We start from the raw sequence: 570,975 nt of genomic DNA, 5'->3' as shown, positions 1-570,975 counted from the left end.
GGGTGCAGGGCCCAAGCACTTGGGCCATCCTCCACTGCACTCCCGGGCCACAGCAGAGAGCTGGCCTGGAAGAGAGGCAACCGGGACAGAATCCGGCGCCCCAACCGGGACTAGAACCTGGTGTGCCAGCGCCGCAAGGTGGAGGATTAGCCTAGTGAGCCACGGCGCTGGCCTTTTTCTTTACTTTTGACATTTTAAAATAAGGATCAGCAGCAGGCATTCAGCATAGCATATTAGATAACCATTTGGAATGCCCATATCCCATATGAAAGCGCCTCAGTTTGAGTCCCAGCTCCTCTGCTTCTGATCTAACTTCCTGCTAATGCCCATTCTGAGAGGCAGCAGGTGACGGCCCAAAAGATGATCACCCACTTGGGAGATCTAGATTGAGTTCCAGGCTCCTGGCTTCGGTCTGACCCAGCATGACTATTTCAAACATTTGAGCAATGAACCAGTGGCTACAAATTGGTCTCTGTCTCTGTTTCTCTCTCTCTCAGTGTGTGTGTGTGTGTGCATGTGTGTGTGTGTGCGTGACTCTGCCTTTCAAATAAATAAACATAAAGAAAGGAAACCAGGGGCCAGCGCTGTGGTGTAGCAGGTAAAGCCGCTGCCTGCAGTGCTGGCATCCCATATGAGTGCTGGTTCGAGTCCTGGCTGCTCCACTTCTGATCCAGCTCTCTGCTATGGCCTGGGAAAGCAGTAGAAGATGGCCCAAGTTCTGGGCCCTTGAACTTGCATGGGAGACCTGGAAAGAAGCTCTTGGCTTCTGGCTTCAGATCAGTGCAGCTCTGGCCGTTGCAGCCAGCTGGGGAGTGAACCAGCAGATAGAAGACCTCTATCTCCCTCTCTCTGCCTCTGCCTCTCTGGAACTCTGCTTTCAAATGAACAAACAAAAAGAAAGGAAACTTTAAGATAAGGAGTAAATAAACCTGAATATAATGGGGCATTCAAATCTGATAAAGAGTGCTGCCCCTGGTGACAAGATTCTCAGCGCAAGGAACAACACTTGTCAAAGCTCCAAACAACACAAAGGACATCTCCTCAATTTACACCATTGTGTTCCTAGAAAATTTAGTGTTTATTAAAATTGAGCAAAAAATACTTTCGTGTTTACATATAAAATAGAATTGGGTTTCAGGCTCACATCACCATAAACAGGTTTTCACCTGCTTGAAGGACAGGCAGGGCTGCTGAGAGTGAGGTACAGGTACAGTTCCTCTCTGAGCCAGACTGTCCTAGCTTTGTAGGGCATCTAGTGCCCTTGACCTCTCCCTGACCTTGCCAGCAGCATCCCACAAACCTTGAGTCCCCACTACATTTATATTTCTAAAACATTCCCGGCATTGTGCGGGGCTGTGCTGTTTATTTTTCAAGACTCTGTGGCTGGCACTGCGGCTCACTTGACTAATCCTCTGCCTGAGGAGCCGGCACCCTGGGTTCTAGTCCCAGTCGGGGCGCCGGATTCTTTCCCAGTTGCCCCTATTCCAGGCCAGCTCTCTGCTGTGGCCCGGGAGTGCAGTGGAGGATGGCCCAAGTGCTTGGGCCCTGCACCCCATGGGAGACCTGGCTCCTGTCTTCAGATCAGCACAGCACTGGCTGTAGTGGCCATTGAAGGGTGAACCAACGGAAGGAAGACCTTTCTCTCTGTCTCTCTCTCTCACTAACTCTGCCTGTCCAAAAAAAAAAAAAAAAAGACTCTGTGAAGCAAGACGGAGACCCATAGACAAGGTAAGCAAAGGGACGGCAGAGCTGGGCCACCCCGGGCCTGGCAGCTATCACCATGTTGGGAACTATCACCACGTTGGGAACAAGCTCTCGCTGCTGGGAAGACAATTCTAGGCAGGAAAGGGACAGAGCACCCCTGCGTTCGTGCCTCCAGATCTCTCTGATGCTCACTGGCAGTCAGCCTGCCTTCACAGCCCTCTGTTGGGCCTGGGATCTGGGCACACAGCCATCCACCTGCTCAGCCTGCAGCACCAGGAGAGCATTGTCTGACCCCTGCATCTCCTGCATCTCCTGCATCCCCTGCATCTCCAGCACCCATTCTGGAACCCCACAGGTGCAACACTCAGCCAGCATCTGAGAGGAGAATCTATGTGCGAGTTCTTTGCTAGGGAAGACTTGGGGACGAGCAGACCTGAGGCAAGTCCTCTCCCAGGGGTGCATGTGAAGGCACTGCTCGTCTCTGGCTACTGAGGCCCCCCCGGCGCCAGGCCCCCACACCTGTGGCAATGGTGGCACCAGAGAAGTGCCGGGGGACTGGGCAAGCCTAGGAGAGGGGCAGTGAACTCTCCCGGGAGCAGCTGGGGCTGGAGAACGGATCCTCGGGAAGTGTCTGGGCAGAGGGAGTGACAGACCAGGAAGGGTGACGACTGCTCCAGAGAGAGCCAAGGGTGTGAAGTTACTTTAGAACCAGCTGGTGGGTGTTGGCAGTGTGACTCAGGGAGCTAAGCCACCGCCTCCAATGCCGGCATCCCAGATTAGAGCACCAGTTCGAGTACTAGCTTCTCTGCTTCCAATCCAGGTCCCTGTTAATACAGCTGGGAAAGCAGTGGAATTCTAGGCTCCTGGCTTCCACCTGGCCCAGCCCAACCATTGCAGCAATCTGGGGAGTGAACCAGCTGATGAAGATTCTCTCTCTCTCTCTCTCTCAGAAAACAAGAAAAGAAAAAATTGGTTTAAATGCTGCTAATTCACTCCACCTCAAGGGATTCCTCAGGTACTACATTCCTCTGGCTACCAGGAGGTCAGAGAGGGAGGGGACACACAGGGACCAAGCCCCAGAGCATAACTTACCTACTTTAGTTAGCTACCTAGCTATCCAAAAGGCAGAGAGACAGAAAGGTCTCCCACTTACTGTTTGACTCCTCAAACACCCTTCATAAGTGGGGCTGGTTCAGACCTAAGCCAGGAGCACAGAATTCCATGCAGGTCTCCAAAGTGGGTGGCACCCAGGGTGCACATTAGCAGGAATGTAAAAGACTACCAGGGCTGGCAGTGCTGTGGTACAGCAGGTTAAGCCACCACCTACGACACCAGAATTTCATATGGGTGCTGATTCATGTCCCAGCTGCTCCACTTCCAATCCAGCTGCCTGCTAATGCCTTGCAAAAAGCAGTGGAAGATGCCCCAAGTGTTTGGGCCCCTGCCACTCATGTGAGAAACCCAAATGGAATTCCTTGCTCCTAGCTTCAGCCTGGCCCAACCCTGGCTGTTGTGGCTATTTAGGGTGTAAACTACCAGATGGAATATTCATTCTCTCTCTCTCTTTCTGCCCCTCTCTCCCTCCCTCCCTCCCTCCCTCCCCGCCCCTCCCGCCCTCTCTGTCATTCTGGCTTTCAAATAAATAAATAAATCTTAAAAACAAAAAAACAGCCAGCAAACTGTATCTGTATTGGCCAGCCCTGCCTCTCCTTTTTGAAGCCCAAGAACTAGGTTCCTACAGGGCTTATAAAAGCCCTCACGGCTTCCAGAGGAGTCCAGCATGCAGACATACCTTTTCCTTGGGGATGTTATGGTCCCAGAGCAACATCTGTTCTAGAAGTTTGACCGGGTTCACTTGGCTTTCATTCCCCTGTCCTGCATTTGTGGAGAAGGCAAAGGCTCTTGGGTTTAAGGAACTCCTACTCTGTATCTGAAGTTGTTCTAGGTGCTCCACATCCAACATCTTGTGTGACCCTCCAAATACACACACAGTAGGTGTTCATCTCCTTGCTCATGGATGAGGAACCTGAGGTGCAGAGAGGCTGTGCAACTTGTCCAAAATCACACAGCTTCTGAGTGGCATAGCAGTCCCTCCCCACCCCACCCCCATGCCCTTCCTGCAGGCTGCCATCTCACAGGGTCTGGATGGCAGAGGGGTATCTATATGGTGACATCAGGGGCAGGATTTCCAAGGAGTTTCCCTGACCAGGAAGAAGAATCTGCCTGTTACAGGGGTTGGGGCACAGTATCAGGTCAGAAAAACTCAGGGGTCCGGCGCTGTGGCGCAGTGGGTTAAAGCCCTGGCCTGAAGCCATATGGGATGCCGGTTCTAGTCCCAGCTGCTCCTCTTCCAATCCAGTTCTCTTCTATGGCCTGGGAAAGCAGTAGAAGATGGTCTAAGTCCTTGGGCCCCTGCACCCACATGGGAGACCAGGAAGAAGCTCCTGGCTTCGGATCGGTGCAGCTCCAGCCGTTGTGGCCATCTGGGGAATGAACCAGCAGATGGATGACCTCTCTCTCTCTCTCTCTGTCTCTGCCTCTCTGTAACTCTGTCTTTCAAATAAAAAATTTAAAGAAAAAGAAATAAAAAAAGAAAAACTCAGGGGGAACCCATCTGGACCTGTGTGTTTCCTACTCCTACCATGCTGCTCCTCACCCTGGCTACTTGGTCCACAGTTGGGGCCTCTGTATGTCAATAAGACTCCCAGCAGGAGACAGGCAGCACGCAAAGGATTCAGCTGAAAAGACTTCAATAGAGGTGCTTACAGGTGGGGAAAAGGCAACCAATGAAGATCTGTGAGCTACCTAAGAGCTGGCAGTACTGTGAGACCCTTTCTACCCTAAGACTTGCAGGGACAAAAGGAAGAAGTGGAGAGACTGGAGTCCAGAGAAAGCGGGGAGGGTCTGCAGGGAGGAGGGGCTGTCCCCAGGGAGTGATTCTCCCCCAGGGAGTGATCCTACATCGGTACTCAGACTTCAGGGAGCACCCACTGGAGGCCTCAGTAGATTCTGGATCAGACCAGGATCTTGAATTTTTTTTAAAAGTTATTTATTTATTTATTTGAAAGTCAGAGTTACAAAGAGGGAGAGACAGACAGGGAGAGAGAGAAAGGTCTTCCATCAGCTGGTTCATTCCCCAGATAGCAGCAATGGCCAGACCAAAGTCACAAGCTTCATTCCGGTGTGCCACATGGTTTCCAGATACTTGGTCCGTCTTCCGCTGTTTTTCGCAGACCATTAGCAGGGAGCTGGATTGGAAGTGGTATCCCAGGAAGTGACTTTACCCCCTACACCACAACACCAGCCCCAGAACTTGCATTAACAAGCAAATGGATGATACAGGTGCTGCTGGTCCATGAGGGAACAGATCATAGCGGGGAAAGAACAAACAGGTGGTGATTACCCTGACTCTCTCTTCCCACCTTGCAGTCATGTGCTGGTGTTCACCACTGGCCAGACCCCGCCTGACACAAGAGGGCCAAGGAGCCAGGAGGGAGGGTCCAGGCAGGTCTGGCTCCTGGAACCCAGAACAGTCACAAACATTTAAGTCTGAGAGGATAATCCGAAACTTGCCCAACCCTTTCCCAACTCCTCTGTTTCCATCAGCCCAGTAAGCAGAGAACCCATGACCAGTGGAGTACCGTCTGTCCAGTGGCTTCTTTGAATTTTCTTGTGTGCTAGAATACAGCACCTTTTGCTCAGAGGCTAAAAGGAAACTATGATTCTCTCAACCCAGTGTAATAAATAAGCTACATGTCTTGACGCCCTGCAGTGATTGTGTTCATTTCTCGCGGTGAAAAGTGTTGAGATGCACACTTGGGACAACAAAGTTACCCATTATTCACCCCTTTCATTTGCAGCCCTTCCCACATCTCTTTCCAAAAAAGCTGATAAACACATGGCATTTTCTTCTTAGAATTTAAGATTTCTGCTGGTTTTTACATAAGCAAATGGTAAAATATTTTTAAATAGGCATTTAGATTTTATTTATTTATTTATTTTCACTTTTAGTTGAAAGGCAGAGAGAGAAAGATCTGGTGCTGGTGTTGTGGCATAGCAAGTTAAGCTGCTGCCTGCGATGCCAACATCCCATATGGGTGCCAGTTCATGTCCTTGCTGTTCCACTCTTATCCATCTCCTTGCTAAGGGCCTGGGAAATCAAGAAGATGACCCAAGTGCTTGGGCCCCTGCCACCCACTTAGGAGACCCAGAAGAAGCTGCTGGCTCTTGGCTTCAGCCTGGTTCAGCCCTGACCATTGCAGCAGTTTGGGGAATGAACCAGTGGATAGAAGGGATCTCTCTCTCTCTCTCTCTCTCTCTCTCTCTCTTACATTGTAAGCACAAAATCCTAAGTCCTGTGGTAGAGGGAAGGTTGGAGAGATCTGTAGGAACATATGGGGTTGCTGGAAGAGTGGAAAATGAAAAGCTTGAAAATAAGGATGACTCCACAAAGAAGATTCCAGGCAGGGAGAGCCTGTACAAAGGATAACCAGGGTACAAGACCGTGACTGGCTTAGGAGCCACAAGACATCAAGGATGGCCAGTGAGGAAGGGTGAACTCATTAGAGGGAAGGAGGGAGTGCTATGCCATGAACTAAACTATGTCCACTAAAAATCATACATTGAAACCATAATCATAATGTCATGGCATTTGGAGATAAAGCCGTTAGGAGGCAATTAGGTTGGGATGAAGCCACGAAAATGGGGAGCTCTGGGATTAGTACCCTTATAAGAAGAGATTCCGGAGGGCTCTCCCTCTTCTACTCCTCCCTACGCCCACTCTCACCAGAAACCTACTTTGCCAATACCTTGATCTTGGACTTTATATCCTTCAGACCTATGAGAAAATAAATATCTGTTGCTAAAATCACACTGTCTGTGGTATTTTGTTATGATAGCTGCATCTGACCAAACACCCTATTTCCCAATATGTGCAATAACAGCAGCTAACTTTCAGTGGGTGCCTGCCACCCCCAGCTCTGTGCTCAGCCCTCTGTGCATTCCATCTTTGTAGGCCCTCTCCAAGGCACTACCTACTACACACTACAGGTCCAGATCCCTTGCCATTGGTCTGAAATCCAAAACGTTCTGAAAAGACCAGAAAACAACAACAAAGAGTTGCGTTCCATTTTTTCCCCAGAAAAACTTGATCTGAACCAATTGGAAGATACTCATGATATTTATTTATCCCACTTCTGTGTAACAAATCACAGCAGAAAGACTAATGTCTGCCCCAGAACCCACTGGGGGTGTTAGGTCTCACACGGTACATTTGCTGCAGGATATCTCTAGAACCTGAAATTGTGAAGTGAAAGAGAAAATCCAAGAACCTCCATCAAGAACCTGGAAAAAGCAACTCCAGGTAGAGCCTCTGTCTCCTACTTTCCTTAGTGGTCTCTTCCTTTGGAAATCACAGACATGAGCATCTCCGCCGTGGCCCCAGTGCAGGCCACATCCTGGTCTTGACTGGCCTTGAAGCAGCTGATGCAGCCTAGAGCAGCAACAAGGCAGCCCTAAGAAGAGGCCCCGTGAGAGAGGCACGCGGCACGGAGGAAGCATCAAGACCTCTCTTACACAAACTGAGGGTCAGCGTCTCATTTTCATAACTTTCAGGCCTGCCCTGGTTAATATTATGTCTAAGAAAGCTACAGGGTGGTTCTTCAAAGGCTGGAACAGGATCCTAGGCTGCCACCATAAAGAGGTCCTTGGCCGGCACCATGGCTCAATAGGCTAATCCTCCGCCTGCGCTGCTGGCACACTGGGTTCTAGTCCCGGTCGGGGTGCTGGATTCTGTCCCGGTTGCTCTTCTTCCAGGCCAGCTCTCTGCTGTGGCCAGGGAGTGCAGTGGAGGATGGCCCACCTTGGGCCCTGCACCTGCATGGGAGACCAGGAGAAGCACCTGGCTCCTGGCTTCAGATCAGCGCGATGTGCCGGCTGCAGGGCACCAACCGCGGTGGCCATTGGAGGGTGAACCATCGGCAAAAAGGAAGACCTTTCTCTCTGTCTCTCTCTCTCACCGTCCACTCTGCCTGTCCAAAAAAAAAAAAAAAAAAAAAAGAGGTCCTTCCATTCCTTCAACATAGAGGTAGAGAACCATACTGGACACCTACAATGAGCGAGGTCTTGGGGATATAATAGTAAGGAGCCAGATCAATTCATTGCCCCTGTAGTTCTATGTTCTTATAAAACAGGTAGACCAGGGGCCAGCACTGTGGCGCAGTAAGTTAATCCTCCACCTACAGCACCAGCATCCCATATGGGTGCCGGTTGGAGTCCCGGCTGCTCCTCTTCCAATCCAGCTCTCTGCTATGGCCTGGAAAAGCGGTAGAAGATGGCTCAAGTCCTTGGGTCCCTGCACCCGTGTGGGAGACCTGGAAGAAGCTCCTGTCTCCTGGCTTCGGATCAGTGCAGATCTGGCCATTGCGGCCATCTGGGGAGTGGAACCAGCAGATGAAAGACCTCTTTCTGTCTCTCCCTCTCACTGCCTGTAACTCTACTTCTCAAATAAATAAAATCTTTTTTTAAAAAAAGAATTCCATGGTATTTTAAAATAAATAAATAAATAAATACAACAGGTAGACCAATGAAGGAATAAGGTGATTGCAAACTGGAAGAAGAGAAGAAATCCTAACAATGATATGAGTAACTGGCGGAGGAACTTCAGGGAGAGAGGTGGTGGTGAAGACTTCTCTGTGGTAGTTGAACTTAGGCTGGTGGTGTTTTAACTTGCACTGAGAAGTGAAAACAAACCTAGCACAGAATTGCCACAGGAAGCAAAGGCCTGGAGGCAGGAAAGGGTCTGGAATATTCCAGGACCAACGAGAATGAAGCAGTGCAGCAGAAAGATCAGGGAAGGGCTAGCAGCAGGTAAGCTGGCCATGCACGAGGAAGCCTGTAGGCGAGTGGTGTGCATTATTCACAGCTGTGTAACAAAGCGACCCAGAACCAGTGACTTACAACAACAGCCATTGCACTTGCTCACAGTTTTGTGGGGCAACAACTTGAGCTGGAGCCAGCAGGCAAACTACCAATCTTCCCCACACGCCTTCATGTGGCTGCCTTCATCGGGTGGCTCTGCCCAGACCGTGTGCCCTGAAGCAGCTTCAAATGCACGAATGGTGGCTGTGGTTATTGGCTAGAAGAGCAGGTCTTTGTCATCCCCCAGTAGGCTACCAGGCTGCTCACCTGTTGGTTACAAGAAGACAAAAGTGGAAGCTGCATGACATCCTACAACTTAGCTGTAAGGGACAAATAACGTCACTTGTACTGCATTCTGTTGGCTGCCACAAATTACAAGGCCAACCTTGATTCAAGAGTGGGCAATAGACTACTGCTCTTCATGGGCAGACTGGCGGTCACATTGCCCAGGGACATCCTGTGATCAGTTCTTTATTTAGGTTTTATTTTACTTATCTGGATGCCAGAATGGCAATGAGAAGGGAAGACATAGAGAGAGAAACAGAGGCAGAGAGAGATGTCTAATCCACCGGCTTACTCCCCAAATGCCTACAACAGCCAAGGCTAGGCCAGACCAAAGCCAGAAGCCTAGAACTCCATGCAGGTCTCCCGCATGGATGTCAGGGGCCAAAGTACTCAGGCCTCCACCTGCTGCCTCCCAGGCACATTAGTAGGAAGCTGGATTGGAAGCAGGTTCGGGACTCAATCCCAGGTACTCTACGATGCACGCATCCCAACAACAGCTTTAACCTGCTGTGTCACGATGTCCACCCCTGCGATCAGTTATCACAATAAATTCACACTCCACCGAGGTAGGAAGTTTACACTCTAATCTAAGAGCAATGGGAAGTCACTGACGAGTTTCAAATACAGGAAGTGAGGAAATCCAGGTCATGCTTTAAAGGCTTCATTCTAGTGAATGGGTGGAGTGAGGAGGAGAGTGAGGCAAGCATGTTAGCTAGCAATAGAAACCGGTTAAATGGCTTTGGGAGTCATCCAAGCTACAGATGAGGGAGCCTGGGCCGGGGAGCAGACAGCAGAGACGGGGAAGAGTGCCTGGCTGAAACCTACTGGGGAACTAGAGACGTTAGCACTTGCTTATAGCTGGAGAAGTGAGACACAGAGAACCAAACAGGACTAAGGTGTTCTTTTTAAAAATCATTATTATTTATTTATTTGAGAATGAGATGGAGACAGAACGCTTCAATCTGCTGCTCCGTTACCCAAATGCCTGCAATTCCAGAACTGAAGCCAGGAGCCAGGAATTCGATCCAGGACTCCTACATGGGTGGCAGAAGGCCAGTTGTTAGGTGTCACTGCTGCCTGCCAGGGTCTGCACTGGCAGGAAGCTGGAGTGAGGAGGAGCTGGAGCAGGTAGCAAGCATCAGTCCTCCAGTATGGGACACGAGCATCTTACCTACTAGGCTAAGTGCCTGCTCCCACCCCTGAGTTTTTTTTTTTTTAACTTAAGCCAGTGGTGGTGCCAGTTACAGGAATGGAAAAGACATAAAAGAACAGGTGAGTGTACGGGCAGGAGTAATCAAAAGTAAGTTCGGTGTGGAGTTTGAGACTCTCATGGTCATATTGGGTAGCAGTGTGATATTCAGATCTGAGCTCAGCAAGGAGGTTGGGGTTGCAGATGTCAGTTTAGGAGTTTGCTGGCCAGTTATAGGATGCACTTGCCTGGGCTACAGTTCCCAGTGACACTACCTGTGGGCAATCCCATGAGGCTGCCTGCCTAGCCCATGCAGTTAGCCTGACTGCCGGCAGGCAGCGGGACCCCCAGGCACATTTCTCCCCACCCCTCCTTCTGCCAATCAGGTAAACTGCTCTGGGTGTGGCCCAGGCCCAACCTGGAAAGCTGCCCTAGCTCTGTGATCTTCAAGCTGATTGGAGGGGCATATTGGCGCCAGTGTTGGTTCTGTCCTGTAGTATTGCTGTTGCCTTTAATTAGTTACGCCCCTCTCCCTGCCCTTTAAAAGTGTGCGTGGCTGTGAATAAAGACGGACATGTTCACCGAAACTTGTCTCCAGTTCTTTCTGTGGGACGGACACTGTCGCTCTGCTCTCCTTGACAGTGCAGCCTTGCAGGACAAGCCGCATCTACCAAATACCAATCAACGTATTATCATGTGACTGAAGTGCAGAGCTGAACTTAAGTAAGGGAGATGACCCTAAAGAATCCGGGTGGGGCTGATCGATTCCATCTCAGGATCTTCAGGGAGAGCCGAGGCTTCCCTAAGGAAGACATTCTGCCATTGGACTGCAGCTTCACCTTGTGCCTGAGCTGCTCTTCCTGACAGCCTAGCAAACCCCGGGAGGACTCAGGTTAAGAAAGTCCTCGGCCGGCGCTGCGGCTCATTAGGCTAATCCTCCGCCTGAAGCGCCGGCACCCCGGGTCCTAGTCCATGTCAGGGCACCGGATTCTGTCCCGGTTGCCCCTCTTCCAGTCCAGGTCTCTGCTGTGGCCTGGGAGTGCAGTGGAGGATGACCCCAGTGCTTGGGCCCTGCACCCGCATGGGAGACCAGGAGGAGGTACCTGGCTCCTGGCTTTGGATCAGCGCAGTGCACCGGCCGCAGTGCCGGCCGCAGTGGCCATTGAGGGGTGAACCAATGGAAAAAAGGAAGAACTTTCTCTCTGTCTCTCTCTCTCTCACTGTCCATTCTGCCTGTCAAAAAAAAAAAAAAAAAAAAAAAGTCCTCACTATAAGTCTCTCAACAGATACTCTTGCTTGTTCTGTTTCTCTGGTTGAATCCCAAGTGATGCCGGCATCATCCACAAATACACTCTACTTATGGGATCTTAGGCCGAAGCTGCTGAAAGGATCACCCTCCTCTAGTGAGTGTCTGTTTGGGAATATAATGAAACGCTTTTTAGCCATTGAGTCAACTACCAGTTAGTGTTGGACCCAGGGCAATTTTGTTTATTATTATTCACAAGACGGAGAGAAAGACAGATCTCCCACTCTCTGATTCACTTCCCCAAATGCCCCCAAAAGGCTGGGGCTGGGCAGAGGTCAAAGTCAGGAGCTGGAAATATGATCCAAGGACACGATTATCTGAGCCATCACCACTGCCTCCCAGAGTCTGCCTTGACAGGAAGCAGGACTCATGAGCCGGAGCAGGGAATCAAACCCAGGCACTCCAGTGTGGGAAGCAGGTGTCTTATCCACCAGACCCAAAACTCTGGCCCCGTAGAATGAATGCAAAGCCCCTTAACAGTTTCCTCTGCCAGTTTCTAAAATGTGACCTTCAATCTCTCACGTGAAAGGTGTGGGTCCAGGTCTCACACGAAGCCCATGCAATGAATCTGTTTTCACTGCAGATTCAGATTCCGCTAGGTCAGGAATTTCCGTCTCTAACATTCCAGCGTTTCACTCAAGAGCTGCCCTCACGGTGCGTGTCCTATAACTCTGTGCTTTGGGAACATCTGTAAATAATTGGCTTGGATGGGGTCCAGGCTCTTTCTACCGAGTCCTGCTGTGTACAGAAAGGTGTCTCTGTGACCTGGCAGTGTGTTTGTTTGCTTAATGATGACAGGGGTCAGCAAGGTCAGAAAAAAGCCTAGAAACCACAGGCTGTCACCCAGCCAATGGGTGAAAATAAGAACACCCACTGGGGTTGCACCCAAACACTTCTGGGGGTTCCTGTCCTTCTAGCTGTTGCTTTGGTACTAATAGAACTAGACCTCTTTCTGTTGCAGGGAAGAAGAACCCAAATCCCAATTCAAACTCTAAAAAATGAAGGGAATTTGGTGTCTTCTGCAATTGACCCTCTTAGGGAAGTCCTCAAGTATGGTTGGATCCAGGTGCTCAACTGACCTGTGTAGAAATCTCTTCCTGGCCGGCGCCGTGGCTCACTAGGCTAATCCTCCGCCTTGCGGCGCCGGCAGACCAGGTTCTAGTCCCGGTCAGGGCGCCGGATTCTGTCCCGGTTGCCCCTCTTCCAGGCCAGCTCTCTGCTGTGGCCCGGGAAGGCAGTGGAGGATGGCCCAAGTACTTGGGCCCTGCACCCGCATGGGAGACCAGGAGGAAGTACCTGGCTCCTGCTTTCAGATCAGCGTGATGCGCCGGCTGCAGCGCGCCGGCCGCAGCAGCCATTGGAGGGTGAACCAACAGCAAAAGGAAGACCTTTCTCTCTGCCTCTCTCTCTCTCTCACTATCCATTCTGCCTGTCCAAAAAAAAAAAAAAAAATCTCTTCCTGAGGTCACCATTTCACAGACACCTCAGACAACAGCACCTCAGACAACCCCTGTCCCAGTGATGATAGGAGGTCACCTGGAGAGAGGTGTGCCATTCAGGATGTCATTCTCTGGCCTAGCGGTTAAGATGTCATTTTGGACACCTTCATCCCATGTCAGAGTGCTTGGGTTCAAGTCCCAGCTCTGCTTCTAACTTCCTACTGATGTATGTTCTGGGAGGCAGCAGGTGATGGCTCAAGTAACTGGCCCCCTGCCACGCCCATGGGAGATCTGCATGGAGTTCCCAGCTCCTGGCTTCATCCTGGCTCAGCCCCAGCTGTTGCAGGCATTTGGGGAATGAACCAGTAGATGAGAGCCCTCTGTCTCTCTCACTTCTCTCTCTCTCCCTCTCAAATAAAACAAACAAACAAACAAACAAACTTTTAAAAAAGAAACTCAATGTTTAGAAGATTATTCCTTTGAAAGGCAGAGTGATGGGTGGAGTGAGGGAGTGGAGACACACAGAAGGAGAAAGAGATCTGTTATCTTCTTGTTCACTCCCCAAATGCCTCCCCCATCCGGGGCTGGGCCAGACTGAAGCCAGGAACCAGGAACTGCATCCAGGTCTCCCTTGTGCACGCCGAGGACTGAAGCACATGGGATGTCACCTGCTGTCCCCCAGACACATTAATAGGAAGCCAGATCAAAAGCATAGAGCAGCTGGGGCTCAAACTGGCACTAAAACAAACCAGCATACTTTTTTTTTTTTTTTTTTGACAGGCAGAGTGGGCAGTGAGAGAGAGAGAGACGGAGAGAAAGGTCTTCCTTTGCCGTTGGTTCACCCTCCAATGGCCGCCGCGGCCGGCGCGCTGCGGCCAGCACACCGCGCTGATCGGGTGGCAGGAGCCAGGAGCCAGGTGCTTTTCCTGGTCTCCCATGGGGTGCAGGGCCCAAGCACCTGGGCCATCCTCCACTGCACTCCCTGGCCACAGCAGAGAGCTGGCCTGGAAGAGGGGCAACCGGGACAGAATCCGGCGCCCCGACCGGGACTACAACCTGGTGTGCCGGCGTCGCTAGGCGGAGGATTAGCCTAGTGAGCCGCGCTTTTTTTTTTTTTTTTTTTTTTTTTAAGATTTATTTATGTTGAAAGTCAGAGTTACACAAAGAGAGGAGAGGCAGAGATAGGTCTTCCATCCAATGGTTCACTCCCCAATTGGCTGCAACTGCTGGAGCTGTGCTGATCCGAAGCCAGGAGTCAGGAGCTTCTTCTGGGTCTCCCATGCGGGAGCAGGGGCCCAAGGACTTGGGCCATCTTCTACTTTTTCCCAGGTCATAGCAGAGAGCTGGATGGGAAGTGGAGCAGCCTGAACCGGCGCCCTTATGGGATGCCGGTGCATCAGGCCAGGGCGTTAACCCACTGCACCACAGCGCTGGCCCCACCAGCACACTTCTGATAGAGGATATGGGCAATCAAGCCCAACCACAATGCCCCTCCCATGAAAGCCAGTCTTCAAGCACGAGGTGAACAAATGCAAGGAGAGATAAGTGGTGGCCAACAAGTGGGCCATGGGAGCTGCCCACTCCAGCAGACACGAGAATTTCATCCCTGACGTTGTTTAGAATCACCCACACTGGTGATAATAAAAGACAGATCCACTTTTAATTCCTTTTATTACCTTTTTAAAACTATCTACAGGCCGGCACCGCGGCTCACTGGGCTAATCCTCCGCCTAGCGGCGCCAGCACACCAGGTTGTAGTCCCGGTCGGGGCGCCGGATTCTGTCCCGGTTGCCCCTCTTCCAGGCCAGCTCTCTGCTGTGGCCAGGGAGTGCAGTGGAGGATGGCCCAGGTGCTTGGGTCCTGCACCCCATGGGAGACCAGGAAAAGCACCTGGCTCCTGGCTCCTGCCACCCGATCAGCGCGGTGTGCTGGCCGCAGCGCGCCGGCCGCGGCGGCCATTGGAGGGTGAACCAACGGCAAAGGAAGACCTTTCTCTCCGTCTCTCTCTCTCTCACTGTCCATTCTGCCTGTCACAAAAAAAAAAAAAAAAAACTATCTACAAACAATGCTCCCTTAATTTCTGCCAATGGTCACCGTTGCCCTGCCTTGGATGTACCACTAGACGCCAAGGTCCCTCCTCCCTGCCAACATACTTTCTGGAAGAGCTTAGCAATGACCATAGCCTCACCTAGCACCATGTGGCTGGTGGCTTCTGCATTTCTCTCTTCCTTGGCAGGACCATCCAGCTGTCTATAGCACATCTCTACTGAAACATCTCCCTCTGTCTGATACAGACCCTTCCCTTGGTTTCCCTGTGTGATTATGTTCTCAGTAGTTGCAGATGCAACTTCTTATGCAACATAAGAAGAAGTTAAGAAAGCTATCAGGAATGCATCCCTAATCTTTTTATTTTTAAGATTGATTTATTTGAAAGGCAGAATTACAGAGAAGCAGAGGCAGACAGAGGAAGACTGAGAGAGGTCTTCCATCAGATGGTTCATCCCCTCAAATGGCTGCAACAGCTGGAGCTGGGCCCATCCAAGCCAGGAGCCAGAAACTTCTTCCAGGTCACCCATATGGGTATAGGGACCCAAGCACTTGGGTCATCTTCTACTGCTTTTCCAGGCCATAGCAGAGAACTGAATTGGAAGTGGAGCCGCCAGCACTTGAAGCAGTGCCCATAAGAGATGCCAACATTGCAGGCGGCAGCTTTACCCACTACACCACAGCGCCGGTCCCTGCATCCCTAATCTTAAGGCAAACCAGCAAGGGTCTCCCACACAGTGGCCTTTTAGGGGCCTCTTCTGGGACTGACATTGACACCAAGTTATTTATTCACAAATCCTCTTTGCAAATGTCCCAGACGCACAGAGCCAAGGCTTTCCCCAGCCACTTCTCTGACAAAGGGAACAGAGTGCAGATCTCACTTCCTTGCTTCTTGACCTTTGTTCCTCCAGGAACACACAGTGCTCAGCCTGGAGGAGCCGCTGAGAAGTGCCTGAGTCCAGCTGGCAGACGCTGAGGCCATGTAGGACAGGGAGGCAGGGCTGGGCGTGGGGGCACCACAGGGTTCAATCATACCTGGAATTTATCTCCAACCTGACCCTTAGATACCAGTGAGATTATTTCAGCTCACTCACAACACCCCAAGCTCCAATCCTCAACCTCGACAAGGCTAGTCCTTGCAAGGCTAGTTAAAATGTTGGCCAAATGCCCAAGTGTCTCTTTGACATTGTCACACTCACCTGTTCTTTCCAACAATCCTCTAAGGGTTGGAAGAGAAGAGGAAAGTATGAGTAAAGCTCAAAGATACTGACAAGACTTGGCTAAGGTTTCATAGCTGGTAAATGGGGGAGCCAGGACCCAAACCCGGATCTGTGTGCTCGAGACCTCTTGCCACCATTGTTGGCAGGGGCAGGTGTCACCATCCTTGGCAGGGGTACTCCACTCCTAGATGCCTCTCCTGCTGACCTGGCCTGCTAATCAAACTACCACACCTGCAAGCCTTGCCATTGAGCAACAGAGTGGAGTTGCTGCACACTGGCTGGTGGGAATTCACCTACCAGATCACCTTCTGATGTTACAACACCACAGAGGTGGGCGTCTTGCTGGGGAGAAGAGGAAGGCAGCAGGCAGCCAGGTCCTGTGTGTTAAGGGGAGGCTTGCAAAGGGAGCCCTAATGGGGACTGAGATCCTCAGGGCACGGGGATTTACAGAGCAGTGCCAGGACCAGCAGGGCAGTACATTTTCCTTCTGGCCATGTCTGAACCACGCCTCTGTGTGTATTTACCTGCAAGCCTAAAACCAAGCATGCTCAGCAGAAGGACAAAAAGAGACCATGACAGAGGCTGTCACTTCCCCTAAAGCAGAGGCATGCTCTAAGCCTGCCGTGATCCTGGAGAGACATCAGCTCAAACACCAGGCACTGATCTCTCCATGCTGGCTTCACAGGCCAAACTCTCCAGGCCACCCCTTACTTCCCAGGTGCTGTACCCTAGGGAAGGCAGCCCCAGCGTCTGCCTAAAACATCAAGCTCACTCATCTACTTGACCCTGGGTTGAAGTTTCCACCAGCTCTTGGAAGCCATCAATGGAACCTTTACACATTCTTATTTATGACTAATGGGGATGCTGCCCCTGACCTTGGCTTCACCCATTGCCCACAGAATGACTCACTCACTGCTAAGGTTATTCCAAGAGCGGTACTGCCATGTTATTCTTCTGCAAGAGCTTCCACCAGCACACAGCGTGCTACAGAATGGAAGTCCTTCACGTTCACAATGGCAAGCACTATAAAGGGAATGAGTGTGCAAACAAACCAACCCGTGGTTGGACTTGGTAATAAAAGTTCATTTTTTAATGAGGACTAATTTTGTTCCCGTTTGGTAACAAGAAGCTGGAGCTGTCAACACAGACATTTATTTATACATGTCACAAAGGCCCTAAAATAGCACTTGCAGCCAGTCACCAGATTCCATACAGCTGAGGCCTGAAAGGAACGCTTCTTCCCTTATTGCAAAAGAATTTCCACATTGATAAATTTGTCAGCTGCGGCAAAGAAACATAGGGTAGGGGGTTTTTAAATAGCAACCACTACTGCCTTGCAGGAAGAACTGTTTACATTACATTTTTGAATTAATATTAGATTGGTGCATTTTAAGCAGAATTTTGAAGGGAAGGAGTCTGTTTTCTTCTGCAGAAATAAGATTAATTTCACACTGTTTTTAAGAAATGAATTGATTTGGCTATATAGCTTCCCTGCTGTTTGCTAGCTGCTCGGGGGGTTTTAACAGTTAATTTGAAATGCCAACAAAATCATAACAAGTAAAATAACATTCAACACTTGGTAGGCAGACAAATTCATGATATTTTGTGTACTTGGCCATGTGATCTTTCTCTTTCTCTTTTCTTACTTTCCTGATAGTTTTCTGAGCTCAGAGCTAGGAACCTACTTGGATCCAGCTTCCCAAGAATACCTGATATCCAGGGTCAGCGTTGTGGCACAGCAGGTTTGGCTGCCGCTGGCAATGCCAGCAGCCCATATGAACACTGGTTTGAGTCCCAGCTGCTCTACTTCTTCTGATCCAGCTCCCTGCTAATGGCCTGGAAAAGCAGCAGAAGATGGCCCAAGTGCTTGGGCTCCTGTACCTGTGTGAGAGATGCAGATGTAGTTGTTGGCTCTGGTGTGGCCTGGACTAGCTCTAGCCATTACAGCCATCTGGGAGAGAACCAGCAGATGGAAGAACCCCTCCCCTCTGCCTTTCAAATAAATAAATAAACCTTTAAAAGAAAATAAAAAAGAATACCTGATATCCTGGATGTCATCAAGCGACTACTGAGTGAGCGGAGGAGCTGACATGGGGCTCATGGCCCGACCTCAGACCAGGGAGCCAGCTCTGCACAGGACACAGCATCCAGCCAGGCCAAGATGCTGTCCCAACCCCATCAACCTTGACCTGGAAGCCAGGCCATCTTTATTTAGGATCCAGACAGAGCTGCCATGAGGGAAAGGAGTCCAGGGCCATGTGTGTGATCAGCAGGGTCAGAGTGTCTAATCTGGGACCCGGTTGTGGTGAATCAGACACCAGATTTCCATATGGAGAGGTGGAAGGCAATGGAGAGGATTGGTGCAGAAAGGGGGCTTTCCGGTTGTTTCCTCTGTGAGACTTGATCTGGGAAAACCCAGGTAGACTCAGAGGAAAGGGATTTTTTTCCTATGTCTTGATCAAGATGCAGGAAGCAGGAAAGAGGGAATAGAAATCCACTTGGATTTAATCTTGGTCTACATACCCACCCTAAACCCAGGTGTGTGAGGTCGATTTCACCAGTGGCAGCAGCATGGAAGCAGCAGCCACTGCACCGCAGGAGGCTGAGAGCCAAGCATGACAGGGTGCGTTCAGTCCCATTGCATCTCTGCATACTCCAGGGGGACATCTCCTACTATCAGCAATCCCGCCTCCACCCAGTCCAACGCCACTTGCCATCTGCAGTCTTCAAAACTTCTGCATCCTAACCTTCCTCCCCTGGCCTGTGGGGGGCTTCCTAGATCTGTAGCTATATCCTGTCTCAGTCTCTCAGAGCACTTTAAGAAGAAGAGAAACCAAAGTGTGAATATTTTTCTTGGGTTGTTCCTTGTTTTGTTTTCTTTCTTTCTCTCTCTCTCTTTCCTTCCTCCTCCTCCTTCTTCTTCCTGTTCTTCCTCTTTCTTCTTCTTCTTCAAGAGGCACAGATCGAGAAAGAGAGACAGACAGAGCTCCCACCCACTGGTCCCCTCCACCCCCGCCAATGCCTACAATGGCCAGGGCTGGGCCAGGCCAAAGCTGAAAGCCAGAAATTCAGTTCGGGTTTCCCACACAGGTGGCATGGATCCAAGTACTTGAGCTGTCATCTGTTACCTCCCAGAATGTCTATTAACAGGAAGCCGGAACTGGGATCAGAAGGGACTCAGAGCCAGGCACTCTTAGTTTCAGGTGTCTCAACCAGCATCCTAAGTGCTAGGCCCACAAGGGTAAGGACACTTTTTTCTGCCCAGGGCCATTTCGGTATTTATAACATCATCCACAGGCCATACAAAATTATCAACTTAAAAATCAGCCTGCTATAGATGCACTCAATTTCCAGTCCCCCTGTGGTTGCCCTGGCAGGACCAGACCAAATGATGTCGCAGGCTTTATACGGCCCACGGGCCAGACGTTCCCCACCCCTGTAAACATCCACCTCTGTCACGTTTTCTTGCTTGCATACGATATTTCTTTACCAGATGGACAATTTTCATTTTTATAATCAAACTTATTGATCTTTCGTGCCATTTTGGGTTTGTGCCATGTTTTGGCAAAACATCCTCATCAGCGAATTATATCCAGTTTAAAATCTCCCATGTTTCCTTCTTTATGTACAATAAAATGTGTTCATTTCAAGTGTATGCTTCAATGTGCCTTGGCAAATACCCCTAGCCAAGCAATCAACACTGTAACCAAGAGCATTTCAACCCCTCTATGGTCAGCCCTCATCCCTGGGCAGCCAACGGGTCTCTTCCCTCTCCCCTTAGGATGGTTCTGCCTACCCCAGAGCATCATGGGGGCTTGTACCATGTATGTCTTTCACTAAGTTGAATGTCTGTGAGATCTAGCCATCTCATTCTGAATATCTTCTTCCTTTTTATTGTCTGGATAAACCGCTCCCCAAATGGCCACAACAGCCTAGGCTTAGCCAATCTGAAGCCAGGGGCCAGGCTTCTTCCAGGTGGGGCCCAAGGACTTGGGCCATCCTCTGCTGCTTTGCCAGGTGCATAAGCAGGGAGCTGGATCAAAAGTACAGTAGCCGATGCCAGCGCCGCGGCTCAATAGGCTAATCCTCCGCCTGCAGCGCTGGCACACTGGGTTCTAGTCCCAATCGGGGCGCCAGATTCTGTCCCTGTTGCCCCTCTTCCAGGCCAGCTCTCTGCTGTGGCCTGGGAGTACAGTGAAGGATGGCCCAAGTGCTTGGGCCCTGCACCCCATGGGAGACCAGGAGAAGCACCCGGCTCCTGGCTTCGGATCAGCGCGGTGCGCTGGCCACGGCGGCCAGTGGAGAGTGAACCAACGGCAAAAGGAAGACCTTTCTCTCTGTCTCTCTCTCTCACTGTCCACTCTGCCTATCAAAAAAAAAAAAAAAAAAGTACAGTAGTCGGGACTCGAACTGCCAATCATATGGGATGCCACTGCTGCAGGCCAGGGCTTTAACCCACTGCACCACAGCATCAGCCCCTCTTCATTTTCTTATTGTGGTGTTACACGAGTTCTTTGTGTATTTTGAATAGCAGTTTTTTCTCAGAGATATATTTTGAAAATATTTCCTGCCGGTCGTGACTTTGCCTTCTCAGTCTCTTGATTTAGCTTCACTTTTTGTATTTAAATCTTTGGTCCATCTGGAATTTATTTTGATCTAAGAAGCAAAGTTGAGAACCCAAGTATTATTTGTTTTTGACAGATGGGATAATCCAGTTACCCCAACAGGATTTATTGAATAATTCATTGTTTCCTACTGATTTGAAATGCCACTTTTACACTAAATTCCATATGTATTTAGATCTCAAAAAAAAGAGACCCAGAATACTTTTTAAAATCTGCCTTTTGCAGTTACTTAAAACAAGCAGTGTTTTATGTGAACCATTCCTCAAACACAGCAGGGTGCTCAAGGCTTTTGTGTGTGTGTGTGCTCACCATATCCAGAAGTTGATGTAGCTACACTGACCTAGAATATTCCCAAGGACATTCCAAGAACAGAGAGCATTGACCCGGGAGCTCCTTGAGACTGTCCACTCTCTCAGACTCCCCGTTCGGTAGGGTCAGAATCCAATGCCATCTCTCAGAAGGCCCCTACACACAAAGCAGTTTCTTCCGCCGTCAGGCGAAAGGGCCCTCTCGCCCCTGGAAAGGTGGAATGCTGTGGGGCAGACTGTGCACCGTCTCTACAAGTTGCTGGATGCTTTCCTGGAATATTAGTCACTCCTTTCGCCTTCCTGACTGTCGCTCTATTCCGTCCAACTGAGTTCCTGGCCCTGCGCTCCCTGAAGACAGAGTGGCAGCTGTTGTGCTGTGGTCCAAGGACAAAGAATGACCACCTCTGTTTGGTGTCCAGAGCTGACGCTCCTCCTGGGCAGCAGGAAACCGCATGCGGTGGAGGGTGGCCTTGCCTCGCCTCCCGGCCGGGCAGCTCAGGCCAGGCTCACGTCCCTCTTGGCTGTCTCTGGCGCTCGGGGTGAGAGGGGATCTCCAGCTTGAGCTCTGCTTGTCCCACATCCCCCTCCTCCAGGGCCACTTGCTTTCCCATCGACAACTACTGCCTTCTCCCACCCTACCCCCACTCCCAGATATCTCCCTCCCCTCCTTTCCCTGGGAATGTTGTTGTTTTCATTCTCACAAAAAGTTTGTGGGGCCAGCATTGTGGTGCAGTGGGTTAAGCCACTACCAGCACCACTGGCATCCCATATAAGCACAGGTTCAAATCCTGGCTGCTCCATTTCCAATCCAGCTCCCTGCTAATGTGCCTGGGAAAGGAGAGAAAGATGGCCCAAGTGTGTGGGGCCCTGCCACTCATGTGAGAGACCCGGATGGAGCTCCTGGCTCCTGGCCAGCTCAGGAGTCCAGCCTAGCTATGGCTGTTGCAGTTGTTTGGGGAGTGAACCAGCAGTGGAAGACACCCCCACCCCATCTGTAACTCTGACTTTCCAATAAATAAATGCATAAATGCATCTTAAAAAGTGGGGGGGGCAGTTTGCTGCTTCCCCAGAGCGGTGGAAGGATGGGGGTGAGCAAAGCGTTCTCTGAGTGAGAGGTTCAGAGGAGGAGTAGGAACCCAGCTCTGAATCCAGAACACTCTGAGAGAGTTTCGGTTCTTTCAGGGATGCTCTAAGCCAGTTACCCAGACATCCTGTTAGCCAGAATTCAAGACTAGGGGCCAGCACTGTGGTGTAGCGGGTAAAGCTGCTGCCAGCATCCCATATGGGAGTCAGTTTGAGTCCCAGCTGTTCCACTTCCAAACCAGCTCTCTGCCTGGGAAAGCGGTAGAAGATGGCCCAAGTGCTTCGGCCTCTGCACCCACATGGGAGACCTGGAAGAAGCTCCTGGCTCCTGGCTTCAGATCGACCCAGCTCCGGCCATTGTGGCCAACTGGGGAGTGAACCAGCAAATGGGAGACCTCTCTCTCTCTCTCTGCCTCTCCTTCTCTCTGTGTGTAATTCTGACTTTCAAATAAATCAATATATCTTTAAAAAGAATTCAAGACCAGTATTTCACAGGAAGCAAATGAGGGAGGTAATTGATTAAATAACAGACAATTAAATGTTCCTTTTCAGCAAATCCATCTCACAAAGGCCAGTAGCCTCAGGTCTCCACAGTTGAGCTTGCTCTGAAGACAGATCTCAGACCCCGATGCAGCAGCTTGGGGGGACGTGGGGACACCAGCAGTCCTCCTCTGAGCACCGCAGTGAGAAGCAGTGGAAGCACCCAGGACATGGGACGGAGCTGGGCACTGAGGGGGCCAGACAGAGTTGAAGGATTAGAGGGTGCATTTCTGGCTATGAATGCCGATGGTTCCTTCTTACAGTTCTCTCGAGACCAATGTCCTGTCCTCCAGGGCTGTGTCCCTAACCTCTCAATCTAAGCAACACCCTCCTTTCCTCGTTTCCTCCTCGGGGAAACAGCTTCACAGCATGCTTCACACTGGAATAGAGCTGCAGTAGGAGCTGGCACCTGTCTGTCTTACGGCTCTGCTAGGACAGAACTTGGCACCCGGAGGCATACGGAAAATATTTATTGGGTGTCCTCGTTGCCAAATGCCAAAGAGACTATGAAGACAAATAGGAGATGGTTCTCTGCCCAAGGTGACAGGAGGCCTTCTGTGTGCCAGGAACCCTGGCGCTCAGTGACTCAGGAGCCTGGGGTGTAGACAGAGTGTGGTCTGGAGAGGTCAGCATGCAGGAACTGGCTTGTCTGCGAGCCCAAGGAGTACACAAGTGTGTGAACATGGCTAGACCAACAGCACTCTTGGCCTAGGGTGACCTGTGCTTGCAGAAATTAACGGGGGTGGGGGGTAGGTGGGGGCTTCTCCGTGAAAGGCTTGTTGCCACGTTTAGGAACTTGAACTTTCTTCTCCTGCTCTCCCTACCCTCTTACAAATAAGAAACTACGTTTTCTTCCTCTCTGCCCTGCAAATAAAAAATGAACATAAAAATGTTTAAGAGAGGAGAGGGTGGGCATTATGACACAGCACTGAAGATGTTGGGATGGTCATACCCTGTACCAGAGTGCCTGGTTCCAGTGCCTGCTTCACTTCAGAACTTGCTCATGTGCGCCTTGGGAGGCAGCAGGTGATGCACTTGGGTGCCCGTCACCAACAGGACAGACCATACCAGGTTCCAACCTCCTGGCTTTGGCCCAGCTCTGAATGTTGCAGACATTGGAGAACTGAACCAGTGAATGGAAGATCTCTCTCTCTCTCTCTCTGCCTTTTAAATCAAATATATAAATAATAAATAAATAATCATTTGGAAAAAGAAGCCAAATTCAGCCTTATGAGAAGAGAAGGAGGTAACATACGGGAAAGCATCCACAAGTACATCAGCTCTGTATAGGGTGAAAATTGAGCAAGGTGCCTAAGTGTTGGTCAATGTCTTGTTTCTTGGCCCTGAATGGATAGCCTGCTCTTTCTCACCCACACTCACAAGTTTACAATGCATCACTTCTTTAGCGAGCCACACACATCTGTTTTCTTTAGTTGTCTACCTCTTATTTGCACACACCTCAGCTTTCTGCTGACTAGCGCTAGTATGGCATGCGTTTTTCCATCATTTTGCCTTTAATGTATTTTCCTGTTAATATTTAAACTTGATTTCCCATAGGCAGCATGCAATTGGATTTTGCTTTTTTGTCCAATTTGATTATCTCCTCTTGATTGGGGCGTTTAGGCCATTTACACTTTATACGATTATCGGTATGGTCAGGGTTGGGTTTATACGTGTTTTCTATTTGTCTCTTCTGTTCTTTGTGGTCTCCAGCCTCTTACTGTCCTTTATTTGATTGCATTTTTATGATTTAGCTGCACCTCCTTTGTTGACTTATCTGCTGTAACTCTGTCATTCTAGTGAGTGCTTTAGGCTTTAGACATCCAGAATGAATCACAGTTTATGTTCAAGTGATCCCTGCTTTATTTACAACAGTACATTTTGCGTCATGATTTCCTGCTCCTTTGCATGCCTGGTAATCTTTGGTCAGGTGTCAGGTGTTGTGCATTTTATTTCATTAGGCATTAGATATTTTTGTAGTCCTATAAATATTTTTGAGTTTCAGTCTGGGATGTATTAAATTATATAGTTTTATCCTTCCATATCTTCCTTTTAAGGTGAATTAGTCAGAAAAATAAGTAAATAAATTTTTTGGAAATATGATTTAAAAAAAAAAAAAGACAGCCGGCGCTTGACTAATCCTCTGCCTGCGGCGCTGGCACCCCCGGTTCTAGTCCCGGTTGGGGTGCCGGATTCTGTTCCGGTTGCTCCTCTTCCAGTCCAGCTCTCTGCTGTGCCCCAGGAGGGCAGCGGAGGATGGCCCAAGTGCTTGGGTCCCTGCACCCACATGGGAGACTAGGAGGAAACACCTGGCTCCTGGCTTCGGATTGGCGCAGCACCGGCCGTAGTGGCCATTAGGGGAGTGAACCAACGGAAGGAAGACCTTTCTCTCTGTCTCTACCTCTCACTGTCTATTACTCTACCTGTCAAATAATAATAAAAAAAAAAGACAAGATTTATTAGACAGGACTAGGGCAGTGTTTCGGGCTAATTTTTCTCCAAACCTGCATCCAAGGATAAAGGCTAGGTTGTAAAGGTTGTTGGAAAGATGGAGGAGGGGAAATGAATGGAATAGGAGAATGAAATAAGAAAGAATTAATCTGCTGTAACCAGAAGTGTAACAGGCAATGTCCAAACTAACAAATCAAGCAAAATAGCGTAAAATGCTACTTTCAAGAAATATGAAACTAAACAAAATGTAAAAAGTTGAAAGTGTTACCTCTAGGAGGAAATGAAGAGAAGGTATGAAATGGTGTGGGGAGTCTGATGTTTGTTCTTGTAACTTTCCTAATGCTATATGCTTACATTTTTAGAACCATGTGTATTCCTTTATTTTTATTGACATTAAGTAGAATCCTATAACACTTTTCCTTTTGTGTCTGCTAATTTCACTAAACATAATGTCTTAAGTGTCATCCATGTTGTAACATGGGTGAGAATTTCTTTCCTTTTTCAGGCTGAATTATATTTTATTGTATGCATATATCACCTTTTGTTTATGCATCTGCTGCTGGACATGTTGATTGATTGTTTTATCTTTTATTGCTGTGAATAATGCTTCCATGAACATTGCTGTGTGAGCATCTGTGAAGAGTGTATGCTTTTAATTTTTTGGTGTTATATATATATATACACACACACACACACACACAGAGGTGGAATTGCTGCGTTGTGCGGTAATTCTGTGTTTAACTTTGAGGAATTGCACCAGTTTACATTCCTACCAGCAATGCACAAGATTTCCAATGTCTCCACATCCCGGCCAACATGTGGTATTCTCTGATTTTTGTCATTCTGTTTGTTTATAGCCATCCTACTGGGTGTGACATTGTGGTTTGGATTGCATTCTCCTAATGATTTATCATGGTAAACATTTGATAGCCTTATTCCCATTTGTACATTCTCTTTAGATAAATGAACATTCAAGTCTTTTACTCATTTTTAATTTGTGTTGTTTGTTTATTATTTTTCAGTAAAACAAAGAATTAATGTCAAAAGCAAGATCTAGGAGCCAGCCTTGTGGTGTAGTGGATAAGGCTACCACATGCAGCGCAGTGCCACTATCCCATATTGCCAGCAGTTTGAGTCGTGGCTGTTCCACTTCCCATCCAGCTCCCTGCTAATGGCCTGGGAAAAGCAATGGAAGACAGCTGCAGTGCTTAGGTCCCTGCTACCCACATGGAAGGCCAGGATGAAGCTCTAGGCTTCTGGCTTCAGCCTGGCTCAGCCTTATCTGTTGTGGCCACTGGGATAGTGAACCAGCAGATGAAAGACCTCTCTCTCTCTGTAAATCTGACTTTCAAATAAATCTTCTTTTTTTAAATTATTTTTAAAGGGGTGGGTGGTTCTGTGGCATAGCAGGTAAAGCCACCACTTGAGGCACTGGCATCCCAAATGGGCACTGGTTCAAGATCCAGCTGCTCCACTTCAATCCAGCTCCGTGCTAATGTGCCTGGGAAAGCAGTAGAAAATGGCCCAAGTTCTTGGGCCCCTGCACCTGCGTGGGAAACCCAGAAGAAGCTCTTGGTTCCTGGCTTCAGATAGACCCAGCTCTGGCCATTGTGGCCATTGAAGAAGCAGATGGAAGATCTTCTCTCCCTGTCTCTCCCTCACTCTTTCTCTCTCTCAGTAACTCTGCCCTTCACATAATAAAAATAAATTCTCTTTTTCAAAAAAGATCCAAATGCCAGCAGCGTCCTTAGATGGGTTCTTAAAAAGAAAGCATGGCAGCACCTGATATTGCCACAGACAACGCTGAAGTCTCAGGCATATCCAGGCAAAACCAGTGTTTCACTCTCAGTTCCACAAAATGTGTGCGTCCCCTTGTGGGGCCTCCCTACCCTTCCAATACTCCTTATTTGTTGTTTTTCCATAGCCACCAGCACTCTCTCCTGACTTGGAGCTGAGAGATAGTGCTTCCTACCAGGAAAAAAAATGGAAAGATGTATTTATTTATTTGAAAAACAGAGTTACAGAGAGCAGAGAGAGGTAGAGACAGAGAGAGAGGTCTTCCATTTGCTGGGTCACTCCCCAAATGGCCGCAACCGCTGGAGCTGCACCAATACAAAGCCAGAGCCAGGAGCTTCTTCAGGGTCTCCTACGTGGGTGCAGGGGCCCAAGGACTTGGGCCATCTTCCATTGCTTTCCCAGACCATAGCAGAGAGCTGTATGCAAAGTGAACAGCTGGGACTAGAACCTGCGCCCATATGGGATGCCGGTGCCTCAGGCCAGGGTGTTAACCCACTGTGCCACAGCACTGGCCCCCAGGCTTAACATTCTAGGCCACAGAGTCAGCCCAGAGCAACTGCTCTTTTGACTTTATACCTGGGGCTCAGATTTAAGTGCACATTTTGTCTTCTCTGGGCACTGTATCTGATGTCTCTGCAATAATTTTTTTGTCTTCTCTTAGGTGTTAGCAGAGACTACTGATAGAGATTCTTGTCTTTGCACAAGAAAGAATTCAGGCATGAGACAGAGAGTAGCGGTGAGCAAGGTTGCAAGGTTTCATGGGGTAGGGCATCCATTAGAGCCGACGGGCACCTCTCCAAATAGAATTGGAGAGAGACTGTGCAGCCATTCAGACTGGAGTAAGTACGGTTACATGGCTTAATGGAGAGAAAACACCTGACAGACCCAGCATGCATCTTAGCAAAGATGTGAGAGCTGAGGGCTGAGATCACCTGTGAGACCAGGCAGGCATCTCATAAAGTGCTGAGCGCACCTTGCAATATGCAGATTGGGCTTACTAGGGAACAGAGTCCAGGTCTTCCTGCAGTTCTTCCCCCCCACCCTCTTCTCCTAGACAAAGGGTTTGCTGGGTGTCAAACAGGTAAAATTCTTCCCAAGGCTTTATTAACCAGTTATCAGATTGAGTAGCCCACCTGGCACCAGGCAAAAGGAATTCTCCTGGGGTGCTTTCCAGGGGGAAAGGCTGGGACCACCTTTACAGTTACTGGGGTATGGGCACATACATTTGCAGTGTAAAATTCTAGCCTACTTCCCAGGCTGCTAGAAGCTGCTACATTCCTTTCTACAGGTGCTTTGTTTTCCTTCAGGCCTTTTTACACACATAGGCTAATTCCTAACTCCTATCTAACCAAGGGACTATAATTTATATTCTCTGCCAATCATAAAAACTACTGATATGTTGTAGGACAGAGGATCAGGGTACATGCTCTGGACTCAGAACTACCTGGGTTTCCATCCCTTGCTAGCTGGGTCCCCTTGACAAATCCCCTAACCGCTTTCTTCTTTGGCTTCTCCATCTCTAAAATGGTACCTCATTAGTGTGTGCAGAGATTTCAAATACTTACCTAGCACCTGCAGCATCGCCTGGTAGGAGGTAAATGTCTACAAACCTGAGGCTCTTTGAAATAATCACTATCATGGCACAGAGTTCCCAGAAGCGAGGCCGATGAGAGGATGTTAATCTCTAACTTGTCTCTCTTTGAATTTATTGCTTTAAGAGGAAATATTTATTTGAAAAGGATAACAACAGAGAGAAGGAAAGAGATCTTCCATCCACTGGTTCACTCCCCAGATGCCTGCAACAGCCAGGGATGGTCCAAGCCAAGCCAAAGCCAGGAGCCTGGGACTTCATCCAGGTCTCCCATTGGGATGGAAAGTCCCAAGTACTGGAGCCATCACTTTCTGCCTCTGCCTCGCAGGCGCATTAGCAGGAAGCGGATCAGAAGCACAGATTAGCCCTAACGGCAACAAGGAGCTCTGACATGGCACGCGGCTCTCCCTAGATAGCTTAACTGTGCCATAACGCCCTCCCCGAATGTGTTACTTTTTATCAAAAATAAAATGACGAAAAATAAATAATAAATAAAATGACGAAAAATAAATAATAAATAAAATGTCATGTAGCTAAGAGGATATGAAAAGACCTCTCCCAAACTTCCACTAAAACAGCTAAGATACAGAGAGGTGTTTTTTTTTTTTATTGCTACCTAAACATTTAAAACTGATGTCAATCTCCGGCTGAAACAGAACTTTCCGGAACCTAGAGTTCAACAGCTGCTCAGGGAGATGGCATCAGCAACCCTCTCCTCCAAACAGCCGTAAAGATCTTTTCTTCAAATCACCAGAATTTACAATTCCAGGCCAGTCCCAGCAGGGACGCCAAGACCCTTTCGTTCACAGCGAATTTGCCGGTTTCTTCCGAGGAGGGCATTGGTGGGCAACTACTCTGGCGCGCTAGAACACTGTCTGCCCCTCTTCCACGAGAAACTACAACTCCCAGAGGGCCCCTGTGCAGGCGGTGGGAGGGCGGGAAGGCGCGTCTGATAGGGAGCGCGGTCTGCGTCCCGCCCACCCCGCCCTCACGTGATTCTACTGTCTGAGCGTGAGGTGTTGGCGCCGGGTCCAGGGCCCCGGAGATCTCGCCTTAGCGCCGGTGTAGTCCAGAACGGTGACGCCAGGCTGTAGAGTAGCAGGTCGCTGGCAGTGCGGCGGGACCCGCGCACTCACGACAGCCAGGCTGGCCCTCGAGTCCCCACGGGAACTCGCCGAGCCGAGCGTGCCGCGCGGGCAGAGTCCGCTTCCACCGTGGCACCTGGGCGGGAGGCGCTGCCGTCGTGCGCTGGAGTAACTGTGGCTGCGCGTCCTCCTCACCCGTGTCGGAAACTGGGCCTCGCAGGTGCAAGGGGAGAAGCCTCAAATACGGCATCAAAATTGGTGCACCTGCGCGTTGAGTATACGGGTAGCTGCTCTGTCTTCTAGACGTTTCTGCACTTTACCAACTAACAAAAAAAGGTCACACTTAATCACCATGTTCTGGAGCCGGACTCTCGGCGGCTTCCCACGAGTCCGCGGTTGGAGCTTGGGGGGCAGCCTGACCGGCGGGTCCGCAAATCCAGAGCGAGGCCCAGGCAACCTACTACCCTCGGGGCACGCCCTCCCTCGGGGCACGCGCTCCGGCCCCGCCCGGCCGCCCCTTTCATTCAGAAAGCCCTCAGCGATCACGTGAAAGAGGCGTGCGGGCCGCGTGGCGTCACGAGGCTCGGACCAATCGGGAGCTCTGTTTATGTCGGGGAGGGGGGCGGGCAGCGGACTCTTCTCGCCCCCTCCCCTCCCGCCCTCGCCTCCGCCTCCCGCTCTCGGGCTCCGGCTGCCGGGAGATCGCTGAGCCAGGGCGGGCGGCGGCGCGGCGGGAGCGCCGCGGGGAGGGTTGCGCCGGCGGCTCGTCTCACCGCCCCCGGGGCGCCCTGCGTCTCCCATCCGGGACCGAAGCCGTCGGCCGTAGCGGGCGGCCGGATCCGCGTCCCGCCTCGGCGCCGAGAGGACATGCGGGAGAGAGAATGAGCCAGAGGGACACGCTGGTGCATCTGTTTGCTGGGGGGTACGTCCCCGCGGCGCGCGCGGGCTGGGGCTGAGGGCCGCGGCCAGAGGCTGGGGGGCACCGTGAGGAGGCTGCAGCCCGAGAGGGGTGAGGGGGTGAAGCCCGCCCGGTGGGGCCGACGGAGCCGGGGGCTGCGGATCCGCAGACGGGAGCAGGCCCCGCGGCGCGGCCTAGCGGGTGTCCGGGATGCGGGGCCGCGGCGAGGAGCCGAGCCTGGCTGCAGGCCTAGGCTAGGTTGCAGGGGCCCCGGCGTGCCGGCGGGAAGTGCGGAGGCCGAGGACAAAATGGGCGCCGGCGCCTCCGCCTTCTCGCTGCCGCGCAGGCCGGGGCCTCACGTCGCTCACGCCCCACCTCGGACCTCGGGCTGCCGGTTTCCGGGCCGGGCTCTGCCGGGGCGGGTGCCCAGGGGGCTTCGGTGGGTTGTTTGCAGCTCTTGGAAGATTTCCCTCCTGGTTGCGAGAGGCGGTGCAAAGCGGGAGTGCCTTAGGAAAGTCAGATCTTTTCGTGAAAACCAGCGCTGCCTTGCACACCGCCTGCTTTTCTGCAACTCAGAGGAGAAAGTGGGGGTGGGGAGAGGTCAGATGCTTTGAAGATCGTTCCTGTGTGTGGACCAGACTGGAACTGAAACCCCCGCTCGCCGAATGCCAGCCCGAGTACTACAGTACTATTTTGCTGAGCCAATGTAATCTTACCTTTAGATTTTTTTTTTCCTCCAAATTTGGAAGATCGTAGCAATTTTATGAGTTATTTATAGGATTTAAAAAGTTGTCTTATCAAAAACGACGAAGGGGAATCAATGCTGAGACACCTTTTTTGAACCATAGAGTAGCGTCTCCTTAAACCCTAGTTTGTTCTTAGATAAACAGTATTAACGATATTGAAGAAATCCATATGCAGTTCTGTTCACGGTGTCTTGCTTTGCATTTATCGTGGTGCCAATACTTTCCTTATCTGGTGGGAACACACTGATTGAAAAACATTGTAAATCAGTTAGGGGCCAGCCATAGTTTTAGAATAAATTCCATTAATCCGTGAGATCCAGTTTAGGCAAAGTTTGCTTTCAATATTTCTGGAAGGCTTACTGCCAATAATTGTTTTTTAAATACAGAAGCTATGTAGATGTTCTTGAAAAGTAGAGGTGATTTGTCATGCAAATAACTGGATTCCCGCAATAATTACATCTTAGGTAACTGCTGGTTAAGAGGCCACAGGTCTAGTTCTGCCCACTGTTTTAATCTGAGGATGGACAAAGCCTTTTCTTCTCGTTGCTTCATCTGTATCATGAAGGGATCGTGCTGTATGATCTCTCAGACGTTTATTCTAGCTCTTGATAGTTCTGTTACCCAGCATTCAGGATTCATGTAGCAAGTTTTGCTTAAAATGGGGCAGCACACTTATGTTGGAGATACATGTTAGATGGATAGCAGTAATTTTCAAGTCTGGATTATGACTTTTCTGTTTGTTGTTTTTTTTTTTTTTTTTGTAAGAAAAGCAATGATAGATTTTTGTAGCATTAACAGAAATTAGAAGTTCCCTTTAACTCCCTCCCCAAAATAAGTATAGCATGCATGCGGGCTCTGTGGCGCCTTAAGTGAGGTACTGCTGTGTAGGATCCGATCTAAGACAGGTGCTCGGCCTTGTACATTTCTTTCCTTTGCATCTGGATTTTGGGTCTATAAGTGGTTGCACAAGTGATTATAATAAAATAAACCTCTTTTTTTTTTTTTAGAGAGAAACTTTAGAACTAGGAAGGATGGTAAAGGTCAGCTGTGTTAGTCTCTTCGAAATATGGAAAAATACTGACATGTAAAAATTTTATGACTCAAGGTCAGTTTTTTTGTGCGTGTAAAATGAAGAATAAGTAATCTTTTTTAAAAATATTTATTTATTTCTTTATTTGAAAGGGAGAGTTAGAGACAGTGAGAGCAGGAGCCAGCAAGAGGGGTCTTCCCTCTGCTGGTTCATTCCCTAGCCGCCACAGCGAGAGTTGTGCCAATCGGAATCCAGGAGCCTCCTCCTGGTCTTCCCACTCAGGTGCAAGGGCCCAAGGACATTGGCCATCTTCTGCTTTCCCAGGCCACAGCAGAGAGCTGGATTAAAGTGGAGCAGCTGGGTCTTGAACCAGAGCCCATTTGGGATGTCAGTGCCTCAAGTGGTGGCTTTACCTGCTATGCCACAGAACCACCCACCCCTTTGAAAAAAAAAAAAAAAAGATTTATTTGAAAGTCAGATTTACAGAGAGAGAGAGGTCTTCCATCTGCTGGTTCACTATCCCAGTGGCCACAACAGACAAGGCTGAGCCAGGCTGAAGCCGGAAGCCTAGAGCTTCATCCTGGCCTTCCATGTGGGTAGCAGGGACCTAAGCACTTCGGCTGTCTTCCATTGCTTTTCCCAGGTCCAGGATAAGTAATTTTGAAAGATCCTGCCAGCCCTCATAAAAATTCAATTCTTTAGAATATTCCGGAAGTTGGGGCTGGCACTTTGGCATAGTAGGTAAAGCTGCCGCCAGCAGTGCCATCATCCCATATTGGCACTGGTTCGAGACCTGGCTGCTCCACTTCTGATCCAGCTCTCTGCTATGGCCTGAGAAAGCAGTAGAAGATGGCCCAAGTCCTTGAGAGACCCAGAAGAAGCCCCTGGCTCCTGACTTCAGATGGGTCCAGCTGCAGCCGTTGAGGCCTTTTGGAAGATGGAAGCCATCTCTCTCTTTGCAACTCTGACTTTCAAGTAGATAAATAAATTTTTTTTTAAATAGTCTGGAAGTCTGTGCTAAGCATTGTGGAAGGCACAAAGTCTGTTGTGTTGGTAACATTGTTCTTGTTGATTGAAGCTGTCTGATTCTTTACACATCAAAGTTGCTTCTTTAGGCAGTCATTCTTAGAATGTTCTTCATTAAATAGTTATCTTGACAGGATTATGTGAACTGGAAGATAACATTTTTTACTTTAATAATAACCTCATGGGGGAAGCAGTGGTCTCTGTGGACTGTTGGGCCTGGGCTATTTGACTTACAGGCATCCTTTGAATTAAGCTCAGAGTACTCCTTGTTTTGAAAGAACTAAGAGTAACTGTTCACAGTGGCATTCGTTTTAGGCAAGAATTTTCTGAACATGGACCTTTTGGGTTTTCTTGATGACTAAAATTGTATCTATTTAAGTATATGTTTAGCAGGACCATGTGAAACAGATCAGCAGCAGACCTTGGGTCTGGGTGACAAACTCACACACGTGACTTGTGCCTTCTTTAAGACACCTTTTGGTCCCATTGTGCTTTTGGCAGTTAATAGTTGTAAGTTCATTGGTTAGGTCACTTGAGTTGTTTTTTTTTTGTTTGTTTTTTTTTTTTTTAAGGTTGATTTATTTATTTGAAACAGTTACACAGAGAGTGAAGGAGAGGCAGAAAGAAAGAGATTTTCCATCTGCCGGTTCACTCCCCAAATGGCTGCAATGGCCGGAGCTGTGCCCATCCGAAGCCGGGAACCAGGAACTTCTGGGTCTCTCACGCAGGTGCAGGGGCCCAAGTCCCATCTTCTTCTGCTTTCCCAGGCCATAGCAGAGAACTGGATCGGAAGCAGAGCAGCTGGGACTAGAACTGGCATTCTTATAGGATGCGGGCAGTGTAGGCGGTGGCTTTATCCGCTATGCCACAATGTCGGCCCTCACTTGAGTTCTGAAGGCCTATCATGGCAGCCTGCAAAAAGATGTAAATAAGACTTAATTTTAGCTGTGCCTCTGGTAACAGTGATTGCCCATTTTAAAGTGATGTAAGCAGTATGAAATATATTTTAAGTACTTTGTTAGAATTATACATCATCTAGTTATTAAATTAGCTGTATATGTCTACCAACCAGCAGTTCACTTTTTTTTTTTTGAGAGTGAGATTATCTCAAATGGGAGCAATAAACATTCAGATTTTAAGTGAATGCATTTTTTCTGTGTAGCTATGATAGAGAACTTTATGTAGTAAATTATATCACAGATTATCTAAGAAACTTGTGGTATCTTGGAATTCATTTGCATGTGGATTTATTAGATATTTGTTTTTAATTCAGTAAGAAGAAACAATTTTACTATAATGATATTGGTTAAATTGTTTCACTTCTTTGCAAGTTCATAACAGAAATAGTATACCTAGAAGTATAATTATTGTGTTTTATTTCCACTTTGTGCATTTTTTTATTAGTCCCATTTTCTTAGTTTTTACTACCTCCTCTTTCTCTCTGTCTTAGTCTGTTTGGGCTGTTGTAACAAAATTCCATAAACTGAGTGACTTAATAAATAATAAACACTTATTTCTCACAGGTCTGGAGTGTGGGAAGTCCAAGATTAAGATACTGGTAGATTTTACGTAATACTCTGGACAACATGAAAAATAGTCATAAAGTACTTCTGCACCTCAAAGTATAGGTCTTCAGTTGTTTCCATACCAAACTGAAGCTTAGCCCCTCTTTCATAGGAAACCATTTTACTTTAAAGAACTATTGACACATTGACCTTTTAGACTTGAGTATTTTTAGACATTTTCTCAGAAAAAAAAAAAAAGAAGTGAGCTTATTGCTTTAAGGAGAACCACTGATAGCATTTATTGCAAAGAATAATACTCACCTCCAGGGTGACAGCTTCCTGTACCCAAGGATGTTTCTGAGGAGAAGAGTGGTGATAGTAAAAGAGTGTACATTTGTTGATATTGTATGATGCAGTGTATTGACGTTCAGAATATCTATGTGACCACTGATGCAGTATTTTTCAGGTGACTAATGCATGACATTATGGAGGGGTTATGCACCAATAAAGGATTGAGAGTATAAGAGAGACTGGTGGATTTTAATGTAATACTCTGAAAACTTTATTGATATTGTTGAGATTCCATGTGGCAACCAAGCTTTAAGAACCTGCCACTTGTTCAGTTTTAATGCAGTATCCAAGATTATCCATAATTATCCAAAAAAGGGAGTTGTCAGGTAAACTATATCGTTGATAAGAAAATGCTAAGTGCTATGGGACAAAAACATGGAACAGCATGAAAGGGAGTATACCCTGGTTCCAAACAGGAACATGGTGATGAGTCTTAAACAAGAAGATGACATTTGAGCAAAGACCTAGAAGGGAGATGCTGAGTTTGGATACTAGTTTGGATGTCCCCTAAAGACCTGTGTATTGGAAGCTTGGTCCCCAGAGTTTTGTGTTAATGGATTAATGCATGATGGATTAAGGGTGGAGACTTAATCAAATTGTGATGTCTGAGGTGAAACTTTTGGGAGGGTGGATTAAGTTTCTGGTAATGGGGCCACCACGGTCAAATTGTCGCTTTTTTTGTAAAGGGGTCCCCCGGGCATGGAGGACAAGCGTGCATTGTGATCCTTCTGCACAAGTCCTGCCACCCACCACACTTAAGACCCCAGGTGAGTGGGGGCCACTGAATCGAACCTCCAAAAACCACGAACTGAAATCCTGTAGCTCCTCTCAAGTGTTTGCTAAAGTGACAGAAATAGAAGTAGTACAGGCATGAACTACGCCAAGGGAATAGGCAGTGAAAAGACCGTAGGATAGGAGCACAGTGATGAGTTAGGTGTAGCCAGAGCATCAGAGCCTTTTTAGACCATTAAAGGACTGGGCCAGCATTGTGGTGCAGCAGGTTAAGCTGCTGTTTGCCATGCAAGTATCCCATGTGGGAGCGATGGTTAGAATCCCAGCTGCTCCACTTCCTATCCAGCTCCCTGCTAATTCGCCTGGGAAAACTTTTTTGTTGTTGTTGTTGTTAAGATTTATTTCTTTGTAGGCAGAGTTACAGAGAGAGATCTTCCATCTTCTGGTTCACTCCCCAAATGGCCACAAGGGCCAAAACTAGGTCAATCCAAAGCCAAGAATGCGGAGGTTCTTTCTGGGTCTCCCATGTGGGTACAGGGCCCCAAGCACTTGGGCCCTCCGCTGCTTTCCCTGGTACATTAGCAGAGGGCTGCATCTGAAGTGGAGTAGCAGGGACTTGAACCACCACTCATATGGATGCAGGCATCACAGGGAGTGGCTTTACCCACTAAGCCACTGGCTCCAGCACCTGGGAAAACCAATGGCCAGGAAGTGAACCAGCAGTTGAAAAGATCTTTCTGCCTTCCTTTCTCCCATCTCCAGCCCCCATCTCTCACTCTGTCTGCCAAATACATAAATAAATCTTAGTGGTGGGGGGTAGGGAGGACCTTAGCCATTTCTGTGAAAACAGGGAGAGTCACTGCAGGACTTTTAGGGGGGTACCTTTGGCTGCTATGCTAGAGTAGACTATACGAGCACAAGGGCAGAAGTCGAGGTCAGTAATGCAGATGAGAGAGAATGAGAGTTCCAACTAAATTGGAGAGAGTAGTGGATGTTGAGAAGTGGTTGGATTTTGAAAGTAGAGAAAAAGTCTTGAATAATTCCAGGGCTTTTACTTTGGGTGCCTGGAAGGATGGAATTGCTGTCAGCTGAAGTGGACCCAGTTGCATGTGGAACAGTTCTGGAGGGAAGGAGAGCAGAAGTTCCGTTTTAGAACTGCTAAATTTATTTTGCTTTTAGCAACTACTCTATTTAAAAAAATTTTTATTTATATCTTACTTATTTGAAAGGCAGAAAGAGAGATCTTCCAGCTGCTGGTTCACTCCCCCCAAATGCCTGCAACATTCAGTCTGGAGCCAGGCCAAAACCGGGAGCCAGCAACTCGGTCTGGGTCTCACATGTGGGTGGTAGGGACGCTAGTACTAGAGCCATCATCTGCTGCCTCCTGGGGTGTGCATTAGCAGGAAGCTGGAATTGGAAACGGAGCCAGGAAGTGAACCCAGGCACTCCCAATGGATGAAGGCATCCCAAGAAGCACCTTAGCCACAGGGGCAAATGCCTGCTCCCATGATGAGTTTGAGAAGTCAAGAGATCAAGAGGCAGTTGTGTTGGTGGTTGGATATGGTGGCTGAAGTCGAGGAAAGAGAGCTGGGCTGGAGATAAGCATGTAGTAGTCATTGGACCACAGATGGTGCTGTCTGCCCCTACATATTGCTAAGGAATGAAAATATAGAAGAGAGGACCAAGGACTAATGTCTGGAGACTCCAGTAAAAGAGATTAGAAGAGGAGGAACCAGACTTAGAAAATGTAGCGTCCTGAAATCCATGTGAAACAAATGTTTTGTGCTAGGAAAGAGTGAGTGACCAGCTGTCTAATGTTACTGTCGTTTAAGAAGATCGCTGAAAGCTGTTAACCACTGATTTAACAGTTGGGGGGATCTTGTGTGACTGATAAGCAGTTTCCCAGTCAAGAGAGGAAGTGTCTCATAGGTGTGGGAGAGAAATTGGAGACCAGAAATGGGACAGTTTTGAAATTTACTATACAAGGCAGCAAAGAAACAAAGCATTCATTTGTTTCTATCGTAAATTTTTTAGTCTTCAGTCTGATATCTTACTGTTTTTCCTTCAAATGAAGACTGTACAAATGCACGTTGTGCTGTATAAGACAATTTCATTCTGTGTTTCCATGTTTAAGCTGCTGGCTAACATTATCTGGTTTTCAGTATTGCTAGTTTTGATTTTGCTTTAGCATTCAACATGAGAATAGCTTGTTAATATTTTCCTGCAATCAGAAATGCTACATGTATCTTTAAAAATATCCTTTTATTCTCTCTCTCTCTTTTAAGATTTGCTTATTTACTTGAAAGGCAGAGTTGCAGAGAGGGACAGGCAGAGTGTGAAAGAGAAATCTTCCATCCGCTGGTTCACTTCTCAGATAGCTGCAATGGCCAGGGCTGGACCTGGCTGAAGCCAGGAGCTTCTTCTGGGTCTCCCACATGGGTGGCAGGGACTCAAGCAGTTGGGCCATCTTCTGCTGCTTTCTTGGGTACATTAGCAGGGAGCTGAACCAGAATTGCAGCAGCCGAGACTCGAACCTGCAACCATATGGGATGCCAGTACTGCAAGCAGCAGCTTTACCTACTTCACCCCAGCGCCAGCCCCACCCTTTTATTCTCTTAAACTTTTTTATATCCATTTCATTTCATGTTAAGTCTATCAAGTATGTAGAAAATGCCACTTGCCATTTTCAACATTGATATCGTTTCTTGCCCAAACACTGAAGTTTCAGAAAAAATACTTAGAGAATTTTTTGGCAGAACTTCTTAGCGGTTTTATACAGTTTCAGAACCAGGCTGCATATTTTAAGATCAGAAGCCTCCTTGAGTTTGGCTAATGCCGTGAAGCCTCTTCAGTGGTATTTCTTAACTTGGCTCATGTCCAAGTTTGTAAACTGCAATGGAATCTCCCTGCTAGCAGAAAACTGACCAAATATTTCAACTTACTCTTCTTGTTTTAGAAAGTTAACCACTTGTTGTCTGATAGTAGGTCTGCTTAAAGCTAGCAAAAATGAATTGTAAAGTACCTTTTTAGATATACACACTCACGTGATATTTTGGACCTAGTCAAAAAATATTTTGTCCATTTATAAATTACCCATTGAGTTCTGGACTGCACGTGCTCAGTGGGTTAAGATCGAGGCCATGTCTTACAATGTCTTGGGATCCCAGATCCTTTCTATGCCTTCCCTTTCCTTGGCAGAATTCCAGAGTGCCTTCAGTTTTCTTGCAACTCTGAGTGGGAAAGATCTTTAAAGCCCAGCAACTAGATCTCATGGTTCTGCAGTTTGGGGCGGTCCAACTGAGCGGCTTTATGTCTGGGCACCTGAGCCTTGTCCTAACCCTTTGCATCATGGCTGAAATTGATCTGCTTGCTTTCCATGTTTACTCAGTGAACCCTTTTTCTTTCCCCACTCCATCTCCCATCCCCAGCATCTCGTTCCTTTGCTGCTAAAACTTGTGTGGGAGAACATTTTGAGGCCTGCAGTGGCGGCCCTGCTCCTTCTTGTAATCTTGTGCACTAATCTGACAAGCACTTAACAATACATTTTTAACCCTAAGTGACATCCAGTATGTAATAGTGACAATGTAGAAGGACAGATTGCTTTCCCCACCCACCCTGGTCACTGCGTCTAACCTCATACCCTTCCTCATCAGGTTGCACCTAAATTGTACAACAAGTGTTTCAGATTCCATAGCATCCCAGTAGAGGATTATGAAACCGATTTGGTTTATTTGTGGCCCAGTTTTTCAACAAGGATACATTTTTTTTAAAGATTTATTTATTTATTTATTTGAAAGAGTTACACAGAGCAATGGAGAGGCAGAGAGAGGGAGAGAGAGAGATAGAGAGGTCTTCCATCTGATGGTTAACTCCCCAACTGGCCGCAACAACTGGAACTGCACCAATCCAAAGCCAGGAGCTTCTTCTGGGCCTCCCGCACAGGTGCAGGGGCCCAAGGACTTGGGCCATCTTCCACTGCTTTCCCAGGCCATAGCTGAGAGCTGGATGGGAAGTGGAGCAACTGGGACTCAAACCGGCGCCCATATGGGATGCCGGCACTGCAGGTGGCAGCTTTACCCACTATTTCACAGCGCCAGCCCCACAAGGGTAAATATTTGTATGCATTAATTTCAAAATTTTCTACACCAAAATAAATTTATCTTTCAATTCCATTTTCCATAAAACTTAAAAGATTATTTGAGAGGCAAAGACACCTATAAAAACAGCGCACTCATCTGCTGGTTCACTCTCTCAGTGCCCACATTGGCAAGGGTCAGGACCAGGACATGGAAACTCAGGTCTACCACGTGGGTGGATCCCACTGCTCTTCTCAGAATCTGCTTTAGCAGGAAGCTGGGCAGGAAACCAAGCCAGGCGTCAAAACCCAGGCGCTCTGATATGGGAAGCTAGGATCTTAAGCTCCAGAATAAGTGCTTGCCCTCCAAACTGTATGAAGCACCCTCATTTCTGTGAAATATTTGTGTGTGCTTTTAGGTATGCTGAGTCTCAATATAAAATGTATTTCTCATCTGTTGAAGTCAGAGATCTGAAAGCCACTGATGAAAGGAGAGAGAGCTGAACTGAGAAGCAGGAAACATAGTTTGTTCTTTGGCTGTTAATTTAGAGCAAGTAATTTTCTTTTGCAGAGCTTGTGTGGCTTTGCCCACGAAGTGGGACCATTTGTACTGCCTCTTGCCATTTAAAGTCTAGGGTGTTCATTCCCTTACTCCTGCTCTCTGTGCCGGAAGCGTTGTCATAGGTGGGCCAAGATTGCTGCCTTCCTGATGCTTAAATCCAGGGTAAGGGGACACAGCAGATAAGGTAAATGAAATGCAGGGTGTACTAAGTGGCAGTATTTGCACAACAGAATAATGTGAGGAAGGTCGATTGAAAGTTGGGTGTGACAGCTGACCAAAGATAAGGCGGTAAGGGACTAGCAAGAGCAAAGGTCCTGAGGCAGGAGCATGTTTGGTGCATTCAGCTCTAATAATTAGATGCCAGTGTGGCTGGAAGAGAGTGAGAGATGAAGTGGATAGTAAGAAGTCAGAGGAATCCGGAGAGTGGACTGTGTAAAGTTTCCTAGGTTATTGTAAGGAGTAGGATGAGGTCACTGGGGAATATTGAGCAGAGTGAGGACACTGACCAGTGTATTGAGGTTAGATGGGGGTGGTATGGGAGGGTAAAAGCTGGGAGGTACTGCTTAGGAGGAAACTGTGATAACCTCAGTAAGATCCCATAGTGGCTTCAGCATGGTGGATGATGAACCCATTTGGCTGGTTTGTGACCCACTTTTCCAAAATGCTAGTGGCGAAAAGAGATCACCATTCTGGATTGTATTTTGAAGGTCCAGATCAAGTACACTTGTATGCTGTACATGTCATTTTTTTCTCAACACCTTCATAAGGGTCATTGGGTCCCAGAAACATCAACCATGTGTTGTACGGTTTTGTTGTTTTAAAAATACACATTGTTAAAATGTTGGTTAAAAATTAATTTAAAAATAGGCTCGGGCTGCGGCTCACTAGGCTAATCCTACGCCTTGCTGTGCCAGCACACCAGGTTCTAGTCCCAGTCAGGGCGCCGGATTCTGTCCCGGTTGCCCCTCTTCCAGGCCAGCTCTCTGCTGTGGCCCGGGAAGGCAGTGGAGGATGGCCCAAGTCCTTGGGCCCTGCACCCCACGGGAGACGAGGAGAAGCACCTGGCTCCTGCCTTCGGATCAGCACGGTGCGCCAGCCGCAGCGGCCGTTGGAGGGTGAACCAACAGCAAAGGAAGACCTTTCTCTCTTGTCTTTCTCTCCCTGTCCACTCTGCCTGTAAAAAAAATTTTTTTTAATTTAAAAATAAATTATGAAAATGATAAAAAGAAAAACAAAGCTTTTAAAAGATAAAACCAACATTCCCTAGCTTCCTACTGAAGATATCCTATAATTCTTAGCTATTTATGAAAAATATTTTTTCCTGTTCTAAATAGGTTCTACTCTGTGCGGAAACCCCCCCCCATTCATTTATTAAACATCTACTTTCTGTTATGGTGAATGAGCTTTTAGTTATACCACTTCCCAATACCTCCCTTCTATTCTCCTAATATATAATCAATAATGCAATTTTTAAATTAAATCATTAACTTTAAATTAAATCAATCGATGCTTGCCTGGTTGTAACAATGTTCACTGCAGAGCAAGTGGTGCATTGTGTTGACTTTTTCTTTCTTGAATAACTTCACTGTTTCCTCATGGAGTTATTAATTGCTCCTTATTTAAAATGTTAGCTTATGTATGAGCATGATACTTCAGTATGTTCAGATATATTTGTTCATTAGTCTTTATTCCTGGAGATATTTGACCCTCAACTCTCATTCTAATCCTGTCTGGATTGGTTCTTGTTGAGGGGCAGGTGGTTGCAGAAATTTATCAATATTGAAAGTTGCTTGGAGACCTGCATTGTAGTGCAGTGAGTTAAGCTGCCTCTGCAATCCCAACATCGCATAGAGGTGCCTGTTCAAGTCCCGGCTGCTCCACTTCTGATCCAGCTCCCTGCTAATGTACCTGGGAAAGCAGCAGCAGATGACCCAAGTACTTGGGCCCCTAGCACCCATGTGGGAGACCTGGATGGAGTCTTGACTTCAGCTTGGCCCAGCCCTAGCCATTGTGGCCATTTGGGGAGTAAACCAGCAGATGGAAGATTCTCTCTCTGTCTCTCTAACTCTCTCTAACTCTGCCTTTCAAATAGAAAATAAAATAAATCTTTAAAAAAAAAAAAAAAAGATGCTTAATCTTCCGTCTTGTGAGCGTCCATCCAACTACCTTTCAGAGAGTGAGCTGCAAACGTGCTGCTGTCGGAAAAGCCCTTCATGTTTTCAGTGTTAAGTATAGCAGCCTGCAGGGCATCTACACTTGTCCAAATATGAATTCTTAATCCTTTACTTGGAACTTCTGGCTGTATGCATTGTAGCCAGGCTCACTCTATTCTTCTATTTAAAAGTCTCCAGAGGCAGGCATTGGGGTGTAACAGATGAAGCCACCACCTGAGGTGGAGTCCTGTCTCCTCTTTCCATGTAGCTTCCTGCTAATGCATACCCTGAGAGGAGGCAACAGATGAGGACTTGGCTCTCTCCTACCCATATGGGAGACCTGAGTGGATTTTGTGGCTTCTGGCTTCAATGTAGCCCAAAAAATGGCTTTATGGCTATTTGGGGAGTGAATCAGCAGATGGGAAATCAACATTCTGCATCTGTCTCTGCCTTTTAAATGAATAAATAAAAGTAAAATAAAGAAGCTTTAAAATGTCTCAAACCATCCAATGATAAAAATGGGCTAACCAGTAGCACAGATTCATGGTGGGCACAGCCTGTTCATTTCTCGAGTCAGTACCTAGGAGTGAGATCATGGGTTGTATGGCAGTTGTATGTCTAACTCTGTAAGGAACTGCCAAACTATCTCCTAAAATGCCTGTGCCATTTCTGATTCTCACCAGCAGTATGAGAGGTTTCTATCTGCTGTTCATCAGCCTTGGCTATTGTCAGCGTTTCTAATTTTAGCCACTAGTGGATACACATCTGATTATGAATCTACTTTGTGTTTCCCTGATGAGAAACGATTTTGAAAAATCTTTGTTTGCATCCATGCCGTTGATGAACTGTCAAATTTCTTTTATTGAGCTGTTTGTTATTGGGTTGTTATTGTGTTTCTGAATACAAGCACTTTTTCAGGCCTGTGATTTGCAGGTATTCTAGCCTGCCGATTTTCAGTTTTCTTTCAAAGTAGTCTTTAATTTTGGTGAAGTCTGTTTCCTGTTTTTTTCTTTTATGATTCATGCTTTTTGTTGTTGTTCATTTAAGAAATCTGCACACCCAAAGTCAAAAAGACTTTTTATCAGATGTTTTCTAGATTTCTCTTATCACAACTATACATTTTGTTCTGTGATCCATTTTGAGTAAATTACCTTATGTAATTATTTCTTACTTTAAATTTTACTTGGTGGCAGTAATGTTACTATGCCTACTTTCCTTGTGTTATTTATTATATATATTTTACATGTGCGTATTTTAGAATTGCTTAGTATATTCCTGTGGAGGGCTGCTTTATTTTTCTTCCTTTAATGCCCATTATGGAGGCCCATATGCCTCTCAGTTAGTCAGCTTCCTCAGTCAGCTTCCTTTCTTTTTCACTGCTCTCATTGCTCTCTGAGTGATTTTCCTCTATAGTTAGAAAGGCTTCGCTGGGTAGCTACTAATTAATGCTTTAGGAAGAAATATTCCCACTCTTGTACTTAAAAATAATGATTACTCAGCTGATCATTTACTTACCTATTTAAAAAAAGATTTTATTTATTTATTTATCTGAGGGGTAGAGTTACAGTGAGAAAGAAAGGTCTTCCATCTGCTAGCTCACTCCCCATATGGTCACATTAACCAGGGCTGGGCAAAGCCAGAGCCAGGAGCCAGGAGCTTCTTCCGGGTCTCCTGCATGGGTGCAGGGGCCCAAGGACTTGGGCCATCTTCTACTGCTTTCCCAGGCCATAGCAGAGAGCTGGATCAGAAAAGTAGCAGCCAGGACTTGCACCGGTGCCTATATGGGATGCCAACAATGCAGATGGCAGCTTTACCCACTACGCCACAACACTGACCCTCTTATATACCTTTTTAACCATTGAAATAATGTAATTTATTAAGAGCTTCTGTTGTTATTCTGGTGATGTGTCTCTTTATTTAAAATAGATCTTATAGCTAAGTTTTCCTACCATGCGTAAATCTACACAGATACCAATTCTGAGACTCAACTAATGTAATTAATTTTGGGACATGAAATACTTCCTAGTATTGAGAATCAGAGGAATAGGTATGATTATCCATTAAAAGATCATTTCGTGAGTTTTAAAAGGATAGGAGTTAGAAAGATGGATATACCTCAAATGTTGGTTCAGGTGACAGCAGAGCCACAAGTCCTAATAAGCAAGGAATGTTAAATCAGCCTTTAACCTGTACTTAAAGTCTGGATGAGTTGCCAGTAAATTTTAGTAACAGCGCCTACCATTTGAAATCTTCAGTTAAGTATTTTTGCTAGGTAGATGTTAAGCTTGGTTCTTCTTAACTACGGAAAGCATTTGTTTGCAGTCATAAATGAAACTTTAACCATTGTTTATTTCTAATTCTAGTGTATTGGTAGGTGCCAGGTACCCACTCGAATTGTGGCTGTGGGCAGGTATACTGATTTGCAGATTTGGTGGTTAAGTTTGGTTCTCTGTCTTTTGTAGATGTGGTGGTACAGTGGGAGCTATTCTGACATGTCCACTGGAAGTTGTGAAAACAAGGCTGCAGTCATCATCTGTGACACTGTACATCTCTGAAGTTCAGCTGAACACCATGGCCGGAGCCAGTGTCAACCGAATAGTGTCACCTGGACCTCTCCATTGCCTAAAGTGAGAGCACAGTGTCCATGATCGCTTTTTTCTGTAGTGGGTTCCACATGTTTGTTTATATTCTGCCACATTTTATTTTTGAAAATAGTAGCTTTATTTATTTATGGAAAGGCAGAGTGACGGTGAGGGAAGACAGATGGGGGTGGGGGCAATGCGAGACAGATATTCTGTCTACTGGTTCACTCCGCGTATGGCTGCAATGTCTGGGGCTGGGCCAAGCTGAATCCAGGAGCCAGGAATTCCATCCCGGTCTGACATGTGGGTGGCAGAGGCCCAAGTACTTCGCAGGCAACTGGAACCAGAAGCAAAGCAGCCAGGACTTGAACGAGAGCTCCAGTATGAGATGTCAGCATCCCAAACAGTGGCTTAATTCACTATGCCATAATGCAAGCCCCTCTGCCACAGTTTAAGTTTCTTGTCAAACTTAATGGCAGATGTTACTCTGAATTATATTCATTAGTAATGTAAGTCTCTAATGGAAAAGAAAGGTAACCAATATTAAATGTAATATTATTTCCTAATCATGTTATTTAGAATGTTTTTCTACATTCATCCAATGGATTTATTTTCTAAAGGTATTATCAGTATTTTATTTTAGATTCTTAAGTCTTTTAGGAAATGAGATAGTGTTAATGCTCTTTTATACGTGTTTTTAAATTTTCCAAATACTTGCACAAGTACATCCAGTTAATGGCAGTCTGATTTTTATGAACCTAAACTGAGACTTAAAGCAGAATAACTGATTTTTAAATGCTGTTCAGTATGTAGCTGCATTATATTACAGTTGGGTTTGAAATTCAAGACTATTGAAATCAGTTTTCACATGTTTAAACCTGGGTGTATAACTGGGTGCCTTGGTCTGCCTTATCAGCTCACTTGGGACTTGATCTGTTTGAACTTTGTTCAGTAGTGTTTGTTTTGTACTGGCAAACAAACTCATCCTGTGTGTTTACTTTTGCCACCAGAAGATTTCCCCAATCTTTGTTTTTCACACTTGGTTACCAAGTACTTGAGTAGGTAGAATAAAATTGTTAACAATTTTGAATTAAACTGCCATAATTATAGATAACTTCTGATTCCTAATAGGAAAAGTATCTTAATTTCATGAAAATGTTAAATTAAAATTCCCTTGACCTCTGTGATACTGTTTATATTGTGGTTTTCGACAGTTTTGCCTTTTCCTCACAGGAATCTTTATAATCCCTGTAGGGTCTGTGTTAGTTCCTTTTACACTTTTTATGTATTAATTGACTTAATTGTCAGGGTAACCCAATAAGGGGGTACTGCTTTTCCTCTTTTACTGCTGATGGAGCTAAGGATGAAAGGAAAGCTGCTTTGTGGTCTAAAGTTAGTTATCAGCACTGAGCCTCACACTTGGTCGAGCCCCTCCACTTAAACTTTAATTTACCATTATGCTCAGCTGCCTTTCAAGAGATCATCCCCTCCCTTTTTTTTAACTTTGAGATACATTTTTAAGTTGCAAGTTTCATTATGGTCAGAGTCGTCTTTATTTTATTTATTTATTATTTTTTTTGATAGGCAGAGTTAGAGACAGAGAGAAAGGTCTTCCTTCCATTGGTTCACCCCCCAAATGGTGCGCTGTGCAGATCCAAAGCCAGGAGCCAGGTGCTTCCTCCTGGTCTCCCATGTGGGTACAGGGCCCAAGCACTTCGGCCATCCTCCACTGCCTTCCTGGGCCACAGCAAAGTGGTGGACTAGAAGAGGAGCAACCAGGAAAGAACCGGTGCCCCAACCGGGACTAGAATCCAGGTTGCCGGCACCGCAGGCAGAGGATTAGCCTAGTGAGCCACGGTGCCAGCCTTATAGTCAGAGTCTTAATGCTCTACTAAATAAGGAATTCAACAAACAACTAACAAGACATATATTCAGCAACGATATAAGCAAGGGCTATAAACAGTTATCAAATGAAGGGATGTCTGTTTCACTAATAAAGAGATCATTCTTCAACATATACATGTTTGGGAACCACGTGGCATATATAGTGTATTAACTCTGAATTTAAATACCTACTCTTCAGTCTCTGCTGCTTCTCAACTCCAGAATTGACGGAACAACTTACTCTTAGAAAGCCTTGTGTGATGTAGGCATACTTTTGTACCTTTCTCTGCTGGGCATATGTGTGTCGGTGTGCAGTATTTGCTGTTGAATGATCTGCTATTTGTTTCAATATAAGTCTCTCTTTTTAAAGATTTATTGTATTTATTTGAAAGGCAGAGTTGTAGAGAGTAGGAGACACAAAGAGAAAGAGATTTTCCATCTCAGTTTGCTCCCCAAATGGCCTCAACTGCTGGGTTGGGCTGGGCTGAAGCCAGGAGCCTGGCACTCCATCTTGGTTTCCCATGTGGGTGGCAGGGCCCCAAGTACTTGAGCCATCTTCTGCTGCCTTCCCAGGTACATCAGCAGAGAGCTGAACTGGAAGGGGAGCAGCTGGGACTCAAACCAGCCCCCATTAGGGATGCTGGTGCCACAGGCAGTGACCTAACTGGCTGCACCACAGTGCCTGCCTAAGAACTACCTTTTTAACTGGGAATTGAACTTGCTGGTAAAGCACATAAAATTGAGAAGAATAGAGGTAATGATAGCATGGTCATAGGAAAATGTAAGTAGAAACCTCTATTATGATGTTTTTGTTTAATCTGAGGAAAGAACTTGAACCGAGTATTTTTGTATCACTAATAAATCGGTTATCAATCTTTAATGCTATGGTATGTCCTACAAAAGCAGATTTTACTAAATAAGGTGAACTGATCACAAAAGCATAACGTATTATAGTACAAACATGGGATTTAGCTCGGATTTTGTCATACAAAGTAAATTTAAAAAGTACCAGCATTTGAAGGGCATTTCTTTCTAATAAATTTTTGTCTCTTTCAGGGTGATCTTGGAAAAAGAAGGGCCTCGTTCCCTATTTAGAGGATTAGGCCCCAATTTAGTGGGGGTAGCCCCTTCCAGGTAACACAGTTTTTAAAGTTAAATAAAAGTATGGCAATATTTCTTATTTCACAGTATCTAGGCTTAATCATTTATAGGCACAGGTTTGTCTATTTTGTTTTTCCCAAAAACCTGCTTTTCATTTTTTGATCTTTTGTTGTAATTTTAGTTTCAATTTTGTTTATTTCTTGCTTCCTGCTAAGGTTTTTTTTCCCATCCCTCTCTAAGTCCTTAAGGTGCATCATTAAATGGTTTATTTGAAATCTTTTTTTTTTTTTATGTCTCCACTTATTTCTATAAATTTCTCTTAACTGTGCTTTTGCTGTATGTCACAAATTTTGATATGTTGCATTTCCATTTTGATTCACTTCAAGAAGTTTTTTTAATTTCCTCCTTGATTTCATCCCTCTTCTGTTGATTGTTGAGGAGCAAATTATTTAATTTCCATGTATCGTTCTTGTTATTTCCAAGATTTCCAAAGTCTTTCTTGTTATTTAGTTCTAGTTTTATTGCATTGTGGTCAGCAAAGGTATTTGATATTTCAGTTCTTTTGAATTTATTGAGACTTGTTTTGTTACGTGACACATGATCTTTGCTGGAAATTGTTCAGTATGCTGTTGAGAAGAATAGGTATTCTGTAGTTGCTGGAGGGAAAAGTCTATAGATGTCTGTTAGGTCCAATTGATCCAGGGAAAAACTTTGCTTTTTTTGTTGTTGTTGATTTTTTTGTCTGGATGATTTGTCCGTTTCTGAAAGTGGTTTGTTAATGTCCCCTACTACTATTGTATTAGAGTCTGTGTCTCCCTTTATATCTTTTTTTTTTAATATTTATTTATTTTACTTGAAAGAGTTACACAGAGAGAGAGAAAGGTCTTCCATCTCATGGTTCACTCCCCAATTGGCCACAACGGCCGAAGCTGTGCTGATCTGAAGGCAGGAGCCAGGAGTTTCTTCCGGGTCTCCCACGTGGGTGCAGGGTCCCAAGGACCTGGGCCATCTTCCACTGCTTTCCCAGGTCACAGCAGATAGCTGGACAGGAAGTGGAGCAGCCGGGTCTCAAACCGGCGCCCATATGGGATGCCGGCACTTCAGGCCAGGGCATTAACCCGCTGTGCCACAGCGCCAGCCCCTCCCTTTATATCTATTACTATGTGATATATGTATATATCAGTATTGTGTGTGTGTATATTATTTTGTATTATTGAATTGAAATCTGTATCATAATGACCGTCCTGGTCTCTCTTTACTGTTTTACATTTAAAATTTATTTTTTATTAAAGAAATATGGCTACTCCTACTTTTTTGGGGTCCCATTTGAATATCTTGCTCCATCCTTTCAGCTGGTTACTCTGTGTCTTTTTTTTTTTTTTTTTTTTTTTTTTTTTGACAGGCAGAGTTAGACAGTAAGAGAGACAGAGAGAAAGGTCTTCCTTCCGTTGGTTCATTCCTGTAATGGCCACTACGGCCAGCGCTGTGCTGATCCAAAAGCAGCCGGGTGCTTCCTCCCAGTCTCCCATGCGGGTGCAGGGGCCCAAACACTTGAGCCATCCTCCGCTGCCACAGCACTGGCCTACTCTGTGTCTTTTAATTGGAGAATTTAGTCCATTGACAGTTAAGATAGTTGATAGGTAAGGTCTTATTACTATCATTTTCATACTTATTTTGTATTTTTATTGTAATCCCTTTCTTATAATCTTCTTTGTGGATATGCGATTTTTCTCTAGCGTTGTTTGATTCTTTGCTTATTATTTTTGGTAAATCTGTTGTAGGTTCTTTGTGGTTACCATAAGGCTTACAAAAATCTTCATTTGGCTATAATAGACTTTTTGAAATAATGAAAACTTAATGTTGATTATAAAGGTAGGAAAGAGATAAAAAAAAATGAAGAGGTAGGAAATCCTAATAAAGAACTCCGCATTTGTACCTCGTTCCTCTCCACATTTTGAATTTTTGATGTTACATTTAATCTCTTGATATCACCTGTATCTTAGCATTTTAATGTAATTATTATGATTTTTTTTGTTATTCATAGTAAAGATATAAATGGTTTGTCCACCATGTTAACAATCTTAAACATTCTAAATTTGTATGGTTACTCTTGCCAGTGAGCTTTTTGCCTGCTGCTATTTTCTTCTTACTTGCTAGCATCCCTTTCAGTTTGAAGAATTTCCTTTAGCATTTATTGTAATGTGGTCTGGTGGTGATAAATTCTTTCCATTTTTGTTTATTTTTTTTCCCTTCAGAACTGAAAGTGTCATCCCACCCCCTCCTGACCAGTCAGATTGCCGCTGTGAAGTCTGCTTTCAGGCATCTTGAGTCCTGTTTATGTGTTATTTTCTTCTTTTCTCTTACAGTTTTAGAATTTTATTTTTAACCTGTTGACTGTGATATGTCTTGGCAGACTTGATTAGGGTGAATATTCCTGGTGTCCTTTGACCTTCCTTTGCCTGGACAGTTGTGTCTCGCTCTGGGTTGGAAAGTTCTCTGTCACTATGTCTTTGAAATTTCTTCTGCCTCTTTTTTCTCCTCCAACTGTGTATATTCAAGTAGCCTGTCTTCAAGCTCACTGATTTTTTTAAATTCTGTTCCATCTATTTTGTTGATGCCCTCTATAGTGTTTCTGTTTCACTTGGTACATTTGCAGTGGAAGGATTTCTGCTTGATTTTGTTTAATTATTTCCACATCTCTATCAAGTCTCTGTTAGAATATTGAACCTTTTCTCTGTTTTCTCTTGAATTTCATTGAGTTTCCCCAAAGCACCTATTTTGAAATCTTCAAGCATTTGGAAATTTCAGTTCCTAGGTAGTTGCTTCCTAGCCCCTTGGAAATGAAGTGGTTCCCTGCACAATCTTGGGTGCTTGCTGGTGTGCCTCTTCTGCATATGGAGGATTAGTAATCTGCCTTCATTGTGGCTATACTCTAGAATTTCTGAGCAGCCTGCTTATTTCCTCTGAAACTATGGATACTTTTGTTGTTTCAGGGTTAGATAGCACCCTAACTCAAGTCACAGTTTGCCCTGTCTACTGTTGATGCAATTTTACTAATTCAGTCTTTTTTAAAAAAAAAAAAAAAAAAAAAAAAGATTTACAGGGAGAAGTAGAGGCAGAGAGGAGAGAGAGAGAGAGAGAGAGATCTTCCGGCCACAACAGAACTGAGCCGATCAGGAGCCAGGAGCTTCTTCTGAGTCTCCCACATGGGTGCAGGGGCTCAAGCACTTGGGCCATCCTCTGCTGCTTTCCCAGGCGCATTAGCAGAGAGCTGTATCAGAGGTGGAGTAGCCAGGACGCAAACTGGTGCCCATGTGGGATGCCTGCATTGCAGGCGGCAGCCTTAACCTTGCTATGCCACTGTGTCGGCCCTACTAATTCAGTTATTTATTTATTTATTTCATATCTTCTGTGACTTTCTCACACCTTCTGCAACTTTTATTTGTTTGATTTTTTTTTTTTAAGATTTATTTATTTATTTGAAAGTCAAACACACAGAGAAGGAGAGGCAGAGAGAGAGAGGTCTTCCATCCACTTGCTCAACTCCCCAACTGACTGCAATGGCTGGAGCTGCACCGATCCGAAGCCAGGAGCTAGGAGCTTCCTCCGGGTCTCCCACCAGGGTGCAGGGGCCCAAGGACTTGGGCCATCTTCTACTGCTTTCCCAGGCCATTGCAGAGAGCTGGATCGCAAGTGGAGCAGCTGGGGCTCAAACTGGCGCCCATATGGGATACCGGCACTGCAACTTTACCTGCTATGCCACAGCACTGGCCCCTACCATATACTTTGACCCATTGGTTTAACTCTTACCCCCTCTCCTAGCAAAAAATTGTGCAATTGTTAAGTGCTCGTACCGCATTTACTTGATTAAGCATACTTCGTTAGCCTTAGCATTGTACAAACCTTACATCCTTAACTCATTCATGTGATTTCCGGTCATCAAAACGTTACACAGTTTGTGCTTCGGTTAGTCTGTTGCCTTGTGGTCACCAGAGTGGTGGGGATGGGATTCTGTTTGAGGGTGGACACTAGGAACTTAATATTGAAGTGCCTTTTTTTAACTAGATGATAGAAAAAAACTACTTCAGTATTCTCACTGAGAAAATTAAATTAATCTGATATTCCATGAGAATGTAGGTAAAATTTGTTTTGGGATTTCTCTATGTTAAAATTATGAAAAATTTGCAATTAGATTAAGCCACATACTCATTGATAAATTCAAATCTTTATTTTAGAGCAATATACTTTGCTGCTTATTCAAACTGCAAGGAAAAGTTGAATGGTGTATTTGATCCTGATTCTACGCAGGTACACATGATTTCAGCTGCAATGGCAGGTATGAAAGTATAATATTAAAAAAACAAAAATTTTTTGAAACCTAGAGATTTAATATTGAATTGTGATGAGTTCATATTGTATAGTTAAGATCGTTAATGTGGTTTCATTGATTAACATTTGCAAAGATGATTTCTACATTTATTACTGTAAAACAAATTTGATTAGGTATATATAAATTCTGCTAAGTGGGATTTCTGTAATTAGGAGTTTAAGTGATAATATTTATATTGCCTTGTGTAGTCCAGTGAATATCTAGTGATCACTTTTAAGTTTTAAGAATCCAACCATAATTACAGCATAAGTCATGAAACTGTAATTTACTCTTTTCTCCTCAATTTTCTGTTAGTGCCTTTTCCCTTTTTGCGCATGTTTTGGCTTCTGTCTGAAATGTGCCGGCAATTCTTGGTAATGTATTCATTTTGTCCTGTGCTCAAATGCTGAATTTTTTGTGAGTGATATGTTACTAATAATTCAGAGTTTCAATAATGTGTAAAAATCTGGTTGTCATTCCACGCAAATCAGACCACATAGCACCTAAAATTTTGACACTGGCTATGTATACATGCTTGCTAAAGAAATGTTTCCAGAAGCTCTTTTATCATCACTGATGAGTATAAATGATTCTGCATTAAAATAATTAGTCCCAGGTCTCTGCACTACCTTGAAGATACACTGTGAGGGATTGGTTTGGCCAATGCAGTTCTGGAATCATTTGCTGCCATGCATGTTAAACAAAGCCTTGAACTTTGTTTACAATAGAAAATTCTTTGCAGTTTTCTGGTCAACTGTGTGCTTAGTAATGAGTGCCTTAAACTGTTAAAAATTTTCAGTTTAGAAATAAATTGGATCAATTTGAACCACATATTTAAAACAACTGTTTTATGAAATATGAATTTATAAAATGTTCGTGTGATAACCGATACTATGGATCTCTAGCATATACCTTAAAAGTTGTTTCCAAGCCTTTTATATTTAATAACTGTTGACACTTTGAGGTTTTAAAGCTGGAAAGGACAACTTCAAAGATCAGGATAGTGAAATACTCTCATTTATTAAGGAGATTTGGAGCAAGTTATATAATTTATATTAAATCTCTGTTATCTTATTCATGGAACAAGTAAGTTGGTTTACATAGATTTGAGTTTTGAGAATTAGTTCTTTCATTTGGTGCCATAGAGATTATCTAGCTAGATTTTTTTTTACTGTCCTTTTTACAGATGTTGAAGCTGTCATTTTTACCTTATAATCTTGAGTGAGTATCAGGTAAAAGTTAGTAGCTTATGACAAACCTTTAACCAGTATGTTAGATTCTTTAAAAATATATTTTTGGATTACCAATATTTATGTTTTTTTATTTTTAACCCCTCAAAATTATATAAGAAATCTTTTCTTTTCTGAATAAATTGAAATCAAGAAAGTGATGAGCAATCATTTTAAACAGAATATTTTTTCAGTATTACAAATTTAGAAGTTCCAAATGTCTTAAAGCCCTTACTTCATTAGAATATCTCATCAGAATTTATTATTCTGTTTGTTTGCAAAAAGTCTCAGTAGAATTTTCATTTTGCAGTTTTTTTCTCAAATGTGTGCAAATGTTAGCTAATAGTTTGCTTTTATCTGTACATTCGTAACTATTGTCCAACTTTAATTCCTTGAATTTCGATAAACTTTGAGTCTTATACATGTTCAGAGATGATTGCACTGCGCACTTACTGTTTAATATGAAAATACTTTTTTCATTTGTTTGCAGTTTTAATCTGAGAACGTGCTTTCAGAGCTTCCTTGCACTGTTCATGAGCATTCACATTTAGCTTGGCAGTTTTGTACATACTACATGGTTGATGAAACTGAATGGTTCAGTGCAGACTCATTCAGGTAGACTTTTGCCCTTCATTCTTGAAATAATCTAAACCAGACTGCTCTGGTTTTTCTTCAGGATCTTTTTTTAGAAGTCTAAAAATGAATGATTTGGGAGTATAAAGTACTTAGAGATAGTCATGTGAAAAATTATTTTCTCACTGGCTATTCAACAACAACAACAAAAAAATGCTAACCTTGTCACTTTAATACCAAAACTCCACTGAAATATACCAGAAAATGATACCACCTGTAAGATTTTGCCACACCAGTAGCACAGATATCAAATTACTATAATTTTAATTTCAAGTAACCTCTCAATTCAATTTTGTTTTTACTTTATTCATATGAATTCAAGTATTTAGTTTTAGATGCCAAAAAACTCAAGGGACAGTTTATTTAAAGTAGGACTTTCTCTCATGTTTTGTAGTGTTACAAGTGATTACTGTTAGAATTTGTAAGCCTCTAAAATTTAGCTGTAAATTTTCATGCATTAAAAAAAAGTCCCTAGTTGTGAAGAATAGTTAATCCTATTAAGTGATGTTGACTCTTAGTTTTACTTCCCTGTTGCCTCCTACATATCCTGTTGAGGATTTCTGCGTTTTGCTTGTGTATTTTGTTTAAATGAACTTGACTATCCCTCAGTATACACCTAGACACTTGTGTGTATACAAAAAAAATTGTATTATGTTTCTTCTTTATGTAATTCCTAAATTTTAAAGGTTGTCTTATCTGGCACTTACGTCCTTTTATATACATATTATAAATGTAAAGGAAGTGCATTCCAGTTTTATTAGATTATATATTCATACAGTTATGCTCAATTCTTAAAACACCAGTAATGTAAGTGGTTATTGTTTCCTACATACCTAGTGGGTTTTATTTGCTTATGGCATGCTCTATTATTTTTCAAGATATATTTTTCTATTTGACATAAGGTTCACTATTAAAGGTTAAGCTTTATTTATTAAATACAAATTTTGTCATGCATATATAAAATATTTTTAAATTATTTTATTTGTCCATGGCAGTTCATTCAGCCAAATGGATGGTTGGACAGATGTTTTGTGTGTTTATGTGTAAACATTCTTCCTGTTTTTTTGTTTTGTAGAATACAAGAAATTAAATACAAAATAATCCAAAATATTCCATAAGTATGGATGTGCAATATTACTGGCCATAGTGCAAAAGGTGAAAGGTACTATTGTAGCAACATATGCTTTATTTTATAAAAACAAATTATAAATAGTTCCAAAATGAAGTTATTTGAATATTCTGTTGAAATTTTTTTTAAGATTTACTAAGTAGGGTGATTGTTCAAAGATAGAAAATTGTGCTTTCAACTCTTTGATCATGATAGATAATAATGGTAGGAAAATGAGGTGATAACCCCCTCTAAACATTTTCTTAGATTTCCATTTGACAAGGTTAGCATTTTTTCTTTAAGGCAAGGTTGATCTTCTTTTAGGTAAGTATTTGGACTCTGAAACTGCTCCAGATGGCAGGATTTTCAGTACTCGTGCATTTAAAAAAAAAAATTATGGCCCATTCTGATAATCCATTCTTTCTTTTTTAACCTAAAAATTTTTTAAAGTTAGATCTCACAGTAAATATTTCTCAAATCCTTCCAGTGGGATTCAATTTGTACACATGTTTCTGATGAGGTCACTGCTTGTTGTTATGATACAGAAAAGCCTGTGTCTATTTTAGGCATTTACTGTACATTTCTCCCGAGAAAAGAGTGAGATCGTGTCATCTCATGCTCCCCATCCGCAGGTCACTTCCTGTAGAAATATGGACTAACTTAAACCTCGTGAGTACTGATCTGAGCCTCTCTTGCAGCCTCTAGTATAAGAAACACACCCTGGGATTTTATGATAGCTGTGGAATTAGTAGAAGGCGGGAAATGAACTTTTATTTCCTGAATTTGTGTGTGCATTATTGAGTATTCCATAAAAATTTAATTATGATCCCTTTATAATCCTTTTAGAAGGAAGAATGGGGTACTTTCAGGTCATCGTGTAATAGCAGCGTGGGGTCTTCAGCTTGGCGGTAACAGCCTTGACCTCCAAGGAATCTGATAATAGTGTATATACACAGTTGTACATGGCATCATACCATCCTAACTCCTTCTAGATAAAATAGTAGCTCTCTTTGCTTAGCAATAACATTTAAAATTCTACTGTAGTGCTTTCCATTCTCGTGTGTTAGTTCTTGGCTTTCTGCTTTTTTTGCCAAAATAGCAATCTTTGTACCATTACTTTCCAAATAAATGCAGGATTAAAAAAAATGGGATCTTACCTGTTTTAGTTTTAATTAGGTTTTAAAATAGGTAAATGATAACATTTCTCTTAGGAGGCTAGGTGGATTTTGTTCTTACAGAAGTTAACTGAAATAAAAAGTAGTGAAAATGCAACACTACAGGTATCACTCACTTAATGAAATAAACATTTTCGGCAAGTTTGCTATAACCAGATTTTTCTGTTAATTTGGTTTTTTGTTGATTTTTATTACCAAATGGGCTCTTAGATCAAATGTACTCTGAAGTCAAGACTTTGAAAATCGCATTTAAAAATGTTAAGGCTTTCTAATGAAGCACTAACACACCACTAACACTATTGCCACTGGATTGGCGCTTTACTTTAAGCCACTATGAAGCAGTCTTAATGCTTAACCTACAAATGGATCTCTCATATCTTCTTTTTAAGTCTGTTTTAATGTATCAGTGGATGCTCAGAATATTAGTATAAGTTATTGTTGTATTATCAGAATGTCCACAAACTTAAAGTGCATAATAAAAAGTAATAAGCAATCTGTAAATTCAAAGGGCATCATTCTCAATATCTTCATGTGTATTTGTCTTAGAAGGAAGTTGTTCAGCTTTGGCTAACCTCGAATTGCCTAAGTTAGTGGTAGTATTTTGTTTCTTTTTGTTTGTTTCGTTCCTTGAATTACTAGATGTAATTTAGCCTAAAATGTCTACTGGAGTTTGTTAAAAGTGCCTTTGGTTAGGAGAAAGTAATAGCATAAAAGTCAAGGGTCAGAGTTTTAACTGATTCAGAACCAGTGACTATGGGCCTGTGGAGTGTGCCTAGATTCTTGGTAGTGTGCTGGCAGTTAGAGTAGTCCCTCAGAGAGTGACTAGTTAGGGGGAGGTGAGCCAGAACAACTATAATAAGTGTAGCTTATTGATAGCAACAGCTACATAGAGATAAGATAACATTCTCTCACTTACCTAAATTTTAGTATGTCTTATGACATAGGTTAATTCGTGCCTGGAAATGTCTTTTAGTTAAGTGAGAAATACCTGTTGTTTGCTTCCCACATTGTTTATTAATAATGTACAGAGAATAATTTCAGGTTATATTGTACAGGTCTTTATAGATTTTTAGTCCTAGTAAATTTATAAATATTTGTTGTAATATTTTAAAGTTATATATATATGGATTTTTCCCAGCCTCAAATTAAGGAATTTTATGACCTGGAAGAATATTATGAGCAGAAGCTTTGATACTAAGTTCACATTTTCATACATAGAATTTTTATTTTAAAAAATTGGTACATATCTTCTTTTCAAATACAGCATAATTAATTGAGAATTTTTATCTAGGCAGCCCTTTTTTAAAAATTTTTTCTAAAATTGAGTAAAAAGCAAATACTTTTCTTAATTTAAAATTTCTACAGATGATTGCAAAAAACCAGTGTGACTAAGGTAGAACATTTTGTTGTTTTTTTCCGCTTAGCAGCTTTTCACTAATAAACCTTTCATCTTACTATCCCGAAATTAAGTTAATATAAATCTCTAATTTTAAAAAATACAAATCCTTAAATTGGGGCTTGACCAGGGCAATGATATCTGATTGCCTTAAAAGATAAATCTAAATATCTTTAAAATAATTTAAATAACTTTTTCATTTAAAAAAATGAGATTGAAAAGAATAAAAAATAATACTCTATAACTTTGTTCTAATTAAAATAGGCCATGTAAGAAGAATATTTAGTTGCTCTGATAGCTTCATGCTTTTCTTCCCTCTTACCAAGAATATATATATATATAAAAAGAACCTTCCACTGAAACAGATGTTCCTAATAGTCTGCCTAACCTTTTAAATTTGTATCATTTTAGTACTTAACTGATGCTTCTAAAATCATTGTCCCATTCTAATTTTATAGTTACATATTAATATTAAAAGCACATAAGAAAAATAGAGGCTATTGTTATAAAATTGTTAAAGGAGTTATTAAACAGTTTTCATTCCATCTATCCTGCTTCCTGAATACATTTAATGGGATGTCCTTTTGTGTAACAGCTAGCTATTTTTACAGTGATAAATGGGGTCACTGGAGTAAAATTTGAGTTAGCTAATTGCCTGACATCGTGGAAGGGGAAGGAACCTTGTGAGGCCAAATTCAGCTCTGTAAATAGTTTAGTAAAAGTATTTTGCATATGTAGATAACGCTTGTACTAGTTTTGAAAGCCAGTAGTAGTAGCTTTTTCAATTGGTTCTGTTCTATGTGTCAATTTTAAAAATAGATTATTCCTAAGTATATCACAGTATTTTTGTTCCTGAAAGTACTTTACTCATGTTAAATGTGCTGATTGTAGTCTGCTTTTCTAAAACTAATGTGCTTGACATAATAGTATTTGATAAAAAAGATTATAACAGTTGAGATCTTTAGACATATCTTCATGCAAGTTTTCATATTATGTGAAGGCCAGCTGAATAAATGTAGCCTGATGTAAGTAGTCCTATGAAGTTTGTGTAGCTGATCTTAGATGTAAATGCAGTCTATTTAAAGCCCTGTTATGAGACAGTCTTCCTAAATTCCCGTGATCATCAAGATTGCATTTTGTGTGGAATTTTCCTGTAAATAGGAAGATGGCAAGTAAAAGCTAATGCATGCGCCTAGAAGCATACTGCTCCAGAGGTTGTCATTTACTGGCTGGCATGAGGCACATCTGGGTGGCCAGCCTTCTTTAATAGTTGTTGAAGAGAGAGAACTTTAGTTTTAAAGTCAATCAGAGCTAGCTTCTCTTCTGAATTTCTTTATTCAGTGTCTATAAAAGTGAGAGGAAAGTTCTAATTTGTAACCTTTTCATTTTTGAGATTTTTTAATGTGTCTAAGTAGATGAAGAAATAGATCTGTCCTGTTAATCCTAACAGAAACTTTACCTTTGTAGTGACCCTGATTCTGAAACTTTTAGTAAGCATGTTTAGAAAGTATCTGTGGGGCTATACAATAGTCTTTTTGGTTATATAATCAACCAAATGTCCAATAACAGTAAATGATCCATTTATGTAGAATCCACTTTGAATGTAGTGGTTTTGTGATACTAATTGGACTACCAGGTAGCTGTGGTAGAGTGCATGCTTTTTAGCCCTAGAATAAACAAAATTCCTGTATGTTTGGCTACAGAAATGGGTTTCTGAATTCGGCTTAGATAGTAGAGAGCACCCAAAAGGATATTCTGAGTAGGCTGGGAGAGCACTGTGTATATAGTCAGATTTTGTTCTTAAAAGAATCTTTTAGTTAAGGTCAGAATTTGAAAATTCATGTAGATTGAAAGTGAAGACAAATGCTTATGGTTGTATGGATTTGTACAATAAAAGTATAAAGCGTCTATCAATTAGCCCTTTAAGTATTTCTGAGTATTCTTTACTATAGATTCATATGATTTTTAAATGTTTATGTTCTTTATTTTTACTGGAGTTCATTTTAAACATGTTTGTCTAGGTTTTACTGCGATCACAGCAACTAACCCCATCTGGCTTATAAAGACTCGGTTACAACTTGATGCAAGGTATGTTGATTCTTTAAAATAAAATTAGTTCTATGGATTTAGCTAATTTTTTCCTGGAAATGTATTTCATAAGATTTTGGTGTTAGGGGTCTAACTATGTTTTCCTCGTAACCTTTTGCTGCCTGGTTTGGTGGCAGTCATATATATAGATTCATCTGTTAGAATTGCTTGAGAGTACCAAGATTCATCCATCAACAAATCTATAGTAAACAGATACTGCTGTGTTCTAAAAATAAACAAAGGAAACAGTGGGACCAGCTTTAAATGGGATAATCAAGAAAGTTTGGTTTTTCATTTTAAGCAGAAGAAACAGTCGACCATAAAACTCAGAAGTCCTAAGGTCTAGGCATTTGGTATAACCTGGAAACTGAGGAAACCAGAAGCAGTGCAGCTTAGGGTTGCCCATATCAGCTCCTATTAGCCTTAGGATATGGAATGGGGAAGGGTAATACTGTGAAATAGAGAGATGGGCTTTTTTTTTTTTTTTTTTTAAAAGATTTATTGTATTTATTTGAAAGAGTTAGAGAGGTAGAGCTTCAGAGAGAGAGAGGTCTTCCATCTGCTGGTTCACTCCCCAGATGGCCATAATGGCCGGAGCTATGCCAATCTGAAGCCAGGAGCTTCCTCCGGGTCTCCCACGTGGATGCAGGATTCCAAGGACTTGGGCCATCTTCTACTGCTTTCCCAGGCCACAGCAGAGAGCTGGATCAGAGGTGGAGCAGCCAGGACTAGAACCGGCGCCCATATGGGATGCTGGCGTTTCAGGACAGGGCTTTAACTCGCTGTGCCACAGCACCAGCCCCAAGAGATGGTCTTATCTAGTGATTATAATAATGATTTTAACAGTTTTGAACTGTTACAGACTTCAGTCTAGAGTGGGTTCTGTGTATCAGACATTTATGCAGTTCTTGTATTTTTGGAATTTTGGAAGCAGTGTTGTATTCTGTAAGCTATAAACAAACCTGATCTAATAAATCATTAACAATTAATTGCAGTTGCTTAGATAATCTTTTCTACATCTGTCATGTAGAGTTATATGCTATTTGAAGATTTGGCAATGTCTAATTGTTTCATCTGCAGTACTGCTTTTAGTGAAATGTTCAGTTGTAGCAAAACTCAGTTTCTTAGTGCCATAAATCTGAAAAATGATAGGTAAGACTAAACCTCAAGTTTGAGATGCCTATCCACATATTGGATTGTAAGCTATCAGAGTTTGTTTTTTGTTTTTTTTTTTTTGTTTGTTTTGTTTTTTTTTTGTTTTTTTTTGACAGGCAGAGTGGACAGGGACAGTGAGAGAGACAGAGAGAAAGGTCTTCCTTTTGCCATTGGTTCACCCTCCAATGGCCGCCGCGGCCGGCGCACGGCACTGATCCGATGGCAGGAGCCAGGTTCTTATCCTGGTCTCCCTTGGGGTGCAGGGCCCAAGCACCTGGGCCATCCTCCACTGCACTCCCTGGCCACAGCAGAGAGCTGGCCTGGAAGAGGGGCAACCGGGACAGGATCCGGTGCCCCAGCCGGGACTAGAACCCGGTGTGCCGGAGCCGCAAGGCGGAGGATTAGCCTAGTGAGCCACGGCGCCGGCCCTCAGAGTTATGTTTCAACATAGAACTAGGGGATTAGGTAAAGCATGGCTTAAAACTCTTAATTTTTTTGCCCCTTTAAATTGTAGCACAAGCTAGTACAGGGATGGGGAATGGGGTAGTGTGGGGTAATAGTAAAGCTTGACTATTAGAGTATTCTAACTTAACAACTCTAAGGTCAAAAATAAGGCTGGTATGTCTACAGGTCTTCCTTCTAGACTTGTGTCGTAGCTTTCTTGTGGAAGAGAACCAGTGGCACCAGAAACTGGTAGGTAGAGTTGGTTGCTTGGATCCTTCAACTAAATAGATACTCAGAAAAGTCAGTCATTAGTTCATAAAACTGGAGGCATCTGTAAGTCATCTGGTAAGTGTTTTAGCTATGGTTTTATTTTGATATGTTATACAAATTTTAACTCCTCTTTATCTCCCCATAGGTAGTGTTTAAACTCATTTCTTTTTGGGGGAATCATGGTATAACGTAGTTAATTTTTGTTTTTACAAACTAAAAATCACACGCATATGTAGGAATAGGTTTTGTGCCCTGTAAGAGTAGGTGCTGTACCCTTAAGTAGCACTAAGGCAACTGTCTTGAACAATACTGAATAAATCCGATAGCTGTACAGGTCCCCATTTACTTTTCACTGGCAATACTAATGTAGCCATTGCTTTTATATGCTCATGGAGAGTTTTATTTATATTCACCAGTCACTTTTGGGAAAGGGCTAAAAGGAGTTGTTAACTCTTCAAGGGCAAGCAAGCTAATTAATCATATTCCCTACTTTATGAGGACCATCATCATTAGTTTTTGTGTTACTAAATGCAAAGGAAATTCAACTTACTTAGAACTGGCATTAATACAGTGTGAGGAGTATTGTGTACTTTGTTTTGTTGTTATGCAAAACAGTGTTTTGAGTTGCATATAGTGCCTAGCTGATCTGTTGTTTGAACCCCAGAGGAGGACCTGGCACTGATAATAGTATGTCGTGGATTTTGCATTAAGTGAAATGTTACTATATCTTACTCGTGTAATATGAACAACTTGGGATGGGACAGAAAATATGAATGTTGTCTTAAAATTGTGATTGTAAAGCAGGCAGGTATTGTGGTTCAGTATGTTAAGCCACCACTTGGGATGGTCACATCACATACGGGAGTGCCAGTTTCGGTCCTGGCTGCTATGTTTTCTCATCTGGCTCCCTGTTGAAGCATCATGGGAAGCAGCAGGTGATGGCTCAGGTACTTGAGACCCTGCCACTCATGTTCAAGGCCCCAGGCTTTGTTCTGGCCCATTTCTGGCTGTTTGGACATTTAGAGAGCGAACTAGCAGATGGAAGATAGTGCGTGTGCACACACGCTTGCTCGTTTATGCGCTCTATCTGCTTTTTCAAGCAAATGAAAAATTTATTTTAAATTCTGATTTCACTTCTTCATGATTTAAAGAAGAGCATTTTGGTATATTTTTACTCTATTTCATTTACTTTATTTACTTATAAATTTACATAAATATATATATATAAATGATATGTCAATAAGATTTCTCCCTTTTCCTTTTCAGGAGCCGTGGGGAAAAGCGATTGGGTGCTTTTGAATGTGTTCGCAAAGTATATCAGACAGATGGACTTAGAGGATTTTACAGGGGCATGTCTGCTTCCTATGCTGGCATATCAGAGACTGTTATCCACTTTGTTATTTATGAAAGTATAAAGCAAAAACTGCTGGAATGTAAGACTGCCTCTATGATGGAAAACGATGAAGAGTCTGTGAAGGAAGCATCAGATTTTGTGGGAATGATGCTAGCTGCAGCCACCTCAAAGACTTGTGCCACAACTATCGCATACCCTCATGGTGAGAAGAGCTGAAATTGCATAATAATAATATTGTATTCCATAAGAAATATGTCGCATGCCAGCCACCAGTTTGCTTACTAGAGCATTTATAATTTTTACTGAACTCTGGTAAAACAGCATTCTTGAGTTAGCAATGGGCTGATGCAGCTGATTAAAGGGGCAGTGTATGCTGTGATGTAGCATAATGGTGGTCACACGTGCACTCTAGAGTCAGATAGTCAAATTCCAGCCATACTGGATCAGCTAGAGACCTTCCAGTAAGTTTCTGAAAAATATTTGTGTTTAAATGGGGGCTATAGTAAATACTTTCATTGTATTGTTGCTAATTTACATAAACATGGTCTAGAGTACTTAACTTTCTTTCATTATTATTCTTTAGTTTTTTTTCCTTTTTTTTTTTTTTTAAAGATTTATTTTATTTATTTGAAAGATGGAATTACAGAGAGAGGTAGAGACAGAGAGAGAGGTCTTCCATCTGCTGGTTCACTTCCCAGATGGCCACAATGGCAGGAGCTGCGCCCATCCAAAGCCAGGAGCCAGGAGCTTCTTCTGGGTTTCCCATGCAGGTACAGGGGCGCAATAACTTGGGCCATCTTCTACTGCTATCCCAGGCCATAGCAGAGAGCTGGATCAGAAGAGGAGCAAGGCCGGCGCCACAGCTCACTAGGCTAATCCTCCACCTAGCGGCGCCGGCACACTGGGTTCTAGTCCCGGTCGGGGCGCCAGATTCTGTCCCAGTTGCCCCTCTTCCAGGCCAGCTCTCTGCTGTGGCCAGGGAGTGCAGTGGAGGATGGCCCAAGTACTTGGGCCCTGCACCCCATGGGAGACCAGGAGAAGCGCCTGGCTCCTGCCATCGGATCAGTGCAGTACGCCGGCCGCGGCGGCCATTGGAGGGTTGAACCAACGGCAAAAGGAAGACCTTTCTCTCTGTCTCTCTCTCTCTCTCACTGTCCACTCTGCCTGTCAAAAAAAAAAAAAGGAGCAGCCAAGACTAGAACCGGCGTCCATATGGGATGCCGGCACTTCAGGCCAGGGTTTTAACCCACTGCACCACAGCACTGGCCCTGTAACCTTCTTTGTCTAAGTCTAGCTATGCTAGAACATAATCAGAATTGTCCTTGTTTTCAAATGGGAAACTGAGAACCAATTTTTAGAAAATTAAGTAACGTAACCCAAAGTCATATCAGCAGTGGAGCCCAGATCCTAACTGGAGTCTAATTCCAAATCTGCTTCACTTTTGTTACACTGGTTAATATTATAGTCTGCCCCCAGCCCCTGCCCTGCCACTTACATCCTATCAGGATAAATGAAATAGGACTAGAAAATTAATATTTGCTCTAAAATGTAATTTATGAAACCAACTATTAGCCTAGTTGGACTGTGAATTTACCCATCTGTTTCTTCAAGGAGGCTGCTGGCTCCACTAATGGAAGTCAGAGTAGCACATATCCACAACCTTGTTGAGGTTCTGGCCTCCCGTGTGGGTTAAGACAGTGCCTGCTGAAGGAAAGGATAGAGCTTGAGGAATTAAAAAATCCTGTCCTGGGGCTGGTGTCAGCTTGCAAAGCTGTAGTCCCATATGAGTGCCTGTTCAAGTCCTGGCTGCTCCACTTATGATCCAGCTCCCTGCTGGTATGCCTAGGAAGTACTTGAGCCCCTGTTACCCAATGAGATTGACCCAGATGAAGCTCCTGGTTCCTGGCCCAGCCTTGGCTATTAGGGCCATTCCGGGTGTGAAACAGCAGATGGCAGATCTCTCCATCTCTGTCCCTCTGCCTTTCAAATAAATAAATCTTTTTTGGAAAAACAGCAATCTTGTCACTTTGAAGTGTGATGATGTCATTGGGAGAAGAGGTATAGTTGATAAAGGAGGTATTTGGAGTTAAGTGTGTAAGTGGCGTGACTCTCAAAACATGACAGGGAAGTTTCAAATACACTTTCGCCTTTGCTGGGGACTGCCTTAGGCTTTTTGAGACCCATCAAGAGTACCTTGTTGAAATGTTTCAAAAATAGTGAAAGAGTCATTACATTTTTAAATTGGAAATTAAAATCTTATCCAAGCTGTACAATTAAAACCTGAGCAGCTCCCACTTCTCACCTTTAAAATGAAGAAAAATTGGAGTCATCGTTAAGGTCCACTTCCTAGTTGATTCCCAGGCTGGGCCTTGTAGCCGGCAGCTAGTGTTTGTTTCTTTATCCACTTGCCATTTCACATTGGTTTACGTGGAGTGTTGTGAATAGATTAATCTGTGTTCTCTGTGTACTGTCCACTTTATTTTTTTAAATCTTTTTACCTGTTTCTCACTGTATCTATGTTCACCTTTGATACCACTTCCGTTCCCTTTGCTGCTTATTCATATTTTTCTCATCAGATCAGTTCCGCCCTCATTAATTACATAGCATACAATGGATAATTCTCTTTTGTCTCTTTGTATCTTTTTATACTTTTTAGAGGCCTATAAAATTTCATGACTAGTGTATATGGCTTTGATTATAATTTATATTACAATATGATGTGACTGATTTCAATCGGCTACACATTAAAAATCAGCATTTATCTTGAGTGTACACTTACGAAGTGATAAATGAGATGTGCTCCTTATAATTAGGATGGTGTAAAGATATCAGTAATGTTTAAACAAAATTATTTTTTTCTTTCATTTCTTTCTCAAACAGAAGTTGTAAGAACAAGACTACGTGAAGAGGGAACAAAATATAGATCATTTTTTCAGACACTGTCTTTGGTTGTTCAAGAAGAAGGTTATGGGTCTCTTTACCGTGGCCTAACAACTCATCTGGTGAGACAGATTCCAAACACAGCCATTATGATGGCCACCTATGAACTGGTGGTGTACCTACTCAATGGATAGCAGTGTGGGGCTGCTCCAGAGAGGGGAGACCAAAAGATTGCAGTGGACCATGGAGTATCCAAGCCAGCGTGGCGGACGGAAGAAAAGTAGTTTGGGAACATGTAACTATGCCTAAGTGGAAGTTTGGTTGTAGGAATTTAAGTAACCATACCGCATTACTTGATCTTTCAGTAATGAGGGAAAGAAAAACCTTGGCTGCCTCCAAGGAAATGCCTCTCAAAGCACTCCTTACGCAAAATTGCCATTTTCTCTACCATGTCCACCAGATGCAGTTGTGTTTCATTGATTTATGGCAGTCAGAGTATAGTGTTTATTCCATAAGCACGCACTTCTCCAATATTCTAAACACGTACTGTAACTATCCAAAGATAGTATTGGCAGTCATAAATTTCCGATTTCTGGCTATTAATTCCTGTAAAAGTGTTAAGCAACAACATTAGGGAGAGCCTTGGTATTACTGTCACATTTTCCCAAGAAGACCTTGCTCAATATTTTATGTTCAGTTATTTGGCTTTGCAGTCACTTTTTACAGCCAACGAGATAGCATCTAAATATCTTACATATTTTTAACATTAAATTTTGATTTCCACAGCTTACAAGTGTTTGATCTTTTGCATAATGTGGATTTTAAATTGTTTGCCAGTGTATCCAACTCACATGGTAATGGTTTGGGAAGATGAATTAAACTAGTAAAATGTTGATTCTTGACCATTTCAGTGACTTGAGCATGTCCTCATATCTTCCCTAATTGTATGGTACATGAATGAATGCAGTAGTCTTTTCAGTGACTTACTGGATATAAACTTGACTTTCTACCTATTTGTCACACCTTAGTATCATTACAAGTGGAAAACATATACCACTTCTCAGTTTTTCTGTACTTGTTTTCACTTTAAGAATTTGAGCCCTTGAGTTGTTTTCAAGCCCATGTAGATTACATTTTAATTATTTTGTAGAGAAACTGGTAATTTTCTGTTTGGCCCTTGCAAGTTTTTATTTTAAAAATAACATACTAAAACTAATATGTGGGACAGTAACAGTATTAAAGATGAGGGGCCCTCTGCATCTGATTCAGTGGGTAATGCTCTTAACTGACTTAGAGTTTGGCAAAAGAACAAGCTGCTTTTGACAAGAAATTTATTCTGTGCTGATTTTCTGAACGGTAAATCATAGCATTCAAGTTAGTTTGGGTTAAATGTATTAACAGGATATAACTTTTAAATTTTGCTATTGAGACAACTGTACCTTTTAATACTTTAAATGTATTCTATATATGGCCCTTATGAAGCTATCTGTTGTAATTCTGTAAGACTTTGCCTATGGATGTTGCTATACTGGTGTATAAAACGTCTACAATTAAACTCCAGTGTGGGATTCATTTCAGTAGACCGTAACTGTGCATTTTGTGCAGTGGCTTTATCTGCAGAATGACTCCTTGTGAACGCACTTTGTGGCCTTGTTTTGAGGTATGAGAATAGAGAATTTCATGATAAAATTATATTTTTTAAAATATTAGCCGTGTATTGGGCAGAAACAGTGTTGCTAACTTTTTTGGGGTTTTAGGTATATTGTTTTGGAGACCTTCAGTATACATGTCTTAAGTATTCTGTGTGCCCTGTAGTGCCCCCGACACGATTGCCAGCTTACGTTGCTGACACCAGTGAAGTGCAGTGCCCCCTTACCTTCTTCAACCTGACCTCTTGTAGTCACCAATAGCTGGATGTTTCTGAGGTGCTCAATTGGAATCACGAATATTCCAGTCCATGTGGAGACCAAAGGCAAATTGAGTTTCCTTACTTTTTATGGTAAACTTCAGCTTTGACATTTATTGTGAGGAACATACCAAAAAAAGAAAAGAAAAAAAAAGCAGGAGATTCTAACTTAAAAGTGGAGAAGTCTCAACCTATGGTGTTTACCTTTCTGGGTGCCACTGATACTGCCTAAGAATCCAGTGCCATTTGCCTCTGAAGACCCATCACCTCAGTTGTGCTGAATGTAGGGCAGAGACCTCCCTCTTCTCGCTGATCTCAGTACCCACGAATGGTGAAGAGTGATACGAAAACCAGCAGCGAAGGAACACCTTACAGAGCTGTAGCAAATTCCTAACAAGTGTCCTTCCAGGATGACCGTGAATGCTATTTCTGTTTGTATTTAGCAAGTCCAATTTGGCCTTCCGTGCATCGTATTCATCTTCTAAAGCTCTTCTGTGTGCACTAGAAGGAACAGAGTCTCCGTGCTTGTTTGTACAGCAGCTAGAAGAGCACCACTTGCTGTAGTTTATTTTTTGTGTGACGAGGATAATTCAAACAGGTATTTAAAGTTTGCCTCGGAAATCTTTCTTGCAAAAATTTTTAGTGAATAATTAAATTAAAATTGAGTATATATATTTTTTTTAATTTAAAAAGAGAATGCATACTCAAACTCAAAGCATTGGACTTTTTGGGTAGTGTAGACTATGTTTTGTTTTTGTCTGTTTCTACTAGTAGATAACTTTACTTCTGGTGTAAGGTAGTCAACACTCTTCAGATTGGAATGTGCTTTTACTGTAGAATCTTCTCTGAAAATGGAACTGAACACATTCAGGTTAAAGCAGTAGATCCTGGAAAAGAACGTCCTTGCGCGGAGCAGCAGCAGAAACCACTTTGGCTGCCTCTGCTACCTGTGACTCAGAGAATCGGTTTTGTACATTTCAGAGTCCAAATGTGGGGCTTGCCCCATGATTGCAGGATACCATACAGTGCTTTCAATTCGGGGGGGGGGGGGGGGGGGGCCTGTACCACCAAAGCTGGCTCATGGTTCTCATTGTGTAATTTTAATAGAACCAACCCTACTGGATGGGCCCCATGCCCATAAATAATTGATTTGTCATTTTGAAACCTTGGTAGAATATCATGAGACTATTTATCCAGACTTCCGTCTCCTAAACCATGATGCACACTGTGGAATGACAGCAGGTTGAAACCAACAGCATTTAGATTGTTAAGAAATAGTGAACATTTCAGCATATTTAAATTTGTTTTAAATCACAAGCATATTGATTTGAATTTGAAGGTGTTTCAAGTGCTAGAAGTCAGTCCATTCCCTACCCTTCCAGAATCACTGATGCCTGTCTGTTTACATGCTCTCGTGCCCGCGCTCTCGGTACTGTAGGGACTCTTGGGGCTGCTACATGCAGTTCAGCCTTTTTCTCCTCTGATGTTGATCATGACTTTAACATTCCTAACAGTGTAGTTGTTCGGGGATGATTTAAATTGGAGGGCATGACAGTGCGTAAAGCCCAGTGCTTTCTGTCTACTCAGTGTCGCTTCTCCATCCTGCCCTCACATTTGCCATGTGTCTGTACGCTGACTTTTACGCTAGTCCTTTCTGAAGTGATAAACTGTCGCTTCACTCAGTTTTTGTGTTAATGAGCTTTTTGACTGTACCCCAGTGTATGTGAATGAGTAGATTGTGACCTGTAAGTGGTAGCTAATTAGTCAACTTAAAATGAGTTGGTAACTTAACCATTCATGTGAGGTTTGCTATTCTTGATTTATGTACATTGCTGTAAATTATGTGCATTTATTCTGTATTTATGTTATCCAGCCAACTTTTACTTGAATTGTTAAGATTCAAAAAATTAAAATATATTCATGAAAATGTGGTTGTTTTGGTTTTTTTCTTTATGTATATTTTGGCAGAATGAAAATGTGATGACTTTCTTAGGGTTCTCCTACGCGCAGAACAGCGCTTTGCCATTTCAGGTTAGGTGTCAGGCTCATTTGTTGATTGCAACAACAGATCTTTGGGGGCGCCTTCTATCTGCTAGACTGGCATCTCTAGAAATCGAAAGGTCAAGTCATCTGTGCATGTTTTCCATGGCTTTATGGTATTGATCTTTAAGTATATGAGAGAATAACCATTTGTTAGGTTGAAACATAAGTCACACAGATGAAAGTGCAATGTGCTGTCTGCCCACTTTACGTTTTATCTGTTTTAAGTTTTTCAGAATTGCAGCTAACATGAAACATTGCAAGTCTTGCGGGTGAGGAAACCGGGACAGACTGCCATGCTCCGCATCCCAGAGCTACGGTAGAGCTGAAGTAGTGTGCTTAAGCAACAGTCATCTTGTGCTGAAGATGCTGGCAGAGTGATGGCTCAGGTTGCTGTGGGTTAGCTCAAGTGTCTCAAGTTCAGACTGGTGTGGGTTCCCTCCTGAATGTCGAGGAAGGAATTTGTGAGTTCGTGATTCGGTTTCTCAGCACTTGGTGACATTAGACAGCTCAGGCAAGCAAGCACATTGTGTTCAGTGATTTCCTTGTTTTCCTCCTGACTGCATAGGCCAGCTGGCTGCCTTAGTTAATGTATTGAATCAATTCAAAGTGTGTAGTCCTGGGGTGCTGTGTTTGCACAATAGTTTTATGCGATCTCCAGCAGCCCACGATCAGATGAATAGAGTTAGTCACATCTTGTTTACTCACTTGGGTGCTTTGAAACTAGCCCTGGGCTTACTTGGTTACTCGTGGGCATTCTAGATGACATGGGGTGTTCACAGAAACTCTTAAAAGGAAAGATTTGTAGGAATTGACCCAGGATAAAACACAACAGAGAGTAATGAGAAATAAAGCTGAATATGTAAATCAGAACAGTATGGGCTGTCTTAGAACTAAAACATAGACCTATAGTTTATATCCTTAAGCCACTGGGGAACCACTGGATTTTTTCCCCTTCAAAGGTGACCTCATAGAAAGTCAGACTTAGGGGCCAGCATTGTGGCCTTAGTGGGTTGAGCCGCCTGCAACACTGGCATCCCATATAGGCGCTGGTTCCTGACCCAGCTGCTCCACTTCTGAGCCAGCTCTCTGCTCGTGGCCTGGGAAAGCAGCAGAGGGTGGCACCTGCCTCTGCACCAATGAAGGAAACTAGGAAGAAACTGGCTCCAACCTGACCTAGCTCCGGCCACTTGGGGAGTGAATCAGCAGATGAAGATTCTCTCTGTGACTTTGGCTTTCAAATATATAAAAATCTGGCCGGTGCCGCGGCTCACTAGGCTAATCCTCCGCCTAGCGGCGCCAGCACACCGGGTTCTAGTCCCGGTTGGGGCGCCGGATTCTGTCCCGGTAGCCCCTCTTCCAGGCCAGCTCTCTGCTGTGGCCAGGGAGTGCAGTGGAGGATGGCCCAGGTGCTTGGGCCCTGCACCCCATGGGAGACCAGGAGAAGCACCTGGCTCCTGGCTCTTGCCACCGGATCAGCGCGGTGCACCGGCCGCAGCGCACCAGCCGCGGCGGCCATTGGAGGGTGAACCAACGGCAAAGGAAGACCTTTCTCTCTCTCTCTCTCTCTCTCTCTCTCTCTCTCTCCACTCTGCCTGTCAAAAATAAATAAATAAATAAATAAATAAAAATCTTAAAATTTTTTTTCTAAAAAATTAGACATGTAAGAAATTTTGAGAAGTTTGTGGAAAAATATAAAAGATAAATTTTATGCAAAGGATTTTGAAGTCCTACATATACCTTCAAAAAGTTCATGGGAAATGTGTAATACAAAAAATTGCATGATGTGGATCTGGTTCTAGAGGCCATGAGACTATTTTAGGCATGGAAAGCCAAGAACTCTGGGAAAAAAAGTGACCTAAATGAAAGATCTCTGCAAGTGAGATCCCAGTGTAAAGAACAGGCCATCAAAGAAGGAGGTACCTTTCTCTGAAGGGAGGAGAGAACTTCCACTTTGACTATGACCTTGTCTAAACATGATCAGAGTCGGTGAACTCAAAAGGCTTCCATAGCCTTGGCAGCTCATGACTGGAGCCTAGGCAGATCACTGATGTCATAAACAAGATTGTCAATTTGTTAAGTCAACAACAGGAGTCACTGTGCACTTACTCCTCATGTAGGATCTCGGTCCTTAATGTGCCGTACATTGTGACTTAATGCTATAACTAGTACTCAAACAGTATTTTTCACTTTGTGTTTCTATGTGAGTGCAAACTGTTGAAATCTTTACTTAATATATGCTAAACTGATCTTCTGTATATAAGAGAAATGAAAATGAATCTCGATGTTACTGGAAGGGGAGAAGGAGCGAGAAAGGGGAGGGTTGTGGGTGGGAGGGAAGTTATTGGGTGGGGGGGAGCCATTGTGATCCATAAGCTGTACTTTGGAAATTTATATTCATTAAATAAAAAAATATATATTTATTCAAAAAATAGATGAGCTTATTGAGTTTGGTCATATTGATCAGATAAAAAAATATAAAAGAAAAAATTGCTTGGATTGTTGTAAACTTTTGGCCCTAAAACTTACCCTTTTAATTCTATTTCTCCACACAGTTTTTGAAGTGTTCTTGATACACTTCCCATGGAAGTATATTAGATGTATGCTAGATATATGGACTGTATATTAGATACTCTGTGGCAGTATTGCAGTATTTCATCATTTTAGATCTATGAAGATTGCATGGAGAAAACAGTATTTAAGTAGATTTTGAAACAGGGATAGGAATTTCACAGGCTAATTCCTGGGGGAATATTTCCTTATTGACACAAAGAACAAAGTATTTTAGTAGCCTAAGTGAAAAGTAAACCATTTTCTTATTCTCATTTTCATATTCTTATCCCTGGGAATTTACTCAAAAACAGGTGATCGCATCCGCTGGAGCAGAGGGCAGTACCCGACCCTGGCCTTCTGTTCCCCAGCCCTCCAGAACATCTCACAGGTCCCCACCTTGCACCTTCACAGTCCAGCAGTAGCGGCCCATTTACCAGCCACTGCTACTGCACCTTGGCTGTTGAGACTTCAGTGTGGTTGATCTGTGTAGACTTGGCTGACTGATGGCTCAGGTTGTTGTGGTGTATCGTTTCCTAAGGTGCATGTTGGGTTTTGGTTTTGTTCTTTTCCTTACCCCTCAAAAAAAGTGCTAGAGCAACTGGACGTCAGTATGAGTGACAATAAATCATCATCTCACCGTACACGGAAGATGTGTATAGGTAGAATCCCAAATCTTTTAGGAGAAAATATCTTTGCAATCTTGGGACACTAGTGTTTACAAAAAACACCATAAAAGACAAACCATGAAGAATAAAAGACAAAAAGGCAAAAAATGCAGGGCAGGATGGGAGAAAATATTCACAAGTTTGCCACTAGAAGTAAACTGGTAGGTTCACACAGCAGAAGACTACATGGTAAAAATGTGAAGCAAAGCAAATTATTAATGTGATAATGTGGAGGAATAGTAGAAAACATTAAGTGAACTGTCGCTCCCCCTCTTCGTGGAGGAGCAACACAGGACCCTGCGCTGTTCTTTCGTCTGCTCGGCCCTCCCCGGGTTTGCTGCTGGTTCTTCCCGGGTTGGCTACTATCCCTTCCACCTCCGTGGAAGGGCAGTTCCCCCTGGCCGCATTCCCCACTTCCGCAGGGGAGCGGCACACCGCCGGCCGGCTCTTCTCGGGGGCTGCACGGGTTTTCCTTCAGCTAGATGTTCCCCATAGATGTTCCTGGTGCCTGCCGTCTCTCTCCTCCTTTATAGTCCTCCTCCGCCAATCCCAACTCGGCTGCCCACACGCCGAGTACGCTGCTCTCCTCCAATCAGGAGCAAGTCCTACAGTTAATTGGTTGAACTGGAGGCAGCTGTGCGGAAGCTGTTTACTTCTCTCCCAGCGCCATATTGTGGGAGAGCAGATGCATAGAATAAGTCTTAATTCCAGTAACAGTCTAGTCCGGTTTGCTCCCCACAGTGAACAAAGCCTGGCACCAAACATCGTTCTTTATTCTGCTTATATGAAGGTGAGGACAGGCATAACTAGGCAAAGTGACAGAAGTAAAAGTAGTGTTTATGGAGGTGGGGAGGGCGGGAGCTAATAAGGGGAATGATGGAAACGCCTCGTGTGTTCTCTGGTAGTTAAACAGGTGTACATAATATGAAAATTCACTAGTTTTACATTTAAAACTTGGTTACTCTAAGTGTTTTTTAAAGTATAAATAAAATTTAATACAAGCAAAAACTTGACAAAAAGAAATATGGATGAAGGCTACAGAATGAATAACAAAAGACCTGAATTGTCAAAGCACAGTTCATAAAATAAACGTGCTTCATGTGCTTCCAGAAACAAAGTGGAGGACTTGAAAATGAGTATCTGTGGGGCTGGCGCTCACTGTGGCATAGTGGGTACCTGCAGTGCCGGCATCCCATATGGACACTTAGAATCCAGCTCCCTTCTGATGCACTAGGGAAGGCAGTGGAGGGTGGCCCAGGTGCTTGGGTACCTTCACCCACATGGGAGACCTGTAAGAAGCAGCTCCTGGTCCCTGGCTTTGGCCTGGCCCAGTCCCTGGCCATTGCAGCCATCTAGGGAGTGGACCAGCAGAAGGAAGACCTCTGTCTCTTCCTCTCTGTAACTGCCTTTCAAATAAATAAATCTCCCAAAAGTATCTGCTTAGGGCATTGTCAGTCGTCAGGGCTTCCAAGGCGCTGGCTCCAGGCGCCACAGCTTGATCTCAGAACATATTTCTGGAGACACTGATCTCAGAAAGGCCAAGAGTTGGGGGCTGGCGCTATGGTGTAGGGGGTAAAGCCGCCGCCTGCAGTGCCAGCATCCCATATGGGTGCCGGTTCTAGTCCCGGCTGCTCCACCTCTGATCCCGCTCTCTGCTATGGTCTGGGAAAGCAGTAGAAGATGGCCCAAGTCCTTGGGCCTCTGTACCCACATGGGAGACCCGGAAGAAGCCCCTGGCTCCTGGCTTTGGATCAGTGCAGCTCCAGCCATCCAGCCAATTGGGGAGTGAACCATTGGATGGAAGATTCTCTCTCTCTGCCTCTCCTCTCTGTGTGTAACTCTGACCTCAAATAAATAAGTAAATCTTTAAAAAAAAAAAAAAAAAAAAAAAAAGAAAGGCCAAGAGTTACCAGGAGTATTTCCCTGTCCCACTCACCAAGCACAGAGCTAAACAATTAGAACTGAACGTGGAGAAATGGGGTTGGGCCAGCTGCTGGGGCCTGGAGAGCCAGGAGTGTGACGTGGGGGCCTGGGGCTGAAGAGAACCAGAGGGGTCTCTGGGGGCAGGTGGAGTCAGAGCTTTGCAGGAAGCTGTCCACGTGAGCCCCCCACACTCCTCTGACGCTACCCACTGCCGGCACCAACACACAAGGCCCGCTGCCAGGAGTGATGATGAAAACTTGCAAACAGCGCTGGACACCTTCGAGGGCACAAGACGTCAGTGCTCTTAGAAAAGACGCAAAGCAACTGCAGTTATGAAAATGAGCACACCACAGGAAGCCACCGGGAAGAAGACTGGAAATCCACAGGAGTGGGTGTGCAGCAGGCCAGACCCTGGGAGCCTGTCACTCACACTGGGGGCTCGGATCGGGTCCCCAGCTCCCAGCTGTGGCTCTGGTCCAGTCCCACCCTTTGTGGGCTTCTTGGGGGTCAATCACCAGATGGGAGCTTTTACTCTGTGTTTGTGCAAAATAAATAAAAATTTTAAAAAATGAAGAGTGAAATTGTAAAAATACAGGTGCTGATAGTAAGAACTCAAATGGGGGTGGGGAGCAGCATTGCGCTACAGATTAAGCCACTGCTTGCCAGACTGGCATCAATATGAGTGCTGGTTCAAGCCTCAGCTGCTTCACTTTGATCCAGCTCCCTGCTAACGCTCCTGGAAAAGCCGCAGAAGATGGCCTAGTGCTTGGGCCCCTGACACCCACATGGGAGACCTGGATGGCCTGACCCAGCCCCAGCTGTAGTGGCCATTTTTGGGGAGTGAACTAGCAGATAAAAGATTTGTCTCTCTCTCTCTGTAACTCTGCCTTTCAAATTTAAAAAAACTCAATGAATAAGTCAAAAGTGGATTAAATATAACTAAAGCAATTTAAACTTGAAGATCCATCTAGATGTCCCCAGAAGAAAGAAAAGTGGAGAGGCATGGGGAATGGAATGAGAATGTCTAAAGTCCTTCTGGGGCCTGTGCCGCGGCTCACTTGGTTGGTCCTCCGCCTGCAGCGCTGGCATCCCATGTGGGCGCCAGGTTCTAGTCCCAGCTGCTCCTCCAGTCCAGCTCTCTGCTGTGGCCCGGGAGGGCAGTGGAGGATGGCGCAGGTGCTTGGGCCCTGCACCCGCATGGGAGACCAGGAGAAGCACCTGGCTCCTGGCATCGGATCAGTGTGATGCCAGCCGTGGCAGCCATCTGGAGAGTGAACCAACAGAAAGAAGACCTTTCTCTCAGTCTCTCTCACTATCTATAACTCTACCTGTCAAATAAATAAATAAATAATCTTATAAAAAATCTTATAAAGTCCTTCTGATTGGTGTTGCAGAGTATATTTTTAAAAATTAGGAGGTGTGCAGCTTTGATAAGAAACATGGATCCTTATCTCCACATATCACAAGGCATCCTAGATGTAAAAAAACAGGTACTAATAATAAGAACTCAAATGGGGACTGGTGCAAGTGCGGAGCTGGGCGGTACCCAGGAGTGCCACAGTGAGGCGGAAGAAGACACAGGGCGGCACTTGGCTTCTGCTGCCTGCAGGGTGGACTGGGCTGACGGACTACAGAAGTCTCTGAAAGATGAAGAGTCGAGTTTCCCACCAGAGGAAGTCCTAAAGGACATCACTTAGGCAGAAGGAATGTGATACAGATATAAACTCCAGCACATAAGGAAGAGAAGGTAAACAAGCCAGTATGGGAGGTGGGCAGGTGCCAAAAATGATTTATCGTTCGGAAGAGTGGTGCCAGGGGGTCTGGACAAGCAGAAGCCAGGCAGCGCAGCGTCGGACAGTCTTTGGAGAGAAGGGAGGAAGAGAATGGGATCCAGCAAACCGGGGTTACCCGGGAGGAGGAGGAGGAAGACTGGGTGATGTTAAACTTTGTTATATAGACATGCGGGGGGTGGGGGGGAAGGAGTGGAACTGTAAAGGAACAGAAATAATGTAACTTTTATACTTACAGAAGGGAAAATATGAAAAAAAAATTTTTAACTCAAGCCAGAAAGGAGGAATATGAAATAACAATAAATCCAAGTATATCAGTCATTACATTAAGTGGCAATGGATCAAATAGATGTTCTGGTTTAAAGATTGTCAGACTGGAATTTTTTTTTTTTTCTTAAAGAGTTACGGGGGTGGGGGGAGTAGGAGGGGAAGGGCGAGAAGGAGAGAAGAGGCAGAGAGAGCTTCAATATGCTGGTTCATTCCCAATATGGCCACAACAGCCAGAGCTGGGCCAAGCCGGAGCCAAGAGCCAGGAGCTTCATCCAGATCTCCCACGTGAGTGCCAGGGCCCCAAACAAGTGGCCCATTAGCAGGGACCTGGATTGGGAGTGGAGCAGCAGGGGCAGAAACCAAACTGATGCCCATAGTTGGGGGCCAGCGCCAGAGGCGGTGACTTAACCTGCTCGCCACGATGCCCAGCCAATGAGCCTGGCCTTTAAAACTACAAGCAGGGCAGGTGTTGTGGCTTAGCGAGTTAAGCAGTTGCTTGATGCTAGCTACTCCACCTCCAATCCAGCTTCCTGCTAGTGGGCCTGGGAGGTGGTGGATGATGGCCCAAGTTACTGGGTTCCTGTCACCCACCTGGGAGACTTAGAAGGAATTCCTGGCTCCCGGCCGCAATGTGTTCCAGGCTCTGCTGTTGTGAGCATCTGGGGAGTGAACCAGCAAAAGGAAGATCTCTCTCTTTTTGTCTTTCCCTCTGTCTCTGTCAGTGTCTTTCAAATAGATAAATCTTAAATCAATAAACAAACAAACTACAACCAAAACCCTTCGTGAGACATGGCTGAACCCCAAGGACGTGTTAAAGCTGAGAGTAAAAGAGAACAGCTAAGACATGAATAGAATCCGAGGAAGACAGGTGTAAGGACACACCACAAGATAGAACAAAGGCCAGCAAGTACTACCAGAACCCGAGAGGTTCAACTCTTGGTAACCAGAGTAGTTTCACAGAACCATAACAAAACTTTCATGAGTTCAAATTTTTTCTCAATATATTTTAAAGCCAAACTAGAAAGTGCACAGAAATTGAAAAAAACACAAGAAGAAGCAGACAAGTCTATCAAAACTGGGAGATTTTAACAAACTTCTCTTAGGACTTGATAGGACAAGCAAACAAAATTGGTAAAAACAGAGATTTCAGAAACATAACAACTTGAATCCAATGGAAGTACATGGAACGCTGCATTTCACATTTGCAGACTATGCGTTCTTTTCCAAGCACACATGGAATATTTATAAAAGTTGGCCCAGAAGTCTTCGTGCAATCGAGACTCCTGTGAAAAATAAGTTTACTCCCTAGGGGTGCACATTTAGCCTAGCAGGTGCATGGCCGTTTATGATGCCCGCCCTCGTCAGAGTGCCTGGGTTTGATCCCTGGCTCCTCCTCCTGACACCGGCTTCCTATCCTTGCAGGTCCTGGAGGCGGCAATGACGGCTCAGTGGTTGTTTGCCCCACCTGCGTTGAGTTCCCTTTTCCCAGTTTCATCCCCGACCCAGAGCTAGTGGTTGCAGAGACTTGGGAGAGATTTCTCTCGCTCTGTCTCTCCCCCCGCACCCTCCCTCTGCCTCTCAAATAAATAAATAGGGACCAGTGCTATGGTGCAGTGGGTTAATCCTCCGCCTGTGGTGTTGGCACCCCATCTAGTCCTGGCTGCTCCTCTTCTGATCTAGCTCTCTGCTATGGCCTGGGAAAGCAGAAGATGGCCCAAGTGCTCTGGCCCCTGCACCCATGTGGGAAGACCCGGAGGAAGCTCCTGGCTCCTGGCTCCTGGCTTCAGATCAGCTCAGCTCCAGCCATTGCAGCCTTCTGGGGAGTGAACCAATGGATGGAAGACCTCTTTCTCTGTCTCTACCTCTCACTGTCTGTAACTCTACCTCTAAATAAAATCTTTTAAAAAATAGTTTTTAAAAGACAAATTAAAAAAAAAGAAAAAGAAAAAAAGACAAACTTATGGAGTCAGCATTGTGTCACTAAGGTTTAAGCCACTGTCTGTGACACCAGCATCCTATATCTGAGCGCCAGTTCAAGTCCCAGCTGCTCCATTTCTGATCCAGCTCCCTGCTGGTGTTCCTGGGAAAGTAGCAGCAGATGGCCATAGTGCTTGGGCCCCTGCACCCAGGTGGGAGACCCTGAGGGAGTTCTAGGTTACTGGCTTTGGCCTGGCCCAGCTCTGGTTGTTGCAGCCATTTGAGGAGTGAATCACTGATGTAGAGGTCTCTTTTCTCTCTGTCTCTCCCCCTCTGTCTGTTGCTCTGCCTTTCAAGTAAATAAATCTTTTTTAAAAATTAATAAATAAAAGCACAAATGTACTGAATGGAATACAACATTTTGTACACTTCACAGTTAAAACACTATTTTCCAAAGTCGCTTGGATTTGCTCTTTCCTTCTCTGCTCCTCAACTTGTCTACATTTTAAATATAGAGACAAAGATGGATTTCTAGTAAAAGAATGGAAAGACACACACATGCATAAGAAAGTTGAGTGGATATTTGAGGAGTTCTTCAAGAAATTCATGGAAAATTCTTATTAAAAAGACTATGGGGGCTGGCGCTGTGGCTCAGTGGGTTAATGTCCTGGCCTGAAGCACTGGCATCCCATATGGCGCTGGTTTGAGACCCGGCTGCTCCACTTCCTGTCCAGCTTTTTGCTATGGCCTAGGAAAGCAGTAGAGGATGGCCCAAGTCCTTGGGCCCTGCACCCACATGGGAGACCCAGAAGAAGCTCCTGGCTCCTGGCTTCAGATTGGCGCAGCTCCGGCCATTGTGGCCAATTGGGGAGTGAACCATCGGATGGAAGACCTGTCTCTCTCTCTCTCTGTCTCTCTCTCTCTGCCTCTCCTCTTTCTGTGTAACTCTGACTTTCAAATAAAAAAAAAATCTTTTTTTAAAGAAAAAGACTATGCATGGATTTCAAAATTTCTTGCACCAAAATGGAATCATTTTTAATTCCATTTTTCCCACAAACTTTTTGAACTGCCCTTATATTAATATCACACAAAGTAGACATACTCCTAGTGATATTAAAGACTTAAATCTGAAAGTAGAAGTAGAAAAATCCCTCAATGCGTGAAGATATCAACACTTCTGTCTCAGTAATTGATAAAAACAAGTAGAAAAAAAAAAATCAGGGGCCAGCACCATGGCACAGTGGTTTAAGCCACCACCTGGGATGCCAGCCTCCATAGAAGCACCAGTTCGAGTCCTGGCTGCTCCTCTTCCAAATTAACTCCCTGCTGCTTCTCCTGGACAGGCAGTGGACGATGGCCCGAGTGGTTGGGCCCCAGTCACTCCACCTGGATGGAGTTTCAGTCTCTTGGCTTTGGTCTGGCCCAGCCCTGGCCATTGGCAACTATTTGGGGAGTAAACCAGCAGATGGAAGATTCTGTCTCTCACTCTTGCACTCTCTCAATCTCTTCCTCTCCCTTTCTGTAACTATGCCTTCAAATAAATAATTTTTAAAAAACCTCAGTAAATATATAAAAATGTTTGAATAACACTATCAACAGCTTTATCTAATTGGCATTTATAGAAGACCTTATCTAATAAGAGCAAAAAAATTCTTTTAAATGCATGTATACACTCACCAAGACAGATCACATATTGGTCATAAAGGAAGTCTCAATTTAAAATGATTTAAATTATACAGAGTATGGTCTGCATCTAAAGGGTAATTAAATTGGCTGGCGCCGCGGCTCACTAGGCTAATCCTCCGCCTAGCGGTGCCGGCACACCGGGTTCTAGTCCCGGTCGGGGCGCTGGAGTCTGTCCCGGTTGCCGCTCTTCCAGGCCAGCTCTCTGCTGTGGCCAGGGAGTGCAGTGGAGGATGGCCCAAGTACTTGGGCCCTGCACCCCATGGGAGACCAGGATAAGTACCTGTCTCCTGCCATTGGATCAGCGCGGTGCGCTGGCCGCAGCGCGCCGACCGCGGCGGCCATTGGAGGGTGAACCAATGGCAAAAGGAAGACCTTTCTCTCTGTCTCTCTCTCTCTCACTGTCCACTTTGCCTGTCAAAAAAAAAATAATAATAATAAAGTGTAATTAAATTAACAATTAATAGCTGAGGGGCCAATGCTGTGGCATAGTGGGTAAAGCCACTGCCTGCGGTGCCAGCATCCCATATGGGTACCAGTTCAATTTCCAGCTGTTCCTCTTCTGATCCAGCTCTCTGCTGTGGCCTGGGAAAGCAGTAGAAGATGGCCCAAGCACTTGGGTCCCTGTACCCACGGGGGAGACCCGGAAGAAGCTCCTGGCTCCTGGCTTCGGATTGGTCTAGTCTGGCTGTTGCAGCCTTTTGGAGAGTGAACATGGAAGACCTCTCTCTCTCTCTCTCTCTCCCTCCCCCAACTCTCTCTCAAATAAAACAAATAAATATTTGAAAAAAAATTAATAGTAGAAAGATAGCTGGTATTCAGATAGTGTAGCTTTAATATGCTGCACCGTGATACTGGCAGCCCTGGAGTTCATAAATGGACTTGGGACCCAGCGGTTTTGAAGCATGTATATGGAGTTTTAAGAAATAAAAAAAAAAAAAAAAAAAGAAAGATAGCTGGAATATATTCACAAATATTTACAAATAAAATATCATACTTTTAAATAACCCATGGGTCAAAGAAGAAATCTCAAGATTCATTATACAGTATTTTGAACTGAATGTTAATGAAAATATCACATCAAAATTTGTTAGATGCAGATAAAGCTGTGCTTTAAGGGCAATGAATAGCGTGGATGGTTAAAATAGGAAAAAAAGGTATAAAATTGAAGATATAAGGTAATACTTTAAGACTCTGGAAAGAGAGCAAGTGAATACATAAGTAGAAGAAATGAAAGTTAATAACAAAGCAAGCAATTATTGTAATGCAAAATAAAAAGCACCCGCAAGAGGGGCTGTTGCCATGGGGCCGTAGGCTAAGCCATTACTTGTGATACTGGCATCTCACACCTGAGTGCTGGCTCAAGCCCCAGATGCTGTGCTTTCAATGCAGCTCCCAGCTACTCCACCTGGGAGAGCAGGAGAAGATGCACTAAGTGTCTGGCCCCTACTAAGTTGGAGGGCCCAGGTGGAATTCCAGGCTCCTGGCTTCAGCCTGGCCCTGCCTTGGCCATTGCAGCCACTTGGAGAGCGAACCAGAGGATGGAAGATCTCTTTCTTTTTCTTTGTCTCTCCCTTTTTTCTGTCACTCTACTTTTCAAATAAATAAGTAAATGAATGAATAATTGAATAGAAAAATCTTTTCTTAAAAATCCGTAACACCAAAAACCAGTTCTTTGAAAGATCGGTAACTCAAGCCAGACTAACAAAAAGAATGAAACACAAATGAGTAATCTAAGCAGAGACATCTTACAAGTGGCACAGATACTGAAATGACAGTAAGCAAAGGAGGAAAACCTTTGCCAGTAAATATAACTTAGAGGCGACGAGTAAGTTCTCGAACTGGGATCCGTGTGCTGCAGCTCCCTGCCCGGCACGGTCTCCCCTGCGCCTCTTCCCGACTATTCTGAATGCAGCTCCAGAAGTCCAGTGGGTTTCTCCTCCCGGGGAACACCCGTGGGGCATCCCAGCCCCCAGCGCTGCGGCTGCTCTCCACCTGCGGCTCGTGCACCTCCACTCTCCATTCCAGCTCCAGCTGCCCTCGCTCTCAGATCTCAGCATGGGGGGGGGGGTGTACTCTGGAGAGCCTCAGGGTCTGGACACCATGCCCTCTTTGGGACAGGTCTACTGCCCTTGGCAGTGACCATCAGATTAGAGGAGAGAGTGCCAAGAGCCCCCCCCCCCCCCGCCGTAGCTCTTCTAGGTCCCCTCTGGTCCCGCCTCCGTCCCTGTGCAGCAGGAACCCCTACCTTCTCCTGAGGGTTGGGCTCACTGCCCTTGAGAGGCTGCTGCCGCCCCTGCCTGCCTGCTGCGCTCTGCACATGAAAAGCTTGATGTGCCTGGGCGGCAGTCGCCACTCAGAGTTCCAGGGTCCCTTACCCCATGTGCACTCCATGTGCAGAAGCGTTCCTCCCTTTGGGGACCAGGACCTCTGATCCGCAGAGGCCTGAGTTACGCGGAGACGGAGCTCACCAGCTGGAAGTGAGATGCGGTGTCATGCGCTGGACCCACATACTCTTCCCACTGGGGATGGAGAGCCACGAGACAGTCTGTGCTTTGTACACTGCAACCTGGAGGATGAGCGCATGTCCCCCCGGACCTGGAGCTGCAGCTGCTTCCTCAGTGGAGGCCACCGCAGAGCCCTCTGAGGCCAGCAGCTCTTGGGTGGCCCAGTGGATGATGTCACCAGCGAGTCTCGTGGTCACAGGCCCACTCCCAGCCTCCTGCCCTGGACATTGCGTCCCTGGTCTGATGCGAGGCGCCAGTGGCTCAAACTCTTGTCAATCTCAGGTGTGGGACTGGTGACGTCTTGCGGGCAGGGAAGATGTGTCCAGTTCTGCTAGAACAAGAGACTGGCCCTTCCCAAATGCAAGAAGCCAACTATGGTGAACTTCCCTCCTAAGGGCTGCACGGCCCTCTCCAGGAGTGGCCCCGTTGTTGGCTGTTGGGCATGGGCTTCTGCTCCTGGCTCCTGGAGGGCAAGGCCCAACCCCTCTGCTCGCCTCCCCAGCACCTGGCTCAGAGTCTGGCCCACGAGGCACAGCCAGTAAAACAGCGTGGACTGAATGAAAGGACACTGGCATTTCTACTGCAAATGCATACATACTCCCAGCAAGGCTGTCCATCAAAGCCGGGCAGAGCCTTACAACTGCTGAGGTGAGACTTTGTTATCCAAGGAGTGAAGGGAAAAAAATGTCTGTCTTTCTGTATATGTGCACATGCACATGAATGTGTGCATTAGAACAATGACTTCCCAAAGATGCCCACATTCTAATCCCCGGAGCCTATGCGTGCATCATGTTCCGTGAGCTGGGAGCATGCTCGCTGCAGACAAAGCAAAGGCCCCTAACAAGCTGACTCAAAGAGAAAGAGACTGTCCTGCATCCTGCAGGTGGGCCCAGCGCAGCCGCAGAGTCCTTACGAGTGGGGCAAAGAGACAGAGGAGGCACAGCCACATAGACGCCCTCTCGGGGAGACCCGGCCAGCTCCCCCCGGCCACTGCTGGCTTTCAAGACGGAAGCGAGCTGTGTGCAGAGGGACGCCGGCCGTTTCTGCACTTGATCTTAGCCAAACTTCTGGAAGCTGGCAAAGGCAAGGAATCACTGTCCTGGAGCCTCCAGAAAGAGCTGCAGCCCTGCAGAGACCTTGATCCGAGCCTAGCGAGACCCGCTTAGACTTCCGTTTCCATACCCGTATGTCTTAAAAGTTGTGTTATTTAAAGTCACTTAGTTTGAGCTAATTTGTTACAGCAACAATAGGAACTTAACACAGACTGCACATCATTTACATATTCTCATTCTCTTTTCCCTTTTTTTGTTTATTTTTTTCCTTTTCAGTTAAGGGTACATTGCGGAGATAAGTAGCTTCTCTCATAGTCCTGGAGCTATGATCAAGTTCAGGAAAAGTGTCATTTCTATGATGTCTCCTCATGTACAGCACACATTCTCATGTGGCTGATTGTCACAGGAAAATCTAGCTCAGGACCAAGCATTTAGGTGCATTTAGTTGTCGTGTCTCTATGATCTGGAGCTGTTTTCAGCCTTTCGCTTTCAAGACACTACCGTTTTTGAAAGTACAGACCAATTCTTTTTTTATACCACCTGTAATTTGGGTTTGTCTCATTTTGAAAAAAAAATCATTTATTTCAAAGGCAGATATAGAGAGATAGTCCGGCCACTGGCTCACTCCTCCAAATGCCTGCAACATCCAGGACTGGGCCAGAACAAAGCCAAGAGCCTGGAACTCAGTCTTGGTCTCCTACACGTATAGCGGCAACCCAAGTATTTGAGTCATCATGTCGCCCAGGGTGCTTATCAGCAAGAAGCTGGAATTGGAAGGAAAACTGGGACTCAAATCCAGGCACTCCAATTACGGCATGCAGGCAACCAAGCAGCATCTTACCCACTAAGCCAAACGCCCACTCTCAAATTTGTCTCATTTATCTTTGTGATTAGTTTAAGGTTATACGCTTCGGGAAGCTGTACCACAGAACTAATATTGTTTTGTTGTAAAGTATTTAAATAACTGATAATTATATTCCAGAAACAGCTGGAAATAATTACCAATGCAATCCAATTTTCAACTCTGATAAAAAGTAATTTAGGAAAAAAAATCCACCCCAACGTCTTCCCCGATCTGAGCATCTTCCTGATTGGAAAGGCTTTAGGAGGGTAATTGGCTGGAGACGTCGATAGTGCTGCTGCATCGTGCCTCTAGGGGGCGCCCGGCAGCTTCAGAGAGACACAGAACTTCCAGGACCTGCAAACAGCATTCATTCACTTTCAGAGGCGTGCCCTGAAAGACTGTTCCATTCATGTTTTAGGATCCCTGAGACGCTAGTAAATTACAACGATTAAAACATGGAAGGAAATAAAGACTGGTTGTACCGTCTTCTGTGATGATAGAGTCATCTGAATGCCATTTGAATCCACGTATTTACATAAGGAACTGGCCCTTTAACTCCCTGTGTAGTGCTGTTTGTTGCGCATATCCAGATTTGTGCTGTGTTAATAGCTGTATGATGGGCTGTATAATGCAGCTAAAATGAGATGATGAAGTTGAACACGGCAGCTGGGTGCTCCCACATTCCCTACGCCACTGGAGAATTCTCTGAAAAATATTGCCTTTCTCTCTTTAAGACCATCTGACTCTGGGTCTGACTGCAGTTGAGATAAACGCCCTGTTTATCCCTCCCTCTAGTCCCACTCCGCTACTCCGGGGCTGGGTTTTCATGCTGACTTGAGTGGGCATTACAGCAAACGCTTTGCCATGTCAGGCAGGAAATAGAGGATTGAAAGTAATATTGCGTTTACTAGTGCAATTTCCGCCTTGTGCCCTGGGGGGTCTCACTTTAAAGCAGGTGGGCAGAGGAGAAGAGGCCCCCAGCCCCCCCAACCCCGCCACGGGAGCTGGTCCCAAGCCTTCCCCCAGTCCTCACTCGCTGGGCACGTATAAGGATTCTCAGGCACCAGCAGCAAGAACACCCTCATCAGTCTTGTTTATGCATTTATTCGCAGTCAGCCAATGTTTACCGAGTGATGGAGAAATCCTGGCAGAGCTCGCTGGAGTCTAGAACTTCCTTCAATAGTTCCTCGTTGTGTCTAGGGAAAGACTACTAAAGGGGTTTTCCCCCTGCAGCTGTGAGAGAGACAGACCTGGGAAGAGGGAGGCCTGGCTTCCCAAAGGACCTGGCAGGTTGAGTTTGTACTTCGGGTTGGAGTTTCAGCTCTGGGGCCCGAGACAGATTCCAAAGGCAGAAAACCCGGTCCACTGCACCAGACCAGGCGGTAAATACCCTGGCCCTGTGTGAGCTGTGGCGGAGGTCAGAGTTGTTCAAATGGCATCGTAGAAACTCCGCGGTCTCCTCATTCTGAGAGGCTCTGGCGGCTGCTCTGGGAGCCTGAGCAGGCCGTCTCCTCTCGTTTCTCCCATTCACAAAGTGGCGATTGTGGGACTTGCACCCAGGGGCTGTTTTGGGCAGACCACGTGATAGGCACTGTGAGAGGGCCCGGCACACAGCAGGGAGCCAGGAAGAGCAGCAGCCTTCAGGGCCCTCCCTTTGCCCCGCCAGAGGGAAGCCACCTACTGTCCCCTGGCTGGAACCCGACCTTTCTGACCTCTGTTCAGACAGACTTCTCCCAGCCTCGGGCTTGGCTCTTACAGGAAAAAGAAAAAGAAATACACTTACATTGGAAAGGAAAGAATTGAGTCAAGCAAGCATTTTCCTTCACATCAAAACAAAAGCTAGGAAAACAATGAGAGTAAGTCAGGAAGTCAAGTGCGCACCGATGCCCACCGAGGGCAGAAGAGAGATTTCGATGTCAATCGACTTTGCCAGACATTCTGCCAAGCCAGGCCAGGGCTGTCGGTGTTTGTCAGAAGCACCAGAGGGGTTTTACATTCTGCATTGATGCCTCTGCTGTGCTTACTCTTGGGAGCTCCCAGAAGATTCCGCCTGCCTCTCGGCATCAGCCCAGACTGGCTGTGGGACCGTGTGCCTGCAGAGGGAGCCCACCTGGCTACGTGGCTTTCCGGCCTGAGTGGCTGTGAGCGGCCACGTGCCACGAAAGCGCTGCCTCTCCACTCCGACAACACCAGCAAGGCTGCAGCCGATGATAACTGCGTCTTGTCCAGGACTAATTACCCAGCACGAGGAAACTGACAAGTGTCTCAGGAGAAAGCTGTGCCGCGTTTGTTTTGACACAAAGCTGAGATAGTGCTCAGGGCTAGGTCTCCCAGAGATTGGGATCGCTGATGTCAAGAGCACCAAGACGGTGCATCGGTACTTCCCCCCAAGGTCTTCTGCCTCTTCCTTTGGCCAATGAGGATAAGACAAGGCCGCCACCTCCACCCCAGAGGACCACTGCTTTCCTGGTGTGGGATCTCCCTCTAAGGAGGAGACTCTAAGGTGCTACTCAGAGAGCGGTGCCCCGCTGGCACTGCCCAGCCAGGGCTGCGCTCGGCGTGAGGGGCGTGAGGGGAGCGTGAGCGTTGTTTTTAGTGCCAGGATGATTGGAGAGGAAGACGACCGACTGGCAGGTGTGGGCCAGACTTGTAAACACAGCTGTCCCACACCCAGACTCTTAGTGTCCTACCAGAGCATTGAACCCAGAATTAGCAGGTCCTAGCACTCTCGGTCACATGGAGCAACACAACATATTCTGATATTCAGTAGGTTATCTAGCAACACATCTGCTGTGTAAATCCGAGCAGGGTGGGGCTTTGTTCCATTTGACTTAAAGCCTTACTAAGAGGGGCGGGCATGGTGGTGCAGAGGGTGACGCCACTGCTCGCGACAATGCGGAGTCCCAGCTTCTCTGCTCTGATGCAGCTCTCTGCTAATGTGCCTGGGGAGGCAGCAGATGACGGCTTGAGTACTTGAACCCTTGCCACCCACACTGATACCAGGATGGAGTTCCTGGCTCCTGCCTTCATTCTGGCCCAGTCCTGGCTTTTGTGGCCATTTAGGGAGTGAACCAGCAGGTGGAAAATCTTCACCTTCTCCCTCTTGCTCATCCTCTCCCTCTGATGCTCTAACTTTCAAATTAATTATATATTTTTTAAAGATTTATTTTATTTATTTGAAAGAATTAGAAAGAGGGAGGGAGGGAGGGAGGGAAAGAGGGAGAGATCTTCCATCTGCTGGTTCACTCACTCCCCAAATGGTTGCAATGGCCAGAGCTGGGCCAGGCCAAAGCTAGGAGCCAGGAGCTTCATCCAGGTCTCCCACTTGGGTGCAGGGGACCAACAACTTGGGCCATCTTCCTCTGCTTTCCCAGGAGCATTAGCAGAGAGCTGGATTAGAAGCAGAGCAGCAGGGACTTAAACCAGCATGCAGATGGGGGTGCTAATTTTGCAGGTGGCAGCTTAACCCATTATGTCACAAGCCAGCTCTTCAAATTAATTAACTTTAAAAATGTTACCAAGAGTGTTTGCCAGTTCAGAAAGTCACAAGTTCAGGTGCCAGAGAGCAGAAGTGTCTCACGGTGCAGTTTCTGGAATACGTGCGTATACAGGATGAGCTGTCTTGAAGATGGGAGCCAAGTCTAAACAGGCAGTTTGCTTCACACACACACCAAGAGACACGGCATAAAGGTAATCTGGTACAATCATTTTATTTTGATTTCAAGCCCTCGCATGAGATCAGGTGTAGAATTTTCCACTTGTGATATCATGCCAAAGTTCAACAGCTTTCAGATTTTGGAGCTTTTTGGATTCTTGGATTAGGGAAGCTCCCACTATTTGAGTCACAAATAAAACGTCTCTGTTGTCAGCCCACATTTGAAGCTGCCACACTCGTGATCTGTTCCCGTGGGTGTCTGGCTGTTTCACTGTTGTCTGCTGGTGCGATTGTGCCCGGGCACATACATATGGAAGTTCATATTATTACAAGTTACTTTCCTCTCATTTCTCCTTTGTGTCAGAATGAGGACATTCTATTGATCTGGATAAACTGCAGGGGATTTTTATCTCAAGATGATAAAGGGAGCGTGGCAAAGCATTTGCCGTGCTAAGGGGTCATTACGCAGGACACTGATCACCTCTGAACCGGGGTCACTGAAGCTCCAGAACTCTGCCTTGCTTCTGCCTTTGATGAGTCATTAAAAACAAACTTATCTTTTTTTAAAAAAAGATTATTTATTTATTTGTTTATTTGAGAGGTAAAGTTACAGACAGTGAGAGGGAGAGACAGAGAGAAAGGTCTTCCTTCCACTGGTTCACTCCTCTAATGCCCACAACAGCCAGGGATGGGCCAGGTTGAAGCCAGGAACCAGGTACTCCATCCGGGTCTCCCACATGGATGGCAGGGACTCAACTATTTACAAGGCCATCACCTGCTGCCTCCCAGGGTGCGCATTAGCAGGAAGTTGGAACTGGAGGAGGAATTGAGGCTCGAATCCAGTTACTAGGATATGGAATGCCAGTATCGGAGCAGCAGGCATACCTGTTAACACCAAATGCCGCCCCAACGCTGTTGCTTATATCTGCCTGGATCAGAACAAAATGCCCAAGCAAATGGCTTAAACAAGACAGAGGTCTGTTTCTCTCTCACGCAAATGAAGTCCAAAGGTCCGGGCTTTGTGCAACCGTCATCCAAGGCTCCATCCCCTTAATGCTGGTTCCATTTTCAAGACTGTTTTGTGATCCAAGATGACATGGGGATTCCAGTCACCACGACCACAGTCTAAGCAGGAAGCTAGGAGAAAGAGGAGAGCCATGGGCTTCCCGGCAGCTGTCCATCCCCTCACACGGAGCTTGCCCGGGGCACCTCCGACAGCTCTGCTCGCATCCTGCGGGGCTGCCATAGCTGCTGGGGAATGGGGTCTTTGAGCTGAGCACGAGGGTCCCTACAATGGTATCAGAATCCTGAAAATAAGAAAGGCAGGGAGAAAAGATACTGGCCTGGCATTTAGCAATTTCACTTTTCACTGCTGCTAGGGCTGTGGACACAACGGGACTCCCTCCCTCTCCAGGCTTAAGGAGCCCATTGTTCTGAAAAGAACAAAAGCTGTGAAGTCCAAGAGGCCTGGGTCACATTGCAGCCCCTCCCCCGACTTTCTGGGTAGTGACCTTAGCCAAGTGACCTAACCTCTTTGGGTGTCATTTTCCTGGTCTGCACAGTGGGGCTGGAACTAGTACCCACCTCCTGGGTCATGCAGAGGCTCAAATGTTTGTAAAGACCCTTAGTAACCACCCACCTCTCCTCCCTACCCCCAACGCCACCCCTAGACCCACACTTAGCAATGCACCGCTGAGTCCCGGCACACTTTGTGTCACACGTCAGCTTGGTGAGCGGAGGAAGAGGGTCAGTAGGAAGCCCCCGCCTCACACCTGTCAGCTCTTGGCCCGCTGTTCTGCAGGGAGGATGTGAAGACAGCTGGGCTTGGTTTTTCTGGGCGTTTTTCCATGATCCTTTCCGGCAGGCCAGCCAGAGGCCAAAACCTTGAGCGCAGTCAAGTCTCTCAGCAGCATCTGCCTTCCCTGGCTGCACCGGAGATCTGACCAGCGATTGTGCGAGCTGCTCCTCTGCCTCGCTTCCAGAGCGGAAGTGCTTTTACAATGACCATGTTCCATGCAGCGCCATTTCCCACCATGAGAAACCAGGGCAGCTTGGAGAGATGAGCGATTCCAGGGCTGGGACAGGCTACGTGCAGGACAGCCTGGCATTGTTGCGCCAGGACTCCCAGAATCCAACTTAGGGGAGCTTCCAGTGATCAAAGAGGATACGAGCATCGGATAGAATAATGATTATAATGTATTGAAATATCATATATTTAAATTGGTGTTCATTAAAAACTTACTGTGGGTTTCTTGCTTTTTTTTTTTTTTTTTAAGATTAACAGAATAGTCATTCTTCTGAATAAAAGGTAAAAAGAAAATCAACAGGGTGGAGGTGTGGCGTAGTGGGTAAAGCAGACGCCTGCAGTGCTGGCAGCCCATATGGGCACCAGTTTGAGTCCAAGCTGCTCCATGTCTGATCCAGCTCTCTGCTGTGGCTTGGGAAAGCAGTAGAAGATGGCCCAAGTCTTTGGGCCCCTGCACCAGTGTGGGAGACCTGGAAGAAGCTCCTGGCTCCTGGCTTCCAATCACTGCAGCTCCGGCCATTACGCCCAATTAGGGAGTGAACCAGCAGGTGGAAGACCTCTCTCTCTCTCTCTCTCTCTCTCTCTCTCTCTCTCTCCCTGCCTCTGCCTCTCTGTAACTCTGCCTTTCAAATAAATAAATATTTTTTAAAAAAGATTTAAGTAAAGGCATTTATCTTTCAGAATAAACATTTGATCATTGCAGAAGAATCACGTATAATAAAAGCCAGAACCAGTACTGAATTAGAAAACCACCGCTTTGTGGCCTCTGCTGAAAAGCGGATCTGGCACACTCATCGATGCTGCTAAACCAGCAGGTGGGAGGTGAGAGCACTTTACAAAGGTCAAATCTGGATGATCCCACCTGAACTCTGTTCAGCTTTAACGCTGCCCAAAGTGTAGCATCCACATGCAAAGTGCCTCCAGGTGTGGTGGCAGAGAAACTGCACGGCGTCACCAGGAGGTGTCCTGGCCAAGCAAAACTGAACCGGAATTGAATCAAGCTTCTAAACCTTCCTACCACGTAGGTAACAAAGACAGGGCTAGAGAATGTGTTAACAAACACTGTGGCCAGTGTGGTGGCACAGCGGGTGAAGCCACTGCCTGTGACGCTGGCATCCCATCCTAGAGTGCCGATTGGGTTCTAGCCCAGGCTGCTCTGCCTCTGACCCAGCTCCCTGCTAATGCCCTCGGGAAAGCAGTGGAAGATGGTCCACGTGCTTGGGCCTCTGCCACCCAAGAAGATGACACAGATGGAATTCCTGGTTCTTGGCTTCCACCTGGCCCAACCTCTGTTGTTGCAGCCATTGGGGAGTGAACCTTCAAATGGAAGATATCTCTCTCTCTCTCTCTCTGTCAGTTTGTCTTTCAAATAAATAAAATAAATCTTTAATTAAAAACAGAAACACTCTGGGGATGCAATCCACCAAGTCCAGAATGTTGGACATTCCAGAGGATAAATGATGCCATTTCTTCAATGAATAAATGAAGTGGACTGAAATAAGATATAGTTATACATTAAAATAAATGTAAATGAGACCAGCGCTGTAGCATAGTGGCTAAGCCTCTGCCTGCGGTGCTGGCATCCCATATGGGCATCGATTCAAGTCCCGGCTGCTCTACTTCCGATCCAGCTCTCTGCTGTGGCCTGGGAAAGCAGTAAAAGATGGCCCAAGTCCTTGGGCCCCTGCACCTGCGCGAGAAACCCTGAAGAAGCTCCTGGCTCCTGGCTTCAGATTGGCTCAGCTCTGGCTGTTGCAGCCATTTGGGGAGTGAACCAGCGGACGGAAGACCTCTCTCTCTGTCTTTTCCCTCTCACTGTCTGTAACTCTACCTCTCAAATAAATAAATCTTTGTAAAAAATAAAATAAATGTAAAAGACCTTAAAGACAACGAATCATATGCAATGTAAGGAATGTAATTAGATTCTGATTTCCGCAAACCAACTACAAAAAGACATTTCAAGATAACTGGGAAAAACATGAACATAGATTGGGTATTAGATTATTTTAAGAAATTATCATAATTTTGTTGGGTGTGATGATTGTACTGTAGTAATTTCGGTTTTTAGTCTATTTTTATTTATTTGAAAGTCGACACACATAGAAAGAGAGAGAAGCAGAGGAATCTTCAATCTAATTCACCCCCCAAATGCCAGCAATTAGCTTGGCTGGGCCAGCCAGAAGCCAGGCAGGAGCCCAGAACACATTCCAGGTCTGTCTGCCATGTGGGTGACCGGGACCCAAGTTCTTGGGCCATCACCTGCTGCCTTCCAGGGTGCACATTAGCAGGAAACTGGCTGGAAGCAGCGGCATGACACAAGCCTAGGCGCTCTGATCTGTGGTGTAGGTGTCCCAAGCGGCAGCCAGCTCCTGTAATGGTTTTTTTAGTCTTTATCTGAGGGCAAAATGATACAATGTCTGAGATTTGCTTTGGCAAACTGGGGTGGGGTAAGGGGAGCCCAGATGGAATACAAAATTACTTCAAAAGTGTGGAAAAGTGGAATTAAAAAATGGGTTTAAGTCCCAGCTGTTCTGCTTCCAGTCCAGCTCCCTGCTAACTCACCTGGGAAAGTCGCGGAAGATAGCCCAAGGCCACTCACATGGGAGACCAGGATGGAGCTCCTGGCTCCTGGCTTTGGCCTGGCCCAGCCCTACCATTGCAGCCATCTTGGGGAGCAAACCAGTATATGGAAGATTCATTCTCTCCCTCCCCTCTCCCCTCACCCCTCTCCCCTCTCCCCTCTCCCCTTTTCCCTCTCTCTCTCTCCTCTTTTGCTCTTTGCTTTTCAAATAAATTTTTAAAAAATATATGTTTATTTTGGTGCCAAAAATGCTAAAATCTATGCATAGATAGCGTGGGCTCACACCCCAAAGAACTCTGGACCCCTAAGCTTAAAGCAACAGGGTTCATAAAGGCAAAAACCACAAGGAGGGGAGGGCGGTATACATGTTTGCTAGGGTCAGGTTGACCTAAGACCTATGGGAAACTACTACCAATGACAATCTTGACAGTAGACAAATTGCAGTCTTTACATTAATCCAGGTGCAGCGTATCTGTTTTTAAGCTTGAGCGATCATGCTAGGGAGTGTCTGTGCTGCCCAGTGTGGTGCAGTGGACTGTTATTGTCTGAGTACTGCTATTGTCTGGGTTTTAGATCATTGTTTCTTTTTTAAAAAAAAAATTTATTTATTTGTTTGGCAAGTAGAGTTACAATGAGAGGAAGAGACAGACAAAAAGGTCCTCCTTTCCGTTGGTTCACTCCCCAAATGGCCGCAATAGCCAGAGCTGCGCTGATCTGAAACCAGGAGCCAGGAGCTTCTTCTGGGTCTCCCACGTGGATACAGGGGTCCAAGGACTTGGGCCATCTTCTACTGCTTTCCCAGGCCATAGTAGTGAGCTGGATGGGAAGTGGAGCAACTGGGACTAGAACCAGTGCCCATATGGGATGCTGGCGCCGCAGGCAGAGGATTGACCTAGTGCGGTGCCACAGCGCAGGCCCCAGATCATAGTTTCAGACCAGAATCTCAGGTTGCAGGGTGCTTTCTCAAGATGGGACTCTCAGGCACTCCAAAATGGAATGTGGACTGTCAAGGTGTTACATCACACTCATGTCCTTTCCCTCCCCTCCTCTTTCCCTCCTCCTATCCTCTTCTTCCCCCCTTCCCATCCTCTTCCCTTCCCTTCCCCCCTCCTTTCCTCTCCTCTCCCCACCCCTCCTCTCCTTCTCTCCCCTCCACTTCCCCTCCCCCTTCTTCTCTCTCCCTCCCCCTCCCACCCCCCACCAGGTCCAGAAGCCCTAGAATTGGCCAAGAGCCCCCAAGGAAGCTGCACAAAAGTTGGTGTGGCCACCTGTATGTGCCAGACGTGTTCCGTGGGCGCAGCGTGGTCCCTGTGGGGTCCAAACTTCTGAAGACCCGCTCTGTGGTGGGGTTCTACCGCACGCCGGCATTGGTCAGCCGGGCTGGGCAGTGGTGGTTTTCTACCTCTCTAACCCTGGGGCTGCCAAAAGCAGGAGGCCTGGCACACAATTCTCCCCGCCCCAGGAGTCCAGTGGAGGGATTGGGAGCAGAGGCTCTGGCCACAGACTTTTTGCTCTGACCCCCGAGGGGAACCCTGGACACGTGTTCCTGAGACCCGGATTCCTCACCCATGAGACAGGAATTCTGAGTGTGGCCGTGAAGGCTCAGCGAGGAGACCGGGCCACCCCCACTCGCCGGAAGCCAGCGTGCTGGGCAGGGCCCTTCCCTGAGCCTGTGGGCAGTGGGCCGGGGGCCCAGCGTGGGACTAGCCAGCCGCTCTGCCTCCTTTGTTGTCCCCTTTGTCCACCATCTGTCTGGCCCAGGGGCCGCCTGCCATCTGAGCCCCGCCTGCTCCTCCTCCCCCAGCCTCAGAACAATACCCAGGGCACCTTGCGGGGCCCCGGGGGCAGGACTGGGCTTTCTGTCTGCCTGTCAGCCTCTCTCCCTCAGAGCGGGGGCCTCTGTGCATGGGGACGTGGGAGCCAGGAGGACAGGCTGGTGGGCCGCGGGGACGCCCAGCATCCTGCACACTGCTAATCCGGGGATGGGGTTTCCCCGCAGGGTAGTCACTGACCTCGGGCCGGAGGCGCACGTCTGTGTGGATTGTGAGAATATACCCAGCCTCCCTTGCGCCTCCTGCCAACCAGCCCCTTCCTCCTTTTTGCTCATTTAGGTTGTAATATTGCCACAGGAATGAGGACACTCATACATTTAAGTCACAAATAGATTTGTCTTCCTGGAAAAGGAAGTCAGTGAGTACGTTCAGTGTGCACTTGGTCTTCATTAATAGGTGGGGGGGCATCACCGAAGCCGGACACAGGGAATGAAAGTTCGGAGAAGACAAGTGGCGTCCCTGGAGCCACACAGCTGGCAAATGGCCGGGGCAGATCAGAGCCTGTCCTTGTCTCAGCAGGGACACTGAGCCCTGCGGGATGGCGCTGTGCCCCCTCAGTGGGGAAGGAGGCACATGGGATCCCAGAGGCACCAGTGCTTTCCCAGGCCAGCCCCCACAGTAGCGACAGTCTCCGGACTGCCAAGACCCTGTTTTCCTTAAGCATCACCAAGGGCCTAGCGGTTGAGATAACATAACTATTGAGATGGTCACACAGCTTTCTCTTTTACTTTGCTGATACCTGCTGGTTCAATTTTTTGTTTGTTTGTTTTATTTATCTGAGACCAAAGAGACAGAGAAAAGGAACCAGAGAGACAGAGAGATCTCCCATTCACTGATCCATTCCTCGACTGCCCACAGCAGCCAGGGTTGGGCCAGGTCAAAGCTGAGAGCCAGGAGCTCAGTCCAGGGCTCCCATGTGCGAGGCAGAGACCCAGCTACTGAAGCCATGACAGATGCCTCTCAGGGTGTGCATTAGCAGGAAGTTGGAGGAGCAGAGCCGGGACTCGAACCCAGGCCCTCTGATATGGGATATAGACGTCCCAAGTGGAGGCTTAACCACTGTCCAATGCCCACCTCCATTGCTGGATTTTTTTAATGTTGAGACAGTCTTGTATTCCTGGCATAAACTCCATTTGGTCATAATGTATTATCTTTTAAACTATTTTGTTGAATTACATTTTTGAAATATTTAAGAGATGATTGCATGTGTGTTCATAATGCTCAGTAGTTCTCTCCTTTTTTTTTTTTAAGATTTATTTATTTATTTGAAAGGCAAAGATAGATGGATCGATTGATTGATCTTCCACCCGCTGGTTCACTCCCCAAATGGCCGCATTGGCCAAGGCTGGGCCAGGCCAAAGCCAGAAGCCAGGAGCTTCTTTCCTGGTCTCCACATGGGTGCGGGGCCAAAGCACTTGGGCCATCCTCTGCTGCTTTCCCAGGTGCATTAGCAGGGAGCTGGATCAGAAGTGGAGCAGCCGGAACACGAACTGGAGCCCATACGGGATGCTGGAGCTGTGGGTGGAGGCTTAGCCTTCTATGTCACAGCGCCGGGCCCTCACTGTTTTTCTTTTCATTTCTTAAGCTTTCATATCCAGGTCATGTTGGCCTCATAGAGTGAGTTGAGAAATGTTCTCTCCTCTTCTATTTTCTAGAAAACTTGGTGCAGAACCAGCAGTTTTCCCCCTTAAATGTTTGTTAAAATCACCAGTAAACTCCTCAACTGGTGTGGGGAGCAACTGGGAGCAACTCGGACTAGACTAAGTTACTGGAATTAAGACTTATTCTATGCATCTGCTCTCCCACAATATGGCGCTGAGAAGGGAGTAACAACTTCTACGCAGCTGCCTCTCGCCAATTTGATTGACTGAGCTGCAGGAGCTGATCTTGCTCCTGATTGGAGGAGAGCATCGTACTCGGCGTGTGGGTAGCAGAGTTGGGATTGGTGGAAGAGGACTATAAAGGAGGAGAGAGACGGCATGCACCAGGAACATCTAAGAGGAACATCTATCTGAAGGAACACCTGTGCAGCCCCCGAGAGAGCCGGCCGGCGGTGTGCCGTTCCCCTGCGGAAGTGGGGAAAGTGGCCAGGGGGAACCGCCCTTCCACGGAGGTGGAAGGGACGGTAGCCAACCCAGGAAGAACCAGCAGCAAACCCGGGGAGGGCCGAGCAGACAAAAGAACAGCGCAGGGTCCTGTGTCGTTCCTCCATGAAGAGGGGGAGCGACAAACTGGAATTTTTTTGTGGAAAGGTTTTTAACTCTGAATTTGGATTCATTGTAGATATAAAGCTATTCTAAGTATTCTATGATTCTTATGGAGTGAACTTTGGTAATTTATATCCTTTAAGAAATTTATTAATTTATTATTTTACCTAAGTTATCAGATTTATTGGCACAAGTCTTCAAAAAGGTGTATAAAATTTTCCCATTGTTACCCTATTAATGTTTTATAGGATCAACAATGTCTCCCCTTCCCTTCTTTTTTTTTTTTTTTTTTTAAAGATTTATTTATTTATCTGAAAGAGTTACACAGAGAGAGAAGGAGACGCAGAGAGAGATCTTCCATCCACTGGTTCACTCCCGAACTGGCCTCAATAGCCAGAGCTGCGCTGACCCAAAGCCAGGAGCCAGGAGCTTCTTCCAGGTCTCCCACATGGGTGCAGAGGCCCAAGGACTTGGGCCATCTTCTACTGCTTTCCCAAGCCACAACAGAGAGCTGGATCGGAAGTGGAGCAGCTGGGTCTCAAACAGGTGCTCAGATGGGATGCCAGCACTTGAGGCGCAGCTTTACCCATTACACCACAGCCGGCCCCTTATTCTTTCTAATGTGATAATTTGCATTGTTTCTCGACACTTTTCTTGTTAATATGGCTAGAAGTTTATCAATTTTACTTATCTTCTCCAAAAACAGTGTTTTGTTAATTTTCATATTCTTTGTTTTTGTTCCATTGACTCCTGATATTTTGCTTATTGTTTATTTCCTTTAGTTTGTTTTTGGTTTACTTTATTCTTTTTCTGCTATCTTAATGTGCAGGAAGAGTTTTTTTTTATTTGAGATCTTTTTTTTTTTTTTTTTTTTGCAATGTAAGCGTTTAACAGTATGAATACCTCTCTAAGGACCAGCATTGTGCTCCAGTGGATCAGCCACTGCCTGCAACACCAGCATCCCATAAAAGCACCAGTTGGAATACCAGCTGCTCTGCTTCCCATTCAGCTCCCTGCTGGTGCACCTGAGAAAGCAGTGGAGGATGGGCCAAATGCTTGGGTCCCTGCACCTATGTGGGAGACCTGGATGGAATGTCTGGCTCCTGGCTTCGGCCTGGTCCAGCCCCAGCCGTTGGAGCCATTTAGGGAGTGAATCAGCAGGTGGAAGATTCTGTGTGTGTGTGTGTGTGTGTATTTGTGTCTCCTCTGTCTGTAACTGTGCCTTTCAAATAAAAAATCTTTAAATATATATATATATGTGTGTATGTATGTATGTATGTATAAGAAAGGTGTAGCTAGCATTAGTTAAAAAATAGTTTAAAAAGTAAATGTCAGGGCCAGCATTGTGGCATAGCTGGTAAAGCCTCCGCCTACAGTGCCGACATCCCATATGGGCACCACTTCAAGTCCCGGCTGCTCTACTTCTAATCCAGCTCTTTGTTATAGCCTGAGAAAGCAGTAGAAGATGGTCCAAGTCCTTGGGCCCCTGCACCCATGTGGGAGACCCAGAAGAAGCTCCTGGCTGCTGGCTTTGGATTGGTACAGCTCCGGCTGTTGCAGCCAGATGGGGAGTGAACCAGTGGATGGAAGACCTCCCTCTAACTTTCTCTGCCTCTATGTAACTCTGCCTTTCAAATAAACAAAAATCTTAAAAAAAAAAAAAAAGTAAATGTCTCTCCAAGTATTACTGTAATCAGAAAATCCATAGATTATGATGTGTTGTGCTTTTAATATCATTTGATATAAAATGTTTAGCTTTCCTTGTGCCTTTTTCTTTGACTTATGAGTTATTAAGAAATGTGCTGCGGGGCTGGCACCGTGGCACACTAGGTTAATCCTCTGCCTGTGGTGCTGGCATCCCATATGGGCGCCAGGTTCTGGTCCTGGTTGCTCCTCTTCCAGTCCAGCTCTCTGCTGTGGCCCGGGAGGGCAGTGGAGGATGGCCCAAGTGCTTGGGCCCTGCACCCGCATGGGAGACCAGGAAGAAGCTCCTGGCTCCTGGCTTCAGATCGGCACAGCTCCAGCCATTGCAGCCATTTGGGGAGTGAACCAATGGAAGGAAGACCTCTCTCTCTGTCTTTTCCCTCTCACTGTCTGTAACTCTACCTGTCAAAGAAATAAATAAAATCTTAAAAAAAAAAAAAAAAGAAAAGAAAAGAAAGAAATGTGCTGCTTGATTTCCAAGTCTTTATCAGTGTCCCAGATACCTTTCTGTTCCTGACTTCTGGCAGGATTTTATCCTGTTCAAATGGTTTTACTTTGTATGGTGTAGACCAGTGTAAACATGTTGAAGTTAGTTTTATGGCCCAGAATGTGGCCTATTTTCTTTTTCTTTTTCTTTTTTTTTAAAGATTTATTTATTTATTTGAGAGGCAGAGTTACAGACAGAGAGGTCTTCCATCAGTTGCTTTATTCCCCAAATGGCCACAATGGCCCGAGTTGAGCCAATCCGAAGCCACAAGCCAGGAGCTTCTTCCAGGTCTCCCATTGGGTGCAGAGCCCCAAGCACTTGGGCCATCTTCCAGTACTTTCCCAGGCCATTAGCAGGGAGCTGGATTAGAAGAAGAGCAGCCAGTACACGAACAGTGCCCATATGGGCTGCCAGCACCGCAGACGTAGGCTTAGCCTACTATACCACAGTGCCGAATCCCGGGCCATAGCAGAGAGCTGGATCGGAAATGGGGCACCCATATGGGATGCTAGCACTGCAGGCGGCAGCTTCACCCACTATGCCACAGTGCTGATCTCTACCTGAATTTTCATATAGTATAATTTCCCTTCAACTTGAAAGATTTTCCCATGCATTTTTTCATATAGTTCTGCCAGCAACAAGTTCCTTTAGTCTTCTATCTCTATCAAAAAATATCTTTCTTTTGCCTTCGTTTCTTGAAGGATGATTTCATGGATATAGAATTCTGAGATAACAGAATTTTTCTTTGCTCCTTAAGCAAAGGAGCTTCCATTGACTTCATTTTTTTTTTAAGATTTACTTATTTATTTGAAAGTCTGAGTTACACAGAGAGAGGAGAGAGAGAGAGGGAGAGAGGGAGAGAGGGAGGTTTACCATTCACTGGTTCACTCCCCGATTGACCACAAAGGCCAGAGCTGGGCCAATCCAAAGCCAGGAGCCAGGAACCAGGAGCTTCTTCTGCGTCTCATGCATGGGTACAGGGGCCCAAGCGTGCCAACCTGCAGCACAATGAACCAGGTTTCCTGAAACAGAGAGTGGGAATGCGGGGACAAGGACGCAAAGAATGGAGCCAAGACAAGTCCTGATCAAGGCTCGTTTATTGAACAAGTCCAGTAGTATTTAAACATGACCAGTTGTACACAAGAAGGCACACAGAAGATTTACATATCTAAAAGTCTTTTGGGGTTACAAAGAGTTCCCCATAAGGTTCTTCCACTTAACAGATCACAAAATGTTATCAATCATTGATTACAAGGGTATAAGAAAACACCCAGGTGAAAAATGCAGGTTTCAGGTGTGACTGATCATCTACATCATCTCTTGTGAGAAGTCTAGCAGTGAGATATGGTTTTTCCTGCCTCTTCCTGGAATCTCCTTAGCCTTTTATCTGTGCCAGGATGTCTCCATCCATATGTTTAAGTGTAAACAAAAGGGGCGACTGCCTGTGGCTGCCCACACCCAAGGACTTGGGCCATCTTCCACTGCTTCCCCAGGCTGTAGCAAAGAGCTGGATCAGAAGTGGAGCAGCTGGGACTCAAACCGGTGCCCATATGGGATGCCGGCACAGCAGGCAGTGGCTTTACCTGCTACGCCCCAGCGGCCAGCCCCCTTCCATTGACTTCTGGCTTTCCCAGTTTCTAATGAGACAATCATTGAAGTTTGAATCATGGTTCCTCTAGACGTAAGTTGTCATTTTTCTCCAATTGCTTTCAAGATTTTCTCTTTGGCTTCATAAGTTTAAACATGATATGCCTAGATGTGCTTTTCTTCATATTTATCCTTTCTGTGATTCTCTGAGTTTCTTGAATCTTCACATGTATTTCTTTCACCATATTTGCACAATTTCTTGCAACTGTTTTCCTTTTCTTTCTCTGTAATTGAGTTACACTATGGTAGATCTTTTGATATGGTCTTGGTGGCCCTGGATCTTTGTTTATCTCTTAAAATCTTTTTTTCTCTTTTTGTTGTTCAGTGGTTTAAATGTTTTCTTTTCCTTCTTCTGTTATGCTCATCCAGTACTTAATTTTGAACCTCAGATACTTCTTATTCTTATATTTTCATTTTGTATATGTTTATATATGTGTGCCTACATGTATGCTGAGTTTTTTTTTTTTTCATGCATTATGAGTATATTTCCTTTACTTGTTGGAGCACAGCTACAATAGCTGACTGAAAATCCTTATATGCTCATTTGAACATTTGGATTATCTCAAAATTGGTCTCTGCTGATTTTTTTTTCTTGAAGATTGGTCAGATTTTCTTGATTTTAATATATCAAATGAGTTTGATTTTTTTCCCTAACATTTTGAATATTATGTTATGGAGATTTTAGATTCTGGTTTGTATATCTATTTGTTACTTAGCTGACAGTTACCTTAGTTGGATTCAAACGGAAAACTTTATCCCTTGGATGGCACCTCAAATGTCAGTTCACTGCTTCTTTAACTAGCCTACCCACTGTCTCCAGGCATGCATAGATCGGAAGTTACACAGAGATCTAAGTGAAGGTGTTTCACAGAATTCGGACTCCCCTCTCTGGCTCTCTCCTCTATAGGACCCCTTCTCACTTACCAATGGTCATGTTTTTCCTGATCTCTGTCCTTTAAGTCTTTAGATCGGAAAATTTACAGGTTTTCTAGCACATGTCCAGCTTCTGTATTAGTCAACTTTCCATTACCAAATGAAATACTTGAGGCAACTAAGTTTATAAAGAGACAATATTTATTTATCCCACAGTTTTGGAGGTTCAAGTCCAAGACCAGAGAGTCCCCACTGGCTTTGACCTCTGTGAGGGCAGTGGATAGTAATGGAGACAGACACAGGTAGAGGAAGTATTACTTGGCCAGCCATGAAGGAGAGAGACAGACAGACGGAGAGAGAATGAGAACACAGGATTTTATAATCTCCCTCTCATAAGAACTACCACCCAGGGGCATGCCCCAGTGGTCTAAGTATTCCTTCCAGGCCCGACTTCCTAAATATTCACCAGCTTCCAATAGTGTCTCCCTGGAGACCAAGCCTTTAACACATGGGCTTTAGGGGGCATTTAACATTCAAACCCTACAGCTGACTTGTATGGTTCTAACTTAGAAATATTCAAAGGCTGGCCGGCGCCACAGCTCAATAGGCTAATCTTCCGCCTGCAGCGCCGGCACACCAGGTTCTAGTGCCGGTCGGGGTGCCGGATTCTGTCCTGGTTGCTCCTCTTCCAGGCCAGCTCTCTGCTGTGGCCAGGGAGTGCAGTGGAGGATGGCCCAGGTGCTTGGGCCCTGCACCCCATGGGAGACCAGGAGAAGCACCTGGCTCCTGGCTTCGGATCAGCGCAGTGCGCCAGCTGCAGTGGCCATTGAGGGGTGAACCAACGGAAAAAGGGAGACCTTTCTCTCTGTCTCTCTCTCTCTCACACTGTCCACTCTGCCTGTCAAAAAAAAAAAAAAAATCAAAGGCTAAAATTTACTCAAAAGCTAAAAGTCATGAATAAGTGAATAACTCACTCTGTGCACTTTATTTCTTCCACATGTAGACTCATCTTCAGAATCCATCTGCTTTTGTCCATTTCTTCTTTGAATCATTGGGTTTTTTGTTTGTGTGCTTATCAAAAGTTTGTGTTGTTTTCCCTGGAAGAGTCAGGTCCGTTGGTTTAAAGTCAGAGTTACACTGAGAGAGGAGAGGCAGAGCGAGAGAGAGGTCTTCCATCCGCTGGTTCAATCCCCAGTTGGCCGCAACAGCCGGAGCTGCGCTGATCCGAAGCCAGGAGCCAGGAGCCTCTTCCAGGTCTCCCACGCGGGTGCAGGAGCCCAAGGACTTGGGCCATCTTCTACTGCTTTCCCAGGCCATAGCAGAGAGCTGGACTGGAAGTGTAGCAGCCAGGACTCAAACCGGTGCCCATATGGGATGCTGGAACATCGCGCTGTGCCACAGTGCAGGCCCCTTGCTGATTTCTAAGAACCATGAAGTCAACAAAAATGTAGGATTTCTAAAGAAGAACTTACTGACATTCCCTCCTCTTCTTCATAACAACGCCTTCATTCTCGTGTGACGAACACCTCAGTGCTCGTCTAGGAGGAAGGCAAAGCCGTGGGCTTGTACTAGGAGGCTGTTGTGTGGGAAGAGCCAGAAGGAGGCCACTCTGAACGAACAGTGCCCCTCTCCGTGACGGGACTGTCCCCCTGCTACCCTTGGCTGAGTCATTTATTTACTCACGACTATTTATGTCTCAGACTGGGAGCTGGGCGGTAGGATAGGCTTGTCTGCAAAGTACTGGGAGACTCAGTCACGAAACAATATAGAATTGTAACCTGTCATCAGTGCCGTGCATTGACGCCATCGCGAGCTGTGAGCATGCGCGCTGGGGAGTTTGGCCCAGTCAGACGTCATCTGAAAGAGGAGTGAAAGGTAACCAAGCGCGCGCGCGGGCTGGGGAGGGACGAGGTCGGTTCCAGGCAGAAGGAGCATCATGCGTGAAGACCCAGGAGCGGGAAGCGGACTGGCAACCTGGGGAACCGAGAGCAGAGGAGCGACCCGGAGTGAGAAGAGCATGGAGAGCCAAGAAGCATGGGCGACGCCTTGGAGCACAGGTCCTGGGCGTGCACGTGGCCATCCACTGTCAGGGTTTGTTTTTCTTCTCCCCTTCCTTCTCCACTTACTCCTTTGTGAAATTATCATGCAAATAACTCACGGACTGAATTGGAGAACACTCAGAGACTCTTCCTCCCTACCTCAACCCCTCCCCCTCCATAAGAACAATGGCTCCAGGAGGTTTCTTGAATACCTTTCCGGAACTATTTCTCAGACACAGACACATAGGTAGATACATACAGGAGAGGGGGAATGGGGTTCCACAGACAGTGTTTTGTACCCTCATTTGTTTCACTTGACAACATGCACAGTCAGACAGACTACATAGATACTCCAATGTCTGGAGGTGCCGGGGTTGTTTACTTGGTCCTTGATTGATGGATGTTTTATGTTCTTTTTATTTGTTGTTCCAAAAAAGTGGTGATGAACGCTCTTATAAGGACGTTCTTGGGGCTCGCTCTGTGGTGTAGTGGACTAAGCCTGCGGCACCAGCATCCCACATGGGTGCCGGTTCTAGTCCCGGCTGCTCCTCTTCCAGTCCAGCTCTCTGCTATGGCCTGGGAACGCAGTAGAAGATGGCCCAGGTGCTTGGGCCCCTGCACCCACGAGGGAGACCTGGAAGAAGCTCCTGGCTCCTGACTTCAGATTGGGTCACCTCTGGCTGTTGCTGCCATTTGGGGAGTGAAGCAGTGGATGGAAGACCTCTCTCTCTCTCTCTCTCTCTCTGACTGTAACTGTGCCTCTCACATAAATAAAATCTTAAAAAAAAAAAAAAGACATCCTTAGGCATGCATGTGCATATATGTATAGGATAAATGAATTTCTTTTCTGTGGAATTTCTTGGAACTTGGTGAAAAGGTGTGCACATTCCTAATTGCCAAATCCTGCCAAAGAGACGGTGGCACAGGATCCTTCCGTCATTAACCTGTTCATGAGCATGGTTTATTGGCTAGGAAAATGGGTGCTGAAAACTAGATCTGAGCTTTCCTAACACAAAGGGAAACTGCAAATTTGAGATCAATAAATATTTAATTAAATCCCTCTACAATGTATCACTTGTAATGTGTTACTCGTAAAAAGTTCATTAGACTAAGAAACAATTTGTAGGTTATATATTTCTCTAATTTTCTAAGACTTCACAAGTCTGTATAATGCCTATTGAGAAATATCCAACCGTAAGTTAAATAGCCTTAATAAATTCATCGATCGTAAAAGGTGCTTATTGGAGCAGGTGGTTAGCCCTCGCCCCACACTGGAGTGCCTGAATTCAATCTGCAGCTCCAGATTCCAGGTCATTGTGGGCGTGGGAACTCTCACTTCTCCTGCCTGTGTCTCTCAAATTAAAAATATAAATAAAAAATAATTACTTAGCTTAGTCATTTTAAAAGAAAATCCTTTCAATATTCTAGTATCAGCAAAAGGTATTCCTAATATGGACACCCTAGGTGTGTGTTTTATTGTATTTTATTTACTGTAGGGCGTGGTTTCTGAAACTAAGAGCACTTGAGACTTGCGGAGCTCTTGAAGTAGCCTTGCGTGTGTCAGCCATGCAGGAAATGGTTGGTGTCCTTATATACACCCTCGTTGACTTTGTGTATTTCCAAAACTTTTCCTATGTGCTAATGTAATAGGAAACTTTTTTGCTTGCCTTAGTTTCCCATTTATGTAATTCTGAGGGCGGTTGAGCCTCTGTTGGTGTATGTGTCTGTGTCATTTTTCTTTTTTATTATATACTGAATTTTTGTATTCTAGATCCATTTTGCTACTGTGTATTGATCATGTTCTTGTTGATTTTTTAAAAAGATTTATTTGTTTATTTTGAAATCAGAGTCAGAGAGAGAGAGAGGGAAAGACAGAGAGAAAGACATCTTCCATCCACTGGTTCATTCCCTAGATGACTGCATTAGCCAGGGCTGGGCCAATCTAAAGCCAGGAGCCAGGAGCTTCATCTGGATCTCCCATGTGGATGCAGGGGCCCAAGCAGTTGGGTCATTTTCTGCTGCTTTTCCCAGCCCATTTTAACAGGGAGCTGGATTGAAGTAGAGATACCATGACTCAAACTATGGGATGATGGTGGCAGCTTTACCTGCTGTGCCACAATGCTAGCCCCTTTCTTTTTGATGAAGATCTTTTTCTATAATTAGGAATGTATCTTTTTGTTAGTCATGTGAAGTTATAAATATTTACTTCCAATTTCTTTTTTCAACCTGCCTTATTTTATTTTATTTATTTATTTTTGACAGAGTTAGACAGCAAGAGAGAGACAGAGAGAAAGGTCTTCCTTCCGTTGGTTCACCCCCCAAATGGCTGTCATGACCTGCCGATGCGCTGCGCTGATCCGAAGCCAGGAACCAGGTGCTTCCTCCTGGTCTCCCATGCGGGTGCAGGGCCCAAGCACTTGGGCCATCCTCCACTGCCTTCCTGGGCCACAGCAGAGAGCTGGACTGGAAGAGGAGCAATCAGGACAGAACTGGCGCCCCTACCAGGGCTAGAACTCGGAGTGCACGGCAGGCGGAAGATTAGCCTAGTGAGCTGTGGGCAGCCACAGGCAGTTGCCCCCTTTGTTTACACTTAAACATAGGAATGGAGACTTCCAGGCACAGACAATTGGGCTAGGGAGATTCCGGGAAGAGGCAGGAAGAACCTAAACCTTTCACAAGAGATGGTATAGATAATCAGTCACACCTGAAACCTGCATTTATCACCTAAGTGTTTTATTATACCCTTGTAATCAATAATTAAGAACCTTATTGGGAACTCTTTGTAACCTTAAAAGCCTTTTTGATATGTAAATCTTATGTGCTCCTCCTTGTAAACAACTGGTCATGTTTAAATACTACTGGATTTATTCAATAAACGAGCCTTGATCAGGACTTGTCTTGGCTCCATTCTTTGCGTCCTTGTCCCCGCATTCCCACTCTCTGTTTCAGGAAACCCAGTTCATTGTGCCGCAGGCCGGCGCAGTGAGCCGCAGCGCTGGCCCAGCCTGCCTTATTTTATATACATATTATATCATATATTATATATATATGTATTTATAAATATATCAAATGTTTTGCCTTGGTGAATTTTATACATTTTTCCTGATTTAACTGAAATTTTCCTTTATGGCTTCTTGAAGTCTAAGAGCAAAAAAAAAAAATCATTGTAGAGCAAGATGCTAGGAGGTGAGAGCTTAGGCTAGAGGGTCCAAACGGGAGAGCCATCAGGAGACAACAGCAACATAACTGATGATGGAGCGAGAGGGAGGCCTCAAGCGTGACTCCTGGGTTTCTGGTTCTAATAACAAAACGTCATGCAACAGTCGCTCGCTGACATAGCAAACACCAGAGTGGTGCGGGTGATGCAGCTCGAGGAAGTAAGAATGTGAGTTTTGTTTAGGACACGGTGAGCCAGACACCCTGAGACAGCCAGTGGAGAAGTAGCTGGCTCCCTGGTGTTGGGGCCCAGAGACCAGTCTTTTTGATAGGTACGTTTCTATTTCATGAATCTTGGCTTCCCACATTGGCAATCAAAGCCCAACACACCCCCTTCCTGGTCTTGACACAGTGTTTCACACAGAGAGGTCAACTTGGGTCCAGAGGTTGGCACAAATTTAGGGAATTGCTAAACAGTCTCCCTGCTGGGAGAAAGAACAGGAATGCACACTTACAGATTTATGGCTCTAACATGTTTCTTCTGACTTTAAAATAATGCCGACCTTTCAGATAAGTGGCAAGAGCAGAACAAACAGCACCCTTTTATCAATAACCACAAAACTTGATGACTCAGAACAACCAGCTTAGCTCACACATTGTGATTTTCTGTACCAGGAGTCTGAGCTGCGTGCAGTTGGGTGATTTCCGTTCCACGTGGTGTTGACAGAGAGCATGGGCTGGCATTCGGCTGTGGCTACTCTGATCCGGAGAGTACAGGAGAGCTTCATTCACACGTCTGGCACCGTGGGGAGAGTGGCTGGGTGGCTGGGCTCGGCTGGAATGGTTAATAGGAGCAACCACACACGACTCCTTCAGCATGGTGGAACAGGTCATGGTGGTGACTGCTTCACTATGAAGGCCTTCTCACACTCCCAGAGGAAGAAGTCCAAGAGGCTCAGGTTGAAAAGGCAAAACCTCTTAGCACTCAGTGCTGGAAGTCCCAGAGAGTCACTTCCTCCTCTAGTCAAGCAAGTCACCAAGGCCAGCTTAGCTTTAATGGTGGGGACCTGGACTCCATCGATCAATCAGAGGTGTAGCTATAAAATCTGTGACCTCATTTATGGTACCCCTATTGACCAATCGACCACATTTTGCCACAGTTGCTTTGTCATTATTCTTAAAAAAGACTTTTTAATTTATGTACTTATTTAGTTGAGAGGTAAAGAGTCAGGGGGTAGAGGACACTAAGTGCTTCCATCCGCAGCTCACTCCCTAGATGCCTGTAACGGCCAGGGCTGGGCTAAGGCCAGAGGCAGGAGCTGGAAATACAGTCCACGTCTCTCCCACACTCAGCAGGAACCCAACTACGTGAGCCATCACCACTGCCTCTCAGGGTCTACATCGGCAGGAAGCTGAAGTCAGGGACCAGAGTCAGGAATCAAACCCAGGTCCTCTGGTGTGGGACATGGCCATCTTAATCACTAAATATCCACTTTCTGCTTCATCGTTCTTCTCCCCCAAATAAGTTAGAGTAAGTTGCATGCATAATGCTCCTTTACAAAATGTTTCCTTATGTATTTCCTATTAAAGAACTTCTTGAGAGAAAGAGAGGTCTTCCATCCACTGGTTCACTCCCCAGATGGCTGCAAAGGCCAGAGCAGAGCCAGGTTGAAGCCAGGAGCCAGGAACTTCTTCTGAGTCACCCACGTGGGTGCAGGGGCCCAAGAACTTGGGTCATCTTCTGCTTTCCCAGGCATACGAGAAGGGAGTTGGATGAGAAGTGGAGCAGCCAGATCACGAACCAGCACCCATATGATATGCTGACACTGCAGGTGGCAGCGTTACCAGCTATGCCACAGTGTTCACCCAAAAAAGAAGAACTCATTTTTAAAAATATGTATTTATTGTGAAAGGCAGAGTGACAGAGAGTGGGAGTGGGAAGGGGAGATATTCTTTGCACTCCCCAAATGGCCATAACAGCCAGGGTTGGGCCAGGCAAGCCAGGAGCCAGGAACTCCATCCAGGTCTTCTTCATGGATGGCTAGGTCCCAAACACCTGGATCATCATCTGTTGCCTTCGCAGGTGCATTAGCAGGAAGCCGGACTGGAAATGGAGCAGTGGGACTCAAATCAGCACTCCAGTATGAGATGTCCGTTTCTCAAGCGGTAGCTTAACCCGATTTACTGCAACACTAGCCACAAGGAGTGAATTCTTTTACATATCTGCAAGCTTATCTGAAATTTTAGCAGTAATAGCTACTGTTATCTAATAGTCCATATCCCCATTTTACCAATTATCCAAATAATACCACTTACAGCATTTTTTTTTCTGGTCCAGGATCCAGTCCAAGGTCATATATAGATAGTTCCTGACTTAATGCTAATTCGACTTAACAACTTTTTTAACTTTAGGATGATATGAAAGCAATATGCATTCAGTAGAAACACTACTTGGAATGCTGGATTTTCCTCTTTTCCCAGGCTTGCAATAGGCAGTATGATGCTCTTTGGCAGTGCTGGGCAGGGGCAGTGCAGCTCCCAGCCAGCTGTACCTTTGCGAGGCTAAGTGATAGAGACTCTACAGCCTCCTGGGTCACAGAGCCAGGGTGTCCAGGAGGTCAAGTGTGTCACGTGGATTTTCGGTTCATAATGCCTTTGCTGGGAGGCAACAGCATCATAAGTTGTGGAGCGTCTGTATCTTTACTTATTCAGTCAGATCTCAAATTCACAGAGATGGTTTCAGAATTCTTAGGCTCCCACAGAAGACCAAATCTTTTAAATCTATAGAAAGATTTAATTATTTACTTTTGGGATTTTGTTGTTGATAAACTGAAGCTTTATAGCCAAAATACTGTACTCAAAAATCATGTAATTTTTTTCTTCATTATGGATTTTTTTCTTTTTAAAAAGATTTTATTTATTTGAGAGGCATAGTTACAGAAAGTGAGAGGAAGAGACTGAGTGAAAGGTCTTCCATCCGCTGGTTCCCTCCCCAAATGGCTGCAATGGCCAGAGCTGAGCCGATCCGAAGCCAGGAGCCAGGAGTTTCTTCTGGGTCTCCCACACAGGTGCAGGGACCCATGTGCTTGGGCCATCTTCCACTGCTTTCCCAGGCCCTAGCAGAGAGCTGGATTGGAAGAGGAGCAGCCAGGACTCAAACCGACACCTATATGGGATGCTGGCACTGCAGACAGAGGATTAACCTACTGTGCTACAGTGCCGGCCACTAGATGTTCTTTTGAAACACAGTTGTAGGGACCGATGCTGTGGTGTAGCGGGTGAAGCTGCTGCCTGCCATGCCGGCAACCCATATGGGTGCCAGTTCACATTCCGGCTGCTCCACTTCCCATCCAGCTCTCTAAGATGGCCTGGGAAAGCAGTAGAAGATGGCCCAAGCACTTGTGACTCTGCACCTAAGTGGGAGACCTGGAAGAAGCTCTTGGCTCCTGGCTTTAGATTGGTGCAGCTCTGGCCAGTGCAGCCAATCAGGAAGTGACCCAGCAGATGGAAGACCCCCCCCCCCACCTCTCCTCTCTCTGTGTAACTCTAACTTTCAAATAAACAAATCTTAAAAAAAATTAAAAAAAAAACACACACACACAGTTGTGCTCATTTAACTGCTTGTATTCCATTTTAGTTCTCTACCCCCTCATTATAGGTTTCATTTGAATATGTAAAACACTAGGACACTTGGAGAATCCAAAACTACTCCAAAATTTAAACTCAAGTGAGGTGTTCCTCCTTCCTCCCATTTTTTTCTCTCCATTCTCACTTGTGTAAGTAGCCAAAGTTCAATCCAGTTAAGTAATCATTTCTGTATTGCTTTAAAAGAAAAATGAGCGGATGAATGCTTCCTTTATTTCTTGTCTTTCTTACATGAAACCTAGTGTATTCTTTTATGCTTTGTTTTTTTCTCTTGAAAATATATCCTGGAAATTACCCTATATGAGTTCATAAAAATCTCCTGCATTCATTTTTATAGCTGCATAATAACACCATTGGGTGGGTGCATCCATTTGTTCAACCAATTTTCTAGCATTTTGATAGTGCCTCATAATTTGTAATAAAAATAATGCAACGATAAATAAACTGGTGCCGATGTATTTCCAAATTATTGAGATATCTTCATAGAAACAGCTAAATGAAGGATTATTATCTGGGTCAAAAGGTCAATGCTTATGAAGTTTTGTAAGATGTCGTCAATTTGTCCTCGTAGGAGTCGTTTAATTTTGCATTCCCACCAGCAATGTATGAAAGTAACTTTTCACACCTTATTCTTAATGAGAGCAGATCTAGCAAGTTTTCTTCAGAGCCAAAGTCCATTAGTGTATAGGAAGGAGGGCCGCTTTGATTAGAATTCAAGAGACCTGAGAAAAGGCGTTAAGTCTGGGCGAGGCAAGACATTCATCCATGGAGGACCTTTGTGTCACACCAAGGAGTTGGTGTTTTCGTCAATGGGAAGCTAAGCAAAAGAGCAAGGCGGTAACCCGTCTAGATTTATGTGCTAGTTATGGTCACACTTAGGAATCGTTTCTATAGCAAATAATAAACTACTCCATTGTCAATGACTCAAGTAGAAAAAGGCATCAGTTTTCCTTTAATAACAAAAGTTCCTAACAAAAATGTTACCGCGCCAGCGCCGCAGCTCACTAGGCTAATCCTCCGCCTAGCGGCGCCGGCACACCGGGTTCTAGTCCCGGTCAGGGCGCTGGATTCTGTCCCGGTTGCCCCTCTTCCAGGCCAGCTCTCTGCTGTGGCCAGGGAGTGCAGTGGAGGATGGCCCAGGTGCTTGGGCCCTGCACCCCATGGGAGACCAGGAAAAGCACCTGGCTGCTGCCTTCGGATCAGCGCGGTGCGCCAGCTGTAGCGCGCCGGCTGCGGCGGCCATTGGAGGGTGAACCAACGGCAAAGGAAGACCTTTCTCTCTGTCTCTCTCTCTCACTGTCCACTCTGCCTGTCAAAAAAAAAAAAAAAAAAATGTTACCGCAATACCTTCCTAATTTTGTTTCCACCCTTGTTCGCCCCATTCAGTATTCGAGAGTACGGAGCAGCCATACTGGTCTCATTGCTGGTCTTGCACATAAGCACATTTCCAACTTAGGGCCTTGGTGCAAGCTGTCTGGAAATTTCTACCACAGCGACCTATATGACACACTCCTTCACTGCCTTTGGGTCTTCGCTTCAATGCCACTTTTTATCAATAGAGATGGTCTTCCCCAGGAAGCCCCAGTAGACTTTCCTCTAAGTTTTATTGACCAAAATCGAGCCACTTGTCTGCTCCTAAGTCAGTCACTTGTAAAGGGAAATGCAGTTTCCACAAATGGCTGCGATGTCTTGATCCTGGTGGATTGGAGCCAGGTGCCTCCTCCTGGTCTCCCATGGGGTGCAGGGCCCAAGCACTTGGGCAATCCTCCACTGCCTTCCCGGGCCACAGCAGAGAGCTGGACTGGAAGAGGAGCAACTGGGACCAGAACCTGGTGCCTATATGGGATGCCGGCTCTGCAGGTGGAGGATTAACCAAGTGAGCCACGGCACAGGTCCCTGGCCTACATTTAAAATCCTCATTCTGTTAATGCATTTCAAACATATGGGGAAAGGGGCAGCATGGTGGCACAGTGGGTTAAAACGGACGTGGGAGGGATTTCAGAGAGCAGCCGATAGTGACTGTATATCACTCAGGGTGCTAACCAGAGAATACTGGGGGAAAGGAGTGAAGGGAGGAGGAGATAATGACTGCCAAGGTCTAGGGATGAGAAACTAAAGGCCTCAGCCATGGACGTTGCTAGAGGCATGCTGCCCGGGAAAGCAGCTGAGCCCTGCTGGAGCCTTGCTCAGTGCAGTCTCTACCAGCTCCATGGACCATACCTGTCAACTGCGCCTTCCCTAGTGCCCAGGGAGGACTAGCTGCGTGACTTTGGACAACTTAATAACCTCTCCGAGCCTCACACAGTCATTTTGGTTCTAGGAGGAAGGCTGTGAGCCTGTCCATGATGTTGCTCAGTTAAATTTTCCAATTTTACCTCTAAGCACTGGTTTGGGCCAGTAGCATGTTTTTTATTTTTTTAATTGGTAATTACATATTCCTTTTAATGCTATGGGGATCCCAGATCCCTTTATGGATGACATTATAATTGCAGTTTGCATCTTAAACCACTTTATTTTCAGAGGGAACAATCAACCACATCAAGGGCAAATGAGATAATTCAATGAAAAAGATGAAAAGCTGGACTAGCACGCAGGTAATAGCTGACAGCAAAGTCCCCAGTGGTAACAGATCGGGTAATGCAGAGCCGCCAACTTTCTGCTGTGTGGGTGGAATATGTTTCCAGCTATGGATTCCCCGAGGGCTCGAGGCCATTCGTCCTCACTGCTGGCCTGAGCTGCCTTCCTCTCAACAGGGCAGTGCTCTGAGAATCAGCAGGAGACGCCGTGGCAGTTACTCAGTTCTGTTATTTACTGCTGTGCTATGAGGGGCTGCTAAAACATCCCGTCCCAAAAGATGTTATGTTCTTGGATGAGAAAAGGGACGTTGAAAGCCGAGCTCATGGGGAGAGTAAATGTGAATTCTCTTCTCCCTCTGTGACTTCCTGGATTGGCTTCTGGGCCCCGACAGGCCCCACCCTCTCCCACCGCCGTGTGACTGTGTGTCTTCTAGGACACACAGTGGCCTCAGCTAATCTGCATGAGGATCAGAGCTCCAGAGGAAACAGACCCAAGAGGAGCAACACTCTTGCCAACACCACACCCTGTACTCCTTCCAGGGCTCAAGGGGTTCTGAGCCACCTACTTCTCTCTTTTCAAAGAAACGTTAATCAATGTTTTGAAACACCTACCCACGTGCCAGTCTCTGTGTTGGAATTTGTGTGTGATACAAAGAAGAATAAGATATTTCCAAGAACTTACAATACCCATGAGAATCCAAACTAAACACAATGCAAAGCAGACAGATCTAGGTTTAAATCCTGGCTTTGCCACTTGCCAGCTCTGTGGGCTTAAGTAGTCACTTAACCCTCTCTGCACCTCTGTCTTCTTACCTGTAAACCAGACTACCAGCACCTACGTCATTAGGTTGCTGTGTGGTTTAACATTGCTACCATATTTAAGGGACCTAGCAAAAAAAATTAGAAAATCTGAGCTCCTTTATCCCCAAATCACATGATAGTTAAATAATAATTTAAAAGGTAAAACAGCCTATAATTCATTGCCGAGTGAAATGGCTTGAAATAAAGGCTCTTGGTGTTTAGTTTAGGGCAGAGCCATTCAGGCTGAGGAAGGTGGAGTAGATTCCTGGATGAAGAGGGGAAGTGAGTGGCAGCCTGCAGTGATGGCCTGATTTTCTCAGGGGCATCTTGGTACCCTAGATCCCAACAGCTTGCTCTGCACCAATGATAAGGAAGAAAGATATGAGCAAGAGACATTTAGCATGGCCAGTAAGCGACCTACCTCCCCCACCCGGGTTTGATTCCTGGCTCAGTCTTCTCTTATCAACTTCTGGCTAAGGCAGACCTTGGGAGGCAGTGGTGATAGCTCAAGTAATTGGGTTCCTACTGTCGACATGGAAGACTTTGATTGAATGCCCAACTCCTAGCCTGGGTGCTAGCCATTGTGCATATTTGAGGAGTAAAATAGTGGATGGTATCTTTTTCTTGACATCTCATCTTTTCTTTCTCTCTGAGTGTCTCTCTGTCTCTCAAATAAATAGTTTTTTAAAAGGAGGTGGGCATGCATAATAGATGTGGAGCTACAAAGACTGAAGAGAGTGGTTCAGTTATCCATCCCTCCATGCCCAGACCACTGACACCATTCCTCCTCAGACTGCATTCTCCCCAACCACTTGCCTCAAAGGCCTTCCAGACCATTATGAACAAACCATCCCTCCTCTGCTGTGTGAGTGTCCAGATGTCAGGGGACTTCAACAATCCTTGGAAAATGGAATGAATGTTTCTTTGGGTACAGAAAATTTTTAAAATGCATTTTATGCATTTAAATAAACTTTTGAAGGCCTCTTTGTGCTTGATTTCAATATATTTTGGCACCCAAGTAAACTCACATTTTAATTCCAATTTCCATGAACTTTTTGAAGTACCCATGTATGTGCCTAGGATACAGGAAATGCTAGTCAACAGAGATACTATCAAAGTACTGCTTTCAACAAAAAAAAGAGAGAAATTTACTTTTTTTCCCAAAAAAAACTTTTATTTAATGAATACAAACTTCATAAGTACAACTTTAGGAATATAGTTATTCTTCCTACCATACCCACCCTCCCACCCCTCCTCCTCCTCTCTCTCCTCTTCCCAGTCCCATTCTCCATTAAGATTCATTTTTAATTAACTTTGTACACAGAATCCAACTCTGTAATAAATAAATATTTCAACAATGTGCACACAGACACACACACAAACTGAGAACAAGTTTTACAGTTAATTCTCATAATGTAACTCATTAAGGATAGAGGTCCTTCATGGGAAGTTAGTGCATAATGACTCCTATTGTTAATTTAACAATTAACACTCTTATGTATGACGTCAGTGACCACCCAAGGCTCTTGACATGAGCTGCCTAGACTACGGAAGCCTTTTGAATTCATAAACTCCATCAGTATTTGGACAAGTCCATAAGCAAAATGGAAGTTCTCTCTTCCCTTTAGAGAAAAGTACATCCTTCTTTGGTGGCTGCTTCTTTCCACTGGGGTCTCACTCACAGAGATCTTTCATGTAGAACATTTCTTGCCACAGCGTTTTGGCTTTCCATGCCTGGAATACTCTCATGGGCTTTTCAGCCAGATCAGAATGCCTTAAGGGCCAATTCTGAGGTCAGAGTGCTACTTAACAATTGCCATTCTATGAGTTAGCTATCTGGAATGCTTCCTATGTTGGCATATTCTCTCCTTTTTAATTCTATCTATTATTATTACCAGACACTTGATCCTATTTATATAATCCCTAAAACAATTAATATTATCTATATGTTCACTTTAACACTTAATATTATCACTTTAACACTTAAGATGGCATTTTTACCGCCCAGGTTAATGGGATTTGGGGTCCCATGCAAATTTTTAAACTGAACCCTTAGAGGTAAGTCTGTAGGAATGTATGCAGAACTATACAGCTTTACAGTTGCAAACTTCCTCCTCCCTCTTTTATTCCCACTCTTATTTTTTAATGAGATCCATCCTCAATTGATTTTATACACATAAGATTAACTCTATGTTAAGTATGAAGAAAAAAAGGAAAAAAACAAAAAAACCTGTTCCTCAACAGTCAAGACAAGGCAATGCAGGTCATCCCTTCTCGAAGTGAAGGATTTCACTTCTACAGATTTCCTTCTAGGTGCTCTATTAGTTCGCACAGATTAGGGAAAACATAAGGTATTTGTCCCTATGAGAGTGGCTTATTTCACTAAGTATGATGTTTTCCAGATTCAACCATTGACCGGATTTCATTTTTTTTTTTACCGCTGTGTAGTATTCCATATGTATATATCTCATAATTTCTTTATCCAGTCTTTTTTTTTTTTTTTTGACAGGCAGAGTGGACAGTGAGAGAGAGAGACAGAGAGAAAGATCTTCCTTTGCTGTTGGTTCACCCTCCAATGGCCGCCGCGGCTGGCGCACCGCGCTGATCCGATGGCAGGAGCCAGGAGCCAGGTGCTTTTCCTGGTCTCCCATGGGGTGCAGGGCCCAAGCACCTGGGCCATCCTCCACTGCACTCCCTGGCCACAGCAGAGGGCTGGCCTGGAAGAGGGGCAACCGGGACAGAATCCGGCGCCCCGACCGGGACTAGAACCTGGTGTGCCGGCGCCGCTAGGCGGAGGATTAGCCTATTGAGCCGCGGCGCCGGCTCTTTATCCAGTCTTTGGTTGACAGACACTTAGGTTGAGTCCATGTCTTAGCTGTTGTGAATTGAGCTACAATAAACATGAGGGTGCAGATAACTCTTTTATTTGCTTATTTAATTTCCCTTTGGTAAATTCCCAGGAGTGGGATTGCTGGGTCATATGGTAGGTTTATATTCAGATTTCTGAGGTATCTCTATACTGTCTTCCATAGTGGCTTTATCAGTTTACATTCCCACCAACAGTGGATTAGGGTACCTTTTTCCCCACATCCTTGCCAGCATTTGTTATTTGTTGATTTCTATATGAAAGCCATTCTATCTGGGGTGAGGTGAAACCTCATTGTGGTTTTGATTTGCATTTCCCTTAGGCTAGTGATCCTGAACATTTTTTAATGTATCTGTTGGCCATTTGGATTTTCTATTCTGAAAAATGTCTGTTTAAGTCCTTTGCCCATTTCTTCGCTGGGTTGTTAATTTTTCTGTTGTGGAGTTTTTTGATCTCTATATATTCTGATTATTAATCCTTTATCAGTTGCATAATTTGCAAATAATTTCTCCCATTCTGTCAGTTGCCTCTTCATTTTCCTGAGTGCTTCTTTTGCAGTACAGAAGTTTCTCAATTTGAAGTAACCCCATTTGTTAATTTTGGCTTTGATTGCCTGTGCTTCTGAGGTCTTTTCCATGAACTCTGCCTGTGCCAATGTCTTGCAGGATTCCCCAATGTTCTATAATAATTTGATGATGTTGGGTCATAGATTTAGATCTTTAATCCATGTTGAGTGGATTTTTGTAGAAGGTGTAAGTAAGGTAAGGATCTTGCTTCATATTTCGGCATGTGGAAATCCAGTTTTCCGAGCACAATTTGTTGAAGAGACCATCCTTGCTCCAGGGATTGGTTTTAGCTCCTTGGTCAAATATAAATTGGTTGTAGATGTTTGGATTGATTTCTGGGGTTTTCATTCTGATCCATTGGTCTAGCCATCTATTTTTGTAGCTGTACCATACTGCTTGGGTTATAACCGCCTTGTTGTATGTCTTGAAACCTGGTATTGTGATGCCTCAGCTTTTTTTTTTTTTTTAAAGATTTATTTACTTATTTGAAAGAGTTACACAGAAAGAGAAGGAGAGGCAGAGAGAGAATGAGAGAGAGAGAGAGAGAGAGAGAGAGAGAGAGGTCCTCCATCTGCTGTTTCATTCCCCAGATAGCCTCAACAGCCAGAGCTGTGCCAATCTGAAGCCAGGAGCCAGAAGCTTCCTCCAGGTCTCTCACCTGGGTGAGGAGCTCAAGGACTTGAGCCATCTTCCACTGCTTTCCTAGGCCATAGCATGGAGCTGGATTGGAAGTGGAGCAGCCGGGACTCAAACCAGCGCCAGCTGGGATGACAGCACTGCAGGCGGCGGTCTTACCCACTACACCACAGCTCCAGACCCAGCTTTGTTTTTGTTGTATAAGATTGCTTTAGCTATTCGAGGTCTCCTGTGTTTCCATATGCATTTCTTTTTTTGTTAAGATTTATTTATTTACTTGAAAGTCAGAGTTACACAGAGAGAGGAAAGAGAGAGAGAAAGAGAGAGAGAGAGAGATCTTCCATCCGCTGTTCACTCCCTAATTGGCCTCAATGGCCAGAGCTGCACCGATCTGAAGGCAGGAGCCAGGAGCTTCTTCCAGGTCTCCTGCACGGGTGCAGGGGCCCAAGACTTGGGCCATCTTCTACAGCTATCCCAGACCATAGCAGAGAGCTGCATCAGAAGAGGAACAGCCAGGACTAGAACTGGCATCCATATGGGATGCCGGTGCTTCAGGCCAGAATGTTAACCCGCTATGCCACAGTGCTGGCCCCTCTATATGCATTTCAACGTCATTTTTTCTAGATTTGAGGAGAATGTCCTTGGTATTTTGAATGGTAGCACACTGACTCTGTAAATTTCTTTCAGAAGAATGGACATTTTGATAATATTGATTCTTCCAACCCATGAACATGGAAGATTTTTCCATTTTTTGTGTCTTCTTCCATTTCTTTCTTTAATATTTTCTAATTCTCATCATAGAGGTCTTTGACATCTTTGGTTAAATTTATTCCAAGGTATTAGATTTTTTTTGTAGCTATTGTGAATGGGATTGATCTTAGAAGTTCATTCTCAGACTTGGCATTGTCTGTGTATACAAAGGCTGTTGATTCTTGTGTATTGATTTTTATATCCTGCTACTTTACCAAACTCTTCTGTCAGTCCCAATAGTCTCTTGGTGGAGTCTTTTGGATCTCCTATATATAAAATCATGTCATCTGCAAATAGGGATAATTTGACTTCCTCCTTCCCAATTTGTATCCCTTTGATTCCTTTTTCTTGCCTAATGGCTCTGCTAAAATTTCCAGGACTATATTTAATAGCAATGGTAAGAGTGGGTATCCTTGTTTGGTACCGGATTTCAGTGGGAATGCTTCCAACTTTTCCCCATTACTAGGATACTGGCTGTGGGTTTGTCATAAATTGTCTTGATTGCATTGAGGAATATTCCTTCTATACCCAATTTGCTTAGAGTTTTCATCATGAAAGGGTGTTGTATTTTATCAAATGCTTTCTCTGTGTCTATTGAGATAAATATATGGTTTTTGTTCTGCAGTTTGTTAGTGTGATATATCACAATGATTGATTTGTAAATGTTGAACCACCCCTCCCTGCCAGGAAGTAATCTCACTTTGTCTGGGTGTATGATATTTCTGATTTGTTGATGGATTCGATTGGTTAGAATTTTGCTGAGGATTTTTGCGTCTGTGTTCATCAGGGAAATTGGTCTGTAGTTCTCTTTCTCTGTTGCATTTTTTCTGGGTTTAGGAATCAAGGTGATGCTGGCTTCATAGAAAGAATTTTAAAGGATTCTTTCCCTTTGAATTGTTGTGAATAACTTGAGAAGTATTGGAGTTAGTTATTCTTTAAATGCCTGGTGGAATTCAGCAGTGAAGCCATCCAGTCCTAGGCTTTTCTTTGTTGGGAAGGACTTTATTACTGATTCAATTTCTATCTTGGTAATGGGTCTGTTTAGGTTTACTGTGTCTTCATGGCTCAATTAATGTGTTCAGGAATCTATCCATTTCTTCTAGGTTTCTCAGTTTTTTGGCATACAGTTCTTTGTAGTAATTTCTGATTATTCCTTTTATTTCTGTGGTATCTGTTGCTACATTTCCCTTTTCATCTCTAATTTTATTGATTTGGGTCTTCTCTCTACTTTTTTTTTGGTTACTTAGACCAATGGAGTGTCAGTTTTGTTTATTTTGTCAAAAAACCATCTCTTCATTTTGCTAAACTTTAGTATTGTTTATTTTGGTTTCAATTTTGTTGATTTCTTCTCTAATTTTAATTCTTTTCTCCTACTAGCTTTGGTTTAATTTGCTGTTGTTTTCTAGATCCTTGACATGCATTGGTAGCTCATTTATTTAGTACCTTTCCAACTTCCTGATGTAGGCACCAATTGCTATAAACTTTCCTCTTAACACTGCTGTTTTTTAATTTTTAGCTTAACACAGTGTTTCTTAGTTTTCTAATTTCCTCTTCTTGTTTTTGGTCTGACTGTATAATTTCTTGTGCTTTGTCTTCTAAGTCAGATATTCTTTCTTCTGCTTCACCAATTCTGTTGTTAAGGCTTTCCACTGCATTTATTTGTTCTATTGAATTCTTTATTTCATTTTGATTCCTCTTTAAGATCTCAATTTCATGGGAGAAATTTTCTTTCATGTTATATGCAGACTTCGGTAGTTTATGCACTGCTTCTGGTTACTTCTATGTAATATTATGATCAATTTTTTGAGTTCCATTTCTGGTATTTCTTCAATCTCATCTTCACAATCTAGTATTGAAGTGTTGTGTTCTTTTGCTGGCATCATGTTGCCTTCCTTATTCTTGTTTCTTGAATTGGTGCATTTGCTATTTGGCATTTTTTGAAATACTCATTAGTTTCTTTGTTTTTTCACTGTGGTGGCTTTTATCTTTGTACTTTGCCTCTGTAGATTAGTGGATGTCTGTTTTCAGTGAATATCTAGAGGCTTATAGTGGGTGTGGCCAGGGAGCTCTGTTCAGTGCTCCAGGGTGAAGGGCTTGTCTAAGGTGACACACCCAGATTTGGCATGGTAAATCCCCCCCCCCTTTTTTTCTAATTGGAGGGGGGATTTATTCTACTCAGCTGAGCTTCTTTCCTTGAAGGAGACCGGTGCCTGAGAGTGAGCCCCAGTGTGTATAATATTTGTCTTCTCTGCCACAAAGACCACACAAAGGATCTGCGTAGTCCTCAGTGTAAGCTCAGATTCCCCTGCAATGACCCTCACCAGGTAACCAGGGAGCCCTGAGCATGTGGAGTCTCCCACAGTGACTGCCCAAAGTCCTAGCCACACTGTAAGCCCTTCCACACAGCCTGTGCTTTCACAGTCCCAGCACACAAGCCTCCCACAATCATGAGCACACAGCCCCCTGTTGGTTCTCCCCACCAGAGCCAGGAGTCTCTACAGGGCTGGTTGCTTGGCACAGACATGAGCTGGTGCAGCTGTTACATATGTCCAAAATGGCGCCCACTCTTTCAGCTTGTTACAGAACCCTGTTGCAGGATGATCAGGGAGAGAAACGTGCCCCTCCTTTTTTTTTTTTTTTTTTCCTCCTCTAGTTTGGCAGGTACACTATTCCCCATGGGGCTCCAAGCCGAGTTCCCTCTAGGCTCTTCCTGCAGCTTTATCACCAGTGACTTGGGCTGCTTCAGTCTCATCTCACCTCACTCTCCAAAGCTAGTACAGAGGCTCTCAGCTGCTGGGGTCCTGAGTTGTGCACGTCCACATCCTCCACATAGGTCCGCTGTGTCTTTCTAATTTGTGTGGAGTTTCCTCTCCCATTTTTCCTCCCTAATTCTTCCCTGAGACTGCACTTTCTCCACTTTTCTAAACTATCTTCTCCTAGACTAGAGCTGTAAGCTCCCTCCCTACTCCACCATATTGGAAGTCCCATAGAAATTAACTTTCAAGAGTCTATTATTGACACTCATCAGCTGTCAATTATATCACTATTCCTAGTTATCAGTTCCCTCTTCTGTAAGAGATTCCTACATCCATCCGTGCTCTGCCAGGTCTCTCCATGGGGGAGTGTAGTGCATCTCATCAGTCTTCATGTTCACATGAGCTGCTTTGGCCAGTGATACAAGAGAGGATGCAGTACATACTGCATCCAAACCAGGCATTCGCACTCTTGCCTTCTACCATGAGAACAGCGTATCTCAGGGATGCCGCTCTCAGCCTGGCTCCCAGGATGAGGAAGCCTTGTGCTAAAAGTGAGCCAAGCATAGCTGAGCCCTGAAAGGCAGAGTCAAGCAGACCAACAGACTGGCGGACGCGGGAGCTAGAAATGTTTGTTGTTCTAAGCCACCGAGCTGTGGGAGGTGTTTGTTGATGAAGCAAAAGCTGACCAATGCATCAACATTAACTTAATGCTTGCTCTATGCTGTCAATATCTTAGGCATTTTACATGTGTTCTCTCTTTTAATCCTCACATTCATCATTTTAGGTAGTGTTTCAGCCAGAGTTCTCAGTTGGAAGCCTTAGAAAACATAATGGCTGTGTGCAAAAGGTAATACAAGAGAAAGATTTGGAGGTCCAGCCACAGTGGAAAAACGGGATCTGGATGTGCCCTGTCATCTGAATGAGCTGAAACACCAGGCAAATATGACACAAGGTGTCTCAAGACAAGGACCAATAAGCAGTGATGGACGGTGACGTCAGAGATAGCAGCCAAAGCTGCTCAGCCCTGCAGTTGACCGAGCTTCCCACCGAGGGAGTGTCTCCAGACTGTGACGTGAGAGACGGGAAGCCAGGAAGAGCCTGGCAACGGTGCTCAGAGCAGCAGGCTGAGGTGACCAAGGTGTGCAGAGTAGGATATCATAAAGGAAGAAGCGACACAGCGAGAAGACAACAGAGATTTGCAAAGGATTCAGCTGAGTACAAGACAGCATACACATGAGAGGAAACTGCTGAAAGACTGGAAAACAACAACCCGAAAGATCAGAATCATCTGTGGAGCTTATGTAGAACTCAAAATAGTGCAGATTCCTACCCGCCAGAGTGAACACTGGATGGAATTTTCTGAAGGATCTTGATCCGTGGAGGAAAAAAAAAAAAAAAAAAAAAAAAAAAAAAAAAAAAAAACCAACAACAAAACACCAAGTATGCCAGACATCAGGTATGTGCAGCCCAAAATGAGGGGGGAAAAACTGTATTCATACTGACCCAAATATAACACAGATAATAGAATTCATAGGCAAGAACCCTTTAAAAAATTTTACTGGGCGAGTGTTGTGGCACAGTGGCCTAAGCCTCCTCCTGTGGCACCAGCACCCTTTATGGGCACCAGTTCGTGTCCTGGCTGCTCCTCTCCGATCCAGCTCTGTGGAGGATGGCCCAAATGCTTGGGCTCCTGCACCAGCGTGGGAGACCCAGAAGAAGCTCCTGGCTCCTAACTTTGGATAGGCCCACCTCCAGCTGTTGTGCCAGAGATGTGCCATTTGGGGAGTGAACCAGTGAATGGAAGACCTTTCTGTCTGTCTTTGCCTCTCTCTGTCTTTAACTCTACCTCTCAAATAAATAAGTAAACCTTTTTAAAAAGTTTTATTTATTTTTATTTATTTGAAGTACAGAATGAGAGACAGAGACAGAGACAGAGACAGAGGGGTAGAGAGAATCTCGCATCCACTGGTTCATTCTCCAAATGCCTGCAACATCCAGAGCTGAGCCAGGCTGAAGCCAGGAGCCTGGAACATAATGCAGGTCTCCCAGACGGGCAGCAGGGACCCAGGTACATGCGACACCACCTGCTGCCTCCCAGGATGCATTAGCAGGATGGTATATTGGAAGAAAAACAGGAACTCAAAACTCAATCATTCCAATAAGGTATGTGCATGTCTCAAGAAATGATTTTACTGCCATACCAAACACTTGCCCCAAGAACAGCTGTTTCAATCTTTTTAAAAATAATAATAAAATGTTTTTTTTTAATTCATTTGAAAGGCAGAGTTACAGAGAGAGAGAGAGAGAGAGAGAGAGATCTTCCATCCACTGGTTCACTCCCCAAATAGCTGCAATGGTAGGGTTGGGCCAAGCCAAAGCAGGAGCTGGGAGTTTCATCTGGGTCTCCCACATAGGTGACAGGGGCCCAAGCACTTGAACCATCTTCTGCTGCCTTCCCAGGCCATTAGCAGGGGGCTGGATCAGAAACAGGGCAGCTGGGACTCAAACTGGTGCCCAAATGGGATGTTAACCACTGGGCCACAACACCAGCTCCACGGACTTCTTCCTAAAAAGTATCATTGCTGAATTATATATGTTCCAGATGATTGAGGAAAAATGGGACATAGAAGATAGAATAAAGGCCAAGTAGACTTTTTAGAGATAAGAATAACAGCATGTGAAACTTAAAAAATAAATACATTGTATGGACTTAGCAGCAGGTTAGACATTGCAGAAGGCAGTGGTTCTGAACTTGAAGACATAAAAGTAGAGGCTGCTAAGCTTGAAGCACATAGAGGGAAAGAAGGTGAGTTAGATGCACAGAATAATAGCTCCAGAATAGCTTTCAGCAGCCCGTGCTGTCATATGTGTAATTATTCTTTAAAAAAATGTGGAAAGACAAGCAAGCATTTGACAAAACAGTAACCCCCTAGTTTCCTAACATGATGAAACTAAATAGAGAGATCGAAATAGCTCAATGAAACCCCGAAGACAGGAGACATAAAGAAAGTTATACCAAGATACATTGTCATCACATTGATTAAAACCAATAAAGAAAAATTTGGAGTGCTAGTGTTATGGTGCAGCAGCTTAAGCCTCTACCTGAGACACCAGCATCCCATATCAGAACACCAGTGAAAGTCCCAGCTACTCCACTTCCAATCCAGCTCTCTGTTAATGTGCCTGGGAAGGCAGCAGAAGATGGCCCAAATGCTTGGGCCCCTGCCACCCACCCCAGAGACCTGGATGGAGTTCCTGGCTCCTGGCTTCAACCTGACCCAGCCCTGACCGTCATAGCTATAAGGAGAGTCAATCAGTGGGTGCAAGATCTCTTTCTCTCTCTCTCTCTCTGTTACTCTGCCTTTTAAATACATAAATAAATCTAATATTAAAAAAAGAAAAATTATGGAAGTAGACTGGGGCTGGGAGATACATTACAGAAGTGACAGCAAATTGCCAGGAGCAAGGAGGTAACATCTTTAAAGTGTTTGCCATGGTTCCTTTTATTCTGCTACAGCAGGTGCCGAGACTGGGTGAGTTATAAAGACTAGAAATTCATTCTCCCCCAATTCAGGCAGCTAGGAGGACAGAGATCAGAACCTTGACAAGATTTCTTATCTCACAAGAACCACATCCTCCAAAGGGGTGAACCCTGTGTCCTCACACGACAAAGAGCAGACGGGCAGGAGAACCGAGTGCTCTCTGCAGCTCTTCCATAAAGCTCAGAATCCCACACAGAAGGGAAAGAATGCTGGAGATGGCGTCACTTCTTAAAGTCCCCACCTGCTGATACTATTGCATGGGCAACATCTGAATGTTGGAGGGGACACACTCAAACTAAAACAGGCTGAAAAAAAAAAATCCATCAACCTAGAGTTCTTTTAAATGTCATTCAAAAATGAAGGCAGAATTTTCAGATATACAAAAGCTGGAAGAACTCATCAACATCAGATCTGCACTCTAAGAAATGTTAAAAGGAAATCCTACAAGCAGGAGGTAAATTACTCCAGCTGGAAATGTGGATCTGCATAAAGGAATGAAAATATTTGAATGGTAACAGATAAATAGACAGACTTGAAAGCTGCTGTTTAAATTTCCTTCAAAGATAACTGACTCTTTATAACAAAAATAATATATTAGGGATTTATAACATGTAGAGAAGTAAAATGTATGGCAACTATACACAAAAGTCAAGAGACAAGAAATGGAAACACCCTGTTAAGTTACTTTTTTTATTTTTAAGACTTTATTTATTTGAGAGGTAGAGTTACAGACAGAGAGAAGGAGAGACAGAGAGAAAGGTCTTCCATCCAAATGGCCACAACAGCCAGAGCTGAGCCTATCCGAAGCTTGGGGAGTGAACCAGTGGATGGAAGATTCTCTCTCTCTCTCTCTCTCTCTGTCTCTCCCTCCCTCCCTCCCTCCCTTTTTTTTTCCTTCCCTCTCTCCCTCCCTGTCTCTAAACCTCCCTTGCCCCATAACTCTTTCAAAAGAAATAAGTAACTATAGGTTAAGTATCCACCTGCAGCACCAGCATCCCATATGGGTGCCAGTTCTAGTCTTGGCTGCTCCTCTTCTGATTCAGCTCTCTCTTATGGCTACATCTGTTGAGCAGAAATCAGGTTAAGCTGCACTCAGTGGCAAGGGCGAGCCTGGGAAATGAAGGGCTGCTTGGCTTGATTGTCCCGAGATCCAAGAGTGAAGAGGGTTTTTAGAGATTGAGGGAGCCATGTCTGAGTGTTCGGCATCTTGTTCATTAATGGGAAGCGACTCTGCTTCCTAACCAAATTCATCGACTGGGAAATTCACTGAGTTTAGGAACACGGTTCAGCGGCTCCAAGTCCCAAACTGACAAATGTGCAGAGGAAGGTACTTCTACTTTTCAGGATTAAAACTGAACTTCTGAGGCCTGCATTGTGGCCCAGTGGGTTAAGTTGCGACCTGAGAATTTGGCATCCCATATGAGTGGTGGTTCGAGTCCTGGCTGTTCCGCTTCTGCTCCAGCTCCCTGCTGATGTGCCTGGGAAGGCACTAGGAAATGGTCCAAGTACTTGGGCCCCTGTCACCCATGTGGGAAACCTGAATGGCGTTCCTGGCTCCTGGCTTCAGCCTGGCCCACCCCTGGCTGTTGCAGCCATTTGGAGAGTGAACCAGTGGAATAGAAGAACTTTCTCTCTCTGCCTCTTTTTTTTTTTTAAGATCTTATTTATTTGACAGGTAGAGTTACAGACAGTGAGAGAGAGAGACAGAAAAGTCTTCCATTCGCTGGTTCACTCCCCAAATGGACTCAACTGCTGCAGCTGGGCAGATACAAAGCCAGGAGCCAGGAGCTTCCTCTGGGTCTCCCACGCTGGTGCAGGGGCCAAAGGACTTGGGCCATCTTCCACTGCTCTCCCAGGCCATAGCAGAGAGCTGGATTGGAAGAGAAGCAGCCAGGACAAGAACTGGTGCCCATATGGCATGCTGGCGCCATAGGCGGAGGATTAACCTACCGTGCCATAGCACCGCTTCTTAAAAAATAAGACATTGAACTCCCCAAACATTTGGTAACTTACATGAGATCAGGGATTAAAGAACCAACATGTTCCAAGCCTTAGGATGCCTCACCTTCTTTCATCCTCACAGCACCTTGTGATAGATCTTATTTCTCCATTTTCCATTTTCCACTCGAGGACAAAGATCCAAGAGGCCTCCCCAGCTGATCCTAGAGAGGGGCCAAGGTCTTGGGGCGGTCCCCAACACCCCAGGCAGTGTGCACCTCTCCCGCAAGGCTCTGTGCTACCCCTCCTACCCGACCCCGCGAGACAATCCACATGGTCATTTCTCTAGGACACATTCCCTAGATTGCTCTTCCCTGGCAGGGAAAGTAGCCCCAGAGCCTCTATGGAAACATTTGCCTCGCCTGGTGGGAGTTATCTTGCTGGTCATCGTCTTCCCTCGTGAAATGAGCACTCTGCAGCTAGGCGCCCGTCACAAGAGAGTCTGGGTCCGTCAGCGGCTGTGGAATGGATCCGAAGTCACCTCCGCGAGCGCGGACAGGGAGCGGAGCCCAGGAACGCTCCATCTCCCGGAGGCACGCTCCCCGCCTGTGCTCTGGCCACGCCCTCTTGCTTCTCTCCCCCGCTGCGGCTGGCGCTGAAGCAGCCCACGGTCTTGCTCCTCGGGTGGGCGGGGAGGGCTCCGCCAAGCAGGTGCCGCTGGAAATTGCACTTTAGAAGAAATTGCACTTGGAGCCCGATCCCCAACATAAAGCGCGGACCTGTGTGTGTCTGAGCAAGTCTCCCTCTTTCCGATTTCCCACGTGCGTTCAGTACTGGCTCCCGAGCTGCCTGGCGACTGTGCGGTCTCCTCCCGCTCTGGGGCACCCACCCCGGCGCTCCGGGCGCACTTGAATGAATGGGGGAGGCCTGCGCGCATGAATGAGTGCGTGAGGGAGAGAGCGCGCGGGCGAGTGAATGGCGACCGCGCCGCCGCCGCCTCGGCACAGGGGCGCGGGCGCGGGCTCCATTTCCCTCTCCCGCCAGCTGGTGGCCTCTAGAAGGTGGCGGCGCCGGCAGCGGCCCGAACTGGGACGGCCGGGGCGCGGGATGGTGGGGGAAGGGGCGTTCCCGGCGGCCGCGCCTTCCGCGGCTATTGGATTAGTGGCCTTCAGGGATGAGCTCAGCCGGATCGGCTTTCAGCTGCAGCCTCCGGGCCGGCCGGGAAGGCGGGGAGCGGGCGGCGGCGGAGGAGGAGGGGGAGGCGGCGGCGGCTGCAGCATCCAGAGCTGGCCGCGGCGGCCGGCGCGCCCAGCGCACAAAGGCGCCCTGCCCGTGGCGAAGACGATGAGCGCACCGCAGCCCCGGCCCCGGCCCCGGCTGCAGCTACTACTGCGTGTGTCCTGGGAGGAGGGAAAGACGCCGGGCGCGCCCGGGGCGGGTGGCCGAGGTGCGGCCCGTGCGCCCTGAGCGCGGGACTCGCCGCCCTCCGGGTCAGACCAGGCTTTGGAGCTGTTAGAGCGCGGCCTCGGTGCGCGCCTAGAATCGGCGCGGTCAGACGCTTTCCCACACCGGGCCGCCAACTTCGTCAAGAACGCTCCCAACTCCGGGCCACCCTGCCGGGCAGAGGGGGCACTGCTGCCGGCCACCAGCCGCGAGGACGCGCCGCTGGTCCCGGAGAGGCAGCCAGCATCTGCTGGGTCGTTCGGGCACCTCTGAGTGGGCGGCGGCGGCTGCGGACGCCCTTCGCGGCTGTCCAGGACCTGCTAGCGCTGAGGATTCCTCCAGGGCAGGCGCTCGCTTTCTCTTTTATGGTGAGTACGCCTGAGCTCGCGGGAGCTAGGGGCGCGCGGGGCCCGGGCCGGGGCCGGGGGCCGACAGCCTGCCGGGCGGACTTGGTGCGGGCCGCCACTCGTCGCAGCCTACGCTCCTGGCGCCAGTCCGCTCGCTCCATGGTCCCCGGAAAGCCTCTGCGGATGGTAGCAACCCAACCCAGTGGCTTTGCGCGCGGCGCTGGGGCGTTGGGGGCAGGCCCTTCGTGCCGGGGGTTCGAAGCCCGTCTCTTCTGTGTGCTTTGAAGAGGGCACCCGTGCCTGGGTTTGGGTCCAAGGTCCGTCACTCTGGTGACCTTGGGCAAGGCGCCCAGCCTCAGTTTCCTCATCCGTAGGATGGGAATGATAGCGGTCACCGCTTTGCCGGGCCACTGGGGATGCAGGGGATGCCTGGCACACAGGAAGCACTCAGCCGCCTCTCAGCTGCCGTTTTCATGAGCTGTATGAGCTCACGCGTGTCATCCAACTTTGCCGAGCTGCAGCGGCCCCTTGGTCCGTGTAACCGGGGGTGGCCATCTCTGCGGAGTCTGCTCGCCGCGAGGATTCGGACGGGGGAAAAGTAAGGCGCCCGGCGCGCAGTAGGCGCTGGGAAGCGGCGAGTGTTGTTATCACTTGCTCCTGACTCTGGGGCAGCGAGGCTGGTCGCCCGCCGCAGCTCGGGCCAGTTCTGGGCGTCGCTTGAATCGAGAAGGCAGCTGGGCCTGGGGGCTCGAGGAAGGAAGGAAGAGACCGGAGACTCGCGTGTGGCTGATTTGTCCGTCCTGGGGGTGCTGGACGCGCCATGGGCTCGGAGCCAGGAGGGGACGCGAGCCCCGCACCTCTGACTGGCTGGGGAAGCCGGGGGAGTGGCAGCTCTGCCGCCCCGTGGCCGAGCGCGGGCTGCGGCGGACAGGGAGGGACAAGGGGGGCACTTTTGTGCCGCTGTCGCGAGGAGGTGGAAGACTCGAATTCTGCCTCCAGCGCCAGCCCGCAGTGTGACCTTGAGCCAGTTCTCTAACCTCTCCCAGCGCAGGGTCCTCTTCTGCGCCCCACGTCCCCACCGTGGCTTGCGGGTGAAGGCAGGAATCCCCTCCTCCTGGGCTCCGAGGCCCCTGTCCCTCCACCCATCTTCTGCCCGCCGCGCTTGGATGAGCCTGAATCCAGAAGGCGAATGGTAAACCCGGTCCCAGGAACAGGCTATTACTCAGAGACCGAAGCTTCTGCCCACCCTGCCTCGGGGGCAAGAGGCCATCAGAGCCTTGTGTTTCTCTTCCCATCTCTCAAGGGTCCCTTTCACATGGCAATACAAAGTAAGACACTATAAGCAATAGATGAAATTCACCTTAACTGGTCATTCTATTCTAACCTCACTCCAGTTTGTATTTCTTTTTTTGTTTCTTTTAAGATTTATTTTTATTTACTTGAGAATGGGAGAAGACAGAGAAAGATCTTCCATCCATTGGTCCCCTCCCCAAATGGCCACAACAGCCGGAGCTGGGCCAGGCTGAAGCCAGGAGCTTCTTCCAGGTCTCCCACGTGGGTGCAGAGGCCCAAACACTTGGGCCATCTCCCTTGCTTTCCTGGGCCATTAGCAGGGAGCTGGATCTGAAGTGGAGCAGCGACCATATGGGATGCTGGCATTAACAGATGGCAGCTTAACCTGCTTTGCCACAGCGCCAGTCCCTGCACTTTTTTATGATAAAGACGGATCAATTAAACGAATAGATAGGAAGTGGACCAGGGAGGTTGGGGCATAGGAGAAATCTTTCTAAACCATTAAATGATGCACGACAAGAGACAGAATTGCCACTTCTATTACAATGGCCTGGGCTTTTCAAATGCGTTAAAGACTTTTCAAATAAACATGCAAAAGACCAAGTAGAGGGGCAGTCATAATCATCTGGTTGGGATGTTTGTGTCTCGCATCAGAATGCCTGGGTGAGTCCCAGCTCCACTCCTAATTCCAGTTTCCTGCTAACATAGACGCTGGGAGGCAAAAATGATGGAGTTGCTGCCCCCAGCTTCAGCCTAACCCCGTCCCTGCCTTGGTGGCCACTTGGGAAGTTCACCAGTGGATGGGAGCTCTTTTTGTCTTTCTGCCTCTCAAATTAAAAAATTTTAAAACCTTTAAAAAGGATACCAAATTGACCCAAAAAAAAAAAAAAAAGGCAGACAGTTCACACACGACAATGCAGTAGATAAGAAACCAAAGTACGTGACAAGAAGTTCTACCTCACTCAGTAAGACAACTTCAAGTGAAAACTATGATTCAGTTGTTCACGTATCAGATTAGCAAATAACAATTTATCAGAAGCATCTTTTAAGAATGTAAGCAGACTCAACTCCTGCCTAGCTTAGGGCTGCTGGAGTCAAGTCTAGACACCTCGGAGGACGCTGGATATGGTCGCTGCCCCCTCTCGTCGTTTTTCTCTCTTGTCACCCATTGGCCTTCTTGGTTTTGCTCCAGTACTTCAAAGCCTTATTCACTTGCCATTCCCTGTGCAGGCTATCCCCCCCCCCCCCCCTCAGCCTTTCATAGGACTGGAACCTTCTCATCATTCATGCAGGCCTGCTTTTGGGGGCTTTCATCCCCATCCTGGGACGTGGCCAAGGCCCAGCCAGGGCAGAGTCCCTTGTGCCTCTTTTGCAGCAAGACCCAGGACAACTCCCCATGCCAGTTACCTAATTCTCTCCAGGCTGGCTGGCTTGTTGTCACACACCCTGGCTCTTGGCAGATCCTGTCTCTGTCGGTATAAGAACAGGGTCTCAGGCTGCCTCCCAGCTAGAAGAAGCCACTCATTGTGGAAAATCACCTGGGGGAGAGACCTTGGAGTGGGACCTAGATCAAGGTCATCAGAAATGTCTGCCTTGGAGTCATTAAAAAAAAAAAAAAAGATGTATTGTGTGCACTTAGCTTATGTGAACATGACAATATATATGGGCTGGGGGGAGGGTCAAGAATTCAAAAGTCAGCAACATTTTCTTTAAGAATTTTTATTTATTTATTTGTAAAGCAGAGTTACAGATAAAGGAGGACAGAAAGAGAGAGATATGTTTCATCCTCTGGTTCAGTCCCCAAACGGCCACAATGACTAGGGCTGGGCCAGGCCGAAGCCAGGAATATCTTCTGTGTCTGCCACTTGGGTGCAGGGCCCAAGCACTTGGGCCATCCTCCACTGTTTTCCCAGGTGCATCAGCAGGGGAGCTGGATCAGAAGTGGAACAGCCGGGTCTTGAACCAGCACCCATATGGGATACTGGTGTTGCAGGCAGAGGCTTAACCTACTATACCACAACGCTGAGCCCCGCAACATATTTTTAATAACACGTGGTTTATCTGCTTCTGTTCAGCTCAAGAAATAAGGAGTTGTTCTGAGGCTTTAGGAAAAATAGTTATCTGTGTTGCACCTATTGGGAAAGAAAATGGCACACTCCAAATCCACCATCAGAAACTTTGTGGACCTTCCGAAGTTTGCTGGGCAGTACTGACTGCATGTGACTTGTGAGTCACACATTGAGCGTTGAACTGTATACTTTAATTATGAAAAACTATGTTTGTTGTTAGAAATCACCCAGGAAATGTAGAGTGGCTATTTCTTCTTCAATCAGATAGGCGCTTCCCAGTGCTGCCAAAAGTAACAGGTGCTAGTGCAGGAGACAGACAGGGCCTGCTTGGGCACTGGCTCCCTCAACAAGAAATGCAGTATATGATGCTGGAATGGATAAGCTAGGACAAGGCTGTAGTGGTTTGGAGGGCTGGTACAGGGAGGAGAGAGGGAGAGAGTATCGGTGAGGCACAGAAGATTGGGATGGTACCCAGGATGACCACGTGTGAAGATGTGAGGAGTGTCTGGCATGCCTGGTGTAAGGTGGGCCATAATGAGAGACTGAGTGTGGGAGAAATGAACAAGAGCGAGTGCCAAGCTGAGGGGCCCAGCTTCTCTGGAGAAGCCACCTGGAGGGTTGAATAAGCAGGTGGGTGGTCAGGTCGGTGACATTTATCCCCTTGACAACATGGAGGGCAGGTTAGAAACAAAAGATTTGAACTTGAGTAGAGAGATGTAGAGGCAGGAGACCCCCAGTGGAAGTGGGGATGCAGGATGGGGAGGAGGCTGAACTCGGCCTGGGGTGTGTGGATTCTGAGCTGCCAGCGGACCCAGCAGGTGTGCTGTCCTGAGAAGGTGCAAGCGCCAGTGGTGGGAGGCTTAGGGTGGAGAGAAGCCAGCTGCCTTTGCAAGGTCATCTAAAAGAGCGCCTGGTCCTGGGCAGCAGAGGTTCCAGTCGGTGCGTGTGGGGCTCAGGAGTGAAAAGCAGGGCAGGAGAGCACTCGGAGTATGTGCGTCAGGCTGGAAGCTGGGTCATCAGGGATGCGTGAGGCGTGGGAGTGGAAATTGCAGCTATGACCTTGGGGGTGTGTTATGATCTTGGGGATGTGCCATTTATGGGGCAGGCAGGAAAGCCACTGTGGTGAGCTCTGTGTCTCCACGTGCCGGTGTGTGTGGAGGGAGACGCCCACCTGGCTTTTAATGGTGTGAAATGTCATTTAGGCTGAACCCGAGCTCTGCCTCCTGCAGAAATGGCTGGGGGTGGGCCCGGTTGCCAGGCCGCAGAGACAGCCCACCTAGAGCCGGATCCTATGAGATATGCAAGTCATACTCGCTTCCTCCTTTCCTCCCTGGTATCTCCAACCTGCCTGCAGAGATACCTCAGGCTCTGCACAGGGACCTTGGGAAACCCCAGCAGGTACTCATTTATGGTCTCCTGGATTAAGCCTGAGGCGAGAATAATGGTTGTGCTTTGCTGTCAGGCATCCTATTTTCAGACAACCAATGAGCCAACTGGCAAGGGTCATCTTGGGAGATAAATGGGGGAGGGGACCCGGAAGTGAAGACAACTGGGGTTTCTTCTTAGAAGCTTTCCCCAAGGGCCCTGCTAAGCAGCACTCTCCCTATCAGCCTTGTTGTACTTTGCTCTGGCCCTAGCCCTGCCTGCCCGCAAGGAGGCCAGCTGTCCTGCAGAAGAACTCACAGTGGGCCTGGGGCAGTCCTCTGGGCCTGGGGACAGCTGTGGGGTGACCAGGTCTGCCAGGACCGCATGTGGCCTCACTGCCTTAGAAGTGTGTCTCTTTCAAACGACCTTGCAGCCCCTCCTGGGCTGGTGGCTGCCCAGCAGATCTCCTTCCTCCACTGCCTGCCCTCCTGGCTGGCTGACAGCTGTGCATCCACCCTGGGGGTCCCCGGCTCAGTCACGCGTGGGAGGATTCCCATGGAAACCCCAGGAGGCGGGGAGGCCGGGGAAAGCCTCATTGACTGTCACTGCAGGAAGGCGGCTCTCCCTGGAACTGGACAGATGGCTCTTTGTGAGCTGTGGCGGGAGAGGGGGCTTGGCCAGCCACGGCCGCCTGAGCTCCACGTGTGTACAGGAGGCAGTAGCTGATGGGCATCTGTAAATAAAGCCGTGGGTGTTCTTGGCTTCATTCAGCCTGGGGAGGTGGTGGTGGTGGGGTCCATTCTAAAGGAGACAATAATAAAACAGCTCCTCTGTTCCACGTTCATACCAAGAAAATCCCAAAAACATTCAGTCAAACCAGGGCCAGGCAGGTATCACTGGAACCATTGTATAGAGCTGAATGCTGGGGAATAGTGAGAGAGAGAGACAGAGAAAGGTCTTCCTTTGCCGTTGGTTCACCCTCCAATGGCTGCCGCGGCCGGCGCACCGCGCTGATCCGATGGCAGGAGCCAGGTACTTATCCTGGTCTCCCAAGGAGTGCAGGGCCCAAGTACTTGGGCCATCCTCCACTGCACTCCTTGGCCACAGCAGAGAGCTGGCCTGGAAGAGGGGCAACTGGGACAGAATCCGGCGCCCCAACCGGGACTAGAACCCAGTGTACTGGCGCCGCAAGGCAGAGGATTAGCCTAGTGAGCCGCGGCACTGGCTGGGTGTTGCTTTTATTCATTTGTTTGAGCTTCTGCATCGTGTAGACAGTCATCCATCATGTTCTCTAAATGAAGCCCACGAGGGGTCATGGGGAGGGAGACCCAGCCCCTGCTCCCCAGTCGTCTCAGCTCTGGCCCCTTGGGCTAAGTGCTATGCTGAGGACACAGGGGTGGGGGACCCCCCAGAGATGTGGATACCCAAACCCAGTGGAAGTGCACAGATGTGTGGACATAGGGGAGGGGGAGGGTGCGGGACAGCCAAGGGACCATGGCAGCGGGGTGACTGGGAGGCTGGACTTCGAGGGTTTGCTGATGGAGATTGTCTGGAGCATTTTGGGAGGTTAGGGTTTGCACAAACTATCCTGAATGCCATGGAAAGACCCTGAAGGGTTCTAAGCAGGGAGCATGAGGAGCTCAGCTTTGTATTTCTCAAGTGCTGCCTGTGTGTCTGGAAGGAACTCCAGTGGTATCCAGCTGCAGTCTTTCACGGTCTTGGTCATTGTTCAGACCTGTCACCGGCTCTGATCCCTTGGGTGTGGGCTCCCGCAAAGGGAAGTGATTGTCCCGCGTCCGCCAAGATCGGCGGGGGGTGGCATCTGTACTGTTATTTGATGAAGGTATGGAAACTGTCCTCACCCTCTGGAGCAAGTCCAAAGCTGGCAGCCACACTGAAGTTGGGGCATGTCTCCCAGCACCACCAATTCCTGCAGCCGTCCCATCCCCTTGCAGACCCTGGGTCTGTTATGCCCTGAGATCATGATTTCAAGTCCTGGGGCGATGACAATTGCTTGTTATATTTTGCAAACTGCTGGCAGTTCCTTCAAGCCCATAGCACCATCACTTCCTGTCTCCTCACTTCCCTGTCGCGTAGTATCAGTCTCCTGGGTCCTAGGGAGGGCCATGGGTAATCTGAGTTTGTTCTTGCCCAGCCACGATGGAAGCCCCAGAGCGGATCTCTCTGGATAATGTCATTAAGCATCCCCATCCAAGCATGGTACATGAAATTAAGTTTGGCTTGGTTGGGGGGGGGGGGAGAATGTGCCGGAAGCACCCTCCAGCCTTGTTCTGCATGCACACTGCTTACTGGGTGGGGTGAAGGTGTTGTTCCTACCAGGAAGAGAGATTCTGCTGGACGCCCCCATGCCTGGCCCAGAGCCATGTACTGTGGTGGAGGCAAAAAGAGAAGAAATGTGACAAGACTCAGCCTGGCTTGGCTGCTGCTGTGTCACAGAGCCTAACACAGCAGCTACCCACCAAGCATTTGTTGAATAAGTGAGTGAGGGCTGGAAGCAGGGGACCATGCAAAGCATTATGTAACAAAGGGGCAGCCTGGATACAGACAAGAGTCATCTGCTCATGAGGCCCTGGGTCTCCATCCCCTGGAGATAGTGAGCCCTCCTGGAGCCCAGCACATCCTGCCCTGTGTTCAAGGAAAGCACTGGACTTGGGTCTCTAAGGGGGAGAAGTTGGGGTCGGAGGAGTAGCAGAAGTATAGGCAAAACTCCCTGTCCTCAGAGAAACACCCACAAGGTAGAAAACAGCAGATCAGCAGGGCCAAAAAGACATCCCTCCTGGCAGGCTCATAGGTGTAGGGAAGGCCCGTAGAGTAGAGGGGATCAGGGTAGGCTTCCTGGAGGAGGTGTTCTCCTTCATGAAGCATGGGAATTCTGGAGGGACACAAATGTTTTCTGTCTACAGCACAGGATGCATTCTGGTGATGAAATGGCAAAGCCCCAGGAACCCTCAGCACTTACTGGACGCCTCCTAGGTGTCCTGTGCTGAGCCAGATGTCAGAGGCATCTGCTTTGATCTTTAACAAGGCAGGCAAGGTTAGCACATAGTTAGGAGCACTTTTCCAGCGAGCCTCAGAGAGGTTCAGTCCTTGCTCAGGGCCCAACGGACAGGCGAGGGTTCAAACCCAGGTCTCTCACCCGTTATTATATGGCCCTACTGCTGGTTTTCTGTTTGCACTCTGCCCTGGGCCCTGGTAGGGGGCAGCAGCAAAGGGGCTGTCTGTTTCTGTGCCCCTCGTACCCCAGTGTGAGCACCCTTCAGGATCCCTGCGTGCCACTACTGGGGACTAAAATGACGGTCGGGAGGGAGAGCACTGCGCCCTCCTTGGCCCAGTATGGGCCGCAGCCAAGTGCTAGTAAGAGGTGTCCCCTGGGGCTGCCGCTTGGCTGTCACTTTCATATACATTGAAGATGTCTCTTCTCCAGCAGCAGCTCCAGAGCTGGCCTGGCTGTGTGCTAAGATCAAGCATTTTCCCTTAGCAATTTCCTGTGTGGGTCCCGCACAGCTGGTTACAGTGGGCACCGTGGAGAGGACATGGTTCCAAGCTGGATGGAGGAAAATATGAGTGCTCTGGCTTGTTGTGCAATGGCCCTGCAGGCATCCCAGGACAGCCACTTACTGGCCGCCTGACTCCTAAATCATGTTTTGCAACCTCTCTCGGCCTGTTTCTTTTGAATGAAGGGGCCCATGAAGTCTTCTCACAGTGCCTGTGAAGCAGTTGGCTGCCTGGCCCTGAGTAAGTGCTGGTATTTAAGGTTAGTGATGGGGAAAGCACAGGGAGTGGAGGCACAGGGGACTTGGAGTTTAGCCTACCCAGGGTGGAACCAGCTCTGTCATCTTTCATTATTATCATTTTAAATTTATTATTATTTTAAAGATTTTACTTAGTTATTTGAGAGGTAGAGTTACAGACAGTGAGAGAGAGAGACAAAAGTCTACCATCCGCTGGTTCACTCCCCAGATGGCTGCAATGGGAGGAGCTGCACCAATCCGAAGCCAGGAGCTAGAGCTTCCTCCGGGTCTCCCACGCAGATACAGGGGCCCAAGCACTTGGGCCATCTTCTACTGCTTTCCCAGGCCACAGCAGAGAGCTGGATCGGAAGAGGAGCAGCCGGGACTAGAACCGGCAATCATATGGGATGCCGGCGCCACAGGTGGAGGATTAACCTACTGCACCACGGCATTGGCCCCTATTTATTATTGTTATTTTTAAAGGATTTCTGTTTTTCTTTTTTTTTTTTTTTTAAGTTTTCTTTATTTACCTGGGAGGCTGAGTTACAGATAGAGAGAGAGGTCTTCCATCTGCTGGTTCATTCCCCAAACGGCCGCAACGGCCAGAGCTGCACCCATCCTATGCCAGGAGCTTCTTCTGGGTCTCCCACATGGGTTCAAGGGGCGCAAGGACATGGGCCATCTTCCGCTGTTTTCCCAGACCAGAGCTGGATCAGAAGAGGAGCAACCGGGACTAGAACCAGCAATCATATGGGATGCCGGTGCCACAGGCAAAGCATTAACCTACTGCACCACGGCACTGGCCCCTATTTATTATTATTTTTAAAGGATTTTTTCTTTCTTTCTTTTTTTTTTAAAGTTTTATTTATTTACCAGAGAGGCTGAGTTACAGACAGAGAGGTCTTCCATCTGCTGGTTCATTCCTCAAATGGATGCAACGGCCAGAGCTGCACCCATCCTATATCAGGAGCCAGGAGCTTCTTCTGGGTCTCCCACATGGGTTCAAGGGGCGCAAGGACATGGGCCATCTTCCGCTGTTTTCCCAGACCAGAGCTGGATTGGAAGTGGAACAGCTGGGACTCAAACTGGTGCCCATATGGGATGGTAGTACTGAAGGTGGATGCTTAACCTACTATACCACAGCAGCAGTCCCAAATTTATTTTTATTTGAAAGGCAGAGAGACAGTAGAGCAGAATTCACTCCTCAATGCCCTCGACAGCTAGAACTGGGCCAGGCCAAAGCCAGGAGCCCAGAAGTCAATCCATTTCTCCCATAGGAGTGGCAGGGGCCCAACCCCTTGAGCCATCACTGCTGCCTCCCAGGGTATGTACCAGCAGGAAGCTGGAATCCCCAGTGGAACTGGGACTCACTGATACTCCCATATGGGATGTGGGCATCCCAAGTAGAGTCTTAACTGCTGTGAATTCCTGTCCTGCCTTATTTATATGGTGTTTTATTTTCTTTTTAAACTTAGTTATTGAAATCATACATTTAAAGTGTATTTCGTGGGGCAGGAGTTGTGATGCAGTGGGTTAAGCTGCTGCTTGGGATGAGCTCATCCTAAGCACTGTAACAGAGCCTGAGATCGAGTTCTGCCTCTGCTTCTGATCCCTGCTAATCTTCTGATCTTCCTGCTGAGGTGCACCCTGGGAGGCATCTGAGGACGGCTCAAGGCACCTGGGTCTCTGCCACCTACATGGGAGTCTCCAGTGGAGTTGCTGGCCCCTGGCTTTGGCCTGGCTCAGGCCTAGCTGCTGTAGGTATTTACGAAGTGAATCAGCAGACAAAAGATCTCTGTTACTCTGCCTTGCAAATAAATAAACAACATTTTTAAAAGTAGTCTGGCCACTACTGGAGCTTTTAAAGAAAAAACAGTACATTTAGTAATATATGAAAATATTAACTATTTACTTTTAGGTGAAATAATCTCAATAATTCTCATGATGCCAATTAAAAAAATACTAATATTTTATAGATAAAAAGAATAAGATGAATTATAAGCAAATGCTAATGAAGCTTATGTCTGGTTAATGAAATAAAGGGTAACTTTTAGTTGTGCATTTTTTCTTTGTGCATTTCCTAAAATTTAGTAAGATTTTTTTTTAATGAATAGGTTTCTTTTTTTAGAATAGTTATTTACAGACAAATGAAACAATAGTACAGAGAGGTTTCATATGCTTGCCCCATACACTCATACCCAGTTTCCCCTATTCTTAACATCTTCCATTAGTAGGGTATGTTCATCATAACTAATGAACCAACAGTGATTCATTACTATTAACTACACTCAATGCTTTACACAGATTTCCCTCATTTTCACTGAAGTCCTCTTTCTGACCCAGGAGACCACAGGGCCCCACAGTCCATTAGCTTGCCACGTCCCGTTAGGCCCCCTAGGTTGCCTTTGAGACCTCCCTTGTTTTTGCTGACCTTCATAGTTTTGTCGGATTCCTCTCTACTAGAATTCGTCCTGTGTTCTCATGGTTAGACTGGGGTTATGGGTTTCAGGGAGGAAGAACATAGAGAAAAAGTGGCACTTCATTTCATCATATGGAAGGTGCATACTATCAACATGATACAGTAACAATATGATAATTAGCAGTAATATAACATAACAGGATATGGTAGATTCAATGGCTTACACGTTTTGCCATTTGTGGTTTGGTGGCTTTGGTAGCTCTTGCGGTAAGACACCCATTAAGTCACCCATGTCCCATGCTGGAGTACTGTTCCGTTCCTGGTTCCAGCTCCTGACTGATTCTTCCTGATCATGCGCACCCTGGGAGGCAGGGCTGATGGCTCTGGTCACTGAGTTCCTGCCACCACTGTGGGAGAACTGGGTTGAGTTTCTGGCTGTTAGCTTCAATCTCCCCAGCACCAGCTGTTGGGGTATGGGACAAGTGAGCCAGCAGATGAGTGCTCTCTCTTTCTCTGCCTTTGAAATAAATACATTTGATTAGTATTTTTCTATTTTATTATGTGTAATTCACATATTCTCATTTTAAAGAAATTATTAATATGACTGCACCAGCCATGATTTCCCCTAAGCACTGCTTTAGAGAGATCCTGCAGATTCTGACAGGTACAATGTTATTTTGTAGGTATTTTGCAACTTTTATATGGATTTCTTTTTTGGTCTGAGATGTTTAGAGAGTTTAAAAATTTCCCACGTGCTAGAATTTCATGATCCATAATTTTGTGATTAGTTTTTAATTTTTCTTCTGTGCCATCAGATTGTTTTTGCTTTTTTGAGATTTTATTTATGGCTTAGTATGCTTAGTATGTAGGTAAGTTTTGTTTTGTCTTTTTTTTTTTTTTTTTTGGTGGTTCCATGAATACTTGAAAATAACATGTATTCCTTGTTTTCAAGGTATGTTTGATATATGTATCAGTTAGCTGTGTTATTAATTATGTAAGTTTGATATTTTCTATGTAGTTGCTTAATTTAGCTCATTTATCTGTCATGAGCTAGAGTAAGGAAATTAAGATCACCTGCCTCTATCCATCCCTCCTTGTACTTCCTCTAGCTTTTGCTCAGAATTTTGGTGGCATTTGGCAAATTAGATCTTCAATTGTGGATCACTTTCTTGATTAAAAAGAACTCTTTTTATAATCTCACTTAAATTTGTCTCATTTAAAACCTTTTGCTCCTAAAACCACCTTTACCTGCCTAGTATCAAGGCTACAGCACCTGCTTACTTTTATTTCCCACTTACCTGGTATGTGTTTAGTTTTCTTTTTGATTATTTATTTTTTAAAAAAGGTTTACTTATTTGAAAGGCAGAATTGGGGAGGGGAGAGAGAGATCCATCTTCCATCCACTGATTCATTCTCTAAATAGCAATGGCCAAGGCTTGGCCAGGTCGAAGCCAAAAGCCAGGAACTCCACCAAGGTCTCCCATGTGGGTGGCAGGGGCCCAAGCACGTGGGCCATCATCCTCTGCTTTCCCAGGTACATTAGGAAGGAGCTTTTCCCATCAGGAAGTGGAGCAGCTGGGACTCTCAGTCACATAGGATTCTGGAATCGCAGGCTGCAGTTTAACCTGCTGAGCCACAAAGCCAGCCCCAGCCCTTCCATTATCTTCCACACTGTTGAATCACTTTGCTTGGGGATGTCTCTTATCTGTAACAATGATTAGGGAGAATAGCATGAGAATAGCAAAGGAGTGTGATTGCATCTGAGCTCACAGTTTGTTGTGAAAACAAGTGACCTATCCCACCCTTCTGGACAGTTTCTTGCCAAGAGCAAGCCAGATAAAGGGTTATCAATGAAGTCTTTGGATGGGTTTTGTCCCCGCCTGGGAACTGAATGACAGTCTGATTGTCAAGTTTGTTTTTTTTTTTTTCCTTTGAAATTGTACTTAAAAAACCCAGTGCTGTGGGGTCTGTTGGGTTCTTTCCTCTCTTGGAAGACCCCCTTCTTGCCACTCTGGCTGGAGGTCTTTTGACTCTAATAAATCTTTTTAAATCTTCAAAAAAAAAAAAAAAAAAAATTAGGCTGGCGCCGCGGCTCACTAGGCTAATCCTCCGCCTAGCGGCGCCGGCACACCGGGTTCTAGTCCCAGTTGGGGCGCCGGATTCTGTCCCGGTTGCCCCTCTTCCAGGCCAGCTCTCTGCTGTGGCCAGGGAGTGCAGTGGAGGATGGCCCAGGTGCTTGGGCCCTGCACCCCATGGGAGACCAGGAAAAGCACCTGGCTCCTGGCTCCTGCCATTGGATCAGCGGGGTGCGCCGGCCGCAGCGCGCCGGCCGCGGCGGCCATTGGAGGGTGAACCAACGGCAAAAGGAAGACCGTTCTCTCTGTCTCTCTCTCTCACTGTCCACTCTGCCTGTCAAAAAAAAATAAATAAATAAAAATAAAAATAAATAAAAAAAAATTAGGGACTTTGTCTTGTTCCTGGTCTTAACGTCTCTTTTTAATAGTTTACTATGGCCATTCATTGACATGGGTACTATTCTGGTCTTAGCTTTACTCTAGCAATTTGTTTATGCCTTTTGGCTTCTATTACTTATTAAGTCTTTCAGTATGCAATTGTCCCTTGCTATGTGTGGAGAGTTGGTATGTTAGACCCTCACAGATACCAAAATCTACAGATGTTTGCATATTAACTTATGCTCATCTTCCCACATACTTTAAATCATCTCTGAGTTACTTAGGAGACCTGATGCTTTGTAAATGTAAACAGCTGTCATACTATATTGTTTAGGGAATAAAGAAAAAGAGGTGTACATGTTCGGTCTAGATGAAATTGTTCAGTATTTCCCATGCCCAGATGGTTCAATCGTCAGCTGTAAAGCCTGCAGATACAGAGAGCTGACTGTATGGCCCATTCTATTTTGTGTGCTGTTCCTTCTGGTGGTTTGAAAGGTTTGTATTTTACTTTTAGTTGTGGAGGTTACCTTTGGATTTAATGTAAAATGGATTTAATTTTTTTATTTAAAAAACTTTAACTATTTGAAAGGCAGAGCAAGAGAGAGAGCGAGAGACAGCGAGCAATCTCTTACCCACTTTCACTCCACAAATGCCCTGAACAGCCCAGGTTGGGTCAGGTGGAATCCAGGAGCCAGGAACTCCATCTGGGTCTCCCATGTGGGCAGTAGGGCCGTAGTTACCGCTGCCTCCCAGGAAGCTAGCATCAGGATGGAGCCAGGACTTAACCCCACAGCGGCTTAACCTGCTGCACCATTAACACCTGCTCCCTAATCTTTTAAAATCAATGTATAACATTTTATTTATTTAGTGCGTACAGCATAATGGTTTGAAATATATATATATATTCATATTATGGAATGACTAAGCCTAATTGATTTATATATGCATACTTAGCACAGTATCTTTTTTTATGGTGAAAACATTTACAAGTACTCTGAGCATTTGACAAGAATATAACTTTCTTTTTTTTTTTTTACTTGATGGATAGAGTTAGACAGTGAAGAGAGAGACAGAGAGAAAGCTCTTCCTTCTGTTGGTTCACCCCCCAAATGGCCGCCATGGCCAGAGCTAGCCGATCCGAAGCCAGGAGCCAGGTGCTTCCTCCTGGTCTCCCATGCAGGTGCAGGGGCCCAAGGACTTGGGTCATCCTCCACTGCCCTCCAGGGCCACAGCAGAGAGCTGGACTGGAAGAGGAGCAACCGGGACTAGAACCTGGCGTCCATATGGGATGCTGGCGCCGAAGGCAGAGGATTAACCAAGTGGCCACTGGCCCTGCCCCCTAATCTTTTTATGGACTGCCTGAGTTGTCTCCCATCTGAATTAAATGACTACAAAATTAGTCTACAGATTTGGTCACAATTTTCAGTCTGCTTTGTGATAGCTTTTTTCTTGGTGAATTTTCTTCTCACCCACCCCCACCCCCGTTCTTTTACCCCTTTGTCTCTTTTACAGCATCACTGACTACCTCCTGGGCTGGTTTTTCTTTGAAAGAGGTGAATCTTCCCGGGACCAGCATGTTGCAGGCAGCGCATGTAGAGGAGGTGCCAGAAGTATTTTCGGAGAGCAGATTGCTGCCTGCTTCCCAGAAACTTGGTTCACACGACGGCGGTAGTGATTCTGTCTTTGCTCCCACTCAGTCAGCAGAGACCCGCAGCTGTGGGCTTCTCCCAATTCAGAGTCCTGCCCCCACCTCGCCTCCCCCAACACACTGCTTCCCCTGCAAATGGCCAGGCTGTGGCCTGCCTAGCTCTGCTCTCCTCTCTCCTCCTCCTGCCAGAGCGCATTAGGAATCACTGCCTCTCTTCAGGGAGTGCCAGCTCCTGGCTGGCTCTGCCGACTTTATCCCAGCTCTGGAGCCACAGGTGTCTTGGCCAGGTGTTTCCCACGGCTTTCCATCCTCGCTCTTCGGGCAGCCCTTTGCTGTTCTTGGCAGCCTTTCCTGGCGAGTTGTGGTTCGGATTACAATTGTGCTCCATTTCTGCTGAAGAGGGAGTTTGCAGTTCTGTTTCTCTTTCTCCTTGCTTTTGGGTGACTGCAGATATGAAAAGGAGCAACTATTCTGCTCTCATAAAACTGTCTATTGTTGCGGATTTTTATGTATTCTGGTATTGCTTCAGATCAGACATTAGCCAGAAGTCATTGACTAGGGTTGACATTGGCTGAAGCTGGGATCTGACAGCGGAAACGAAAGAAAATGTGAGTTTAGAATAAAAGGGAGAGTTCAAAAGAAGCCCACAGTCCACCTATCTGTGCTGAGTGGCAGCAGAGTGCTTTTCTTCCCCACCTAGATTTTGGCTGGGGGTATGCCACTGTTAGGGCGGAGGTCACTGCCAGGCAAGGCAGGGGATAGGGACCGGTCATCTGTCTCAGAGACGTTGCTCTCCGTCCAGTAGCTCTCGGGCCTGGGAGGGAGGGCACCTGCCTCTGTTCTGGACAGGCAGCAAGGCTCAGCCCTCCACCTCTCCCCACACTCAGGGCCAGGTCATGTAGCACTCTGGGGGTTCCTAGTAGCCAGTTCCTCTTCCCTGAAAACCAGGAGCCCGCCTCAGGGAAGTCTGTGTGAGTAATTGTTTTTAACAGTGTTCATACACCTAGAGAAAGAATTCACTCATGCAAGAAAAGGAGGCCAATGTGGGATGCCCAGGAAACACAGCCAGAGAGGAAAATCCACTGGAGTCTGACCCTTTATGTTGTCTCTTAGGTGCCCATTTTACAGATCAGGGAAGTATAGAGTCTCAGGGTCCAAGACCTTGTTATGGTCACAGAACTAATAGATGGAGGCCTGTGGATATCCCCAGGGCCTGGACACAGGCTCCCTCATCCTTCCCCTTCACTTTCCCAAGGAAACCATATCCCAGCCTCTGACGGCTCCCTTACGCCCACGTCCCGGGGGTGATCTTGTTGGACCTGTGCTCTGTTTCTTACCTCTCAAGCCTGGTTGAAGTTTAGGATGCTATGGAAGCTCCCCTGGGCCTCCCGCTCAGGAACCAATGATCCACGCCCTACCTGGATGGTCCCCCCATGTCTTAGGCAGCCGTGTCTCCTGGCTTTGGCACACGGCTTGCCCCTTGGACAAATCACAACTTCTCTGGGCTTAGTCCTGCTTTTTAAAATAAGATTATCTGTGATTGCTGTAAGTGCAGAACACAAGACTGAAGCCAGATGACCTCGCTCGGCATCTTGGCTCTATCAATAATTAGATTTGAGCCCTTGGCTAACTACCTTTTCTCTGCTCCTCAGTTTTTTCACCTCGGTAAATTGGGGACAATAACATGTATGACTTACAGGGAGGTTCTCAGGATTCAAGGAGCTAACAGAAATCACTTAGAACAATGGTTAGCATACGGCAGCGTCGGGCACGAGTCCATTAATTTATATGATCATGCATACAAAGGGCTCAGCCAAGGCCTGTGCGTACATGAAAAGCCAGGTAGCTGTAGACACTGCTGTTGTAACCCGCACCCTCTGCTTCCTTGCAGGAGCTTGGGCCCCTGTCCCAGCCCGGTGGAGGCTGTGGCGGTCGAAGTTCCCGAAGCCTGCTTCCCCGCCCCGGGGCCCGCCCCTGGCTACAGGGAGTGGAGGCTCCTACGAGGTAGCAGCGGCCTGCACAGGCCCCCTTCCGCCGTGAACTATGGGTCAGAAGCTCTCCGGGAGCCTCAAGTCGGTGGAGGTGCGCGAGGCGGCGCTGCGGCCAGCCAAGCGCGAGCCGCGTGGAGTGGAGCCCGGCCGGCCGGCGCGGCTGGACCAGCTGCTGGACATGCCGGCTGCCGGGCCGGTGGTGCAGCTGCGGCACGCGTGGAACCCCGAGGACCGCTCGCTCAACGTGTTCGTCAAGGACGACGACCGGCTCACGTTCCACCGGCACCCGGTGGCGCAGAGCACCGACGGCATCCGCGGCAAGGTGGGCCACGCGCGCGGGCTGCACGCCTGGCAGATCACGTGGCCTGCGCGGCAGCGCGGCACGCACGCCGTGGTGGGCGTGGCCACTGCGCGCGCACCGCTGCACTCGGTGGGCTACACGGCGCTGGTGGGCAGCGACGCCGAGTCGTGGGGCTGGGACCTGGGCCGCAGCCGCCTCTACCACGACGGCAAGAACCGGCCTGGCGTCGCCTACCCGGCCTTTCTGGGGCCGGACGAGGCCTTCGCGTTGCCAGACTCGCTGCTCGTCGTGCTGGACATGGATGAGGGCACGCTCAGCTTCATCGTGGACGGCCAGTACCTGGGCGTGGCCTTCCGTGGCCTCAAGGGCAAGAAGCTGTACCCTGTGGTGAGCGCCGTGTGGGGCCACTGCGAAGTCACCATGCGCTACATCAACGGCCTGGACCGTAAGTGTGCGGGGTCTGTGGGAACGGGGAGAGCGGGGCTCAGCGCCTAGGGCGGCCCTGTGGGTTGGCATGTGGGTTTTAATCCTGCTCCTTTGCTGGCGTGATGCCGTAGTCTTTCCATCTGCAAAAAGGATCCATTGACAGCCATCTAGCTCAGGGTTGCTGTGAGGCCCACAGGGACTGGGTGGGTGCTTCAGAACAGTGGCTCCTGATAAGGGTGTTCGGTGAATCTTTTGATCTGTACAAAACGGCCAAAGCTGCTCACACAGCAGGAGGAGGCGGCCATGAAGCAGGCACAGTCCCAGACTTGAATGCCATGGCTTTAGGTTGCCGAGACATAATAAGAATGTCATGATAACAATTGTTATATATTGACCATCTCAAATTCCACCTCTTACTGGTAAGCTGTGTGTTAGAGAGAGCCACTTCCTCTGGTTGCCTACTGACTGTTGCCTTGTGGGAATGAGAACTTTGAGATGTGGAATCTTGTGTGTGTGTGTGTGTGTGTGTGTTTTCCAAAGAGAACCCAGAAATCTAGATTTGTATGAACTGTCCAAATTTTTAAAAGGTAACAACTGCTGCAAACTATGTGGGGAAGCAAAGTGCCCTTGCAGGCTACAGGCAGGCCTCTTACAACTTCCAGGCAGCTTAAAAATCAGTAATAAAAGCAGTTATTGGTGGTAGGCGGGAGTCACTGGGGGAGGCAGGGTGGCCTCCAAACAGAGGCGCATGTGGCCGCCTGTCCCCAGTTGAACCTCAGCTGAGTCAGACCCTGGAGGGCTCATTCACCTATACATCAGCCACAGCCTTGTAACAAAGCTAGCTTAAAGCTAGACTCCAATCCCAATTTATTCATTTTGAATGAGAGAGTTCCAATTTATTCATTTTAACTGAGAGATATACACCATCGTAGAGATACAAAAACTGCAGGGCACAGCCACAAGAGCCAGAACTGGGGTCCACCTCGCTGTTGCTCCTGCTCCATTTTCACTGGTGTTGGACTATGATTTTCACTGCATGGCAAAAATGTCATTCTGTTTTCTCTGGTTAACTGGTTAAATCTAGGAGCAAATGAGTAGGTCCTGAGAGGGGCTAGTTTAGTCATCACAGTGCCTTGTAGAAAGTGTTTGGAGCCCTCTTAGGCGTGGTTGACCAGGCAGGGCCAGTGGTGCGAAAGCCAACAGCAAGAGCAAACACTGTTGAATGGGATTAGAACATTTACTCGCTGGGATTCCTCACTGGACCAGAGGGGTGGCTTCAGGCTCTGCAGTCTGACGTGCTCGGTGGTTTTATACCCTTGGCGAGGGAGTCTCACTCCTTAAGACGGATTTTTCTCATTTGTGAAATGGGACAGTATCTTGTCCCTTTCCTAGTTGTTGTGAGATCTCATAGGATAGCACCAGTGGGGTGGGCACTGGGATGAGAGCCTCATGCTGACACCCACTGGGAGCTACCAGAGCCAGCAGGTAAGCCCCCTGTGTAGGCTTCCTCTTGGCTGTTAATTCACAACAGTCTCTTGCTTCATCTTCAGGTTCCAAGCTCAGGCTCTAGCAAGGTTTCAGCCAGTGACTTCTGAGGCATATTAGGATCTAGGAGAGCCGTCTCCTCCTTGATGTACAGCTTGGAGGCTGGGTGGGGATAGGCGGTCACGTGGAAGGCCTTCTGAGCTCATGGGTCCTCTGGGTGGTTGGAGACTGGAGTCAGTGTGTTCCATCCTCCTCCCCGCTGGGGCTGGATTCTCAGGTTGACGGAATCCGAGAGACTCTTCCAGAGGCAAGGGAGGCCGGGATGTCATGGGAGCAAGCCTGTGGCATCTCTCGTTTGGTAGCAGGGGGCTTGTCAGTGATGGCACCAGCCTCTTCTCCAGGTGGGAGTAAGTGTTCTCTATCCTGGGCAGGGGGTAGCAGAGGGGGGAAGCTCAGGCTCTCTGGGCCCGAAAGACCTATGGTCAGCCTGGGACAATCCCTGACTACAGGATGGGCCGTAGGACAGACTGCCATGGAGTCTGGCGGAATTGGCAGTGGATGAGAAGGGACTGTGTGATGACTGCAGCCAGTGATCTGGGCTAAAGTCCACATGAATCCCTGAGGACTGGGACATTGTTTGGTGCTAGGTAGTCTCCAAGCAGGAAGGTGACCCAAGATGGGGATCTGTGGGTGGGAAGAATTCTAAACCAATGTTGGTTGTTGACACGGTGGCAGGTTCCCAAACCTAGATCCAACTGGGGAAGGGGAGCAGGGCTGCTCTCTGTGTTGCTTCCATACAAGTTCATGGCCAGACATAACTCTGCTCAAGGCCCCTCACAGACCCAGGTCAGTCTCACCCCAGTACTCCACAGGAGGCCGTGGGCAGTTCTTACCTCCTTCTCACCCTCAGTGTTCTCCCTTATAAAATGGAGCTTAAAAAGCTCTCTGATACAGGGCCACACACAGCAATTAGTGTCTGTTGCTTTGATTAGCTGAGTGAGCTGGGGCAGGGTTAGAGGTTAACCCTGGATTAAAACAAAAGTGGCCTTCATCTAGGCTTTTCCTCTAATGTGACAGAGTAAGTTAATGGGTATCACAGTGTCAATTTTTGAACTTTTATGACTATAAAAGCAAGACTTACAGAGGATTTACTGCATGTAACTCTGAGGCGTGTATTTGTTGGGGTAAGAGGTCCTGAAGGTGTGATTTCCTATTGCAAACACGTAATGTTCTCGAGCCTTCTGCACATGAAATTACTCTGCTACATCACAGAATGAGATGGCTCAGCATCTCAGAGTTTACTGCAAAGAGCTGCAGGATACCCACGGGCTGTGCACATCTGAGTGAGCCGCAAAGTGTGGAATCAAGGCTGGGCAAGTGGGCAGGCTGCTGTTACTACTGCTGTCATGGTTACAGTAATGACAGCAGTAAAACAACCAACAGTAACCAGCACTTCCATGGTGCCTAGTCCGTGCTGTGTGCTGTGCTCTGTTCTAAGTGCTGTACACCTTTAATCCGTGGAACAACTCTGCATTTGTGCCTCCACCCTTGGATCCTTTTTTTTTTTTTTAAAGATTTATTTATTTGAAAGAGCCACACAGAGTAGAGGCAGAGAGAGAGAGAGAGAGAGATCCTCCATCCCCTGGTTGACTCCCCATTTGGCTGCAACAGCCGCAGCTGCGCCAATCCAAAGCCAGGAGCCAGGAGCTTCCTCTGGGTCTCCCAGGTGGATGCAGGGGCCCAAGGACTTGGACCATCTTCTACTGTTTTCCCAGGCGATAGCAGAGAGCTGGATCGGAAGTGGATCAGCCAGGACTCGAACCAGCACCCATATGGGATGCCGGCGCTGCAGGCTTTACCTGCTACACCACAGTGCCAGCTCCTTGATTCACTTTCTATCCTTTCCCTTTCTCGCCTTACTTGTGGTCAATTGTGGTCCAGAAATATTAAATTGGAAAATTCCCATTGTAATCCATAAATCGTACTTTGGAAATTTATATTCATTAAATAAAAGTTAAAAAAAAAACAAATAAACAAGCTAAAGATTTCCTAAAAAAAAAAAAAATTGGAAAATTCCAGGAATAAACAATTCCTAGCTTATTTTTTTAAAGATTTATTTATTTATTTGAAAGAGCCACACAGAAAGAGAAGGAGAGGCAGAGAGAGAGAGAGGTCTTCCATCCACTGGTTCACTCCCCAGTTGGCTGCAATGGCCGGAGCTGCACCGATCCAAAACCCGGAGCCTGGAGTTTCCTCCAGGTCTTCCCATAGGGGTTCAGGGGTTCAAGAACTTGGGCCAACTTCTGCTGCTTTCCCAGGCCAAGGCAGAGAGTGGGATCAGAAGTGGAGCAGCTGGGACTTGAACTGGCACCCATATGGGATGCTGGCACTGCAGACAGTGGCTTTACCCACTATATCACAGCGCCAGCCCTGCAATTCATAACTTATAAATACCTTTTATTATAGTATAGTATAGTTTTCTATCTTACTATTAGTTATTGTTGTTTGTCTCTTACTATGCCTAATTTATAAATTCAACTTCATCATAGGTATGTATGTGTCGGAATAAACAGCATATATAGGGTCTGGTACCACCTGTGGTGTTTGGTTTCAGGCAGGAATGTCTTGGATTACATCCATGGACAAAGGGGGACTACTGACTACTGTATTGTCATGTTCCATTTGTGATGAAGAGATTTAGGCACACAGAACTTGAGTCAGTTGTTCAAGGTCGTACAGGGAGCCTGTATTCAGAGGCAGACAGGCCCTGCGAGGAGGTTTAGCACTGAGGCAGGAAGAGTGTGCACAGGAAAGTCTGCCCTACCTGCCTGGGAGGCCAGGCAGCAAAGTACCTGACGCTTGCCTTCAGCAGTGAGCCTGGGCGAAACCCTGAGACTCTGTCACTGTAGTTCCCCCTCTCCCCAGAGGCTTCATCCAGGCCCTCAAAGCTCCTGGCTCAGCGCAGAGCTCTGCAGGGTGTTCTGAAAAGCTAAGTTGTATAAAGACGGCTCCAGCGGTGGCCATGAATCAGGCATTCTTGATCTCTAATGAGGGAATGTCACTGAAAACACCCCACTGCTGTGAGGTTGGGCCCCGAGGGTGGGCCAGCCCTTTGGAATCTGCCTGGGCCTGGTTTCCTGAATTGCTCCTTGGCCCCTGGCTCCTGTTTCCACAGGCTGGCTGCTGGGAGGCCTGACAGCTCGGCTCTGTCTCCAGTCTGGAGTTGTGTGGTGGTGAGTGGTGCGTGAGTGACACAGGAAGGGGAGAGGAGCCCCAGCGGGACAGCAGCCCTGGGCAGAGCAGCCTTAATGCAGCACTATCAATAGTCGCACTTTTTGCTTGATGCTGCCTGTGTTTGGGGCCCAGAGCTGAATGGGGTTTTGTGGTTTTGTTTTTAGTTTCTTTGAAAGGCAGGGTGACAGAGAGGAGGAGACAGAAAGATCTTGCATCCACTAGTTGACTCTCCAAATGACTGCAACTTCCAGGGCTGAACCAGGCTGAAGCCAGGAGTCTGGAACTCCATCCGTGTCTCCCACGTGGGTGCAGGGCCCAAGCACTTGGACTATCTTCTGCTGCCTTCTCAGGCACATTAGCAGGGGCTGGATTGGAAGCAGAACAGCTGGGTCTCAGCTCTGGTGGCTTAACCTTCTGCCTCACAGCGCTGACCTCTGGGCCTAGTGTTCTATTCATTTGTTCTCTCGTGGCAGTATTATTGTTATTATTCCCATTTTATAGATGGGGCAACTGGGTTTTGGAAGGTGAGGAATTTTCTGGAGTGAGGCCACACAGCTAACAAGCAACAGGGCTGTGCTTACACCCAGGTGGTAACCACTCATCTGCCTGGGCCAGCCCTGCCTCTACTCTGCCCCTGCTGGCCCCACCCCGAACATGGCCTGACTCCACGGGGAGGGTGTTGGTGCTCTGGGCATACAGAGTAGGCTGTTGCCTGTGCAGGCTTGTGCACCTGTACTGAGTGGGGAAAGCTGTATTTCCAGATGTCATTCCTAGATGGTTTAATCGATCTGCCAACAAGTATTTATTGGCGCAGTGGCTCAGCAGAGGAGGCTGGCGACCAGCCAAGGCTCTGGTATTGATGAAGGCCAGAGAGAATTTTCTGCCAGGATGACTACAAGGACGCCGGTCCCTTGCAGAGCTGTCCTTCCGGTCTGAGCGCAACTCACAGCCCTTCTGCTCAGCCCCCACACATCCCCATGGGGTAGCAAGGTCCCCCCAGCCTCCCTGGCATCCGGACTTGTCTCCTCCATGGAGTTCCTGGCTTGGTCCCCCATCACCTCTCTTCTGCATCAGTCTGTCTTCACCTCAGCTCACTGCCAGCCCTCAGCCCAGATCTCTGTCTCTGTACCGTCATTTCAGTGCTGAGTTCTTGCCTACTGTCCCATTCACCCAGGTTTCCACCTGCAGATGCCTTCTTTCCACCCAGATACGAGGTTCCTCAGAGCAAGGGTGATGACTTGGGAGGCATGCTCAGGAAGCAGAAGAGTAGGTGCGTTTTTTTTTTTTTTTTTAAGATTTATTTTACTTATTTGAAAGAGTTATAGAGCGAGTAGAGACATACACAGAGAGAGAGAGAGAGGTCTTCCATCTACTGGTTCATTCCCCAAATGGCCACAATGGTCAGGAGCCAGGAGCTTCTTCTGGATCTCCTGTGTGGGTACAGGGGCCCAAGGACCTGAGCCATCTTCTACTGCTTTCCCAGGTGCATTAACAGGGAGCTGGATCAGAAAAGGAGCAGCCAGGACTCAAACTATGTCCATATGGGATGCCGGTGGTACAGGCTGGGGCTTTAGTCCACTGTACCACAGCACTGGCTCCAATCTTTACTGTGTATATGGTATAGATTGTATTGGTTCTTTGGTTTTAATTTATTTAAGAGAGAGGAAAAAAAAAAAAAAACTTCCATCCACTGGTTCACTTCTCAAATGCCTGCAACAGGCAGGACTGGGCTTGACCCAAACCAGGAGCCCAGAACTCAATCCAGGTCTCCCACATGAGTGGCAGGAACCCAGTGACTTGAGCCTTCCAGGGTCTGCATTAGCAGGAAGCTGGAGTTGGGAACTGGAGCCAGGGTGGAACTCAGGCATTCCAATATATGATCTTGACCACTAAGCTAAACTCCCACCACTGGTAACAGAACCACTACTAAAGGATATGTGATATAATACCTCCCACACCACATTGTAATACGTGTGTTATGCTGTTTCATTATTGCTGTTGCTATTAACACTGAAGGTAGGGTCTCTTTCAGGTAGGGACTGCATCTTTTCACAAAATCGATTAATTTTTATTTGAAAGGCAGAGATAAAGAGACAAAGACATCCCATCCACTGGTTTACTCCCTAAATGCAAACAATGGCTAGGGCTGGGCCAGGCCAGGCTGAAGCCAGGAGCTTACAACTTGATCTGGGTCTCCAGTATGGGTGGCAATGACCTGAGTACTTGAGCCATCACCTGCTACCTGCTAGGGTGCATATTAGCAGGAGGTTGGAATCAGGGGGCAGAGCCAGGCCAGGACTTGATTCTAGGCGTTCTGATATGGGATGCACGTGTCTCAGGAAGTGTTGTAACTGCTGTGCCAAATGCCCACCTGGGGATTGCATCTCAACCTTGTCCACCACCTCCAGATATCAGTCCTTGGAACAGAGTACAAAGTAAGTGCTTAATAAATGCATATTAAGGCCGGTGCCGTGGCTCACTTGGCTAATCCTCCGCCTGCAGTGCCGGCACCCCGGGTTCTAGTCCCAGTTGGGGCGCCGGGTACTAGTCCCAGTTGCTCCTCTTCCAGTCCAGCTCTCTGCTGTGGCCTGGGAGGGCCGCGGAGGATGGCCCAAGTGCTTGGGTCCCTGCACCTGCATGGGAGACCAGGAGGAAGCACCCGGCTCCTGGCTTCAGATTGGCACAGCGCCGGCCATAGTGGCCATTAGGGAGTGAACCAACGGAAGGAAGACCTTTCTCTCTGTCTCTCTCTCACTGTCTATAACTTTCTCTCTGTCTCTCTCTCTCACTGTCTATAACTTTCTCTCTGTCTCTCTCTCTCACTGTCTAACTGCCTGTAAAATAAATAAATAAATAAATACATGCATATTAATATACTGGCCTCCCGTCACCAAATAGCTTTCTTTTCTCCAACACAGCAACACCTGAGTTACAGTTGTTGGGAACAGAGAGGGCTGCCTATGAGCTGTCACTCCCTTGAAGCCTGACCCCTGAGTGAGTGACTGTTCCCACCTCTCATTGTGTGCTGAGCATAACACACCTGCCCCCCCCCCCCCCACAGGCCACTGCAGGCTGCAGAAAACTGGCCTCTACCGTTTGTTGTTCACAAAAGGAATAGACTTTTGGCAAAAAAAAAAAGTCTCATGGCCTTGCTTTGAGGAGTTTTCCCATTTAACTTAGTCAGAAGCTGATTCCTGCACATCCTGAGGACTTCGCCATGGAGGTGCCAGCATTTGAAATCCGGCTTGGTCAGGACGAGTGTCAGTGTGGGCCCCAGTGTGGGCTTGTGGGGAGAGCCAGAACTCAGGATTTTCCAGCACTGGATTCAGTGCTGACTTGGCTTCTAATTAACCATCCCCTTCACAAGTCATTTCACCTTGGACCTCTCGTTTCCTCCTCTGAAAATAGAAATTTGTTTTTCCAAGTGGTGCTAGGACCATGAATAATATGTAGAAAGTGACTGGGGGACTGCCTGGACCTACTGGAAGAATGCTAATTTAAAAAATCTCTAATTATGACATACTGTTGCCATGGATTGTGAAATTACTGCGTTAGCAAGCATGTAAATACTAATTATCATTACATTTTGGTCCACGTTGGGAATTCTGAGGGGCTTCACACAGGGAATTCACTGGTTTCTGGAGGTTTCTGACTCTGTTCTCTTTAACATGATGGAAACAGCAGCTGAGGCGCAGAGGCCACTGGGAGTGTTTGGCCCTTTCTGTGAGCAGGGTTCAAAATTTTCCAGCTAAATGTTTGTTCCAGTGTCTCTGAAAGGCTGTAGCTCCTGACAGTGCCTGACAAAGATACCCAAACGAGTGGGACCCTCACCAGATGTGCCCGTGGATAAATTTGTCAGGGATGAGCTGTCGAGGTAATGGCTAAGGGGCTACACCTGCCTCTGAACAACAGTTAGCAGGCCTGGCCATGGCTGGACCCGTGGGGTAAGGAAAGGACAAGAGGTGAAGGCAGACCAGGTATTGGGGTTAGAAGAGATGCTATCTGGCAGCCAGTGCGAGACCCACGCTTTACAGGTAAGAGCTGAGTAGACCGGAAAGCTGGGGGACTTGCCCAAGGCCACCTGCCAGTTAGGAATAGAACCAGAACCAAAATCCAGGCCTCCAGTTCCCCTTGAAAGTGTTCCTCACCAGAAACAAGAGAGTGAGAAGTCAGTGCAGTTTATGAACCTGTGTTGAAAAAACCCGACTTAGGTGATGGAGGACACGGGAGCTTGTGGGCACAATGATGGGTTGGACTGGAGGGGCAGGAAGTACTTCCTGGTAGTCTTTTGGTGCTGAGACCAAGTTCACACAGGTGTCTTCCCCTCACTTACACCTCCGTGACCTCCCAGTGCCCCCTGTGTGTCAGAGACCCTGCCCTAACCCGTACTTGGGCCATAGAACCCCAGAGTTCGCACAGTCCTAGAGAGACAGGCTAGGAACTGCTCTGCCCCTTTTCTGCCTGGGTCACCTGGATCTAAGTTTCCTCACTTGTCAGTTCGTCAGTGTCCTCACCTGTGAAGTGGGTATAAGGATGGAATTCCCTGTGCAGCCATTGTCAGAAATGTCCCTCAGACCTCAGTGTGCATTCAGGCCCCCAGGGGTCTTGTTAAAGTGTAGGTTCTGACATAGAAGGTCTGGGTATGGCCAGGATTCTGCCTTTCCAACAAGCTCCTGGGAGCAAGGATTGCCTCATCCTCATTGACACCCACCTCATCTGACACCCACCATCCACCTGTCTGTGTGCTAGGCCAAATGGTCCTGCAGCCAAACTCTTCCAGTAGTTCTCTGTGCCTTGGTCCGTGCTGACCTTTGTTGGAAATGGCCTCCTTCCATCACCCCAGCAAAGCCTAGCATTGCTAAGCCTAGCTGTGCCCCGCACCCCTCCAGGCTGGCTGATTCCAGGCCGGTTCCTGGGCCTCCTTCCAGCAACCCAGCTGTGTCTTCCGCATCCCCTCCCTTTTCTGTCCAGCCCACTCTTCCCTCTTGTTCTCATCCTCCCCACCCACCAAGTGCCTCAGTTCATGTGGCCTGGAACCCGAAATCTCTGTAGCCACCAAAGCACATTTTCCCCCCAGCATCACTTTGTTTGGGAAGGGATTTACTGCAGAAGGAAACAGCTCTGTTAAACCATCATTGAGTCAGCACTCACAAAAGGCCAAACCCTGCCTAGCACTGCTCAGACATCATCTTATTTAAACATCACAGCCCTGTCCGAAGGCTAGTCAGCACCCTGTGCACGGTGGCTCTCTGAATCCCCACGGAGGAGGACAAGCTGCTGTTATCCCATTTCACACATGAGGAGATGGGGGCTGAGGAAGACGAAGAGCCAGCTCACAGCACCTGCTTGGGAAGGACTGGCCCCAGGCTGCAACCCAGTCTTTCTGCCAGCACCTGTGCATCTAACCTGCGTGTCGTGTGGGGTCATATTGTGTCCTGGTGGTCCCAGGCCTCGGCTTAACAAGAGAGCCTACTGAAGCTAGGCAGCTCCACTGTTACAGCACTTAGATACCCTTAAATACTGTATGGCAAACTGCATCTTGGCTGGCACTGGTGATGATTCTGAGTGGGTGGTGCCGAGAAAGTGATGAATAGAGCAAGCATGTTTGAAGGGGATTGTTTAAATGAGTGAGGAGAGCAAACTGCCCACTAGGCTGGCAGTGGTATTTGCTTGCTAACCATCAGGTAACCAGCTGATTCACTAAGTCTTGTCCCTCTGTTAGCGTGAGTTACAGCCTGGCCCAGACACTAATAAGGCTGCTTGTCGCAGGCCTTCCATAATTCAAGTGAAGGCTGTGCCGCTTAATGGCCCTTCTTCGTCAGATCTTCCAGGACTTGGTGCCTCCTTAATGATTTATTTGCTTGGGATGAAATTAAGCCGAGACAGCGTGAGCTTGGAAAATACTGCTGCACCGGCTCTCCCCAGTTCTTATGCTACTCAATGGCTGCTTTCTATAAATAGAGCCGTGAGTCCTGCTTCGTGACCTGCCTGCTGGGAGCCCCAAAGGGAGGTGGGCTGCCTCAGCATGGGCTCCTGAGACCGTGTTTGATGGGGTACCTCCTGCCTCCCTGGCCCAGGACCTGCTGGGAGCAGCTGGGAGCTGGAACTGCCAGCAAAGACCTTGATATCCCAGCTTCAGAGTCTTTTAAGGAGGTGCTTTTGGGTGGATCCGTTCAGATCCCTAGCCAGTTGCCACCTATTCCCAATTTGTTTGTTTCCCCCTCAAAATGTAGGGGTGTCCCCTGGCTAGCACAGCATGGCTCCTGGTGGTTGGTGAGGGATGACAGCTCATTACCTGATACCTAGGCATCACTCAGAGGGGCTCTGGGTTCTGTGGGTCCCCCAGAGGGTAGCCACCTCTTAAGTAAGGGCCACTGTCAAGCTGGCAGAGGCCAGGTCAGGCTCTAAGGGGCAGGGATAGTTGGGGCTACTGTGGAAGTCCAGACCAAGTCACCTCAGGAAAAGGCACATCCAGGGTTGCATGAAGATGGGGACATGGCTGTCACCGCAGGAATGGGGAGGCACTCCGGTCTCCCTTTGCTACCTCGACTAAATATCTGCCCTAGCTCTCTGAAACCTGTTCCTGAGCTCTCCCATATCTTCTACTAACTTGAGGCACCCCTTGGCTTTGGGTCACCAAATCTGCCCCAACCTTGTACTCCAACACTTTAATCATGAGCTCTGCTGGAGTGTTATTTGCCTGGGTCTTGGCTTAGAGTCCTCAGTTTCTCATGCCCCATTGGTCTCCTCAGTGCAGGCAGATACGCCTGCCAAGCATCGGATTGGCTGCTTGTAGGTTGGGCCACCTGCGGGGGGAATGCTGTGGAGTTCTGCAGTTGGACCTCAGCATTCCTTCGGGAGTGTGTGAAAGCACAAATTCTTCCAGTTCTCACCTTTTGAATCAAAGATGCTTGTAATGGGCCCTGGAACACACACATGTGTTTATACCCTTCTGAGTTCCATTGTGAAATCAGTCCAAACATGAGACGTGAGTCAGCCCCCTGGGGGGATAGAGGCTGCTAGGATTGGGGGATGGGGACAGGTACAGGGTCATACAGGGGAAAGTGAGTGAAGCAGTGACGTGCTAGATTTGTGGGAACTGGTTGAAGAGTGCATCCAAGGCAGAAGCGGGGGTTGGTCTTCCAGTTTTCCCTGGAGCAGGCCTGAGGGACGCGCCAACACCAAAGACATGTGTGTTTGGCAGAATTCAGCCTTTTTCGCTCCCACAGGGAAAATGTGTCCATGCCGCCCAAGTGTCAGTGTTGAGTGCTCTGGTTCAAAAAGGCTGCTTCCTCTGCTTGTTTCTTCTAGGGCCTCGGGCCTGAGGGGTGACTTGCTATGGCCCTGGGAGTTATGGCATTCTGGTGTATACCAGTTTTGTGCCCTCAAGGTTGTTTAGGTATAGTCTCAAGTACTCCCATGTCCCTGCATCTCTCGCTGCCAGTGGGAACTTCGCCATCCTATTTGCCATGTGTCCTTAGCACCCAGCCCATAGTGCCTTTTCAGCAAGCATTTGCTGACTGTCCAGATAGGGCAAAGTCCACAACCTGGTGGGACTTCAGAAAGTTCATGGGAAAATGAAATTTAAAGATAAGCTTACTTTGGTGCAAAACAGTTTTGAAATCTATCCATCATTGTTCCATAATATGCTCTTTCTGTGGACTTGTTGAAGATTCCCTTTTATACATGGAATTCAAAAATTTTTTGTACCAAAATAAACTTTTTTTTCCACTTTTACACAAACTTTTAAAAGTGCCTTCATACAAATTTCTCACTACCACTCCAGGGAAGAGACTCCTGAGAAGTTTCCTGTTAGTACGAGTATTAAATGGAAAAGTAGTCGCACCATCCTCGCAGCTACTAATTTGATCTGTGTATAAAGAAGCCCTGTTTCCTCAGCCACACGTGATCCTGCGTGGGCCAGATGCCTGGTAACGTGGGGAGGAATGGTGGCTCGTGGTCACCTCTCTGTTCACCAGAGTTTGTGGAGGACCTGCTGAGCCTAGCCCGGGAGCCCAGCTGCATGTAGGCTGCTTCCCGCTCTCCTGCAGCCTGTGGTCCCAGGGAGCCACAGTCAGGATGAGAGGACCAGCCTGTCCTGCAGGGAGTAGTTTCCGAACACCTCCTGTGTCCGGCACTAGGGACCTAGGGACACAATGATGACAACTTAGGGCTAGAGACGGGGCAGAGGGGAGGCAGGGAAAAAAATGATTAACAGAAATCTAGAGACAGATAAATGTGATTAGGAAAATGAAATTGGAGACTGTGATGGGGGAAGGCTGTCGGCTGCTGCTTTGCCCCCCCCCCCCTTTTTAGTAGAAAGCTTTTATTTAATACATGTAAATTTCATAGGTATAACTTTTGGAATATAGCAGTTCTTCCCCCATACCCACCCTCCCACCCCCAAACCATCCTACCTCTGCCATCCCATTCTTCATTAAGATTCAACTTATACTAAGTAAAGATTCAACTCTATGCTAAGTAAATACTTATTCTTCATAAAGATTCAACTGCATAACTTATACTTCATAAAGATTCAACTCTATACTAAGTAAAGATTTCAACAGTTTGCACCCACACAGACACACAAAGTATAAAGTACCGTTTGAAGACAAGTTTCACCATTAATTTTCTTAGTACAACTCATTAAGGATAGAGTTTCTACATGTGGAGCAAGTGCACAGTGACTCCTGTTGTTGATTTAACAGTTGACACTCTTATTTATGACATCAGTCATCACCCGAGGCTCTTGTCTTGAGCTGCCAAGGCTATAGAAGCCTTTTGAGTCCACAAACTCCACCAGTATTTAGACAGGGCCATAATCAAAGTGGAAGTTCTCTCCTCCCATCAGAGAAAAGTACCTCCTTCTTTGATGGCCCCTTCTTTCCACTGGGATCTCACAGAGATCTTTCATGGAGGTCATTTTTTGCCACAGTGTCTTGGCTTTCCATGTTTGGCCCCTTTCTGAGGAGGGGCATTTGAGACCTAAGTGATGAGGCAGAGGCAACCATGTGAAGATTTAGGGGAAGATTGAGTCAGTGGGGGTGAGCTGGGCAAGCCTATGGCCAACAGGGCAGCCAGCAAGGCTGGGTGTAGTGGCAGAGAATGAGAACCACAAGGCTCAGGGTCAGCAGATGCTAGACACAGGCAAGGTGAGCAACCCTACAGCCTGTGACGGTTCCTTCTATTTTGCAGACTCCACTTTTTCATAAAAAGCCACACATGATGGGTTAGCATTGTGGTTAAGTAGGTTAAGTTGTTTCTACGGTGCCAGCATCCCATACCTGAGCACCAGTTCCAGACCTGGCTACTCTGCTTCTGATCTAGCTCCCTACAAACGTGCTTTGGAAGGCAGCAGATGATGGTCCAGGTATGTGAGCTCCTTCTACCTATGTTGGAGACCCAGATGGAGTTCCAGGCTCCTGGCTTTGGCCTGGGCCAGCCGTGGCCATTGCAACCATTTGGGTAGTAAACCAGCAGATGGAAGATCTCTTTCCCTCTCTGACACTCTGCCTTCCAGTCTCTTTCCACTGAGACATTTCTGTTGTTTCTATAAGTTTATTTGTTGCTGGAACTTTGATGAGGGTGCCTTTGATTGAGGCGGATATGGCCATTTCCATTTTATAGACAAGTTGGTTGAGGCCCAGGAGAGTTGAGAAACTCTTTAGGTCATACTGTGAGGGGTGGAGCTGATTTGAACCTCTGCTTCTACCTTGCTACCAAGTGTAGCATCCCACAGACCTAAAGTTCCATGTGGCAGGTCAGCCATGGAAAGGGAAGCCCACTGGCGGCCTCCATAAGCCTTGGTCCAGTGCTCTTCTTTGTCAGGGCATTCACATCTGAGACTACCCTATCTGGTCTGGTAGGTAGGGGAACCAAGGCATGGGCCACCCCTGTCCACTGTGCTATGGCTTCTCCATGTTCTTGTCTGGACCTGGAAAGGCAGCACCAGGACAGGATTCTGCTTGGCTAAGCTCTGCCTTTCCCTTGTATCCTCTGGTGTGGCAGAGTCCCAAGGCAGACCTGGGTGCTCATCTCCTACAGGCTGGGCAAGTCACATAAATGGAAGTGCTGGACTGAGCCTTTCTCTTCCCTTGGTTAACCCAGGCAATCTCCCTGGGCTAGTCAAGGTTTGGTTTTTGTTGTTGTTGACAGAGTGCTTTGTCCAGATGTGTGAAAGTGGAAAAAAAATTTTAAAAAAGGCGTTCTCAACCTGATCTGGCTTAATGTGCCCCGAATCTGGGGTTGGGTACATTAAGAGGGTGTGGAGAGGTCCTGGAAAGACCACTGGACTGGGAGCCAAGAAACGTGGCCAGGGGCAGGCCATCTCTTCCGTGCCTGTGTGTCTCTGTCACAGGAAGGGGGGAGTTAGATGAAATGACTTTAAGAGGTCTCCATTATTCTGAAGTTTCTAATCTTGAAAGGCTGTCTGAACATAGGATGACAGACTCTGCATGCTGTCCAGTATGGTAGCCATGAGCCACTTGAATGTGGCTGTTTAACTAAAATTAAATTAAAAACTCTGCCCCTTGGTTGCGCTCACCACGTGCAGGTCCCCCATAGCCACATGCGGCAGATGCCACCATTTTGGACAGTGCAGAGGTAGACCTTTTCCACCACGACACAAAGTTCTTGTAAGTAGGGCTGCTGTGGAGCCACTTGGGAGCACTGGGGAGCCAATGGAGAGAGTCAGGCCACTGTTCTCCCTGGGGACTACTTCTGGGGTCAGCCCCTCCGGTTCCCAGGAGCCAGTTTGTGGTACAGAAGGAACCCTTTTAGAAAAACCCTCTACCCAGATAGCCCTCCCGCCAAGGAGAGTGGGGCAGCTGAATCAGGAAACTTTAGAGAATGTCAAAGGGCCTGGTGGGGGCAGGGCAGTGGCAGGAGGTATGCCAGGAATTCCAAGGGGGAGGCCTCTGCACCACAGAGGCTGGAGCCCTCTGGGGGAGGGGCAGCTCCCAAGGTGGCAGCAGGCTGCTGGTTTGATGAGCAACAGCAGAGCCCCTTATTAGCTTTGTGTCCTTGGGCAAGCCCTGTTGCAGAACAACCCCAGAAACTAATTGGAGGAGTTGCTATACAACCTCCAAACCTGGGTCTGTTCATCCAACATGCAGAAATCCCATTATTGACTTCAAGATAGTGCAACAAAATAGGAATTTATTTGCAAAGTACAAAGCAAAGAGCTGGGCAGCTAGCACTTAATTCCGGGACTCCCAAAGGGGATTGCAGATGGAGCTGAACTGCACCATCAGCTCATGTCCAAGTTCCTGGTTAGTCACTGAAGCTGTGGCCTTCCTTTGATTAGTCAGCCATGCTGTACTCCTCAGGGAATTTTTGGGATGGCCAGATGGGCTGCCACTGATCTGGGGGGTGGGAGTGGGGTGCTTGAAGTGGTAGTTCCATTCTGCCCCAGATCTGGAATTACCCTGCCCCAGACCTGGAATTCCCCTAAATAAACTTCCTCTGGACAGTACTGGCCATCTAGGTTTTATCTACTGGAGAAGCAAGTGGCTCTTTGAGTCTGGTGATTAAACCCTAACAATTCCAGTTGAACCATTCTTTCAAGTCAGTGAATTCCTTCTGATAATACTAAAGGATTAATCAGAATTCCTTCTGATTAATACTAAAGGATGGGCAGGAAAACCCTGGGCTAAGGGAGAGAGATGAGAGTCTGATCCTGGTGATATTTCGCCTCTATATTGGTGACATTTGTCCGGGAGTCCAGCTCTGTCCCTGAGCCTAGTGAGCTTCTTTTCCTGGTGGTTGAAATAGGAAGAATAAGAAAGGGTTGTTATGGAAGTGAAGCCCAGTAAGACCCATGGAAGCCTTTGTAAACGGTGAGGCCCTTGTAGTGTTAGAGACATCTTCATATAGCGCTGTTTTTATCTTGACTTATAACCGTGGCCCATTCTTAGTTGTGATCGTAGGGCTCTGGGGCTACTGTGCTGTACTCTATTTTCCAGTAGGACTTAAGACTCTTAGGAGCAAGTGTGTTCCTGCTGTGGTCTCCACATCTCTGAACATGCAGGCAGCTTCCTGTCCATATGTCCAGCTGCAATGGAACAGAGCAGCCCTGGTAGCTGCCAGGCAGGTGGGGGTGGGGTGGGAGGTGGGAGAGGCATGCTGACACGGGCCTTTTCTCTTTTCCTCCCGACCTGGTGGCCTTTCACCAGCACATATTCGTGCCCTGAGGCTCTCCTTGTCCCTGACATGTATGTATCTGGCTGGGTCTGGTTGTCATTTTCTGAACTCACGGCCCATCTCTCTGACCCCGGGCTTGCCACATGTAAACAAATCAAGGGCAGAGGTCAAAGGCCAGTGCTGGGCTGTGCCAGCAGCTCCCTTGGGGTGCTTGGCAGGAAGTAGTCTGGTGTCACCTTTCATCTGCATTCCTAGCCGGGAGGTGAAACTTCTGGCTGACCATTGGTTGATGGATCACCTGCTGCACTCCAGCCCTGGACGGGTTCATTGCTCAAATCTGGCTGTTGGGCTTCTACACAGTCCCAGCCGCACTGCGGGACACTGAGAAGGGAGTTTGAATCCTGCCAGGGAAACCTTGTCTGGTGCAGAATTGAGGTGTTTCCTGACAAAACTGGCAGTGAGAAATCAGTCCCTCCACATGGTTATCTGACCTCTCTAGATTTGGGCTGGGATTTTCTGGGCTCTGTGACCTGGGCCAGCCAAGTGAGCCAGACACCTAACTTTTTTTTTCCAACAGTGGGTGCCCAGCTGACATGTACATGTCTGAGCTGACAGGGTAGCGGAGTGCCAGGGTCATGGCCTCTCCCAGCTGGTTTAAAAGGCCCTGGGGACTATGCACTGTGCTTTCCCAGAGGAGGGGGTCACTGTTGTCCCCTCACTGCCCACTCATCCACCCCTGGTAGAGCACGGTGTAGTGCCTCTTGTGGTCCTGACACATGTCCAGCAGAGGTCATGGGACTTGGGAAAGACCTGAGCCCCACGTGAGCCCATGTTCATGGTCTCCTGTCAGGAGAGTGGCAGATCATGGAGATGTGGCCTGTGTGTGGCCTCCCTCTCCAGAGTCCACTCCTCTAGCTCCTCCATCGCCAGTGTGGCTACCTCACCTTCAGGCCTGCATCCACATCCCGCCAGACAGATCTCTGTCTGCACGCTTTTGTTGTGCTGTGCTCCCTGCTGCCAGCTCCACTTCCCCATCTGTCTAGAGCTTTCCTCTCTCCAGGCTCCGCGCAGTGCCGGCTTGGTTTTCAGAGTCCTCTAAGGACCCCAGTCCACTGTGGCTACTTGATCCTGTGCTGCTGGAGCACATTTGCTGGGGATGCAGAGGCGCTGGGCCTCTACCCCCTCCTCCTCATTTTAACTCTGGCCCTGCTGACTTCCCTTTCCTCTGCAGGCCCTGCCCAGGGAGAGAAAGGCCCGGCGGTGGGCTAGGAAGCCTGGAGTTGACTTTTAGTCCCGTGGGATTCTGTGCTTTCATAGCATCAACTGTAAAATGCAGCCAACAATGGCAGAGAGTGGCCTGTGACCCAGTCAGTGTGAAAATCCAGGCATTGCTGGATGGTTGGCATGGATTTGTTTCCTCTCCGATGTAATAACAACATCTGACACACAACGGGGTAGACGGTGGGTGCACTGTAAGTGTATCTTAGCTCTGATGTTTCTGTATTAAAAACCACCTGAGGCTGGGGCTTGCTCAGTCTCTGAGGGGCCCCTCACTAGCCCTTCTCTCTGCCCCCACTCTCCTGCCCTGGCCTCATGAGCCCTCCTGCCGCTGCCTGGGTGGCTATACTGGCCCATAAATCATGGGGCTCCCTGGAGACCTTTGCCCCAAACCAGATGGCTGCAGTGCGCCAGCACAGAACTATCTGAGCTTCCAGCAGGGCTTGACCTCCTCCCCTGCATAGCTTTGGGGCTCGGAGCTCCTTTAGGCAGCTGCCCTGTCAATCACCGCCACTTGGTGATCCAGGCCCTGGAAGCAGCTGGGGGCTGTGACCTCTCCAAGGCGCTCAGGGATGTCTTGGAAACATTCCATTAAGTCATATAATTCTCTGAGGGTTTGTGGTATATGCTTTCTATGGCACAGATGGTGGCCTAGCCCAGTAGTCCAAGCTGGTATGCCCTGTGCCACTGTGTACCATTTCTCCAGGAAGCCTTCCCTGGCTACCGCAGCTTCTGGAGCACAAGATGCCTGGCCCCTCTGGGTGCTCATTAGTACCCTGTTCACTCTTTCTACATACATGCACTGTGCTTCCACAGCTTGGGTCCAGCGGCTCCCAGAGATACCTAGGGACATAGATGATTATAGGATTGGCGATAAGGGAGCAGGAGCCCCAGAAGACAGATGCACTAAAACAACTTCTGGATAGGAGTACCTGAATTGACTTGAACGTTGCCATTAGTGTTTCCCCCAGACAGAGGGAGCAACATGTACAAGGTGCAGGCACAAGTTATGAATCAACGTGATGTATTCAGAGACCTGCAGACTGGAGAGCATCCTAGAAGAATGAGGGATTAGAGGAGGGGTTGGAAGTGTATCACTAAGAATTAGGCTTGGGACCAGCATTGTGGTACAGTGAGTTAAGACCCTGCTGGTGATGCCAGCATCCTATATGAGCACCAGTTTGAGTCACACTGCTCCACTTCTGATCCAGCTCTCTGCTAATACACCTTGGAAAGCAGCAGAAGATGACCCAAGTCCTTGGGCCCTTGCATTCACATGGGAGACCTGGAGGAAGCTCCTGGCTCCTGGCTTCTGCCTGGGCCAGCCCCAGTTATTGTAGCCATTTGGGGAATGAAAAAGCAGATGGAAGATCTGTCTCTGTCTTTCTGTCACTCTGCCTCTCAAATAAATAAAATGAAAAATTAGGTCTGCTTCCATGCAGCAGCAATTGCCTTAATAATATAGCTTAAACAGGAATAGGCATTCCTTTCTCTCTCATACAAAAAGTCTGAAAGCAGTAAATCCAAGCACGTTTGGGTCTTCATGAGGTCCCTTCTACATATTGCTGCATATCCCTAGCTTGTAGCTTCCATGCCCACAGGTACTTCATGGTCCTGTATGACTACCTGAGCTCCAGGCATTGTACTCACATCCCAGGTAGCAGGACAGAAGATCTGAAGAAAGGTCCTCTTCCCTTAAAAGATGTCTCAGAAATGCCATACTACATGTTTTTTTGTTGCTTAATGGCTAGAATGTTAGCACATGGCCATGTTCAGGGGCAAGGAAGCTGAGAAATTCAGTTCTGATCAGTAGGAGCTGCCAGGGGCACTGTTCTGCAAAGCATCCCGAGCCTGTCTTTCCTCTTGGGAGGAAGCACCGTGCTTAGTCAGTGACACCTGTCTTCATTGTAGGGCCTAGTGTTTGTCTCACTGGTACTGTGCGGAGGTCCTCTCCCCAGGGAGTCCCAAGGTGCTTGGTGTACTTCCTGCAGTACAGCTGGGCGTGTGGCCAGCCACTCTCCGAAGCCTGAAAGCTGAGCAGAATTTAGGTGAAGGACTTCTTGGTGCTCTGCAGTCTGCTTTTATTTCTGATCTGTGGCCTCCTCCGGGCATCCGTTGACCTTCAGCTGTGCCAGCATCCGCAGAATGGTCTGTGTGGTTGGAACATGGACCAGGAGGACGCTGTAAAAGCACAGTGTCATCTGCCTGGTGAGAGTTCATGCAGAATGTCGTAATGCAGGAAGAATTGAGGAAAAGTCTGAGCCATTTTGTTTTCATCCCTAGAAATGCATTGTCCTCAGGCTTAATTCCACTGGGGCTGTGTGTTCGAGCCCCGGTTTCCTTATCTGCGGAAGGGGCTGATGCTCCTAGTGCCTAACCACAGAGCTGCTGTGGCTGGCGTGGATGTGGTAGCACGGAGAAAGGGCTTGGGACCAGCTCGTGGTGTGTGCCTGTGAGTGGGAGCGCAGTTCTGGGGATCAGACAGGAGGGGCGCTGTGACCCCAGGTAGACTGCTGCTCTCTGTAAACCAGGGCCCTGTGACTTGGCTTGCAGAGTGAGGGTGAACTGCATGACAGCCGCGGAGTCCTGATGCATTGTCACACTCCATAAGTCAGAACGCCAGCAGCTGCGACATAATCCTGATCCTGGGCCCGGGCTCTGTTTTCAGGCCCTGCATGGCTGTCTGCTTTGCTTCTTGAATGTGCTGTAGAGCTTTATGGGACTGTGAAGTCAGGAAGCTCCCATCCCAGCCGAGGGTGTAGGATCTCATTGTCACCCTCGCTGCCTCTTCAACCGTGCCCTCCCACCTGACCCCACAATAAGATGGTTTGGCCTGTCTGCCCCCCACCACCCAGTGCTAGAGGTAGGTTGCTGTTGATATTTCTCCAGGGAAGCTAAGGCATGGAGACTTGCCCAAGGCCACACACCTGGGAGGAAACAGAGCTAGGATTTGATCTCCTGGTTCAGCTGGCCCAGAGCCTGTGCTGTCCAGCTTGGGACTGTCCTTTGATTCTTTAGAGGGTAAGGGCAGGGGTGGAGGTGGCCCAAACTTTGGAGCAAGCTATCCTTAAAGTGACACGCACATAACACCGAGGACCAGGGCTTTCACGTCCTGGTCGCTTGCTTGTGAAGATAACCTCTGAGCCTGTTTCCCAGGAGAGCTGTCCTCCTGGAGCTGGCAGGGCAGACAGTGTGGCTGCTGTTGGAGGCCAGGGCCAGGGTGAGGCAGGCTGGGAGCTTGATATTGCAGCAGGAGTGTGATGAAAACCAGGGTGTAGAGGATTCCTCTTGAGCGGCGAGTTGGAAGGCACCATGGGCTGGCAGAGGTGGCAGGCCACATGGGGAGGGCCAGGGAGGTAACCCAAGAAGAGGGAGCTGGCAGCAGGTAAAGAGCCCAGGGTATGCTGGGAGAGCCTCTAGTTTTGGGGTCCCGATAGCATCAAACATGGTGGCAACTGTTTTAAATCGTGATCATGTTTGATTCCCAAATAGTCCTGGGAAATGGATGTGATGTACCCATTTTCCAGATAAGGAGGCATACGCTCAGGAGATGGAGTGGCTTGCCTGAGGCTGCACAGCAAGGGGGTGGCCAGGCAGGAGCTGGGTGCTGGGCTGGGGCTGAGCCGTGTGCCACAGGGCCCTGCATTCCCTCTTGGGTACTGAAGCTGATATGCCAGGGGAGAGGTGAGGAGATGGCAGATCTCTCATACCCACTTGAGGAGTTGCTGCGTGATGCACTTGGCCTTGTCTGTGGCTGAGTGGGGGATTTTTCTTTAGAAGGTAAAAGTTTGATTGTGCTCAGTGAGCAGGAAAATGGAAGTGACCCTCAAGTGGCAGTTTAAAGCCCTGTTGACCATTTAGGCAGAACTGAGACCACAGTATTGGAGTGATAAATCCACTTTGTGCTGTGAGGTACAGAGCGGCCAACTGGAGTCTCATTGCTTTCTGAGTTCTATCTGGACCCGAAACTCCTTCCCCAAGGCTTGTGTTGGAAATGTACCCAGTCGCTGCCCACCACTTTCCACTGGACCGCAGCAGCCACTAGTGCTGGTGTCAGGGAAGGTGTTGCCAGCATTACATTGAGACACACAAACAAGACACAAAGCTGCAGGTGCCACATAAATCTACTCCCGAACATGATGCTGTACTCCAACAGGTTATCCAAGGGTGGAAGATGAATGTTCCCCTCTCTTGTGCCTGTATGGACTTTGCACATCAACATGTGCAAAAGGTATTACCGTGGAGAATACAGAGTACCCCCATCCATTGCAGACTCTTGGGGTGCAAGCCCCACATCTCCAGGCAGGGCCTTGGCATCTCTGGTCTGCTTTATCCCAAGCTGCAGACTGCCACTCAGCTGACACAGGTGCAGCCTGGATGTGCAGAAAAGTTAACACCCTTGGGGGTACCCTTCTGCCATTTGGGGACAGGACAGGAGTCCTGGATAAATGCCCCCCGCCTCCAATAGGACCGTTCTCAGGTGCCTTCTGCTGGGTGCTCAGAGGGTCCCTGTGGAGCGGCATCAGTATCTGGCTCAGTGATGCGCCCTTTCTTGTCTTCCTCCCTTTTTGTCTCATTCTTCCTTCCCTCATTTTTGTCTCCTCAGAGTGCTCCCTTGAACTACCTGCCCAAATCCTTGTCTCAGGGGAACCCAAGCTAAGATAGGCTCACTCTGAGCAATTTCTTGTAGAGCTCTATGGCCGTGTGCTGGGCATTTACAAACGCGTGTGTGTGGAGCTAAGTCCCGAGGTACTCTCTCCCTAACAAGTACACATGCACCACGCTGTGCCCTGCTGCAGCCTGCTTCCTCCTGACTGAATGAAGCCCTCAGGAGGTTCTTGAGGGCTGTCCTTGGATGAAGGAACCTTCCCTGGTAGGTTCCTGCCTACCTGCCCTAAGGTTGCCTCTGGCTGCACTGGTCCTCAAGGAAGAGGGTTCTGTGTGTGACAAATTCCTGTCCTCTTGCTGCAGGGAGTGTTCATTTCCAAATTCGGGTTGAGCCTTCCCCACTAGGAGGCCAGATCCGGGCTGGGCATTGCTCCTGCCAAGTTCTCCCAGTGCATCCAGTACATCCAGAAGGAGTAGAATAGTCCAGTAAGGAGCCCAGATGCCCACGAGTCTCAGAGAAAGGACACAGGACCCAGAGGAGGAGGCAGTGAGGTACAGAAGGCCCTGTAGAGGAGGTGACACTCTGAGTCCTGAAATGGGGGTATTTGCCAAGGCAGGGAGGGCCGTGTGGGGCAGGGAAGACAGGGAGCAGATGGGGTGATGCTGAGGACTTAGCTGTGGTTTCCCTGGTCTGCAATGAAGTCTTTCATCCCAGACGCTTGCACATAGGCCCGTGTCTGCCAGCAGCCTCAGGGTCAGGAAACAGAGGAAGTGATGGATGCGTTTGGACAGAAGTCTTTACCTTATTCTCTGAGGGAATTTATCAAAAGCCAGTTATCTTTGAAAAAGCTATTTTCAAGGATTTCACAGAAATCATTCCAGAATTTGTGGGTGTTGACAGCTGTGCTATTAATCAGCTGGGTGACCTTGGGAAAGTCCTAGTAGGACTGGCTTTGGAATCACTTTGTGCTTTTTGAAATCAGCTGGTCAAATCTGGGTCTGTCTGCTTGCAGGAGGACAGGGAAATCCACACAATCACACTGGTCTTAGGCAGTGCTGACCACTCACCACTCTTCTTCTCCTGCCCACCTTCCAGACTGCTTAGAAATTAGGAGAAAAGCTAAGCAGAACAACTGTTTCTCCACCCTCCCCCTGCCCCAGACTGGAGTCAACCCAGAACTTAAACCCCCATCTCTTCCACCAAGTCAGTTCTTAATTCAGCTATTCTGCATACATATTGATGGTATACCTACTGTGTGAAAGCGCTATTCCAGACTCCAGGGATGCAAAACAGCAGGAACAAAGCACATACAAATCCCTGTCTCACAAGTGTATATTTTATTAGGTGGAAATAGGCAATCAGCCAATAAACAAATAATAAAGCATTAGTTAGTGATAAGCATTATGAAAGACAACAAAGTAGGGAAGCAGCTAGAGAATGCTGGGGGAAACTGGGTCTTACAGTTTTAAGTCAGGTGGCTGAAGAAGACCCAGAGAAAGTGACATTTGAGCAGTATCCCACAGAGAAGGGATAAGCCATGTGGGTATCTCTGGGAAGGACAATCCCAGCAGAAGAAACAGCAGGTGCAAAGGCCCTGAGGTACATGTGCTGGATCCAAGGGTGAGGAGAAGAGGAGCAGGGGATGAGGCCAGGGAGGAACCAGCATGGGGGCTGGCAGATCAGTGTGATGTTTGGCTTTTTCTCTTGAGTGGGATGGGATTTGCTGTAAGTCTTAGGGGAATCACTCTATAGTCTTGAAAACAGATGATGGAAGAATCAGGGAAGAAGCAGGGAGTCCAGCTAGGAGCCTCTTATGCCATAAGTGAGAGATGCTGGTGGCTTGACTCTGGCTGGCAGCAGTGGAGGTGGTGAGAAGTGGTCAGAGGCTGGGCATATTTGTGAAGTATAGGGGGTGAGAGAGGAGCCTAGGGTGACCTGAAGGTTTTGGACTCAACAGCTGGGAGAACAGAGGTGCCATTAACCGAGACAGGGAGGATCACCATGGGGAGCTTGTGACCAGGAGCTCACTTTGGACGTATGAGGGTGAGATTGCACTGGGCATTCAAGAGGAGGTGCTGTGCAGACAGAGACCCAGCATGCAGACTTTTTGTTATAGCCACAACATAATGCACAATGCCCCAGGGATGAGGTATAGCCATGGTCGCAGGAGCCTGCAACTCAGTCTGGCTCTCTCACAGGGGTGGGAAGGACCTGAGTACTCAAGCCATCCCTGCTGCCTCCCAGGGTTTGCATCAGAAGGAAGCTGGAAAAGAGAGCAGAACTGGGGCTTGAGCCCAGGCACTGGCATGAGATGGGCTGTCCCATGTGGTGTCTTAGCTGCTGCACCAAATGCCCGCCCCAGTTGTTTTTAGCCCGATTTCACAGGAGGAGAAAGCGAGGCTCAGTCCTTAGAGCCCTGTTCTCCAGCAGCTGTGCCCCATCCTGGAGGCTTGCACACCATGTCATGGCTGTGGAAAGCATCTGCTTCTGTCTGTCTGCCTTTGAAATAAATACAGAAAAGTAAATACAAACTTTTTTTTAAAAGATTTTATTTATTTATTTGAAAGAGTTTTACAGAGAGGCAGAGAAAGAGAGAGAGAGAGAGAGGTCTTCCACCCGATGGTTCACTCCCCAATTGGCTGCAACGGCCAGAGCTGAGCCGATCCGAAGCCAGGAGCCAGGAGCTTCTTCCAGGTCTCCCACGTGGGTGCAGGGGCCCAAGGACTTTGGCCATCTTCTACTGCTTTCCCAGGCCATAGCAGAGAGCTGGACTGGAAGAGGAACAGCTGGGACTAGAACCGGCACTCGTATGAGATGCCAGCACTGCAGGCAGCGGCTTTACCCACTATGCCACAGCGCCAGCCCCAATAGAAACTTAAACACACACAAACCCATAACTATCTCATAAGGGCTATTTTGCAGATATGCGAGACAGTACATGGAAAGCATTTAATAATAAAGTGCATGGAGTAAGAGTCCCATAAACATGAGTTACTATTAATGATAGAACTTACCATCTATCAAGTGTAATGCCTTCTGTTTCTAAGTCCTTTCTGTTATTTCTGAGGGTGATAACTGTCCTAATCACAGAGGTGGGACACAATGATCCCCCTCTGACAAATGAGGAACTTGGGGTTCCGAGGGGCTCAGGGAAATGCCTAGGTCTGCACCGTGTGTTAGAGACAGAGCCAGGACTCCTACAGGAACCCCAGACTCCTGCCTCCCTGATCTTTCTGCCACAGCCTGTTAATGCTGACAAATGACTTAATTAAAGTGGAGCAGGTGCTGCTTCACCAGCAACAGTGTGGGTGCCAGCCCTGCTGGGGACAGGCCCCAAAGAGGCCTGGGTCCATGCTGAGACTACACAGAGGGCGATGGGGCAGAGCGGTGTCCCTTTGTCCACCAGCCTTCTGAGCAGGCCGAGGTCCCACACACACCACCTCAATTCAGCGACACCTGCGTCGTCTGGAGGCTGCCAGGCCCCCGTGCTGCCTCTTTCAACTGTCAGTGTAGCCTTGAACATAGCAGGAAACAAACTCTGGAAGAAGCTGTGAACCCAGAGCTGGCAGCATGGGCACAGAGAAGGCCTGGGGGGTGCCAGAGTGGAATGGTGTTTTTGAGTCATACCAATCTGGGTTCAAACCTCAGCTTCCTTTATGCAAGTTCTCTGAGCCTCAGCCGTCTCTGTATAGTATTATTAGCATTTGCATTAGCACATGAAAGGGCAGAATCAGCCTACATTCATCCAAGCCCTCCTCCTTCACTGACCTGATCTACAGGTCTGGACCATGGACAGATGATTAGTCCAAAAGTACCGATTAGAACCGCTGCATTCAAGGCCTTCGTCATTGATAGAAGTAGCATCTCTGCGTGCCTTTCGGTACAGGGGTGTTCCTTGAGGCTGGGATGCAGTCAAGCCACCTGGGGCAGCCTCGGGCAGCTGCTGGCTTTGCCTGTGCACCCTTTCCTGCACTGCCCCAGCAGCAGGCCCTCCAGAGGCATGACGGGCATTGGGCCTCAGACTCCTCTGGGGACTCCCCCAAGCTTGCTGACCGCCTCGGAGCAGACCTCCAGCTCTCTGCACCCTTGGGTAGAGAAGGAAATTGAAGCTATACAAGTGGCCTGGGCACTGTCCCAAAGCAGAGGGAGAGGGAGAGGGGGAGGATGCAGCGCCCCCCTGCACAGGAAGGGAGCCCTCCTGTGTGCCAGTGCTCTCTCACTTCCTTATCCTCCCCTTGGCCCCTGTACCACTGCAGGGAGGGGACACTCTTCCCATTTTACAAGGCTCAGAGAGGTTAATTGATGTGCCCAAGGTCACACAGCTGTTTCCAGGTCAGTGTGATGCTTGGGCTCTATTCTCCCCCCCCCAACCCCCCAACCCTCACCCTGGCTTGGCCCTGCTTAGAGGAGGCTGTGGTTTCACTGTGGCTGCCGGCCTGCACTGCAGGCTTCAGGGACAGCCTGTGGGCAGGGGATGGCAGTAGGGCCAAACTTGACCTGGCTGAGGTGAAAAGGTGTCAGGAGCCCCACTCAGGGAGGGAAGAGGAGGCGGCAAGCAGGGCTGCTGCAGGGGCATGGGAGCGCTTGCGGGGACACAAAGCTGTCCCCTCCCTGAGAGGCTGTAGCTGGTAATGACGGCTTCTCGGAACTTAGACTGAAATTGCCAGCTGAACATGATGACAACAATAATAAAATACCCAGTGACGCCGTGTACTGTGGTAAGCACTTTTTGCCTTGTAAATCTTCCCAGCAAATCTGCAGAGTAGGTGTTACTTTATTTTGTACTTTTAGATGAGATAATTGGGGCTCAGAGATGCCACTTAACTTGTCCAAGGTCACCCAGCTCATAAGTAGCAGAACCATGATCCAAACCCAAGTCTGTCTCATTATAAAAACGTGTCCAGTCTGCTATAGCTCCAGAGAGTAATTTAATGCGTTGGGCTGTTCAGTTTTGGGTAACTAAAAGAGGAAGTCCTGAGAGGTGACGCTGGGCTCGAGACTGGGCAGCTTCCAGGTTTCTGGAGCCACCTTGGCACTCTGCATGCCTGGAGAAAGGCTGTGTGCCGCCTGCCGGGACCTGGCTGTGCTCTCCCTCCCTGACCCTCCCACACTCCTATTTATCACATGTGTGTATATGAGCAGTTTAATTTCTGCTCAGACCAGAAGCCCTGGGGTCCTCCTGTCTAGATGGGCATGAAGAACTATGTGCCCACTCCCATCTAGAGCCACACCTTGCTGATCTCTGGCCAAACAGTCCACTCCCCAATATCACGTAAGTCTCCTATGTGACCTTGATCTGGTCTCTGCCACATACTGGGGCCCTAGTTTTCTCTTCTGGGAGGCAGAAACCAGCAGGACCAGGTCCCTATAAAAAGGGATATCTGTAAAAAGTCAGTCAGGTGCCCAGCACACGGTTGGCATTTAAGCAGTTCATCATGACCTGGCTTGGTGCTCTTGAATAAGGCGTCAGTTGATGGAGTGTTCCCTGCATTTCTGGAGCCACGCTTGCTACAGCCTTGCCCCCTGGGATTGGTGGGAGGTCAGTGGTCACCTGCTGAGGCCAGTGCTGCTCGTGTTTATCCTCCTTTCTTCCTCTGGCTCCCGCAGGCAGCCCCTGTACTTCTGCCATGGTGCTCCCACTTGGCTGTGAGCTTTGTTGGCATCCAGCATTGGGTCAGCACAGAGTAGGTGCCTGGGAACCTGGCAAATTAATGAGTGAATGAATAGTTGAATTTCTGCTGAGGCTTTACTGAGATCTGTGCTGGCAACCAGGAGGCATCCTCTCCCTCCCCAGATGAACGTGGCGAGATGGAGCAGCTCCTCGTCCCAGCACCTGCCCAGCAGGGAACTGAGCTGGCAGCTGTTCGTGTGCCTTGCTGTGCCCCGAGCTCTGCGGAGGCTGCTGCAGCAGGGAAGGCTCCCAGAGGAAGCGGTTCTTTTCTCTTTGTTTTCCTTTTTTTGTCTAGTTTTAAGATTTACTTATTTATTTGAAAGGCAGAGTTACAGAGAGGGAAAGGCGAGGCAGAGAAAGAGAAGTCTTCTGCCCTCTGCTTCACTCCCCAAGTGGCAGCAAAAACCAGGGCTGGGCCAGACTGAAGCCAGGAGCCAGGAGCTTCATCGAGGTCTCCCATGTTGATGCAGGGGCCCAAGCACTTGGGCCAACTTCTTCTACTTTCCCAGGTACGTCAGCAGGGAGCTGGATCAGAAGTGGAGCAGCTGGGACTTGAACTGGTGCCCATATGGGATGCCAGTGCTGCAAGCGCCAGCTCAACCCACTATGCCACAGCCCTGCCCAGAGGCAGTTCTTGAGTCAGGGTCTGAAGAGGATACGGCTTAACCTGTGTTTGCTCCCAGACCTTTTAATTATAGCCATCCGTGAAAGGCTTTCAGGTAGGAACACTGTATTACACCGCGAGAAGGCAGGCCACAGTGCTGGCTGGCCAAGGCCCCCCACACCCGGAGGCCAGCCCCTCTGCGCCAGTAGCCTGACTGCAGCAGCCCATCTGAATTTCTCAACCTGAAGCTGTCTCTCGCCATTCAGCTGCCCCTGAAGAAGCCCTCCGTTGCTGTCAGGAGGGCTGCTGTTTCCATGTCCCAGCCCCCTGACCCCGGCCCTGGCAGGGTCACTCCGAGGTATGGCTCTGGCTCCCGGAGGCTGCCCCAACTCTCAGGAGCACAGGAACACCCTTCGTAGTGTCACTGCCCATCTCCTGCCTGTCTTTCCCCACCTTGCACACCTACACATCCTCTGTGTGCCTGCGCTGGCCCTCTGCAAGAACGCAGGGTAGGGAGGCATTTCCTCACAGGGACAAAGGTGCGGAGCAGAGGCTTCACCAGCTGGCACTGTGCTAGGCTCCCAGCATGGCACAACTCAGCCCCTCCTGTGTGAGTCCCATGCACAGGCTGGGGTGGGAGGTGGTGCAGGCCATCCCCTGGCCCTTGCAGGGACCTGCGCCTGGTGTAGTGCGTGAAGGTGATGCTGCAGCCCTCCGCAGAGCCCCGGGAGAGCGCCGGGCCCAGACTGCGGAGGGCATGTTCAGGAAGGGATTTCCGGGCTACTCTGAGGCGGAAAATTTGAGACCATAAGCTCCTCAACAGCTGTGTCCTCTGTATTGTTTGGGCCGCTGCCTGGAGCACCATGGCTACGGAATGAATACAAATGCATAATGGAAGAGGCCGTCCTGGGCTCAGAGCAGACTTATTCATTCCTCGCTACCCACCTGCTCCCTTCCCTGCTCCCTTGAGACTTTGCTAGGACTTGATGTTGTCAAAACTCACATAAATCCTCATGTCATCTGGCTCTGTTGTTGCACAGCCCCAGACATTAGGAGGAAAGGAGGCAGTTTTTACTGTTCTCTGCAAGGCAGGGGCTGGCTGCAGAGGACCTGTGCCCATCCCAACTTCCTGGGAAGCAGCAAGGCCCTGGAACACAGGGGTAACTTGGGACCCTTTGAGTCCTGTCCCCTTGCAGCGTTCTAGGTGATCTGTCCCAGTGCTGTCTGCTAGAGAGGCTGGGCCTGGGGCTGACCGTAGTGGAACTGGCTCCGTGGGCAGAGATGCTCTCCAAGATGAAGGAGCAGATGTGCCATTACTGGAGCTCTTGGCGCCAGTGGACAGCCGAGAGAGTCCTGTGAGCAAGTCTGGACTGGGAGTGAGCAGGACCTGGATTTGAGCAAGAGGAGCAAAGGGATTCGGAACTGTACCAAAGAACTGGCTCTGCCTTACCCAGAAACCCCCATGCTTCCTTCCAGAAAAGGAGCCAAACCTAAGATGTGATGGTCACCTACCTATACATAGGTGGACACAGTTAAGTAGGCTAGTAAGATGGCAAGTGAGTTGTGTCCAGAGAAGGTGGCTGGTGTAGTAGACATTCGGGCCTCCTCAAGCACTGGTTGTGGTGGAACCCTCGCCTCCCTTCCTCTGGATCTCGTACTTCTGATGCAGCTCCTGCAGGTCTCCACTAACTGAGCAGCCAGCTCACATTGCCCAGTGCCGGAGAGTTGTGGCTCTTTCACAGGATGTATCTCGAGGCCAGCTCTCTCTATGCTGCCAGCTGGACTGATTTCCAAGGCCCAGATGAAGCAGGACTTTGTAGGAGTCCTTAATGGGCTCCATCTTACTGCACTGTACCAAATTTCCTGGAGTGTGGAGAACATTCTGGTTTTGAATTCCATATTCTTTGTATTACCTATCTTTTCCAGCTTGAGCTGCTCACACACTCAGAAATACCATCATGAACACGTTAAAACATACAACAGCAGACCTGGGATGTAATGGGCATGTAGGTCTGTGAATTGAATTGTGTTGGGTTGCATATTCTTGATAGAATGGTCTTCTGGAGGTAGATGTTTAATTAAGCATGGGTTGATTTTAATTTTTCCTTTTATTTCAGTAGTTCTGAACTAAAAAGTTCACTCCAGGTTTCAAAACTTGAGAAACTTGTTGTCCAGAGCCCTGTGTCTGACATGAGTTAGTGCCCCATGGTTGTCACAGGCCCATCACCTTGTCCCCTCTCTGCTGATCTGCTGAATGACCTTCCTGTGCCTGGTTTCTTGTCTTTGTACATGACGTCTAGACTCGTGGCTCTGAAGTACCATTTCTTTTTGTATGTCTTTGACCATCCATGATAGATAATGGAGCCAGACCATGCTGCTCAGCCTGTGTCAGGCGGCTTTCCACGAACAGCTCCCAGCTCCAGGGCCAATGTGACTCCCACCTTTCTGCCCCATGTAGTCCATTGCAGTTGGGCAGGGCCTCCATTGGCGCTTGGACACGCCCTGCAGATTCCTCCATTTCCACCATTGCTCCTGCGGTCACGCAGCCTCAGAATGGGACTAGCTTCCGTAATGCTGTCTGTCCCTCTGCTTCTGAGTCTGCCCGTGTTTCCCTCCAAAGACTCCCATTTTCACTTGTGACCCTTCCTGAGGAGTATCTTCCAAGGGCTCTTCTTACTTCCTGCTTGTCTCCTGTGGAGGAGAGAGATGGGCCTCTCCTCCTGCTGAGTAAAGAGCGGGGTCCTGGGATCTTGAGGCAGCCGTGTCTGGGAGAGAGAATGGACAAGGAGCTACTTACCTGTGGCTGCTACAGAGCCTTAGATTGGGTGGCAAAGTTGTGGTACTCAATAATTAAAATCATTTTAAAAGACTGGTAATCGATGCAGTTATTCCCCCTTATCCATGTTTTGTTTTCCATGGGTTGAGTTTCCCTCAGTCAGTTGTAGTCTGAAAACATTAATGGGAAGTAATGGAAGTAAATAGTTGGTGAGTGTTCAGCTGAGCACCATTCTGAGCAGTACGATGACGTCTCGCGCCATCCTGCCCCCACCTCGCCTGGGATGTGGATTGTCCCATTGTCCAGCATCGCAGCTCTGGGTGTGCTTCCCTCCTGGTGGTCACTCGGTAGCCACCTCAGTTGTCAGACTGACTGTTGCAGTATCACCGTGGTACGCGTATCCAAGTGACCCTTATCTTACTTCCAGGTAACTCCAAACCACAGGGTGTGATGCTGGCTTTGGGATATACAGAAGAGTAGCTGTAAAGTGCTTCCCAAAGTGAAAAGGAAATTTAATAAGGAAAAGTTTCCAGTTAATAAGGAAAGAAAAAAAGTATGCTGGAGATGCCAAGATCAATGAATAAATATTCTATTTCTAAAATTGTGAAGGAGAAAAAAGAAATTTGTGCTGGTTTTGCTGTCTCACCTCAGACTGCAAAAGTCATGACCACAGTGGTGGCAAGAGGCTGATTAAAATGGAAAAGACAGGGCATAGCTGGTTAAGCCACCACCTGTGACACCAGCATCCCATGTGAGCACTGCAGTCCAGCTCCCTGCTAATGTGCCTGGGGAAGCAGTGGAAAATGGCCCAAGTGCTTGGGCCCCTGTAAGAGACCTGGAGGAAGCTCCTGGCTCCGGCCTGACACAGCCCTAGTCATTACGACTATCTGGGGAGTGAACCAGCGGATGGAAGTTATCTCTCTCTCTCTCTCTCTCTCTCTCTCTCTCTCTCTTTCAAATAAATAAATAAGTCTTAAAGGAAAAGGCGTTGAATGACATGAGTACTCTCTGTAGTTTCAGGCTTCCACTGGGAGTCTTGGAATGTACCCCATGTGGATAAGGGAGAACCACTGTAATAAAATAATTATCAATAATAATGATGACCCTTTGCTGAGCATCCATTACACTGGAGACCCTATTGAGCATTTTACTTATATTACTTTATTCACACAACACTCACACGAAATGAAACCAGGCTCAGAGCAGGTACTGGAGCTACCCAATGTCACCTGGGCTGGGAAGGCAGCCCGGACCTGTCTGGCTCTCAGAATCCTGACCTCTCTGCTTCCCCAGACCATTTTCTTACTAACCAGCAAGTGTGTGCCAATTTTGGAGGAACACAGTACTCCACTGACCCATCTGTCCTGCCTTTACCAGTCCCCAGAGGCTTCAATCACTGCAGTGCCGCGGTTACGTCTTTTTATAGCCGGTAGGACTGCTCACCTCATCACTGTCTGAGTATTTTCCTATTTAAGCTTTTGTGTTTACTATTCCAAATAAACTTTAGTTTGTCGTTTTGGTAAAGTTTTCCCCAAATCCTGTTGGTATTTTGAGAAGACATTGTACTTGTAGATAATTTTAGGGGATCAGTGGTGTGTTTATTTATTTATTTGACAGGTAGAGTTATAGACAGTGAGAGTTATAGACAGTTATAGACAGTTATAGACAGTGAGACAGAAAGAAAGGTCTTCCTTCCATTGGTTCACTCCCCAAATGGCTGCTATGGCCGGTGCTGCGCCGATCCAAAGGCAGGAGCCAGGTGCTTCTTCCTGGTCTCCCATGCCGGAGAAGGGGCCCAAGCACTTGGGCCATCCTCCACTGCCTTCCCGGGCCACAGCAGAGAGCTGGATTGGAAGAGGAGCAACCAGGACTAGAACCCGGCACCCATATGGGATGCTGGCGTGGCAGGCAGAGGATTAACCAAGTGAGCCAAGGTGCCAGCCCCAGATCAGTGGTGTTTTGAGCTCTTCAGTATGCCAGTCCCAACATGTTTTGTGTTATGTCTTTTTGGGAATTTAAATTTTTACTCCTAGAAGTCTTACACAATTCTTGACTTGTATTCCTAGGTGTTTCATCATTTATGTTTTTATTATGACAGGCATTCTGTCTTCCATTCTGCTTCTTATTGATGTTTGATTACCAATTTTGTAATTATCTGCCTCATGAGTTCTTAGTTCTCTGGTAGTTTCTTTTTGGCTTTTTGGTTGTACTAGGCATAACATCATATCATCTGTGGATACTAGCAGTTCTGCCTCCTTTCTCTTATCTAATTGTATGGCCAGTACTTCCAGAACAATAAGTAATGGTGGTGATGGTGGGATAATGACCATTTTTGATGACTAGATAATGTGTTGCCTGTAACCTAGCTATCCTCTATTTCATACAGTTAGGACTTTTCTTTTTCCCTTTTATAAATAACATTGCAGGGAATGCTTTTGCATATACCACTGCTGTCCTTTCTATTTGTATCAGTGTGGTAGGTGGGCAGGAGGAAGGGTGGTGGGTCAAGAAGTAGAAGCTGCTCCGGAGATCACTGGCAGTGAATGGCAGCTGACGTCCAGAAAGTGTTTCTCTACTTAAAGCTTCAGGTGTTGCCTAGTGCCTGGCAGAAGCCCAGGGCAGAGTAGGCCAGGTTGCTAGCCTTGTCAGGAAGATGTTTATTGTGAGCTTAGATTTAGTTCAGAACAAGGCTTGGTGGCATCAGGATGGGCTGGTACTGAGGCCACGTCTGGCATTTGGGGGCCCCTGAGCCGAGGTCAGTCAAGCAGAGCCTCTGTTTACCTCCCTCTGAGGATCCCCTCTGGGAGGGATTGTGGACCGCACAGCCATCAGACACATGCCCCAGTGTTGTCCTCACTGCTCTCGTCCAGGCCCAGGAAGCCGCACGTCTGGGGCAAGTCTGGGGCAGTGGTGGCTGTGCAGCACACACAGCAGCCACGGGCCTCCTCCTCCCGTTCCCCATGCCCTGCCCGCTGTGCCGCTCCTTTGGCACACTCTTCCTCCTTTGCTTCGGTGGTCTGGGTGTGCTCACCCAGCTACATGGGGTCGGCCGCGGGGCTGCAGCTTGTTCTTCCCCAGGAGCTGGCCCTCTTCTTCCTTGCCTGAAGGAGACGGAAGAGTTGTCCCCCTCTGAAACTCATGTGTTGAGGTCACCCCCTTGAGGGGTCTTATTTGGAAATGAAGTGGCTGCAAGTGTGATAAGATGAGGTCATTAGGGCGCGCCCACTGGTGTCCTTATGAGAACGGGGACTGTGGACACGACGTGCACATGGGGGAAGGCAGTGAGGAAGCACCGTGGGAGCAGAGGCCAGGGCGGTGCAGCCACAAGCTAGGGAAGGGACACCTAGCAGGGAGGCTTGGGCCTGATTCTGTCACAGCCCGCAGAAGGAACCCTGCTGATGCTCTGATCTGGGACAGTGAATTTGTTATTTAGTGGTTTGTGGCACTTTGTGATGGGATGAGGGCACAGCAGGGGTGAAGCAGAGGTGCCCAGTGTCAGGAGGCTGACACGGGTGGGCCAGGGCAAGGAGAGTCCTGAATGGAAAAGTCACCTTGCGTTCTGGGCCTGATAGCCCTGGCTGTGCTCAGGGGAGAAAGAGAGAGAAGGGGAGGTGCCCTTGATGCCTCTAGCCCTCTGAATGATCCCGCCACGGTGTCCTATGGAGCGATCACAGGTCAGCTTTCCAGGAGCCACGCCAGATAGCTGCTCCTCTGCTGGGGGACATGAATGACATCCAGGCAGGGAACAGGCACTTCCAGGAGGCAGAGAACTGGCTTCCCCTGAGACAAGGTTGTCATCGTGAATGTCACCAGCCTACAGTGTGCCCCCCGGGCCTTCCCAGACTGGCAGTGGAAGACCTTCCTGTGGAGAACTCTGCAACTCTTGTCCTCATAGAGAGTGCACGTCCTATATTACACCAGGCCTTCCTGCTTGCCTTGCTGGAGGGGCTTGGCCCAAATGGCCTGAGAGCCCACCCCGCCCCCTGGCCTCAGGACTGCAGACACCCTGTCTGGGAGGCATTGAAGACCGGCTGTAGGCAGAGAAACAGACCCCAGAGCAGTGGCTGGGACCCTTTGTCCACACAGCACTTTTCACCTCGGCTCCTCGGGGGTGCCAGCCCACACCTCACTGTGAGCGGGGCAGAGACTATAAAGACTCCAACTGCCAGAGGAAAAGCCCAGCTCCACCACATGCTAGTTCTGGGACCCTGACTGGGCTGCCCAACCTCTCCATGCCTCTGTCTTTTCATCTGTGAAATGGAGGCAATATTACTACCCATCAACATCCTCCTGGAGATTATAAAACATAATATGGGGATACAAGCAAGCTACCACGGCGCTGACACATAGATGTGATCAGTGCCACATGGCTCTGCATGTATTACCTTCATGGTATTCCCCAAAGGAGGTATACCTGGGTTCTTCCCCCCATGAGTATTTTCGCCTTCCCTAAGGTAAATACCTGACAGCACACTGAATAGAAGATGTATCAGTAATGCCGGAGTGGACGTTTGGCTTGGCTGTGAAGATGTCCCTTGAGATGCCACAGCCCGTATTGGAGTGCCTGTGCTGATGCTCACACTGGGAGCAGGTGATGGCTCCCACCCAGCTGGGAGATCCGGATGGAGTTACCAGGCTCCTGGCTCCCATCTGGCCCAGCCCTAGATGCTGCAGGCATTTGAGGAATGAACTAGGAAATGGAAGATCTCTGTATGTCTGTCTCTGCCTTCCAAATGAATAAATAAAAATCTTTCAAAATAATACGTTGCCTGTCTTTAAACTAGCTGTGATGAATTCTGCACTGCTCATTTCCACTCACCAGCTTGCTCACTAGGGACTTTCTAGGATTTCCCTCAAGTGTGTCAGATGGGACCATCTAAGCTCACCATGCCTCTTGCAGACGACACTCCTTCCTGCTCCTGGGCCTTGTCCTCTGAGTGCTCCTCCAACCGCACGCTGGGCGCCTCGCCAGTTGGGCCATTTCCCATGTAAATTACCTGCTATTCTCAGTTTGTTCAGTTCATGCTTTCTGATGACGCATTCATTTCTTCATCAAAGAACAGGAATTACTCAAGCAAGAAAAGTCTATTTGGGCAGAAGGAGTAAGAGCTAAGTGTTACGAAAGGCTTGGGCCATGCAGGCAGCACGGTGTGACTAGAGTTGGAGTGGAGGCTATAGTCGTTGATGGACCGAGTAAATGTCAGTGAGCATTTCCTATCTGCCATTCCCTGTGCTAGACACTGGAAATACGGCCGTGGAGAAGGCAGCCAGATACCCCACCCCATAGCTCAGCAGGAAGGACGTCTGTCACAACTGATCACGAGGAGTAAGCTGGTGTTGTTGTGCCAGGCAGCACATGAGGGAAGTAGAGGGTTTAGGGAGAGCTCCAGGGGCCTGGTCCACCTTGGGAGTCGAGGCCAGTCTAGGGAACCTCTGTACTTACTAGGAGGGATTATTTAGTGAGGTGTCTGGTGTAGACTGGAGGCCGAGCAAAAGGTATTCTAGGCAGAAGGAACAGGATGTGCCAAGGCCTTGGATAAGAAAGGGCCTGGTACAGTTCAGGAATTCAGGCGGTGAGTGGCACGTGCAGGGAGCGTGGCAGGAGACGAGGCAGGTATTGTCTTAAAAAGGCAAACACACACAAGCAAGCAGGCGGTACAAACTGTATATGTGAGAATTTTTGAGTAGGGGTAATTTGGAGTGTTTATGAGGTTACAAATTGCCTGAACAGTACTCCAGGCCAGGTAAGGGGCATCTCTTTGAGATGTCTCATGGACAAAGTGGTTATCCAAGGAAAGCCTCACCAGGGAGAACTCTGCTTGGCAAAACTCATCAAGCCTCGGAGCAGCCACACCTTGCCCTGCTGGTGGGGAAGGGGCCACACCTCCGCCTCATGGCCCTCCTGCCTGCTGTCCCAGTGTCCTGACTGGCTGTGCAGTCACCGCACCTAGCCACACTCTTTGCCCAGCCCCTTTCTTCCCAACTCTAAAAGCTCTCCCAATTGGGTGGGAAGGACCCAAGCACTTGAGCCATCACCTGCTGCCTCCCAGGGTGTCCATTAGCAGGAAGCTGGACTCAGAATCTAGAGTGGGGACTGGAAATCAAGCATTCTGAAGTGGGATGCAGGCCTTTAACTACCAGGCCAAACGCTTGCCCCAAGAAGGTTTCCTAAGTGGCTGCACCTGTCCAGTGTGCCACATAAAGCTGTTTGACATCTGATTTCCCAAGAAGCAGAGGTCAGACACGACAGCTGTTTAGAACTTTAGCAATCCCTGCTAGTCCCAAGTGTACATCCTCTGAAGGCTGCAGCCGTCACAGACCTAGAGCCTGCTCAGAGCTGGCTCCTCTTGAAGGCCCAGCAGGCCCTTTCATGATGCAACAAATTCTAAAGCAAGAACCGATAATGGAGAGCTGTAGGGTAAGCCACACCCACAAAACAAGTCCCCTGGGACTGGTTACCGGGCCCTCTGCAGGTCAGGCACAGCATGGGCACAGTGGGGCCGTGACAGGGAAGCAAGGAGCTTCCCGTCCATTCATTCCCTCACCACCACGAAGAAACGTGCACATAGCACCAGCTGGCTCACTTATTGGGTGCCCTCAGCTCTGCACAGCCCAACTCTGAGAATGATTAGAAAAGACTCACTCTGGGCCTTGGAAGGAGCTGATTTCTGTCTGAAGTTTATTAAAGACCTTCTCAGATACTGTGTGCAGTTCATTTACACCCTCTTCAAGTTTTGCACCAGCGTGGCCATCTGCCTTCCACAACAGAATGGCACAGCAACAGCAAGTGAGAGTGAGTGGTAGGTGAGGCCAGAAGCAAGCCCACTAGTTACCTATGCGCTTGAGGGGCCAGGAATAGTGACAGCTGGCAGAAGTCTCCAAGCACAGCAAAGGGACAAGCAGCGCCAGCCCCCAAGCCAGGCCGAGCAGGGTCAAGGCACCAAAAGTTACTTTGTTTTCTAATTCTCTCAAAATGGATCCAGTTATGTTTAGGCTGATTGGTTTAAAACAGGAGAAAAAGGCATTTTAAGAAAAATTCCCCGAGGCTGGTGTTGTGGTATGGCAAGTAAATGCCATTGGCAGTGCCGGAATGCTGTATGGGCACCGGTTCATGTCCCAGCCACACCATCTTCTCTTCTCTCCTCTCCTCTCCTCTCCTCTCCTCTCCTCTCCTCTCCTCTCCTCTCCTCTCCTCTCCTCTCCTCTCCTCTCCTCTCCTCTCCTCTCCTCTTCTCTTCAAGATTTATTTATTCACTTGAAAGAGTTACACAGAGAGAAGAGAGGCAGGCCGAGAGAGAAGTCTTCCATCCGATGGTTCACCCCCCAGATGGCCGCAATGGCCAGAGCTGCGCTGATCTGAAGTCAGGTGCCAGGAGCTTCTTCCAGGTCTCCCACGCAGGTGCAGGGGCCCAAGGACTTGGGCCATCTTCTACTGCTTTCCGAGGCCATAGCAGAGAGCTGGATCAGAAGAGGACCAGCTGGGACTAGAACCAGTGCCCATATGGGATGCCGGGGCTTCAGGCCAGGGTGTTAACCCGTGCGCCACAGCGCTGGCCCCTCAGCCACACCATTTTCGATCGAGCTCTCTGCTGTTGTGCCCAGGAAAGCAGTGAAAAATGGCCCAAGTGTTTGGGCCCCTGCATCCACTTGGGATACCCAGATGAAGCTCCTGGCTCCTGGCTTTGGCCTGGCCCAGCTCTGGCCGTTGCAGCCATCTGGGGAGTGAACCAGCAGATGGAAGATCTCTGTCTCTCCCTTTCTCTCTGTAACTCTTTCAAAATAAATAAATCTTTAAAAAAGAAAAATTCCCACTGAGTGAGATCAAACTAAAAGTAACTTGGTCACTTAAAAGGATAATGATCAGAAAAATTCATTAATATTGGGGGAAGTTCTTTCCCCAGTAGTTTCAAATAGATGAAGTGTCAGTGAAATAATGTCCATATGAAATAATGAAGACCCCCAAGCAGGGTCTGATTAGGTGGTCTAATGAGGGTTATGGCAATGAGTGTTGTCAGTTCATGGGGAGGAACAGTCCCTGCAGGTGCAGAATGGCAGAGGGACTGGGTGGGAAGGTCCTTGGGCAGGGGGAGGGAGGGGCCAGGAGAAAGGCACTCCAGGTGGGCAGTGACGGTGAAGGCAGTGAAGCCACAAAGCTCTTGGTTTCCTGGGGACAGGGAAGAAAGTCTGAGTCCGGAGAAAGGCGCGTTTGTGAGTGGATCTCTTGAGAGCCAGCTGGGGCCAAGCCGTGACCTGCACATGCTGCAGACTCCTCAGGGGCTCCTGCTGACCAGCCCACAGAGGCGGCTTTGAGGGCTTCCCAGGCGTGCCCCCCACGATCCTCTCTGCACAGCTCAAGGCTGCTGGTGGTTTTGGCAGCTCAGGTTCTGGAAGTCTGTGGGAGGAGATGGCTCAGCAGAGCTGAGGGGCTGCCAGGCAGGCCTCGTGGTCTGCACACAGGTGTCCGGTGTCGGGTGGGCAGTGGTGTGTGCAGACCTCACCCGCCAGGCTGGGGCAGGGCCCACCAGGGCATCCTGGGAGCTAGTGCGGGCTGTACGGCCAGCCCATCACAAGTGAGCCTTTGTGGCCCCGGTTTACGAAACCAGCCAAATATTTTCCCTGTCACTTTATGAGGTGCTAGCTCTGCCCATTCAAGCTGGGAAAAATAAAGCGTCACTCACTTTGCGCCTTTAGAGTCCTGGAGGTTTGAAGTGAGCCAGCGCTCCTGTGAGAGAATTCTGTGCCCCTGGCACGGCCTTGCAGCCCGCGGGGGAGGGTGTACATGCAGCATCCTGCCTCTGGAAGGGATGTGGGTGCCAGCCAGCCAGCTGCAGGTTTTGCAGCTGAGAAGAGGCCTTGAGCCAGGAAGGCCAGCCTGTGAGGCGGACATGTTGGAAGAGGAGGCCGGATTCCTTGGACTCCTAGCACCACGCTTCCGGGGACTCTCTTAGCCTTTTGTTCACAGGCGAGGCAACAACCTTAAAGCAGAGGGTGACTCGGAGTGCTCCAACAGATCCTCCCCACAAGGCAGAGAGGGTGCTGCGAGCATTTCAGAGCTGAGCCACACGCATGGCAGGAAGGGGACATGGGACGGTGGAAGTATAAAGCATCAATAAATCAGTGGGGCAGCCACTCCCACGCTGGGACGTATGGCTGCCCCATGAGTTGAGTATCCCTGCAAGGCCCCCTTTCTAACTGGCCAAGGCCTATAATTTCATTGGTAGATCTGCTTCCTTTTTGCCTATAGTAGTACATTCCACTTATTGGATACCTGCTGTATAATGGCAAGCAGTCCACTAGGTACCTCATTCGTTCAGCTTGTTCAGCTGAGATTGATCAAAGGCAACAGTGAAGTCCTTCTTCACAGCAGAGTAGTAATGACCCCATCGGCACAACGCATCATTTGAGCTCACAAGAGCATACAGCTAACACAGGGCAGAGTTGGGTTTTCAAAGCCAGGCCACTCCCTCCTTGGCAGGGTTAGAAAGAGGCAAGTAATTAATAGAGACCGTGTTTGTGACCCCGACTATAATTCTTTGGTTTCCCCTCAGAATTATAATAAGGTTGATCATAGCTTCATATGCTAATTACCTTTTGAGATGGAAGGAAAACACATTCTCACAAAACAGAATCCATGATGTCCGCTTAGAAAGCTATACCACATTCAGTAACTCTGCATCACCACCTGGTGGCAGAGCTTTTGCATAACGGGATATAAATTGCATTAAGAGCCAGGTTTTAACCAGATAAACCCATGGTAGGGACTCCAATTTGGAAGTGAGAATACGGGGTTTCTAGTCTCTGCTCTGCTCTGGGCTGGCCACCTTGGCCTTGAATCAGTCATTTTAGCCCTATAGGCAGCATATCCTTGGCTCTGAATTCCTGTATAAACTGAATTCCTAAAGATACCCTTCTAACTTAGCCATTCCCTGATTGTTTCCTTCCTGTGTTGCATTGAACTCAATGAAAAATCTCAGGTGGGCTTTGAGGCAGCAGCAGGAAGTGCTGTTGGGCAAGGAGGGTCTCGGCAGCCTTTCAGGCCTTCCCTGAAAGCAGTACCCCCTCTGTGAGTGTGGTGCGCCCTGCCTCAGAGGGCCCCGTGCAGCCCACTGTGGACTCCCACCTCCCTTGGGGAGCCTGTCTGACTCAATTTCTTATTTTGGGGGTTACTAAATTTTTTTATTTTATTACTAATTTCACATGTATGGGCCTCAACACATGTGTACAACATGTTCTGATGAAAACAGGGCAGTCAGCATTTCCCCTCCCTGATATTTTTTTATGATTGGAGGTTTGGAGCTGCTTTCTTTCTCCCAAAGATCAGTTTATTCATTTGAAAGAGAGTTACAGAGAGAGAGAATCTTCCATCTGGTGGTTCATTCCCCAAATGGCCACAATGGCTGGGACTGGGCCTGGCCAAGCCAGGGGCTTCATCTGTTCTCCCACCTGGGTAGCAGGGGGTCCTAGCACTTGGGTCATCCTCGGCTGCTTTCCCAGGTGCATTAGCAGGAAGCTGGATGAGAAGTAGAGCAGCCAGGACTCGATGGGATGCTGGCACTGGAGGCAGCAGCTTAACCCGCTGTGCCATAATCTTGACCATGAAGCTTCTTTCTTCTATTTATTCATGTAGTGAGTATTGAACTATGAACTACAGTCTCCACAATATGCTGAATGACACTAGGAACTTATTTTATTCCTTTGATCTGACTGATTTGGTAACCGTTATCCAAACTCCCTCTATTCCCCTACCCTTTCAGCCTCCAGTCATCACCATTATGTGATTATGTGATTGGTTTTATTCTTTTTTTTTAAATTTTTAGTTCCCACATATAAAGGAGAACATGTGATATTGGTCTTTCTGTGTCTGGCTCATTTCACCTGACATGGTGTCCTCTAGCAATTGATGGGATTTTATTCTTTTTATGGCTGAATAGTATTCCATTGGGTATATATCTCACATTTTCTTTACCTGTTCACCTGATGATGGATACCTTGTTGAGTCCATATCTTGGGTATTGTGGACAGTGCTGCTTACTGTTTACTACATGGTAGAGCAGGAACCTCTTGGATACAGTCTTCTCGATATATACCCAGTAGTGGGATTCCTGAGCTACATGGCAGCTCTCTTTTCAGCTTTTAAAGAAATCTCTGTACTGTTTTTCATGGTGCCATTCTCATTTAACATTGCTGCCAACAGTGTAAGAGCATTCCGCTGTCTCCATGTCCTCCTCAGCATTTGTTACTCTCTTTTTGGTAACAGCTATCTGACAGGGGTGAGGTGGTAGGTCATATGTTTTGTTTGTTTGTTTGTTTGTTTTATTTGACAGGTAGAGTTATAGACAGTGAGAGAGAGACAGAGAGAAAGGTCTTCCTTCCATTGGTTCACTCCCCTAATGGCCGCTATAGCCATCGCTGCGCTGATCTGAAGCCAGGAGCCAGGTGCTTCCTCCTGGTCTCCCATGTGGGTGCGGGGCCCAAGCACTTGGGCCGTCCTCCACTGCCCTCCCAGGCCACAGCAGAGAGCTGGACTGGAAGAGGAGCAACCAGGACTACTACCTGGTACCCCAACTGGGATTAGAAACTGGGGTGCTGGTGCCGCAGGCAGAGGATTAGCCAAGTGAGCCACGGCCCCGGCCAAGGTCATGTGTTTTGTTTTTTTTTTTTTCTTTTGACAGGCAGAGTGGACAGTGAGAGAGAGAGAGACAGAGACAAAGGTCTTCCTTTTGCTGTTGGTTCACCTTCCAATGGCCGCCGCGGCCGGTGCGCTGTGGCCAGCGCACTGCGCTGATCTGATGGCAGGAGCCAGGTACTTCTTCTGGTCTCCCATGGGGTGCAGGGCCCAAGCACTTGGGCCATCCTCCACTGTACTCCTGGCCACAGCAGAGAGCTGGCCTGGAAGAGGGGCAACCGGGACAGAATCCGCTGCCCCAACCGGGACTAGAACTGGAACCCGGTGTGCCGGCGCCGCAAGGTGGAGGATTAGCCTAGTGACCCGCAGTGCCGGCCGGTCATGTGGTTTTGATTTGGACTTGATGGCTAGTGATATTGAACATTTTTTCATATTTCATTGGCCATTTGTATTTCTTCTTTTGAGAGCTATTTAATAGGTCCTTTACCCATTTCCTAACCGGATTGGCTGTTTTTTGTTATTGATTTGCTGAGTTCCTGGTATATTCTGGATCTTAATACTTTGTCAGATAGATAGCCTGCAGATGTTTTCTCCCGTTCTGTTGGATGTCTCTTCACTCTGTTGATCATTTCCTTTGCTGTGCAGAAGCTTCTGAGATTGATAGAGTCCCATTTGCCTAGTTGTTTTGTACATGCACTTTTGGGATCTTCTCCAAAAAATATTTGCCCACACCAGTATCGAGGTGTATCTGTGATATTTCAATGTTTCCTTCAAGCCGTTTCATGGTTTTGTTTTACAGTTAGATCTTTGATCCATCCTGAGTTGATTTTTGTACATGGTGAGAGGTAGAAATTTAATCTATAGCTGTTAGATGAAATATTCTGTGAATGTCTGTTAAATCCGTTTACTCTGTGGTATCCTTCAACTCTGACATATCTTGGTTGGTTTTCTGTCCATGGATAACAATGGAGTGTTGAGATCCCCTTCTATATATTTGTATGAGTCTGTCTCTCTCTCTCCCTTTAGGTCTATTAATATTTGGTTTATGTATTTGGGTGGTCTTGCATTGGATGCATATATATTTGATCTATCTTCCATTGGTTCACTCCCCAACTGGCCGCAGTGGTCGGAGCTGTGCCAATCTGAAGCCAGGAGCAAGGTGCTTCTTCCTGGTCTCCAATGCAGGTGCAGGGGCCCAAGGACTTGGGCCACCTTCTACTGCTTTCCCAGGCTACAACAGAGAGCTGGATTGGAAGAGGAGCAGCTGGGACTAGAACCGGTGCCCATTTGGGATGCCGGCACTGCAGGCGAAGGATTAACCTACTGTGCCACGGTGCCGGCCCCTATTTGATCTCTCTTCTTGTTGAATCGATCCTCTTATCAATATATAATATCCTTCTTTGTCTCTTTTTACAGTTTTTGATTTAAAGTCTGTCTGATCTGAACTGACTGCTTCTGTTTGTTGTTGAGTTGTATATCATTTTCCAACCCTTCATTTTCAGCCTATGTGTATCTTTAGCTGTGAATTGAGTTTCTTGTAGGCAGCATAAAGCTGCATTTTTCTTATTTGTTTAGCCAACTTATCTGTTATCTAGGGAGTTTAATCCATTTACATTCAAGGTTAATATTGACAGATAAGAACTTACTCCTGTCATTTTGTTGAATGCTTGCTGATTGTTTTGTATATTCTGTCTGTTTCTTCCTTTTTTATTATTTATCTTTGCATTTTGGTAGTCTTCTGTCACATTAAGGTTGGATTCTCTTTCTCTTTTGTGTCTCAACCTGTTAGTGAATTTTGTACCAGCATGTATTTTCATGATCCTTTCACCTTTAAGATTTATTTATGTGAAAGGCAGAGTTACAGAGAGAGCAGGAGAGACAGAAAGATCTTCCATCCACTGGTTCACTCTCCAAATGGCCACATCAGATGTGGCTGGGCCAGGCCAAAGCCAGGAGCCAGGAACTTCATACAGGTTTCCCACATGGCTGCAGGGTCCCAAGCACTTGGGCCATCTTCCACTGCTTTCCCAGGTACATTAGCAGGGAGCTGGATGGGAAGTAGAGCAGCCAGGACTTGAGCTAGCACCAGTATGAGATCCCAGCGCTGCAGGCAGCAATTTATCCCACTGTGCTACAGCTCTGGCCCCACAATCCTTTCATTTCTAATTGGTACTCCCTTCAGGATTTCTTGTAGGGGTGATCTGGTGGTCGTGAATTATTTTTTCTTTACTTTAAAGCATAGCATCTCTGGGTATAGTATTCTTGGTTGGAAATTTTCCTTCTCTTCAAAAGTTCAAATGTATCTTTTTATTCTCTTCTAGCCCATGGGGTTTCTTCCCATAAGTTTGCTATTAGTGTAATGGGTTTTCCTTTATTTTTAACAATGTTTTTCTCTCACTGTCCTTAGCCTATGAGACATATGGGATACTATTAAGCAAACAAATACTGATAGGGATATCTGGGGGAAAAAAAAGGCATTGGGGCTGGTACTGTGGTGCAGCGGGTTAACACCCTGGCCTGAAGCGCCAGCATCCCATATGGACGCCGGTTCGAGATCCAGCTGCTCCACTTCTGATCCAGCTCTCTGCTATGGCCTGGGAAAGCAGTAGAAGATAGCCCAGGTCCTTGGGCCCCTGCACCTGTATGGAAGACATGGAAGAAGCTCCTGGCTCCTGGCTTTGGATTGGTGCAGCTCTAGCTGTCACGGCCAATTGGGGAGTGAACCACTAGATGGAAGACCTCTCTCTCTCTCTCTGTAACTGACTTTCAAATAAATAAATTAATTAATTAATCTTTTTTTTAAAGGCATTGAGAACCTATTGAATGAAATAATAGTTGAAAACTTCCCAAGTCTAGAAAGAGTTATGAACAGCCAGATATGGGAAGCTCAAAGGACCCCAGCCAGACTCAACCAAAAGAACTCTGCCAAGGGATATCATAGTCAAGTTGTCAAAAGTTTAGGACACAAGGAGGATCTTAAAAACAACTGGGATATGGTTTCTCTCTCTCCATTTTCAGCTCCTTTTCCTTCTAGTCTGGTGGTACCTTAGGGGTATCCTATGGAGTCTTAGACTTTCATACTTTCAACCTTCATTAATATGATCTAAACAGTGTTTCCACCCTGACCCTCGATGTCTCCCGTCACACAGAACACCACCCCAGAGCCTCGCCTACATACATATCCCAGAGACCTATGGTTTAGCGGCCTGAAATGACTTCAAGGAGGGAGCCCCTGGGGTGCCTCCTTCTTATTCAGGAACCAGAATGTTTGTACCAGCATTGCCCAATGTAAGTCCTGGAATGCATGCTGATTGGCCTCACTTGAGTCATATGCCCACATCAGAACCAATCACTGCAGCCACTGGCTTGGGATGTGCAGATTGGTCCAACCCCTTCACAGGATTCACCCCTTGAACTGGGATGGGGCAAAGTTTCAGGAACAAACACACACTCTCCAAATCTACAGAGGTTTTTACCAAACAAGGGTGAAAGTTCCTGGAGACAAGACTGTCAGCAATCCATTAGTAAGTAACATAAGGGTTGGTAAGCTTATCAATGATTTATCTTTCAGATAAACCAGAGGGAAAATGCAGGCTGTCTCTGTGGTAACATCTCTGCATTCGCTGGAAAGGCTTCCTTGTGGCAGAGAGAAGGGTCGAGCGTAACTGATATCCTGTACTCCTGCGCGTCCATCCATGGGGTAGGCAGTCTGGGTGAGACACATCTCAAGTGGTATCCCCAACTTAGAGGCCAGCAACAAGGGAGACAGTTCTTGGGTTTCCGGGACTGGGTCCTGCATGTGAATGTGGACCTCTAACTAGTGGGGCATCCTTACAGCCCCTCCTCTGGGTCATTTGGAGATTTTGAGGTTCATTTGGAGATTTCCATTTTTTCTCAACAGTGGATTCTCACTCTGCATGGGCTAATGTTTAAAATTCCAGATGGAATGAGCAAGTGGACAAGGCCTTGGAGACTATGATCTCTGCCCCGCCAGCAGGGTCTTGCCAAGTTAACATAGTTAACTTCTAGGGCTAAGGAGCCTCTGCCTGACAACCCCTTCCCATGAGCGCCCCATTGCCACAGGATTCCCAGGCAGACAGACAGGCTGGCAGCCAAGGTAGAGGCCCAGATGACACCTGTCCATGAATAATCCACAAAATCAATTATGCACAGCCAGGCAGTGCACTGGGCCAGGCCCTGCGTGTGTGTGGCTGGGCGCCTCCGCTGACATTACTTCTGTCTGCAGGACTTCCCTTCCTAATGTATTTTTCTCAAGCTAATATTAAAATTTAACTTGCCGAGCATTCAAAAGAGGCCAAAAGGAGAGGTAGTATAAGAGCGGAGACCAGAGTTTTGGTGGATAACACAGGTGGAAGGCCTGGGTTGAGTTTAATAAAGGGCTGTAACAAGTGCAGTAGGCGTAGGAGAGAGAGAGAGAGAGAGAGAGAGAGAGAGAGAGAGAGAATAACAGGTGTTGGGGCCAGCTATGGCGTTGGGGAAGTACACACAGCAGAGAGGTATTGGAGGTGAGATTTAAAGATGTTTCGAGATGGAGAAGGCCAAGAAAGCATTTCAAGGGAGGGCACAGCATGTGCAAAAGCACTGAGGCTTTCAAATACGTAGCAGAGTTCAGGAGATGACAAGAAGTCCAGAGTGCACATGAAGGAGAGCGTAGCCAGTAAAGGTCCCGATCACGGAGGGTTGCCCCACTATCTAACTGATCGTTATTGATAGAGTCATTGGTTAGAACCGAGGCCTTTGGAGTCCAGTTTTCTAAAATTTAGATGTTACTGTTTTAAATACATTCATTAGGCTAATTAAAGTGTAATAGTGATAAGTCTCCTGCTTGCCCTTGTTCCCAGCCACCCTCCCCAGAGGCAGCCAACGGAGTCCGATCCCTGTGCATTCCCCTAAGCTGTGTCACACAGATAGCCAAGCAGCAGCTTTCCCAGCACACCTGGTGCAGGCCGGGCTGCTTTCCCTTGTCTTGGAGGTGACTCGGCACGTGGAGAGCGTCCACTTTGTTGTCCCCGTGCTGGGAGCTCTGCTGCAGAGTCCCAGCCATACAGCAGCTCAGCCGCCTTCTCATGCAGCTCCTTGCTGTGATTACAGTGGACGAGCCTGAGGCCCAGCTATGGTGGGAAGCAGACCCAAGTTCAACCAGCTGCTCTGGGGCTAAGCCAGGACTCAAACTCAAGTCCACCTCCTGCTTCTCCCCTCGGCCAGCTGGGCCCGCTTCCTGGCCTCAGTCGTTGTCCTGTGTCAGCTAATGGGTTGGAGAAGGTGGTGAAGGTCAGGCTGCCATTTTTTGTAGCTGTTGTGTGCAGGCAGCTGATGTAGCCAGTGTGTGATTTCGGTCTCCCCTGGTAATCTTCATATTAGTGTTAGCTGCCTCTTCCCTCTTCTCCTCCTCCTCCTCTTCCGCCTCCACCCCACCCTGGGCCCGGCAACTGTCACTATGGCAACGAGGGCCTTCCATCAAAAAGTGGCCTTCCAGGTATTTTATTTTGGGCCCCAATTAAGCAGGGCAGGCCGCAGGCTGGGAGCAGTGTGGGAAGTGTGTTTTACGGCCTGTGAGAGAGCCCAGGTGCTATTTATAGCTCCTTAATCGGTGTTGCTAAATGGGGTCTTAATGCAGGTCCCGTGGCAACTGTGCTCTTTCATCCTGGAGAATCTCCTCCAGCCACACTCCCTCCATCTGTCAGCCCGAGGGCAACGGGGCCTCTGTGCGCAGCAGCTGTCTGCAGGCTGCCTGGCCCTTCTGCCCTCCTCCTGGCACTGGCCAGCCCCTTGCAGCCCTGCCTTTGGGGATGTTTGGGCCACAGCTGTCACTTCCGTCAGGAACCTGGAGTCCTCAAGAGGCCATCTGTCCCAGGGCTGGGATTGTGTCCCAGCCTCCCTACCCACCCAGCCAGGCTGGGATGAGGGACACATGTGAATGTGAATGAATCTGCATTTTGATGGATCCTCAGAAAATCCTTTCTGTTAATACTCAGATCTGATGAGTTAACAGGCAGTTTCACTCACTGACACCCTCGTGTCTTGTAGCTGGGGAAACTGAGGCTGAGAGGAGAGGGAATTAACAGCTGTCTGTTGCTGGGCATTGTCTTGGAGCTTTTACATGTGCATCTCGTCCAGTCTTCACATGCTGTGTCTGACAGAGGATCAGCCTTGTCCCTGCACTAACAGATACCCCAGGTCTCAGCAGACTGTAGACAAGCCCGGCTTGGTTTGGCCCAGCCCACACTGGGTACCTGTCACATGGCGGCTGGAGGCTCTTGCCGCAAGGTGCGTGTCCTCGCTTCAGGTCCAGGGCAGAAGGAGCAGCTCCAGTGGGCACTGGTGGAAAAGAGAAGGCAGCCAAGTCCTTGCTGACTGCGGCGGCTTCTGTCTGCCAGTGACACACATCAGTGCCACTGCATCCCCTCAGCCAAGGCAGGCGTTAAGTCCATACCAAACTTCAGCGGAATAGGAAAGGGCAAGCTGGTGTGTGTGCAGAGGGCACAGCTAGAATATCTGAGAGTAGCCCTAATGACCTCCACAGAAGCCAGGAGTCCTGCAGGTGAAGCCATATGCCCAGATGCCGCCTTCCAAGTGGCATAGCAAGGATTTGAACTCTCGGCTGCTTCCCCCAGAAACCCGTTCCTTTTCCCTGTGTAGGCAGGCAGACTTCTGGCTTGAATCCTATCTCCAGTATTCAGCAGCTCTGTTGCCCATTTTCGGCAAGTCACTTAACCTCGCAGAGTTTATCCAGGAGACAGATGCTTGTGCAGGACAGAGTTCTAAAAACCAAAACTGTATTCCTATGTTTGGGGCAAACTGCTGCAGCAGCCAGACTCAACCTGAACTGAGACTATTTATAGCCATTCCTTAGTTTACTTGGTGTGAATATTCATAAGCTTCACTATGGAAATATTAATGTGTTTATTGCAGGTGCTGCCCAGGACCTCTGGGGATCTTATGCAAAGCAGGGAATACTCAACCTAATTAAGCTCTGGATCAGCTCTGGAATGTTCTTTTTCGGGATAAGGGACAGTGGACCTGTAGCACCTCCCTCCTGGGGTTGTCACGAGGATAAGGGAGATGATGGGTGAAAAATTCTGAGCCCAGGGCCCAGCGCAGAGTGAGTGTTCCCTGCTTGGTGGTTTTGGTACGGCAGGAACGAGGATGGGCTGTGAGAGGGCCCCCAAGCTGAAAGTGCGGCCAGCAAGGCATGGGAGCGCTCCTGTCTATGCAGAACTGAGCTTAGCAGCTCCAAGTATTCTATCCTAGTAAACAGAGGGTCTTTAGGGCCTTGTTAAGCCTGGAGTGTGTTTTTGGAATGATTCATTCTGACAGCAAATGGGGTGTTGGTGAAAGTCCTCAGCAATGGCAAGTGCTTTGTATGTATAAGGCATTGTTCTCACGCTTCTTAAATTTAAAAGTGTGGGCTCTTTCCTTGGGACAAGAGTCTGAGATTTTATCACTTCTCAGAATCATGGAACTTGAGAGGGGCTTCGAAAACCCTGTGCCTCCAAGGACCTCAGAGCCCTACCTTGCCATTGGAACTTGAGACCCCACCCTCCACTTTTTTTGTTTTTGAAATAACTTATTGGCATTTGTTTATTTGAAAAGCAGAGAGACAGAGAGCTCCTATCTTCTAGTTTACTCCGCAGATATCCTCAATGGCCAGGGCTGGGCCAGGCCAAAGCCAGGAGCACAGGACTCAATCTGGGTCTCCCAAGTGCCTGGCAGAGACAAGTACTTGAGCCTCAAGTACCAGTTGCCTCCCAGGATGCACATTAGCAAGAAACTGGAATCAGGAGCAGGACCAGGACTGAAACGCAGTCACTCCCATATGGATGTGCTTGTCCCAAGCAGCAGCTTAACTGCTGTGCCACACACCTGCCCCTCCACCCTCCTCTCTGATCAGCTTCCCTTCTTAGCGCTAAGTAGACTGGAGTTCCGGGTAAAAGTTCATTTATCAAAAGGGTTTCAATGCTTTGGAAAAAAGCCCTTTTCTCTCAGAGCTGTGCCGGAGTGGTGGTTAGGACCTGGGTTAGAGCAGGTAAGTGAGGTTAGATGTCGCTCCCCCTCTTCGTGGAGGAACGACACAGGACCCTGCGCTGTTCTTTCGTCTGCTCGGCCCTCCCCGGGTTTGCTGCTGGTTCTTCCCGGGTTGGCTACTGTCCCTTCCACCTCCGTGGAAGGGCGGTTCCCCCTGGCCACATTCCCCACTTCCGCAGGGGAGCGGCACACCGCCGGCCGGCTCTCTCGGGGGCTGCACAGATGTTCCCTTAGATGTTCCCGGTGCATGTTGTCTCTCTCCTCCTTTATAGTCCTCCTCCACCAATCCTAACTCGGCTGCCCACACGCCGAGTATGCTGCTCTCCTCCAATCAGGAGCAGGTCCTGCAGCTTGTCAAGTTGGTGAGAGGCAGCTGGGTAGAAGCTGTTGCCTCCTCTCCCAGCGCCATATTGTGGGAGAGCAGATGCATAGAATAAGTCTTAATTCCAGTAACTCAGTCCAGTCTGGGTTGCTCCCCACAGTTAGACCCAGCTGATTACTCACTAGCTCCTGGTTGACTCACTCGCTAGCTCCAGGGCCCTGTAGGTAGGTTGTGACTCATTTTCCTTATCTGTAAATGAAGATACTAAGAGTTTTTGTGAGTTAATTTGCAGGAAGTTGTAGAAACAGTGTTGGGGCAGTAAATATGGTGTAGGTGCAGGTTTTTAGTCTTTTTTGCAGAGCCAGTTCCCGGACCTTCCGTCTCTCACTCTGAGTCTTGTGCCATTACTTGGTGGATTTGTCCCCTCTGCACTTCCTGGACCATCCTATCAGTGACCTGCAGTGAGTTCCAGAGGTACCAGACCTTGCTTCTCTCCAGCCCCACAGTGGACAGGCAATGCTTGGAGTAGCAGAGCCTGCAGCAGACTGCTTCTGGCCTCAAAGAGCCTCTCCCTAGCTTCTCAGGGTCCTCCAAGGCCTCCTCAGGTAGCTAGAATGATGGGCCAGTGCCTTCTTTCCCACAACCCTCCATAGATGCCTTGAAAGCCCTTCCAAATTACCCAGTTGCTCCCTCATTTTCTGGGTGTCTTCTCATGAACAAAAGGTCAGGAAGCAGTGATTTGGATTCAGTGCAAGGATCAAAGCCACAGTGAAACGCCACTTCACACCCAGTGGGACAGCCGAGACAGAGAAACAAAAGCAAAACAGAGAGTGACAGCCATTGGGGAGGATGTATAGAAATTGCTGGTGATGGTGTAAAATTAGGCAGCCACTGTGGAAAAACGGTTTGGCAGCTCCTCAGAAAGTTAAACCTAGATTCACCATTTGACCCAGCAGTCCCACCAAGAGAAATGAAACAGACATTCAAATACTTGATGGGAGTATCCCAGCACACCATTCATAAATAGCCCCCAATGGATACACAAATGTGGCATATCAATACAATGAAACACTTTTTAGCCACAAACAGAAATGAAGTTCTCATATCCACTGCAACTTGGATACATCTTGAGGACAAAAACCATATACAAAAGGTCACGTGTACGTTGATATGATTCCACTTACATGGAATATCTATAACAGGTGAAATCACAGACAGAGACAAATTCACAGTTTCCAGAGACTAGAGGAATGGGGAATGGGTAGTGACTGCTTCCAGATGCAGGGTTTCCTTTGGGAGTCACAAAAAGTGTTGGAACTTGACAGTTAGGTAATGGTTACACAGCCTATGGATGCCCTAAATGTTCCTGAATTAGATTCTTTAAAATAGTTGTTTTTAATTAAATTGTTTGAAAGGCAGAGTGACAGAGAAATTGAGAGAGATCTTGCACCCACTGGTTCACTCTCCAAAGGCTGCAAAAGCCAGGGCTGGTCCAGGCTGAAGCCAGGAGCCAGGAACTCCATCCTAATCTCCCACATGGGTTGTGGGGCCCCAAACACTTGGGCCATCTTCCCACTGCCTTCCCAGACACATTAGCAAGAAGCTGGATCTGAAGCATGGAGGCCAGGAGTCTCACTGGGACTCTGATATGGGATGCCAGTGTCTCATGCTGCAGCTTTACACTCTGCACCACAACACCAGCCCCTAAAACAGTTAATTTTATGTTACTTAAACTTCCTCTCAATTTAAAAATAATAAGAAAATTCAATGCAAGGGGGTTGTCACCAGAGCTGAGCCCACAGGATAATTGTGCCATGTAGAAAGCTATCAGAGCAGTGAACTCGGTCACTCTGAGCACAGCACTAAGAGAGCACTCTGTTCCTGAGACCCTCAGGAAACCATGCTTATGAAACGGAGGGCGTCTGAGTGTTTTCCACCCCACCCCCTAGCATTTGATCTGGGACATAACATCCTCAAGAAATCGGGGTTCCTGCTGGTAATGGACAAAACATGGCATCAGTCCTGCACTCACTGCCCTGCAATACCGTGCAAGTAGCTTACCGTCTGTGCTTAGTTTTCCTTGCTGCAAAGTAACATGGGGCCATAGTGCTGGGAGGGAGGCTGCATCTGGGCCAGGTAGGGCCAGCAGGACACATGAACAGGGCTCAGCCAGGACAGCTGCTGCTGGTCTTGGGCAGTTAATTATTGTTATCAGGTCAAGGGGACTCTCAGTCTGTGTTCCTTTGGGAAACTGGTTTTCCCACTACCTGAATGAGCTAAGGTGTTTTTCACCCTTTACCTAGTTCACACGTACAAAAAGAGTTACTTTTCCTCTGTCATTATTTTTCTCTACCAGTACATTTTTATTAACCTCTAACATCTGCTACCCCTTATCATGTGGAATAAAATAAGAAATAAGGCATCTGATTTCATGGAAAACCAGATGTTGTTGGCATTCTATACCAAATCCCTCTGTGTTTTGGTGTCAGATAGTGTCTTGTGATGAACACACCAGGGCAGGGGTTGGGGGTGATAGCCTGCCCTTACCTGGGTGACCCCGGAAACCACATGACCTCTGTACCTGAGCAGCCTCATCCCCAAAGTGAGGGTGGAAGAGGTCCCTACCACATAGGGCACTGAGGAACACACAAGGTACTGCAGGCCAGTTGCTCAGCATGGCTGCTGGCACAGAGCTCCTCTGAATTGGACATTACCTGGGTGGTGGTGGCAGCAGTGGACTGTCAGTCTGGGGCCACGCCCCCCCCACCCCCGCCACCACCTAGGTTACACACTTTCCCTGATTCACTGCCCATGCAAGGACCAGTGGGTATGAAGAAACAGCTGCTTTTGGTCAGCAGGTGGCTGGAACTTTACAGTCAGATGCTTAGAATCCACAGCAAGACCACTGAGAGAGAAGGTGGGTTTTTTAGCTGTTTCCATGTCGTGATGGGTGTCACAGTCACTGGTGGCATCCCATCTAGGCTGTGCTTCTGTGGCGGGTCTGAGCTCTGGCAGTTTACTGAGGGTGGGTGACAGTTTACTGAGGCAGTGCGTGAGCTTCGCCAGCAGAGTTCAGGGCTGGGGCTGGGCCTGAAAATATTTTGTTTGGTCATACTAAATTAAAATTACGTGGAAATGTAAGATAAGAATCAAGACTTCTAGCTCTTTTTGAATGTGCAGGAAACCTGGTACCACAGGGCCCTCTGTCCTGCTCAGAGCTCAGGCCAGGACTACATAGGGGTCTCCTTGCACTCTCTCGGGCTTCCACAGCACTCCCACTACCCATTGCCCACACCTGCTCCTTGTCATGCACTTAGATTACTGCCTGGCCCCATAGGCCTTGACATTTGCAGTGTAACATGTAAATATACACATATAGGGCCAGGAATTGGGTGCAGTGGTTAAGATGCTACTTGGAACACCTGTATTCCATACCAGTGCCTGGTTTGAGTCTCAGCTCCCGCACTTCCTATCCAGATTACTGCTAATGTGTGCTGCTTGGGAGGCAGCAATGATGGCTTAAGTTCTTGGGTCCCTGTCACCCATGTAGAAGGTCCAGATTGAGTTCTAAGCTCCTAAAGTCAGTTTGGCCCAGCTGTGAATTTTGCAAGCATTTGGGGGGTGAACCAACAGGTGAAAGAGTGATCTCTCTCTCTCTCTTCCTCTCTCTGCCTGTCAAATAAAATGAAAAAGAAAACATTTGAAAATAAAATGCAAACATACGTGTGGCACTGAGATGGTTTTTATGCATACACTGGTCATTAACTCGAAAAAGCTACCTGAAATAAGAAAGCATTTGCCTTGAAACCAGAAGGGCAAATAGAGCTGTCATTTCCAAAAATGCCCGAATTATTCTGTACTGTGGCAGTTCATGCACTGAAAATATTTATTTGCAGCCCTCCTCCTTTACCACTAAGTAGACACAGCTTTCCTCTTCTGGAGCTATCTCATAAATACTGGCTTTCTCTTGGGCCTAATTGGATCCTTTGACTAAAGGAGGGAGGGGGCTAGGGTGAGAAAACTAGGCTGGCTCCATCCAAGAATCCAGTTTACTCATCAGTTTGCTTAAGTCAAGAAAAACAAGCTTCCACCACCCTCCTCTGGGCCTGCTTCTGAGCTCACACTTGGAAAGGTCAAACAAACACAATAAATCCATTAGAAGGCCTTCATATGAAACCCCTGGGGCTTATGCTGCTTAGCAAGAGGCTAAGGTGATGACATTTCCCAAGTGGAAGGAAGTTTGCCTGCTCTTGGTGATTTACTCACAAACAGGAGTCAGCGGAGCCAGTCGGCCTCGGTGGTAGTGAGGAACATCACACTGGCTGCTTTGGAAGAAGGCATGGGGCTGGGGGCGGGGGCTGTTCTGGTATGGAGCCTGGGTGGAGAAGATCTTTTCGTGGAATTCATGTTGGCTTCCTTCTCTTCGGTTCTTCAGGCCAAAAAGTCAAGATACCAGGCAAATCGGACCCCTTAGAAACTCCTCTACTCTGCAGGGCCTTTCACTTTGGGCCAGCTCACCGTCCCCCTGCCTGTCTGTGGCTGAGCTTTGTGGCATCAGTGTTCTCTCCAGTCCATGCAGGCATCTCCAGTGCACAGAAAACGGGCCAGCACCACCACATGGGGCAGGGCTGAGGGTCCTGACATGGGGCCACTGAGACCAGGTATCAGAGTCAGTAGGACTTGAGATGAGGTTTCTTTTGCAGTGACCATCACCTTCCCGCCCCAGAAGAGTTGGCAATAGAGAGCACCTAAACCGAACGGCCCAGTTTCCCATCCCATTGTCACCACTTACCTGGGCCTTGAGCTGGTTCCTTAATGTCTCTTTCCCTGTTTCCCCCAACCTGTAGATTGGCTTTTTTTTTTTTTTTTTGGACAGGCAGAGTGGATAGTGAGAGAGAGAGAAAGGTCTTCCTTTGCCGTTGGTTCACCCTCCAATGGCCGCCGCGGCCGGTGCGCTGCAGCCGGCGCATTGCGCTGATCCGATGGCAGGAGCCAGGTGCTTCTCCTGGTCTCCCATGTGGTGCAGGGCCCAAGCCTTGGGCCATCCTCCACTGCACTCCCTGGCCACAGCAGAGAGCTGGCCTGGAAGAGGGGCAACCGGGACAGAATCCGGCACCCCAACCGGGACTAGAACCCGGTGTGCCGGCGCCGCAAGGCGGAGGATTAGCCTATTGAGCCGCGGTGACGGCCTATATTGGCTTTCATAATAGTAGCTACCTCATTGGGTTATTGTAGAGATTAAATATAGTGAGGCATAAGTGGTCACTTCACAGGTTTGTTGGTAAATTGAATTAAAAGATAAATTTATGGTGGCGCCAAAGAACTTTGAAATCCGCGCTTAGTTTCTTCACAATCTGCATTTCCATGAACGTTTTGAAGTACTCTGCTGTAAAGTCCTTGCAAGGGCACATGGCATAGAAGGGGCTGTGGAAGTCCTTGCTGCAACTCTTCACATTATTGCCAAAATACAGCCGAGAGTCCAGTAAGAGCACCCAAATGGACGTTGATGATATGTCCACACTATTGGGTTTCCTGGTGAGATGGGAAGGTCGGTCCTGCAGCATGGAGCAGGCGAGTGGATAGGGCTGGAGCCTGCGGTCACTCAGACCTCTGCTGGGAGACGCCTGTGGCCATCAGCGTACAGGCCTTCTACCTGAGGGTCCACTCCTCAGGGCTCTACTCCAGCTGCCTCCTTCTGTGCCTTGTCACAAGGACTCTGCCTGCTCTGAAACACTAACAGCTGTCACGGATTGACTGCAGAGGCCGGGAGCCCCTGCCCTGTGAAGCCAGGACCTCCCTCATCAGGTCTTACAGCCCCAGGCCTGGGCTCCTTCTTCCTTCCAGCACCACCTTCCCCCAGGCAGTGCCAAGTTGTAAGAAAGCAAGAGGGACTCTGTTATTATTCTCCAGCTAGAACTTAACTGTAAATCATCTGGCCGAGCTCTTGTTTGAGTTAGAGTGAGGCCAGTTCATAACTTGCCATGTTTGCTTTTGCTCTCTTTGTTTTTCGCTGAACTTGTGATACACAGAAATGGATCAGAACCAGTCCATAGTTGTAAGACACGGTCGTTCACGTGAGTCCCCTGAAAACCCTCTTTCATTCTGATTTGCTTATTTATGTGCTGACTCCTTTAGAATCTAACGCACCCCTTGAATCCACCTCCCAGTCCAAGGACCAGAACCTTGACCACTGAATATCTCTGAGTTTGTGTTGTCTTTTGCTCTGTTGCCAGTAGATTTTTCACATAGAGAAGAGTGCCTGAACACTGCCTTGTTTCATTTTGGTTGTCGTGTGGAACGCCCTAATTTTTTGCACCTGTGCCAGGACCCTCCTGGATTCACTGCTGCAGCTTTAAGTAACCTGATACCCGGTAGGCAAGTCCTGCTGCCCCCACACTCCATCTTCTGCTTTAAAAGGGGTTATGCCCAGAGGATGGGCAATCGCAGAGGGCCCCAGCTCTGCCCTGGGTGGGGCTGTCTCTGCAAGGCCCCAGCAGCTCACCCCATTTGGATGTCTTTCTGCCCATATATCTGTAGGGCAGCCAGGTTGTCCCAGGGCCACAGAGGCAAAGCAGCCAGGGGATGCTGGAAAGATCCATGCTGCGGGTGCACACTGGTCCAGGCTCTCCCCTCATGACCAGGGGCTGGCCCTGTCCAGGGTCGGGGTGTCTAGCCATCACACAGCTCTTGCAGCAGCTCCAAGTTGAGCACAGTTTTCTGGGAGGATTTTCAGTTGAGTCAAGAACATCCCTCTCCCAGAGTAAGGAACTGGTACAGCATCTTCCTAATTCTGGGTGCCTGAGGGGACCTCACTGGAGGGCTCGCCGGCCAACTTAGGGCACAGTGAAAGGGGTAGTTTTTTTAAAAAAAAAAAAAAAAAAAAAAAAGTTCTCGCCAGCCTCCCAAGAGCTGGGCTGCAGCTCCTCTGTAGAGACGGGGGCTCATCTCGGCCGATCCTCTGTCCCGGACACCAGACTTCTCATCCCATGGACCTCGAGCAGTAATGCCTGGGCAGCAAGCTCAAGCCCAGTGCCTGCCCGCAGGAGTTCACGGTCCACAGGGACGTGATTCCATAGCAGTTCAGGGGGCCAGGGATTTTTCAGAGGCTGGGGGCAGGGAGTCCATGGTCCCCGAACTCCAAATTAGGGCAGTGAAATCTGGCAGCAGGGGAGAATGTTTCAAACTGGGGTCGTCCCATGAATTCTCAGGTTTCCTCATCAGAATGTTGAAAACCCCTCAAAGGCCTTTGCTGGGTGTAAGTGAGTTGTACCAGGCGGGGAGGGAAGAGGAAGGAGACGGAGGGCAGTTGTTCTTCCTAACAGAGTCGGGAAGGTGCCAGAGGGCTGGGTGTGAGGATAGAAAGTCGGAATAGGGCAGACATGTCCAGGCCTGAAAGCTCAGGACTGGGCAGGGCTTGGAGTTCATGAGTGTGTCTGAAAGTCTAGGCCTGGGAGCCTGGTGACATGGCCCCAAGGACAGGAATCCTAATGGAGAAGGAGGAAGAACTTGATGTCATTGCTGAGTGTTGGAATATCTTTGAGGTAACCCGTTGGACTGGGCCTGTAGGCCCAGAATCACTGCTGATTCTTTTTTTTTTTTTTTTTAAGATTTTATTTATTTGAGAGGTAGAGTTACAGACAGTGAGAGGGAGAGACAGAGAGCAAGGTCTTCCATCCATTGGTTCACTCCCCAAACGGCCGGAACGGCCGGAGTTGCACCAATCCGAAGCCAGGAGCCAGGTGCTTCTTCCTGGTCTCCCGCATGGGTGCAGGGGCCCAAGGACTTAGGCCATCTTCTACTGCTTTCCCAGGCCATAGCAGAGAGCCGGATTGGAAGAGGAGCAACCGGGACTAGAACGGGCACTCCAATGGGATGCTGGCGCCGCAGGTGGATGATTAACCTACTGTGCCACGGCGCCAGCCCCACTGCTGATTCTTATGCAGGAGGCCTGGGTGGGCCCCGGAATCCTGCATTTCCAGCAGATTCCTAGGCAAAGCCAATGGTTCTGCAGGCCCTGGAACAGAGGACAGACATCAGTCACGTGTGACAGTGTCCTCAATTTGGGGGCATACATATTGAACTGAAGCGTGTCAACTTGCAAAACAGTTGGAGAGAGACTCTCCATAGAATCGTGATAATTGTGTGGGAATACCAGAGCAATGGGAATTCGGGAGTCATGATAAACTGTGGGCGTATTCAAACAGGTTCACGCAAGGGGAAGTTTTTAAAGGCAAGAGAGGGGGGTTACATGAGCTGTTGTGACACAGCAAGCCTTGGCTACCAGGTGTGATAACAGGGTGCTGTCTGTCTGAGTGGAACAGACCATTCTGGGCAGATGTCGGGGGGAGTCGTTTTTGTATAAGGTTTTGCTCCTGACAGTCTTTGTGCAAAGTTCTTTTCTCAGCTCAGTCACTTGTTGATTTTATTTACTTTTGGTTAAGGCTCCACAAAAGTGACTGTATTTTGATTTTGACAGTTTTCATGGCTGTGCTGTGTCCTTTTAGTTTCTCCCCAAAATAAAAATGCCTTAAGTGTCAGGAACACCAGTACTGAACATTGTGATTATAATTTAGGGATACAAAAAATGGAAGGGGAGATGGGCCTTTTCGTAACATTTCCATTTATTTATTTTTTTAATTTTTCACTGAATGAATGTCCGTCTTTTCTCTACTTGGTCAGTTTTCTTATCTGCTTGATCTTATGATTTATTTATTTATTTATTTATTTGACAGGTAGAGTTATAGAGAGAGAGAGACAGAGAGAAAGGTCTTCCTTCCATTGGTTCACTCCCCAAATGGCCGCTACGGCCAGCCCTGTGCCAATCCGAAGCCAGGAGCCAGGTGCTCCTTCCTTGTCTTCCATGCGGGTGCAGGGGCCCAAGCACTTGGGCCATCTTCTGCTGCTATCCCAGGCCACAGCAGAGAGCTGGACTAGAAGAGGAGCAACCAGTACTAGAACCAGCACCCATATGGGATGCCAGCGCTGCAGGCGGAGGATTAACCAAGTGAGCCATGGCGCTGGCCCTAATGTTTCCATTTAAAGAACTAATTGTTCTACCTTTCACAGGTACACCTGTGGTTGTAAACGATTGGGTGGAGCCATATTGTTCTTTCTTTCTCCCCTGAAGTGGATTTTCTTTGAAGTTAACTCTTCCTCTGCTTTTCCCTTGTGCACTTACCTGGGCAGTGTTGTGGGACTTGCCATCAGGCCTGAGTGGCTGAAGTTGCAGTGATACTATTCTGTGTCTTTCCAAATCAGAGGGCTGAAAATCCTAGAAACCAGGACTCCTGCCCGCCTCCTCACAACACCTGAGGTGTACTCAGTCTACCCTTTGGTGTGAATCTAAGTCAACACATGCCACCTTCCAGGAGTCAACAAGGCTGGGTCCTGTCCAGAGCTTTCTCCAGGGACTGGCCCTGCTCTGACCACAGACAAGCAAGGGCTGGGGTCCCGCTCCTACCTCTGTTATTGAGCTCCCTCTGAACTTTGATGTGACTTGGTTTTCTTTGGAGGTTTTAGGAAACATTCCAGTTCCTCCTCCATGTGGCTGTGGAGGTCATGTGGAGAGCAGGTGGGTGCCCCCAGATGGCCTTGAAAGACCAGCTGAGAAGGGAGCTCTGGCTCCTTCTTGCTACCCACCGAGATGCTCCCGAGACTGGGGCTCCATGGCTCACTACAAGGGAACGAAACGAGCTGCCGCATCTCAGAGCCAACCAGACGCTGTTCAGTGGCCTCAGCTGGGAGAGACAAGCCCAGAGAAGGAAGGACTTTTTCGGGGTGCCAGGGGCTGAGAGAGGAGCCGAGGCTCTACCTGCTGGTTTCTGAGCCCAGGTCACCTCCCTGCCTTCCCTTGCCTGAAGGGTAGTGCTCAGCTTTGAGACCACAGCTCCAGAGACCACAGGATTCCTGGCTACTACCCAGGACCTCAGGCCTGCTACCACCAGCCCACTGCCTCCGAGTCTCTGTGGTGCCCGTGTCCCACCGCCTTCTCCCTGGTCAGGGCCACCCCCACCCTGCTGGCCTCTGGTGGGGCAGAAGTGGAGCGAGGTCCAGGTCCTGGGGCTTGTCACGCCTGGGGCAGAGAGAGGGTGGAGCAGGGAGCTGGACCCCCAGGACAGAGCCCTCACTCCCTCCTGGTTCCACCTCGTTCTGAAAGAAGTGGTGACTCCCAGAAAACCAGAGGGGGCTGCTGCCCCCATGCCCAGTGGGCACTAGGAGAGCAAGGAATTAGTTCCTGGGGCGTCAGGGAGCACCAGAAGAGGCTTTTACAGGATTCCCGCAAGGACAGAAGTTGCATGAGGCCTCCGAGGGGAAAGTGAAAGCGAAGCTTGGGTTCTGTGCTCGATCACACGTTGTACTGGCTGAGCAATGGAAGTGCTGGACCCTGAGCCACACAGACCCAACCCAAACCCAGCTCCCACCCCGCTGGCCGAGGCAGGCCATGGGGTCTCTCGACACCAGAGAGCCAGGTAGAGCCCCTCGCCCAGACTGGCACGCCGAGCAAGAGCCTCTCCCCCATCGCGTCCCCGATGGCTCACTGGCACCTGTCCCGCCAGGCTGCCCACTCCCCCCGTGTGCCCCTCCTGTCAGCCCCAAATAGAACTCAGCCTCTTCGTTTTCTCCTGTGCAGCCTGGCCCCGATGGCCACCAGTTTTCTTTTTTTTTCTTTTTTTTTTTTTTGACAGGCAGAGTGGACAGTGAGAGAGAGAGAGAGAGAGAGAGAGAGAGAGAGAAAGGTCTTCCTTTGCTGTTGGTTCACCCTCCAATGGCTGCCGCAGCCGGCGCACCGCGCTGATCCGATGGCAGGAGCCAGGTGCTTCTCCTGGTCTCCCATGGGGTGCAGGGCCCAAGCACTTGGGCCATCCTCCACTGCACTCCCTGGCCACAGCAGAGAGCTGGCCTGGAAGAGGGGCAACCGGGACAGAATCCGGCGCCCCTACCGGGACTAGAACCCGGTGTGCCGGTGCCGCAAGGCGGAGGATTAGCCTAGTGAGCTGCGGCACCGGCCGGCCACCAGTTTTCCACAGGAGACCATGCCCCAGGCTTCACGGGCTCAGAGGGGAGGCTGATGGGGTCATTGGGAAGTGGCCCCATCCTCACTTCCTCCCAGCCCTTCCGGCCCCTGAGGGGGATCATACAGTTCTGAGCGAGGTCCTGACTTGGGTGGTTCCGTCTGGTACTTCAGGGTCCAGTGTCCCCAGAGGCCCCAGCCCTGTCCTGTCCACCACAGTGTGGCATGCTGTGGGCTTGTCCCATGAACATCCTGTGGCCGATGCAGATACGGACTGAGACACCTAGAGTGCAGGGCCTGCTCCCAGTGAAGTGAGGAGCCTCACTGTTTTGTTTTAAATAGACTAGAATTTCTCCAACAGTGGATTGTTCCTTCCTCAAAGCATCATTTGGGGAAATTCTGAACTTTTATTCAGTGTTACACACATTTTAGGGACATGCTTGGGGAGCAGTAGACATCCGTGCCTGTGCTTGAGCTAATTCTTCCTCCTTGGCCTCCTCCAGGGAGCCATGCTGGATGCCTGGCTGGGTGAGCTGCCCCTTGTCCTGGCTCTCACAGTTCCTCACAATGCCTTCTCTTAATGCCCCAGCCTGTTGGCAGTCCCTGGGGCCCTGTGTGTCCACCCATGTTCCCGCAGGACAAGGCAAGCCTTGAGTCAGGAGATGGTGCATGTGTGTGTGTGCTCCCAGCATCCATATGGAAACGTGATCCCCAGTGCAGCCATCAGAAGAGAGGGACTTGGGGAAGTGATGAGGTCACAAGGGCTCTGCCAGGTGACTGCTTCCAGGAATCCGCCTCAAAGGCTCCAAGGAGCCAGCTCGCCTCCTTTGGCTCCTCCACTTGCTGCCATGTGAGGAGGCAGAGACCAGGCCCTCACCAGATAGAACCTGCAGAGCCTCCAGGACTGCGAGAAATGAACTTCCGTTCTTTATAAGCCGTGCAGTCGCAGGTATTTTTTTATAGCAACAGGAAGAGACTGAGCCTGTGTGATGAGCAGCAGTCAGGTGGGATTTCATCCTGAGTCCATCCGTGAAACAGCCCTGGACCTCTGGTATCCCTCCAGCCTTTCCTGGAGAAGCGTTAATGGCTAGAGGAGCCTGGCTTTGACTTTGCAGTGGAGAGAGGCTGAGCTAGGATTCACCTCCAGTACAGCTCCCCATTCCCCAGCCTGGGCCCCCAGAGGCTGGCCAGGAATGGACCTTTGTCCCCTCCTTGCTCCTTCCCCAACCCAAACACAGAGGTTTCTCAAAGCTGTGTCTGCTTGGATTTCAGAAGGCCCAACAGGTGCCAAGGCCTCAAATCCCCAGGAGGCTCTGAGTTCCTGGTGCCCACCAGGAACCACCATTCTTCCCCACAGCTGGGAGAGGGTCAGTAGCAGTCACTCATCAGGCTTTAACAGGGGTGGGGGGGTGGCAGCAGAGTGAGCAGCAAACCTGCAGCTCCAGCCCTGCCATGACCTTGGCCAGGAAGGCTCTAGATGTGGGGTTCAGGTTGCCAGATCCCTCGTTCCTTTGACAATGCTAATGTGAACCCATAGCCAAAGTGAACCTCACTGGGTAAACCTGAGTAAGGCCTCTGAGCAGCCAGCACTGCCTTTGATAATAACAGCAAGCAAGAGCCAACCTGTCCTCTGGGCCTGGCCCAGCCCTGCCTCCCCCAGGAAGCCTACCTGGCCTCAGTCCAAAGCTCAGGAGGCACAACGTGGGCTCTGTCTCCAAGGCTCATCTTGTGTTTATCTCACAGGCATCAATTGTTTTCCCATTCACATCTTCGTGTGCATTTTTTCTATCAAACTTAATTTGATTTGGTCCAGCCAGGATGAACTGTGATTTCTGTTCGGCCAAACATAAACCAGTGGAAGGGCGCCTGAGGCATCCTGCCAAGTCCTTTGCCACTCTGATAGACACTGGGGCTGGGAGGAAGGTGAGGCCACTCTGCCAGCTGCTGGCTGAGCCCAGGGCTTCCAGCAGTCCAGGCACGTTCTGCTCAGTTGTACACCAAGGTCAGGAAGGGGACCGGGTCCACTGCGGGCCCTGAGCACAACTGAGCAGAGCTGAGCTGCAGTCACTTCATTTCCCAGTCCCCAGCCGTGCACTTCCACTGCCCCTCACTGGTGGCACCATCGTGCCCGCCTGAGCCCATACCCCGGCTGCTTCTCAGCTAGGTGAGCAGAAAGAGGGCTCTGAGGCCTGCAGGTTTCCTGAGGGGGAGTAATAGAGACTCAGATGGGGGAATGGGCATGCAGAGGTGATGCTGAGGCCTATGTGTGGCCCAGGGTGGGCAGCTGGGAGGAGGAAAGGGTCCCTGAGGCTTAGACAGCGTGGTGAGAGCTGTCTCACAGATGTGTCAACAGGGGTGGCAGGCATGGGTGGAGAGGGGCCCGGGAGGCCAAGCCAAAGCCCCGGACAGACGAGGGGCTGAGGTCAGGATGACAGCAGCAAGGAGAGAGGAAAAGCCAAGGCGTGTGCTGGGAGCACACAGGCAGGAGGCTCTCCCGCGAGCAGCTGGCGGGACAGCGCTTCCTCCGTGATGGGCAGCGGCGAGGGGCCCTGCCCCGCTCCCAGAGAAGGCTGCAGGGCACTGTGTCTTGGGAGAGCATGCTGTGTTCAGTTGAGGCTGGAGGTGGAGGCAGCTCTCAGAGAAGCTGGGGGGCAGTTTCCCGTGTTTGGAGTGGCGGCTGCAGAGGGCACGGGGGAAGAACTGTGTGAGGGCTGAGGCTGGCGGTGAGGAAGCCCCGAGCACTCCGGGGAGGCTTTAGGTGAGAATACTCTCTCGGACCCCTTTCACTGAGTCAAGGAGCTGGTGTGTGGGCCGGACCCTCGGCTCTTCACCCAAATGGAAGCGTCTCTCCTTTCCCACCAGTGCTGGGTGGAAGGTTTTGCTTGAGTTCCATTTGTCTTCTCTGTTGGACCTCAGTACTGACCAGGTGACTCCCAGAGGCTGCCCACCTTTACCAAGGTTGGACTCAGGCTTCTGCTGGGGCAGAGGTAGGAACCAGCTGCCCCAGGGGTTGGGATGACAGCTCCTGAAAGGACCCCCCAGTATTTGCTCCATGGAGCCAGGGGCCTCTCTGGAGCTCATTTGGTGAGAGCCATGTTCATACCAGGTGGCCAGGGCTGCCAGGTTCTCTGCTTAGTTTCTCTACCACCTGGCCGCCTGCTTTCCGTCCTCCTGGAATTTACCCAGATGCCCAGCCTGCTGACCGCCGTCCTTGTTTCCCAGCGCTGTTATCGTGTCCTTCACACCTCTCTCCTGCTATTTCAGGGAGCCGCTGGGTGGGAGAGTAGAGTGGGGGCCCAGCACGACTGAGAAACTGAGCTGGAATCTTTCTGGCACCGCATGTGCTGGGTTCTCCCCTCCGGAGGTCCCCGTCCTCGCTCTGCGCCGTTGCTAGGGCAGGCCGGGCCTTGTTTAGGGCTGTTTTCCCGAGCAACACTCCTCTGTGCACACGAAGTAACTTGATAGCCGTCTGTCCCAGGAAAGAATGCGGCCCCACCTGGGCTGTGGGGACCGTCTGTGCTGATGAACGTCCCTGGCGCCGAGTTCATCCAAAGATGCTGCTTCTGTCCCAGCCCTAGTCACAACCCCTTTCTGCTGGGGAAGCAGTAAAACTTGTCAAGAGGAAACTCCCAGATTCCAGCTGCTTTATTCATGTGAGCCGAGGCCCCCGCTGGCCAGGAGGGCCTCTCAGTGCAGGGCTGGGAGTCTTCCAGGCCGTGCCACTGCAGGTCACATGCGCTCGTCCATTGGCGCGCTGTCCGTGGGCTCACACCTGACGGGGCAGCCGCAGGCCCAGGGCAGGAGCTGACACTTGCCTGGCGTCCTGAAGCAGAGGCAAGCAAGCTCCTGGCAAGCAGCGTGGGGAGGGAGTTCGGGGCGAGAGGAGCCACATGAGACGGGGCCAGAGATGTGAATGTGATATCCTGATGGCCAAATGGGTGAGTGGTGAGCGCAGGGTTGAATGTGCCCGTGACTGCACGCACGTGTGACTTCTCACCTCTCTTTCTGAAAACAAGCCGGACCCTGGTCTCCTGCAGCTCAGGCTTCAGGGCTGTCACTCAGACCTTTCTCCATCTGCCGACCCTTGTCTAAAACTATCACAAGGAATTTCACTTCCTGACCTAAAATGTTGGCTTTTTTTTTTTTTTTTTTTCAAAAAGTAAATGAAGGGTGAGGGTGTCCTGGTGTCCCCCAGCCCCTGCCAGGGAGGCAGCTCAAGCCACCAGTCCTGTGCCCAGCCCTCCACCCGTTTCCGTCACAGACACAGATGTCATGGCCAGACGAGCTAACCTCCCTTTCATTGACAGCAAAACAGAGTCCCTGGGAAGTCCTGTGGCTCACCCAGGGTCATGCTGTGGAATTAAGGAAAGTTCAGGTCACTGGAGAAATGATTGCCGTGTGATATTTTTAGCCCAGAACCAGACATAGCGTCCTGGCTCCGCTGAATCTTCATCGAGAGCAGAGCAGTGTTGTCAGCTAGGATGATGAGCCGAGGCAGATCGGGAGCCGCCGTCTGTAAATGAGGCTATTTTTAAAGCGACCTCTCGGGTGGACGGCCTGAGACGAGGCACACTCCTCAGGCAAGGAGCAGGCCGTGCCTGCAGTGGCGTCATCACAGCAGCCTGGGGCGGAGGTGTGGCTGTCCCGGTCACACAGACAAGATGGACGCGTCTTCACACAGATGAGCCAGTGGGACTGGGCCACCGCTGGTGGGAGCCAGAACCGGGATTCCAAGCCCCCCTGCCCGACTCTGCTGCACTAGGACAGGCAGGCGGGGGCTGGCTTGTGGGAGTGAGCTGAGGTCCTGACTCGGGGACTTCTTTCCTTTCATGGAAACTTGGTTTTGAAGTGTGAGCCACATGCAGAAGGCCCAGGGTCTTAGGTGGTGCTTACACACGGGGCACGCTAATAGAACCAGAACTCACGGCAGGAGGCAGAGCTGCACCCAGTCCCCAGGTGCCCTTGTCTCCCTCCCCCGCACTCCCCCTGCCACTGCCCTAACTTCATGTCCTGCCCTCGCACTCTGTACAGCAGAGATTTCACACCAGATGTACTTTTCTTCCGCTCAGAATGACGTCTGGGCGATGCACGCGTTTCCTCATGCAGCCGTGGCTCCGTCCTGCTCACGGCTGACGGGGCTTCCACTCCGTGAAGGAGGACAGTGGACTTGCTGCTCGGGTTGGGTGCCGTGACAAGCAGTGTGGGAGCGGTGGGCAGCGGTGAGCTGGGACGGGTCGGAGCTACAGGTCAGAGGCCGAGCCCCAGACTCCTTCAGTTCTCCCAGGGCATCTCAGGGAGGCTGCGTGCAGCCTCAGTGCAGGCTCTCGGGCTCTGACTCCCACGCCTCGCCACTTCTCGGAGCCTCAGTTTCCTTTTCTCTGAAGCAGGAATCTCTGCCAGCGATTGTTTAGGGATTTCAGTGAGATTAAACCTAACCTAGCAAGGATGGCAGAACAGCTGCCCGATAAATGTGGTTCGCATGTAAGACAGTTCCAGCTTCCAACTACCCGGCGCACTTCCTGGCTGCATGTCGGTAGGCAAGTGGCGTGCCGTGTCTGATTCACCTTCCTCCTCCTTAAGCTGGGAATGGTGAGAGCAGTTCCCACCCCAGGGGTGGTTGTGATGAGTTTGCTGCCTGCATGCTTGGGAGTTGATACAGACAAGAAAGGTGGGCCTTCAGCAAAGAGTACTTGCGATTGTATGGCATCCTCACCTTGCCTGGTGAATAATAGTTGCAAATTAAAGAAGTTTCTTCCTCACACTCAGACAAGGAAGCAAGCGCTGGTGCAACAGGAACTAAAAGGAGATCATGGAAGCTGGCTGTGGGAGGATCAGCTTCGTCAAGTTACTGAAGACTTGATTTACTGGGTGAAAACCTGTGGCCGGTAGTGAGCTGGATGGGAGACAGAGAGGACAGGGGACAAGCAGGGCAGCTTCTGGAGGAGAGATTGGGACACCCTGAAGGAGGGGTCAAGTGTTGGCCTGGGCACATTGACTGTGTGACTTGTGGGGGCAGGGGTTGACCTAGAAAAAAAAGGATAGGGCCGGTGCTGTGGCTCAGTGGGCTAAGCCTCCGCCTGCAGCGCCAGCATCCCATATGGGCTCTGGTTCAAGTCCTGGCTGCTCCTCTTCCGATCCAGCTCTCTGCTATGGCCTGGGAAAGCAGTGGAAGATGGCCCATGTGCTTGGGCCCCTGTACCCACATGGGAGACCCAGAAGAATCTCCTGGCTGTTGCCGCCATTTGGGGAGTGAAACAGCAGATGGAAGACCTCTCTCTCTCTCTCTCTAACTCTACCGCTCAAATAAATAAAGAATGCACCTGGGAGCCAGTGTGGTAGCTCAGCAGATTAAGCCCCTACTTTTGATGCCAGCATCCCATATCAGAGTGCCTGTTTGAGTTCCAGCTGCTTCACTTCTAATTCAGTTAATGCACCTGGGAAGGCAGTAGAAGATGGCCCCAAGTACTTGGCTCCCTATTAACCATGTGGGAGACCAGAATGGAGCCCCTGGCTTCTGGCTTCAGTCTGGCCCAGTCCTAGCTATTGCAGACATTTGGGGAGTGAACCAATGGATGGAAGACTCTCTCTCTCTCTCTCTCTCTCTCTCTCTCTCTCTCTCTGTGTGTGTGTGTGTGTGTGTGTGTTTCTCCCTCTCTTACCAGTGTTCTGCCTTTCGAATCAACAAACTTTTTTTTGAAAAAGAGAGGATGGCCAGGCCTCCCCTGGCAACCTTACTGAGGATTAAGGGAGGCTACGGAGGTAAAAGTGATGTTGTTAATGCTCCGTGCACATAGCCTGGGGGTCTCACCTCAAGTAGAAACTCTCGCACATGTGCCAAGTGCAACTTGAATTTTGATAGCCCTACTTTTAACCGCATGGCTCAAGTCAGTGAAAACCCCTGTGAAACACTCTGGAGCACATTCCCTTCCCTATTGCTATCGCAGCTCTTAATGTTTACCACTTTAGAGTTTTATTGTATCTTAGAATATTCTATAATTTTTTTAAGATTTACTTTTTGAAAGGCAAAGCGAGAGAGAGAGAGAACCATCTGCTGGTTCACTATTCAGATGGCCACAACAGCCAAGGCAGGGTCAGGCCAAAGCCAGGAGCCAGGAACTCCATCTCGGTCTCCCACATGGATGGCAGGAGCCCAGGCCCTTGGGCCATCTTCTGCTGCTTCCTTCCCCAGGCACATTAGCAGGGGGCTGGACCAGAAGCAGAGCAGTCGGACTTGAACTGGTGCTCTGATACGGGATGCAGCATCACAAGAAGCAGCTCAACCCACTGTGCCACACATTGGCCCCATAGAATGCTTTTAAAATACCACTGGTTCTGGCCGGCACCACAGCTCACTTGGCTAATCCTCCACCTGCGGCACCGGCAGCCCGGGTTCTAGTCCCGGTTGGGGCACCAGATTCTGTCCCGGTTGCTCCTCTTCCAGTCCAGCTCTCTGCTGTGGCCCAGGAGGGCAGTGGAGGATGGCCCAGGTCCTTGGGCCCTGCACCCCATGGGAGACCAGGAGGAAGAGCCTGGCTCCTGGCTTCGGATAGGCGCAGCTCGCCAGCTGTAGCGGCCATTAGGGGGGTGACCCAACAGAAAAGGAAGACCTTTCTCTCTGTCTCTCTCTTTCTCACTAACTCTGCCTGTCAAAAAATAAATAAAAAATATCACTGGTTCTTTTGTCACCAAGTAGTGAGCTGCAGGTTTGGGTGCCAGGATGTTCCTGGAGGCGCAGAGGGAAACCAGCAGACACGTGACCACCGCCCTTCATTCCTCATGCAGCGGATGCCACCTGGCCACTGCCCCTCTCCCTCCGAACCCCTGGCCTGACCCAGTGTGTGCCTCGCTGCCTCGGAGGCCAGCTCCACTCACAAGCCTGTGCACTCCCGTTCACCCTTAAAACTCTACTGGGCAGCCTCTCGCTGAAGAGTTCACACAGCTGTCTCTAACAGGAGCTGCCAGTGTCTGTCCCCGTGCGCGCAGGGACTTCTGCCTCTGTTATACTCTGTTAACAGTATTCCCCTGCTTAAAATCCCGGACCGACAGCCCTGCCCCACTTCCAGGTTTCCCCTGCCCTGGCCTAGTTATCTCTGTGTCTCCAGGGCCAGCCGGAAACTGGGAAGAGAGCGAGCTTAGGAAGCATGTCCACGATGAAGCTAGGGGAGCTCTGTGCAGCCGGTCCTGTGACCGGAGGCGCCGTTGCTTACAGATCTTAATTTATGAGTGTTTCCAGAACTAGGCGTTGGAAGAACATGCGTCCTTCCTCTGGCAGAGCAAGGAAGCCCCAGGGAAACAGCAGGGCTCGCCAGGCTCGCCAGCAGCCCCTCAGGGCCTGACCTGAGGAAGAAGAAGGCCCCCACAGAGCCGCCAGAGGCCGCAGCTGAAACCTTGTGGTCAATACTTCTCCGAGCTGCCCGAAGCACCTGTGTCAGACACAACTCTTGGCGGAACCGTGTTCATCCGTGCTGTGGGCGCTGCCGCCCCTTCGCCCCTTCTTTCCTTACTGTTGCTGGCCACTCCCCGCCTATGTGACTCACGGGTTCTTCAGTCTGACGGACACTGACCTAGGCCGAGGAGAAGCCCGGGACCCTGTGCGGGGGCGGGCGGGGGCGGGGGCCGTGCGGGCAGACTCTAACCACTGCTCTCTCTTGCAGCCGAGCCCCTGCCGCTGATGGACCTGTGCCGGAGATCCATCCGCTCTGCCCTGGGCCGCCCGCGCCTGCGGGACATCAGCTCCCTGCCCCTGCCTCAGTCTCTCAAAAACTACCTGCAGTACCAGTGAGCCACGGCCCGACCCTCGCGGTCACACGGTGCATTCAGGAAGGGCTGTCCCAGGACTTCAGTTCTCTGAGAGGCCGCGGCCTGCTACAGACTTCGGGAAGGAGGAGGAGCCTGCCGGCTCAGCGCCGACGCCCGGAAGGCAGACTCCTGCGTGGAAGCCACGGAGCCGCTGGCCCGGAGCCTGCTCCCTGCGGAAGCCCTGCATCCCGGCAGGGACCCGGCGGCCGCCCATGTTGACCACAGACCCTGTTTCCTCACTTGAGAGAAAGAACAAAACGCTGGGGCAGGAGACTTTGTCCTGGGCTTCCGGTCGCAGGCAGGGCCAGGGGAAGATGGCCTCGGGGGCCCCGCCCTCGCCAGGGCAGCCGCCGACTGGCGAGGGGACAAAGCCCCGCTCAGGCCTTGCGGATTCCCTCTCTGGACTCTGGACGTGGTTTACTCACCCCTTCCCTGCGCCCTGCCCCAGCCCCAGCCCCAGCCCCAGCCCTGGCCCCTTGGCCACCCCTGGCCACCCCTGGCCCCCGGCGCCCAGGGCCCGCGGCTCGGTGATTGGGATTCTCAGCAGCGTTTGCATTGTCAGGGAGGAGTGTGGGGAGCACGGAAGTCCAAAGGTGCTAATGGGCGAGGGCGCTGGGGCACCGTGACAGCCGAGCCCCCGTGTCCTCACGCCGGGGGAGCCCTCCGGGGCCCGTTCAGGGTGCAGCCTGGCTGTCACAAAGCTTTCTTTGAGCGAATTATTTTTTCACTTTAGGAAACTTGTACGAGTTTGTTCCTTGTTTCAAATGTGTGTGTGATGTGCTGTTTATTTATCAGCCTGGGGGCCGTGGGGGCGGCCTTGTCGCTGGAAGGGGGGCTGTGGGGACACATCCTCCACCCGCCGGGAGCCTGGTCCGCTCCTGGGAATGCTGCTGCTGCCGCCGCTGCTACTGCCGCCACCGCCACCATTTGGCGCCTCTCGTATGCCCCGGGCGCACTCTGCCCACACTCGCGTCTGGCTGGACGTGGCCACAGCAGTGAGATCCCAGAGCCCCAGGCAGCTCTGCCTGCCCCCACCTCAATGTGAATCTGACCGCGAATGAGGAGCGTTTCTAATAAAGTCTGTCCACGGTCCCCCGCCGTCCACCGCGTGCTCTGTGGGGAGAGCTGCTGCCGCCCTCGGCTCAGTCTCAGACTTCGGAGCCGACACTTGGCCTCCCTTGTGTGCAGAAGGCTGTCCTGGTGTCCTTGATGATGGAAGCACAAGTCGCTTCCTGGGGCCACGCCGCACTGCCCAAGGGGAGACTGCCATGGGAGGCCCGGGCCAGGCAGGGCCAACCTTCCAGGGCACTGCTTTCCAGGTGGAACTGGAGGGGCCGTGGTGAGCGCACCCTTCACAAGGGGCAGCACCTATCCCTCGAGGGCGAGTCTGAGGCGAGAGGCTGAGGGCAGGCGGCAAGTCAGCAGTGGGGTCAGGGTCGGCACTCAGGCTGCTGCGGCACTGGCTGGGAGAGACATCTGTAGTGCGGCGGGGTAAAGTGAGGAGGAGCCCTCGCAGTGGGGTGCGGGAAGATGAGAAGGCTGCCAGGGCTGGGCCAGGCTGAAGCCAGGAGCCAGGAGCTCCATCCAGGTCTCCCACGTGGGTGGCAGGGGCCCAAGAGTTACCTGCTTTTCCAGGCACATTAGGGGGAGCAGGGTTGGAGGGGGAGCAGCCAGGACACGACCCAGCGCTGGAATGGAATGCTGGCCCCCAGGCCCACAATGTGCAGGGAACACAGCCTGCCTGAGGATGGACAAGAAAACCGAGCTGTGGCGCCAGTCCCCACGGCAGTGCTCCCCGCTCTGACCCGGGCTCAGACCTCAGCCTCCCGTGTCTGCTCTTGTTGGTTGCAAGAAGCAGGTTCCTGAAGGGGCACGGCCTCAGGCTTTGGGGGCAGATGTGTTTGCTTTTTAAGACTGATTTGAAAGGCAGAGAAAGAGAACTGTCTGCTGGTTCACTCCCCAAATGACTGCAACAGCCAGGACTGGGCCAGGCAGAAGCCAGGAACCTGGAACTCCATCCGGGTCTCACGTGGGTGGCACGGGTCCAGGCATTTGGGCCGTCATCTGCTGCTTTCCCAGGGGCGTGGGGTAGGAAAGAGGGGAGGTGGGACCCATGTGGGGTGCTGACATGATAAACAGCCAGTTACCCTGCTGTGCCATAACTCCAGCCCCTCCACATGTGTTTTATTACCTTATTTCTTGTGCACATGTTAATAAAATTGAGGCCAGCAGAGAAAAGTCAAGCTGGGTCATGGTGATGTTGACGGAAGCTGAGCACTGACAGCTGCAGCCCCCCACCCCCACCCCCAGCACGGGGCCGCTCTCTGCAGCTCCATCACGCCAGCTCCCTGGGCTGCACCAGGCTTCCCAGTTGGCTTCCCTGGACTGTCCGTGTAGTACACGGCCTGAGTGGTAACTACACTCTCTGCCTCACTGAGGCTGGGCTCGGGGGGAGGGGCCACTTGTTCATTCTGCACTTGACTTCGAAGGACTTCATGGTCTTGGCCGCCACTGTTCAAACCAGTCACTGACACCCGGGATACCGTGTGTGGGCCTGGTTGGACAGTGAACTCTGAAGGACAAGGAAGGAGCTCTCTGGCCCCCTCGTCAAGAGCCGGGTGGTGTGACCAGATCCCCAGAGGTGCTGTGTGGACAGTCCCAGTGCCGGGCCTTTCCCCAGGCCAGGAAAGCCAGGGCCTCTTCGGTGGGGCTGGGCCTGCTGCTGTCTAACCCTCCCTGGAGATTCTGCAGGCTGTGGTCTCAGGACAGCTGCCGACACCAGTGACACCGCACAGCCTGGAGCAGAGGACGCCGCCCCAGTCCGCCCCACACACCCAGAGATGGGAGGATGCCAAGTAGGGACCAACGCCAGTGTGGCCAAGTCCACCCCAGCGAGTCCTCCCCAGCCCTCCTTCCTCCTCTGCGGTGGTGCTGAGCGGAGAGGGGGACCAGCTAGCTGCCCCGATGCTGCACAATTCTGCAGTACAGATTGGCTCCTGCTCCAGCCACTCCCTGCCCCGTGAGGACCACAGTGTGGGCAGAATTTCCCAGAGAGGATAAACTGGAGCAACTGAGTAACCATAGAGGAATCAGAGCAGACTGAGCATGGTTTGTTCTGGAATGTGCTGTTTCGGATAGAAGTTGAGATAGACCCTCCTAGAAGAATGGCTTGTCTCCTAGTATCTCCAAACCTTGCTTCCTTAAACAAGATAACACATTTGACAAATAACGATTCTGCTCCTGTCCACGACTCTGTTGGCTTTGGGGAATAAATAAGCCAGGGACCACCGACCCTGGCGTGTGTGCAGTAACTCCCACTGCTCTGTCTACCAATAAGCACGGGCTTTTCCCATGAGGGGCCCTGGCCCTGTTTGAGTGTCCAGCCAGTCAGCCCACCACGGGGAATCAGAGGAAGTGATCTCTTCTCCCAGCAGCACCGTCCTCAGTGGCAGTCCCGTGTGCCTGGGGACTCTCCATGCTGGGGAGACAGGCTGCTGCTGAGATTCTGCATTTGAAGGAAAGAGTTGCTTTTCCATCATCACTTTGATGGAACACGTGGCTCTGTGCCGCCAGGCTCTGTGCCAGACCCAAAGGCACCCACACACCTCAGCAGGGAGGCTGCTGTGCAAACAGCTGCCACTGAATGCAGCAGCGGGGGCCTGGAGGAGGGCAGGCACAGCCGAGGCCAGTGCTGCGGGTGTGAGGAGCCCAGAGTGTGGTGGGCAGTGCTGAGGGGTCCCAGGCGATGGAGGACATGCTGGAGGGCGCAAGGGTGCAGGGATGATGCCCAGGGGCCTTGCAGGCCTTGAAATGTGTCCCAGTAAGACTGGGCTAAAACAACAGCGATGTTGGGGCTAGTGCAATGGTATAGTGGGCTAAGCCACTGCCTGCAGTGCTGGCATCCCATATGGGCACCGGTTCAACATCTGGCTGCTCCGCTTCCAAACCAGCTCTCTGCTATGGCCTGGGAAAGCAGTAGAAGATGGCCCAAGTCCTTTGGCACTGTGGTGTAGTAGGTCAAGCATCCACCTGCGGTGCCAGCACTGGCTCAAGTCCTGGCTGCTCTACTTCTGATCCAGCTCCATGCTAATGGCCTGGGAAAGCAGTGGAAGATGGCCTAAGTCATTGGGCTCCTGCATTCATATGGGAGACCTGGAAGAAGCTCCAGGCTCCTGGCTTCAAATCAGCCCGGCTCCAGCCATTGCAGTCATTTGGAAAGTGAACCAGTGGATAGAAGACCTTGCTCTCTCTACCTCCGCCTCTCTGTAACTCTACCTTTCAAATAAATAAATATATCTTTAAAAAAAAATAACAACAGCAATGTCAAAAGGGCTCACAGGTCCAGAGGCTGGAGGGCCAAGATCAGGTGCCAGCATGGTCAATTCTGGTGAGGGCCACCCTCCAGGTGCTGGCTGCCGACTTCCACTTGTGTCTCCTTTATACAGGCACCAATTCCATGTGATTTCCACGCTGTTGACCTACTCACCTCCCATCACGTTAAGGGTAGGATCTCAGCATGGGAATGGGGGTAGTCAGAACACCCTTCAGCCTGGGAGGGTTGGGGCAGTGCCGAGAGGAATCAGCACATCTCCATGGCAGACTGGGCAGCATTCAGAGGCACCAGAAACAGGGGATGCTTGCTGATCTATGGGCCAGCAACACTGGGAAGCCATCACCACTGGAAGAGCCAGGAAAAGGGAACTCAAGAGGGAAAAGGAAAACCCTGGCTGGAAGAGAGAGGCAGCCGCAGATGGAGGAGCACAGCCCGGCAGGGAGCAGCCAGGGGTGGACACCTGTACTGTTCCTCGTCCCTCTCCATCTCCTGTCGGCTCCTCCCATTCGCTGAGCACCTGGGGAGCAGAGCAGACAAGGGGTCCTGACTGGGGAAGGGCTCAGGTCAGCCTCCTACATGCAGAGCAGGGCAGATGAGGAGGGGTGGCATGGATCCATGGCATCAAGAGGAGAATCTAATTGAACACACTTTTGTCTGTAGCACCACCAGACAGGATTGCAAGAACACAACATCAGAGAACATAAATAGATAAGAGCTAATTCATTGCAAATGTGAGAAAGAGAGGAGGCTTCTGAGCACCTGTCTCCCCCCTGCACATCAGGTGTTAAACCCCTGAAGCGTCCCCCAGGAGCCTTAGTTGACCACCAACATTGTATTCTTCCCAAAGCGTCACCCACCTGTGTACCAACAGAGGCAGGTGCAGGGCCTGGCACAAGACCTCTTAGGGCTGCTGCGGGAGCCCCAGAGGATTTGAAGCAGGAATGGAGAGGTCCAGGTTGTGTGTTTGTGCAGCCTTTCTGGAGGGTCCATGGGGCAGGGGGCCATGGCTAGCAGGCAAGAATAGAGGTGGGGAAATACAGCTCCGGTCCCAGGGAGAACAGGAAAGGCTGAACAGCAGGCTGGGTCCGTAGTGTGCAGCACCTCGGGGGACGCGGGAGTCAGGCAAGGAAAGATGCAGGACGCTGGCTGCCCATTCACGGCCACACGGTGTTTATTGAGGGCTTACTATGCGCCAGGCACCGCTGCGGTTGCCGGGGATACCACGGCGCTGGTGGGGAAGGTAGCGAGCAGCTCAGCGGGGAAGCACAGAACACCCCAGATGCTCGCTCAGCCAGGAAGAGGAGGAGCTTGCAGATTGGCTGGGCTGCCGCCAGGGTGCGCTTGGCAGTGTGTAACAACCCACTTCCCGGGCATAGGTAGAAAGCTCTGATTTAGATTGTTTGCTGTCCTCCACAATATAAGCCCCACGGCGAGGATGAAGCTCCACCGTGATGCCACTGGATGCAGAGCTGGGAAGAGGTGATCGGGAGCTGACCGACTCCCGGGTTTCCACGATACAGACACAGTGACGTAAGCTCGCTGTTGTAAGATAGCAGTGCAATGCAGTAAAAGAACCAGAAAGTGCTGAACTTTGAGTATTTAGTAACTTTGATTTAATTATAACTTATTCCATGGTAAGAGTACGGAATTTAATCCTTTATTTTATTTTATTTTATTTATTTATTTTTGGACAGGCAGAGTGGACAGTGAGAGAGACAGAGAGAAAGGTCTTCCTTTTTCCATTGGTTCACCCCCCAAGTGGCCGCTACAGCTGGCGAGCTGCGCCTATCCGAAGCCAGGAGCCAGGTGCTTCCTCCTGGTCTCCCATCCAGGTGCAGGACCCAAGGACTTGGGCCATCCTCCACTGCCCTCCCGGGCCACAGCAGAGAGCTGGACTGGAAGAGGAGCAACCAGGACAGAATCTGGTGCCCCGACCGGGACTAGAACCCTGGGTGCAAGCGCCACAGGCGGAAGATTAGCCTAGTGAGCCGCGGCGCCGGCCCAGAATTTAATCTTTGATAATGGCTGTAGCCAACAACCAGCATGAAAAGCTCCTGAAGTTTTAGCCATCAGGTGTGGAAGCCAGCATGAAGCTCCAGGACACCGCTGAGTTGCTGGGAAGTGGGTCACCCAAAGCACCCGGGCATCGTCTGGGTGCTCTGCCAGCTTTGAGCACGTTTCACTTGACCTAACGTGAACGTCTGGCTTAGAGCAGGTGGGAGTGAGCAAAGCCAGGCCTCGCAATGCCCTCAAAGCAGCGGCCTGCACAGAGGACAGCCAGGAGTCCACGCATCCCTGCACACCCACTGTGCACACATTGCCAGGGACATGACCAGAAACCAAGGAGAAAAATCCTAAAATGGCAGCAGATGCGGTCTGGGAGTATGTGAAGGGTTTGCCATGAACAAAGTGGATCGATTTCTGAGTATAAAGTTCGTTTAGCAATTTAAAAGCGCTACATACGTCATATTGATCAGAACAGGAGGGAAAATCAGTCATCCCAATAGGTGTAGCAAAAGCTGCTTATGGTTTTTGAAAAAGCTTTCAGAAAACTAGGACTGGGTAAACTTAATCTAGCAAAGGATATCTATAAAATATCTGTAACTAATACTGTATTTAATGCTTTCCTTTTGAGATAAAGAACAAGAAAAGTCCACCGTCACCACTCTGACACATTGTATTGGAAATTCTAGGCAGTTCAGCAAGACAAAATGTTAAAGAAATTTGAGGCTTGAATTGCAGCACAGTGGGTTAAGCCACCACCTGCAACACAAGCATACCCTATGAGTATCGGTTCAAGTCCTGGCTGCTCCACTTACAATCCAACTCCCTGCTAGTACACCTGGGAAGTCAATGGAAGATGGCCCAAGCGCTTGGGCTCCTGCCACCCATGTGGGAGACCCAGATGGAGTTCTGTGCCCCTGGCTTTGGCCTGGCCAGTCCCAGGTATTACAACCATTTGCGGAGTGAACCAGCAGATGGAAGATTTCTCCCCCCCCCCCCCCCCCCACCGTGACTCTGCATTCCTCATAAATAAAATAAATCTTTTTAAAAGAAAAAAAAAGTTGAAGAAGAACTAAACAAATGGAGAGATATGCCATGTCATTTGGAAGATTTGATATTGTTAAAGTTTCAGTTTTTCCCAAAATCATCTATAGTCAATGTAATAGCAAAAGCAATTCTCTAAGCTTTGTGGAGGAAATTGACAAGTCGCTCTAATTTCATTTAGAAATGCAAAGGCCTAAAATAGCTCTAACAGTCTTAGAAAGGGAAAACAAGACAGGAGCTTACTACCAGATACTAAGACAAAAGAGTGAAGATACTTTGATATGATATTATTGATATGAGCATCAACAAGCAGATCAGTGAACAGAATCGAGTCCAGAAACAGGCGCGCTTACGTGGCCAAAGGCTGGTGCGACTGCAGTGCCGTGGGGAAAGGCGGTGTCCTTCCTTCATGAACAGCACTGGATCAGGTGCAGGGATCCTCACCCCTACCTCGAACCAGAGACGACAACAACATTGAAAGTGATTACAAACCTAACCAGGAAAGGCCAAACTGCAACAAAAAAGAAGCTCCTAGAAGAATATGTAAGAAAAAGTCTTCAGTTCTGGGATAAGCAAGGCTTTCTTAAACAGAGCATAAAATACAGTGGTCACGAAAGAAACAATTACTACACAGAACTCCATTAAAATTAATACCCCTATGATGTGTAAGATGTTAGGAGGGTTAAAAGGCAAGGTGAAGTCTAGGAAAAGAGAGTTGCAGTGCACATAACTGGCCAGAGGTGACACTGCTAACCTAACAGCCCCAAACGGGAAACCACCACACAGCAGCAATAGTGGGGGAGGGGCCGGCGCTGTGGCATAGTGGGTAAAGTCACTGCCTGCAGTGCTGGCATCCCATATGAGCGTCGGTTCGAGTTCCGGCTGCTCCACTTCCAATCCAGCTCTCTACTATGGCCTGGGAAAGCAGTTGAAGATGGCCCAAGTCCTTGGGCCCCTGCACCCACGTGTGAGATCCGGAAGAAGCTCCTGGCTTCTGGCTCCTGGCTCCTGGCTTCAGATGGGAGGATCGGTACAGCTCCAGCCGTTGCAACCATCTGGGGAGTGAACCAGCTGATGAAAGACCTCTCTCTCTCTGCCTCTGTCTCTCTGTAACTCTGCCTTTCAAATAAACAAATAAATAAAATCTTATGGAGAAGGATAAATTGTGGCATATTCACATAATGAACTGCTATATACTAATTTTTTAATGTTTATGCATTTATTTTCATTTTATTTAAAGGGCAGAGTTAAGAGAGAAACAGAAAGGGAGAGGCGGGGAGAGAGATCACCCATCTGCTGGTTCACTCCCCAAATGCCTGCAACAGCCAGGGCTGAGCCAGGCGGAAGCCAGGAGCCCAGAACACCACCTGAGCCTCCCACATAGATAGCAAGGACCCAAGTATTTGAGCCATCACTGGCTGTTCCCCGGGGTCTGCATTAACGGGCAACTGGAATCAGAAGCTGAACTCAGACTTGAACCTTGGCATTCCGGTGCGGGACATGGGTGCCCCACGCAGCATGTTAACTGCTGCACCAAATGCCTGCCCCTGTGGAACAGTTTTTCCCACAGAAGGGACTACGGCCACAGACAGTGTAGGCAAGCCCCACGGCCCACACGGCAGAACGCGCAGGTGCGCTGGGGGAAATGCCGCCGCGCCTGTGACTGCAGAAGTGGGACTGCTGTTAGTTCCTCACGGGAGGGCACGTGACTGACGGTGGGAACGGGTGTGAGGGACCCTGCCGGGGCTCTGGACAAGCTCTGTTTCCATCTGGGCGGCGGTTACATCAATGCACACATACATAAAAACGCATGAAACTATATACTTAGGACGTGTGTACTTTAGGTTCAGTATAGCTACGTTTTTCCTACAAAGTGAGGGCAGGGACCCTCACACTTCTGGCTTTAAACATTCGCGTCCTTAGCACAAGGAGGGCTTCGGGTTTGGGGCAGTGTGTCCCTTGGCAGGAACCAGTACAGTGAGTGCTTCTGAGCAGGGAGATGGGTCTGCGGCAGAAAACACAGAATGTCTCGGAGCCCTGAAGGTCTTGAGGAACAAAGAGTCCCATTGTGTAGTGAAAACGTCTCCCAAGAGCCAACGTCCCGGACGCACCCTGGGACACAGAGCGCTGCATCTGTCTGGGGACTTCTGGGAGGAGGCGGCCACTACAAAGCAAGGGTGGGCGCCCTGGGGAGCCTGAGGGCAGGCCTGCCGTGGGTTCTAGAATTGCACATTTCCATCTACAGTGTGCGTTCCTTTCCTGGATACTGTTCACGTTACACAATCGCCGCTGGGATCTTCACACAGGGCCAAGTAGGATTTCACTGCCCACTCGCTCTAGAAAAATCTTTTTTCTTTTGTAAAGAGAGAAGATAAGCCCTTTCTTTTTCCTTTTCTTAAGAAAATCTCTTGGCAGGTAAATTGCTTTCCCTTTCTCAATGTATAGACAGCTGCGCATTCCCCAGCAACCCCTCCAGGATTTTCAGATGGAGTTGCCAGGACTGGCTTTGGATTGTTAGAGGTTTAAAACAGGGACTGAAAGAATCCTTTTCTTGTAGGAATACAAGCAAATATTTCCAGATAAGATTGCATGATATTGGGGCTGGTGCTAAGGGGATACATGGGTGAAACCCAATAACAGCGAGATGGAGGCTGTTGAAGCTCAGTGAAGAAAACATGAGACTTCATTCACTTCCACTCCAATTACTTAAAATTGTGCACGATTAGAAAAGAAGACCAGAATCTCTGCAGGTGAATTGATCGGGGAGGCTCAGCACTGACCTGTGATCACACGGGTTAATAATCAAGGAGACTCCACGGAAATCAGCCTGCCAACTCCTCAGCAAGCTTTTGAAAATGCAAAGAAAATCTGCTGATTTGATCTCCAGTCACTATTTTCTGCCGTCAATGTGTTCTTCACGGACTGGTGTCCAAGGTGGGTATTTTCATGTCCGATTAATAAAGAACATACTTGGTCTTCATGTATTCTTTTTTATGCAAGTTCTTTCAGAGAAATAACTCCGCATAATTGCTTTAAGATTCATCTATACTTTCAATGTGTGGCAGTAGTTCATTCCTGTTTATTAGCATGTAGCCCTTCCTTAGATGGATACATCGCAATCTGTTTATCTGTTCTCCAATGATGGCATTTGGGATCCTTCTGCTTTCGGACTATTACACATTTTAAAACATATTAATATTCAGCCGGCGCCGCGGCTCAATAGGCTAATCCTCTGCCTACAGCGCTGGCACACTGGGTTCTAGTCCCGGTCAGGGCGCTGGATTCTGTCCCGGTTGCCCCTCTTCCAGGCCAGCTCTCTGCTGTGGCCCGGGAGTGCAGTGGAGGATGGCCCAAGTACTTGGGCCCTGCACCCACATGGGAGACCAGGAGGAAGCACCTGGCTCCAGGCTTCAGATCAGCGCAGTGCGCCGGCCGCAACGCGCTGGCCATAGCAGCCACTTAGGGGGTGAACCAACGGAAAAAAGAAGACTCTCTCTCACTGTCCACTCTGCCTGTCAAAAAAAATATTAATACTCATATTTGGGCATATACTTTTTTTTCTTGGTTAAATACCTAGGGGTGGAATACTGGATCATATGGTGGGTGTACACTTAACCTTATAAAAAATTGCTTATCTGTTGACAAAGTATGTGTCATTTTTTCATTTTACATTCCCACCATTAGTGTGTGAGAGTTCTAGTTCCTTCCATCCTTGCAATGATTGATATGATCCTCCCTCCTTTGTCTTAGGCAGGAAGTGGCACGTCACTGAGGCTTTAATAAGCAGATGTTCAGTATCTTCATATGCATAGCGACCATCCACATATCTTACATCTGTTCAAATCTTTTGCTCAATTTTAACTGGCCTATTCACTTTTTTATTTTTTAAAGATGTATTTATTTATTCGAAGGTCAGAGTTACACAGAGAGAGGAGAGTCAGAGAGAGAGAGAAGTCTTCCACCCTATGGTTCACTCCCCAATTGGCCGCAACGGCCAGAGGTGAGCTGACTGAAGCCAGGAGCCAGGAGCTTCTTCTAGGTCTCACACGTGGGTACAGGGGCCCAAGGACTTGGGCCATCTTCTACTGCTTTCCCAGGCCATAGCAGAGAGCCGGATCAGAAGTAGAGCAGCCAGGACTCGAACCGGTGCCCATATGGGTTGCCAGCACTGCAGGTGGTGGCTTTACCTACTATGCCACAGCACCGGCCCCATTGCTTGGGTTTCAGTGGGGATTGCATTTAGTATTTAAATCAATTTGCAAAGGATTGACGTCTTAATTATATTGAGTCTTCTAATTTGTGAAAACAGATCTCTTTCCATTTATTTGGGACTTTGATTTCTCTATATTTAGTAGTCTTAGTGGATAAGTCTTACTCATCTTTTGTCAGATCCAACCACAAGAATTTAATGTTTGTCGATGCTACAGTAAAATTTTCAACCAATCGTCTACTTTGTATCATATGGAAATGCAATTGATTTTTGTATATAAATCTTGTATCTTGAGGCTGGCATTGTGTTCAGTGGGTTAATCCACTGCCTGCAATGCTGACATCCCATATGGGTGCCTATCTGGATCCCAGTTGCTCCACTTCCAATCCAGCTCCCTGCTAATGCACCTGGAAAAGAAGCAGAAGATGGTCCAAGCACTTGGGTTCCTGCTACCCATGTAGGAGACATGGATGGAGTTCCTGGCTCCTAGTCTTTGGCTTGACCCAGCACTGGCTGTTGCAGCCATTTGGGGAGTGAACCAGCAGATGGAAGATCTCTATTTATCCATCTGTCTATCTTTCTCTGCCTGTCTCTATAACTCTGCCTTTCAAATAAATAGATCTTTTTTTTATGAATGTCTGCCCTTTTTTAAAAAAAATTATTTATTTATTTATTTATTTATTCAAAAGTCAGAGTTACACAGAGAGAGGAGAGGCAGAGAGAGAGAGAGGTCTTCTATCTGGTGGTTTATTCCCCAGTTGGCCACAATGGCCGGAGCCGTGCCGATCCGAAGCCAGGAGCCAGGAGCCTCCTCCAGGTCCCCCATGTGGGTGGAGGGGCCCAAGGACTTGGGCCACCTTCCACTGCTTTCCCAGGCCATAGCAGAGAGCTGGGCAGGAAGTGGAGCAGCCGGGACTCGAACCGGCATCCATATGGGATGGGGGCGCCTCAGGCCAGGGCGTTAACCCGCTGCGCCACATCGCCGGCCCCAATAAATAAATCTTTTTAAAAACATCTTGTATTCTACATTGCTACACTCACTAGTTTCAATGTATTTTTTGTAGATTTCATCTGTTTTTCCTACATAATGGCTCAAGACCTGCAACTAAACACAGCTCCCTTTCCTCATTACCAATCTCGATGCCTGTGGTTTCTTTTCGTTGGCCTCACTGCATTAGCTCTACCTCTGGTGCAATGTAAAATAGAAGCAATGAGAGGGCGTTATTGTTTTGTTCCTTATCGTAATGGCATGAATAGTTTTTTACTGTTTTTTATAAAGATTTATTTTATTGGGGCTGGTGCTGTGGCGCAGCGGGTTAATGCTCTGGCCTGAAGCACTGGCATCCCATATGGGCACTGGTTCGAGACCCAGCTGCTCCACTTCCAATCCGGCTCTCTGCTATGGCCTGGGAGGGCAGTGGAAGATGGCTCAAGTCCTTGGGCCCCTGTGCCCTCATGGGAGACCCGGAGGAGGTTCCTGGCTCCTGGCTTCAGATCGGCACAGTCCTGGCCATTGTGGCCAGTTGGGAGTGAACCATTGGATGGAAGACCTCTCTCTCTCTCTCTCTCTCTCTCTCTCTGTGTAACTCCAACCTTCAAATAAATAAAAATAAATTTTTTAAAAGATTTATTTTTATTTATTTGAAAGAGTTACAGAGAGAGGTAGAGCCAGAGAGAGAGAGCGAGAGAGGTCTTCCATCCTACTAGTTCACTTCCAAATGACCACAACAGCCAGAGCTTAGCTGACCGAAGCCAGGAGCCAGGAGCTTCTTCCAGGTCTCCCATGCAAATGCAGGGGCCCAAGGACTTGGGCCATCTTCTACTGCTTTCCCAGGCCACAGCAGAGAGCTGGATCAGAAACGGAGCAGCCGGGTCTCGAACTGGTGCCCATATGGGATGCTGACACCTCAGGCTGGAGCTTTAACCTGCTGTCCCACAGTGCCGGCCCCAGTAGTCTTTTACCATTAACTAAGGGGTTAGCTACAGATTTTCCTTAATTGTCTTTAAAAAAACTGAACAATTCCTTTTAGAAGAATTGGTAGTTTGCTGTGAGTTTTTATTTGGAGTGGATGTTGTACTATGTCAAATGCTTTTCTGCATGTATTCAGATGATTATATGGTTTTGTTATTAATGTGGTGAATTGCAGTGATTGGTTTTGGCATGTTGAACAAACCTTGCACACTGGGATGAACTCTACTTGGCCATGATTATATCATGCCATTTACACAGTTTTAAATTTAATTGCTAACATTTTGTTTTGAATTTTTGCACCTGTGTTTAGGAGGATATTAGTTGGTAACTTTCTTCTGTCTGATTTTGGTGTCAGGCTAATAAGGCATTCATTGAATAAGTTAGAAATGAGAGGCTGGCGCCGCGGCTCACTAGGCTAATCCTCCGCCTTGCGGCGCCGGCACACCGGGTTCTAGTCCCGGTCGGGGCGCCGGATTCTGTCCCGGTTGCCCCTCTTCCAGGCCAGCTCTCTGCTGTGGCCAGGGAGTGCAGTGGAGGATGGCCCAAGTGCTTGGGCCCTGCACCCCATGGGAGACCAGGAGAAGTACCTGGCTCCTGCCATCAGATCAGCACGGTGTGCCGGCCGCAGCGCCTCTGCCGCGGTGGCCATTGGAGGGTGAACCAACGGCAAAGGAAGACCTTTCTCTCTGTCTCTCTCTCTCACTGTCCACTCTGCCTGTCAAAAAAAAAAAAAAAAGAAAAAAGAAATGAGTCTCCTTTTTCCATTTTCTAGAAGAGTTCATATAGAATTTTGATACCGTTTCTGCTTTAAATGTTTTAGAGAATTTGTCAGTGAGGCCATCTGTGCCTGCAACTTTCTTCCTGGTAATATTTTTAACTGAATACCCCATTTCTTTAATATAGGACTACTTAGGTTATCAGTTTCTTCTTAAGTGCCCATTGGTAGTGTGAGTCTTTCAAGGAATTTCTCCGTTTTATCTAAGTGGTGGCATACAATAGCATAAGAGTATTCATAATATTCCTTTATTTTTCTGTCAATAGTCTACAGTCCATGACGCCACCTCTCTCGCCCCTGAGAGTGCTCATTTGCCTTTGATCTGTTTTCACCTCGCTCCGTCTAGCTGGAAGTCTGTCAACACGCACTCAAAGAACAAGCTTCTGTTGATTTTCGCTATTGTTTTCAAGAGCTTTATTTTCTGCTTTGATTTTCATTGTTTCTTTTCTTCTGCTTCTGTTGAGTTTCGTTTGCTATGCTGTGCTACTTTCTCAAGGTAGGTGCACAATTCGTTTGAGACTCCCCCCTTTGTAATACAAGTAGTTAGTGCTATAATTTCCCCCAAACACTGCTTTCACAGCGTCACACCTTTGGGTATGCTGTGTTTCATTTCTATTCAACTCAAAATGTTGTTCACTTTCCCTTTGGAGTTCCTTGATTTGGGGATTGTGGAAGTGTATTATTTACTCTCTGTTCAGTAATTTTTCAGAAAGATTTCTGTGTGTTGGCTTTTAATTTAATTCTGCTGTGGTTAGATTGCATCTTTTCAAGTTGAGAATTTTTCTGTGTTCGAAATAGAATTTACATTGGCAAATGTTCCATGTCCATTTCAGAAGAATGCTTACTGCGCTGTTTTTGATGGACTGTGCTGTAAATGTTAATTAGGTTAAATTGGTTGATATTGTATTCCTGTCTTCTACATCTTGGTTGATTTTTTTTGTCTACTTAGTCTGTTAATTATTATGGATTTATCTGTTTCTTGAAGATTTATCTGTTTTCTTTCATATATTTTCAAGCTCTCTTGTTAGGTGTGCAAGTGTTTAGAATTACTGTTCCTTTGTGAAGTGACCCTCTTTATCTTTAGTAAGAGTCATTACTCTCAGATCTGCTTTAATATAGTCACTCTAGCCTTCTTTTATTGCAATTATTAATAGACTTTGTTTTTAGAGTAGTTTTCAACTTCCTTTTTACAGTGTTAGCACAGTTTTTTCCCCATCTTCTAAAAATCTACATATATCTTAATATTTAAAGTGTATTTCTTGTCCGGCGCTGCGGCTCACTAGGCTAATCCTCCGCCTAGCAGCGCCGGCACACCGGGTTCTAGTCCCGGTCGGGGCGCCGGATTCTGTCCCGGTTGCCCCTCTTCCAGGCCAGCCCTCTGCTGTGGCCAGGGAGTGCAGTGGAGGATGGCCCAGGTGCTTGGGCCCTGCACCCCATGGGAGACCAGGAAAAGCACCTGGCTCCTGGCTCCTGCCATCGGATCAGCGCGGTGCGCCAGCCGCAGCGCGCCAGCCGGGGCGGCCATTGGAGGGTGAACCAACGGCAAAGGAAGACCTTTCTCTCTGTCTCTCTCTCTCACTGTCCACTCTGCCTGTCAAAAAAAAAAAAAAAAAAAGTGTATTTCTTGCAAGCAGCTTAAAGTTGTGTCTTGCTGGGGCCGGTATTGTGGCATAGTGTATAAAGTCACCACTTTCAGTGTTGGCATCCCATCCAGTTCATGTCCAGACTACTACGCTGCCAACCCAGCTCCCTGCTAAGGGCCTGGGAAAGCAGCAGAATACAGTCCCAGTGCGTGGGCCCTGCCACCCTCATGGGAGGCCTGGATGAAGCCCCTGTCTCCTGGCTTCCGCCTGGTCCAGCCCTAGCCAACGTGGCCATTTGGGGAGTAAACCAGTGGATGGAAGATTGATCTCTCTCTCCCTCTCCTCCTCTCTCCCTCTCCTCTCTCTGTAACTCTGCCTTTCAAACAAATAACTAAATCTTAAATAATTACTTTCAAAAACAATAAATGAAAAATACCAAGAAATAAACATCACCCAAAGAAGTGAATGATTATTAATTAATTTATATTTCAAAATAGGTAGTAGAGAGGCTTTTCAATGTTCCTAACTTAAAAAAAAAAAGAAAAATTAATGAGTCTCTGAGGTGATGGATACGCCTATGATGTTGATCTGATCAGTGCACATTTTGCACCAGGGTAATGTCATACTATATCCCAGAGATCTGTACAATTTCTATGTATCATTAACAATAAATACACATCTTTTCAAGGAGTATTTTTATATTCCCACAAATATTCATGCATTCTGCTCTGGTTTGCAGCTAATTAGGGGAAGTGATCCTTATCGGGTTTTTGGTGAGATTTCTTGGACAACACAAGGGCAGCACTTATTTCCAGGTTACTTATTTCCCACGCCTGAGGGAAGCTCTTTCTGAGAAATCTGGGCGCTTCATGGCTGACGAGGCTTCTCTTCATCTTGCTGTGGGCAAGCGCTGGGCTCTGTTCCATCTTCTCTTCTTGGGGGGCTCCTTCTCAGGCCCCTCCAGCTATTTCCCCACATGCACGTGCCGCTCAATATGTTGCAGGTACTCAGGCTCTCTCTGTGTCACTCACTCCTCTTCCACGCTCTGCCCTGTGCATTTGAGCTCCTTTGCCCTCTTCGACTCTCAGCTTCATGTCCTTAACTCAGAGACACCATTGGGGTCCACTTGGGGTCATTTCCCCTGCACCACAGCCCAGGATTCATCCTCCCTCCTTCCCTTTCTCTCTCTCTAAGATTTATTTTTTATGCATTTGAAAGGCAAAGTGACAAAGAGGTGAAGAGACAGAGAGAGGTCAATCTCCCATCTGCTGGTTCACTTCCCAAATGGACACAACAGCCAAGGCTGAGCCAAACCAAGATTTCCCTCCTGTCTCCCACATGGGTGGGAGGGGCCCAAACACTTGGGCCATCCTCTGCAGCTTTCCCAGGTGCATCAGCATGGAGCTGGATTGGAAGTGGAGCAGCCAGGACTGGAACTGGCGCTCTGACCTGGGACGCCAGCACAGCAAGCCGTGGCTTAACCGCTGCACCACAGTGCCAGCCCCTGGAGAGGCTCTTAAAACAGTAAGCAGGGCCAACTCCATGACTGAACTTACTTCTTTCCTGTCTTTTAGAGATTACTGTCCTCTGTCACCGGGTGTACAGTGTCTTGGGTCTTATTTCATGTATTTGTTTTTGTGTCTCTCGTTTCATTTTGCTTTGTTTTGCTTCAGACAAGAAGGTTAATCTTGTCCCTGACCCTCCATTTTTCCTGGAGAAAAAATTCTCAACCACTTGATTTTTTTTTGATAACACTCCCAAGGCAATTCAAAAGAGCAAGGTGAGATGTTTGTTTGTTATTAAAGATTTATCTATCTGTCTACTTATTTATTTATTTGAAAGGCAAAGTTAGAGAGAGAGGGAGAGAGAGAGAGAAAGAGAAATCTTCCATTTGCTGGTTCACTCCCCAAATGCTACAACAGCCAGGGCTGGGCCAGGCTGAAGCCAGGAGCCAAGAGCGTCATCCGGGTCTCCCACGTGGGTGCAGGGACCAAGGCTCTCAGGCCGTCTTCTGCTGCTTTCCCAGGTGTATCAACAGGGACTTGCATCAGAGTGGAGCAGCTGGGACTTGAACTGGCGATCATATGGGATGCCAGTGCCGCAGTTTGTGGCTGCACAATGCCATAGCACCAGTTCCAAGGCAAGATGTTTCAACAAATGGTGAGGGGGATTGAGACTCATATGAAAATCAGCTCTTATTTTACATAATATACAAACATTAACTTCTATGATAAAACACACACAAAAAATTGCAACCTTAGGAAAGGCAAAGATTTCTTGGGACAAAAAAAAAAAGCATGAAACATAAAGTAAAATGCTGATAAATTGAGCCTTATAAAAATTAAAATATTTTCTCTTCAAAAGACACTGTTAGGGGGGCCGGTGCTGTGGCTCATTTGGTAAATCCTCCACCTGCAGCTCCGGTATCCAATATGGGTGCCGGGTTCTAGTCCCGGTTGCTCCTCTTCCAGTCCAGCTCTCTGCTGTGGCCCGGGAGGGCAGTGGAGGACGGTCCAGGTGCTTGGGCCCCTGCACCCATGTGGGAGACCAGGAGGAAGCACCTGGCTCCTGGCTTCAGATCAGCATAGCGTCAGCCGTAGCGGCCATTTGGGGAGTGAACCAATGGAAGGAAGACCTTTCTCTCTGTCTCTCTCTTTCACTGTCTAACTCTGCCTGTCAAATAAAAATTAAAAAAAAAAAATTAAAGACACTGTTAGGGGCTGGCACTGTGGCATAGCGGGTAAAACTACTGCCTGCAGTGCCGGTATCCCATATAGGCACCAGTTCAAGTCCCAGCTGCTCCACTTCTGACCTGGCTCCCTGCTATGGCCTGGGAAAGCAGTGGAAGATGGCCCAAGTCCTTGGGTCCCTGCATCTACGTGGGAGACCCAGAAGAAGCTCCTGGCTCCTGGCTTCAGCCTGGTCCACCAGCTCTGGCCGTTGCAACCATCTGGGAGGAGTGAACCAGCAGATAGAAGATCTCTGTCTCTCTCTGCCTCTGCCTATATGTTACTCTGCTTTTTAAATAAACAAATGAACCTTTTTTTTTAAAAAGACACTGTTAAAAAAAAGTCACAGAATGGGAGAAAATATTTGCTATCCATATGTCTGAAAAAACACTTATATCTAGGCTATATAAAGCACTTTCTCAACTTAATATAAAGTTAAGCAAGCCAATATAAAAATAGACAAAATATTTCAAAAGATGCTTCAGTAGCAACAATTTACAAATCAGCAATAAACACATGGAAAGATGCTCAATTAGTCTCAGGGAAATATAACACTGAGAATGGCTAAAATTTTAAAAGCAAATTACAAATGTTTAAGAGTCCCAGTGTTAGCTAGGATGTGGAGTATTTGAAACTCTTACACTCTGCAGATGATATGTAAAGATATGTACAGAGGTACAACCTCTGTAGCAAATGCTTGATGAATGTTCACAGAATAAACACCCATTGGCCATGCAGTTCATCCATTCTATCCCTAAATAGTTTCCCAAAAGAAATTAAGAACATTTCCAAGGGTGGCCGGCGCTGCGGCTCACTAGGCTAATCCTCCGCCTTGCGGTGCCGGCACACCGGGTTCTAGTCCCAGTCAGGGCGCCAGATTCTGTCCCAGTTGCCCCTCTTCCAGGCCAGCTCTCTGCTGTGGCCAGGGAGTGCAGTGGAGGATGGCCCAAGTACTTGGGCCCTGCACCCCATGGGAGACCAGGATAAGTACCTGGCTCCTGCCATCGGATCAGCGCGGTGATCCGCGGCAGCCACTGGAGGGTGAACCAACGGCAAAGGAAGACCTTTCTCTCTGTCTCTCTCTCTCACTGTCCACTCTGCCTGCCAAAAAAAAAAAATTTTTTTTTCCAAGGGGAGTGGCATTGTGGAGTAGCAGGTAAAGTTACTGCCTGTGATGCCAGCATCCCATATGGGCACTGGTTCAAATCCCACCTACTCCATTTCCAATTGAGATCCCTGATAGTGTACCTGGGAAAGCAGCAGAAGATGGCCCAAGTACTTGGGTCCCTGTACCCTGGCTTCAGTCTGGCCCAGTGCTGATCATTGCATCCATCTGGTGAGTGAAACAGCAGATGGAAGATCTCCTCTCTCTCTCTCTCTGTAACTGACTTTCAAATAAAGAAATAAATTGATTTTTTTTACAAAAAAGACATGTCACAAATATTTATAGCAACTTTACTTAAAATTTCCCCAAAATGAAAATAACTCATATATCCACCAGTAAGTGAATTTATAAGCAAAATATTATATCTATACAATGGAATTCTATGCAGCAATAAAAATGAATGACTGACAACATAAAACATGAATGAATCTAAACATTAACCTAAAGGATGAAGAAGACCTAACTCAAATAAAAATATAAACTATTCTGTAATGACCGAAGGGCCACCATTGCCTGGTGTTTGTGGCTAGAACACCATGGGGCATGAAAGACGCAGAGGAGTCCTTGGCTGCAGCCTGACCCAGCCCTGGCTGTTGTGGCCACTTGGGGAGTGATCCAGCAAATGGAAGATGGATCTCCTCTCTCTCTCTCTCTCTCTCTCTCTGAGTGGAGATTACCAGTCCTCCTCAATAAGGTTAGATTATATCCTATTTCAGAAAGAGTGATTTAACTAAATAAATTAAATGAGAACAATTATATTCTTTTTTTTTAAAAAAAGATTTATTTTATTTATTTGAAAGAGTTACTGAGAGAAGTAGAGACAGAGAGAGAGAGGTCTTCCATCAGCTGGTTCACTTCCCAGACAGCTGTTTGCTGTGCAGATCCAAAGCCAGGAGCCAGTAGCTTCTTCTAGGTCTCCCATGTGGGTACAGGGGCCCAAGGACTTGGACCATCCTTCACTGCAATCCCAGGCCATAGCAGAGAACTGGACCGGAAGAGGAACAGCTGGGACTAGAACCAGCACCCATGTGGGATGCTAGTGCTTCAGACCAGGGCTTTAACCCGCTGAGCCACAGGGCCAGCCCCACAATTATATTCTTAACCAATAATTTTACTATCAGAACCTGGATCAGAGTGCATTATTATTAATAGGTTGTGATTTGTATTCAAATCAGATAATTAATATGCTTAATATGCTTATTTTAAAAAGCAATGCAGTTTATCACATGAACAGAATGCGGGTTGAAAACCTTCAAGTCCATGGCCGCACCACCCTGAACACAACCGAGCTCGTCTGATCTCGGGAGCTAAGCAGGATCGGGCCTGGTTAGTACTTGGATGGGAGACTGCCTGGGAAAACCTTCAAGGTCATCCCAGTGGATGCTGGATCCATGTGGACCATGCTGCTTCCTGGGCCTGAGTCAGAGATGAGCCGCGGCTGCAGGAGAGCCAGGGCATCCCCCAGAGCCTCCAAGTGGGCCACAGCCAGCCAAAAACCCCTGAGGACCCGCAGGCGGAGTGGCAGGAGGCAGGAGAGGCAGGAGGCGGGAGAGTGCCAGGAGTCACATCCAGGAAGACGCAGGAGCCAACACACACGTGGCGAGGGAGAAGTCAGCAAAGGCAGGGACCACCACCCTCCCCTGCCGCCAGAGACACGCACCATCCCCTCCATTAGGTCACCCCTGCTGAAAAGAGGGAAAGAACTGTCAGGGAAGTGGAGTCGTGTCGAATCGGCTGAGTTTAAATCTTCTGTTGGCACGTTTACAATCCATCCTGCCGAGGGGCCGTTGGCTGGCAAATTTAGTTCTTTCTCTGAGAAAGGAGTCCACGAGCCGCCAGTCCTGGAGAATTTGGGATACATATTTGCATGCCTGAATCAGGATGGCCGTCTTCCCTACCGGCCACCTGTTAGCAGATCCCATTTCTGCTTCTTTCCTCTCCAACGGGTGGTCCTTTGCAGGCATCCAGTGCCTCTAGGCGCTTTCCCATCTGTGCTGCGTCTTGCATCCCTGTCTGACTGTCAGAAGATCCCCATGCTATTTCAGACACCTTCTAGGATGTTCACAGAAAGACAGCCTCCGCGGGAGGGAGAACGCGCCAGGAGCCGGAGCTTAACAATTGGGTGCGAATGCATCGACAGGGGACCGGAAATCCAAAAGCATCGTGCGCGTCACAGAAGCTTCTGCTTCCTGAAGACAGGCCAGGCCTGGGGTGTGTGCAGGGCCTGGGGCTCTCAGAAGCCTGGAGGTAAATCAGAAAGATGGCCGGAGCCCAGTTTCTGACAAGGGGAAGGTGAACACAGCACTTTATACAGAGTAGCCACTCAGTAGACATCCACACACTTTTTCACAGAGGATTTAAAAACGTCATTGGCTGTCACACGTTGGAGTTAGTGTGTTCTCTCTCCCAGAGGTTTCAGCAATCTAAACCTTCTTAGCTATTCAGGGCTCGTGGGCTGATCCCACCCTAGACAGAAGTGGGGAACAGCTGTGGTTCTTGTCTGGCCATCTCGCACCCCTGAACTGGACTTGGGGAACCCCTCCTTGCGAGCCTGGGGCTTCCTGCTGGAGGAGCTCTTGTTCCTGTCTCCCCTTTATCAGGGGACCAGCCTGAGCCCCGGGCTGCCAAGCAAACCCCTCCATCCACACCGACTGTGGCTCGGAAGTGGATGATGTCATCAACCTGAAAAGAAGCTCTTACGGACAGACTCTGCAAACTGAGTGAATTATTTGAAAATAGCAGAGAAGGGCCGGTGCCGCAACTCAATAGGCTAACCCTCCGCCTGCCGCAACAGCACACCGGGTTCTAGTCCCGGTTGGAGTGCCGGATTCTGTCCCAGTTGCTCCTCTTCCAGGCCAGCTCTCTGCTGTGGCCCGGGAGTGCAGTGGAGGATGGCCCAACTGCTTGGGCCCTGCACCTGTGTGGGAGACCAGGAGGAAGCACCTGGCTCCTGGCTTCGGATCAGCACGGTGCGCCAGCCGCAGCGGCCATTGGAGGGTGAACCAACAGTAAAGGAAGACCTTTCTCCCTGTCTCTCTCTCTCTCTCACTGTCCACTCTGCCTGTCAAAAGAAAGAGAGAGAGAGAGAGAGAGAGAAAGAGTGAGCAGAGAAGGAGCATCATTCAGATCACGCGAGCTCTGCAGGCTCCAGGCAGACCCAGGGGAGCTGGGTAGAGAGGAATTTGTTCAAGGCAAAGAGAAGTCCAGGCAAGTTGTTAACAAAGGTTACACAAAGACCAGAGGTTTTGAGGGTTACAAGAGTTGATGTTAGCTTCCCAGCCAGGCCAAGCATCGGTAGGCAAGCGTCCTTGTGTGGGCAGTATGTCTGGAACCCTGCAGCCTGGAGGACGCTCTGAGATAAATCCTCTCTCTGCCTCCGATGGCTCCGGGTTGCTACAGTGTGGCATAAGCGACTCCGTTTGGGTATCTGAAAGTTTCACAAAGTCTGGTCCACGGTGGAGCCCAGCAGTTGGCTGGGGCCAGAACCCGTGGTACCCGCAGCAGTGCCTGTACCTGCCTCCCAGCAAGCAGGGCGCCTTGTTGTGACGCCCCCTTGCCTGGTTTTTCTGCCCCATCCCCCTGAGATCCCATCAGCTAGCCAGTGCTCTCCAAGCTGTGCTGGCCTCAGAGTGCGCATGGTCTGGTGGCAGAGGCACCACCTGACTAGAGATGCAGAGCCCAGCCTCAGACTCACAGCATCAGCTTCTGTTCTCCAGCAAGGGCCCTGGTGGCCTGCACCTGCCCTAAGTTGCAAAGCACCAGCAGGTTTCTCGGCCGGCCCCAGAGAGTGTCCATCATTTGTGATCAGAACTGGAGTACACATGTGTCTCTGCCCTAGTGTCCTCAGTCTTACATTGAGAAGCTTGGATTTTGTGTTTTTTTTTAAATATGTATTTATTTATTTGAAAGGCAGAATTACAATTACATACACACAAAGAGAGAGAGAGAGGAGAGAGAGAGAGAGAGAGAGAGAGAGAGAGATTGCATCCCTTGGTTCATTCCCCAGATGCCCACTTCCGATCCAGCTCTCTGCTGTGGCCTGAGAAAACAGTAGAAGATGTCCCAAGTCCTTGGGCCCCTGCATCCATGTGGGAGACCTGGAAGAAGCTTCTGGCTCCTGGCTCCTGGCTCCTGGCTTTGGATCAGTGCAGCTCCAGCCGTTGTGGCCATCTGGAGAGTGAACCAGCGGATAGAAGACCTCTCTCTTTGCCTGTGCCTCTGTGTGACTCTGCCTTTCAAATAAATAAATAAATCTTTAAGAAAAAAAATGATGAGTGGTCAATCAGAGGGTGATCCACCCGCACCACGGGCCACTACCCAGCAATAGAAAGGAATAAATGATCAATGCATCCCACCGCCCAGATGGATCTCCAGAGAATTAGGCTGCATGACAGAAGCCAGTCCTGAAAGGTCATGCGATGTGCAATTCCGTTTATGTAACAGTTTTGAAACTGTGGAACTACATAAACAGAGAATGAATCGGTGGTTGCCAGGGGTTAAGGAGAGGGTGGGTCCAGGTGGGGATGTGTAACCAGGAGAGGGCAAAGGGCCATCCTGCAGCCGATGGAAGTGCGCCAGTGCAGGCTCCTGGCTGGGGTACTGCACTAAACCTCAGAAGTGGAGCAGCCTGGACACAAATCGTTGCCCATATGGATGCCGCCGACATTGCAGGCGGTGGCTTTACACCGGCCCCACCACCTGACCATTCTTATGTTGCCAACTCCATGTCCTGAAACAGCCAACCTGCAGTTCCCGCCACACAGAGCTCCTGGTGTTCCCCGCCTGCCCTGCCAACCCTACAGTTTCTCGCAGGCACAGCTGGGGCCTCACCTGCCCCTAGAGGCCTCCCCTACACCTGCACCCCAATGTGCTTCCCCCAGCATCATTTGCATCTCCCTCTCAATGCTGAGCAAAATCTTGAGGTTTCCTGTTTGCCTGCCACCATCAGACTCAACTTCCCTGCCTAACCCATTCCTATCTCTTGGCTTCACTTCTCAAGATGAAAAATCCTTTGTGGGAGTATCCACTTGGCTGAACCTAGTTCACAGGTCCCTACATCCAAGGGGGTGGAAGAGGGATGTCCAATTCCCGTGCATCCTCGGGCTGCCGGTGGAGCTCTGGTTCCCAGGAAGCATCGCCCACTGGAGGGTCCCCAAACATGTGGTGGGGGAGAGCCAGATGTTGGTGGCCCCGAAATAACAAATGCCTCATCTACACCTCAAACTGTAGAGTGGCGAAAAATTTGGAAGGCTCTGATCTCCCTGAAAATGTTCACTTCCTCTTCTTCCATCCATCGGGAGAGTCTTGGGCCAGGTCAGCTGAAACAGAGTCACTCTCCAGGAGGCCTACATTTCCCAAGATCACTGAGGAATGTACTTAGCGACGACAGAAGTGGCCCCAGCCTGGTCGTTCCGAGCTGAACAGGCGTGGGAAGGTGGGGTCGTCGTCCGTGGCATTGGAGCCACAGCACTCCCGGTTCATGCATTAATTCTCAGCCATCCCCAGAGTCAGGCAGAGCCCACTTTCGGTATCCACTAACTCAAGTCAGCCATGCCTCAGACCAAGAGATCCAGGGATAGATGATGATGATATGATGATGTGATGATGGCTTCTAATATTTGATGAGCACTTACTTCACCCCCAGTATAATTCCAAATGCTTCATATTATTTCACTTAATCCTCACAAGAACCCCCTGAACCCAGTCCTATTTTTATCCTCATTTTAAGGAGGTCGAGTAGTTCGCCCAAGGTCATGCTGCTAGCAGGCGCTGGGGCAGAGGTGCTGTCCTGCTTGCCATGCCACGCTGTCTTCTGAAGGCAGGTGCGATATGAGGACAGGGCGTGTGGCAGCCGGCGTCCTCAGGAGGGGTCGGCGCCTCTGCAGGATGTCCAGGTGCTTGTCAAGTTTGCATTTTCGGGAAGACTCTGCTCTTGTGAATACAGGCCCAGCTGCCGCTGTCATCCAAGGAGATGACTTATCATCAGCGTCTGTAACCCATAACCACCTGAACTGTCATTCTCGCTCTTGGAACCTTGGATTTCTTATTTTCCCGGCTTCCTGTTTTACCAAAGGTTAGAAGTTGTTTCCTTGAACCAAAGACAGCGGACTGGAGTAAAACGGTAATAAAATGCTTTCTTTAAAACCTTTCAATGATGGGACATGGACATCCCTTATCCTGGTGCCTGCGTTCAAGTCCTAATTCCAGCTGCCTGGGACTGTGCACCCTGAGAGGCAGCAGGTGATGGCTCAAGTACTTAGCTCCCTGCCAACCAGTGGGAGACCTGGATTGTATTCCAGGATCTTGGCTATGGCTTGGTCTAGCCCTGGCTGCTGCGGTTCCTTTAGGGAGTGAACCAGCAGAGAAAATATATATATATCTCAATACATTTTTTAAAATAATAAATAAAGTCTCTCAACTGGGGATGAGCATTTGACTCGGTAGTTAACAGGCTGTTTGGGGTGTCCTCGTCCCATAACAGAGTGTCGGGTTCAAGTCCTGACTCCATTTTCAATTCCAGCTTCCTGCTAACGTGCACCTTGGGAGGCAGCAGGTGGTAGCTTTAGCCTGGCTCCTGATTTTGCCCCAGCCCAGCCCTAGCTGTGACAGGGATTTGGAGAGTGAACCAGCAGATAAAAGATCTTTTTCTCTCTTTGCCTTTCAAATAAAATAAAAATAAATCATAAATGAACATCTAAATAAACTCTCAATGGGTTATTTTATTTTTAAATAAATGTGTGCTTGTATGGAGCCCTGTGGTTATACGGTGCCATTTGAGAAAATCCTGGAGCTGGGAGCCAGTAACACCTGTGGATGATAATGAACCACGATCCACTGCAACCTGAGCTTCTAAAGCAATGTCACTGCTTGTAGGACAACTGGAGAAATGTACCATTGACCCTCTCCCTGGCTGGGCCATAGTGTCCAGAAGCTCAGTGGTGCATGTCTGGGGAGGAGGGAGTGCTGGGGTGTGGGAATTTGTGTACAGAGGGTGATATCAGGGACCTTTACTCAAAATTTTATTAATTATTGTAGGATTAATATTTTGAGGGTTCTTGACATATTAGATAAGAATTCTAAATGTCGGCTGCTTATAAATGAAACTGGCAACATGGTACAGTTTAACATTTATTTAGAGAGAGAAATGCACAGGAAAGTGAGGGTTTTATAAGAGGGAAAAGGAGTTTAGAAGCTTGCCAGGCTTTTCCAGGGAGTAGACCAGAGACTGCAAGGGAGAGAGAGCACATGGGCAGGAGAGCATGTGGGCCATGTGTCAAGCAGGCATCAGGGGCAGCCAACAGGCCCCTTGGCATGAGGGCCAACAAGAGAGAGGGCCCAGGTGCTCCAGACCTTTTATTCACTTCCAAAGGGGGTGTGATTACATAGTCTGATTGGCAAGTGTGCATACAGTCGAGATCACAAAAAGGGGGCAGGGTGAAGATGTGGCTTCCAGCTCACAAATCTAATCAATTTAATTCTCTGCCTGCCTGTATCAAGGGGGTGTGTGTGTTCGCAGGATGGGGCACCATGTGCCTAGGTCTTAGAGCAAAGGCCCCTGGGAAACTGTGGCTCAGTACAGGATGGCTCCATGGTGTCCTTCTCCACCCAGAGTTCCCTGCTTCCCCCTCCTGCTGGTGATCAGTGGAGCTCAACAAACCTGGCCACTGCTTTAACACTCCCTCCATCATTCCGTGGATGAGAGCTGGCAGAGGTCCGGCACCTTATGCACATCACCTCCTTCCTTCTCCACATCCCCACACACGGTCCGAATCTCTCCTGTCTCAAAAGGAAGGCTTAGAAATGTGGTGAAGTTTTCATCGGCGAGTGGCAGAGCTCAGCTCCTAGCCCAGGCCTCCCTGAGTGGAAAATATGTGTATTTTCTTTGTATGTGCAAAGCTGCCCCCAGCCTTGGGACCCCCAAGACCCCTTCACATGCACCTCTGCCAGCAAAAATGGTGTTTCAAAGCATTTATTTTTAAACACGGAAGGGGAGAACAAAGAACAGTCAAAGCTTCTGATAATGTCGAAAATAAAAATACCTGGCACTGACAGCTGATTGTTGTTAAAGCAAATCAAGAGGAGGCCATTGGCCTGAGGCTGTCTCTGCACCTGGAGCTCCTACATAAACAAACTGCAGGCATTGCTTATACCTGATTTAAAACCAAGCGAAGCTGAGCTCCAGCTAACCACAACCAGCCATCTTGTGATTGAACAGGTATAGCCAGGGGCCTCCCTGGAAGTGACTGCCTCGCTGTAGCCAATCACGTCTCTGCTTTACTTCCGTGTTCCGCCTGTAAATCTTCCATCTCGCTGCCCTAGTGGAGCTCAGCAAAGCTCTTCCGGGCTGATGGCTTCCTGATTCATGCATCATTCTTTGCTCAAATACACTGTTAAATTTGCCTAAAGTTTTTTTTTTCCTAAGATTTATTTTGTTTTTATTTGAAACGCATAGTTACAGAGAGAGCGAGAAGGAGAGACATAGAGGGCTCTCCCATCCGCTGGTTCACTCCCCCCAAAAGCTGCAATGGCATGGGCTGGGCCAGACCGGAGCCCGGAGCCTTGAGCTACTTGCAGGTCTCTCCTGCATGGGTACAGGGGCTCAAGCATCTTCTGCTGCTTTCCCAGGCCATCAGCAGGGAGCCAGATTGGAAATGGAGCAGCTGGCACCCATATGGCATGCCGGCACTGCAGGTGGAGGCTTAACCCGCTGCTCCACAGTGCTGGCCCCTAAAGTCTTTCTTTTAATGTTAAGTGTGGAGCTCTATACTAAACACTCTGCGTTCATTATTTCTCTAAATAAATGAATTAGACTGGCAGCCTGTGGTGTGTAGCTAGGATCAAGTCCCCTCTGCTGGGTGGCTCAGCTGCAGAATGTACCTCATGAAGAGTCAGACCTGGTGACTATCTGGAGCCGCATACAGGTGTGCGAAGGCCCTGGCAAGCCCAGGTAAGAAGATGGTCCCTCCCACCAGACCCTCCTCCTAGTGGGGCAAGCTTCCCCACTCCATTGTCATGAGGGCCACACCCGACCATGCCATCACCCCCGAGTGAGAATATTCTCTCGGGGCTGGGCTGAGATCCGTGCTCATTGCCGACAAGTGAGTAGATGTGTGTCGTAGGTAGCGGGCAGGTGCCCTCAGGTTGTCATTCCCCACTGGCTGCCGTGTGTCTCAGCAGAGGAGGACCAGGCTACGTGGTGCCGTGTTGGTGTGGAATCCAGTGCAGCAGCTGAGCTACCTGGCACCGTGTTTGCCCTGTATTCTGCTGCTACCTTCGTGGTCCTTATCAGTTGGTGGAGACTCACTGTTCTACATGACTTTTCATTCCCCATGAAACATGCCTGCCTCTGCCAACTGCGGATTCCTCCAGCCCTTCCCCAAGGGGTCAGCCTCTGCAGCCAGGGCGCTCTGACACAGCGACAGATTGCCCTCGAGGGAACGGGATTTCCTGCGCGTGTGTTAAAGCTCCCCTGAGGGTCTCAGGTCTCGTGTCTCGGTGCCTGCCACAAGATCCGAGTCCTGTGCTTCCGTCTTCCTCATGCTTTCACATACCTTGTGGGAAGAGGCACCTTTTGTGTCCCTGCTCTGCTGCGTGCTCTGGGCTCTGGCTGCTGCGCCCCGTTTCCTGTGCCTGTGCGAGGTGCTCAGAATTTAAATACAACTGCTCACCCATGAGCTTTCAGGCTTCTCACATGTGACTTCAAACCTGTATTCATTCCAACCCTGAAGCAAGTTTCCATTTGCTCCACAACACTCAACAGAAAAAAAAACAAAAAAACAAAAAAACAAAAAAAACAACCCTCACGCTGCATTGCTTTCCCTCTCCACTCCCTCTGAAAGTCAAGTTCAGCCTAACTTACCAGGGTGGAGGAGTGCCCAGCGTAACTCATTATTGGGGCACCCTCTCTTCCCTAAAGTCACCCAAGAAGCCAGTGGGATTGCAGAGTCCTGAAAGCTTGGGGCGTCGTCTCTGACCCTCGGTCCACACTGAGATGCTCATGGTTCATGTACATTTAAAAAGGGTGCTGTCATCTCCTCCTGCCTAGATCCAGCTCTCTGTTGTCCCCAAGGTCACACCCCTCCAGCCTCAACATCCGTGTGCCACCCCTCAGAGGCCCTGACGTGAAGGTAAGGTGCCCTTCTCAACATGTGTGGACCTCAGCGTCTTCGTCCCTTCTGCTACCAGGAGCCACCCAAGACCCCAACCTCCACGCCCCGCTCGGGGAGAACCGAGCTCACACCGCTGTCTTAGCCTCTGCTGCTGCTCTAACAGAGGGCCCGAGACTGAGTCGGAAAAGTGTTTGCTCACAGTTCTGGGACTCTTAGTCGGAGAGCGTGAGGGCCCTCACGTCATGTCATCTCGCTGGGAATGGCTTAGGGCAAGAGAGAGCAAGAGGGAGCCCAACTCCCCTCCACGACAGCCCACTCTTGTGATGCAGCCATTATTTCACTCTTGAGGCCTCTGCCAGGCCCTCTTACCAGGCCCCACCTCCCAGCACCGTGGCACTGCGGATGACGTTTCTAACACAGGAACTTTGGGAGACCCACTCAAACCCCAGCACCCTCCGGTGGGCAAGGGCTGCCTTCCGAGGGCCCGGTGTAGCCGTCACCATGGGTGTCAGCTCCAACCCCACAACCCACCTTTCTAGGGAAGCCCTAAGCCGGGGCCTGGGGCCTGGGGCCTTCCTCAGATGTGCGGGTGTGCTCAGCTCACGGTGCAGGACAGAAGAGCCTGGAAGGCGATGCCTGGGCAGTAGCCTCTACCTGTGCGCAGGTCAACAGGAGTCAGAGTCTCTGAGGCTGGAGACCCAAAGGCCCCCCAGAGCTGGGGTGGGGGGTGGCTTCGCCTCGTCCAGCCCGCCTTGCCTGTGACTTGTACACAGGGAGGGTTGTGGGGCTTGCCGTCATCGCTGAGACAAAGGGAGGGCTGTGTCTGCTTGTGCTGGGACCGCCTTCTCAAAGGCACAGTCTGTTTGGGCCTCTGCTTCCTGGGCTTTCCTCTTCTAAGGCCAGGAACTCGCAAACACTGCAATGTGAACTATGCATTAAAATTTTATACACTAATATATATTTTACTGAACTTTTTAATAACCCAGGGAGAAACGGCTTTAAATAATTCAATATGGTGTTGGCCCCAAGCTGAACTATGCTACAAGTAACCATGTATAAAATATGACACTAATATTGCATACCTTAATATAATAAATGTTTATCTTGATAATAAGCCATTTGAATTCTAGTAATGTGTGAGTTACAGTTGCCATGGCACGGTCTTGTTAAGGTTTTAAATGAGACAGCAGCAGCAACTGTGACATAAATGCACACGTTCATATGCTTGCTGTTTATAAATGAGCCAACTGGACAGTGAATAGCTTATTCATCAATAAAAGTTTTAAATGCCATTTATGCAGCAGTTGAATGACTGGAGGAAGTATGTCGCCAGTAACGTATGTTTTTTTCTCAGAGCCGGCTTTGGGATTTTACAGAAAGTCCAGCAGGGTATCGGAGGTCACTCCCCCCGCCCAACAAGGAGGCCATTGTCTGAGGAAGTGCCACCGACACATAGTAGGTGCTCAACTAGTTCTTGTTGGATTGCTTTTTGCATGACTGCCTTATGAAGAATTTAAGCATCTGAGCAGTTCCCAAACCTGCTGTGTATCGAAATTACTCAGACATTGTGTTAAAAAGATTTCTTATAAAAAAGAAAACTAAAAATAAACAACTTGGAGGAATTTAGGAAAAATAATTAAGATGCCCAAGCTTGAGAGAAAGAGAGAGAGAAAGAGATATCTTCTAACTGCTGGTTTATTCCCCAAATGGCCCCAATAGCCAGGGCTGGGTCAAACCAGAGCCAGGAGCCAGGAACTCCGTCCTGGTCTCCCACATGGGTGGCGGGGGCCCAACTAGTTGGACCATCTTCTGCTGCTTTCCTAGAAGCATTAGCAGGGAGCTGGGTTGGAAGAGGAGCAGCCGGGATGTGAACTGGTGCTCATATGGGATGCTGGCATTAGAGGAGGCACCGTGTCACTGCGCCACAACAGAATTTCTAAGCAAGGACTCAGGGTTGGAAGAAACCCTGGAGGTTACCCAACCCAAATCCTAAAATCACATAGCATGTTTGTGAGCAAGCAAGGACCAAAATGCAGTCTCCTAGCTCTCATATCAAAGCTCCACAATTCTCTCTGCTGGACCCACCACCTGGGGCACACGCCCACTGATTGAACGGGCCACACTATTTCAGTTACACCTGAAGGTAACCCAATGTAGACCAGTCTAACCTAATAACTATATGACTGTAGGTATAGCTGGACCCAGGGGATGGCGGCACCGGAATGCTCCATCTCTGTGCCTTTCTGCTGTGCTTTCCTTTGGGATGGTTCATTCATTCCCTGGAAGCTTCTGGACTGCATCCCAGCAGTCTAGCGATCCAAGCTGAAGAAGGCCTTCTCTGTCCCTGGAGTGGCAGCAGGAGTCCCGGAGCTGATGCCCACTGGGCCTCATGTTCATTCCAGAGGCCAGCACTGTGCCTGGAGAATGCTACCTGAGCTGTTCCACCCGGGACAGTGGGGCGCGTGGGTCCCTCCGAGGGCAATGAGGCAGGGCGGGAGAAGCGCCAGCGCCGCCGCCTCACCCACGCTGCGCCTGCAGCCCTCCCAGGCATGGCTCTGCAGCTCCCATTTTGCTCATGGAAAGTCATTTAGCTCATCAGCGCAGTGTGAAAATAAGCACAGATGCCGAGCGGAAAACTCTCATGCATTTTTTAAGATGAAACAGGTCATTTCAAAGAGCCCTGGAGCTGGCAGCAGGCGGTTCAGGCTCCCCAAGGCCCACGCGGGGAGCTCCGTAGGTATGCTCCCTGGCCAACCTAGGAAGCCTGAACCACAAGGTCTGGCCCTAAAACGATCTGTGTGTCTGAATTATTCATTGTTCGTTCTCTTGCTGATTCGAACATTTCCCCCCTCCTGTACAAAGTCCGCCGTGGCAGAGCTTGTCCCCTTGTCCCTCTGTGATCTTCCTGGACCTGAAGGCCCCCCCACCCCAGCCTCAAGATGGGGTCCCCGTTGGAGGACAGAAATGGGGTGGTGACGGTGCCCTGAGCCCCAGCTGGGGAGAGCTTGTGACTGAAGCAGAGCTTCCCACCGCACCGCCAGGCAGCCTGCGCTCTGCAGTCTGGGTTTCTTTGATTTTGGCATCTGGGCTGGAGGCCACGGGCATGAGGCCATCCGTCCGTCCCAGTGAGTGCAAGGCCCTGTTCCTGGTCACTGGGTGTTAGAAATAAGCATGATGTCATCTTTGCCCTCAAGGTGCCCCCCGGTCTGAGCGGGGAGAGGGGCAGGGTCTTCAGTATCAGGACCACTGTGATGCTTAAGGTTGCACATGTTGAGCGCTACACAAAGCAGGCAACTGAGGGCAGCGGTCAGTGCAGCCTTGCTTATCTGAACTCCGGGCTGGGCTGTCTGCCCTGGAGGAAGAGGCACAGTGCACCAAGTGTGCTAAGTGGCAGCCCCGAGGACACAACGCTCACGAGCCCAGAGTCAGATCTGAGCAGGGTGCTGGGAAGACAGCCATAAGGGTCTGAAGCACCAGCCCGCTCACTGGATCCGCAGACCCCAGCAGTGGGTAGTGGGGGAGGCCGCTGCACATCAGTGAGAAGAGCAGAGGCTTGGTGGGAGCCAGAAAGAATCCAAAGCTTCAAGAGCCACTGAAAAAGGAGGGGGGTGTGGAGGGGAGGGGAGGCAGTCTTGTGGCGAGGACCTGGAGCCGTCTGTCCTTTGCTCCCTGATGCGTTCCTTGCCCTGCCCCAGCCCTGCTCTGGGTGGGCCGTGTGAGGACTCCCTCACTCTTCCAGCCTTGGCTGCTTCTAGAACACCCTTCTCCTAGAGCCTCACTCCAGAACTCGACTCGGGTGCCACTGTTTCTAGGAACGCGATTCCACCCACACACACCAGGCCACACACCTGTGCCCCCGCCCACAGCCTCCTGCCTGCCCCTGTCATCAGAGACCCCACCGCGCTGCTGCCCAGGGCTCTGAGCATCCAGACGGCAGGGTGGCGCCTCCTACCCCTGCACCATCAATGCCTCGTGTGGAGGAACAATGCCTCGTGTGGAGGAACGGCCCAAGAAAGGTTGGTTGGATACAAATTGTTTGCTGGGGAATTTGTAGGGTTGTTCCCACGGAATAATGAAACGGCCAGGAGTGGCGGAGGCTGCTGTCATCACTCCCGGTGCACAGAGGAGGCGGAAGACTTGTCCAAAGTCACCCCTTAAATAGTGCCACTCCTGCCCATGTCCCCTCTGCCTTCACCTCAGCTCTTCCCAGTGCCCGAACAGCTTCTACAGAATATTTCCCTAAGATTCTTTTAAGCACAGCAGGTGAACCTGCCACCTGTGACTCCAGCATCCTGACTGCTCTGCTTCTAGCTCCCTGCTAATACGCCTGGGAAAGCAGCAGAGGATGGCCCAAGCGCTTGGGCCCCTGCACCCACGTGGGAGACCTGGATGGAGTTCCTGGCTCCTGGCTTTGGACTACCCCAGCCTCAGACATTACAACCACTTGGGGAGTGAACCAATGAATGGAAGATCTCTCTCTGTCACTCTGCCTTTCAAATAAAATAAATCCCTTTTTTTAAACATACAGTGAGCACAGAACCCTCTCTGGGTGGATAACATAATTGCTAACCTAGTGTTGGGATCTGGGAGTTTTCTGGATAGGTGCAAATCCCGGTTCTGCTCTCTGCTGTGTGGCCTGATCTCTCCGAACTTCAGCGTCTCCATCTGTCGGACGGGTTCAATGGAGCAGCCACCGTGTAAACTTGCATGGACTTTGAAGGAGACAAGGCGTGCAAAGTCACAGCCCACAGCCCAGATCCCAGGGAGACACTTTTGGATGTCAGCCGATAGCAGGAGGGTGAGTTGATTTATCTGCTCACGTGTTCTGACTCCCTGTTCCTGGAACTTCAAGGTGCCTGTGAATAACCTGGGGTTTTCTTAAAATGCTGAAGGAGGTCTGGGGTGGAGCCCGAGACTCTGCATTGCCAAGGAGCTCCTGCGTGGTGCCTGTGTGCAGGTTCAAGTGCAGCCCTGTGAGTAGCAAGGCTCCAGGTGCATTAGGAGCGAGACTTTAGGAGTCAGGGGTCTGTTGGGGTGTGGTGATGCCCTATTTTGAAATCAGGAGAGGAAGCTGGGAGTGAGGGGTCTGAGGTGAGGAAGAAAGCAGGGGGCCTTGAGCCTGGGTGTCCCCAGCTTTTCCGACTGAGGCAGAGGGGAAAGGAGAGGCCTGCCCCCTCCCCCCTGCTGCAGATGAAGGGTCCTTGCTCCACGTGTGCGTTGGACTAGCTGCCACCTGCCGCTTCCATCTGTCCTCCCAGGGGAACTGCCCAGGGACTGGCGCAGCCGACCCAGCAGGCCAGTGGCCTGGTGCCTGTGCACAGGGCAGAGTGTCCTGTCTCTCAGCTCTCCACCCTGAGCAGGGGTGTGCAGGAGATGTTGGGGTGTGTGTGTGTGTGTGTGTGTGTGAGCTCCTGAGGCCTGAGGTGTGGTCCATGCCCTGCACCTGACAGACACCACAGGGATGGGGCCTCAACCCCTTCTGAGCCCCACAGCTGCCTGTCAGCCCTGCAGCCCCACGTGGTCGCCTCCTCAGGACTCAAGGCGAGGCCTGACATGGGAGAGAGGTCAAGGTTTGGAGAGCACAGTGTGAATTTAGATGCCAGGAACTCCCTGCAAATGGAGTGTTCATTTCATCCACTTCAATCACCAAGAAATCAGCTGCGCTCATCATCATGCACAAGGCTGATTAAAAAGTCAAGAAGCAGAGCCCCTGCTGTGGTACAGCGGCTAGAGCCGCTGCCTGCAGCGCCCACATCCCATATGGGTGTGGGTTCAAGTCCCGGCTACTCCACTTCTCATCCGGATCCCTGCTGATGACCTGGGAAAAGCAGAAGATGGCCTAAGCGCTTGAGCCCCTGCCACCCACATAGGGGACCAGGAAGAAGCTCCTGGCTTCAGCCTGGCCCAGCCCTGGCTATTGCAGCCATCTGGGGAGTGAACCAGCAGATGGAAGATCTCTCTCCCTCTCCCTCTGTGTGGGGAGCAACCCGGACTGGACTGAGTTACTGGAATTAAGACTTATTCTATGCATCTGCTCTCCCACAATATGGCGCTGGGAGAGAAGAAAACAGCTTCCACACAGCTGCCTCCAGTTCAGCCAATAAACTGTAGGACTTGCTCCTGATTGGAGGAGAGCAGCGTACTCGGCGTGTGGGCAGCCGAGTTAGGATTGGCGGAGGAGGACTATAAAGGAGGAGAGAGACGGCATGCACCGGGAACATCTAAGGGGAACATCTAAGGGGAACACCTGTGCAGCCCCCGAGAGAGCCGGCCGGCGGTGTGCCGCTCCCCTGCGGAAGTGGGGAATGTGGCCAGGGGGAACCGCCCTTCCACGGAGGTGGAAGGGACGGCAGTCAACCCGGGAAGAACCAGCAGCAAACCCGGGGAGGGCCGAGCAGACGAAAGAACAGCGCAGGGTCCTGTGTCGTTCCTCCACGAAGATGGGGAGCGACACTCTGCCTCTCTCTAACTCTGACTTGAAAATAAGAAAAAAAGTCAAGGAGCACAGAACAGTTAGGCGCCCCCTCCATCGACTCCCCGGGAGCCACTTGCCTAGCTGCTTCCCTGGGCGGCTCCCTCTCAAGACAATATAATTTTAGCATACTTCCTAGACATCAGTTTCAGGCGTTATCTTTAGCTTTAGCTTAACCTGATTTTAGATAATCATATGCACTCTTTTCAATTCCTCGCTGGATGCCTTTGTAAGTGTAAATGCTACATTTAAACTTCCTCTCCAAGGCCACCCGGTCCTCCCATCACATCTCCTGACACCCCCCTGGCGACAGGAAGCTAGAAATTCCTCTCCCCACTCCTCCTTCCAGGCCCTGGTCTGCTCTACTTTGTATTTTCAAGATTGAGCTTTTGTTCCACAACTACAGTAAGGTTTCTGTTCCTTGTTTACAAGCTGAGCCTAAATGCTGCAAATCAGAAAGTGATGTTGGCATGACTGTGACCAGGCAAATGGGGATGGCGGCCCAGCTACTCTCACGGCCAACGAGCACACCGCCTTGCCCACGGGTTTTCCGTTTGTCCTGGAGTTTCTATTCGCCTTTCTTTTCTTTTTATTTGCCTATATCATAACTCCATTTTTTTCAAATATTGCATCATACCAGATATCTTAACTAAAAAAAATTTAACCACCAACCCTGCCAGCTTAATTCAATATATGAGACTTATTTATAGCACAGTGCAATCAAAATGGACAGAACATAAGTCACAATGCACTGCTGTGGGTACCAGGAGCTCCCGCTGTGCAGCCAAAGCTCCTGAGACTGGGTCGCAGTGAGGTGAGGTCCGGGGCACTGCAGCAAGGGGCTGGGCAGCAGAAGAGGGGAGGCTTCCTGAACCCGCTGCCCAGCAACCTCCCGGCCCTCCGTGCTGCCAGGGGTCCTGGACCCCGTGACTTCCTCCTTGAGTCATCCTCTCTGTTTAGCTAAGTATATCTCAGTTTCACCATTTGGTGCTTGGTTTGGGGGTAATACTAAACATATTTAACCACCAACTAACTCAAAGTATTGAATCACAAGGCATCTAGTTACAAAGCTCCACAAAGACTATGATGCTTGAAAATCTCGTTTTATCAGATGAACATCAGTGACATCCTATAGGTCTGCAGTCACCTGGTGGTCAGCAAACGAGAGGGGGCTGTGGGAGGCCATCTGCACTGTGGGACTCCCAGCCTCCCTGTGGGAGGTGAGGCAGGGCTGTTCAGCGCTTCAGCTGCGCCACCGTCAAGCTGCACGTCAAACCCCACGAGGTGATGAACTGTCTCCCTGTCATCTAGCTAAAAAGCTAATGCAAATGGAAGTCCCAGAGTTGTCCCCTGTGATCCCAATGGATCACGTCACTCAAGCCTTGAGATGCCCAGTCCCTACGGTGGGCATCTCTGCTTCATTCAGGAGGTGTGTCTCGCAGGCGCCAGTCTCCTGTCCACAGGGAAGCTGCTGTTTAGAAGGGGGTACAGGTGAGAGAACAGAGCTTCACAACTGGAGTGATCCGTGGTCTGACAGCTGGGTGGGTGGGCAGATGGAGGGAGGGAGGGATGGGTAGGTATACAGGTAAAGGGGAGATGAAACAGGTGAATGGATGGATGGATGAACTGGTGTGTGCGTGGGTGGGTGACACAGGTGAGTGTGTAGAGGAACAAACGGAGAGATAGATGATGGATAGGTGGGTAGGCAGAGAGAGAGCTGCGTGGATGGATGGAGCAGGTGACATCACAGAAGGCAGTGGGGAAAAAGGGCACAGCCTCGATGGGGGCACCTTCTCCCGTGCCTGAGTGTGCCTGAAGTGTGCAGACGCCTGTGAGTTATCCCTGCGTCCCATGGCAAGCACCCCGTAAACATTCATCAATACGTGAATCAATGATAATTAAGCCACGCAGTTAAGAGAGCTCAGCCAAATCTCATCAGATGTGAACATACCTGTCACCTGGGGTTGTCATGCTTTTGGTGTGACAAGGAGACTATGCTCAGAACCCACCTTCGCATCTGTTGCCTGCCGGGCCCCGGGGAGCCAGCACCTGTCACCACTCCCCTCGGTGCTCCACTCTCTAGATGAGGTGTGTAGGGCACTGCATTCGACAGCGTCTGATTGAACCCGGGGATAGGTGTTGTCCTTAGCATTATGCCCATTTGACACAAGAGGCTACTGAGGCTCAGAAACTTCGAAATGGGACCCGCTGGGATCCTGGCTGTGCTGGGTAAAGCTGGGCAAACTGCCTCGGCTGTCTGAACCTCTCAGGGACGGGAAGATTGAGAGACAGCATGTAAAGGTCTTGACGGCCGGCCGCAGCTAATTGTGGTTCTGCTCCCCAAGCCGGCAGGTTGCCGAGACTGGATCCTGTTCTGTCTGCCACCCTCGCTGTCGTTTTCAGGTCCATCCACAGGCAAGATTAAAAGTTCTGTTTGGGAAATTTCAATAACACGTTTGGAGCCTGTAATGTTTTTTACAATAACTAAAATAAAACCCGAGGGGATGCGGGTCCCGCTCAGTCGCTGCTCCTCCGCCCCTAGCCCGACCCTGGCAGCCACTTCTTGCCCCCGCCTGCCGCCTGGTGGTGAACGTGGGGACCACAGGCCCAGTGTCCCACCCACGTTTCCCGCCGCGGTGCTGGGCTCGTGGCTGCCCCCCGACGCCACCTAGCGAAGGCCGTTAGCACTCGGCTGAGCAGGTATGGAGGCGTTGGTGCTAAGGCAATGATTGAAACTCCAAGTCGTAAAGAACCACATATAATGGCGAAGGCCGCGGATAAGACCGGCAGTGGGGGGAGGAAAAACCTGGAAAGCAACGGCGCTAGGGAAGAAGCGCAGGAGGCTACAGCCGCTGAGCGTGGGACGACGGAAAGCGGGGTTCAGCCCCCGAGAGCGGCTGCGTTTCCCCCAGGTTTCAGCATTTCTGAGATCCAGAACAAACAGCCGCAACACTGAATGTGTACCGGTGGAAGCAGCAGCAGCGCAAGCAAAAGCTGGCAGCTCAGAAAAAAAAAATTAAAAAAAAACAGAGAGGCTCTTGGTGAGAAGGCGCCACCAGAGCCTGTACCCAAGCCCATCGACGGCCAGCGCGCGCAGACCCGAATGATGAAGAGCTTGCTTATGCGGACGCTACGGATGAATTTGCTTCTTTCTTCAACCAGCTTTTCCCAAGGTTCCCATCACAACATCAGATAGACCGCATGGGAGAACACTAAGACTCGAACAGCTCTCCACGTGTTTTGGTTTTTTTTTTTTTTTTTTTTTTTTTTTACAGGCAGAGTGGACAGTGTGAAAGAGAGACAGAGAGAAAAGGTCTTCCTTTGCCGTTGGTTCACCCTCCAATGGCCGCCGCGGCTGGCGCGCTGTGGCAGGTGCACCGCGCTGATCCGATGGCAGGAGCCAGGAGCCAGGTGCTTCTCCTGGTCTCCCATGGGGTGCAGGGCCCAACCACTTGGGCCATCCTCTACTGCACTCCCTGGCCACAGCAGAGAGCTGGACTGGAAGAAGGGCAACCCGGACAGAATCCAGCGCCCCGCCCGCGACTAGAACCCGGTGTGCCGGCGCCGCAAGGCGGAGGATTAGCCTAGTGAGCCGCGGCGCCGGCCTCTCCACGGTTTTATACCGAACTCACATGTTTATTCCGGAAGAGGACTGGCTCTGAAAAACTTACCCCACAGTGCATTTCACGAGGTGGCACAGAGCTGCTCGTTATTAATGAAGATCGTAAAACACCAAACGGACGGATTCTGGGTCGCTCGCCAAATGGGCCAACTGCTCATTTCAAGATGAGCGGTGTTCGTCTTCCTAAAGAAATTAAGGGGAGAGGCAGGGACCCCGCGGAACACAGACCAGTGCTGTGGCAAAAGTAGTGAGATGCCATGAGCAGAAGCTCAGTGGTGCGTGTCTAGGGAGAAGGGAGTGCTGGGGTGCGGGACTTTGTGTACACAGGGTGACATTTACTCAGTTTTATTAATTATTTTAGGATTAATGTTTCAAGGGTTCTTGACATATATTTAGATAATAATTGTAAATGTTGGCTGCTTATAAATGAAACAGGCAACATGGTACAGTTTAACATTTATTTTAATTTTTTAAAAATATTTATTTATTTGAAAGAGTTACACAGAGAGAGAAGGAGAGGTAGAAGAGAGAGGTCTTCCATCTGCTAGTTCACTCCCCAGATGGCCTCAACAGCAGGAGCTACACCGATCCGAAGCCAGGAGCCAGGAGCTTCTTCTGGGTCTCCCACACAGGTGCAGGGGCCCAAGGACTTGGGCCATCTTCTACTGCTTTCCCAGGCCATAGCAGGGAGCTGGTTCAGAAGTGGAGCAGCCGGGACTCAAACCGGCACCCATATGGGATGCTGGCACTGTAGGCAACGGCTTTACCTGCTGCGCCACAGCGCCGGCCCCAGGATTATATCTTCTTTAGATTCCACAGATACATGTTCAAGAGTGGAAAGAAAGTAAGAATTCAGGAACCTGGACCATGTCTTACTTTAGGATTAAGATCTCTTCAGAAAGGAACCTTTAATTCTAAATATGGAGAATATGAATGAGTCCAAAGCCACGGGAAATGGACACAAGTACAAGAAAATTTCATTTTTTTTAATTTGTTTTTTTTTTATTTGACAGAGTTAGAGAGAGAGAGATAGAGAGAAAGTTCTTCCTTCTGTTGGTTCACCCCCTAAATGGCCGCTACGGCCAGAGCTGCGCCGTTCCGAAGCCAGGAGCCAGGTGCTTCTCCTGGTCTCCCATGCAGGCGCAGGGCCCAAGGGCTTGGGCCATCCTCCACTGCACTCCCAGGCCACAGCAGAGAGCTGGACTGGAAGAGAGGCAGCTGGGACAGAATCCGGCGCCCATATGGGATGCCGGCGCCACAGGCGGAGGATTAACCTAGTGAGCCACAGCGCTGACCCCGAAAATTTCATTTGTTAAGTACTGAGGGGACAACTTGGATTTTGCTAAACAGGCCTATCTTGAACTTGGTAAATTGTTTCCGATGGAACACCCTTTTCAAAATAGCATTTGCTGATTTCATAAATTTCCTTTCACATCTGGACAAAAATGACCGAGTACCCTGTACTGCCACTGTCTATATAGTAAATATAAGTCAGAGTCATTTTGGTGACTGTTGAACAAAAACAAAAACAACTCCATGGCCGCACCTCTGTCTCGGGCTCCATCATTCGCTGGCTGTGCAACGTTGGACGCAGCGCTTCCCTTCCCTGCGCGATAGTTCCCTCATTGGTAAAATGGGTACCACCTACCTCAGGGAGGCCTGGGAGCCCTGGCCCAACTGTGGAAAACAAATTCAGGCCACCAGTGCTGTGGCAAACTGTAGTAAGATGCCCCTTGTGATGCCTGTATCTCACATCAGAGTACTGGTCCAGTCCTGGCTAGTCCACTTCCTTTTTTTTTTTTCCTTCAAAGTTTATTTCTCTACTTGAAAGAGTCAGAGAGAGAGAGAGAGAGAGGAGGGAGAGAGAGAGAGAGAGATTTTCCATCTGCTGGTTTACCTCCCAAAAGGCCACAATGGCCAGGGCTGGGCCAGGTAGAAGCCAGGAGCCAGGAGCATCTTCAAGTCTCCCACGTGGGTGGCTGGGGCCCAAGGGCCTGGGCCATTTTCTACTGCTTTCCCAGGCCATCAGCATGGACCTGGATCAGAAGTGAAATAGCTGGGAGAGGAACAGGCACCCATATGGGATGCTGGCATCACAGGCAGTGGCCTTACCTGCTACGCCACAACACCACCCCCCTGGCTGGTCCACTTCTCATCCAGCTTCCTGTTTACAAACCTGGAAAGGCACCGGAAGACGGCCCAAGTGCTTGGGCTCCTGTCACTCACGTGGAAGACAGGGATGGAGTTCTTTGTTCGTGGCTTCAGCCTGGCCCAAGTTGTTGCAGCCATTTTTTTGTTGTTGTTTTTGTTTGTTTGTTTTTGACAGGCAGAGTTAGACACTGAGAGAGAGAGAGAGAGAGAGAGAGAGAGAGAAAGGTCTTCCTTCCGTTGGTTCACCCCCCAAATGGCCGCTATGGCCGGAGCTACGCCGATCGGAAGCCAGGAGCCAGGTGCTTCCTCCTGGTCTCCCATGGGGTGCAGGGCCCAAGCACCTGGGCCATCCTCCACTGCACTCCTGGGCCACAGCAGAGAGCTGGCCTGGAAGAGGGGCAACTGGGACAAGAACCCAGGGGTGCCGGCGCTGCAGGTGGAGGATTAGCCAAGTGAGCTGCGGCGCCAGCCTGTTGTAGCCATTTGAGGAGTGACCCAGCAGATGAAAGTTTCTCTCTCTCTCTCTCTCTTTCTGTGTGTGTGTGTGTGTGTGTGTGTCCCACTCTACCCTTCAAATGAAGAAGTAAAACCTTTAAGTCAGTTGCGGAGTGAGTGATTGCCATGGCCTGAATCCGGCCTTGGGTGCCGGTGAGAGGACAGAGTGAGAGGAGTTGGTCATTGGTTGGGCGTGGGGACACAGGTGTGATTGGCGGGTGATTCTCGGTTCCTCATGGGGTAAGGGGTGAACCAGGAAGGACGGGGAGGGGGAGTGGTGCTTTGCACCGTGGAAGGGCATCGAGCAGGAGCAGGTTTGGGGCAGGAGAAGGTCATCATCAGTTTACTTGGGCAAGTTGAGAAAAGGGTATCAGACACCGCACACAGGGCTATCCTGTCTCACTTGTTTTCTTCACCGGTGAAAGAAGTCCAGGGCAGGTGCTGAGGTCTGTCGTTTATCAAAGATCTAGACTGCTCGCATCCTTCTGCTGCAGCACATGCGGTGGCCAAACTCCAAAATTCCTGATCCAAGACAGCAGTGGGGTCCGGCAGACATCTCATTGCAGGCAGTGAGAAGCAGGAAGGGGGAAAGGTGGTGTGACCTGACCCCCAGCCAACAGAACTTCTTTAGGGCTCCGAGAAGTCCCATGTGACGCCCTCCCTTCTCATTGGCCAGAACCAGCTCACACGACCTCAGCTACTCGCGAAGGAGGCTAGGAAATACTATCTCTGGGGCTGGCACTGTGGTGCAGCGGGTTAACGCCCTGGTGCCTGAAGCGCTGGCATCCCATATGGACACTGGTTCGAGTCCCAGCTGCTCCTCTTCCAATCCAGCTCTCTGCTGTGTCCTGGGAAAGCAGAAGAAGATGGCCCAAGTCCTTGGGCCCCTGTACCTGCGTGGGAGACCTGGAAGAAGCTCCTGGCTCCTGGCTTCAGATCGGCGCAGCTCCGGTCGGAGCAGCCATCTCAGGAGTGAACCATTGGACAGAAGACCTCTCTCTCTCTGCCTCTCTTCTCTCTGTGTAACTCTGACTTTCAAATAAATAAATCTTAGAAAGAAAAAGAAAGAAAGAAAGAAAGAAAGAAAGAAAGAGAGAGAGAGAGAGAGAGAGAGAGAGAAAGAGAAGAGAAGAGAAGAGAAGAGAAGAGAAGAGAAGAGAAGAGAAGAGAAGAGAAGAGAAGAGAAGAGAAGAGACTGACAGACTATCTCCGTCCCGGATACTCATGTGCCCAGCTAAATCCTCCAGATCCGTCACTACGTGAAAGGGGCGGATGGAGGCCAGACAACCAGCAGCCGGCATCCAGAACACTCCGGGGAACATGTTGGCTCCTAAAAACGGTGGTGATGAACACCAGCCTTGATTTTTGAGAGTGCACAGTCGGGAGATGTCCTGCAGACAGCTCACAGGTCAGGGACTCCGGGATGGTCGGGGAGAGGAGTCCACTCAGCGGGAGGGTGCTGCAAGAGTGCTCAGAGCCGAGGTGAGGCGGCCCCAGAGAGCAGAGAAGAAATGGAAAGAGGATGTAGGGAAGGGGAAAGGATGCTCTCTTTTTCTCTACCTGATCGGCTGGGGCCCCGCAAGTTCCATCGACTCCAGAGAGATTCACACGGGAAAGACAAGTTTACTCTCACTGGGGGCGCTTGGGGAGGAGCAACTCCAAGGGGTGCCCAGAGCCGGACTGTGGAGAGCATCTTGGCCAAGAACAGGAATCGGAGGCCTGATGAGCCCGAGGGACGGGCGAGGAGCTGCAGGGTGGCGAATTGTGGGAAGGGTATGCGTGGAGGGGGGGCGTGGCTAGGCACCAGCTTTAGGGAGACTGACCGGCCCGTGCGCCCCTGGCCGCCTCTCTGGGAGTCTCTGTTCCAGCAGATGGGGGAAGAGCCAGTCTTCAGCCAGGCAAAGGGACGGGGACTCTGCCCAGAGAGTGCGACACAAAGGTACTGCAAAAAAATCAAGGGGAAAGATAAGTTTACTTGGGTGCAAAAAAATATATTTTTAAAAATCTGCGTATAATGTTTTCATAATCTGCACTTTCCCCAAACTTTTCAAAGACCCTTTGTAGGTGGATTTGATGCTTACCAGGGGCGCGAGGCTATGCAGTGGGGTCAGGCAGTGTGACCATGGGAGTGAGGGGCTCAGAGCCCAGGAAGCATGGCTGTTCAGGGCCCCGAGAGGCCAGGACCTGCAGAGGGGAGGCGGGGCCGGGGTGACTTAGTGGGGCTCGGGGTTGTAGGGCAGGACCCCCAGGGAGGGGCGTCCCCCATGCAGGAGGGAGGCAGCATGTAGGTCTGCAGAAACTACCGGCCCTGCAAGGAGGCCGCGTGGCCAGCTCTGAGGACATTGGCAGGCAGCGCTGTCCTGAGGGCTGCAGCGAGGCTGAGGCGGACAAGGCCTGTGATGAGGGGCTGGTGGATAAAGGGTGTTTCTGTTCTGGGACTTGAGGTTTCGGGGTGAGAGGAGGGGGCTCGGTGGCAGGGCCTGGCTACCCCTCCTCTGGGCAGAGGAAGGGACTGGCAGCTTCCTGGTGGGCACAACCAGGCCATGCCGGGGCCCGGGCCTCCCTGGGCCTGCACCGAGCCAATGGCACGCCTCCATCATGACCCCAAAGGGGCCCCTCCGGCCTCAACACCTTCTTCCCGGGCAGTCACCACGAACAGATCAGAGCCGCAGCCCATCTTGGCAAATCAAGTTTACGACCGCCGCTGCTGTCACACCACACTGGCAGAGGCGAGAAGATGCCCAGAGACGGTCCTCAGTGTTGGCCTCACACGACCCACATCCCGGCCTGGAGCCTTCCCAGATAACCCCTTCCTGGGCCATTGGACACTTAGGAAACATGCAGCCTCAGAGTCCTCAGAGTGGCTGGGGTCACTCTCAGTGACAGGTCTGCCCAGGACCCCTGGAGCCAAAGTCACTGCTCTGTGGACAGCGGCATTCTCACCTCTCTCAACCCACCTTTCCTCTGCTGTTCACCCTCTCTCTACTGCGCACTCCATCAGGTGGGTTCACGTCCCTGAATTAGCAGCGGTGTCTCTGTGCTCCTCCTGAGCCCTGGGGGCCCTGCTAGTGTAGTTGAAGTGAGAGTTTGATTTGAGACAAAGTGACCTTCTGTCCCCATCTCAGCCCATCTGGGTGCTGTACAAGGAACCCTAGACTGCATAGCTTATGAACAACAGAAATTCGCTGGCTCTGGAGTGGAGCGGGGAAGCCCAAGATGCCAGAAGGCTCAGTGGTTCGGTGCCTGGTGAGGACAAGCTTCCTGGTTGATAGACAGCTGTCTCCTCACAGTGCCTGCACGTGGCAGGAAGGGGCTCCACCTCGTGACCTAATCACCCCAAAGGCCTGACCTCCTAAAACCATCACACTGGGCGTTCTGTGTCCACAGAAGAATGGGGGGAGATACAAATATTTAGCCCATAGCAGTTCACCCTTTGGGACATCCGGGTCCAGCAGGAAAATAAATGCCCAATCCAGAGGTTAGGAGATCTGCTTGGACCAGGATTCCATCTTGGAAAAGAAGTGGTTGAAGTCACTTGTGGTCCATAAAGTTAACCTTGGGGAGCACATTAAAGTGTTAGAGTGAAGTGTAGAGGAACAAGACCTAGAGAGGACCATGTTCTTTTTGAAAATAAGAGCACATCCCATTAATGCTGTCAGTGTGCAGTCATCTTCCGACACATCTGAATATTTGATTCAGAAGTCTTTGCCCTATTAGTGTGGACACCTTGAAGAGTTTCCCCATCAATAAGGTCCTAGAAAAACTCGGGCCAGATCCTGAGATCTCTGGTGGGCATCCTTGATTACATCCATCTCAGAGGCAAAGGCAGACCCCACTGGGTTAGGGTGCTATCAGGGCTTCCTGGGGATTCTGCTCAGAAGTGGGGAGCCAAGTTCACTTGGGCATCTGAGCCCAAGAGTTGGATGTGTGCTTGTATACATGAGAGCTCAAGAGTGGGGGTGCAGATGGGGCTTGAGGGAAGAGACTAAACTTTGTGTAGAGAACAAGATAAGATTGTTTAAGGATGAAGGCCATGTCTGCCTTGTCTCCAGCATCCCATTGCAATGTCAGGCCATATTTGGTCCCCAGTAAATATGTGTTGAGAAGATAGGTGAACGGATGATGGATGGATAGATGGATCATGGTAGATGGATGGGTAGATGGCTTGTTGGATAAATGGATGAGTGGATAAGTAGGGATACTTGGAGGGAAGGTGGGTGGGTGGGTGGATGGGTGGATGGATGGGTGGATGGATGGATGGATTGATGGATGGCTTAGTGAATGGATGGGTAGATGAGTGAATGGATGGGTAGATGAGTGAATGGATGAATGAGGGAGATTGGAAAGCAGGATGAGGTTTCAATCACTAATCTTTTTTAAAGATTTATTTGTTTATTTGAGAGGTAGAGTTACAGACAAAGAAAGGGGGAGACAGAGAAAAGGCTTCCATCCTCTGGTTCACTCCTGGGCAAATCCAAAGCCAGGAGCCAGGAGCTTTTTCCAGGTCTCCCATGTGGGTGCAGGGGCCCAAGCACTTGGGCCATCTTCTACTGCTTTCCCAGGCCGTAGCAGAGAGCAGGATTGGAAGAGGGGCAGCTGGGACTCAAACCGGTGCCCAATGGGATGCCGGCGCTGCAGGCACAGGCTTAGCCTACCACACCACAGTGCCGGCCCTCAATCGCCAATCTTCTAGTATGATCTAAACCAGCAAGCTCCACTGGCTCCTTTATCTAACCTCTTAAACTTCAGAGGTAATAGTACAGATCTGTCTTTCAGCACTGAGGTTTATATTTATGTCACCAAACATTTGATGATGTGGAATTCAAACCTGACAGGGAAAAAATAAGCTGGAGTGATTGATGATGTATGTGAACATGTAAAATGTATAATATGTATTTACATGGTCTCTAAAAGAACAGGAGGAGAGCACTACTCAAGAGAAAAAAACCTTCCATCTTAATGGAATTCGAAACATTTTAAGTAATAATGGGTCCTATATAATTAATGCATGAGAAGTGTTGTCAGGATCTTCCTTTTCTGAAATTTCTAAAAGATGCCTATAGAAAAACACGAGATTCCTGTACAAGCACTTGCCTTGGCTACACGTGATATGCAGGTGAGAAGCACTACTTTTCATACACTTCACTCCACACACGAACACTAGAGTCACTCCAGCCCCGCCTTGGTCCTGCTGGCTCCCGACTGTGGAGAAAGGACCCAGAGGTCCACCCACAAAGACCGAGATGGAACATGGGAGGCGTCCACCTGGGAGGGAATTCCTGCGCCTGCTCCACCTATCCGACAGGCTTCTGAGGGACTCCCTAGAGAAAGCTGGACTGGGGGCTCTTTGTCACTTTTCAAGCCCTGTGTGGCCATGTGTGTTGTAACTAATAGGAGAGGATCACCCTTGCAGACTCAGATGCAAGGTCACATCCAGTCACTCACTCAGAAGGCTGTGGATACCCCTCTCACACGGCAAATTTAAGCAAAATTCCACTCTTCCCACCCCCCACCCCCCGCCTGCAACATGGGCTGCATGGCCATTGGTGATCCAGCCCTTCTGACTCTCTGAGTTCATCTTTTTTTTTTTTTTTTTTTTTTTAACAGGCAGAGTTAGACAGTGAGAGAGAGACAGAGAGAAAGGTCTTCCTTTTTCCGTTGGTTCAGCCCCCAAATGGCCACTACGGCTGGCGCACTGCGCCCCGGGGTGCCGGCGCCGCAGGTGGAGGATTAGCCAAGTGAGCCCTGGCGTCGACCTGAGTTCATCTTTTCTAACACGCACTCCCTCAACTGGGATTTGACTTGCCAAGCTCGACCCACCATCCCCACCCCACCCCAGGACCTTTGGACTCACTGCTGTCTCTACCTGGGGTGCTCTCCTCCCAGACATGCCCACTTCCTCTGCCCAGAGGCTGCTGCTCCTGCCTTCCTCACTGACCCCATCTAAAACACCACACGGCTGCTCAGCACTTTTGTCCTCATTTCTTTTTCTTCAGGGCAATCGTGTATTAATTAATTTATTTATTTATTGTCTGTCTCCTCAACCAACAGGGAACATCCGTGGAGGTGGGGACGCCGTCTTACTCTCTGGCATGCCCATGGCACTTCCAGCGTCAGAAGGTACTTGTGTTAGTTATTTGTTGCTGTGCGACTAACAACAACACACGCTCATTGTCTCAGCGTCTGTGGGTCAAGAATCTGGGCCTAGGGGCTGGCATTTAGCTTAGAGTTAGGGCACCAGCTGGGATGCCTGTGGTACACGTCCCAGTGCCCGGATTTGAAGCCCGGCTCCCCCTCCTGACTCTAGCTCCCCGCTACTGCAGAACTCGGGAGGCAGCAGTGGTGACTCGGCTGGTGGAGTTCCTGCCACCCCTGTTGGGGACGTGGATCACGTCCCCAGCTCCTGGCTGATCACCTGCCCAGCCGCAGCCATTGGGAACAATTGGGGGCATGAATCAGCAGATGGGAGCTCGCTCTATCTATCTGTTGTTGTTGGCAGGATTCAGTTCCCTGTGGGTGGTGGGACGGAGGGTCTCAGTTCTTGCCAGCTCAATTGATTGCCGAGGAGATAGGGAAGAGTCTGTCCACAGCTTAGCTCACCATGTGGCGTCTTGCTTCATCAAAGCCAGAGAGGGACAAAGTCCACAAGCGAGACAGCGGTGGTGTCTTACGTAACCTAACCACAGGCCCACCAGCTTGCGCCACTGACAGACAGTCCTGCCTGCACTCGGGTGGAGATTACACCAGGCCGTGCCTACCAGGAAGTGGGCCTTGTGGGAGCCGTTAGAGTCCAGTCACCACTAGGCTCAGTACATGCTTAACAAATACTAAATCCAGGCCAGTGCCGCGGCTCACTAGGCTAATCCTCTGCCTGCGGCACCAGCACCCCGGGTTCTAGTCCCGGTAGGGGCACCGGTTTTGTCCCGGTTGCTCCTCTTCCAGTCCAGCTTTCTGCTGTGACCTGGGAAGGCAGTAGAGGATGGCCCAGGTCCTTGGTCCCTGCACCTACATGGGAGACCAGGAGGAGCACCTGGCTCCTGGCTTCAGGTTGGCGCAATGCGCCAGCTGCAATGCGCCGGCCGTATCGGCCATTTGGGGGGTGAACCAACGGAAGGAAGACCTTTCTCTCTGCTTCTCTCTCTCACTGTCTAACTCTGCCTGTGAAAAAAAAAATACTAAATCCAATGTCAGAGGCTGACACTAGGGTGAGAGAGCTGTGGGACCTGAGGCTCTTGGACTCCATCTTGTGCACGGTGTGGCCCTTCTGTGCTGCATTGACTTCGTTCTTTTCTCGACTTGCCTCTGATGCTTGATGGCCAGGCTGCTCTGGGTGCCTGCACAAAACTGCCCTACCCAAGAGAAGTGAGCCTCCGACAACCCAGGCCCTTCGAGAAGCTGCAGCTCAAAGATAACCATTCAGAACTTCTGCAGGTTGATGCACCACGTCCTTCCCAATTCCACACTGGAAGGGGGCACATTGCTACCCGCGTGCATAATGCATCGAAAGAAAAAAGACGCTGTGCAGCTGGGTGCATCTTATTAATGTGATTCAACTCTGAAAGGGCTATTACTTCAGAGTCATGATGTCTGGGATGCTGTTGAAAAAAAAAGAGTCACCATGACAACACAGAGGCCAACCCCCACCCCCGACCTGAATCAATCGCAGATTTGTCTCTGTAGAGCAGTAGGAGACATCTGGCTTATTGGGGCGGCTGCGTTGCCTGCTTTGGCAAAAGCCCCGGCTCCTCATCCAGGGTAAGCAGGAGTCCCAGGCCATCGATACTCGCCGACGCAGCCGTCGCCGTTCATTAGCAGACAGCTATCGATCGGCAGGCATGCACAAGGCACCCGGAGGCAACGGGCTCATCACCACCTGAGACGCTGACAGGCCCACAGCAGCGAGAGCCACAGCCCTGCGAGGCAGCAGGAGCCCCGTGGGGGCCAACCTGCCCAGGAGACCCTGGTGCAAAATTGGGAGGTTGTGTTCTGGTCTGTGGGGGAGACCTCTACTGATGAGAGGCCCAAAGAGGGTAGTATGGAAATGACCCTGGGCCTTAGTTTTATTCAAACCCACAAAATCGTAGGGTCCCCTGGGCATGTTGCTCAAATGCTTTGCTCTTCACTCTTGTCCCGGATGGAAATGGGATTAGGGTTTTCCCGGCTGTGCACCGGACCATGGATGAATGCCAAGCAAAAGAAAGCAAAGGAGTGGGCTGGGCAAGGACTGTGCTCCATGAACAGTGGCAGGGTCCTGGGGTGAGGTGGACCTCAGGGTGGTCCCCTGGGCTGGGCAGAGAGGAGGAGGCAGCAGAGAGCGCAGGAGTTGGGGAAAGGAGCAGGAGCCCCCCAGGGAGCAGCCCTGCTCCAGCGCGGTTCTCAGTCTGCCTTTCTGTGTGCCCAGCTGCCAGGAAAGGTGCACAGACACAGCGCCCCGCCCCCAGGCGCATGCTCTCCATAGCTGGGCCATGAGCCCCACCCCCATCTGGCCCACTTTCTCTAGCCACCACCTGGAGGAAGTGCGCCGTGGCATGAGGACGTGAGGCGGGATGGCCCCACTAACCTCCAGCCCCTTCCTCGTCCACAGTCCCGTCTGTCCCCCTCCCTCTCCTTCCATCTCTGTCCCGGACCCTGGACTTCCGTTCTCCCTCTGACTGAGCGAGCACTTCTTTTGCCGTTACTAAGGGTGAAGGCAGCCCTGTTGGCCCGCGCCTGGCGCTGAGCGCTCATCTGAGGGGCCGTGGTTCCCAAGCCTGGTGGCTCAGCGGAGCCACCCTGGACTCCCCTGAACAGGGCCAGGCCTCCACCGTAACACCTGAGGAGCTTACCCTCGGGATCTTGCAGGTGCGGGGCGTGCCCCTAAGAATAGGCACAGCTTCCATCCCTCCCTTGCCTCAGCGTGGTCTCAGCCCAGCTCCTGACCACCAATCTCCGAGCGTGGGCTTGGAATCTTCATTTCCATCAGTGTCCCTCAGCACGGTCCAGTGCACAGGCCAGTGTTTGGTATCCCTGCGCTGTGTGAGCTCTCACAGGGCCTGTCTGAGCCCTCCCAGGCTTCCTGAACCCGGCCAGAGGAGAGGCAGGAGTGGCGGCAGGGTGGCTGCCGGAGAGGCGCTGCATGGAGAGGCCTGCCTTACGCTCATTCTTTTCATTGAGGTTTCTGAGAAGCATTTCTGGGAGGTGGATGCGACCTGTGCTGCCTCCAGCCTCGGCTCGGGGCGCTGGAGGTGACTGGGGCCTCGCAGGGGTCCGAGCCGTAAGCAGCTGAGCGTTGGGAAGCTGCCGCCACCCTCTGTCTCTTTCTCTGCCTCCTCCTGCGTCCTCTGGCTTATTCCAGGCCACCCGGCCCAGGCAGTGGGGCAGCCCAAGTGTGTGGTCCTGCCCCGAGCCCGCCTCTGTTTAAGGCGGGGGCTAAGGGTCACAAGTGGCACCTCTGTAAGGCAAGATTTCTCTTGCATGCAATCCTGCACCAGGGGGCCAAAAGGGAGCTACAAAAAGCTACTGGAACTAATGAATGGGTTTAGCAAGGTTTCAGGATACCAGCTCAATAAACAAAAATCAACTCTACTTATGTCTACTACCAACGAACAAAGGACACCATCTATAACCATATCAAAAATAGGGAATCCCTAAAGGTAAATTAACAAATAAAACAACAACAGAAGACCATGTAAGGCTGTACAATAAAAGCGGGTAAGTCACTGCTTAGAGAAAAATGTCGTGTGCCTATCAGAAGGTTCATATTGATAAGCTACCTAACCTCCCAAAGGCACTTAGAGAGTCTATGCTAGCCTAATCCAAATCCTTGCAAGGTTTTTGTAGAAATTTACATGCTGATTTAATGCAAAAGACTGAAAATAATTCAAACAAGTTTGAAAGATTTAAAATTGGATAACTTGTGCTGCCTGATATGAAGATTATTATAAAGACAGTGTAGTTTTTTATTTATTTGACAGGTAGAGTTATAGACAGTGAGAGAGAGAGAGACAGAGAGAAAGGTCTTCCTTCTGTTGGTTCACTCCCCAAATGGACACCATGGCCAGCGCTGCACCAATCCGAAGCCAGGAGCAGGTGCTTTTTACTGGTCTCCCATGCGGGTGCAGGTGCTCAAGCACTTGGGCCATCCTCCACTGCCTTCCCCGGCCACAGCAGAGAGCTGGACAGGAAGAGGAGCAACTGGAACTAGAACCTGGCGCTCATATGAGATACCGACGCCGCAGGCGGAGGATTAACCAAGTGAGCCACGGCACCGGCCCCGACAGTGTAGTTTTGCCGTAAAGATGGACATAACACTCAGTGGAACAGAATAGTCCATTGAGGAATAAACACACAAATGTCAACCAATTAATTTTCTACAAAGGTGTCCAAGCAAATCAAGGGGGAAAGATCATGCTTATAGCAGTGACAGAAGAATTGGAATTTATATGCACAACTTAAAACTCTACCCTGATTAAAAATTCCCTTGATATTGATTGTTGACCTAAATATAAGAGCTAAAACTATAAAACTTTTGGAAGAAGTCAGGAAAAATTTTTGTGGCATTGAGTTTTGGCAAAGATTTCTTAGAGATCATAAAAATCAAGAACTGTAAAAAAATCAGTACATCAAAGTCAGTTATTTAAAATTTAAAACTTTTGTGAAGAAAATATCTGCACAATGTCTCTCTGACAGATATTTGTGTCTAGGATATTTGAAAACATGACTCAATAATAAGGAAACAACCTAGCTAAATAGTTGAATGCTGAACAGATATTTCTTTTTGTTTTTTTTTTTGTTTGTTTGTTTGGTTGGTTGGGTTTTTGTTTGTTTGTTTGTTTTGTTTTGTTTTTTTTTGTTTTGTTTTTGTTTTTTGTTTTTGTTTTTGACAGGCAGAGTGGACAGTGAGAGAGAGAGAGAGACAGAGAGAAAGGTCTTCTTTTGCTGTTGGTTCACCCTCCAGTGGCTGCCACGGCCGGCGCACCGCGTTGATCCGATGGCAGGAGCCAGGTACTCATCCTGGTCTCCCATGGGGTGCAGGGCCCAAGCACTTGGGCCATCCTCCACTGCACTCCCTGGCCACAGTAGAGAGCTGGCCTGGAAGAGGGGCAACCGGGACGGAATCCAGCGCCCCGACCGCGACTAGAACCCGGTGTGCTGGCGCCGCAAGGCGGAGGATTAACCTATTGAGCTGCGGCGCCAGCCGAATGCTGAACAGATATTTCATCAAGCAAGATATACAGATGGCAAAGAAACACATGCAAACGTATTTAACATTGTTAAATAACAGTGAAATGCAATTAAAGCACTGAGCTATTGCTATAGACCATGAGAATGACTAAAATCCAAAATATAAAACATGGGACAGGCGTTAGATGTAGCAGCTGGGACGCCACTTGAGATGCAGTTGTCCCATAGCAGAATGCCTGGGTCAGGTTCCAGTTCCGCTTCTGGTCCAGCTTCCCACTGATGTGCAACCAGGGAAGCAGCAGATGGTGGCTTATGTCCTTGGGTCCATGCCACCTGCAGGAAAAACCTGCACTGAGCCCAGATGTCCTGGCTTTGGTCTGCCCCAGCCTGGCTGTTGCAGGCACTCAAGGAATGAAACAGCAGGCGGAGTGTCTCTTTCTGTCTCTCTGCCTTTCAAGTAAAATGGAAAAAAAAAAGTTTAAATAAGAAAAAAGTACTGACCACACCAAGTGTTAGTGAGGCTGCAGAACAATAGGAGTTCTGGGAGCCAGCGCTGTGGCCTAGTGGATAAGGCTGCTGCCTGCAGTGCCAGCATCTCTTATGGGTGCTGGTTCATGTCCCACCTGCTCCACTTCCCATCCAGCTCTCTGCTATGGCCCGAGAAAGCAGTAGAAGATGGCCCAAGGCACCTGCATGAAAGACCCAGAAGAAACTCCTGGATCCTGGCTTCGGATCGGCATAGCTCCGGCCGTTGCGGCCATCTGGGGATGGCGGATGGAAGACCTCCCTCTCTGTGTAACTCTGACTTTCAGATAAATAAAAATAAATCTTAAAAAAAAGAACAATAGGAATTCTTATACATTGCTGATAAGAATGAAAAATGGTATATGCAGTCTGGAAAGCAGTTTGACAGTTTTTTAAAAAGCAAAACATGCCTATCATATGACCCAGTCATATCACTCCTAGATAGTTAACCAAAAGCAATGAAAACATGTATCTGTCGGTAAGAGTATCAATAGTTGTATACAAATATTCATATCTGTGATTGTCCAAACAGGAAACAACCCAAATATCCACCAACAGATGAGTCAAGGAGCACTTTCTAGGACATCCTTCCCATGGGATAAGATCATTACAGGCATCAGTGTGGATATGAACACTTGATTGATACAGGCATCAATATGGATAAATCTCTAATTATGCTAAGTGCAAAACACTCATACTATATATGACTTTATATAAAATTCTAGAAAATGCAAACTATAGTGATAGCAGGTCGAGGGTTTGGAGGATAGTGGTGGGGGAAGACAAAGTGAGCAGATTGGAGGAATATTAATGAAGGTGTGATGGGAGCCCAGCATTGTGGTGCAGCAGGTTAAGCCGCCACCTGCAATACCAGCATCCCATATTGGAGCAATGGTTCCAGTCCTGGCTGCTCTGCTTCCAATCCAGCTCCCTGCTAATGTGCCTGGAGAAGCAGCAGAAGATAACCCAAGGACTAGCAGGAGACCCGGATATGGCTTCACCTGGCCCAGCCCTGGTTGTTGCAGCCATTTGGAGAGTAAACCAGCACATGGAAGATCTCTCTCTCTCTCTCTCTCTCTCTCTCCCCCTCCCCCTTTCTTTCTCTGCCTTTCAAATAAATAAAATAAATCTTTGAAATAAAGGCAGTAAAGAGGAGCTGGGAGGGCCAGCGCTGTGGCGCAGCAGGCTAATGCTCTGGCCTGAAGCGCTGGCATCCCATATGGGTGCTGGTTTGAGACCCGGATGTTCCACTTCCAATCCAGCTCTCTGCTATGGCCTGGGAAAGTAGTAGAAGATGGCCCAACTCCTTAGGCCCCTGAACCCACGTGGGAGACCCAGAAGAAGCTCCTGGCTTTGGATCAGCACAGCTCTGGCCGATGCAGCCAATTGAGTGAATCATTGGATGGAAGACCTCTCTCTCTCTCTCTGCCTCTCCTTTTCTCTGTGTAACTCTGTCAAATAAATAAATCTTAAAAAAAATCTTTGTCAAGCAAATTATAAAAAAAAAGAAGAGCTGGGAGAGGACCAGCAGACATGGGGGAGGAGGGCAAGAAGGGTGTCTCGTTTCTAGCTTCAGACTAGGAAAGTAGGGTGCTATTCCCTAAGATAGGAAGCAACTGCTCACTCTTGGACTTGAAGCATTTATGGTGGAATCACTGAGCAAGCAGTTGGATGTTCTGGTCTGGGCTTCAAAGGGAGGCCTGGACTGGAGGCAAAGGACATCAGAACCCAAATCAGCTCACCCAGTATTCACGAATGGCAGTGACCTGCATTTGCTGAGAGCGGTGGGAGCCCCAAATGGCTTTGGAATGACATTTCCAAAATATTCAGATGAACTCTTAAATTTTCTGTTGTGCTCCTCTTTGGAGAGTGCAGAGATGTCATGTTTTCATGTACCGGTTTAGAAAAATTCACACACACACAAAGAAGACACGGAAGTTGAAGTTCAGCGAAAGGGTCCCTGAAATGTTCAGGAGGCCTGGAAATTTTTTTTTTTTTTTTTTTGACAGGCAGAGTGGACAGTGAGAGAGAGAGACAGAGAGAAAAGTCTTCCTTTTGCCGTTGGTTCACCCTCCAATGGCCGCCGTGGCTGGCGCACTGCGCTGATCCGATGGCAGGATCCAGGTACTTCTTTTTTTTTTTTTTTTTTTTTTCTTTTTTTTTTTTTAATTTTTTTTGACAGGCAGAGTGGACAGTGAGAGAGAGAGACAGAGAGAAAGGTCTTCCTTTGCCGTTGGTTCACTCTCCAATGGCCGCTGCGGCCGGTGCATTGCGCTGATCCGATGGCAGGAGCCAGGATCCAGGTGCTTTTCCTGGTCTCCCATGGGGTGCAGGGCCCAAGCACTTGGGCCATCCTCCACTGCACTCCCTGGCCACAGCAGAGAGCTGGCCTGGAAGAGGGGCAACTGGGACAGAATCCGGCGCCCAGACCTGGACTAGAACCTGGTGTGCCGGCACCGCAAGGCGGAGGATTAGCCTAGTGAGCCGCGGCACCGGCCTTAAGCCGGAATTTTAACACTGGATCTCTCAGCATTGTGACCGGCTTTGGGCAAGAGACTATTCTCTGCTCTGTATTTTCTCTGCAAATAAAGACCTCCACACTGGCAACGCCTTGCAGCATCTGAAGGCTGTTTTCTAACTTTCCCCTTTTCTGCTTTGAGTCCTAACTGGAAGCCTTGGGTGTTGCTTAGGCCTCCCCTCCCTCATGGACCCTGAGCTCCAGCTGCCTCTCAAGAAGCTGTGGGATTGGGGAAAGCTCTGCCACCTTCCCAGCATCTTTGCTGATGGATTCCTCCAGGGAAAGCGAGAGGCAGGGTGGACTCTTGGTCCTTCCATCCATCCCGCCAACTTTTATAAAGCACCAGCCACGTGTCGGGAGTCACTTTAGATGGAATACACAGCCAGAGCCCCTGTTGTCCTTTTGTGAGTTCTAAATGTGATTTGAGAGAGCGCATCTCATGCTTGCGTCTTGCAGTTGGGCTCAGAGTTTAGAGGACAAAAATGAATATTTAGATCTATGATTCAGCAAGTTACTGTGGTCCTTTGTGATTTTTTTTGGCTCAAGGTCAGGTTCAGAGCCATTTCTTATTTTTATTTAATGTGGTTATTTTGTGTTCTGCTCTTCCAGATTTGCCTTTCTAATTAAATTTCACCCAGATAGCCGGGAAAATGAGTTTGCCCTCCTTGGTTGCTCTCAGGTGGGGGAGGGGCTGGTATAATAAGCCTGCTGGGGGTGGGGCAGAAGGGCCCACAGCTGGCGGTGAGTAAAATGAAGCATGCATACATAAATAATGGAGAAGGACCACCCTGGAGCTGGGAGGCCTGGACTGCGCTTGCTGAAAACATACATGTCTTAGGGAGAAGGCCACATTTCTGCAAGAGTCTCCGAAATGATCTGTAGCCTCTTGCAAGCCATTTGTCTTCCTGAGGCCCTGGGGTGGCCAGGAGTCGGGTGAAATGTGCATGGGACAATATTCTGTCTTTATATCTCAGCTCAAGGTTCTCTACTCTGCAAATCAACACCAATCTGTCATGGATCATTTGTAGTCTAATATTTATATTTGAGTACTGTGCATTTTGCCATGTTTCTACAATGAAGAATAAGATCCGTGGAAAGTGGAAATTAAAAATAATATGCATAACCTGGGTATTGGTGGGCACAGCAAAATTGTTTTGTGAGTCTGTGAACATTGCGCTGAAAGGCAGGCGGGCAGCAAGCAGCACAGGCCTTCGGAACTCAGAGCTGCAGAGAGACACGCCCGCCCTCACCTGCCAGACTGCCCTATGTTGTCACCTGCCACTCCTGCCCCTGTCCTAGACTATTTGTCTTCCCCTGTGTCGAAGTCCTTTATGTGTAGACGCAGTAGCCCATAGTTTCTCTAAGTCTGTAGCACAGAGCAAAGGAGGCTGTGCAAATATTTGCACATTTTTTGCTCGAGGAATTGAAACTGAATGGAAGACAGGCACCTGCTTCTAGCTGCCTACCAACCAGGCAGGGGTTGTTTGTGTAAAACGGCAGCAACTGTAGGCTGGCTAGCAGAATATTCATTACTTGGGTGAGCCTGGGACTATTTTTCTAAGATGGGTGGGCTCAGCTTTTGATGAATTTCAAGGGGATTCCCTGGGGCCAGGATGTGCCAGTGGCCAGGACAAAGGAGCTAGCTGGGGAATGGGAAGGGAGATGAAGGTTGTGTGCGAGTGGCGCTGCATTTGTTCACTTCCATCTGTCCCACGGTCTTGGCTGCGCAAAGCTCTCTGCTCCATCAGATGAATAAAGGTTGATGGCTACTGTCTTGCAGGAGGTGATGTGCCAGGCATTACACTAGGGGCTTGTTCTAGTCAAGACTCCCTTGGTCTCCAAGTGACAGAAGAATCCAATTCTAATTTGCTTGGGGGGTGGGCAGAGGTTATTGGAACAGATACTTAAACAATCCAGGGATATATTCGTTTCAAGGCATGGTAGAAAGCGCTCTCTCCTCTTTCTCTCTCTGCACTCTGCTCTCTTTTAGCTACAACCTCTGGTAGGGTCTCCCCAGGTGCTGCCCAGATGGCCACCAGCTGCTGCAGGCTGACAGCCTCTCTCTTCAACAGCCACAGCGGAAAGAGAATTAATGGGTGGATGGTCCTGAGATACTCCCCCCCCCTCTATACACACACACACACACATACACACACACACACATATATATATATTCCCCCCTATAGGAATCTGCTCTTTCCTTCCCTTTAGCCCTTCCTTTTTTCAGGTGCAGAACCTAACGCCCACAGGGAGTGGAGAGGGGATGCCTCTTCCCACGAATGGAGGGGGAACTGAGGCCTTTGGGAGACAGTGAACTGGAGGGGAAGAGACCGGAGGGGTCGGGGTCCAGGGAAAGCGTGATGCTGGATTCTCCAAGAGGCCTCAGACCATCTCTGTACCCACCGTGACCTAGGGAGGCAGATGGACAAAGACAGAAACCCCAAATGGGCAGAGCAGGCAGCTAGACACAGAGAAGGCCTGTGCCCCATGGCTCCCAGTCTGGGTCCCAGCCCCACCAAACGCCCTGCCTCAAGGCCAACTCTTATTGTGGCAAATCTGCCAAGAGATGGTTAGAGAAGGGGCCCCTGAGTCACTGTCAGACAGGGGATCCGGAACGCACCCGTGTTCCCTGCAGAGGTGACAGCGCCACAGAGAGGCTGGGAACAGTACGGGCAGGGGCCCAATCCTGCCAAACAGAGCCAGGCCCCGGGTCTTTGGAGCCAGGAGGCTGTACACCTGGATCTGCTGAGGTCTCTGGTGGGCTGGGAAGGGGAAGAAAGAGGCAGAGGATCCTGCCAGCCTGGAGCTAATTCGGGCCTGAAGCTGCGTGCCCTAGGCTTCTCATTTCCATAAGCCCATGGATTCTTTCTGTTGAAGAGAGTGTGAGTCAGGCTGTCATTGAGACCAGATGGCACCAGGGCTAAGGGAAGGAGGAGACAGTGCTTGGTAGGGTGGGGTGGCCCGTGGACACACTGGAGACCCAGCTGGGAGGGTTGGGGTGATGCTTAAGGGGACAGTGCAAAGATCTGGCGCTCCTGAATTGGCAGAGGCTGTGGCAGTAACCAGGGCAGACAGAAGGCAGAGAGAGTGCAGCCTTGCATCAGGGGAGTGGGAGGAGAAGGGCAGGTTGGTTGCCCACCTGAGGCAGGTGCTGACCAGCCAAGCAAGCCTTCAGAGGAGGAAGGCAACCCAGGTGGCCAGGAGGAGGGCGAGAGCACAGAGCAAATGCAGTCAGGAGTCCGCAGAGGTAGAGTCTGGTGCAGAACATGGTGATTCGATGCGAGGTGAACACTTGCAGACAGAAAATCCCAAGTAGAGGTCTACAGAGATAAAATAGCTGGGTCAAGGGTGTGGATTCGGGAGCCACCCACCACGGTCATGAAGAAAGGTCACCGCACTTCCCAGGTAAAGAACAGTAGTGGCGATGCTTATCTGTCTCTTTCACCCACGGCTGGCCGCGCTAGGGCTAGGGCACCGAGCGGTCACCGGTCACCGCAGACTTCGACCTGATGAGGTCGTCCCCCCGGGCCAGCGGACCCACACATCTCGGGCTCGAGTCGGACAGCAGCGCGCCTATGGAGGAAGCCACAAGGCCCGGCGCGGGAGCTGGGGACCTTGCGCCGGGCCACGACCTACCCCCGGGCGCTCGGAGGCAGAGCGGGCCAGCGAGTTCTGGGATCAACCCAGGGCCGGATGTGGCCTGCGCCGGAAGGGCAGCCTGGGACAGGCGGGGGCCGGAGGGGGGAACACGGTGGCGAGAATCGCGACGGTTTGCAGCCACATCAAACATGCGCGCCCACCCCTGGCACCGGGATAGGCACTCCCGAGCCAGGCACAGGGTCCTAAAGCACCCACGCCGGGCCCCGGACCGTCCCGCTCCGTGGGCCCGAGCCGTGGCGCGCCTCCGCGCAGTCCCGGATCCCAAATCCGCCGTGGTGGGGAGCCCAGAGTCGTGGCCGCGGTCCCGGCGAGCCTGTGGCTGTCGGTCGCCGGGAGCTCCGCGGATCCGCACGGTTCTGCAGGGTCTCCTCGGCCTCCCCTTGGCAACCGCCGCTCTAACCCCCACCCCTTGGCGCCTGCGGTCAAGGCCGGGCTGCCCCTCCAGGCCGCCTCCTGGGAGGAGCTCGAGGGCGCCGGGCACGGAGCGCGGCGGGGGCGGCAGGGGGCGCTGCGGGACCCCGCGTTGCCCCGCGGCCCGTGCGCGCCGCCCTCGCCTCCCCTCGCACCGGGAGGAGCTGGCGGAGGGCGGCGAGCCGGGCGCGCAGCGGCGGAGCCGGAGCTGGGCCGGACCATGGGCGGTGAGTGAGGCGCCCGCCCGGGCGGTGGCGGTTGGGGCTGAGCAGCGTGGCGGCTGGGGGCCGGCGGGCTTTCGGAGGCGGGGGTGGGGACACTGAGGGGGTCCCCGCAACGCAGCAGTGGGCGTGGGGCTGCTGCGGGGTTCCAAGCTTGGGCGCCGAATCCCGCCACCGATCGGGCATGCCCGCTGAAGACCCCCGACTCACGGGCCCTCCCCCTCCCAAGCCATTCTCCTGCGCGCTCTGAGTGCCAGCCCGGGCCCTCCGGCCCCGCGCCCCTCTCCATGCGGGGCGCCGTCTAACGCGCCTGTCCATTCCCGGCTGGCCCCAGCCCGGAGTCCCCTGCTCCTGCGCCCCCAGCCCCGCTCCTCTCCTGCGAGCCTTTCTCCCTCTGGTGCCTGCACGGCTCCCGCGCTCCAGCCGCCCGATTCCGGCCGCAGTCCCACCTCTGGGCTCCCGGTCCCGGGCATTCCCCAGCCGGCCCGCGTCCAGGTGAGAAGACGGACACCAAGTTCGGCTCGGCCTTTCGCGGGGGTGGGGCTGGCGTCTCCCGGAGCCCCGGGTCAGGCCTCGGGGCAGGTTGGCGGTCCTGGGCGCAGACACCCACCCACCTACCCCCCGCGTGGGCTTTTGTTGGAGAACTTGCCCACATTTCGATATATTAAAGACTGGCTTTGTCACACACACACACACACACACACACGCACACGCGTACGGGTTTGCGTCTAGCAGGTAGCATTCTTTGTGACTGCCGCCACGCCACCTGCCAAGCTGTTCCTGTGGACGGTGAAGGATTGGCGGGGCAGGGGGACGTGGAGCCCAGTTTTCCCGCTTGCGTTTTGAGTGTGGGGCTGCGAAGGGGCTCCATGGGTTGGGGGCTGTCGCCTTGTGGGTGGCCCGTGTCTTCGTGGGCAGGCAAGGGGCCATTCAACAAGTGCAATGGAATCAGGTTTGGGTGGGGATGGGGAAGTGTATTGTGAATGGCCGGGCAGGCGAGCCCTTCCCAGCTTGGGCACTTCTGCTATTTGCAAACAGTGCCCGGTGCAGCCCTTCCAACGTGAGGTTGCAGGGCAGCCATTCCTCCTCAGAGGTGCTGGTGCCCAGGGGGTTGGGGGGACAACTGTGCAAAGAGGGTTGGAAGCAGATGGCTCGAGAAGCCTCCAGGTCCCTGGAGAGCGGTGGAGATGGCAGCTGAAAGCCAGTGTGTGACTCGCCCGTGCCTTCTCTTTCATTAAGTCTTGGATTAAATTAATTGCCTATTTCAGAGAAAGGACACGTCTGGGGACTTCTCTGTTAGAGGTTGTCTCCTGGCAGCCCTCCCTCACGGAGACCTGGGGAGGCTGTGTTTGGGCACGGGGGACACGGTGGGCCCCTGGCCTTTGGAACAGGGAGCTCTGAGCCTTTGTGGAGCTGAACTATCCAGTACTCCCTTTCCTACAGCTCAATATGCCTCCACCCTTGAATAGATAAAGAAATAGCCAGGATTACACTGCCCAGCAGCCCCCCCCCCCCCCGCAGTGTCCACAAATTGCTGGGGGTGTGTCCTTGCCTCTCAGCACACTGCTGTCTGAGAGCTGCTGACCACCAGGTGCCCAGGAGGCCGGGCTTGGGGAGAAACCATGGCTGTGGCCCGAGTATCCTGCTGGGAACCCCTTATCCTCTGTGCATTGGTGCTCAGGGCTCGTGAAAAGCAGAGAGGTGGCTCCTCTTCCTGAATCAGTCTGAGCCCTCCACCCATGCTTTCCCACCCCGCTGTGCTCTTCAACAGGTTATTCTTAAATTCCTTTTTTTTTTAAAAAGATGTATTTATTTATTTGATAGGCAGAGTCAGAGAGAGAAGTCTTTCATCTGCTGGTTCACTCCCCAAATGGCCACAACGGCTGGAGCTGGGCTGTTCCAAAGCCAGGAGCCAGGAGCTTCCTCCGGATTTCCCACGTGGGTGCAGGGATCCAAGCACTTGAAGCCGTCTTCTGCTGCTTTCCCAGGCTGTTAGCAGGGACCTGGATCAGAAGTAGAGCAGCCAGGTCTCCAACCAGTGCCCATGTGGGATGCCGGCACTGCAGACAGCGGTTTTATCCACTATGCCACAGTGCTGGCCTCTATTTTTATTTTTAAATTAAAAAAATCCATAAAATGTGTAATCTTGCTGGATGTACACCATGTGTGTGTGTGCACACCCTAGAGGGCGGGGGGGGGGGCAGGTAGAGAGAGCCCAGGCTCTGGCAACTGGGGCTGTGACCTCACTGGGGACTCCAGGGTTTCCATGAAGGAAATCAGCTGTTCCCATCCCAGGAGTCAGGGTGAGGGGGTCGTGGGCACTCCAGGGAGCTCCTCCCTTGGGCGCCCAAGGGAGATGCATCCACTTGGACAGCCCCATGCAGAGGGCTAGGAGTCCTCTCTGGCCATGTGGCTTGTGGCTCTGTTGGCAGGGAAGAAGGCTGGAGCTGGGGACAATGCTTTGGTCTGCCAGAGGTGGTGGAGACCCGGACTCTTCTGTCCCTGCCAGGCCAGCCCGAGAGAGTGCAGCCAGGGGCTGAGCCCGTCCATGTGCCCAGCACCCCTTTGTGTTCAGGGTCCCTCCAGGAAGGGCTGGGATTCAGAATGCCACTTGGATGTAGGGACCTGCACTGTCCCTGGCTGTTGTGAGTTTATCTCTCTTCCCCAGCCTCTGTGCAGGTCTGGCTCTCACCCAGAATTCGTGTAGCTGCTGGAAGTCTGTTTTCTAGAAGGGGTGTGATTAATGCCTCCCATTTGTGAGAGAACGAGAGAGGATTCGCTGGAAGCTGGGCAGGAGACTGTTCCAGGTCCTGAGAACTCGGACGGAGAGACCTCAGCCCCAGGAGCTCGGGTTGGTGGATAAGGGAGCAGCCTGGGTACTAGTGTAGATGCTCCTGCTAGACAGGAAAACCAGCCCTGTCAGGAGCTGTGGGCTCAGTCCAGATCTCCCGCACGGCTGGTGAGGACGTAAGGGCCTGAGCCATCCTGTCCTGCCTCTAGGCATGCATTAGCAGGAACCTGGATGGGAACAGAGCCATCGGATATTGAGCCCAGAGACTCGGACATGGAATGGGGGCATCCCAAGCAGCATCCTCACCACCGTGCCAAATGCCTGTCCTTGTTTTAAGTTTCGGAATGCAGAGTGTGTCCCTCTGGAAAGGGGGGGTCTGGCCCCTGGGAGCCTCCTCACACCTGAGATGCAGGGACCACAGGAGAGCAGCTCAGAGAGCATGGGGGACGAGAGGGAACAGCCTTGCAGTGGGGCTGTGGCCTTTGGGCAGAGCAGCCTTCCAGGGACCCCTCTTGAACCTAGTGGGTAGCCTCCTGGCTAGATTAAGGGCCATGGGAGCCCCTCAGCCTGGAGCTACTGCTATGCAGCATAAGGGGGCAACTAAGACGCCAGAGCGAATTGCAGTGTTGTTCTGGGTCCAAAAGGCAGTGGGCCATGGTCGGCTCACTGAGCCGCAGACCAACCTGCTACCCTCCACCCCAGAACCCCAGGCTGTCCTGACCCTCCTCTGTCCTTGATTGGAGAAGCCATGGGCTTTTTTTTTTTTTTTTTTTTTTTTTAAGATTCTATTTATTTGAAAGGCAAAGTTAGAGAGAGAGAGAGAGAGATCTTTCATCCATCATTTCACTCCCCAAATGGCCACAACAGCCCGGACTGGGTCAGGCTGAAGCCAGGAGTAGGGAGCTGGATTGGAGGTGGAGCAGCTGGGACTCAAACCAGCACCTGTATGGGATGCTGGCTCTGCAAGCGGCAGCTTACCCGGCTGTGCCGCAACACCAGCCCCCTGGCACTGGCTTTGGGGAAAAGATCAGTCTCTAATGAAGCGAGGGACAATCCCAGGAGCCTGGAACAAGTTGATGATTGAAAGTTGTCAAAAACCCCCGGAGGAACTGGCAGAGGAGATCCTGAGGCGGCCTTGGCTGCTTCCCCCAGGCCTGCATGCACCCATCCTTGCTGGTGGGCTGGAGGAGGGTTTGAGCAGTGGAGACTGGGGGGGGGGGGCACTTCCTGCTTCTCTTTCTGTCTGCAGTTGCTCCCCCAGTCACTCCTGTTTCTGGTTACAAGGCCTTTTTTGTCATCTCTCTGCCACCCCCTGTGTGACCTTTGTTGGGGAGAGCTGTCGTCAAGGGCATGGGCACCAGAGCTTTTGGAAACAGATGCGGATGAAAAGTGTTGCCCTGGCTTTGGCCCACGCCCCGCCCCTCCTTCCACCTGGGTTTGTGGTGAGAGGCCTCGTTCACACCAGCTTTATGGGTAGGTCGAGTGCTGTTTGTCCTCCCTCGGTTATCTGAAGACGTGGGTCTTTCCCAGCCAGCAAAACCACAGCTGGCTGTTCAAGGCCTGCCTCACTCTCCTGTCCAAAACCACCCTTCAGGGCCTCAGAGATGCCACATCACCTCGAGGGCTTTAATTGTAAAATAAAACGGACGTTTTTGATGTCTGCACATAGAGAGTCTGAAGTTAAAATAAAACCTTTACTATCTGGTTAACTCTTTATGCTTCTAACAGGAAAGAGGCATTAGGCTCCCGGGAGAGAGAGGTTATTAAAGTTACAGCAGCACTGTCGGGAAGCTCAGAAATCATTCTGGAGGGACATAGTCTTAACAAATGACTGTTAGGCTTGGAAAACCGGAACTGAACCACAGGGAGAAGTAGGTAGGAGCTTCCTGAAAAGTATAGACAGGTCTAGAAATCTTGACAAGCAGAGATTAGTAATCGGTATTTCACATCCTAGCTCTTTTCCTGAAATATATTAATTATTGTACATTAGATTGAAGCAGCACATTGGCCCGTAAGTAGGCAAGTAGGTTCATGATTCCTCCTGGCACGTCCGGGCTCCGCTCCGAGACAGGGAGACGGCTCTTCAGTGTAATGAAGGCTTCCCCTGGAATTCAGACCCCTGGAGCAGGGAAATCCCGAGGGGGCCTGGGTGCCCTTGAGTTTCAGGATGCAGGGCCCTGAGCACCAGCCGTGGTTACTGAGTCATCTGAAATAAAGGCGGTCTCCTGCTGGAGGGTAAAAGTAGGTGTTACCATTTTCTCATGTTCTGCAGGTCAACCAAACTGCATGTGTGTGGTGTGTATGTGGTGTGTGTGGTGCGTGTGTATGTGTGTGTGGTATGTGTGATACATGTGTGGTGTGTGTGTTTGGTGTGTATGTGTGTGGCATGTGTGTGTATGTGGTGTGTGTGGCATGCGTGTGCAGTATGTGTTTATGTGTGTGGTGTGTAGGTACATGTGTGCTGTGTGTGTAGCATGTGTGCTGTGTATGTATGTGTGGTATGTGTGGCATGTGTGGGTGTGTATGTGTGTACATGTGTGGTGTGTATGTGTGCGTGGCATGTGTGGTATGTGTGTATATGTGTGGTATGTATATGTGTGTGGCATGTGTGGTGTATGTGTATGGTGTGTGGTATGTGTGTATATGTGTATGTGGCATGTGTGGTGTGTATGCATGTGTGGTGTGTATATGTGTGGTGTATGTGTATATGTGTAGTGTGTGCATGTGGTGTGTATGTGTGTATGGTGTGTACGTGTGGTATGTGTGTATGTATGTGGTATGTGTGTGGTGTGTTGTATGTAGTATGCATGTGTGGTGTGATATGGTGTATGTGTGTGGTGTGTGTATGTGGTGTGTGTATGTGTGTGGTGTGGTATGTGTGTAGTGTGATATGGTATGTGTATGTGTGTGGTGTGTGTATGCGGTGTGTGGGGGGGGTGTGGTATATGGTATGTGTGGGGGTGTGGTGTGGGGGGGTGTGGGGTGTGTGTGGGGTGTGTGTGGGGTGTGTATGTGGTGTGTGTGGAGGGGTGTGGTGTGTGTGGGGTGTGATGTGTATGGTGTGTAGTGTGCATGTGTGGTATGATATGGTATGTTTATGTGTGTGGTGTGTGTGTGTGGTGTTATATGGTATGTGTATGTGTGTGATGTGGGGGGGTGTGGTGTGGTGTGGGGGGGTGTGTGGTGTAGTGTGCCACGCCACCAGCGCCTCCTGCAGAGACTGCTCAGGGGTTGTGGGTGCAGAGATTCCACTGCGCACTTGGTGCAAGGGCCTGAGTGTGCTGAGCTTACGAGCACAGACGCCACAGCTAGACTGGCTTTGAGTCCTAGGTCTTGCATCACCAGGCTTGTGCTGTGGACGAGTTAACTTCTCTGTGCCTCAGTTTCCTTATTTGTCAAATTAGGGTGATGGAAAGAACAGCTGCTCATGATACTGCGAAGCTGCAGGGAGATAACCCGTGACAAGGCCAAGAACACTGTTGTTAGTCTTCATTCTTTCTTTAAAAATCGATGTTGGGGCCAGCGCCGCGGCTCACTAGGCTAATCCTCCGCCTAGCGGCGCGGCACACCGGGTTCTAGTCCCGGTCGGGGCGCCGGATTCTGTCCCGGTTGCCCCTCTTCCAGGCCAGCTCTCTGCTGTGTCCAGGGAGTGCAGTGGAGGATGGCCCAAGTGCTTGGGCCCTGCACCCCATGGGAGACCAGGAGAAGCTCCTGGCTCCTGCCATCGGATTAGCGCGGTGCGCCGGCCGCAGCACGCTGGCCATGGCGGCCATTGGAGGGTGAACCAACGGCAAAGGAAGACCTTTCTCTCTCTCTCTCTCTCTCACTGTCCACTCTGCCTGTCAAAAAATAAAAAATAAAAAAAAAATCGATGTTGGGTGCCCATCAGATGCCCAGAGATGGTGGATGTAGGATGATGGGGGCAGGACTCTTAGGTCTGTGTCCTCATGGAACAGAGGCTGCAGCACTTCGGTTCACAGCGAAGGACACAGACCTACTTCCAGGCGCTCACCTGGCCCTTGGCCACTTGTTATGGCCAGGAGGGGCCGGGCTGGGGCCTGGAAGAGGATGACCGTGAACGGGCTGGGGAGGGGGCTGATGCTCTAAAGCTGGCACATGCTGGTTTGCCGTGCCCTGTCCAGGTATTTAAGACAGGAACTCGTCTTTATAGGTCTCTGTTGGACACATGGTTAATGTTTTCACTCTGGCTCCAAGCCACAGGTTGTTAGTGAGAAGTGTGACCAGTGACCAGTGGCACCACTGTTGGTCATAGTGGATGCAGTGCTGTCCTGGCCCTTCGCAGTCCCCAAACCCACTGACACCATCAGAGAGGCCCTGTAAGTCAGGGGTGGCATGGCTGGTTGGGTGCTGGCCAGAGGCAGGAAGCCAGACCACCCTGTTTGCTGTGTTCTGCCGTGGCCGGGACCTTCTGACCTGCAGCGATGAGGGTAGGCTGGAGTTTGCTAACTGGTCCTGGAAGGCGAGGTGCGTCCTCCCCAGACCTCACCCTGGCTTGCTCCGTGCAGCCCGCAGAGGCTCCAGCATGGCAGCCTGCCCGACCAGCACCTGCTGCCACGGAGCTGGCACCGGGGAAGCCTGCTAGGAGGGCTGCCCCGGGGACCGGAGCGCGTCACTGTCTCGCTGCCTCGGCGTGGTGTGGCTGGCACCCCTCTATCATGGAAGACTTCGGACCTCTGAGTCAGACTGGGAAAGCAATGACTTCTCTTCATGGGTAGCCTCGTGTTTCAGCTACTGGAATTTGAAGTGAATGAAGTTAAACTCGCTCCATTCTTGGAAAATAGAGAAATGCCAAATGATGCCATCTTTTTGTACATAGAGGGAATTGAGTTATGTTGGGGAGGGGCGGGGGTGGAGACCATTTCCGCATTGCACAAACAGCTCCCCAGGTGCTCCGACTTCTCTCTCAGCCAAGCTGCCTCTGCATTTCCCAGCCCAGGCCCCCTTGTGTCTCCAATGTGTCTGTCTCCATCACAGTTCCCAGGGGAAACGCAGACCTGGAAAATCAAAGCTGGGGAATTCGCGGTGGAAGATCCGTGGCCTGGGTGGTTACATTGTTGGCTCTGACTTCAAGGTGAAAAATTACTGTGTCTTTGGGAAAAAAAAAAAAAAAAGAACCAGGCATATTTTAGTAGACGGCTAGCGTCAGCAGGCGGGAAGACCTCGGCATGCCTGCCTCATTCGCGGCACACGTAATTTCCAGCCTTTTTATGTTGGCAGTGTATGATTTTTGATTTTCTCTTCTTGAGCATGTCATTCTAACGACTGCTGATTAGCTTGAAGCAGCTGCATTAATTGATGGTGTTTAGCGACTCTCCTTACGGTACGTAATTGCAATTGGCTCGCCCGAGGGTTGTGCGTTCTCTTTCCTCGCTTGAGCAGTGTTCCCTCTGTGCCCAGTGTGCTGGAAATAGAGTCAGGAACTCCCAGAGCCCTGTGCCAGCTGCCTGCCCGGTACTCACTACCCCCCTGGAGGAACGTGCGCCATCACAGCCTCTGATGTCTCCGTGTCCTCCTTGTCTGCCAGGCCCTGCCTCTCCAGCGGCACAGGGAGCTCAGGGACTACCCTGCGCTCCAAGGCCTCAGTCCTGACTGCAGGACATGGAGTAGGCTGCAGTAGTGATGAGTGGCTCTTTGGCTGCACGTAGCAGAGAGCCGTGCCCCAGTCAGTGGCTTAAGTAGGAAAAGGTTTGCTTTTCCTCGTGTCACAAGGTGTCTGAAGGTGGGTGGTCCCTGGTGTCGGTCTCAGCAGCTGAGATCTGGCTGGCTGGACAGAGGCTTCTGTTACTCTCTCGGATGACAAGACGTCGAATCAGGAAGGTGGAGGTGCCAGCCACGTCAGTGCCTAGGGAAATCAGATATTTCCCTGACATTTCCCAGACGGAACTGTATCACAAGACTGCCCCCAGCTACAAGGGCCAGAGGGGTCATGTGAGCAAGAGATAAGCTCACAAACATGGTTAGTGGCTCAGACAGAGAGTCCTAAACGGTCGTGCCTGATAAGTGGGGCGCTGCCCTCCAAGCGGTGATTCGGGGATCCAGGCTGTCATAAGATGGCCACGCTCATTCGCTCAGTCAGCCAAGGAGAAGGGCACTCGGAGGATAGCGTGGGAGGATTTTATGGGCCAGGCTCAGAGGCGGTACATTAACCACCCCTGACACTCCATTGGCCAGGGCTCAGTCACATGGTCACAGCTCCTGCAAGGGAAGCTGGGAAATGTGGTTGGGGTCGTGTGCCTCAGCAGGAAGAGAAAATGAGTTTCCTGACTAGATCTCTGCTGCCCTAATGTCCTCCTCCTCCTCCTCTTCTCCCCCGCCGCCCCGTCCCGCCCCAAATCAGGATTCTGTTAGCAAGAAGAAGGACAGAACATTGAAGGAAACTGGAGGTGTCTTCTTTAGAAGGAGATGCTGTGCTAAGAAGGCTTCTGCCAGAAGCAGTCTTCACTCCCCGGAGATCATCTGTCCTAAATCCCTGCCTCTAGGAACTGGGCCAGCTGACAGCAGGGCAATGGAACGCTCTCACGGCCTCTCCTCCCTGACCCAGGGCATGCCCCGAGCAGCCCTGTGGGAGAGAGGCCTGAGTTGATTGACCTCACAGGTGGAGGTTACCCCAGAGGGGATGGCTCTCCTGGCCCACCAGCATGTCAGGGAATCCCACCCAGCTTCCTAGAAGTTTCTCTTCCTCTGCAGCTCCACCCCACCTCACATCTGGAGATCTGACCTCTGATTTCTACTCTGATTCATCAAGAAGACTTTTTCCACTGCTTCCTGCTCATGTTCCTCAGTAAACAGCGAGTGGTCCATTGATCTCTTGGGTTTCAGCTGCTTTATTCTCTTTAAGTTTGTTGTAGCTGTCTGTGACAGGCGCTTCTCCATCCTCAACGTCCAGCTTTGGTGCCACCCTTCCATCCCCCTCCCATCCCCCACACACCTACTGAGTGCCTGCTGTTTACTGCAGTCTGTGTCCACCTGGCCCTGGAGTGGAGCGGGGATGGCAGGCAAGGAAGCCAACGTGAGCCTGTAGTCTTGATGTGTTTTGGGAGGAGCCGGCCCTGGGGCCCGTGCTTGCCCAGTATTGGAGGATATCGCCCAGCCTTGGGGTCAGGGAAGATTTCCAAGGGCAGGTGGTATTTGAACAGAGTTTAAACCCGAGCAGGAATGAACCAGGTCAAGAAGCCCTCCAGGTCCAGAGCGAAATGGACACAGGCAGTGAGTGATGAAAATGGGTGCCAGGGTCCTGGGGAGCAGCGGTGGTCCCGTGTGTCAGAGTTGGGAGGGGCTGGTATGACCATTCAGGCTTGGGGTTACATTGGTGAGCAGGGCAGATGCAGGCCCAGCTGCACGGAACTCGGGTCCAGGCTGTGGGGGGTGGGGGTGCGGCTGCGTAGGAGTTTAGGGGGAGAGTCTGGAGAGGGCTGGGCTGCTGGCCTGGCCCCGGCACTGCAGGGGTTGCCTTCAGGCTGAGCAGGACACGGGCCCTGTCGTTTGTGCCATTGCCTCTCGTGCCCTGTCCCCTCTGTCTCCAATCCTTGTCTGGTCCATTGCCCGGGCATTACTCAGGCTACAAAAATAGAGGCTGGCACAGAGCGCCAGCACGTAGCTGGTGAGGAAAGCCGAGGTTGTCATCACATACCAGGATGCTCGCCGGCCAGACTTTTGACGGAGCATTTTCTTGGAGCCCCAAGGATGAGGTTCCGAAGTTGGCCGCGATACTTCCTCTGCCCTGGACTCTGGCCAGTGCTGTTCGGCCACTCGCTCTGAAATGTGCCCTGGCAGTTGCCTGTTACCCACCTCCGCCTCAGGCACCCCGCACCCCCTTGAGCACATGGAAGGACCATTTAACACTGAAATCCACCTAGCGAGGGCTCACCTGTCACATGCTGATGGCAGTGGCTGGGTCCTGTCCACAGGGCCCGCAATCCATCAGGTGTTCACATGGTCTGCACACAGGCGACCCCGGCCAGGAGGGGCAGGCTGTGGCCAGCACCAGCCAGCTCAGCCTCGGGCTTTCTCTCCCCAAGGCAATGAGGACTGAGCCAGGGCTCTGCAAAGCTGTCAGCTGGCTTCATGGTAATGAATGGCTTTGGGGGCTGTTTCCCTCTTCCTCCCTCCAAACCCTGGCTAGGGAGAGGGGCTTGACAGGGCTGGGAGGTACTGCATGGAAAGCACTTTGCTTCAAGGTAGGCTAGTCTGAATCTACAGCAGGAGACTGACAGCCCCCTGGTGGTTATTTGGGGGCTTTCTTGGTCGAAGTAGGGATTGTGAGCAGTAACGAGGAGGAGGGGAAGGAGGACCCATACCATCCTACGTGCTTTCCAAGGACGTGTCCTGTCTTGCGTCTCCCCCTCCACCTGTAGAGTCACTTCTCCATTGGTGCGGTAGGAGGCTGCTGCCTGCCCCGGCCTCACCGCCTGGCTGAACACAGCACAGCCTTGGCAGAGCTGTGGTTGTGTAAGGAGGAGCTGTGAGCGCCCACACAGCACGGCACAGCACAGAAGGGTGGAGGTGTCTTCTTGCTTCGGCCTGGAGGCGGGATGAATGCGCAGGACTGTGTCCATCAGCAGCTTAGGAGTGACAGTTCTGTGATGTCGCCTCCCTCCTGTCGGGCGCCCCCTTAGAACCTCTCAGGGGCTTCCCACTCCTGCAGAAACACAGCCTGACCCGGCGGTCCTCTGCCTTGCTGGCTCACCCCCCTCCTCCAGGGCTCCTGTGCGGCTGGGCCTCCTGGGTAGATGTCTGCTGCTGTCAGGCATGCCCTCTGCCCATCCTTGCTGCCCTCTACTTCCCCAGTTTCTGCCTCTCTCATGAAGGCCTCTTGGATCAGCCCAGCACAGAGAGCCGCCCATGCCACCCCTTGCCCCCCCCCCCCCCCAGCCTTGGTCTGCCTGGACAGTGCATTGTCTCCTGGTGGTCCTGGAATGCAGGGTTCTGCAGGTGGCTGGGGCTACTGCTAAGTGGGGCAGGAGGCCCCTCCCAGGCAAACCCAAGTAGCTATGCTCTTATCTGAATCCCACATCAGGCTCCCTGTTGCTTGGAGTGTTGAAAGGCAACACTGTTTCAAAACCCCTGGTCACTTTATAATTTATCATGTGCCTGCCTGGTGAGTTCTTGCTTAACTACAGTGTTTAAAAATCAGTTAAATATGTGGTGCAGCATTCCTTTTCTCTGGTTTTAAAAGAAATACATGTTTGTTTCAGAAGATGGGGAAAATGAAGAAAAACGTAAGGGAGACAATACATCTTTAGGTCAGAGGATCCCACCCTGTGCTTAAAGGGTGGTAAACCAATCTTCTGTTTTGCAATTTGTTTTATTAAAGAAAATGAAGATTTCTTGGAATCACAACCATAGCCACTCATAACATTCAGGGCATATTTGCTCTTCCTACTGCTTTTCTTTTAAAACTAATAATTACTTTAAATGTTCTTTGAAATTTTAAATTTATTTTCATTGTGTTTGAAAGGTAGATAGATATTGGCTGGTTCACTCCCCCACATGCCCGCAATAGTCAGAACTGGGCCAGGCCAAAGCCAGGAGCCAGAACCCCAGCTGGGTCTCCCATGGTGGTGGCAGGAACCCATGTACCTGAGCCATCACCTGCTGCTTCTGGGTGCATGTTAGCAGGAAGCTGGATTGGAGGTGGAGCCCTTGGGACTCGAACCAGGCGCTGTGAGGTAGCTCAGATGCATGTGTCCCCAGCATGGACCAAACGCTCGCTCCTAAATTCTCTTTCTAAAATAGGTTCAAAATTCTAAAGAATATACAATACAGGCCCCCATCAGTGCCTTAAGCCACTCAGGCCAGACTTTGTAACCTACTTTCATCTTCCTAACATAATCCAGACCAAACTTCCTGTGCTGTGTTGTAGCCTATGGTTTTGAGTTAACAGTGTAGCATTTTCCTCTGTCAACATTAATCATTTTCATTTTTATACAAAAACAAAACATTAAATACAAGAGTAAATATGGAAGGGTCCTTCCCACTCCAAAATAGTGATGACTGCTGTTAGTTTGGGGCTGTCTCCTGCCAGACATTTTTCTCTGAGTTTAAGTATTTTCTGAAAATTTACCTAGACACGTCAAGATAAGCACAAGTGTGTTGCACCTACGTGAGATTATACCGTGTCTATTATGATGCTGCTACTTTTGCTTTGTTTTGTTTGTAACTTTGGTTTTTGTTTTGCTTATAACAATCTTGTTCACATCCACACCTAACTCAGTTTCTTTTCTGAGGCTGAATCATGCTCCATGGTATGGACAAGGTGTGATTTTTTTTTAACACATTCCCTATCGATGAATATTGCAGTTGTTTTCATTTTTTTGTTTTTATTTTTTTTTTTTTTATTTTTTCTTGACAGGCAGAGTGGACAGTGAGAGAGAGAGACAGAGAGAAAGGTCTTCCTTTGCCGTTGGTTCACCCTCCAATGGCCACCGCGGCTGGCGCGCTGCGGCCGGCGCACCGCGCTGATCCGATGGCAGGAGCCAGGAGCCAGGTGCTTTTCCTGGTCTCCCATGGGGTGCAGGGCCCAAGCACCTGGGCCATCCTCCACTGCACTCCCTGGCCACAGCAGAGGGCTGGCTTGGAAGAGGGGCAACCGGGACAGAATCCGGTGCCCCGACCGGGACTAGAACCCGGTGTGCCGGCGCCGCTAGGCGGAGGATTAGCCTAGTGAGCCGCGGCGCCGGCCTCCATTTTTTTGTTTTTAAATTTGAGAGGTAGATGCTGAAAGAGAGAGAGACAGAGTGTGTGTGTGTGTGTGTGTGTGCGTTCCATCTGCTAGTTCACTCCCCAAATGCCTACAACCACCAGGGCCGGCCAGGCTGAATCCCAGAGCCAGAAACTGGCTGGATGGCAGAAACCCAACTAACTGAACCATCACCTGCTGCCCCTTCCTCCCTCCCCACTCAGAGTCTACGTTAGCAGGAAGCTGGAGCCAGTAGCCAGGGTCAGATATCAAACCCAGGCACTTCATGATATGGGATGCACCATCTTATCCAGTAGTTCTCCATGTTTTTACATTTTTGTAATGATGCCTAATGCTGTGTACGCGAGCCAGCATTTTTGTGAGATAGATACCCAGAATACAGAGGCTTAAGGTAAAAGGAGAGAGAGAGAGAGAGAGTGTGTGTGTGTGTGTGTGTGTGGTTTTGATGGAAACCCCTGTTGCCCTCCATGACTATTCCAGTGAACTCCCTCATCAACAGTGGGTGAAAGAACTCATCCCCCTGAGACTAGCATTCATGAGAGATGAATGATCTTTTTATGTTTTATCAATGTGAAGGCTGGGAAATGCCATCTCGCTTTTCCATGTGTGTCTCTCGCTATCCCAGTTTTCCAAATGTAGGCATATGTGTACACGTTGAGAAAAAAAGAATAAAGTCATGCAATGCGTGATTCTGTTCCTTTTCCCCTTTCACAGCAGGTTCAGGGTGCTTTTTCTGGTTACCACATTGTCTGCAAAAGCTCGGTTTAGGGTTCTATCCTACTGGACTATCACAGGTCACCTAGACTGTCCTTGATCTTAGTTTATTCATGTTCTTCATCTCTTCCAAAGATCCCAGAAATAACAAGTGCAGGTGCCCCTCGCTGTCAGTGGGGGATTGGTGTCTAAACAGTTCCCCTCCCCACACACCACACACACACATGCACAGAACCCCAAATCCTGCGGATGCTCAAGTCCCTTGTATAAAATGACACCTTATTTGCATATACCCTGTGCCTATCCTGCCATGTATTTTAAATCATGTCACTCACGATTACATACAATACCCAGTACAATGTAAGTTCATCATAAACAGTTGCTATGCCATTTTGTTTAAGGAATAATGACCAGGGGAAAATAAGTCTGCACATCTTCAGTACAGAGGCAATTCTGGCTTTTGAATAGTTCCAGTTGGAGGCTGGTTTGAGCTTGCGGATACCGAGAGCTGATTGTGGTAGAGAAAAAGAAAAGGTTCAGGGAACTGGTGCAGAGGCTGCCTGGTACCTGGGAGCCAAATTGAAATGTGAACTAGAGGCCCAGGGGCTCATCTGTCAGGCATTTGGCAAGGAGGTCCCTGGAGTATGGCCCCGAGCTCTTCTTAAGTGTGGGCAGTATGGACTCTGTGTAACACACCTGGAAGCATACCTGGTGTATGTGTCCCACCAGGAAAAGTGGCTCGCTCTGTTTGCTGTTGTTTGGACGAAGGGGTTACAATGACTTCAGGGCGTTTTATATCAGTGGAGGCATCCAGGAGGCAGGTGTGTGTAATGGAAATGGCACTGAGCTGGCAAGTCAGAGAACTCGCTTCAGATTCTAGCTCTTCCCCTGACAGACTGTGCAGACTTGCAGTAGATGCTCAACCTCTCGGGTCCCCTGGGGTCTGTGGCTGAGGTTGAACAGGGTGAGTGGCTTTGGGAGGCGTGGAAGGGGAGGCTGGCAGTTAAAAGTCTGTTCCAGCTCAGAAATAGAGACCTCTCGAACAAGTATGCACCTCCTAATGATGAGGCTGGCTGTAGGTTGTCAGTTTTCGGAAATGTTCTGCCTTGTGGTCAGTCAGCTGAGGGCCAGGCTTTGTCCAGCCCCGGGGACACACAGACACACACTGTCTGCCATCATGCGGGCTCGGGTCAATGGAAGGAGATAGCTAGCCAGCCAGGAATTTTAAAGCGGTCCTTTGATTATGTAATGGCCGTCCTGAGAAGGGTCACAAAGGAGAAATCCAGGGACTTGAATGTCAGACAGGATGCTGACGTAACCAGAGACGTTGGAGAGCGGCTTCTTCCCTGAGAAAGTGACCTTTCAGCTGGGCTCGGGATCGTCAGGGGGCAACGAGGCGGAAAGGCGGAGAACCGGCCGGGAGGTGCGCACGGGCTGAGGGCAGGCAGAGCAGTGGCACGCTCATGGCTGTCGTGAGCCTCTCTGTGCGTCCATCTCTTCGTTCGTTCACTTAACAGAGATTGATTGCACTTGGCTCTGGCACTGTGGGTACAAGTCTGCAGGGCAGGATTGACAGGGTTCCCATCCCCATGGAGCTCACCTCTGCTGCATAACAAATTATCCCCAAACTCGGTGCCTTAAAGCAGCCATCACTTGCCTGCTACCTCGTGATCTGGAGGTGGACTGGGCCCAGCCAGCGATTTCTCAGTAACTGGTCTGGGAGCGTCACTCACATCCCTGAAGCCAAGGCTGAGGCTTCTTGGACAGTCTTGGACATTCTTGTCCTCTCACCAGCATCGTGGCTTCAGGGCGCCAAAGCAGCTGGCCCAGGAGGGAGAGAACCAGGCAGCATCTGCATGGGTGTTTCTAAGGTGGCCCTGGGGGTCTTGCCGCGTTGTTGCCATCCCAGTCTGTTAACAGAGGCAGTCCCAAAGGTCTGCTGGGACGTGGCCACCTCTCTTGCTGGGAGATGTCATGGGTAACTTGTAGGTGTGCTTTAAAGCTCTCGATCACTGCTCCCTGAGCATTCTGGCCTGGGCCTCAGTGTGCTCACCGGCCTCAGCTCACCAGTCCTCCCAGGAAGACATTTGATGGCTCCAGCCTGACCCTAGGGGTCTCACTCCTCCCCTGCCCAACACAGCTCCAGAGAGCCACAGATCTCTCTGTCCCAGGTTCTTTCTTGGTGGGGTTGTGGTAGGGGGTGCAGTTGATACCACTTGTGGGTCGGCTTCCTAGGCACCTGCCCAGCTGACCCACCACTCTGATTGGACGTGCTTGGATGCAGGCCCTGAGTCTCCAAGAGCAAGGCTTTTCTGTAGGGCGTGAGGTGAGGCTGGAGGGGCAGGTGTGGTCTTGTAGGTTGTGTTTGGTTGACATCCCTAGAGCCTTATGGGAGGTGGCTGAAGGGCCAGAGACCCAGTGAATGTACTCACCAGGAACATTCAGACCTTGGAGGAAAAGAAAAATTTTGTTGTGGTTTTAAAATTAAGTTAGGGAGCCGGCGCTGTGGCACAGCGGGTTAACGCCCTGGCCTGAAGCACCAGCATCCCATAAGGGCACTGGTTCTAGTCCCTGCTGCTCCACTTTTTTTTTTTTTTTTTTTTTTTTTTTTTTGACAGGCAGAGTGGACAGTGAGAGAGAGAGAGACAGAGAGAAAGGTCTTCCTTTGCCTTTGGTTCACCCCCCAATGGCCGCCACGGCCGGCGCACTGCGGCCGGCACACCGCGCTGATCCGAAGCCAGGAACCAGGTGCTTTTCCTGGTCTCTTATGCAGGTACAGGGCCCAAGCACATGGGCCATCCTCCACTGCATTCCCCGGAACACAGCAGAGAGCTGGACAGGAAGAGGAGCGACCGGGACAGAATCTGGCGCCCCGACCGGGACTAGAACCCATTGTGCTGACGCCACAGGCGGAGGATTAGCCTATTGAGTTGTGGTGCCGGCCAATAAATACATCTTTTAAAAAAATTGAATTAGGATATGCCATTGCCTTACCCCCCACCCCCGCTCCAAAAGAAAAATCTTTCAGGTATGTTCTTAGCTTAAAGAAAGGAAACCAGGTCTTCATCCCGACTGAATCACTTGTGCCAAGATGGGTGATGGGGCGGCCGTCGGTGGGTAGTTTCTCTGTAACCAGCAGGGTTCTCAGCCTCAGGCTGCTGCGCACAATCTGCAGTAAACACCCAAACCACCACGACTTCCCGTGAGACACACAGTAGTAGCCAAACCAACACGGCAGACCTTGGAAGGTGACACCTAAAGCAAACCTCTCGGGCCTAGTGAACACACGCCTGCGTCCCACACTGAGCTGCCTGATTCCAGCTTGCCGTGAGGACAGAACCTGGGAGGTAGCAGCGATGGTTCACGTAGTGGGTTCTCAACAGCCCATCTGGGAGACCTGGCTCGCTTCCCAGCTCCTGGTTTTGGACCCAGCTGTTGTGGCCATCTGGGGCATGAACCAACAATGGGAGCGCCCTGTCCCTCTTTCTCGCCCTTTCTCTCCCTTCTTCCGTTCTTTTCTCCCTCCCTCTCAAAGTATATAAAGAAAAATGTTTAAGTGAAACAAACGTTGAATTATTATAGGTTTTCTCTTTACACTATTTAGTAAACATACAAAGAAACTCCATTTGGTGGTGGTTGAATAAGGAGTTGCCCATTTAGCTTCAGTTGTGGAAACTGGTGTGTGAACAAGGATCTTAGCTACCCCATGGTTTACATACTCAAAATTATTGGTGTCAACAGTTTCTTCCCCCAAGTTTCTCACTAAGCACCATTGCCCTTAAGTCTGGTGTTTCATTACTGTGGGGAGCAACTCGGACTAGACTAAGTTACTGGAATTAAGACTTATTCTATGCATCTGCTCTCCCAGAATATGGCGCTGGGAGAGGAGAAAGCAGCTTCTACGCAGCTGCCTCTTGCCAACTTGAGTGATGACCTCCAGGAGTTGATCCTGCTCCTGATTGGAGGAGAGCAGCGTACTCGGCGTGTGGGCAGCCGAGTTGGGATTGGCGGAGGAGGACTATAAAGGAGGAGAGAGACGGCATGCACCAGGAACATCTAAGGGGAACATCTATCTGAAGGAACACCTGTGCAGCCCCCGAGAGAGCCGGCCGGCGGTGTGCCGCTCCCCTGCGGAAGTGGGGAAAGTGGCCAGGGGGAACTGCCCTTCCACGGAGGTGGAAGGGACAGTAGCCAACCCGGGAAGAACCAGCAGCAAACCCGGGAAGGGCCGAGCAGACGAAAGAACAGCGCAGGGTCCTGTGTCATTCCTCCACGAAGACGGGGAGCAACAATTACCACTTTATTTTCTTACAAGATTTATTTCTTTATTTGAAAGTCAGAGTTACACAGAGAGAGAAGGAGAGGCAGAGAGAGAGGTCTTCCATCCGCTGGTTCACTCCCCATTTGGCCACAACAGCCTGATCCATGCCGATATGAAGTCAGGAGCCAGGAACTTCCTCTGGGTCTCCCACAAGGCTGCAGGGCCCCAAGGACTTGGACCATCTTGCACTGCTTTCCAAGGCCATAGCAGAGAGCTGGATCGGAAGTGGAGCAGTCAGGACTCGAACTGGTGCCCATATGGGATGCCAGCACTGCAGGTGACAGCTTTACACGCTGTGCTGCAGTGCCAGCCCCTCATTACCACCTGAGCTGAGTCAACTCTTGGAGCTTGTAACGGTGTGAGTCCCTACTTCATTGGCAGGGAGCCAGGGCTAGGTAGCTATTGAGATTCCTTCCCAAGCTAAATGTCTGTGATTCTGTGTGACAGTGCTCTTGGCTCTGTTTGCCCTTCCTGTCACTTCGTAAGTGCACAGGAGCCAAAAAACAGTTGGCAGAGCCTGTTTCAGGTCTGAATCCGGGAGTCCTTGCGTTTCATGGAGGGCTCCTAGAGGTCCTGCTTGTCAGCCCTCCGCAGCCTCCCCAGCAGGTGCTCCCCACCCTTGCTCACCTCCATGGGCAGGAGGGCTCATCCTGAGCCGCTGCCAGCACTGCCGACCTGCCGCCGAGTGAGAAAGTACATGCTGAGTGTCTGGAGGTCCTGCCCACCCGCACTGGCAGTGACAGTGAGCCGCAGGGTGCCTGGAGCCCCCTCCCTGCCATGAGCAGGGGGGGCACAGGGTTCTGTCAAAATCTGTAGATGTGTGTGCTCCCAGCTGCAAGAGGCCACAGTGGGTGGAACTGTTACGGTGACACGCGTGAGCCTCCCGTGCCTGTATCCATGCTGGTTGCAGACAGCATACGTGGCCTTGGCAGCCTGTGTTTGCAGGTGTGCCTGGTTCACATGACACAGCTGTAATTCTCAGGACTTTGTAAGGGTTTTTTTTTTTTTTTTTTTTTTTTTTTTCCTGCCTTTGGAAATTTGACTGTTATCACTGCAACCTTTGTCAAACACCTCTGGTGTTTCCAGTTTGCTAGCCTGTCTGTTTAATCCTCTCATGCTTTCCTTGACATTTTGAAAAACTTTTAATTGATACAGTCTGCTTGCAAAGCAAGCCTTTCAGAAAGCTCTATTTTTTTTAAAGATTTATTTGAGGGGCCGGCGCCGCGGCTCACTAGGCTAATCCTCCGCCTTGTGGCGCCGGCACACCGGGTTCTAGTCCCGGTCGGGGCGCCGGATTCTGTCCCGGTTGCCCCTCTTCCAGGCCAGCTCTCTGCTGTGGCCAGGGAGTGCAGTGGAGGATGGCCCAAGTGCTTGGGCCCTGCACCCCATGGGAGACCAGGAAAAGCACCTGGCTCCTGGCTCCTGCCATCGGATCAGCACGGTGCGCCGGCCGCATCGCGCCGGCCGCGGCGGCCATTGGAGGGTGAACCAACGGCAAAGGAAGACCTTTCTCTCTGTCTCTCTCTCTCACTGTCCACTCTGCCTGTTAAAAAAAAAAAAAGATTTATTTGAAAGACAGAGCTATAGAGAGGCAGAGAAAGAGAGAGGTCTTCCATCTGCTGGTTCACTCCCCAGATGGCCACAATGGCTGGAGCTGAGCCAATCCGAAGCCAGGAGCCAGGAGCTTCTTCTGGGTATCCCATGAGGGTGCAGGGGCCCAAGGACTTGGGCCATCCTCTGCTGCTTCCCCAGGCCATAGCTGATAGCTAGGCTGGAAGTGGAACAGCTGGGACTCGAACCGGTGTCCATTTGGGATGCCGGCACTGCAGGCGGTGGCTTTACCCACTAAGCCACAGCACCGGCCCCTCAGAAAGCTCTATTTTTAAAGTGTCTTTGTGGTGAGTAAATCATGCTAACTGTGTGTTCTTTTCTGTTGTTGAGGTACTTACAGTTGCCTTTGACATTCTAAAATAAAAATGCCGGTTGCAGATGTAGCTATTTCTAAACTTAAGAAAGAGCAAAGCAGCAAAGTTGGATGGAACACAGATTTCTTCCAGAATGTCGGGCAAAAACAAGAGTGCGTACAAGTGCAAATCCCGCCTGAGTGGCTTCGGTGTTTGTTCTGCCCTGAGACACCATCAGCCGCGTGACAGGTTTATCCTTCGCAGAGATGGGGGAAAAACCCTGAGGAGGAAGTGGTTTGAAATGTACTTCACAGACGAAGGAAAAAAACATTCTCTGAAGGATTTAAGCCTGCTAAGCCTCAGATCCCACATGGTAGGTGAATCTTCATGCTGCATGTTCTAAAAATGTGTGAAGGGGCCGGCGCTGTGACGTAGCAGGCTAAGCCTCTGCCTGCGGTGCCAGCATCCCCTATGGGCACCGGTTCAAGTCCTGGCTGCTCCACTTTCGATCCAGCTCCCTGCTACAGCCTGGGAAAGCAGTAGAAGTTGGTCCAAGTCCTTGGGCCCCTGCACCTGTGTGGGAGATCTGGAAGAAGCTCCTGGCTCCTGGCCTCAGATTGGCCCAGCACCAGCCCGTTGTGGCCATTTGGGGAGTGAACCAGTGGATGGAGGATCTCTCTCTCTGTCTCTCCCTCTTTCTGTCTGTAACTCTACCTCTCAAATAAATAAAATATTTTTAAAAAGTGTAAAGTGTGGAACAAAGCTCCCATAAGTGGGGCGTGTGCACTTAGGCTGTGGGAAAACTGCACGGCATCATTGTCCAGTTACACCCAAACAGAACAGCACTGATTTTTTTTTTTTTTAATTTGACAGAGATATAGACAGAGGGGGAGAGAGAAAGGTCTTCTTTTTTTAAATTTTTTTTATTTAATAAATGTGAATTTACAGAGTGCAACTTTTGTATTGTTGTGGCTTCCCCCACAACCTCCCTCCCTCCCGCGGCCCTCCCCTCTCCCACTCCCTCTCCCATTGAGTTTCATTTTCAATTAGCTTCATATACAGAAGATCAACTTAGTATACACTAAGCAAGGATTTCAACAGGCTGCACTCACACAACCGCACAAGGTATAGGGCATTGTTCGACTAGTAGTGTTGTTTTTAAGTTTCATAGTAAAACACATTAAGGACAGAGATCCTATGTGGGGAGCCTGTACTCAGTGACTCCCGTTGTTGATTTAACAATTGGCACTCTTATTTATGACATCAGCAATCACCCGAGGCTCTTGCCATGAGCTGTCTAGGCTATGGAAGCCCCTTGAGTTCACCAACTCTGAACTTGTTTAGTCAAGGCCATATCACAGTCGGGGCTCCTTCCTCCCTTCAGAGAAAGGCGCCTCCCTCCTTGATGGCCTGTTCCTTCTGCTGGGGTCTTGTTCACCAGGATCTTTCATTTAGATAGTTTTTTGCCACCGTGTCATGGCTCCCATGCCTGTGAGACTCTCATGGACTGAGAAAGGTCTTCCTTCCATTGGTTCACTCCCCAATTGGCCACTATGGCCGGCGCTGCGCCAATCCCAAGCCGGGATCCAGGTGCTTCTTCCTGGTCTCCCATGGGGTGCAGGGCCCAAGCACTTGGGCCATCCTCCACTGCACTCCCTGGCCACAGCAGAGAGCTGGACTGGAAGAGGAGCAACTGGGACTAGAATCCGGTGCCTATATAGGATGCCGGTTCCGCAGGCGGAGGATTAACGACAGCACCGGCCCCAGCAGCACCGATGTTTTCTGAACAGGCAATTGTGACTACCTGTGCTTTGCTCACTCCATCTGAAAAGTGCTGGTGCTCTCATCAGATGGCTCGAGTTTGAGAATACCGTATTAGAATAATTGTGCGTGTTGTCAAACCTTTGCCGGCATGGCCTCGCCCCTCATTTCCAACAGAGTAAATCCTTACCAACCTCATCCAATCTGGCGGTGCCGGTGCCTGGTTGTGGCCTGGCCATGTGGCATGTGAGCCGGTGGCACGGGAAGGGCCGTCTGTCGGGGGTGGGGTCTGGGTAAGGCTTCCCTCCTGCCTCTGCACATTGCCAGGGATGGCCGTGATCCCTGGGAACGCGACCGCCATCTTGGGGCCCTGTGGGAAGCCAGGCCAGAGCAGGACAAACACAGAGGATGGCAGAGAGCAAAGATCTTGCTGGGGAGGCCTTTGAGCTGCTGAATTCACCAGCCCTGGAGCCGCTGCCCCAACTCAGTAGGGGGAATGTTGATGTGACTTTGGTTGCTTGCAGCCAAGCCGTCTTCAAAAACATGTGCCTGATCCAAGATTAAGCAAAATATAGAGTTGAAAAAGAACAAAGATTATTGTGCCTGTGTTTCATTTCTGTCCTATTCAAGAGCGATGTTGAGTGGTGAGAGAGGAGGCGTTCTGCCTGCAGATCGTGGGGAGTGTGTGTGTCCTTACTCCTGCGCCTCCACGTGGGAGCCCCCACTAAGGAGCGGGCGCACTGTTGAGTGCTGACAGCAAGTTCCAGGTGGCATATTGTTGGGCTGCTTTAACCGGAGTGAGATGACATTGGCTTCCACCAGTCGTGAGATCGATTTTTCTCTTCCAACACAATCCGAGCTGATGGGCAGCTGCGAGCAAGGGCGGCTTTGCCCTTGTGGTCATCCAGGGTTCTTGTCTGTCTCCCTCTGCGGGCTGGAAGCCGGCTCACCAACATGACAGCGTTTCAGAGCATGGGAAGGGGAGCAGGCAGGGCAGCCAGCTCCTTTTGATCAGAATTGCCAGATTATTTCCAATCTCAGTTCCCTGACCAGAATCCTGTCTCATGCCCACAACTAGTTGATCTGGAAAAAATACTATCTCCGGCTGGGTTTCCTTGTATCCCGCTATGGCCCCGAGGCATCTGGCCCCAAGAGGAAGGAGAGGATAGGCCCTTGGGACGGTCTTGGGACAGTTGGAAGTGTCTGCCATGAGTGTGAGAAGGAAGAAGGCAGCGAGTGAGGGGGGAGCCGGGGTTTGGCCATGCAGTCCGGCTTGATGCACAGCCTGGGGCTCTGTGCCAGTTCTCACCTGCGCTGACTTCTCTTCACTTCAACAAGAGGACTCCAACCAGGTAATGATTAAAACCTCTTTGAATTCCGGCTCTCTCTGGCCTGGCCAAGAGGCCATTCTGTTTCTGAGCTGGGGCAAAGGAGCACAGACAGTTGGGAAGCAGAGCCCACAGTGCACCTGTGGCTGGAGGGTGTGAACCTTAAGAAAAATCACTGCTAATGGGGCCAGCGCTGTGGCGCAGTGGGTTAATGCCCTGGCCTGAAGTGCTGGCATCCCACATGGGTGCCAGTTCAAGACCCAGCTGCTTCACTTCTGATCCAGCTCTCTGCTATGGCCTGGGAAGGCAGTAGAAGATGGCCCAAGTCCTTGGGCCCCTGCACCCACGTGGAAGACCCGGAAGAAGCTCCTGGCTCCTGGCTTTGGATCGGTGCAGCTCTGGCCATTGCAGCCAAATGGGGAGTGAACCAGCGGATGGAAGACGCCACCTGCCTCTCCTTCTCTCTGTGTAACTCTTTCAAATAAATATATAAAAAAAAATCACTGTTGATGCTCACTGCCAGCTTTTTGGGAGTTATGAGTGCCTTAAATGGATATAGCTCGTCAGCCTTACACAGCCTATGAGCCGGGTCTAGGGATGGTTCCCATTTCATAGATGGGGAAACTATGGCTCCCTAAGGGAGAGAGAAAGGCTCCAGACTTAGCCAACCAAACTCCGAGACCCAGTACCTAACTACCTGTTGTGGGAGGCCTGGCAAATGAGGCAGGGGTTGGGAGTGGGGTCACAGCAGGGAAAGTGTTGACTGGCACCACCCCACTTCTGCAGCAGTGATCGACAGCGGTCTTTGGTCCCCCCAGCGACAGGAGGTGGCTGTGATCATGGTGTCACATCTGGGCATGGCCATGTTGTGGGTTCTGTCCCCCTCGGTACCCTAGGGCAGAGCTCAGGCTGCAGGTCAGGCCAGGAGCCCTCAGGGGAAGGTGGTACCTGGGAGTGGCAGCGTGAGGCAGGGTGCACAGCATAAAAGGGGACGCGGACACGTGGCTGTTGTGCCGCTTGTCTTTTTCTTTTTTTAAAGATTTATTTATTTATTTATTTGAAAGGCAGTTACAGAGAGGCAGAGAGAGAGAGAAAGGTCTTCCATCCAATGGTTCACTCCCCAAGTGGCTACAGCAGCGGAACTGGGCCAATCCAAAGCCAGGAGCCAGGAGATTCCTCTCGGTCTCCTAGATGGACGCAGGGGCCCAAGGACTTGGGCCATCTTCTGCTGCTTTCCTAGCCCACAGCAGAGAGCTGGATCACAAGTGGAGCAGCCAGGACTCAAACTGGGGGATGCCGGCACTGCAGGCGGCGGCTTTACCTACTACACCACAGTGCTGGCCCTGTGCATCTTTTCAAATGTTTTCCATGCTGAGAGGGGCAGAGTGGGCTCTGGGTCCACTCCTGTCTGATATTCCTGAAGGAGGCCTAGCCCTAGAAAATGAGGGTCGGTGTACGGAGCGGGCCTGTGCCTCCAGCTGGCAGTGCCCCGAGCTGTGGATGGTTCCTGCTCAGCCTTGTGCCCAGAGGGGACGCCAGCAGGGAGTGCGGATCGGCGGGGGTGTTGTCTGTTCCTTGATCCCATTGACAGGCTCATCGGGGTCAGTGGGTGCACTGGCCCCAGGAGAAGCAGCCAGAGCCTTGCAGCCTACCCACCTGCTGCTGGTGCCGGGCCCTGGGCAGACCCTCCCCTGGGAAGTACAGCTCCTGAAAAGTCGAGGGCCCTGGACCCATCTGGTTTTCCCCAGGGCGAGCAGTTCACTGCCCTGTCATTGTTGGGTGGGGTATGGACTAGCCCACCGCCCCTGTCCATTACCTTTCACAACAGCCCAACCCCAGCTGCTGACTGCATACCATCCCTTCGGTTTTGTTTTGTGCTCCTCAAATATAGTCACAATTGCACCAACTCCAGTCTGCTCTTCCATGCTCGGTTCCAACATTGCCTCTTCCAAGAAATCCACCTGCCGTATCCCAGCCTGGGTGTGGTCTCTGCTCTCCACTCTCCCTGCTTCCTCCCGACAGCACTGGTTCACGTGGCCTAAGGATCCACTGACTCATTGCTTCATCCACCAGGCTGTAAGCTTCCTTCGTAGGAATTTTTTTTCACTGTTTTGTAAAAAAAAGCTTAACTTCAGACATGCACAGAGGCAGAGCGTGTCACATAATAAACCCTCAAAAAGCCAGTCCTCCATGGCCCCCACACTCATCAAGGTGTTGCCAGTGTTGCTCGCCCACCCCTCTCAACCTTTGCCTGCCTCCAACCACCCCGCCCCCGCCTGGCCCAGGATATTTTAAAGCAAACCCTAGGTCTTGTATGGTTTTTGGTACATTTCAGCTCTGAGTTTTAAGGTGATAAAAACACCTACATGCTTACGACTTTGAATGGTGCCTGACACCTCCTGGCTTCAGAAAATGTGTTCTTTAGAATCAACCAAATGAATGAGTGAATGAGTGAAGGAATAGGTTTCCGCTTTTAGAACCCGAACTGTACGTGGAATGAAAGACCCCAGGCCAGGACTGACTGCTATGAAATTAGCCCCTCTGTCCGGGTGCCCAGCCCATTGCCTGGGGATTCCAGGAGGCTCTGGAATCTGTCCGTCTTCCTCAGACTTCAAGGTTGGCTTATTCTTAGCTACACATCTTTGATTTTGCAATTAAACTCTGTCTGGAGGTGACCTTGGAGAAGGAGGATTATTAAGATGCAGGTTTTGCCCTGGCTCGGTCCAGATTTAGTTCCAAATTGTGGGCTTGAGGGTTTGTTTCCACTGTGCTGCTCTATTTAATTAGGCTAAAATGATTATGACCTCTCCTCCCCTCCCCCCACAAAAAAATCCAAGGATAGCATACGTCGAAAGCCCTTTCCTTAATGCCATCTTTCTATTCCTGGCACTGGTATTTTAACTGCACAAATGAAAGATAATTGAATGCACATTTTCTTTCAAGCAGTCATGGCCGTGTGTAAAACCCTATGTTCTGTACCCTTTGAGGAGAACCCTGAGACCAGAGCCTGCGTCTGGTCGTGACATTCCCAGCTCTGCCAAGGAAAAATAGGCTAAGAACTTGGGCTCTAGAAATCTGTGGTGGTGGAACAGTAGCTTCTAAAAATGCCTTTTTCTTCTTCATTCAGAATGAGTGTTTACCATATTGTAATGGGAACTAGTAACTATTTTCAAAATCATATTCTGTAATCTTTTCTGTTACTATTCAGGTTTGTTCTAAAGTTGCGGTGAGTTACCCCAGTTTCTGTTTGTTTTTCTTGTTGCTGTTTCATCAGAAATTCCAAGTAGCCATTCTGTTTCTGGGTTTAAGGTATTTTTACCATGTGGGTTTAGCACAGGGGACGAGAGCCGTGCCCAGCAGTCAGCTGGTGACTGGGAGCTGCATTTCGTTCAGCCTGGACATACAACAGTTGTTTCCATTGGAGGGTTTGTGGGGACTGGATTTGGTCGTGGTGCCATATTGAGCCAAGAGCATCTTTGCTGCGGGAGGAGGCAGGGCTTGAGAGATGTTTGAGGATTCAGTGTGGGAGCTACAGGCGGGCCCCAGGTGCCCCTCCCTGCTGGTGTAGCACTAAGTCTCCTCGTGGATTTGGCTCTCTGGGCTGGGTGGGAGCAGGCTGGGGGAGTCAGCCCCAGGCCTGGAGCCCTGGCTGTCATGCGGTGTGACCTGGGCAAGCGTGACAGGTGTGGAGACGCACCGTGGTGGCCCCCGGGGGCTAAGCATAGAGTCCCTGTGGAGGGAAATGCGGGAAGATGGCAGAGAAAGGAACCCAAGGGTTGTGTGCAGGGCTGCATGAGTCTCCTGGCTGGGAATGGGAGAGGGGAAAGGGAATTGAGACAGCAGAGGGGACCCCAGAGCCACCAGGAGCCGGTTGGCGGGTAATGGTCACCTTCCTGGGGTGAGGCTCAGCAGCCCAGCGGGAGCCGAGGCACATGGTCCAGGCTGGAAAACAAGGCGAGGCGGGCACGAAGCAGCTGAGTCAGCCCTAAGGAAGGCCTGCTGTGGTGGGGGAGCCGTGAATGTGGCTGCAGACGTGGCTGCCTGCCCTGGCAGACAGGGATGGGGCCAGTGAGCAGGGAGGTGGCCAGTGGCTAGCACTTGGAAAGGGAGCCCGGGCATGGAACACAAAGGAAGAGTGTGCCTGTGCATTTAGATAATGGCACAGGGGGTCTGCTCTGTGCGCTGCCTTTTGGGGTACCTGGCCCTCACTGCCACTTGCCCTTCCCTACTCTTATTCCCGGTCTTACTTAAAAAGCAGGATCCTGCAGCTCAGAGCAGTGAAGTCAGCCTGTAGCTGGGAGGGTACATAGAGAATATGCAGCAGAGCACAGATCTGCCAGTCTCTGGAACCTTCTCCCTCCCAGTTCCTCCCACTGGAGAATTGTCCACAGTGAAGAAACACCCACAGCCATGGAGCCGGGCCCTCTGCTTCCTTCACTGGACACACACACAGGCGCACTCACGCACCCCCACCCCCTTTGGGGTCCTAGTGCTAGCTGCAGATACAGACTGCTTCAAATGCACATGAATTTTGGGTTGTATCATGCTGATTTAGCCATTTAGGGAAATATAAAGTAAAAACCTAAGAACAAAGCAGAACCTTCCTCTCCAAGCTTTCTAGTAGAATGGGCTACAGTGTGTTTATCCCAGAGCTTGGTGCCTCTCCGGCCAGGTCGTGTGCACACCCGAGGCTGTGCTGTGTACTCACCAGCCTGCTTCCTGGCACAGGTGGAGACAATGGGGCTCTGCCAGGGCTGGAGGCTGGCAGAGGAGAGTCTGAGGGCAGAGGCAGAGGAGAGTCCGAGGGCGGAGGGCCCGCCTTCCCCTAAGGAAAAGCATCAGATAGAGAGCTAGAAGTCCAAAGACTAGAAGCAGTGAGGCAGTGGCATGGTCCCAGCCATCTGGTTAACTCAGTATATCGTCAGTGTTTTACATGTAGAGCTAAATATAGCCCTTTCCCAAACAGCACTTGGCACATTAAAGTATGTAGATGAGGTGGGGCTTGGCGTGTGGTGCCTGCAGATGAGCACAAGAAACTATAGATCCTGGCTTAGAATTTCTTGGTAAAGATACAAGGCAGTTCCTCTTTCTTGTATCAGGTAGTGTTTGCTTTTATTGAGCTCTCTAAGTTTATTGTCTTAAAACAGTACTATACAGGCCAGCATTGGGGTGCAGCATCCCATACGAAGAGGGGTTTGAGTCCCGGCTGCTCTGCTTCCAATCCAGCTTCCTGCTCATGCTCCTGGGAAGACAGCAGAAGATGGTCCAAGTACTTGGGCCCCTACACACATGTGGGAGACCCAGATGGGCCTGGTGAAGCCTCAGCCATCATAGCCATTTGGGGAGTGAACCAGTGGATGGAAGAGCAGTGCATCTGTGTCTTGTTCTCCCTGTTGCTCTGCCTTTCAAATAAATAAGTCTTTTTTTAAAAAAGCACAGAACTGCACAATATTTGCCTGTGGGTCTGTGGATGCAGTCTTTAGCCAGGTGGACTCCCACTGATAGCTGCCTGCGGGTGTGGCATGGTCGGAATTGTGTGCTCAGGGATGGCCTCACTGGCTGGGTGCTGACTGGGGCAGACTGGCTGTTTGAAGAGAGCCTTAGCAGAGACTGCTTGCCTTGGCTCCCCGTGGTCCCTCATTCTCCAGCAGCTGAGCCGGGGCCTCCTCACAGGATGGTCTCAGTGTTGCAGAAGTTGCAAAGGAGGATGAGCCCCAGTGCCTAAGGCACTGTCAAGCCTCTGCTAACAGCACATTTGCTGCTGTCCCATCAGCACGAACCACCTGCCCCCCCCCAAGAGTCATTGTGGGGCACTGCATAAGGCTCCAGATATGGAAGGGCCTGAACATGTCGGGGGCCGTCACTGTGACAAATCTGCTCTGCCAGAAGCCAGAGAGCTCACTCACCAAGGAGCAGTCCTCTCCATGTAGCACCTGGAACCCTACACCATGGTTAATCCTCCCTTGCCCTGTTCCTCGCTGCTGCTGTGGTCCCACAAGAGAAAGCATCTTCAGGCAGCCAGGATACAGGAGCCTCCGAACAGCAGAACTTGGAAGGACCCCCTCCCCCGAGACCGTCTCCCAGCAGGACCTGGACAAGATGCTCACTCTAAGGAGGTGGCATTAACTATGAGAAGGTGGTAGGCTGTCACCATAATGGTGAAGTACTTGTTGGGGGGTTCAGGGACACCACAAAGGTTCCGGTTGCTCTGAACCTGCTCCCTGTTCCATGATCTTCTCTCCACCCACCCCCCTCCCCAGGTTAAAACGATCACTGTGGGTTGAGTGTTTGGTGCAGGTGGTTGAGATGTTGTGGACATTTGGGGATTAAATCAGCAGATCCATCTGGATCTCCCATGTAGGTGGCAGGGACCCAAGGACTTGGGCCATCTCCGATGCCTCACAGGAAGAGCATTCGCAAGAAGCTTGGAGCAGAAGCAGGGCTGGGACTGAAACCCAGATACTCGGATGTGGAGGGCAGGCATCCCAAGTGGCAGCCTCCATGCTGGGCCAGAGGCCCGTGTGGGGGTCTCACTCTGTATCCCGGCACCACAACTCAGTAGCCTCATGCCCTCGATTTTGGGTTTTCTCTCTGTGTATTGGAAATGCCCGTGCCTACCCTGCAGAGATGATGCCGGGAGCCCAGAGAAGCGGCCCGCACTGTGCTTGGTGAGTGATGGATTAAAACAGTGTGAAGACTGGAGGCCTCCATGCAAGACTGCCAAGGGGCTCCCACCAGGGATGGGAAGGCAGCAGGGAGAGGCTGATACTCCACCCACCCGGAGCATGTCCTGGAAACATTGTGGCCAGCCTTTGGAAGTTAGTGTTGCTGTTGCCATGTTCCGGACCAGGGAGCTCAGCCAGGCAGTAAAGCCCACGCAGGGAGGAGGGCAGAGCAGCTCCATCTGACCGAGATGGTTTTCCTTTGGTGTTCTCTTGAACCCAGAGGCGAGGAACCCTCCAGGCCGGATTGGGGCACAGAACCTGCCGGGCTTGATGGCATCGTGTCTGGGATTGGGATTCTGTAACATCAAGGAATCACTGTCTTTGTGGGGACGGGAGGACACACTTGCACCACCTTGGCCAAGCCTTCATCCTGGGTCTGTACTGTGGCCTTGACCTCCATGGGGGTTCAAGACAGATGTCCTGGCCTTGACCCGCTCACCCAGCCCAGGTCCTGCTGAGCCATTATGTGGGTGGGATGCTGGCTAAGGGGAGCTCAAATTTCAGAAACAGAAAACCTTTATTTGGGGGTCCTAAATACATTAAGTTTAGAGCACAGTTCACCAGGTATTTTTTTGTAAGTCAGAAATGCCAGGGTGCTTGGAGGCTTGTAATTCTCCCCACCCCAGCCCCAGCCCTGGAAGGAGGGTCCCCAGGAGGAGTGGCAGATCAACTTGCAACACAGAGGCACTAGCCCCTGGTGTGAGGTGGTCACTTCAGCGACAGAAGCTGTGCTCATTTGGAAGTATAACATTGACACCTGTTAATTAAGAGATACCAGGTGCTGGACCTCCAGGCGCAGTTGCAAAGGGCAAGTGTCAGTCTTTTAGCAAGCGTTTTCTTTCCATAGAAAGGCTGACAGGTCCCTGCAAGGAGTGGAACTCCCCTGCAGGGCCCCTGCACACTGGGCTCTGGCTGCTGCTCCATGAGGAGCCGATGCGCAGGCTTCTAAGTAAAACAGCTGTTGAGCTATGAGCTGTAATTCACCTGTCAGCTCAGCCCAGGTGTGCAGTTCAGTGGCATCTGTGCATCCGCTGAGTTCTGCATCCCTCACCCCTGTAGCAGATGAGCTTTTGTCTGATTTTGTCTAGCAGGGATCCAATGGAGAGTGGCGAAGGGACCTTCCAAAAGTCGATGGAAATGGATATTCTGAAAAATCTGTGTACAGATTCCATGGTTGTTTGTTTGTTGTTGTTGTTTTTGCCCCCAAATTAAAGTTACCTTTTAATTCCATTTTCCATGAACTTTTTGACATAGACTCCTATTTGAAGCAGGAAAAGATTTAGGTTTGAAAGTACTACTAGGGCCAGTGTTGTGGTGTAATGGGTTAAGCTGCCGCCTGCCATGCTAGCATGTGATATGGGCTCCAGTCTGAGTTCCATCTGCCCTGCTTCTGATCCAGCTCCCTGCTAATGCACTTGGGAAAGCAGCAGAAGATGGCCTGAGTCCTTGGGCCCCTGTCCACAAGAGGGAGATCCACATGAGCCTCCTGGCTCCTGGCTCCTGGCCCGGCCCTGGCCACTGTGGCCATTTTGGGAGTTAACCAATGGATGGAAGATCTATCTTTCCCCCATCTCTCTGTATAAATAAAACAATAACTCTTTAAAAAAAAAGGGAAAAGTTACTGTTAAAATCTTATGAAACCTTTTGTAAAAAGACTGGTTTTCAGGTTCTATTTTAAGCCCCCAGTAAGAGCTGGGAAATAAGCTTGGTCTCTTAGGCAGCCAGGATAAAACCCATAATAGAATTCACTTTTTCACAGAGGAGACACTAAGGACCTCATTCTGCATTTTTTTTCCCTGCACAGTTCTGCTGTGCTTGGAGGAAATGAGAATGGGTGAGGTGGGGCTGCAGGAAGACCCCTGCATGCATCCGAAATAAGTCCCGTGGTGCAGGAGGAGAGACCTGTCAGCAGTGGATGGGCAGTGGGCAAGGAAGTGAATCCCCTTGCACACCGGTGCCGTCCCCGAAAGCATTCCTGCGGGGCACAGTGCAGTGCTTGAGGTTCAGGTTCATGATGACAACAAACAAGGTCATCTTAGGCAAAGGTTCATCAGATGAGGTCGCAGCTTGAAAGGTTGGAGGTCATCAGAGGTGAGCTGGTGCACACGGAGGCTTTGCTGTTGGGTTCTGGGTCCGTGTTGGACAGACGTACATCTTTTTCTTTGGAAAGGTCATGTCTCTTAAGATATCTCATTCTGTGGATGTCAAAGAAACGAAGCATTCATGAACCGGTTTCCTCTGAACTGGAAGGGGGCGTTCTCGCTCGGGCTGATTTGGGGGTCAGAGACTGACGCATAGACTGTGCCATTGTTCTCCAGCAAGGGCTCACGGGTCCCTGGGCCAATTAGTCTGGGCTAATTGGATTATTTTCGGTTGACAAACTTGGGTTTCCCACCTCTGAACGCTCGTTTGTTGCCTCTGCTCTTTCCCCAGGACACGCTCCCCATTCGAGGTGAAACCATGACGGGAAAATACAACAAATAATAATGCTTTTCCGCAACCGCTTCTTGCTGCTGCTGGCCCTGGCTGCACTGCTGGTCTTTGTGAGCCTCAGCCTGCAGTTCTGTGAGTAGGGCTGGCCCCCGGCGGGCGGGCCGTGGGGGGAGAGGGGCCGGGGCCTGAGCTGCTAGGGAACCAGGGGCCCCAAAGCCTTTGTTTTTCAAATGAACAATGGGATTTAAGACAACAGAGTCTTTCTGTTGTTGGTGGTAAATGTTGGTGGTAAATGGTTGCAAGCAGGAATCCTAAACCATTGAACAGTGCTTGGCTTGTGCTCTGCTGGCACACAACAGGTTGGTATTTATTTATTTATTTATTTTTTAATTTGTTTATTTGAGAGAGAGAGAGAGAGAGATCTTCCATCCACAGTTTCATTCCCCAAATGCCTGCAATGGCCGGGGCTGGGCCATGCTGTAGCCAAGAACCAAGAACTCAATCCAGGTCTCCTACCTGGGTGATGGGAACCCAGTTCCTTGAGCCATCACTGTGCCTCCCAGGGACTGCATTAACAGGAAGCTGGAATTGGGAGCAGAGCCAGGACTCAAACCCAAGTGCCCTGGTAAGGGACATGGCTTCCCAAGTGGCAACTTTGCCACCGCACCAGATGCCCACACCTCGTGACAGGTGTTTGGCTTTTGCATGGGTTCTTAGGTTGCCTGGTGATTCTCACATCCTTTGTTCAGATTGCCCAGGAGTAGCCCAGCTGGACACCCCTTGCCGTACTGCATGGAGCACAAGGGTTATGCCTGAGTTTGTGTGCAGTCAACTGCGGGGCGGGAGCTGTACAGAGCAGGGCAGGATATTGCATCACCAGCATCTAACTTGGCCCCCTGGGCAGCGGGGGCTGTGGCATGAGAAATCCCTCGTGCCAAATAAAGAGCTCACCAGTGAAGCCTGTCTGCAGGCCTGGGACCCCAGTATTCAAGCCCTGCCCCAGTCTCTGCACACCGTGGCTTCCCCAAGAGCCCAAGAGTGGTGTCCTCCAACATTGCCTCAGCCCTACTGTCCCCTTGGGTGGTCCCCTGCCCTCCAGCGCCTCTCTGTGTGTGCCAGCCTCATCTCTGTGCCCGATCCCACCCCTACTCTCCCGGGAGCACTCCCCTCACCTCCCTCCCATCTGTCCCCTTTTGGTCCTTGCCTGTTCTTTCCAGGAGCCTTGCCTGAGCCCCCAGGGCCCATGCCTTCCTTGCTGTCCATCAGGACACCCTGAACTTGTTCACCTCCTCTTGCTCACCATGTAACACCGTCGTTTTCAGTTCTTAGGTTTTTTTATTCTGTGGACTGTCTGCTCTTTGAGAGCAGCAGCCATGCCCTGTTTCTCTCTAGAGCCCAGGAAACAGCACTAGCACATAGCAGTTATTTCATAAATGTTTGTTGCATGCATGCACCTGTGTCTGTCCTGAAACGCTCTGTTGCTGTGCACTTGATGCCGCAGAAACACCTTTGCGATGCTGGAAGCTGTGTTTCTGCTGTCACTCGCCTTCCCTCTGCCTTGTCCCCTTACCCTGAGGGGTGGGAGACAGTGGTGGGCACCATCGCCACCCAGGACACTTAAGTGAGGAGGGGGCATTGCTGTCATGACGTGGAGCAGGTGCTGAGTGGGTGGGGTTCCTACGTGCGCTGGGGACCCACGGTTTGCAGAGAGCCTTTCAGCCAGCTTCCTGGGGTCACCTCCGATTGTGTGACATGCGCCCGTACACCCATCTGGCGCTTGTGACAGGCCATTTCTCCAAGTCCAGGGAATTCACAGTACTCATTTTAGTGCTTCCAGAATCGGAAGAGAGGTCAAGAGCAAATGGGCAAAAGAAATTTAAAAATCCAGATGGTTAATGACCTGTAAAGAAAGAATCCTCTCCAGAAAGCTCGATGGGGCTCTCAGCGGTTACTTGTTGAAAACTTTCCGTGCGTGGGCCGGGGCGGCGGGCCGTCACTCCCCACCCTGGCTTTTTCTCGGCGACGTGCGTGTGGGCTACACTCGCATCCAGCCGCCTCGCTCTTGCGTGAGCTGGGCTCCGCGTCACTGAATTGGCCTGTGTGCTTTGCTTATATAACTCCTCTGAAAGTGCCTTCTGTTTGAGGAGAGCCAATTTGCAGCCATACTTTTTTTAAGGGAAAATTTTTAAATTAGCCTGGCTGGGTGTGAGCACTTTATTCTTGGACACGTTGGAGTTGGGAAGGAGGCAGAAATGGACGTCCTCACTGCTTTTCTACTTCTCGGTAAGTCATAACTTTGCAGTTTCCCCATGGTCGTGGCAATGAAGTTTCGTCGTTACATTGATTTCCTCGCTTTGCTGGTTGCTTGTTACTGATTCATAACACGAGGTTTATACGCGTAAGCAGCTGTTATGTTTTGATTCTTAGCCTGAAATATATGGACTCTTTTCTTTTTCATTTCTTTTCACTAAATTTTTAGGTACCACATTAGCGCTTATAAATGAGTTTGAGGCCAGGACATGTAACTTGGGTTTTTATTTATTTATTTTTTGTACTTCAAGTAAACAATCTAAGTTTGTTTTCTGAGATAATTCTGTATTTTATTTTGTCTCATTGCTCAGTTTCTTTTTCTGACGTGTAGAATATGAGAAAGCTACGACCCAGATTCTTCTAACATAAATGGGCGCTTCTTTTTCTGGGAACAGGGAGTGCCTGGTGGACACGCGTGTGTTTATTAAGTGCCTAGGTGTTTGGGACAGTTCTACACGGCGGAGTGGAGGCGGCAGGGAAGGGGCACAGCAAACATCGTGTTTCTCGAATGGCACGAACGACTTGCTAGATGCTCGCCACCCTTAACAGAAAGCATTGGTTTCCCGTGTCCCAGTCCTTGCTGTTTCCAAGTTTAGAAAGCGGGACACGCTGAAATCCCTGGTGCTTGAGTTGTAGAGTGGAGCAACTAAGGCATAAGGACCCTTGGTTACTGCAGTTAAAATCCATGCAAGTAGAGAAACGAGTTCTTGAATGGGAGGCGTCCTCAGGAATCCTCAGCTGCAGGGCCGCCGCGTCTCGTCTGCTGGTTTGTGACCGTCCGCGTTCCCGCTGTGACCCAGCATCGCCTCCGTGCTGACTTTGTGCCCATCTCGCCACGTTCCAACCCTAGTTCCCCGGATGGCGGCGTGGCAGGAGCGCGCGGGCTCTGGAGAGGTAGCTTGGGGTTGGACCGCCAGCTTCCCCCACCAAGCAGTGAAATAGAGACACTTACTGCTGCTTTGCAAAGCTGGTGCGAGAACGGAGACTTTTGGAAAAACCCTCGGCTAGTGGAAGCCTCTGATCCTGCTGGAGAGCAGCAGTTAATTATCGTTGCCTGCCAGGTTGGTGCCAGAACAGAGACTTTACAGGAAATCCCTGGCCTCACGGACGCTGCGCCAACGTAAACCCTATAAGCAAAGCGGCACGGGGTCCCATCATGACACACCATCATCAGAATCCAGGGCCCTTTGCTGTTCCAAAAGGCTGCCCAGGGTTGTGTTACAGGCACCATTTGGGGGGGGGGGGGGCAAGGGAGCTTTGGAAACACATCATCCATTTATGGTCACGCGTCAGAGATACGTTCTGAGAAATACAGTGGGGGGTGCATCTCGGCGCTGTGAGGACATCACAGTGTGTGCTCTCATAGCCCTAGGTGCTATAGCCACCATCCCCTGTGGACCCAAATGTTGTCCCGAGACGCATGGCTGTGTTTGATGTCAGAGTACACTGGCTGTGATGGGGTTAATGTCTACTGAGCCCAAAGTATCTGTGCTGATCTGAAGCCAGGAGCCAGGAGCCAGGAGCTTCTTCTGGGTTTCCCATGTGGGTGCAGAGACCCAAGGACTTGGGCCATCTTCTACTGCTTTCCCAGGCCATAGCAGAGAGCTGGATCGGAAGTGGAGCAGTCGGGTCTCGAACCGGTGCCCATATGGGATGCCGGCGCTTCAGGCCAGGTGCCACAATGCCAGGCCCCGAGCCCAAAGTGTGTCTGGGGTCACCCTCTCGGACAGGAGCCCATTGACCAGAGCAGGACCAGAGGGAAATGTGCAAGATAGATGGGAGGGGAGAGTTGGCTCTCTGGGGAGGAGATGGGACGGTTAACCCGAGGATGTGAAAGCCAGGGGTGAAGAGCCCTCTCCTGTGGGAGGCGTCGGGCCTGACCTGTGTGGCCCAGGTGAACACGGGCACGTTTCGGCTCGTGGTAGGGTGCAGCTTCCTCAGAGGCAGGGCCGTGCAGAGGTGCAGCAGGAGGAGTGTGCAAGCTCAGGAGAGTCAGGGTCACCTTCTGAAGGGCAGAACACTGGGGAGGTTGTTGGGCCCCATGTCCCACTTAAAGTCCCTCGAAACTCTGAGGTTTTAGCTTTCTTTCCTGATGCAGCCCCGAGAAGACACGGAGCTTTGTTCTTTAGCAAATGTTCCTTGAGACTGCACCCAGGCCCTGGGCTCCCCTAGGCCCCAGGAAGCTCTCTGTCCAGTGGAGCATCACCAGCAAACACTTGGAATGCAGGGCACAGGTGCTAGGACAGGTGAGAGGCGACAGGGTGCACAGTGGGCTGGCAGCACAGTCCAGTGTGGACTCCGGATCCACACTCCTGGAGTACATCCTTGCCCTGCCACTTAGCAGCTTTGGGGACCTCGGGCAAGTTATTTACCCACTCCATGCCTCGTGCCTCACTTTACTCATCTGTAAAATGGGTATAATGATAGTTCCTGTCTTGTAATGCGAATAAAAGATTCTGTGAGCTAATGGTTATAAAATGGCTAGCAAGTACCTAATGCATGGTCATCATAACATAGTGCTTGTTAAATCAAATCAGTGATAATTTATGGCAGGGCGGTGTGGAAAGACAGGACAAGAACCCGAGCCAGCAGGGAGGCGGGGCAGATTCCCCACAGGAAACGGCATCTGAGTTCACCCTTGAGGGAGAGGAGGCATTGGCCAGGCAGAAGCAGCTGGGTGTGCAAAGGCAGAGTGAGAGAGAGCAGGGCCCGGCTAGCCACCTCCCAGCCCCACCTTAGGAACCCCATAGGAACCCCCATGGCGGGGAAGACAGCATCAGCTTTGTACTGTCCAGTCTGGTTTCTTGAGCACCTTGATCAGAATTGCCTGGGGAGCTTTTTTTATTTTTAAGATTAATTTTGTTTTATTTGAAAGCAGAGTTAGAGAGGGGGAGAGACATAAAGGGATCCTCTGACAACCGATTCACTCCCCAAATGACTGCAACAAGTCAGGGTTGGGCCAGGCTGAAACCAGGAGCCAGGAGCTCTTTCTGGATCTCCAGTGTAAGTGGCTGGAGCCCAGGCACTTAGGCCATCCTCTGCTGCCTTCCCAGGTGCATTAGCAGGGATCTGGAACGGAAGTGGAGCAGGCAGGACTCAAACCAGCACTCATATGGGATGCCAGCGACGCAGGTAGTCCCTAAGCCTGCCATGCCACAACACCGGCCCCATGGACCCATGGTGGGGAGCCCTTCCCTGCACAGTCAGAATCCTGGTGGAAGTGGAACCCCAAATTCTGCATTGTGAACAAGCAAGCACCTGGAGGGTGAGCCTAGTGTCGCAGAACCTCAGAACTCCCTGAGCTGAGGCCGCTGCGAGATGACATGGGGGGAGGGGGATGCTGAGGGTGGCCTGGATGGAGGCATCTGCCCTAAGGGGAAGAAGCAAAGCCAGGAAGTGGCATGGTAGTGCAGTAGTGCCTGGTGGCTCACTGGGTGGTGTGACGGGACCAGGGCCACCAGGAGGGAGGCGGGAGACTCTATTGTGACACCCAGGAGCCTCGCTGGAATGGTCGGCAGATGCCGCATTGGTCCACGCATTCAGTCACATAAAAGTCCTATCTCCATCTGGGCTAAGCGTGCCAAAGGCTGAAGGAAAGGCCCAAAACACAGACCAGCTCAACCAGTGGGGCTGGTGGTTCCCTGGGCCTGCACAGGGAGGCCAAGGACAGGGCTCAGAGCAAGAAGAGGCAGGGGTGGGCCAGGCCGGGCAGCAGGACAAGCTGGGGCTGGGGATGGAGCCAGGGGATGGGAAAGGGTTGGATTGGTGGGCAGGGGAGGTACGAGGGGTCACTGGCGGTATCTGAGGGCTGCATGGGTATAGTTTGGATCTCAGGGTCTGAGACCTGGAAGGGACCCCCAGGTTTGGACGCTTCACATTCACTGTCCATGCGGCCCTGGCTTGGGGAGGACCAGGTGCCCCTGGAGCGTGTGGAAGCTGCCCTAAATTGACAGCCTGAGAGCTTGTTTTGTTTGGCCCAACCGGTGTTTGAAGATGTTAATGTTTATTTACTGATGTTTTAAAACTAAGCAATTCACATAAACTGGAGCCCCTCTTAAAAACATCGCACTCTCTGTGGCCCAAGAGGTTGCTTGCTGGCGCTGGCAAGAACGGAGGAGCAGCTGTGCAGGGCCGGGCCTCTGGGCAGGGAGCGCTTGCTCTCCTTGAGCCCTATACGCCGCCTGCCGAGGCCCTGGCGGCTCCGGCCTGTGGACCCAGTAGGGTGGATGGGAGAAGAAGAGAGGGTCCCAGCTGACATGCCGGCCAGCGGAGGAAGCCATGCAGCAGCCGGGGGGGGGGGGCGCGGGGGGGCGCTGTGCACAGGAGGGGTCTGGAAGCCCAGTGTCTTAGTCAGGCCCCCATTGTTACTATTGCAAAACACTGGAGGCTGGGTGACTTAGAGAGGAAAGAGGTTCTCCAGCTCAGTTCTGGAGGTTCAGGGGGGCGGCCCCTGCATCAGCTTGGCCCTGTGGAGAGCCTTGTGGTGGGTGGCATCACACTGGGTGGGCCGTGTGTTAGAGAGGGGAAGACCACATAGCAAGACGGGAAGGCAGAGGAGGACCTGCAGGATCTACACGAATCCCTTCTGAGGGCCATGCCCCAGGGACCTAATGACCCTGCTCAAGGGCCCCTCTGTCGGGTCCTCACAGCTCTCATCATCACACTGGGGACCAAGCTTTCAGCATGTGAGTCTTTGGGGACACACTCACCCGTATGCAAACCTTAGCATCAAGGGAGGCAGGTAACACACCTGGAAGTTCTCAGGCTGAGTGCCAGCTCAGTCAGCCCTCTGTGTGTGTGCGTGTGCATGTGCGCACGCTTGTATATGTATACATGTGTGTGTGCACGCACGCGTGTGCCTTCTGTGGTCTCCCTGGTGCCTCCTTTGGCTGCAGAGCCATCGTTTTTCCTGTAGCCTCTAGCCCCCACGTCCCTTCCCTTTTGTGTAGCTTTGGAGCTTATCCCTGCTAGGCAAGAGAGTAACAGCTCTTGGTAGAACTCTGTGACTTGGGAGAAAAGTGCCTGAACGGGCATGGGGCATGGGAAGAGCAGGTGCTGGGACTCCCTCCTGAGTTGCTGGGGGTGGGGTTCTACCTCGGCTTATGATGGTGATGATGGCCATGGTGATATGATGATGGTGATTAGCATTAGCATTTGCAGTTTTGGCTCTCTGTGGGGACTCCTGAAGAGGCCTACATTTGGATGGAAATAGCTGAGAAGGGTGCTCCTGCCCAGAGTGCATTTTAGGCCAGAGAGCCTGCCCTGTGGGGCATTGTGAATGCAGACCTTGGTATGTGTTCGTAGCACAGGCTTGAGGGATGTGGCCCCTTGCATGGCACAGTCTCACGTACTGTGAACAGCTGAGTGTTCCTTGCCCAAAACGCTGATGCCCAGAGGTGTTTGGGATATTGTGTTTTTGTGTGTGTGTGTGTTGGAATATTTGCATGCATGCGATGAGACAGCTTGAGGGGTGAAACCCAAATGTAGTCACAAAGTTCACTTACATTGTGCACAGCCTGAAAGTGATTTTATACAGTGTTTTTAAAGAATTTTCTGTGGCCGGCGCTGCGGCTCAATAGGCTAATCCTCCGCCTGCAGCGCCGGCACACCGGGTTCTAGTCCTGGTTGGGGCGCTGGATTCTGTCTCAGTTGCCCCTCTTCCAGGTCAGCTCTCTGCTGTGGCCCGGGAGTGCAGTGGAGGATGGCCCAAGTGCTTGGGCCCTGCACCTGCATGGGAGACCAGGAGAAGCACCTGGCTCCTGGATTCAGATCAGCTCGGTGCGCCGACAGCAGCGGCCATTGGAGGGTGAACCAACGGAAAAGGAAGACCTTTCTCTCTGTCTCTCTCACTGTCTAACTCTGCCTGTCAGGAAAAAAAAAAAAAAAAAAGAATTTTCTGCATTAAAGAGAGTTTCATGGTATAGCATTTTCCACTTGTGGTGTCCTATCAGCGCTCAAAAAGTCCGATTCTGGAGCTCATGGGATGGCACATTTTCACACTGAGGATGCTCAGCCTGCCCTGTGTTTTAACAGCCACACTGAGGTCCCTGCTGGGCTTGTATTTTGGTGAACTGGAGCTAAAAAGAACAGGCATTGAAGACGAGCACTTCCAGTTTTAACGTAAGAGTTCAGTCATACTCCACTTCACCGTCGTCACTGAAGTTTTAAATTTAGCGTTTTGTATGAATTTGGATACTGCTCTGGAGGATTGATTTTCTGTTTGGTTGCTGGGTGTTTTAATTTTGACTTTCATCTCACTGCTCTATCCCAGCTGCCACGTGGAGTTGAATTACCTGTGAGTGAGAAAAGAAGCCTGTGTGTGTGTGACAAAAGCAAGCTGACCGGCCAGCTTTGTCCGCTTCCTAAGCTCACGTTGTAGTTGCACCGGAAGGGGGTGCGTGTCGGGTAGCAGGTCCTTCTGCAAGCCACAGGTGGGCACATGATGTCCCTGGGTCACTTTACTTTTCTTCCAGGGCGGGAAAAATGACATTTTTTTGGTTTTCTCTCTCTCTCTCTCTCTCTCTCTCTCACGCTCTCTCTCCCTGTCTCTCTAGCTTCCTTCTTTTCCTTTCTAATCTTCAGAGAATTCCTTCTGAGCAGTAATTGGACAAGGTGAGGAGATGTGTGTTTGAAGGTGTTTGTTGCAGCGTCATTTAAGCAGGAAGCGAAGTGTCCAGCGGGCAGCACCCTGTGGCCATCGCAATGCAGTTGCTGGTCAGAGACCCGCCTGAGCTGCCTTAGAAGGCGTCCCTCATACACTCCACGGAAGACACATGGTGCTCTGGATAGAGTGTGCAGGCAGGGACTTCAAAATGAGGGTTTTTTTTTTTTTTGTAGATTTTTTTTTTAGTAATTGAAAGGCAGAATTACAGGGAGAGAGGAGAGACAGAGAGAGATCTTCCATCTGCTGGTTCACTCCCACAAATGGCCAGGGCTGGACCAGGCCAAAACCAGGAGCCGGGAGCTTCTTCCAGGTCTCCCACATGGTGCAGGGGCCCAAGCACTTGGGCCATCTTCCACTGCTTTCCCAGGCCATAGCAGGGAGCCCGATCTGAAGCGGAGCAGCCAAGACTCGAACCAGCACCCAAATGGGATGCCAGTGTCGCAGGGCAGAGGCCTAACCTACTACACACCACAATGCTGGTACCTGAAAATGAAAATTAAAAAGAATTTGATGCAAAGAAAAATGAAATCCATGCATAGGAAGGGGATCTTCCAAAAATTCATGGAAATATTATGAATAAAAAGCTATACATGGATTTCAGAATTTTTTTGCACCAAAACACATTGCATTTTCCCCCAAGCTTTTAAAAGTTGCCATGTGCACAGTGCATATGTGTGTCTCTTAAGTCAGTGGTACTGACTTCTCTAAGAAGTGGGTGGGGCAGGCATGAGGCACAGTGGTTAGGTCACTGCTTGGGGACACTTGTATTCTACATCAGAGCGCCTGATTCAAGTCTTGGCACTCCACTTCCCATCCAGCTCCCTGCTATGCACACTCTGCCGGGCAACAGGTGATGGCCCAGGTTCCTGGGTCCCTGACACGCATGCAGGAGATCCAGGTGGAGTTCTGGGCTCATGGCTTCGGCCTAACTCAACTATGGCTTTTGCAGGCACTTGGCAAGTGAAACAGCGGCTGGAAGATTTCTTTCCTTCTCTCTCTCTCTCTCTGTCTCTCTCTCTCTCTGTCTCTCTCTGCCTTTCAAACAAAATTAAAATAACTAAATAATTTTTTTAAAAAAAGGGCTAACTGGGGGCTGGCTCTGTGGTGCAGTAGGTTAATACTCCGCCTGTGGCGCCGGCATCCCATATGGGTGCCGGTTCTAGTCCTGGCTGTTCCTCTTCCAATCCAGCTCTCTGCTATGGCCTGGGAAAGCAGTAGAAGATGGCCTAAATCCTTGGGCCCTTGCACCCACATGGGAGACCTGGAAGAAGCTCCTGGCTCCTGGCTTCAGATCAGCTCAGCTCTGGCCGTTATGGCCATTTGGGGAGTGAACCAGCGGATGGAAGACCTCTCTCTCTGACTCCCCTTCTCACTGTCTGTAACTCTGCCTCTCAAATAAATAAATAAAATCTTAAAAAAAAAAAAAAAAAAAAAAGCAGCAGCAGCAGCAACAGCCAGTGAGCCCGGGAGAGCCCCTGCAGATTGCTGAGACCCAGGGAGGAGAGACCACGGCGGAACGCGGTGCGCAGGACATGCTGGTTGGCGTAGCCACCGGTCAGAGAGGAGCCAAGGACGTGGCTGGCACTGCTCAGCTCCGGCCCCGCTCCCTCTAGGCTTGGCAGCAGGGCCGCCACCTTGCACTGAGAACCTCAAAGCAAAGCGAGTAGTGATTAGCGGCGGAACCCTGGGATCCCAGGAGCAGCCGCACCGTGGGCCTCACGGAGGGAATCCACGTAGAAGAGGCCGCTCGGGCAGAATCTGAGGCCTGTAGGAGAGCGTGGAGTCAGGCAGGCTTCTGAGAGAGCCCTGGGGCCGTGTCACCATGCTGTCCTCCCCACAGTGCGGCTACAGGAGGGGAGAGAGCAGGGAGCAGGCCGTGACAGACAGCCCTCCTGGTTGAACTGGCTCCCGCTCCCTCCCTGCCCTTTCCTCTCCCTGTGTCTGCACCGGGCCTGGAACCCAGCCAGGGCCCCACCTCTTCCCCAGCTCCAGGCATCTGCTGGACACCTCGGGGCCCAGGCCCCACCCTGAGCCACCTGCTCTCATTCTCTGAGGGCCTCCCTGGAGCACCCCACCCAGCTGGCCAGCTCTCACCTTTCACACAGAAGGCAGAGGGCAGAGCTGCCTTCCCAGAGGGCTGATTGGTGGCCTTGATGGCATGCAGTGTTTGAGACACAGGAAACTGCCCCGTGGAGGGGAGGGAGAGCAGGGAGGGAGAGCAGTGTCCTTGGGCCATACTGGCCCCATTGCCACCAGTGCAGGGGCTACCGCACAGGTCGCTCAGCTGCACGTGGACACTCAGACGTTCACTGTGGCTTTCCTGGGTGGCAGGATTATGTGTGATTTTCCCTTTTTAGAAAAAAAAAACTAATTATTTTGCATTTTTATTTGAAAGGCCTAGACAGAGAGAGAGGGAGACAGAAACGGACAGATTTTCCATCCACGTGTTCACTCCCCCAATGTCTACAACAGTCAGCGCTAGGCCGGGCCAAAGCCAGGAGCCCGGGTCTCCCACATGAGAGGCAGGTACCCAGCTGCTTGAGCCATCACCTGCTGCCTCCCAGGGTGTACATTAGAGGGAAGCTAGAATTGGGAGTGGGACTGGGACTCGAACCCAGGCCCTCTGACCTGGGATGCATGTGTCCTAGGCAGCATCTTAACTACTGTATCAAATACCCGCCCCTCCTTTTCTCCTCTTCTCCCTTTCTCCCCTCTCTTTCCCTCCAAAGAGTTATTTATTTATTTGAAAGGAGAGTGACAGATCTCTTCCATCTACTGCTTCACTTCCCAAAATGGCCACAGTGGCCAGGGCTGGGCCAGGCTGAAGCCAGGAGCCCAGAGCTCCATCTGGGCCTCCAGTGTAGCTGCAGGGGCCCAAACACTTGGGCCATCTTCTGCTGGTTTCCCAGGCCATCAGCAGGGAGCTGGATTGGAAGAGGAGCAGCTGGGACTTAAAACCTCACTCACATGAGATGCCAGCATCATAGGCGGTGGCTTAACCTGCTGTCCCACAACGCCACCTCCCCACTTCTTTTTATGGCATGGTGTTGGAAGACTATTTTAGGCTCAGCTCATGTTTATATGAAGTGTAAAGATCCTTTTTGATTTAAAAAAATTTTGTGTTAACGATCTGTTCTTAAGAGTGTCGAAATTAGAAACCCGTTTCTGGGGACGTTGGTGCATTCTTAGCCTGGGCCACGTGATCGCAGAGGGCTTGTGAACCCCCTAAAAGTCAAATTCAGGAGCTGGGGTCTAAAGCCCCCTATCAGGGGCCCAGGTCAGTGGCTTTTACCAGGTCCCCCAAGGAAAGGGCAGAGGGTGGCGGGCCTGAGCAGGCTGGGGAGACGGGTTCTTTCCTCAGCTCTGCGTCGGGGCCCGCCTGTGCCTAGTTTCTGTCATGCTCTGGAATCCCTAGTGTCTGCATCAGTGAATCCAGTGGGCCTGTCAGGCCAAGACTCCCCTCTGGGGGCTGCTGCTGGGGTCCAGGCTCAGACCACAGTGGGCGCCCCTGCACCCTGGCACCCCGTGCAGGTGGATGGGGAGTGACAGAGGGAAGGGTCAGACAGGGACACTCTGAGAGCCTGTGGGGTGTGCTGAGCCCTCATCCCCAGCTGCAGCGGCTCCCCTGCCAGGGCTCCTGGCTCCCTGAGTCAGCCAGAGCCTGACTCAGTTCTTCCCAAATGGGGTGCAGCGGGGGCACCGCCGGGGGTGAGCAAAAGAGGAAAGGCTGATGTTGGATGGATGAGAAAGGGAAGTGCAAGGTGCAAACTCACCTGCTCAGGCTTGTCTGTGTGACACCGAGCGCCTCCCTGTCTGCACAGGTGGCCCCGAGCTTCACCCTTCACCTGTCTCCACCCCCGCCTCCCAAAACAAACAGAAGAGAGCAGGCACCCCAGCTGTGTGCTGTTTGTGGTGGCGCTGGGGGTGTTTTAACTTCTGAAGAACAGCTGAATGTATTTATGAAGGTCCGACAGGCAAACCATATGGGCGCCAGTTCGAGTCCCAGCTGCTCCACTTCTAATCCTGCTTCCTGCTAATGGCTTGGGAAGGCAGCGGAAGACGGCCCAAGTGCTTGGGGCTCAGCCCTCAAGTGGGAGACCCAGATGGAGTTCCAGGCTCCTGGCTTTGACCTGGCCCAGCTCTGGTGTTGCAGACCTCTGAGGAGTAAACCGGCAGATGGAAGATCTCTTTCTCTGTGGCTCTGCCTTTCAAATAAATAAATAAATCTTAAAAAAAAAAGGGGGGGGGGTAGAAAAGCTGCTGAGACCAGAGTGGCTGAGGCAAAGGGAGACCAGCTGGCTGGGCTTCTGTGCCTTGCTATGGGGAAGTGGGGCGAGGACCACATACCTTGACTCGGTATCCCAGAAGGGCGACATGGCCCATTTTTGTGCAAGCCAAAGGGACTCGGGTAATGAGCTGACACCAGACACCTAACCGAAGCATCGCCTGTGCACCCTGGGGACCATTGAGCTTATAGTAGTAACTAAAGTGACCTGAGACCCAGAGGCCAGGCAGGAGCCTGTGGCCCAGGAACCCAGGCTGGTAGATTATGATCTGGCCTTGGCCCTGACCCAGGACCCTCTCCCGCCTTTATCTAGTCCCTGGGGATCATCAGGAGACTAGATGAAACTTGAAATGGACAGACCGTCTGAGCATCTCCCTCCAGAGCAGGCTGCAGTGTTGGCTGCAGAGCCAGGGCACCCTGCTCAGGTCGCGTCTTGCCTGGTGCTGTTACTGACAGCTCAACTGCACCCTGACGGCTGAAACATCACAGCACCATTCCTGCACCTGCAGCCCCAAACTGATGGCCAGAGAGTGCAGGAGGCATTGTGACCAAAAAGGCCACTTCCCTCTTACGGTCTGCCTGCTTCCTGCTCCTCTCTTCTTGTTTAATGATAGCTGTCGGGTGGCTGAGTGGACAGACGTATGAATACCAGGCTTTGGGGGCTATGGGGCGGGGGGCAGGGGGTCGCAGGCCCGGGTTTGCCGACTGCGGGGCCTCACAGAGGCCCCCTGACTTGCCCAGACCTGTCTGATGTTTTCTCGCTCTAGCATGAGGTGCAAAGCTGGGAAAGGCAGGAGGGGCCAGTTTGCCGTGCACCCGCACTGTAGCTGGGCCGTATCTGCTAACAGTGCCTGCGGATTCACCCTGCGTGCGTTTGGAGGGTGAGATGGGGCCTGTGTGGAATGGCTCCCGCTTGTCCACTCGTGGTTCTGGGCAGTTTGGGGTTTGCTTCCGAAAGCGAGGAAGTGCTTGGCAGGTGGCGTTCTCTGCCACCTCTTCGCAACTTGGGGAGACCCCGCCGGCATCTCTGTACGAGAGGGCCAGAGGCACAGAGATGTGGTGGACATGACAGCGGAGCGGATGAGTAGGTGATGGAAATCTGCTTCTGCTGGGTCCTCACGCCGCGGGGAAGCGGCCCACCCGTCCCGTCGGGCATGCCATACGAGCTGTCCGCTGTTTTGTCCCTGTTGCTCCTAGTGTCACAGTGGCCCCAGGGCACTCATTTAGATGCCTGGTTTTTTCCACCTCCGCAGTGTCACTCAGGATCCTTCTGTTCATCCGCCTAGTCCCGGATCTCTCCCCCCTCCCCACCAGTCTCTTGGCTGATAACATCGGAGCTACTGCATTCTGATTAGGACCAGCAGAGCTCCTGATGGTCGCATAGGGTGGCTGGAGGAGCTGCTGGGGTGAGCAAGGCCTTGTGGAGAGAAGCAGCGTCCCAGGGTCCCCTGCCCCGTGCATCAGCCCCCTCTGTCCAGATGAGCAAGATGAACATGGGGCCAGGGCAGAGGCCACCTGCCTCCAGCCAGCCCGGCATCTGCCCCTCCAGGCTCTGTCGTGACCCTGCCCCCCACTCGGGGCTCTCTGCCCCATGGCCGACTGCACCGAAGTCGCTGGGGATCTGAGGTGGGTCTTGAGCCAGCTCACTGCCTCCTGCCTGCAGTGTCGGCCCATGCCACACAGCCCTTCACCCAGCACCTGGCTGCCACTCCGCATTGTCGGCTTCACCTCAGCCTTCCAGGCCCGGCCTGCGTGTCTTCTCCAGGAAGCCTATGGGGGCCAATCCCCTCCCCGAGACTGACTGGGTGGCCCCTGTCCCCCAGGCTCCCATGGGAAGATTCAATGAGATGTTTCATCAAAGCCTGGAGCACAGAACCTGGCTCAGAGCAGGCCCTTGGTTCAGCAAGCGCTTTTGGAAGGCCTAGCTCCTGCCGGTCAGCAGGGGCTGTAGATGTGAAAGGGGTGTAGTCACAGGTGGCTGGGTGCTTGGGTGGTCAGGTGACAAGTCCAGGGCACCCCCAGTTACAAATACTGTGCTATGAGCCATGACAGTAGCGGAAGCTGGGTAGACTCCTAGAAGAGGGACGTGGAAACTGCCTGGTGGCCTTCCTGGAGGAGGTGACTCCTGAGATCAGTTATGGGGTAAGGGTAAGATTGCAAGCAGGGAGAAGCACGGGTGAGAAACACCCTGTGGGGTGGGGTGGGGTGGCTCTGAACAGTTCAGGATAATGAGAACCAAGTTGGGGTGAAGAATCCAGCTAGAACTGGGGAGACTCTGTGCGGCTTCTATGCTTGGGAACTTCTCTGAGTACCTGGTGTCTGGAGGGCCCCGTGTGGGCTGGCGCCGGGTCCGGGTGACTCAGGAAGGCACAGAAAGCACAGAACGAGCTCAACACTCGGACCCAGCGAATCGGGCCCACGGGCACGGATGCCCGAGGAAGCTGCAGATAAGATCTCCCTGACGGAAGCTCTTGTTCTGATCGTTACCTGATCTTTGTGGCTTTCCAACCACCGCTCTCTGGGTCATGGTGGGGTCATTTGGACCCAGCCCCTGTCGTTGCTGAGTGGCAGCTTCCACAGGCCAGGGACCCGGGAGCCCATGTCCCTCCATCCGCATGACACTCATCTCATGTCCTTGGCTGCACCTCTTCCTGCCTAGCCAGGAGAGCGTGCTCACAGGTGTCACCAAGAGGCTGGTACCTGGTGGCTCTTAGGAAGGGCAGAGTAAAAGACTCAGGCTGCCGTCCAGCCAGAGGGCCAGGTCACCGGGACACTGCCTTGGGACATCAGTCATTCCACACCCCCTCGCTCTGGCGTGACCTCTGATGTTGATTCTCTAGGAACACCTGAGCCGGGCATCAGCCACCGTGGCCTCTCCCAGCTGCTGGCAAGACAGGGGCTCCGGGAGTGGCCGAAGCACCGGTTCTGAGTTAGTGATGGAGCAGTGTGTAGCTGTGTGGTCGCTGTCCTAGTGACACAGACAGGAATGGGCAAATACTGGCTGTCAAAGGCATGTATGTCTATCTCTGTGTTATAGAAAGATGTCTATATCTCTTTACACAGAGAAAATGGGTAGCAGGTGTTTACTGTAAACATATACGTGCATGTCTGTGTGCAGACACATAAAACAATAGAAATGTTTACAGAAAGACCGAAATACTCTCCACACCCCACTGCATCCCTGCCCCAGGGCAAGCCATTGCAGCCCGGTGATGGACACGCCACCAGTGGTCGCTCTGTGTGCGTCCGTGGTAAACACACACCCGAATGGCACCGTGCACTCGCATTTGCTTTTTCTTCACTCAGACATGATTATGTTCATATCCAATGATGGGGTTTATTCACCTCAATTCATCTTCATTTTTTTTAAAGATTCATTCTTTAATTCACTTAAAAGGCAAAGTGGCACAGAGAGAGGGAGGGACACACACACAGAGGTCTTTTTTTCTTTTTAAGATTTATTTATTTATTTGAAAGTCAGAGTTACACAGAGAGAGAGAGAGGAGAGGCAGAAAAAGAGAGAGAGGTCTTCTATCTGATGGTTCACTCCCCAGTTGGCTGCAACAGCCAGAGCTGTACCGATCCGAAGCCAGGAGCCAGGAGTTTCCTCCAGGTCTCCCTCACAGGGGCAGGGGCTCAAGCACTTGGGCCATCTTCTACTGCTTTCCCAGGCCATAGCAGAGAGCTGGATCGGAAGTGGAGCAGCCAGGTCTCGAACCAGTGCCATATGGGATGCTGGCGTTTCAGGCCAGGGCATTAACTCTCTGTACCACAGTGCCAGCCCCACACACAGAGGTCTTACATCTGCTGGTTCACTTGCCAAGTGCCCCAAGAGTCAGGGCTCGGCCAGCCTGAAGCCAGGAGCCAAGTCTCCCGCCTGGATGGCAGGAACACAAGTACTTGAGCCACCCTCCGCTGCCTTCCTGGGCGCACTAGCAAGAAGCTGGATCAGAAGTGGAGCAGCCAGGATGCAAACCATCCCTCCAATAGGGGGCGCAGGTGTCCCGAGCAGTGACTTGACCCACTGCACCATAACGGGAGCGCCTACCTTTGATTCTCTGCTGTTCTTATCAGTCGGGGCGGAGCCTCCTGTAGTGTGGATGTGCCGTTCTGCTCTGCTGGGGGTGGCTGTTTCTAATTCTGTTACTACAGCCAGCGCAGCAGTGAGTCTCGTTCCGTGTGTGGGAACTGCTACCTTTATGGGATAGATGGATTCCCAGGTCGAGAGTAATGGGAACAGGGATAAGGCCCAGAGGACACTTGAATGGCTTCTGGCAAGCACGGCTTCCAAAGGCGGTTCCGTATCACTCCACCTGCAGTGCGTGGAAGCCTCAGGGTTCTCTCACTCCTGCCAGGCCAGTATTGGAATTATCATTGAAACCTTACTTTCCAGTCTGACGGGGGGACAGTCACAGCCATTACTGGTTTACTCTGCATTTCTTTAATTATGCATAGCCGTGAGCATCTTTCCCTGTGTCTGTTGGCCAGTGGTGCCTGTTCGTCTATAATTAGCCTGTTCATGTCCTTTAATGATTTTCCAGTTGAAGGGACTCTTGTGTACTCTGGAGCTTAATCATCCGTCTGTTATGTGTGTGGTGGACATTTTTCTCTCCATATATCACTTGCCTTTTGTCTTTGTTTATGGCAGCTCTTTGCCAGAGGGAAGTTTTAAATATTTATGTAGAAGAAGTTGGGGGCATTTAAATTGATTGAGACTGATGGCTGGTGCCTGTGCTGCCAGTCGTTTCTGTGTGTGTGTGTGTGTGTGTGTGTGTGTGTGTGTGTGTGATGGTGGTTAATACACCTTGCAGAAGTTAACTAGATCTGTGGGTGCTGGAAGTGTGGTTACCGCTTTGAAAGTTGTTCTGGAAAGTCTGGGCTGCTATGGGGATGGGAACATTGGGGCCACCGAGACAGACTGTCCACAGACGGGTGGATGGCCGGGCAGCCCCAAGCTGCCGTGCCTGACAGATAGCGTCCAGGAGAAGCAGACCCCCTTCAGGTGTCTCTGTAGCTCCTTCCCCAAGGACAAGGGGGCCAGCGGCTACCGCTGTCATCATTGGCTCCCGTCACTTCTGCCCTGCTGCGGGGTGGGAGGGCAGGACCTCATGACTGACAGCTCGCCCAGACCTCACAGAGAAAGGGTGTGAGATGAACAGATGTCGCAGACAGTGGGCCCACCCTCACCGCCCCTTCCCCTCACCATCCCCCGCCCTCACCCAGAGGACACAGGTGGGAAAGCTGGTGCTTGGGACCGGAGGAGTGAGCGCCAGACCAGGCTCCACCCAGTGCGTTCATGTGCCTGGGCCCTCATGGGGATCCCCGAGCAGGGCCCAGGAGTGGACAGGTGGTGCTAACTGAGCTTTGTGAGATACCGCATCTAGCGCCCAGCAGCCCTCCAGAGAGGGCCAGAGTTGACAGGGCGGTAGGACTCGGTCATCTGCTGTGAGGACGAGTGATCGGGTAGGGAGAAGTTCACGGGCATTTGCTCTCCCCTTCCCCAAAGCGTGGACCCCGTCTCAGGGATGGCTTGCTGGCCTTATGTGGCCAGGCACTGCTGTGGCACTGGGAAGGAGGAGGGGCTCGGGACACACTGAGAAGCTGACCCCTCCCTACCCTGGAGGCCACCCTGGAGCCCCAGGGCCTGGGCCTTGTGATCCGCGTGGTTTGCCTTGCAGTCCACCTGATCCCCGTGTCAGCCACCAAGAATGCAGTGAGCAGCAAGAGCCGGAAGAGGATCATGCCTGACCCGGTGACGGAGCCCCCGGTCACGGACCCCGTGTACGAGGCGCTCCTGTACTGCAACCTCCCGAGTGTGGCCGAGCGCAGCATGGAAGGTAGGCCTGGCCGTGCCGCCGGGAACTCCATCTTCAAGCAGCATAGCCCAGTGACGGGGCTTAGGTGAGCTGGGCTCAGGTCCCGCGCTTGCCTCTGGGCCGTGAGCTCCCGGGTCCTGAAGGGGAGTAACCAGTGCACGTGGCGCAGGGCTGCAGAGGGGGTTCAGGAGCCCCTCACTGGGACCAGCTCATGGCTCACCGATACGGCCCGTCACCGCGTCTGTGGGGCGGCCTTGGCGAGCCGGAAGGGTGTCGTGCCATAAAGCTGCTGGAACACATGATTCCTCCATTGTCCTGCTTTGCTGAGTGTTCTCAAAGGATGATGGGGAGTGTGTGTGTCTCTCTGTTGGTCTGAGGCTCTACAACAGAAGCCATTGTTTGCAGAGTTCCTGGGGGCCGGCCCCTGGCCTATGGATATGGGGGAGAGCACCTCCATCAGCACAAGCCCTCTGGCCCCAGCCCACCCCACCGCCCACCCACCCCAGAACCTGTCCTCGCCATTGTTTCCGGGTGGTCTGGGATACAGAGGCCCCTGACTATGGCTGTGCAGTGATGGTCACCACCTCCTCTTTGGGGGCCCAGCACAGGCATGGCCAGATCACACACACACCCACCCCCACCCCAGCCCTCCTCTGGAAGATTGAGCCCTGTGGAGTGACCACAGGCTGTGTCTTGCAGGTCACGCCCCGCATCACTTTAAGCTGGTCTCGGTGCACGTGTTCATTCGCCACGGAGACAGGTACCCGCTGTATGCCATCCCCAAAACCAAGCGACTGGAAATTGACTGCACTCTGGTGGCTAACAGGTAAATTGCACGTTTCCTACAAGTCATCTTCAAGAATCTGCTCTGTCGTGTGCAGTGGAAAATTACAGGGCGGGGGAGTGACCCGCATCCATTAAGCACGCACTGATAGCAGGAGCTGAGCGTCCAAGTGGTCTTGCAGGTAAAAGCCATTATACAATTGAAAAGGGGAGCCGGGGACACCTCCTCCAGGCAGCACAGCAGATACACCCAGGTTTGAGCCCAGGCCCGCCGAGGCAGGGTTTCCCACTCTGGGATGTGGGACAGTAAGCACTGGGTTAGGAGTTCCCAGACTGGCCCAGCTCTTCCGTTCAGGGCAGCAGGCGTGTCCATAAGTCTGTCTGAGGCTCGGCCTCGTGTCTGTGCCGGGCAGGGCTGGGTAAGGAACGAGTGAGATGCCACAATGCGCGCGCGTTAGCAGCTGCAGCGCCTGTGGGTGTAAGGTAACTCTTTCAGTCTTTACCTTTGTCCCGGGAGGAGCGACAGCCTGCCCTTGGTTGAAGGCCCTTGGGATGAAACATAATTTAACAGCGTGGAGACTGCGTGTATGGAAATGGCGTGGTGCTAAAATCGGAGGCACGGCTAACAAAGAACCATAGGCCAGACCCCTGGCAGCCACGTCCGGGGGCGCCCGCCAGCGCGAGCAGGAGTCAGAAGAGGAGGCTGGAGACAGGGACCTGCTCGATGGGGAACATGTCCTGATGCAATGCTCCTGGAGTGCCAGCCTGCCTGGCGGGGCCCCTCGTGGCCTCGTGGCAGCCGGGGCTGCTATTTAAAGGCCACAGCAGCCTAACTTCAACGCAGACCTCTGCCCGTGAACCACTTTATGTCAAACCCTCCTGAGGCTTTTATATGCTTTCCTGTGGCAGGCTGGAGCTGCCCAGTGCCTGTGGCCTGGGCACGTGGGGCTTCTTAGGCAGCAAACATGGAGGCACAGCCTGGGGCCTGGGTGGGGTCCAGGATGTCAGGGGCCAGGCCTCCACCGCTCGCTGCCTCCAGGCTGAGACCCCTCTCTCTCGCCTTTCATCCCTGCCTCCGCCAAGACCCTCAGAGGCTGCGGTTACGTAACCCCCATCCCACCAGACCCGCTGCCCTCCGTGCTTCTGCACCTGCTGCAGCTCCCTAGCCCCGTGGCCTGCTCTGGGCTCTCTCCTGCAGCTCAGGGGACCCCCATGCATGAGGCTGGCGTCTGGGGTTGGAGCACGCCTTGGCGGAGCCCGACACGCTGGAAATGGGGAGGGTACCGGAAGGGTCCTGAACAAAACCGACCCTCAGCTGGGGTTGTGCTGGGCATTAACCCCTCCATTTCTGGACCCTGGGAGAGGGGTGTAGGGAGTGGCGCTCAGGGAAGTGGCTTCTCTCCATCAGGTGGAGCAGAGTCTCCGTGCGTTGACACCTGGTACAGCCGTGCCGCTGCCCACCCAGTGGCTATCCGCTGGCCAGACCCAGGGTAGCCTCATGGACAGTGTGGGCCATCCCGTGGGCTCCAGAGTCCACTTCATGTGCCCATAGCGGGAATTTGATTGGCTGGCTCGGCTCAAGACAGGGGTAGTCCCGAAACCACACAGCTATGGCTGGGCACCCCACGGCTTTGGGGGGCCACTCTGAGTACTTCCAGAGGAGAGGTCCCGTGAGTGTGGCCACCTGGTAGAGGGCTGTGCACCTGGCACTTGGCAGCAGCTCTTCCTCGAGGCTCTGCCTCCCCTCTGGCTCAGCTGTGCCCTGCCCGGAGCCCGGCGGCTCAGGCTGGGTGGGTTGCAGAGTGAATTCAGGACCTCAGTGCGAGTCTCAGGTCACAGTCACCTGTTAAGCGTCCCCATCGTGTGCCGTGTTACAGATCTCAGCCTTGGCTGGGGAGTCCCCAAGGCCTTTGTGGCCTGATGGATGCGGGGCAACTCACTTCCTGCAAAGTGGAGATAAGGTGGTAGAGGCAAGGACGGGCCTGGGCCACCCCGAGACTGGGCAGTGGGGACAGATCACGGCCCACAGCTGCCAGGGGGCCTTCTGGGCCGGGCCCCCTCCTGCAGGTGCAGCCACCTGGGGGCCCCTCTGTTGGAGCCGTTCCCGGAGAGGCTGAGTCCCCGGGGACCCATTGCCTCGGCTGCGTCTGCCCTCGTTGCCCTTCCCCTCGCGGGCTGTGCCTGTTGAGTTACTTAGTGCCATTTGGTTAAGTCCTTCTTGGAAAGCGGTCAGAGCTGACTTGGTCACTGCAAACGTGTTCTTAGAGTGAGAGTGGAGAGGAACCCGGCTAGGGTGCAGTGGGGCCAGCCGGGCTGCCGACTGCCCCGGGCGCGTGGGATCTGGGTCACCAGCACTGCCTGTTGTCTTCCCACGCGCAAGTTCAGCTTCATCAGTAGGTGACCTCGTGACCCCCTAAGAGGCAGCGAGGGTCGGAGTGTGCCCATTGCTCCAGGCCAGAAGCAGGCAGGGGTGCGGTGAGCTGAGCCCAGCAGGGACACACTGTCCTGCAAGGCGGCTGCCCACAGTTTCCAGCCCCAGCGACACAGCCCGTGGCTCTCCAAGATTCTTCCTGAATGCCACAGGCTCTGAACGTGATACTGCTGGGACCCTCATGGTACCATGCGGAGCCAGTGTTAAGGTTGTTAGCCTTTTTTTTTTTTTTTTTCCATTCACAAATATGAGTTAAATGTCCTTTTCTACATCCAAGGAAGAAAAATAATCACTTTAATCGGCATTCATTCAACAACTTCGGTTTTATGCTCCTGTCACATGCTGGGTCCTGGCTGGCTGGCACACATGGGCAGTGAAGGAGCCAGGTCCATGAAGATCTAGGGAAAGAGGGTTCCAGATGGGGGGAACAGCAAGTGCAAAGGGCCTGAGGCTGGAAGAGCGGCACGTGTCTGAGAAAGAGATCGACGTGTGGCTGGGTGGGAGCCCAAGCTTCTAAGGGGTGACGAGAGCAAGGTCGCTCCAGGCTTCATGGGGCCGATGCACCCCTAGAGGCAGGCCTGGTGCTGCCCCATGGTGAGCCTCAGAGAACCGTGGTCAGCGCAGGTGGCGGCAGCAGCAGCATTAGAGAGAAAAGAGAAAGAGGTGGGAGGGGAGGAGCAGGAAGAAGTAGGAGTGGGAGTGGCTCGGGTACCGTGTTCAGGGCCACGAGCCAGAAGAGGGGCAACCTGACCCCAGGGAGTTGGGGCAGGGAGGGGGGCAGATCGGGCCACCCAGAGAAAGCGACCAGAATGGGTGCGGTACAGGGCAGCCTGTGCAGCGTGTGGACGGTGTGCAGCTCGGCGCCTGCGGGTACTCAGCACTCGCCACAGGGCTGGGCATGGGGCGGGAACTTGGTCATCTGCTGCTCTGCATGCCCAGCCGGAGAGGGTGGGTTCCCGGCATGAAGGCGGCAAGGGAGCTGAGGGCAGGGGGCTGGGGCGGAGGTCTCTGGCAGCCCTAAAGTAGAGCCGACTTTGATGGTGGCGATGGTGTCAATGTTGTCATGGGGAGAGAGATCCAGGATGAGACTGCATTTCTCATACGAGGCATTCATTAAAGTGCTCTTTGCCCTCACTTGCTCTACTACACCCTCGCTGTACCTAGTGCTTTGCATACTCAACACACTGCTGCCCCAGGGCCTTTGCACATAGTGTCTTCCTCTCTCCGAAAGCCTTTACCCTCAGAGAGCCGTATGGCCAGTTGTTGCTAAGGCCTACTCAAAACCCTGCAGCTAAAATGACAAGGCATTTCTCCATCTGCCCAAGCCCCTCACAGCCTCTTCCCTTGTTCTTTCCCACAACATCTGTCCCCATGTAACACACACACTTGCTGTGGTCATCGTGTCTTGTCGGTAAGCTCCCTGCGGGCAGGGGTTATTACTTTTGTCCACTGTTGCTGCATCCCAGGCACCTAGGACCGTGCACTGAGGAGGAGTGTGGCAAATACTTGTTGACTGAATAAGTGATGGGGGCAGGAAGTCAGGCAGGGACCACAGAGACGGGGAGAGGGCGGTTCTTAGAGCAGGTCACAAGGTCGGGTCAGTAGGACTTGGTGACGGGTTGTGGGGGAGGGGAGGCCGGCACCCAGGTTTTTCTGAGCAGCTGTTTGCTGGGCTCAGATGCGGGGCCACGGGAGGGAAGTTCTGAGCACTTCAGCGCAAGCTGTGTGAGGCCAGCAGGTGGCAGTTCCGGGGCTCGGCGTGTGGGCCCGCTGGGAGACGGGGGCTTGTCTGAGAGGGTTCAGCCTGTCGGCTGCAGTGGAAGCGGAGCCTGGTTGGTGTGCGAGACAGAAGCTGGGAGCAAGTGGGGCCAAAGCCAGAGAGGAGTCCGGGGAGACGCTGCATTGCACACACAGGAGACGTCAGGACGCGATGTGATGGGGGCTCAGGGAGCTGGGGCAGTGGTCACAGCAGGTGACATGGACCGGACCAGAAAGCTGGAGACGGGAGTGCCCAGGGCTTCCCTCCTTAGAGTCCCGTCATGCTAACAGTGGAAGATAACACAGTCTTTCAGTGGCGTGAATCTTACATTTTAAAGATTTATTTATTTACTTACTAAAAAGGCAGAGAGAGAGAGAGATCTTCCATCTACTTGGTGGTCTACTTTCCAAATGGCTACAACAGCCAGGGCTGGGCCAGGCCAAAGCCAGGAACCAGGAACTCCAGCCCGGTCTCCCACGTGTAAGTACTTGCACGACCTTCCAGAGCTTTCCCAGACAAGTTAGTAGAGAGCTGGATTGGAAGTGGAGCAGCCAGGACTTGAATTGGTGCCCATAAGGGCTGCCAACATTGCAAGCAGAGGCTTAACAGGCTATGCCACAATGCTGGCTCCTTGGCATACATTTTAAAAACCTGGGGTGAGGTGGCTGGTATTATGGCGTAGCAGGTAAAGCTGCTGCCTGCAGTACCAGCATCCCATATGGGCCCCTGTTCATGTCCCAGCTGCTCCACTTCCAATCCAGCTCTCTGCTAATGGCCTGGGACAAATAGCGGAGGACGGCCCAAGTGCCTGGGCCCCTGCCATCCACATGGGAGAACCAGAAGAAACCCCTAGCTCCTAGCTTCAGTTCTTTCTCTCTGTCTCTCCCCCTCTCTCTGCAGCTTTGCCTTTCAGATAAATAAGTAAGTCAACAGGCGAGCCTGGCATGATTTCACTCCCATCTCCAGCTGAGTGAGCGTCCTTGAATCCTGTCTTCTGATGGCGGGGACTCTTCTCTGCAGAGCTCAGGGGTGCTCAGGCGATGGCTGAAGCACAGTTCATTTCTCCTGAGTACAGAGAGCAGCCTCAGGGTGCTGTCTCGCCCTCTGTGGCACACACAGGTGTGAGCCATGCATATAAAAATGTAAGTCAGAGCTCTACAGGGAGTGACTTCAAGTCTCAAGATGATAAACCTTTGGATTCTCTCAGTTTCCGGCAAGAAAGCACATGAGCAGTGGGGCCTTGCAATTAGGAGGTTTTCTGGAAGGTGCCGTCATTTCTGTGTCTGCCAGGGTGAGGAGACTCGAGGCTGTATTCCATTAAATAGCACACTCACGCTTCTCTCTGCCTGTGAGAGTCAGGGCCCCGGGTTCCTCCTAGGTTATTGCGTGCCCGTTCCCCGGGGATGTCTGTGGGTGAACCTGGGCTGCTTCCATCCAAACCCAGATAGAAGAAAGGCAAGAATGTGAAGACGCGGAATGCGTTCTTCCACTACAACGGCAAATACTTAATCATGTGGCTGTACTGACCCTCCATGGCCCCCAGCCTGGGATCTTACCAAGTTCCCAAGAAAGAGGAGAGCGTTAGCGTCCAGTGAGTAGTGTTACAGCAGCCTTTCTGTTTCATATGGCCATCAAAACCCGGGTATTTTAATAAACACGATGGGCACTTGGGCCCTATGTGTTGAGGCTGTCAAGGCTGGAACCCTTCACAGGGAGGTTCATTCCCACGTGATGTACAGCATCCACCCAGTGCTAAGAACCTTCTGGGCTCTAGAGGTGATGCCATGGGCCAGGCAGGATGGACCAGACAGGCTGTCTGATCACCTTCCCCCTTAAAAGATAGAGTCGGGTGTTAGCCGTCCTGCAAGTAAAGCCTTCCTTCCACCAATTTTATCTTTGGGCACCACGGAGGGAGGTGTGACAAGCACATCAGTCAGCTGCCAGCTGCCCGGACACCCCGGGATGTCCCAGCAGACGCCTTCCGGCGTGAAATTCCACTTCTGAAAGCAGCAGCAACACTCTCTTAGGGCCTCAGAAGTCACCAGGCTGAACCGATGGCCCAGAGCAGAGCACTCAACCCTTGCTGGCGGGAGCCTTGCCTGAGTGGCTCACGTCGGCAGTCCCGTTCCCTGTCTGCACCTTCTGTTGCCCGGTCTGCAAACATGTATGTGCTTCCGCCTTGGGTGAGGGAAAAGCCGTCATCCCTGTAGCCAGCCGGTGTGATTTATTAGGGCCTGGGGCCAGTCGGGATGGGCACGCTCTAAATTTAAAACAGACTCTTTGGAAGATGGATTTTCCTCTCAGCTTTCTGCTTTTGAAAGATAAGAAACCCACTTGGGCAGCAGGTTCTAAAGCATTGCCACAGTTAATGGTGCTTTCAGCCAGCAGGAGTTTGCCGAGAGAGCTGTTTATCTTTGCTTCCTCCCATGCCAACTCCTGCGCAGCCTAGTAGTCAGCTGCCCTGTCCCCGCTCTCGTCAGCCGGAAAGCGGATCTGCATTCACAGGCCATTTGGTATTCACAGGAAAGGTGTGTGCGCGCGCACTGGTCATTTCACTCTTCAGAGAAAATTGGTATCAGCTGCTAGGAAGATGAATTATGTCTCCACTGACCGAGCGTGCAGACACACAGATCACGTGTACAGATGTTCATGGCCAGCCACGCTGAATGAGCCGGTGCGTGTGCAGTGCGCACGGCGTGCCGGAAACAGCGTGGAGATCTCGGTTGCCTCACGCTGCAAGCAATTTTCCAAAAGGGAGGTTTTCCAAAGGTTGGAAAAATCAAGGATTTCAGGTGACTGAGGCGAAGCTTGGGGGTGCGTTCCCCAGGAGGATAGGGCCACCCTGCGGCACATGGTGGCACTGGGGAGGAGGGGTTGCGCTGTGTGCTAGGGGGACAAAGGCCTTGACTGTGTGTGGCCAGGGCAGACAGAGAGGGGAGGGGCATCCTCAGAGGGAGGCGGGTCAGGACACACTTGACAGGCAGCGTCAGTGTGGAAGGGTGGTGGCAACTCGAGTCACCTGGAGTCCTTGTGGCTGTGGAGGGCCTGTGAGGAGCCCGCTGCCACCCAAGCAGGAGCTGCCTGAGGCCCAAGCCCAGGTGACAGTGAGGGTGAAGGGAATCAGGTGGAGAAGCCCCAGCAGGAGGAGTCCGCAAGGTTGAGGGCAGGTGGGCTGTGCAGGGCACGGCAGAAGGGACCCAGGCAGCTCCTGGCTCCCAGCGGGCATGGCTGGGTGGTTGGGGGTGGCATCCTGGAGCCAGAGCCCCAGAAGCGGTGCAGGTTGGGGAGCAGGAAGGTCAAGGGCAACACTGAATCCCATAGCACAGCACGCGGTCAGCAGAGGCGGGGGCATTGGGCTGACAGCGCCAAGAGGGGTTTCATGTGGCAGTGGGGGGCGGTGGTTGCGTGAAAACGGAATGGGGATTTTATTTATTTTTTTGACAGGCAGAGTGGACAGTGAGAGAGAGAGACAGAGAGAAAGGTCTTCCTTTTCTGTTGGTTCACCCTCCAATGGCCGCTGCGGCCGGTGTACCACTCTGATCCGAAGCCAGGAGCCAGGTGCTTCTCCTGGTCTCCCATGCGGGTGCAGGGCCCAAGCACTTGGGCCATCCTCCACTGCAGTCCCTGGCCACAGCAGAGAGCTGGCCTGGAAGAGGGGCAACCGGGACAGAATCCGGCGCCCCGACCGGGACTAGAACCCAGTGTGCCAGTGCCGCAGGCGGTGGATTAGCCTAGTGAGCCGCGGCACCGACCTGGAATGGGGATTTTAGAGGGTTGGGGCTGTTGCTGTGGGTGCCCAGGGTCGTGACTCCCCTGGGGCTTTGCTGCTGGAACCTGGTGTTGCGTGGGCTGTTCCAGGGCCTCGGGCCACTCATCCTCTGTGTTGTCTTTCAGGAAACCATATCACCCTAAGCTGGAAGCTTTCGTTAGCCACATGTCGAAAGGATCCGGAGCCTCTTTCGAAAGCCCCTTGAACTCCCTGCCTCTCTACCCCAGTCACCCGCTGTGTGAGATGGGCGAGCTCACGCAGACAGGTACGTGCCGCTCCCAGCCACGCTGCCATGCTCCTACGTTTGGGGAAATTGCTCTGAGCACTGACGCTCCAAGGAGCTCGGGCTCACCACAGTATCTATTGAAAAATTAGAAATAGCTTATTTTAATTTTCCTATGCCAAAGACAACACACATTCCTGAAGAGAAAGTAAGCAAGACAAGCAAAAGAAAGCAAAGTTTAAAGGCACAGGCCCTGAGAAGTCCCCTTTCTTCTCACGTCGAAGTGCACACAGTAACAACTTACTAACACTGGTAACCCAGCTTTTCACTTAATAGGTTGTGAGCCTCATTCCCTACCTGTAAACAGTCACCCACTACATCACCTGTGATGGCTGCGTGCGATCCCACTGTGGGTGGGCCATTCCTTATTTAACCAATCCTGTGACCTTTCATCTTTCAAATGCAACTTCTGCTAGGTTTTCATGTACAAGAGCTCAGGGAGAAAAGCATGTGGCCTGGGGCATAGTGGGGAAAGCTGCCACCTGCTGTCGTCCCATATCAGAGCACCAGCTGTAGTCCTGGCTGCTCCACTTCCGACTCTGCACCCTGAGAATGGTCTAGGGGATGGCAGGAACTTGGCACAGGTGTTTGGTCCCCTGTACCCATGGGGAGACCAGAACAGAGTTCCTGGCTCCTGGCTCCTGGCTTTGGCCTGGCCCAGTGCTGGCCATTGCAGCCATCTGGGGGAGTGAACCAGCAGATTGAAGCTTTCTCTCTCTCTCTCTCTCTCTCTCTCTGTAACTCTGACTTTCAAATAAATAAATAAATCTTTTGGCAAACAAATAAATAAATAAAACAGCAACAACAAAAAACAAGAAGGAAAACAACGTGGCCGATTCCTCCACAGCCCTGGTCAGGCCATCATGCAGTGGGTTCACTGTCAGAGCAGGTGGGCGACGGCGGCTGTGGAGTCACCCTTGCTGGAAGGAGAAGAGACTAGTGCCCTCCCCCCTCCCCCAAGAGGTTTGAGTTCCCTGGTTCTTCAATCTGGGGCCTTGAAGGCCCTTTGCTTGGTCAGCAGCCTTCATGGGGAAGTCAGGGGACCACGGTGGCCATGCTCTCTCGTGTTCCAGCAGGTGTCTGTCCTGTAGTTGGCCCTGCTGAGTGTCCAGTTTATGGAAGCCATCTTCATGGGATGAATGATGTCGAGGGACAGAGTGGGGCTAGCCGAAGGCCCAGGAGGTCTAGCCTTGGGTAGGGAGTTGTGTTACAAGCCTTTGGCAGTTACGTCCACATGTCTGAACCCTCTGTTAGAACAGAACAGGAGTTTGTTTTCTTAAAGATTTTATTTATTTGAGAGGTAGAGTTACAGACAGTGAGAGGGAGAGACAGAGAGAGAGAGGTCTTCCATCCGCTGGTTCACTCCCCAAAAGGCCACAATGGCCAGAGCTGAGCCATCTGAAGCCAGGAGTCAGGAGCTTCCTCCGGGTCTCCCATGTGGGTGCAGGGGCCCAAGCACTTGGGCCATCTACTACTGCTTTCCCAGGCCATAGCAGAGAGCTGGATCGGAAAAGGAGCAGCCGGGACTAGAAATGGCACCCATATGGGATGCTGGAGCCACAGGCAGAGGATTAACCCATGGCGCCACAGCACCGGCCCCTAGAACTGGAGTTTTAATCTCCCAAGTCCTCCTCTTTTCCTAACAGGTTTTGTGCAGTCTTCCTCCATTATCCTGAAGTGAAATGTAGATAAACATGATATCAGGGATCTCATTGTAACAAACAAATGGAATCTTACGGATTCCATGGTTCTGTGTATCTCAGTGCAGGTGCTTGGAGAAAATAGAATGCAGCAGTCGATGCCTGCACCTGAATCTGGACCGGGTGACTGGCCACAGCTACAGGCGCAGATGACTGGGCGATGTTGTATTGATGGCTCTGCGACCACGTGTCAGGAGTGGGTTTTTCTGACAAATTCTGATTGAAAACGAAGTAGAGGCATCCCGTAATTTATGTTATATTTCTGGAAAGTTCAGTGGATGTTAATATTATGCAAAAGTGGTCTGGTGGGTTTTTGTTTTGTTTTTTGTTTTTTGACAGGCAGAGTTAGACAGTGAGAGAGAGAGAGAGAGACAGAGAGAAAGGTCTTCCTTCCGTTGGTTCACCCCAAAATGGCCACTATGGCTGGCGCACTGCACCAATCCAAAGCCAGGAGCCAGGTGCTTCCTCCTGGTCTCCCATGCGGGTGCAAGGCCAAAGCACTTGGGCCATCCTCCACTGCCTTCCTGGGCTACAGCAGAGAGCTGGACTGGAAGAGGAGCAACCGGGACAGAATCCGGCGCCCCAACTGAGACTAGAACCGGGGTACAGGCACCACAAGCAGAAGATTAGCCTAGTGAGCCTCGGCGCCGGCCAAAAGTGGTCTGGTGTTTGCACACACACACACACACACACACACAGAGTTAGATTCTAGGCTAAAGTATTCAAACAGGCTCTCACCTGTGGGAATGTCCTATGGTTGGCTCCAAAGTCGTGTGGAATGGAGAACAGAGAATGGTTGCCTGTTGTGTACCTTCTACCCATGGAGTGCCAACCCTCTCCCCCGTATCATTCTGGTAATGCAACCTCAAGCCCCTCTGGAGGGCAGCACCAGTCCTGCTAAGAACTGCTGGCTGGACTCTCTGATTACATTAGTGGAAGAGGAAATTCATTGGAAGAATTCCAAGGTGACTCACAGACTCTGAGGGTCCGGATGTGGCCAGGCCTCCGGACTCTGGAGCCAGGAATAAAGAAGCCATGTGGTCCCCACCCCGTCTGCCGTGGGCACACTGTGGGTCTGTGAACAGAGTGGCCAGCCTAGCCGCACTCAGAGGTGGACCTGCAAAACCACTGAGCTTCTCGGGGTTCCCTGTCCATGCACACTGGCTAAGGGGGTCAGGATGACTGGGCAGAGGGCGGGGCAGGCCTAGGCTCAGGACTCAGGGGCTACTTGTGTTTTATTTTTGAAAATTTATGTATTTACATATTTGCAAGGTAGAGAGAGAGAAAGTGAGAGTGAGAGAGAGAGAGATCAGAGATCATCCATCCACTGATTCGCTCCCCAAATGGCTATAGCAGCCTGGATATGGCCAGACCCAAGCCAAAAACCCAGAATTCTTTCGGGGTCTCCCACATGGGTGGTAGGGGTACAAGGACTTGGACCATCATTCACTGCTTTTCTAGGCACATTAGAGGGAGCTAGATCAGAAGCGGAGCAGCCAGGACTCGAACCAGTGCTCTGATATATTGGGATACCAGCATTAAGCAGTGCCTTACCCCCACTGCACCACAGTGCTAGCCCCTGTTTTGTTTTGATTCTCATTTGAAAGGCAGGGAAACTGAGGGCGAGCCAGAGTTAGAGAGATCTCCCATCTGCTGGTTCACTACCAGAATGCCCACAAGAGTCAGGGCTGGATGAGGCCCGATACCAGGAGCCCAATCCAGGTCTCCCATGTGGGTGGCAGGGACCCAAGTACTTGAGCCATCAGCTGCTGCCTCCCAGGCACATTATCAGAAAGGGGGATGGGACGTGGGCCTGGCGCTCTGAAGTGAGATGCGAGCATCCCAAGCCGTGTCTTAACCACTGTGCCACATGCCTGCCCTGCCTCTGGGTGCACGGCGAGGGGGTTCTGAGAAGACATTGGCAGGCCCTCACGCTGAGAGACAGTCGTTTATTCAGACCTTCTTCTCAATGGATGGATTATCATCATCATTTCCTAGATTAGTATTATGCCAGAAATATTTGCAGTGCCGTTTGCTCCTGTTCCTGCATTCTCTTTTCGTGGTCAACTTGTGGCTTCTATTGTAAATGTCGTTAAGCACACATAGCCGGTGTAATAGTCACTTTCAACCTGCACACCTAGGGTCCCTGCAGCTGCTGTGTGGGATCGCTCCTGAGTGCCGCTGTGTTTAAGAGGCTGCTTTTTTTTTTTTTTTTTTTTTTAAGATTTATTTGTTTATTTGAAAGGTAGAGGCACAGAGAGGCAGATGCAGAGAGAGAGAGAGAGAGGTCTTCTATCCACTGGTTCCCTCCCCAAATGACTGCAACAGCTGGAGCTGGGCTACTCCAAAGCCAGGAACCAGGAGCTTCTTTCAGGTCTCCCGTATGGGTGCAGGGGCCCAAGCACCTGGGCCATCTTCCACTGCATTACCAGGCCATTAGCAGAGAGCTGGATGGGAAGAGGGGCAGCTGAGACCCCAGCTCAGCCGGAGGCTTAGCCCGTACACCGCAGCACCCCCGCCCGAGTTCTAGCTCCCTGGTAACACACACCCAGGGAGGAAGCAGGTGATGGCTCTGGAACTTGGGGCCCGGCCACTCACCTGGGTGACACAGATGGAGTTCCTAGCTCCAGGCTGTGGCCCAGCTCAGTCCTGACTATTGTGGGCATTTGGGGAGTGAACCTGTGGAGGGAAAATCTCTCTCTTTCAAATAAAAGTAAAGAAATAATGTTTAAAAATAAAAGGTAAGCTTATTTGAGTACCAAAAATAAAAGAAATGGAAATCCATGCATAGGCTTTTCCTAATGTGTGTCTTCCACAACCTTTTTTTTTTTTTTTTTAGAAGTATTTTATTTATTTGAAAGGCAGAGTTACAGAGAGAGGTAGAGCCAGAATGAGAGTTTTCCATTCTGTTGGTTCACTCCCCAAATGACTGCAATGGCCAGAGCCGAGCTGATCCAAAGCCAGGAGCCAGGAGCCAGGAGCTTCTTCTGGGTCTCCCATGTGGGTACAAGGGCCCAAGGACTTGGGCCATCTTCTACTGCTTTCTCAGGCCATAGCAGAGAGCGAGACTGGAAGAGGAACAGCTGGGACTCGAACCAGCACCCATATGGGATGCTGGTACTGCAGGCTGGGACTTTGACCCGCTACACCACAGCGCCAGCCCCTCCACAAGCTTTTTGAAGGTTTTGTATATTCCTTCTACGCTGGGCTTTTATGGAGATGAAATGAGAAAAACTTGACCCACTATAACATCCCAGCTTCAATCTGCGTAGTCTAGGAAAACGCAGCCACGGAGCAGTTCACTGCTCTGTGCAAACTCCATGGAGGTGCAGTGGCGCTAGCCCAGGTCCCCAGGGGGGCTCTGCTCTCCATGCCCCGTCGTGTGGCTGAGCTCATCCCCTCCCCGTGTCTCCGCCCCCCCCAGAGAACCTGGAATCCCAGTTTTCAGGCATCACCCCCCCACCAAAGCTTCTGGAAACAAAGTGCAGGCACCTACAAAGACACCTTCTTCTCTCCTTCTGTCTTATGCGAATGGAGCGTAATGCCCATATGTGTGTGCAACCATAAAGATGACTTCTTCCAAATATGAGAGTAGTTCAGAAAGTTCATGGAAATGGCAGCTAAAATGTTAATCAATTTTGGTGCATCCAAATATTCTATTGGCTATGGGACAGTTGCAAGCCATGTGGAGAGCCTGGGAGTCCCAGCAGGATCTCGAGAAGATAGCCCCCAGGGGCCTTTTACTGGGAGGGAAGACGGGGTCCCAGCAGCACGCAGGCCGCTGGCGGTGGCCTCTCCCCGACTGGGCTCACCAAGCAGCCCCTGCACACTGAGGGAGGCCCTGGCCCCGGGCAGCAGAGAGAGCACTCCCTTAGGTCCATGCATTTACAGGCTACGTCCCCAAGGGCTGCATGATCCTGCCCTCTGACCCCACGGGTGGCGACATTTCCTTGGGGAAGGGCCAGGCAAGAGGGAGGGAGCGAGGTGCACTCCTCCCCCAGGGGAGGAACAGAGGACAAGGACCTGCTCCTCACGGAGAGGACCCCTGTGCAAGCTGACCTTGACCCCATTCCTGCAGCGCCATCCAGTGGTGAAAGAGCTCGGTCATCTCCTCTAACACTGGGCGAAAACCCTCCAGCGCCAGGCGCCGACCGGGCTTCTCCTGGCTCTTCCTTGTGCTGAGCGGGGAGTAAGGAGCCCTTTGCCTGCTCTTTGTTCCAGGTGTGGTGCAGCATCTGCAGAACGGCCAGCTGCTACGGGACATCTATCTCAAGAAACACAGGCTCCTGCCCAGCGACTGGACCACAGACCAGCTCTACCTGGAGACCACCGGGAAAAGCCGGACCCTCCAGAGCGGGCTGGCCTTGCTGTACGGGTTTCTCCCCGATTTCGACTGGAAGAAGATTTATTTCCGGCACCAGCCGAGCGCCCTGTTCTGTGCTGGAAGCTGCTATTGCCCGCTGAGAAACCACTACCTGGAGCAGGAGCAGCACCGCCAGTACCTCTTGCGTTTGAAGAACAGCCAGCTGGAGAGGACCTACGGCGAGATGGCCAAGATCGTGGACGTGCCCACCAAGCAGCTGCGAGCTGCCAACCCCATCGACTCCATGCTCTGCCACTTCTGCCACAACGTCAGCTTCCCCTGCACCCGGCACGGCTGCCTGGGCATGGAACACTTCAAGGTGATCAAGACCCATCAGATAGAGGACGAGCGAGAGCGGCGCGAGAAGAAATTGTACCTCGGGTATTCGCTCCTGGGCGCCCACCCCATCCTGAATCAGACCGTCAGCCGGATGCAGCGCGCTGCCCTGGGCGGGAGAGAAGAGATCTTTGCCCTCTACTCTGCCCACGACGTCACCCTGTCACCCGTTCTCAGCGCCTTGGGCCTGGCAGAAGCCAGGTTCCCGAGGTTTGCCGCCAGGCTGATCTTTGAGCTTTGGCAAGACAGAGAAAAGCCCACGGAGCACTCCGTGCGGGTCCTCTACAACGGGGTCGATGTCACATTCCACACCTCCTTCTGCCAGGACCACCACAAGCGCTCGCCCAAGCCCATGTGCCCCCTTGAGAACCTGGTGCGCTTTGTCCGGAGGGACATGTTTCTGGCCCTGGACGGCAGCAGTACCAGCTACCACGAGGCGTGTCACAGGGAGGGGATCTGACAGGCACGCGGCACAGCCCTGCAGCGTCGGCACCAACGCAGGGAGCTGGGAGACACCCACTGCTAGTTCTGTGTCTTGCTAAAGGTCTTAGAGGATTGGTTTTTAGAAAGGCTAGTAACTGTGTTTGGGAGCTGCGTAGATGGTTCGGGTTAAAGAGCAAGCACGCTGCTGTAATGTGGTACGTGAGTTTCGTGGTACAAAGTGGCCAGTTCGTACAGAAGAGAAGGTACTTTATCCTGGGCAGACATGACCTACAGTACGAGAATACCATTTCAGGGCCCGGAGCTGGCAGCCTGGCCTGCTGTGGTACTGGGCGATGGGCCTGGCCGAACGTTCTCCATCGTGGACAGTCTTACTCCAGTCCTCGTTCTGCGACGTCCTGAAGTGATTTATCTAGAAAGGGAGTTGGCAGGCTTGTCCACAGAGGGCCAGATAGTAAAGATTTCAGTATATGCAGACCCAAAGGCTGCACACGGTCTCTGTGGTAGCTGCTCGACCCTGCTCATTCGGCACAAAGGCAACCAGCCGCTGATGACAACGTGATGTAGCAGGGGAAGGGGACCGGGGCGGGGGGGGGGGGGCCCATGTGGCTCACGGGCTGTCAACTGCTGACCCCCGACCTGAGGAGCAGGCTCTGCTGCGACTGTGCGTGCAGCACTTTGCAAGGCAGCTGAATGCCCACAGTGACACTCGGTGGTTTGCCCGGGCTGCACCTGCCACTCTCACAGACTGGAGGAGAAACAGATGCCGAATCAGAGCGAGATGGTTAGAACACTACCTGATGTTCATGATGATTGTGGTACGAGACAGTTTTCACTGTTTGTCTGCTGTAATCTGTTTGCTGTAAATGCTGAAACTTTTGTACGCCACTTAGTATTTTTATAGCCTAGGAAAATATTTTCTAAGAGCAGTGTCAAACGTGCTGCTATCCGGATAGTCAGTATGCAGTGTACTGTACCTGCTCGGTGGTGAGAAGAGGCTGCATTCAGGCACTTTCTTCCCCAAAAAACTAATGATGACTCATTCCCTTTGATAAGTTGTAGAATTGAATCAACTTGTAAACCGTTTTCATCAGTTTCAAGAGAGTGGTAAATTCTGGTTGACTTTTAGACACGTTTTTAGAAAAAAAAAAAACTTTGTTACTAGATAGCTAAATAATCTTTATAAGGTATTTTGTATATTAGAAGCAATTATCATTAAATCTGTGATTTCTGAACTGATGGTGCTGGTTCTCTTTGAAGAAATGCAAGGTGCGGTGAGATTCCCCATTGTCGTCAGCACCCCAGCCTTTTCCCTTGTGTCTGTCCAGTGTCACCTTTGAATATGTCTGTGTCCACAAATAAATTTTTGAAGACTATTTACACTGTACAACTAATGGTTTGTACATGTAAGTCACTCCAGGTCAAGTGAGAACCAATATTTTTTTTTCTTTTTAAAGATTTATTTATTCAGGGACCAGCGCTGTGGTATAGCGGGTTAAGCCTCTGCCTGCAGCGCTGGCATCCCCCATGGGCACCATTTCGAGTCCCTGCTGCTCCACTTCCAATCCAGCTCTCTGCTATGGCCTGGGAAAGCAGTGGAAGGTGGCCCAAGTCCTTGAGCCCTGCACCCACATGGGAGACCCAGAGGAAGCTCCTTGCTTCGGATCGTCCCAGTTCTGGCCCTTGACGCCATTTGGAGAGTGAATCAGCGGGGAAGACTTCTCTCTCTCTCTCTCCCTCTCTCTGTCTGTAACTCTGCCTCTCAAATAAATAAATAATCTTAAAAAAAATAAATATTTACTTACTGACTAGAAAGGCAGAGTGACCATGTATATATATGCATTATATATATGTATATGTACATATATATGTGTATATATATACATAAATATATATATATATATATATATATATATATATATATGAATGAGAGAAAGAGAGATCTTCTATCCACTTATTCACTCCCCAGAATGACTTTAATAGCCAGGCAGGTCTGGGCTAGGCTGAAGCCAGGAGCCAGGAACTCCATCCTGGTCTCCTATGTGGGTGACTTGGGCCACCATCTGCTGCCTTCCCAAGTGCATTAGCAGGGAGCTGGCTTGGAAGCAGAGCAGCCAGGACTTGAACTCTGGTGCTCTGATATGGGACACCAGTGTCACGAGTGGCGGCCCAACCCACTGCACCACAGTGCCAGCCCCGAGAACCAATATTTTTAAAATTTATCTGAATGAACTTCATTGATGGGTGAAAACTGTGTGTTATCTGAATTAGAACTGCTTAACGCAGCTCGAAGATTGAAAAAATGAAAGTGAATGAGATTCTTTAAAAGATCAGTTCCCGACATCTGTCGGCAAAAGTAGATAGATCTGCTAGGAGCCACCATGGAGAGCGTGCATGAAGGGTTTTCCACCTGAGACTCAGGATACGTGCAGCACTAAGGTGTCTTCTTCAAGTTCTGAGGCGCTTCATTCTCTGGGGAGCCCTGGACTTCCTCCTGGGTTTAGGCAAAGGCTTAATTCGTGACCGGTCTGGTGTGTACTTGGATATCTTTAGCTTTCTTGGTTTTGTGGCTAAAATTAGCACCTGCCCACTGGGAAATAATCAAACACTACTGGGGGGTGGGAAAAAAAAAACCCTCTTCTGAATTTACCCCCTCCAGAGGCAGCGCGGTGAGCAGTTTGAGAATCAGCCTTCCGGAACTTTCCCGTGCGGAGGCAGAAGCACACAGATTTGAACTCAGTTCACGGAGGGGGCAGGTTTGGTGCAGCAGGGCAACCTGCCACCTGGACACTCACGTCCCACGGGAGGGCGTCAGTTCCCTTCCTGGCTGCTCCTCTTCCAGTCCAGTGTCCTGTGAACGCAGCCTGGGAGGCAGCCGACGATGGCTCAGATGCTTGGGCCTCTGCCACCCTGGTGGAGACCCAGATGGGGTTCTGGACTCCTGGGTTTGGCCTGGCCCAGCCCTAGCTACTGGTGGGCATCTGGGGAGTAAACCAGCAGTCAAAGCTCCCTCTCTGTGTTTCTCTGCCTCTCAAGTAAGTAAACTAAATAATATTTTTAAAGTTCATGGAAAATGTGTTACGAAAAAAACATGCATGGCTTTAAATTTTTTTTTCTGCACCAAAAAACAAACTTATCTTTTAATTTCATTTTCCACAAACTCTTTCAAGTGCCCCTATGTTGTTCTATAACTTGCTTCCTTTAAAAATGTGTATTTTAAGACCGGCGCCGCGGCTCACTAGGCTAATCCTCCGCCTTGCGGTGCCAGCACACCGGGTTCTAGTCCCAGTCGGGGTGCCAGATTCTGTCCTGATTGCCCTTCTTCCAGGCCAGCTCTCTGCTGTGGCCCAGGAGTGCAGTGGAGGATGGCCCAAGTGCTTGGGCCCTGCACCCGCATGGGAGACCAGGAGAAGCACCTGGCTCCTGCCATCGGATCAGCGCGGTGCCCCGGCCTCGGCGGCCATTGGAGGGTGAACCAACGGCAAAGGAAGACCTTTCTCTCTGTCTCTCTCTCTCACTGTCCACTCTGCCTGTCAAAAAAAAAAATGTGTATTTTAAGTTGTTTCTCCTAACAGTCTGCCTTAGGATGTTTCTCATTAACTTGCTTCATTGATGGTGCGTCTTACAAATATTTCCATGTTGAGAGAGATGCACGCAGATAGCTAGCTCTTTCTATAGCTGCTGAATAATATATTTCGTGGTGTGGATTAGACATTTTTAAAAATCCTGTAAAGATGCATGCAGTCGGAATTGAAAGCCAGGGTCCTGACTTAGGACGTTAGGGCTTTACACCAGTCAGACAGAGGCGCCATCACGCGGGCTCCCTTCTCTCCCGGGTCACCACTTAGCCCCTGTCCAGCGTCACTGTTGCTTTCTATTGAGTCTCCTTTCTCTAGCTTCACTTTGTACAGAACGAAGCTCTCACTCTTTTTTTTTTTCCTTTCCTTTTTTTTTTTTTTTTTTTTTTTTTTGACAGGCAGAGTGGACAGTGAGAGAGAGAGACAGAGAGAAAGGTCTTCCTTTTTCTGTTGGTTCACCCTCCAATGGCCACCGCGGCCCTTGCGCTGCGGCCGGCGCACCACGCCTATCCAAAGGCAGGAGCCAGGTGCTTCTCCTAGTCTCCCATGGGGTGCAGGGCCCAAGCACTTGGGCCATCCTCCACTGCCTTCCCGGGCCACAGCAGAGAGCTGGACTGGAAGAGGAGCAACCGGGACAGAATCCGGCGCCCCGACCGGGACTAGAACCTGGTGTGCCGGCACCGCTAGGTGGAGGATTAGCCTATTGAGCCGCGGCGCCGGCCAAGCTCTCTAACGGTGCTAGCCAGCCCGCCTGGGGGTCTTGGTAACCACAGCAGAGTTAGACTTCTGGAAGTTTCTAGGACGCTGAAAGCCGGTTGCGGGAGGGCTGCGGTGCCCGCTCCGGATCCTTGCATCTTCAGGAAGACTTCTGAACAGAATTAACAACCCTGGTGTGTCTGAACCCAGCCTCAGGTAGAAAGCAGAAAGCAGCTGGGCAGGGAAGCTGTGGCTTCCCTGGTGCCTGGCACAGAGTCCTGGCCTGGGTCCCAGTGCCCTGCCGCTGCCCGGGGGTGGTACCTGCCCAGGAGCCAGCTCAGCTGAGTGAGAATTGCTTCCACCACAGAGGTACCAGCTCACTTCCTCGGAGTGGCTGGGCAGGCCCGCCTGGCCTCGGACGCGGGCTGCCGCCAAGCCTGGCCTTGACAAGGAGACGCTGTGTCCCTGGGGCTAGCGTGGCTCCTCCCAGAGCTGCAGGGGCAGAGCCCAGGCTTGGATCTGGGGTAACAGTGTCGGTGGTCGAGTCCTGCTCCCCAGCAGGGCTGCACCAGCGCTTCCTTGTCCACCGTCACAGCCCTGAGCAGCATCCTATTCTCCATGCAGGTTCGTCGGCTAAGGGCCATGTGGCTATTTACAACATCATTCGGGGGCCATGCAGAGCGATCCACCCCGCACCCTGCTGTCCATGTATTGGATTTCCTGTCCCCTCTGCGTCTGCCTAGGCAGGACCGGACACTCCGCCACTCCTGCTGGGCTTGGGGCACAGTCATTTTGCCAAAGGAAGAGTCAGAGCCCAGAGCCTCTCCAAAGTTTAAATGACACCGGGGAATGTTAAAGAGCACTTAGGCTGAGACAGCCCATGGATATTACATTCGCTGAGGAGTATCAATGAATGCTATATCCTAGTGGCACTGTAGAAGTTATACATTTAAATCGTTAGAACATTCCGGCTCTTCCTCTGATCTTAAGAAAGCTATTTATCGGCCATGAAACTTACCTTTGTGGTGATGCTATGTTACATTCTGCCACTAGGGGGCAGCATCAAATGCAACTTAAAAATCTGGGACGCAGTCTTCCCATTGGTAAGAGGGAAAGAGGACAGTTTGAGGCTGTGTTTAAATAGTTCCATCAGCTGTCCCAACTTGCCCAGAACTGCGGAGTTTCCCAGGATGTGGGAATTTCAGGGGAATTCTCTCTGGCATGTATACATTGTGCGCTTGTGTCGGTGTCAATCAATGATGTGGGATAGGCAGGTAGTTTAGGTCTGCTGGGCCAGAAGTCACTGCAGGCCCTCCTGGGTCACTCCACCCTCCTACTTGTCAATCAGAGCACCCCCTTTCCCAGGATGCACCTGCTTCATCCGGGACCTAGGCCATGAAAATGAACTTGTGGAGGTGCCATATAACTCCCATGTGGCTTCACGCCTGCGGAGGCCACCCCTGCTTCTTGGGAGAGGCCAGACACTGGGGGGCTCACTCCCTGTCTTGCCCTCTCCCGCCTCAGACCACGGCCGGGGTGTTTCATGCATGCCCTCTCTGTCTCCCCTCCCCCAGCCTCCTTTAGGGTAAGCTTCTGGCCCGCTGCCCACTCCTGATGGGTATTTTCGTGTGTGTTTGCTTTCTCGCCTTTTGAAGAAATTTCACTCCCACTTTTTGTACCTTAGACGTGCCTGCTTGTCTGTGTGCAAGGCAGGAGTCTGCAGTAGAAATGAATACACCCGAGACCACATCAAAATCACGCCCCTGCTTGTCAAAACCCTTCCTTGGCCTTCCAGATAAATTGCAAGGTCCTAAGGTTCCCACGAGGCCCTTCCTGGCTGGCTCCCACCCGCCTCTGCCACTTAGTGCAGTGAGGACACGGGTGAGGGGTTGTACTGGAATGCAGTTGTTGGTGCGTTCCCCGCATGCCTGGGGACAGAGAAGGGCCCGAGCGCCACCCTGTGGCATGTCCAAGCTGCCCTCGGAGAGGACAAAGACTTCCAGAGATGGGTGGGATAGGTTCCTGTGTTCACACAAGAGAGTTCAGACGTGAGACAGGGAGGAGTGGTTGCAGGGGAGCAAGGCTGAATGGGGTAGGGCGTCCATCAGAGCGAATGGGCCCCTCTCCAGACAGATCAGAGAGAGAGCGTCCACTCACTCAGCCTGGGGCAAGCAAGGTGCCATGGTTGGATGGACAGAATACACCTGACAGCCGGGCGGGCGGCTCAGGAAAGAGCCGAGAGCTGAGCGCGCAGTCTACTCAGACTGGGGCTTACCAGGGCACGGGATCCAGTTCTGCCCGCGGCCTCTCCTACCCCTCTTCCTTCTTCTGGACAGAGGCTTGCGGTAAAATCCCTGCCAGGGTTCTAGTCCCAGTGCTGTCAGCCGGGGGAGCCCACTTGGCCCGGGGTCCTGCCTTGTGGACCGGCTGTGGGGTGGGGCAGGACTTCCTAGGGTAAAATACCTGCTCTCTCTCTCACAAACACCGGCGGATTGCTAACCTCCTACCTAACAGGAGCTCCGGGGCAGATCCTCCCCAGAACCCTGCGGGCCCCCTAGTTCCCCAGGCTCCTCCTCCTCCCAGGCCTGGTTGCTCTTGCTCTGCGCCCCCGCCTGCCGCCCCCACCCCCCGGCTCCGCCCCTGAGCCAGGGCTGGCGACTCCCACGGGAGTGTTGTAACCGACCACAGAGGGCAGGACGGTTGCCAGAGCGAGTTTCTGGGTTCTTTTCCTCAGCTCAGGATAGAAATAAAAAGTCGGGAAACAATTCACAAAGAGGCAGACATTGTTATTGGACAGGAAAGCGCCTGGTCTGAGAGGAGACCAGGGCGGGCTCCCGGAACGGAACAGTGGCTTTCTGGGAGTGCCCGGGGTTTTTAAGGCATTACTGGTTTTTTTCATTGGGTCACTCTATGGGGATGCCCGTTGGACAGGGGGTTTCACATACTGTATGTTGATTGGCTTGGGGCTCATGGACATAGCGGGGGCCTCTTGGAGACAGCCCGTCTCCTTGGGGGCTCAGCCCCCTCCTCTTCAGCTCTGGGTGGAAGATTGCACCCACCCTGATGGTGCAATTGAAAGCTGCAAGGTCACACACATGCAACAGGAGAAGCTGTTAGCGTAGGAGGTGCCGGCCGGTCTGGAGACAGGCTTTCCAGCCATGCCGGCAGCCGGCGTGCGGAGGACACTCTACCTACGTCTGGGGGGCCCGCAGACCCTGCCCCACTGCACGGCCTCAGCGGTCTGTGACGCTCTGGGCACACGGGGCATCTCGACAGAGCAGGCATCATTACTGCTCCCACTCATTGCTTTCTCCTCGCCGTCCTGAGCCAGCGAGACCGGCTCAGCAGACCGGCTGCAGCCCAGTCCCTGGGCTCGTGTTCTTCCCAGCCAGACGGAAAAGAGCTCGAAATCCCCGAGTCCTGCCTGGATAAATACCTCCGTTGTCCTCCCCTCCCCAGGAGCTCGCCCACCCTTCCTGCCTTACAGCTCCTGTCCACCGGCAAGGCTGCTGGCCGTGGGCGTCACCAAAGGCTTTAAGCCATTGATCTGGGCCCTCCTTAACCCCTTGAGAAGCCGAAGGAGGTCCCAGCTGGTAGCTTTGGGATCCGCAAGGAGGGCAGGCCTATACTTCCAGGAATGGAGAGTCCCTACCTGTACTTCCGGGGAAGAAAAGTCCTTGTCAAGGTCCCCGCAGGTGCCTGAAGGTCAACCAGTGAGGATCAGACCTGCCTCAACCTTTAACCCCCACATCCTGTATCTATAAAAGGAACCCTCCCAACCTCTGAATTGCGACACACACACACACACACACACACCCACACCGTTGCTCTGTTGGGACCGGGGAACCTCGCCCAGGAGCGGAATCCCAATAAAAGCCTGGGAATTAATTGATTCGTCTGCCTGGGAAGATTTGTTATGCCCCGGACACCTTGCAGATGGTGCTGAAACCTGAGCCTGATGACACAGGATGATAAAACCTTCCAGTCTTCCCCCAAGGCAGGCACCCGAGGGGCAGCGCCTCTGCCCTGCGTCAGATGGGATCCCCTGTCTGAGCAGGGAGTAGTGAAACCTAGGGGGGGATTTTACCTAAGTCACACCCAGCAAAGCCTGGAGAAGAGGGAGAAGGGGGAGGAGAAACGGGGAAAACCTGGACCCCACCCCCTCATGAGCCCCGGGGTGAGTACAGACTGCACATTCGGGTCTCAGCTCTTTCCTGAGCCGCCGCCTGGCTGTATTCTCTCCATTACACCATGTAGCCTTCTTTCCCCAGGCTGAACGGCTGGGCTGTCTCTCAGATTCTGTCTGGAGAGGTGCCCATCCGTTCTGATGGATGCCTACCCCGTTAAACCTTGCCTCCTGTCTCACGTCTGAACTCTCTTGCACGAAGACAAGAACCTATTCCACCCACCTCTGCTAACAAAAGGATCTCATTTGCCTTGGTGCACAGTTGTCATTGCGGCTTAGCCAGCAGCCAGCTCGCTGTCAGTCTGCCATGTGGCTCTGTTGCAGGTGGTATTCTAAGCACAGGCTTAAAACTGAGCTAGTGCCGTCAAAGCATAATCACATTAATCATAATTAAAATGCCAATTGACTTTGATTCACAAGAATCCTAACACAGGGAAACGCACACAGCACAGCACCCTCCCTGCCCTCCAAGGTGGACAGGTGAGCCTGCTCTGCCCTCCCCTCTCCGCCTCTCCCCGCCCATCACCCTGTGCCTTGGTTGGCGTGCCCCTGGCTACCGTGCCCAGGAGAAGCAAGCCCTTATGGTGAGCAGCCGGATTGCCTCCTCCCGGGTCGGAGCCGAGCATGTCGTGGTTAGGCGCTCCCCAAAATGGGAAGCCCTCCCAGGGGCCTTTCCTCCAAAGCCCCCCAGAACCTAGAAACCCCTGCAAGCTGAAGCAGAGCCCACGGCACTGGCAGAGCGTGGATGTAAAGGGATGCCACAGCGCCCTCTGGTGGCAACTCCTCCAGGCCCTTGTTCTGAGTCTCCCTTTTTCCCTGTTCACCTGGTGAGGCCTCTTTCCCAGCGAGTTGCAGCGCCCTCTGGTGGCTCAGGCGGAGCTGACATCTCTGCACCTGCCTACTTGCTCTTCCAGCTTTAACAAGCTAGGCACACTTGAGGGCTACCGGGTCGCAGCCCCGCTTGCCCTTTGGTCCCACTGATGAACCAGCTGTTCAGTACTTAACAGCTAGCTTCCTGATTAACAGACTGGCCATTAAACTGACCCTCTGCCTGGGGTTCCTGAGGGACCACTATTTGAAAAATTGATCCTGAGTAACAGATTGGTTAAGCTTCTAAATACAAATTTTTTGCTGAACCTATTGGATTTCTAACTCACTTAGTAACGCTAAATAACTAAACATCTGACAAGCCTACACTACTGCTTAACTGAATAACCAGCTGGCTGGAGGGCTGACCAGCACAGCCTGGCTCTGTCACCAAGAGAAGCAGGAGGGTGGGAGAAGAGACCGCCCCTTCCCCACACCCTAACTCCTCTGGGGATCAGGACCCTACTTTTCTCCCCCTCTTGAGCCACTACTTGAAGGCTGAAGAGAGGGTGCTATGGTCTGAATGTGTCCACCCAAATTCCTATGTCGGAGTCTAATATCCACTGTGGCAGTATTAAGAGGTGGGATTCGGGGTGGGTATCTGGTGTAGTGGTTAAGGTGATGCTTGGGACACCTGTGTCCCATACTGGGGCTGCCCGGGTTCAAGTCCCAGCTCTGCTTCCACTGCCCGCTTCCCCCTCATGCACGCCCTGGGAGGCAGCAGGTGATGGCTCAGTAGCTCGGTCCATGCCACCCATGGGAGACCCGGATAGAGCTCCTGGCATCAGTCTGGCCCAGCCCTGACTGTTGCCAGCGTTTGAGGAGTGAGCCAGCAAATGGAAGATTTCACTCTTCTCTCTACTTTTAAAATAACTGAAGATAAACAAAAACAAGTTTCTAAAATAATTTTTAAAATAAAGAGAAAATCAGAAGAGGCAGGGCCTTTGGGGAGGGCTCTGCCCTCTTGAGTGGGATTCGTGGCCCCGTGAAAGAAGGTCGGGGCGTCTCCCCGCCCTTGCCCCGTGGGGACACCGCGAGCAGAGCTGCAGAGCGTGAGCCCTCGGCAGGCATGGAGCCTGCTGGCACCTTGATCTTGGGCTTCCCAGCCTCCAGAACTGGGTGAGCAAGACATTCCTGGTTATAAACCAAGGTACATGGTTACCCTGTAACCAGGAGGCTAGGGCCGTGCACACAGGCAGCGACTCTCAGTCTACTGCTTGAGCTTGCTTCTCAGGGGATGCTGACTTGGTTCTCAGAGGGACCAGACCACATGGACAAGGAAAGTTGCAAAACTAGTCCGAGTCAGGATTTTTTTTAATGCATTTATTTGAAAGGCAGAGTAACAGGCAGGGGGAGACAAAGGAGAGACCCTCCATCCACTGGTTCAATCCCCCACATGGCCTTAACCACCAGGACGGGCCAGGCTGAAAAGTCAGGAGCCTGGAACTCCATCAGGATCCCCCGCGTGGATGGCAGGGGCCCAAGCACCTGAGCCATCTCCTACAGCTTTCCCAGGTGCATTAGCAGGGAGCTGGGTTGGAAGCCGAGCAGCTGGGACTTGGAACGGCGCACCAATATGGAATACCTGCTGGCGTTGCGGGCGGCAGCTTAACCCACCGTGCCATAACACCGGGCCCCGGGCCAGCGTTTTGAGCAGTGTAGGAATAGGTGTGTTGCGTGAGCAGGAAGCGCTCTCCTTCTCTACAGCCTGGACACGGCCTTAGCTCTTTCTGCAAAAGCCCTGGCAGCTGGCTTCTCTGGGAGGCAGCTAGAGGACGCCACCTTCCCGACTTCTCACATGTAAATGAATCTTTCCTCTGAGCAGCTCCTGCTTGAGATGGTGATTTGGTGACGCCCCTGGTTGTTCCCAACAATAGCAGCCCAAAGCGCTAAGCAGGCAACCAGAACCTGACGTCTGATCTAGTGCTAGTGAGCTTCTTAACCAAGGTCCCACACTTGGGTTTCACTTCTTCTTTCAAAATAGTACGGCTGTAAAGATGGGTGCTTATCCAGGAAGAGGGTTCAAGTTTCCATTGATTCTCGAAAGAGTCTGACACACACAAAATATGGTTAGAACCAGTCTCCAGGAAGAGCCTCAGCGAGCACCCTGGGCTAAGCCCCAGTTGCTGGAATTCAAGCCCCAAGTCTCACCCCGTGCTGTCAGGCCAGGGAGTCAGGAAGGTGAGCAGAGCAGTCAGACAGCCACAGCCCAGGTGGGTGGAGCAAGGAGGAAGGATAAAGGCTGAGCCACGTGTGCCGTTTCCAGAGAGAGGCCCAAGGAAGCCACAGGGCCTTGCACGTGTAGACGATGCAGCCTCTGTAAGCTGAGACCGATGCCTTTCCCCGGGTGCTTGCTTGGGGCAGGGCGTATGGGCGACTATGTCATCGTGAACGTGGCCGTGTGTGTTGACATGCCAGTGTGTCACAGGGGTGGGTACAACCAAGAGCCGTGGGGGGTCGTGCACAAGTGGGAGGGGGGGTTGTGTCTTTGGGTTAGTGTAGGCAGCTGAATGGTTCGGCGCGTGACTTTCCACACGCGTGCCCATCCACGGCCCCTCATGTCTTATACCGGCTCCAGACAGAATGGGGTTAAGAATTCCCCAATGCGGGAGGAGTATCTGCAGACAGAGGCACACCCCACACCAGCAATCTGGGACTGCTCAAGCCCTCCTCCCTCCTCCTCAACCTCTCTATCTGGTGTGGGGTGGCCGGGTCCAGGTTCTTGTCTCTAATGCAAGAAAGAACTGGAGGATGACATGTAGGTAAAGGTCAGCGGAGATGCCAGATTGATTTATTTATTTTAAGGAAACAGCTCACATCACATGTCCACTGCAGATATTCCCTCCCACTCAGTGTCTTTCCTTTTCACTTTCTTAACAGTGTCTTTCAAGGGACAAGAGTGTGTGTTTTTTTTTTTTAAGATTTATTTATTTATTTATTTGAAAGTCAGAGTTACACAGAGAGATGAGAGGCAGAGCAAGAGCAAGAGAGAAAGGAAGAGAGAAGTCTTCCATCCGCTGGTTCACTCCCCAATTGGGCACAACAGCCAGAGCTGCACCAATCCAAAGCCAGGAGCCAGGAGCCTCTTCCGGGTCTCCCACGCAGGTGCAGGGGCCCAAAGATTTGGGCCATCTACTACTGCTTTCCCAGACCGTAACAGAGAGCTGGATTGGAAGTGGAGCAGCCAGGACTAGAACCAGCGCCCATACAGGGTGCTGGTGCTTCAGGCCAGGGCTTTAACCTGCTGCGCCACAGCGCTGGCCCCAGCCAGATTTATTTGTAAGCAAAGCAAAGGCACACATTCTAGGAGTTTGACCATACTGGAGAGACAGCTGCACTCCGTGAGAGCCAGGTGCATCCCTTTATATGATCTGGAGGCCTAGAGTTTGGTGTCTGGAGAATGGCTTAGCTGAATATTCTTAAGGGGCAGAGTTTGGGGTGGGCTTGAGTCCCACCCACTTCCTGACTCTGGAAATCTCAGAAGTGTCATGCTGTCAGGTGCGTGATGGAAGTAGGCGTCCTAGCCATGTTGCCTTTGTTATAATGCAATTGCAATTAGCTGAAGGTCACGGCAGGGAAGCAGCCAGCGGCCGTGTTGGATGTTTTTGCCCCACACTGGTTGTGAGCGGTTTTCCCTGAAGCTGCAGTTCCCTGCTGTGCAGAAAGGGCAGAGGGGCTGGGGCAGTGCAGCGGGGCTGCAGGGAAGGGCTGCCGAGCTGAGCTCCTCCCTCCTCCATCCACACTGCCACATCCCGCTCGGGTCCCTCCTCTCTTCCCTCCAGCTGCAGCCACGGGAATGATCGTAAGCAGCAGCTGGAGTCACAGTGCACCTGTCCTGAAACCCACCATGACCTTCCAGGGCCTGGGGTTGCTGCCCGTCTCCTCTTTGGTGGGAACGGACGGCTCCTTCAAGACTGTAACCCTCTGGTCGGTGTTTGGCACGGCAGTTCTTGGGATGCTTGCACCCCCAGATTGCAGTAGCTGGGTTCAAGTCCGATCCAGCCTCCTGCTAATGCACATCCTGGGGAGGCAGCAGGCGATGGCTTATGTGCTTGGGTTCCCTGCCACCCACTTGTGAGACCTGGATGGTTCCCAGCTCCTGGCTTTTAACCTGGCCCACCCGGCAACTGCAGGCATTTGGGGAGTGAGCCAGTGGATGGGAGATTCGTTCTCTTTATCAAAGACGTGATTTACACACACACACACACACACACACACACACACACAGCTGGCGCTGTGGCACAGTGGGTTAAAGACCTAGCCTGAAGCGCTGGCCTCCCATATGGGCGCCGGTTCTAGTCCCGGCTGTCCACTTCTGATCCAGTCCCCTGCTATGGCCTGGGAAAGCAGTAGAAGATGGCCCCAGTCCTTGGGTCCCTGCACCCGCGTGGGAGACCCGGAAGAAGCTCCTGGTTTCAGATCAGCACAGCTCCGGCCATTGCGGCCATCTGGGGAATGAACAAGCAGATGGAAGACCTCTCTCTCTGTCTCTACCTCTCTCTGTAATTCTTTCAAATAAAAGAAAAAATTAAAAAAAATTACAGGACACTCAATTTTGAATTTCAGCTAGTTTTAACAAAAAGGATTGTAGCCCTGTTCCCTGGGGCCTCTGGGCTCGCCCAGCCTCAGGTGTTGGATGAGTCACCCCTTGGTCTGACTCTATCCCACACCCCAAGATTCTGCCTCAGATACCTCATCTCTCAGGTCCTACAACACAGCCCCTCTGTCCCCACCTCAGAGATTACCACATAGCACAGTACATGCCAGACCTTGAGAAAGACCCACTCACTCCCTCCAGGTGCACCCCTTAACCTCTCCCCATGTAACCCAGAGTGTAGGACCTGGGCAAGGAGGCAGGCGGGGCCGCGGGACCTCCGGGAGCACTCTGCACTTCCCTGAGCCTGTTTCTCACAGGATGCCCCCGACAGCTTATCCTACAACACTGACTCAGAGCCGCTGGACCCCCACAGCGGTGACCCCAAACCCGCGAGAATCTGAGCCAGCTCTCGCTGACCTAGACTGAACTTTCCTCATTGTACCACTAAATTCTTTGGCTAAGGGGAGAGTTTGCTGCCATTTTCCGAGCAGATAAGGTTGAAGGCGTATGTTGCTTACATATAAGGGCAAGAAGGGACCCCCGCCCCTTCCTCTTTTGCTACATCCTGACCCAGGCTATAAAAGCCTTGGCAAACTATTTCTCAGGGAGGCAGGTTTTTAGGGACTTAGACCTTCCCGCACAGGAGTAAAGCTTCCCTTTGTGCAGCTCTGGCTTGAGGCTGATGAATTGGTGACACCTCAAGCAAACAGAACCCGCAAGTCCAGTAACACCTACCCAACCAAGAGCCCAAGAGGCCACTGGTCGGAGCAGTGTCACGCGCAAGCGCAAGGGAAGCCCAGTGGGGAGCCCGCCTGCGCAAAGGGAAAAGTAAGACTACGACTCCCAGAATCCTCTTAATCAGAACTCCATTTCCCAGAAGGCTCTGCGTCCCCAACCCGGAACTGACTGCATATTCGAAAGCGGAGGGTGGGAAGAACCAAGCAAGCAGTAGAGACAGGTTCTGAAGAGGTAGAAATGGCTCCTGGTTTCACGGAGTGTCTGCCTCCAGGGGTCGTTCGTGAGTCAGAGAAACGTGGAAACGCGCTTCGCTGGGAGCTGTGTGGGCTGTGTCCTGTGCCCCTGCAAGGCCAGCCTCAGCCTTACGCTCTCTCTGTCCGCTCCGACTTTGTTCGCGGCAGGGGGCTGCTCTCCTGCCCACCTCCGGGGTCTCCAGCCTGTGGTCTTGGGCCCCCAGTTATTTCCACTGTGCATTGCCTGCGTGTGAGGTCCCCAGCTCTGCCGCTGCTTGCGAGGCCACCGGAGGCGAGGCCGTGGGCACTGAGACAACCGAGGACAGTAGCTCGGTGGGAAATCTCGGGGGCTGTCAGAACATTTCTAGGGAGAATTTTCCTGTTTTCCCAGGATGCCTGGATGCTGGAACTCAGCAGCCTGCTCTTCAGATTCTCCCCTCCCAACCTGAACACTCAGGCTCCGGCCAGTGCTGTCCGGGCCGCAGAGCCTATTTCTATCTTTCCCCTCAGGGGCCGGTCAGAGCACCTTGCAAGAACAGGGAGCAACCTGTGGGATTGGAATTGAGATAGGGAGTCTGGTGTGGCTGCAGGAAAAGGTAAAAATGGGAGGGCAGGACTGGACTAAAGTTACTGGGGGTGAAGTGGAGGAGTTGAGGTGCAAGGGCGGGAAGGAATGGGGCCACTTGGCACTGAGCAGTGTATCCCAAAAAGAAGCAGCAGATGTATCACTAAGGCAGGTGAACACATTTTTCAGGGCTGTGTGTTTTAATAAGAAATACAACCTATAAGCAATTTAGTTTTGTTGTAAACATTTTAAGTGAACTACACACGCCACAACTGCTCCCAGTATTCTAGAACATCCCCCAAACTGGTTGGAGGAATTGCCATAGAATCCTCAGAACTGGATCCGCTGGCTGTTTACCAACACTGGCATGGGGAGAGAAAGCAGGCGTTTATTTGTGGTGCACACAGTAAGCAGCCAGGCAGCTTTCCTCCTTTCCTAGACCTCCGAGGGATAAAGGCAGTGAATTTTACAGATTAAGGTGGAGGTGAGCGTGCTTGTTCAGCCTGTGTGGGGCCTCTTGTTGGTCCTCGATGCTTGTGGCCTGCCTTTGATTAATCAGTGACAGGGGACCACGTGTTTCCTTTTGTGATGGCGGAGGTGGACCTCGGATCTGTGGGACTGGATATTACTTTGTTTGATCAGGACCTGAGAGAACCTGCTAAGCTTCCAGAATAGAGGCTGGCCTTGACACTGTAGCTAGAGGGGCATCTGAGTTTTTGTGATTCAGGGTCTTGGTCTGGCCTTACCCTGTGCCACTCCCTTAATTTAATGAGTTAATCTTTAGCGAGGAGTTGACTTACAATCATCAAAGGGAAACCAGGGCAACTGCAAGGTGCAGCAGAGCTTCTGGGGCCTGATAAAGTCTACACCGGAGGCACCAGGAGTAGGGGCTAGGCTCTTCTAGGAAGGCACCGCCCCTGGACATTCAGTGTCTTATAAGACAGGTGCACCAAGTGCAGCCTTCCTAGGGGTTCCTGGCACTGCTCCCATGTTGCTCCATGTTCCCACTTTCCCACCTGAGTGGGCCTCGGGGAAATGAGAGTCTGCAAGGCCCTAACTGTTTTCACAGTAATACAGTTATTTGCATTGTCACTGTATTGTCATTTAAAATAGTGTGTTAAACTACTGACACCTTGGCAGGAATTGGTGCAGTGGTACTAGACTATATTTGCAGTTACTGTATTTTTCACCAGTATACTTTTGGAAGTGGGGGTGGGGGGAAGAAAGCCAGTGTCACTTAAGAATGTCCTTGGAAGAAGAAGGGGCGATAGTGATCGCTGCATCAACTGTAGCCCATGTGCTGCCGCACCCCATCGCCCAACGCCTGTGTCCCACCACCACCATGCCCAAGAGAAAGGCTGAAGCGGATGCTGAAGGAGATCAGGCCCAAGTGAAGCCCGAACCCCAGAGAAGATCTGCACTGCTGTCTGATCTGCTGCTCCGAAGCAAGAGCCCAAGCCTAAAAGGGCTCCGCAAAAAAGGGAGAGAAGGAACCCGAAGGGAAAAAGGGAAAAGCCAGTGTCGGCAAGGTTGTGAAGAACCCTGCAGAAAGTGGAGACGCCAGAAACAGACCAGGCACAGAAAGCTGGCAGTGCTGGGGACGCCAAGGGACACGTGTGTTTTTGATAACTGCACTTCTGGTAACTGTACAGTTTGCTATTTTTTTAAATCAAGTTTTATAAAAATGCAGAATTTTGTTTTACTTTTTTTTTCTTTTTAAGCTCTGTTGTTGGCACACAGAACACTTCATTGTTGTTTTGGGGGAAGGGGCATAGGTCACTAACAGAATTTCTCTGAGGCTGGATTGATGTGGGGGAAAACATCTTCCCCTTCCAGTTTCGAGAGACTTCTTGGCTCCCAGGAGGAGGGATTCCATGCCGTTGACACATAGCCACCATGGCATACAACCTTGTGTGGACAAGCGAAATTTGATTTTATTCCTCTTCCTCCTCCTTGTCTGCCTTCAGCATAGACTTAACTCCCTTAAACCCAGAAACTTGTTGGAACCTGACCCCCAGAATGTGTCAACCAGCATGACAGGCAATCTGGACTCCACAGTGACGCACTGAGACGGTGTCCCTCAACAGAGCAACGCTTCCTCTGCTAGATCGTGGATCTTCAGGTTGATTATTCTGCTATTTTCATCTCATTTCCCGAAAGTCAGGGTCAGCTTGGAAAAGTTGTTAAACACAGGCTAAATGTGAAATGTCAGCCCTCACTCTGAAATGTCCCTTTAAAAAAAAAAGATTTATTTATTTATTTGTAAGTCAGAGTTGGGTGGGTGGAGAGACAGAGAAAAATCTTCCATCCAGTGGTTTACTTCCCAAATGGCTACAACAGCCGGAGCTGGACCAGTCAGGAGCCAGGAGCTTTTCTTTCTTTTCTTTTTTTTTTTTTTATTAAATATTTATTTATTTGCAAGTCAGAGTTACACAGAAAGAGAAGGAGAGGCAGAGAGAGAGAGAGAGGTCTTCCATCCTCTAGTTCACTCCCCAATTGGCTGCAATGGCCAGAGCTGTGCTGATCCGAAGCCAGGAGCCAGGAGCTTCTTCCGGTTCTCCCACACGGGTGCAGCTGGATCAGAAGTAAAGCAGCTGAGTCTCGCCCATTTGGGATGCCAGCACTGCAGGTGGTGTCTTTACCTGCTATGCCACAGCAACGACCAGGGGCTTTTTTTGGGAGTCTCCTTCCTGAGTACAAGGGCCCAAGGACTTGGGTCATCTTCCACTGCTTTTCCAGGTGTATTAACAGGGAACTGGATCAGAAGTGGAGCAGCCAGGGCTCAAACTGGCACCCTTATGGGATGCCGGTGCTGCAGGAGGCAGCTCTACATGCTACACCACAGCCTGGGCACCTAAACATTCCCTTTTCACAGCATCAGATGGAGACTTCATTTATGGTGGCTTTCTGAATGTCATTGTATTCTGTTAACAATTGTCCATGTCCTGCCTGAAATACCATGATTGCTTATGAAAAGAATCTTTAGTAAAGCTGGATACAGTTTGGCTTGGAAAAAGAAAAAAGAATGTCCTGAATGAAGCTGTAAAGAGTGTTCATGTCTCTCCATTTTGAGCCTTCATATTCTGCATGACGAAATGGGAAATGAGGAGGATATCAGAACATTTGTGGGGGTGGTGCTGTGGCGCAGTGGGTTAAATCCATGGCCTGCAGCGCTGGCCTCCCACATGAGCGCCGGTTTGAGTCCTGGCTGCTCCACTTCCCATCCAGGCCCCTGCAAATGCACCTGGGAAAGCATCGGAAGATGGCCCAAGTGCTTTTCCCTGCACTCATGTGGGAGACTCAGATGAAGCTGCTGGCTTCAGCTTAGCCCTGCCCTGGTCATTGTGGCCATTTGGGGAGAGACCCAGCAGATGAAAGATCTTTCTCTCTCTTAGGTATTTGCTAGACATTTTCTAGAAAATGAACAAAGTGAGTTAACCACTTCAAGGGAAACCATTGACATTATTTAATGTCAATGAGAAAATTGAGCTTTCAATTAAATTTTCCTTTTTTTTTAAGATTTATTTATTTATTTGAAAGAGTTACACACAGAGAGAAGGAGAGGCAGAGAGAGAGAGAAGTCTTCCATACATTGGGTTACTCCCCAATTGGCTGCAGTGGCCGGAGCTGCACCGATCTGAAGCCAGGAGCCAAGAGCTTCTTCTAGGTCTCTCATGTGGGTACAGGGACCCAAGGACTTGGGCCATCTTCTACTGCTTTCCCAGGCCATACCAGAGAGCTGGATCGGAAGTGGAGCAACCAGGACTCGAACCAGCGCCCATATGGGATGCTGGCACTGCAGGCTGCAGCTTTGCCTGCTACGCCCCAGTGCCAGCCCCAAATTTTCAATCAAAATTTGATGTCAATGAGAAAATTGAGCTTTCAAACTAGAAGTCTGAAAAACATACCTGCTACAAAGACCCTGACAACTTCCCAAAACTAAAAGTTTTTTCTTATGTGTTTGATGATGTTATTAGCAAATGTAATTTTAAAAAATACTGAATAATGAGAGGCAACAGCATTTGGAAAAGCTGCATAACTTGGTATATTAGATATTTTGTTGTTCAACAAATTACCCCAAAGCATAGTGACTGCAACATTCATTTCAGTGTCTGTGAGTCATGAGTTTGGGCCAGCTTAGCTAGGGTTTCTGCGGCAGTGTGCTGCCCTGGAGCTGGAGAATCTGCTTCCACCTGACTCACGCAGCTGTTACCAGCCGGTCTCACGTCTTGTTGATTACTGACAGGAAGCCCTGATTTCTCACCACGTGGGCCTCTTCACAGGACTTCACAACAGGACAGCTGGCTCCCCCAGAGCAGGCAATTCTGGAGAGAGAAAGCACAGTGGCACTTTTTTTTTTTTTTTTTAAGATTTTATTTATTTATTTGAGAGGTAGAGTTATAGACAGTGAGAGGGAGAAACAGAGGTCTTCTATCCGTTGGTTCACTCCCCAAATGGCTGCAACGGCTGGAGCTGCGCAGATCGGAAGCTAGGAGCCAGGAGCTTCTTCCAGGTCTCCCACACAGGTGCAGGGGCCCAAAGACTTGAGCCATCTTCTACTGCTTTCCCAGGCCACAGCAGAGAGCTGGACTGGAAGAGGAGCAGCCGGGACTAGAACCAGTGCCCATATGGGTTGCTGGCGCACAGGTGGAAGATTAACCTACTGTGCCACAGCGCTGGCCCTGGTGGCAATCTCAATGTTTTATATGATCTACCCTAAGAATTCATGCTCTGTAAATTCCACACAGTTCTACACATTAGAAGCAAGTCATTACGGATAGCCCCACGGTCAAGGACAGGGGAATTAGGCTCCACCTCTTAAAAGGCAAATTATCAAGGACTATGTGGACATATTATAGTAACACAATAATTAGTGAACCAGTATATTTCAGATGAGCAAGTGTGATAGTAAAAAGAAAAAAAAAAAAAAAAGCGGGCCAGCACTGCAGTGTATCTATTGGATTAAGCCTCTGCTTGCGGCACTAGCATCCCATATGGGCAGTGATTCAAGTCCCGGCTGCTCCACTTCTGATCCAGCTCCCTGCTAATGGATCTGGGAAAGCAGGGGAGGATGGCCCCAGTGCTTGGGCCCCAGCCCTCATGGGAGACCTGGATGAAGCTCCTGGCTTTGGCCTGGCCCAGCCAGAATCAGAGCTTCTCTGCTTCCGATTTAGTCCTTCCCTACTCTGGGGTCAGGCAAGATCTCGGCGTCTGTCCACATCACGTCATTCACCAGATTCTCTCACTGAAAGCTTTCCCAGGAGGAGCGGTCTACGGTGGTTGCCGGCTCACCAGTTATGCACACTGCCACACCGAGTCCACTTTAGACCCTCCCAGGAATCCATACAAGTGCCTTCCAAGTGGAGCCTCACAGTGAGAACACAGGCAGCTTCACTACACCACGGTGAGTGAGTGGACCCTCTCCCAGTGTGGTCACCCAGCGTGGTTCCAGGGTCCCTCTTTCTCTCTGAAGAGCCTGAGGCTATGAAAGTAAGATTTCTGGGTCTCTCCTTCCCCATTCCTCTTAATGTAATGGACTTAGAAATTCATTGGTAATGAATTTGGAGAAATGATCCAACTAAACAGAAGTGAATACCTGAATAAAGTCTGTGTTTTGCCAACCTGGAAGAAGGAGGGTATGACTATCAGGTAGCCACACACACAAAATGTCGGCTACAGGGGGCCAGTGCTGTGGTGTACTGGGTAAAGCCGCCGAATGCAGTGCCGGTATTCCAAATGGGATCGAGTTCCCGCTGCTCCACTTTTGATCCAGCTCTCTGCTATGGTCTGGAAAAGCAGTAGAAGATGGTCCAAGTCCTTGGGCCCCTGCACCGGCATGGAGACCCAGAAGAAGCTTCTGGCTCCTGGCTTCAGATCGGCACAGCTCTGGCCCTTGCAGCCATTTGGGGAATAAACCAGCGGATGAAAGACTCTCTTTCTCTCCTTCTCTCTCTCTCTCTCTGTCTCTCTCTCTCTGCCTCCCGGCAAATCTACCTTTCAAATAAATAAATAAATCTTAAAAAAAATGTCTGCTACGAATGTCTATATATGAAGGTACTTCACAAAGTAATGGAAAAATTAGGAATTAAGAGATGTTGTGGTACAAAAAAATTTGAAATATATGCATTGTGTTTCCATAATAATCATTTTCCACAAACCTTTTTTTTTTTTTTTTTTTTTTTGACAGGCAGAGTGGACAGTGAGAGAGAGAGAGACAGAGAGAAAGGACTTCCTTTTCCGTTGGTTCACCCCTCAATGGCCGCTGCGGCTGGCACACTGCGCTGATCCGAAGCCAGGAGCCAGGTGCTTCTCCTGGTCTCCCATGCAGGTGCAGGGCCCAAGCACTTGGGCCATCCTCCACTGTACTCCCTGGCCACAGCAGAGAGCTGGCCTGGAAGAGGGGCAACCGGGGCAGAATCCGGCGCCCTGACCAGGACAGAACCCGGTGTGCTGGCGCCGCAAGGCGGAGGATTAGCCTATTGAGCCACAGCGCCGGCCTTCCACAACTCTTTTAAGCACTCATATGTTAACACTTTTCTACAATAAATTCTATTGTCTATGTGATTAAAAATTAAAGATAATTTAAAAATGGATATATATAACAAAGAACTGTGTTTACACATTGAAATATTTGAGTCAGATACACTGGTAAAAGAAGCAGACCCATGTGCTGAGAGCAAATTCACCGGTTTTTCAAACCACTGTATTTGCTTCACTTACTTATTTGTAAGTTCTCAGCAATTCAGTCTGGATGGAGTGCTTTTAACATGTCTTCAAAATTTTAATTGGCCAGTGTACCTTATGTCTGTATAATAGCATTTTAAGGAATGTTCATTTTGTGTTAGCCCAGCTAGAAGACAAAGGATGTCTAGGACAAACACATTCATGAGACATAGATAAAATACTAAGTCTAAATATATAAATCAATAAGAAAAGGCAAAGAATATTAAAAGACAGTTCACAGAGTTAGAAATACAATTGACCAAATAACATATAATGAGATTTCCATTACTAGTAACCAAGAAAATACAAATAAAGCAGCAGTAAGATGTTTACTTTTACAAAGCATGTTGTCAGATAGTTAAACATAGTGATAGGGTTGGTGGAGGTGTTTCTGAGAGGCCTTTTCAATAGAGTTCGGTGTTGGTATGAGTGTAACTTGGTATAGCATTTGTGGTCGGCAATCTGGCAATCACCATTAAGATGTGCATCTCCTGCCTTGTAATTGGGGAGCTAAGGGAATGGATGCAATGGAGGTATTAAAGGTCAGGACTGTGCACACTGAGATTTGTGGGGCTGGGAGGGATTTGGAAGGACTGGGATTGATTAGGGGTGGAAGAGAGGACCCAAGAGGCACTTGGAAGGATGGTGGGAAATGAGAATAAATGAGAGGGATTAGAAACAACTGAAGAAACTTGATGAGAGGGACAGGAAGGGAACGGGTGGGGCTGGCAGGGACTACAAATGCAAAATGGAAACAACTGGCTTTCAGAGAATTGACCTAGCGCCACTGGCAAACTGGACCTGTGAAGATTGAGCAAGACCCCTGGGGAAGAGTGAGGTTTGTTAGCAAACAGGAAACACTGATTTTCAAAGGAATAACTGTGCCTTGAAGAGTTCTTTTACTTCCTCTCATCTTCGTGCTGGCAGCTGGAGATCTCAGAAGACTCCTTAGTCTGCAGGCTCTGGTGGCCATGGTTTCTTCTTTCCCTCATGATCGCAAGGGACAAAGTAGACATCACATCTGCCTTTGCTGGAACCTTCTTTTGTCTCTTTTAAAACTCGGGAAGCTGTCCCAAAGCCTGGGAAGGCCTGAAAGGTGGCTTTCACTGCAGAGAAGGGGTATGCACTCGCGTGTGCTGGTCCTGAGGCGAGGCGTCACTTAGTTCTCTCTTAGTTTGAGGTGGACCTTCTTTTAGGAAGTAGGGGGCCCTGTGGTCCCTGGCTTTCTCTGTGGTTTATGCATTTTTCCACACATTGACTGACATGGCAATGACACAGCAAGAAACTGCAGAGCAGGGCTGTGATGGGCTGAATGGTGTCCCCTGAAAATTCCCGTGTTGGAGTAGTAACACCCAGGATCCCCAAGTATGGCTGTATTTGGAGGTACAACCATCAAAGAGGTAATTAAGTTAAAATGAAGCCATGAGGGTGTGTCCTGATCTAAAAATCCAGGTCTCCTTGGAAGAGAAAATTTGGACACATAAAAAACACACTAGGGATATGGGTGCATGGAGGAAAGATCGTATGAAGAGTTAGCAAGAAGACGGCCATCTGTAAGCCAAGAAGAAAGATCCTAGAGAAAACAGCCTAGGCAGTACCCTAATCTTGGACTTCCAGACTGTAGAGCTGAGAACGTTTTTTTTTGTTTGTTTGTTTGTTTGTTTTGTTTGTTTAAGCTACCCAATCTGTGGTATCTTGTGATAACAGCCCTTACAATGGGTACAGGGTCCCTGGAGCCTCAAGGCCTAAGAATCCATAGGAGGCCCCCAACTCACTGTTACTGGGAAGTGCCGCTCTGGAGTGCAGACGGCCATCCTGTGCCTCTCCTATGTGCAGTTGACTTTAGGTTCAGGAAATATGGTGCTTCCTCTTATGCTGCCCTAAAAGTGGGTGGAGTCATTTACTTGCTGTGAAGTGGTAAAGAAAAATAGGGATGTCCGATCAGGCTGGGTCTTTCGGTTATCTTGTGTGCTACTCCGCTCAAGGGTTTAGTCCTTGGCTGTGTAGATTCAAAAAGTTTTCCAGTTCAGGCCCAACTAAGTGATTTCCACCCTGATTCCAATTAACTGGAATTCACTGGTTGACAATGAGAGCTTTATTTGCCAAGAAGGCTGAAATATTCATGGTAGACTAATTCTAAACAATTTTTTTTCCATTAAAAAGAGCCAAGTAGAGACAAAAACATGTTAACCTTGGGAAGGCCCTCATTCTTTAGAACGCAACTGAAACATCACTTCCTTGGGATTGTGTCCCCTCACTTTCCTGAAGCTTTGGATCGATGCTGCTTTGGTGTCCCCAAAAGCCGGATATCAGAAACCCTAATCTGTAGCGCTCTAATTTGTCATTTATCAGCCTACATTTCCATTAGACTGTGAGCTCTAAGAGGAAAGGGACTGTGTTTTATCTACCAGTTTATTTTCAATACGGCACAAATCACAATATGTGCTTTTAAAAAACAGAAGAATGAGTTCAATCATATCGCATGTCTCTTCTGTGGGCCAGGCCTTCCACATGGCCCTGAAAGACAGTCATCTCCCAGCCTACACGGAACTAGACACAGAGTGAAAAATCCTTCATCCTCGGCTTTCCCAGACTCTCCGAGCACAGCTGCCCTTCCAAGAGTAGTTGTCCATGCTTTACCCATTTCGTTAAACTGACAGACGGTCTTATTTATAAAGCGGCTTGGCGGGCGCCGCGGCTCACTAGGCTAATCCTCCGCCTTGCGGCGCCGGGCACACCGGGTTCTAGTCCTGGTTGGGGCGCTGGATTCTGTCCCAGTTGCCCCTCTTCCAGGTCAGCTCTCTGCTGTGGCCCGGGAGTACAGTGGAGGATGGCCCAAGTCCTTGGGCCCTGCACCCCATGGGAGACCAGGAGAAGCACCTGGCTCCTGCCTTCGGATCAGCGCGGTGCGCCGGCCACAGCGCGCTGGCCGGGGTGGCCATTGGAGGGTGAACCAACGGAAAAGGAAGACCTTTCTCTCTGTCTCTCTCTCTCACTGTCCACTCTGCCTGTCCAAAAAAAAAAAAAATAAATAAATAAAATAAAATAAAAAAATAAAAAAAAGTGGCTCCATATTTTTAACACTAAACTTTCTCTAACCCATAATATACCGTGAGTTATTTCTGGGAGAGTCTTCTAGAAGTGTGTTCCTTATAGTCGATGCTGTTTGTGACCTACACCTCACATGGTCTACAGGTGTTTAAACCATCCCACATTTGGGTTTATTCACCTCTGTTTACTTATTGAGCTGTCTAGGCATGCTAAATAAGTAACACCTCAAATTTCAACATTTTAGAGCTAAGGTAAGGATTTGAATAGGATCATGCAGATGGATGGGTATCAGTTAAGCAGAGGACATTGAGTAGGTACTGAGCCTGGGAAATCCAAGCACTTGAAATCAATTTTTAAATTTTTTGAAAATTTATTTTCATTTCTTATTTGAAAATGAGAGTGAGAGTGAAAGAGAGCTTCTATCTACTTGTCTACTCCCCCAACATCCAGGGCCAGACCATGCTGAAGAAAAGAGCCCAGAACTTCATCCAGGTCTCCCATATGGATGGCAGAGACCAAGGTACTTAAACCATTGCCTACTGTCTCGCAGGGTGCCCATTAGCAAGGAGCTGGATCAGAAATGGAAAAAGTGGCACTTGAACCAGGCATTCCGTTATGGGATGCGGGTGTCCCAAGCAAAGGCCTAACTGCTGCATCAAATGCCTGCCCCTGAAGTCAATATTTAGAGACCAAAAAACAGTGAAGAAATTAGAAATTCAAGAAGCTGGTTCTTAGTGAAGGCTCTTCTGCCCCTTGTTAGTGTGGGCCTGGAACCTACGGGTGGATGCACGTGAGCCTAAAGCTGTAAAACTGTGCATGGGCATTACACGGTCTTACAGACCCGGGAAATGACGAAGTACGCAGCAGCTTTTCCCTGGGAAGGTTCTCTGGGCCCTGGTATTCCAAGAAACACCAAACTCAGCAGACTCGGGTTTCAACATTGTCTCTTTCTTTGTATAATCCCTACCCATTTTCCAGCTGATTGTTCAGCCTGCCTCTTCCATGCTGCTGAATTTTAAGCTCCATAGGAACACGCTTGCTGCTGTATCCCCAACACCATCACCTGGGACAGCAGTACTCCACAAGTACTTGCTGAATGGATGTGTGAGCAGATACGCATGAGGGCTGATAGATATAGGAACAAGTCTGTATGGGTCACGTTCCTAGTTCCCACAGTAATTTGTCATGCTCTGTGATAGGTCCCTTTGTCCAGCCACCTGCCCCTTGATAAATGTGGAAGCTCTTAGTCACTTGGGTCAAATGCCTTAGCTTTGGACACTAGCTTCTTATTAACTAAGCCGTTGCACCACCGGCTCTTGTAACCTTAAATTAATTTGAGTTAATTCTTAACCGTTTCCCTTCTGTACATGTGTCATTTAATGGTTTGCCTTTATCTGATTTTCCCCAATTTCCTGTGTCTTTGTGGTTTTCCACAGGAGCGCTGGAGCCGGGGCCTGAGGCAGTCACACCAGATGAATGTGGGCACTTGAGTTTTTCTAGGAGGCCTCTCCTGCTGCTGTGGGTCTCACCCAACTGATGTCCATCCAAACACTCCCACCAAGTGTTATTTATGCTAACAGAGGAAGAAAGCCCTCCCAGAGGAAGGACTGATGGCGTAGACAGAGCCCCAAAAGAGGAGCACTCTGCAGCACTAAAGGTTGGTGACAACTTTTTTTCTCCAACTCAGTGGAAGCTGTCCTTGCTTGCTTGCTTTATCACGAATTTCACTTGTGTATTTTCTCCATATGACCTTTGGAATAAATGGGAAGGAAAGATTTTAAATCAATAGTATAAGCTTCATGGAGGCTAAGGGTTCATCTATCATTGGTTGGCCAGCATCTAGCACACTGCCTGACTTGCTGATGCCCAATAAGTGTTGGAAGGAAGGAAAGGGAGGAAGGAAAAGGAGGAGGGAAGAAGGGAGGGAGAGAAAAAAGGAAGGATTGGAGGCAGCACATGAATGGAAAGAATTATTCAAAAATATATGATATGAATGATTCAGAAATACTATATCAGACTTGTGCTCAGAGTGCAGCAGGTGCACTGTCTCTGATACCCAGATTCAATAAAGCTATTTAAGTCACTTTGCAAATGGAGAACTGTACTTGGAAGGACAAAATAATAGCAGGCAAGCAGAATAACAAAAAAAATGTACTATTTGGAACTGGACTGTAAACAGCAGGGATCATATTTTAAGAGCGATTCAAAACTCTCCAATGTTAACAGCCATTTATTCTGTGTCTATGCCAATTCTCAAAAGCAAATAAAACAACAAAGGATTTTGTTTTTGGTCTTCAAACAGATGTTTTATGGATAATGGCAAGATGATCCTGGAGGTGATAAAATTGGCTGCAACTGATCTGTTTGGTATTTAGAGAAGGCCAACTGATCAGAAATAGTGCTGAGGAAATTTGCAAATATCTAAGCTTCCTGCTGTTGAGAGAGATAAACCACACCGTAAGTGCTCAAAATACTTAACTATGTGTCAAGAAAAAACATCTCAGTGCAGGAAAGAAGAGTGAAGGGAATTAGCACATTTTTATTATCAATCTTTTGTGTGTTTAAGATTATGCACCTGCACAGTTCAGGTGCAGCAAGGCAGCTTTGAATGACAGGTTCCCTGCCACAAAACACACTACCACGGTGGGGATAGAGAAGAGTGATGAAGACATGAATATTTACGTTAAACACTTTTTTTAAAAGATTTTTATTTATTTGAGAGAGGTACAGAGAGAGTTACAGAGAAAGAGAGGGAGAGACAGAGGGAGAGGTATTCCATCTGCTGGTTCACTCCCCAAATGGCTGCCAGGGCTGGAACTAGGCTGATCCAAAGCCAGGAGCCAAAAGCTTCAACTGGGTCTCCCACAAGAGTGCAGAGGCCCAAGCACTTGGATCATCTTCTACTTCTCTCCCAAGCCACAGCAGAGAGCTGGATTGGAAGCAGAGCAGCCAGGACACAAACCAGCACCCAGGTGTGATGCCAGTGCCACAGGTGGGGGCTTAGCCCACTATTCCACAGCACCATCCCCTAAAGTCAAACTCTTAAAATTAAGGGATTACTTCTTCAGCAACCCAAATAGAAATATACATTAAAGCCTTCAGTGTTGGCAAAATGTTCAATAATTTTCTATTACTTGAATTTGGGAAAAATGAAATGTAACATGGGGGAACATCTAAAAACATCTCCAAAGGAAACTCAGAGAAATTTCCTTTTTGACAGTAGCTTTGCAAGGATTGTGCTACCGAAGCTTGTGGCTAGGAGCATTGAAGGTTCCAGGACAATGTAGACTATTGTGATCACCACAACTGTCTGAAAAACAACTATTGATCTAGGTAGGTGATGGCTGCTAACTAGCAAAAACAAGTACAGGTACCACCTTACTACTGTGGGTTAGTCCTCGAGTTATAGTAAGACGACTGAGGCACTGGGTGTGCACATGTGAAACTGCAAGGATTCAGTGGGTCCCCAATTCACCAGTTATTTATTTTTTTTTTTGCCATCTCTTTTACCATTTATACTATTATTTAACAAGATTTTTTTAAATCAAAAAGCTTTTAAACATAAACGTATTTAAAAGAGTGGATATTACTACCTAAAATCATCTTGAATAGGCAGTCTTTGGAAAACACTTCAATAACAAAATAATAGCCAGTTAAGTCTATTTCAAAAGGATTTCTGTGGAACAGAGACATACTGAAAGAGAAGAAATCAGAATCCCTGGAACTCATGGGAAATGTTAGGGTAAATCAGACGCTCAGATTACAGTTTACTCTTTGTGGCTTTATTTAAGAAGCAAGTTAATGTTTATATGGCATTGAACTTCAAAGTCCAGGCAGTAAGGAAGAGCAGAGGGTGAGAGAGGAAACAGTGTGGTGTGCTACTCCTCGCTCCTCTCTACCGTGTGGAGAAGCAGGGAGCTGAGGGGCAGGAGGGGAGGCAACAGGGCACAGCCACTGGAGAGAACCAAAAGAGGAGTTAGGGTCTTATCTGGGTGGTATATTTTTTATGCAATTATAAAAATGTATTGTGCTAAGATATAAGTGCTGTGTTTTCCTAACTCCCGTGGAAATCGATCCTGTGGGAGTTCCAGTACATCTTTAAATACTAATCCTGTTTTCTGCTTCTGTTTGTGATGATGCAATAAGTGATCCTGTTGTGTCTTCAGAGCAACGCTCTTGGTTTTGAGGAATGAGCGCCTTTGGGAAACAAAGCAGCACTTTGTTTACCCATCAACACAGTGAAAAGGTGCTCTGTATCCTCACTCTTTTTCAAATACTTCCTTTCTGGTACCTCCCTCTGCTGAGGGGAGGGGCCCGAGGGCTTCACTTATCCCACACTTGGCAGTTAGCTCAGCCTCACATGTGGCCCCAGCAGAGTGGACAGGGAGTGGAGCTTGGCCAGATGGGCCCTTGAGCAAGATGTCCTAGGCCCTGTACGCCTGAAGGCAACTCTTTGCCTGCATTTTAAGATCTTATGCTGTAATACGTTGATGTGTATATATGCAGATCCATTTAGAAATGTTAAATCTCATGTATGAGGTCCCCTTAAAGTCAGGCTGTATAGTTCATAGGACTCTGTCATTGTCATCTTCCTCTGCTTCTTCTTCAAGCTTTATTTATTTACTTGAGAGGTAGAGTTATAGACAGAAAGAGGGAGGGGCAGAGAGAAAAAGGTCTTCCCTCCACTGGTTCACTCCACAAATGGCTGCAATGGCCAGAGCTGGGCCAATCCAAAGCCAGGAGCCAGGAGCCAGGAGTGTCTTCTGGGTCTCCCATGTGGGTACAGGGGCCCAAGCTCTTGGGCCATTTTCTACTGCTTTCCCAGGCCATAGCAGAGAGCTGGATTGGCAGTGGAGCAGCCAGAACACAAAGCAGCCACCATATGGGATGCTGGCGCCATAGGCAGAGGCTTAACCTACCACGCCACAGCACCAGTCCCATGTCCTTTGTCTTCTTAAAAGAGAGCCTGAAGGTGGAAAAGGAAGTCAAACAGAAGTTCCCTTTGAAGGAAAAGGCGAGGTGGACTTTGAAAAGACAATTGCCTTCTCCGCATGAGGGTGGAGCATGACTCCCCGTCTTTAACTGCGGGCTGCACCCAATGACTTCCTCCTCAGTGTGCAAAGAGAGGGAAAGAGCAACTTGACAACCGAGAGACCTGAAAGGCACCACCTCCCGCAGGTGACCCGGGTTAGCAACGACAGCGACAATGACTCCTGTTGACAGTGCCCCTTGATAGCCAGTGAGGAAGTGGCGCTTCACCCCAATCTGGCACGCCAGGCTCACCAGGAGAATCACAGCTAACCCAAACTGCAGGCAGTTCCATCACTGCCGGGCCAGCACTCCACAAAGCTGTCCCGGGCCATCACTAGCAAGGCGAGCATGGGAGGGCACGTCACAGCCCAGAGGAGCCTGAGCAGACACCATGGCTAAATGTAGCATGGTAACCTCTGGGCTTTCCTAGAACAGAAGCAGGGCATTAGCTCAAGACTAAGGAAACTGAATGAAGCTTGGCCTTTCCCTAATTGCACTGTATCACTTAGGTTTGTTAGTTGCCTTTACCTAATTGCACTGTATCACTTAGGTTTGTTAGTTGCCTTTACCTAATTGCACTGTATCACTTAGGTTTGTTAGTTGCCTTTACCTAATTGCACTGTATCACTTAGGTCTGTTAGTTTCAGCACATGTGCCACACAAAGGTAAGATGCTAATTTTTTTCCTTAATTTTATTTAAAGTCTACAAATTTCATGTATTTCTTGTATACAGGTTTAGGAACATAGTGATGGTTCCTACCCAACTCTCCCGCCTACCCACCCTTCCTCCTCTTTCCTATTTCCTGTCTTAATTTTTACAAAGACCTTCTTGGTAAGATGGTAACTTTAGAAGAGTAGCCATAAGAAATGATAATAATCCCTCTCCTGTGAATGTTGTGAATCCCTCATCTACTTGGAGCTCACCCTGGTGAGACTCCTCACCCATCCCGGGAAGCCACTCAGCTCCCCAGCTGTGCAGATCCGAACTCTCAGTGTTTCTTGGATCTGCACCCTTCTCTGCAAGCTCAGTACCTGCTTATGATGTCTCGTCACGGGGAGCCCCAGCCGCTCTGCTGCCTTCGCAGGGCTGTCTGTAAAATGCAGGCCTCCTACGCCGTGCTTGGTTTGACCGCCTTCCACCCTCCAAGACTCTCTGTCTCCCCGGGAGGGAATCCAGGCTGCTGGCCTGGCACAGCACAAGTGCCTCCTTGAGCTGCACTCGCCCTGCCCTTCCACCCGCCTTGGCTCTCCCACCCTCTCCCCAAACTCACCTTCTGCTTCTACCAAACCACCGGGAATTCTCTCTCTCAATGTCTTCTCATGTCCACTTCCACCAGGTGTTCATGTTCCATCCAAACTGCCTTTGGAAATGTTCCCTGGGCATCTCCCACGCTGAGATGGGCGCCAGCCCTGCTCTGCAATGTTCTCTGAGGTGCCCTCGCCCAGCTACCCGCTCTGCTGTGCAAACTCTGGCATCGCACACATTCATTTGTTCATCTGGAAATCGGCTAGTCTAGTGAACAAAACAGAAAAAAAAATGCCTGCTTCCTTGGAGCTTTTGCTCTTTGCACATTGTCTTTAGTTTCACTGTCTTCTCCCTTGGAAGGCAAGAGCTATTCTCATACGAATCTAACATAGTGCCCAGCACATAGTCAGTGCATGAAAAGAGATAGTTGGGTACATGGATGACTTGGTCCTTCCCACCCCCAGGCCGCTCAATGGCAGAGTTAGAGAAATGTCTTCAAGGTGCTTAGGACAGAAACTTCACTGTGTCACACAGTCGGCGACATGGGACTGTGTGTCCTTCCGGGAGGGCCTCCTTCTGCCTCTGGAGGGAATACTACTACTACTAGTAATACCACAATCAATACTTTTACTTCTAATAATACTATCATAATCAATACTTTTACTTTTATTAATACTACCATAATCAAGACTTTAATTTGAATACTACTACCACAATCAAGACTTTTGATTCTAATAATACTACCACAATCAATACTTTTAATTCTAATCATACTACCATAGTCAATATTTTTAATTCTAGTAATACTACCATAATCAATATTTTTGATAATTCTGCGAATCCAGTTATAGATGATTGTATTTCTAGAACGGAATGTAAAGGCTGTAACCCTCAGTACCATGGAACAGTGCTAAGCGGGTCAGAGGTTAGGGCCGGGGCGAGGGAGGGGCTTAGATGTGGAAGGGCATGTAGAGCTTTGCCTTTACAGAAAGAGAAGTCACGAGATACTGTGCCATACTGGTGCTCAAAACTAGAATTTTCTATTTAAACTTCTGTTGCTTTACCAGACACCCTTTGGTACTGTTTTTTTTTAATTAGAAAATTTTAGAAAATGTGTTGGAACGGAACAACAATGAAGGGAGAGGAGAAGAGGCAGCCCATCCCCAGCGGTGATTTGCAGAGTGACAGGCGCAGGGAGGTGGGTGAGTCCCGTGCTGTCTGCGGACGTGGCCTGGCATGGGGCTGCCTGCATTCCCATCAGAGCTGAGTCACTGGCTGCATCTGCGGCTGACAGGACACCGCGGACGCCTCTGCTCTGGCCCCGGAGCCTCAGGAATAGACTCCTGAAGCTGAGCAGGGTTCTGGGAAGTACGGCACAGCCACCTACCTGCCAGAATGCCTTCCTCCACCACTGGGAGCACGGGCTGTCCACACCCTTCCAGGTCCCCTTGTGGGATGACGTCACCCCCATCTGCCCTGGGAGCCCCGGGAAAGAGCACAGCCCCTGGCACCAGAGGCCCAAGATGAGAGGCACCCACATTCAGGAATCTTGTGCCAGACACTCAGGCTCCTTATGCCTCTGTTTCCCCCACCCCTCCCCACAATATGCCTCCCCTTGTCTCCAATGCTTGTGGGGATCAGGACGGAGAGTGCGTGTGCAGTCCTCCGTCGGCTCAGTAGAAGCACCTCTGAACTTTCTCTTACAGTGTCTCTGACGGCACTTCCATCACCTGATTCATCACATTGAATGGGGGTGTCAGGTTACTTTCATATGGGTGCATGTGTCCATGCAAAGGTGGCAGGGAAGAGTGTGCGACTACCAGATGGCTTGCACCTCAGCCAGCAGCTGAGAGTCCCGGAGTGGTAGGCAAAGGCCTTGGGTAGGTTCCCATGTGATGAATACCCTCTAGGCAGCCCCTGAGCACACTTGGACCTTGATGATCTAAGAGAGACACTGGCTAGCCCAAAGGTGTGGTCATCAAACTGAGTGGGATGTGCACACACCCCAGACCATCTTCCCCCCTGAGTGCACAGCCTGGGTGTCCTTCCAGCAGGCCCAAGGGACAGCCCTCAGCTTCCCGGGTCCCAGCTGGGTACCTGCTCCTGAACAGCGTGCTTGTGTGAGCACATGCAGGTGTGTTCCTTTTGGGGGTTCAGGAGGGGTCCCGATAGTTGCAAGGGCGTCCTAGCAAGTTGAAACCCAGCAAGAACAAAGGTAGAAGCAGCACTCACCTGGCAGGCTGCTGTGATGTTGCTCAGAGGGTGCTTCTGGGAAGGCCTGTGCGTCAGGATCTCCAGCTGGGTGGCTTCGCATGAGTCACGCTGCTTCTTGTCACTTGACGAGTAGATGGAAGACAATGCAGCTGGCCGTCAGCAATCTGGAAGGCGTGTGACCCATTTAGAGACAGGATCGGTGCTGGGGAAATGTGTCACCAACGTTTCCTCCGCCGATCCTGACCTTCGCTGTGGATCCACGTCAAACGCCACATCTGAGCCACGTGACGTCTCATTTTGGATCTTGCTTTCCCTTTCCCTCCTAGTGTGTGTTTTTCTCGGTAGTCAAATCGCTCAGGACTCTTGGTGTTCTCTGAAATGAGTCGAACTGTCCCAGCTTGCCATTCCAATTCTGGCCCCTTCCCGCATCCCCGCTGGGCATGCCCTGTCACTGCAGTCCCGTTCCCTGAGTGTGCACCAGGGACATTTTGGTGCTTGCTCGAGTTTTCCGATCTGGGTGCGCCCCTGCCCCATCTCCCAGGTTTACTCTTTTTATATAAAACTACCGAAATCCTGTTCAAGTGCCACCTGCTCTGTGGCACCTCCTCCAACTCCTGCAGCGCCAGGCCCCTGTACGTTTGGCACAGGCCCCAGTAGGTGGCTGTTGGCGTCTAATCTGCCCCAGCTCTCCTTTGTGCTGGAAGGTGGTGTATTGTTCCTGCAGCGCCAGGGCTTTGGGCAGGCTCAATACCACTTCACTGGCGCTCCAAAATGTTTGCTTAAGATAAGGATGAAACGGTCTGCTGGCCGGAGCAGTGCCCTCCTCTCGGCTTTCAGAGGAGCCTGCAGGTGGGGTGGGGGAGGGGCACCGAGAGAGGAAACCCCAAGGTCAGCCTGGCTTCTGTCTCTTGCAGTTCTGAGCAGCATTAAGTTATTAAAAAAATTCTGTGCTGTAAATTTGAAAGCCACTGGACTGTTTTCATGCATAATGGATAAGTAGTGGGGGAAGTATATACCCACCTTTAGTAAGAGTGCCTACCTCACAGAAAAGTCATCGGGAGAGGAAGAATTTGGCCGGAGTGGGTGTCTTACATAGCACCAGGGAAAAATCCTTTCCCCTGGGGAACGGGATTTCTTAACCCATAAATTTGCCAAGGCCACTTAAATTCTAAGAGTTTGCATTCAGGTCCACAACAACGTGGGATGTGATTGACAAGAGGCTGGTGGAATCAACACGTTATAGAGAGATCAGCAGAGAACCCCCCTGGGACAGAGCTCAGAGCGGGCAAGCTGGACCCTGTGGAGAATGATGGTGGCATCCTCATAGCTGACCCATTTAAAATCATCTGATTTGCGGATCTCTATTTATGACGTGTCCCCCCTAGAGTGCAAGCATGTGTGTCTCATTCTCTGTGCACCCAGCACCCAGCATGATGCTTGACACGTAGTAGGTGCTCAGTAAACGTTTGGTGACTGCATGAGTCACAACAGCTTCAAAGAGCATGGAACTGAAGGGGAAGCGATGAGGCATTCTTTCTGTTCTGTCTGGCATCACCATTCCGGCTGTCACTGCTCTGAGCTGATCATTATCCTAAGAAGCGGCAGACTGTCCCTGTGTGGAGACCCCTAACTATGGGTGAAGGGACCCTCCGCGTGTTGCCTGTCAGTCTTGCCTGACTTCTGGTTGGTGGGACATTTGTCTGAAAGTCTCAGCTAAGTGTAAAGGCATTGGAGGGTGCCTGAACAAACCTTGTTTTCAGCAATAGTCATATACACAGCATGGGAGACATTGAAGCCCAGCCCAGCAAGAGCAACTCCCATCATTTTCAATGTATTTCTCTTGGCTGTCAGTTATGAAAGCTACTACTGTATATGTGCAGATAAGACACAGGTTCGGCATCCCAGCAGTTTAAGCCAAAGATAGAAAAATCCTTCTTCAAATTGAATTTTTATTTTAAAATTTACTTCAGAGAGAGAGAGAGAGAGAGTGAGCGAGCTAGGGCTCCCATCCATTGGTCCAGTCCTCAAATGCCCACAAAGACCAGGCCTGGGAAAAAGCTGGGAACCAGGAGCTCACGCCAGGTTTCCTGCGTGGTTAGGGAGGACTCGACCACTGGAGCCATTGCTACAGTCTGCCAGGCTCTGCATTAGTAGGAAGCTGGAGTCAAGAGTCCAAGCCAAGAACGGAACCCAGGCACTCCAGTACGGGATAGCTAGACCCAATGCCCATCCTCCCAAATTCTCGATTGTGGGCTATTGGTGAATTCACAGGTGCAGCCACCCCAGGTCTCTGTGCAGTTCCTCACTAGTGCAGCTGTTAGCATCTGGCCTGGGACACTGCCTTGTCGTGTGGCACTGTCTAGCACTGAGCACACCCCATCCCTGGGGAACCACCACCAGCAGCCCATCCTAGGGAAAACCAAAAGTGCCTCCAGGTGGGGGAACTGCCCCTACTGGGGGTAATAGGGGACAGTGAATTACTTCATTTTTACTTTGAGTGTGGTATGTGTGTTGGACCCCTAGTGCAGCATTGTCAGTCCACATGTTGTAACTGGAAAAGAGCCAGTTTGCTGCTTGTCTTGGTCCGTTGTATGCCGCTGGAGCAGGATACCCAAGAATGGGTCAGTTATAAACAACAGAAGCTTGTTTTGCTCCCAGTCCTGCGGGATGGGAAGCCTGCAACTGTGACATGGGCATGTGGTGAGGGCCCTGGTGCTCCATCACAATGTGGGGAAGGGCATGTGGGCCACGCAAGACAGAGAAAGCTCACTTTCCTAGCAAAGCCACTCACTCCTGCATCAATCCATTACTGAAAGGGCCACCTTCCTGACCTCACCACCACCCCCAACACATCACAGTGCAAGTACATTTCAACATGAGTTTCGGAGGTGACATTCAAACCATACAAGGATCCCTTTTCCCCTTCATCCACGTGTGCATAAAGGAGGAGATTGACTTGTCTGGGAATTACAGGTCTACAGGCTGAGCACCTAATATCAGGCATGTTCGTGGCTTATCTCCAACCCTCACACCCGGCTCCCAGTGTGGCACTAGCTAGTATGACTAGATCATGGCCACAGGTGACAAAGCTGATACCTGGTGTGTTAGTCATCTCTACATTATAATGAAATCCTCGAGGTGAGCGACTTAGGAAGCAAGGAAGCAAGGAGGTTTATTTAGTTTAGCTCACAGATGTGGAGGCTGAAGCGCATGGTGCTGACAGTAGCTGTGCTCTGGTGTGGTCCCTCTCGGCTGCATCACATCATGGCGGATGGCAGGGGATGGCAGGGTCGCTTGTGGCCATGAGGGATCACATCTTGATACAGGAAGCCAGAGAGGTATCTGGGTAGGGTGAGGCTCAGGCTTCTATAACACCCCTCTCGTGAGAACTACCACTGGGTCATGCAGGAAATACTGTCATCCATTCCCAGGGAGGGCTGTCCCATAGGCCCCACCACCTCCACACTGCCACACTGGGGGCTATGCTTCTGACACGTGGACCCTTGGGGAACAAACCACGCCCAAACTGTAGCATCTGGGGAGATTTTCCTAAGGAAAGTCTGTCAGTCAATGATACAAACCAGGGCTTGCTGTCAAGTGATAAACCATGATGCTATCAATATATGTTTTTCAACAATATTCATCAATGATCTAATATGTGCTGGAAATGTACCCGACTTCAAGAATACAGCAGTAAACACAGACGAGGTCTATGGTCTTGCAGACTGACATCTCGGTGGAAGAGATAACTAAGACGTTAACAGGGCTGGGTGCTGTGGTGCAGCAGGTGAAGCCGCCACTTGGGGTGCACACATCCTGTATTGGAGTGAGTGCCAGGTCGGGTCCTGGCTACTTCGCTTCCAATCCAGCTTTCTACTGATGCATCCTGGGAAGCAGAGGAGGTGGCTCAAGTATGTGGGTCCCTACCACCCATGTGGGAGACCTGGTTGGAGTTCCTTGCTCCTGCCTTCAGCCTGGCCCAGCCAAGGCTATTAGGGGAATTTGAAGAGTGAACCAGCAGAAAGAAGATAAGTCCCTCTCTAGCTTTTGCTCTCCTTCTCACTCTGCCTCTCTGTAACTCTGCTTTTCAAGTAGACAAAAATAAACAAACATTAAATAAATAAATAATTTTTGGGAAAAAAGTAGGTTATATTAAGTACTGTGGATAATCATAAAGCAGAATAAAAGAATGAAGAGTCTCAAGAAAGGCTTTTTTAGAAAGGATGTTAGATAAAGGCTTCTTGAAGTTTTTTTTTTAAGAGTTATTTATTTATTTGAAAGACAGAGTTACAGAGAGGCAGAGGCAGAGACAGAGAGGTCTTCCACCCACTGATTCACTCCCCAAATGGCTGCAGTGGCTGATCTGCAAGCAGGAGACAGGAGCTTCTTCCAGGTCTCCCACGTGGGTGCAGGGGCCCAAGGACTTGGGCCATCTTCTACTGCTTTCCCAAACCATAGCAGAGAGTGTGTTTTTTATAGAGCTTTTTGATCAACTGGATAAACTTTAAGGAGGAAGAACAGTCAAGGATGCTTCCCAGGTTATTTCCTAAGCATCCCTTAGACGTGGTGCCATTTACTGAAGTTGAGCTTGGTACAGGGAGAGGAATGAGACAACAAATCCTAAAAGGAGTGAGGAACCAAAAGTTGCATTTTATTGTTTGTGTGTTTAAGTCACATACAGTGAAAGACACAGAGAGAACTCCCATCTTCTGGTTCATTCCCCAAATGCCCAAGGCTGGGCCAGGTTGAAGCCAGGAGCCAGGAACTCTATCCAGATCTCCCACATGGGTGACGGGGACCCAGGTACTTGAGCCATCACCTCTGCCTCCCAGGGTCCGCATCATTAGGAAGCTGGAGCCAGAAGCTGGAGTCAGGAGCCAGGGACAGGAATTGAACCCATGTACTCTAAGGTAGGCACGAGAGTCTTAACTGGTGTCTTAACTCCTAGGCTATGATACAGATCTGAGAGTCAGAGGTAGGCTGTGATGGAGCAGGCTAAGGCCCCACTTGGGAGGCTGGCATCTATTGTCAGTGGGATCAAGTCCCACCTCTGCTTCCAATCCAGCTTCCTGACGATGTGCACACTTGGAGGCCACAGATGATGCCACCCACATGGGAGATGCAGGTGGAGTCCTTGGGTCCTGGTTTTGGCCCAGCCAGCCCTGGCTACTGGGGTCATTTGGGGAGTGAAACAGTGGGTGGAAGAGTCTCTCTCTGGGTATCTCTCCCACTCTGTCTTTCTGCCTTTCAAGTAAAATAATAATAATAAAAAAAAACCAAAAAACTTGAAAACCAAATCTGGGAGTCACCAAGATGCTGATGTTCTTACAAACATACAGGTCAAAGAGCTTACAGTAGACTTAATTTATTAACTATTACATACAGATCATGGTGCAAGCAAGACAGACAAGGTGGTTGGTGACTTCCTCTGAGCCCTACACTCCACCAGTAACAATCTTGACTTTTGTTATTATTATGCTTATTAAATGTCCAAGGAGAAGCAATCTCAGAGATGATCCAATAGAAATTCCAAAACTTCCCAGTGTACAGCTGAAGAAACTGAGGCCTGAAGAGGTTAAATAATGTATTGAAATCTATTGTTTAAAAACCACTTCAGAGTTTTAAATAAGGCAGATGTGCAATCCGAATTGCCCACATTCTTAATTTGTGTTTGTCTTTTTCTCATGCTCTAAGAAAGAAGGTTGGAGTTATATTGCCCATTAGTTTTTGCGTTTTGGGAATGGCATACTGTATTGTTAGGACTGGTTTAAGAGAAAACCAGCCATGGAGTTTGCTGGGTTGGAGGAAGTTTAGGGCAAGGAGGTGAGCAGGTGGCAAAAAGGGAACCATCCAGGTAAAAGCGGCAATGGTTCTCCACTCAGAAAAAGGATGGGCAATGTGCAGCAGCTAAGGCCCCAGGAGCTGGCCCGGGCTCCAGCTTAATTGTGCGACCTGCCTCAGCACCTAAGGAAGTTTTCATCACAGGGATCAGGACAGGGGAGCATCATGTGGGGGCTTCCGGGCGTGGGGTGAGGACATGGAATTCAGTGTGGTGGGGAACAGACACAGGCACTGTGGAGGTTAGGTGATGGCATGAGGCCAAATCATGAGTCCCCTTGGTTAGGCAGTGGGGCTGGACTTCTCCCAAGAGTGGCCTGAGGTAGGAGAAAGGGGTAGAGAGCACTCTGAACAAAGATGATCAAACAGGTAGAACATGTCCCCATTAGGGCCGCCGATCCAGAGATGGCACCCAAGGCCATCACAAGGTGCAGAGGCTCCTTGTCCATGCGGCAGCTTTGTCTTCTGGTCCACACCCCCGTTGGTTGGAGATTCCAGGCAGGCTGAGGCCACTGTAGAGAAATGGACTGACACCATGAGCAGCCTCAGGACGAGGATTGGAGGGGCCAAAGTAAGCTGTTCACTCTGGGTAAAGAAATGTGCATCTCCTCTCTGCTCTGAATGTCACAGAATCTTGAGACATTACGTGCCTCAGTCACATGGCCGTGCTTCTCTCTGTCTTGGTGTTCTGGTGAGATTTTCTAGTGTGTACATTTCGTGAACGAGGCCATCATTCTCAAACACTTCCATTCCAGGATTTCTAATGATGCAAGAGAGAAAACTTGAATCCTGGAAACCCTGAGGAACTTGGGTCTAAACATTATGTCCAAAATACAAAATCTATTCCATGTCTCCTACCTACCTGAGGAACCCAGGTGTGCTTTGTATTCTGGTAACAGCAGGACACAAGATCACCAACTACGGCCAACTTGGATATGTTTTCATTTGCTTATGTTATTTTGCTGCTGATTTAAGATACACATTTCGGGGTGGGGCCCTGTGGCCCTGTGGTTAAGCTGCTGCTTGGGATGTCCACATCCCGTATTGGAATGCTTAGAATCAATTCCCTACTCAGAGTCCTCTCCTTCCAATCCAGCTTCCTGCTAATGGGCCTGGGAGATGTGGACATGGGTTCCTGCCACACAAGTAGGAAACCCAGATGGAGTTCCTGGCTGCTGGCTTTGGCCTGGCCCAGCCCTGGGTTTTGCAGTCATTTGGGGAATGAACCAGCAGATGGAAAATCTCTCTCTCTCTCTCTCTCTCTCTCTCTGTCACTCTTTCTTTCAAACAAATAACAAAGTAACAGATGTCAGGTTTTTTTGTTTTTGTTTTTTAAATTATTTTATTTATTTATTTGGAGAGATAGACTTATATAGAGAGGGAGAGACAGAGAGAGGTCTTCTATCTGCTGGTTCACTCCCCAAATGGCCACAGCAGCTGGATCTGGGCCAATCTGAAGCCAGGAGCCAGGAGCTTCTTATGGGTCTCCTATGTGGGTGCAGGGCCCAAGGAACCTATGCCATCTTCTACTGCTTTCCCAGGCCATAGAAGAGAGCTGGATCAGAAGTGGAGCAGCCAGATCTTGCCGGCACTGCAGGCAGCAGCTTTACCTGCTACACCACAGCATCAGCCCCTAAATGTATTTTTTTAAACCACCAAATTTGCAGAGATTTATTGCAGCAACAACACAGCACAACCAAACTCAACTCCTAAAACCCCACACACTTAATATCTTGCAGTTCTGTAGGTCAGAAGTCCAGCAGGAGTCCCACAGGGCTGAAAGCAAATGTTGCCAGGGCCATGTTCCTTCTGGAAGGCCTCGGGGAGACTCACTTTGCCTGTGCTCCCCATCTTCCAGGACCGTCCCCAGTGTTTGGGTTGGGGCTGCCTTCCTCCATCTCCAGAGCTGGCAATGGAGCATCCCTGAGACAGTTCTTGCACAGCCACTTTCTCTCACAGACTAGAACAAAGGGCCTCTGCTTTTCAGGACTCTCGGGATTACCTTGTGCCCTCCTAGGTAGCCTCCCCACTTTAAGGCCCGTCTTAATCACACCTGCAAAGCCCCTTTTACCACCGCAGGTAACGTACGTATTCACTGGTTCTTGGCATTAGGATATGGACATCTTTGGGGGACCATTATTCCATCGCAGTTGCTAGGGCAAGAAGCTCTGCTTCCACTCTATGGAAGAAATAAAGGTAATTCTTCTCTTCCCGAGAGGGCGGGCACTCCTCTCATCAAGGCATCTGGGCGTTCTTGTGGATTACCAAGGGTCATCAGCCTCTCAACCTGCGCTACTGAGAACTTCCTCAGGAGGAAGAGCCTGGGTGAAATTTGGGACTGGGGCAGGTTGAAAGGTGGGGCCCCCATCTGGATGGCTGTCTGAACTGGGGAGGAGCTCTGGTTGTTTCCATGGAAAGGGGAGACACGGTGTTCCTGGATTGTAGAACTTCATTACAACGACTGTGGGAGACTGGTGAGAGTCCGTCCTGGGGACCGCAAGCCTGGGCAGCTGGTATGGACTCCCTGTGCCAGGAAATGGTGGACCCCGGCCCATGGGAGAGGCAGGGACGTGAGCTTTAAAGAACAGTGGGGCCCTGCTCAGGTGGCAGCTCCTGCTCTCCTAGAATGTTCCAGTCAAGCACAGCTGGAGCTGTGAGCACAGACTTTGCTTTTCCCAAGCCCATCTGTCTGCGTGTGAGATTTGTAGTGCCCCCGTCCACTCAGCACTGAGTGGCACATGGGTGGGTGTGTGTGTGTTGGGGTTTGGGCGGTGAGAAGCTGCGAGTCCTCCACCTCTCTTAAGTGCCCACCAGAGTGCTGACCACATCCCAGGCTCCCAGTGTTGGTTTCCTTCCCCCTCCCTCCTTTGCCCATTCTGACAGCTCAGTTTACTCCCAGACTTTCAGTGGCAACTGAAAATAACCCCCTGGATTTTCCCAAATGCCTCCCAGGGGACAGGACCAACTCCACGGAGACCCTCTGCTCAGACAGCCGTGGGTGGAAGGCAATGCCTGTCCTCAGCAGAGCTCCAAGGGTGATTTCTGGCTCAACTCTAAGGCTGAGGAAATGTTGGAACAACCTCCACTGGACACCACTGCTGTTGCCAGTGGCTGTGTGTCTCGCCAGTTACAGCAGTCGCTCTCTGAAACTCCTGCTGGTCGACCTTTGACGTGCTATGCCCAAGACAAGGCTCATGTCGAGACTGCAGGGGATCTGAAAAGACATGCTGATATCTAGGTCTCACCCCAGAGATTCTGGCTCACCTGCTTGCACACCCAGCTATTTATGCTTCCGGAAGTTAGCCCACGCTGACAACCTGCTGTCAGGTTTCCTACGTGGATAACTTGAGACTGGGATGGGGTGAGATTAGTGACATTGAAATAAACATTCTCCCACTGGCTGGGCAAGTTTCCTCATTGTCTTGTCCCCTCTTAATTTATTCTACCATTCTGCTTTTCTCCCTTCCATGCACTTTTGTTATAATTATTTAGAATTAAGTGTACGATTCACTTTCATTCATCCAGCTGTCATCCCATTGCAACAACAGGTGTGGAAGAAAGAGAGGCACGGTCTACAGCTTTGTTCGTATTTCCTCTTGGCAGAGTTGTGGGGAGATGCTCAGAGTGGAAGCAAATAGGAAGTGAGTCACGGCCCAGCTGGGCTCCACCTGCCCACTGCACAGAGCCATCAGGCTTTCTAGAAAGCACATGCAAAGACGGCCCCTCTGCCTCTCAAGTTCTTCAGGTTTCCTTTGTGGCATAATGTTCACACCTGCAGAGGGCCAGGCCTCATGCCTTCGCCACATGCTCAGAGGTTTCAGAGTTTCTGAAAGAAGGCGCTGTCTACTGTGAATTATTTCTTCTGCCATCTACTAGGCAAAAGTTAGTGAGGGAAACAGCCAAAGGGAGAACTCTTCTCCAGAGTGTGACTCTTCTAGAATCTCACGACTTGGCTGGTGTTGGTTTAGAAGGCCCTGCGGCTTAAGAGTTAAGGCGGGGAGGTACAGAAACAGGGCATTGAGGCCTGTGGGAACAGTAGTTGTGTCTCAGCCTATCCGCTACTGTAATAGGATTGGAGATGAAACAAGAAGCAGGAAGTCGTGTTCCTGTCCAAAGGCAGCTGGTTGATGTGCTTCCTGGTTTAAAAAAATGAAAAATATTCTTTAATTGCCAACTGTGTGGTGAACCCGATCTTAATTCATCTAGGTAGTCCTGACTCAACTGGATAAGACTGCGACTCTAATTTGATCCGAGTACATACCAGAACTGCAGAGGATGGACATGTGTGTTTATATTATACCTAATCCCTTAGCATGTATGAGAATCTAACCTATGAGCTGTCCCTCCTGCATATAATACAATGCATATGCTGTCTGGGTCCTGAACCTGCTGGCTTCCAGATCTTCCCTCACCCTTCAGCAGCTTTGCTCTATATCTCCTAGGGGGTGACGCTGCAAACAGCTTTCCCAGGCTCCCAGCTCACCTAGGTGCCAAAGAGAAGGGAAGACAAGGCCAGGTGACTTCCTGAAGCCTCTTAGCCTTGGATGGTGCCTCTGATGGTAGCTGTGGCATAGTATCAATCGCTACCAGAATGGCTGCCCTGCTTCCAGCCGCTGTCAGTGACCCCAGCCCTGGGCACTGCCTACACCATCTCCTCCCATTGTTCCTCCAGCCCAGGAATGGGAGTGCCTTCCTGCTCTCGCTAATCTAAGCTTTGCAGTTCTCTGTGGCCACTGTAACCAATTCCCTGTAATAGATGCCCTCTGTCTGCTACCATACCTTGCAGTGGTTTCTGTTGTTCCAGTTGGACTTTACTGATTCCTGTGTCACAGTTAAAACACACTTTCCTTGATCCTTGACTTAGCTGTTAGCAAATTCCTTAATTAGGGTTGTGGTTATAAATCTATTATTTGCAATTATTTGAAGCAAAGCTGTTAATCTATTGAAGTTATTTTACCTGCCCGTAAAATTTTCAAATGCTTAAGTATCACAAACGTGTGTGATGATATACGCTCGTTTTACCATCTTGAGTTTCTAGGCAGTGGCCTGATTTTACTCATTTTGTTCATATGATAAATAGTGATGGAAAGAGTGAGTCATAAGCCGAGGAATGATCTTCATGCATAACGGAACTATCGCTGTATTTTGCAGGAATAGCTCACTGAGCTAATGTACACATTGACTTCCGGCAACAGTGTCAGGGAGGAATGGGCTGGTAGTAGTTACAGTAAAAGAAATGCTCATAATAACCCTGGGCCTTGGAAGCGATCATATCTCCCTCTTTAAATGATTTATTTGGGTCATTACTTGCAGCGCCTTTCCTGAACCTCTGCCTAACATCTTCCCTCCTGCTGACTGCAAATTCAGATGGTCTCATTCCGGGAGGGGAGGCAGCCGTGGAGGTCTCCGTGGGGCCCTCTACTGAGTCAGTCCCATTAGCTACCACTGCCTTTCTTCCTTCCCTTCTGTCGCTCCCCCTCCTCGTGGAGGAACGACACTAAACCCTGCCTAGGCTTCATATCCGAGTCACGGCACCATTATGTCGCTCCCCCTCCTCGTGGAGGAACGACACTAAGCCCTGCCTAGGCTTCATATCCGAGTCACGGCACCATTATGTCGCTCCCCGTCTTCGTGGAGGAATGACACAGGACCCTGCGTTGTTCTTCTGTCTGCTCGGCCCTCCCCGGGTTTGCTGCTGGTTCTTCCCGGGTTGGCTGCCGTCCCTTCCACCTCCGTGGAAGGGCGGTTCCCCCTGCCACATTCCCCACTTCCGCGGGGGAGCGGCACACCACCGGCCGGCTCTCTTGGGGGCTGCACAGGTGTTCCCTTTAGATGTTCCCCTTAGATGTTCCTGGTGCATGCCGTCTCTCTCCTCCTTTATAGTCCTCCTCCGCCAATCCTAACTCAGCTGCTCACACGCCGAGTACGCTGCTCTCCTCCAATCAGGAGCAGGATCAGCTCCTGGAGGTCAGCACTCAAGTTGGCAAGAGGCAGCTGCGTAGAAGCTGTTTTCTTCTCTCCCAGCGCCATATTGTGGGAGAGCAGATGCATAGAATAAGTCTTAATTCCAGTAACTTAGTCCAGTCCGGGTTGCTCCCCACACCCTTCCTCCTCTTCCCCAGGCTCAAAGGACCCTCCAAGTGCAAGAAAAGCACATGAAAGAGCCAAGCTTTCAAACATGGAGACTGGATCTGTGTCTGTCAAGAGAGTATAGGAGTGTCTGATTAAAAGTGACAGATCAGGCATAATTTTATCCTCACCAAGACTTCACTTAAAGTGTTAAATGGATGCGTGTTGTGGCACAGTGTGTTAAGCTCCTGTATCAGACCATGGGTTCAAGTCCCACTACTTCTGCTACTGATCCAGCTTCCTGCTACTGCACCTGGGAGGCAGCCCGAGTACTTGGGGTCCTGCCACCCCTGCAGGAGAACCTAAATGGAATTCTTGACTCTTGGTTCTGGCCTGGCCCAGCCCCCAGTTGTGGGGATTTGGGAGAGTGACTCAGGGGATGGAAAAACCTGTCTCTCCCTTCCTCTGTCATTCTGCCTTTCACATGTATAAATCAGTCTTTTTTTCTAAGTTATAAAGACCCAGAAGTGATCAAGGAACTCTCAGCAGATGACTGATTTTAAAGAACTTCCGGAAGTGTAGACGTGGATGGGGGAGTGGGCGAAGACAGAGGGTGAGGGAAGCCAAGCCTGTGTTCCGTGAGTGAGGGTGGGAGGAGAGGGTGGGAGGCAGGAACAGAGAAGGGACTCAGTGCTTCGACAGTCCGTCAGCATCAGCTGAGCGGGTGATGGGGCTGCAAACAACGGTGATGAATGAAATGCCTCTCCCCACTCAGTGGCCACATGGGCTCTCCCCAACTCCTGCCCACCTCCACAAAAGAAAACGAAAATGAAAAACCTACAACCTGTTCTCCTCTCTACAGAATGCGCTGGCCTCCGAGACGAGAGCTCGGATAAGCTGACAATTCAGAGTTACAAAAGTAATAGAGGCAGCCAATAGTTTTTACAACACTATAATGAGTACATTCTATATTAATCCATTCACTGTTCACAACACCTCTAGGAAGAAGCTAAAGCACAGGGTGGTTAGTGGGTGACAACAGAGCTAGTAACTGAGCTAAATCATCACAAAGTAAAATCTCAACAGGCTCCACCCAGGTGCTGAAATAATTATAATAAAATAATTATAATAAAAACCAATTAGCATCTTTTTACCTCATTATAAAATAAAGATAACTGAGGATAGCCAGATATTTAAATAAAGGCCACGGCATGAAATATAGGACAAAATAAACACAAGATGGACCCAAGAAAAGAGTAAAGTCAGGACAGATAAGAAAGAAACCCCCAGTTAGCATGCTCAGAGAAACTTGACAAGATATTGCATCACAAAGAACAAAATGCAATGGGAAAGGAATAATCAGAGAGCTGTAAAGAGACCATGGAAATCAAAACACATTTGAAAATATATGAGTAAGTGTGTGTGTGTGTGTGTGTGTGTGTATTTAAAAGAAGCACTAAAATAGAAAATCAATGAAATCTCCCACAGAGTAAACAAAGACATAAAAATCAAAAGAAAAAAGAAAAGGACCATGGAAGGCTAATCTAGGATATTCTACCTCTGACCATTTAAAGTTACACAAAGAAAATGGATAAGGAGAAATAGAAGACATTTCTTAGCTGAAGGGTGTGTTACTCCCACATAACATAGGTCTGTAAGACATAGAATCATTACATGGAAAACAAAGAAAAAATTCTCCATGACATTTGTAAATTGTCCCATGACCAAAACTGAATCATTTGTGCTCCTGAAGATTCAAGTCTAAGAACTGAAAACAGGTTTTAAATTGTGACAAGCATGAAAAATATTGTATACTGTAGGGTTAAGAACCACTCTGATTACATTTATTTTCTTTTATAGCTTTTTTCTTAAAGCTTTATTTATTTTTTATTTGAAAGAGTTATAGAGAGGCAGAGGCAGAGAGGGAGAGAGGTCCTCCATCCACTGGTTCACTCCCCAAATGGCCACAACAACCAGAGCTACACCTATCTGAAGCCAGGAGCCAGGAGTTTCTTCTGGGTCTCCCAAGCAGGTGCAGGGGCCCAAGGACTTAGGCCATCTCCTACTGCTTTCTCAGGCCACAGCAGAGAGCTGGATCTAAAGTGGAGCAGCCGGGACTTGAACCAGTGCCCATATAGGATAACGGCACTGCGGGCGACAGCTTCACTGGCTATACCACAGCGCTGGCCCCCTAGCTTTTTTTTTTTTTTTTTTCCTAAGTTTGTATTTGCCTTTCCATGAATCTTTGCCATTGCTTTACCCCTGATGCTTAGCTGATGTCCTTATGCAATCATACTTGCCTGGGATCTCCTCTGCTCCAGTTTGGACAACTTGTTTTCTGGGTTCCTGTGTAACCATCACCCAGGCCTTCACTGGCTGAGGCTCTTGAGCCCACATGTTGTCCTTCCTGGTCTTACTCCCTCGATTTGCTGAGGCAGAGCATTTGTAGGCTTTAGAGAGGATGTATAAGTGATAAATATGCTATAGCCATTTATTCAATTACCACACTTAATACCTTGACCAGGACTGAATGTTCAAAATTATTGTTGAAAATTATTTTATTCTTGGAACATCAAAAAAGTGCTATAGTGCCTACTTGTTTTTTAAGATTTATTTATTTACCAGCCGGCGCCGCGGCTCACTAGGCTAATCCTCCGCCTAGCGGCGCCGGCACACCAGGTTCTAGTCCCGGTTGGGGCGCCGGATTCTGTCCCGGTTGCCCCTCTTCCAGGACAGCTCTCTGCTGTGGCCAGGGAGTGCAGTGGAGGATGGCCCAGGTGCTTGGGCCCTGCACCCCATGGGAGACCAGGAAAAGCACCTGGCTCCTGGCTCCTGCCATCGGATCAGCGCGGTGCGCCGGCCGCAGCGCGCCGGCCACGGCGGCCATTGGAGGGTGAACCAACGGCAAAGGAAGACCTTTCTCTCTGTCTCTCTCTCTCACTGTCCACTCTGCCTGTCAAAAAAAAAAAAAAAAGATTTATTTATTTACCTGAAAGGCAGAGTTACAGAGAGAGAAGGAGAGAGAGTGGGAGAAAGAGAGAGAGAGAGAAATCCTCCATTCACTGGTTGACTCTCAGAATGGTTGCAGTGACCTGGGCTAGACTGGGCTGAAACCAGGAGCCTGGAACTTTGTCTGGGTCTTCCACGTGGGTGGCAGGGGCCGTCTTCCACTGCTTTCCCAGGTGTGCTACAGGGAGATGGCTCAGAAATGTAGCAATTGGGCCACAAACAGGCATTGATATGGGATACCAGCATTGCAGGCAGCATTGTAACCTGCTGCACCACAGCACCAGCCTCTCCGATGCCTTTTACCGTCCGAGGTTGCTAAGGACAAGTCAGACATCATACATACTTCTCATCTGTGATAAGAACATTTCTTTACTCCCATACTCTTAAAATGGATACAGCATGCACTAGCGATATAAGCATATTGTTTAAAAGTGTACCAAAGGGCCTGGCACTTATATGTGCATGGATTCATGTCCCAGATACTCCATTTCCAATACAGCTGGTGACTAACATGCCTGGGAAAGTAGCAAAAGATGGCCCAAGTGCTTGAGTGCCTGCCATCCAAATAGGATACCCAGATGGAGTTCCAGTCCAGCTTCTGCCATCTGGGGAGTGAATCAGCAAATGGAAGATCTCTTTCTCTTTCTCTTTCTCTCCATGTCTCTCCCTCTCTTTCCGTAAAACTGCCTTTCAAATAAACAAATCCTTTAAAAATGACAGTGTGGCAATATCCACCAGAAAAAATGTCTAAAAGGGTGAGAAGCAGTTGTCTCTGTGCACCGGTACTGAGGGAGACAGGAAACCACTGCTTTTACAATGCACATGATTATTTTGAAAATCTAAATTAATAAAACATGGTTGCAAAACTATAAAGAAAATCCAGAGAAATATTATCACACAAACAGGGTGTGTTACTCCCACAGCAGGGAGGCTGTTAGGCTCAGGCTCGGAGAGCTGAGGCTATGGCTCCTTCAAGAGCTGACTTTGATTGCCTCAGGAATAACTGGTTGCTTGCTTAATACTTATCCTTTTAATGGCACACATGCGTTTTATAAATTCTTCTGGTATATTCATATAATTCATAGTTTTTTAAAAGGAGCATATGGGGGCTGGCGTTGTGGCATAGCAGGTAAAGCCGCTGCCTGGAGCGCCGGCATCCCATACGGGCACTGGTTCTAGTCCCAGCTGCTCCTCTTCCAGTCCAGCTCTCTGCTGTGACCTGGGAAAGCTGTAGAAGATGCCCAAGTCCTTGGGCCCCTACACCCATGTGGGAGAACAGAAGAAGCTCCTGGCTCCTGGCTTCGGATCGGCACTGCTCCAGCCGTTGCGGCCATCTGGGCAGTGAAACAGCAGATGGAAGACCTCTCTCTCTCTCTACCTCTCTCTGGGGAGTGAATCAGTAACTCTGTCTTTCAAAGGAAATAAAATAAATCTTTAAAATAAAAGAAGCAAACTCCCTTTAAAAAAATAAATAAAAGGAACATATGACATGCATTCATCCCAAATGCCAACTTCAATATGTAGTCGAGGTCCAGCACAGCAAAATAAAAATTGGCTTACAAAGAGAAAATTATCTTAATTCTCTGTAGGAGTACAAAACTGTATATCTAAACCAGTACAAAACTGATTATCTAATTCAGTTCCACGTTGACTGAATACCTGAGACCTCTTAGGAATTGGTTTCCGCAATCAGAATTTATGCCTGGCCTGGTTCCAGGCTTGGAGATACATAGTCCTTTCTTTTTTTTTTTTAAAGATTTATTTATTTGAAAGACGCACTTACACACACACAGAGAGAGAGAGAGAGAGAGAGAAGAGAAGAGAGAGAGAGAGAGAGAGAGAGAAAATGCTTTCAACACTGGTTTACTCCCCAAATGGCCACAATGGCCAGAGCTGAACCAATCTGAAGCCAGAAACTAGGAGCTTCTTTTGGGTCTCCCACATGGATGCAGGGGCCCAAGGACTTGGGCCATCTTCTGCTACTTTCCCAGGCACACTAGCAGGGAGCTGGATTGGAAGTGGAGTAGCTGGGACTCAAACCGGCGTCCATATGGGATGCTGGCACTGCAGGTGGTAGCACATGCTGTGCCACAGCACAGGCCCCAAAAGTCCTTTCTTAATAGAGCTTACATGCTGAGGAAATAGGGGGGACATAGTAGGTATTCAGCAACTTAGTAAGTATGTTAAATATCGAGTGATAAAGGAGTTACTGGAGCTCAGGAGTGGGGAGGGACTGCTATTTCCTGCAAAATCTAAATGAAGGGAGGGGGCAGCCCTGTGGTTATGCAGAGGAAGTGTAATCCCAGAACCCACTTCCTTCCAAGAGTTCATAGTGCATCTGTGTCCTCAAAGTGTGTCTAGACTGTGAAAGAATCAATGATCACTTGAACTCTCAGCATCAAAGTGTTGTAGAAGGGGCAGAATCCAGAGTGTGTACTGATACAAGATACATGGATGAGAGCAAGGTCAATGGGAAGGCTTCCAGTTTAAAGAAATGCATTGCAGAAGCAAGGATGGAAGAAGCTCAGAGGGAGAGTGAGCAAGGCGGGCCAGAGGAATGGCTAAGAAAATGCAGAGAGGATGCAATATGTGTAATGAGTGGAATTGAGGAAGAACTTACAGTCACTATGAACTCTAGACATGGCCCAGGAAAACTGGAGGAGGCCAGCCAGGGGGTGCCTGAGAGAGATGATCGCTCTCACAAAGCAGGTCTCAGTGGAGTAGGAAGTGAAGCCTACGTTTTGCCAGGTGGAGGAGTTGTCATGCTAAGCGGGGCCACTTCATACAGCCACCATACAAACCGCAACCCCATTATGACAAGTACATGGGCCACTATCTCAGACACCAAGCGTGCACGGACAGTGAGTTCTGAAGAAGCCTGAGAAACTGAAAGTAATGCGAGCCCCCTCCAGGAAGACTCGGCTACTTTCAGCCTTTTTATTTTTAAAAGATTTATTCATTTTATTTTGAAAGGTAAAGTTACAGAGAGGGAGGAAGAGACAGAGAGAGAGAGATCGTCCATCTGTGGTTCACTCCCCAGATGACCGCAACAGCCAGCGCAGGGCCAAGACAAAGCCAGGAGTCAGGAGCTTCGTCTAGGTCTCCCATGTGGGTGGAAGGGGCCCAAACACTTGGGCCATCTTCCACGGCATTTCCTAGGCCTACCTGCCTATCCCACAGCCATTTGATTTACACCAACACAAATGTAAAATCCATACATATTAGAGAGGAAGATATGCTGTGTATTGATAAGCCATCACACATACTTTATGTAGACCTGGTGAGAAATGTTCACTATGATGGTACAAGACAGATCTGGGGTCTGTCTTGTTCGACTGTCCTCAGTCTCTCTCTCTCTCCCCACTGCTTTTTTTTTTTTTTTTTTAAGATTGATTGATTTATTTGAAAGGTAGAGTTACAGAGAAAGAAGGAGAGATAGGGAGAGAGAGGGGGAGAGAGATAGAGAGATCTTCCACCCACTGATTCACTCCCCAAATGGCCACAAGTGCAGAGGCCCAGGTGTAGGGATTTGGGCCATCTTCTGCCACTTTCCCAGGCCATTAGCAGAGAGCTATATCAGAAGTAGAGCAGCCAGCACTCGAACCGACGCCCATATGGGATGCCAGCACTTCAGGCAGCAGCTTTACCTGCTAAGTCACAGCGCCAGCCAGTGCCTTCAGTCTTAATAACACTGGTTTGCACTAAATACAAAAAAAAATCTTCAAATCTGATTTCCCCTCCCCCAACCAGAAGCCTTGAAGAATAGCTTAGGACAGGCTGTGGGGAGGGACCCTCACGGCAGAACTCACAGGAAAACTTCCTCCAGGTAGGCAACAGTCCCTTCCCTCAAGGCCCTCTGCTCAGCAGGGATGATCAGAGGCAGATCCACTTCCTCTTCCTCTCCCCACTGATCTCTTTCTGCCTCTGACACCGCCACCTTTTCTCTTCCTCTCCTGTCTTCTCCCTCGCCTTCTATCTCTTCAAACCATGCCCTCCCCACCAGCCCCACTCCGATACTCTCTTCTTTCAGGAGATCTGAACTCTTGTCCCTGAGGGTCATCACCCCTTCTCCAGCACATGCCATTCTGCATCCCTTACCTCAAAACCTTTCTCCGACCCACACCCCTTAGAAGGTAGGGAAAAGGAGGACGTTCTCGAAACTTCTTGTAGAATGTCTTCACTTTGCTATTCGAAAAACAGAAGTTGACATTGGAACGCGGGGGCAGAAGACTGAAAACCAATCACCGACCAGTGCAATGGATATTTCCATTTCCAGGGGGAGGTGAGGGAGAGGAGAAGGAAAGAGAGCAATGGCTCTGAATGCCATCCTTTGTGTGTCCATGTCTCTTCCATTGCATTGTAGAGACAACGCGGGGCATTGCTGAAGCCCGCGCCTCCCACGGTACCTTAGCAGATGGAAACGCTTGGACGAATGAGTGAGGGAATGAAAAGCTGAATGTGGCAAATGAGGCATCGAGGGCAGGGAGGGCGCTCCCAGGATGCTCACTTCGCAGTCCGGGCTCATCGTTTCTCGCCAGGGTCTGGGACCTGGAGCCATCCTGGACTTCAGGAACTGTGTTCAGGGACACACCAGCTGCTCTGCCTGCACATGTGGTCTCAGAGAACAGCGTGATCATCAGCCAACTTTGCGGCGACTCACAACCAATTTTTGAGGTCGACACTTGTGTACTTGGTCTTGTCCGAAATTTTCTCACCCCAGACCCCCCTGACAGGACTTGCTGACTTCACACAGCAATGACCCCTTCCCTCTCTCACTAATAGTTTGGATTAAGTCATATCTAGCTATAAACCTCTTTTGAAATTCTACGCACAATAAACACAATGCTTGTGTCCCAACGTCAACTTTTAATAACCACAAGTATTATTACACAGGAATCAACACTAGCCCTAACACAGAATCCCTAACACTTGGTATCTCCCATGGAAGCTGCCTGCTAATCCTCCTTAAACCTTGCTCTCAGCGTGTAATTCCTGCACTGGAAACCCAAATGCCTGGTGTCTGGCCTCTGCTCTGCAGAGCTGAAAGCCACGCACCAGCTAGCTGGTCCCCACCCTCTGGGTCTAACTCTATGTATTTCACATTACTTTGGGCATGCACCGATTGCCTCATAACCAGGCAATATCCACTGTCATCCCTGCCTCTTTGTCCAAGAATCTTCCTCTTCCCTGGAACTTCTCCTCGTCCTCCGCCTTGCTCTGCCAGCAGACTGAAATCGGGAAACTGGTTGGGCATCCCGGTCCCCCTCTGCCAAGGAGACTGTCTTGCCTCATGCAATCTGTGTAGCTCTCTGGTCTCTCCATGGCCACTTTCCCCAGGTCAGGCCTGCCCCACTGTGTATTCTACAGTCTATTCATGAATCTCTCCGGCAGTACTCATACCTTTTACTTCTGTTTCCCAGAGTACAAAGCACTTTGCTTTTTGCACAATTGGTGATTGAGCCAAAGGAAGTGAAAACAGTTGTCTCAGAACGTCCAGTTCCCCTCGTTCCTCAGGGATTTCCACTGAGCACTGGGAGAGCTACCAGTGTGATAAAGTCTGGGTCTAAATCCAACTCCAGGCCTCATTCTCATGATTCTTTTTGAAGGCCTGGTTTCTATCTTTTTCGAACATGGAGGAGAGCACTTGACAAGATCCTTAGAACTCATGTTTCGACTGCATTAACACGTGCACATCATTAACTAAGATGTACATGCTGCATAGACAGGAGAATGTCCAAGAGGTGCAAATTACCATGAGAGGAATGAGACTTGAGGAAGCTCTGCCCAAAATTCAGGAGCCGCTCTCTTTCCAAAGCCGTGTATCATCGATTACATAGTAGACAGGATGATGGGTAACAGGCAAAAGAACGGCTCTGCAATATCCAGGCGCAAGGCACATCGTGTTTCTGTGTTGCTGCAAACTCAGAGGAGTACAGAGTGTATTTCAGAGGTCTCCAAGCTCCTCACACTCCCACGGCGGGGAATAGCCCAGTATCATGATCATCGGATCTGTGTCTCCACGGCAAGCTGCGGGAGCTCTAGGCTTCCATGGAGGGATCTTGATTCACAGTGTGTGGTGGCTGCTGTGGTTGGCACCGCTCCTTCTGCTGCCTCCAGGTGCCGGCTTCTGCTGGCGAGGCCCTCAGGAGGACCATGGAAGGGCTTCCTGGGCTGTGCTCTTGCCTCCACTGGCTGCAGGCTGTCCACGGAGACCCTTGCTCCGTTTCTCAAAACTGGACCATGTAGTGTCAACAGCCTCTGTAAGCTCTCCAGTAGCCTCCCATCGAGTGCAGGCAGGGGTGGTCAGGCATAGACCCCTGGAGCTCTGGAAACCTGCCCCACTTCTGCACGCACGCATGCGCGCACACACACACACACACACACACACTCCGCCTGACTTTCCTTCTCAGCAAGTGTCTCCACTCTCCTGAATAATTCTTTTTTATTAAGTCTGGACTTCAAACCAAAATCTGCATGGAGGGATTTATCCCGGGGGCACCAAAACTTCTCTTTTAGGCTCTGAAGCAAAAAGACTATTTCTGTACCCTGGGAGGAAGGGGAGCCAATCCAGAACACAAGACTCCAGGCTAAGAAGAAAATTGCACTATTCCAGTGTGTGTGTGTGTGTGTGTGTGTGTGTGTGAAAGAGAGAGAGAGCGCGTGAGCCTATCTGCTGCTTTACTCCACTAATGCCTGCAGTGGCCTGATCGTGCTAAAGCTTCAAGCTGGAAGCTCAATCCATGTCCCCAACATGGGTGGGAGGGACCAACCGCTTGAACCATCACCTGCTGCCCCACAGGTTCTGCACAACAGGCAACTGGGGTGTGGAGCCGGAGCCAGGACTCAAACCCAGGACACAGTTGTCCTAACCAGATGCTTAATCTCTAGGCCAAACGCCTGTCCCCTATCATTCTATTTTGCTGATAAGGGCATAGCAGTAAAGGGGACAGACATCAGTTAATTTCTCCAGTACTCTGTGTTTCGTGGGCAAAAGCACTCAGCCTTTCTCTCTCTCTCTCTCTCTCTCTCTCTCTCTCTGTGTGTGTGGGGGGGGGGGCAGGTGGAGTGGCTGAAGGCATTAACAAAAGACATTTGGATCCATAATGAAATCTCAAAGGACAGCTCAAAAAGAAGCCTTGGGAAGAAGCCAGAGTGCTGTGCCTGCAGCAGTAATGGGCAGGTGCCCCTGTGCAGTAGTTGGAAGAACAGGAGTACTAGTACTCTTACAAGGGCACCTCCAAAAGTTCATGGGAAAATAGAGTTAAAAGATAAGTTTGTTTTGGTGCAAAAAAAATTTTTTTGGAGCCAGCACTGTGGTGTAGTAGGCTAAGCCTCCTTCTGCTGGCATCCCATATGGGTGCTGGTTCAAGTCCTGGCTGCTCCACTTCCAATCCAGCTCTCTGCTATGGCCTAGGAAAGCAGTGGAAGATGGCCCAAGTGCTTGGGCCCCTGTTTCCTTGTGGGAGACCCAGAAGAACCTCCTGGCTCCTGGCTTCAGATCGGTCCAGCCCTGGTTGTTGCAGTCATCTGGGGAGTGAAGTGAGTGAACCAGTGGATGGAAGATCTGTCTCTCTGTCTGTAACTCTGCCTCTCTAATAAATAATCTTTAAAAATATTTCTTTTGAAATCATACATAAAAGGGGTCTTTAGGAATTCTTGGGCAACTTATATTATGAAAAAACTGTGATTCAATTTCAAATTTTTTTGTACCAAAGTAAACTTACCTTTTAACTCTACGTTTCCATGAACCCTTGGAAGGGTGCTTACCAAAGAGGGGCCCAAGGAACCAGACAGCCTAAAGATACTTGCACTCCACTGACCACACTGTGCAGCCTGGTGTAGGGCTGCACCTGAGGGGGTGCCTTTTTCTAAGGCATCGAAAGTGTTACAGGGCCAATATAGTCTTGTTTAGGAAGGACAGTGGATAAGGGCATATGCCAGGTTTAGGAGAAATTCAGGTATTTAGCTGATCTTAAAGACAGACAAAATTCTATTCTTATGTCCAACCTTACATTAAAGCTCAGCCATGGGCCAGGCATTTGGCACAGCAGTTAAAATGCTGTGGGGACACCCACATCCTGTACCAGAGTGCCTGCTCTGAGTCCATGCTCCTGCACTTTTGATCCAGCTTCCTGCTAATGCATACTCTGAGAGGCAGTAAATGATGGCTCAAGTACTTGGATACCTGCTACCTATAGGAAAAGCTCAAATTGAGTTCCACGCTTCTAGGTTTGGCTTGGCTCAGATCTGGCTGTTGCAGGCATTTGGAGGGTAAACCAGCATATGGAAGATGTTTCTCCATATCTCTCTGTCTCTCTGCCTTTCAAATACAAGGAGAGTTAAAAAAAAAAAAAAAAACAACAACACTCCATCAAGTAGCAGGAAAACAAAATGCATTTACACAATTGAGTCTTTTTTTTTTTTTTTTTTTTTTTGGACAGGCAGAGTGGACAGTGAGAGAGAGAGAGACAGAGAGAAAGGTCTTCCTTTTGCCCTTGGTTCACCCTCCAATGGCCGCCACGGCTGGCACGCTGCAGCCGGCGCACTGCGCTGATCCGAAGGCAGGAGCCAGGTACTTCTCCTGGTCTCCCATGGGGTGCAGGGCCCAAGCACTTGGGCCATCCTCCACTGCACTCCCGGGCCACAGCAGAGAGCTGGCCTGGAAGAGGGGCAACCGGGACAGAATCCAGCGCCCCGACCGGGACTAGAACCTGGTGTGCCGGCGCCACAAGGCAGAGGATTAGCCTAGTGAGCCGCGGCGCCGGCCCACAATTGAGTCTTGTTAAAGGAAGCCAGGGAGGTAGAACTCAGACCAAGTGATGTTCCCCTCCCTGCTCCTCCTCTCCCCATGGAATTGGTCAGTTGGCCCTGCACCGCCCTGAGAATAGCCACATGCTGGGGTGGGCATGTGACAGGAGTTAAGATGCCATTTGGGAGGCCACATCCCCTTTTGGAGTGCCTGGTTCAAGTCCTAGCTCCATTTCATTTTTAAAAAAGATTTATTTTTTTAAGGATTTATTTATTTGAAAGGTAGTTACACAGAGAAAGGAGAGGCAGAGAGAGAGAGAGAGTGAATCTTCCATCCAATGGTTCACTCCCCAGTTGGCCACAGTGGCCGGAGTTGTGCCGATCCGAAGCCAGGCCAGGAGCCAGAAGCTTCTTCCAGGTCTCCCATGTGGGTGCAGGGGCCCAAGGACTTGGGCCATCTTCTACTGTTTTCCCAGGCCATAGCAGAGAGCTGGATCAGAAGTGGAGCAGCCAGGTCTCAAACCAGCGCCCATATGGGATGCTTCAGGCCAGGGTGTTAACCCGCTGCACCACAGTGCCAGCCCCATAGCTCCATTTCCAATCCAGCTTCCTGCTGATGCACATCCTGGGGGTGGCTCATGCAGTTAGGTCCCTGCTACTGTTGTGAGAAACCCAGATTTAGTTCCAGCTTCCTGTCTTCAGGAGATCTCTCTCTCTCTCTCTCTCTCTCAAATAAATAAAAACACATTTAAAAAAATTTTTACGACAAGGATGGGCATTGTGGCACACTGGGTTAACCAGCACTTGGGACACCTGCATCCCACAGCAGTTTCTTATTCCGGCTTCCTGATAATTCATCCTGGAAAGAAAGAGGCTGACAGCCAAGCAAGTGCTCGGGCTCCTGCCACCCACATGGAAGACCTGAATGTGATTCCAGGACCCTGACTTTGGCCTGGCCCAGCCTTGGCTGTTGGAGGGCATTAGGGAGTGAATCAGTGGATGGAAAATCTGTGTGTGTGTGTGTGTGTGTGTGTGTGTGTGTGTGCCTCTCTCTATAACTCCGTCTTTCAAACAGATATTTTTAAAAGTGTTAAATAAATAAATTTAAAATAAATAAATCTTTTAAAAAAGTTTTACAGGAGATAGTCAGAGGCCAGTATTGTGATACAGTGAGTTAAGCTGCTGCTTATGATGGCAACATCCTGTGTGGGAATGTTGATTTGAGTCCTGGCTGCTCTGCTGAGTCTGGCTTCCTGCTAAGGCATCTGGAAGGCAGCAGAAGACAGTCCAAATACTCGGGCCACTGGAGTTCTTGGCTCTTGGATTCAGCCTGTCCCAGACCATGGAGAGTAAACCAGAGGATAGAGGGTTTTTCTCTCTCTACCTCCACCTCCACCTCCACCTCCACCTCCATCTCCACCTCCATCTCCATCTCCACCTCCCTCCCTCTCTGCTGTTCTGTCTTTCAAATACATAAACAAATGTCTTTAAAAATAGTCAGATATAGTTAATATCAGTCTAGGAAAACATGGGAAACTTTAAAAATAAATTCTCATGGAATGAGAGTAAGGCCTTTAAAGATGATTACTACTGCCAGGTTTCTTTTTTTAGTATTGTAAGCAACCTGGAAATTATTTTTAAAAGTAGACTCCATGTAAGACTCTTATAATGAGGAAGTTTGTAAAGAAAGGGTTTGAAATTTCCTTCATTAATCATCAGGAATGGACTTTTTCGGGGCCGGTGCTGTGGCATAGTGGGTAAAGCCACCGCCTGCAGTGCCAGCATCCCATGTGGGTGCCAGTTCGAGTCCTGGCTGCTCCACTTCCTATCCAGCTCTCTGCTATGGCCTTGGAAAGCAGTGCAAGATGGTCCAAGTCCTTGGGCCCCTGCAGCCTTGTGGGAGACCCAGAGGAAGCTCCTGACTCCTGGCTTCAGATTGGCGCAGCACCAGTGTGGAGTGAAGCCGTGGATGGAAGACCCCTCTCTCTCTCTCTCTCTCTCTCTCTGTGTAACTCTGCCTTTCAAATAAATAAATAAATCTTAAAAAAAAAGAATGGACTTTTTTCAAAGAACACTTAGAAACTATGAATGTAATATCTGTCCACTGCATAAAGCAATTAGATCCCACCAGATTGGTTTTTGCCCAATTCCATGTTATAAGATATATGACCAACTTGTGTTTCCATTACTATTGCTAGTGTTCTAGTTTTTCCCTTACATTGAACCATTGCAGGTGGTCCAGATAGACAAATGGCCCTTGTGGTATCACTCTCCATTTGCCTGGTGCTGGTTTTCTGGAACATTCTTCACCTGTTCTTTGTCATTGGCACTTTGTCCTCTGACTTGCCTGTTCATATTCTTTGCCCCTTTCCTAATGTGTTGTTGTCCAGTCAGCACTGATAGGAATCTTTTAGCTATTGTTCTCATGAAAATATTTTCTCAAACTATGTCTTTTGTCCTTTATTTATGATGTCTTTGACCACATAAAATGTTTGGGCTTTTATGTAGAGAAACACGTCAATGATTTTATGATTATTTAGGAAGATTTCCTCTACTCTAAGATTATAAAAACATCATCTTTTATCTTTTTCCACTATTACTTTTATAGTCTTTTTAAAAAGATTTATTTATTTATTTATTTATTTCAGAGGTAGAGTTATAGACAGAGAGAGGAAGAGACAGAAAGACCTTCCATCTGCTGGTTCACTCCCCAAATGGCTGTAATGGCTGGAACAGGGCCAATCCAAAACCAGGAGCCAGGAGCTTCGTCCAGGTCTCCCGCATGCGTGCAGGGGAGAAAGCACTTGGTCCATCTTCTACTGCTTTCCCAGGCCACAGCAGAGAGCTGGATCGAAAGTGGCACATTTGGATCGGAAGCGGAGCTGCCGGGACTTGAACCGGTGACCATATGGGATGCTGGTGCCACAGGCAGAGGCTTATCCCACTATGCCACATCCCTATAATCTATTTTAAAAGTTTGTTTCAGGGTTGGCACTGTGGTGTAGCAGGTAAAGCTGCCGTCTGCAGTGGTGGCATCCCATATGGGCGCCAGTTTGAGTTCCAACTGCTCCACTTCTGATTCAGCTCCCTGCTAATGTGCCTGGGATAGCAGTAGAAGATGGCCCAAGTGCTTGGGCCCTTAAACCCATCTGGGAGACCTGGAAGAAGCTCCTGGCTTTGTATAGGCCATTTGGGGAGTGAACCAGTGAATGGAAGACCTCTCTCTCTCTCTGCCTCTGCCTCTCTGTAACTACCTTTCAAATTAATAAATAAATAAATCTTTAAAGAAAATTTGTGCCATCAACCTAGTTTTTATTTCATGCATAATCCAGTAGTAAGAACATTCATTAAAACTACCTAACCACATTTTCCATGAGTTCTAGAGAAAGAAGGAAGCTGAGCTCTTTGATCCATCTGAGGAACAGTGATGAAGTTCCTTTTTAAAAAGAAGATTTATTTACGTATTTGAAAGGCAGAGAGAGAGAGAAGAGATAATCTTCCATTTACTGGTTCACTCCCTAAGTGACTGCAATATCCAGGGCTGGGACAGTCCCAAGCCAGAAGCCCAGAACTCCACTTGGCATGGAGTGGCAGGGGCCCACGCACTTGGGCCATCTTCCACTGTCTTCCCAGGCACATTAGCAGGGAGCTGGATCAGAAGCAGGAGGGTTAGGACTCAAACAGGAGCTCCAATATGGGATGCTGGCATCACAGGCGGCAGCTTAACCCCCTGCACCACAATGCCAGCCCTATGAGGATTCTATGAGAGAGAAAAGATGTTATCCAACAAAGAGCATGCACTCTAGAGCGACAACTGTTACGACAAGAACATAATCCAGTGATCCCAATTTGTAATATCCTTTTGTACACACAGTTACCATGCAACCTTGGACTCAGAAGCTGTGGCTACTGTGGAACTGATCCACCTGATAATCCTGTCAAAGAGGGCAAGGTAAGCACCTCATGAGGCATCTTGGATTCTGTGAATTCACAGGAGCACGGGCGTTTCTTCATGGGAAACCTAGGGGGAGCACTTGAACTGGACCTTGAAGTTCAAGGGCAAGTTTTCATAGATCAAAATGGCAGGAGGGGTCATCTGGGGCCGAGGAACACAGGAACAGAGAAGCACACGGTGTGTTTTGGGAGCTACTCGTGAGCTGTCCAGTTGTCTTCCAAACAGGGAAGTCATGGAGGATTAACTTAGATGCTGGTCTGAGACTGGAGGTGGAAAACCTCAAATGCCACGGGTCATGAATGTGTGCTTCATTTCCTGAGTCAGCGATCGGCATGGAAAGCTTTCTTAAAAACAGCTTTACTGAGATATAGTTCACACTCCCCATTTAAAGTGTATCGGTCAATGGTTTTTAGTTCAGTTGGCCCTCTGTGTCTGCAGGTCCCACGTCTAAGGATTCAACTAACTGACATCAGAAATAATTGAAAAAGAATTACATCTGTATTAGGCCCAGACTTTTTTCTCATCTATGTTTCCTGAACAACACAGTATAACAACCATTTACATAGTACTCGCATTGTATTAGGTGTTACAAGTAATCTGGAGGTGACTTAAAGTACCCAGGAAGATGTGTGTGGATTATATGCAAATACTATGCTTTTTTTTTTAAAGAACTTTATTTATTACTTATTTGAGAGGTAGAGTTATAGACAGAGAGAGGGAGAGACAGAGAGAAAGGTCTTCCATCTGCTGGTTTACTCCCCAAATGCCTGCAATGGCCAGAGCTGGGCCTATCTGACGCCAGGATCCAGGAGCTTCTTTCAGGTCTCCCAGATGAGTTCAAGGGCCCAAGCACTTGGGCCATCTTCTGCTGCTTTCCCAGGCCATTAGCAGGGAGCTGGATCAGAAGTGGAGCAGCCAGGACATGAACTGGTGCCCATATAGTATGCCAACATTGCAGGCAGAGGCTTAGCCTACTATGTCACAGCACCAGCCCCTACTATGCTATTTTATACAAAGGACTTGAGCATCTATGGAGTTTGGTATCCATAGGGTGTCCTAGAACCAATCCTCTCATGGACGCTGATGAGAAACTATATGTTCACAGATCAGTGCAGCCATCACCACAGTCCATTTTAGGACCTTGCTATTGCCTCATAAAGAAACTTCATCCACACCCTGGAGCTGTCACCTTACTAAGCCCTCTTTCCCATTCCAGCCTGAACAACCACTAATCATTTTCGGCCCCTCTAGATGTCCTTGTCCTGGACATTTCCTATAAATGGAATCATATAATATGAGGCCTTTTGTGATTGATTTTTTTCACTTGTCATGTTGTTACCATGAAAAGCTTAAGCTACGGAATTCTCTAATCACTGGTTCTTTAGAGAGAATAATCTAGAAGCAGGATGGTGGGAGGGGCTGGGAGGCCAAGGAGAGCCATTAGGAGGCCATAGGTTAAGGGGTCATATGAATGCAAGGTGAGGAAGCTTCTGGTTACTAGTAGGGAAACACTGAATAAATGGCTTAAAAATCGAGGACATGCAATAGAGTTACTGTAATAGCAGGAAATCGTAGGTGAGTGATCTATAGCTGAGCATTGGCTTGCTACTGTTGCCAGGACCCCAGCACTTCCATTTTCTGCCCACCATCTTGCTGTACTGACTTTTTTTTTTAAAAGATTTATTTATTTATTTGCAAGTCAGAGTTACGCAGAGAGAGGAGAGGGGGAGAGAGAGAGAGAGAGAGAGAGAGAGAGAGGTCTTCCATCTGCTGGCTCACTCCCCAATTGGCCACAACAGCTGGAGCTGCACTGATCTGAAGCCAGGAGCCAGGAGCCAGGAGCTTCTTCTGGTCTCCCACGCGGGTGCAGGGGCCCAAGGACTTGGGCCATCTTCTACTGCTTTCCCAGGCCAAAGCAGAGAGCTATATCGGAAGTGGAGCAGCCAGGTCTCGAACCGGCACCCATATGGGATGCTGGCACTTCAGGCCAGGGTGTTAACCCACTGTGCAAAAGCATCAGCACCGCTGTACCAACTTTTATATTCTGACTTTCCCTTCATGCTTGCAAAATGCTTCTGCCCCTCAAGGTGTCACCTCTTCATACAATTGCTTATGGAAACCCGCATCTCTAAAAATGCTAAACCTTTTCCCCACCCAGTGGATTTCCCCTTGTATGCCGCTGGCCTTGTATGCCACAACACGTGTTCACGCTTAGCTTCAGGTGGGCTGAGAATATGGGGATCTGCCGTTGTCAGCCCCGGTGGTGGATGGAGAGCTCTGCCACCAAGAATGGACAGGGAGTGGCTCCCAGGCAGGTAAACTGTTGTGTTTGCTGCAAGGAAGGACCAAGGAAGATGGAATAATACAGAATGATACAACATCCTTAGTCCAGCAAAGAACAAGCTTTCCTGAAGGTGGGACTGGCTGGCAGGATCAAATAGCACAGTGAGGATGGAAAAAATGAAAACCGTGATAAAACTGGTCGTAAGGAGGTCACCAGTACCTTCAATGGCTACATTCTAGTAATGGAGAGGAAGAAGACAGGAGATCCCAGCGCTTGATGAAGAGAGCAAATGGATGGTGGAAACATACAGGAACTTTTAGAACACAAAGCAGGAAAGAAACTGGCCAACAGGATCAAATGAGAGGTGGTTTGCGAGATGGAAGACTGATGCAAGTATCAAGATAACTTACTGAAATATTAATTTGTGGTTTCTGTTCTCACTAACATAGGTCATATTCAAAGAGATTTAATAGTGGAGGACAATCAATTAATGAATAAAAATATATCTTAAAATTAAGGATGTATTTGTTTAGCATTAAAGGTACAAGAGATCTTAGGCAAGACCAGAGACTGAGAAGCCATAGAGTGTAGTGTTTGGCTACCCACAAATTTAAATGTGCTGCATATTTAAATATATCTGACACACAGAGACAAATGACCAATGATAACAGTGGTTAAGAGTGCACATTTGCAACACATTTATCAAATGTGCCTAATACACAATTTTTATTAATTTCTTCGAGAGACAGACACAGATAGATGATAGATAGATAGATAGATAGATGATACAGATGATAGATACATACAATGCTCCCATCTGCCAACTCATTCCCTAAATGCTTACAATGGTTGGAGCCAGGCCGAAGCTAGGAGCCAAGAGCTGGGAGTCAGGATCTCAATCCAGGTCTCCCACGTGAGTGGTGGAGACCTAACCGCTAGAACTACCACCACTACCTCTCAAGGTGCTCATTCATTACTAGGAGGCTAGAACTGGGAGCAGGAGCCAGAACATGAACCCAGGCATTCTGGATATGTGACAATATCTTTTTTTGTAATGTGATGTAATTTTTTAAGTTTTATTTATTTGAAAGGCAGAGCAAGAGAGAGAGAGATGGTCCATCTGCCGGTTCACTCCCCAAATGCCAGCAACAGCCAAGGCTGTGCCAGGCTGAAACCAAAAGCCAGGACGTCTTATCTGGACCTTCCACATGGTAGCAAGGACCCAAGTATCTAAGCCATCACTCACCACCTTCCAGGGTGTGAACCAGCAAGAAGCTGGATCGTAAATGGAGGTGCACTGTCCCCAGCCAGTCTGATATGGGATGTGAACATCTGAAGTGGTGGCTCAACCTGCTCTGCCCATGATGTGGGTGTCTTAAATGGCATCTTGAACCAGTAGGCCAAATGCCCACCATATTAAGACTCTTTTTTTTATTATCTACTTCTTTTTTTTATTTTTTTTTACATTTTTTTTAACTTTTATTTAATGAATATAAATTTCCAAAGTACGGCTTATATTAAGACTCTTAATCAAGAAAATACTCATAGCCATTAAGCAGCTGATCTGGACTCAAATCCAAGCATTCTGGCTTTCCCACTACATTTAGAATCAGAAAAATTCAATTAAAAAAATAAGATGATGATTTTACCCATCAAATTGGTCAAACTTAAAAAGAATGACAGTGTCCAGTTACATCAAAGATATAAAAGAATGTACAATCTCATATACTGCTGTTTGGAGGTATGATTTGCTTCAATTTTTATGAAAGCTATCTGGAAATACCTATCAAAATTACAAATACACAGGGCAAGCATTTGGCATAGGGGTTAAACTGCTGCTTGGGAGACCCGCATCCTATACTGGAGTGCCTGGGTTTCAGTACTGACTCTGCTCTCCATTCCAGCTTCCTGCTCATGTGCACCTTGCGAGGCAACAGATGATGGCTCAAGTGCTTGGGTCCCAGCCACCCATGTAGGAGACCCGGATGGAATTCCTGGCTCCTGGCTTTGGTGTGGCCCAGCCTTGGCAGATGGAAGATCTTGGTCTATTTCTCTGTTCGTGTGTGTGTGTGTGTGTGTGTGTGTGTCTGCCTGTCAAGTTTGGTGAAAATAAATAAGATTTTTTTTAAATAAAATAATCTTTGTGTCATGAACACTAGTCTGGGAGCCTGCACTGTATGTTTAACCATAGGAAATGGCCATTTCTGTAAGTCCAAATGGTTTAGAAGTGGTATTTGAAGAAGATAATTAACCACCAGGATGTTCAGGTTGTTTAGGGGGAGGGGTGATGGGATGGAAAGCCTTCTACTTTTTTATGCTATTGCTTTTATTTAAGAGAATGTACAAGCATTACTTTTGGATTTTTACCAACCCCAATAAACCCTTTATAAGAAGAATAAAAAGAAAAAGAGCATTTGGCCTGCACTGTGGTAGGCTGCAGATGGTGGCCAGTTCCTGTGCAGGTCTGTGCCCCTTGGCACTGGTGACGATTGGGCTGTCCCACTGATGCCAATAGCAACTCACCCCAAAATGACAACCAAAAATGGCTCCAGATGAAGCCAAATATGCCCTGTGTACAAAGCTGCCCCTGGCTGAGAACGGCTGCTCCTGCCCTTGGTTTCTCATGGGGGAGGGAATGCTGCGGCCGATTGGTCTAGAAGCTCCCCTATAGCATGGAATTGAGTGGTGGCAGCAGTCCTGAATCAGGTCGCCCATGGGTTTTCTGGGAGCTCTTCCCTGCAGATTCACCAGAGGGGCCACCGTGCTACCCAAAGGACAGACCCGCAGCATGCCGGGAACTCCCTCTTTCTCTCCTCCTTGGCTTGTTCCTGTTTCCCACAGCCCTGGCCCCAAACAACCCGTCTGGATGTGAACAGCGATAACCCTTAGCCACGAGGCGTGGAGAGCCATGTGCCTTGTGCTGTGTGCCATAAAGCCGGCATTTTTAGATATGGTGAGCAAGAGCAAAGTGTTCTTTGCTTTTTAAACATTTTTCCTAAGGCAGTCGGATGACTCACCCTCTAAAAAAAGATCCGCGTTTCCATGAGGGAGCCTGTGGGATAGGCAGGCGGGGAAGAGAAAAACCTGGTTCTCTTCCTGGTCCTGCTGCCTCTGGGCTCTGTGATGTCTGCCAAGGCTCTTAACCTCTCTGGTGCTTCGTATGATAAAGCTGAGACTGAGGCTGAGTTAGTAACTCGCTAAAAGGTCATTCAATCAATGAAGTGGCCGAGCAAAGACTTGGCTCTGCTCCATGGCCGTGCTGGGACAGTTATGAGAATCAAGATGTGAAAGACTCTCAGAAACTAGAAAAGTCCACCCAATTCAGAATGGCCGTGCAGCTGCTGTGTGTGTGGTGTGAGGGCGGATGTGGGAAGGGGTGGAGATTGTGAGAAGAGGCCTCGGTGCCCCCGAATGCCTCATCCCTGGGACTTAAGGGTTCCATGCCATCCTCCCAGCCAAAATGGACAGGCCACTTGGAGGGGCGTCACCTTACACTTGGTGGTAGTGCTGGTTGTTTTGAGATTTTGTTTCTCTTCGTTGTCCTCACTGAGGGGGTGGGGAAGAGCTGAAGCCTTTCTCACAATATAAAGGGGTGCATGGGCGAGACCTAGGTTACATCAGAGGGTCAAGGCCAAGCCTGGAGAAGGAAGTTTCTGGGGCCTTGGTATCTCCTCCCACCCACAATGTCCCAAGTCCAGTCCAAGTTGCCCCAGTTCCAAGGACCTGACCTGGTGCCCTCAGTGCCCAGGGGCTCCTGCCTGGAGCCCTCAGACGAGACTGGTGGCAGTTCAGTGGCTGGGATTTTGTGGTGTTCAGTGAGGGGGTCTTCTGTGGTGTTTGGTGATTTTCTTGTGGTTTTTGGGTTTCTTCCAACTGGGGGAACACTTCTTTGCAGTGGTCACGGCAGTGCGGTGCACATGGGATGCCAGGTGCAGTCTGTGTCCGCCCGCACCCACTTCCTTCCTCCCGGCCCACCTGCTGTTGAAGAGCTTCTCGGCGCACTTGTTGGGCAGGCCTAGGATCAGTTAAGTTTCCACCCTGGGCCCGGGGTCTCCCACACATGCAGCCTCAGGGAGCAGCAGCAGCGAGTACTGGGCCCACTTTACAGTCTAATGAGTTGTTTAAACACCTTCAGGAAGTGGAGGATCTGCTCCAACATTCTCTTTTAAACACTTTTTTTTTTTTTAAATAAAAAACACACTGTGAACCACAGTAGGAAATGTTTCCCAGAGAGACTCAGCCTACGTATATTATAAACCTAAAACAAAAGTTTAACCTATAATGTTCTTGGCTGTTTCTGTTTCTTTCTTCCTTCCTTTCTTCCTTCCTTCCTTCCTTCCTTTCTTTCTTTCTTTCTTTCTTTCTTTCTTTCTTTCTTTCTTTCTTTCTTCCTTCCTTCCTTCCTTCCTTCCTTCCTTCCTTCCTTCCTTCCTTTCTCTCTCTCTCATTATTTATTACTTTATTTAAGAGGTAGAGTTACAGACAGTGAGAGGGAGAGACAGAAATGTCTTCCTTCTGTTGGTTCACTCCCCAAATGGCCACAATGGCCGGAGCTGTGCCGATCTGAAGCCAGGAGCCAGGAACTTTTTCCTGGTCTCCCATGTGAGTGCAGGGGCCCAAGGACTTGGGCCATCTTCTGCTGCTTTCCCAGGCCATAGCAGAGAGATGGATTGGAAGAGGAGCAGCCAGGACTCGAACTGGTGCCCATATGGGAGGCCAGCACCGCAGCCGTAGGATTAACCTACTGCGCCATGTTGCCGGCCCCTCTGTTTCCTTTAAACTGTCACCAAATAACAATGCTGACCCACTAAGTAATGGGTCTTGACTTACAGTTTTAAAAACACTACACCAGGGACAGGGGTTTAGCCTAGTAGTTAAGATGCTCATGCCCCTTATCTGAAAACCTAGGTTCGATTCCTGGCTCCGGCTCCTGACTCCAGGTTCTTGCTAATGCAGATCACGGGAGGCAACAGAGATGGCTCAAATACTTGGTTTCCTGCCACCCATGTGGAAAACCTGGATGAAGTTCCTGGCACTTGGCTCCAGGCCCCAGCCATTTGGGGAGTCTCTCTGTGTCTCTGTTTCTCAAATAGATAAATCAATTTTTAAAAATACTGTTTCCCAAGAAGTGGAAAAAAAAAAAAAAAAAACACCAAAAGCACTGTACCAGAAGGTTCTGTGAGTGAAGCAGCAGCAGCACACACACCCTTGGCTGAGCTGGGGCAAGACGCAGAGGATATGGCCCCGTGTTCCTCAGGGAGACTTGGGATGCACTTGTTCTAGTTTTCCAGGGGCCGAGTCTCTAAGCCAGGATTCGAGAGGACGAAGGAAGATCAACAAGTCCAAATCCAGATCCCCAGAGGCCCCTGAGTGAGTGCGGATGAGCCATCAGGGAGCAGCTTCTGGCTGGATCCCCAGAGGGCATGATCTAAACCCAACACCATTACCGTACAGTGGTGTAACCACCACAAGAAAGCAAACCTTAAAACTCCAACGTTTATTGAGCCGTTATTCTATGAGACACGCATGAAGCCCTTGCCATGCGTGATGGGACATAATTCATGTTTGAGAGCTGAATTAAGTTTGAGCAATCCCTGACTTTCTCTTCCTGCCCACTAAAGAGTTCTGGCTTTGCTGGTTTAATTTCTTTCCCTGCCCCATCAGCAGAAAAACTGCACAGAAGCAAGAGGACCAGAGGAACAACATCGGTTAGGACAGGACAAAGGCTTCCTAGGGAGCTTGGGAGAGAGAAGGGGAGGCAGAAGCTTGGTGTGTTAGGGACTTGGAAGGGGAAAGGATAGGAAGAAACACTGCAGAGGGACAGGTGTTGGGTGCAGTGGTTAAGTTCCCTCTTGGGATGCCTGTGTCTCCTAACAGCAGGTGTAGGTTCAAGTCCTGCCTCTGCTCCTGATCTACTTTTCTGCTAATGAGCTCCCTGGGAGGCAGCAGTGATGGCTCAAGCACTGTGCTAGATGGTTCTGTGAGCGAAGCAGCAGCAGCACATGCTTGGGCTGAGTTGGGGCAAGACACAGAGGATATGGCCCCGTGTTCCTCAGAGAGTCTTGAGATGCACTTGTTACAGTTTTCCAGGGAGACCTGGATAGAGTTCCCAGCTCCTGGCTGGCTGGCCCGCCTCAGCCCTCACTGTTACAGGCATTTGGGATGTAAACCAGCAGATGGAAGATCTCTCTCTCTGTGTCTCTCATCTATCTCTGTGTCTGTCATTCAAATAAAAATAAGGGAGTAATTAATTTCTTAAAAATGAGAAGTATTGTAGGGGTTCTGTGTAGTATTTGAAAAATGGAGTGTTGAATCTGAGTAATTTGAAATGACTTCTTTTTTTTTTTTGACAGGCAGAGTTAGACAGTGAGAGAGAGACAGAGAGAAAGGTCTTCCTTTCTCCGTTGGTTCACTCCTCAAGTAGCCGCTATGGCCGGTGTGTTGCAGCAGGTGCGCTGCGCCGATCCGAAGCCAGGAGCCAGGTGCTTCCTCCTGGTCTCCCATACGGGTGCAGGGCCCAAGCACCTGGGCCATCCTCCACTGCACTCCCGGGCCACAGCAGAGAGCTGTCCTGGAAGAGGAGCAACCGGGACAGAATCTGGCGCCCCGACTGGGACTAGAACCCGGTGTGCCGGCGCCGCAGGCAGAGGATTAGCCTAGTGAGCCGCGGCGCCGGCTGAAATGACTTTTTGACAACTGGTGTGAGTTTCTTAGACTGCAACATCCTGAGACTGGACTGTGTGGGTCATATTCTCAGTGGGGTTACACATGCATTACCTTATTTAACAGTCCTGTGAGGTAGTCTTGTTACTTTCTTATTTTCAGATGACAAAAGGGAGGTTGCTAGTGAGTAAACTTAAAGTCACACAACTAATGAATAGAGGAGCCAGACTGGAACTTAAAATAAAGTCTTTTTTTAATTTAATGAATGCATTTTTACATAGATACAACTTTAGGAATACAGTGGTTCTTTCCCTCATGCCCCCCCCCCCCATCCATCTCCCTTCCCACATCCCATTCCCTCTCCCATCTCCTTCTTCATTATGGATCATTTTTAGTATGACTTTATATATAGAGGACCCTATCAATGCTGATCATAGAGTTCCCGAATTTGCCCCCATGCCAACACACAATATATAGAGTACAGTTTGGGAAGCGAATTTGCAGTCGATTCTCATATTGCAAAAATTAAGTCTTTCAATCACCAAATTACAGCCTCTTATCAGGTCCAAGAGCAAATATGATTTCAATATAAATGATATCATTAGGAATAAAATACTTGGGAATATAACAAAAGAAGAGTAAGATTTGTACACTGAAAATGATAAAATGTTGAAAGAAGTTAAAGATAAATGGAAAAGTTTCTCAGGTTCATGGATCAGAAGACTTAACATTTTTAAAAAGGAAATAACTCCCCAAGTTGATCTGTAGGTACAACACAGCATCTAGCAAAATCCCAGCTGGAGTTTTTGCTGAAACTGAGAAGCTATTCCTAGAAATCATAAGGAAGTACAAGAGGGCAAGAATAGCCAAGACAATCTTGAAAAAGGTCAAAGTTTGTGAACTCACATCTTCCAATTTCTAAACGTAATCAAAACAATATGATGCTGGCATAAGAATAGACATCTGTATCACAGGAATAGAATTAAGAGCCTAGAAATAAATGTTAACATTCATGGTCAGTTGATTTTTGACAAATGAGCCAAGATAATTGAATGGGGAAACAAATTGAGTACTTTTTTAAAAAATTATTTATGTATGTATTTATTTGAGGAACAGAGAGATGGAAAGACAGAAAAATAAGAGTGCTCCCATCTGCTGATTTACTTTCCAAATGCCTGCAATGGCTGGGACTGAGCAGGATGCCCAAGCCAGGGGCTGGAAACTCAATTAGTGTCTCCCATGTGTGTGAGAGGAACCCGAGCACGTGAGCCATCACAGCTGCCTCACAGGGTGTGCATTAACAAGAAGCTAGAATAGGATTAGAGCTGGAACTTGAATCTTGGTACTGCAGTATGGGATGCAGATGTCCCAGGTGGCGTTTTAACCACTAGACCAAACTTCCACCCCTAGACTATTTTTTATTTTTGGTTTTTATTTAAATCTTTTCACTTTGTTTGAAAGGCAGAGAGACAGTTCTCTGCTGGTTCACTCCTGAAAAGCCTACAACAGCCAGGACTGAGCTAGGCTGAAGTCAGGAACCCAGAACTTAATCTAGGTTACCCATATGAGTGGCAGGGACCCAAGTACTTGAACCATCACCAGATGCCGCCCAGGGAGTGCATCAGCAGGAAACTGGGTCAGAAGCAGAGTAACTGGGACTTGAATCAGGCCCTCCAAAATGGAATGTGGGCATTCGCACCCAGGGATTTAAACCACTGCACCACACACCTGCCTCTGGACCATTTCTTAGGTAAACTTTTTCATTTTAGAACAGTTTTAGAATTTTTGTGTGAATAGTCTTTCCTTGTCTGGCACTGTGGCACAGCAGGTAAAACTCCTGCCTGCCGGGGTGACATCCCATATGGGTACCAGTTCAAGTCCTGGCTGCTCCACTTCTGATCCAGCTCCCTGCTATTGTGCCTGGGAAAGCCGTGGAAGATGGCCCAAGTTCTTGGGCCCCTGCACCCAAAGTAGGAGACCCAGAAGAAGCTTTTGGCTCCTGGCTTCAGCCTGGCCCGGCCCTGGTCATCGTGGCCATTTGGTAGTGAACCAATGGATGGAAAATCTCTCTCTCTCTCTCTCTCTGCCTCTGCCTCTCTATACTGTGCCTTTTAAATAAATAAATAAATCTTTAAAAATAGAATACTATTTTCAACAAATGGTATTTGGACAATTGGATATCCACATGAAAAGAATGAATTTGGATAATCACACACCATTAACAAATGTAACAAAGCTGATAATGTAAGACTAAAACTATAAGATGCTTAGAAGAAAAATCAGGTGTAAATCTTGATGACCTTGAGCTAGACAGTCATTTCCCAAATATGACACCAAAAGCATTATGTGATAGAAGAAAACACATTTAATAGGACTTCATCAAAACTAAAAGCCTTTATGCTTCCAAGAACATTATCAAGAAAGTAAAAAGATAACCCATAGACAGGGAGATAATGATTGTAAAATATGTATCTGGGGGCCGGTGCTGTGGCATAGCTGGTAAAGCCACTGCCTGCAGTGCCAGCATCCCATACGGGCATTCGAGTCCTGGCTGCTTCACTTCCCATCCAGCTCTCTGCTATGGCCTGGGAAAGCAGTAGAATATGGCCCAAGTCCCTGGGCCCCTGCACCTGTGTGGGAGACCTGGAGGAAGTTCCTGGCTCCAGTTTTGGATAGGCTCAGCTCCAGTCATTGCTGCCATTTGGGGAGTGAACCAGCGGATGGAAGACCTCTCTCTCTCTCTTTCTGCCTCTGCCTCTCTATAACTGCCTTTCAAATAAAAGATAAATAAAACTTTAAAAATTTATATATATATATGGGATTTATATCCAGAATAAAAAGAACCCCTACAACTCAAAAAACAAAACCACAAATAACCCAATTTTAAAATTGACTAAAGAGGGAGGGGTAGATAAAGGGAGGCAGTATAACAGGTGCCAAGATACAGTTAAATATAATGGATAAATGCAGTGGAAACTATAGTTTACAACAATTCATTATATATTTTATAAGGAACTGTGGCACAGTGGGTTATGCTGCTGCCTGGGATGCCCACATCCCATATGAGAGTCCCTGGCATCAAGTCCGACTTCCACCTCTGCTTCGGATCCAGCTTCTGGCTAACGCATGTGGGAGGCAGCAGATGATGGCTCAAGTACTAAGTCCTTGCCACTCATGTGGGAGACTCAGATGCAGTGTTTGGCTCTTGGCTACAGCTTAGCTCAGCCCCAGATCCTGCAGGCATTTGGGGAGTGAACCAGTGGATGGAAGATCTCTCTCTCTCTCTTTCTGTCACTCTGCCTGTCAAATAAATAAAAATGAACATATAGGCATTTAAGAAAAAAGAACTTGAAGAGACTAATTGGAAGGTTCTCAACACAAAGAAATGATAAATGTTTAAGGAAATGAAAATGCTAACTATTCTGATTTGATTGTTATATATTATATACATGAATCAAATTATCACTCTGTGCTTAATAAATATACTCAATTTTTTAAAATGAAGGTAAAAATTAACAAAGGAGTTGCAAAGACAATTCTTCAAAGAACATATCATGGCAAATAAGTTCATGAAAAGAAACTCAACATCATTAGTCATTAGAAATGCAATTCAAAACCATGATGAGATACCATGTCACACCTACTAGGATAGCTCTTATCAGAAATATAGACAGTATCATTGTTGGTAAATATGTGGAGAAATCAGAGCCCTCATCTGTTGTTGATAGGAATGTAAGATTATATGAGCCTTCGGGAAAACGGTGTGACAGACAGTTCCTTAAAATGTTAAAAATAGTTACCTGGGGCCAGTGCTGTGGCGTAGTGTGTAAAGCTGCCACCTGCAGTGCTGGCATCCCATATGGGCGCCGGTTCTAGTCCTGGCTGCTCCATTTCCCATCCAGCTCTCTGCTATGGCCTGGGAAAGCAGTAGAAGATGGTTCAAGTTCTTGAGACCCTGCACCCACATAGGAGACCCAGAGGAAGCTCCAGGCTCCTGGCTTCAGATTGGCACATCTCTGGCCATTGTGGGTCTGGGGAGCGAATCAACAGATGGAAGACCTCTCTCTCTCTCTCTCTCTCTCTTTTTGCCTCTGTGTTTCTGTAACACTACCTTTCAAATAAATAAATAAATTTTTTTAAAAAATAGTTACCTGTCACCCAGCTGTCCCATTCCTTGGTATCTTCCCAAGAAACATGAAAGCGCCGGCACCGCAGCTCACTAGGCTAATCCTCTGCCTTGCGGCACCGGCACACCGGGTTCTAGTCCTGGTTGGGGCGCTGGATTCTGTCCCAGTTGCCCCTCTTCCAGGCCAGCTCTCTGCTGTGGCCAGGGAGTGCAGTGGAGGATGGCCCAGGTGCTTGGGCCCTGCACCCCATGGGAGACCAGGAAAAGCACCTGGCTCCTGGCTCCTGCCATCGGATCAGCGCGGTGCGCCGGCCGCAGCGCGCCGGCCGCGGCGGCCATTGGAGGGTGAACCAACGGCAAAGGAAGACCTTTCTGTCTCTCTCTCTCACTGTCCACTCTGAAAGAAAGAAAGAAAGAAAGAAAGAAAGAAAGAAAGAAAGAAAGAAAGAAAGAAAGAAAGAAAGAAAGAAAGAAAGAAAGAAAGAAAGAGAGAAAGGAAGAAAGAGAGAAAGAGAGAAAGAGAGAAAGAAAGAAAGAGAGAAAGAAAGAAAGAAAGAGAGAGAAAGAAAGAAAGGAAACATGAAAGCAAAGTCCACAAAAAAATATTGTACAAGAAAGACCCATGTTATGGTGCAGTGGATTAAGCTATTACTTGCGACAGCAGCATCCCAAATCAGTGCCAGCCACTTTGCCTATCCAGCTCCCTGTTAATGTGCCTGGGAAGAAACTTAAGATGGCCCAAGTGCCTGGATCCTGCCACCTGTGTGGGAGACCAGGATGGAGTTCCTGGCACCTGGCTTCAGCTGGCCCAGACCTGGAGAGTGAACCAGAGGATGGAAGATATGCTGTCTCAATCTCTCTGCCTTTCAAATAAATAAGTAAAAGCCTGCACATGAATGTTCATGGCAGCATTAGCCTTAATGACCAAACACTGAAAACAACTCAGAAGTCCACCAACTGATAAATGGATAAACAAAATGTGATTTTCTGCACAATAGATAGAATATTATTTGGGTATAAAAAAGAAAAGTTCTAAAATATTATACCATATGGATGAATCTTGAAAGTATTATGCTAAGTGAAAGAAAAGCAGCCACAAAAGGCCCTGTGTTGTATGATTCCATTGTACAAAATGTCCAAGAGAGGCAAACCTATAGAGACTGAAAGAAAGATAGTGGTTGCCTAGTGCTGGGGCATGGGTGGAGATGAGGAGTGATGGCCCAGAGGTATAATATTTCTTTTGGGAGTAACAAAAATACAAAATTAAATTATGATTCATACAATTATATACTAAAAATCCACTTAATTGTACATTCTAAGTGGGTAAACTTTATGGTCTATAAATTATATCTTAAGAATTTAAATAGGATGAATGAAATGAGAGAAATTCGAGGCAGTGAGTATAGAGAAATATAAATTGGAGGCAGCAAGTATAGAGAAATCTTCCATGTAATTCCTTAAACTCATAAAGGTTTTATGTTGTCATTGTTTTAATTCCCAGTACATAGCTGCACTTATTGTAGCAAAGGCAGATAATGCTTAAGACAGGGTGGAGACCCAGGGAATCATTGTGCTGACTTCTCCACATCTCCAAGTACATGGTTTGCCCAGTTCCCAGATTTCTTTTTAAAAATTTATTCAGTGGGACAAGGACAATTTCTTTTCTTTTTTAAAAAATTTATTTGAAAGAGCTAGAGATGGAGAGAGAGAGAGAGAGTGAGAGAGCGAGAGAGAGAGAGATCTTCCATTCACTGGTTCACTCTCCAAATGACCACAATGGCCTGAGCTGAGCTGATCTGAAGCCAGGTGTCAGGAGCTTCTTCCCCGTCTCCAACATGGGTGCATCCTCCACTGCTTTCCCAAGAGCATTAGCAGGGAGCTGGATCAGAAGTGGAGCAGCTGGGACTCAAAGCCACACCTGTATGGGCTGCCTGCAACACAGACTGGGGCTTTAACCCTGTGTGCTGCAGACGTTATCCTCACTGTATCAACCCCAGAGCACGCAGTGCTTCAGCTTACGGATGATCATTTCTGCTTCTTTTTTTTTTTTTTTTTTGACTGGCAGAGTGGACAGTGAGAAAGAGAGACAGAGAGAAAGGTCTTCCTTTGCTGTTGGTTCACCCTCCAATGGCCGCCGCGGCTGGCGCACCGCGCTGATCCGAAGGCAAGAGCCAGGTGCTTCTCCTGGTCTCCCATGGGGTGCAGGGCCCAAGTACTTGGGCCATCCTCCACTGCACTCCCTGGCCACAGCAGAGAGCTGGCCTGGAACAGGGGCAACCAGGACAGAATCCAGCGCCCCGACCGGGACTAGAACCCGGGGTGCCGGCGCCGCAAGGTGGAGGATTAGCCTACTGAGCTGCAGCGCCAGCCCATTTCTGCTTCTTTCCTTGCCTTTTCTGTTCACATTATCCTCATCCCACGAGGTACAGTGAAGAAATAAGCAGCCTCTCTTCATCTTGTTAGAGCAATAAATGCATGTGTATGTGAAGCAAGCAAGGCCACGGAGCCTTTGGGGAAACAGAGCAGGGAGGTGCCCAAAGGCATTTTCTGTAGAGAGGGCAGAAAAGAATAAACAAGGCTTCTGCCAAAAATGCCTGGAACTTACAGCACTTTCCTCAGCCCAAGGTCAGACTCTGTGTGCATGTTGACATGAACCTGGTCAGTCGTTGCTGCTCCCTGGATTAAAAGACTGTGTCGTCTTAGGAAATTCGTCCCACTAATTCCACCTGTCTGGGAATTGAGACCCTCCTCACCTCCACACATATACAGAACAAGCATAATTCCAGAGTGGCAACTGGCACAGCTCCCAGGAACACAGCGTCCCGAGCCATCAGAGGCAGACTTCCTGAGCCCAGGCAAGGGGTCCCCACGCCACAGAGGGAAGGCAAAAGATAGGGCAGCATACTCAGGAGGCCACCCCTTCGGCAAGGGTCTGGGAATCCTGGCTTTTATCTTCGTCTTGGAATGAGAGATTAACCCTAAGAGAATCATGGAAAAGTACAAACCACAGAACCGGAAACCACAGAGGGAGAAGGTGCCTCTGAGGTCACCCGTGCCCCAGCCCCAGCCCCCCACTACACGGATGCTCTCTTCTTGCCGCCCCTCCTTGCCTTCACTTGGGCCCTTGCTGGAATCCTCACCCAGCCCCACAGAAGCGGCGGATTCCTGACAGGGTAGTGCTGAGAGTAGCAAGTGATGACACTGTTGCGTCTTGCTGTGCTCCCGGTCTCTCACAGCTCCTCCTCTATTCAGAAAGCACTGCGTGGGTCCACCTCCTTTTCTGGGTCTTGTCTTGGGAGCACCATCATCTATCTCCCTTTCAGTCTTCTTGCTTGGCCCAGACCTGCCCCTATCACTTCACTGACCCTCCCATGCACAGCCATGAGGCCAGGAGACGGCAAGCACAAGCTTGGGCCTTGGCCCTCTCCGGAGTGTTCTGTCCACCATGGCTCCTGGACACTGCTTTCACTGCACACCACAGGGCTGCCTCCACCAGTCTTCCCTGGCTGTCTCCTGGTCTTAGCCTCTCATCCCCACTTGTGCCTGATGACAGACTCGTCCTCCGGCCTCCTGCCAAGACTGGGGCCTGCACACTGACCCATCAAGATGGCCTGAAGCCCAGGTAACTAGACAGAACATCCCTACGTGTTCCATTATTTCCTTGCCGCATTGGTTTCAAGTCTGTCTTTATCCTTATCTCCTTCTCCCGGGCAGGGTGCCCTTGGTCAAGATTCCTTCATTCATTCCAGCCAATCAGCACGGGGTTAAGAACACAAATTTTGAGATGCAACAATCAGGCTCTACCACTAACCAGCTGTGAGACTTTGGGGAAGTGTCTTAACCTCTCTGAGCATCTGTTTCCTCATCTCTACAACTGGGAATAATCACAGAACCTTCCTAATGATAATACCACTGAATGAAATGACCTTTGTAAAGCACTTAGCACAGAGGCTTGAACATTCCCTCTAGGTATGCAATACATGTGCTCTGTTTTATTTTAAGATTTAGTAATTTATTTATTTGAAAGGCAGATTTACAGAGAAGGAGAGACAGAGAAGTCTTCCATCAGCAGGTACACTCCCCAAATGTCTTGAATGGCCAGGGCTGGGCTAGGCCAAAGCCAGGAGCCAGGAGCTTCATCCAGGACTCCCACATGGGTGCAGGGGCCCAAGTGCTTGGGCCATCTTCTGCTGCTTTCCCAGGTGCATTTGCAGGGAGCTGGATCAGAAGTGGAGCAGCCAGGACTGGAACTCGGATGCCAGCCACTGATGCTCCCCATCGCAGGCAGCAGCTTAACCCACTAGGCCACAACGCTAGCCCCTCTACTATTGAATTTTAAAATATTCGTTCGTCATATATTTTCTGAGCTGCATGCCAGGCACTGGGATATAAAGATCCCTGTTAAGGAGTGGTGCCCTCTCAAATCCAGGAAAAGCCAGCTCATCTTAGCACGCGGAGAGCAGGGTGTGGGGCTCACGGCCCCTAGCACAAAGGCAGAGGAGTACAGCCCCCGGGCGCTGCCTTCTGCTAACAGGAGAGCCTTCCCGCATTCCACGTCTCTGCTAATGCCCCTTCCACTCCCCGGGTACAGCGGGTGCCGCAGGAAGCGGAAGAATGGCAGAGGGGGAAATGGGAGAGGTCCCAGGTAAACACCCTCCTCCTCCCCTTCCCCTCCTCTCTCTGCCAGACAGCGGCCATGCCCCTGCCGTTCAGGAGAGGATGTCCTTTGGGAAGGCCTTGTGGAATCTGCCGGGAACAGTTCCTGAAGTGGGGACGGCGGCTGGGGGTGGGGAGGCAGCAGGAATGTTCTCGGGCCTGCTGCTGGCGCTGGCCACTGTGCGAGAGGAGGGCCTCTGGACATCAAAGGTTCCTTTTGTCCCCTTCCGAGTGGCAGGGCAGCCGGGCCGCTGGCGATGACTCAGGCCGGGCCCTGACGTCACCCACGCCCAGCCACTGGCCTCCCTCTGCAGCCAGGAAACCAGCTGGGGCGTGGCACTTGCAGCTGCAGCAAATCTCAAAATAAGGAGGCAACTAACTGCCTTCCTCCCCCTCTGCGCCTCCCCACGGCACACCTTGCTTCTCCTTTCTCTTCAAACCTCATGGAAGGTTTTCCTTGTAGATCAACTTTCAGAATATAGAAGTCAGAATGCGTGACATCATCAGAAAAACATGTGGAGCTGACGTGGACGAGCAGTGAAGCCCAGACGGCGAGACCACAGGGACAGCGCCGAGCCCAGCCGGGGGGCCGCCTCCGCACCTCCCACGAGCCGCGCCTGCGCGTAAGTGAAGGCCCGCCCCCGGCCCCGCGCTCTGCGCTCTGCGCCTGCGCTGCGGGCGGCCATCTTGACCGCTGATGCCTGGGCTTGGCGGGACCAGGCCTGGAGGGGTGTGGGTGTTGCATTCGGGAGACCCTCAAAATAAGCTCCTAAAGGGGTCTGCGCTCGCTCTTCTGCATGGGAACACGCACACACACGCACTCACACACTGTTACTGAGACTGAAACCCTGAGGAAAATGGCCAGTCTGGTGCTTGCTTCTCCACACCAGCCGTCGTTTTGTTTCCTTTTGGCTGAGTACCCTGTTTCGAACTGCTGGAGTGTTTGTTCAGAGTTCCGGACAACTTGCTTCCCGGATCTTAACACCCAGTGATCAGACATAAAAATAAAGTCTGTTCGAGCGAAGCATATGTTCTGTGCCGCCCAGTGGCGTTTTCACACGCAATCTGATGATAGATGGCAGGCGCGCCCTGGGCCCGCTGCCGCAACAGAGCGGGGTCCTGGGTGTTCCGGGCGTCCGCTCCTTTGCTCTCTCCTTCCCTGTTTGTAGAGGCCCTTATTTCTGTTCCTACTTGTACTATGACATCTAGGGTGATAACCAAACACAACGACACATTATCATGCTTCTGTTTTCACTTGGTCGAAAACTCTTAGGTCTTTGCACAGCCTGTAACTGTACAAGTTCTGAAAGTTCCATCCTAAGTAAGTTAAGTTTCCAAAAAGAAAGACAAAAATCTTATGTGCACATGGGCATAGAAATTAGGCCCTGATTTTCCTGGCTTTAAAAGTCATACACTGAGACAGCATCTAGTGCTCTTATAACTTACTTAGCCGAATAGATCTGTTCTTTTTTTATTTTTTGACAGGCAGAGTGGACAGTGAGAGAGAGAGACAGAGAGAAAGGTCTTCCTTTGCCGTTGGTTCACCCTCCAATGGCTGCCGCGGCCGGCACACCGCTGGTCCGATGGCAGGAGCCAGGTGCTTCTCCTGGTCTCCCATGGGGTGCAGGGTCCAAGTACCTGGGCCATCCTCCACTGCACTCCCTGGCCACAGCAGAGAGCTGGCCTGGAAGAGGGGCAACCGGAACAGAATCCAGCGCCCCGACCGGGACTAGAACCCGGTGTGCTCGCGCCGCAAGGCAGAGGATTAGCCTAGTGAGCCGCGGCACCGGCCTAGATCTGTTCTTTATAAATTTCACTTACAAAGGAATTGGGGGTATGTTTTTAAAATGAGTTTTATTTTTAAGGACTGTAGGGAAGCTTGTCATTTACTGGAAAACAGTGGCAAATTCTTTCGTAAACTGATAACATCCTTTGGAATTTTTTTTAAAGATTTTTATTCATTTATTTGAAAGTCAGAGTTACAGAAGAGAAGCAGAGAGAGAGAATGGTCTTCCATCTAATGGTTCACTCCCCAATTGTCCACAATGGCCGGAGCTGTGTGGATCCAAAGCCAGGAGCCAGGCATTTCCTCTGGGTCTCCCACGCGGGTGCAGGGGCCCAAGGAGTTGGGCCATCTTCTACTGCTTTCCCAGGGCATAGAAGAGAGCTGGATCGGAAGTGGAGTAGCTGGGACTAGAACTGGTGCCCATATGGGATGCCGGCGCTTCGGCCAGGGTGTTAACCCGCTGCACTACATCGCTAGCCCCTTCCTTTGGAAATTAACTATGACACTCTTTAGTATATTGTTTTTCAGGTCTTATGTTTTACTTTTGTTTTGTTCTAGTCTATGAGGCTGTCTTGGAGTAAGACTACTGCACTGCTGATCTTCTGGCTACGAGATCTCAATGCTGTGACCACAGTTTGGTGAGTGTGGATTGTCCCTAATGACTGCTTACCTTTAAATCTGATTGTTCTTTTTTGCTCTGTGTCTAGATTTTTTTTTAAAAAAAAAAGAAAAAGGGCACAGAGACTTCTGTACATGATAACAGCTGTATCAAAGAGGATGTGTGTTAAAATAGGCTAATAGCTGTAAAAGATCCCCAAATCAAAATGTATAATAGTTCAAACACAGCAGAAGGTTATTTCTTGCTCATGTGGTGTTGTAGGTCGATGGAATAACTCATACACTCATTCAGACCCACAGGTTGAGAGAGACTCTGCCTTTTGCAGCTTGTAGTTGCCAAGACACTCGGAGTATCTGCCCTCCACTGCGGAAGAAGAGTATAAGAATGTGCTCAGGGAGGCTTGTGAGGGCCATGCCTACATGGCGCACATCACTTTTACTCGTGTTCCATTAGCTGAAACATGGTTATGTGACTGTAATTAGCCACTAAATATTTTGAGAAATGTAAGTCTTTGATGGGGCAGCTGCTTCCCAGAGACCGCTCTGGACAAGAGAGAATTCTATCTGACAAAGCACATACAGGAACTTGGAGATGTTCAGGGTTAAAGCTGCCGAATGAAGCAGCGAGAGAAAGTGAAAAATTGCCAGATATTTAGAATTCCCTGACCCTAGTGGGTAACATCTTGTTTTGTGGGCTAGGAGTTTGGGGGAGGTTTCTCAAGCTACTGCTGTCCATTCCAACCCTGAGCCCTTAGACAAATGCCACCATGCTGTCAGTGGTTAATGAGCCAGGAAGAACATTCTTTCCCTGCTTTTTCCTTTCCAGGGTTCTCTTAGTCTAGAATTGTTCTGGCTTAGCCTCCTGTTCATGGAGCTATGGTACTAGTTGGGATTGTCCAAAAGAATTCTCCCATAACTACAGCCCCAATGGTCTGTAGGAATGCTTGTGGTTTTCTTATCTCATGGTTTTGTCTTTTCCTGGAGGGTTTGGGAAACTATCCAACCTGATCTGCCCCACTCTGGGGCACTTAGTCAGGGGGAAAATATTGACTCTGGAGAGACCTTTGAACCAAGTTATTAGAAAGACATTTAAAATAGACCAGAAATGTTTAGGGTAGGGATAAGTAATGCTACACCCCAAAGGATTTGATATATAATTCTAATTTCTCTTTAGGAAAAACTTGAAAGCACATTCTGAAATAATGAAAGGTAGATTTATAAGCTCTTTTTGAGAAACTGTTAACTAGTTTTATATTTTATGTAGGCATTTAACCATGGTTGGTTTTGCTACAGTATTCTGCTTGCTGGTAAATATCAGAAACCACATGGCGAGGGCCTTATGATGCCCTTCGTTTAAAGACCTCCAATAAAAATGGACTAAAGGCTGCCTCAGCTCCCTGGTACCTGTGCCTCTAGTTTTATTGTTAATATCTAGCTAAACACTCTAGTTTGTGATTGAATTTCACCCCTGGACTTAACATTTCTGGCACCCACATTCACACTCTGAAGGACATTCATTGTGCTTTGTGTGGGAAAGCCTGTTACCAGCCAGTTTGACACAGCAGCTCAGGTCCCTGGTGACAACACATGATGCCTGGCTTACTCTCCTAGTACTGCTGCCTAGCGTCCGCCCAGTCCCCTCACATCAGGAGTAGGCTGGGAGGAGTGAAATAGAATAGAAATCTGATTTATTTCAAAAACACTTCAACCTCTGAAAGTCTGTTTTCCTGGGCTTCTGAGAACTAAAAGCTTCTACTGAGCTGGAGGCTGGCTATGCTGGTAAAGTAAGTTAAAAAGAAGTCCAGATTGAATGGGGGAATACAATGCCTGCTGGAAGGGTGCGGCCATAGGAATAAGTTGAGGACAAGTATCAGATCTCAAAAACTGGGGCAAGTGGAGACCATTTGTTGCTGGAAGTCCCAGTCTAGCAGAGGTTGACATCGGGGGAAGAGCAAAAGCTAGGAGTCAAGGAGGAAAGATGTCAGAATCAACTCACTGGGGAGATGACTAGTCCCCCGCTTGTTCATTTCAACTGCCATCTGCTGTGACTCCTCACAGCGTCAAGGATGCAGAAATTGACGTAAGTGTTAGGGTTGTGGGGAGGGACCAGCCTCTTGATTTCTAGCAGCACCGGATGGCGGGGAGAAATGTGTGACCACCAAATCACATATGCAGAATTCTACTGGGGTCAATACTTGGTATTTGAAAGAAACCCTTAGATCCCCATGACCACATGATAGTTTTAGTCCAGCAAGCTGAGTGACCTTGTATGTGATGCCAGCAAAGCAAGATTATGTAAAAATAGACATTTTTAAACTGTTTGTATGTTAAACCAAAAAAAAAAAAGCATCCAAGTAGACATCATAGGAAATATTAAACTTTCCTGATCTTCCTTAACCTTAATTTAGTAATTTTGTTTTCAATTGTAGTAGCATATCAAAGGTATACTTCAAATTGGAGGCACTGTAGTCTTTTCAGAACTTAGGCCATCTCAAGATCTTAACTGGTTTTGCTGGTCCACAGTGAGGATGTATAGATTAAGCACATTGGCCTCACATAGGCAGCACCTAGACCAGTAGGGTTATTTTTGACCCCAGAGGTCTTATAACTGACTTTGCCCAGAAGTGCTAGCTCCCTTCACCCATGGGTCAGCATTGTGAACATTCTCTTACTCCCTTTAGGGTATTTTGCAATAAGACCACGTCACTTTCACCAAAGCTAAGCATTCATAGTAAGAGGGCTTCATAATTTCTCATGCTGAAATCCCCTAATTTCTTGTCAAGAACCAACTTGGAAAATACCAAGCTGAAGACTTCAGGGTTTTGTTTTTAATTCAAGAAGCCTCTGGTTTTCATCAGAACTTAATACTTCCTCCCACCCTACAAATGATTTTTTTTTAAGAATTATTTTATTTATTTTAAAGACAGAGTTACAGAGAGAGGTAGAGCCAGAGAGAGACAGGTATTCCATTCCACTGGTTCACTCCTCAAATGACTGTAATGGCCAGAGCTGAGCTGATCCAAAGCCAGTAGCTAGGAGCTTCCTCCAGGTCTCCCATGCAGGTGCAGGGGCCCAAGGAGTTGGGCTATCCTCTGCTGCTTTCCCAGGCCATAGCAGAGAGCTGGATGGGAAGAGGAGAACTGGCGTCCATATGTGATGCCGGCACTGCAGGCTGGGGCTTTAACCCACTGTGCCACAGCACTGGCCCCTACAAATGATATTTTAAAGAAATGTAATGCTGGGGCCTGTGCCGTGGCTCACTTGGTTAATCCTCCACCTGTGGTGCTGGCACCCATATGGGCACCGGGTTCTAGTTCCCGGTTGCTCCTCTTCCAGTCCAACTCTCTGCTGTGGCCCGGGAGGGCAGTGGAGGATGGCACGAGTGCTTGGGCCCCTGCACACGCATGGGTGGGAGACCAGGAAGAAGCACCTGGCTCCTGGCTTCTGATTGGTGCAGTGCCGGCCATGACGGCCATTTGGGGAGTGAACCAATGGAAGGAAGACCTTTCTCTCTGTCTCTCTCTCACTGTCTATAACTCTACCTGTCAAATTAAAAAAAAAAGAAGAAGAAATGTAATGCTGAGACTGTCAAAATAAGACAACATGTACAAACTGGTTTAGGCAAGTTATAAAAGTATATGTCAAGCCAAAGTATTGAAAATAATTTCCATAATTATGGTCAATATTGGTGTTTTGGCTTTTTAACAATATTATAGCATGATTAAAAAATTGTCTCTGAGACCATTTCTAACCAGCCAAAGCATATGGTATACAAATTTAGAGGCCAGGGGCTGGCATTGTAATGTACCAGGTAAAGCCACTGCCTGTGATCCCATATGGGATCCCATATGGGTACTGGTTCATGTCCCCTGTGCTCCACATCCAATGCAGCTCTGCTGATGGCCTGGGAAAAGCAGCAGAAGATGGCCCATGTGTTTAGACCCCTGCACCCATGTGGGAGACCTGGATGAAGCTCCTGGCTCCTGGCTTTGGTCTGGCCCAGCCTTGGCTGTCCCTGCCATCTGGGGAGTGAAACAGCAGATAGAAGATCAGTCAGTCTCTCTCTCTCTCTCTCCCTCCCTCCCTCTCTCTCTCTTTCTGCGTCTTTCTGCAACTCCAACTTTCAAAATAAATAAATAAATAAATAAATCATCTTAAAAAATTATTTTTGAGGCCCTACTTGGAAAGGTTGACTCTAGGCCAGAGGCCTAACTGAAAGGCTTCTAATCTTACTCCTAGAGACATTTGACCAGGAATCTTTGAGGGAGGATGGATGAGTCACCTTTCTACCAAAAGAAGATGATTCCTGGCACTCTCTGAACTCCCGATGCCTGGGGCAAGTAGGCTTGGAAACCACTGTGCAGAAGCAGCAGGCCTGACTAGCACCTCCCAAGGCTGAGGGGAGCCTTCATCTTTGTCCGAACCCCTCTAATCATCAGTGCCATCTAATCAGTCTTATACTAGGGGTGAGACTGGAGATGATACTGAGGCGGTAAACAGAAGTTAACCCAAGAACAATAAAAATATTTATTTTATTTAAAGGGCAGAGCGACAAAGAGAGAGAGAGAGAGAGAGATCTCCCATCTAATGGTTTACTTCCCAAATATCCATAACAGCTAGGTCTGAGCCAAGAGCCAGAAAGTCCATCCTAGTCTTGCATGTGGGTGGCAGGGGATCAGGTACTTGAACTGTCATCTGCTCCCTCCCAGGAGCATTAGCAGAGTCATGGTTCAGAAGCACAGAGTAGCTGGGACTCAAAATAGGCCCTCTGATACAGGATGTGGAGCAGAACGGGAACTGGAACTCAGTACCCTGATACAGGATGTGAGTGTCTCAAATAGCATCTTGGGCCGGAGCTGCGGCTCACTAGGCTAATCCTCCACCTTGCAGCGCCGGCACACCAGGTTCTAGTCCCGGTCGGGGCGCCGGATTCTGTCCCGGTTGCCCCTCTTCCAGGACAGCTCTCTGCTGTGGCCAGGGAGTACAGTGGAGGATGGCCCAAGTGCTTGGGCCCTGCACCCCATGGGAGACCAGGATAAGTGCCTGGCTCCTGCCATCGGATCAGCGTGGTGCGCCGGCCGCAGTGCGCTGGCCGCGGCGGCCATTGGAGGGTGAACCAATGGCAAAAGGAAGACCTTTCTCTCTCTCTCTCTCTCTCTCTGTCCACTCTGCCTGTAAAAAAAAAAAGCATCTTAATAGCTACAACAAATGCCTACACCTAAATGAAGTATTGTTAAAGTTCTCAGTGCATACAAGTGAACTAACCTCTAGGAGGCTGTCAGTGTCTGTCTCAAAACCTTGATCTTGGGGCCAGTGCTGTGGCATAGTAGGCTAAGCCTCCACCTGCAGCACTGGCATCCCATATAGGCGCCTATTCGAGTCCCGGCTGCTCCACTTCTGATCCAGCTCCCTGTTAATGTGCCTGGGAAAGCAGCAAATGTGCCTGGGAAAGCAGCAACTCCTTGGGCCCCTGCACTCATACGGAGTCCGGAAGAAGCTCCTGACTCCTGGCTTCAGATCAGCTCAGCTCAGGCCATTGTGGCCATTTGGGAAGTGAACTAGTAGGTGGAAGACCTCTCTCTTTCTCTCTGTATCTACCTCTCTCTATAACTCTGTCTTTCAAAAAATAGATAAATAAAATAAAGCTTAAAAAAAAAGGGGGAGGAAACATGACCAAAAAAAACCACAAAACCTTGATCTTCAGTTTCACATGTGAAAATGCTTGTTCCTAAGCCCTGTGCCATCAAGCTCTCTGACGCAGAAAGAGATCTCACACCAGCTGGCTCAGTCCCCAAATGCCTAAAACAACTAGAGATGGGCCAGGCCAAAGCCAAAGCTGGGAACTCAGTCTGGGTCTCCCATATGGATGTCAGGGACCCAAGTCCTTGAGCCATCACCTGCTGCTTTAGCATTAATTGTGCATTATTATTATTATTATTTATTAATTGTGCATTAGCAGGAAGCTGGACTCAGGAGTGGAGCTCTAGAATCCAGGCACTCCAAAATAGGATGCAGGCATCCTAAGCAGCATTTTAACCACTACGCCAAACACTGGCCCTCACTCTCCCAATTTGTATGCCCATTAAAACCTGAGAACTGTTGACATGCTGCACTCAGTTCAATTAACATGCAGTTCAGCAAACATGAATTAGGCAGAAAGAGAGAACCCTAAGCTAGTCTATCTAAAGTAGAATGTAGCTTATAGCCTTCTTTCAGCTTCTGAATTCTATGTTTTCCCTTAACCATGGCATGGTATGGGAAAAAGAGTACTTGCTAGGGAGTCAGCAAGCTTTGTTGTAAATATGAAACCACACAAGCCCAGAATGGCCCATTTGTTTCCTGGTGGTCACCTAGAGACGGAGTGACTGAGGTCCAAAGATTCCCACACGCTGGGTAGCAAACAAAAAGCACCAATGAGAAGAGTAACTCCTGAAGCAAATTCCTGCCTCAGCCAGGGAACTTTGATCGCCTTCTGATAGACAGGGCTACGTCGCAAGACAGGGAGCCCAGGTGCCCATCTTGGTCACCTAACGAAGCCAGACCGTATGTATGGAACCCTGAGGCAACAGCACGGAAGCAAAATGCAGGTGAACATAAGGCAGCCACGCAGGGAACTTCCATGAGATCCAGGTCCAAGAACTGAGTCGTGGGTGGGTCTAGAGCCAGAAACCAAAATGGCAGAACGGGGTCGGAGCAGATGCCAGACTAAAATCTGGGGGCAGTTCTCAGTGGAGACAGAAGTGAGTTGTAAAGAAGACGAAGCAACTGTCAGAGGGGAGGTATGACCTCCAGGACAAGTGTCCTTTAGCTTCACAATCCACAGGGGCACCTCCCCAAGCTGTACCTGCCCTGCCCTTTTAAATCAGCAGGTAAGTGGGAGCAGTGGGTCAGAGAGGAAGGACCTACAAGTGGAAATTTAGAAAACAACGGAAAAAACAATCGTTGCAGGGAACATGGTGAAAAACAACAACCAGCTTGTTTATGTTCTCACCACCTTCTAAGAGGAAGTGTGAATGTCCGTCCAGCCTGCAGAACCCTGCTGGAAGCTGTCAGACCACACCCACCCATCACCTGATAGCATCTGACTGCCCCTGCTTCCTCCCATTTTACCACCTCAGCTGCTGAAGGGCTGCCAGGTGCGCCATTTGACTTTCAAGTTCTGCTTCCACAGGCTGCTCAGCTCCCAGCAGTGCCCTTTTCACGGTCAAGTTCTGCAGATCATTTAGTTTCCTTCATTCCTAAATCTGCATCGCTCCCCTGTGCCAGCACCTCCAGGAGCACCTCCGCTGAAGCAGAGACATCAGAGGACTTGCCTGTGACCGCCACGCTTCACTGCTTGGTGCATGCCAGCGTTATCTCGTAGCTGGCTCCATTCTAGATCCCTACTCTCCTGATTCTTGACCTCCTGGTCCAAGTTTGTGGCTCTAGGGTTATGATGAGTATGGATTCTGGCAGTGTCTTCACCCTCCCATGAATCAGGGATGCAACAGATAGGGGGAGACTTTACATTAGTGGCTGGGGCAGTTCCAGTCCTCACTGTGATGTCTGTCCTAGGCAAAGCCCATCTCCCTGATGTCCCGCACAACTTGCATGCCTGAGGCACCTAGATTCGGTTCTGATTGCTTCCACAACCTGGGTCCTTGGGCCAGCAAGGTCTATGGAATGGTGAAAGCAGTTTCTTCAGCAGTTCTGTCTCCCCAGGAGATAGAAATCAGAGCTCCATGACATTTTGATGAGGGGACACATGCTGCTGGAAGGTCCTGAGTGGTTGCAGAGCAGGAAGTTCAAGGACAGAAAGTGTTCAGTGGGTCCTGAGATTTGACAGGTGCCATTGTTGGTTCCTGTCCATGTTGACTCCATCTTTAACCTCCCTTCACGCTATGCTAATAACTAACTTTAGGAATAAAAATCATCACATGGGCTCTGGCCAAAGCTGTCCTCACCCTGTGGCTGTCATATCACTTCTCCCACTCCATGGCCATGTGTGCTGCTGGGACCCAGTCTGCCTTCTGGTCCAAGCAGTACTGCCTCAAAGAGCTCTTGCCAGCCCAGATGGCAGTGTCCCACCACTGCAGTCAGGAGCAACCTCGTGTCTGGAGAGACCAACCCATTTTTCCATCACCTACATGTCTTATGTTCCAGACTGCTGTATAGACAATTGTAAGGAAAGCTAGATAGTGAAAGATATCCAAGGTTTGAAATCCTCACACTTTATTACTGCCATCTTGATTGTGGACCATCAGAAGGAGTCTCTATACATCCATCAGAGTGGCTAAAGTAGACTGATACAGCCAAACACTGGTGAGCATGGATCTGGCGTACATGGTTGATAGGCATGGTGCTACCACTGTCATAAACAGTTTGGCAGCATCTTATAAAGTCAAGTGTATAGTTACTGTATGATCCAGCAGTCCCAGTCTCGGGTATTTAAATGAGAGATGTGAAGACTCAGGATCACAGTAACCTGTATGTGAATGTTCGTAGCAGCCCTATGGGTAATACTGAAAACTAAAAGCTAGTCGAATGTTTTGCAACATGTGCATGGATAACAAACTGTGGCACACCCTCACCTTGGATACTATGCAGCAATAAGAAGGTACACACTCTTCAAACACCCCGGGAATAGATCACAAGGGTATTGTGCTAGGTGAAAGAGAGTCAATTGCAAAGGCTTCTATACTGCTTTTCTCCACGTTTAGAACATCCTCAAAGTGACCGACTTCACAGTGAGAGAGAATGAGTGGTTGCCAAGGGTGAGGCTGGGGGGAAGGGTGTCCCTCCTGTCAGTCAGTTCACGGGTTGTGGTGAAGGAATTGTTGTATCTCCTGGTTGTGATGGTGGTTACTCCAGTCTCTACATGCAGTAGTGTTTCATACAACTGTGGACATACACACAGAGGCAAAATCAAATGAAGATCTGTACCTGAGTACATTTCTTGGTTTAGACAATGAACTACTGGTAAGTGAAACATCACCAGGGAAGCTAGATAAAGGCCACACTTACTGAACTCTTTTTGTAACTTCTTGCAAATTTGACACTGCTTGAAGGAAAAGTTATTAAAAGCAAATTTTTTATATAAAAAAAAAAGCAAGCTTAAAAAGGGAGACATTCTGCATCCCTGAGGAGGGGCTGACATCCCCTGGCTTCTGTCTTGTGAGCACCTCCTGTTGTTGATTTTGCCGCCTTCTGATGTGTGGTTAGACCTCCACAGCATCCTGGTAGCTTTGGCCTCACCCTCTGCTCTTCCATCTCTGGTGGAATGAAGGCTCAAGCATCACAGCGCTGAGTGTGAGCACGCCCCTCCGCCCCTCCCGGAGACTGCCACTTCAAAGCTGGGTAAAGACAGAAAGATCTGAGACCTGGTCTCCCGATGAAAATCGAGGACAAATCGCCCTCCGCGGCCCGCTCAGTAATTTCTCTCCTGGAATGGCTCTTTGTCGGCTCTGCTCTTCATACAGATTATTCTCTTCACCTTCACCAAACGGCCCTCCTTTAATGGAAGGAGATTAACCCTTCTTTGCCCCCTTTCAGTCTCATTCAGCTGGGGGCTTGCCTCGAGGCGCGCTGCTCTGCCCAGGCCTGGGCCTCAGCTGAAGCTGCAGTGAGGGGAGACGGCTGCCTCCCCTGTGAGGCAGAAAACACCTTTCTGCCTGGAAAGACGGTCTTGAAATTGAACTTGTCCTCAGAGACCTGGGTTTGCAGGGTGGCACTGCACAAGGCCAAGGGCAGTTCGGTCAAGGGAGACTCACTTTGCTCTCTACCTCCAGAGCCCCCTCTCACTGATCGCCCTGCTCTGCAGAGGGGTCCCCAGCATCACAGAAGATTGAGGCTGAGCATGCGGGCTGAGGCCTATGTGGCATCCTGTCCGGATGTGACAGCACAGGCACACACCAGCCACCGCCCCCAGGACTGGCCGCAGCCCCCAGCTTCCTGCCGTGCCTTGATATGGTGGACTCATCTTGAGAGTCCAGGGTGAGGGGGTCAGAGGTGTGCGTTTCCCAGGTCTGGCTGCGAGCTGGCAATCAGGACAGTGTGCTAGAAAGGTAAAAATTTGAATTGTTGCCTTTTGTGGGCGTTGGTGAATCTCCTGGTTTTGCACCTTCTGGTTTCAAAACCGTACTGAACAATGGAAAATGAAACCTGCAACTTATTTTTAGCTGTTCTGCTAACTCATGAGATTTTTCTTTGCAAACCAAATAGGATAAAGACTACTTCAGCTGGCTAAACTTAGTATGATTGACTTAATATAGAAATCCGCCCTGGTTCTCTGAGACTTCCCAGATGACACTTGGTCCCAGGTGATCTTTTGGCCAACATTTACTATTTTGCTTAAAATTATATTTAGTTGAGCTTTCAAAAAATTTTTAACATTCATACTGTCACATTTTCTTCTGCGAGTATCTGGGCAGCACCATTGTTAATGCACTATACTGCCATCTATGCATTAATTCACTTAATCTATAACCATTTACTAAGTATCTGTTTAAGTGATAGCTTGGAGTGGTTTTGGAAGATTTATTTTATGCATTTATTTGAAAGAGCAATTGAGAGAGAGAGAGAGAAAGAGAGAGACATCAAGATCTTCCATCTGCTGGTTTATTCCCCAAAATGACTGCAACAGCCAGGGCTGGGCCATGCCAAAGCCAGAAGCCAGAAACTCCATTCTGGTCTCCCATGTGGCAGGTAGGGGTCCAAGTATTCATTCCATCTTCTATTGTCTTCCCAGGTGTATTAGCAAGGAGCTGGAAGAAGGAAAATGTGACCCATATGGCTTGCTTTCTTCTTTTTAAAGATTTATTTATTTATTTCAAAAGCAGAATTAGAGAGAGAGAGAGAGATCTCATCCTCTGGTTCACTCGCCAGATGGCCCCAATGGAAGTGGAGCAGCTAGGTCTTGAACTGGTGCTCATATGGGATGCTGGTGTTGCAGGTGACAGCTTAACCCTCTGTGCCACAATGCTGTACCAGAAGCAGAGCAGCTGGAACTCAAATCAGTGCTCTGATATGGGATGTGGGTGTCCCAAATACTGCCCCAACCTGCTGCACATCAATGCTGGCCCCTGGAGTTTGGTGCCCATGGTTTGCTCACTGATCCTTGCTACCAGGAGTCCACTCCTTTCTGACAGCATTCACAAATGTTAATGGATAGGAGTGAGAAAGATCATGTCTAGGAACTGGAGAAAGCCTCCTGGAGTTCAAATTCCTCAGGCACGTCTATGCCCCCAACCCTTTATTCTACTGCCTCATGAGCCCTGAGCCGGTTAATTCCCCTCCTTACCCCCAGGCGGGGCGCGGTTGTTGGGGGTGGTGTGTGATTAGAAAAGCTCCCTTTGAGAGCCATCTGGCTGCCAGGTAACATTACCACCAATGAAGCACGGTAGTCGCCTTGCCATATACCGGGAGAAGGGAGACCTGGAGTCCAGCCTTGGTCTACCTGTCCTAGGAAGCATACTTTTCAGCATCACTTTCAGGGCTTGAAGGGAACTCTCCAGGGGCAAAAGGAGCAGATATTAACAGACAGTCATTCATTAAAATGATACCCGTAAAAAATTCTCAATAGTTAGGCTTTTTTTTAAAGTCCGTTCTTAAAAAATCATTTTTAGAAGGTTTAAAATTTTTTTAAAAATTTCCATCTTATTTGAAAGGCAGAGAGACAGAGATAGGCACAGAGAGTTGTTTCATCATTCACTCACTCCCCTAATGCCCACAACAGCCAAGGTGGGCCAGGCCAAAGCCAGGAGCCCATGTGGGTGGCAGGGACCCACCTACTTGAGCCATCATCTGCTGTCTCCCAGAATAGCTAGAAGTTGGATTGAAAGTGGGGGAGCCAGGAGTCCATAAAGGATACAGGTATCCTGATCAACAACTTATCCATTGTGCCAAATTCCTTTCCCTTAATGTCTATTTTTAAAATATGTTTAGGAGAGGCAGGTGTTATGGCATAGCAGATTAAGCTGTGATGTCCATATCCCATATTGGAATGGCTGGGGTTGAGTTCTGCCTCTGCTTCTGATTCAGCCCCCTGCTAATGTCCCTGTGAGGCAGCAAATGATGATACAAGAACTTGGATCCCTGCCACCCACAGGGGAGACCCAAATGGAGTTCTTTGCTCCTGGCTTCATCCTGGCCTAGCTCTGCCTGTTGTGGGCATTTGAGGAGTAAACCAGTAGATGGAATCTCTCTCTCTCTCTTTCTCTCTCTCTCTCTTTCTGTGTGTGTGTGTGTGCATGTCTGTCTGTCTCTCTACCTTTCAAATAAATGAATAAATAAAACATTTTTTAAATGTGGCAAGTTAAGTCGCCACCTCCAATGCTGGCATCCCATATTGGAGTGCCATTTCCAGTCCTGGCTGCTCTGCTTCTGATCCGGCTTCCTGCTAATGGGCCTGGGAAGGCAGTGGAAGGTGGGCCAAGTGCTTGGGCCTCTGCACCCACGTGAGAGACCTGAATGGAATTTCTGGTTGCTGGCTTCATCTTGGCCCAGACCTGGCTGTTATAGCCATCTGGGAGAGTGAACCAGCAGATGGAAGTTTGTTCTCTCTCTTTCTCTGTCATTCTGCCTTTCAAAACAAATAAATCTTTAAAAAAATCCAGTACATGCAATTTTAAAAACTAGTAATAAAATATCTCTGGGTAGAAATTCATAATACCTACTCAGGTTATCTGGTCAGGAGAAAAAAAATGTTCTTCTAAGTTGAAACCAGGTTTATTTGAGGGGTAGGGGCATCCCTGTGTGCCATATAAGGCCCATAAAGTCATTGGGTCTGGCCTTGCCAGAGCAAACTCAGACAGGACTCGAAATTCAATAAATCTATAGCAGGCTAATTTTCAAATTGATAATTTTGTATGACACATGAATGATGTTATAAATATATCTAAATGGCTCTTGGCAGAAAAAAGGTTTCCCATTCCTCCTTTGATAGTTTTTAACAGTCCAACAACCTGATAATTTTATTCACAAATGTTAAAATATTAGGTGTAAAAGGAAACCAGGGGCCGGCACTGTGGCATAGTGGGCTAAGCCTCTGCCTGTGACACCGGCATCCCATATGGGTGCCAGTTCTAGTCCTGGCTGTTCCTCTTCCTATCCAGCTCTCTGCTATGGCCTGGGAAGGCAGTGGAGGATGGCCCAAGTCCTTGGGCCCCTGCACCCAGGTGGGAGATCTGGAAGAAGCTCCTGGCTTCTGGCTTTGGTTCGGCACAGCTCTGGTGGTTGTGGCCAATTGGGGAATAAACCAGCAGATGAAGACCTTTCTCTCTCTGCTTCTCCCTCTCTCTATCTATAATTCTACCTCTCAAATAAATAAATAAAATCTTAAAAAAAAAACAGGAAGTTAGCTGTAATTTTTGATACAGCAAATGGGTGAATTTGCTTATTTAAGTGTGTGATCTTGGGCAAATCACCAGATCTCTCTCAGCCTGTGTTCTCATTTGTAATCTGGAAAAATGGGACTTCACAAGATGACATCTTTGCTCAGACAGGAAAGTAAGCTGTTGCATTTATTTTGCTTGGTAGAACATTTCTAAATTATGACAAATCTCCTACCAAAATTGCCACTCTGCTCTCTAATATTAACTCCCCAGCATGGTCTAATTGATTCCTCCTTTTAAAAATTAATTTTATTTATTTTCATTTTATTTGAAAAGTATAGGGGCGGGGAGAATGAGCAAACGCACTTCTATTCGCTGGTTCACTCCCCAAATGCCCACAACAGTCAGAGGTGGGCCAGGCTGAAGCCAGGAACCAGGAACTCAATCTGGATCTCCCATGTGAGTGGCAGGGGCCCCAGTACTTGAGCCATCATCTGCCACCTCCCAGGATGCGCATTAGCAGGAAGCTGGATCAGAAGTAAGGTTGCCAGGACATGACCAGGCACTCCAATTGCTACCCAAAGTGTGGTCCCTGTCCTCCCTACCAAATCACGATAATGAGGACAAGGTTTGAGGGTAAAGGACAGAGACAGTTTAATCTGTCAACAGATGAGGACAACAGCAGATTAGCAATCTTAAACACTACTGTCCTGCTTTGTGAGGGTAGTCTGGGGTTTTTATTGAAGCTGCAGAGAAAAGGGGCTGGTTTCACACAACATACAGGACGAGTAGCACATCTTCAGGGGAGCTGTGATAAAGGCCAAAACTAGTCAGCCGGGAGCCGAGCCTGCCACAACATCACTGCTTAATCTTTGCGAAGGTCTGTAGGTGGAGAGGTTAACTGTGTTTGACTGGGTTGCTCTGCTCTGGCTGCCTGGAATAGAAGACCAGATAAGAGTGAAAGCATTCCCATGGTGTGGATGAAAAGGAAAGCCAACAACTCAGCCTCTGAAACAGCATAAAAGCCAACATAGCAGAGCACAGCATAACAACACAACAGTGCTGTGTAACCGTGGCCTGAAGAACGTAACTTAGCTAGAATTAGAGTAAAGCTTGCGCTGTGGGATTCTGCTGTCTTGCGCTGGATGTATGGCAAGAACCAGTTCCAGTACTTTTTTTTTATCACCTGGTATCCAGTTACACAACATGGGATGCACGCATCCCAATTAGCAACTTATGTGCTGCTCCAAACATCTGCCATTCCTCGTCTCTTATTTGGACTTGTCCACTTGCTGGGTCCAGCCTGCCTTTGGTTGGTGGTGCACCAGAGGTTACTAACATCAGGGATGGAGTGTGGATGTGGGAAGAAGCTTAATCCTTTTAGGATTGGTGGAAAAACCCAGGCATGGCAACTGAGTGAACTTGGGTTCGAATCTCAAGTGCTGTTTACTGTGTGGCTAGTAATCCCCATTCATTCCTCACCTAAAATTGAGGATAATTTATACTCACTTTGCAAGATTCTTAGATTAGACTTAAATAATATAACCTTACTAAAAGAGTGAGTAGGTTCTCCATAAGCGGTAGTGATTACAGACTTTTAACTCTGATCAGCACAGAAAGCAGAAGTTCCTGCCCAGAACTCCAGGCAAGATGTAGATGTTCAAAGTAGCACTAGGCTTTCCTAAACATTTCAAACAAAATACCATGCCCAGACATTTTTAGTCATGGGCAAATTCAGTCACCATGGTGTTGCCAGGAATGAGTACACACTACGGACAGAGGTAAACTCACCTCATACAAACGTTTAGACTTTTCAACTTCTCAAAATTGAAGCCAAATGGTTCTGTTTGGTCAACATTTTATTTTTTAGAATTTCAGTTAGAATAACCTAACCTAATGACACATTCACCCACAAACGTGGACTATGTTGGGTGTCAGAGAAGGCCAGCAGTAATTTTTAATACAGTGAATGGCGTAAAGAAATGTGCAAACCCATCCAAATGTTTATAAACCGAGGATTCCTCTGGGACTCAGTGCTCAAATTTTCTTTTTTTTTTTTTTTTTAAACATCGAGAGTCAAGCTTTGTTCATACTTGAATTCTGTGCTTTGCATAAGCCATGTAATTTAACCGTAACCCACAGTACCAAAAATAACAGTAGCTCAGCCTGCAGAACAAGAAGTCGGTGAGCAAGTAAGAACGTTCATCAGTGCGAAACACTGGCCTCTCGCCGCCAGCTCTGTCCTTCTGCATCCTGCTCCTGCCAGATTGTTTTGGGTTCCTCGTGCTCGACTTGTCAGAGTGGCAGAGAAAAGCTGAAATTTTCATTGTGGAAAGGGATTTGTCTTTTAAATGCATAGGTTGGTGCATAGGGCCTGAGGAGGTCGGTGAGGAGCACGCAATCTTTAACATCGTAAGCGAATGTGTACCCTGGCCATTTGTAGTCGTGACAGAGCGTAAGTAATTCAGGCATGAGCATAGTTTTTAAAAGTACAAAACAGGATTTGCTAGTTGAGATGTCTGCCTAAACAAGCTCAGCCCTCTGAATACGTTCAACTGCAGTTCCTATTGTTTAACCCAAGCAGGTTTGGTAAGTGAGGGCTTTGGACCTCACAATAAACCAATACGTGGCTTTTAGGCTCGTTGTGACAGAGCGGACAGAGAACCCCACAGGGAGGCTTGGAAGCTGCTTGCCCCGGCTTCTGGCTCACCAGGACCACTAGGAGACCTGACGGCATTTACCACCCTTCCACCTGAAGGAACGCTACTCTACTCACTCACTGCCTGGGAGCCTAGTGTGCATTGCTGTCCTTGTCACTGTCATCTATTACCCCAGACGGAGGAGGCAGCGCCTTAGCTCTATGTGGTCGGGGTGATTCCATGCCACGTATATTTAGCCTGTGAGTTTTTGAACATGACTAGCTTTCAAGTATCATGAATGGGGACTATCTCAACAAGCACGAGGGGCGTCCGGCATCTAGGTGTGCACTTCCGCCTGCCCTGACCCCAGCCTAAGGACTCTGCTTTATAGCCAACCGGATGTTAAACTGGTGCCTTGTAACTCAGCGTGAGACTCTCTCTAATTCTCGACCCCCATGGTAAAGGAGGAATTGGCCTAAGGACACTCCATTCTAATTTTCTGCTGCTGTCAATGCTAACCAGAGCTCACAGAGCAAGGATGTGGGGGGTGGGGCCGATGGTTCCACCATTGGTGTTACACCAGGAGCTGGTGTTTTCGTTCAAGCTACATTTGTTTCGGGAGTAGTTGTGGGAGAGAGATGTGCTCCAAAGAGAAGAGGACCCGCGGTGGTTCAGGTACGACCCTCCACCCAGACAACCCAACAGGCAAACATTGTAAAGTGTACGGGGTGGAGGCAGGCCGGGTACTTTGTACTCATTAAGCTAAAAATCGCTTTTGTCCTGGGGTAAGGAGATAGAATGAAAGCCAGAAACAAAACATTCAGTTGTGAAACCTAGTACCTAAGTTAAGGTGCTCTAAGATCTTTTCTCCTTCAAAAAGATTTCTGGGGGACTTGACTGTTTTTCTAACCTGATTATTTTCAGTCAATCCTTATAGAAGATAGAGGCACTGGAGAACCAGCAGCCCCCGAAAATATTAATTCATTTTTTTCACGTTAGACTTAATTAACATTAGCATATTCAGTGATGCAATAGGCGATCAAAGATTTTTGGAGAGATAAGAAGAAATATGTCAATACTAAATATTCAGAATTAGTCTCAGCATTCGACAAAAATGTTGGCTAATGTTCAAGATCTAAAGGTGGGGGTGATATGGTTTATTTACAGCTCAAGAAATATAGTGGAAAATAAGCTGTTTTAGTTCCTTCAAAATAAAAGATGTCATATTTTATGCAGCAGAGCAAATGAAATGCTTTTCTGTTTTTCACCTGCCGGCAGGATCGGGAGACAATTTTTCTAGCAAGCTGTGCTGTTTTCCTCTGTGGGGATATGGTGACACTGGTTTTGTAGCAAAACAGTATTTGCTTATTAGGCATTTCTTTAAAATCCTGAATAAGCAGCTCTTTCAACAGTTTTTTGTTCTACATGTTAAACATTTCATTGCAATTTCAGCTTTAATTGTGTGTGTGTGTGTGTGTGTGTGTGCATGCGCTCCCATGCATGCTTGCACGCGTGTTGGAAGGAATAAAGGGGTGCATACGAATTCTTGAAGGATTTTTACTTAAAAAAATCCTCACAATTGTGTATGGGCATCTCTACAGAAGGTGATTCCAATTCATTACATCTGAGCATACTAGGTCCCATCAGTCTGGAGCAGCGGGGGTAGGGAGGTGGTGTGGAAGAAGACATGAAATTTGGTGTTGGAGAAGATGAGATTTAATTTCCAGAAAACATTTCACTCATAAAACGGAGAGCAGCCCAGTGTCAGCCCTGACCTCCTGTGTCAATGGCATGGTGCAGGCGTAGCTAAAATAAGCCTGGAAGTAAAACAAAGAAACACTGCACCTCAGCACTCCAGGATGGCTCTTACAGCCTGCACATCTGTAACATTTGGGATTCCTATTAGTGGCTTGTTGCTTTAAAATTTAGCTTTTGGAGGGGGGAGGAAGAAGAAAAACCACTGTGCATTTTCTGTGTGCCAAACACATGCAGTATGCTGCTGTAAGCCTTAGTATTATTTAGGTCAGTATCCTAAGGATAGCTTTTATCGTTTTGACAGTCAGCTATATCCAAAGGAACTCAGCATCCATTTTTGTTTTCTGTACTGATTTTACTTTGCTTCTAAATGGAAGAAAATTCATTCACATTTTAATACAATTCTGTGTGAGGCGGTATCTGCATGCAGTTCAGTCCTGCAGATACATTTAGCAGGCTGCATTTACGCTGCTTGTGGTTAAAGGTTACAGCACAGATACAGACAGCTGATCGTGCATTCTTCTGCAAGCCTGCCGGCACCATTTAGGATGCTGAAAAATGATCTGGAAATGCTATCCGCTTTATCAGAATGATTCTTTACTTCACAAGAGCTTAACAGTTTTGCTTTGGTTTTGTTGTTGCTGTTGTTGTAAGCAATTCTATGAAATTAGCAATCTATAAAATGCACCCCAGACCAGATACATACTTGTATTGAACGCTTTCTTGGAGAGGAGGACAGGACAGTGTTCACTGCAGCTTGTTTTCTTCCTTAGCCAAAGGATCGTTTGCTTCGCAGAAGCAGAAGGATGTGTTCATTGTGCAGCAGCTCTGCTCAAGTCTCTGAAATGCCTTCTACTGCCTGGGTGCAGAATTTGGAGTTCGCTAAACAGTGTTTAGTGATTGGGCTCATCTTGCATCACCAGTTGATGACATTTTTCTTTGTTCCCTCCTACCCAGTTGAACCAAGACTCTGAGGCTGATATGCAATGTCACTTACAACATTAATCAGATACTGCATTTAAGGTGAGCTGTCCCTTGCCTCCTCCATCGCTAGTGCTCGTGTGCTGCATGCAGTGCGTGTCTTGCTCCTGCGAGCTAAGATGGCAGGCAGGATTAGCCGTGCTTGTGCTGTGTGTGCGTGCTGTGTATAGAATTCATTACACGTTGCCTAGTATTTCAGATGTGAGTATGTAAATGCTCTGTGTGCCATATCATCTGGTAGCGAAGACTTGTTTTTGCCTCATTACAGCCGTAGATATTTCAGCATCACCTTTCATTTCCGATTCATTTGCTTTTGGATGTTTGCTTTTCATCACATTCAAAACACGATTTTACCTTTTTATTTTTAACAAGGCTTAAAAAAAAACTCATAAAACCCTAAAAACAAAAACAACAACAAAACTCTGCTACCAGATGGTGTCTCCCCTTTCTTCTTGCATTTGCTGTCTTTTAAATAATGTATGTTGCATTGTTAATTAATGTGAATATCAAATTAAACACTTGAAACTTCCGTGTTTATTATGCAGGTAGAAGGCAAGGTGGAATCTATTTTTAATTCTTGTGCCCTCCATCGTGGGCAAGCAACTTGGGCTCTCACATTTGTATTTTCAGTGCTGGTACCCGTGGTTTGATTCTCAGCAAACGTGACAGTGGCCTTTGCAGTGGTCAGCTCCGAGCTTTGAACTCTGAGAGGAGGAAGGGAAAAAAATTCAACACACCACCTCCTTGGTCGCAGCCTCAGAGAAACCTTGGATGAGAAACTTCTTTTTTCAATCCTGTTTTCCTGTTGATAAATTCAGTTCTCGTGATCACAGTACATTCAAGCTGTTCTGCGTGTGATTTTTCGTGTGTGTGGCAATTGCATCTAAAACTTGTGAGTAAGAAGACGGAGAAGTCAGTTGGTCTCCATCGCTTTACATAAAAATGGCCGAGTGTCTTGTCCTGCTAGCACTGCATTAAGTGACACACACACAGGTAGGTTGAAATTTGCATGTTTTATAGATTATTTTGAGCTCTGCAGCAGTAACATTAGATGCATTAAAATATGACTTTTAAAATACAAAGTAAATAAGACAGCTGTAATCTTTTGGTGGGAGGATATTAAATTGGGTAGCCTCTCCTATTCAGATACCATATAAATATGCAGCGCTTATAAATTTATAAAATGATACTGCTATAAAAGTGAGATGCTTCCTTTTTTTTTTAAAAAAAGCATATATATGATAGGTGTGGCGCCATTACACAACAAAAGAATTTTTTGAAAATCTGATGATTCAGCTTCATTTTAGCTTGAAACTAAAAATAAATGGGTTTGTGGAGATAATTTGAAAGCGCACAAACAAGCTTAATAAGAAACATTAAAAATATTTAAATTTTCAGAAACGGTCTTTAAGCGTGTTATATGAAAGATAAAAATGTATATGCTTTCAAAACCAATTTTAGGTAGTATATAAGAATAAATATACAAATTTTATAAACATATAAAATGGGGGATGAGGAGTTACAATTTTAAAAAGGGGAGATATTAAATGTAGACGGCCCTGGAAGAAGATATAGAGCTTCACTAAATGAAACCAAACCCCTGGAATGGCTCATTGCAGACCATACAGCTGTGGTTCTGTAAGAACCAAACTCTGGCACTTTTCAAATAATTTCATCAATCCTTTCCTTTGAGCTTCTCAAATATATTTTAGTTTCAAATTAACACTGGGCCAGAATCTGTTTCCTTGGTAACCAAATAGTATTTAAAAATGCAATAACAGATATGCAAAAGAATGTCTTTTCAAAGGAAACCAATATGTAGTGAATTTTTTGCAGTTCTTTTTCCCCTCACATAGGATCTGAACTGGTTGAGATGTTTTTAAATGCGTTCTGCAAGCCTTAAAAATCAAGCTCTGCTTCTAACCCTGTAGAGAAAGCTTGCACGGTGACAGCTTCTCTCTCTCTCTCTCTCTCTTTCCTTTGTGCTCAATACTTTCAAAATTAAGGTTTTCTTTGTAATGTGCTCCAGAATGCAGGTCAGTGTTTGTGTACAGAGGTGTAGTTTCATTATCACGAGTTCACCAGCGCCACTGAAACAAAAGGTGTTTCAGAAATTCTGAGAACAGAAAATGCTGATGCTCTTGTTTGCCCTGATCCTCCATTGGGAACCTCAGGGCTTTCCATAAAGAAGGACGCGAAGCCAAGCCTACCTCTCCAAGGAGAAGGGCACACTGAGCCTTGGTGGCAAGGTCTTGCTGGGTAGGTGTGTTAGGAGGAAGAAGCTGGCAGACCGGAAGCCTCCCCGAGGTTTGCCGATGTGAACATGGAGATTCAGAACCATTGTGTCAGTAGTTGCTTTGTCTGAGATTCCCCAGCCCTATCTCTGAAGTTAGACCTCTTACGGGCTAAAGGGGTAAGGAGTACTGTTGTTTTGTTGTTGTTGTTGTTATTGTTGTTGTTTTGAGGCCAACTAAAATATTTTACTGGCTCACGTCTTTCTCTGGCTCAATTATATTAGAGCATAATTCATCTCACAGTGATTTCGTTTTTCTGGCTTGCCATGAAATATTCTTCCTGCAACACCTCTTTTTTGGGGGGGGCTACTTGGGAGCCATTTTCCTTCTTGCCTGTGACTTAAAGTGACTATGTACATTTTGAATATAGTGTCATTCAGGATAAACCTGATTCAATAGTGCCTATTTCTTTTAATACTGGTAGCATTAACAGTGGCAGGAGGATCAAGCTGATTGTTGTTCACTCTTGAGCAAATAGTGAGCCAGCATTTGTAATTAAAACACTACTGCTGATCACAAAGATTGCAACTGCAATGTCTTCTTTTTTCATAGGCCAGAACAAATTCATCATTTTGAACCCATTTGAATCTTAATTACAAGATGAAATGGATGCAATGCAATTGTTTACCATAAAAATGCAACAATATATTTCTTCTTTATAAATCCTCCATCCTTTGGTTTTTAACTCAAGCATGGTTGCGTCATCTTGTAGGTTTTCAAACCTAATGATTTTTTTATGGCATTATTCATTTATGTTGCTCTTGGTCTTGCCTAAAAGAATTTTAAACACAATTCAAGGAGCTAGAAGGCCAAGTAAGACTGTTGGGAAGTATATTGTACCATTGTCATTCTAATAAATAGACCAGTGAATGGAAGAATAATTATTATTTATTACTTTGTTGTGTTTCGCCTTAATGCTTTGCCTTCATATTTCACAGCCATGTTAACAAGGCACAAAGCTTTTCTAAACTTACCCATTTACAGTTACTACTGGATTTGTCAGATCAGTTGAGAACGTTTCCCTCTGATTGTAGAGGATGGCACTTACCCCATGTCTTTGTTTCAGTTACTGAGCTTAACCCATTTACACTCTGTGGCCAAGGTGTTTGGGGCAGGCCAGAGCAGGTGCGTCAGGAGGAATGTGCAAACAACTGCTTTGTTCTCACCAAAATGAGATGGGCAAATGTGTGGTTTTCTGCCTGAGTGATTTATAGTATAAAATTCTCCACTCTTTCTTTTTCTTTGAAAAATGGGAAATATTTGCCCAAGCTTTAACTCAGTGAGAATACCAACATTGCATCTCTTGCTACCTCAGCCATTTACATGGCTCCCTATAGGGGAATTGGCAGCCAGATTGTGCTGTTGAGCTCTTCACTGAGAAGAATCTAGAAAAAGACCTAGCATCTTTCTCTTTGGTACTCAATTGTGCTGACTTGTGTTCTTGGTACTACGTAGTTCATCTTAACAGCCTCCTCCCAAGGAAAATGCTCTTCTTATCAGCTTTCTTGGCAAACACGTTTATGAAGCATCTACTGTAGTTAGGAAAATTCTGGAGGCTTAGACGTGTAGTGATGAACAAGACAGACCTGCTACCTGCAGACCTGCCTCTGATATGGTAGGTGTGATGTGGGGAGAGTAGGCAAAAATAAACATGTCAACACATAATTGAAGAAACCAGTGTAAAGAAGAAAAATAAAGATAAAAATCAGATAACCGCGAGTGATGCATTGTGGGGAGGAGAGGTGGCAAGGAAGTGGAGCTCGGCATGCTAAGAAGGATCCAGCCAGGTGAGGATCTGACGGTGGTGTGACCAGACAGACGTGTGCACGTGCTCCAACTGCAAACTTGCCTTGCTTTGTGTAACTGTCCCTGTCTCAGAGCCGGGTCTGCCCGCTTCGCGATGGAGCCTAACTCAGCTCAGCCTCACTTGCCACGAGAGGGTGGCCCAATGGCGGGGTTCTGTGCGCAGCTGGATTCGTTGCCTTTGAGCCAGTCACCACCCTGAAGCTGTCGGAGGTACAGTGAACCTGGGGCCATCGCAGCCCTAGGTGGTGATGAAATTCTGCCGCAGCTTCAGTGCCAGCCCAGGAAAGGCCTCTCCTCTCGGGGCAAGGAAATTTCTGGGAAGCCTTTGGCTTTGTTTTGAACGATAACTCAGGAATTGAAACTCAGGGAAGAACACTGAGATAGCCATTTAATTGTTTTCAGTGGCAAAATAGTGGAAGAGTCTGTCCCCACCTTGCCAGTAGACGGTCTTTGTCCTAAAATGCCTCCATCCACAGTCAGGGTTTTTCGGGTTTCACTAAAACACTTTTGCTCTACAAGCATCTTTTTCTGTTGGTAGTGTTCTAAAGATCTTACCATTTACAGTGATTTTTTTTCAGTTAGTGCAAAAAGTACTAAGAAAATTCATCTTAAGAACCAGAACTCTCTTAGGATTTTTAGGTTAGTCGGCTGCTGGACGCTGGAGAACAAAGAGGTGGGTTTGCTATACAAGTTACAGGGTGTAAGGCTTTTCCATGTCTTCTAAACATTTCGCAGGCACCTTCTGAACTTGAGTCATAATTTAGCAGACTCTGCCTTTCACAGTTGAAGTGGCCTGGCCAGCTCCTTAAACTCCCCTCGGTTTTGAGGAGCTCTGAAACATTCTTCATGGAGACAGGCTCGTTCTTGTCCTTTGTAGTGCAGTGTTGCCGGGCAGTGGTGGAGGGGACTTCAACAATTCAATTCACTTCTCCAAGCCTTCGTTGAACATCTACTATGTGACAGACCCTGCTATAGCCAAGGCAGAATGAATGGCATGGTCCCTATGACAGTCTGTCCAGGTTCCCACCCAAGACTGGAGCCAGGCATGATTGTGTGTCCCCCCTGATGCATGCTGTCCCCTGGTGGCCTCTGATACATTTCCTGGGGGCCAGCCTTCAGGGTGGGGGCAGTGCCGCCAACAGCAAGGACACGTCTTCACTTGACTCTTTGTCTTGGCTCCTAAGAAGCCGCCGTCTGCCTGGCTGCCCTTCTCCAAGCTTGCCAGGTGACCTTGCTAACGGCTGCCACTTTTGCATTCATGAGCAGATGTTAAGTCGAGAAGCTCCTGAATGCAAACATTTGAATTTGTGATGCAGACAAGACACTTTTGCCTTTTCACCTTCCCTGGCCGACCATGGGGGTCTCCTAGCTGGCTGTTTCTGGGCGGCAGGTAAGTCAGAGGCTGGTTATCAAAGCAGTCGTCTTTGTTGGGCGATCACAGCATGCCACTGCCATGGCGCCAACATCCCATTGACCAGAAGGTCCCTTTCTTGAGCTTGTAACTGATTTTGCATCTTTTCCCTTCATGGCTTCCGTGCTTTGTCACTGTTCCTACTCTGAATTTGAGACTAGCTCTTCAGGCTACTGCACTCACCACGTTAGGCCCACGGAGGGAGTTTGTTTTCTAGTTCTGTTTTGTTTTTAAAATGCCAGTGTGAATGTTCTTTCTGTGTTCATCAAAGGCAGTGGGGGGTGGAGGGACCTTCATTATTTGTTTTATATAATAAAATAACCCTCTTCCTTACCCCATGGTCATGGCTGCCAAATGGGTGCTTTGAAATGTCTTTTCCATTTGCCTGCTAAAATCTCCCACCCGGCTGAGGCCTTGCTCTAATTAAGGCCTCACAGTCCTGCCCGTCTTCCCCAGTGCTAAGCACGATGCCGAGTCCCTGCCCCCAGGGCCTTACAAGCCAGTGAGCCGAGAAAACAAAAGCCACCAGCTGAGAATGTGGTTAAATCCCATAAGGGCAGTGCCCTTGTAATTTTCCCCCCCTTTTCTCTTGCTTCCTGTCCTGAACATTGAAAGAGTGTCTAAAATACACAGGGTGTTGGAGAACTGATGTGGCAGAGAATGGGCCGGTGGTCTGAGCACCAAGGGAGTTGAGGGCAGAAGACAAATGGCATGGCCAGGATGCAGCCAGGGCAAACAAAAGGAGATGCGGCCCCACTGTGCCACACCCTGAAGCTGGGGGTGCCAGGCTCCAAGGGAGAAAGCTGAGAGCATTGCAACACAAAAGGCCCAAGGGAGCCTCTGCTTCAGCCCGGGGGCTGTGATGTTCTGTCAGGCTCCTGTCACAGCGCTGGCCTTGTCGCTCAGTCGCCGACCCACCTTGCGTTCTGTGTCCTGAGAGGTGATCTATCCCAGAGTTCCCAGAAGTTTCCATTTCCATCCCAGGGCTCCTTGTCTACATGCTGAGAATGCCCCAGGAGCCCACAGCCCGTCTCACTCCAGCAGATCTGGATTGTGCCGTACATAAATGAACTGAACAGACTGTGGACGTGCCGGGAGCAAGCCCAGGCGGGAGACACACCCAATCTGGACGCTGCAGATGGCAGCTCTTTGTTCCAAAGTCGTGTTAGCGTGCTGCTCTGCCTTTAGAGCCCCCAGACCCACCTCTTCCTTCCTCTTCTCCTGGTCTGAGTGCCTGCTGAGCCATCCCTAAAGGATATTCTGATTGTTTGAAACCCTCAGACTCCGGGCGAACCGCACGGGGTGACACTCGGGCACGGAACACTGCTGTCATCCCTGTCCCTCTTGCTGAGCTGTGACAGGAGTTTAAACTGCAGATCCCAGCTGTCATGTGGACATTAGACTCTTCTGAGTCTCTCATCAAGGGGACTGAGGCTGTGACTTCTCCAGGTCACTCAGAGAGTTAGGTGGCAGGGCTTTGCGTGACTCCAAGTCCAGAGCTCCTTCTGCTAATCCAAGCTGCTTTGACTTCACAGGGGAAGCCCCGTTCCAATCCAGTGGCTGTCAGGCTTTTGCAGTCAAGGGTCAGACAGTAAATATTTTAGGCTTTGTGATGTCAAAAGATAAAATTTCAATAAATTGAGTGTAAAGATCAAATTGGCTTTTGCTAGCGATTTGTGAGTCAGGCAGCACCCCGTCTGTAAAAATAGAAAAATACTCCACTGGGCCTGGCAGCATGGTTGGTTTTCCTAAGTCAGCTTGAACAGGAACAAGGAAAGAGCACGGTACAAAAAGCAGATTGGTTAACATCAGGTTATTTCAAGTTACATTCCTTATAAGGGTTGAAGACAAGGGGACTTCCTTGTCATGTTGGCTATAACTGGCCTGTTTGAGGATTCAGCTAGAATCTTTCTCCTGATTGCTCAGAAGGTCAGATAAACAACTATGTTTCAATTTGGTGGCATGGAACTTTCAGCATAGTGACTCCATTTTGGTTGGATCTGTTGGGCCTCGTACAGGAACTCGTTCTAAACCAATGGCCTCCAGTAAATTTTATTTAACAATGAGGCTAGGCAAAACTGAGGATATTATATAGGCATTTATATAGCAAAGGAGAAAGGAAATTTATACAAATTTTGTATTGATGAAGTTCAAAATGTAGTCTATAGTATTAGTAATAGATATACAGCCTTAGATGCAGAAATGATTGACTGTGTCTGTGTCTCCATAGAACTTAACTTATATCACTGGAATTTGAATGTCATGCCATGAAATATCCTTCTTTTGGCTCCTCCCCTAACCCCCAATCATTAAAAATATAAAACAAGGCAAGCATTTGGTACAACAGTTAGGATGCTTACAATCCATATTGGAGTGCCTGAGTTCAAGTACTGGCTCTACTTCCATTTCCAGCTTCCTGCTAATACCCTGGTATTAGGTGGCGGTTCAAGTACTTGGGTCCCTGTCACCCATGTGGGAGACCTGGATTGAGTTCCAGGCTCCTGGCTTTGGTCTGGCTCAGCCCTAGCTGTTGAGGATATGTGGGAAGTGAAGCAGCTGATGGAAGATTTCTGTCTCTGCCTTCAACATATATTAATAAATAGATATAATTTCTTAATGTAAAAATCATACCCAGCTTGTGAACTGGATCAAAACAAGAGACAGGCTGGATTAGGCCCCTGAGCTTTGGCTTGCAGGCCCATTTTCTAAATAAAAAACTGAAAACTGGGGACCCACTGACCAGATAAGCCCATATGTACGAAGGTACCTCCAAAAGTTTGTGGGAAAACAGAATTAAAAGATACATTTATTTAGGTGCAGACATTTTATGCATCTTTTTTTTCATAATACACATTTCCCACAAACTTTTTGAAGACACTTAATATGTTTTACTTGACTTCTAACAGTAATTTTTACGAATTAGCCAATATTTTTGTTTTCTAAGTTTTTGGTTATATTACTTTTTTTTTCTTTTTTCCTGATTACAGAAGTAATATAAACCAACTGTGAAATAATCCAGAATGTTAACATTTTGGCATGTATCATTCTGGTCTTTTATCTATGAAAAATGAATAATAAAAAAAAAAGGTTGTATATTTGAGAGGTAGAGAGACAGACAGAGTTCCCATCTGCTGGTTCAATCCCCAGCTGTCAGCAACAGCCAGGCAGCTGGGAACTCAGTCAAGATGTCCCATGTGGGTGGCCGGGATGCAACTTTTTTCTTTTTTTAATTTACTTGAAAGGCACAGAGAGAGAGAGAGAGAGAGAGAGAACAGCTGCAATGCCTGGGGCTAGGCCAAACCAAGGCCAGGAGCCAGGAACTCCATCAGGGTCTCCTATGTAGATGGCAGGGGCCCAGGCACTTGGAGCATCTTCTTTTGGTTTCCCAGGTGCATTAGCAAGTAGCTGGACTGGAAGTGGAACAGCTGAGACTCAAACCCAACCCGATGCTCATATGGGCTGCCAGCGTTGCGGGAGGCAGTTGAATCCACTGTGCCACAACACCAGCCCCACAGCTTTTTAGCCTTCACCTACCTACGGCCTCCCAGGGTGCATATTAGCCGACAGCTGGAACTGGGAGCAGAGCCGGGACTGGAACCTAGGTACACTCATATGGAATGCAGGAGTCCCAACCAGTGTATTAACCACTAGGCCTGTCCCAACTGGTGAATTTTTTTTATGGCTGGGATAATAATTTGTAGAAATATTTGGTAGAAATTTGCATATTTTCTTCTTATTTACTTTATATCGTAGCATGAACATTTTATTAACATAGCCTTTTAAATCTTTGCTATGAAAATCTTAAGCATTTGTAGAAATAGCATAATGAATCCTCATTCTTCAAGAATTGTCAGCTGTTGGCCAGTCTTGTCTTCTGTAAATCCCTTCCTGTATTATTCAGAAGCAAATTCCAGACTTCATATCATTCAATCTCTAAATGCGTCGGTACCAGTTTCTAGAAGATAAGGATTCCAGGAAAAACGCTGTTTTCTTTTTTTTTTAAAGACTTATTTATTTATTTGAAAGTCAGAGTTACACAGAGAGAGAAGAGGCAGAGAGAGAGAGAGAGAGAGAGAGAGGTCTTCCGTCCGATGGTTCACTTCCCAATTGGCTGCAATGGCCACAGTGTGGTGATACGAATCCAGGAGTTTCTTCCAGGTCTCCCATGTGGGTGCAGGGGCCCAAGGACTTGGGCCATATTCTACTGCTTTCCCAAGCCATAGCAGAGAGCTGGATTGGAAGTGAAGCAGCCGGGTCTCGAACCGGCACCCATATGGGATGCTGGCACTTCAGGCCAGGGTGTTAACCCACAGCACCACAGCGCCAGCCCCAAAATGCTGTTTTCTTAGGAAAGAAATGCTGAGTATAAAAAAGAAAGAAAGCAGCAACTTTCAAGTGGTTCAGGGAAAAAATGCTGATTGATAGACCAATCAATCTGAGGATTTTTTTGTACTATTTTTGCAAATAAGTTTGAAATATTTCCTTTTTAAAAGATTTATTTATTTATTTGAAAGGCAGAGTTACAGAGAGGCAGAGGCAGAGAGAGATCTTGTAATCCACTGATTCGCTCCCCAAATGGCTATAATGGTCAGGGCTGGGCCAGGCAGAAGCCAGGAGCCAGGAAACTCCATCCTGGTCTCCCACATGGGTGCAGGGGCCCAATTACTTGAACCTGCTGCTTTCCCTGGGACATTAGCAGGGAGCTGGATAGGAAGTGGAGCAGCCGGACTTGAGACTGGTGCTCATATGGGATGCTGGCATCACAGGCAGCAGCTTAATCCACTGTACCACAACACTGGCCCCAGTTTGAAATATTTCTAAACACAGTGGGGTTTTATTGTTTTTGTCTTTTTAAGATTTTATTTATTTATTTGAGAGGTAAAGTTACAGACAGGTCTTCCATCCGCTGGTTCACTCCCCAAATGGCGAAAATAGCCGGAGCTGTGCAGATCCAAAGCCAGGAGCCAGGAGCTTCTTCCAGGTCTCCCATGCAGGTGCAGGGGCCCAAGGACTTGGGCCATCTTCTACTGCTTTCCCAGGCCTAGCAGAGAGCTGCATGGGAAGTGGAGCAGCCGGGACTTGAGCCAGCACCCTTATAGGATGCCGGTGCCTTAGGCAGAGCCTTAGTCCACTGTGTCACAGTGTTGGCCCCTGAACACATCAATTTAAAAATGAAAAATAACTACAATACCATACCATCTCAACAAATAACAGTAATTCTTTTCATAATGTCCAATATCCCAGTGAGCATGCAAATCTGTCTAGTTATGTCATTTAGACAATTTTATTCAAAGGATAATTTTTTTAAAAAGGCCCATTTAGTACAAGGAATATTCTCTTCCATTTCCCTTCATCTATAGCTTTCTCTCACCCTGTTCATTTTTGCTATTGCTACAAAACTTTTGTTGAAGAAACAGCTTGTTTGCCTGGAGAATTCCCCCAGCCTGAAATCCGATGATTGCGTCCCTCAGTGCTGTTTCACATTCCTGTCTCAGAGTTCCTGAAAATTGGTAGTTACATCTAGCGGCTTGCTCAGATCCAGCTTCCTTTTCCCTTTTGAAGTGTTCAGCATTTCAAAGATCTTACATAAAAATCGGCATTTGGACTTCACTGGCGATTTCTGCAGATCCCCTAGTCTCAACTGGCAACAGTTGGTGTGGGGCTAGGGCCCTTCCCACCTCCCACCCCGCTTTAGGTGCCAGCAGTCTGGCTGCTGCTCCCTGCCCCGCCGGCAGGCCCCAGCTCACACCCCCCACCCCCCTCCAGCAGCAGTGTCCACATTCATCGGCCAGGCTCCCAGAGGCGTCGGCACTACTGAAGCCCGGGCCCTAAACGCTGCCGTGCACAACTTCGCACACACAGGCCTTGCAGGATTCCCGAGAATGCCTGATGGGGCAGAGATAAGCGGCCAAAGAAGGGGAAGGAAGCCAGGCGTGGGACCTGGTGAGCACTCAGCAAGAGGACCTGAGAAATCGCACATTAACAGAGCTGCACAGGAGCAGGAGGCCTAGGAGGTGCCGAGTTAGAGTCCTAATCTGGCTGGGAAAGCAAGGCCGCAAGTGGATTTAAAGAGACATCACATCAGTGCTTTTTCTGGTGGCATGGTAATAGGAACACTGCAGAGAACGAGAAGGGGGAGTAAAGCGCACGTGGCCAACAGCCCTAGTGTGAAAGCTGGAAGCAGGCAGTCGCGGGCCCATGGGAACCTCGCGGTGGAACACAAGGACAGCCCGGAAGGCCCTGCACAGGGTCAGGAGCCCCAGGAACTTAGGAGAGAATCTTCAGAGTCTTGGGTTTTTTAGATCGGCGCACGCATTGAAATACAAAGTGTTATGAAGAAAGAGACAAATACATCCCAGTTGGTTGGGGGTATGGGGGAGGGATAAACCTTTACAGAAAAGAACAGAATTGTGACGGAGTTGGGACGTTCCTGGAAATTTCCAGATGGTTCCCCATACTCAGAAGAATGATTAAGAGAGAGAATCTGCAACGGGGTATGAGGAAGAATGGAAAATTTTGAAGGACTGGCTGATTATGTAAGGTTGAGGCTGTGGTGTTTAAAGCTGTTGCTGTGATATTTCAGTGATTAATAACAATTTGGGGAAATCTCCTGGCTTCTGGAGAAACATTTGGCTCCAGGGAGAAAGAAATGCCACTGTTTGTGAATTCCCAAGTGGTTGTAAGGGGCCATTCACTTGCTAAGCCTCTTAGGGAAGCCAGAGCCGCTTTCGCGCTTAACAAGCTGTTGACAGCAGCTGACCAAGGTACCACCTGGAACACGTTAGCAGTACAAGAAAGTGGGCTGGGGAGTCAGACCTGTGTTTAAACCCCTCTGTGTCACTCCCCATGTGACCCTGGCAGATGACCCATGGAAAACTTCTGGAAGATAAAGGTTATTTTATACGCGGTATCCGTAACTCTCACTGCCTGGACGCTACAGGCTTAGAATTCTGAATACTTAACTTCCAGGACCAGCAGCCACAACAGCTTGCAATTTACAGAGCACGAACTGCATGCCAAGAACTACTGTACATACTTCACACGTATTATTTAATTCTCAGAAAGCCCTGGGAGACAGGCACCAATATGGAGATCGGTCCCATTTCATAGATGAGGAAGCTGAGGCAGGGAAGGTGATGAAGTTGGGCTTTCAACCCACAGAGCGGCTGAAACCAAACACCCCGTTGTCTTGCTCTCCCGCTGGCTACCTGCCAGTCACAGGGAAGCTCAGAGAACAGAAACACCTGCCGGTACCTCCCAACCCCGGTTCTAAATCCGGGTGCCTGTTTCCTCCAAATAATTTTCTGAGTGTCCAAGAGGCTCAGTGGAAGCATGCAAACACGCAGCACCTTCACGTCGGAACCCATGATCGCCAACAGGTTCGCTCAGGTTTGGTGGAAGCTCTGATTGGCAGCTACAGAAACAAAAACATGGCAGGGGTTTTGTTGTTGCTGTTTCACCGGGATGATGAATCATTACTTAACTAAAGGCAGCTTAGTGGAGACCTCTGTGAGCACGTGGCCCACGGAGTAGAGAAATCGAGGCTGCCCGGGCTTTGAGGACGCAGGAACCGTCGGCGTGCGTGTGCATGCATGCTGCCCAACCCGCCAGCCTCCAAAAACCGAACTCCGTGCTTAAGTTACACACGGTTCTTTCATTTGACTTGGAGTCAGCAGTATATGTTTCCTTTACTATTTAAACTTTTACTGGCTTGGTATTTAATACCTGCATCTACTTCATTCATCAAAATCACATTCTTCACAACAGGCTCCGGGACGGAGATGCCGCATTGCAAGCACCCATTCCAGGCTAAAAGCACGCTGTAAGCCAGGCAGAGAGGGCCCTTTGCGGTCCCTTCCTGCTGTCGCCTGGCACTGACTCTCTTCTAAAGAAAATTTTCAGACAGTAGCGTCAGAACACAGGGAACACCGATGACTTAAAAAAAAAAAAAAAAAAAAAAAAGCGAGACACACGTGAACATTAGTGCACTGGGCCGTCAGATCCAGAAGCCAAGTTCGTGGCAGGCCCTCCGTTTCAATGACCAGCCCTGGGAACTTGGAAGAAAGATCCCAGCGGGCAGTAAGTGCCCTTTATAAAGAACAGGACTAAGGTCCTTGGCATTGCATAGCTTTTAACCTACCTTTGGAAAAACAGTCTGGCCTCCCCCCACGGCGGGAGGAAAACAGGTGACACCCTATTCCAGACAACTGAATGCCCTGAAAACCTCACGGGATTTTTCTGTGTGCCATGCGCTTGCAAGTGTGCGGGGTTTGGGTCGAGAGCCCAGGGAAAACCCTGCGGCCCCCGGCCCCGTGCTGACGGTGAGTAGGCTCTGTGGCCCAACTGGGCTACCCTGGCAGGTTCCAAATCGGGGCCTCGCGGGAAGTGGCGGTGGGAGGCGACGAGGGTCTCGTGGGGGCCCCCTGTTGCCCTCTGCCTCGGGCCTGGGGCCTCGCGGGTCGTCGTGGGGGCCCCGACCGCACTCCCAGGCCGCGTCCGAGGCGCGACGACCCCCTTCCCCCGCCCTGCTCCCCAGCCCGCGGGCCTGGGGGTCGGGCCGACCTCTTCCCGGACGGGCTGCGTCCTCTGCCCCGCGCCGGGGGCGGGCCGGGCCGGCTGAGCCGAGCCGCCGGCGTCCATTTTCTGGGCGGTGCTGTGCGGCGCTGCGACCGGACTCGCGGGTCCGGAAGCGCCATGGACCCCCGGGGGGAACGCGCTGGCGCAGGACAAGCCGAGTCCTGTAAGTGCCCTTCGCAGGGTCTCGTGCAGGGCCGGGTGGGCGAGGCGCGGCCTGCGGGCGCGGGGCCGGGACCTTGGGGCGCGGCCGTCCGGACCGCTTCTCTCCCCGGGAGGGAGCCTGGAAACCGGGGCTGGGGAAACGCTCCCGTGGGGCTGTCAGCTCCGCGGGCGCCGGGGAGCCGCGCTGCGGCGGGGAGGCAGAGTCGCAGGTGCCGGGCCTCCGGGTGGCGCTCAGCAGGCTCCGGGCGGGTCGCGCCGCAGCTCCCGGCCTCCCTGCGTGGCCGTGTTGGAGGGCGGGGGCCGGGCCGGGACGCGCTGGGCGCGGGTCCAGCGCTGTCACGCGGCCCCTCCCCCGGATTGGGAGTCGGACCCCAGCCCTGACCCTACCGGAACTGGATGATTTCCTTGGTGCAGCCCCAGCCGCTGGAATTGAACGGGACGTGCAAAGGCAGGGCCCTGCCTCCAGGGTTGTGCAGCTTCCACCTCCTGCTTCTGCACGGTTTGGGTCCACTGTGCTGGTACCGCCCAGCCGCCCGCTGGTAGCCGCTGCTTTGCAGGCTGTGTAGTAAACTACCTGAGATTTTAGTTTCTCCGCGGTTCCTCTTTGGAACGCAAGCTCTTGCTGTAGGTAAGTGCATAACTCCATTCTGGACTTTGGCCCTGAATATGACTATCCCTGCTCAGGAATCATAGAGGATATGTGTTCTGCCTTGTGCTTATTTTAGAGGTTACAGACTTTGTTTCTAATTCTGAAGCTCAGCTACTCAGATTTTCGTGGCCACAGTGTCGGTGGGTTCTGTCGTGGTTTCGGAGAAGCTTGCAGTGTGGTACTGTATCTCAGCGCGGTGTTTTTCCAAGAATGGGGGCCCATGAGAAGATTAGAGTCGGTTTAACGGTTTGCAATGGGGGAAAATTTTGTTTTTTTAATTTGAAAGGCAGAATAAGAGAGAGGGGAAGAGAAAAAATATCTTCCATCCACTGGTTCACTCCCCAAATGGCCGAATCTAGGAGCCTGAAACATCCACAGGGTCTGCAAAGTGGGTGGCAGGGACCCATGTACTTGGGCCATCTTCTGCTGCCTCCCAGGCACGTAAGCAGGAAGCTGGATCGGAAGTGGCGGGGACTTGAACGAGCGCTCTGACGTTGCTGGTATCCCATGCTGTGGCTGAACCCGCTGCACCACAATCTAGGAAAATATTGTCTTTAAAGATTCACAGCAGGGCAGGCCTTGTGGCGCAGCACGTTAAGCTGCTGCCTGGCACACCAGATCACAGCTCCCTGCTAATGAACCTCGGGGGGCATTAGACGAAGGCCTGAATGCTTGGGCCCTGCCACCCACATGGGAGACCCGGATGGAGTTCCAGGCTCCTGGCTTCGGCCTGGCCCCTTTGCGGCCATCTAGGGGAATAAACCAAGGAATAGACGGTCTCTTTGTCTCTGCCTCTCTCCGGCACCCTGCCTTTCAAATAAATAAGGATGTGTTAGATAGATGTACAACCTGTGAAACAGTATACAGCATAACATTTATAGCCCAGAGCAAGGGTAAGACTTGGTTCGCACTTCACGTGGTAGAACTTTTTAAAATGGTGGATCTCTCTTGCTGATAGCCCAGGCTTTGGAATCCCTTGAACCTGAGCTGGCGTCCCAGCACGCACAGTAATAACAGACGCCACCTGTGAGGCCTCGTGTGCTCTCCCAGAGCCTCTGGTCTGTGGCTGTAAAAGGGGGGGGGTGTGTGAATGAAGAGCAGCTGGGGCCCCTGCAGGCCCCTCACCTCTGCAGCACTGGACCTGCAGCAGGTGTCCAGCTGGCGCCATTGCGGGGGGTGTCGCTGACGCGTCAGATCCTGACACCCGGGCCTGGCTGGGACACTGCACTTTGCTGTTTTCTATTTTCAGATCTTCACGCGGGGGAGATGGAGGACGCGGAAGCAAGGATTTCCGAGTGATTTCTTCCGAAGCACAGGAACCTTAACTGTTCGGGCTGCTCTGTTCTCACTGAGGTAATGCATGTTGCGTTTCTCCCTCATTCCATAAACGAGGAAATCGGTTGGTTTGTTGCTGGCTTGTTTTCAGGATGGAGGGTGACAGTGACCCAGCAGGTTTTGGGATCACACTGTGACTTGGCCCTCCAGTGACCTGTTATTAAGGAGACCCAAAGGCAGACGGAGGAGCTGAATAAGGCCTCTGGGGCTGCTGTCTCACTCCCTGTCTGCCGACAACCGCTGGCTGCTGGCTTCTCCAGGCTGAGTGGCCTCGCCGCTACATCCCTTGCACCTGGGTGCGGCCAGTGTGCTCAGCCGGGCAGCCCGCAATGTCAGGGAGCACCAGGCCAAGCACGGAGTTTCCTGCGGGGAAGAGCCGCCCGGAGCCGCAGGCAGGGCAGGCAAGTACCGACATCCCAGCCGGCTCGGCCCCAGCTCGGCGGCGCATACCAGGCGCCAGATGGTGGCAGTAACACCTGCCCTGCCTCCAGCCCTCCTCGCCTGTGTGTGCGGCCCAGGGGGCAGGTGAAGGCCAGGAAGCAGGCCGTCTTTATTTCTGTCTTCCACAATTGCCCTGTGAAGCGAGGGAGAAGCCTTGTGGGGGATTGGAAGGGGAAAAGGGAGACGTTGGCGGAGGGCTTGGCGCCCAGGGCGTCCACCCTGCTGGGGAAGCCCGTGCTTTCGGTTTATAAACAGTAGGGAGGTCTTTGAACGCACTCGCTTTCCACTCCACCAGTGCTTCCAGAGTGCTGGCGAGGCCCTGGGGGAGTCCAAGACCATGCAGCTCGCTGCGCCTTTGTAATCGCCATGTTCATCGTGTCCAGGCTCTGAGCAAGGCGGCTCTTGTTCAGCCGTGGGCGATGCTCAGCGGGGACAGTGCTGAGATAGATCCCTGCTCCAGAGTGTCAGCGATTGACCGGCGTGCGGGCTTCCAGGTTGGCACGGAGGGAAGCCGTTCTGCAGATCCTAAAGCGTTTAGGAAGGACTTTCTGCCGTCTCTCTTAAATGTTGATTTTTGTTGTTAACCGTTCGTTGTATACAGGGGCCTTTTTATTTGTACACTTTACGCACTGGCAGGGATAAATAAGCAGTTTGGCAGGGGCGCTTTGTTCGACTGCGTGGGCGGCAGGGGGCCTGTGGGTGTTCCAAAGGACAGCAGCTGAAGGCGGCACTTGGGTTTCATTGAGAAGATAGAGAAGACTCCGAGACTGGCTTTAAGCAGCAGGAATCAGACGGCAAGACTGCTCCTCGTCGTAACTTAAGCCCCAAATAAAACCCACGGGCAGCTGAAGGCGAACACTGCCCGTGAGCTGAAGGTTGTTCTATCGACGGAGACCTGTCGAGTCCAGTCTGATGCTGTGCTAGGGAGAACGGAGAATCCACCTGCCCAGGGCCCTTCCTGCTCAGGCCCTGTTACGTGATGGAGGAAATAATTGTGGAAAAATGCAAAAAGGCAGCTTTTGTGGAGGAGGAGGTCCTTTTTACCCCTGGGGGTCAGAGATTCTTTTCTTGAGAAGAAGCATTTAAGCAAGCCCTGGAAGGATGTGGAGTTTCGGCCAGAGATGGGGAGGAGATGTTTGAGATAGGAGCCTGCAGTGGAAGGGAAAGACGGCCCGGGCCGTGTTCAGGGAGAAGTGAGAACTGGTCTACGCAGGCGTCCGGTGCGGAAAGACGGCGGCGGTCTCGAATGCCAGCTAGGAAACGTGAAGGCATTAACCAACAGTGTTCTTGACTACGTGGACTGTCACGGCTCTGCTTTCGTCCCGGGGTCTAGTGAGTAGCTGTGTGGCAGGCGGAAACCAAAGGCTCCAGGAACGCGGGTAGGGGGCAAAACCAATCCACCTGGGAAGGCCTGGAGGGGCTGGGGACCCACCCCAGGGAGTGGATGCAGAAGGGAGAACTGATGGAACCTGAGGTCTCCGGGGAGGAGGCACAGGGGAGCTGACATGTTCCCAGGTTCCCAGGGCAGTGCAACCCGGAGGGCAGCTGGGGACAGGGTGCGGAGCTGCTCCACTGAGCACTGAGTGGGAGGTGCTGACGCTTCCTGGCACCCAGACAGAGGCGGGCTTTGCACTCCACCAGAAGGTGTAGTCTGGGGGTCCCTGGGATATAAGGAGCAGTCAAAGGTGGGGAAAGAGATGTCCCAGGGAGCGAAAGATTGAGGACGGATTCCTTTGAGCACACAAAGAAGGACCTAGTGGAGCAGAGAGAAATGTGGCGAGAGAAGAGGGAGGAGGCCAGAGGAACTGACTGGAAGCCGGGGGAAGAGGGTTTCCCAGCGGAGGGGGCCTGGCTCCCCAGACCCTGGAGCAGGAGACACGGTTGAATCGACAGGTGCTCGATCACACATCTGTCGACATTTTCTTCCGTGAGGCAGTAGGACGTGGAAGATGCACATTAAGTGGCTTCCTTTGCGTGGGTTTCTAGCTTGCGCAAAACAAGTCCCTGTTAAATTTGACCCGGGCAAGGCACAAAACACCCTCCTGATCCCTCAAATTCAGGCTGTCAAAAATGGTTTTTGGTAGTAGTCATGCTGTCTTCCATTGTCCGCAGGAGAAGCAGAGAAAATCCCTTAATAGAATTAGTCCTTTAAAAACTATATTTCTGTTGCTACAAAGAGTTTCCAGAAGTAATTTAACTCCATTGCCTTTTGCCATATGACTGTTGTGTGATTGTGTGTGTTTTCACATGCATATGAGCTTAGTACAATGGAATGAGGAGACTGGGGTCAGAAAAAATCGAGTTTCACAACCTAGCCGGGCTGTTTTCCAGGCTTATGACTTTAGAAAAGTTACTCTAATTTTTTCCATCCATAACTCATATAGAATGATTCTGAAGATTGAGCGATGTGTAGTTTGGTCAGGAACGGACACTTAACACATGTCGGTTCCCTTCCTCTCACAACAGTTATACATAATGTGCATCTACACACAAAACCTTATCTCTGTGAGTCACTCTAACATGCTAATTTTATCACAGAAAGCACATCCCTTCCGTTATAGCGGATCTCCCCTGTGTTAGTCTAAGTGGCCAGCAATTTAGTAGGGTAAGAATCCACCTGGTTGCTGCCTTTTTTTTTTTTTTTTTTTAAGATTTATTTCTTTATTTGAAAGTCAGAGTTAAACAGAGAGAGTAAGAGACACACAGAGAGAGAGGTCTTCCATCCTCTGGTTTACTCCCCAAATGGCTGCAACGGCCAGGGCTGGGCCAGGCTGAAGCCAGGAGCTTCTTCAGGGTGTCCCACATGGGTGGCAGGGGCCCAGGCATTTGGGCCACCCTCTGTTGTTTTCCCACGACATTAGCAGGGAGCTGGCTCCAGAGTGGAGCAGCCAGGTCTCCAACCAGCATGGCATCCATATTTATGGGATGCCAGCAGTCACAGGCGGTAGCTTAATCTGCTAAACCAGAATGCCCCCCCCCCCCCCCCCCCGGCAAAATGTGGGAGCCCAGGGCCAGAGGTTCTGATTCAGTGGCATTGGGGTGGGGCTGGAATTTGCATTTTAAACGAGTGCTGGTGAAGAGAGGAACACGTGCCTGTTTCTGGGGAGCAGAGCAGGGGATGAACCTGGGATGTGGTACTGGTTTCAGATCCTATTTCTGTTAAAGACCCATCTGTACTCAGACATGTTATATACGTATCGCTGTTTAAGGATTGTATTGTAGTTGTCATCAGGTAACAAGTGGATTCCAGTGGTATTCTGGCATCCCACCCCTGCTGGCGGCGGTGTAATGGGTGACATGCGGTACTGAGTGACAGATGGCACCCAGACCAGGTTCTTTTCCTGTGCATGCAATGGTGACACCCCACCCCCATGCCCAGAGTTTGCAAAGCCACAGTAACTATTAGCTGTCATCTATTCAGTGGTGCACTGTCACTCCCTTAAAATAGCTTTTTTCAGACTTATTTATTTGAAAGGCAGAGTTATAGAGGCAGAGAGAGAGGTGTGTTGTATCTGCTGGTTCATGCCCCAAATGGCTGCAACAGCTGGGGCTGGGCCAGGCTGAAGCTGGGAGCCAGGAGTTCCATCCAGGTCTCCCATGTGGGTGTAGGGGCCCAAGCACATGGGCCATCCTCTGCTGCTTTCCCAGGTATATTAGCAGGGAGCCGGTTTGGAAATAGAGCAGCCAGACCTCACATTGGCGCTCATAGGGGATGCTGGTGTCTCAGGCAGTGGCTCAACCCGCTATGTCACACTGCCATCCCCACCTTTAAGCTATTCTGACTCATTTATCTATCTGTGTCTTATGGTGAAACGTCTCCGCCATTAGGTTAGTTCCTTCATCCTCTGCAGCTTACAATCATACATAATTTTTCAGGCTAGAGTTCATGCTGCCCATTTATCCCAGCCTCATTTCAAAGGAAAAATAATTTATCCCTTTTCTTTCCTCCCAAATCTTAGCTCTGCCCCGACTCCCCACAAAGGATTGAGACATGTGTACGTGTTGGGTGTTTAAGCTGTGTACAGAGGATCTAAAAAACTTGAGTTGTACTTTCTGTTCCCTGTTCACAATTTAAAAATCAGATGACTTTAGGGGAATATAGTTATTAAAACAATATTGGGACTCTGAAATGTCGTCAGCTTCCCGTTGATGGTTTGCTCCTTTGAAAGCAGCCTGCCAATGGCCTGGAGCCTTTCCTAGAAACGAGGTTCCTCTCCGTGCACCCGCAGCCCCTGGGGAAGAAGACAGAACTGACCCTTGCCGGCCGGCCAGCGTCTCAGCCACCTTAGCGGAACCTCCGCCAGCCTCGGCCGGAGGCTCGCCGGGTGGCAGCCCAGGCGTGGAGGTGAGGGGTTTCCTGCCCTGGGCCAGGACTCTAAAGGCCAGCTGCCTCTCTGCACACCCTAGGCTGCCTCCCCAGCCACAGAGAGGGTGTGAAACAGCTGTTGGCTCCTGACTTGAGCTCAGGAACTTAAAGACCATCATTGCTGTTCTTACACCGAAACCTCAGAATGTTTTGTCACGAAAACATGATGGGAAGCCTTGGAATTGTTCAACAAGTATCAACTGAGCCTCAGCTCTGTTTGAGGTACCAAATCAGGACCCCACCCTTCTGGGGACTCCTCTCCCCAACCTTGCTTTTTCTGTTGTCAGTGTGTTGCTGCGAGCTTTTCTTTTAGATTAAAAGCCCCCATGGGTTTGTGCACTGATGACACGAATCAGCTTGTGTCTTGCAGTTGCTGGCCTTGTCCCCGTCCCTGTGCTGGGCTGTGTCCCCTGAGTGGCCAGGCCAGAGCTCTCTGGGGCATTGCTCAGTGTGCTCAGTCAGGGCGCCTCGCTCACCCTCGGAGGCCTCCCCAGGGGCTAAGGAAAGAGCCCAGTGTCCCTGCAGAGATGGGCTGGGGGACGTCAAAAGCCTGGGACCTGGTCCCAGACCCACTGTGTGACCTTAGGTTTAGTTTCCCCACCAGTAACCAGAGAAGGTTTGACTCAGTATCGGCTGCATTTCCTTCCTGTTCTAAGGGACTGTCACTTCGTTTCCCTTTGAGCAAAAAGGCAGAGGTGCTGGGGCCAGCAGATGGACAGGGAGGGGGGGCAGGTGCAGGGCCCCAGTTTCACAGCATCACCTGCCATTCAAAGGTAGACTTGCTCCAGTCACACTGGGGTTCTGCCTTTCCTTTCCTGCACACACTATCAGGGAAAGCACATGAATTTATTTTAAAGGTTTTAAAAATTATTTTATTTTCATTGCCATTGTATTTGAAAGATAGGCGGAGCGAGGCAGAGATCTTCCAGCTGCTGGTTCCCTCCCCAGATGCCCACAGTCAAGCCAAAGCCAGAAGCCCTCCACCTGGGTCTCCTACATAGGTGGTAGGGGTCCAAGTACTTGAGCCATCATCTGCCTCCCAGGTGCATTAGCAGGCAGCTGGATTGGAAGCAGAATAGGGATTCACACCAGGGACTCTGATGGAGGTGTGGATGACTGAAGCATTGTCTCAACTGTGTGCCAAACACCCACTCCCAGTACGTGAATTTAAAAAATGGGAGATTATCCACTTTGGAAAAAAATTAAGATTTTTAAACAGCTTTATTTACTAACAGAGATGAAAAGAGAGAAAGAGAGAGAGGTCTTGCATCCATTGGTTTACTCCCCAAATGGCCACAACGGCCAGGGCTGGCCCAGGCTAGAGCCAGGAGCCAAAACTCCCCTCCAGATGTCCCACATGGTTGGCAGGGGCCCCAGTACTTGGCCCATTTTTGCTGCTGGTATCACAAGCAGTGGCCTAACGCGCTGTTCTGCAGTAGCAGCCCTGAGCTGAAGGTCCTTACGGAAAGATTGGGACTGACTGGGCATCGGTTAGAAGATGCCTGAGTGGGCCAGGGAATAGGGAATTACAGCTTTCAAATGGAATGTTGAGGAAGAATCCACTAGCCCTCCTCACATTGTAGAGACAGAAATGGAGTGCAGAGTTTGGAGGACTCGATGGGGTCACAGGGTTGGTGGCACAGAGGCGCAGACCCCACTGTCCTCCGTGTAGCCTGTGGATACGGAGCAGTGCCTGAAGAGGGGCTTCCCGCGGATGCACAGGAGGACCCCAGGGCGCAGAACTTCAGGCCGTTGGAAGCACTTGGGCTCTTGCCAGTTAAAGTAGCCAAGAGAATCTCATTTGAATCTGGGAAACGCAGGAGGCCATTCGCCATATTCTAAAGCATTTTCGCCCTTTTAGGTAAATGGAAATTAGCAAACTATAACTTATTTTTATTTGACAGAGATAGTGAGAGAGAGAGACAGAGAGAAAGGTCTTCCTTCTGTTGGTTCACCCCCCAAATGGCCTCTATGGTCCAAGCTACGCCCATCCGAAGCCAGGAGCCGGGTGCTTCCTCCTGGTCTCCCATGCAGGTGCAGGGCCCAAGCACTTGGGCCATCCTCCACTGCCCTCCTGGGCCACAGCAGAGAGCTGGCCTGGAAGAGGGGCAACCGGGACGAGAACCAGTGCTCATATGGGATGCCAGCACCACAGGCGGAGGATTAACCTAGTGTGCCATGGTGCCGGTCCCAACTGTAACTTAGTTTTGAGAGGAAATGAGACATATACTCCAGGAATATATAAAGAGCAAGACCCAGCCAGCACCCCCTGCCCATCCCCATGTTGCTGGCCACTGCCGTGTGTGTTTGTCCCAGCATATGCATTCCGAAGGCTGTTGTCCTGGAAGTGCATCCGGGATTATTGTGGTAATGGAGTGAAGGCAGGTTTTGTGCAAGGTGAGACAGATTCGAGCTGTCACTTCCTGCGATGTGAGTTGGATAGTGGTCCTAGGCCCTGTTTGATTTGTGGTGTTCTTCCTTTCATATATTAGAACAGCTTATAGCTCTTGATGGAGTTGATGACAGATACTAAGACCACCCGCTCAGTGAAAACAAAGTTGAACGTATTACCCAGGCCAGGGAGTCCTGCCTTCAGACCCAGGCCTGGCAACCTGCCATGCGCCCTGGTGTGGGCGTGCAGCTTAGAGCAGTGCTGGGCTCCTACACCTGAGTGAGGACTGTCTTATACAAAAGCTGCTCGGTGTTCTGGTCTGTCCCTGCTGTGTAAAGCTACTTGCTCTGATCTGCCAGTCCCTGCCATGAGCTCAGAGAGCGGGTTTCTCAGGGTCCCCAGGCTGTGTGTGTGATGCGGGACAGTCGCCAGAGTCGTGGGGGCTCCTGAGTGCCTGTTGCCCCGCTGGGCCGTCGGTGGTGTGTTCAGTCCTTCCCTTGGGTTAACGGAAGCTCCACCTTTGCTTTGACGGGAGAGGATGGCAGAGGCACTTGGAGGAAGCGGGAGCACTTGGACTTGGGAAGGCAGCTGGTCAGCACTGACACGAAGCCTGGTAGGCTTCCCTCCTCTAGTGGAGAGCTGTCAGACCCTGAGTGCTGTACCAACGGGGGCCAAACCAGGCAGAAAAAACCCCGACCTTGACCTTTTACGACATTTTCTGTCGAGGCTAGAGATGCTGGAGTGCCTTTAGCCGTCGCTCGCTGTGATTTGACGTTGTGCACCATAAATTACTCGGGTGACACATTTTTTCCTAAATGGAAATCGTGCTGTTTTGTTGCATGTTTGGTATTCTGCGTGTGTGTGTGTGTGTGTGTGTGTGTGTGTATGTTTGACATGTTTGGGAAACCAGTTCATTTCAATGATCTATATTAAGACTTCCTTTCTTATTCATAATGAGCTTCTGATAAGGTGACTTGTGCGTCTGTCTGTTTTAGGAAATAGTGTTCTAGGTGTGCTGTTTGTTTTTCTTTTGTGAAGTTGAAACGGGGGTCTTACCTCCGATCCCAGCCCCTGCCTTACAGGAGCAAACGGCCTCTTTCTCACCCGCCCTGTCGTCCCCTGCTTGGGGAGAATAATGGAAGCGCTGGCGATTAGTCATTGTGAGATCAGCACACACAGACTTGGGAGGACCTGAGCTGTGCTCAGGTTGTCTGTGTCCCTCGACGAATCCCCTTGTGGCAGGTGGGGGCCCCAGGGTGCCCTGCTTGTCATGTGCAGGTTGCTAAAGGCCGGAGGCCATTTTCTGTGAGGCTGAGGCCCGGGCGCAACCCCTCCCACGGTGGAATCTGTGAGCATTTGTTTTCTAAAATGAAAGCACAAGCAGAAACCCGAGCTGCTGCCCGGGACGGCCTGTTCTCTGGATTGTTCTCTAAGATTAGTATATTTAAAGCATCATTTTTCTAAACAGCAGATTGTGGGGCTTGTATCTGCAGGGGCTTGGGGACTTTACTCTTTTAAAATACGGACAGCTTAAGTGTTGAGGTCACAGCTCTCCCCCCCACCAACCCAGATAAATCCACTGTGAAACAGGTGAGCTGAGGTTTAGACACCTGGCTACCGCCAGCGGCCTCCGTGCTGTTTCAGTTAAGTATCTTTTGGTGTGAAAGTGGCAAAAGCCAACAGGAACTTAGTTCTTTCAACATCCTTCTTCCTCCCATTCCCCAACGATTTTTCCCTGTCGATTCCCTCCGTCTCTGCTGTGGCGCCTTCTCTGTGTAGCATTTCCAAGGTTGGAGCCCCCCCGCCCCCAAGGCCTCTACCGTCACCTCCAGCCTTCCCCAGGGCCTGCTGCACCGCTCCTCCGCCCAGCCCTGCAGCTCCTGAGCCGCAGGAAGAGGCGACTGGCACCGAGATGTGTGCTGCGCCTGGCGTCCCTCCAGGGACCCCGTGTTGCCAGCAACGGCTTCAAACGGGAAACATGGGAGGAGGAACTGTGGCAAATGGAGAAGGAAATGCGTGTGCAGGCAGAGTGTTGCATGGACTCCAGTCACCGTTGAGGAGCCTGGCGGCCCGATCTCCATGCATTGGTATTCTTGGGAGTGTCCCAGGAGGGCAGGTGGAGGCCGGGCAGAGGGGCAGGAGCCGGGGCAGCCTTCTTCCCCGAGGGGCCATGCAGACAGCCCTGCAGACGGAAGGCGTCCCCCTGCCATCTCTAGAGCAGGGATTGGCTTCCGGGGGTCGGCCACCGCTGTTCCACGGGGCGGTTCTGAAGGCTCCACGAGGGTGGTTGTGACCCTGCTCCATGTGCTTTGTTGTGCTGAGTCCAGGCTCCGTTTCTATGATCAGTATATATATTTTTAAAGATTTATTTTATTTTTTTATTTATTTGAAAGGCATAATTAGAGTGAGACAGACAGAGATCTTCCATCCTCTGGTTCACTCCCCAGATGGCTGCTACAGCCAGGGCTGGGTCAGGCTGAAGTTAAGAGCCAGGAACTCCATTTGGGTCTCCCATGTGGGTGCAGGGGCCCAGGCACTTGCACTGTCTTCCAGTGCTCTCCCTGGCATATTAACAGGGAGCTGCACTGGAAGTAGAACAGCTGGGACTCAAACCATATGGGATGCTGGTGTCACAGGCGGTGGCTTAACCTGCTGTGCCACAATGCTGGCCCCATATGATCTGTACTTTCTTTTAAAAAAAAATTTACTTATTTATTTGAAAAACAGAGAGGCAGAGGCAAAGAGAGAGAGAGAAAGAGAGAGAGAGAGAGAGAGAGAGATCTTCCATCTGCTGGTTCACTCCCCAAACAGCCACAACAGCTGGAGCTGCACCGATCTGAAGCCAGGAGCTTCTTCCAGGTCTCCCACACAAGTGCAGGGGCCCAGGACTTGGGCCATCTTCCACTGCTTTCCCAGGCCATAGCAGAGAGCTGGCTCAGAAGTGAAGCAGCCGGGACTCGAACTAGCACCCATATGGGATGCCGCTACACATAGCGCTGGCCCTGAGGACCTGTATGTTCACAGGTGTTGTATTTGCATGACCCAGCGATGAGCCATGATGTGCACTCAGCACTGAGAGCCAGCAAGGAGCCACCGATGAAGGCCGGCAGGTTGCTCAGCAGTTGCTTCCTGCCTGGTTACAACAGCTGCCTGTGATGACGAGGAGGAGAGCTGGTGCCCCCAGTGGTGGATCTAGTATCACCAAGTGTTGATTAGCAGTCGAGTCACCCCTTGCTGAAGCTTAAAGAGACCCCACCACTAAAGTATAGGGTGGAGCGAAGGCAGACAGTTGCTATCTGCCGTTCTGCCTCCCAGGACACAGGTATTGCGAAGCTTGCGCCATGGGAATGGGCAAAGTGCAGGGTTCCTGAAGACACAGGAAGTCACCCCCGTGTATCCCATGCCGACGCTTCCCCACCTGTCCTTTCTTGAGAGGCGCACTGGGGGAGTTTTGAGAGCCTGAATACTGACATCTCATCATTTAAGTCTCAGGAGGACAATGCCTCCGTGAAAGAGGCTGAAGTTTGCTAGGCAGAACAAAATCTGTAAGTGATTTATGCTTATGTAAATTTGGGTACAGAGGTAGCAAGGTGCTAAGGACCTGAACCGCGGGCCGGGTGTAGGACGATAGGAAACGGTTAGACTGCGATACGCCGGAGGGCACGGAACTTTGCAGAACACTGTGGGAACCTATAGAAACCACACCACAGATGCAGCATGCCCAGGGGCGGCTACTTGCACCTTCTGACCCAGGCCACCAGGCTGGAGCACCTCCCTGGCCACCCGTCCAGTCTTCTGTAGAGCCCTGGACTTGAAGCTCCCCAAGGCCCAACCCAGGGGAAAGTAACGGCCACTGAGCCGCCTCTGTGGCACAGCAAATCAGCCCTCAGTCCTCGCACCTGCAAAGTCAGTAGTGTGCAGCAGGGTCAGCCGTGGAACACAGCGTGTAGGTCCAGGGACGTCGTGAGGGCATCAGGCATAGTGGCAGCCCTCATGGAGTGGCCCAGGCATGCGGTAACCCATCCCAGGCTGAAGCAGGAAGAGCCAGTAGAGGAAGGCCTGCCTCATCTGAGCATGTCACTCTGACAGCAGCCCGATGGGACCACGCCCACAGGGGCTCACGTGGGTGGCATCAGGCAGCAGAGGTCAGCCAGCAAGTCCTAAGCCCCTGGCCCCTGGGATTGGCCTCTCTGTCCCATGGATGTTTTCCAAAATACCGAGCAGCTAGCAACTTCCCATCGAGCCCCAGACTGAGAGGAGGTGAAGACTGTCCCCCGCTCTCCCCTGACACCTACTGACCTTCTGCTCACCCTGGAATTCACGACGCCTTCCCCTTTTTCTAAACAACTTTAACCACTCCCGCCTCCCTCCTGGTGCTGAGTCATCATTTCTGTGAAGCCCTTTGCACGGGGCCTGGTGTGGAGACGGTGCTCAGTAAGTGCTGGCTTTGGTCATCATCGGCTCCTTGCTGTCCCCGTTCCAGCTGTGATCATTCGCCCAGAGGGGCCGGAACTTGGTCTCCTTCACCTGGGTTTGAACCCCAGCTGTGTCGTCAGGAGTACCGCAGCTGTCTCCATCCTGGCCTCCGTGAACAGGGACCATAAATGCAAGATCCTTTTCTCCAATCCGTCCTCTTCCCTTCCCCCCCCACCCCCGCCCCGTTTCGATTGTAAGAGTTAGGCTTTTCCCGAAGCTCTGGACATGAATGAAGAGGCATTCCTGCTGTTGCCAAGCGAGGTTCTAGGGTTTATGTTGTGCGGGGTGGAACCACACTGGTGATTTCTGCAGGGTGGGATCATTCCAGGATGACTTAACCAAGGGAAAGCCGTCAGACACCGCTGCAGCGGAGCAGGGGCCTGGCAGCGTGGATGTCACCTGGCAGCCTGTTGGCAGGTGCAGAGCCTCGGCCTCACCTCAGACCCCCCTCCTCCCCGTGCCAGCAAATGCACCTAGAAAGATCCCCAGCTGAGTGGTGCACGTTCATGTTTGGAGAGCCCTGTTCTGGACACAGTAACAAAACACCGACTCGTCCCTGGCCTGGGCTGTACCAGACTGTGACCTTGCTAGCCATTAGATGCTGGGGCACGGGTTTAGAGGGTGCAGGCTGCAGGTTGTGACTTAAACGCCACAGTAGAAATGTGTGATAGGGCGACTTTGACCATGGTAACACTCTGTTTAGAAGACTGCTGTGGCCTCCTGGCTGTGCCCTTTTTTTAAAAATGATTTTATTTATTTATTTGACAGGTAGAGTTATAGACAGTGAGAAGGAGTGAGACAGAGAGAGAGAGAGATCTTCCATCTGCTGGTTCATTCCCCAAATGGCTGCAATGGCCGGAACTGAGTCAGTCCGAAGCCAGGAGACAAGAGCATCCTCAGGGTCTCCCACGTGGGTGCAGGGGCCCAAGCGCTTGGCCCATCTTCTGCTGCTTTCCCAGGCCATAGCAGAGAGCTGGATGAGAAGTGGAGCTGCCAGGACTAGAACCGGCGCCCCTATGGAATGCCGACGCCTCAGGAGGAGGATTAACCTACTGTGCCACAGTGCCGGCCCCTGTGCCTTTGACCTTAACATGGCACCTTGTTCCCTTCCACTCGCTCCAACCCCCCCACCCCACCCCATGACCTTCGGGTCTTGGAAACCCTGTTGCCAAGAAGGGAAATTCCTGTGCTCAGGGACAGACCGCCCTTGTGTGCCAGGGAACTGACGCAGGACTCTAAGGGTGGAACGGGCCTCCGCGTGGGGGCGAGGAGTGACGCACTCTCGGGGAGGATTTGTGGGGTCCCGGTGGGCTGTGGGAGAGGAGTCGTCGCCTCCCTTCCCCGCTGTCAGTGACCGAGAGCGCAGCCTGCTCCTTAGGAAGTGTTCCCTGCTGCCGCGGCGACTGTTGTCCGGGCTGGAAGCTACAGAATGGCGAGGAGCCAAGGACCACGGTGTCGTAGGAAGTTCTAGCCTCACGTAAAACCTAGGTCAGAAAACGCATTCAACTAAAGCCCTTTCAGCCCTTAAAGCTCTTGCCTACGTTTTGAAAGCGGCGTGGCCTGGCTTGTCAGTAACTGCCCACTGCGGTGAGTCTTTGGTTTCCCTTTTGTGTAGCACTTCCCGGTGGCCTTAGGCCCTGGACACTTAGGGGCCTGGGGTCCCTGGGGTAGGACAGGACTTAGGGGGGCAGCTGTGTTATCTTGGGAGTCCCTGAAATCAATCTCTCCCACTCTGTCCTCGCTCCCTCTCCCTCTCCATCCGTACTCCTCTCCCTTCCTATTCCCCTCTCCCTTCCTCTCCTCTCTCCTGCTGTGGTCTGGAAACTTGGCATGCAGTTCTAAGTCTCAGCTGTGCACGGGTTAACGCCACGGTTTCTACAGTGGGTCGGATGACACCTCCCCTCCCCCACAAGGTAAATCCCCATCCCAGAACCTGTGGTCATAGCCTTCTTTGGGAAAAGGTCTTTTCAGATATAACTAAGAGTCTTGAGATAAGATCAACCAGGAGTGCCAGGCAGGCCCTAAGTCAGCAGCATGTTAATGGTCTGTAGGCCGATCAGGAAAAACTGGTTTTATTGTTAAGAAGCAAATAGCTAATGAGGAGCGGATTTTTATTTAGTGCTTAGGATGCCAGTGACCACACCTGCCTCCCGTGCCGGGGTACCAGGGTACCATCCCTGGCTCTGGCCCGATGACTCCAGCTCCTTGATGGAAGGCAGGGATGACGGCTCAAGTAACCAGATGCCCGCCACCCACGGCAGAGACCTGGATTGAATTTCTGTCTTCTGGTTGCAGACTCAGTTGTTGGGGGCATTTGGAAAGTGAGCCAGCACATTGCAGCTCTGTCATCTGTCTGTCCGTCTGCCTCTCAAATAAATCATATTTAAAAAAACACACAAACAGCTAATGCTAGCTGGTTTTCTGAGAGACAAGTACGTTTGACTCTGAATTTTGACATGCAGCAGCATACCCATTCAGCACACCAACCACAAGATGAGATGATGGCTTGTGTTGCTAACGCTTGGAAAGCCACAGATAGAATCTTCTTTGGAAGTATGGTGGGAGTTAGTCTGAACCCAAAGTCACAGTATTAGGGGCACAAGGCCAGCCTTGCCTTATACACGCTCCGGGTTGGCTGGGATTTCGGCTTTGTTTTTCTGAGCTTCGGTGTCTCATCTTTGAAATGGAACTGTCACCTCCCAGGCCGCAGGGACGACATGTGGCGGACAGCAGGTGGAACGCGTGCAGGGTATTTGTAGATGGCTGAGCTGAGCTGAGCAGAACTTGGATCTCGCCTTTGTTGTGTGTCTGGGCGGCAGGGGGAAGGCGCTGTTCTGCTGGGTAAGCGGATCCTGAAACGGTGCAGGCCCAGTTCCCCGGCGGGGCGGGGTGCGAGGAAGCTGGGATGGGAGCCCACGCCGAACAAATGGGTGAGCTGCTCGGAGGAAGGAGGGCGCAGGGAAGACTGGCCAGAAGACTGGGTCCTGCTGTGCGTCCTGCAGCAGTGGCCGGTGGGGGAAGGTAGCCGGTTAGGGTTTGGCACCAGGTCACCTGGGACCCAGCGCCAGCCAGAGACCGCAGGTCCGCTGCAGGGAGCTGATGTCTCTAGTCTTTGCTCCCGGGTGACTCCCACCAGTCCCGTTCCCAGCAGTGCTGGAGCTTCCTGGATCTGAATTCAGGAGTGTACTCACCCTGCAGCCTCAGTGTGTTGATTTTGTTGTTGCTGTTGTTTTGAAAAAAAAAAAAATTTATTTATTTGAAAAGCGGAGTTATTGGGGGGGGCATGATGACAGCGAGAGAGATCGATCTTCCATTGTGCTGGTTCACTCCCCCAAATGACTACAATGACCAGGGCTGGGCCAGGCCAAAGCCAAGAGCCTGAAGCTTCTTCTAGGTCTCCCACATGGCTGCAGGGGCCCGAGCACTTGGGTCATCTGCCACTGCTTTCCCAGGTGCATTCGCAGGGAGCTTGATTGGAAGTGGAACAGCCAGGACTCAAATCAGCACCCATTTGGGATGCCGGCACTGCAGGCAGTGGCTTAACTCACTGTGCCACAGCACCGGCCCCAGTGTCTGGATTCTAAACATAGCAGTGCCTTGACCAGGGCGGAGCCAGGTCAAGTCCTGAGAATGTGTGTGCAGTCTCCTCTAAAGGTGGAACTGAGCCTTTGTCTGTCTTACTCCGTAGAGAGGCCGAGATTTCCCAAGTTGTCACCCTTGTAACTGCGCTGGCCTTGAAATGTGATTCGTGTGGGTCAGAAGGTGCCCCGTTCTGCTGCTTTCTGGAAGGAGGCATAGAGCGCAGCCAGGCGTCACTATCCAAGACTGGCTCAGTGCTCTGGAGCAGAGACCAGCCTCCTACACTTAAGGGGGCCCAGTAGACGTATTTGAAAATAGAATTGCTACTCTACAATTCTGCAGTATTTCAGTAGGCAGGGATAGGATGGACCAAACTGAAACAATGGAATTCAGCCAGACAGATCATTACATTTTTGAGTTTCAGCTAAAAAGTTCTGCCCCAGCAGATTGGATGCCCAGGAGAGGGAAAGAAAGCAAGGGAAAAGGAGAAAACTGTGCCCCCTAAAACAGAGTCTGTGTGTTATACATACAGCCAAGCACCAGATGTGTGCACCTGCTGAGTATGAGTGTACTCTCGTGGAAGCCTCCCGACGCCCTGTGCTGTGTGTCATGTTCACCCCATTTTAGAGAATGGAAGACTTGAGGCTTAGGCCGAACACTTTCCGAGGTCACAGCTTGAGGAGAGAGGAAGATGGAGGCTTGTGGAAGCACAAGTCTGGAGACGTGTTCTGGGCACACCGCGACATGTCTGCTTCTCTGTAGAAAGCTCTTTCCCAGGGAACAGCTGAGGGGGTGTAGAGAGAGGAGGCAAGGGACAAGCAGGGTGAACCTGAGGGGCCGCTGGTGCCAGAAGCAGCCTCCGGGCTGAGGACTTCTCCGTGGAGGAGAACCCTATGACCCCTGATGCCAATAATCTCTGAAGTTGGTTTTTTCACATTAAGAAGGGGGTTAGATCAGGTTGCTGTTAGTTTCCTAAAACACCCCCAGCTCTGTTCCTGGTGCGGCTGTGCTGATTCGTCTCCCCATTTTGAGAAAGGTGTAGGGGCTGGGTGTCCAGGTCCTCGGGGTCTGAGGGCATTTCTCTGTGCGGGTGCAGTGCCATCTTGGGGACAGGCGCTGTGGCCTGGGAGAGGCTGTGGCCAAGAGTCAGGACCTGAAGACACAGCTAGGGAAGCGCTCTGCCTGGGAAGCGCTCCGCCCGAGGCAGTTTTGAAGCCCTTCAGCCGGCTCTCAGGGCTGGACCCGCCTTGGGGAATTTCCTTTTGTAACTCCAGCCATGTTAGTGAGCCTGGCTCACCTGGAGGAGCAGAATGGGTAGGCTGCACCACGTGGAAAGAGCTAGAAGGTCCCAGGAGCCGAGTGCAGCACCAGGGAGTACTGTTTGCTGCACCTGTGCAGAGCCCTCCTGGGGAGCCTCCTCCGCTGCGCCCAGCACCTGCCTCCAGGTCCCCGTCTCCTCTCCTTCTTGCTGGTACCGATTGCTACCCAGATCATGACGCACGTTTTTTGTGTGTACAAGGCCCCTCGCCATCCAGGGAAGGATGAGAGGAGATCAGCTGTGAAGGAAACAGAGCACTCCATGGGAAAACAGCCCGGCTTGCCAGCCCGGTCCACCAGCAGCCTGCTGGGGCTGGCTACCTTCGCGCTTCCGTGTGTGCAGAAACCGGGCGATGATCCCATTTTGGGTCGGGGCGGTCTGAGGATGGTCCCGCTCAGCTGCTTTACCTGGGCAAGAAGGGCGCTGTGTGGCTTCTGGAAGCTTCCCTATGGTTGTTCAGACCCCAGCCTTTCGCTGGGTATTCTTCCATTGGGGCATCCAGGGCTGCAGAAAACAGAAGAGGTTTTGTATTTGTTAGCACACAGTTGCTGACTGTATGTATCATGTCCTGATGCACATATCTGTCCTTTGGAGGTTTTTTTTGTTTTTGTTTTTGTTTTTGTTTTTTTTTTTGACAGGCAGAGTTAGAGAGAGAAAGGTCTTCCTTCCGTTGGTTCACCCCCAAATGGCCGCCACAGCTGGCGCACTGTGCCAGGAGCCAGGTGCTTCTCCTGGTCTCCCATGTGGGTGCAAGGACTTGGGCCATCCTCCACTGTCTTCCCAGGCAACAGCAGAGAGCTGGACAGGAAGAGGAGCAACCAGGACAGAATCCAGCGCCCCAACAGGGACTAGAACCTGGGGTGCCAGCACCGTAGGCAGAGGATTAGCCTAGTGAGCCACAGGAAATGTTCTTCTAATTACATTACTTTACCAAAAATATTAGCATATTCTCCCAAGGCCTGAATATAGGAACTCTTATTACCGATAGCCCCTCAAGTTGCTATGCATTTGGTTTGGGGTGTGTATGTATTTTAACCTTTATCTGAGAGACAGAGAGATCTTCCATGCACTGGTTCACTGCCTGAATGCCTGCAACAGCTGGGGCTGAGACAGGCCAAAGCCAGGAGCTTGAGCCGCAACCTGTGTCTTCCATGTGGGTGACAAGGACCCAAGTGCTTGAGTCACCTCCCAGGGCACGAGCAGGAAGCTGGAATTGGAAGTGGAACCAGCACGCTAACCCAGGCACATGTCATATGGGATGTGCGTGTCCCAAGTAGCCTCTGAGCCGCTGTGCCAGACACCCCCCCCTGCGTATTTGTCTCTGCACTTCCCTTGCGTGAGGATTTTCAGCTGGCCTCCCTTCTTTGGGGCCAGCCTGCCCTGGGTGCCCTGGAGCTCCAGACCAAAGCCGGTCTTGACTGGACTCACTGGGAGCTCTGAAAGGCTGATGCTGTCCAGGCCACACCACTGTCAACTTCAGCCTCAGGGAAATCCTCACTCCCAGACTGACCCCTGCTCCCAAGACACAGTCACCTGCCAAGGGTTAGATTGGGTTCTTCTTCATCTTTTTTTTTTTTAAAGATTTATTTATTTTATTGGAAAGACAGAAAGCACCGGTCCCTCCATTGGCTTCTTATATCATCCCAGGGGCTGCAGAAAAGAGTTGGAGGCATTATTTTATTTTCTGGAATTTTCATGGAAATTGAGGATAAAATGAGCAATGAGCAAGAAAATGAGATCCCGTACTTAACATTATCTTATTTAATCCTCATAAGAACCAGGTTGCACTGTTATGTTCACTTTTAGATTAAAAAAAAAGGGGGGCGGGTGGGGCTGGTGAGGTGCAGCAGGTTAAGCCACTGCCTGCAACGCCAGCATCCCATCCGCCCGGTGCAGTTTAAGTCCCAGCTGCTCCACATCTGATCCAGGCCTCTGCTATTGAGCCTGGGAAATCATTGGAGGATGGCCCAAGTGCTTGGGCCCCTGCACCCACGTGGGACACCCAGATGGAGTTTCCTGACTCCTGGCTTCCACCTGGCCCAGCCCTGGCCATTGAGATCATTTGGGGAGTGAGACCTGCAAATGGAAGATCTCTCTCTGCCTGCCACCCCCTGTAATTCTGCCTTTCAAAGAAATAAATCAATCTTAAAAAAAAAAAAAAAAAAAAAAAAAAAACAAGAAAATTGACAAACAAGTCTCGAGAGGTTAACTGCCACGTTCACCCAGCTGTTGAGCTAGCAGGACTGGAATCTGAGGCCCAGGGCAGATGAGCAGAGGGCCTGCTTCTCTCCTGAGGATAAAGGTGAATAACTCTAGGGAGAGAAGTGGTGGCCTGGCGGGACTGGGAGCGGGAAGTCTGGAATTGCTGCATTTGCGGACTGTGTTTCCCAGTGCCCAGCAATTCTCATCAGGGACGTCAGGCTTGAATCAAAATCTGCAGTAAAGCACATACACGTGTTATGCTCCAAACTGAACCCCAATTTTTAATATGTGGTATGTGTATATATATATTATCTTATTTATATAAGTATTTATATAATGAATTTATATTTTTATATGTATGTATGTGTTTATATATACATATACACACACATATATGTATGATTGAACAAAGCACAAACTAATCCATTAAACTGAGACATCAACTAAAAAAAACATCCAAACATCAAAATATTCTCTAAAATGAGTCACATGGAGCCAGTGTTATGGCAGAGTAGGTTAGGCTGTTGCCTATGACACCAGCATCTCATGTGGGTGCCCATTCGAGTCCTGGCTGCTCCACTTCCTACCCAGCTCCCTGCTAATGCGTCTGGGAAAGAAGCAGAAGATGGCCCAAGTGTTTGGGCCCCTGCGACCTCCATGGGAGACCCTGATGGATTTTTCAGGCTTCTAGCCATTTAGGGAGTGAACCAGTAGTTGGAAGATCTCTCTCTCTCTCTCTCTCTCTCTCTCTCTCTCTCTCTCTCTGTGTGTGTGTGTGTGTGTGTCTGTAACTCTGCCTTTCAAATACTTTTTTTGTGTGTAGAATAAGAGATAGGAGATCTCACGGCTCTGCCTTCCAGAAACCTTCTTGAAGAGAAGGGAGGAGAGGTGCTCTGTGAGAGCCCATGAGCTATGGCAGGCAGGGCTGATGAGGCTGGATAGAGGAGAAGAATGGCCTTGTCCCACGCAGGCTCGGAACCCACCATCTACGAGTCATACCCCAGCCTGGCCTGTGTGCCTTCGCTTTTTTTTTTTTTTTTTTTTTTTTTGGACAGGCAGAGTGGACAGTGAGAGACAGAAAGAAAGGTCTTCCTTTTGCCGTTGGTTCACCCTCCAATGGCCACCGCGGCCGGTGCGCTGTGGCTGGTGCACCGCGCTGATCCAAAGCCGGGAGCCAGGTGCTTCTCCCAAGCACTTGGGCTATCCTCCACTGCACTCCCGGGCCACAGCAGAGAGCTGTCCTGGAAGAGGGGCAACCGGGACAGAATCCGGTGTGCCGGTGCTACAAGGCGGAGGATTAGCCTAGTGAGCCGCGGCGCCAGCCCAGAATGCCTAATTAATAGTCCACTTGAAAGATTTTTATTTAAATAGTTAATACCATTTTCCATGTGCTTCAAAGGAATGTTAACAGTACAACTGAAGAAAGAAAAGGAGCTGGGTTACATGATCCTCGTAACTAAAGGCCTGTGTGCACATGCGTATATGTGTGCATGCATGTGTGTGCCCTTGTGTGTATGTGTGCACATGCGTGCATATGTACGTGCCTCTGTGTGCACAAGTATGTGTGTGTGTGCACAATCATGCTCATGCTCACGCACTGTGGCTAAGGCTCCATGTAACTGCTCTGCATTGGGGAAGTGATGACCAAGCATCATGGGGGGGCCCCTCTGGGCACACAGGAAGTAGGACATTTGTCCCTCCCACTGAGGAATTTCGCTCCCTAATTTTGAGCATGCATTTGTGATCAAGGATAATTAATTGGTAAAAGTAAAACTAACAATGGCTACTGTTTATGAAGCTTGGTTCTTGTGCCCAACACTATGTCAAGCCCATCATAGGGGTCATCATTTAATGCTCATTGAAGTCCCAGCAGATTGTATGATTAACCCCATTTTGTGGGTGAGTAAAAAGGGGGTGCCAAGAGCACTACAAAGCCAGGTGCACCTGACCTCAGGGTTCAGGCTGCAAACGTCTGTTCCAGGCTGGACCTGGCCTGCCTTCGGTAGAGCCCTTCCCTGAGAATGGGCTAAGGCAGCACCCGGGACCTCAGCTCTCCTGGATCAGAAACCTGGCCCTCCCCACATTCTCCTTCGATGTCGCCTTAGGTTACACCCAGTGAAAGGTGGGTGGTAGGCATTCTTGAAACGAAAGTGGATGAAAATAAAAATAAAAATAAAAATGATTAATATTTATCATTGCCATCCTAAGGGGTTTTCAAAAAGATCTTGGAAGTGTGTATTATTTAAAAAAAAACTATATGTGGACAGCAAAAAAATTTTGCACCAAAGTAAACTTATCTTTTAATTCCATTTTCTATGAACTTTTTGAGGTACCCTGGTATTCTTTGAAATTTCCATTTTTTTAAGACAATGAATTAAGAGCAGAATTTTATGGCAAACACTGAATTTCCCTTCAGTGTTCACCCCAGGGCCGTCTGGTGTTAGATGTGGGATCTGTGCCCATTAGCGAGAGGTGGCCCCACTCCAGTGCAGAGGCATTTCATTAAATGCAACCAATAATGACCTGGAAGTGCTGAGTTCTGTATGTCTTGGTGCTGCTGCACCTGACTAGATAGTGGTTTCAGAACCCCACTGCCTGGGTTCGAGTCCCAGCTCTGCCATCACTAGATGGCATCACTAAATGATCTTGGCCAAGCCCCAAGGCCTCTCTCAGCCTGTTTTCTGGTGGGCACATTAAGATTGCTGCAGGCTTCAATGGGACCATGTGCGACGATGTGCATGTCGTGTGGCCCGCAGTGCTGGGAACACACAGGCGTGCTTAGGAGTTGGAGCATAGCACTGGGCTGCCGTGGTTGACTGAATTTCCTTCTGCCAAAAGAATAAATTGCAGAGGGGTCGTTGCTGGGTTTGTGAGCGATGTGGCTGTCACTCTAAAGTGACCCTCGGAGAGGCTGCCCAGGAGGGCTGCTGCAGCCACAGGAGATGTTCCCCCAGCTCCTCGAGGTGCAGCGCGAAGCCCGGTGGGCCAGCCCACCTGTGCCCCGTCTCCACGGTTCTCAGCAGGAGGCGCACAGCAGGATGCTGGGAGGGCGCCTGCCTAGACACCACCTGCCAGGACGTGGATTGCGTTTGGGTGACGTCATCTCTTCAGGGTCCTTCTGGAGGTTGTGGGGTGAGTCCGAGCGCACCCTGGGGCTGCGCTCCCTCCTGACAAGCACGGATTACCGTACCTGCTCCTGCCGGAGGACGGCGGGCGGGTGCACGCTGGCTGAGCGGCTGCAGAGCAGGGCTTGGGACGCGTGCGCAGCCACAGCCCAGGCCCCTGAGGCTGGGCAGAGGCCCAGCGCCGTCTGCACATTAGCTTCTCGGGAGCTCAGCGAGGCAGAGGCCGTGGGAAGGACCTGGAAGTGATTCCTGCGAGCGGGGAGCCGTGGGAGTGCAGGGAGGGGGGCTACCACGTGGAAGCCAAGTCCTCCCAGACCCGCGGCACCTGGGCCCCACACCACACCCACGCCTCCTCGCCCGCTTCGCAGCCGCGGTGTTTCTTTAAGTCAGTTTAAAATTGTGTTGCCAGTTCCGCGTCCCTGGGCTCTGAGTGAAACCTGTGGGCAGGGCTTGAGGGATTGCCGTTCTCCTCGTGTTGAGAGCCTTGGGAGGGTGCCGCCATCTCAGCTGGTGTGGCACAGCTCAGCGGCAGGCCAGCAGTGCCGATCTGTTTTCTGTGTGTAGCTGTCTCCCACCCCCACACATGTCAGAACAGCCCTCCTGACGCTTGTATGCCCAACTGATGTCGTTCCCCCATCGGCACAGTTGGGCAAATAATGGAGCCGCTCGCGCTGAACCTCACGCTGTGGTCAGGTGTGGTGGCTCCAGCAAGCTTTGTGCCTTGCACTCACTCTGGTCGTAAGCAGAGGTCCCGTGCTAGGGAGAAGGTGCTCGACCATCTCAGCCCTCAGAGTGCTCCCTCTGCAGTAAAGTCACATCCCACGCTGGTCACATCTTGTTTTAGTACTGTCAGAGTGTGGGGAGCAACTCGGATTAGACTGTTCTCGAATTAAGACTTATTCTATGCATCTGCTCTCCCACAATATGGCGCTGGGAGAGGAGGAAACAGCTTCTACGCAGCTGCCTCCAGTTCAACCAATAAACTGTAGGACCTGCTCCTGATTGGAGGAGAGCAGCGTACTCGGCGTGTGGGTAGCAGAGTTGGGATTGGTGGAAGAGGACTATAAAGGAGGAGAGAGACCACATGCACCAGGAACATCTAAGGGGAACATCTGAGGGAACACCTGTGCAGCCCCCGAGAGAGCCGGCCGGCGGTGTGCCGCTCCCCCGCAGAAGTGGGGAAAGTGGCTAGGGGGAACCACCCTTCCACGGAGGTGGAAGGGACGGTAGCCAACCCGGGAAGAACCAGCAGCAAACCCGGGGAGGGCCAAGCAGACGAAAGAACAGTGCAGGGTTTAGTGTCGTTCCTCCATGAAGAGGGGGAGCTACATAATGGTGGCGTGACTCGGATATGAAGCCTAGGCAGGGTCTAGTGTCATTCCTCCACGAAGAGGGGGAGCGACATCAGAGTAAGGACAATGAAAGAAAAGCATGCCAAGAATGGATAGTAGATCTACCTGCTTGGGACCGGGAGGCTTGACGGCTGAAGATCAGGGTAGACTCTTTCCTGCACTGGAGAGCATTCTGGGCCACAGAGGCAGCATGTGCAAAGGCCCCAAGGTGAAGGGAATCTTGGGGACATAGAAGGGTCAGGAAGAAGGCCAGTGGACATTCGAGTTGCAGGAAATGAGGTCAAATCACCTGAGACCTCATAAGCCATAGTAAGATAGTAAGGCCACCGTGCTTGGATTTCGGACTGTGATGAGCCCCGCTGACCATGGTTCCACTCCGTGTTGGCCTTAAGAGTCTCCCCTGTGTTGTGGCTCCCCTGTGTTGTGGCGCAGGCTTACACCAGAAATTGGCTCTGTCCCGGAAATTCTCCCACTGAGGCATCACACACTCCGGTCGGTCTTGTGCTGCACCCTGACCAGCCCCAGCCCCAGCATGAGCCTGTCTGGCCCCGAGAGCACATCAGCCTTTGCTGAGAGGACGTCCACCCCTCGCAGTGGGGGAAGGAGGCCCAGAGAACTCGCCTCCCTGCTGAAGAGCGGCCCTGGGGGTGGCGCTGTGGCGGAGGGCTCAGCTACCACCTTCAACACTGGCATCCTGCATCAGAGTGCCAGTTCACATCCCTGCTACTGTACTTCCAATCCAGCTCCCTGCTAATGTACCTCAAAGGCAGTGAAAGATGGACCAAGTACTTGAGCCCCTGCCTCCTATGTGGGAGACGAGGATGGAGTTCCTGGTTTCTGGCGTCAGCCTAACCCAGCCCTGGCCATTGCGACCATTTGGGGGAGTAAACCAGCAGGTGGAACTTCTCCAGCCTCCTCCTTCTCCATTTCCATCTCTGTTGCTCTGCCTTTCGAGTAAATAAATAAACCAGGGGGAAAAAAAGAAAAAGCAAATCCTGGCTGTGCGAATGTTTTCCGTCAGGTAGCACCTGGAAAATGGCCAGGTGTACAGCTACAAAAGATCCCAGGTCCAAGGCTGGTGGTCCAGCAGTGCCCAGATTGTCCCAGGGGTCTGCTCGCCTTAATTCCCATCCTCAGCTGCCCCTCTGACATGTTCCTCAGCATCTCTTGGTGACTTCTGCCCCTCCATCCCACCCCGCAGCCCTACCTCTAGAGTCCCGGCCTGGGTCCCTTCCGGCCAGGAGCTTCTTGAGGGGTGACTTTGTGTAACAGGCCCATGTTGCAGTTGATTTCTCAGCAATGTTGCAGTGGATTAGTTTCTGAGAGGAGGAGCGTGGTGGGGGCAAGAGGTGCAGAGTCACCACACAGACCCTGGGAGTTGGGTGAAAGCAGGCTTGAGGCGAGCAGCCCGCAGACTCGTTTATTGCAGTTGGTGCAACATCTTATATAGCCACGACCAGCCAATCTGGTCAAGGGGCGGTCTATGCCCCAACCAGTCACAGCCTGTTGCCAAGCAGTTTCCAAAGCCATCCAATCACAGCCTGTTGCCAGGAAGGCTCCGTTGCCAGGTGGGTTTCAAAGCCATTCCTGAGTAACTGACGCTCGCTTGCCAGCGGCCACCTTGGCATGGCCTTCTCATTCCACCACAGGCCCACAGCTGGGACTCAATGTGCCCTGCTCTGATGTAATCACCGCTGTGGGTGTCACATGCGGGGCATAGGGTGAGTGCCCTGACTCCCAGCCCTCCACGGGAAGTGGCAGGCTTTGCCATCAGCAGGTCACTTCTGGGTTCAGTTCTCACAGCGTCACGTGGGCATCACAATATAGCAGCTTCCTTGTACTGAGCGTTGACTGTGAATCCACTTAGTTCTGTGAGCGTGTCTCCGTATTTGTGTTTTATGTGCCTGCCTCACTGTTTTGTTTTTGTTTTTTTTTTTTTGGGGGGGGGGGATGGGAGGAGCAGAAGGGAGGATTTCAGCGAGATAAGATGCAGAGTGCCTCACAACCTGAAATGTATCAGACAAAAGTGACTTTATTCAGAATGGTTTGGGAGGCTCAGACAGCTGAGAATGGTAACGGGCAGTATTTATGGTGAGTGGTTCATGTATTGCTGATTTGCAAACATATCTAATTATAGTATAGGTTGTTCATTTGAAACATTTTATTTATTTGAGAAGCACAGAGAGATGGTTGCCTACCAAAGGGTCCCATCCTGATTGACTTACCATATACCTGCTCCCGACGGCCAGGTCTGGGTAAGGCCAAAGCCAGAAGCCAAAAACTCAGTCTAGATCTCCCATGTGGGTGGCAGGGACCCTAGCACATGGGCCATCACCTGCTGCCTCCCACGGTGTGCTGTAGCAGGAAGCTGGAATTGGAGGCAGGGCCCAGGCTTCGAACACAAGTACTCCATGTGGGATACAGGTGTGCCAGGTGGCATCTTAATTGCTGGGCCAGACACCTGTCCCAGGTGGTTCATTTTGAAAACGAGTACATTTTGAGGATGTGCTGTGTGCTGGATACTGTTCTAGGTGCTCAAGATACATCCATGGGAAAAAATAAATCCAAGATTGCTACTCTTGTAGGGCTTCACTTCTGGCGAGTAGATGGACAGTAAATCCTGAGTATGTCCGTTGTATAGTGTATTGGAATGTCTTGAGTGCTGAGGGAAAGCCATCAACAGAGCCGCAGATCACTTTTTCCGTCTGAGCCTGGCTTGTGTTTTCTATGCACAGTCTCTTCACTCACTCACTGGATACATGTTTGCTGCCGGCTGCAGCCTGGAGGTGCAGCAGTGAAGGGGGGTGGGCAGAGTGGATGGTAAACCAGCAGGCAGGTGCATGTGATAACTGCAGGTTGAAGTGAGCGGTCTGAAGGAAATGGACCAGGCCACGTGGGCAGCCCTGGCACCAGTGTGTCTCAAGGTCCTGGGACTGGAAGAGACTTGGAGGGAGCATGAGGGGAGCCGAGCAGGCAAGGCTGGGGTGCGGGGTGGGCCGTGGACAGGGCAGGCCTGCCGTGAGGAGTTGGGATGTCATCCTAAAGCAGGGAAGGCCTCTGCGGGGTTTTAGCACAGCTTGCCTGGATCTCGTTTGTGTTTTGAAAAGACCACCCCATAACCCGCGTGAGGGGTGGCAGTTCTCTCCCTGGCCGCCAGCAGGGCAGGCCCCCGACCAGTCTCGAGCTGGTGCAGCGGACACTCCTGTGTGCCCGTGGTGCTTTTCCTGGGCCATCCTCTCGCTTGCTCCTCGATGCACGGTTTCAGGTTCCTTCCGGAGGAACTGGTGTACACTGTGATTCACTGTCTGGTGTTGCTGTGGATTCGTTCTGAGAGAAGTGCGGTGAGGGCAAGAGGCGCGGAGTCACCACTCAGATACCAGGAGTCGGGTGAAAGTGGGCCAGAAGCGAGCAGCCCACAGACTCATTCATTTCAGTTGGTGCAGCAGCCAATCCAGTAAGGGGCGGTTTATGCCCTAACCAATCACTGCCTGTTGCCAGGCAGGCTCCCTTGCCAGGTGGGTTCTGAAGCCATTTCCTGAGTAACTGACGCTCACTTGCCAGCACCATCTTGGCATGGCCTTCTCATTCCACCACATTTACCCCTTTTCATTTATTTTTGAGCAACAGGAGGCATGATCCTTGGCTATACCATTGTTGACTCTGTTTCCATGTGGTCTCTGTACATGTCTATGCCTGTTTTAGCTTGTCCCCCAGGGGATCTTATCCATGGTTGACTAACCAGCCCTCAAAATGGGAGACCCCAGGAGTGCTTGCTCAGATGGAGGTAGGAATGAGAAAGAATGGTAATCAGGAATAGCATGACCACACGCAGGTTGTGGGCCATTCGAGTGGCTGACCAGAGCTAGAGGGGTGTAAAGCAGTAGTGGATGTGGCTGTGGGCAGTTCCTCAGGGAAAGATGATAGGGCAGATGCGTCTGCTAACAAGGCAGACTCTCAGTCTTGTTCAGCTGGTTCTAGTTGACTGTCAGTTGCAGGCTTGATGTTTCTGGCTGGTACCCAATGGGCTGTCCCGCATTCTCTGGAAAGACACAAGCATATCCTCGGCCCTTGGTTAGGAGAGGGTGTGGTCCCTTCATTCTCCTGTCAGGGGGTCTTTCCACCTAACTATAGGGGATGGGGTCTGGGATAGAAAGGATCCCCAGTGTTTATAAGCTGGATTGACCCCTTGGGAATCAAAAGTAAGAAAATTGATAGTGAAAAGGACCTCAGTCAAAGCAAGCTTTGGGTCTGGGGGCATATGATTGTTTTTCTTTGTAAGAGATCTTTAATCATCCTATGAATTCTTTCAATGATTGGCTGCCCGTGTGGGTTGTATGGGATACCTGTGACAGATTGTATGTTCCAGGACATCAGGAAGGAATTAAATTCCTGTGATGTATACGCTGGCCCATTACCTGTCTCTATGGTCCAGGAGACACTGAGGATCAGCATGGCTGACTGACATTAGTAGCCTTTTCTCCAGATTGGGCTGTTGCAAATACAGCCTTTGAATAAGTATCTACCACCACATGGACAAACTGAAGTTTACCAAAGGAGTTAATGTGGGTGATGTCCTCTTGCCAGAGCTTATTGGGAGCAAGTTCTCATGGGTTCACTCCTGCTTGTTGCGGTGGCCCTAATGGGGAGAGGAGGGTGCAGTTCTTGTAAGAGCGCACTAGGTGTTTGCATTGGCTCATTGTTAGCTCTGGGAAAATGTTGCTTGCTTACATATGAAAATTTTAGGGTAGTATATGGGCCTGTTCTAGGTGTCCAATAGAAGCCATGTTGCAGGAAATAAGACGATCAACCTTTTCATTGCCTTGGGAAGTAAAGCCAGGTAACCCAGTATGTGATTTTATGTGTGAGATATACCATGGGTGTTTTCTATTCTCAGTTAGCTCTTTAAGTGTCATGAACACCTGGTCAACTGGCTTATTGGTCAGGTTAAAGACTGCAAAAGGGATCGTCTTTGCTTCTTGAACTGAGTATTTGCTGTCCGAAAATATATTTAGCAGCCCATCCTGGCTAAGGAGTAGAACCCTGACTATTGGCCTTATTTCTCCCAACTGTACTGATCCCCCATGGGGTTCTTCATGGATCTTGTCTTTTTCTGTTGAGGACTTGATCACTACTCCAGACAGGGACTTGTTGGCATCTGTAAACGCACACAGGTTGATTAGCAGGGAAAGCATGTTTGTATAGTCTGTTTCTAAGGTTTGTAATGTCTGGAGTAGCCTGTCTGCCGGCAGGTGATTGTCAACCTGTCCTGGGAAATTTATCATAAAGTTTGAAAGAACATGCTATTCTGCATCAATGTGGACAGTTCTAATTGCGATAGGGGTAGGACCACTATGTCTGACTCTGTGTTAAATATCTTATTGGCATAATATCTTAATTTACGTCCCATCATAAGGATGGCATCTACTTTGTTAATGATTTTATGGCACTCGCTCCAGGCTATGTCTGCCCAAAGTGGTCCATCTTGTTGCCAAAAAACTCCTAAGGGGGCCTTGAGGGTAGATACGGTTATGGCAAATAGAGGCACCCAAGGGTCATATCTAAAGGTTTTTAAATTTGACAACTGGGTGTTGATCTTTTCTATAGTGCATTCGGCTGCTGGTGTCAATGTGATATTTGAGGAAGGCTGTTCCCCTTAGTAAATTGAATAACAGTCTAAGTTCTGCAGGGGCTGGAGGACAGAAGGGCTTCAGCCAATTGGTTTGGCTGCATAGTTGCTGAAGTTCATAAGTGAGTATTTATGCTTGACTTTTAGGTTTGGGCCCCTTGGAGATATATGGGAGAAGATTTGAGAACCCAGGAATTGAAAGGAAGGAAAATGTTGTGCCTTTTCTGTGGCAATAGACAAACCCAGGAATTGTAAATTTCTTACTGCCTCACCTAGACAGGCCTTCAGGGTTGCCACATTCTCGTGAGCAAGTAAGATCCACATAATGCATGACCAAACACTGATCTTTTAAGTGTGCTGGTCACATGCAAAATGTATCTTTGGCAAATAGCAGTGCTGTTTTTCATGCCTTCTGGGAGTACTGTCCACTGAAATCTTTTTGCTGGGAGCTGGAAATTGGGCTCCCACACTGTAAAGGCGAAGTAGGCCTTATCCTCCTCCACGATGGGAATGGAAAAGACACAATCTTTAATATCAATGGTAACTATGTGGTATCCATTAGGAATGGCCCTGGATGGGGAGTGCCAGCCTGGAATGTTCCCATCTTTTTAATTATTTTGTTGATGGCTCTCAAATCCTGTAGTAGCCTATATTTTCCCTGTTTCTTTGGTATCACAAAAATGGGTGTGTTGTAAGGGCTAGTGGAGGGCTCTATGTGTCCCTTTTCCAATTGTTCCTGTACCAGTTCTCTAAGGATGCCAAGTTTAGGTTGTAATATTGGCCACTGCTCTACCCAGATGTTTCCTGCTTTTTCCCATTCAATGGGGTTTGGGCCTGGCTTTTGTCTGAGGTGAGCAGTGACCTCTAGAATTGGGGGTGGATCTTACTTGTAGGCTCTCCATCAAAGCTGCTGGCTTGTGGAGATTTGTGATCCGTAGTAAGGACCGCTTGCGTGTATGAGAGCACATCTCTCCCCAGTAAGGTCATGGAAACCTCAGCAATTAGTGGAAAGATGGTTCCGGTATCTCCATTGTCATCTCGCCACATTACAGGCATGATGACCTGATCAGCCGATTTTAATCCTCCAACGCCTTGGCGGTCAGGGCTAGGCACTGTCTTCCAATGTTGCATTTCTCTTGGGTCCCCAGCTTTTAAGACAGTGACATCTGACCCCGTATCAATTAAACCCACAAAGACAATGTCATCTAAGTATAGGGTCAATTTTGGCCTCAGATGGAAGACAGGAACCCACCAGTTAATGGTGGTAGGACTCCCTCTTACTTGCTGGGCTGAGGGCCACCCCGCTGGGAGTTTAAAGGCTTGGTCTTGTAATCTTTTGCCCAATGAAAGCCTTTTTTTTACCTGGGACATGGTGTTTTGGGCTTGCCCCGTCTGTCAGTCTTTGGGCAGTTTCGCCGTAGGTGTCCCATTTCCTGAGATCCCCAACAAACCAGAGGATCATTAGGCTTCCTTGTGTTCAGTTTGTAATGGCCACAGTTAGGGCCTGTATGGGTGTATCAGCAGGGTTTGCCTCCTTTGTGGCTGCTATTCATAAGACTGGGGCGATTGCAGCTTTTGCCTCTTTGGTAGCGCCTTCCCAAGCTAAATGTTTGACCAAATTGTCTGGATCAGGGCCAAGTGGTAATCTTTTCTCTGTTGCCTCCAAGACTCTGGCAAGGAAATCGGGGAACTATTTGCCTGGGCCTTGAACTAGGTTTCTAAAGAGCTGACTATAATAAGGAGAATTTGTATTTTTTAAGGCTCTAAGTGCCAAATCTCTGACCTGATCAGAATAGGCAGCTACTCTGACACAGGCTGTTCATGAGAATATGCAGGTGCCGCGGCTTGTAAGCATATCAAAGGTGACTGCTATTCCATAGGCAGCATTATTCCTCGCCACGGTTTCAGCCTCTTCCTCACAGGAGGCTTTCCACTGTAAGAACTGTGGTCTCGACGAACATGCTTTGAGCAGTGTAACCCAGTCAAAATGAGTTTGAAGGTTCACTGCCTATTGTGTGAGCACCTGTTCAAAGTAGGGAGAGTCGGGGCCTGACTCTTGAGAAGCCTTTTTTAGCATAGTAAGGTCATTTATGGGTGTTGGAATCCAGGGCCTGAATTCTACATCCGCTCTGACATTAACGGCAAACATGTGGGTGGGGTGGGGTCTAGTGGTTGCTCTGAGAGCCTGGGGTACCCAGGGACTGCCACAAACGTGGGGATCCTCACTGGGTGTGGATGGGATGACCTCGCATGGGTTATCGCCTCAAGGTCATCTAAATTCATCCCATGGATATTTGGGGGGTGGCTGACTAGGCGTTGCTGCGCTGTCTGCTGTCATGTCATTTTCACTGTCAGAGCTCTCTCTCCCCAAGTCATCAACTATTACCTGTGTTGGGCGCCAGATGTGGTAGAAGGAGAAGGCCGTGCCAAGATGGTGCTGGCGAGCAAGCGTCAGTTACTCCGGAATGGCTTTGGAACCCACCTGGCAAAGGAGCCTGCCTGGCAACAGGCAGTGATTGGTTACGGCATAAACTGCCCCTTGACCGAATTGGCTGCCTCAGCTATATAAGTTGTTGCACCAACTGCAATAAACAAGTCTGCGGGCTGCTCACCTCTGGCCCGCTTTCACCCGACTCCCGGGGTCTGTGCGGTGACTCCGCGCCTCTTGCTCACACGCGCTCCTACTCTCAGAACGAATCCACAGCAACATCTGGCACCCAACGTGACTGAGAGAGAGACAGCGTGTCGGACTCGGCGAGGTCCCCCCTGGATTTCGGCAAGAAGGCCCCTCGGTGTTTTGTATGCTGTTCAGTTCTTTGAGGGTGAGCACAGAACCCCTTGCGCCCCTTTCCTTGTCCTTGTCCTCTAAGTGACCCCAGGTTAGGCACACACCACCCAGAAGCTTAACACGCTTCTCGGCTCCTCCTTTTACTTTCGGTTCGCCTGGTGAATTCACACAAGGGACTGATCATCCCAGAATTCGGAACCAAGTCATCTTCCCTCACTCGAGAGAGGTGACGCTCCAGAGACACCGTGTGGGCATACGGCCTTGACCTAACGAATCAAGGAAGTCCCCCACTAAGCACACGACATACGTACGATCTGATACACCACTGTCTGTTCGTCTCACATAGGGAACCCCATGCAGAATGCCATCAGCCGCTGAGGTGCTAGGAATTTGCTTTGTTATGGCAGCAGTGCTGTGCCTGTCTTTCCTTTGATTAGAGTTGCCGTGGTGTGCTGCTCTTAAGCACTCAAACGTGGGAAAGATACCCCCTCTCAGAATCCCACACAGATTACCAAACATAGCGAATCTGTGAGTGATAAGAGCCTGTCACTCCAGGCCACTGCCTCACAGGCAACAGTTGATGACTTGGGGAGAGAGAGCTCCGACAGTGAAAATGACATGACAGCAGACAGCGCAGCAATGCCTGGTCAGCCACCCCCCAAATACCCGTGGGATGAATTTAGATGACCTCGAGGCAATAACCCATGCAAGGTCATCCCATCCACACCCAGTGAGGATCCCCGACATTTGTGGCAGTCCCCAGGCACCACAGGCTCTCAGAGCAGCCGCTAGACCCCATCCCACCCACATGTTTGCTGTTAATGGCATGAGAGTTTCTCGCATGGAAAGCCAAGATACTGTGGCCAAAAATGACCTACATGAAAGATCTCTGTGAGTGAGATCCCAGTGGAAAGAACGGGCCATCAAAGAAGGAGGTACCTTTCTCTGAAGGGAGCAGAGAACTTCCACGTTGACTATGGCCTTGTCTAAATAATGTTGGAGTTTGTGAACTCAAGAGGCTTCCATAGCCTTGGCAGCTCATGACAAGAGCCTTGGGTGATTACTGACGTCATAAATAAGAGTGTCAATTGTTAAATCAACAACAGGAATCACTGTGCACTTACTTCCTATGCTATGTAGGACCTCTGTCCTTAATGTGTTATACTCTGAGAATTAGCGGTAAAACTAATCTTCAGACAGTACTTTATACCTTGTGTGTCTGTGTGGGTGCAAACTGTTGAAATTTTTATGTAGTATAGAGTTGATCTTCTGTATATAAAGATAATTAAAAATGAATCTTAATGGAGAATGAGATGGGAGAGGGAGTAGGAGATGGGATGGTTTGCGGGTGGGATGGTGGTTATGGTGGGAAAACTTGCTATAATCTAAAAGTTGTACTTTAGAAATTTATATTTATTAAAAGCTTTTTATAAAAAAAAATTCCAAAGCCCCTCCACGTATGGAGACCACATGGAAACAGGGTCAACAATGGTGTGGCCAAGGATCATGCCTCCCATTGCTCAAAAATAAATGAAAAGGGGTAAATGTGGTGGAATGAGAAGGCCGTGCCAAGATGGCCGCTGGTGAGCAATCGTCAGTTACTCAGGAAATGGCTTCAGAACCCACCTGGCAAGGGAGCCTGCCTGGCAACAGGCAGTGATTGGTTAGGGCATAAACCGCCCCTTGACTGGATTGGCTGCCTCAGCTATATAAGCTGTTGCACCAACTGCAATAAACGAGTCTGCGGGCTGCTCGCCTCTGGCCCGCTTTCACCCGACTCCCGGGGTCTGTGTGGTGACTCCGTGCCTCTTGTCCCCACCACGCTTCTCCTCTCAGAACGAATCCACAGCAACAGTCTGGCAGGAGTCCCCAGCAAGCCAGGGGCACAGGCTGCGTGGGGGGGAGCAGGGGCGCAGCAAAGAGGTGGATTTATTCAATCCAGAGCAGCAGCTGGTGTTCCGTCCATTTTCGGAGAAGCTGCCAGTGGCTAGCTGGAGCTTCATTCTTGTCCCCAAGCCAGAAGGTACCGCAGCCCTCCGTCTGCCCTCCCCGACAGGGAGCAGTCGGCGGAGGGGAACTGGCCACCCTCAAAAATCAGCCGGCCCTTTGGGTGCACAAGAAAATGGTATTTGGTCTTTGAAATAAATTCTTGTTTGTTTTTAATTTTTTTAGAGTTTATTTATTTGTATCTACTTGAAAGGTAGAGAAACAGAGATTGGCCAAGAGATACCTCCCATCCACTGGTTCACTCCCCAAATGCTAACAAGACCCAGAGCTGGGCCAGGCCAAAGCCGGGATCCAAGAACTCCATCTGGGTCACCCATGTGGGTGGCAGGGGCCGAAGCCCTTGAGCCATCGTCTGCTGTCTCCCAGAGTGCATTAGCAGAGAGCTGAGTCAGAAGTGGAGGTGTCAGGACTCAAACTGGCACTTTGATATAGGATGTGGGTATCCAAGCCAGGGGCTTAACCCACTATGCTGCAACAACAGCCACCCCCTGAACCCCCAAGCCGACCCCTACAATGAGAAGTTTCAGGAGACAGGAAACCCCTACTGGGAAACCTGCCTGCAGTCCCATAGCACTCAGATCAAAAAATGCCCTTGGGAGCAGGTGTTTGGTGCAGCAGGTTAAGCCACCGCTTGGGACGCCTGCATCTCATGGGAGTGCCTCGTTCAAATCCTGACTCCTCTGCTTCTGGGCCAACTTCCTGGGAGTTCATTCTGGGAGGCAGCAGATGATGGTTCAAGTACTTTGGCCCATGCCACCAACATGGGAAACCAGGATGGAATATCTGGCTCCTGGCTTTGGCCTGGCCCAGCCCTGGCTATTGTTGTGGCCATTTGGGAAGTGAACCAGCGGATGGAAGACCTCTCTCTCTCTCTCTCTCTCTCTCTCTAACTCTGCCTTTCAAATAAATAAAAGAAATTTTTTATAAAAAAAAAAAAAAAAAAAAAAAAACAGGGGAGCCACAGCACTGGAAACCTGCAGTGATAGATTCCCTAAACCTGTTTGCCAGGTTTCTTTAAAGAGCAAGCAGGTACGTGGGCAAGCTGGATCCTGAGCGGAACCCAGGGGACCAGGCTGCCCCGAGATACTGCTGCATTTCAAAAAACAACAACAACAAACTCAGGCCCTTTTCCCCCTTTGATCTTTCCAAACAAGCCACCTAGAAGATTTGAGCCCACGGCACCATTCCCGAATCTGACAGTGCTCGCTCTCCTCATCTGTGTGCACGCGTCTACAAGTCTGGAGATGGAATGTTTGCCTTTCAGGGTGATAGGTGAGGCTGGCCCAGCCAGCCTCCCACTCTGCTGAAGGCATTCGAGCGGCTTCCTGATACAGGATCCCTTTAGGACGGGCTGGATTTCAGTTAAAAAAAAAAAAAAAGAAACGTCCCTTGCCATTCTCGGCCCTCACGGATCCGACAGCTTAAATGCATCAAAGTCTGGTAAATGCAGCTCCTCTCTGCCCCTCGCTGGGCTGCGTTCGGGGCAAAATCAAAGAGGTGTTTTCCCTTTCCTATCACAGCCCCACCGCATAAAGGGCTTCTGTTCTATAATCTGTTGGGGAGATCTGATGAGTGAGTGTGCTGCTGACACGCGTCACGTGTGGTCTGACGTACTCACCCAATGTGACTCTGAGAAAGTGAACTGCAAAGATGTGCGTGGGTCGCCGGAGCCGGCTCGCCGAAGCATTCCACAGGGACCCCATGCCGGCCCGACATGGACAGCGCGTCCCACGTGTGTAGGATTCCAGGTCCGTGTCCTAATCCAGTGCGGTCTTTTTTTAGTTAGGTTTTAGCTCTTAGTTCTTTTTATAGAAGACGGGTTGCAGTAGAGAGAGCGGAGAACGTTGTCCCGGGAGCTAGGGATTCAGTGTTGCCGTGACACCGCGGTAGCATTCGAGGGGCCGCCGGCTGCACGGCTCCTGGCCTTTCCCTCTGATCAGGAGATTTAGAAACACGGGGTTGAGCCTGGCCCTAGTGGTCTTGAGTAAGTAGCTTCTAGTTCTCCCCGAGGACAGACGCGGGAGGGCTTCCTCCCTTCCTCTGCGGAATGTCTCTAGGATTTACCAGTAGAGTTACACCGGGTCTTGCTTACGGGACCAGAAAGAGCGATGCTGTGTGCTAGATCTGTTGGTTAACAACAGAAAGAGGTCGTCCAGGTTTTCTTTAACATTAGTTTTCATATGATGAGAGCGTTTGTGTAGAAGATGTTGTTTTAAGTTGGTGTTACTTTTGTACATTTCGGTAAAGCTGCCTGAACCAGCAGGAAGAGGATTGAGTGACACAGGAGATCCTGGGAACTCGAGGGTCAGATAATTGGCAAGAATTTCTTCCCTTGCTTGAGAATTCAATCCCAAAATGAATGGACCAATGCCCAAAAAAAGCAGTCTCCGTGGAGGATGTCCTGGGGAGGGTTTGGATTTTACTAGATGAGTGGCTTGGCTTCTGTGGGCAAACGCCTGCTGTGAGTCAGCTCGCCTCAGAAGCTGGCCGTGAGGCTGTGGCAGTGGTCGTTCGCTCGGGCAGAGTGCAGGGTTGCGTGAGCCGAGTGCAGGGTCATGTGAGCAAAATGCAGACTCCCGTGAGCAGAGTGCAGGCTCCCGTGAGCAGAGTGCAGGGTCGCATGAGCCGAGTGCAGGGTCACGTGAGCAGAGTGCAGGGTCGCATGAGCAGAGTGCAGGCTCCCGTGAGCAGAGTGCAGGGGCGCATGAGCAGAGTGCAAGGCCTTGTGAGCAGAGTGCAGGCTCCTGTGAGCAGAGTGCAGGGCCTTGTGAGCAGAGTGCAGGTTGGGGCACTGCCCACAAAGGCCAGGTCCTCCTGAACCCTCCGCAGCCTGGCAGACACTGTTGGTCCACCTGCCTTTTTGGCCCAGCTCAGACGAGCTTGGAAAATGCAGGTCAGCTGCAGAGAGTGTGCACAAAACGCCTTCAATAAAGAAATAAAAAAGTTTGTAAGAAATTTGTTTTAATGCAAAAAGTTTTTGAAATTCATGCACACAAGAGGTCTTCAAAAAACTCATGAAAAAAATGTGTTATGAAAAAAATTTCAATTTTTTTTTACCAAAACAAATATATTTTAGCTGTATTTTCCACAGCCGTGCGGAAGCACCCTGTGCCTGTGTGACTGCAGGTGTATCTGTTGGTTTCCATCCTGCGGCAGCTCCAGCTGTCTCTAGGAGTGATTCTTTTATGTTTTACCACACTTCTTGTCCCTTTCTCTTTAGCTGTCATGGGCCTATATATGATTTACTTTGAGAAAATAAATTTTAAATCATTTATTTAAAAGTAATTTAGGGGAACTGGCATTGTGGCATAGCAGGTAAAGCCACCACTTGCAATGCCAGCATCCCATGTGGGTGCTGATTCATGTCCCGGCTGCTCCACTTTGGATCCAGCTCTCTGCTAATGCACCTGGGAAAGCAGCAGAAGATAGCTCCAGTGTCTGGGCCCCTGCCACCCATGTGGGAGACCCAGATGAAGCTCCTAGCTTTGGCCGACCTCAGCCCTGGCCATCATGGCCATCTGGGGAATGAATTAGCAGGTAGAAGATCTCTCTCCCTCTTTGTTAGCTCTGACTTTCAAATAAATAAAATAATTTTTTTTTTTTTTGACGGGCAGAGTTAGACAGTGAGAGAGAGAGACAGAGAAAAAGGTCTTCTTTCCATTGGTTCACCTCCCAGATGGCCACTATGGCTGACATGCCGCACCGGTCCGAAGCCAGGAGCCAGGTGCTTCTCCTGGTCTCCCCTGCGGGTGCAGGGCCCAAGCACTTGGGCCATCCTCCACTGCACTCCCAGGCCACAGCAGAGAGCTGGACTGGAAGAGGAGCAACTAGGACAGAATTTGGCGCCCCAACCGGGACTAGAACCCAGGGTACCAGTGCCGCAAGTGGAGGATCAGCCAGTGAGCAGAAACGCCAGCTATAAAATAATCTTAAAAAAAAAAAAAAAAAATCTTAGAATGGGAACCAGCATTGTGGGACAGCAGAGAAAGTATATCTTTGTAAGATACCTAATCCATTTTCTTTTTTTTTTTTTTTAAAGATTTATTTTATTTATTTGAAAGAGTTACAGAGAGAGGTAGAGACAGAGAGAGAGGTCTTATGTCCGCTGGTTCACTCCCCAGATAGCCATTACGGCCGGAGCTGTGCCGATCCAAAACCAGGAGCCAGGAGCTTCCTCTGGGTCTCCCACGCTGGTGCAGGGACCCAACGACTTGGGCCATCTTCTGCTGCTATCCCAGGCCATAGCAGAGAGCTGGATCAGAAGTGGAGCAGCCGGAGGGGGGGGGGGCCGGTGCAGTGGCACACTAGGTTAATCCTCCGCCTGTGGCGCCGGCATCCCATATGGGCGTCGGTTTTAGTCCCAGTTGCTCCTCTTCCAGTCCAGCTCTCTGCTATGGCCCGGGAGGGCAGTGGAGGATGGCCCAAGTGCTTGGGCCCCTGCACATGGGAGACCAGGAGGAGGCACCTGGCTCCTGGCTTCGGATCGGCACAGTTCTGGCCGTTACAGCCACTTGGGGAGTGAACCAACAGAAAGAAGACCTTTCTCTCTCTCTCTCTCTCTCTCTCTCTCTCTCTGTAACTCTACCTGTCAAATAAATAAATAAAAATCTTAAAAAAAAAAAAAAAAAGTGGAGCAGCCGGGACTAGAACCGGCACCCATATGGGATGCTGGTGCTTCAGGCCAGGGTGTTAACCCGCTTCACCACAGTGCCACCCCCCCCCCATCCATTTGCAAGAAAACCTTTGATCAAATACAGGTCTGAATAACTAGAGCTTGTCTATCTGTCATTCTTTTAGGAAAAAAATGGCATTCATGAAAAGAAACCTGACTAGTTCTGCTCCAGGCTCAAAGAGCCACGCAAGGGCTTTTCCTCAAGGCAGTCGTCATATATTTGCAGAAGTGTTTTCCTTGTATCTCTCCTTTTATCACACAGAATATTGAAAAGCTGAGTATTCAGGAGCCAAGAGCCAATAACAATAATAATTTCTCCCTCAATTGGTTGCTACCATCCTGACACTTGCTACGGTTCCCACAGTTTGACCAGTTATTACTTTTATAGCATTACTGCACAAGACAACATAGTAAAACAGGCAAATAACAGCTAAATGTTACTTTGAAAATAGCTTTTGCCTCCTGAACCCGCCCAGTCTTGGCAGCCCTGCAGTCCATGAAACATCCTCTGGGAACCACCAGGTTAGAAGACACCAGGAGGAAAATGGACAGGAAGTAACTGCTATTTTCCTAGTAGTCTTGCAGCCTCTAAAGAACAGCTCTCGGGTTCCTCTGGGTCTCCTTATGGCTGCAGAGCTGCAGCTGCTGGAAGCACAGTGTGTGCTTGCAAGCCACTTGCTGCCCAGGGTCACAGGAGCCAGTGCCCCTGTGCCCCCGTCAACCTCGCCAGTGCACGGTGCTGAGGGCCGCAGAGCCGGAGGTGGGTAGGATCTGCCCTGCCCTCAGGGAGCTCTTGGGGACGGGGCTAGAACAGACATTCCCTTCCTTTCTTTCTTTGGTTCTTTCTTTGTCAAAGCTAAGTAATTCTGACCAGCAGGTAAAGAAAACCATTGTAATCAACAAAAATATCTTAGGTGCCCATGCCTGTGAGTTTATTAGGTAAGGCAGAGGCATGGCAGGGGGCAGAGCAGCTGCAGATTCCAAATGCGCTCATTCCCCGAGATCTCCCGGGGCATTCATAGGAAGCAGAGGTACATAAAGTGTGTTCATCACACATTTATAAAATTCTCAAGAGCACCTTATACATCTATAAGGCATGCTTCATCTAAAATCATATCTACGTACTTAAAATTACAAGGCAGATTCTGTATCATGACACAGAGGGTTTTATTTTGCTTTCGCGTTTAGATGTGTGAATGCGGGTGAGCACTCGTTCTGACTTCCTGGGAGCCGTCTGCATGTGGTCCCGTCTGCAGAGCAGTCATCAGTGATACCTCCCTCCATGCTCTCTCAAATGTCCTCCTGTGGACACTGAGTCACGTATTCTTCCTATGTTTATGTATCTGTGCTTTTAGAAATATTTAAGTATAGCATATGTTCATCTATTTGGTCATATATGTATTCATACATATACATGGGCCCACACATATGTGTATATATTGTAAAGGTGTGTATCTTAAGTTACTTTGGGTAAAATACCAACTCAGGAAAACCATAGCATAAGTCAAATGACCACAGTTAGCTAATTTAAAAATGTTTTTCTAAAATCTTGGCTTACCAAAATTTCTGCATCTAGAACATCTTTGCTAGCCTTTTTCATGCTCTTTTTTTATTGTCTTGGTTTTACTACTCAGAAGAGGATACTTATAGCACAAAGTTTGCTTTGAAGAAAATGTTGTAGGAAAGTCACGCCCACTCCCTCCCGTCTTCTTTTTTTTTTTTTTTTTTAAGATTTTATTTATTCATTTGAGAGGTAGAGTTACAGACAGTGAGAGGAAGATACAGAGACAAAGGTCTTCCATCCGCTGGTTCACTCCCCAAATGGCCGCTACAGCCGGAGCTGCACCGATCCGAAGTCAGGAGCCAGGAACTTCCTCTTGATCTCCTATGTGGGTGCAGGGACCCAAGCACCTGGGCCATCTTGTACTGCTTTCCCAGGCCATAGCAGAGAGCTGGACGGGAAGAGGAACAACCATGACTAGAACCAGCACCCATATGGGATGCCGGCGCCACAGGCGGAGGATTAACCTACTGTGCCAAGGCACTGGCCCCCGTCTTCTTTCTAAGGCACACTGCTTTCTCTGAAACCTGTTGTGGGCTTTGCCTTGGCGGGAGCTGTCGAGAAAGGAGATGTGGAACATGAAGCCGCAGCCAGACAGGTGTGTTCAGAAGAATGAAGCCCAGGAGGGGCGCACTCCCAGGTGAACACACAGCAGAGAAAGCCCCTTCCCTTACAGACTAGTGGTGTTTACAGTACAAAGTGGCGGGAAGGGGCAGGGGGTCCGAGCTAAAGCTGGGCTGCAGAGATAGAGGGAGAGCTTGGGCTGGTCCTGAAGGTCCTGCGAGATCACAGTGTGAGCTGGGAGGGGTTTGGGCCGAGGCCAAGGCTGGACTCTGGGGCGGAGCTGCTGAGCTGCGGGGAGAGATGGCTGGAGTCTTCAGATAGCGCTGTGTCCAGCAGTCCAGGCAGGGCGGGGCTGTATTAGCAGCTGGGGCAGAGAATGGGGGCCTGCTTGCTGCATGTAGGAGAGGGGGTCAGTGTGGATCTGAGGCTTTTTGGCCTTGCTCCTTCCGGAGCTCCTAAGGCCTCTGCTGTAAGTTACCATCGGTGAAGAAATGTAGTGGGAGGAGTCAAGTCAGAAAGTCCTGGTTTTGCTGAAATAAGCACGCCCTGCTGTTGTAGGTTCTTTTAGAAGTTTCAGTTTTCGTTTTAGGGATACCCTTGAAGTACGTCTGGTAAGATCTGTAGGCCCAACACATTTGGCTTCCCATTTTTATGAGGCACACACGCTGAAGCTGCCCCAGGAGCCAGGCGGGCCACGTTGCTGGGAGAAGCCGCTCGCGCACGACTGCCGGGGCAGGTGGCGAGCGTGGGAGGGGACCCGGCTTCTCAGCTGCAGTCCTTGCCAAGCAGGCGACAGCTCCAGTGTTGCCTGGTCTTCCTGTTTGTCAAGAAAAGGCACACTGATTTTGTGTTAAATCTTAAAGAGATTTTCAACATTTTTAACTAAGTTTTTCAAAATTTAGGGTTTCAAAATTAGCGTGGACCAGACAAAACCTGCGGGGACCAGATCTGCACTGTGGCCTGCCATGGGTCCCCTCTGGTCTCCAAGCTTGCGCCAGGGGTGCGTGGAGCCGAGCCCTCAGCCGTGGCACCTTCCACCTGTACACGGTGCTCTGGACACTTTGAGGACAGAACACGCCGGCCTGGGAGGGGGCTGGGGTCTTCGGATCGCTTCCTTAGCAAGTTCCAGCACTATGCAGATTTTCCATTTTAGGATGTTGTGGTGACTGAGATTATACATTTCTTGAGGGCATGGAATTCTGACTTGACCTCTTTCTCTTTTTCTCCATTTATTTTTAAAGAAATATTTATTTTACTTTATTTGAAAGGCAGAGTTAGAGAGAGAGAGATCTTCCATCTTCCATCCATTGGTTCACCCCCTCAAATGGCCACAACAGCTGGGTCTGGGCCAGGCAGTAAACAGGAGCCAGGAGCTTCATCTGGGTCTCCTTTGTGGATGGCAGGGGCCCAAGCACTTGGGCCATCACCCATCGCTTTCCCACGAGCAGAGAGCTGCATCAGAAGCAGAGCCAGGGTTCAAACCCGCTCTGACATGGGACGCTGGTGTGGCAAGCAGCAGCTCTTTCTGCCTGAAAGTCCTCTTTCTCCCTTAGTCTGCATCTGCAGAGCTGAATTCCACCCCTGGCGTCCTGTTGCAGGGGTGTGCTCAGCCTCCCGCCTCTGCCTGCTGCTCACCCCTTCCTGGGCCTCCTTCAGACCTGCTAACGACTCCCTGCCTGTGTGATCACTGTGCCCGGGTGCCTTGGTTTTGCAGTGTTTCCTGAAGATGTCTTGGTTCCCCTGCTACCCAGCAAGCTTTCATGGACAGAACCGTGTTTCTCTTACGGCCCTGGGTTGTGGTATCAGCCGTAAGGCCTGGGGCCGCTAGGTGGTTAAAAGCTACCTGAGACAAGGTGGGAAGAGGCCTTCCCAGGGTGTACCTTTGTGCCTTTGCAATTTCAGATCACACGAATGTACTACTTATTCACTGATAAACAAAGTAAAAATGCAAATGGATCCCATGGTCTCACCCGAGCTGGTCTAACCCAGCATCTCCGCAGGAGCGACGGAGGAGGAGCCTGTGATCTGCTATTGCAGAGCCCTCTCCTAGGCGATGCTGACGCATAGCTGGGTTACAAACCCCTGTCCAAAGCACATAGTAGGTTTGCAGTAAGTGTTTGTTCAGAGGCACAAACCGCTATCTTTTTTTTTTTTTTTTAAGATTTATTTATTTATTTGAAAGTCAGAGTTACACAGAGAGAGGAGAGGCAGAGAGAAAGGTCTTCCATCCGATGGTTCACTCTCCAATTGGCCACAACAGCCGGAGCTGCACCGATCCGAAGCCAGGAGCCAGGAGCCTCCTCCAAGTCTCCCACATGGGTGCAGGGGCCCAAGGACTTGGGCCATCTTCTGCTGCTTTCCCAGGCCATATCAGAGAGCTGGACTGGAAGTGGAGTAGCCGGGTCTCGAACTGGTACCCATATTGGATGCTGGTGCTTCAGGCCATAGCATTAACCCACTGCACCACAGCGCTGGCCCCAACCGTTATCTTTCTAAAGCAATTAACAGATGCCTGCTGCTGAGCAGTTGTTCAATAGATATTTGTCCAGGGAATTAAAATAAACTTTGAGTTCAGACATTTCTATCACCACCACGCCCACCTCTCACCTCCCATCCCAGTTTCTTAGCTGGGGAGCGGGGCCATCTGCCTCTCCCCAGGCTCTCACTCTGGGTGGGTGGGGGACTCTCCTCCTAGACCACTAAAACATGGTCTGGTCTCCTACCCCAAGCTGCCTCCGCCTGAGCCCTCAGCACACCGCCTGCCCCCTGCGTTCTTTCTGACACAGATCTGATGTGATTCTCAGTGGCTCCCTGGGACCTGTTGCTGTGATTTGGATGCTGTTTGTACCCCCAGAGGCTCATGTGTTGGAAGCTTGGTCTTCAGGGTGGCCGCCTAGGGAAGTGGAGCCTGTTGGGAGAGCCTTAGGTCAGTTGGCAGCCTGTCCTCGAAGGGATGAAAGTGGTTTCCCATGATCCTTTGCAGTTCTCCAGAGAGCGTTGTCACAGAAGGCCGATCCTGGCCCTGCCAGTCTCTCCCTGGCTCCCTTCTTCCCCCCCAAACATGGGCTGGCACCATCCAGCACGGGTGGGCCCTCGCAGAACCTGTGCCGTGCTGTTGAGATTACTAGTACCCAAACCTGTGAGCTAGGTAAACCTCTTTAGTTCATAAGTCGCCTGCTTTGGGTATTCTGCGTAGTGACGGGAAGCTGACGAACACGGCTGCGGTACATCGTTTACTGGGGTCTGGCCCGACCCCTCCCTTCACCGCTGCGTCATCGAGGGATGTGTCCTGAGACCTGTGCACTGGCTGGGCGTTATACGCCCTCTCCAGCCTCCCCCAGCCTCCTCGTCAGCCCTCACGCACAGTGTACTCTTCTTATCATTTTCTGTTTGGTTTTGTCCCTAATGTTCCCTCTGCTTCAAATGTCCTTCCCACGCCCGTTTGGTTTATTCATCGATGCCAGCAGCCCAGAGCCTATAGAAGTAGGAAGTTGTCAGTCCGTCTCCTGACGTCATGTCCTTGGCCCCGCTGGGGGCCTCTTCCCTTCCCGGGCGCTCTGAGCTCCCAGGGAGCAGCGGCTTGCCTGGCCTCTCACACCTGCCAGCCGAACGCCAGATCTGGCCGTGCTCGTTGTTAACACCTGGTTAATCTGCTGGGTGACATGGATGGCAGGCTAGCATTTCTAGTAGCTGTGGTGCTGAAAGGATTTCTGCCACACAATGTACCTGTTCTGAAAGATGACGCACGTGGAGTTCCCAAAGCTCTGAGCATGTTTGAGTGACACATACAGGGATCCTTGTTATCACATATGTTATTCTAGCTCTAAGCGTGACTAATCTATTAAGTGTTAACCCTGGCATTTTGCTCACAATCCTAATTGAACAACTCGAGAAAAGAATCAGAATCCTACAGAAATGGATGGGGCTCTGTCTAGGAGCAAGCTTCAAAAAGTTTGTGGGAGAATGGACTTAAAAGCTAGTAGGATGGCGCTGCGGCTCACTAGGCTAATCCTCCGCCTAGAGGACCGGGTTCTAGTCCCGGTCGGGGCGCCGGATTCTGTCCCGGTTGCTCCTCTTCCAGGCCAGCTCTCTGCTGTGGCCCGGGAGTGCAGTGGAGGATGGCCCAAGTGCTTGGGCCCTGCACCCGCATGGGAGACCAGGAGAAGCACCGGGCTCCTGGCTTCAGATCAGCGCGGTGCACCGGCCGCTGTGGCCATTGGGGGGGGGGGGTGAACCAACGGAAGGAAGACCTTTCTCTCTCTGTCTCTCTCTCTCACTGTCCACTCTGCCTGTCCAAAAAAAAAAAAAAAAATCAGCTAGTAGGAATGTTCCATGAACTTTTTAAAACACTTTTTAAAAAAAGTTTGTTTATTTTAAAAGCAGAGGAAGAAAGATATCAATCTTCTGTTTCCTGGTTTACTCCCAAAATACCCTCAATAACTTGGGGCTGGGCCAGGCCAAAACCAGGAACCAGGAACTCCATCCGGGTCCCCCACATGGTGGCAGGGGCCCAAGTACTCGAGCCGTTATTTGCTGACCCCTAGAATGTACATGAGCAGGAAAGTGGAGCAGAAGCAGAGGCAGGGCTCCAAGCCAGGCATTCCAGTATGGGATATGGCTGTCCCTGGTGGCAGCATAGTCCATTGTGCCACAAATGCTGGCCCCTCTATGAGCTTTCTGAAACCCCCTCGTGTTACAAATAGGAGCCAGGACACTTTGGACTGTTTATTAGCCTGATGCGAAATACTGCACAGTTGGTGCTCTGTAACCACAGGATCTGCATCTAGGGACTCAACCAACTGTGGATTGAAAATACTCAGAAAAAAAAATATATATGTATATATCCAGGTCTTTATTTTCTTGTCATTCCCTAAGCAATACAGTAGAGCAGTTATTTACATAGCATTTGCATTGCATTAGGGGTCGGAAGTAATTTAGAGGTCTTTAAAGTACACAAGAGGATTGCATCATTACGTGCAATGACTGCACCTTTTACAGTGAGGGACTTGAGCATCTGCAGATCTCGGAGTCCGTGGCAGGGTCCTGGGACCAAATCCCCCGGAGGTGCAGAGGGACCACTGTTCCCCCCCAGGTTGGAAGCAGAGCCTCGTGGGCGCTTCTCAGTGCTGTTTAAGTGGGGGTGTTTTGGACGAATCAGTAGCTTTGAATCAGAAGGACAGTAGATGACATCAGCATGGACCAAAGCCAAGATAGAAGCCGCTTTGTTGAGTCACAGAGCGTGTGTTTTGACAGATCTGACATTGTCCAGTTTGGCTGGGAAAAGAATCGAAATGAAGTACGGGTTTCAGAGAAGCCAAGCGGCATAAGGATGTGTGAATCCGTGCAGAGAGTAGATGCCACAGAGGCCTGGAGCCGTGAGACCTCAAGGGAGAGAAGAGAAGCTTCTGGAAGTGTTGCTGGTCTGTGGGCCAGTACAAGAGAGGCTCCTGCACTCGGTTCAGAGGTGGCCTCCCTGCCTTCAGGGGCCCAGAGGAAGCCGTCAAGAGTCCACTTCCAGGGCCGCTGCTGTGGTGTAGCGGGTGCGTCTGCCATCTGCGCCGCCGGCATCCCACATGAGCGCCAGTTCGAGACCCGGCTGCTCACTTCCAATCCTACTCCTTACTGATGGCCTGGAAAAAGCAGCAGAAGATGACCAAAGTGTTTGGGCCCCGCCACCCACATGGGAGACCCACAGGAAGCTTTCCACTTCGGCCTGACCGAGCCCTGGCCGTTGCAGTCGTGGGGGAGTGAATCGACAGATGGAAGCTCTCTCTCTTTGTCTTTCCCTCCCTTTCTATAACTCTTTCAAGTAAATTAAAAAAAAAAAAAAACTCCAAAAAAAAAAAAAGATTCCACTTCTTCCTATTCTGTTTTTACGTATAGAAATAATACCCCACGCTTCTGGAAAATATTCATAGAAGATTACAGTTAAAGGCAGGGTAAACAGGAGTAACCGAACTAGTGTTCATAAAGAAAGTGCAGCAATAGTCACATCAGAGCCGGAGGCTTGAGAAGCACGGTGACAACTGATAAAAGTTCTAAGCTCCCTTGTCGAGATTTGAAGAGAAGCATGGAGAATACAGTGCTCTCGTCATCTGCGCTGAAGAATGTGCCACTGGCCAGGGTACTTTTGCGCCTATGGCTGGTTGCGATAAAATAATTTATCATCCAATGGATCCTTGCATAAAAGACACTAAATAACATAATGGGCACAGCTTATAATAGCAGCTTTATAGAAAGGTGAAGAGATGTTCTTTGTGCGGCCAGCTGGTCTTTCCATCCAGATAAGCGTGGTGAGCCAAGTGCTATACTCTAGTGCTAGGAAGACACTGCCGCTGGGACTCAGAGAAGTGTTAAGAGGCTGCGTGGCTTTCTGGGGACGTCATTTGAGACAGCATAGCAGAGAGACCGGACAGACGGCTGATGAGTGCAAACCACGGAGCAGAGGGGCTTTGGCTTTTAGCATTGAACTGCAAGGGTGAGCTGGTGAGTTGCTGTTAGATTTTTTTCAAATGGAAGAGACTCGAACAGAACAGAATGCATCACCCAGAGTAGCGTTTCTGTCATCTGCGTGCCATGTGTCTCTGCTGTGAGTCAGAGTGAAAGCCACTGCCATGAGCTGTCCCTCGCTAGCGGGTCAGTTCCTATCACTCCAGCCCTCCCGGGCTCACGGGACAGGGCCGCAGGGAGCAACACAAGCTGACATAGACGCCTAAGAGAAGGTGAAGAGGGAAGACCAGAGAGGGGACGCTCAGCCCAGGACAAGAGCCACTGGGCCTTTAGGTTGCACTGATTTCCTGGTTTCGTGTCTTGTCTGCTCTTTGGCCTCGGGACTTCGCTGAGTTCTTTCTGAAAACCCCCGGCTTCCTCTGTGGCTCCAGCGGCGGGGCGATCAGAAACGGAGCGGGACCGAGAGGCAGGGCGCCCCCAGCGGGGGGCCACTCAGACTGCAGCTCTCCACCGAGAGCCCCTTCGGAGTACAAGCTGGGGTGGCTCCTTCAAGTTCCTGCTGCTGTGCGCAGTCGTACCTTTGTACTCCTAGGTACCGCTTACTTAGGGAAAGCTTTTGGTGAATTCCGTTCGCATCAGCTGATCCGAGTCGTCTCTGAAAACAGGGGGCTGCAGCCAGACCACAGCCTTGCCCGGCTGCAGGAGTTGAGTGCGGCAGCCTCAAGGGATGCTGAGCCCCTTAATGCAAGGAAGAGCAAAGCCCAAGCTCCGCTCCTCCCCCCGAGCTGCTCGCGTGGAGGTAGCTGCCACTCGAGAAAGGAGGGGAAGGAGTTCTGGGAGCATTTCCAACTACAACAGCTATTTGCAATGGTATGAGAAACAGGCTGGGGCGAGAAAAAGATGTAGCCTCTCATGGCGACTCCAAGTCCTGGGGGCAGCAGCAGGACGAGATTAAGTACCTGAGTTTTCCTCTCCCTCCCCCCGCCCCCCACAAAAAGCTTCTCACAGAAGTTGCCGGTCCCGCGGTAATAACGAAGCCACCTGCGGAAGAGCCCTGACCATTTCTCTGCTCTGTTTCAGATGACAGTCATGTCCCTTTCCAGGGACCTCAAGGACGACCTGCACAGCGACACGGTGCTGTCCATCCTGAACGAGCAGCGCATCCGGGGCATCCTGTGTGACGTCACCATCATCGTGGAAGACACCAAGTTCAAGGCGCACAGCAATGTGCTGGCCGCCTCAAGCCTTTATTTCAAGAACATCTTCTGGAGCCACACCATCTGCATTTCCAGTCACGTCCTGGAGCTGGACGACCTCAAGGCCGAAGTGTTTACAGAAATCCTTAACTATATCTACAGCTCCACGGTCGTCGTCAAGAGACAGGAAACCGTCACCGACCTCGCAGCTGCTGGGAAGAAGCTGGGAATCTCCTTCCTGGAAGACCTCACCGATCGCAGCTTCTCGAGTTCCCCGGGCCCCTACGTCTTCTGCATTACGGAAAAGGGCGTGGTTAAGGAGGAGAAAAATGACAAAAGGCACGAGGAACCAGCGGTCACCAGCGGGCCCAGGATCACAAACGCATTTTCCATCATCGAGACGGAAAATAGCAACAACATGTTTTCTCCCCTGGACCTCAGGGCGAGTTTCAAAAAGGTCTCGGAGTCCATGAGGACAGCCAGCCTGTGCCTGGAACGGGCTGACGCCTGCCACGAGGCAGAGCCTGTGCGCACGCTCGCCGAGCACTCGTACGCCGTGTCCTCCATAGCCGAGGCCTACAGAGGCCAGCCTGCCCACGAACCCCAGAGCGCCTCGCCTGGCAGAACGGCCAAGGAGAACGGCGAGGCGCCTGGGGGCAAGCCCAAGCCGTGCCGGAAGCCCAAGCCATTCTCCCTGGCCCCAGACCCCGAGTCGTCCACAGCGAACGTCCCACCCCCCGCCACAGCCAGCCTGGAGGTTACCCAGGAGCAGAGCCCGCAGCCCCCTGCGGTTCTCCCTCCCTCGACATCTCCCGGCCACCACGAAGGGAGTGGCCATTTTTCCAGGGAAGAGGAGAACCAACCCCCGGCCGCCCCTGGGCCGCCGGCGGCCGAGGTGCCCCCTCTCGTCTACAACTGCAGCTGTTGCTCCAAATCATTTGAGAGCAGCACTCTGCTCAGTGCCCACATGCAGCTGCACAAGCCCACGCAGGAGCCGTTAGTGTGCAAGTACTGCAACAAGCAGTTCACCACCCTGAACAGGCTGGATCGACACGAGCAGATCTGCATGCGGTCCAGCCACATGCCCGTGCCTGGCGGAAACCAGCGCTTCCTGGAGAACTACCCTACCATCGGACAGAATGGCGGCGCGTTCCCAGGCCCCGAGCCTCTATTACCCGAAAACAGGATGGGTGAGTTTGCCAGTCCCGGAAGCACCCTGCCCGACACGGACCACATGGTAAAGTTTGTCAACGGGCAAATGCTCTACAGCTGCGTCGTGTGCAAACGTAGCTACGTGACTCTGTCCAGCCTCCGAAGACACGCGAATGTCCACTCGTGGAGAAGAACGTATCCCTGCCATTACTGCAACAAAGTGTTTGCGCTGGCGGAGTACCGGACGAGACATGAGATCTGGCACACGGGAGAAAGGCGGTACCAGTGCATCTTCTGCCTGGAGACATTCATGACCTACTACATACTCAAGAACCACCAAAAGTCTTTCCACGCCATAGACCACAGACTCTCCATCAGTAAGAAGACCGCCAACGGTGGCCTGAAGCCTAGCGTCTACCCGTACAAGCTCTACAGGTTGCTGCCGATGAAGTGCAAGAGGGCTCCTTATAAGAGCTATCGACATGCTTCCTACCAGAATGCTCGAGAAAGCAGTCAAGTGAGACAGTCGGCACCCGGGACCTACGTCGTGCCAAACCCACACAGCTCCGAATTACCCAGCCTGAGTTTCCAGGGCAGTGTCAGTGCCTTGACCAGCAGTCCGGCCGTGCCCTTGGAGACATGCGCCCGGCAGGACACGCCCACTGCTGCCAGTGTGCAGAACGCAGAGGGCACCAGATGGCGAGAGGAGACCATGAAGGTCGATGTTGACAATAACTTCTACTCGGGCGAGGTGTCGGTTCCTTCCACCGACAGTGCCGTCAGCTCTAACCCCCAGGCAGGCAACGCACCTGTCTTACCTCTGAGTGGCAGCAGTGAGAACGCAGCCTCCGTGATCAGCTACGGCGGCTCGGCACCCTCGGTCATCGTGCACAGCAGCCAGTTCTCGTCGGTGATCGTGCACAGCAACGCTGTCGCTGCCGCCACGACCAGCAGCAGCCAGCAGGCCCCTGCCAACCCGGCCACCGAGCAGCCCTCGAAGGAGGACAGCAAAGCTGAGCCGGACAAAGGGAGTCGATTGGCAGGCAGACCCAAAAGCTTGAAGGAGAAAAAGAAAGCTGTAGCTTGTAACAAAGGAGAGACCCCAGAGGAGTCCAAACACGTGGTTGATCCTGGAGGGGCCCCGAGCAAAGCCCCCAGTGCCGCCGAGGAAACCAGTAAAATTGAGACCTACATTGCAAAGCCTGCCCTGCCGGGCACCTCCACGAACAGCAATGTTGCACCCCTTTGCCAAATAACAGTGAAAATTGGGAATGAAGCCATCGTGAAAAGGCACATCCTCGGGTCTAAATTGTTTTACAAAAGAGGGAGAAGATCCAAGTGTCAGATGCAGGAGGAGCCGTTGCCACAGGAGAGTGACCCGGAGACCCACGCGGACAACCCTCTGGGGCTCTGCCAATCCGAGTGCGTGGAGATGAGCGAGGTGTACGATGATGCAAGTGACCAGGATTCCACCGACAAACCGTGGCGCCCTTATTACAACTACAAACCCAAAAAGAAGTCCAGACAGTTGAGAAAAATGAGGAAAGTCAACTGGAGGAGAGAACACGGAAGCAGGAGCCCAAGCAGCAGGTGCAAATTCCCCGCAGAGCTGGACTGTGCCGTGGGCAAGGCTCCTGCGGACAAGGCCTTGGAGGAGGAGGAAAACAAAGAGATGCCCAAGCTGCAGTGTGAACTCTGCGACGGAGACAAAGCGTCAGGGGCTGCGGCCCAAGGGAGGCCCCACCGGCACCTCACGTCCAGGCCTTACGTCTGCGAGTTCTGCGCCAAGCAGTTCCAGAGCCCTTCCACGCTCAAGATGCACATGAGATGCCACACCGGGGAGAAGCCCTACCAGTGCAAGACCTGCGGGCGGTGCTTCTCGGTGCAAGGGAACTTGCAGAAACACGAGCGCATCCACCTGGGCGTGAAGGAGTTCATCTGCCAGTACTGCAACAAGGCCTTCACCCTGAACGAGACCCTCAAAATCCACGAGCGAATCCACACCGGCGAAAAGCGCTACCACTGTCAGTTCTGCTTCCAGAGCTTCCTGTACCTCTCCACGAAAAGGAACCACGAGCAGAGGCACATCCGGGAGCACAACGGGAAAGGCTTCGCCTGCTTCCAGTGCCCGAAAATCTGCAAGACCGCCGCCGCCCTGGGAATGCACCAAAAGAAACACTTATTCAAGAGCCCGAGTCAGCAGGAGAAAACAGGCGACCTGTGCCACGAGAACTCAGATTCCTTGGAGAATCAGCACTGCATTGATTCGGCAGAGGACAATGACCAAAAGGATCGTGTACAAACCGCTGTCGGAAATGTTGTCCTTTGAGTGGCAATAGTTAGAAAAATCTTCTGATAAATAAATCGCTAGGGTTTTTTTTTTTTTTCCCTTTTAGCTTTTTTTTTTTTTTTTCAGGTTTAGTTTTGTTTTGTTCACATAACAGTCATGAAGGAGTGAAGCGTAAAACAAACCAACAAACAAAAAGTCATTGGTGAAAAATTCCCGGAAAAGGATCCTAACGTCTACTTCGGGTTTTAGCGTTAACTTCCTGCCAAGTGCGGAAAGACAAAATAGCTGAATCCTCCAATAGTCCAAGTATCTTGTGAAAGTTAATGAAGTTCTTAGCTGTTGGTATTTCTACCAGTGGGGGCAAAAAAAAAAAAAAAAAAGGAGCTTAATTTTAGGCTAATTTAAAAACTTTTTGGTAAATGCTAATGGGAACCGGCTGCTGAACTGTCTTGAGTCACTGGAGAAAAATAAGGGTCAGACGCCATGGAGATGGCCTCTTCCAGGTGTCAGGTGGTAAATGAGCTGTGACAGTCTTCATCCCCATCCACCTCCCGCACTCCTAAAACGTGTTCACGTTAACGGACACACGTGAAAATGCTTCACAGTGTAACTGAAAATACGTGTATACAGAGTAACCTGAAACAGAACACTCACGCATCCTCTAGAACTACTTGTCCGCCACACAGACCTTGTAAAATACATATATACGTCACGGTAACTTTTACCTGTCCATAGTCCCTGTAGAAAATCACCGTGAGCAATAGATCTGCAGCGAATGAGGGCTGACATGGAAATCAGCAGAGAGCATTTTGATCACAACTTAAGAGCATGCGTGTGCCACTCACTGGGAGCCGTGGCTGAGCTGTTAGTAGAACTGATGCCCTGAAGTCACAGAAGACACAGGTCATCACGCCTTATCTACGAGCGAAAGCCCTCCCGGAGCATCCCTGTGCGTCCCTGGGCCGTGTGTCACTTTGCAGTGGCCTCACTCGGAGAATGAAGAAGGCGCCCGTTCTTCTGAAACCCTCTGCAGTCTTCCAGCCATCCTGAGGCCATGGGCCCGGGGCTCTGTTCCAGACGGACTTAACAGTTCAAGTCAAACTCCACGAAAGGAGCATCCTGGAGATTTAGCGCCAGGCACACGTGCGGTACTTGCAAGTGACAGAACGCCTGAGCCCTACAGTTGCTCGCCTGCTTGGAGACGATGCAGCTGCCAAGTCCATCCTAATAGAAAGCAAAAGGACAGCCAGCACCCCCACACAACCCCACCTATTAATGGCTTGAATGCGCAAGAGGGAGTAATGACCTCCTTTGCTCAAACAGTACCTTGTTTTGCAGGGTGGGGAGGGAGGCCGGGGTCCTGTCGGTTACTTCTGTCGCTCAGAAATGCACCCACAAAGCCCATTGTTTTGTCTTCATATGTGCAGGCCTCTGGCCCCCTCGATGAAAACCTTCTTGAGTTTTTCATTGTTCTTTCTCACAAACCCACACCATCAACATTGCCCTCAGTCCATTTGCCCTGCAGGATATTCCATCCTGTGGGCCAGGTTCCTGGAAAGCTGGAACTCATGATTCTTGTTTTTCAACACCGCCAGAACAGGAGGAAGAGAGCAGACGTTGCTACTGTGTGATCACCGGTAGGAGCAGAATTCGGAATCCAGCGTAAGGGTGACGTGCAGCCATGCTTGTTCATTGGATTTGATAGCTGGGAAGCCCAGGTCATCCGAAGTTGGAAGATTATCCTCATGAAGAGGTAGCTCAAGAGACTCCAGTTTCTGTCTACAAGCATTGTGATGCCTCCACGAAGAAGACTTAGTATGGATTTGAGTGGGCAAGAATGCATCTGAACACCCAGAAGAGTACATGGTTAAGCTTGACCTTTTTATACTCTAGTACTTTGCCGTTAAGTAACCCCGGTATTGTATCTGCATTTATCTTTTGTTCATCTAGTTTCACTTACATACAGTATTATATAGTAGAGGAAAGTGGGAAAATGCAAGTGAATTTAACTTTATTTTATACATTGTATATATTGTATACCTGCACCATCCGTTTGGGTTTTGTTAAAGAGATAGTCGCAAAGGGCTTATGAAAATCATTTTTGAATTGATAACTAGAATATTGAATAAGCAGTCCAATATTAAACTAATTTGTTTAATCTCAGTTAGGGTTATGAATCAAGGAAAATTACTGTGTATGTTAGTCATTCTGATCTAACTCCAAATATGAAATATGACACTGTAGTGATGTCTCTCGGCCCTTACATGTGGACATTTTTTAAGTGGACTTGTATGCTGATAATTCTAGACCAAAGTAAATATGGCAGAATATTTATACATGAAAAAAAATAATTTTGCAAATATTTTCTATAATTGTACTATTCGTTTAAAATGTTGATGGCTTGTGTTAGTTTCAGGGAGGGGTGTATATTTTGATAAAAAAATACTTGACTTTGTAATTCTGTATATTCTATACAATTTATAGCAGAGCCGTTTTAAAACAGCCTTGTCCCATTTTTTGTTAATTGTGAAAATTTTATGATGAGTGATGTTGAAGTCTGCATCGAGTACATAATGACCAACTAGAATTAAGTCAGTGTAAACAGTGGACGTACTGTATGCCGTACAAGATATATTGTAATTGCTGTTTTAGCATCTGTATTTTGGTTAGAAGATATTATTAAATGCAGATGTTAAGGGTTGGAAAAGTCTAATTTTATTTTTAGAAATAATGAATATAAATTTGTTTTTGCTTGATTAAAATAGCTTATTCCTACACCAAGTCTCGTTTTAGATGTTTTGATGTTAATTCTGTGCAGCCGTTCCATCCGCGTGAGTCAGCTTTGTGTCACATGTGGTTCCATATTTCTCTGTTTCCTTACTTGTCTACATTGCCTGGGACCTTCTCACGTGCTTCGGACTCAAATGAATTACACCATTAAAACAAAACAAACAGACCTAAGAGGGAGTGGAGGCTTTTGGATAACTGAGTGTTTGAGACAGACCTGATCTTCAGAGGATGCATCCGCGGGAAGTACTCTCTGGGGATATGCTGCTGCCGTCCTCGGAAAGCAGACTGCCTTGGCTGGGGTCCAGGCGTTTGGTAACATCTTCCCATGGGCCATTCGTTAACGACCTCCACCCCGGAAGTAGAGCTGACTGTCCGCCTTTCATTAGGGACTCCGGGAAGGTCCCAGAACCACACGGAGCTGGGGGTTCCAGCCCAGGTCTGCCCGACTCCAAAGCCCGTGTCTCTGCTCCTTCTCTGCACTTAGGGAACGCTGCCGCGTGACAGAGTCGTGGGGTTGTGGGCCGTGGCTGTCACAGAGACTCCTGCATCCCTGCGGGATCCCTGTTCGCTTCAGCTTCTCCCAACTTGGGCCCGTTACGTTTCAGGATATTGCCCTATCAAAGCATTTTTGACAGTTGTCCACTTTGGTTTTTAGAATATGGAGTGAAATTGTAGTGCTAGTCTAAGCTAGTGGTTTCTCACATAAAAATAAAGCTGTCCCATTGTCACCAAGCTCCTAACCTCAGCTTGCAAATGCAGAAATGCAGTCACAGCGAGTGAAAGGTTGGGGGGCCCGGGGGGGCCCAGGCAGCACAGCCATGAGAGAGCCCTGCCACTTGGCGGAAGCATCAGTTCTGTATTGGTAGGGCAATCCAAACCAGATTCTCCAAATATTTGGAAGCTGTTGCCTGCTAAAACTGATTTTGTTGTCTAGCAAAACAGCATTTGATATTGGAAGAATTTGTAAGAGTTGAGGAAGTTACTGGATTAAAAGCAAAACACTCACTGAGGCAGTCCTGTTTGTGTTTGTTGTTGTTAGTGAGCCTGAGTAGTTTGTTTACACAGACATTCGGCTTATAGATAAGGTGCTTCCTGGGATCCCAGGCCTTCCCTAGAGCTGCTTGGCTTCAGGCTACTTCTGTCCAGCTTCAAGCTTGAGACAGGAAAGGCAGGCAGGAGGGGGAGGGGCTGCCAACGACTGTGCAGCCGAGCCTGTGGGATTCTTGACTCAGCCACCGTCCCCCACCAGCCCCTTCCCCTCACCGCCGTAGTGAAACTCAGCATAGCCAGAGAGGGGGATGTCCCTGGAAGCTGTCATCTGTCGGGTTTTTATATATATATATATATATATATATATATATATATTTTTTTTTTTTTTGACAGACTGTGAGAGAGAGAGAAAGGTCTTCCTTCCATTGGTTCACTCCCCAAATGGCCGCTATGGCCAGCGCTGTGCCCATCCAAAGCCAGGAGCCAGGTGCTTCCTCCTGGTCTCCCATGTGGGTGCAGGGCCCAAGGACTTGGGCCATCCTCCACTGCCTTCCCCGGGCCACAGCAGAGAGCTGGACTGGAAGAGGAGCAACCGGGACTAGAACCCGGCGCCCATATGGGATGCCGGTGCCACAGGCAGAGGATTAGCCAAGTGAGCCACCACACCGGCCCCGATTTTTTTTTGTAAATTTGAGTTACAGATCTTCCATCCACTGGCTCACTCAAATGGCCACAATGACTGCAGCTGGGCTGATCAGAAGCCAGGAGCCAGGAGACTTCTTCTGGGTCTCCTATGTGGGTACAGGGGCCCAAGCACTTGGGCCATCTACCATTTCTTTACCTAGGCCATAAGCAGAGAGCTGGATGGGAAATGGAGCATCTGGGGCTGGAAGGCTTAGCCTACTGCACCACAGCGCCGGCCCCATGCCTGCCTTTCTCAGGAAGGGGTGGTCAGCAAAGACAACTGCAGACGGATCCCAGGCCTCCCTCCGGCCGGTGGCTGCCTTGTGCACACAGGGGACTCACTGGGCGTCGGCTCATCTGTATGGTCTTCCCAGGGGTCTGTGAGTGGAAGTGCGGGCACAGCAGGCTGAAGGCAATCTCAGAATGGTTGTACCGGGTTGGGCTGTCCTGTGCTGACCAGACAGGGAAGGATTTGAACGTGCATTGGTGTGATTTTCTGAGGAAGGTCAGCCCTCGGTGACCCCATCAGGATGCATACAGACCTCTGGCTTGCTGTTAGGCACGATTTTAGCCGCGCTCTACCCAAAAGCTGGGAGTTGCTTGCGCACCACGGCACCCCGTGGTCTGACAGTGGGGCTCTCCTCTGTCACCAGCAGCAGCAGCGCCGAGGGTCGCCCAGCCCCCCGGCCAGCTCCGCGGCCTGTGCTAGACCACGCCCTGGACCCTGGCTGCCGCTGCCACTGCTGCCATGTTGCTCAGTTGTGGCTTTCCTTTTTTCATTAAATTCGGGTCATTTAATTCCTATTAGCTCTCCTTTTCTCATCAACATTTGATTGATTTGGTTCCAGGCCCTCTGTCTCCATCAGTCTCTTTGCACAGGCAACCATTCTCCCACTCTGATTTCCTCCATCTCTGAGAACGTCTCATCTTCTCCAAGTCCCAGCCATCTCTCTTCTATTTCTGTTTTCTGGAGACAGAAGCCCCCTTCGGCCCCTCCCTGGTTGGTACACACTGACTCCAGTTCTTCAAGCAAGATGGTCAGTGAACAACCCATATGGCTTAGGTGCAGTTTTTAAAAGTATACACACCATATTCAGACAACTATTGGAAGAATTGATTTTAATAAAATGGTTATATTTTACTAGCATTAGAGACTTCAAAAACACCAGTTTAATTTATTTAGAATGTTTTTGGGGAAACAGTCACTATTTTTCAGTAATTTTAAAATTTGACTTCTGTATATTTATAGGGATAAGTATTTTATTCTTGTTATAAGAAACTTTGGTGAGCAGGCATTTTGAAGTTGTAATAGTGCTAACTGTTGCTGAATTTTAATTCGTTTATTCAAAATATACCGAATTTAGAGAATTGGGCATTCAGTGAGACTCGGGCTGTGGAGACGGCAGAGGAAGCCTGTGTCTTCACAAGGAACTTGGTCTAGTGGAGGAGACTTGGTGAGCCAGCAGACGGCTAATCACCAAGCGACGCCTTGCGCTCCTGGGGACCCAGAACCAAAGCAGAGAGAAGTGGTATTGGGTTAGGACTGATGGAGTCTGGGCTTCCCCAAAGGGGTCAGCTCCAGGTTGGAGGAACTAACAGGGGCCACAGGTGAACGTAGACTGGCCTGAAAGCCTGGGGTCTGGGTTGGTGAGCCTGGACAGACAGGCACCAGCCTTGTTAGAGTTGGAGCTTCTATCCTGTTCGCACAAGGGCAGTGGGGGAGCACAGGAGGTCAGAGAGAAGTACCCCAAAGTCCCAGCCAGGTGGGAAGGCATTGGAAGAGCTTCCACAGAGAGTGTCCGCATTTGACGGACTGGAAGGACCAGTCTCAACTGCGTGTCATAGACAGGCTGCACGCAGGGCCTGCGGGGGTGGTGGCAGGGAGAGGACAGGTGGGAGATGACAGTGGCTTGGGCGAGGGTGGGGGTAGTGGAAATAGTAAGAACACGTCACATTCTGGACATATATCTTTAAACCTTTTACTAAGGAAAATTCAAATACATGCAAAAGTAGAATAGTTCGGTGAACCCCAGTGTGTCCATTATCTCAACAATCAACAACTGACCTTGATCTGTACCCTGACACACTCCTCCCTACTGTATTATTTCTAGCAGATCCTATACATCGTAACATTTCATCTGTAAAATGAAATTGCATCTTTAACATTTTTAATAGAACCATACCATTATCACACCTTAAAAATCGTTTCTTAATATCATCAAGTTCCATCAGCTAGAATGTATGATTGTCTCACAATTCTAAGAGATTAGAATCAGGGCCGGCACCGCAGCTCACTAGGCTAATCCTCCGCCTTGCGGCGCCGGCACCCCAGGTTCTAGTCCCGGTCGGGGTGCCGGATTCTGTCCCGGTTGCTCCTCTTCCAGTCCAGCTCTCTGCTGTGGCCTGGGAGTGCAGTGGAGGATGGCCCAAGTGCTTGGGCCCTGCACCTGCATGGGAGACCAGGAGAAGCACCTGGCTCCTGGCTTCAGATCAGCTTGGTGCACCGGCCGCAGCGGCCATTGGAGGGTGAACCAACGGCAAAGGAAGACCTTTCTCTCTGTCTGTCTCTCTCTCACTGTCCATTCTGCCTGTCAAAAAAATAAAATTTAAAAATTAAATAAATAAAAGAGATTAGAATCAGAATCGAACTAAGATCCCTCACCACAACTAGTGGATATATCTGTCTTTTACTCTATGGTTTCCCTCTTTGATTGTTTTTTTTTCCTCTCTGCAATTTAGTTTGGAAGATAATAGTTTATCTAGGATGTAGCAAGGCGACTTCCTCAGTGAGGTGATGTTCTCCCATTAGGAGCCACAGACTGGCTGGCTGAGCTATTGGATGTATTTTGAAAATAAATCTGATGGAATTTGCTAGTAGCCTGGGGGCTAGGGATTGAGAAAGAGGAGTCAAGGATGGCCCACCACAGCCCCTGCCCCCGCGGCCCAGTCTGAGCATGAAGAATGGAGTGGCCCGCAGACAACCGGACACAGGGAGTGGATGTTCCGAAGGGGGCACAGACGGGGCATGGATGCGAAAGTTGTATTTCATTCACTCAGTGTCTCTGAGCCAGCGGCTGGGACAAGACTTGGCAGAGCAGGCAGTTCCGGGAGCTCGTGATCTAGTGCGGAACACAGAAAGCTAAATGCTTAGAGCGGCTGTAAGTGCTATGCGGAAGAGCTGTGCGGTGCTCCGAGGACCTCTCCTGGGAGAACATAACCCAGTCTGCAAGTTCAAGGGCAGCTATTATTTTTTCTTCTAATTTTTTTAAATACACTGTTTTTTTAAAAAAAAAAAACTTATTTTTTTAAATGTTTATGTTCATCTACTTGAAAGTCAGAGTGCCATCCACTGGCTCGCTCCTCCTAAATACCGCAACAGCCAAGGCTGGGCCTGGCCAAAGCCAGGAGTCAGGAGCTCCATCTGGGTCTCCCACATGGATGCCAGGGGCCCAAACACCTGCTGCCTCCCAGCAAGCTGGATCAGGGGCTTGATCCAGTAGCGGGGGCTTGATCCAGGCACTCTGAGAGAGGACGCGGTGTCGCATCAACAGTTTAACCCTCTGCCTACAATGCCCGCCCTGGGAAGCTATTCTCGAAGAAGTAACTTCTGAGCTGGGACCTGAAAAGACTCAGAGCTGAAAGGCAAGGGGGTGTCTGGGTAGAAGCCATGGTGCATACCAGTGTCTGCCCCTGGAGGGAGCACAGTGCATTGGAGGCCACAGTGCCAGCATGTAAGAAAAATGGGTTTGAGATTGCCTGGATGACAGAAGCCGTACCACACAGACCTTCAGGTCACACTAAGGATTTGGACCTAAACAGAAAGCCACTGGATTGTTTACAACAGGTTGGGACAAGAAGAGAGATTTTGGTAAGTTTTGTATTATAAAAAAAATCACTTTGGTGGTGGGTGTTTGGTGCACTGAGCAAGATGCCACTTGGGATACCTGCATCCCATATCAAGGTGCCTGCGTTCTAATCTCAGCTCTGCTTCTGATTCCAGCTTCTTGCTAATGCACACCCTGGGAGGCAGCAGGTGTCGGCTCAAGTAGTTGGGTCGCTGTCACCTATACGCAAGACCTGGACTGAGTTTCTGGCTCCCAGCTTCATCCTGGCCCAGCCTCAGCCTTTGTGGGCCTCTGGGTAGTGATGGGAGCTCCCCTTGCCTTCAAGTAAACAACAGTTTTTAATGGAATAAAAAACCACTGTGGGCCGGCACCGTGGCTCACTAGGCTAATCCTCCGCCTTGCGGCGCCAGCACACCGGGTTCTAGTTCCGGTCGGGGCGCCGAATTCTGTCCCGGTTGCCCCTCTTCCAGGCCAGCTCTCTGCTGTGGCCTGGGAGTGCAGTGGAGGATGGCCCAAGTGCTTGGGCCCTGCACCCCATGGGAGACCAGGAGAAGTACCTGGCTCCTGCCATCGGATCAGCACGGTGCGCTGGCCGCAGCGCGCTGGCTGCGGCAGCCATTGGAGGATGAACCAATGGCAAAAGGAAGACCTTTCTCTCTGTCTCTCTCTCTCACTGTCCTCTCTGCCTGTTTAAAAAAACTCCACTGTGGCTGAAACGTGGAGAATGGCAGGGGGGTGGAGAATGGCAGGGGGGTGGCAATGGCTGGAAGTACAGCGCCTGGCAGCTGCTACAGAGGCCCAGGCTGCAGGTGACCGTGGCTTGGATTATGCAGTTGCAGAGAAGACGGAGAGCAAAGGGGGATATCGGAGAGGCTTGGGGAGATACAAATCAGCAGGAATTGATGCTGGATTCGATATGGGAAGCGAGGGCTAGGGTGGGATCCAGGACAATATTTTGGTTTTAGAGGTGTTGAAATTATGGGAATATAAGATGTCCTTCCCCCTATGAAGCTTATGTAGATTTAAAAAAAGAGAGAGAGAGAGAGAACCTTCCAGAATGGATAGAGTGAGAGCAACTGGCAGTGAAGGTGAGGCCAGGTAGGAAAGGTCTGGAAAGTGTCTTTGCATTCAACACTGGGTGGTTGGCAGCGGTGTGCTGACAGATGTTCAACACCCAGCTCCTAGCGGAGGAGGGAAGGCCTCGTTCAGAGCACCTGCACATGTCCGCTCTGTAACTCTTCCCGCCATGGGCAATTTTTAAGCCACCAACATGATTAGATTCAGGAAGCAATGCATCCTGCTCCACAGGCGACCTTGCCAAGGGCAGGGTCAGTGTGGTGCTGCAGGTGGGGAGAGGAGGTGGAGCCAGCAAGTAAGGACTCCTGTCTCGGGAAGCTTAGCTGTAAAGCAGAGTAGGAAAATGGAGAAAGGCTGCTCTAAATGGCACCTAAGGTTTCAAGACAGGGCTTCCACATGGGGAGTGGAAGGAGAGGGTACAAAGGATGGAAACGCAAGGGATTGGGGTTATCGATGAGAGACTGATTGTAGCCACGGACCGTGGAGCCTGGGTTTAATTCAAAGAGGTATGGACTGACGCAATTGAGGGATCAGACATGAGGTGGCTCAATAAGACTTAAGAATGTAAGATCTGGGGGCTGGCACTGTGGCACAGTGGGTTAATGCTCTGGCCTGACGCGCCGGCATCCCATATGGGCACCGGTTCTAGTCCCGGCTGCTCCTCTTCTGATCCAGCTCTCTACTATGGCCTGGGATAGCAGTATAAGATGTACCAAGTCCTTGGGCCCCTGCACCCACATGGGAGAACTGGAAGAAGCTCCTGGCTCCTGGCTTCGGATGGGCACAGCTCCAGCCATTGCAGCCATCTGGAGAGTGAACCAGTGGGTGGAAGACCTCTCTCTATCTCTACCTCTCTCTGTAACTCTGTCTTTCAAATAAATAAAATAAATCTTTTAAAAAAGTAAAAAAGAATGTATGATCTGGGGCCAACATTGTGGTGCAGTGGGTTAAGCCTGAAATGTATCAGTGCCCATTTGAGTCCCAGCTGCTCCATTTCCAATCCAGCTCACTGCTAATGCACCTGGGAAAGCAGTGGAAGATGGGCCAAGTGCTTGGGCTCCTGCTAACCACGTGGGAGACCTGGGTGGAGTTCCAGGCTCCTGGCTTCAGCCAGGCACAGCCATGTGGGGAATGAATGTGAGATCTCTCTTTTTCTCTCTCATTTTTCTCTCTCTCTTCCCTCCTTCCTCTCTAACTCTTCTCTTCAAATAAATAAATCCTGAGCAATATTTGATCTTCAAAGCTCATCCTAATGGTGTTCCAGTTTTTCTCCCCAAGGGTCCCGTAAGGTGACAGTGGTTCTTGTCTTCGTTTCGAAGCTGTGGACGCTGAGGCACAGGGAAGCAAAGGGCTTGCCCAGGCACAGAGGCAGGACTTCCAATCTCCGGCACAGTGTTTCCCCTCCTTATACTTCCCTCAAGTGCCTCTGCCTGAACTGAGATATTTTGGGGAAGACTGAGAAATGGGGCAGTAAGAACGCCTGTCCTTCCCGCAGAGTGAGGGTGTATTCACAGAGACTCCTGTATCACCTGAGTATTAGCTCACTGTTTTTTATCCACTGTACTCTATGCAGCAGTTAGTGTTGCCAGGGACTATTCAAAGTATCTAATGAACATTAACGCATGTAATCCTCCTACCAGCCTTATGAGGGAGACATTATCTCCATCAATGTTTAGTATGGTTAGGGTTCGCTGCAGCGTCATAAGACTTTAGTATTTTGGAGGCTGGGGCTCTAGCATAGCAGGTAAAGCTGCTCCTAGCAGTGCCAGCATCCCATATGGGCACCGGTTCAAGCCCCAGCTATTCCACCTTCCATCCAGCTCCCTGCTAATGCACCTGGGAAAGCAGTGGAGGATGGCCCAAGTGCTTGGGGCCTGCACCAAGACTAAGCTCTTGGCTACTGACTCCTCCCTCCCTCCCTCCCTGTAACTCTGACTTTCAAATAAATAAATATTTTTTTTAAAACTTACTGCTTTAAAAAATTATTATTTCACCTGATTCTGTGGCTTGGCTCGAATCAGCTGAGCAGGGCTATCATGCAGCTGCAGGGGCTGGAGCCATCTAAAGTCACAGCCCAGCTCCCCGGGGCTGGCGGAGGGGGCTGCACTGCTCACTGGGGGAGTGCAGGCATGAATGGGGAAGGGAGGGGTGAGGGGCAGTGCTTCAGGAGGTAGTCCCCAATGAGAAAACCAGGGCCCAGAGAAGTGAAACAGCTCACCTGAGGCTGTGTGGTAGGTACGTCGAGAAACAGAAACGCCAAAGGGTCTGGGGCCCAAGAGCCCAGCACAGCCTCTCCTAGCAGAGTCGTGGTGGGTAATGAAGAGCACAGCGCCGTTCGCTGTTCACGGCCGAACGGGGAGCCCCAGGCTTGGCTGTCCAGAATCTGGGGGAGGGAATGAAATTCTACAAATGCCATGAGCCGAAGATAATGTCAAGGACTACCTACACCAGGCTCTTTCCTACATTGGCGGTTACAGTGCGGCTCCACGTGGCCCAAGGCAAAGGGGAGACTTCACAGGTCAGCTTGTCTCTGTCCAATCTGTAAAGACCAGAAACAGGAGTGTGCGGGTCTCCCTTATAAAATACATGAAACTTGTATAACTTAAAATTTTTAAAAAAAGCAAATTAACATTCCAGCCATGTAGTCAGCTACCAGAAAGGGTCAGGTGAGGATATAGGGGCAGACCAGCCTCAGAAGAGGCCCCGAAGCTCCTTCTGTGGCTCCTGGGCTGTGGAACATCACGGTTCTGAAGCCCTGGGCTGTCCATTACCTTGTATCCTGAAGGGCGGCTCCTTCAAGGAAGAGCGGTGGGTGTGGCCGGAAAGAGACAGCCGCTCCCCAGCACGCGAGGCTTGGACTCTGCTCCTTTTTGGATTTTTTATGTTGGGAGGTGGGGGAGGGGGCAAACTCCGGGTCCCCTCAGTGTGCGTGGAGTGAGGGCGTCCCCCAGGGCTCTGCACGGGGACCCCGTGGTTTCTGCTGCGGGGCTCCCTTGGGTGTGGTCTCTCACCACGATGGGAATGAGCCTCCCCTGTGACTGCTCAGGCTGACTTCGACAACATTGAGGCCCCTGGGAACTGTTCACACTCAGAGCCATCCTCATAGCCAGGCAGCAGGGCCCTAGCCCAGCCTTCCCAAACCCCCCCTCCCCCGCCGTGGGACAAGGACCAGCGGGGAAGGGTCCACCCAGAATCTGCGCCATCCCCCCCCACCCCGCCTCCCCGAGACCAGCACCTGAGAATTCCTTGCCTACCCCACAGCCTACTTGGGCCTCTTCCCTGCCAGTGTCATACTCCAGGGACAGCCAAGAGCAGCTGTTGTCCAAAGTCACGGACAGGGCTTGTGACATAGTTTCAGTGTCCACACGTGTCCATTTTCTGTGGCTATAACAGAATGCCCGAGAGCGAGTGATTTAAAGGGAAAGTTAATTTTGGCTCACAGCTCTGGAGGCTAGGAAATCCAAGAGCGTGGCCCCAGCAAGGGCTCGTGCTGCCTCAACACACGGCAGAGAGCAGCGGGGCAAGTGGGCAGCAGTGAACGAGGCAGCACTCAGGAGAAGCCTTGCTTTATTCTTTGGCTGCAATGGCTGGAGCTGGGCAGATCAGAAGCCAGGAGCCAGGAGCCAGAAGCTTCATCCTGATCTCCCATGTGGGTGCAGGGGCCCAAGCACTTGGGCCATCCTCTGCTGCTTTCCCAGGTGCATTAGTAGGGAGCTGGATCAGAAGTGGAGCAACTGGGACTCAAACCGGCATCCATATGGGATGCCGGCGTCGCAGACAGTGCCTTTACCTGCTACGCCACAGCGCCAGCCCCTGAAGCCTTGCTTTATAACAACCAGCACCAGCGGTAACAAATCCAATCCCATGAGAGCCGCACGTTCCAGCCCGAAACACCAAGGAGACTGGGAATTCGTAACTCAAACCTGGCCTTCCAGGTTGTTATGACAGTGTATTTGTCAAGGGAGGGGAAGAGAACATATTTAATTAAGAGCTCGTTAGCCTGACCTGTAACTTTTAAATATTTGGACACATGATATAGAGGCTTCTGTCTGCGCGCTGCCCCTGGCCCTGCCAGTGTTGGCGGGCGGAGAGAGGGGTGGGGCAGGCAGCGGCCGTCGTCACCTCCCCAGACAGCTGGCTTTTCATCACACCGTGTCTGTGTGCAAGCTCCTGGCCATAAGGCGCCGTCCATTCCCAGCCCCACCCCACCCCACTCTCGTCTGAGACGTAACCATTTCTCCTTGCCAATCCTTTCAACAGCCTCCTCCCTAGGGTGTCGTGTGGGACAACCTGCTCACATTTGCCTCCTCCCTCACCGCAGTCGGTGCTCTGGACTCATCCACTGTCAGCTCTGCCTCTGCTATCAGACTGCGAACCTCTCAGGCTGGGGCGGGGAGCTGACCGCGCGCTGCATGCCCAGCGTCAGCGTGGTGCTGCCGCTTGTGAGTCATCTCCTAAGGGAGCCAGTTCTCCGTCCAGGGCGACCAGCGTGAGACTAGGCTTTCCTGCCAAGGTGCTCACACTGAGACGGTCCCTGGCAAACTGGCCTGAGCAGTCACTTGTGTGGGGACAGAGACTGCTCCGAAACAGGGAGCCGTCAGCAGCCATGGTAGCGGTAGAACTAATCAACCAGTTCAAGTTTGCAACTTGTAACCACCTTGTGAGGAAACATGGAGACCACCCAGAAATCTGGCTGCGTGTACGAGGCTGGGAGAATGCAGGGGACCGCTGGGGACACAGATCCCGGCCAAGTCCTCCTGTTATTTCACAGACTCTGCCTACAGCTAGCCATGCAGCTTCCAGCCGCCCTCGCCAGGAGGCTGGAACAAAAGTTAGCGTCCACGGCCTGCCCGAGTCTCCCAGGGTCCCCCGCATCCTGCTCAGCGTGCGGGGCAGTGAGGTGTTGCTGCTGGCCCATCTTCTACTTGGCCTGGAGAAGGGACCTGCATTTCCTCAGCCGCCCCACCCTCAGACCGAACCTGAAACGAGGACCAGGTGAAGGGGGCTGCATGGAGGAGGGGACGCGTGACCCGGCTTCTCCCGCACTGTGGCTCTGCATCTCAACACAAGAGCGAGGGGACTTGAGTCAGGACCTTCTCAGCTGCCAGAGACACAACTCCCGGGTTCGCGAGCTGGGGAGGACATGCGGTCGCGTGTCCCTTGATGACATGTCCGTCAACAGTGGCCTACGTCTGTGATGCGGTCCCATAAGATTATAAGGGAGCCGAGAAAGTCCTATCACCTCGTGTCGTTGGAACCCTAGGAACATCACAGCACGTCCCAGTACTCACATGTTTGTAGGGATGCTGGTGTAGGCCAGCCAGTTGCCCTGCCAGTCAGAAAAAATAGAGCACATTCAATCCTGTATGAGCACAGTGCCTTACCCTCGAGAATGACAATAAACACCAGGTCACTGGTTTATGTATTTACTGTATGTTTATCATTTGTAAACAGTGTATTACTCCTAGTTATAAAACAAAGTTTATGTAAAACAGTATGCTATGTTAGGCCAACAGCTGGCTCATACATCTTGGCCTCTCTTACTTTTTAAAAGATTTTTAAATTTAATTATTATTTATTTAAAAGACAAAGTGAGAAGGGGGTGATCTTCCATCCACTGGTTCACTCCCCAAGTAAGAGCTGGGTTGGATCAAAAGCAAGAGCCTAGAACTCCACCTGGGTTTGCCCATGGCTGGCAGCGCCTGCAATACTTAGGCCAGCTTTTGCTGCTTTCCGAGGTGCATTAACAGGGAGCTGAATCGGAGGCGGAGCAGTCAGGACTCAAATCAGCGTGTGTATGGGCTGCTGGTGACGCAGCTACATCACAAGGCCAGCCCATTTACTGCAGTTCTTGCTCACTGCAAGAGGCCAGGTTGAATGGTTGATCTACACCATCTAGACTCGGGTAAGCACTGTACACTCTATGACGCTTGCACAGCAGGAAACTCCCGTAACAGTGCTTCTCTTAGATCTCTTAGACAGTATGCAATGTGACTGCAGCTGGCTTTAAGCAATGCTGAATCCAGGGGCGGAAACAAAAGATTTAGTCAGTCTCCCTTTAGGGGCCAGAGTCGTCATAGTGTGTAAGCCACCGCCTGTGACGTCAGCATCCATACAGGTGCTGGTTCCTCTCCCAGTTGCTCCACTTCCGATCCAGCTCCCTGCTGATGGGCCTGGGAAAAGCACAGGAAGATGGCCAAATGCTTGAGTCCATGCCACCATGTGGGGGACCTGGATGAGGTTCCTGGCTTCAGCCTGGCCCAGCCCTGGCCGTTGCAGCCATCTGGGGAGTGAACTAGTGGATGGAAGACCTCTCTCTCTCTCTCTCCCTCTTTCTTGGTAACTCTGACTTTCAAATAAATAAATAAATCTTTTTTAAAAACGATAGTCTCCCTCTTCATCTCTCTCCCAGATTTCTCTCTGCTCACTTTCTTCTGTGTTAACTTCAGTCGTCGACTGATTCGCCCCAGCTGATAGCAAAGACATCCATGCTGAGTGGAAGGAAGCTCTCCAAACCAGGAGGGAAAGACAGTCTTCCCAAAAACCAATAAACCGAAAGTCCTCCAAGGCAGCAGGCACTTCTCATAGGGACCTCCGCGAAGCAGCAGAGTGTGACTGCAAACTCAGCATCATAGCGGTCACTGATCATCTCCTCTAGCACAGGTCGGCACCTCCCCTTAGGACATGTGAAAGAAAACTCAATCAGAGGGACACTAAACACTCTCCATTCTAAGATCAACTGAGCGAAGCTATGCCTCAGGGCTTTTGTATTTTAATAATCATTTTACTTATTTATTTATTTTATTTGACAGGTAGAGATACAGACAGTGAGACAGAGAGAAAGGTCTTCCTTTCACTGGTTCACTCCCCAAATGGTCGCTACAGCTGGCGCTGCACTGATCCGAAGCCAGGAGCCAGGTGCCTTCCCTGGTCTTCCATGTGGGTGCAGGGCCCAAGGAATTGGGCCATCCTCCACTGCACTCCCGGGCCACAGCAGAGAGCTGGACTGGAAGAGGGGCAACCGGGACTAGAACCCGACACCCATATGGGATACTGGCACCACAGGCAGAGGATTAACCAAGTGAGCCACAGCGGAGCCAGCCACAGGGCTTTTGAATTTTTATCTTTACTTGTTTTCATTTGTTTGAAAGATAAAGAGACAGAAAAAAAAGAAAGAGATCTCCCATGCACTTCTTCACTCTGCAAATGCCCACAACAACAGGGGACCAGGAGCTCAGCCTGGGTCTCCCACGTGGGTGGCAGGGACCCAACTACTTGAGCCATCACCGCTGCTTCCCAGGGTGTGTGTTAGCAGGGAGCTGGAATCGGGAGTGGAGCTGGGACGCTAACCCAGGCGTCTGCTCCAAACGCCCACCCAATGCCTTTCTCTTTATTAGGGAACTTTTGAAGACTTTTTTTTTTTTTTTAAGAATATCTTCCCTCCCTTTGCACCATTTAACAGATGCAGAAATTAAGGGCACGAGTTCAGGGGCTGCACTGCTCTGAGTGCTGAGAATCCCACAGAACCCCGCAGGCCAGGAGATCCCAGTTTCCGCCCCGCCCCACCCCACCTCAGCCTCAGCCTCCACCCCGCCAGGCTTCCCTTCTGCCCTGGCTTTGTAAAAACCCCGCCCTGTCTCACCGCCTTCCCAGGTTGCTCCAGAGCCTTTCCAGAGGAAAGCAAACACATTAGAAGCAGTGACCCACGCAGTGAGGACGTTCCCAAAGATCTGTCGACCCCCTTTTCCAGGAACTCCTATGTTTAAGAGAAATGACTAGTCTGGACTTAATTCAAGTGGAAAGCAGTGCTAATGCATTTGTGTGTACTTATGTATTATGGGTGTATTTAAAGAGCTAATACATGCACACAGAAAACCTTCTTTTTTCAAATTGTGCAAAAGGGTAAATGGAGAAAAGAGGTCTGCCTCCCACTCTCTTCCCAGATTCCTCCCTAAAGGGCGCACGGTGACCAGGCCGTGGGTGTCCCTTCTTGGGCATGCCTTGTGAAGCTAAGCAAATGCGATGGGTGCAGAAAGCTCACGGAGGGCTGAGCGCTTGACACAGCAGCAGGCACCACTTGGCTGCTCACGTCCCATACCGAGTGCTTGGGTCCAAGTCCGCCCCTGATTCCAGCTTCCTGCTGATATACACTCTGGGAGGCAGCAGGCTAAGGCTCCAGCGCTTGGGTCCTTGTCACCCACGTGGGAAACTCAGACTGAGTTTCCGGCTCCTGGCTTTGGCCTGATCCAGCCCCAGCTGTTGCAGGCATTTGAGGAGTGGACCAGTGGATGAAAGATCGCACGCTCTCTCTCTCTCTCTCTCTCTCTCTTTCTCTCCACTGCCTTTAAAATAAATAAAAAATAGTTTCTTAAAGTTCATGGAAAATCTTTAAACACCATCTTTAAATTCCATTTTTTATAATTTTTTTGAAGTCCCATTATAGACTTATTAGTATAACCTTATATATTTTCCCTCCTTCTCTTTCTTAAAGATTTATTTGCTTATTTATTTGAAAGGTGAGAGAGAGAGAGAGAGAGAGAGAGAGAGCGAGCTTCCATCCACTGGTTCACTTCCCAAGTGGGGCTGAACGAGGATGAAGCCAGGAGCCAGGGAGCTCCTTCCGAGTCGAGTCTCCCATGTGGGTAGCAGGACCCAAGTCCTTGACCCATCATCCACTGCCTCCCAGGTTCCTTAGCAGGAGGCTGAACTGGAAGCAGATGTGGGATTCCACCATGGGATACAAGTGTCCCAAACGATGGTTCAACCTGCTGTGCCTCCCCTTTCTCTCTTTATTTTTTAATTTTTTAATATAAATGAGAGTACCCTGCACATCACATACCCCTCAATACCTTATTTACTGTAATAGATCATGGAGAACCTCCCATGTTTGGACTTACAGATCTGTCTTATTCTTCTGATGGTTGCCTACTATTGCATGAATGTTAACCTATTGCCTACTGATAGGCATTGAAGCTATTTCCAATCTTTTGCTTTTGTGTATACATTTTAGACAGACTTTTAAACAAGGATGGGAACAAACAGAAAAAGGCTTTTCTCTTAACTCTTACTTATCCAGAATACACAATTAAGAGTCCTCACTTTATTCTGATGGCCCCTGGTGGTTTGCGTGGGCATATTTCAAATTCTGAACCCCTAAGCAGAAAGGTTTCAGAAGCCAAACAGAAGGTCTTTGTGATCCTTGGTTGTTTAAGCCAAAGGGAACATCGGAGGGAAAGATGAGCGTTCCATAGAACACAGGCGGATGGGCAAACCCTGGGCCAGAAGCTTCCGCCATCTCTGTCCCCATTGCTGCGTTTCGGGCCCTCCCTGGATTTTGTCACCGTTCTTCAGCTCCCTGTATGCTGAGCTGGCTTCCCTGCCTGCAAGGTGGGGGACAGAGCCCCTACCCCAAGCAAACCCAGTGGGCTGGGAGAAGCTCCCAGGTGCCACCATGTGGTGCCACAGGTCCCACAGAGCCACTGGGTGACTGCCTCCAGGGGAGCCCTGAGGCGTGGCTTCAACAGGCCATCCAGCTCTCCAGCCTGCAGGGCCCCAGGTCCACTTGACTTAGGGGTGGCCCGAGGCCTTGACCCACAGCAGCACTTGGGGTTCACTTATGGGTGACATGTGGCCTGGTGCCATGAAGTGTGTGATCTGTGTACTGACACGGTGCCTCAGTCCCTGCTCCTGACACACAAAACCGTGAACTTGGTCTGGCATGCTTTCACATTACTTTGTTAGATTGTAAACATGGGTTTTTTAAAATTTATTTTTGCTATTTATTTTGAGAGACAGAGATAGAGAAAGATAGAGAAGGGCCGGCACTGTGGCATAGTGGATAAAGCCACTATCTGCGGTGCGGGCATCCCATATGGTTGCCCGTTCTAGTCCCAGCTGCTCCACTTCCAATCCAGCTCTCTGCTATAGCCTGGGAAAGCAGTAGAAGATGGCCCAAGTCCTTGGGCCCCTGCACCCACGTGGGAGACCAGAAGAAGCTCCTGACTCCTGGCTTCAGATTGGCGCAGCTTTGGTCATTTCGGTCATCTAGGGAGTGAACCAGCGGATGGAAGACCTCTCTCTGTCTCTGCTTCTGCCTCTCTGTAATTCTGCCTCTCAAATAAATAAATAAATCTTTAAAAAATAAATAAATCTTAAAAAAAAGATAAAGAGAGAAACTTCTCATCTGCTGATTCACTCCCTTAATGTTCATAGTAGCCCCAGGACTGCACCAAGCTGAAGCTGGGAGCTAGGAACTCAAGCCAGGTATCCCACATGGGTAACAGGAACCCAGTTACTGGAGTCATCACGGCTGCTCCCCCAGGGCCTACGTTAGCAGGAAGCTGGAGTTAGGAACACAAGCCGGGTATAGCGCTGACATCAGACAAGTGTTTTAACCAGCATCTTTTTTTTTTTTTTTAAGATTTTTTAATTTCATTTATTTGAAAGACAGAGTTACAGGGAGAGGTAGAGACAGAAAGAGAGGTCTTCCATCCGCTGGTTCACTCCCCAGATGGCTGCAACGGCCGGAGCTGCACCAATCCGAAGCCAGGAGTCAGGAGCTTCTGCCAGGTCTCCCACACGGGTGCAGGGGCCCATCTTCTACTGCTTTCCCAGGCCATATCAGAGAGCTGGATGGGAAGAGGAGCAGCCGGGACTAGAACCGGCGGGATGCCAGCGCTTTAGGCCAGGGCTTTAACCCGCTGTGCCTCAGTGCCGGCCCAACCAGCATCTTAACTGCTAGGCTGAGCACCTTCCCCTGAACATGTTATTCTTAAGACATTTCATGGACTTGTTTGGGTAAAACTTGTTTTTGAGCATGTTATTTTGGAAAAAAAAAATGCTAAAAGAAACATATTTGGGTCTGAAAACTAAGTAAGGTAAGCAAGTTGTCTGCTTGAGAGGCTGTGGAGGCAGGGATAAGGGTCTATCCCTGAACCTGCTGTCTGGTGTAACCCGCAGCCCTCCAGTGACAGTGTTAGTGTGGGAGCCCCAGCGTCCAGCCCATGTTGGGCTTCAGTCTTGATTCTTAAGAACCCAACTACAGACTGGGAGGGGATGCCACTGCTTTGTGCAGAGCAGAGAGGAACATCCGACCAGCAGAGGGCGCTGACGCATCAGCTGGGAGTCAGCCACCACCCAAGCAGGACAGCCAGATTCCAGATCCCAATAAGGGCTGCCTCTCTTCCAGTCCCCCTCTAGTAATTTGTTCCCTGCCTAGCTTTTTTTTTTTTTTTTTTTTAAGATTGATTTTATTTATTTGAAAGGCAAGTTTACACAGAGAGAGGGAGAGATCTTCCATCTACTGATTTATTCTCCAAATGGCTACATCGGCCAGGCTGAGCCAGGCCAAAGCCAGGAGCCTGCAGCTCTATCCCGGTCTCCCATGCAGGCACAGGGTCCCAAGGACTTGAGAGGTCTTCTGTTTTCTCAGGCGCATTAGCAAGGAGCTGTACGGGAAGTAGAGCAGCAGTTTCAAAGCAGTGCTCCCTGGCTCCTGTAGGATTTAACCCACTGCATCACAATGCTAGTTCCCCTGCTTAGCTTAGTGAAGGAATCAGTGTCAGTGTTGTATTAACCAAGTATCCGAATACCACCAGCTATTTTTCTCAGCAGTATCTACCCTTTGATATTCTAAACATAGGTTGTTTAATTTAGCATTAAGTTAATACTGACCACAATGAGCTCTTTTAAACACTGTTTGCAGGAATGTAAATGAGTGCAGCCACTGCGAAAGACAATAAGGAGATTTCTTTAAAAACTGGAACTAGACCTGCTGTAGGATCCAGCACCCCCACTCCTGGGCATATACCCAAGTGACGTGAAGTCACTGCAGCAGAGATACCTGCTCCACCATGTTGGTAGCAGCACTGTCCCAACAGTCCAGATACAGACTCAGCCAAGGTGTCATCACCAGGTGAAAAGATAAAGAAAACATGGCACATATCCACAATAGAATACTCTACTCTCCGGCCATAAAAAATGAAATCCTGTCATTTGCAACAAAATGCATTGAACTGGGGATATTACGTTGAGTGAAATAAGCCACAGAAAGACAAATACTGCATGTTCTCCCTCATATGTAGAAGCTAAAAACATAACAAAAGCTCAACCCGAACACAGTGGTGACTACTAGAGGCTGGAGGGGGTCAGGGGATAGAAGGGGTTTGGCAAATGGACACCAAAGGAGACTCAGACCAGAAAGAGAAGTTCTTAGTGCTGCACAACATGGTGGAGATTGTGGTTCACAGTAGCCCAGTAGATACTGTGTGAACCAGTAAAAGGAAGTAGCACCAAGCTGCCAATCATAAGATAATATCAAGGGCTGGCGCTGCGGCTCACTAGGCTAATCCTCCGCCTTGCGGCGCTGGCACACCGGGTTCTAGTCCCGGTCGGGGCGCCGGATTCTGTCCCGGTTGCCCCTCTTCCAGGCCAGCTCTCTGCTGTGGTCTGGGAAAGCAGCGGAGGATGGCCCAAGTGCTTGGGCCCTGCACCCCATGGGAGACCAGGAGAAGCACCTGGCTCCTGCCATCGGATCAGCGCGGTGCGCCGGCCGCGGTGGCCATTGGAGGATGCACCAACGGCAAAGGAAGACCTTTCTCTCTGTCTCTCTTCTCTCTCACTGTCCACTCTGCCTGTCAAAAAAAAAAAAAAAAAGATAATATCAAGGAAGGAGGAAATGATGATTAGATTACCCGATCTGAAAGTTCGCATTGCAGACATGTATTGAAAATCACACTGTAGCCCATAAATATGTACAATCATTGTCAATAAGATTTTTTTAAAGAACAATATATACTAATTTGATCGTTACACATTGTATACATGTACTGAATTATCACACTGTACCCCATAAATATGCACAATTATTTTATGTCAGTTATAAGGAAAATGTGAAAAGATGGACAATAATCAAAGACACAGAACATCAGGTTCTGCTTCAACCTTAAATTGTACCTTACCAAGTTAAGGCTATTCCATTAACTACTTACACCTGCTTCTTGCCTGGGTTACTGGGACAAAACCCACCACCACCTCCGTCCCAACACACACACAAAGTGGCCCAGGGTAACAGGCAAAGACCCCCTGTAGAGTAGAGATGGGTGCCATGGTGTGACAAGGAGTGGCACAGCCCAATGGGAGTGGAGAGAAGGAGCCTGAGACCATCTGCCTAGAATGAGGAGCATCTCTGAGCTACTGTGGCCTGAGCTAGCCGTGGACAATGGCCACTTGTGAGGAGCTCACCTGCCAGTGCTCTCAAGAGGCCACCATCAGAGCAACTCATGTGCCCATTGAAAGAGGAGAGGAAGAAGCTGATCATTTGTAGGATGGGTCTGGAAGCAGTGGATGAAGAAGACATGAGTTAAACACCATTGAATTGCCACATATCGGCAGGGTCTAGAATGTGGCCAGCCTTAGAGGAGAAGTGAGAATATGAATGACAATAGCCATTAGGATGCATGGCCTACCCACCACCCCTGCAGCCAGCTAACTCTGCCTCCCAAGGCAGCAGCTGTGCGATGGTCCTGTGGAAGCAGAAGGAATGGAATCACCGTGACCTCAGGGAAGTCCTTGGGGAGGGAAGGAACTCGTCCATTTGCCGGAGAAGAGCAAGGAAGGAGCATGAGACTCGGGCTAAGCCAGTCCAATCCATTGCTTTCCTATGGTCTGTGATGCCCCGGCGATGTGTGTGTGACCTCCTAAACTCAGTGAGGCGTACTGACTGCTGGGAGTTCTGCAGGAGAGGAGGTGCCTTTTCCTCCTTGGTGGACTTAGAGCTCAGAACACATCATCTGGAGGCACCGTTTCACTGTGCCAACACAGGGGACGACCCAGAACTGCCCGGGGCCACCTTGGGGATGTGAAACATGACTGACACAGTGCAAGAGCCCCAAGGTAGAGGGAAACAGAGTGCTGACAACAGGGTTCAAGCCTCGAATCCAACCATACCTAAAGTTTTTTCTGCCCCTGGGTTGTTGGTGGGTCCGTGAGTCCCCCTTTAGCTGAGGCACGCAGTCCTGTGCTTCCTGGGGCCAAAGAGTTAATGCAGGGGTTCTGAAGTTAACTACCCTTAGGATGTCTCTTATTGAGCTTGGTCCAGGATAAACCCAGTTGTCAAGGCAAGCTTAAAAAAATCACCAGAGCTTGCTCCACTCTGAATCTTTTAGGCATTGCTGACACCGGGTGGGAGCTGACGCAAGACTGAAATCTGAGCTCTAAGATTAACACAGATAACCACATCCCTACCACATATCGGCTGCAGAAACCGGCATGCACTCGGAGCGCTCATTGAAACCGAAGCTGCAATTTAGCTGGCGATTTGGAAGCACTTCCAGCAGAAGGATGGTAAATGCAAATTAGTTAGATCTGGGGCTGGTGTTGTGGCACAAGTGAAGACGCTGCCTAGTGGGGTGCTGCTTGGAGTCCCAGCTGCTCTGCTTTTGATCTGGCATTCCTACTAATGCGCCCAGGGAAGGCAGCAGAAGGTGGCCCAAGCATCTGGGCCCCTGCCACCCCTGTGGGAGATCTGTATCAAGTTCCAGGCTCCTGGCTTTGACCTGGGGTGGCAGCCATTTGGAGAATGAACCATCAGATATCTCTCTCTCTCTCTCTCTCTCTCTTTCTTGGTTACTCTGCCTTTCAAATAAATACATAAATCTTTACAACAAACTAATTGGACCATCCTCACTATTGTGCATTTAAAATGTGTGCCGGAGGCTGGCGCTGTGGCACAGTGGGTTAATGCCCTGCCTGAAGTGCCGACATCCCATAGGGTTGCCGGTTTGAGACCTGGCTGCTCCTCTTCCCATCCAGCTCTCTGCTATGGCCTGGGATAGCAGTAGAAGATGGCCCAGGTCCTTGGGACCCTGCACCCACATGGGAGACCTGGAAGAAGCTCCTGGCTCCTGGCTTTGGATCGGCGCAGCTCCAGCTGTTGTGGCCATCTAAGGAGTGAACCAGCGGATAGAAGACCTCTCCCCACCCCCACCCACCCCCGCCTCTCCTCTCTCTGTGTAACTCTGACTTACAGATAAATAAATAAATCTTAATAAAATGTGCACCAGTTTGTGTCTTGGCCGCTTCACTTCAGATCCAGTTCTCTGCTGATGGCCGAGGGTGGCCCAGGAGTTTGGGCCCCTGACACCTATATGGAAGACTCAGATGGAATTTCAGGCTCCTAACCTGGGCTTGGCCCAGCACTGGGTTGCTTTGGCCATCTGGGAAGTAGAACCAGCAGATGGAGAATCTGTGTGTGTGTGTGTGTATCCCTATCTCTCACTGCAAAATAAATAAGTCTTTTAAAAAATACAATAAAATATGTAAAATACCATTAACATTCCATTTATTTAAAGTACTGCTTTTATTCCTTTCTTTAAATGGTAGTAAAAATATTTAAGGTCATGTTTCTTTTGTTCATTTTTGTTGAAATAAAACATACAGTGCAAATCTCTCATACAGCTTGATAAATTCTAACATATGTGAAAGAAGTGACTTAACTTTTCCTCATTTTTCAAATGAATGTTAACAAGGAGCATTTCTTAGGTCTCCTCTTAGAATCTCTTTTTAAAGACTTTTAAAATGTATTTGAAAGGAGCCAGAGCTGTGGCATAGTGGGCTAAGCCCCCGCCTGTGGCGCTGGAATCCCATATGGGCACTGGTTCAAGTCTTGGCTGCTTCATATCTAATCTAGCTCTTTTCTATGGCCTGGGAAAGCAGTGGAAGATGTCCCAAATTCTTGGGCCTCTGGACCTGCGTGAGAGACCCAGAAGAAGCTCCTGGCTCCTGGCTTCAGATCGGTGCAGCTCCAGTTGTTGTGGCCATCTAGGGAGTAAACCAGTGGATGGAAGCTCGCTCGCTCGCTTGCTCTCTCTGCCTTTGCCTTTCAAATAAATAAATGAATGAATTTAAAAAAATAAGTATTTGAAAGGCAGAGTAAAAAAAGAAAGAAGGTAAGACGCAGAGAGAAAGATCTTCTGGGGCCAGCACTGTGGCATAGCGGGTAAAACTGCTGTCTGCAGTGCCAGCATCCTATATGGACGCTGGTTTGTGTCCTGGCTGCTCCATTTCCGATCCAGCTCTCTGCTATGGTTTGGGAAGGCAGTAGAAAGATGGTCCAGGTCCTTGGGACCCTGCACCTGCATGGGAGACCCGGAAGAAGCTCCTGGCTCCTGGCTTTGGATCAGCACAGCTCCGATTGTTGCAGCCATTTGGGGAGTAAACCAGTGGGTGGAAGACATCTCCCTCTCTCTCTCTGTCTCCCCCTCCCCCTCCCTGTAACTCTGCCTTTCAAATAAATAAATAATCTTTAAAAAAGAAAGGAAGATAGATAGATTTTCCATAAAGACGCAGAAAGAAACATCTTCCATCTGCTGATTCACTCTCTAAATGGCCGCAGTGGCCAGGGCTGGGGACCCAGCCAAAGCCAGGAGCCTGAAACTCCATCCAGGTCTCCCACGTGGGTGGCAGGGGCCCAGGTACTTAGGCCATCACCTGCTGAGCTCCTAGGCACACTAACAGAGAGCTGGATTGGAATCAGAGCAGCAGGGACTTGAACTGGAGACACCGGCGTCACGGGCAGTGGCTTTACCTGCTATGCCACAGCGGCCCCCCCTTAGAAACTTCCTTCCAGGCCAGTGATAGCCACTCTGCACATTTTGATGCACCAGCTCTTTTATCTTGACTGCAGGATCTCTTCCACCCCACATCTAGTACAGTGGCCATGGCACAGTTGGCACTGAGTCATCTCCATGTGCTAGAAGAGTTCAGCTTTGGGAGGAGGAAGCTGTGCACCTGCAAACCCAAAGCCCATGGCCACAGCACTGCCACAGCCATCTCCGTGCACGCAACCAATGCTCAGCTGAGATCACCACCACAGATCCATGCTCACATGGAGGGGACTTAACGGGTATTTGCTGGCTGGCTGGATGAATGGATTGGGGGTCCAAATCCCTCAGGGAAAGAAAAGAAGTAACTCCAAAAAGAAGCTGGTTTAGAGGTAAGCAGAAAGGGGAATTCCCTGGCCATCAGCCTGGTGCCTATGGTTAAGATCAGTTTCCAGTTCCTCTGCAGTGTACCCACACCATCAAACCCCTCAGAAAGCCTCCCAGAACCCAGTGTCTTGCTTGATGCCATAAACAAAACCAGAGCGTTGGGGCCAGCGCTGTGGCGTAGAAAGTTAAGCCTCCACCTGCAGCGCCAGCACCCCATATGTGTGCGGGTTTGGGACCCGGCTCCTCCAACTCCAATCCAGCTCTCTGCTATGGCCTGGGAAAGCAGTAGAAGATGGCCCAAGTGCTTGGGCCCCTGCACCCATGTGGGAGACCTGGAAGAAGCTCCTGTCTCCTGACTCCAGCTGTTGCAGCCATTTGAGGAGTGAACCAGCAGACAGAAGATTTCGCTCTCTCCTTCTCTCTTTGTATCTCTGCCTTTCAAAGAAATAAATAAATCTTTTTTTTTTAAACTGTAAAAATAAAAAAGTGTTGATTTGTTGCTTAGTGAAGGGTTTGTTGTACACCCAGTACTGTCAGATTGGCTGGGATGGAGCTGTGTGCATGAATTACACTTTTGCACTGAAATTCACAGAAAAGCCAACTTAACAAGGGGTCCCAGAGTCGATGGTCCTGCAACTCCATGGCATAGCCAGGACTCGGGCCCTTATTCACACTGGTCAGCTTGTGCTCACCATCTAACCTCACAGGTGGAAGAGGGCCACCCGGACCGTGCCACAGGCCCTCACACAAGTCCAAAGATGAGAAGGGCAGCAGGACAGAGCTCTCTCCTTTCTCAAAGGCAGTCAGCAGTCCACAGGAGACCAACCCTGGGCAAAGAGGGTGGGGTGACCTCTCCAAAGGCACCCCTCAGGCTCCAGTTCACGGCCACCGGATGCTTGTACCACACAGGGCTTTGTGAATGTGAATGAAGAAGACCTCGGTTATGGCTGAGTGCCCAACACATTCCCCACAGAGTGGCCACCCCAGCCCATCCAAATCTAACCAAATAAATTAATTTTTTTTTTCACTTGAAGTAATTCAACTTCCGCAGTAAAATTGGATTACAGCCCTTGACCAAGGCAACCCAGGGCCCCCGTCTAAGAAGTTCCGGGGGCTTCTGGAAGCCCTTGGTGACAATGAGGGCCTTCTTCCTCTGTTTACCACAGCGCCTCTGCAGCAACTGGCAGAGACTTGAAAAGTGCGCCGGCCCCTCTCTGTGGAAAGGTCACGGCTTAGGAGACAGCGGCTCATTGTGTGGCCACAGCGAACAGTCAGCACTTGTTCCTCCTGCCGTCAAGTCCGCGGCCCCGGGAACAGGACGGAGCGCGCTCCCACGCGCCTGGCCGGCCCCACCTCGAGAGCGCACCCCCCCCCCCCCCGCCCCGCCAGCGGGATAAATCGCCCTGTGTGGGGGAGCGCGGGGGTGGCCAGTGGCCCCGGAAGGAGCACGCATGAGGTGAAAGGGTGACTTCCCAGGAAGCACTGGAAATGTCACCTCCGAAGCCCATGCCCTCACAATCAGCCTTTCATGTCCACCGTTTCTCCGCAGTGTGTGGTGGAGAGAGAGAGAGAGAGAGAGAGAGAGAGAGAGAGAGAAGACAGAGATGGGGTGTGGGTGTGTGGGGAGTGGGCGGGCGAGGGCACAGGCAGAGGCCAGACAGTGAGTCGTCCCCGTTGCGATCAACTCCGCCCCAGGGATCCGCCTGGGTCTGCGGGGCCACTCTGTTCCTGGGCTCCCTCGGTTAGGAGGAGCCTCCGGGACCCACAGGGTGTGTGCTGGCTGATTACCGTCAGCATCAAATGCGCTCCCGGCCTCTCTCCCTTCTCCCTCCCTGCTTCCCTCCCTCCCTTCCCCTCGTCCCTGCACCCGAAGGCTGGGGTGTGTGTAATTTCAGGAGCAGTGGGCATTTTGCAGTTGAATAGCCGTGCAGTTACTTCACTTTTCAATGGAGAAAGCGTGCCAGTCGTGGAGCAGCCGTGAGAATGTCCCGGGTTTCTGGGCTCTTCCTTCTCGAGGGAAGTCACCCAGACTGAGGTGACTTGCATGGAATCAGAGAGCATAAAAACGGTGACGTCAGGGTTCAAAAGCACATCTTTGGGTTCCGCTTTTTCTCGCTATGCCACACCTCTGTCGTCTCACCAGATGCAGTTTCTACTTCTCATTGACAAAAGTCTCCTTGTAAATTACTTCTTGGAAATGGCTGCTGTTTAGAAGACAATATAAAAAGCCGGTAATTTCTGGATTCTACCCCAATTTCTAATGCCACTTCCGTCCGTGGCTTTTAGCAAATCCCAGTATCTTTTGTCCATTTCCTCATCCAGGAAATTATGGGACACTGCTGACATTTCAATTGGTTTGTAGTTAAGAACTTTAAAGGTGGTGAGTGTCTACAGCTGGGTTTCAAAGAAAGTTTAAATGAAATTAAACTCCAATAGCTCAAATAAAAGCTGCATCACAGCCAAGACTGAACAGCTCATATTTCTGTGGCATTTTTTTTTAAATAACTGCATTTCTCATTGCACAGTCTGTGTAACTGAGACATCTAGTGTCCAGTCCCAAGCAAAACAAATTTCCACTGATTCTAGGGTTAAAGAATTCACCAGATCAGATCCGTTGTATGGTGTCTCTGAGTAAAACACCGAACTCTCCCCACCCCTTAAAACTTAAAACTTGCCCATAAAATGTTTTTCATGTCACAGGAACTCAGGCCATTTTCCCCACAGTTGGTGCTCTTGTTATTATAGCTGTGCTGTGGGTCACGTGGAGAAACCATGCCTTCAGCCTCATCCCATCCTCCTCCAACTTTTCAAAGCAATGTCCCAGATAGAAAATATCCCTAGTTTGCAATAAGGTTGAAATCCAGGATCACATTTCATTTTCTGGATTTCTAGTCCAACAAAAATATGCGTATAAGTTTAAAGCATTTACATTATTTATTTGGGGGCCAGCATTGTGGCTCAGTGGATTAAGCCACTGCCTGCAATGCCAAATTCCCATATGAGCTCTGGTTCCAGTCCCTGCTGCTCCACTTCGGATCCAGCTCCCAGCCAATGTGCCAGGGAAGGCAGTGGAAGATGGTCGAAGAACTTGGGCCCCTGACATCCATATGGAAGACACAGATAGAATTACGGGCTCCTGGCTTCGGCTAGGCCCAGTCTAAGTTATTACAGCCATTTAGGGAGTGAACTACAGGATGGAAGCTAGCTATCTCTGTGTCTCTCCTAATTTCTGTCACTCTGTCTTTCAAAATAAATAAGCAAACAAATTTTTAAAGAAAATTAACATATATGAGTATAGGTACCATTCATTTCTTTTTTTTTTTCTTTTTTCTTCTTCTTCTTTTTTTTTTTTTTTTTTTTTTGGACAGGCAGAGTGGACAGCGAGAGAGACAGAGAGAAAGGTCTTCCTTCCGTTGGTTCACCCCCCAATGGCCGCTGCAGCCAGCTCACTGCGCCATTCCGAAGCCAGGAGCCAGGTACTTCCTCCTGGTCTCCCATGCGGGTGCAAGGCCCAAGCACTTGGGCCATCCTCCACTGCCTTCCCGGGCCACAGCAGAGAGCTGGACTGGAAGAGGGGCAACCTGGACAGAACTGGCGCCCCGACCAGGACTAGAACCCGGTGTGCCGGCGCCGCAAGGCGGAGGATTAGCCGCAGCGCCGGCCACCATTCATTTCTATCATAAAAAACAATATTTTCATATGAGGATCACTTTTAAATGTGAATTATTTTGGCCAGCGCCGCGGCTCACTAGGCTAATCCTCCGCCTTGTGGAGCCAGCACACCGGGTTCTAGTCCCGGTTGGGACACCGGATTCTGTCCCAGTTGCTCCTCTTCCAGGCCAGCTCTCTGCTGTGGCCCGGGAGTGCAGTGGAGGATGGCCCAAGTACTTGGGCCCTGCACCCCATGGGAGTCCAGGAGAAGCACCTGGCTCCTGCCATCGGATCAGCGCGGTGCACCGGTCGCAGTGCGCCGGCTGCGGTGGCCATTGGAAGGTGAACCAATGGCAAAAGGAAGACCTTTCTCTCTGTCTCTCTCTCTCTCTCTCTCACTGTCCACTCTGCCTGTCAAAAAAAATTAATTAATTAAAAAAGTGAATTATTTCTTAAATATGACACCAAAATCATAAGCAACAAGAGATATTAGATAAATTGGATATCATCAAAATTTAAAAATTTTGTGATTTAAAGGACACCATCAAGAAAATGAAAAGATAACCACAGAATGATAGAAAGTATTTGCAAGTTACATATCTGATAAAAGACGTGTCTAGAACATATAAAGTGCTGTTATAACTCCAAAACAAGAAGACTACCAGTTAAAAGTGTGAACAGGCAGGAAACAGACAATACTTCCAAAGATAGACAAATGACTAATAAACACATGATGTTCAAGAGCATTAGCCATCAGGGAAATGCAACCCAAAACCACAGTGAGCTACCGCCTCGCATCCTCAAGAGTGGCTGTAATAAAACAGATAATAACAAGACTAAGAGAGGATGGAGAGAAATTGGAACCCCCATAAAATGGTGCAGCTGCTTTGGATGCATCTGACTTCCTCCAAAGGTGAAAGAGACTTAGCCTATGTCCCAGCATTTCCACTCCTAGATTTATACCCAAAGCAAATGAAAACACGTGTCTACATACAAGCTTGAAGATGAGTGTTCATAGCATCATTATTCTTGGTGGTCAAAAAATGTTGATCAAGCTCAGAAACTGTAAAAATAAAAGGATTTTTAAAAAGATTTTATTGGGGCCAGCGCCATGGTGCACTAGGTTAATCCTCCACCTGCGGCACCGGCATCCCGTATGGGCGCCCGTTCTAGTCCCAGTTGCTCCTCTTCCAGGCCAGCTCTCTGCTGTGGCCTGGGATAGCAGTGGAGGATGGCCCAAGTGCTTGGGCCCCTACACCCGCATGGGAGACCAGGAGGAAACTCCTGGCTCCTGGCTTCGGATCGGCGCAGCTCCAGCCGTTGCAGCCATTTGGAGAGTGAACCAATGAAAGGAAGACCTTTCTCTCTGTCTCTCTCTCACTGTCGTAACTCTACCTGTCAAATAAATAAATAAATCTAAAAAAAGATTTTATTTATTTATTTGAAAGTCAGAGTTACACAGAGGAGAGGCAGAGAGAGAGAGGTTTTCCATCCAATGGTTCACTCCCCCAAATGCCGCAATGGCCGGAGCTGTGCCAATCCAAAGCCAGGAGCCAGGAGCTTCTTCCGGGTCTCCCACATGGGTGCAGGGGCCCAAAGATTTGGGACATCTTCTACTGCTTTCCTGAGCCTTAGCAGAGAGCTGAATCAGAAGAGGAGCAGCCAGGACTAGAACCATCGCCCATATGGTATGCTGGCACTTCAGGCCAGGGTATTAACCCAGTGCACCACAGTGCTGGCCCAAAAATAAAAGGATTTTGATGTGGGCTCTTGGCACAGTGGCTTAAGAAACTGCTTGGGATGCCTGCATCCCAGTCATAGTGCCTGGTTCAAGTCCCACATACTCTGCTTCAAATCCAGCTCTCTGGTGATGGACATCCTTGGGAGGCAGCTGATGGTGTCTCAAATGCTTTGGCCCTGCTACTCATGTGGGAGACCCAGATGGAGTACTGGGCTTCAGCCTGGCCCAGCTCTGGCTGTTGCAGACATTTAGCAGGTGAACTAGTAGATGAAAGATTCTCTCTCTTTCTCTCTCTCTCTGCACGTGTGTGTATGTGTGTGTGTGTATGTCTGCCTTTCAAATAAAATGAAAATAAGTTAAGAAAAATAAAATTTAAAAACCCTTTTTAAGGGTCACTTTTTTAAGTAAAAGAATGTATTTAAGGTCTAGGAATCACAATTCTGGAGACACAGACTCAGAGAGACCTGAATGAAGGCTCTAGCAGAGCCAGGAAGAGGAGCAGCACTCGAGATTCCGCTGTAGGAAATGTCTACGGGATGTAAAGAAAGAACAGGGGTTGCAAGGCCAACTGCAGATAAGAAAAGAACGTGCGTACCTACTGAAAATGCCTATATTTCAAGGATCTGATAACCTTTAGCACGCATCTGGAGTCTCGACACAATGGAATTACCCGGTCACACCAGCTGCCGGCACGCAGAGGGTGAGGGTGACCAGAAGCTCATATTCCATGCAGCAATTTCACACATGCCCGAGTCCTGTTCCCTTTATGCCCTCCACTTTGAAAAGTTATCTCAACATGCTTTTTAAAAAATATTTATTTTCATCTAATTCACAAAAAGAGTGGGGCCTGTGTTGTGGCACAGAGCGTTAAGCCGCCTCCTGTGATGTGAACATCCCATAACTCTGTTTAACAGTCCTGGCTGTTGTAGGCATTTGGAGAGAGAACCAGCAGGGGTAGGGGAATAAAAAAAAAATAAAAAGAAAAGAACCAGTGGATGGAAGACCTCTGTCTGCCCGTCTCTCTGTAGCTCTGCCTTTCCAACAAATAAAAGTGAATAATTTTTTAAAAAAAGAAAAAAACACAGGGGTGGAGGGTGACCATAAATTAACTGATGGCTTTGGCCACCCCATGGTAACTTCTCTGGGTCCCTTTGCTGCCCCTTGTTAATGAGGAAGATGGGTGAGTAGCAGACTGCCACAGGGCTGTTGTGAAGAACAAAGGAGACGAAGTATCTGCTGATATCAGGGTGACCAACCTTCCGGTCTGCCAAAAGTTTGGGGTTGTGGGACTTCCGGTTTTGAAATAGTCCCAAGAAAACCTGGATGAATTGATCAACTTACTACTAACTGCGTTTTTAACATCCAATGTGTTATCTTGGAGCATGGGAAGAAATACACATCAATATTCAATTCATTTACATTCAAATGTTAAGCTTTTTTTTTTTTTTTTTTTTTTTTTTTTTGACAGGCAGACTGGACAGTGAGAGAGACAGAGAGAAAGGTCTTCCTTTGCCATTGGTTCACCCTCCAATGGCCGCCGCAGCTGGCACACCGCCGCGCTGATCCCATGGCAGGAGCCAAGTACATATCCTGGTCTCCCATGGGTTGCAATGCCCAAGTACTTGGGCCATCCTCCACTGCACTCCCTGGCCACAGCAGAAAGCTGGCCTGGAAGAGGGGCAACCGGGACAGAATCCGGCGCCCCGACTGGGACTAGAATCTGGTGTGCCGGCGCCGCAAGGCGGAGGATTAGCCTAGTGAGCCGCGGCGCCAGCCCAAATGTTAAGCTTTTAAAGTTAACCAATAAATATGATTATTTGGTTCATAACTACACATGTTCAAAAGTATATTATGTATAAAAAATAAGAATAATTTTTCCCACCCTTGAACTAAAGTTCCACTAACCTATAAATTTAAGAGAGTATACTTCCCTACACAAATATCTCTGTGCAAAGTGATTTGACTAAATTTTCTTAAACACTGCAAACAATTGCAAATGTCATGTCATATCCTCTCAAGCATTTCTGTTGCCTCCAAGAACAAAGTTATACATTCAACAAAAACAATCTTACTAACTCCTTAGGAAATAGATATGTTAAATATAACTTGCAGTAAATTGAGTTCACTTAACATTCAAACTCTGCCTACAGACTTCACTAAATGGCTTGAATAACTTCTGATCAGCATCCCTTGTCTTTCCCACTAGCATGACGAATAAATGCTCACAATTATTGTGAAGAGGAAAACGCTGAGGTCTCACTCCGGTTTTTAATAGGATGGGCCGTTTGCCTTTACCATGCCTGGGCTTGTTTCTTGTCCGTCTCAGGACTGCACCGGCAATTGTCTGATTCAGGGCGGTGCCCTCAGTGCCACAGAAAGTGGACTGCCGGCCGACCCAGGGTGCACTTCACTCAAACGCCATGTGAACAGGCCAAGCTGCATTGTAGAGGACGGGCCCTCTAACCTCATGGTTTTTTTTTTTTTTTTTTTTTTTTTTTTTTTTTAATAGAAACCACATGTCTCCTTTCCCAGTATCCACCACCACATTTTATATAACTTTTATCTTCCTGATTTGAATGAGGTTTTAACTTCTGTCTATGCTCAACCAGCCTGTTCCTCTCCTGGTTTACGTTCAAGGGACATCCCCCCTCTCTGCGCCTGCCTTAGCTGTCTCGTGATCCAGTATTCTGAGACTCCTCGAGGGACTATATGAAAGGAGATTTTTTTTTATGTTTTAAGTGCTTTGCAATATAAGGAAATATACACTTACAAATATGGTTGCCATTATTATTAGGTAAATATTGATTAGCTCCTTGATATCAATGCCCAATAAATACTTGTTGAATAGGATGTAAGAGGCCAAATCAAAATTCTAATAGTTATGTTTTAGGAAACAGCAAAATGATCCTGATAGTTTATCTGGAAGAAAATAACAATCAAGAATGAGTAAGAAAAATTCCAGAAGTCCCAATAATGAGGAACGGTTAGATATTGGAAGGTATTAAATAGTTAGTGCGGCTAAAAATGGGTGATATTGGCACAACAATTGACAGATTGCTTAAGGGAACAAAAAGGAAAGCAAAATTGGTATTCATGTATAAGATGATTTATTTGTGATAAAGGAAAAAATGGAAAGCAAATAGTTTGTATGTATATGTGTATATATATACATATTTAAAGATGCATTTATTTATTTGAAAGTCAGAGCTATGGAGAGAAAAGGAGAGCTCGTCCATCCACTGACTCACTCCTCAGATGGCTGCAACAGCCAGGGCTGGGCCAGGTCAAAACCAGAGCCAAGAACAACTTCGGGGTTTCCCAAGTGGGTGGCAGGGGCCAAAGCAGTTAAACCGTCTGCTGCTGCTTTTCCCAGGCCATTATCAGGGAGCTGGAGTGGAAGTGGAGCAGCCAGGACACGATTGGGCCCCGTATGTGATGCTGGCATCGCAGGTAGGGAAATGGTGTTTTAAACAAACGGTGTTGAGATGATTGCCTATTTGGGGGAAATATGTGAAGCTTAGTTCAAGTAATACACAGGAGAATATAAAACCAGAAAAGCAAAACAAAACAAAAAGTAAGTACACATTAAAAAATCTTCAGCAAGTTCATGAGAGAGGCATGTGTTGTGACTCAGCTGATTCAGCCACTGCTCGGGACTCCTGCATCCCATACAGGAGCGTCTGGTTCGAAACCCAGCTACTCCACACTTCTGATCCAACTTTCTGCTGTACATCTGGTAGGCAGGTGCCTGCGTTCCTGCCACCCATGTGGGAGGTCAGGAGGGAGTTCTTGGTTCCCGGCTTTGGTCCGGCCTGGCCCAGGCTGTTACGGACATTTGTGAAGTGAACCTCAGGAAGATCCTTCTCTGTCTCTCCCTCTCTCTCTATCACTCTGCCTTTCAAATAAATAAATAAATCCTTTTAAAAAAGTTTACGGAAAAGCATATTATTAATAAACTATGCATGGATTTATGATATTTTTGCACCAAAATAAACTAATCTTTCAATTTCACTTTCCACAAACTATTTGAAATACTCTCTTATATCTGATTTCTGTACAGGAAAGATGTTCTAAGCACAAAAATAATAATAGAAATTATCACAAAGTAAAAGATTGAGTATGGATGTATAAAAGCTGATAACTTCTATATGATTAAAATACTATAAAGATGCTACACATGCACACAGACTACAAGAAAATATCAGCCATTATGCATACATGAAAAGGGTTCCTATCTGTTACATGTAAATGCTTTATTTAAATCTATAGGAAGAAAATATTCTCCCCTACTAAAATAAAAGCATCATAAGGAGGTTTTTTTTTTATTCTCCCCAAATAAAAGCATCATAAGGAGGTTTCACTGCTGACATGGAACTAGCAACCAGGAAAAATAAAAGAAAAAAGTAAATATTAAATGCCAAGACACAAGACCTTTAAAAACTGTGAAAATCTGTCCAGATGTGGAGGCAAGCCAACAATGCCACTTTAACGTTGGCACAAGAAAACACCTAGAAAGACGTAGTGGGAACTCCTTTGGGTCAATAAGCATTTTCTCCTGAGGTGGACAAGAAGGCCAAGGTGTGCATACATGCTTCAAATATAATGTTTAAAACTATATGTAGCCCTGGGGCCGGCACTGTGGCGTAGTAGGTAAAGCCGCCACCTGCAGTGCCAGCATCCCACGTTGGTGCTGGTTTGAGTCCTGGCTGCTCCACTTCTGAGCCAGCTCTCTGCTATGCCCTGGGAAAGCAGTAGAGGATGGCTCAAGTCCTTGGGCCCCTGCACCTGTGTGGGAAACCTGGAAGAAGCTCCTGGCTCCTGGCTTTGGATTGGCCTAGCTGTAGCTGTTGCAGCCATCTGGGGAGTGAACCAGCGGATGGACGACCTCTCTTGCTATCTTTCTTTCTTTCTCTCTGCCTCTGCCTCTGTCTCTGCCTCTGCCTCTCTGTAACTTTGCCTTTCAAATAAATAAATAAATCTTAAAAAAAAAAACCTGTATGTGTCCCTGTAAAGCATAATCAGTAGTACCTTTAGTCATTATTTGCATGTTTTTGAAGTTTCTTCTCAATGGTCTTTTATCAATGAGAATGTTGCCATACCATAACTATAGAGTTTAGAGTTTAATTCTCCAACAAGTGTGAGTAGCTGTGTCTACAAGGGATCCATGCATGGCAAATAAAGTGATTCTGTGAACACTTCCACTCCCTGGCCTCTTCTAATAGGAATTTTACAATTTAACATATAAGATTTGTTCGTCTGAAATGTGGACAATGAGTGAAACAAAGCCGCCATACAATAGAGTGAGAAAATAGTACGCTCGGGGCAGGCACTGTGGTGCCGTGATGAAGCTGCCGCATCTCGCATTAGAGCTCGTGGTTCGAGTCGTGGTTCCTGTGCTTCTGATCCAGCTTCCTGCTGATGCATCCTTGGAGGCAGCCATGATGATGGCTCGCATGCTGGGGCCCTGCCGCCAAGTGGGAGACCAGGTGGAGTCCCAGGCTCCTCGCTTCCACCTGAACAAGCCCTGCTGTTTCAGGTGTCTGGGGAGTGAACCAGCCGATGGAAGATCTCTCTCTCCCGCTCTCCCTTTCTCCCTCTCCCTTCCCTCTCTCTCTCTCTCTCTCTCACTCTCCTCTCCCTCTCTCTCTCACTCTCCCCTCTCTCCCTCTTTCCCCTCTCTCCCTCTCTCTCCCCTCCCTCTCTCCCTCTCCCTCTCTCCCTCTCTCTCAGTCACCCTGCCTTTTAAATACATCTAAATTTATTAAAGAAAATAGTAAGTTTATCTGGGTAAATGAAGCCAAATGTAAAAAAAAAAATGCTGGAGAAAATCCTAAGTCAGCAAAAGTTAAATGATACCACAAGATGTTAATTTGTAAAAGGAAAATTTGTGCAAAAAGATGTATTTTCATAGTTCGCAAATGGGAGAAAAGATTTGCAAACTATAAAACTGATAAAGGATTAATATCCAGAGTCTATAAAGAGCTGAAGAAACTCAACAACAACAAAACAAACAATCCAGTTAAGAAATGGGAAAGGCCTTAAACAGGCATTTTTCAAAAGAGGAAATCCAAATGGCCGACAGACACATGAAAAATGCCAGGATCACTAGCCATCAGGGAAATGCAAGTCAAAACCACAGTGAGGTTTCTCCTTACCCCAGTTGGAATGACTGTCATACAGAAATCAACAAACAGTAAATGCTAGTGAGTATGTGGGGAAAAAGTACCCTAATCCACTGTTGGTGGGAATGTACACTGATGCAGTCATTGTGGAAGACAGTGTGGAGATACCTCAGAAATCTGAATATAGACCTCCCATATGACCCAGCCATCCCGCTCCTGGGAATTTACCCAAAGGAAATGAAATCAGCGGATGAAAGAGTTGTCTGTATCCACATGCTCATTGCAGCTCAATTCACAATAGCTAAGATATGGAATCAACCTAGATGTCCATCAACTGATGACTGGATAAAGAAGTTATAAGATATAAAGGAATACTACTCAGCAGTAAAAAAAAAAATCTTGCCTTTTGCAACAAAATGGATGCAACTGGAAACCATTATACTTAGTGAAATAAGCCAGTCCCAAAAAATACATTTACCATGTTTTCCCTGATCTGTGGCAACTAATAGAGTACCTAAAATGTAATGTATAGGAGGTAAATTGACATTTTTAGATTTGATGAATGTTTACAACCCTTGTCTTTACTGTTGAGGAAAAGTGTTTTTACTTCAGAGTATTTATTGAACTGTTTACTTAGTGTAGGGTTAATCTTTTGAGTATAAAGAAAACTGAAAATGAATCTTTTAAAAAAAATTAAGAGTGAGAGGGCCAGGCGCTGTGGCATAGCGGGTAAAGCCTCCGCCTGCAGTGCCAGCATCCCATATGGGTGTCAGTTTGAGTACTGGCTGCTCTTCTTCTGATCCAGCTCTCTGCTATGGCCTAGGAAAGCAGTAGAAGATGGCCCAAGTGCCTGGGTCCCTGCACCCACGTGGGAGAACCGGTAGAAGCTCCTGGCTCCTAGCTTTGGATTGGCACAGCTCCTGCCATTGCAGCCAATTGAGGAGTGAACCAGCAGATGGAAGACCTCTCCCTGCCTCTCCTTCTCTATCTGTGTAACTCAGACTTTCAAATAAATAAATAAATACATAAATCTTAAAAAAAAAAAAAAAAACAACTTAGAGTGAAAATGGGGGGAGGAAGAAGAGTGTAAGTGAAGGCAGGAGGGAGGGTGGGCTGAGAAGAAATGATATTTCTAAATCTGTGTATATGAAATGCATGACATTTGTATACCTTAAATAAATTTTTTTTAAAAAATCAATGTTTTTAAATAAAAAACTGCATTTCCTGTTTTACCCTACAGGTGGCGCTGTGCTAGCAGCATGCCTGGTGAACACCAAAAAACGGGAAAGAAGGCTGCCAGGAACCGCCAAGACCACTTCCTGCAGAAGCAACCATGAGGGCTGTTACTCATCTGCTTGACTGTGGCCTGCAAGAAGCTCACCCTGTTAGAACACAACACGGGACCCACACAGAAAAGCACTTACTACAGGGTGCTTCATCAGGCTGATGCCGCTGTCTCCCGAGAGGTCCATTCATTCCTTCAGTTACTGATTGACTCAGTCAACAAACATTTATTTTTTAAAGATTCATTTCTCGGGGCCGGCATTTGTGGCACAACAGGTTAAGCCGCTGCCTGCAACGCCAGCATCCCATATGGTTCAAGTCCCAGCTGCTCCACTTCCGATCCAGCTCCTGCTAATACGCCTGGGAAAGCAGCAGCAGCAGATGACCCTGGTGTTGGGCCCCTGTACCTACATGGGAGACCCAGGTGGACTTGTAGGATCCTGGTCTCAGCCTGGCCCAGTCCAGCTCTTGGCAGCCATTTGGCGAGTAAACCAGCAGATAGAAGAACGATCTCTCTGTTTCTCCCTCTGTGTAACTCTTTCAGATAAATAAATATATCTTTTCAACTTATCTATTTGAAAGGCAGAGTTACACACCTACAACTTAAATTTCCCAAACACAATTTGCTGTCTGCTACTTCCCTTCTCATGAAACTGGCAGAAGCTCCGAGTCTCTCAAAGCTGACACTCAACGGTCTCCATGACACACGCCGGTTTCCTTCCAGCCCCCTGTCCCCTAGGCCTCTCTATCAGTACGGTGGGCGGGGGCGGCAGGTGCCAGTCCTCCATCCCTGCTTCCCCATGCCCCGCCCCAGGCCACTCCAGGCATCTGAAGGGACTTTCTCTCCCTGCAGGAAATGACGTTTTCCTTGAAATGCAATCACCAACTTTTTAGAGGTTAAAAACCCTTAAAAAGTTAACTTTGATGACACAAATAGTGACTTGTTTTAAACATACTTACTCGACAAAAACTTGACACTTCATTGTTAGGCTTCCCATGAAAAATATTTTATTGTGCTGATTTTTCTTTAAGGTTTATTTATTTACTTGAAAGTCACAGTTACAGAAGAGAAGGAGAGACAGAGATCTATCTGCTGGTTCACTTCCAAGCTGGCCATAAGGGCCAGGGCTGAGCCAGGTTGAAGCCAGGAGCCTCCTCTGGGTCTCCCATGTGGGTGCAGGGGCCCAAGGACTTGGGCCATCCTCCACTGCTTTCCCAGGCCATAGCAGAGAGCTGGATCGAAGTGGAGCAACTGGGACTCCATGGGATGCCGGCTCTGCAGGTGGTGGCTTTACCCACTATGACCAGCGCCTGCCCTTATTGTGCTGATCTTTTGAACTGTAGGACCAGGGCAGCACAACCCTACAGAGAAGCTGCCCTTTGAAGAGTCTGACCTGACTCCATCTGGCAGAGAAGATGAGCCCTAGGTGGGAGGACGGCCCAGGTCCTGCGGCTCCTGGGAGGCCAGGCCAGAGACCTGGAGGGTGGCACAGAGCTCTCCCTCCCTCCTGTCCCTGCAAGCTTTCATCCAGCATTCTGGTTTCCTATCGAAGGACCTGCACTCACTTGCTCCCATTCATAGACTGGTCAGAGCTGTGGTCTCAGTGTTCAGGCCTCTACAAAACAACCATATTAGAACATGAGTTGTAGGGGCCGGCACAGTGGCACTAGAGGTGAGGCTGCTGCCTGGGACAGTGGCATCCCAGGTGAGCGCTGGTTTGAGTCCCAGCTGCTCCACTTCCAATTTAGCTCCCTGCTAATGTACCTGGGAAAGCAGCAGGGCACCTGCCACTCATGTGGGAGACCAACATGAAGCTCCTGGCTTCCACCTCGCCTAGCCCTGTCCCGGCTATTGCAGCCATCTGGGGAGTGAGCCAGTAGAAGATCTCCCCCCGACCCCCGCTCTGTAACTCTGCCTTTCAAATAGTGAATTAATTTTTGAAAAAAAAAAATAACATGGTTTTTAGTTGAAAAAATTATCAGTGTATATAGTGGTGATGATATGGTTTTGAAATACCTAAATACAGGATTGGTGCTGTGGTGTAACAGGTAAAGCCAACACCTGCATCTCATATGGGTAGGTGTTTGAGTCCTGGCTACTCCAGTTCCCATCCAGCTCTCTGCTAAGTGCTTGGGCCCCTGCCATACATTTGAGAGGCCCAGATGAAGTTCCTGGCTCCTGCCTTCAGTCTGGCCCAGCCCTGGCCATTGCAGCTATTTGGGGAGTGAACCAGTGGATGAAGATTCTCTCTCTCTCTCTCTCTCTCTCCTGTGTGTGTGTGTGTGTATGTGTGTGTGTCTGTAACTCTGCCTTTCAAATGAATAAAATAAATATCTTTAAAAAACTGAATATGCTGTCTCCTTTTGAAAAACATTTTAAAAATTTTATTTTTTTTATTTGAAAGATAGAGTTACAGAAAGAGAGAGAGAGAGAGAGATCCATCCGCTGATTCACTCCCCAAGTGGCCACAGTACCAGGGGCCGGGCCAGGCTAAAGACAGGAGCCAGGAGCTTCATCGTGGTTCCTCACACTCACATAGGTGTAGGTGCTCTTGGGCCATCCTCCACTGCTTTCCCAGGCTCATTAGCAGGGAGCTGGATGGAAAGTGGGGCAGCAGGGACTCAAACAGTCATGCATATGGGATGCGGGTATTGCAGGCAGCAGCTTAACCTGCTGCACCACAATGCCAGCCCCTGTGCTGGCTCCTTTTGTATTTGCTTATTGTGACCTTTCCCCCATATTCTAGAGGTTTCCAGTTATGTCAGGGAGCTGTAGCATTGTTAAAGAAGGAATGCAAAGAAAAAAAGAAAAAGAAGGAGAAAGTTAATTATCAGCTTCTGAATGGGATGTTAGCTCAAAGGCTCCAGATAGGAGGTTGGGAAGTAGCTGAGTTAGGGTCAGCATTGTAGTACAGTGGATTAAGCCACCGATTATAACACTGCCTCCCATATCAGAGCTCCAGTTCAAGTCCTGGCTGCTCCACTTCTGGTCCAGTTCCTTACTAATGCACCTACTTAGGCAACCAGTGATGGCTCAAGTGCCTGGGCCCCTGCAACCCATGCGGGAGACCTGGGTAAAGTTTCTGGTTCCTAGCTTTGGCCTGGTCCAGCCCTGGCTGATGTGGCCATTTGGGGAGTGAACCAGCAGATAAAAAAAAAAAAAAAAAAAACAAAACACACACACACCAACAGATAAAAATCTCTCTTCTTCTTTGTCATTCTGCCTTCCAAATAAATAAATAAGTAAATAAATACTTTTTTATGAGGAGGCTGAGCATGCACACATCTGCCATCATGAGGGCGAGTGGAATCAGGTGCAATGCTGGGGTGGACATTCTCAAGAAGAGCCAGATGCAGGGTGTGGGGTCCGGAGCAGCAGCTGGACTGGAGGCTGAGTCATCAGGGAACGGAAGCAGGTTCTTCCAAGCCAGAAGGGACCAGATCACAGGTGCCTCAAAAGCAGGTGCCCACCAGGCATGGCCCCAGCCTCACCTCAAGGCTGCGGCCCAGGGAGAATCCAGACCACCTGCCCATAGATCTCAGCAAGGATGCAGAAGACACTGCAAGGAACCAAGAACCTCATCTTCTCCCTGGCCCTCAGGGGTCTGTTAGTAAGAACTCCATTCAAACCCAGGCACCAACTCAAAAAGATAGGGAAGAAGGATGCAGATTAAGAAACTAGGCTGCGGCCAGCACCGTGGCTCACTAGGCTAATCCTCCGCCTTGCGGCGCTGGCACACCGGGTTCTAGTCCTGGTCGGGGTGCCGGATTCTGTCCCGGTTGCCCCTCTTCCAGGCCAGCTCTCTGCTGTGGCCAGGGAGTGCAGTGGAGGATGGCCCAAGTGCTTGGGCCCTGCACCCCATGGGAGACCAGGAGAAGCACCTGGCTCCTGCCATCGGATCAGCGTGGTGTGCCGGCCGCGGCAGCCATTGGAGGGTGAACCAACGGCAAAGGAAGACCTTTCTCTCTGTCTCTCTCTCTCACTGTCCACTCTGCCTGTAAAAAAATTAAAAAAAAAAAAAAGAAAAGAAACTAGGCTGTTTTTTCATAAAGAGATGAACATCTGCCTACTATGCCTATTTCCATGGTTGTGCCTGAATATTTTCCCCTGTCTTCAGTGGTTGGAGGCTCATAAGGAAGACAGGAACCATGTTAGAGGAACGACGATGCTACGTCTTCTTTGCACAGGCGTGAGAAGGGTGAAAAATCTACAACCCTTCCCACATGCGTGTTGTGCTCCTGCCCATGGCTAAATCTGCTGCTGCTTGGCTGCTCTGCTCCCCCTGTCCACCCACACCCACCCGTGGAGAAGAGCTCAGAGAGTCCACACTGAATAGACACAAAACTGGGGGACTAGGAGAGGAACAGAGAGGGCATAAGCCAAAGATGAGAAGCCACGCTTGCAAGAGGGCAGGAGGCGTGCATGTGTTCAAGGACACTGGGGGGCAGGGGAGCAGGAGTGTCACAGCGAGCAGGAGGGAGAGGCGTGCTGTGCTAGGGAAAGAAGGGGAGGGGTCCTGGCGCTGATGGGTCTTAGGGAAGGCAAGAGGAGAAGTGTTTGATACGTGCTTGCATCTCATTTACACTTTTGGGATCTAGGTGTATAGATCCTATCAGGACATGGCCCCTTTGAACCCTACCCACTAGAGCAGTGAAGAGCACACATCGCAGCTCCAACAGGCTGACACACACAGTGACCCTGTCATCAGCCGGAGCAGGGACTCTCAACCGGCGGTGACCTTGCCGCCCAGAGGACGTTTTTGGATCATCGCAACAGAAGATGCTGTCGACGCCTTGTGGGTAGAGACTAAGGATGCTGCTAAACACCCTCCACTATGGGATGGCCCGCCCACAACTAAGAATTACCCCAGCCATACGTCAGCAGTGTCGCAGTCGAGAAATCCTGAAATAGAAAAATGGAGGAAGGAGCAGTTGTTTCCTGGCACATTCCCTTTGCAATGACAAAATAAAAGCCAGGTTTTTTTTTTTTTTCAACTTTTTTTCATTTTAAACATCATTTTCAGTTTGTGGTGTTAATTTTTTTAAGATTTATTTACTTGAAAGGCAGAATGACAGAGAGGGAGAGAGAAAGAGAGAGATATCTTCCACCTGCAGGTTTACTCCCCTAATGACCAAAATAGCCAGGGCTGGGACAGATCAACGTCAGGAACCAGGAAACTTTGGGTCTCCCTTGTGGGTGGCAGGGGCCCAAGCTCTTCAGCCATCATGCACTGCCTTCCCAGGCACATTAGCAGGGACCCAGGCAGAGACGTCAGGATTCAAGCCAGCACTCCAGTGTGGGATGCTGGCATCACATGCAGCAGCTTAACTGCTGTGCCACGACACCATTCTTTTTTATTGTTAAAGATTTACTTACTTACTTACTTATTTATTTATATGAAAGGCAGAGAGAGAGATGGAGAGAGAGAGAGAGAAAGTCTTCCATCTGTTGATTCACTCCCCAGATGGCCGCAATGGCTGGAGCTGCGCCGATCTGAAGGCAGGAGCCAGGAACCAGGAGCTTCTTCCAGGTCTCCCATGTGGGTGCAGGGGCCCAAGGACTTGGGCCATCTTCCACTGCTTTCCCAGGCCATAGCAGAGAGCTGGATCAGAAGTGGAGCAGCCGGGACTCAAACTGGCGCCCGTATAGGATGCCGGCACTGCAAGATGGGGCTTTAACCTGCTGCACCACAGTGCCAGCCCACAGCAGGCTCATTTTTAAGTTGATAATTTTGTTGGCCCACAAATGATGTAAATATCCAAATGGCTCTGGGCAAAATAAAAGGTTCCCCGTCCCTGTTTAAGGGATGAGGGGTTCATCACCTTGTTATACTCCTGTCTTGCTCACATTGAGATTGCGTGAAGGAGGCAGCTGTCCGGGAGAAGACTACAGAAGCCCTGGCCTGGAGAGGTCAATTCAGGCATTTTCCCTCCTGTTGGACCCCATCAGTGAGGGCCAGTGTGCCAGGCTGGGCTGTTCCTAACTCTCTGCTTGAGCCTGTAGGGACATCCCAAGTACTCAGAGGCAGAAAAGTGCAGAGGAAGATTAGCGAAAGGCTTGGTCCCAGGGCCAGTGCTATCCAAAGTCACTGCTGTCAGATGCCTTCCCTCCACTGGCCATGGGTGAACACCTGCCTCTTGGCTCCAGTAACAGCGAAGGGAGGGCAGGGCCACAGTGCCGTGACTCAAGACCATTTCCATCAGGGGATTTACGAATGGATGATTTGGACACTGACAAAGAGTTTCATAATATCAGCACCTAATGGAATAAAATCAAACCTGTGACAGCCAAGTTACAGGTTACCAAAGGGTGGGTCAAACAAATGGGCGTTTATGTTGTTTTCTCTCATGGCAGGGCTGGAATAACGTAGTCCAAAGCTGGTGCGAATGCCCGAGGATTTCAGGGGCAGGGATTCACCTGGGTTTTTGGCCAGGTTGACAGATGACTGTTGGAAGTCCAGGTACTTTGCCTGTGTCCAGTGAAGGCCACAGGAAGGAGGTATGGTGGCAGCCTCATCTTTCCCTTCCATCAGGGAGAGCAAAAGCCTTTTGGAAACCCAAAGTGGATTCCTTCTCATGTCTCACTGGGTCGCATAACCAACTCTAGCTGCCAGTGAGGCTGGAAACCAAAATTTTGCTTTACTGATGTTTGCCGTAGAGGTGGCAAGGGGGATGAAGGTTGGAAATAGAGAAGTCCCCTGTGTCCAGCGTGGCATTTTAGACTAATGGCGGCTTCCTGATGAAGGAGGCGACAGAATCAGGAGCTAAGAACTGATTTTATGGGTGGCTTTGAGCCCAGACAGTGCTGCTTTGGGCCTGGAAATGGAAAAAGAGTCATTCTTGCCACATCTGCTGGCATCTGAGGCTCCGTGAGCTCTAAGGGACAATGCTTTTCTCATCTTGGACCTTGACATTCCCTCAGCAAGCATCATAAAGTGGTGAGGACTACGGGTCAGGGATGGGGAACCCCACACAGGAGAGGAAGAACATAACAAGCGCATGGGGCTAAGCTGCTTCTTGTACTGCCAGCATCCCATATCTGAGTGCCGGTTCATGTCCTGGCTGCTCTGCTTCCAATTCAGCTCCCCACGAATGCACCTGAGAAGGCAGCAGGAGATGGCACAAGTACCTGGGCCCCTGCTGCCCTTGTGGGAGACCTGGATGGAGTTCCTGGCTCCTAACTTTAGCCTGGCTCACCCCTGGCCATTGTGGCCATTTAGGGAGTGAACCAATGGATAGAAAATACCTCTCTGTTTGTCTGTCCCTCTCTCTGTGTCACTCTGCCCTTCAAACAAATAAATGGATCTTAAAACGGAAACAGAACATAACATGCAGCTCTCTCTGCCATGTTTCCCACTACCCCCTCTGTCAGTGGAGACCCTTTAGGCACTCCTGGAGATAAATAACTGGGGAGAAATTCAATTATCTGGACAAGTGAAAAGTGGACCTAAGATCAAGAACTTCAGATTAATGATGTTAACAAATTTCCCATATGCCCATGGGCTGCCTGGAAATTTGATCATAATAACAAGTATGAAAATATCTTGTGGGGCCGGCGTCGTGGCTCATTTGGCTAATCCTCCACCTGCAGCGTTGGCATCACATATGGGCACCAGATTCTAGTCCCAGTTGTTCTCCTTCCAGTCCAGCTCTCTGCTGTGGCCCGGGAAGGCAGTGGAGGATGGCCCAAGTTCTTGGGCCCTGCACCCTCATGGGAGACCAGGAGGAAGCCCTGGATCCTGGCTTCAGATCGGCGTAGCAACGGCCGTAGTGGCCATTTGGGGAGTGAACCAACGAAGATAGACCTTTCTCTCTGTCTCTCTCTCTCACTGTCTATAACTGTACCTGTCAAATAAATTAAAAAAAAATATCTTGCAACTTTGAGATCAGCTTTCCCAGCCCCTGCACCTGTTACTAGCCCCATGTTCTTTGGCTCACTTGCAAGTAGAAATTGACAAGAGGCTGACAAGATTAATCGGGGCTTTTGCTCAAGCACAAGGGAGACAGCACATGGGAAGAGGTTCTCCCGACGCTTGCCCTCAGCGTACTGCACGTCCCTCTGCTTCAGGCTCACCCCCCTTAGCACAGGACCTTTCGGCTCACACCAAGCTGTGTTCTGCTCAGGTACTGCTGTTTTTGTTGTTGCTGCTGCTGAACGTATGACATGCTCAAAATGACGGCGTTGCTCACCACTGCCACCCCCGGAAGGTCACGTGTCGGTCACATTGGGCTACTCTGGGCACGTGTGCAGGTTGGGCTGTCCCTAGCAGGACAGTACAGGGCCTTTGGCTGTGCCTTTGCCCCTGATCGGTTTGGAGCTGGAGACAGTACTTGTCAGTCAGGAGCAGCCTGAGTCAGTGGGTGCTGTTTCTATCCTGTGTCACAACATCCCGCAAAAGTTTGAAGATGTTGAGAGGTGGCCACTGCTAGATGTGCATGACCCCTGAGCTTCTGCTCTCTTTGGCTATCTCTGCCAGAAGAGAGCTGCTTGTGACAGCGCATAGCCCCAGCCCAGGATGAGGATTGCAAACCCCAGGTCTTGCCTCTTTCCTTCTCTCCTTCCTCATCTGACTTCTGAGATGTTGCCGTGTCTCTGCACCTCAGCTTTCTGCAAAGCTCAGGCTCAGTGCAGCTGGTTGAAGGCTTCTCCCTGGTTTATCTTGTGAGTTTTCAATGCAGAACTCTGGGCTCATTTGTAAGCAGTTTCTCTGAACAAATCATCTCATGCATTTACTCATTCATGTATCTTTATTTTAAAACTTTATACTTTCTTTTTTTAAAGATTGATTTATGTATTTGAAAGGCAGAGTTACAGAGAAGCAGAGGCAGAGAGAGAGAGAGAGAGAGAGAGAGGCCTTCCATACACAGGTTCACTCCCCAAATGGCTGCAATGGCCGGCACTGGGCCAAATTATGCTGTTATGAACATGGGTGTGCAAATATCTCTTTGAGACCCTTCTTTGAATTTCTTAAGATATATAACCAGAGGTGGAACTGCTGGATTTTATGCTAATTCTATTTTTTTAAAGTTTTTGAGAAACAGTAAAGACTGCTTCTTATGGAAAAAGTTAAGCGTAATTGTGTAAGTCATTTCCGGACAGTCTTTGTGCTAGGCAGCCCAAAGTCTCCTAACTGATCCCGTGGGGGACAGGGTATGGAGGGAACCTCGGGAGCAGTGGGAGCAGAGCAACAGCATCACAGAAGCACCTGGCACGTTTTGGTAGCTGCCAGCAGCTGTGCATGTCGGCACACAAGTGCAGGCGCGTGTCAGGCAGATGTTTTGGTTGAAACAACAGAACCCACCCTTGCTGCTTGAAGCAGGAAATGAATACTATACAGGTTTTGGGTAGCTAAGAAGTTCTCAGAGAGTCAAAGAGCGAAGCTGGAAAGATTTTCAGCCAAGAGCAATAACCAGATCTCACATCTGGTCAGTACGTGTAGACACTGTGGTTCACACAGGATGCAGCGGCCGGGGCCTCTGTCTTCACTGGGTGAAGTCGCTCTCCTGTACCATGCCACTGTCACCAGCAGTGCTTTTTCTTCTGCTTCACAGTTTTGTAAATTGAAGTGTCTCATGGCTGTAGTATTCTAGGAAGAACTGAGTCATGTGTATGCATCCCAGCTGCAAGGGAGGCTTTGACTTTGAGAAGGCTGGACTCGATTCCCTGAGGCTTATTCGAATTCAGTAGGCGTGCTATGATTGATTGGCAATGTCTGCCATGGGTATGAGAAAGGGAGACATGGGAGTGTGTTATAGACTGACAATATCCCCTCAAAATACATATGTTGCAACTCTAAGCTCTCCTGTGGTTGTATTTGGAGATGCAGCCTTTATGGAGGTAATTGTTTAAATGAGGTTATAGGTTTTTGACCTCATCTGATAGGTCTGGTCTCCTTATGAGAAGAGACCCCAGAGAGCTTATGCTCACTTTCCCCCTCTGCATGCATGGGAAGACCACTGGGGGACACAGCAGGAAGGTGGCCATCAGTGAGCCAGGAGGAGAGCCCGCACCAGAGACCAAATAAGGTTTTGGACTTCAGTTTACAGAACTGTGAGAAGTCAATATTTGTTGTATTGTTGTACCACGGCTGCACAGCCTGTGGTATTTGTTAAAGCTGCCCCAGCTGACTAATACAGAGTGAGCTGTAGCCCATGGGTCACGCACACATGATGGTTCCCATCACTGCCTGGAGATCTCCAGCTTGTGGTATCTTCCTTAAATGATTTTAAGTAGGAAAATCATGTCACCAGATTTGCATTTTTAGAAAGACAGTTCCAGTGGCAATTTGGGTAGGGATGGGGAGAGAAAGAGATAGGCTGTAAAGAGCCTACGTAGGTGGTATCTCAGCAACTCAAGGGAGAGATGATGAGAAGCTGAGTGAAGCAGTGAAAGTGGGATTGATGGAGGAAGAACATGGATTTAAAAAACATTAAAGAGGGGCTGGCACTGCGGTGTAGCCAGTAGAGGTGCCATCTGTCACATCGGCATCCACATGCTCCACTTCTGATCCAACTCCCTGCTAATACACCTGGGAAAGCAGCAGAAGATAGACAAAGTCCTTGGGCCCCTGCACCCATCTGAGAGACCTGGAAGAAGTTCTTGGCTCCTGGCTTTGACCTGGCCCTGCCCAAGCCATTGCAGCCATTTGGGGAGTGAATCAGTGTGTGGAAGATCTTTCTGTATCTCTCCTTCTATATCTCTGTTACTCTGCCTTTCAAATGAATAAAATATACCTTTAAAACAAAACAAAACCCAAAAAAATTAAAGGGCATGAATCTATGGGATTTTGTTACTGGACACAAAGAGCAAGTAAGTGGAAAGAGGACTCCTTAGCGCCTTGCTTGGGTGACTGATAGGTCATGTTGCGATTCATCCCAGTAGAATCTGAAAAGAGGGGCATGTTTGGGAAGAAATATAAATTCACTTTCACAAAATCTCAGAGCATTTTTTTTTAAGATTTTATTTATTTATTTCAGAGGTGGAGTTACAAAGAGAAAGAAAGAGAGAGACAGAGACAGAGACAGAGAGATAGGTCTTCCATCCACTGGTTCACTCCCCAAATGGCTGCAATGACCAGAGGGTGGGCCTATCTGAAGCCAGGATCCAGGAGCCTCTTCCGGGTCTCCCACACAGGTTCAAGGGCCCAAGCACTTGGGCCATCTTCTACTGCTTTCCCAGGCCATAGCAGAGAGCTGGATCAGGAGAAGAGTAGCCAGGACTAGAACCAGCACCTGTATGGGATACCAATGCCACAGGCAGAGGCTTAGCCTACTAGCACCACAGCGCTGGCCCCAACATCTCAAAATATTGACATACAAGATTTTTAAAAAATTATTTATTTATTTATTTGAAAGACAAGTTACAAAGAGGAAGGAGAGACAGAGAGAGAAGATAATTCTTTTTTGTTTTTTAAGATTTATTTATTTATTTGAAAGTCAGAGTCACACAGAGAGAGGGGAGGCAGAGAAAGAGAGAGAGAGAGAGAGAGAGAGAGAGAGAGAGAGAGAGGTCTTCCATCCAATGGTTCACTCCCCAACTGGCCACAACCACAGAAGCTGATCTGAAGCCAGGAACCAGGAGCTTCTTCTGGGTCTCCCATGCAGGTGCAGGGGCCCCAGGACTTGGGCCATCTTCTACTGCTTTCCCAGGCCATAGCAGAGAGCTGGATTGGAAGTGGAGCAACCAGATCTGAGATAATGCTTAATTAATGGGAACCTAGCAACTTTAGAGGACAAATGTGGTAGACACTGGCTTAGCCAAGAAATTTAAGTTAACATACCAGCAATGCGATGAATGTTTGCCATGTGCTTGCTGAGAAGAAGTGCAAAGAATTCAGTACTACTTGTGTAGTATGCCTGCAAAAAAATGAATGATACAAATTAAGGGACATACTGCAAAATAACCGGCTTGCATCCATCAAAAACAGCCAGGATGCAGGGCAGACGGTTAGCGCAGTGGTTAAGATGCCTGTGTCTCACATCGGAGTGCCTGTGTTCGACTCCTGGCTCAAGCATCTGGCTCCAGCTTCCTCCTAATGCAGACCCTGGGAGGCCAGGGTGGCAGCTCCAGCAACTGCGCTTGCGCCACATACTTGGAGACCGGGATTGAGTTCTTGGATCCCAGCTTTGGCCTGACCCACCCTCCCTGCTAGTACAGGCAGTTGGAAATTGATCCAGCAAAGGGGAGTTCTCACTCTGTCTCTCGAAAATAAATAAATATCAAACTCGTGAAAGGAAAAGTAAAACTGAGGACCTTTTTAGATTGGAGGGAAGTAAAGATGCAAGAATGGATGCCACTCACAAGCCAGGATTTTCTTTTTCAATAAAGATCATTATTAGGGCAGTTGTTGAAATTTTAATGAAGTCTACAGATTAACTAACATATTATATTAATATTAATTGTGACAAAACACTAGGTCATGTAAGAGAACTCTTCTTTTTAGGAAATAGATGAAGGATCTTTAAAAAGTTCATGGGAAATGCATTTTATTTAAAACATTATGCATGAATTTCAAAATTCTTTGCACCAAAATAAACTTGTCTTGAAGAAAGAAAAAAGAAACCAAAAAAAAGGGGGGGCAGTGTTGTGGTGCAGCAGGTTTAGCTGCCACCTGCAATGCTAGCATGCCATTTAGTCACCACTTTGTGTACCAGCTGCTCCATTTCCCATCCAGCTTCCTGTTGATGCACCTGAGAAAGCAATGAAAGATGGTACAGGTACTTGGATACCTGCCACCCATGTGGGAGATCCAGATGGAGTTCCAGGCTGCTAGCTTTAGCCCGGCTCAGCCTGGCAATTTGGGGAGTAAATCAGCAATGGAAAATCTCTCCCTCTCTGACTCTTCTTCTCTCCATAACTCTGCCTCTCAAATAAATAAATAAATATTTTATTTTTTAAAAAAGATACTGTATTTATTGAGCAATAACTCCATCCACTGGTTCACTTCCAAGTGCCCACAGCAGCCAAGGCAGGGCCGACCAAAGTCAGGAGCCAGGAACTCAATTCAGTTCCTCCATGTGGGTGGCAGAGGACCAGTCACTTGAGCCATCACCTGCTACCTTCCAGAGTCTGCGTTAGCAGGAAGCCAGAGTCAGGAGACAGAGCCAAAGGTTCAACCAAGGTACTCCAACGTGGGATGCAGGCATCTTAACCAGCAGCTTAACCACGGGGCTGAATGCTTGGCCCTAAACTTGTCTTTCATTTACATTTTCTGTCTACTTTTTGAAGTTTCTTTGTGCACTAAGTATTTCAGGGTAGAGAGTCACCTACTTCTCAAATGGCTGAGAGAGAGAAATAAGGCATAAGGAGGGAGGGAAAGGGGAGAAGGTGATGAGGGGAGAGAGAGAAAGAGAGAGAGAAAGAATGACAAAGCAAACAAGCAAATACTATCAAATGTTAGCACTGATTGGAGAATTGGGTAAATATATACATGTACATACACACACATACTAAGCCTGAAATTGTATCAGAACAAAAACTTCCTTACGAGAATGCATCATTTTATACCTGACAAGTTAGACGCAGGAACTTGCGGTTATCAAGGCTTAGTGACGTTTGTGTGGACTAGGAGTCAGCCTTTCTCCTTCATTCCTGGAAAGTTGAGCCCTTGGAGAATTTGCCTCCTGGGTTCAGGCCATCTAACCTCCGTCGTCTCGCAGATGCCCTGGAAGACATACCCTAGACCGGGCTGTCACACGTGCTTTCTCCAGGAACAGCCAGATTCTTAGGCTGCTTGGGGACAAGCATCATCCCGCTGCTGCCTGCAGGTGTGCAGGGGCAGCCCCGGCTTCGGAATAGAATCACCATGCCTACCTGCGTCAGTCTCGGGTCCCCAGCTTTATCAACTCCATCACACCTTGGACTGCTCATCTCCCAGGAAGCCAGGCAGTGTGTTTGAACCACTCACTTCCAAGAGCTGGAGACCTTCCCCAGGAAATTGCCTTTTAAGGTCCATTGTGGTGATGACTCAAGTGCAAGGCTCTCTGTCACCCATGTGGGACATCCAGATTGAGTTCTCAGCTCCTGGCTTGGATGTGGCCCAACGTGGCTGTTGCAGGCACTTGGGAGAATAAACCCCTAGATGGAAGACTGCTTTCTATCTCTGTCTTTCAAATAAACAAAAAATAAAGAAATAAAAATGGAAGGCCTACCGCTTTTCTCTGCTGCTGGGAGTGACGAGTGGCAAGGTTAGCCTCTCCTTCCTCACTCTCCCAGTACAACAGGACAGTACTGTGGGTGCCTCCTGGGGTCCTATTGGGAGAGCCTGGATCTCCCCTGCAGGATTTGCAAGTCTGTGAGATCTGGGGGCCGATGTTAATGGTCGGCTCACTCTGGCCTGTAACAAGGAGAGGATGGAAAGGTCTCTGGGTGGCACAGTTACTGCGCTGTGGCATTTCTCTACATCCGTCTCATCGGCAAAGCCAGAAAGAACCTTCCTGGCTTCTTGAGACAAGTGAAGGTGACCTCCAAGGGACCCCTCAGAGTGCTTGGCAGTATTCCTGGCATGTGATGGATCGGAGCACTCTAAAGACAAGGGGCTGAGGCCACAGCCCCGAGGCAGCAGAAAGAGAGAGCAGGAGTGAGAGAGGAGTGTGAGAGAGCCAGGTGCACTATGAGGGGGCCCACTTCCACTGTGGGTGTGCACAGATGCCCAGGAGAGACGGACGTGGAGACGTCATTGGGAGGGCTGCATCCTGAGTGAGGGGATGCTGGATGGACAGTCCAACAGCCGAGTGGGCTGAGGGTGTCCAGGGGCCGTGTATTTTGGGTTGTCAGCTGCTGGATGGAGCAGACGTGGCCAGAATTGAGGTTCACAGTGGAGTTTCAAGGCAACCCACACAGGCAGTGCATGCAAGAGAGGACGCTCTGAACACCACAGACTCCTGCCATCCAAGACCAGGGCATTTCTCCCATCCCCACTTGCCCTGGTCCTTGCTACCGCTGTACATCTCCAAGCCTGGACAAGTCTGAATCAGAGGGAAGGGCATGCTTGAGTTATTCCAAAGTGGACAGCCAGACTGTTCTGAGATGACTCTGTTGGTAGCATGAAGCAGTGGGCCCCGCATGAGTCTTCACTCAGGGTTGAGAAAGACGTAGCCTTGAAGCAGGGAGAAGAGGGCTCTGGGGAGGAACTAGAACAGTTTGGGAGCTGACAAGAGTCCTGCCTATGTGCAGAAACAGTGATTGCAGGCCGTGCTGGCCCCTGCAGGGAGTGACCTGCACCTCCAGATAGGCCATCTCTTTCTGGAGTTCTTTCTGGGCTCCATGAGCAGTGAGTGTGCTCAAGAGGTTCTTCTATGTTTCGCTCAGCTTCTCTCTGCTTTGGCGTTAAACCACCAACCAGCTTTTTCACTCCCCAGATACCAGGAGAGCAGTTTAGAAGTTGGCACTAACCATTAGCAGTGACTACTTCCCAGAGCTGGGCTCCCTAACCCCTCTCCCCTGGGAACTCTGCCCAAAGGGAGACAGATCTTGCAAGGTGGCAACCGAGTGGCGTGATGAGGAATGTGCACTGAGCCATTGGGCTTGCAGAAGTTCTCTACCCGCTCTGTGCACAGGGGCGTTGTCTGTAACAGGAGTAACAACAGCCAATCTGTATGGGGCCCCATGAAGTGTTCCGCACAAAGTGAGCACTCAACACACAGCACTGTCGTTTCTCTGTCTTGCCAGAGGGCAGAGGGACTCTTCAGAGAAGTTCCCCTTGGATCTCCATACTCCAATCTCAATCCTCAGTGGTGTTTCCTCCCCAATCCTGAGCTCTATGATAGGATGGGGCTTTGGGCCAGCTCTGTAGCCAGCTCCTTTGTATCCCACCCCTCCCCCCACCCCGCCGCCAGTCTCCTGGCTCCTGCCTCAGAGTCTGGAAGGATCAAGGGCACCCTCTATCCAACTGCCACGCCATCGTTCCCCCAGGGCACTGGGCAGAGGACTGGGAGGGGCATGTGGGCCTCCAATCTGCCACGAGCACAGCCAACTGGGGCTCCGCTCCACACTCCTGTGCTGACGGCTGGAGGTGCAGACTTAAGTGTGTGGCAGCCACACTGAGGAACAGGGTCCTTGGCTAGCAGACCTTAGCTGTGTCTTCAGGGCATGGAAATCAGCTGGGCCATGCCTTGGCATCCCTGGCCTGGCTCTTGTCAACTGGACGGAGCATGACTCCTGAGTTCCTAGTGAAT

At 49.6% G+C, this 570,975-nt stretch overlaps 3 protein-coding genes, 4 long non-coding RNA genes and 2 pseudogenes across 27 annotated transcripts; 7 read left to right on the top strand and 2 right to left on the bottom strand.

Moving 5' to 3' along the window:
• Positions 1-30,015: 30,015 nt before the first annotated feature.
• Positions 30,016-70,166, top strand: SLC25A36 (solute carrier family 25 member 36). 2 transcript variants are annotated; one of them, XM_008266251.4, is made up of 7 exons: positions 30,016-30,509; positions 45,128-45,292; positions 48,188-48,265; positions 52,468-52,568; positions 60,164-60,230; positions 63,366-63,655; positions 66,334-70,166. In XM_008266251.4, the coding sequence occupies exons 1-7, from the start codon at positions 30,469-30,471 to the stop codon at positions 66,525-66,527; spliced, it is 936 nt and encodes a 311-aa protein (XP_008264473.1). In that variant the 5' UTR covers positions 30,016-30,468; the 3' UTR covers positions 66,528-70,166. The 2 variants fall into 2 exon arrangements, with proteins under 2 accessions (XP_008264473.1, XP_069928843.1); XM_070072742.1 differs by lacking the exon at positions 30,016-30,509 and adding an exon at positions 30,874-35,910.
• Positions 70,167-128,430: 58,264 nt separating this feature from the next.
• Positions 128,431-219,967, top strand: SPSB4 (splA/ryanodine receptor domain and SOCS box containing 4). 2 transcript variants are annotated; one of them, XR_007908737.2, is made up of 4 exons: positions 128,431-129,577; positions 146,447-147,292; positions 194,269-194,397; positions 218,731-218,866. XR_007908737.2 is itself a non-coding variant. In XM_008266252.4 (3 exons), exons 2-3 carry the CDS (start codon positions 146,599-146,601, stop codon positions 218,856-218,858), a joined length of 822 nt encoding a protein of 273 aa, XP_008264474.3. In that variant the 5' UTR covers positions 128,898-129,577; positions 146,447-146,598; the 3' UTR covers positions 218,859-219,967. The 2 variants fall into 2 exon arrangements, 1 of the variants encoding a protein (XP_008264474.3); XM_008266252.4 differs by lacking the exon at positions 194,269-194,397 and having other exon boundaries at positions 128,898-129,577; positions 218,731-219,967.
• Positions 219,968-257,759: 37,792 nt separating this feature from the next.
• Positions 257,760-262,638, top strand: LOC138849382 (ribosome production factor 1-like; annotated as a pseudogene).
• A 9,196-nt stretch (positions 262,639-271,834) lies between these two features.
• LOC138849383 (uncharacterized) lies at positions 271,835-279,768 on the bottom strand. 3 transcript variants are annotated; one of them, XR_011388188.1, is made up of 2 exons: positions 278,885-279,768; positions 271,835-273,530 (listed from the first exon to the last, which is right to left on the bottom strand). It is a non-coding gene; the product is annotated as an uncharacterized lncRNA (long non-coding RNA). The 3 variants fall into 3 exon arrangements; XR_011388187.1 differs by having other exon boundaries at positions 271,835-273,507; XR_011388189.1 differs by having other exon boundaries at positions 271,835-273,503.
• Positions 279,769-279,904: 136 nt separating this feature from the next.
• Positions 279,905-348,909, top strand: PXYLP1 (2-phosphoxylose phosphatase 1). Of its 4 annotated transcripts, none has more exons than XM_002716582.5 (6): positions 279,905-280,043; positions 312,735-312,866; positions 331,672-331,830; positions 332,509-332,635; positions 340,677-340,816; positions 346,756-348,909. In XM_002716582.5, exons 2-6 carry the CDS (start codon positions 312,788-312,790, stop codon positions 347,691-347,693), a joined length of 1,443 nt encoding a protein of 480 aa, XP_002716628.1. In that variant the 5' UTR covers positions 279,905-280,043; positions 312,735-312,787; the 3' UTR covers positions 347,694-348,909. The 4 variants fall into 4 exon arrangements, with proteins under 4 accessions (XP_002716628.1, XP_051674621.1, XP_017202302.1 ...); XM_017346813.3 differs by lacking the exon at positions 279,905-280,043 and adding an exon at positions 280,205-280,532; XM_051818661.2 differs by lacking the exon at positions 312,735-312,866 and having other exon boundaries at positions 279,915-280,043.
• A 14,708-nt stretch (positions 348,910-363,617) lies between these two features.
• On the top strand, positions 363,618-448,671 carry LOC127482692 (non-histone chromosomal protein HMG-17 pseudogene; annotated as a pseudogene).
• Positions 375,869-381,945, bottom strand: LOC138849380 (uncharacterized). The gene is made up of 3 exons (XR_011388185.1): positions 381,418-381,945; positions 379,211-379,452; positions 375,869-378,365 (listed from the first exon to the last, which is right to left on the bottom strand). It is a non-coding gene; the product is annotated as an uncharacterized lncRNA (long non-coding RNA).
• On the top strand, positions 427,312-540,069 carry ZBTB38 (zinc finger and BTB domain containing 38). 14 transcript variants are annotated; one of them, XR_001794623.3, is made up of 4 exons: positions 427,312-427,370; positions 429,092-429,171; positions 463,985-464,088; positions 512,070-518,408. It is a non-coding gene; the product is annotated as a zinc finger and BTB domain containing 38 (long non-coding RNA). The 14 variants fall into 14 exon arrangements; XR_001794622.3 differs by lacking the exon at positions 427,312-427,370 and adding an exon at positions 447,813-447,878 and having other exon boundaries at positions 429,101-429,171; XR_011388183.1 differs by lacking the exons at positions 427,312-427,370; positions 429,092-429,171 and adding exons at positions 445,705-445,775; positions 447,813-447,878.
• A 10,075-nt stretch (positions 540,070-550,144) lies between these two features.
• Positions 550,145-557,974, top strand: LOC138849381 (uncharacterized). The gene is made up of 2 exons (XR_011388186.1): positions 550,145-550,843; positions 554,756-557,974. It is a non-coding gene; the product is annotated as an uncharacterized lncRNA (long non-coding RNA).
• The last annotated feature ends 13,001 nt before the right edge of the window (positions 557,975-570,975 follow it).

Source organism: Oryctolagus cuniculus, chromosome 4 (assembly GCF_964237555.1).
Source record: "Oryctolagus cuniculus chromosome 4, mOryCun1.1, whole genome shotgun sequence".
Taxonomy (NCBI): Eukaryota; Metazoa; Chordata; class Mammalia; order Lagomorpha; family Leporidae; genus Oryctolagus; species Oryctolagus cuniculus.
This window is presented reverse-complemented; position numbering and strand designations above follow the sequence as displayed.

Coding starts and splice junctions, on each gene's coding strand:
- SLC25A36 (XM_008266251.4), top strand. CDS start 30,469: ATGAGCCAGAGGGACACGCTGGTGCATCTGTTTGCTGGGGG. Junction 48,266..52,467: donor GTGGGGGTAGCCCCTTCCAG/GTAACACAGTTT, acceptor TCTTTATTTTAG/AGCAATATACTTTGCTGCTT. Junction 63,656..66,333: donor AACTATCGCATACCCTCATG/GTGAGAAGAGCT, acceptor TTTCTCAAACAG/AAGTTGTAAGAACAAGACTA.
- SPSB4 (XM_008266252.4), top strand. CDS start 146,599: ATGGGTCAGAAGCTCTCCGGGAGCCTCAAGTCGGTGGAGGTGCGCGAG. Junction 147,293..218,730: donor CTACATCAACGGCCTGGACC/GTAAGTGTGCGG, acceptor TCTCTCTTGCAG/CCGAGCCCCTGCCGCTGATG.
- PXYLP1 (XM_002716582.5), top strand. CDS start 312,788: ATGCTTTTCCGCAACCGCTTCTTGCTGCTGCTGGCCCTGGCTGCACTG. Junction 312,867..331,671: donor GAGCCTCAGCCTGCAGTTCT/GTGAGTAGGGCT, acceptor TTTGCCTTGCAG/TCCACCTGATCCCCGTGTCA. Junction 340,817..346,755: donor GGGCGAGCTCACGCAGACAG/GTACGTGCCGCT, acceptor TCTTTGTTCCAG/GTGTGGTGCAGCATCTGCAG.